This window comes from Ambystoma mexicanum, chromosome 1p (genome assembly GCF_040938575.1).
Source record: "Ambystoma mexicanum isolate Mex_15411 chromosome 1p, UKY_AmexF1_1, whole genome shotgun sequence".
In the NCBI taxonomy this organism is placed as follows: domain Eukaryota; kingdom Metazoa; phylum Chordata; class Amphibia; order Caudata; family Ambystomatidae; genus Ambystoma; species Ambystoma mexicanum.
In genome coordinates, this window is record NC_090921.1 from 433,947,078 (window position 1) to 434,523,793 (window position 576,716).

General features: G+C 45.6%; 1 protein-coding gene across 2 annotated transcripts; it reads left to right on the forward strand.

Moving 5' to 3' along the window:
* The first annotated feature begins 61,463 nt into the window (after positions 1–61,463).
* On the forward strand, positions 61,464–346,136 carry RAB3A (RAB3A, member RAS oncogene family). 2 transcript variants are annotated; one of them, XM_069649257.1, is made up of 6 exons: positions 61,470–61,591; positions 141,120–141,249; positions 202,616–202,843; positions 234,276–234,394; positions 309,327–309,451; positions 336,044–346,136. In XM_069649257.1, the coding sequence occupies exons 3-6, from the start codon at positions 202,616–202,618 to the stop codon at positions 336,232–336,234; spliced, it is 663 nt and encodes a 220-aa protein (XP_069505358.1). In that variant the 5' UTR covers positions 61,470–61,591; positions 141,120–141,249; the 3' UTR covers positions 336,235–346,136. The 2 variants fall into 2 exon arrangements, with proteins under 2 accessions (XP_069505357.1, XP_069505358.1); XM_069649256.1 differs by lacking the exon at positions 141,120–141,249 and having other exon boundaries at positions 61,464–61,591.
* Positions 346,137–576,716: the final 230,580 nt, after the last annotated feature.

Genomic DNA, 576,716 nt, shown 5'->3' on the forward strand with positions numbered 1-576,716 from the left:
GAAGACGCTTTCAAAGCAAATGAAAGCACTATCACCGATATACATTTTACGCAGTACAAAACAATGTTGCACAATGAACAGCAACATGAAGAAGAACTCCAGGCCCAACTAGATAAGGACACTCCCGACAGTAGTCAACCTTCTGTAACAGGAAGTCAAGAACCACTGGGACAGCCACTAATAGCAAATGAGGCAGAATTAGCTATGACAGAAGTAGAGAACACCATGTGTCACTATGAAGAAGATACAGAAGACTTAACTGTACTACAATCAAAACTGAACAAAGAGCAGCGCACCATTTTTCAAGAAGTAACAAAAGAAATTGGACATGGTGTACAACATGAAAATAAAGAATGTACCTGCCAAAATTACAAACCTATACTCCTATACGTCAGTGGTGAAGCTGGTTCAGGCAAAACGTTCTTAATCAAAATCATCAGCAAGTTCCTTCAACAATTGACAAACAACAAACTGTCAGCTGTTGTAACTGCCCCCACAGGTTTAGCTGCCTACAACATAGGCGGTGTCACTTTACACTGATTACTACTCCTTCCAGGAGAACACCAAAACAAATTAGAATATTACAAACTTTCTACAGAAGCTGCAATGGAACTATGCAGAGTGTTAAAACAAATGAAAATGCTACTAATAGATGAAGTGAGCATGGTCTCCAACCTAATGTTGGCTTTGATTCACCTCAGATTGCAAGAAGTACTTAAAAGAAACTACGAAGAGCTCTTTGGGGGAAAACACATTATTGTTTTCGGAGATCTTCAATTGACATCAGTGAAAGGTGAACCTATTTTTAAAACCTTAGGACACAAACTCTGTCGTAAAACTGTTGGCAGCACAGGAAATGTCAACCTTTGGCAACATTTCCAATACAGAGAATTAACAGAAAACATGCATCAATCTGCTGACCTCACTTATGCCAACATTTTAAAAAGTATTAGAGTTGGTGTACTATCTCATGAGGCACAAGCAATATTAAAAACCCGGCACATCTATGCACTTTATGGCCATAACTCATGTGCTATTGATGTTATGGAACAATTAGCGCAAAAAATTCAATTGTATGGCCTTAATGCCAACTCTTGCAAGCTGTTCCAAATTCAATGAAACAGTGTTGAAAAAAGAAATGCAACCAATAATTGAAATTTGCTCCACAGACAAACTGGACGTACATGGTATGACACTACCCATGTGTCAACAAGCCACAACAAGTCTAAATACCTTAGAAAATTATATCTCCAACACAGCTGGTTTGGAGAAAATATTAAAATTATCCTTAAACTGTAGAGTAATGCTTAAACGTAACCTTGACGTGGAGCAAGGACTACTTAATGGAGCACTGGGTACAGATTTTGGCTTTCAAACATACCCACATGACAACAACATTCAGTTTGTCAATGTTCTCTTTGACAAACTTTCAGAAGTTAAAAATAGGGTATGGGCGCTCAACAGCTCGATTCCTTCTCTTCAAAGACATGTATGTACGCAGAGAACAATTTTCTGTAACTCTAGCATACGCAGTCACCATTCATAAATCACAAGGTCTTACCCTAGACAAAGCATTGATAGATATTGGTAACACAGTCTTTAAAGAAGGCATAAGCTACGTATCACTATCACGCTTACGTACACTTGACAGTCTATTTCTAATCAACTTTGATGTAAGTAAAGTAAACGCTGATATTCCTTGCATTTTAGAATACAATAGACTACGTTCACTATACACCCCCCATCTAAAAACATATCCTTTTTCACAAAAGGGAAAACGTTGTAAAAGAAAACTAATTCAAACAGAAATGCAACAGGATCTGACTGCAAATCCTCCAAAGAGAGTAAAAGAAGCTAATACTTTATCAATTACCACAACCAAAGAAGAACCTATTACTCAAAGTAACTCAGGTACTTCTTCAAAGAAGCAACACACACGCCAGAAAAATTACTTGGACACAGAACTATCTGGCCCATTCAAATTTTTGGCCATGCACCCAAGACTCTAGGCCCTGGCCACAACCACCGCAGCATATCACACCCATAGATTACACCCATAGAATCAAACATTTTAACTGTCTATATAGGCCCACTCATATCACACTTTCTGCAAAGTTTGGAGAGAATTCATCCAGGGAGAGCGAAGTTATAAGCCACCAATGATGGCTTATAACTTCAATGCATATAACTTCAGTCTTGGGTGCAATGGCCGAAGGCCATGCACCCAAGACTTTAGGTCCTGGCCACAACCACCACAGCATATCACACCCATGGTGGCTTATAACTTCAGTGCTTATAACTTCGGTCTTGGGTGCAGACTCTAGGTCCTGGCCACAACCACTGCAGCATATCACACCCATGGTGGCTTATAACTTCAGTGCTCATAATTTCGGTCTTGGGTGTATGGCCTTCCGCCATGCACCCAAGACTCTAGGCCCTGGCCACAACCACCGGAGCATATCACACCCATAGAATCAAACATTTTAACTGCGGCATATGGTAAATGTTTATGTCCGCTGACACCGCGCGTGTCCTTAGAACAGTTTCAACTTTCCTGCGGACAGCACGGATGGGAATTCTATCCTTAGGACACCCCTAATTTTCACTAATTACGAACATCCCGGACAGCGCGGACATGGCAAATACATCAGTAGCACCTGCCACCTAAACAAATACAGTATTTGACCCATCTCTTACTCCCCAAGCACTCTTACACACCAAAACACTCCCCAAAACTGCATTTCGCCTGTGTTCGCTGCCGCGCTGTAGGCGGATCCAAGATGGCGGGTACACCAGAACAATCTGACGCAAATCACGCCTCACTTCAGCCAATCGGCGGACACGTTGCATGTCCGCGGACATGACACAAACCAATTAGCCAATCGGTGTCCTGCCCGCGGAGCGAACTGGGAAGTGTATCCGCGGAGCGGATATAGATATCACTAATTTTTTGAGATCTACTTTTTGATCGTTTTAAAAAAAACTACTGGATGGATTTTCACCAAATTTACAAAAGCACACTTTCGGGACCAAGCCGCTGGTCCTGCTGTAAATATTGTGAAAATCCATCCAGCGGTTTGGGCTGTAGGCGTGCGCACATTTTTTCCCCCATTCAGGTTATGGGAAAAAAATAAATTTTGGGACCTCCCTATAACTTTGCCCCCCTTGGACCAAACCTCACCAAACTTTGCAACAAAAAAGAATCAGAGTGGGCCATATACTTTATTTGCAAAGTTTGGTGAGGATTCGTCCAGGGAGAGCGAAGTTATAAGCCACCCAAAAAGTGATCTTCCTATGGGATTAGCAACTTAACCATAACTACACAGCTACTACCGTGGCTGTCTAATATATATATATATATATATATATATATATATATATATATATATATATATACAGTTAAAAAAACTTTGTTAAAAGGGACATTATGGTTAAGTTGCCCTAATAAAAACCTGTCAAATTCAGTAAAAAAAACTTTGTTAACGGGGCGTTATGGTTCCAAGTAAAACCGAAAACCCCCTGAAATTTGCCAGTTATGGTAAGATAAGCCACTATAACTCGCACCACAACCGTGCACTGCTAAGACTAACACCCAGGACATCAAAGATGACATCACAAATGTCATTGATGACATCACTGATGACATCACATGTCTAGGTCCCTCTTTTTTTGTTCACTGACATATCTAAGCCAGGTGGCTTTCTTCACTGTCAGTCAGGAATTAAAAAAATAAAAAGTACTATATTTGTAGACCTTACCCTTCTCATATATTCTTACAATACTTCCTTAAGGTACAGTTACATCATATGATACATATACATAGGAGAAGAAGGAATCGTGAGACAGTAGAATATTGTGTAAGCATTAAGTTAAATAGTTTGGGTACGGACACTTTCTAGTAAAACTGCAGTGTTTTTTGCTTACTTTACGTTTCCTGTATATATGCTTCTATTTGTATGCATTGTGGCCCCTTTATGTTTTGTGTGTAAAAGTACAATTATGCAGTGAAGGGTGCAATCGTAGGAACTTATGTTTCACAGTATGCAAAAAGCTGTAATGGAAGCATTTATTTTTTCACTATTCAACATGGGAAGATTTTCTATATGGGACCTCTGTGCCGCATGCAGCAGACAATGCCTACGTTTCTTCATGAGTTCGTTCATATACTGAAAGAACTCAGTAATGCAATACTCCTTCTAGCAATGCATTGCTTATGGAACTATTTGGCATACACTTTTCTGCCAATATTATAATGACAATCCCTTCTGGAGGCTGTCCATGAAAAGTAAATGCACGTGTGATGTCCTCAGTGATGTCATCAATGACATTTGTGATGTCATCTTTGATGTCCTGGGTGTTAGTCATAGCAGTGCACGGTTGTGGTGCAAGTTATGGTGGCTTAGCTTACCATAACTGGCGAATTTCAGGGGGTTTTCGGTTTTACTTGGAACCATAACGTCCCGTTAACAACGTTTTTTTACTAAATTTCACAGGTTTTTATTAGGGCAACTTAACCATAACGTTCCTTTAACAAAGTTTTTTTTACTGAATTTCATAGGTTTTTAGTAGCACCCCTTAACCATAACGTCCCTTCACAACATTTTTTTTACTGAATTTCATTTGTTTCTAGTAGTGCTACGTAACCATTATGTAAACAAACACCTGACTGCATTGCACACCTTGTGGAGAATGCCACATGACCATATGCTTGTGCACAGCATGGTGAAGAGTGTGAAAATCTGTACACACCTACTTAAGATGTAAGCCTCGTGGACAGTGTGAAAATACATTTTTTACTGATGTAGGAACTTTCAACTCCAACATTTCCCTTCCATAGCTCCAACACTAATTCGTGTGCATGCATTATCAATGCAGTACACAGTGCATATTTTTAGAAAAAATGCTATTTATCTGAAAATGACATGAGCTACGACCATCCCTCATCCCTAAGAAACAGCATCACAGCTGTAATAAAGGAGCATGAGAAACAGTGTCCCGAACTTATAAATAACACACGAACAGCATTTTGGCCCGTCCACCTAACCCCCCATATTACTGTTTGATGTGTCTTTGCTCATTTCCGTCCGCACCTTTCCTTGTGAGCTGTGTTTTAAAAAAAAAAGCCATCCATACACAAAATAAAGGTTCCTTTAAGAACCACCTTTCACATTTTTAAAAGGTAAAAAATAAAACGCTTATATTTCTCAGTAAAGGATACTTCCACCCCTAAAATAGGGAATGAATGCCATTAACAATGTAGATTTCCTAAGCAGTAACACGCAGTACTGAAAAAGGAGGATTTTTGGTTTTAATCCGGGACGCAGGCATCCCGGATTAAAAGCAAAATTCCTTTCCAAGATGGCCACCATAGAAAGGGAAAGTGGTTGTTCCATTCAGGGCCCCTCTTCGCTTTCCATGGCAGCCTGCAAAAAGCAAAAAGGAAACCCTGTTAACATACTAGCATGAGCACTTTTTTCTTCCCTTTCAAAGTTATCGTAATGTCGAACAACTTTATCACAAAGCCAGTCCCAGGTGGACAGGCCACTGTAATCCTAACTTATCTCCCTTCTGGTCATGGTCAGTAGCTACATGGTGTGGATCATGAGCTTATAACATGAACCCGACATTCAGCCCACTCCCAATAACTGCAGCCATCCCTTCATTCAATAAATGTATACCGCTAGGTTTTTTGAACGACATCACGACACTTGTGCAATACGAAAACACTCCCACATCTTGTCACATAACCAACCCTATTGATAGTGTACACCTTTTTTGGATGACGTTCCTCTCCTCCATAGCCAAATGTACCCATAAGCACCTACGTGCCGGGATGCAGAACCTGAAAATGAACATACAGCGACATACAAGGTAGCACGATACATTTTGAAATAATAAACTGTTTTTTAAAAGAAAACATTGACATTTTAGAATTTGTAAAGTAGTTTTATTTGACAATAAACTGTCTCAGACGATAGGACTATTCCCATTTTTAAAAAAATGGTAACATTGTTTCTATGGGCATCATCAAAAATGTTAATGGTGAGGCACACGTTGTTCCTTTCCCACACACAAAGTATGTGTTTTTGTTAATGCAAACACTTTGCTCGCACATTGATTTCCAAGATGTCGCCATGACCTTTGCACGACACCATCGTAAAAGAAGTTATGTTACTCCGAATGGCCACTTCAGCGTATGGACAAAGGGGGCCAGCGGAATCATCCCACAAAATTGTGACGGACAGGCAGCCGGTCACAAGCAGTTGCATCTGGCGTGGAAAAAAGCCATCACTCATTTGGAATCCATGGCAAGCACAGTACGGCAAGATGTAGCTGGTCGGGAAACGTTAATGAAAACACGTATCAATACCCAACCTTTACCAAACAATTTTAAAATTACAAAAAAGAACGTGGAAACTAATAGACACATCGAAGTGGTCATACATGACATTTTAATGAAATATTAGCGTAGAACATGGGTAAATGTAGTCATAGCCAGCAAACTCTGAGAATCTGCACTCTCTGTAAGTGAGAAAAAGAATAACAACTACAGAGAAATGTACTGCTTCATTTATATTGTCAAAATTATTGTTTTTGTATTAAAAAATGTAAACTCGGTCCGATGTACAGTCATTAAAATTAAACTTAATTGATATGTTCCGCCTCCATTGTTTTCGGTAAAGTCAGACAGCAATGTATTTGCACCAAAGATTCTTTGGAAGTGATATTTAATCTGCCTTACAAACGTTTTTGAAACACAACCTTATCAAATGGTATGTTTTGCAAACGTTGACTCCCTGAATTCTTACTAAATTTTCCCTTTAGCTCAAGGTCAGAAAACAATTGACCCTTATAGTTCAGTTGGATGCGTGGGCCTACTGAGCTCGCAATCAAAAAAGGAAAGCAAGTGACCTTCACTCAGAATGCAAATACATTCTCACTTTGCAACAACATATGAGAATCCATTCATGAGAACCGCTACTCCCATACACTTGTAGAACCGCTGTTTCCATCAAACAGTGCAGGTGGCTGGCTCAGATTTGAAACTCTAGGACGCCAGTCTGACTGCAATATTACTGTAAATGCATTGTAACACAGACGCAGTAATTCTTCACCGTACATGGAGCACCAACTTCCAATTTACTGTATGATTTTGGTGATAAGAAAACACCACTTTTTGACTTCCTGCTGCCCCATCCCATTCCAGCCTCATTAACGCTCACCTTCCAAAACAGTATTTTATAAGGGAAACAAGTGAAGTGGCGTCTTGTTTTATATGTGTTACTGGCGATGTCCGCGTACACCAAAATATGAACGAAACATGGCGGGCGCAGCGAAAGAATCTGACGCACTTCACGATGTTCCACAACCAATCAGTGAAGGCGCTACATGTCTGCGGACGTGACGCTATGGATTAGCATCAATTTCTTGTCCGTGGAGCGAACAGGGAAGTGTGACCGCGGAGCGGACAAAGATATCTAATCTAATTTTTAGAGACATACTTTTTGGTTGTTTTTAAAAAAAACTACTGGACGTATTGTCAGCAAAAAAGCACGCTTCCAGGACCAAGCTCCTGCCCCTGCCGCAAATTTGGTGAAAATCCGTCCAGCGGTTTGGGCTGTAGGTGTGCGCAAAGTTTTTCCCCCATTCAGTCTATGGGAAATAAAATAAGTTTTGGGACCCCCCCTATAACTTTGCCCCCCCTGGACCAAACCTCACCAAAATTTGGTGAGGATTCGTCCAGGGGGAGCGGAGTTATAAACCGCGCAAAAAGTGCTCTTCCTATGGGAACAGCAATTTAACCATAACTACACGACCACTACCGTGGCCGTGTAATATATATATATACTTTAGAAAACGTGGGCTGCCTTCATATCAGACCCTGTTAGCAATGCAGATGCATGTACATTTGATTCCACTCTCAACTGACAACCAAACATAGCTAGAAATGTGTGCTCAAAGCGTTTTAATCTAAGCAGTAGACCTGCAGTGGCATTATACGCACTTTGCAAGCAGTTCTAGAGATGTTTTCTGTAAACCAAGATAGGAGTTATTCAAGTTATGCAAAATAATAAGTACGAATCAAATAGTTCCCTATACTCTGTCTGAGAACCAAATACATGGAAATATATTTATGGTTCAGAGTACAGAAACTTGTCCTTGATGAGATGGGTGGAAGAATACCTAATTGAGTAGGCCAGAGACGGATTAGTTTGCTGATGCCCATTTATTTATTTTTACATTTGTAAAGCATTTTAGCCTTGGGACATCAGGGCGCTGTAAAGGAACCAGTTACACATGAAATCTTGAAGCTTAGGAGATGGATTGAGTCTTATATTCGTCTTGCAGTGTCTTTTAGGCAAAAAGCCATGTTTTTAGGGGTCTGCAATGAACGAACCATGATCACTGACTTTGAAGTATTCATATAAAACCCATTTTGTTGCACCCAGCTGTGAATAGCCAGTAAGCAATTGAAGAAAGAAGAGTCATCATGATCAATCTGTGTTTAAGCATTATCTGGGTGTTGCTGGCATAATTATGCTGTGAGAAACAGACTTTCTGATTAGAAAGGGATTAATACATATATATTAAAAGGAGAGGGGAAAGTGCAGTTCCTTACGGGACCCCTTGGTCCAGGGGGCATACCTCTGATTAGAACAGCTGGACTTATTCCACCTGTTGGCATCCCTCTAGGAGGTATTGTATTCATCTGGCAGCTGATTTCATTGAGCCTAACAGGAAAGGTATCATTGGAGACCACATGGCGAAGGCTGAAGATAGATCGAGTAGGACCAAAGCGCTTGTTTCTCCTTGATCTGTCTGCAGAAACAGAGCACTCCAGATTGCTGCAATGAAAGACCCTGTTCTATGCAGCGGACGAAAGCCCATCTGAAGGGGGTGCAAAATATTGCTGCACTCTACATAAGAGTGGAGATGATCAGCTGCATCCTCTCTATTAACTTTGCAACAAAAGAAAGGTTGGATAAGCGGTGGAAGTTAGAGACATCACAGGGGCCCATCTGTCTCGGCCAGGGATCTGCAACCTCTGGCTCTCCAGCTGTTATGGACTACAACTCCCATCAGCCTAGCCATCCTAGTCAATGGTGAGTCATCATGGTGTCATAGTTCAAAACATTTGGAGATCCAAACGTTGCAGACCCCTAACCTAGGGTATATTCAATAGGTGAGTAATCAATGCAAATTTCATAGCAGATGGCACAATCACAAAATGCCATGATGAGTTCATTACATTTCTGGTTGGGGATAGGGAGATTGCTGTGGGAGATTATATCGAATTTGAATTCATCAAATTTTTTTTAACACATTTTTGCCCAAATATATGTGGGAGCTGTGTATATATGAATAAATAGTGCACAGAAGGTTGAAAGCGGTTAAGGTGGGGGGCTGTGAGGGGTCTCCACCCAAATATATTTCCAGCAAAATCTACCACAAAACAAATTCAATTAAATCTAATTCAATGTAATCTTTTCGACCAAATTACGTAGAACCTTCTGATTGACATGGCAACATGTGTAGTTAATATTAACCTTTTAAGGGTCTTTCGAGGGCTTAGGTCTCTTAGTCATCTGCAGGTGAAAACTGACCTTGATAAAGGGGTGTAAAGACCAAAAGGCAATAGGTGGGATCTTCTGGGGGCAATAAGAGTAGAAAGAGCGATAAAACCAGTGTCAGTAGATGTTTGTAAAAAAAATGTTTTAATTGTACTGTCAAAGTTGCCAATATTGTTATATAATGAGTGAAATATGTTAATTAGTATTGTTCAGCAGTAGGAGTTCAAAATATATATATTTAAAAACAGCACCTTTTGGACAATATTGGACGCAATTGGCATTCCAAATAGAACGTCTTTTTAATTATTTCTGGTCTGCATCAAAAGCTAGATTTTCAATGAAGGGTTGTAGTGGACCCTCCACAATCGCTACATATAGATGAAAAATAAAAATAAATATAACAGGGGGATTTGTAAAGAGCACGTTCACCCACAGAGGGGGATCTTGCAACTAATAACAGATGTTTCTTGTTACCCAATTAATGGTACTCATTTAATCGACCTCGGAAGGAAGAAGGGCTGAGTGGACCTGGCGGGATCCGAACATGTGTCCATGAGGTCAAACACAGGTCCCTGTAGTGCATGCATTAGTCCACTGAGGCACAGATCCGGCAATGATAAGAGTGCACCAGGCAGAAGGGGGACTATGTAAGTTTGATAGTGATTCTCCATATTTATTCCCGTGGCATAGACAGGCTGTGGCCTGTGGGGCAAGCCTGTCCTCAATTCCCAAGCAGGCCCTGTCTCAGCAAGCATCTCAGGCCATACATTAATTCACTGTTTATTTTTTAAAACTGCTCAGTGCTTAAAGCACACACAGAGCAGTTTTGGAAAGTGACGTTTTCTTGCATTTGCAAAGGTAGGATTTTAGTGACTCAGCCAGCTAAGGCATGAATTGGATTGTTGACACCAATCAGTACTCGGCCATAGCACCATAGCAACAGCACCATTCCAACAAATATGAACCTCCAAAGGAGAAGGTCCTCAAAGTCGCAGGAAAACAACATTGCGGGAGTCAAAGCATGAAATATTTCGTCTCTCTTTCCGTAGGGCAGCACAGTTTGGTGAGAGACAGACTTTGCGACTCTCAAAACTCATTGAAATGGAAGGCACACACGTGTGCAAATGTGAATATGACCTCCCCTGTCTGCGAGGCATCTGTCAAGCTAGGGAAGCAGGGGGCGGCCATCTTTGTTCGAGTGCTATATTTGTAAGCAACAACGTGTGAAATACTTTGTGTCCAACATTTTGAAGCAAAAAAGCTACGACCAATAGAAACCTGAAACAACAGTGGGGATAGGTGTGTGCTACTTATACGTAGTATTAGTGAGCATGGTGACATTTCACATACTTTATTGTGGCTCCTGTGCTACATCAGCATAACTGGGCATCACTGAAAAATGTATTGTGATGTCCTCAACATTTGTGCATACAGCTCCCTTGTGGCATAAACACTTCTTGATCTGACTGTTCTGCACACATTCTCAATGGTGAAATAAATATACTCGATGCACCCTGCCTTCTGCTTCAGTTGTGTGTTGCAGCAAGCACCGTCACTGCAGCCAACACAAGAGAAACGCCTGTGCCCATTCCAACATACTAATATTTTTCAGATCTACCTTGGAGTCGTGGCATAGCCAGCATGAGTCACATCTAGAAATTAATGGATTTCATTCTTTGATTAACGTTTAGTTTTCAGCACTACTTCATTAGCCCCTTTTGAGATTAGACTGGTTTACTTACATTGTAGTTACTTGGCCCAGGTGAAGAGCTCAAATGTTGGTTGATTGCCGAAGATATGAGCCAGCCCGACCTGGTAAGACTCTGCTTTTTATCCTCGCAAGGTCTATACAATGACTGCAACACAGTAAACTAATAACCCGGGAAGAAACCACAACGTGTGTGCATCTTTGTGGGAAATATGTGTTTCATTGAATTTCGCAGGAAAAAGGGGTCAATGCAAAGGACTACCAATGGCTCAATACCTACTACAAAATGCATACCTGCCCAAGGGAGCCATCAGCCACAGTGGTGTGCATGTGTGCATAGTGGTAGTGCCAATCAGCATGACCAACTTCTGTAAACCTCAGGTAATCAATCACAGCAGCATGTGGCAGGAGGGGGTATTACAAAAATTGGCCTTTTACAATTGACCTTTTGTCCTAATTGACATAATTATAGTGGTCCTAATTGACCTTCTGAACAATTGACCTTTATATTATTTTTGTTATTTTATATATGTATTGGGTTGGTTTTGGATTATATATAATATAAGGGGATTGGGTGTTTTTTTTTGGGGGGTTTTGGATTGGGTGAGGGGTCGCAGGGGGTTTCCCCCGCATATATTTCCTAATTGACCTTTTAAATTAGGTCAATTCTCACAAGGTCCAATCTCCAGAGGTAAATTGTGAAAAGGTTAATTGGTATACATCCACAGGAGGGTGCAGCCATCAACTAGTACAGTAGTAGGGAAGCTGACCCTTTGTACTGACAATGTACTGCCCTTCATCTTTTGAGCATTCAAGGTCTAGTGAGCTATACACCTTTTGCCCTACGTGTGACTGCACATTCCAGTTAGTCCTCTCGTGTTCTCTCTTGACCTGACCCATGCTGTGCATGTGTGAGGCCAGTACACCCTTCTACCTTGTCCTGTCCACATTATTTCAACATTGGGAGGTGGACAAAACAAGATCTAGGGCTCGGGAAGGACCCGCTGAGGGACAGAGTAGCAAATGCGGCAATAGACATTTGGGAATAAAATGGGGCCATTAGATCAATCACTACAAAATAAAGATAAGATATAAATGTTGGCAAGATTTCTGCAGATTTGCTTGTCCAGCTTAAGTTGCTTGAAAACAGAGTAGCAGATAGATATGCCGGCATTAAAACCTATCAGGATTCTGACCAAATAATAGAGGTAAGATTGATAAGCATGCAGAAAATGGACAAACTGACAGTGCTAAATGTTAATGATAAAGGATATTTGTACCGTGCACTATCACCACCGAAGTGGTCCCCTGGAGCTCTGGCTGATCTGAAACAAAAGAGGGGTAGGTTAGGGCGTGTTAGTAGGACAGAGTTTGGAGAAGAGCAAGGGAGCTGTGAAGTACTGTTGGCAGCTTCAGTTTGGTTAACACCATTCGCCGAGCTTATTGGTGTGGTATTTGGTTCTGAGTCCGTCATGTGGTCTTGTGTGAGGGTCTGTGTGGTGTGTTTTTTTTGTTGCGGTGTGGGGAAGTGTGTGTGGGTTGCTCCGGTGTTAAGAGGTGTGGTTGTGTTTGGTTAGAGTGTGAGAGGTGTGTGAGGAGTGTGAGGTTTTAGAAGTTTTGTGGGGTAGGTTAGTAGCCTTGTTGTTAGGAGAAATGCACACTTCTATTGTGTGTCTTTCAGGATTTAGAGAAGGTTGTCTTCCTTTCAGTGATTAAGTTTCAGCATGGTAAGGCTGTCACATCTCTCTGTCAGTATGTTAAGTTAGCTAGTCTTTGTGTTTCTATCTTTGTATTTGGCCACCCCCTACATCCCAATTTGTGGTTGGTGCAACCTAGTCCTTTTGGATCAATATACTTGTGACCTATGCCCGTACCCTACACCCTTTCTGAGTGGGTAAGGTTGGTGGTAGTGCCTTTGTGTTAGGCATGTTTGCTATTGTTCTGTCGCTCATGTTCTGTTCCACCTAGCATCGTCTCTCTTGTTCTTGTAGGCGTTTCCCTTAGTTGGTCCTAGGTGTTGTCTGTGCCATCATATATTCTGTCAGTCTGTTCTTTTGTATTTCTGGTTTGATTGTTTCAGTTGTTTCTGTCTGGTTCCGAGGTGTTAAAGAGCCAGGTTTTTAGAAGTTTTCTAAATTTTAGGTGGTCTTTGGTGTTTCCTATTTCTTTTGGGAGGTTGTTGCAGGTTTTTGTGGCTAGGTGGGAGAAAGAGGAGCCCTAGTTTTTTCCTGGCGTATGGTTTTGGTTCCAGGCAGATTTCATTGCTTGATCTGAGGAGTTTCGTTGGCTTGTAGATTATTTAATTATTTTTGTAGGAATTCTGCTCCCTGTCTGTTGATTGCCCTGTGTGTTATGCACATTGCTTTGAACGTGATATGATGTTTGATTGGAAGCCAATGTAGCACTTTAAGCACAGGGTGATGTGGTCTCTTCTAGATTGTTTGAGGAGTCTAGCTGCTGAAGTTTGGATGTGTTGTAATTTCTTCAGGAGGTGTTCTGGCATCCCGTGGTAGAGGCTGTTTGCATAGTCAATTCTTGACATGATGAGGGCGACGATTGTCAATGTTTTGTGGGTGAAGAAGAGGAAAGGTAGGATTCTTCTTGTTGAGTGAAGGAGGAAGAAGCATTTCTTAATGATCACATTTACTTGTGGTTCTAAGGTTAGAGCATTGACCATTAGGACTCACGTGTTTTTACTACCTTGGATGGTGTGGGCGCGGTTCCAGATTCTGTTGGGCAGGGAATGTAAGTGTTGTTCTCTTGGTTTTTTGATATAGTCATGATTTCTGTCTTCCCTGGGTTGATTTTTAAGTTGTTGGCGTTCATCAACATTGTCCCACACTGGTTCAAGTCCTGCCTCACCAACCGCCAGCAGTTTGTTTCGATGGAATCCTCTATATCACCAATGCTACTTGTCACCTGTGGAGTTCGCAGGGTGCCATCCTCTCCCAATTGATCTTCAATCTATACATGGAGCTGCTGGGAACCCTCTAAGCCACACACATAATCTGCATCCACCAAAACACCGATGACACACAGCTATACCTCAGGATCGACTCCATCAAGGACATCCACAGGCTCAAAAATGGAATCTCGCTGATCCAGTCTTTGATGTCTAGTGCATACTTCAAGCTCAACCCCTCCAAGTCCAAAATCCTACTCCTCCCCAACAATTCCGAACACCCTGACATACAGACCTGGCTATCAACCATGAACCCTGGGGGATTCGCACCCGAGCTCACCTTCTGAGCCAAGTCCCTCAGGTGATAAATCAACAAACACCTCTCCTTCAAGGCACACATAGCTATGAAAGCTCAGACAGCTTGGTATCAGCTCTCCCTCCTGTGGAATGTCAAGCCCTTCCTCCCTCCGGGCAGCTTTAGATCCACCAGTCCAGCACTGGTCCTATCCCACCTGTATGGGGGCAATGCTCTCTACAAATGCCTCCCATCATCCACCCTTGTGCCCTTGAGAAGTGTCCTAAACACGGCTGCATGCCACATCAAGGGTCTACGGAGATACAACCATATTACTCCGGCCCTCATTGACCTTCACTGGCTCCCACTGCATGCACATATCACCTTCAAGTCTTGCTGCAACATTTATAGAGCAGTTGCCCTCAAGTCACCCAGCTACAACCCACAGAGATTCAGCATTTCTGTTGGACCGCGCACAACCAGAAGCCAGGACACTGGAAATCCACTGCTGCAAAAAGGAAAGGACCAGAAAACAAGCCTTCTTTGCCTATGCCCCAAGACGATAAAACCTCTTCCCTGTCATCATCAGACTCAACCTCACACTCCTGCAATTCAGAAAAGAACTCAAGACCCACCTCTTCAAGGAGTCTCTCCTCAACACCTAGGCCATCACATCACCCCTGCGCCACCTGTCTCGCAAAACGCCATCCACCCCTTTCCTCCCCGCCACCCTGTACAAATGTACCCCTAATATGTGCCACTCTGTATCCTACTGTATTGCTCTCCCAGAATGCACGGACAATCATAAATCACCAATGCAATCATGGAGCCAATACTTTGAACGCAGGAAGACACAATAACTTGCAACCACACACTCTTAGAAAATAATGAGCACTTATACGGCTATTTATTCAAAGCTTAGAAGCAACCAGTGATAACATAGAAATAAATCACAGAAGAAACATAGAAATAAATCACAGAAGAACCAAAGAATTCAAAAGGAAATACATCACTGTGAGCGTAACTGGATTCCTCATCTCGCCAAAAGCGGCTGGAAGACCCCGATAACAGCCAGGCCGAGAGCACAACAACCCACAGGTATGCCGGACGAAAGCGTCCCCCTCCGGCTGAAGTCTCACCTGACCGCTCAGGGGTTCCGCATATATGCACCCTTCAAAAGGGGTGGCGATTTCTCGAACCTTCTGGCAACGCACTTGCGCATTGATGAGCAGCCGTTGGTTGCCAGCTGGGTCAACCGATAGTACCCTCAAGGAGAAAAGTGCCTCCCTCCTCTAAAAACAACCACCACGGAAAACAGTCCCATAGCTCATAACGAGACATAACAAAGTTAGCTTTCCCAGCAGAAATGTCCTTGACTGCATACCAGGTTTGGAAAGCATGTTTTCTTCAGCATCGTGAATCTAACTCTCAGCAAAATACGTGCAGCTTTTCACTGCAGTATGAAGTAAATATCCATCATGGATCCGAGCGCTCCCAGAATGCACTGTGCACCAGCGCCATGTTTTAGCTCAAGCATAACAATTCCACCCTTGGATATTTATCTTCCATAGCCCAGTGGCAGAGGAGCCGGTCTCTGAAACCGACGAAATATTAAAACTATATCAGGAATGCATTGAATACAGCAACAACAACAAGCTATTATGATAGCTAATATAATGCAAATCAAGCAAAAGCGTAACGTAGTGTGCCCCCAAGATCAGGAATCAATGAAAATACCCAATCCCACCAATTCCCAGTATGATCTTGGGACACTTGAGAAATGAGATCCCTCAAACCTCGAATATGACTTTCAATGGATCATGAATGGTCACTTAGATTGAAAGAACACATACCTTTAACTGCGTTACACCCTAAATTATGCTTTTGCAATAGATAATCAACACCAGCTCTGTTTTGCAAAGTTGCTTTTCTAATAACTTGACTATCAAGGAGTAATTCTTCTAATGCCTGAGAAGTATGATTAAGTCCTTTGACTACTAAACATGCTAATTTAATCAAAGATTTGTAACCCCCAGCAGCTAAACCCCAAACTCCCACTAATTAAAGGGTTAATGCTAGAACTTCAGCTTCTGATAACAAATGTACATGTGAATCACAATTGGGAGATAGACCCACAGACTCAAAAGTTGACCTTTTGCCTTGAGTTATCGTTGGGTGTAAAGGAAACATCATTTGTCCTAATCGAGTTAAGGCACATGGACCTCCGGAAATGTTAGCTGGTATATACGTGTATGTGATGTTACCACATGAAAAGAGCCATCCTGTTGAAAGTTTCACATGATTCAAATGACTGGCAGCTATCACTGTATGATTACAAGACAGTGTTATTCATGCAGGTACATGTGCGTGGCACTCGCAAACATAATCGTTGCTCAAACATCGTATGATTTTGCTGTTTGGTTAAATCAAGCTGTTGGCATTTACCAATTTCTTTTGCATTGCATGTCATAAGGTAGCACACATCGCCTTGGGTTATATTATAGGTTATAACACGTGTCAAATTTCTCCATTTGCGATCGGTTTCCTGGCAAAATCTGCAGTACTCATAGATGGAAAAAGATTGCCTAATATCGAAATCTTCAACCAAAGAATCATTGTGTGTGACGCCGAAAATATGCTTTAGAACCAGAACAGGTGTCGGCACTGCTACTAAGCATGTAGTTAGTAAGGCTTTAGCATTGGGCACATCAGTAAGGCAAAAGTGCGTAATGTTGAGCACCTGTTGTGCCAGGTATATCCACATATTCTCCGTTTGTGTAATTATGGGAGAATGTTTTCACCGTCCTGAAGATGCCTCTAGCATGACTGGCATCAAGGTTGTTTTCACTTGCTCCTGACGTGTTTGCCGCATTTCATGAATTCATGTCTTCGGTCTGGCTGGCTTTTCGCATCGGCATAAGGCTGCTTTTGGACAACATTACTCATCACTATCAGTATCCCCTTGATCACTGGCACAGATGTGACATTTTTCGTTGGTAGCAGCATGCTGTTTAACTCTCCCAAATGGAGTCCATTTAGTACCACAATTACACCAGCCAGACACAGGATCTACAAGGCAAACCCAGAAAAGAGATATCAGTGTTGTACATCACTCTCTCTACCGGGCTCCATTACTAAAACTACTTGGTCTTTGCCTGATGCAATGACATCTGCGGGCACTGGTGGGCCACTTGGCCATTCCACCCACACCTTCGCACCCGGTACCATACTGTCTGAAGAGCCAAAACCACGATCACCAAGGGTAGTTAACACTGTAGGAAGCTCCCCCTTCTTAATCATGGACAACTTAACGGGAATGATAATCAATTCGGCCACCCGATCACCCTTGTGGATCGATAATAATTGGTCCCCACTATTCATCAGGATGACTGGGATCTCTCCTTGGTAATCAGCATCAATTACCCCTCCCAACACTTGAACTCCCTTCAATGCTAGGCCAGATCTAGGGGCAATCCATCCCATATGCTCTGGGGGAATTTGTACTCCAATCCCTGTTTCAATTACAAAAATCCCACTTGGGTCTAATCTGATTTCTTCATGGGAATGCAAGTCTACCCCTGCTGACTCTGGAGTCGCCCGATAAGGAGCTAAAGAACCCAGGGTAATTTCCCATTACAATAGGGTTTCTCTGACTGAATTGGGTTGAATCTGTAAAGTAGGAGTCATTAGCCGCATCAAAGGAGTTTCATGCTCATTCACAGGCCTATTGTTTAATACTTGCACCGCATCAAACACACGATCACGCCAGCCTGCCAAACTGCCATCTCCAGATTTGCGCAGCTGTTCTTTCAACAACCCATTCATTCGTTCAATCAGCCCTGAAGCAGCAGGGTAATAAGGTACATGGTAAAGCCACTCAATGCTCTTTTCCTGACAATACTCCTGTATTAGTTTGCCTTTGAAATGTGACCCATTGTCACTTTGAATCTGCAAAGGCACTCCGTAATGTAATATGATCTGATCTAACAACCTGATGGTGTTCAGTTGTGTTGCACGCTTGCACGGCAAAACCATCAGATATCCTGAGTATGTATCCACAATAGTGCATGCATACTGACAACCTTTACTGATTGGCAGGGGACCGATATAATCAATCTGCCAAATTTGACCTGGTAGTTTTCCTCTTCGCAATGTACCCCGAACAATCTGAGGGATAGGTCTATTCTCTTGGTGTTGGCACACTGGACATTGCAAAATGATTGTTTTCACTACCTCTAAAGGAAGACTGATTCCTCAAGCTTGTGCCCACCTGATAGTAGCCTTTTCTCCAAGGTGCCCACATTTCTGGTGAGCCCACTTGGCCAAACCCTCCAAATCGTCTTCCTGAGTCTCCGCATCCACAAATGAAATCTTGGTGTGTTCGTCTGCAACAGAATTAAACCAACGTTCAAACGAGTCTGTGGCACAATGCGCGTCCACATGATACACAGTGACTTCACTTTATGATAACATTTCTGCAATATCTTGCCACAGTTCTTTTCCCCACAACTCTTTTGAATGAATCTTCCACCCATTCTTTTGCCAGGTTGGCAACCACACCGCCAATCCATTCGCCACTGACCATGAATCCGTGTACACATGACATCGACCAGGGGTCTCTTGTTTCAATGCTTGGTAAACTGCGTAAAGCTCTGCAAACTGACTGCTCTTCCCTTTCCCTGACGTCAACATCTTTTTTGTCTTGGGATTGTATGACACTGCTTTCCAGTATCACTCAGTTCCCACATATCGGGCTGAGCCATCAGTGAACCAGGCATGCTCTGTTTGCTCCACGGTCAAATCGCTGTGAGGTACTCCCCATTTCACGGGAGACTCGCATTTTTCAGGCACTTCGGTGTTATGTAATCTGAGGGCGGTATGTTGGCTACTTGCTCATGTAATTTCGCAACTCCACCCTTCCCTGATTTGACACTGTCTTGAATGTACCATTTCCATTTAATTATGCTGGCTTCTTGAGCATGTCCTATGCGTTTTAGGAGAGCTCAGTACCCATTGCATGATTGGTATTTCTGGCCTCATCAATACATCATGGCCCACCGTCATTTGCTCGGTATCAACAAGGGCCCAATAACATGCCAGTAACTGCTTCTCAAACGGAGTGTATGAGTTACCAGCATGGGGCAACTTACGACTCCAAAACCCCAATGGCACACGTTTCCTGTTCTGTTTCTGCCACACACTCCAGTTAGCATAATTCTCTTGTACAGACACATTCAATTCCACTTCGCCTTCCTTCAAAGGCCATAAATCAAGCACCTGCTGCACAGTGTCTTTCGCCAACTCAAATGCTTTCTGCTGCTCTTCCTCCCACTGAAACTTATATTTCTTGCGTGTCACCTTGTAGAGGGGGGCCAATATCTGCCCTAAATGGGGAATGTGCTGTCTCCAGAACCCAAACAGCCCTATAAACTGCTGAGCTTGCTTTTTGTTCATTGGAGTGGTGAATTCAAGTATTTTCTGTCGGGCTTTTGGCACCATTTCTCGATGCCCATGATGCCACTGAATCCCTAGGAATATCACTGTTTCAGATAGACCTTGAATTGTATTCGGGTTAATCTCCCACCCTTCCTTCTTCAATCCTTCCATTATGACATTTAACTGACTTTGCACACTGTGCTCATCCTTGCCCTGAATCAAAATGTCATCAATGTAGTGAGAGATTTGTATGTCAGGTTTACACGGTATCTTGTCTAAGTGCTCTGTCACCAGCCGGTGACAGATAGTCGGGCTATATATGTACCCCATAGGTAACCTTGTAAAGGTGTACTGACGCCCGCTCCAAGAAAATGCAAACTGCTCTTGACACTCTTCAGCAATTGGCACAGAGAAAAATGCTTTGGCTAAATCGATCACTGCATACCAAGTCCCCTCAAACTTTTGGACATTCTCAATCAAGGTAATGCCATCTGGGACTGCGGGAACTAAGGGTGGAGTGTGTTTATTCAACTCAGGGTAATCCACCGTCATCCTCCATGACCCATTCCCCTTTTTAATAGGCCAGAGAGGATTGTTCCATGCGGTGGTGATAGGGCATAACACACCCGCCTCCAAATACTCTTTGATGGTGTCTGAAATTTCCTTGTGCCCCCCAGGAATGCGGTATTGCTTCATTGCTACCCGCTTGGTTGCCACAGGCACTTGGACTGGGGGCATCTTCAATTTGCCTACGGTAATGGGTGTACAGGTCAATGCACTCACCCCAGACTGGTACGTTTTACCTCCAAGTCCCAAAGTCAACCCTTCCAGAATGTCAAAGCCAATTATATATTCAGGTATCGGGACAATCAACACTTGGTATTTCTGCCTATTCAAATTGCCTATTTTCATCTCCACTTTCGTTTGTACTGCGGGGGTCTCCTTTCCCCCAAGACCTGTAATAGTAAATTGTTTGCCTTTAAATCGTGCTGGATTGCCATGAATCAGTGAGGCCTCCGCCCCGGTGTCTATCAATGCTCGCACCCCTTGTGTATTTCCTGGTCCCCAAAGAATCTTAACATCAACATGGGGCCGCCTATCAACTTTTATGCGAGCAGACGCTGCCGGAGCTTGGCCGTAGCCATAGTCAAATTTTGAATGAGTATGACTTGACTCCACCTCTAACTTTGCACTCACCACCTTCCTCAAATCAGCGTATGTTGTCTGGTACGGGAAGGTGTCCCCATAGACCCTTCTTCTTGTTCTTCCGCAGGAGGAGCAGAAGGTCAGGTGTCCCCCTGTGGCTTGGTTACTACCTGTTTCTTAACCTGTTTATAGCGCTCTTTGGCTGCAAGTCCTCTTTTTTTGTATAATTCATACATTACTCTGGTTTCAATGCCATCAATTTCTTCTCGTGGCACACCATCTTTTAACAAAGCCAGAAACATGTCCTTTCGGGACACTCGGGAGTCTCTACTATCTTTCCTCCTGCCTTCGGTTCTTCTCTCACTACGCCCCTCTCTCTCCCGTGGCTTCACATCACTCTTGTCCCACTCCCCTAAATCTGCCAGTTGCCGAATGGCGTCCACTACCTCATCAGTGGGTTTGCCCGTCAAACCTACGAGCAACGCCATAATGACACTTTTATATGCAGGTGGCGCAGTTCTAATCACCATGTTTCGAGTTGAAACTGAGAGCGGCACGGCCCCCATGTGTCCTGGTGCATCTACGTGAATTGCCTCTTTCATAGCATGCTCACTGACTTTTTGAATTGCCTCTCTCACAGTATACCACTTTGTTTCCTCACTAGGCCAATCTGTGGTAATGGGGTATTTACGGTTACATGCTTGGGCTGCTAGATGCAACAAAGACACCTGTGCATCTTGACCGTTGTCATCAGGGGGCGGCCCTGCCCTTAAGACCTCCTGTACATTGGTGTCAGTTGACAAGGGTAGAAAATGCGGTGAGTCCGTGGAATCTACCAACAACCCTGCAGCACCCCCATCTAGCAATCTCACCATCCATGTCAATAATGGTTCCCCTGATTTTTGCCTCAAACGGGTAATAATTTCCCCAACCTCCTGCTGGGTGTAATCCTCCAGCGTGGTTAAATCCACCACCCCGCCTGCCGGATTCTGCAGGTGGGGTCCGGCTCGCCGTCTTCTAACGGGCTTAGCCGCCACTGTTTTCTGCTTAATTTCCATTGTGGGGTCGGACTCATTTGCTGAACTACTCTCTGGACTGGTGGAGTCAAAAACATCACCATCCCACTTATCCGGGTCCCAGTCCACACCGGCGGTAGCGATTACACCTTTCTTTTGTTGACCCCGCCACCTCTTTTCCTATACTTATACCGGGCTACTCTGACTGCTGCCCTCTCGGCCACAGCCTGATATGTGTCAGCCTTATCTTTAAAAGTTTCATTTGAATCTTCTGCATTAACGCAGTCTGCCATTCTGCAGCCAGCTCTCTTTCTAATCGCAAAACCTCATTTTTCATTTCTAAATTCTTTTTATGTATTTTCTATAAGCATGCAAAAGAACCCAATCTCTCCTACCTAATGCAGCGCATTCTCTGCCACGTTCCACTGGAACTTGTTGCAAGCACACCATTACATCAGACGGATCAGTATCTCCCAATCCCTGATCCCATGTTTCACTTAGCCCTGCGCCGCATGCTCACCCCTGGGCCAATTTATAATAGGGACTCTTAGTCCAGCCTGGAATGATAACCTCAGAACATTCACCGCCACCGGTAACGCTCTTTTTCCTGAACAAACTACTCATTACTGCAAACAAAACCTCTTTACATCTATATTTTTTTTTCTTCCACACTGCAATCACTCCCATGAGTACGCACACACCGGCAAAGAAAAAAAACAGCTTAACACAGTTCAACACTCACTGCCAAATCACTTTCGCTTGCAAGGTAACCGAAGCCTATCTACGTTCAAACAGATTCTTGAATATTTGGAACAATTCATCACAAATATCCTGTTCATGACGCCAAAAATGTATTGCTCTCCCAGAATGCACGGACAATCATAAATCACCAATGCAATTACAGAGCCAATACTTTGAACGCAGGAAGTCACAATAACTTGAAACCACACACTCTTAGAAAATAATGAGCACTTATACGGCTATTTATTCAAAGCTTAGAAGCAACCAGTGATAACATAGAAATAAATCACAGAAGAAACATAGAAATAAATCACAGAAGAACCAAAGAATTCAAAAGGAAATACATCACCATGAGCGTAACTGGATTCCTCATCTCACCAGAAGCAGCTGGAAGACCCCGATAACAGCCAGGCAGAGAGCACAACAAACCACAGGTATGCCGGACGAAAGTGTCCCCCTCCGGCTGAAGTCTCACCTGACCGCTCAGGGGTTCCGCATATATGCACCCTTCAAAAGGGGTGGCGATTTCTCGAACCTTCTGGCAACGCACTTGCGCATTGATGAGCAGCCGTTGGTTGCTAGCTGGGTCAACCGACAGTACCCTCAAGGAGAAAAGTGCCACCCTCCTCTAAAAACAACCACCACGGAAAACAGTCCCATAGCTCATAACAAGACATAACAAAGTTAGCTTTCCCAGCAGAAATGTCCTTGACTGCATACCAGGTTTGGAAAGCATGTTTTCTTCAGCATCGTGAATCTAACTCTCAGCAAAATACGTGCAGCTTTTCACTGCAGTATGAAGTAAATATCCATCATGGATCCGAGCGCTCCCAGAATGCACTGTGCACCAGCGCCATGTTTTAGCTCAAGCATAACAATTCCACCCTTGGATATTTATCTTCCATAGCCCAGTGGCAGAGGAGCCGGTCTCTGAAACCGACGAAATATTAAAACTAAATTAGGAATGCATTGAATACAGCAACAACAACAAGCTATTATGATAGCTAATATAATGCAAATGCAAGCAAAAGCGTAACGTAGTGTGCCCCCAACATCAGGAATCCATGAAAATAACCAATCCCACCAATTCCCAGTATGATCTTGGGACACTTGAGAAATGAGATCCCTCAAACCTCGAATATGACTTTCAATGGATCATGAATGGTCACTTAGATTGAAACAACACATACCTTCAACAGCGTTACACCCTAAATTATGCTTTTGCAATAGATAATCAACACCAGCTCTGTTTTGCAAAGTTGCTTTTCTAATAACTTGACTATCAAGGAGTAATTCTTCTAATGCCTGAGAAGTATGATTAAGTCCTTTGACTACTAAACATGCTAATTTAATCAAAGATTTGTAACCCCCAGCAGCTAAACCCCAAACTCCCACTAATGAAAGGGTTAATGCTAGAACCTCAGCTTCTGATAACAAATGTACATGTGAATCACAATTGGGAGATAGACCCACAGACTCAAAAGTTGACCTTTTGCCACGAGTTATCGTTGGGTGTAAAGGAAACATCATTTGTCCTAATCGAGTTAAGGCACATGGACCTCCGGAAATGTTAGCTGGAATATACGTGTATGTGATGTTACCACATGAAAAGAGCCATCCTGTTGAACGTTTCACATGATTCAAATGACTGGCAGCTATCACTGTATGATTACAAGACATAGTGTTATTCATGCAGGTACATGTGCGTGGCACTCGCAAACATAATCGTTGCTCAAACATCGTATGATTTTGCTGTTTGGTTAAATCAAGCTGTTGGCATTTGCCAATTTCTTTTGCATTGCATGTCATAAGGTAGCACACATCGCCTTGGGTTATATTATAGGTTATAACACGTGTCAAATTTCTCCATTTGCGATCGGTTTCCTGGCAAAATCTGCAGTACTCATAGATGGAAAAAGATTGCCTAATATCGAAATCTTGAACCAAAGAATCATTGTGTGTGACGCCGAAAATATGCTTTAGAACCAGAACAGGTGTCGGCACTGCTACTAAGCATGTAGTTAGTAAGGCTTTAGCACTGGGCACATCAGTAAGGCAAAAGTGCGTAATGTTGCACCTGTTGTGCCAGGTATATCCACATATTCTCCATTTGTGCAATCATGGGAGAATGTTTTCACCGTCCTGAAGATGCCTCTCGTATGACTGGCATCAAGGTTGTTTTCACTTGCTCCTGACGTGTTTGCCGCATTTCACGAATCCATGTCTTCGGTCTGGCTGGCTTTTCGGCATCGGCATAAGGCTGCTTTTGGACAACATTACTCATTACTATCAGTATCCCCTTGATCACTGGCACAGATGTGACATTTTTCGTTGGTAGCAGCATGCTGTTTAACTCTCCCAAATGGAGTCCATTTAGTACCACAATTACACCAACCAGACACAGGATCTACAAGGCAAACCCAGAAAAGAGATATCAGTGTTGTACATCACTCTCTCTACTGGGCTCCATTACTAAAACTACTTGGTCTTTGCCTGATGCAATGACATCTGCGGGCACTGGTGGGCCACTTGGCCATTCCACCCACACCTTCGCACCCGGTACCATACTGTCTGAAGAGCCAAAACCACGATCCCCACGGGTAGTTAATACTGTAGGAAGCTCCCCCTTCTTAATCATGGACAACTTAACGGGAATGATAATCAATTTGGCCACCCGATCACCCTTGTGGATCGATAACAATTGGTCCCCACTATTCATCAGGATGACTGGGATCTCGCCTTGGTAATCAGCATCAATTACCCCTCCCAACACGAACTCCCTTCAGTGCTAGGCCAGATCTAGGGGCAATCCATCCCATATGCTCTGGGGGAATTTTTACTCCAATCCCTGTTTCAATTACAAAAATCCCTCTTGGGTCTAATCTGATTTCTTCATGGGAATGCAAGTCTACCCCTGCTGACTCTGGAGTCGCCCGATAAGGAGCTAAAGAACCCAGGGTAATTTCCCATTACAATAGGGTTTCTCTGACTGAATTGGGTTGAATCTGTAAAGTAGGAGTCATTAGCCGCATCAAAGGAGTTTCATGCTCATTCACAGGCCTATTGTTTAATACTTGCACCGCATCAAACACACGATCACGCCAGCCTGCCAAACTGCCATCTCCAGATTTGCGCAGCTGTTCTTTCAACAACCCATTCATTCGTTCAATCAGCCCTGAAGCAGCAGGGTAATAAGGTACATGGTAAAGCCACTCAATGCTCTTTTCCTGACAATACTCCTGTATTAGTTTGCCTTTGAAATGTGACCCATTGTCACTTTGAATCTGCAAAGGCACTCCGTAATGTAATATGATCTGATCTAACAACCTGATGGTGTTCAGTTGTGTTGCACGCTTGCACGGCAAAACCATCAGATATCCTGAGTATGTATCCACAATAGTGCATGCATACTGACAACATATACTGATTCGCAGGGGACCGATATAATCAATCTGCCAAATTTGACCTGGTAGTTTTCCTCTTCGCAATGTACCCCGAACAATCTGAGGGATAGGTCTATTCTGTTGGTGTTGGCACACTGGACATTGCAAAATGATCGTTTTCACTACCTCTAAAGGAAGACTGATTCCTCAAGCTTGTGCCCACCTGATAGTAGCCTTTTCTCCAAGGTGCCCACATTTCTGGTGAGCCCACTTGGCCAAACCCTCCAAATCGTCTTCCTGAGTCTCCGCATCCACAAATGAAATCTTGGTGTGTTCGTCTGCAACAGAATTAAACCAACGTTCAAATGAGTCTGTGGCACAATTCGCGTCCACATGATACACAGTGACTTCACTTTATGATAACATTTCTGCAATATCTTGCCACAGTTCTTTTCCCCACAACTCTTTTGAATGAATCTTCCACCCATTCTTTTGCAAGGTTGGCAACCACACCGCCAATCCATTCACCACTGACCATGAATCCGTGTACACATGACATCGACCAGGGGTCTCTTGTTTCAATGCTTGGTAAACTGCGTAAAGCTCTGCAAACTGATTGCTCTTCCCTTTCCCTGACATAAACATCTTTTTTGTCTTGGGATTGTACGACACTGCTTTCCAGTATCGCTCAGTTCCCACATATCGGGCTGAGCCATCCGTGAACCAGGCATGCTCTGTTTGCTCCACGGTCAAATCGCTGTGAGGTACTCCCCATTTCACGGGAGACTCGCATTTTTCAGGCACTTCCGGTGTTATGTAATCTGAGGGCGGTATGTTGGCTACTTGCTCATGTAATTTCGCAACTCCACCCTTCCCTGATTTGACTCTGTCTTGAATGTACCATTTCCATTTAATTATGCTGGCTTCTTGAGCATGTCCTATTCTATGCGTTTTAGGAGAGCTCAGTACCCATTGCATGATTGGTATTTCTGGCCTCATCAATACATCATGGCCCACCGTCATTTGCTCGGTATCAACAAGGGCCCAATAACATGCCAGTAACTGCTTCTCAAACGGAGTGTATGAGTTACCAGCATGGGGCAACTTACGACTCCAAAACCCCAATGGCACACGTTTCCTGTTCTGTTTCTGCCACACACTCGTTAGCATAATTGTCTTGTACAGACACATTCAATTCCACTTCGCCTTCCTTCAAAGGCCATAAATCAAGCACCTGCTGCACGGTGTCTTTCGCCAACTCAAATGCTTTCTGCTGCTCTTCCTCCCACTGAAACTCATATTTCTTGCGTGTCACCTTGTAGAGGGGGGCCAATATCTGCCCTAAATGGGGAATGTGCTGTCTCCAGAACCCAAACAGCCCTATAAACTGCTGAGCTTGCTTTTTGTTCATTGGAGTGGTGAATTCAAGTATTTTCTGTCGGGCTTTTGGCACCATTTCTCGATGCCCATGATGCCCATGATGCCACTGAATCCCTAGGAATATCACTGTTTCAGATAGACCTTGAATTTTATTCGGGTTAATCTCCCACCCTTCCTTCTTCAATCCTTCCATTATGACATTTAACTGACTTTGCACACTGTGCTCATCCTTGCCCTGAATCAAAATGTCATCAATGTAGTGAGAGATTTGTATGTCAGGTTTACACGGTATCTTGTCTAAGTGCTCTGTCACCAGCCGGTGACAGATAGTCGGGCTATATATGTACCCCATAGGTAACCTTGTAAAGGTGTACTGACGCCGGCTCCAAGAAAATGCAAACTGCTCTTGACACTCTTCAGCAATTGGCACAGAGAAAAATGCATTGGCTAAATCGATCACTGCATACCAAGTCCCCTCAAACTTTTGGACATTCTCAATCAAGGTAATGCCATCTGGGACCGCGGGAACTAAGGGTGGAGTGTGTTTATTCAACTCACGGTAATCCACCGTCATCCTCCACGACCCATTCCCCTTTTTAATAGGCCAGAGAGGATTGTTCCATGCGGTGGTGATAGGGCATAACACACCCGCCTCCAAATACTCTTTGATGGTGTCTGAAATTTCCTTGTGCCCCCCAGGAATGCGGTATTGCTTCATTGCTACCCGCTTGGTTGCCACAGGCACTTGGACTGGGGGCATCTTCAATTTGCCTACGGTAATGGGTGTACAGGTCAATGCACTCACCCCAAACTGATACGTTTTACCTCCAAGTCCCAAAGTCAACCCTTCCAGAATGTCAAAGCCAATTATATATTCAGGTATCGGGACAATCAACACTTGGTATTTCTGCCTATTCAAATTGCCTATTTTCATCTCCACTTTCGTTTGTACTGCGGGGGTCTCCTTTCCCCCAAGACCTGTAATAGTAAATTGTTTGCCTTTAAATCGTGCTGGATTGCCATGAATCAGAGAGGCCTCCGCCCCGGTGTCTATCAATGCTCGCACCCCTTGTGTATTTCCTGGTCCCCAAAGAATCTTAACATCAACATGGGGCCGCCTATCAACTTTTATGCGAGCAGACGCTGCCGGAGCTTGGCCGTAGCCCTAGTCAAATTTTGAATGAGTATGACTTGACTCCACCTCTAACTTTGCACTCACCACCTTCCTCAAATCAGCGTATGTTGTCTGGTACGGGAAGGTGTCCCCATAGACCCTTCTTCTTGTTCTTCCGCAGGAGGAGCAGAAGGTCAGGTGTCCCCCTGTGGCTTGGTTACTACCTTTTTCTTAACCTGTTTATAGCGCTCTTTGGCTGCAAGTCCTCTTTTTTGTATAATTGATACATTACTCTGGTTTCAATGCCATCAATTTCTTCTCGTGGCACACCATCTTTTAACAAAGCCAGAAACATGTCCTTTTCGGGACACTCGGGAGTCTCTACTATCTTGCCTCCTGCCTTCGGTTCTTCTCTCACTACGCCCCTCTCTCTCCCGTGGCTTCTCATCACTCTTGTCCCACTCCCCTAAATCTGCCAGTTGCCGAATGGCGTCCACTACCTCATCAGTGGGTTTGCCCTTCAAACCTACGAGCAACGTCATAATGACACTTTTATATGCAGGTGGCGCAGTTCTAATCACCATGTTTCGAGTTGAAACTGAGAGCGGCACGGCCTCCATGTGTCCTGGAGCATCTACGTGAATTGCCTCTTTCATAGCATGCTCTCTGACTTTTTGAATTGCCTCTCTCAAAGTATACCACTTTGTTTCCTCACTAAGCCAATCGGTGGTAATGGGGTATTTACGGTTACATGCTTGGGCTGCTAGATGCAACAAAGACACCTGTGCATCTTGACCGTTGTCATCAGGGGGCGGCCCTGCCCTTACGACCTTCTCGACATTGGTGTCAGTTGACAAGGGTAGAAAACGCGGTGAGTCTGTGGAATCTACCAACAACCCTGCAGCACCCCCATCTAGCAATCTCACCATCCATGTCAATAATGGTTCCCCTGATTTTTGCCTCAAACGGGTAATAATTTCCCCAACCTCCTGCTGGGTGTAATCCTCCAGCGTGGTTAAATCCACCACTCCGCCTGCCGGATTCTGCGGGTGGGCTCCGGCTCGCCGTCTTCTAACAAATATCCTGTTCATGACGCCAAAAATGTATTGCTCTCCCAGAATGCACGGACAATCATAAATCACCAATGCAATTACAGAGCCAATACTTTGAACGCAGGAAGACACAATAACTTGAAACCACACACTCTTAGAAAATAATGAGCACTTATACGGCTATTTATTCAAAGCTCAAAAGCAACCAGTGATAACATAGAAATAAATCACAGAAGAAACATAGAAATAAATCACAGAAGAACCAAAGAATTCAAAAGGAAATACATCACCGTGAGCGTAACTGGATTCCTCATCTCACCAGAAGCATCTGGAAGACCCCGATAACAGCCAGGCCGAGAGCACAACAAACCACAGGTATGCCGGACAAAAGTGTCCCCCTCCGGCTGAAGTCTCACCTGACCGCTCAGGGGTTCCGCATATATGCACCCTTCAAAAGGGGTGGCGATTTCTCACACCTTCTGGCAACGCACTTGCGCATTGATGAGCAGCCGTTGGTTGCCAGCTGGGTCAACCGATAGTACCCTCAAGGAGAAAAGTGCCTCCCTCCTCTAAAAACAACCACCACGGAAAACAGTCCCATAGCTCATAACGAGACATAACAAAGTTAGCTTTCCCAGCAGAAATGTCCTTGACTGCATACCAGGTTTGGAAAGCATGTTTTCTTCAGCATCGTGAATCTAACTCTCAGCAAAATACGTGCAGCTTTTCACTGCAGTATGAAGTAAATATCCATCATGGATCCGAGCGCTCCCAGAATGCACTGTGCACCAGCGCCATGTTTTAGCTCAAGCATAACAATTCCACCCTTGGATATTTATCTTCCATAGCCCAGTGGCAGAGGAGCCGGTCTCTGAAACCGACGAAATATTAAAACTATATCAGGAATGCATTGAATACAGCAACAACAACAAGCTATTATGATAGCTAATATAATGCAAATCAAGCAAAAGCGTAACGTAGTGTGCCCCCAACATCAGGAATCAATGAAAATACCCAATCCCACCAATTCCCAGTATGATCTTGGGACACTTGAGAAATGAGATCCCTCAAACCTCGAATATGACTTTCAATGGATCATGAATGGTCACTTAGATTGAAAGAACACATACCTTTAACTGCGTTACACCCTAAATTATGCTTTTGCAATAGATAATCAACACCAGCTCTGTTTTGCAAAGTTGCTTTTCTAATAACTTGACTATCAAGGAGTAATTCTTCTAATGCCTGAGAAGTATGATTAAGTCCTTTGACTACTAAACATGCTAATTTAATCAAAGATTTGTAACCCCCAGCAGCTAAACCCCAAACTCCCACTAATGAAAGGGTTAATGCTAGAACTTCAGCTTCTGATAACAAATGTACATGTGAATCACAATTGGGAGATAGACCCACAGACTCAAAAGTTGACCTTTTGCCTTGAGTTATCGTTGGGTGTAAAGGAAACATCATTTGTCCTAATCGAGTTAAGGCACATGGACCTCCGGAAATGTTAGCTGGTATATACGTGTATGTGATGTTACCACATGAAAAGAGCCATCCTGTTGAAAGTTTCACATGATTCAAATGACTGGCAGCTATCACTGTATGATTACAAGACAGTGTTATTCATGCAGGTACATGTGCGTGGCACTCGCAAACATAATCGTTGCTCAAACATCGTATGATTTTGCTGTTTGGTTAAATCAAGCTGTTGGCATTTACCAATTTCTTTTGCATTGCATGTCATAAGGTAGCACACATCGCCTTGGGTTATATTATAGGTTATAACACGTGTCAAATTTCTCCATTTGCGATCGGTTTCCTGGCAAAATCTGCAGTACTCATAGATGGAAAAAGATTGCCTAATATCGAAATCTTCAACCAAAGAATCATTGTGTGTGACGCCGAAAATATGCTTTAGAACCAGAACAGGTGTCGGCACTGCTACTAAGCATGTAGTTAGTAAGGCTTTAGCATTGGGCACATCAGTAAGGCAAAAGTGCGTAATGTTGAGCACCTGTTGTGCCAGGTATATCCACATATTCTCCGTTTGTGTAATTATGGGAGAATGTTTTCACCGTCCTGAAGATGCCTCTAGCATGACTGGCATCAAGGTTGTTTTCACTTGCTCCTGACGTGTTTGCCGCATTTCATGAATTCATGTCTTCGGTCTGGCTGGCTTTTCGCATCGGCATAAGGCTGCTTTTGGACAACATTACTCATCACTATCAGTATCCCCTTGATCACTGGCACAGATGTGACATTTTTCGTTGGTAGCAGCATGCTGTTTAACTCTCCCAAATGGAGTCCATTTAGTACCACAATTACACCAGCCAGACACAGGATCTACAAGGCAAACCCAGAAAAGAGATATCAGTGTTGTACATCACTCTCTCTACCGGGCTCCATTACTAAAACTACTTGGTCTTTGCCTGATGCAATGACATCTGCGGGCACTGGTGGGCCACTTGGCCATTCCACCCACACCTTCGCACCCGGTACCATACTGTCTGAAGAGCCAAAACCACGATCACCAAGGGTAGTTAACACTGTAGGAAGCTCCCCCTTCTTAATCATGGACAACTTAACGGGAATGATAATCAATTCGGCCACCCGATCACCCTTGTGGATCGATAATAATTGGTCCCCACTATTCATCAGGATGACTGGGATCTCTCCTTGGTAATCAGCATCAATTACCCCTCCCAACACTTGAACTCCCTTCAATGCTAGGCCAGATCTAGGGGCAATCCATCCCATATGCTCTGGGGGAATTTGTACTCCAATCCCTGTTTCAATTACAAAAATCCCACTTGGGTCTAATCTGATTTCTTCATGGGAATGCAAGTCTACCCCTGCTGACTCTGGAGTCGCCCGATAAGGAGCTAAAGAACCCAGGGTAATTTCCCATTACAATAGGGTTTCTCTGACTGAATTGGGTTGAATCTGTAAAGTAGGAGTCATTAGCCGCATCAAAGGAGTTTCATGCTCATTCACAGGCCTATTGTTTAATACTTGCACCGCATCAAACACACGATCACGCCAGCCTGCCAAACTGCCATCTCCAGATTTGCGCAGCTGTTCTTTCAACAACCCATTCATTCGTTCAATCAGCCCTGAAGCAGCAGGGTAATAAGGTACATGGTAAAGCCACTCAATGCTCTTTTCCTGACAATACTCCTGTATTAGTTTGCCTTTGAAATGTGACCCATTGTCACTTTGAATCTGCAAAGGCACTCCGTAATGTAATATGATCTGATCTAACAACCTGATGGTGTTCAGTTGTGTTGCACGCTTGCACGGCAAAACCATCAGATATCCTGAGTATGTATCCACAATAGTGCATGCATACTGACAACCTTTACTGATTGGCAGGGGACCGATATAATCAATCTGCCAAATTTGACCTGGTAGTTTTCCTCTTCGCAATGTACCCCGAACAATCTGAGGGATAGGTCTATTCTCTTGGTGTTGGCACACTGGACATTGCAAAATGATTGTTTTCACTACCTCTAAAGGAAGACTGATTCCTCAAGCTTGTGCCCACCTGATAGTAGCCTTTTCTCCAAGGTGCCCACATTTCTGGTGAGCCCACTTGGCCAAACCCTCCAAATCGTCTTCCTGAGTCTCCGCATCCACAAATGAAATCTTGGTGTGTTCGTCTGCAACAGAATTAAACCAACGTTCAAACGAGTCTGTGGCACAATGCGCGTCCACATGATACACAGTGACTTCACTTTATGATAACATTTCTGCAATATCTTGCCACAGTTCTTTTCCCCACAACTCTTTTGAATGAATCTTCCACCCATTCTTTTGCCAGGTTGGCAACCACACCGCCAATCCATTCGCCACTGACCATGAATCCGTGTACACATGACATCGACCAGGGGTCTCTTGTTTCAATGCTTGGTAAACTGCGTAAAGCTCTGCAAACTGACTGCTCTTCCCTTTCCCTGACGTCAACATCTTTTTTGTCTTGGGATTGTATGACACTGCTTTCCAGTATCACTCAGTTCCCACATATCGGGCTGAGCCATCAGTGAACCAGGCATGCTCTGTTTGCTCCACGGTCAAATCGCTGTGAGGTACTCCCCATTTCACGGGAGACTCGCATTTTTCAGGCACTTCGGTGTTATGTAATCTGAGGGCGGTATGTTGGCTACTTGCTCATGTAATTTCGCAACTCCACCCTTCCCTGATTTGACACTGTCTTGAATGTACCATTTCCATTTAATTATGCTGGCTTCTTGAGCATGTCCTATGCGTTTTAGGAGAGCTCAGTACCCATTGCATGATTGGTATTTCTGGCCTCATCAATACATCATGGCCCACCGTCATTTGCTCGGTATCAACAAGGGCCCAATAACATGCCAGTAACTGCTTCTCAAACGGAGTGTATGAGTTACCAGCATGGGGCAACTTACGACTCCAAAACCCCAATGGCACACGTTTCCTGTTCTGTTTCTGCCACACACTCCAGTTAGCATAATTCTCTTGTACAGACACATTCAATTCCACTTCGCCTTCCTTCAAAGGCCATAAATCAAGCACCTGCTGCACGGTGTCTTTCGCCAACTCAAATGCTTTCTGCTGCTCTTCCTCCCACTGAAACTTATATTTCTTGCGTGTCACCTTGTAGAGGGGGGCCAATATCTGCCCTAAATGGGGAATGTGCTGTCTCCAGAACCCAAACAGCCCTATAAACTGCTGAGCTTGCTTTTTGTTCATTGGAGTGGTGAATTCAAGTATTTTCTGTCGGGCTTTTGGCACCATTTCTCGATGCCCATGATGCCACTGAATCCCTAGGAATATCACTGTTTCAGATAGACCTTGAATTGTATTCGGGTTAATCTCCCACCCTTCCTTCTTCAATCCTTCCATTATGACATTTAACTGACTTTGCACACTGTGCTCATCCTTGCCCTGAATCAAAATGTCATCAATGTAGTGAGAGATTTGTATGTCAGGTTTACACGGTATCTTGTCTAAGTGCTCTGTCACCAGCCGGTGACAGATAGTCGGGCTATATATGTACCCCATAGGTAACCTTGTAAAGGTGTACTGACGCCCGCTCCAAGAAAATGCAAACTGCTCTTGACACTCTTCAGCAATTGGCACAGAGAAAAATGCTTTGGCTAAATCGATCACTGCATACCAAGTCCCCTCAAACTTTTGGACATTCTCAATCAAGGTAATGCCATCTGGGACTGCGGGAACTAAGGGTGGAGTGTGTTTATTCAACTCAGGGTAATCCACCGTCATCCTCCATGACCCATTCCCCTTTTTAATAGGCCAGAGAGGATTGTTCCATGCGGTGGTGATAGGGCATAACACACCCGCCTCCAAATACTCTTTGATGGTGTCTGAAATTTCCTTGTGCCCCCCAGGAATGCGGTATTGCTTCATTGCTACCCGCTTGGTTGCCACAGGCACTTGGACTGGGGGCATCTTCAATTTGCCTACGGTAATGGGTGTACAGGTCAATGCACTCACCCCAGACTGGTACGTTTTACCTCCAAGTCCCAAAGTCAACCCTTCCAGAATGTCAAAGCCAATTATATATTCAGGTATCGGGACAATCAACACTTGGTATTTCTGCCTATTCAAATTGCCTATTTTCATCTCCACTTTCGTTTGTACTGCGGGGGTCTCCTTTCCCCCAAGACCTGTAATAGTAAATTGTTTGCCTTTAAATCGTGCTGGATTGCCATGAATCAGTGAGGCCTCCGCCCCGGTGTCTATCAATGCTCGCACCCCTTGTGTATTTCCTGGTCCCCAAAGAATCTTAACATCAACATGGGGCCGCCTATCAACTTTTATGCGAGCAGACGCTGCCGGAGCTTGGCCGTAGCCATAGTCAAATTTTGAATGAGTATGACTTGACTCCACCTCTAACTTTGCACTCACCACCTTCCTCAAATCAGCGTATGTTGTCTGGTACGGGAAGGTGTCCCCATAGACCCTTCTTCTTGTTCTTCCGCAGGAGGAGCAGAAGGTCAGGTGTCCCCCTGTGGCTTGGTTACTACCTGTTTCTTAACCTGTTTATAGCGCTCTTTGGCTGCAAGTCCTCTTTTTTTGTATAATTCATACATTACTCTGGTTTCAATGCCATCAATTTCTTCTCGTGGCACACCATCTTTTAACAAAGCCAGAAACATGTCCTTTCGGGACACTCGGGAGTCTCTACTATCTTTCCTCCTGCCTTCGGTTCTTCTCTCACTACGCCCCTCTCTCTCCCGTGGCTTCACATCACTCTTGTCCCACTCCCCTAAATCTGCCAGTTGCCGAATGGCGTCCACTACCTCATCAGTGGGTTTGCCCGTCAAACCTACGAGCAACGCCATAATGACACTTTTATATGCAGGTGGCGCAGTTCTAATCACCATGTTTCGAGTTGAAACTGAGAGCGGCACGGCCCCCATGTGTCCTGGTGCATCTACGTGAATTGCCTCTTTCATAGCATGCTCACTGACTTTTTGAATTGCCTCTCTCACAGTATACCACTTTGTTTCCTCACTAGGCCAATCTGTGGTAATGGGGTATTTACGGTTACATGCTTGGGCTGCTAGATGCAACAAAGACACCTGTGCATCTTGACCGTTGTCATCAGGGGGCGGCCCTGCCCTTAAGACCTCCTGTACATTGGTGTCAGTTGACAAGGGTAGAAAATGCGGTGAGTCCGTGGAATCTACCAACAACCCTGCAGCACCCCCATCTAGCAATCTCACCATCCATGTCAATAATGGTTCCCCTGATTTTTGCCTCAAACGGGTAATAATTTCCCCAACCTCCTGCTGGGTGTAATCCTCCAGCGTGGTTAAATCCACCACTCCGCCTGCCGGATTCTGCAGGTGGGGTCCGGCTCGCCGTCTTCTAACGGGCTTAGCCGCCACTGTTTTCTGCTTAATTTCCATTGTGGGGTCGGACTCATTTGCTGAACTACTCTCTGGACTGGTGGAGTCAAAAACATCACCATCCCACTTATCCGGGTCCCAGTCCACACCGGCGGTAGCGATTACACCTTTCTTTTGTTGACCCCGCCACCTCTTTTCCTATACTTATACCGGGCTACTCTGACTGCTGCCCTCTCGGCCACAGCCTGATATGTGTCAGCCTTATCTTTAAAAGTTTCATTTGAATCTTCTGCATTAACGCAGTCTGCCATTCTGCAGCCAGCTCTCTTTCTAATCGCAAAACCTCATTTTTCATTTCTAAATTCTTTTTATGTATTTTCTATAAGCATGCAAAAGAACCCAATCTCTCCTACCTAATGCAGCGCATTCTCTGCCACGTTCCACTGGAACTTGTTGCAAGCACACCATTACATCAGACGGATCAGTATCTCCCAATCCCTGATCCCATGTTTCACTTAGCCCTGCGCCGCATGCTCACCCCTGGGCCAATTTATAATAGGGACTCTTAGTCCAGCCTGGAATGATAACCTCAGAACATTCACCGCCACCGGTAACGCTCTTTTTCCTGAACAAACTACTCATTACTGCAAACAAAACCTCTTTACATCTATATTTTTTTTTCTTCCACACTGCAATCACTCCCAAAAGTACGCACACACCGGCAAAGAAAAAAAACAGCTTAACACAGTTCAACACTCACTGCCAAATCACTTTCGCTTGCAAGGTAACCGAAGCCTATCTACGTTCAAACAGATTCTTGAATATTTGGAACAATTCATCACAAATATCCTGTTCATGACGCCAAAAATGTATTGCTCTCCCAGAATGCACGGACAATCATAAATCACCAATGCAATTACAGAGCCAATACTTTGAACGCAGGAAGTCACAATAACTTGAAACCACACACTCTTAGAAAATAATGAGCACTTATACGGCTATTTATTCAAAGCTTAGAAGCAACCAGTGATAACATAGAAATAAATCACAGAAGAAACATAGAAATAAATCACAGAAGAACCAAAGAATTCAAAAGGAAATACATCACCATGAGCGTAACTGGATTCCTCATCTCACCAGAAGCAGCTGGAAGACCCCGATAACAGCCAGGCAGAGAGCACAACAAACCACAGGTATGCCGGACGAAAGTGTCCCCCTCCGGCTGAAGTCTCACCTGACCGCTCAGGGGTTCCGCATATATGCACCCTTCAAAAGGGGTGGCGATTTCTCGAACCTTCTGGCAACGCACTTGCGCATTGATGAGCAGCCGTTGGTTGCTAGCTGGGTCAACCGACAGTACCCTCAAGGAGAAAAGTGCCACCCTCCTCTAAAAACAACCACCACGGAAAACAGTCCCATAGCTCATAACAAGACATAACAAAGTTAGCTTTCCCAGCAGAAATGTCCTTGACTGCATACCAGGTTTGGAAAGCATGTTTTCTTCAGCATCGTGAATCTAACTCTCAGCAAAATACGTGCAGCTTTTCACTGCAGTATGAAGTAAATATCCATCATGGATCCGAGCGCTCCCAGAATGCACTGTGCACCAGCGCCATGTTTTAGCTCAAGCATAACAATTCCACCCTTGGATATTTATCTTCCATAGCCCAGTGGCAGAGGAGCCGGTCTCTGAAACCGACGAAATATTAAAACTAAATTAGGAATGCATTGAATACAGCAACAACAACAAGCTATTATGATAGCTAATATAATGCAAATGCAAGCAAAAGCGTAACGTAGTGTGCCCCCAACATCAGGAATCCATGAAAATAACCAATCCCACCAATTCCCAGTATGATCTTGGGACACTTGAGAAATGAGATCCCTCAAACCTCGAATATGACTTTCAATGGATCATGAATGGTCACTTAGATTGAAACAACACATACCTTCAACAGCGTTACACCCTAAATTATGCTTTTGCAATAGATAATCAACACCAGCTCTGTTTTGCAAAGTTGCTTTTCTAATAACTTGACTATCAAGGAGTAATTCTTCTAATGCCTGAGAAGTATGATTAAGTCCTTTGACTACTAAACATGCTAATTTAATCAAAGATTTGTAACCCCCAGCAGCTAAACCCCAAACTCCCACTAATGAAAGGGTTAATGCTAGAACCTCAGCTTCTGATAACAAATGTACATGTGAATCACAATTGGGAGATAGACCCACAGACTCAAAAGTTGACCTTTTGCCACGAGTTATCGTTGGGTGTAAAGGAAACATCATTTGTCCTAATCGAGTTAAGGCACATGGACCTCCGGAAATGTTAGCTGGAATATACGTGTATGTGATGTTACCACATGAAAAGAGCCATCCTGTTGAACGTTTCACATGATTCAAATGACTGGCAGCTATCACTGTATGATTACAAGACATAGTGTTATTCATGCAGGTACATGTGCGTGGCACTCGCAAACATAATCGTTGCTCAAACATCGTATGATTTTGCTGTTTGGTTAAATCAAGCTGTTGGCATTTGCCAATTTCTTTTGCATTGCATGTCATAAGGTAGCACACATCGCCTTGGGTTATATTATAGGTTATAACACGTGTCAAATTTCTCCATTTGCGATCGGTTTCCTGGCAAAATCTGCAGTACTCATAGATGGAAAAAGATTGCCTAATATCGAAATCTTGAACCAAAGAATCATTGTGTGTGACGCCGAAAATATGCTTTAGAACCAGAACAGGTGTCGGCACTGCTACTAAGCATGTAGTTAGTAAGGCTTTAGCACTGGGCACATCAGTAAGGCAAAAGTGCGTAATGTTGCACCTGTTGTGCCAGGTATATCCACATATTCTCCATTTGTGCAATCATGGGAGAATGTTTTCACCGTCCTGAAGATGCCTCTCGTATGACTGGCATCAAGGTTGTTTTCACTTGCTCCTGACGTGTTTGCCGCATTTCACGAATCCATGTCTTCGGTCTGGCTGGCTTTTCGGCATCGGCATAAGGCTGCTTTTGGACAACATTACTCATTACTATCAGTATCCCCTTGATCACTGGCACAGATGTGACATTTTTCGTTGGTAGCAGCATGCTGTTTAACTCTCCCAAATGGAGTCCATTTAGTACCACAATTACACCAACCAGACACAGGATCTACAAGGCAAACCCAGAAAAGAGATATCAGTGTTGTACATCACTCTCTCTACTGGGCTCCATTACTAAAACTACTTGGTCTTTGCCTGATGCAATGACATCTGCGGGCACTGGTGGGCCACTTGGCCATTCCACCCACACCTTCGCACCCGGTACCATACTGTCTGAAGAGCCAAAACCACGATCCCCACGGGTAGTTAATACTGTAGGAAGCTCCCCCTTCTTAATCATGGACAACTTAACGGGAATGATAATCAATTTGGCCACCCGATCACCCTTGTGGATCGATAACAATTGGTCCCCACTATTCATCAGGATGACTGGGATCTCGCCTTGGTAATCAGCATCAATTACCCCTCCCAACATGAACTCCCTTCAGTGCTAGGCCAGATCTAGGGGCAATCCATCCCATATGCTCTGGGGGAATTTTTACTCCAATCCCTGTTTCAATTACAAAAATCCCTCTTGGGTCTAATCTGATTTCTTCATGGGAATGCAAGTCTACCCCTGCTGACTCTGGAGTCGCCCGATAAGGAGCTAAAGAACCCAGGGTAATTTCCCATTACAATAGGGTTTCTCTGACTGAATTGGGTTGAATCTGTAAAGTAGGAGTCATTAGCCGCATCAAAGGAGTTTCATGCTCATTCACAGGCCTATTGTTTAATACTTGCACCGCATCAAACACACGATCACGCCAGCCTGCCAAACTGCCATCTCCAGATTTGCGCAGCTGTTCTTTCAACAACCCATTCATTCGTTCAATCAGCCCTGAAGCAGCAGGGTAATAAGGTACATGGTAAAGCCACTCAATGCTCTTTTCCTGACAATACTCCTGTATTAGTTTGCCTTTGAAATGTGACCCATTGTCACTTTGAATCTGCAAAGGCACTCCGTAATGTAATATGATCTGATCTAACAACCTGATGGTGTTCAGTTGTGTTGCACGCTTGCACGGCAAAACCATCAGATATCCTGAGTATGTATCCACAATAGTGCATGCATACTGACAACATATACTGATTCGCAGGGGACCGATATAATCAATCTGCCAAATTTGACCTGGTAGTTTTCCTCTTCGCAATGTACCCCGAACAATCTGAGGGATAGGTCTATTCTGTTGGTGTTGGCACACTGGACATTGCAAAATGATCGTTTTCACTACCTCTAAAGGAAGACTGATTCCTCAAGCTTGTGCCCACCTGATAGTAGCCTTTTCTCCAAGGTGCCCACATTTCTGGTGAGCCCACTTGGCCAAACCCTCCAAATCGTCTTCCTGAGTCTCCGCATCCACAAATGAAATCTTGGTGTGTTCGTCTGCAACAGAATTAAACCAACGTTCAAATGAGTCTGTGGCACAATTCGCGTCCACATGATACACAGTGACTTCACTTTATGATAACATTTCTGCAATATCTTGCCACAGTTCTTTTCCCCACAACTCTTTTGAATGAATCTTCCACCCATTCTTTTGCAAGGTTGGCAACCACACCGCCAATCCATTCACCACTGACCATGAATCCGTGTACACATGACATCGACCAGGGGTCTCTTGTTTCAATGCTTGGTAAACTGCGTAAAGCTCTGCAAACTGATTGCTCTTCCCTTTCCCTGACATAAACATCTTTTTTGTCTTGGGATTGTACGACACTGCTTTCCAGTATCGCTCAGTTCCCACATATCGGGCTGAGCCATCCGTGAACCAGGCATGCTCTGTTTGCTCCACGGTCAAATCGCTGTGAGGTACTCCCCATTTCACGGGAGACTCGCATTTTTCAGGCACTTCCGGTGTTATGTAATCTGAGGGCGGTATGTTGGCTACTTGCTCATGTAATTTCGCAACTCCACCCTTCCCTGATTTGACTCTGTCTTGAATGTACCATTTCCATTTAATTATGCTGGCTTCTTGAGCATGTCCTATTCTATGCGTTTTAGGAGAGCTCAGTACCCATTGCATGATTGGTATTTCTGGCCTCATCAATACATCATGGCCCACCGTCATTTGCTCGGTATCAACAAGGGCCCAATAACATGCCAGTAACTGCTTCTCAAACGGAGTGTATGAGTTACCAGCATGGGGCAACTTACGACTCCAAAACCCCAATGGCACACGTTTCCTGTTCTGTTTCTGCCACACACTCGTTAGCATAATTGTCTTGTACAGACACATTCAATTCCACTTCGCCTTCCTTCAAAGGCCATAAATCAAGCACCTGCTGCACGGTGTCTTTCGCCAACTCAAATGCTTTCTGCTGCTCTTCCTCCCACTGAAACTCATATTTCTTGCGTGTCACCTTGTAGAGGGGGGCCAATATCTGCCCTAAATGGGGAATGTGCTGTCTCCAGAACCCAAACAGCCCTATAAACTGCTGAGCTTGCTTTTTGTTCATTGGAGTGGTGAATTCAAGTATTTTCTGTCGGGCTTTTGGCACCATTTCTCGATGCCCATGATGCCCATGATGCCACTGAATCCCTAGGAATATCACTGTTTCAGATAGACCTTGAATTTTATTCGGGTTAATCTCCCACCCTTCCTTCTTCAATCCTTCCATTATGACATTTAACTGACTTTGCACACTGTGCTCATCCTTGCCCTGAATCAAAATGTCATCAATGTAGTGAGAGATTTGTATGTCAGGTTTACACGGTATCTTGTCTAAGTGCTCTGTCACCAGCCGGTGACAGATAGTCGGGCTATATATGTACCCCATAGGTAACCTTGTAAAGGTGTACTGACGCCGGCTCCAAGAAAATGCAAACTGCTCTTGACACTCTTCAGCAATTGGCACAGAGAAAAATGCATTGGCTAAATCGATAACTGCATACCAAGTCCCCTCAAACTTTTGGACATTCTCAATCAAGGTAATGCCATCTGGGACCGCGGGAACTAAGGGTGGAGTGTGTTTATTCAACTCACGGTAATCCACCGTCATCCTCCACGACCCATTCCCCTTTTTAATAGGCCAGAGAGGATTGTTCCATGCGGTGGTGATAGGGCATAACACACCCGCCTCCAAATACTCTTTGATGGTGTCTGAAATTTCCTTGTGCCCCCCAGGAATGCGGTATTGCTTCATTGCTACCCGCTTGGTTGCCACAGGCACTTGGACTGGGGGCATCTTCAATTTGCCTACGGTAATGGGTGTACAGGTCAATGCACTCACCCCAAACTGATACGTTTTACCTCCAAGTCCCAAAGTCAACCCTTCCAGAATGTCAAAGCCAATTATATATTCAGGTATCGGGACAATCAACACTTGGTATTTCTGCCTATTCAAATTGCCTATTTTCATCTCCACTTTCGTTTGTACTGCGGGGGTCTCCTTTCCCCCAAGACCTGTAATAGTAAATTGTTTGCCTTTAAATCGTGCTGGATTGCCATGAATCAGAGAGGCCTCCGCCCCGGTGTCTATCAATGCTCGCACCCCTTGTGTATTTCCTGGTCCCCAAAGAATCTTAACATCAACATGGGGCCGCCTATCAACTTTTATGCGAGCAGACGCTGCCGGAGCTTGGCCGTAGCCCTAGTCAAATTTTGAATGAGTATGACTTGACTCCACCTCTAACTTTGCACTCACCACCTTCCTCAAATCAGCGTATGTTGTCTGGTACGGGAAGGTGTCCCCATAGACCCTTCTTCTTGTTCTTCCGCAGGAGGAGCAGAAGGTCAGGTGTCCCCCTGTGGCTTGGTTACTACCTTTTTCTTAACCTGTTTATAGCGCTCTTTGGCTGCAAGTCCTCTTTTTTGTATAATTGATACATTACTCTGGTTTCAATGCCATCAATTTCTTCTCGTGGCACACCATCTTTTAACAAAGCCAGAAACATGTCCTTTTCGGGACACTCGGGAGTCTCTACTATCTTGCCTCCTGCCTTCGGTTCTTCTCTCACTACGCCCCTCTCTCTCCCGTGGCTTCTCATCACTCTTGTCCCACTCCCCTAAATCTGCCAGTTGCCGAATGGCGTCCACTACCTCATCAGTGGGTTTGCCCTTCAAACCTACGAGCAACGTCATAATGACACTTTTATATGCAGGTGGCGCAGTTCTAATCACCATGTTTCGAGTTGAAACTGAGAGCGGCACGGCCTCCATGTGTCCTGGAGCATCTACGTGAATTGCCTCTTTCATAGCATGCTCTCTGACTTTTTGAATTGCCTCTCTCAAAGTATACCACTTTGTTTCCTCACTAAGCCAATCGGTGGTAATGGGGTATTTACGGTTACATGCTTGGGCTGCTAGATGCAACAAAGACACCTGTGCATCTTGACCGTTGTCATCAGGGGGCGGCCCTGCCCTTACGACCTTCTCGACATTGGTGTCAGTTGACAAGGGTAGAAAACGCGGTGAGTCCGTGGAATCTACCAACAACCCTGCAGCACCCCCATCTAGCAATCTCACCATCCATGTCAATAATGGTTCCCCTGATTTTTGCCTCAAACGGGTAATAATTTCCCCAACCTCCTGCTGGGTGTAATCCTCCAGCGTGGTTAAATCCACCACTCCGCCTGCCGGATTCTGCGGGTGGGCTCCGGCTCGCCGTCTTCTAACAAATATCCTGTTCATGACGCCAAAAATGTATTGCTCTCCCAGAATGCACGGACAATCATAAATCACCAATGCAATTACAGAGCCAATACTTTGAACGCAGGAAGACACAATAACTTGAAACCACACACTCTTAGAAAATAATGAGCACTTATACGGCTATTTATTCAAAGCTCAAAAGCAACCAGTGATAACATAGAAATAAATCACAGAAGAAACATAGAAATAAATCACAGAAGAACCAAAGAATTCAAAAGGAAATACATCACCGTGAGCGTAACTGGATTCCTCATCTCACCAGAAGCATCTGGAAGACCCCGATAACAGCCAGGCCGAGAGCACAACAAACCACAGGTATGCCGGACAAAAGTGTCCCCCTCCGGCTGAAGTCTCACCTGACCGCTCAGGGGTTCCGCATATATGCACCCTTCAAAAGGGGTGGCGATTTCTCACACCTTCTGGCAACGCACTTGCGCATTGATGAGCAGCCGTTGGTTGCTAGCTGGGTCAACTGACAGTACCCTCAAGAAGCAAAGTGCCTCCCTCCTCTAAAAACAAGCACCACGGAAAACAGTCCCATAGTTCATAATGAGACATAACAAAGTTAGCTTTCCCAGTAGAAATGTCCTTCACTGCATACCAGGTTTGGAAAGCATGTTTTCTTCAGCATCGTGAATCTAAATCTCAGCAACATACGTGCAGCTTTTCACTGCGGTATGAAGTAAATATCCATCATGGCTCCGAGCGCTCCCAGAATGCACTGCACACCAGCGCCATGTTTTAGCTCAAGCATAAGACCTACCCCCGCTGTATATCTATGCTGTTGTTACCTCTGAAAAGTGCTCCGTTGTGTATCTGTATTGTTGTATACCTCTGTAAAATGCTGTGTTACAATAATAATAATAATAATAAAAACTCAAAACAGTGGGAGAATATCGTGTGAAGATCCATCCTGTTCTGACACAATTTTAGAAACCATGTGCTAAATTACAATTCCAGAAAGCTTAATGGTGAAGAACCAAAGTAAATATTGTGGCAATAAAACCCGAGGCGGCGGGACAATACTGCCCCAGGTAATGCCCCTGGGGCCCCTAGTTACAGGCCCGAGCATGGCGAGGGCCTTAACGAGGCCCTGCGGGCATTACCGTGGGTGGTATTGGCCTGCCGTCTCGGGTCTTATAGCCATTAGTACCCTGGCCCGTTAGGCCGGGGTACTCATGGCATTGTTGTCTGTTCCGAAACGCTCCTGTGTTTCGAAACAAAAAAAAAAGAAAATGAAATAAATGGCACCGGGAGCGGACGCGCTTTCGCCCCCGAGAAAAAGAAAAAAGAAGGTAAGTGGAGTTGGGAGGGTGAGGAGGGGATAGTTTGCAGGGGAGGAAATAAAAACTTATTTGGCAGCCTCCAGCCTTGGGGAGGCTCGGAGCGGGGATTGCCCCATTTTGAGCCTCCTCATTGGCTAAGGGGCTGCCACGCCGCCTGCTGGGAACAAAGGCTGGCACGCTCGTACGACCATGGGAAAACTGTGTGGTATGGCTTGGAAAACAGCCAAATCAACGTGTAGCATTTCCCGTAGACAGCGCGTGCCGGGTACTAATCTGAGAAACAAAATCACAGCTGAAAACCGTACCCCTTAGAAAAAGAAAGTTGAATCCTTAATTGATATCAAAGAACTCCACAAATCTTTGTGAAATACAAAGTCTCTTAGGTTCGACCAGATATATGGCCTCATCACGAGTTTGGCCTCAGCCCTTAAATGTGGCGGTAACGCTATAACCGCCACATTTAAGGGCTGGCCAAATCATGAGTTGGGCGGAAAGTTTGGAGTTTTACCTGCAGCTTTTTTCTGGAGATAAAATGCTCCACCTTCCAACTGCTTTTTCAGCATTATTAGTGCAGCGCTTATTGCGCCAGCGCTAGTAGCACCCACAAATCCATTGAGTCCAATGGACCCAATGGGGAATGGGAACTTACTACTGCACCTCTACTCGGGATCCGGCACTAATATCGCTGGACCGTGTAACGGTAATGCTATTTGCGTTGGCAGTATCCCGGTGGTATTACCGCTGGGATACCATCAAGGCTCTGATAGAGCCCATAGTTGAAAGTTCATACACAGAAATCAAAAACTGTAAAACCAACTGAAAGGATGCCTGTCTCAAGCTCCTTGTTTGCCTTACCGCATTAACAACAAGCGATTCTTTCTAGAAAGAGAATTTACTCATACTTGTTTGACTGCGGTATTGTACCAGAAACATGACCAGACCAATAAGGTGATTTCCTACATAATACAAATATTGTTGTCTGAATAAGAAAGGTTTAATGAGTGTGAGAAAGCAATCTAGAAACAGGATGGGCGTTGAAACAATACAGCCTTTTGATTCGTGGAGAACACATCATAGTGGAGACCTCCCATCATCCCCTGCAATATCAACAGAATGACAGGAAATGAAGTATGAAGTCTCCAATTCAGTATTAAAAATCTGGATTATTTATATGCAGGATTCTATATATGAGGAGAGATCTAGCATGGTCAAAATAAAAAGAGTATGATGGCCCAAACATTTGTCAGATCACCATGATTGAGCCACAGATCATTGTTTAAAAAGGACAATATGACAACAATTGATAATATTGAAGCATAGTTAGCCTCTCGCATAAGATGTATGAAAAAAGCACTGGTCAGGGATACCCACGTTTTTTTGTAGATGGATGTTCTTATTACTGAAAATGGTGAGAAACATTTAGAAGCTAGCATTGGAAATACATGGGTGTAAGATATTTCTAGGTCCTCTGCTGGTTACAAAATTGGTCCCTAGAGTGGTTATATGGCATCACTGATGATCCTTTAATACCATGTCCTCACTGCCATAAAGCATCTGCACCTAGAAATTGTGGTTATTACAGATTCTGATGATGTCCAAAATGGACCTGTTGAACATATGATTAATTGGAAATCGAAGGATATGCTTTGTGCAAACAACAAGCCCTTGACACATGTTAGACGGATCCAAAGCATTCCCATTGATGATTAGGTGACATCAAATAATATGATAATATATTGGAAAAACATCAAGGACCATTTTACAGTAGATGGGCATGATACAACAGAATTTGGTTTTTCTGCTCCATGGAGGAGAGATGCTCCAGATGCTGATTTGATTACTGATCAAAAGGAATCCTGTCATTGGATTATGTTATTCATATCTGCAGGACAGAGTAATCCTCCCCCATTCAGAATAAGATTATCAGGCAAAGGAAGATTTGTGAGCATAGATGACATTTGAAAAACATTTTCCAAATCTAAAATGGATTGTTGTTTGGGTAACTCCAATCTTGGTATGACCTTTAGATAGAATTTGCCACCTTCAGAAGTATATTATTATTATTATTATGTTAAATCAAACACTTAATGTGGTAACAGCCAGGCAGATGGGCTTTCCTAAGACTCTAGATATCCTCTGTGAGGATGCTTATTAACTTGATATGGTCAGGATTTGAATAGCTACTTAAAAGGTGTCTTGTGTATACACGGCAGAAGCCAAGGCCTCCAACACAAACCGGGATTCCCTACAGAAAAGAGTGATGATATTACCTTGGTCTGATCTATAGATCAATTTTATAGAGTCAGTAATTAATTCCCCCACTGGAAAGAAGTAAATGCTGACTGTGGTATGCCAGATTTACAAGAATATCACTTCCCTCAAAATGTGATCAGCCTTTGCAAGCCCACCTTCAAATCAAAGTTGAAACCTCTCCAGCCATGTGATTTTTTTTAGAAAAGAGGATGCCTAAATGGAACTCAAGGGTGACGGCCATGTGGACAGCCTTTCTGTTACTTTGTTCTCCTGCCATATTTCCCATAAATGTCCTAGCCTAGGATGCCTTTTAACCGTTTTAGGCAACTATCTTCTTACGACCAAAAGCCTCTCCCCAACAGTAATCAGATCTATTATTAGATTATTTAGCTTAATCCATTGTTCGTAATCTGTTGGCCTAAAACGAGAGTGTAAAATCCTAAAATGGGCTGCCAAATAGCACCCTTCTGTATCTGGCAGTCCGACTTCCCCTTCTTCCTTTAGGCAGAATTAACCATTTATACAGGGTCCTTACTCTTATTCCTCTCCATAGGAACATAAACCATTTCTTTTTAACCTCCACCAAATATGTTGATGGGACAACTATAGGCAGGCAACATTATAAACAACAAGAGGAGTCTCAGTAGTGCATTCATGTTTATCATATTAAGTTGTCACAGCCATCCCAGACCTAAAGTTGACCAGCTCCCAAGGTCCACTTTCATTCGGTACCATATGGCAGGAAGCTTAAATTGTACAAAGCACTAACATTTCTCCCTAACCTAACTCCTAAATGTTTAATTTCTACCTTGCAAACTTAAAAGGGATACTCTTTTAACCTTTCCCATGACTTCCCGCCCTCTACTCCCAAGGGCAGTAGAAGTGATTTCTCCATGTTTATTTTGTAACTGAATAGCTGGCAGAATCTTTCTATTTCTCTCATTAACATTGCTGATGAGTCGGATGGTTCAAAAAGGAAGAGTAGCACGTCATCCACAAATAGTGTGATTTTATACTCCTGGACGTGTGTTTGGAGCCCCTCAATTCCTTGTGCCATTCTAATTTTCATTACTAGTGACTCTATAATTAAAGAAAATAACTAAGGCGAAAGCGGGCATCCCTGTCTTGGACCTCTTCCTAGTCACATTTTACAGGAATGTATTCCTTTGGTCCTCACTACTGCACTAGGATTTCAGCACATCACTTTTAAACATCTGCTCTAGTTTGGACCAAATCCAAATGCTTCTATAACTCCCACCACCATGTCGACATTTTATTTTTTCTCAGCATCCAGCAACGAAATCACTGGATGCGCCTTCATGTTCGCCATGTTCGCCATGAACGCATATTAACTTAATTTTCTTTCTAACATTGTCTGTTGCTTGGCGGCCTTTTTGGGGAATGACTGAGATGATTTATTCCAAAAATGATTGGGGAATTTCTTCACCCGTATATATCAAATCAACAATAATTTTGGGGCTGAAATAGCTGCAACGATCTTGTAAAACTAGGCCTTGTACCTATCCTTGCCCGGGACATCCCCATTTTCATTGACCATTGTTTTCATTTAAAATTCCAAGATGGGTTACTCTATTTTTTGCTCCACAATCCTTGGTAGCTGTAGGGTGTCAAGACACTCTTCCCTTTGTGAATGTGTGGACTCTGCATTCACTTATGTATATCTTTCATAAGCATCTGCTAACTCTCTAGATTCTGTCTTCTTAACCTCTTTCCTTTCTCTAATTTCCGTTACTCTCCTCTCCTCCCTATGTTCTTTCAGTCTGCATGCTAGATGAGTGTCTGTCTGCATTATCTCCCTCTTCATAATATTCCTGTTTAAGGAACAGTAACTTACGACAGGTTTCCTCTAATAAAAGGTGTTTAAGTTTGCTCATTTTATCCCCTATTAATGTAACCAGATTCTGGTACGGGTCTGCAATTTCCTCTCTCATTGTGACCTTTCTAGCCATCTTGAGCCTCTTCCTCTTGGATCCCTCTGAGAGCAATAGAACCCTAAACACTGTTCTGCTGCATCCCATATGACCCCTATGGCTACCTCTTTGTTTTCACGTATCACTTTGATTTCTTCCACCATGAATTACTTAACCAATGGATCTCTTAATAGCAGATCATTAAACTGCCATCTTTCCATTCCTTTTTCTTCTCTCTATAATTGTAAATTAATCATCACTAAATCATGGTATGGCCATGTTACAGGGATAAATGTTAGCCTCCTTAATTAGATGCTTTTTGGTTTGTTTAATTGACAGCAGGTCTATATGACAATAGCTCTGATGCATAAACCCTCTATGACCCTCCAATCATTTCCCATGAATCAACCCACCCATACCTTTCTCCAATAGTAGGTTAAAAGGGATTGTTGTCCTCCCAATACATTTCTGCTCAGGTGTACTACTTGATTAAAGTCACCACCTAGTATTTTGTGACCCTCTACCCAGTTGTTGCATTCCTCCATTACCCTTGTTTGGAGGTGTTGCCGGCCTTGGTTAGGGGTGTAATTTAGTCCCATTGTGTACTGTTCCTCCTTACATCAACCCTTCATCATCAGCCCATTGTTGCCCAGTATCTTCAAGACCTTAACTTCAGACAATTGTAGATTTATTTTGCTAGATATCAATCCCACCTTTTCCAGACTGCTGTGAAGCACAGAACATTTGATCAACAGAAATATTAAGCAACTCTTTCTCATTTCCCTCTTTGTAATGTGTCTCTTGAATCATAAGATTTTGCAAAATAAATCTCTTACATTCCTTCAGCAGCAAGGATCGCTTATGTGGGAAGTTTACACCATTAACATTTAAAGAAGGTATGTTCCAGCCCTTTAAATTTGAATCAATATTCATTGAATACCAAGTGCTCTTTCGCCACTCTTCCACATAGCACAACCTGCAGGATACCTTTTGTGATATGTATCAATGATCTCACTATCTTTTTCCTCATTGTTCCCTTGACTCGTTCTATTGATCTTGTTTTGATCTCCTTCAATCCCTCTTGCCCACCTTGCTCCATCTTCCCCTCCTGCGCATCCATCACTGGGCTGTTACAACTTCAGTTACCCTCAAGCTGCTGTGTCCATGTGTCTGCTCCCAGTCCCCTTTATTGGACTTGGGGGTATAGTGGTCTGAGACTATCCATAATCCTTATTTGGCCCTGGGTGCACTGGGGTTTAGCCCTGGTTCCGCATTTCCTCTCCATTGTCTTGTACCTCTACAATCTCACCTACTTCTCCAAACTCCCTCTGCATCATTTATATGGCCGGGTCCTGTGATCTCCATCACATAACCTTTCCATGTTTCTTCCAACCTTCTTATCTCTTCAATATGTTTCATTCATTTTCCACATGCTGGCTTTATCCCACTGCTCCTCCTTTGATCATTGCCCTTTCCACCAGTTTGAACATTTCTCGGTTCACCATCTGGCTCATCCCCTTCCTTCTTTCCTCTGTAACGGTTTATTGAGATGTCAGCCTCAAAACAGGGAAGTCCTTCTCCCCCTAATCAAGGTGTCACACAACAAACTGTTTAATGTTAGTTATTTTCTTCAGCCCTATCTCCAATTGATCAAATACCCTTTGGATCTCTCCCCTCGAGCTACCAATGAGCCAAGAACCAGACTGGTGTACAGGAAATATATTTAAGTTTATTTGAATTAGATGTTAAGGAAAATTGCACAAACTACACCTGCCACCTTCTTTGTGGCTCACAATCAACTTTTTGTTACACCAATTAAATCACACACATTAATTGGGGAAACACACTATGTGATTTTTTCAAAAAAAACATTTATCAAAAAAATGTTTTACAAATCTTAAATACTGGGACAATACTGATTTTTTAAAAATATATTTAGGGGTCCACCCAAACCTCTTGTTTCCCTATGTTTATAACCCCACCCCAAACCCTCCCCACCATTTTACTCCCTTACCACACCCCATTTATGTTTCTTAATGCAGTGTTTTTTTAGTATTTTGGATTCATTGAAAAGGGTTTTCGGTAATTTCTATTCGAAAATATCACTGGATACCACAATTAAAAATGTAGTGATGTGCAATTTCAATTTTCCTGCACGCTTAAAAGGCCCGCAGTTTAGTTTTACAAATTTGGGTAAATGCATATGGCAATTATTATTTCACCCACACTTTCACTTTAAAATAAACACAGGGTGATTTAGCAGTTTGTTTTTCAGACCCGCCCTCCCCCGCCTAATTTGGCCTGGGATGATGACGTCTGGCAGAAAAATTAGGATGATTGAAGAATTTTGGATTTCAGACCCACATCTACTGAAAGGCCTGTGTTGGGGAAAGTTGGACAAAAAGATTGGACTGTTTTAAGAAACAAAGACACCCATCTTCCTTAAAGAAGTTGGGTTCAATAGGACAAAAAGATTACCCAATAAAATTACAGGCTATAGTTTTTCACGTACACTGGGAAGTGAGCTTTGTTAATTTCTAATTTTAACAAAAATCATCCTGTAGTGTTCTGCCAAAGGGAATTAATTAAACGAAAATGTTGATTTAAATAGGCATAGGATCAACACAGTTTTGCCTCCCCACCACCACCCACAATAAAGGGAAAGGATTTAAGGCAAGCAAATTCCCCCACCTTTTGGTTGCAAAGGGTTCACTTCTACCTACATAGAAAACCTCTGTTTAAAATTCAGGAAAGCCAGCTGCATGTCAGGACACTCTGGAAGGATAGTGCAGGGGTCTGGTAACACCACTATCAAGGATAGCCTCCAGCTCTTCACCGTAGAGTCCAGTCAACTTTTTTAGGCCTCCCCAGAAATAGACAGCTCCACCCAGATGCACTCACCTCTGGTGTTTCCTTGCAGCTGTCAGGCGGTAGTTTTCAGCTTTGTCTGATGGTAAATTTCAGCAGCCTTCTCCCTTCCTCATAGTGCATCCTCTTAATATAGCAGCGATGACACCACCAGGTTTACCATCCTGGGGAGTACCCTGGAAGAGATATTGCAAATAGGATTGGACAATGACCCTTCTCGCTCCTCCCAACCTCCACCTTTCTCTACGGATTGGTTTAAGAGCCAGGAAAAGGCATATGGCAACTTCCATTTGTAATCCCCTTTGTTTTCAGGTCAAATTTTGGCAAAAATCTAGTTATGTGTCTAAACTTTGTGATTTACTAGTAACTGCCATAATATATATATATATTCAGATTCAGCTAATCATGGGGAATGAAATAAAATGACAGACTGTGCCATTTTGCCCAACCGTTTGGCAATTTTCTGCCATTTTTACCGAAAGCATAACAGTTCTGAACATGTAATTTACTCTCCACATTCATAATTTCACCCTTCACCAGTTCGTCAACTCTTAAATTCAGGACATTTTCAGATCAGCCAAGAAACCAGTTTAACTGACCATTATAGTTCCCTAAATTGCAGGTGGATGAATTGTATATCACCAAAATAGCCTAGAAATTATCTAAGAAATGACACATGAATAAAGAAAATCTGACTTATGGTTGCTGAGAAAAATGCATAAATTACAAGAATCCTTTTAAACAAAGGGACTCTTTGTGTGTGCAAATATGAGCTCCCCTTCCTCCACATCATTTGCCACTCTGGCCCAGCCTGTAACCAGAGTTGTTATTAGTCTCTTTGAAGTTGGTTGTCGGTTTGAAGTTTGAGTTTCAGCCTCCCCTAATTGTAGCCCTGTTTTCACACCTCCTTCTTACATTCTCATCATGCATCAGCGAAAACAGTTGGCCTCCATATAGCTGCCTTTTGAGACAGCAAGACTAAAAGACACTTGGTTTCCACACCTTTCAAGCAAGGCACATTTTATTGTTGTTGTAAACCACCAGGATTCGAGCAATGCTTTCTGTTTTGAGAGTCATTTGTGACATTTGTCCCACAGCAAGCAAAGGATTTGCCTCGGGCCTACAAAAACATTTTCATGGGAACAAAATGGGCTTTTCTTTTCAAAGGTTTGCTGGTATTTTGCATGCTAAACATAATATACAATACATTTTGACAAGACGCAGCATGTATTTTGCCTGATATTTTTATGCTAGCAGAGGTACATTTTTCACATCTAAACTGCAAACACACATGCAAAGCGGTTTTCATGTCAGTGTCGAAAAATCATGCTTTTTATGGGAAAGGGACCTTTGAATTTCTTCAGCCTTTGTGTATTAAAATCCTGATTTTCCTTTGGTAATGACTGCTAGGCCTTTTTCACATGGACCTTCAGTTTGGGGCCTTTGATTACACCCCACACCTCGTGGAAGGATATGCCAACTTCATGGATGTTCAGAAGCCTGGTATCCTCCTCCTGTTTTCATGTTCATCTCTTCTAGTCTCCAACGCTGCGGAGGAAGGTGCTTCCATTTCCTCTGTAGGGTTGCAATCAGCTCCTAAAGGTTTTCTTGTAAATTGCACTATGGTGTCCAAGTCTCCTGCAATGTGTACTTCGCCATTTTCAAATGTTAGGGCAAATGACTACAACCAGCTGTATTTGATTTGCTTGTTTTAGAACCATGTGGTGAGCATTTGCACTCTTTCCTCTTAGCCTAAATCAAGAATGACAAATCTGGTAATGTCACTTTATTTCCTTCAAATTCAATAGATCTTGCTTTTCTGAACTTTTTCAGTATTTTCATTTTCTCTTTTATTTTGTGTTGTTGATATTTCAATATTGTCTGTCTACGGCCCTCCTCTGTGGGCTCTTTCCATTTTCACTTGTTCTTGCTCTTTTCCCCAAAAAGGATATACACAAGTTGTTGGACTCTTTCCTCTTAGCCTAAATCAAGAATGACAAATCTGGTAATGTCACTTTATTTCCTTCAAATTCAATAGATCTTGCTTTTCTGAACTTTTTCAGTATTTTCATTTTCTCTTTTATTTTGTATTGTTGATATTTCAATATTGTCTGTCTACGGCCCTCCTCTGTGGGCTCTTTCCATTTATTTTCACTTGTACTTGCTCTTTTCCCCAAAAAGGATATACACAAGTTGTTGGACCGTTATCTCTACCTGATTTGGAGATTCATTAACCTTTTGGGGGACTCCAAATGTTCTTAGACTGAACCTTCTTTTGCCGTTTTAGTCATCATCCAGTTTGAATAACAATTATTTGTATTGTTTATCTGAGTCATCTAGTAAATCCGTGGATAGTTGATTGTTTTCTATAGATTTCACTCTCTCGTCTACCATTTCAATTTTAGCCCTCAGCTTGGCCATTGCTGTTTGTATTTCTGATCTAATTTCTCCCATATACCCCAATATGTCCTTGATGTTTTGTTTTGTTGCTGTGCCCGTCTTGGCCATTTTCTCAGTCCTTCCCTTCAAAGCAGCCATAATGTCTTCCAATACCACCTCTGTACCGTGCCTTGCAAATTTTTACTGCTTCAGTTTCAAAGTGGTGCTTTGATCTTCCTTGAGCTTTCAGGTGTCTTCTCTTCCTGAGCACTCCTAATCAGTGCATATTTGTGCAAGTAGAGCTCCGTCAGGGGCCTCTTACTTTGTGTCACCTGCGTCTTTAGGGATCTGGCACTCCACACCAGTCCTAAAACCTTGATTATCTTCAAGATGGCTACCTCTCTCGTGCATCAAAACACTATTTTCACACAACCCCTTCTGTCGCTGATCGCCTACCTGATCGGGGCCCTCTTCAAGCACCATCATTTATACTTATTAGGTCTTCTGCTCCCCCCAAGTCATGGCTTTAGACGTCCCCTCTGATGGCATTGCACCGTACTTTGGTTCAGGGCTCAGGGTTTACCTTCAGGACATTTTTCTTGTATCAGCCTGCACAGCACATCTTGCACATAGAGAAGGGGTGTGTTTTGAATTTGTGCACCCTCTAAGTACACACATTCACCGGCTCTTGTAGGTCTTTCCATAGAGGTCTTTCATCAATGCTGCTGAGGGGGGAGAAACCACCTACTGCAGATTAATGTTCAGAGTATGTCTTCCAGGGGTGCTCATTGTAACTCTTGGGCAGATTCTCCCGTCCCACCTCCCGTGGCTCCTCATCTTGCTGCCGTCCATGGTTCCTTGCCCTTTTCTCTATGCGCTCTCCACCACTAGCCAACAAGAGGCCTTCCTTGTGGAGGGGGGACTAATCTAGCCTCTTCTTGGGCAGAACGCCACCTTCGGTTTCTGGGCCCTCCCCAAGAGTTCCTCCTCAAATGAGGAAATGCTCAGATGGGCGGGCAGAGTTTGAATTCCTGGATAGCTGTCTTGGGTATCACCTCCTTCTGTGCCCCGCCTTAGTACAGCAGCCAGCGGTCGGCCACCATCGCCCAGCCACACTCCACTACCAACCTGTGTGTGACCCTCCACAGGTAAAATGGGGGTCAGATCTACAACCCCTGTAAAAGACACCCTAACTACACCAAGGTCCTCCAATGGGACCCTTTTACAGCCAGTCCCAGGGAAGAAAGAGACTAAATTTCGAAGCAAGTGGTCAGAACTAATCACTTAGATGGCCATATTCACAGCGTCCTGTGGCAGATCAGAAGAGGGGCGCTGACACGGTAAAGACATTTTTACTGTGAGATTTATTTAAAGTAAAATAAGGCCTATCTTCCCCTATGACTGTGGGGTGTTCCCTACCTATTTTACTAAAGTGCTAGTCAGTCAGTGTAAATGTCCAAAGCAAGTCCATCCACTGTCCAAATCTAACCTATCTGACACTACCACTAATATAACTAAGACCAGGAGAATGGCTCCCTTCTCCCGGCTACTGTGTTTTTCACACGGATTACGTTTTGATTCTTCTGCTCCACTCAGTAGACCAAATGCAAATAGTCTTTTGTTATCTCTTTAGTTAAGTTCTGTAGCTCCCTTAGGGCACTGGTAGTTTTCTTTTTCGCTTTCTCTCTAATTATCTTAGTTCGATTCAAGTTTGTTCTTTCTTTTGTAGGGTTGTGGGTCCCCTTGAACAGTGTTCTCCTCTAGTATTCTTTGAATCCTCAATTTCCCAGAGTGCTGTTTCAAGGATGACGTTTATCTTCTTGCCGTCCGAGGACTGTATTCCCCAAACGTCTTTTCATTTTTGCCAACGTGAGAAGTTTCAAACTTTTTTCCCTCCCACTTTGTATCATGTAGGTTTCTTTCTATTTTAGTAACACAGTTCTCGTTTCTTAATTCATTTCCAATTCCCTTGACAACAATACTGGGACGAGTTGTGTTTGCTTTACATTGAGTCCTTCTTGCCCTTCGAGTATTCCCGTTCCCTGTATTACCTTCTGTGTTCAGGGGCAATGGTGCTGGTACCGGGTGGACATTGGATTCTCTTTCATCTGCTTCATTGCTCTGAAGCTTACGTTCTGTGGCATCTCTTTCTTCTACGCTTCGCTCTCATAAATTTCACTAGTGCCGTGACTTGCATCAGGAGTGATTTCTTCCCGCTGGTGGTGTAGGTGTTGTTGTATGGGCAGACTTCCCACCATGACTGCTTCGTGGTTACGCCATCACCGAACTCTCTCTTCCACCAGACCTGGTTCTCTTTCGTTCTGACACACCAGCCTCCCAGCATTTCTCGCTCCACGCAAGAGGTGCTCTGTTTTATGCAGGCTCTGCATTCTACGACAGCCCCGCCTTCTACCATTCTCTTATGTACAAGGGGCTTTCCCTGGCACTCTCGGCATGCGGTTCTGTCTTGGCTCTCGCCCTCTCCCGCTGGTTCTCTGGCATGTCATCCCTTATTAGCCTCCTCAGCACAGTCCATTGGAAAGTCTGATTTAAAAGCATATCCCCAGTTTCTGGTTGCTGATGATATTGGTTCACTTTATCATTTCTTTTTTCTTCACTCTATCTTCATGAATCAGATAAGATTCTGGTGTATTATACAAGTGTGCGTTCCTGGGCAAATTATTTAATCTCACTGGGCCTCATTATAACTCAGACGGTAGCCGTGCTGGTAAAAACGGCAAGCCGCCGCCGGAGTTATGCTTTTTTTCCAAGTGCCTGGCAATGGGGAATCACCGGGGTATTACAGCCGGAAAAAGTAACTCCCCATTCGAGTCCCATAGGACTTAATGGGAATGTGGAGGATGGACGCACCGGCTCCGTGTAGTACAGTGCCGGTGCATGCTTTACCGGCACCGTTGTTACTGGACCAGCATACCCATAATGAGGCCCACTGTGTCTTATATGGGGTCCCTGTCAGTGATTCAGTTCATAACTTATGTTATGTTGTGACATGCTATTATTAAAGAAAATATGTTTTATTGACTATTGAGTTGCTTTAGGTTTAATAATAATACTGTCATTCATATATTTGACACAACTAAGTTATTTACCACTCAACTTACTTGTGGCTTCTTCTTACATCACTTCCTATTTTGCCTCGAAGTATCAAAGACTAATGATGCTTCTGGCAGTGGCCTTTTCTGTGAAGTCATTTATGATGGTGTCAACGCATATGCAAATGAAGACGTTTGCATATATTTTGGGACACAGGAACTGGACAGAGCTCTAACAGATGAGTGTCTGGCATGCATACCGGCAGAGGCGTTGCTAGGGGTGGGCTAAGGGGGCTATAGCCCCAGGTCTTTTGGTTGTAGCCCCGGATAGAATCTAAGGAGCTACAACCAAAAGGCTAGCTAGACCCCATCCAGACAGTTCCGACATCAGCATAGCCCCGGGTCTTTTCCAGACCTAGCAACACCCCTGCATACCGGTCCTCCAGTGTTGTTATTTTTTTGTATTGTGTAGGTGTTACAATGCCAACTGCCACGAAAATAGTGAATGGGAGGGGTCCTCAATAGCCAGAACGGCACATAATGCACAGAGACATCTTTATGGGAGGGCAAAAGGGGCACATGCTGCATTATCTTTATAAACCAGTTTCCATATTTAAACAAAGATAAATGGCACACGTTAGGATATTTTACGTGCTGCTGCTGAGGCTAAACCTATTGCCTGTCTGTTGTTGACAAGAACATTCTGCTCTGATTAATTAGTTGCTTAATGCTTTCTTTGTTCACTGTGTGTTCATAGTTTGTGCATTCACAATAGCACAGCACCTGTAGCATTTTTACCTTTCTGTGGGGACCCTATTGATCATGTGCAACAGCCAATGTTGAAATGCAGATTGATACATTTGAGTACTGCGATGGTGCAGACAGAAGATAACTCAGCGTGTTAAGCACTCATTGCTGAGATCTGTGTTTGTATGCAAGATTACAGAGCCAAATTCCAGCAAGGCCGACGCAGTCTTTCCTATGTCTGAAGCTGATAAACCTGCATGCCTATGTACTTTGCTCTGTAGAACATCAGGTGCTATTAACAGCAATGTACCTGCACCAGATAGCGGTTGCTATAAAAACAAAAAGCATCAGTATGGTGAAGGTCTAGAAATCAGAAGTCGGTTTCTTCAGTACAGGTGGTTGTAAAACCCAGGCAGCCACCCCTAAGGATGAGCATAAAGTTTTAATTCAAGAGTGTGAACATGTGCGTGTCCTGGCTTTGTCAGCAGATGATACCGTCATCCTGGTCAAATCATTTATATAACTGACAGTACGGTGCTGTCTTCTGTGGAAAGGTTTCCCTTATTACATGCTGGTAGCAGCGTTTAGCCCATAACCTGATCTTTCTATATAGGTCATTTGAGTGGAAAGGGGTTCTACACAGAAGAAAATGGACCAGATATTGAAGGCCTCTGGCAAGCATCTGTTAAAGTCTGCTCAATTGACACAAAAAAGTGTTTGCTTTTTTGTACAATGCAAAGGGTTATCTGTGCATTTATAAATAAATAACAATTTCACAAGCCTGTGTTTTGGGATTATGTATGTAAAGATTTAAAATACCAAAGAGAAACCCGGAACAAATCTTTTAAGATCACATGAATTAGTATGCTGATACGATAATGGAGGAAATTAAGTTAGAATCATCCCCATTTTTCATTATACACTTCTATAAAAAGTTGCTTGTATAACATTAGATTATTTTAGTTCATGGCAAGATCTGGAAAAGAAACTAGCAGTAATTGCAGAATGGAAATGAATACCAGCGTCACCGCTTAACCAATGTGAGATCCTCATCTCATTTAATCTCATATTGCCTAATTTGTCAAAATTACCAGACCCAAACCTTTCAGAAATGTAACTGCTAGAGTGGTTTGGTTCTCAGGGTTGGTCTTAAAAAAGCCTCACACATGCTTCCAATGGCTACAGTGTTACTTCCCCTACAATAATAGTTAGAATGTATATATTGCACACCACAGCCACTTGTTTCTTTGCTCTCCAATGGTAAAACTGCTTGAAAACTATGCCCTTCTAATCTCAGCCTATCTGGATACGGATGCCTTCTTAGCTTCTAATCTTCATCCAGTATTTATGCAATGGTAGGCGGAGCATTCTCCTTCCTTCCAGTTGGTCTCTTGTATCCATTCTTGATCTCTTTTGCATATTGTGAGGAAACGAATCTAAGTACTCTGTCTATTCTGGATTATGTGCACCTTTTTCATGGGATATGTGTCCTGCATTCATACTATGGCCAGTATAGATTCCTTGTGGTTGCTATTGATGAAGTGTCCTGTACCTGTGCTACTACAGAAGTACTCTAATTGTGGACTGCTGATGTGGTCCTTGAAATGCTACTTCTTTATCATTCTGATTACTGCAAGAATGAAGAGGGTAATGGGACTGAAAGGTAGTGCCTATGCTTATTTCGTGAGGCAGCATATCAAGCTATGAGTGGTGATCGTGATGGGGGGGGGGGGTGCGACCAGATATGTGGATCCCTTAATTTGGTTTGATGGAAGGGGGCCCCACAGGTGTCTGTACCCCTGGCCCCAAAAGTGATTAAGATGGCCCTGATATTGCAGGCTGCTTTGATGCACTACCCAATCTAAGGGTTGAGCAAAACCATTTTGTAAAGTTAGCCATTCTAATGCTGTATTTTTATCAGTGTGGTATTCTAAGATTATCAATGGGCTTTTATTTCGTTATAAATATGACGAATTAACAGGAAATTATGAATGGATGACCAATGTGGATTACCTTTGTATGAAAGTACCAATTTGCATGGAGAGAAATTAAGCACCCACCGAAACCACAAAACTTAACCAACCTAAACTTAAAAAAACGGTCAGGGAACCTACGGTGGGAATAAGCTTATCAGTAATCAAAATGGCGGCCGCCCCCACCCCAGAGACACCGCCAACCCCTTACCCTCTTCAGCCTTCTCCGTGTACAAAAACATGCACAGATGATGTCACATCCCTCCCACTAAGACACGCTTACTGCATCTAGAAAGGGTCTTGTTACAGAGTCCCTCATTCATAATTCACCCATTAACTGCGAGGGAGAAGATGGTTAAATTATACATCAGCAGCACCTGCACCGCCAACACGACAGTTAGCAAACACTATGCGCGGACCGGCAAAAAAAGCACACCCACCGCGCCAGGTAGGGCAGTACTAGGCAAACCGGCGTCCCCCAGCCATTCGACGTGTACAACGCCAATCATCTCCAGCTCGCTGCTTTCATTGGTAGGTGGAGCGGGGTGGGTGGGTGTTTGGAAAAGCAGCTTGATTGACAGTTGCAGCGCGGAAGGCGTGGTCTCCACAGTTCGGAGGCCACGCCTTCCGCTTTGCAGCCGTCAATCACGCTGACGTCACGAGCGGGTTCTGCAGGTGCAGGAGAAGCTTAAGCTGTGCTTGGTGCAATAGGAGCGGAGCAATAAAAAGCAAGGAAGAGAGAGAGACAGAGGTAAGCATTGTCTGTAATATATCGTCTGCAATGAAAGTAAAAGGCCTTTATTTTTTAAAAGCAATACCGTTTAGATGCATAAGGTCGCTTACAAGAGGAAAGAGGAGGCTGCGTGGATAGTCGGTTGCCCCCTATTTTAGGGGAGGACGGATATAACCTTCACTTGACACCTTAAGGATGCTTCGCAATGACGGTGTGAGATGCAGTGTCGTGGCTATGGGGAGACAGTAGGACGGAGGGAAACTCGTCCCTTCCAAGGACGGCTATATAATTTATATCCACGAGCAGTCCTAACGCGCTGAGGTGTACAGTCCGCAAGCCAACAGCGGTGTCTGGTTTATATCCTGTATTCTGTTAATGTAAAGGGAGGATGTTCGTAAATACGCGGCGTCTATGTGTGTGTGTGCATCTATATTTATACCCATACACGCAGTCGGTGGACATACATATATTGCGGATGTGTTTATTCATCTCCCAAAGCACTCACTGCAAATTAAGTCAACCCCGTGTGTGTTCTATCTATAGAGGGGGGGGGGGGGGTACGAGGGTAATTAGGGTGCCTGTGCATGTCAGACGCTGGTGTGTACCAATTAGTCGCATGCTACGATTTTGCCTTTTATCAGCCAAGTGTACAATTTGGTGAACATGAAATAATTCCACATTCATTTACAGAGACGCGTTGACAGGGGCCATGGCGCTTATTCGAACTCTCAATGCCTATAGTGTTGCATTTTACATTTTATGTAGTGGGTATGCAGCCCATTGACGGGCTAAAGGAGTGGGGATGAAACTTACATTACACCGATGTTGCGAATGTCTACGCTCGCCATGCTGTCAATTCTTTTTGAAAAAACGAAAAGGTTTATATTCCTTGATTGGGGGTGGGGGAGGGGGCGGGGCGGTGGGCGCTAGCCTGGCCCTGCGGGAGATGCCATGTCATTTTGAAAGCTTGGTGGGGGGATGGGGAGTCTGAGCGTTGCTTCAGTGGTCAGCCGTCCGTGCACCCCTTTCCTCCTTTCCTACCTTCTGCCAAAGCGAAGCACGCCCCCCCCCCCGGCCACACAAATGCTGCAGTCCGGAGAGTGGCCAGGGTTCCCATCTCTCGCCAAAACGCAGCGTTTCGTTATTCACTCTGTCTGCGGGTTGGCAATACTGGGTCTCCCCGACCTGCCCTTTCTGGAATGTGTAAGCCCCCCCCCCCCTTGTTAAGGGGCCATTGCTATTTGTTTTCAGAAGCAACACACGTTATGATGCACACAGGGCTCTCTTACGGATGTAGTGTCACGCGCTTACATTTTATTGGTGCATATGCATATTTACACAATTCATCTTATCACATAGTGTGTGCCACACACGCGCGCGCCTATGTATTACTAGCATGTCATATGGACATAAATAACCGGCAATATCGTGCCTACTAGCCGTTTCTGTAAACGAGGGTGCTTTATTTTGTGTGCTCTAAACCACTCTGTTGGTCTAATTCAACAAAAACGTACACGAGGGGCAGGTGTTACGATGTAGCGGTCCATTATTTGATGGTAATGAGGTTTCAGCTGTCACATCAAGGGATGAGTTCGTGGGTGAAGAACATTCGCCTTGATGTCTGTTTCCTGGTGCCCAATCGCAGGAGGGGCTATTTCCACTTCGTGTCGATCTTTCGTAGTAAAATCAAGCCACATACAGACCAATCCCCGCTGCCGAGCTGCACTCGGGTGTACATGGTGCAGGCAAGCATTTTACTGCACCCGGCTTTAAGCCGCTGACCAAGCCTTTTCTGAACGCATCAAGCCGCGCGTGCAGCTTGGCATGACCTGAATATACCAACACTGCTTGCTACTGGGTTGTTCTAGTGTGTTATGCGGTGGGAGAGCCATTACATGACTGCAAAGCTTCCTTCTAGGGATGTGCCCTGTGTTGACTTCTGTAATCCCTAAGGTTTAGAAAAAAAAAAAAAAAAAAAAAAAGCTGGAGGCTTCGTTAAATGGCTACCTTTTTGATTTCGGATCTTTCCTGATTTTTTTTCTTGCAAAGTGATTTGCTTTAGGCAACGTTAATTTATTGGTTATTCATATGTCATGTGTGTGAATTCATATGCACGTGTAAAAAAACATGAGCATGTCTAGCTTTTCCTCTTTCATGTGACTGATAAGTGTACAGGCAGTGTGCAGCATGGAAAGGATACCATAGGAGACGTCAGCTGCATAATTCCTCCCCATTTAGTTTACATTCTAGGCAGTGGTAGAAGTGTGCCGAGCAACGTAGTGGAACAGTGGGTCTTGGCAGTGGAGAGGGTAGGCGGACGCATAGTGCAACATGTGACAAGGTGTTGCAGCCGGGGCATTGTAATAGTCTAAGTGACTAGTAAACAAGGCTCCTATTACACTTTACACTTGCACAGGGACATGAATGAACAAATCCTGTATATAGGTCGTAAAAAGTAAAAGAATGGTAATCGGATCAAAAAAAGTAGTGGAACGCCGCTCCCAAACGTTCCCGCTCACTTCGATCACAGATCCTAGGCCGGATGTAAAATGTCTCCACTGCTTTTTAAAAACACATCTATATGCATATATATAGTAAACACCAGTAAACCCATTGCACCAACCACAAGGATGTCCGACTATATTGCACTGCTGATCTCTGCAATGTTAATGGGTCTTGTACCACGTACTGTTGCCACTTGCTTGGTCTGGTGCTCTGGTGGGTCTGCAAAGGAAGGAGGATTGTAGGGTTAGGGTTTGTTGGTGGGCTTGAGAGGGAGAAAGAGCAAGATAACTTTGATGTGCTGTTGGCAGCTTCAGTTCGTAGTAACCCGTCACTGAGCGTTGGTGCGTTTTCAGTCGATAGCTGAGGTGTGATTGTGTGTGGTTTGTTTTTATGTCAGGTGGGGTGTTGTGAAGTGCGTGTGGTTTGTGGTGCGGTAGAAGAGGGGTTGTGTTTCGTTCAGAGTTTGTGTGTGTATGCAGAAAGGCACGTTTTTAGTACGGTTGGTTAGAGGCAATACATTTCCTACACCCAACAATCTCTCCAACTGCGACACATTTGCCACTCCCAACAGTTCATACAAGTGCAATGTCTTTCTCATCTGCAGCAATCTATCCGAGTGGGACACATTCCGTGTCCCCAACATTCCATCTGATTGCGGCACCGTTCCTGCCCTCACACAATCCATTTTCACCCCGGGCAGTCCATCTAAGTGCGATACATCTCTTCTTCGTAATCGTCCATCCGAGTTTGACACGCTTCCCTCCCCAACTACCCATCCAAGTGTGAAGCATCTCCCCCCACCCCTCCTCCAATCCATCCCGGTGCAACACACTTCCCATCTCTAAACAATCCATCTAGGTGTTACATTTTCTCAAAGTGCGATACAATTCCCACCTCAGCTATCCATCTCGACGAGCACAACCCTGCATGCTACAGATGTTACATAGTGCCTGTCTCAGGGTACAGTAGGGAGTATAAGGCTTAGCTATATTATTATACTAGATGCAGAAAGTGGCTAACCTACGCATACACTTACACATAACTGCACTACCTACAATGCTATCTCCCTAAATACTTCCCTTCCAGAGCCCTCAGCTCTGCCTCTTCCAACTCTCTGTGAGTAAGCCGTTTCTCCAGAGATTTGGGAGTAAACTCTATCCTCTGCAGGTGCCTCCATCTGGAACAGCCTCCCTGCCTCTTTGTCTTAGCTGGAGCTCCTTAAATTCTGGAAACTTCTCAAGACCTTCCTCTTCTCTTCCTCTTTCTTTCTCCCTCTCCCCTGCTAACCCCCTTTTCACCTCTCCCCGGTTTCCTCCCCAACTCTCCTCAGTTCGCAGACTGGTCGCCTGGTGCACCTCCAGAGCCATACTGATCCCAGGCTCCCCAGCCAGTCCTCCACTTGCCTCTGGGCCTCTGCACTATGCCTCGCACTTTGCATTCAGAAGTACGTTCCACGTGAGAGGCACCCTCTTCTGCGCTTAACCCAGGCTCTGATGGACTGGGCGCACTTGTCCCCCTTCCCTCCTTCACACTTTCTGTCTGCGCACTTGCACAACTTGAATGCACTTGGCTTGGCATGTTTGCTTTGTCCTGTTCTCCCTTTGTCTTCCCTTCCTAGCTTGGTCTCGCCTTAAACACTTGTGCATAGGTGCATGATGGTGTGCCCTTCCCTTCTCCCCCTCCCTCTCTCCTTCTCGCCTGTCATGCACTTGGACTGGTAGAAATGCCTCTGGCCTAGTATAATAGTTTATTTTTTGTTAGATCATTCGGAAATGTCAAGGCCCAAGAATGACTACTCTTTTTTTTCCCTAGTACCCTTCCCACCTGGATGCGCTTTGAAGCACTTCACTTGTGTATAAGCGCTCTACAAATAAAAAATTACAGTCTGAGTGTAGAATGTGGCTAGTTTACGCAGTTAGGCTACATGCCGGCTAAGGTTAACCTATCCTAGTAGGATAAATGCTGGTAGGTGTATATCAGGTAGTTAGAGTGGTGGGCTTTTCTGGAGTACAGCAATGGCTGGAGGTCTGTTTTTTCTGGTAGGTTTCTGTTGCTGGATTTTTCATGGTTTAGCGCGTTGGGTTGTGGTGTTGCACCCATAGAGTGGTCTCGGTTCATGTTGGGTGTGTTCGGTTAGTCACTGGTTTTGTGGGGTTCCTTTCTGTGTGTTTACACCTTCCGTGGTGCGTAGATGTTCAGGCATTTTCCTCCCCTTAGGTACTAAAGAGTCAGGTATTTAGACGTTTTCTGAATTTTAGATGATCCTCCATAGTTAGTATTTCTTTCGGGAGGGAGTTCCACAGTTGTACAGCTATGCAAGAGAAGGCTGATCCTCCAAGTTCTTTCCTTGCGTAGTGTGTAGGTTCTAGGCGGATGTCGTTGCTGGATCTAAGTGCTATTGTTGATTTGTAGATGGTGACATTCTTTTGTATGAATTCTGCTCCCTGGCCGTAGATTGCTCTATGTGTTATACACATTGTTTTGAAGGTGATTCATTTTATGACTGGGAGCCAATGTAGCATCTTTAGGGCTGTTGTGATGTGGTCTCTTCGGGAGAGTTTGAGGAGAAGTCTGGTGGCTGCATTCTGTATTCGTTGTATTTTTCTCAGCAGGCATTCTGGCATTCCAAGGCATATGCTGTTGGCGTAGTCTAGTCTGGATATGATGGCAAGTGTTGTGTGTGTGTGAAGGAAAAGAAGGTTGGTATATTTTTGATAGTGTGCAGATGGAAGAAGCATTTCTTAATTATCGCAGTGACTTGTGGTTCTAGTGTTAGCTCATTGTCCATTGGGATTCCAAGGATTTTGACTATTTTGGATGGTTCAGGTGGGGTTCCCAGTTCGGTGGGTCATGAGATGTCCTGGTTGTTTCCTTCGTTGTTGGGTGAAATTATGATTTCCGTTTTGTCTGGGTTCATTTTAAGGTTATTAGTGTTCATCCATTAGTAGAGTTGTTTGAGACAGTCTGTTAGCGTGGGGTTCTCCTCTTCATTGCAGTTGACTTTGTAGATGATTTGGGTATCATCTGCGTAATTGTTGCATGTGAGGTGATGTCTTTTGATGAGGCTGATTAGGGTGTCAGGTAGATGTTGAATAATAGTGGGGATAGCGAGGAGCTCTGAGGCACTCAACAAGTGGTGTGCCGCAAAGCAGATTTAAATGGTTTTTAGCCACATTGTTTCTGTTCTTCCGGGCAGGAAAGATTTAACCCAGAAGAGTGCTGTGTTACCGATCCCTATGGCTTAAAGTCTTTTGATAAGGGTGTTATGGTTGGCTGAGTCGAAGGCTGCAGTGAGATCGAGTAGTATCAGAGCTGAGTTCGTGTTGCAGTCTGTATTGGTCTTTAGGTCATCCTATATAAAGAGTAGTGCCCTCTCTCACTCAGGCCGTCTGCAATGGGCGCTCTACCTTCACCTTCCTCTGAGGCAGAAAACCTTGGTGTCATCTTCAAATCCACTCTCTCATTCCCCCCCACCCTCTCATATCGCGGTCCTTTCCAAGAAGGCCAACTACCAGCTGCACCTCCTCAGTGGTACTCTTCCTTTTCGAACTTTCCCCCAGAAGCTCATTGTCTCCAGAGCCCTGGTTCTCTCTAGGCTGGACTACTGTAACAACCTCTTTCTCAATCTGCCTTCCTCTGCAACTAATCCAGAAAAGGACTGCAAGACTTATCCTTGGCCTCAAGCCCAGGGACCGTATCTCTCCAGCCCTGAAATCTCTCCACTGGCTCCCGGTGGCTTCAATGATCGAGTTCAAGACCCTCTGCATCGTCCACAAGGCTTTCTGGGGTCAGTGCCTGCACTACAATCAACACTCTCTTCCAAAATACCTTACCTCTGCTGCCTCCAACTCTCTGAGGGTCAGACGCTTCTCCAGGAAGAGAGTAGGGACTAGATCACTTTCTTCTGCAGGTGCCTCCTTCTGGAATGGACTACCTGCCACTCTCAAACTTGAGCCAAACCACCTGAAGTTCCGGAAGCAATTCAAAATCTTCCTTTTCTCCTCTGCTTTCTCTCCCTCCCTCCCCTGCTGAGCTACCTGTCTGCTGTGCTGACTGGTTGCTTGGTTACCCTTAGAGTCTCACTGGGTAGCTGGCTCCTCTTGATCAGTCTCCTCTGCACTGCCTCCTAGCCTGTAACTGTAGCTGTAACTGTAACCTCTACAGCCCCCCTCCTTCCTGCACTTACCCAGAGCCGCCCTGTCCTGGCTGCACTACTCAGAACAATGCTGCCCCGATTGCACCTCCCCTGCCGTTCCCCCATCCCTCTTCCCCTGTGCTTCACGTTACTGCACTTGCACAATCTGAATGACACACGGCCTAGTAAGATCACTGTCTTGTCCTCCCTCCGTACTCTCACTTGTCTTGTCACACCTAGAAACACATGTGTACAGGGGCATTATAAATGACTTATCATATCATGTTGGTGATTTTATTCTTAAAGTGATCTGCAAGATTGTCACATCATCTTTGCAAGGGGATTGGTGTGTTATTGCACCTGGGAGGGTTTCTCATCTCGTTTATGATGTTGGATAATTCTATCTTTGTGTTGTTGGCTTTCGTGATCCGTTCATTATAGTATTTCTTTTTTGCTTTGAGAATTCCTGCTTTTTATGATCGGATCTGTCTTTGATGTGTCATTTTTTAGTCTTGGGCTCAGTTTTTTCTCCATTCTTGATCTAGTTTCCATTTTATTTCATTGCTTTGTGGTGGAATGTGAACCATCTGGCCACTGATTCCTTTTGCTATGCGATAATGGGTTTTTCTGGTGAGATGTTACCTATTGTTTTCATAATTCAGTCTAGGATTAAGTCTGTTATTTCATCTATGTTTTTGCGTTCACGGTGTTGATCGATGGCTTTGAGGATTCTAGTTTTTCCTCCAGGTAACTGCTTTTGACATTTCGCCAGTTCCAGTTTCTTTTCCAGATCATCAGGTTATTTCGGGGCTTGTTGGATGCTTTTGATGGTTTTTGGACCACAAAGGTTATAAAAGTATTTGGATTGGGGAGCTGTTCTGATCAGATTTTTATTGGCAAACATTGCATCTAGTGTGTGGCCCGCTGTGTGCGTGGCTCTTTTCACCATTTGTCATAGTTTCATTATCTCAAGCTGTTTAGTTAGTGTTTTCCACAAGTTTGCATTCTCTTCTTCGAACCATATGTTAACGTTGCTGAGAATGATCAGGTGGTCATGTTCAGTGGCCATGTAAGTGACTGCTTCTACAAAAGTGTCTACGAAGGTTGTGTCATAGGTCATGGGCCTATAGATGAGTATAATTGTGAGGTTTGTTTGCAGGTCTGAGGTCAAGTACAGGATGAGGGATTCACAGTTCGGGATGTCAGTGATTCGGCTGTTATTATTTTTAGATGTTCGTTGTATGCCACAGCAAGTCCTCCTCCTCTTTTTCCTTTTATGTTTTCCTGTATGGCCTTAAAGTAGTTGTCAGGCAGATAGCTGTGTAGTATGACTGTAGTATGACTGTAGTTTTGAGGTAGGAAAGAAACTGGCTGTGCACACCTACAATTGGATATTCTTAATGAGATTGGATCAGTTAGTGAGGTGCAGAGGAGAGTAGCACAACCCTGACACTAGGTTGTGATGAACATAGTACAAAAATGAAAACGAGTGTCCACGAGCTGTGGAACACTCCCGTCCCCTGCACACTCAGATTATTGTATGAAAACAAATAATGATTAAATGTTTTTCACTGGTATTCTGGTGGACTAGTTATTAATCAGACCTTGCTCAAAGTAAGTACTTGTTGTACTTACTTTACTGTTTACTGTTTACAAGTTTACTGTTTTAATTATTGTGTTTTGGCCAACATTCAATGTTTTGGCCAACATTCAATGTAGATCTCCATTGTTCTTTTGGTTAAATGTATTATACTTTTAACAAGCATTTGTTTACATTTGCATTCACACTTTTGAACTACAAAATATTGAATGTTGGCCAAAACACAATAATTAAAACAGTAAACTTGACAATAAGAAGTACTTACTTTGAGCAAGGTCGGATTGATAACTAGTCCACCAGAATACCAGTGAAAAACATTTAATCATTGTTTGTTTTCATACAATAATCTGAGTGTGCAGGGGACGGGAGTGTTCACACAGCTCGTGGACACTTGTTTTCCTTTTTGTAGTTTTGAGGTAGCCAGGTACCATGATGAATAGTATGTCTATCTGCCCGTCGCAAAGTAGATCATATATCTCTGTTGCGTGTTTGGACATAGATCTGGCGTTGATTAGGTTGCAGTGTCTTTTTTTCTTTACTGTGTCCTGTTTTGTCTTTGTTTCTTCTGGTGGTCTTGTTGAGGAAGCTCAATATTGTCATCGGGTAGTAGGTTATGCTCTATTTGGTCTGTGTCATTTTTAAGTAATTTGGTTAGGTTTTGTATTGGGTTCACTTCTTCTTGTGGATCCTCTTCTCTTTCATGTTTATCGTGCTGATGGGCCCCTTAGTTTTTAATGATATATGGCGCGCAGGTCTTGTTTCCTGTTTTTCGTCTTTGTATTTCTTGCCTTTCCCTTTGGACTCCTGATATCCTGCTAATCTGTCTCGTGTTTCTGATGATTGTTGTTTGCTGCTCTGGTGGGTGGACTGTTGACAGGAAAAGTGTAAGATAGACTAATTTTTCTCTGGTTTTCGTGGTGGCTCTTATTTCAGTCAGGCACGTGACTATGCGTTCCATTGCTGTGTTAATGTTTCCTGGTGTGGTAGCTTGGTGTGATTCCAAGTCATTTGTCCTTTTTCCATGTTTTCTCACACGCGTCCTCTCCTGTGGCATGGCATAGTTTATCTTTCAATGTCTTCTAGGGGTTTTCCTTTGACTACTTGGATGTGTTGCTGTATTTCACATTTGCGAGTGCCTTCAAGTGAATCTGCGCTTTTCTATTTTATTTTAGTGTATTCTGTGGCTTTATGCCAAAGGTGGTACTTGCTGATTTCAGTTTCTCCCTGTGTCGCTTCTTGGGTTTCTGTTCAGTACTTGGATGTTTTGTTGTAGTTCTCAGTTTCTACTTTCTTCCTGTGAGTCTGACGTTTTTCTCTTTATTTGCAGGGTTTTGTGGCTTTGTTCCAAGTGTTTTAGTTGTCGATGTGAAGTTCTTTCTATGGTTTAATTTCCTTCTTTCCTCTTCCTTCGGGTTCCTTTGATTTATTTTAACATTTTTTACAACGCCCAGACCCAAGGGTATCACAGCGCTAGTATAGGATCCTGTGCAACATACAAGTACAGGTTGGTCAATGCAGGAGAAGTAGTGTCAAGGTGTCTGATCCGATGTCAGAGGGGGCAATGGTGAGGAGCTCTGTTTTCTCATCGTTCAGGCATACATTGTGAGTGGGGACTTCCTTCATGTGATATCTCTGCTTAAATGCTTCTCTTATCACGTTTTCTCTGAGCACTGTCCTCGCATGTTTTGAGCTGGTGATTCCGAGTTTGGGGTAGTTTGCCTGCTTCTTCTCAATGGTCTGCCTGCCCCCTGATTTGGGCTGGGTGGGGAGCAGGCTACTCATCATCGGGTTTGTGAATCTGGAATGCAATCTCAGCCTTTTCAGGCAGCTGCTTCAAAATGCTTAACTCAGGTTCTGGGATTTCTTTCTTTCTGGGACATGGGGCTCATTTTGTGGTGTTGCCTGCTCCATCTAGTCGTCCCTGGTGTAGCACTAGATTTCCTGGGTCCGGGTCCTCCATGCCTTCTTGGAACCTGTTGTAGTAGTCCGCGTGAGTGAGAACCTGTAGGTCGCATCTAACTGCCCCCCCATCCCTCAGGGATGCTGCTACTACACTGTGGCGGTATCACAGGTCACCCTCTCAGTTGGGTATTTGTGTTGCTCCTGGGGTTGTGGAGAGAAGGGTGTGAACCAGTCTCCACTACAGGCAGGGTAAAGTCCCACAAAGGGGGCTGTGGGGCTAAGAATCACACAGAAAGCCCAACACCTCAGGAAGGGACGCCAAAGGATGTGCAGTCACGTATAGACAATACCAGACCCCTTTAGTAAACTAGGGTGTATTTGGCCCCGTGTGATGAATATCATTGATTGGCAGTTGAATGTTCTCTTCTGCCACACATCTACATGAGTGTGGACTGTGGTTTTAACAAAGTAAATTACACTGTGGTAAGTTACTTCGTCACAATTACTTTGTGGGACAGTGAATGCATATCTTTTATAAGGACAGGGGGTATAGGTGGGGGTTTGAGGGGTGGGGGCGAGGGGTGGTAGTGAGGGGGAGGCAGGGGTTGGCAGAACCCCCCCATTAAATAAAAAACTGAAAAAAATAAAGTAATTCTAAATAAATTACCACAGAGTAATTTACTTCGTTAAAACCACGTAGAACCCCACATAAGATGTAACTGCTGAGGAGAAAGTGAGGTGATTTCCAGTAAAACTAGCAATGTTGGCAAACTATGTGCTGCCAATGTTTCTCACCCAACAGCACTACTTGATCCTTCGTGCTTATTTTGTAAAAAAAAATTAAAAAAAATAATAGATCCTGCAAGTGATACTCTGCACATCTTGGAGTGGTATGTTCCATTATAAATGTTGACCTACAAGTAGCAGAATGCAAAGTCATGTGAGCTTAGAAAACCATACTCGCTGAACAGCTAAAACCTGACAAGGGACAACCTAAGATTTCGTAAAATTACTAATGTTCAAAGAAACGTTTCGAATGAGCCTGTAATGTACCTACCTGCTTGTAGTCATTTTTGACATAGTCATGCAGCTCTATGTTACAGTTTAAAGCTGCAGATCATACTTAAATGGGACACTGTTCGTCCTCCATTTCATGGCCATGAAGGGACTCAACCCCCTCTAGAAAAATAGCAAGGGGACTCTGTCCACTTGCATGTACCCTCCACGTTTGCTCTATCTACAGTGGCCATTTTAAACAGAAAGTAAGATATTATCCTGTGTACAACAATACTCCACGCCCTTTTTTCTTTCCTTCTTTATTTGTCCCCTACTCCTGTTTTCTTTCTTTCTGTCTCTGTCTTTGCCCATCTCTTTTCTTTCTCTTGTTTCTATTTTTCCATAGCGGCCAACTATGCAGTCCATGGACCATGTTCGTTGTTGCGTGGAGTTTAGAAACATGGTCTGGAATGTGCATTAAAAGATTGGTCATGTTGGAAGTTACACTAATGTAATTAAAACAGATCCGTTTTATCCTTCAGAAAATACTCCAAGCTTGGCTGAGGAAAGAATACGTTTGAAGAAATTTCCCTGGAGTGAAATGAGGAATTCACTGTCAATGTCCATTATTTAATTGGTCTGCAATCTCCAAGTTGCTTGACTATTTTAAACCGAAGATGGCTTACTTGTCACATTTGCTTTACACCATGCCTCCACGCTCCTGTCACAGTTTAAGGCTTATCGCTATAAATATAGTTACTGATGACTATGTGTTCTGCATAGGAAGCACACTGGTTATGGGTGCAGACTTACTTTTGCTTGTCCTCGGCTGAGGGTATTGCAGTATTATTTTGCAGACCCACTATGGTGCAAAGCACCTTTGCCAGCAGTTGTATTGTTTTTTCCCCTCCTATGATTTTTAGTGGTAATGATGGAATCGGGCGGAAGAGTGGTTTGGTAACTAATCTCCAAATTCCCCAAGAATCTGAATACACATGCAAATCAGGACAGCGTTATAAATTTTACAAACAAATCAATAGCTCAATAAAGTATAATTAACCAGATGGACGGAGATTGCGCAGCAGATCGCTCCGGCGAGTGGATTATGCTAATTGATGTCAGCCTACAGGTTTTAAGCTGATGGGGAGGAGATACCCCCTTAAAGAGCCCTGACAATTTGTTTAGTCTATTATACTAGGATCAGTTGCTCCCTAAGTCTGTGTTAAAATATCTGCCATGTTAGTAATCATCTCTATTCGTAAAACTAAAGCTATCAAAGCTCTTTCCTAACACAATCTTCCAAAGAGATAACTTGAACAGTTATTGTGCCCTCACTCATCCATTTTATGCTAAATATCTGTCTTGCATATGATTGTTTTGGCTTCCAAGCTCCAAGAAAAACTATTGGAATAGTGCATTACGTAGACTTAACTTTTCAATAAAGTAAGCCAGATACAGATTTCGTGGCAATTTCAGTAGAACACAGCGGGCTTTGGCACATTTTAGTTTTGGTTATTATTTGGGGCTTAAGCAACGCTTACAAGCCAAAATGATTGCATTAGAGTACAGATAGGAGGGAGATGACATGTGAGGAGGGACACAGATCGTGATGGAGATCGTTGGTTATTTACCCATCCATTGACTGCCCATGTCCATGCAAACCCCTGTGGCCATTCCCACCCACTACCTGCCCTCAACACAAAACGCCTGCTCTTAGGATCTCTTTAAGCTAACTCGATCAAGCAGTAACATCAAATGTTTTGCTGCCATTGCTATTTCTAAGTAGTCTTCGAGAGTTAATGGGTCAATTGGAGATGTAAATGTGCTACTGGTGTAATAAAATGTCTTAACACAGTCTGACTTCAGCCACTCAATGTATGTGTGTTCCTTGCACAGAAGCTCTGTTAAAAACAAGCATTTGCAAAACCAACAGCGTGTGTATGAGTAAGAGGCAGGATTTAACAGGCGCTGCTATCATATCTCATGTGCCCAGGTAATCGCGCCATTTCCTAGTTGTTAACATATTTTTTGGTGTGATTTTTTTTATTTTTTAATGTTTTATTTTTTTAATTTTTTTTAGGCACTACGACCTTAGGGCATCTATGCGTGCAGTCCAACATGTCATATGACGGGTTCTATGTGGAATTTAGAATAGAAAAGCAATCTTATGGCTAGTTAGTACCATTTTGGCAGTGCCTTGCAAATGCCTATCCCGTGCCTGCACAAAAGTCAAACTGTTGGCTTTGCCAGTGCTTTTTATGACTTACTGCCCAACAAAAAATGATCGTTGCTTGCATACATCTTGGTAAAGCTTTGGTAATTAGACCTGCTTTCAAATGAATATTTAAAAAATAAAAAAAAGCACCACTGTGTGCAAAACTCAAAGGGGCTAGACCCCCACAACGCTTAAACAGGTGTAAGTGGCTCTTACGTGTGACTCGGGCGCAACGTGGACCTTTTTTCCTACTTGGAGTACTTCGTGCCTGTATTAACTGGCAGCATATATGAATCCTGTTTTAAGCAAAGGTTGTGATCACATGTTGTTGTGTCGTAACTTAAGCCAGGCCTAGTCAGCCCCAAAAACTGGATCTTTTGCAAATCGCCCACTGTATATTCCAGTTTATGATTTGTCCCAGAGATTGTTAGTCAAAAAATATTTTAATCAAGAGTTAGGTTGTCACCTTCAAAATTAGGGAAGTTACTCTGGTCATTGCAGGACCCTTTGGGTGTCAAATGAGCTTGGCAATGCGGTCATGGGATCCCCACTCCACGATATTTTGGGAATATATCTTGGTAGGATAGCTTAGGGGCAACGTGCTTGCCTTGGAAGCAAGACTACACGGAGCAACACAGGTTCGATCCCCGGGTCCGCGCTTAGAAACCTCTCGGTATTAAGCGCGTTATAAGTAACCTATCATATCACATAAATAAGGAGGAAAACTAGACCACAAATCAGTTTTCCAAACTTGATCAGTTGTCACTAGACTTGTCATTTCATAGCCAATGTTCTAGATCACTACTACTGCCTCTATTTGTTGCAATGTAAACAATGCTCACCTGAGGCAAAGCTTCTCTTGCCCCACGTCAGTGTGTGAGTTAGTTCACTTTTCCTTGGCGTCTTCCATTGACTGCCAGCAGATGGGCTTCCTGCCAGCGGAGGATTTAAATGGGTGGGATGGAAATCCCTGTCATGTCGGACCTCGGATGGGAAGTAGCGCTTAGTCGAGGACCCCAGAGTGTGACGCGTTGTTTGTGGCTGAACTGTTCAGCTCTTTCCCTAGGGTTGGTTAGAAGTAGCCCCCTTGATGTTTTGTGTACCAGTGCGAGTCTCTTAAAAAACGGAAAGAGAGGAACACACCAAAATAGGACTTCTTTTCAGCTTGCCATTGGGAAAAACCACAAAGAGCCTGTTCAGTTTAATGCCTGGATTTGCAAACCATGTATTCACAAATTGTAAAGAGGTGTAACGGGGAAAAGTACACCCAGAGAACATGTGGTCTCTTCCTTGAATGAGGGTGCAATGTCTGCCCAGTTCCCAGGTTGGATAGGGTACCCTCTGCCTGCACCCCAATGAGATGTTTTCAAATGCATGCATTGAATTCAATTGTAGCCATGTTACATTTAAAGATGGGCTTCTTAAATTCCACAGCAGAGCAGTACGATGGAAAAAGGTTTTGAATTTGTTTAAAATGTTCTTGGTTTTTTGTGTATTTTTTAAAAGTTTCGTTGAACATTGTCCGGAGCTGAAGAGATCGGCAGAGCACAGTACTCCACACCTAACAACCCACACCGTGTGCATCCTTCCGCTGCAAAGTAGGACATTGCAAAAGGATTTGCTCAGCATGAATTGCTGTGATCTCCTGGAAGGCATAAGCATGGTTTGCTGGCATGCTTCGGAAACAATTTCCAACGAAGCAGGCTCTACCTTTTTTTTCTTAATAAATGATAGAAGTGGCCTATAGGGTATGGTGTTTGCCCTGGTGAGAATGTCCAGAGCAATGTAGGAGGTGGTTCTACAGAGGCTACTATCACATGACCAGACCTATGTTCCTTGTGACTATATAACATCTATAACTCGGGAAGGTAGCTCAGGGGCAACGTGCTCGCATTGGAAGCAAGACGACGCGAGGTAACACAGGTTCGATCCCCGGGGCCGCGCTTAGAAACCTCTGCAAATTAAGTGCCTTAGAAATAACCTATCATATTATATACGTTACTGTGCCTCAACTGGGCTGAGTGGTTACTTACACAGAATAGCAGCAGCCAGAGGCGGTGGATGATCATTAAATTGCTGGTGAAAGATGTGAAATCCATTCCATTCCTTTGCCCATCAAAAGATTGTTGGTAAATTGAAAGGCAGCATTAGCAGAGCTTGACGATTACCGAGTGTGTGGCACTAGAGGGGAAATATGACATACAAGTGGAGAAAATAGGAGGGTAGCACGCTGCGGTCTCAATTGTATGCAGGTGTGTGAAAAGTCCCGGATTGAGAGCAGTAGAGATTAAAGTCCACGACGTGTCGGGTATATGAGGATCACGGCTGCAGAGATGACTTCAGCTTTCGACATGCTCAGGCAGGGTTTATAGTGATATTTTCGAAATACATTATGTCGAAAGTCATAATGTCGAAAAAAAAGTAAATTTTTTTTTTTCGAATGTCTATTTTTGTTGGTTTTTTGTTCGAAATGGGAGGTTTACCCCTAACTCCCTTTTTTGTAATTTTTTTTTTTTTTTTTGTTTTAACCCCTTTTTTTTTTTTTTTTTTTACTTGCGGAACCCAAAAAAAACATGCAAATAAAGAAATAAAACATTAGAAAAAAAATGTTTCGACATTCGACCTAATGTTTTCGACTTTTTCACTGCACACCTTCAGGCAGAGCCGTGTATACATCATCCAGTCGTACATCAACGCCAGGTAAAAGTGGGCAAGGAATTCTGCACATTAAAAGCAATGGTGGGCCACCAGCATACATTTGAACAAGGCTCAATGATGGCTGCTTAAGTCTTCATGTTAGCACTGAAATGCTAGGGGGATGGAATTGAGAATTGAGGTACTGGGTCTGTAGTGGAGAGGTGTGCTGAGTGGGAAAAGTGCCATATCTTAATGTTCTGTAAGAAGGGTGATATCCTCTTATGGTCATTCCCTGAACACCCATCAGATTTTGCAGTCAATGCAGCAGAATCTTTGGTTCGCTGTATGAGAGGCATCTGATAGGCCCAGGAAGAATAGCATAGCTGATATTTTGTTCTGTAGAGAAACAAACACCCATTCTGTGCTTCAGGAGGGTCTGGATCGTGCCTTTTTATCACGAAAGAGCGTCTTGGCTTCACTAGATTGTAGCAGTTGTTGAGCTAGCAAGTGGACAGAAGTTGGCTAGGATCTTGGGCTCTGCTGAGGGCCTCTTAAGCAGTCCTGCAATAGTACTTTCCTTCAGGTCTTTAAGGCGTTGGGCGAAGGAGCTGTTAATGCCAGGGCTAACGTGGTAATGTTTTCTGTTATGGAGATGGTGGGGCATGATAGGTTTGTTTGGAAGACACATTCACTTTAGAGGCTACCTTTATAATGCCATCTGGATATATTAGCTGGAAGGTCGGATAGGAGGCATTATAGGAACCCAATAGACAACTATTCCCCTGATAGAAGCCACGGATGGACATAAGACGTGCATGCATTTGCGACACAACACTGAAGCAGTGTCTGATCAAAGAGCGACTGTCTCTTTTAAGAAAGATAACAGGATATCTTACGTGTCACTTTTTCTCTGCCAAAAATATTTCGATTTGCACAAATAAACTTGAGATTATAAAGCCAGTCTTTTTTGCTGGAATTTGAGTACTAACTCCCCTTTCCCCAAGGACTATGAGTGTTTGCACACAAATCGGGCACCATGATTTAAGGTAAATTCAAGTGGCTAAACCAGTCCTAAATCCTGAAAGGATATAAAGGTTTGGTGGACACCTCCAAGAGGGATGAAGGATGTTTCACGAAAAATCTGCAGCACCCGAGAATGGCTATATAAATTAGGCCGATATATTTGTAGGCAGACTAGATGGACAGGCCGATAGGTTTTGTCACCTGCTAGACAATGTGCCGGGTTTGTAGGTACACTGGACCAGAGTCCCCACAGCTTTCTAGACCGTCGCAGCTATGTTTTCTTTGACTGGTGACCACGGGAAGGCATTGCAGATCATACCACAAGGGGGTGATGTGCTTAAAGTGACTGTCACTTCTCAAACTTGAACAAATCTGTGCATCCTCCACTCAGACTCCGGGGCAGCTCTGCATCTTGGGTTCATTGTAGTTTAAGGCTGTCGAAGGAGGGGATGGAAGAACAGTAATTGTATGTCTTCCCTTGAGAGATGTTGTCTTATGCAGAGAGGACCCTGCTGTGTAAGAAGTCAGAGCAGACAATGCAAGCCATTCCTACAGCAGAGGCACCTAAGAGGGGCTGATACCAGTATCTGGCATTTAAAACCACTGGCACTGCGGCTGCTCCCCCTGTGCACTAAGGAAGGGACGATATAGGTGAACACAATTCATCACATTTATTTATTTATTTATTGTTTGCTTGCAAGTAAAATACTGTTTCAAAGTGCCCACAAGGCGAGGGGAGGGAACAAGGGAGTGAAATACATTACAAAACACAATAATTAATGAGAGCAGTGGAGCGAAGAAGGAGGAAGGAACAAACCTACTATGCCTTGTGAGTATTCAGAACGCGCAAGTACAGCAAGGAAAAGGGCAGAGAGGGGTAAGTGCTGGGGAGTCCGGGCTCATGGGTGAGCACATATGAAGTGCTTGGGTTGTTGAGTGCTACATGGCCAGGGGCCACGTTAGGAGTAAGTGCGAACCTCCATGCAGGGGGTGTGCCGAGGCATGTGCTGAGGGTAGACAGAAGCTTGTCAGATTGGGTTTGGGAGGTCAGGGTCCCCGAGGATGAATAAGGGCCCCAGACACCAATCACAGCAATTGTGGGATTAGCAGAGAAGAGAAGAAGGGAAGGAGGAGGTGAAGAGGAAGGTCTTGAAGAGCTTCCGGAATTTAAGAAAGTCTTGCTCAAGGTGCAGACGCAGAGGGAGGCTGTTCCATAGGAGGGAGCCAACTGAGGAAAGCGATCAACCTCCTACTCGTCTATTTAGCGAAACGCTTCACACACAAAGAGTTGGTGCCAGAGGGACAAAGTGGTCTAGAGGGAGATTATATAGTAAAATAAAGTTGAAGATGGTGAGGTCCCCAGGCCCAGATAGCCTTGTGGATGATGCAGAGGGATTTGAATTTAATCCGTACAGCAACCAGGAGCCAGTGAAGACTTTTTAGGGCAGGAGAGATGCGGTCCCTTGGTTTAAGGCCAAGGATAAGTCTTGCTGCCTTATTCTGGGTTAGCTGAAGGGGTCGCAGAGTAGAAGAAGGAAGATTCAGGAGGAGGCTATTGCAATAGTCAAGCCTAGAGAGAACTAGAGCGCTGGGGAAAGTGAGAAAAGGGAGAATTAGATTGAGAAGGAAGAGCTGAAAGTAGGACTTTTTGGCAATGTCCTGAGTGTGAGGGAGGAAGGACAGAGGGGGAGTCGAAGATGACGCCAAGGTTTCTGGCTTCAGAAGGAGGAGTAGGGGGAGAGCCCAAGGAGGAAGGTCAGACCGAAGGCAAGAAGGAGGGAGCAGGGGTCCCAATGGGAAGGATCTCAGTTTTTACAGGCATTGAGAGAGAGACCACTGCACACTGCACTCATGAGAGCATACATGTTTTGGTGGTGCTGGATGAACTCCTGCACACAGGATAGCAAGAATTAAAATCCAAGGAAGTGGATCCATGGGTATAATTTTAGGGGGGGGGCAAGGATGTTTGTCCCCCAAACGTTTGTGGCACCCCATTTTGTCCCACTCATTTGGCAGGGGCCCTTTTTATTTAGATGTCATGTTCCCCCTTACATTTTCAGCAACGTTACTCCACTGAGTGGATCTATTAAAAACTGATTAACAACTTTGAAATATGGAATAACTAGTATTTGAGTGACGACATCAGATTAAGAATTAAGCCCCACAGCACTTGTTTCATTTAAGCATTAGTGCTTGTGTGGCTGTGGCATTATCGTACCAGAAAGTGCCCCGAAAGCCTGACTTAATGGCCCTGCGAGATGGCTACGAATGGCAAGAAATGTTGTATCCCAAGGGTGCTAGGGATTGTAGCTCCCTTATGGAGGGGAGGGGGAGTCTTCGCCTCAACAGTGAAGGCAAACATTTTTTGGGAGTCTGCAGTGTTCCCCCTTCGTGGCGTTCCTGTGGCAATGTGGCAGTGCAGAGGGACAACTTGTTGAAGGGAAGGTGCATGCCACGGCATGTGCTGGGCCATCGCCCAGAAGAGGTCAGCATGCAAGGTGGAATGGCAGCCATCTTTGATTCTGAAGAGTGAGGGCTAGTTGTAGTAGGCAGCAGAGGATGACTACCGCCGGGTCCCAGAAGCGAGAAATATATTGAGTCGAAGGAGCATGGGCAACACGTGGCCACAGGGTGGTAGCAATTCCGGGCATCTAATAGTGCCTGGAATGGCACATGCCAAGCAGCACATGGCAAGACTGGCATGTAGCAGCGAAGGGATCGTGAGAAGAAGCCTCAGAGGGGAATAAGAGAGAGAGTGTGTTTGATTGAGGGGTGAGAGACTGGATAGAGAGGGATACCGATATGTAATGAGAGAGAGAGAGAGAGAGAGAGAGAGCGAGCAAGAGGAAAGAGAGAGAGGGGTAGAGGGTTTAATAGAGAGAGGGGGGAGGTGCTAGACTTAGAGAGAAGAGGGAGCAGGGGTGGAGTGGCCCATAGAGAACTCTGGAGATTTCCCGGTAGGCCTCTGCACCCTGGGTCTCTTGTGCGGTAACCCATTTTATTTCCACATTTTCTCATAGGAAACGGGTTTGGCTTGGCCACTTTGAAAATTATTTCCAATGCCTCTTTTGGTTGCCAATCCACCCTTGGGAGGGAGGGCGACCAGAGAGAGGATGGGAAAGGAGATAGCGATACAGAGAGAGAGAGAGACAGAGAGAGAGAGAGACAGACAGAGAGACAGACAGACAGACAGAGAGACAGACAGACAGACAGACAGACAGACAGAGCGACAGACAGACAGAGCGACAGACAGACAGAGCGACAGACAGAGAGACAGATTTAGTGAGATAGAGAGGCAAACTATTGTAGTGGGAGAGATCTAGAAAGAAAAAAACAAAAAAAGAAACAATGAGAAGGAGAAATATATAGCAAGAGGTTAAAAGGGAAAATGATTAAAAAATGATATAAAGGGAAAGAATAATGAAGCAGAGAGAAAAGAGACAGGGGTGAGAGGAAGTGAAAATGAGAGATGAATTGGAAGGAAAGGAGAAACGGAGGGAAAACGTGAAAGAGAAAATAAAGAGAGAAGGGCTTTCACTTCTATCCGTTTCACTATCATATTACTGTATGTCCTTGATGTGCACAGCTCTTTGGCTTCCCACCTAGGTTAGGGCTACAAATGTCCCAATACATGCGTGCATACTACTTGAGCTTCCCAGTACTCGGCTAGTTCCATTTCACTCAAGTTAAATAATGAAGAATTCAGAGACATGGGATATTACACCAAAAGAAAAGTTATCCTAGTTTTGAAATAATTCGTTTAGATGTGAGGTTGACTTTTCAAAATGTATAATGTTTTGCTGTTGGACAAATGTTAAATTAATAATATGAATATTCACAAGGCGTAATGCCTTCACATTAATAACCTCACACTTAATAAATGCACGCGGACTCTCGCTCCTTTGATATTGCGCGTTTTCGGGGGTGGCTCTTCTCCAGACATATGCAAATGTCCCCATGAAGTTCTCACGCTAATTGGAGTTCATTCCTTTTGAGGAGTGCAAGGCAGCTGTGTTTTTTTATTTTTACTGGAATGATTTCCTTTTTAGGTTTGCCCATTAGATGGTGCAGAAAGTGCTGCCTGCAAGCCAAAAACTATTGTCATGGGAGGTGAAGATAGAAGAGACGAGAGCGAGGAAGGACACACAGCCTGTGTGGGTTGTTTGGTATTTGCCCGCTCATTGACCACCCAGAGCCATGCTGACCTATGGGTTATCCATTCATCGCCAGTATTGCAGAAGGTGTTAATGAGAAGTCTTTCTTCAATCTCTGTACAAAGAGCACAGGACAAATGATGCTGGAGGCCCCCAATGGATACTTTGTTGCACACGTACATCCGGTTCCTTCACAGATCTGCACTCCCGCGTCCTTCAGAAGCAGCCATGCCTTCCTGCTTCATGATTGGAGGATAGAATTCAAATCCCCATGGATTTTTAAAATCTCTGTATTCCTAAAAGGGTGTTTTGTGTATTTTAAAACTCATTTCGTGAATCGAACATTATTCAAAGGAGTAATCATCCTATATCCTAAAATACTTTCTGTATGCCTGCGTCTAGCAGGGATATGAATACAATGCAAAGAAGATCTGTTTAACCCCTCAACTGCTGGTCTATTGTCCATGTCTATGCAAACAGGACGAGTATACTCGTCCTCGTCACTGCATTCAGCCTTGGGGAAGCCTGAGAAACCAGTACCACAAAGTCAGGTGCTCGCACGGGTAACGTGTATTCACAACAGCTGCTTCGTCGTTACGCCAGCACAGCTGTTCTTTTCTGAATGTGTTGATTTGTTTTAATGTGCACATTTCGAGTACTCAAATATCACAACATCATTTTGCCAGTCCTTTTTAAAGATATGCTGCAACATGCACTTGGTAACCTTTTAATATTTTGCTTCCCAGGAGCGAGTCCTGATATTGTGAAGCGTAAATGAATATAATACTATATGCTATTTCATTGATAGATTTGTGCTTGGAGGTGCTCTTGAGAGAATGCCCTTTAGTCGGAACCCTCCCCATCCTGCAGCCACTCTGGACACTCCTATTGCTTGGCCACCCCTTTGCCCCTTGAGGAGCGCCTGTTTCATGTGTCCGTTCGGTTTTGGAATCCTTTTGTGTGGGATCTATATTATTGAGGACGTTTCAGTGATGTCCAGAGGGACTCCAGTGGTGGACCCACACCGACGAGTCATCCGCACCACAGCCCCACAGTTCAGGAAGTAGTGGATTCGTAAAACAAGACCCACCATCGCCCAGGACGTCCTTGGAGCCATTGACTGACCACATGTGGATAACCCCTCCCCCACCTAACAAAGTGAACAAAAATAATGAAAGAGAAAAATTGCCATTCCATCACTCTCCAAGTCATATCCGTTGAAAAGATCCACTTAATGCATGTCAGTGCCGATTTCCTGGGATGCACCCATGACAGCTTTATCCTATGCCGACCAAATCTGTCTCGCGAGAATAGCACAGGGGTAACGTGCTCGCCTTGGAAGCAAGACGAAGCGGAGCAACACAGGTTCAATCTCCAGGTCCACGCTTAGACACCTCTTGGTATTGTGCGTGTTATAAATAACATATCATATCATCAGGCCCTTTCATCTGGAGCCTTTGGCAACATGTGAGCATGGCTGATCGCACCCATCCTACCACATACACCAACAAGCACATGCAACGCATGTGCTTCCCACAGGAAGGAAGATAATCAATGTACAAGCTGTATTAATTTGCAGGGACAGTGCATGCCCACTCTCACCATTCCCGCGGACACCCTATTGCAATACAGCAACCACTGCGCAAAACACGTAAATGCTGCACACGTTTCCATAAGAGGTAAACAAGAAACAGACAGTCGAAGAGAGACATTATTTTGGCCTACTTTAAATTGTTCAGTTTAGTAACATTTATTTTGGACTTCCTGATGACAGACGAGGAATCCCTTTTGCGATAGAGAAAGATAGGCCTTTTTTCTTATAGTTTAAATAAAAGAACCCTTAAAATGGCCTTAACGTGTCCAACTCCTTCTGACCCGGCACAATGTATAATGGAGGAGCATTGCCCAGGAACCGCACTTAACATTAGCTCAAACTCATGCAGAACGCACCACAGGAAGATGCAAACACACACTTGCAGGGAAACACCAAAAGCTGCATGAACACATACTTGAGAGCAACATTGACAAATTGCAGCTCAAACATCTAAATAGTCGCACAAAAGAGGACCCCATGAAAGTTTCGTGAGTGAGCCCATCATACATGAATCTCCCACATTTAATGGATGTACCAATGTTAGACATGAACATCAAGACCAACAGCTAAATAATGAAAACACAGGATCAAGCCCATGTCGTGACAAAAGGTATAGCAAAGATTTACACACTCATGCTCAGAGAAAGCCATGACATCACACATTTGGAGCCATCCCAACAAACTGCACTGGAGGCCAATATGTTAATTTAAGCTCCCTCACATACAAGTGTGCATGATTGCAAGATGAATGACAACCCCATGCCACCATGACCATGTGATTCATGTGCATTGTGAACCCTACAACGTTCAATACCTTGGGCCTACATTGACATGTTCATTAGTCACTAAAATATAGAAGATGGAAGGTGTCATACTAGGAGGGTGCTGAGCGGAGACGTAGGATGTATTTTATGCTGTGAACAGGGCATATGGCACATGATGTGGTATGTGGCTCATGAACAGTGACCACCAAATAGGAATGGTCTCAACCCCTATACATCATAGACAACAAATGGAACAAAGGAGTACACTCTCCATCATGTGGGATAATGGTAGTGATGACTGTTAGACTCACAGGGTGCAGTGGAGCCGCCCCAAATGGACATGCCATGCACCCTTGCTGGCACAGAAGCAACAGCCATATAAAGGATTGTAATCAATGTTTTGTGTGCATAGCAAGAGCTCCTCATGATGTCATGGGACCATACACATGTTATAGTGTATGTTGTAATCCATGCATCTGGCACATGTAGTCTGTGCCAGTCACAGCAGCGAGAACTGTTAACATGTCACCTGCTAACACTACGCAGTTTCCATCTACATACAGTGGCGTTGCTACCCTGACACATACCTAAAAAGTACCATGGCCTGCAGGTCCATGTGAAGGTCCTGAATGGGCAACAGATGTATGCATTCAGCCTTGTGACACTCATTCCACAGACCATGCAGCATCAAGATGAATGCCAAACACCTGGAGACATGGACAGTAACCCAAATAGACATCCATTCCATGGCATGCAACCACATTCACCACGTGCTCCAATAACAACGCTACAGCATGGATTGGGATGGTAAAAAGAATCAAATAATGATGATGCACACAATTTCTGAGAAAACTCGCAAAACATATATTTGAACAAAACAATTAAAAAGCCTAACTAAACATGAAAAACGCTCTCCAACCAAATATTACGTCCACACAAAAATTAAAAATGACCGCTTGTCCTCCTCCTCAAATTCCTGAATTGTCTCAGCCAATGCTAACAGAGTCTGGACATCGGCCTCCCTGAGTCGGGCTTCTCTCTCCATGTGGTGGTGCTTGTAAGCGATATTCAATCAACACTACAGCTAAGTCAATGCCTAGTCTGGGATGCTGAGGAAAACCCTTATTGATATATTTTTATGTCCAGTTCAGTACTCTGGCTGATACCCCCCTCTTAGAATCCCCTGTCCCCACTGAGCCAAGAAGTAGGCTTGTTTTGCAAATTAAAAGGTTTATTTGAAAAATTAACAAGATATATATCACACTTTTATAATAAATTAATAATTGATATCACACTTATGGATATAATGTTGATCAACAATGGGTAATCTGGCACTAGCACACTTCTTTACAATCAATGAGGAGTTAGTATAGGATGTAAAAGGTAGCAAAATACTTTTATAGTTTCAAGGGAAAAGCAATGAGGAATAAAATGCAGTACAGAAATAATTTGATATGATTTTAGCAAAAGATAAGATAATCACTTTTTCTCTGGCAATTCACCTCCCCCCCCCCTGCAACGTAACAAATGGAAGGAGAGCACACAGTCTTCAAGAATCCCAACAAAAATGCACTACGAAATGCACTTCCCCTCTAGCAAGCTTAGAGAAAAACAGGTATGATTTTAAAACACAGGCAAGATACTTTGGTGTGGTTGCAATTAAGTGAAAAATATGCTAAAATGGCTTTTAATTCCCTATAGGGGGTTCAGGGTAGTTGATAGATACTTTCAATCAGTTCAGGATCACTTTAGCAATGGTCTATGAATGATTGTCAGGTTGCACACGAATTTCAGCAAGCAAAGCAAGGACAAATATTTTTACACGTGGCTGAAATTGAGCAAAATGTAAAATCGCAGCAAATTTAGTCACGTGCGTCGAGCGCGATCACGGAGGCACTATAAGGAGAAGCAAGTCGGTTGTAGGCTCATTGGGAAGCTTAGAATCTTAGCTTTAAGATGACAGTTAAAACTCGCTCCTAGCACAAACGGTTCCGGTGATACGGCCGATTTAATAAAGGTAGTTTTTCGGATTTGAAATTTTAAAGCTCAGAATGACAGATGACTGTTATCAGTTTTAAAGATGACAGAATGACACGATTCTAGGAGGCAGTTCTAATAGGCTAAAATAGTTTCAATTAGATTATTTTAACTAAGAGATTGGTTCTGCACAGTTCTGCCAGGTACTCACAATATAAATTTGAAATAGGCCTCATCACGGATCTGGTCAACACGTCCAGCGGCGGTTCTCTCTGCTCGGCGGGTCAATCAGGCACCGGTTCTGCTCACAGCGATCCGGATCTCTGGTTCTGCTCACAGCGGTCCTCGTCTGGTCTGCGGTTCCGGCAAAAGTTCTTGGCAAAGAATTCAAACAGCTTGCCTGGCTGTTGAATAGTTTGGTTAGGTTTGCTGGATTCTGAAGGCCTGCTGAGAATATTTTTGCTTCTAGGTTCAAAGTTCTGTAGTCTATGGGTCCCTGGTTCTGGTCTCTGTCTGGATGGGATGTCGGCCGTCAAAATGCTCTGCATAAATGGAAAATGAATGTCTCTACCTGTCCCAGCAGTCTCTTTTTATGTGTTTTGGAAGTGGGTGGGTCGGCTCATTCTGCATGCCCAACCCTCTCAACTTATCATTGGCCCAGTTCTCCTCTTTCCCTTGATTGGGAGTTGTGAGTCAGAGTGATGAGGTAGGTTTATGGTCAGAGGATCCACCCCTTGTCAATTTGCCCACAAATCTATATTTGATTCAAATACATATTTCCCAGATGCACAAGTGGTTTACATTGCATGTACATATTACAGATGAATTAAGACAGGTCTCTGTTCAAGCCCCATGTTCCTGCGAGCTGGGATTCAGAAATGACAACATTTTGCGCTTTTTGGTCGGTTTACCAGTATCGGACATTTACCAAAAATTACACAAATGTGCGCAAGGAGTATGGTCATTAATTTATGAAGTGTCAGATTTTTAGCATGCAGACATTTGGAGTAAGACCCTATTTTCTGCTAGCAACTCCCCAGAATACACCACAAGGTCCTAACACCTCTTAAAACGTGCACAGAAAAATCACCAGAATAGTGATATTACTTATATAATCCTGACACGTCCGTACTATGAATTATCCATCTTTTTTTAAAAATTATGCTCTGGCCCAGATGGGTGTGGTTTAGGTTCCAAAGCACATGGGGAAGCTACAATGTCTGTCCCCGCCTCCAGCTTAGGTGGCTCCCAGAGGCACTTCTCCTCCCACTTCTCCCAAGAGGAAGCTATTTTACGACCCCCCCCAATATAACATTTGCCTGAGCCCAGGACGGTGCATTGTTCTGTGTCTCTGCCCTCTGCAGATGCCCCTCCCCTAATCTAATCAGAGAGGTGTCATCTCCTTTTGGTGGGGAAGCAGGAGACAGCCAGGCCTGGGAATGCAGTTTGATCAAGTTTCAACTCCTGTCGGGGGTTGTTGCCGGGTAGAATTCACTCTCTTTAAGCCGGGCTTCACTCCTGTCAGAGTTTAGACCGCTAGCGCCGGCTTGTGTCTTGTATTTAACAGGAGAATTTTGCTATTGTTTTGATGGGCATCCTCACAGTAGAGTGGTGATGTGGAACCCCCCACAAGAAGGTTGAATCTTTGAGTGGTCTTGTGCCCATGATTTTAGCAAATTCTTGACATTAAGAAAATGAATTCCCAACAGCTCTGGGTTGCTTTTGGCAACCAGCATTGCCATTTGTAGCAGGGCTTGGATGCATGGGTAAAAACATCCCACAAGCCCCCCTTCTTGCGATGGCCATTCTGATCTTTCACTGATGGAACTCGCAAGATCTGGGATGTTCGCCTCTTCTTCTTCCGATTCATAGATGGCACAGTTCAGCATCTTCTCCTCCATCAGGGTGGATCGATCGGTTCTCCTCGCCGGTCCTGACGGGAGTATTGGGCGGTACCCCGGGCCCCTCAGATCCTTGCTCCCGGTCCCCGGGTCGTTCTCCTTGGCCAGTCTCCATGGTTTCAACTCTCCTAGGATGATAAAGCAAAAGCAGCAATACACATTCCTAGACATTTTTCCACCACTATTAATAGTGTGGCGAACATGTACATTTTATACATCCGAATGCATTTTGCAGTCTGATTTTAAAAACAATATATAACCGGGAACATTTGCATTACGTTACTATATTTTTGATATGTGGAATATTTTAGAGTTGGAACTGACTTACTCTGGAGCGGCCCCCTCTGGTATTGCAGAGGACTCCTCCAGTTGCTGCAGGGTGTGCCTGGGATGGCAACACTTTAACTGATTTATATGTACCCACTTGTCTTCCCCCTCTGCCGAACTGCTTTTGGGGATGCGGATCTTGTAAGCTACAGGGGAGATTTTGTCTATAATTTCAAATGGTCCCTTCCATGTAGGCAAACATTTTCGCTGTTTGGCCTTGTTCCTTTGGAAATTGTATAGATAGACCCGGTCCCCCACCTCGTATACTTTCCTGGTGGTTTTCAGGTCATAGTGGGTCTTCATGCTATCAGCTGATCTGTCTAGATTCCCCTGAGCATAGGCAAAAGCATGTTGGAGGTGTTTCCTTAAATTCTCCACATACTCATGAGTTGTGGAGGCATTTATCAATGTTTGCTCTTGATTTCTGTAGAGCAAATGCTAGGGAAGCACCATCTTGCATCCAGTCATCAACTCAAATGGCGACATTTTAGTTGCAGATGAAGGGGTAGATCTGATGGCCATTAGGACCAGAGGTAGTCGGATATCCCAACCTGGCCCAGAATCTGCCACAATTTTTTTTAATATGCTCACAATGGTTCGGTTGTATCTCTCCACTGCTCCAGAAGAAGCTGGCCTGTAAGCAATGTGTAGCTTCCTTTTAACCCCCAGTATCTCCCACATCTATGTCATTACTTCACTGGTGAAGTGGCTACCTCTGTCTGACTCAATCCTTTGAGGTAGACCAAAACGGGAAAAGATGTGGTTAATCATCAGGGCAGCTGCTGTTTCTGCCTTGCAGTTTGGGGCTGGGAGACATTCCACCCATTTAGTAAATAAGCATGTCACGGTCAACATGTACTTATTTCCCCTAGACGAGCGAATCACGGGGCCTACAAAGTCGATTTGCAAATCTGACCATGGCAGTGTCATCCCCCTCTTTTGGAGAGGCGCACGGTGTGTGAGGGATGATGGCTGAAACTGTGCACACACAAGACACCCCTTCAAGTATTGGTCGAGGTCCTGCCCCATGTGTGGCCAGTATGCAACCTCTCTTAAGATTTCCAGTGTTGTGTGAAACCCCCTATGACCGGCGGTGGCCGCATCATGGGCATGATTTAACATCAGGCTTCGGAATGAGGTAGGGACCACCACTGATCCTGGCCAGCTTGGGATTTCCTTACCAACAAACCGTCTTGGATTCGGAACCTTTTTGGACATCATTTCATCAACACTCTTAGGTCCTCTTTCCCAATGTAATCGGTATCCGTCAGGGGAAAGTTCTCAGGGTCCTCAATGTGTTGGTAAAACATACCAATTATTGGGTCCCCCTTCTGAGCTGTAATCAAATCAGAATCAGGTGTCTCCTTAATCCATTGTGCAGTTGAAAGATCATTGTGAGCATTTGTCTGGGACCTAGTGATAGCAGTGACCTGGATTTCCCCCAACAGGGATTCTATTTCTATTAGATCCCCGTGGATGGCCCCGGTTTTGGCCAGCTGATCAGCTAAGTCATTTCCAGTTTTGTCTGGTCCCTCTACTTTGGAATGGCCCTTGATCTTTTTCCAGTAGATGGTCATCCCATTCGAGGTGACCAGATCATCAATGTTTTGGATTAACTTCCCATGTTTCAAGGGTTTGTTATTAGCACATAACATGCCTCTGGTTTTCCAATTAACCAAGTGCTCCACGAACCCGTTCCGTACATAATCCGAATCTGTGATTATTACCAGTTCATGGAGTTGATTTTGGACGGCAGTGAGGATGGCTTGATGCACAGCCATCAACTCTGCTGCCTGACTACTTTGGGGACCAATTTTGTACCCAGTGGAGGGTTCTGGAAACTCCTTCACCCATGCATTCCCTACGCCGGCCACCAGTTTTTTCCCCATTGTTGTCAACATGGTAAGAGCATCCATCCACATAGACAGTGGGCATTCCCTCACACTTGTCCTCTTCAATGCCTCCATGTTGTCCTTGATTTTTTAGACTTTCGTCATTGAGACAGTTTTCTCTGGCACAATCCAGCCAGACCTTGCGCTAGGGGACTCTTCTTGTTTTGGCCATATCTGACCTCCACAGGAAAGCCTTGCATTGACAGAATCCAGGAAGTAATTCGGGAATTACTCCCATTTCCGGCCCGGATTCTGTCACTTTGGAGATATTGCAGAAGCTGGTGTGGAGTCTCCACTATGATGTGTTCCCCCTGGATAAACGGGCGGTAATTCTTCAATGCCCACACCGTTGCCAGGAGAGCCTTCTCGCAATCGTTGAATTTTTCCTCCACAGAGGATAAAGTTTTGCTCGCATAGGAGATTACTTTATTGACCTCGTCATGCTTTTGGTATAATACAGCCGTCAAGCACGTATTTAGAGAACTCTGTCTCCAGGAAGAATTCCTTGTTTCTGACAGGGTAAGCTAGGCAAGGCGCTTGTGAGAGGCTTCTCGTGAGTTATCTTACTGCCTCGGATTGTTCTGGACCCCATTCCCACTTGACCCCCCCTTCAGGAGATGAATCAGGGGTCTAGTGATCTCTGCGTAGTCCTCAATGAACTTTCTGCTGTAATTAGTCAGTCCCAGGAGGCTCCTTAGTTCCCGCAGAGTTGTGGGATCCTTCAGTTTCTGGAGTGCTTCCACTTTCTTTTCTTGGGGACAAAGCCCCTGAGGAGTAATCTCATGCCCCAAGAAATTAACACAGGTTCTACACCACCGTGCTTTCTGAAAGGAAAGTTCTGCTCCGGCGGCCCTCAACTGTGTCAGAACATAACGGATCTCTGCTATGTGTTCCTCCACAGATGAACATTTGATGAGGACATCATCTACATAAGCCAGGTTACCCCTCGCACCCAGTTCGGGCATGGCCTTATGTAGGAAAATGTTGAATTCATTGCCGGAGTTGAGGTCTCCGAAGGGAGTCCGGGTCCATGTGTACTGCTGGCCCCCAAAGGTAAAAGCCAGTTTGTATTGGTCCTCCCTACTGACAAGCACGGTCCAGTATCCTGTCCAGTCAGGTCTATTGCTGTGAATACCTGTGACCCCTGTGACCCCTGAATCTAGGCCAGCCCATGGTCAATGTAGGGCAGAGGCCATCGGGAAGTATGGACCCATTTATTGAGCTCCCTAAGGTTGGCACAGAGTCTCCACTGGCAGCTTGGCTTCAATATTCCCAGCACCGGTTTATTGAAGGTGCTGTGTACTGGACGTATTATTCCCTGGGACTCAAGGTTCTTAATTATTTCAGTAAGGGACTCCATGGATGTGAGAGGCAAACGATATTGCTTCACAAACACTGGAGTCATTCCAGGCTCCGTGGGAATTGTTGTTGTGTGGATGTCGTGCGACCACAGTCATATGAGTCTACCGCAAAGAGATCTTGGAAATCCAAGAAAACTTGTTTCAACTTTTGCTTCTGTTCCAGAGTCACACAGGCATCAGCTAGGTTGACTCTCTCTTCCACCATCTGCCTGAAGCCTGGAAAGACTTCTGGTTTGGCTATCTCAGCGGCCTCCTCCAGCTGGGTGGAGAAGTCCCTGGTCAGAGTGCTGATTTGGACTGGAGGCTTCAGGTGGGAAAGGTAGCCCTCATGGACCTGGAAAATCACCTCATCCCTCCTGAAGTCACAAGTCACATCTTCCTTACCATAAGGGCAAGAAGTGTACACCAGGAAGTTCCCCCCCCCCATGCTGGGTGACAATCCTGTTTGGTGTTGTATTGTCCTCACTGTCACTGTCAAAACAGTCCTTGGGGATCGGTCCTAACAGTTCATTTCCTAAATAAATGGAGAAATGTCGGTCATCAACCGCCATTCCAATAATGGTGCCTGCGGCTAAAGTAACACTCTTCAAGTCACTGTTATCCACCTCTATTGGAATGGTGTCATGTTCTATGTTGACTAATGGTGTTGGGTTTACCCCGAACCCTTGCTGTTAGAGAGAAGCATTTAGATGAATGTAAGCATCAGGGTTTTTCAATTTTTGTCCTCTTTTAACTTTCACTTCCAGGGAGAATTGTCGGGTCCTTTCTGGGATGGTGACTTCCTCTTTAATCTGAATTTCAACTGCATAAGGTAGCAATTGAGCTGACCTAAATGCTTTTTCTGAATCATCAAAGGCCATGGGATTATCCGCTAATCGGGACCAAGCTTTGAAGTTTATTAGGTCCAAACTAATGGCAAAGTGATTGAGAATGTCACTGCCAAAGTAAAAGGCGGAAGTGACGTCTCGCGCGACCCAACAATTATGGACTATGCTCTTGTTGCCAATGGAGATTTTGAGCATACACCTGCTTGGCAGGAGATGTTTGGAATTGGGTGTTTCTAGATCCATTTCCCATTTGTCTATCAGTTTGAATGTGGGAATGGCTGGATCTTTTGGGAGTTGGCGGAACATGGCTTCGCTGATGAAGCTCTTACCGTTGTTCACACACACTTGAGCGAGAACAGAGTCCTTCCCATCATTTAACTGAACAGGGATGAACAACTGCTCTCCAATTTGCTGAATATCATCCAGGCTCTGGGCTGATTTCACATCTTTCTGGACTAAAGGAGTGGCAGTGGCTGATTGTGGATTGGTAAAGAATTTCAGTATATTTCCTTCCAGTGTGGAATACCACCTTAAACTGTAAGGAAGGTTGATTTTCAGAAATAGAGAGGACCCCCCATCACCAGTCTGTTGTCCTACTGCTATTACTGTCACGTCTGGAATTTGGTTGTTCTGGAAGTGAAATTCTACTTGGTCAGATTTTTGTTCAACCATGTGGCAGGTGCCATTTAAACTAACATGGTTGACACTCTGTTTTAATTTTATTGGTCGGCTAGTCTGGGTCCAGAGGACCTTGTTTACACAATCTATTAGGGGTGACAACCTTCTCAGGAGGTCGTTCCCTAGTAAACAAGGGGTGCCCTCTGGAGTCACTACTATGACCGGGTGTTTCAACTTGTGTCGCCCAATTTTGATGTCCAAATCTGCAGTCCCCTCGATAGGAATTTCCTTCCCGTCAAACTTCTGCAGTTGTCCAGGAAGAGAGGTGAGAGGAATATGATCATTCTCTCCCCTTCCTAAATTCAGTTCATCAAAGGCCCTTCTATACAGAAGGATAGCTTGAGATCCAGTGTCCACCAGGGCTGAAATTGTACCCTGCCCCTGTACTTGTACCGGGGCATAGTATCTTCCCTCCTTCTCCTCAAGGGGGCACAGATAATGCACATTTTTGGACAACTGGTGGGCCAATTTTCTGGTTTTGGACATTGCAAGAGAAGAAATTTGGGCAAAATTCTGTGGAGAGTGTGGGGAATCTGAAAGAAAAAGTTGGCAACTGGAAATGGTTTCGGGTTCTGGGCCGCCCCCCCCCCCCTTTTTGGAGGCAGCCATCAGGATGGGTTTGACACATGGGATTTTGGTATTGTTGGTTCTGGGATAGAATGATGGGTGGCAACAGCTCAATCCCCACATCTACCCAGTCTGTTGATTCAGTTTTTGGTTCCCCTGGTTCCGGTTCTGGGCCGCCCCTGCCTTTTGGGAGGCAGTCACCAGGATGGGTTTGAACCAGGGGTTTTTGGTTTTGTTGGTTCTGGGATAGGATGATGGGCGGCAACAGCTCAATCCCCACATCTACCCAGTCTGGATTGGAATCTCTTGGGACCCATTTTTCCTTGGGAGAAGTTCTCCCATCTCTGAAGGAGAAGATCCTATTCCCAGGATCTTCCGAGGATCCCTCTCCCTCAAATTGGAAGACCTGTACCTCCTCACCTCCTCCACAAAGTGGGTCTGTTTGGGTCCTTTGTTTCTCCTACCCCCCCTCTGCTCCTTGGGAGGCAGGCACTCCGGGGCAGGAGATTTTGTTTCCGGTTCCTGGTTTTCCAGGGGCTGTTTACAAGTCGGGAAGGAAGCTTCCTCCAAGGCTTTACACCCCCTTTCCCCTTGTGCCTCCTCCCTGGGAACCGGTGGGGTGTCGGGGTGCTGCCCCCGTCATTGTTCTGGAGCACCAGGCCTAGAGTTTGGGGCATTCTGCAGTGGCATGCTCATCTGAGGGTTCTGTTGAGCCCTCAGTATGTGACCCAGATCCCGTGCCATATTTTGGACCTGGTGCTCAAGTTGTAAAACCCGCTCAGGCTGATACAGGGCTCTATTTTCTCCCCTGGGCTGATCCCGGGAAGGGTAGCTATCCCTTCTCTGGTAATACCCCAGATTGGGAAGATTTGGGTACCCCTCCACCCTTTGCCTCCCCTCTCCCGGATTAGGTGGTCTGGGCTCAGGGAATTGGGGAAAGAAGGATGGATGGTTTTGGGGTTGGAAATTGGGTGGATACCTGGGAAAAATTTTTGCCCAGTGTTTGGGGAATTTCTGCCCTCCTGTGGGAAGATAGGAGGGAAGTTCCCTGGGTCAGGTGCTTGGCTGGACCCCCCCCCTTGGGCTGGGGGAGTCCACACATAACCCAGGATTGGTCTGTTTCCCTTGTAGCGGGGACTTACATAATCAGGGGAGCGAGGGACCCAATTTGTGGGACTACCTCCTCGACTCTCTGTCTGTGACTGGCCCGAGGGCCTTCTGGGCTGTGAATTATTTGGCGCAGGCAGGTTTTTAGGCCCCCCATCTCCAAATCCCCCACAAGAAGGTTGAATCTTTGAGTGGTCTTGTGCCCATGATTTTAGCAAATTCTTGTCATTAAGAAAATGAATTCCCAACAGCTCTGGGTTGCTTTTGGCAATCAGCATTGCCATTTGTAGCAGGGCCTGGATGCATGGGTAAAAACATCCCACATGCGTTGAGAGAAGAGACCCCTGAAACTTAGCCACAGCTTTTCTCTGTGTCCTAGGAAAATTAGTCAGACTCAGACCACCAGAAAGACGCTTAATCTACTTTTTGTCCCACCACAGTTGTCCCCGTGATATAACTGGTATTTTGTACCAACGGACAGAAGTATCCGCAGTTTTTCATGGATATAACCACATGCAAATGCAGCCCCATTCACTTTCCAATGGTGGTGGTGGGCATATGTTCCTGCCAGCAGGAGCCTCAGCCTGGAACTGTGGGGACTGATGCAATTGGTGGCCTGTCTGTGCAGCAGAACCTCTGCCCATCGTCCTACTTGTGTATAGACGCGTTATAGATGACATATCATATCATATTGTAGAGACTGCCCATTTCCGTAATGGGAGCTTTCTAAATAAATAACTGTCAGAAATGTCAATTGTTGATAATATTCTGTTCAACCCCTTAATTTAGGCAAAAATGTAATGTGAAGGAAGAGCTTTGATTGCCAATAATGAAATGCCAAAGGAATTGTTTAGGGATGTGAGCTCTTCCTCTTCAATGCCATTGTACAGCGGGCAAGATCCCCCTCTTCATAATGACTTGCCTTGGTCCCTGTTTGTAGCCGTGTTTGTAACCTGGTACAGGGCTGAAACAGATAGACGATACTGTGAGAAATAGAATAACTGTCCTACTGTCGTGTTCCCTCGTGTGCCAAGGCTCAGTCTGACTTGTTGCCAGCCTAAGTAGAGGGTCAGCTATGTTATGATTTGTCTGTTAAAGAGGACATGTGTGAGCTATTGCTCAGTGGCAATATGTTAAGCGATTGACCTTTTTGATTGTCTAATAAACTAGTACTTTAATTTTGTGGAACTGCAAATATTACACTGCTTAGAAAGTTCCCTTATTCGCCAATTGGGGCCACAAAATGATATGGTGAAAATGTCCAAACAAATTGGTTACCATATTTGGGTAGTGGCATGAAGAATGTCTGGCTGTGGAGGTGCACTGGTGGGCGGATCTGCCGTGACTCGGGTAGACCATGGGAAGATGAGTGCCTAAGTCACCTGTGTAAAGCCCACTTTCCTCACTCTCCATGCCTGGGTATATTTCCTGATTTTTTATAAAGATTTTGCATGCAACCCCTTTACTAAGGAAAGCCTTCCGTGATAAGCACTGTCTTAGCGATTACCACCCCATAGTGAATTTGCCCTTTTGTAGCAGAGTTCCGTGAAGAAATAGCTTAAGTGCAATTGTATCCTTCTTCTTCCAGCCCCCTGCCCGCATGCCAATCTGTTTTGTTTTATAGCTGCAGCGCTGAGATGGGAATAATGGAGGTCTTGACTTTACCACTACATACTCGGGTTGGCGCCCTTGGTGCTGCCGGAGCGCTCTGTGGTATTTGAAACTCTCACCCATGGTGTTCACCCTGATACCCCACCATTGTGTGATCATAGGGTTAGGTCCGTGACTAGTTTACCTCCTTTCTGTCACATCGTAACCTGTGGGTTCAAATGTGTGAATTTCATTTGGAACCAACACATTGCCTTATGAGGTTTCCCAGGGATTGCTCCGGCCACCCGTGTTCTTTAACATATTTATAGAGCCACTGGCTGGCATGCTATTTGAGGCCTGCGTCTAGATGCCATTTCTGCTTGGTTCCTTTGTGGATTCGCATTCTATAAATAACCAAATCAAATCACCATTCTAGGCACAAGATCCCGTGCCTGGAATGGGAGTCATCTCACAGTGATATCCATAATTACCGTCTTTAGTGGAGCAAGTCTTGGAGTGCATATCATTTGCTGAACTAAGCACTCCTTAAATTGAACTTTTTATGCTCATCCCTGATTTTCAGCATTACCTTGGTGAACAATGTTGCTATTACTGCAGCACCATCTTCACTAGTCTTTTCAGGAAAGGATTTTGGCTTTACTCTTGATTCTGCTGTAGCCTTTGGTCCATGCTTAAACTCACTGGTGAGTTCTATATAGCTCCATTTATTACATTAAGTGTTTCATCCCCCCTTCTGTTTTTTATCTTCATATATTCAGGCATTCCTTAATTCCCCATCCCTACTCAGGCAATTCTGCTCTCTTAGAATGACTCATACCTGTACTTGCACACTTAAAGGTTGGTCTCAAAGGTCAGTACATTGAAGGTTGTTTCTCCAATGCTCAAACAGCTTCACTGGCAACAAGCATTTTTTTATTAGAATTCCTGCTTGACTCAAACGGCTGTTCACGCCAAATCTCCCATTCATCCATAAGGAAAAAGAATCTCAGGATGGTCACAAAGCCGGCAGAGATAGGAACAACTACGTTCAAAGGTTCCCAGATTCAAGAAATCATCTACATTGAAGACCTTCTTCTTGGGAGCAACTGTGTCCCTCACCGTAATATCTGATTTGCACGTACTTCACAATCGAAAACCTGGCTATGAACACAATCTTTACCTTGAAGATCTTCCACTTGTCTTTTGCTTCTCTCTCTCTTCAACCATCTGCAGTTACTCAATATCTGCTTTTTATGATCAATATTTATCACACCTGTTCATAATTATAATTGGTTATTTATAATGTGCTTAATACCCAGAGGTTTCCAAGCGTGGACCCTGGGATTGAACATGTGTTGCTCCGCATCATCCTGCTTCCAAGGCAAGTGTGTTGCCACTGAGCTATCCTCCCGAGACATGAAATCTATTATATCATGATTTATATTTTAAATAATTCTTGCTCTGATTTATTTTGTTGTTTTGCTTTCTACAGTGACATTTTGTATCTGTTCTATTGTGCTGGCTGGCCAAACGAACCTTTTGTCAGAAAGTGGTCCTGGGTGATAGTGACCATCCACGTAAACTCCTCCAAGTGTCTCACACTAAGATGTAGTGAGACATTACCATCTTCCTCTCTTCAGCTTTGTCAAGATTTGATAACATTTTTTATTTAAACATGTAAAACCATAGGCGTAAGTATTGTAGGGATTGTGAAGCCTGATGCCTTCCCCAATGTGTCGCCCATTACTATAAAACAGGTTCTACACCTCCCCTAGTTTAATTTCTCAGTTCATGAGGCTTCAATTGATCAAGCCCTTCCAACTTCCAAATGATTCACCTGGTGATGTCATTTCAGGCTGGATGTTAAAGTTGTGTTCTGTAGAGATGGCTCCGTTTGTAGCAAGCATCTGCTACAGGTCAAGGTTGGAGTGAGTGGTTCACTTTGCTCTAAAAAAGGGACTAAAAGCCGTTGCTGATAAAAACATCACTGTATCCCGAAACCCACCGAAACTACAGTATTACATCCTCCAGCCTGTATATGAAATCTTACGAGAGCTGGTAAAACATCTACTGAGGCATCTGTAGTATTCAGCCTTTTGCACCCCAAAGAATCCGAGTTCCGCTCACGGCACAGATTTATTGGTGGATGTCTGGAAAACCGTTTTGGCCGTCGCTGACCCTGGGGTTTCATCGCTGTTGGTGTTGCTAGACCTACTGATTTTGTCCATCCTGTTCCATTTGTGAGAGGTCAGGGGTATGGACCCAGGCACACTTAAATGGTTTCTGCCATTCTTGGATCAATAGCGGTTTGCTTGGGTATTCATGTGTCCGCTAAGCCCACCTCCTTATGTGGAGTGTCCCTGCACCCCCTGCTAGCCCCAGTTTTGTTTATATGTTCCCACACCTGCACGTCATCAGCTCCTTTGACATGGCCTGCCATTCATATGCAGATTCCATCCAGATGTTCCTAGGTTTGGGTGGCAGCTCAGACCACATGGAAGTATTATCCAACTGCCTCGCAGCAGTGCAGGGATTGGATACAGAATAACTTGATAACTGGTTAAAGCCAAATTCCGGCAAAATGGAGATTCTTTTTTGTTGGGCTACCAACATGGATCAGTTCTCCAGACTTTTTCTAGATAACATCCTGGTGTAGGATACAGTAAAACGTGTAGGGGCCTCATTAAAAGTGGTTGTAATGTGATTATTCCTGCCACTTTTACAGCAGTGCCAACTTTACAGTTCCAGTCCTTAATCTCATGACCACCCCATGGTTTGATGTGGAGGACATTAACTCCAGACAAAACCATTGCTCCATGCAGTAATTACCACATGCTGCAATTACCCCATGCAGTAATTATGATCCCCAAGGAGTGCAATGGTACTCCCAACGAGGAACGGTTCACATGACTCTATATCACGTGGTCCTCTCCCATTATCATGCCTACTGCATGTACTAACAGTGATTGCATTCCATAGGTAACACTGCCACAATATTAATGATGCCTTAGGTGTCATGCTAGATACAGAGGTTGCCACGACATCTAAGGTTCAAGTTGCAGTAAAAGTTCTTTTTACCAGATCAATCAGCTAAGCTCATAGCTTTTCAGTCAGCTAAGGCACAAGCTCCTCAATCAGCTGTGGCTGTAGCTGCTCAGTCAACTCAGGACCAAGTTGCTAAATCAGCTGAGATCCAAGCTGCTCAATCAGCTGAGGCTCTAGCTGCCCAAGTTACTAAATCAACTGAGACCCAAGCTCCTCAATCAGCTGAGGCTGTAGCTTCTCAGTAAGCTCAGGCCCAAGTTGTCAAATCAGCTGAGATTCAAGCGGCTCAATCAGCTGAGGCCCAAGATGCTCAATCAGTTGAGACCCAAGTTGCTCAATCAGCTGAGGCCCAAGCTGTATTACACTCCTAAATCAGATGGGGCTTCTTGCTTGGATTATGCAGGTGTTTTGAGGACCCGATTGCTCAGCTGCAAATTGTTCAGAATATTGTGATAAGCCTGGTGAGAATTCTTAGCAAAAGGGGAACATGTATCCTTCCTTAGAAGGGTGTTCCAAAGGGCATGCACATTGACATTAAGCCAGAATGTATGGTGCATAAGAGTCTTTATGGCACTGCACTCAGCTAGTTAAAAAAGAACATGTCTCCCACGTATGTTTTGCTTCCAGGGGAAAGGCTTCTTCCTCCATTGAGCAGAGCCAAGTTATGGTTTAAGGGTTTCGTGGTACAAGACCCCCATGCTATGGGATAGGGTCCTGGCTGAAGTGAGGACTGAGAGCAACCTACCGTCTTCAAGGAAGAAGCGCAGTGAGCATCGGTGCTTCTAGTAGAATTGCAGAGAGTAGAGCAAGTCTGGAAGCAGTGATGTTCAGGAGTTCCCTTTATAAATGGCTTTCATTCCTTTGCTCATTCATTCATAAAGTGCTCTGACGCTCGTGCGCGTTGTAGTTCCACTTTATGAGAATTCCCGATATGTTGAACACGTGCACCCATGTATATATTGTTGTATATTAGACAGGAAGTCATGTGTATTATGGGGTTTGTTCGTGACAGTAGAAAGGGACTGCCCTCAGGCTCCAAACACCTGGAGAATTGAGTCACTCAGGAATCCAAATGCAATAGTAATAACCTGGTTACGCACATACTTAAAGGTGTAGGTTTAGGGGAGGGGTCGACGTGCATTGCCTGGTAGGAAATTGCTGTGCTTGGAGTAGGGGTCCAGCGAGGTCTAGAACTTGTCTTCATACTGTTTGAAAAGGTGGTAGGTGGCTGCCTGCATCCTCATCAACCTAAATGTAAGTCGGGAAAATGATCCTTCTCCCGACTTGCCGAACACCAGGGGTCCCTCCTATACCCCCTGCTTTCCCCAAATCTTCCCCCTAACCTCCCTCTCCCGTGTATACCATTATGCAACAAACCCTTATAGGTCTTCTTCCTAACAATCAGCATTGCTAACAAATTGCATTGCCGGTAATATGCCACTAAAATTGCTATTCGTTGACGTCATAGCCTAAAAAATGTAGTACAGCAACAAGGCACCAGTCAGGGAATTGCCTGGATAGATCTGGGTGCACACTCATGATGCTCCTGTGCCTGATGGTGCTCCACGAGCGCCTGTATTCTACGCTTCCCTCACTTCCGGGTACTGAACACGATTGGCTCTTCCATATCAGTCCATAGGGATGGCATAGAGTGCACCACCTTCAGCGATTGGTTGGCACTGGCACACACCCAGCATGATGCTAAATGCAGTGTATTCTTTCTGTCAATCGAGATGATTGCATTATGAGCGGAGATCCTGCCTGAAAGGCAAATGCCGCCCATCGAGAAGCATGCCAGTTACCTTAATGAACCCCCCTTAGGCCGGTGGCATCATGGCTAAGGTGCACAAGTGGGAATAGTGCGGTGCTCTGGGATTCATCCATCCTGGAGGTGGGGGATCACAGTCTATGGGCCTCATTACACATTGTGCGGTAAGGGAATAACGGTACCGGTAAGGGATTACCGGTCCCGCTAAATTCCCTAGCCAATTACGACCCGGACTTGCCGCTATTAGCGGCACCGGTAAGTACGGTGCCACTAATACCGGCAAGTCCATGGGCGCACGACCCCCTGGTCGGAAATAGCGGCATGGCGCTAATAGCACGGCATTACAAGCCATGTGGACAATGCAATAGCGGCATGGTAAAGACCCAAAAACCCCTTACCGGCATGGCGCTAATACCGGCATCGCGAACCACCCGTAAAGAGACCTGAGCAGTGTTCCCACCTGCCACAGGTGGACACAATCAGCACAGGTGGAGGCAATGGAGACTGGCAGCACAAAAGAGCACACCACACCCCTTCCCACACCCCTTCCCACACCAAAATGGTTCCAATACTAGCAGCATTACATGGGCTGGAGGACATGATTGCAGTGCAGCACCAACAACAACAGGCAGTAGAGAGGAGACACAGGAGGAGGAGTAGAAGGAGTGCAAGACAGGCGCAGCAAGCACCACCAGGGCACCCAGAAATACCACAGAGGCAGCCAACAATCCCCAGGATCCAAGCCAGTCCATTTAACCTAACACCTGAGCAGATACATACCCTGTACCGTCTGGACTGGGATACCATCACCAGCATCGTGGATAAGATACATGATGACATTGTGAGCCTCATAGACATCAGAACTGCAATCCCACCTCTACTGAAGGTGGTGACTGTGCTCCACTTCCTGCCACAGGCTCCTAGCAGCATACTGTGGGGCAGATGCATGGCATCTCACAACCAGTATTCTCACGAACGCTGAACCAGGTACTCGATGCCCTCCTGAAGCTTGCACATGAACACATATTCCTTCCACGGACTGCCCAGGAGATCGCAAACACCAAAGTTGCCTTCTATTCACTGGCAAGCATCCCAAGCAGCATCGGGGCCATCGACTGTACCCATGTGGCATTGGTGGTCCCACATCACAATGAAGTAGTCTACCGGAACAGAAAACAATTCCACTCCATCATTGTCAAATGGCATGTGACGCAAACAAGATAATCACACATTGTTGTGTCAGATATCCGGGATCAACCCATGATTCAATGGTCCTGCAGAACTCAACCATACCACGCAACATGGAGCGACAAGCCAGACAACGATTGTGGCAACTAGGTGAGTAGCAGGGCATGCACATGCCGGTGTGATTGGGAGGGGGGGAGAGATACATACTCCAACTGGGTGTTGACTGTCGTGCGTAGGACAAATGGACATACAGATGTACGCCAATGTCCATCAGGGAAGTCCACAATGTACTTGAGAAGACACCACATGCAATTTGAAGCTGCACAACATTGAAAAAAATCCATGTTTCTAAAGATTACACATCCATCCACACCCACATTGCACATCATGCCACACCACATAATACACAAATCAGCAACATGCCGTCAAGACAGTCATACAGAATTAGGGCAGCACAACATCAACACAGCAATGTGCCCTTGAATGCATGCAAAGGGATCACCCCTAGCCATAGCAATCGAACCACACACCTATAGCACCACTGAAGTGATGCTTCACAGCATGGCAACATGGATGTTGGAATGGCAGTACACTGGCTGTGTGGTACTATATTTGCCTGGGCCCAGGGACACCCGAGACCTGGCCTCACCCAGGACATTTCTATTACTGTCGGAGGCATGATTCGGGCATGTCCACTTGCATGGTCGAGCTCAGCTTTGCACATTGCAGTCACACAGTTCGTCTGCATGCATGCTGGTAGTTGTGATTTTCAATCACAATGCAAAGACAATTTGTGTGACATGTAGAGGCCGCACCAGAGGTGACCGGTAACAGGTACCCATTCTTCATCCCATACAGGCGACGCTGCCTATCCCCTGAGGCGGTGGCTCCTAACCCCTGGACGGAACCCACCGAACCAGCAGGAAGAGGACTACAATATTGCACATACTCGTACCCGCGTCATGATAGAGCTGGCATTTGGCCTTTCGAAGACACAGCTCTGGTGCCTAAGCGGGTCGTGTGAGGCTCTCCTGTACGGCCATGACAAAGTGCCGAAGATAACCATGGCATGTGTAATGCAGCACAAAATGTGCATCAGACGGAATGTGCCTATGCCACCTGACATTGACATGCAACCACCAGATGAGGATGATGTTGATGGGGATGAGGATGGGTGAAATAGTCCGCCAGGACGTGCAAGAGGCAATGGCCAGGAGGGACACTATGTGCGTCAGCATGTGATGTATCAAATTTCATGAGATACAAGGGAGAATTATTATGGATGGAGATGGGTATTGTTGCCCTGATGCATGTGGTGAGGCCCACAAAGGACTCTCTCCCCAATAAAGTACACCTACACAATGATGAAGACCGAGCCTGTGTTTCAACTTCTCAACAGTGTATTGTGATCAGATTGTGAACAAAAAGTACATGGCCCCAACTGTGCAAACGACCTTTCCCCCCTCCCCCTACAACACTCCCAAAAACACCCTTTCCCCCTCCCCCCACAACACTCCCAAAAACACCCTTTCCCCCCTACCCCCACAACACTCCCATGTGAGCCTTATAGTGTGTACGTGTCCTGCTCCACATGTGCCACCTAGTCCTTGCTGGCCCTAATCCTCAGTGCCTCCTCCGCCATTGGGTGGTTGGAATGTCGTGCGCCTCAAGTTGCGCAGAGAGCGGCGCAGGGGGCTTGTTTGCCGGGAACTCGCAGGGGAGGAGGTACCCGGTTGATCCTGTGTTGGGGGTGGGTATTGGCGCTCAATGGCGTCCACAATACGTGTCATGGCCTGCCTGAGTTGGGCCATTTCCTCGCAAATCCTGTTCATGCAGGCCTCCATGCCCTCCCTTGTCTGGCTTCCATACATACTGAAGTCATCTCTCAGACGGGCTGCCTCGGCCACATGCTCCCCAACAGCGCAGTGATTTCTACCTGCCTCTGGCTGATGGATGCAAGGTCATGTTGCATGCTACGGGCTGTTGGGGTGGCTGCTGCACCCTGGTCCATGCCCGTGGTATCAGGTGAGGACACCTGAGGGCTCCATGCCCCTTCCACGGTATGGGTGGCTGATCCTCCATGGCTACCTGATCCTGATAATCGCCTTGGGCTGGGCTCAGTGGACCGTGTTGGGACACACTGCCGTGGGTGCAACAATAGCAGCAGCCGTGGCCTCCGGCTGCGTCAAACTGGTGCTCCTGCTGCCTTTGGCCCTCTGCTGCTGAACACTCCTCCCGGTTCCCCTTGAGGTGGTGGCGGTGTCCCCTGTCTCATCTCTCCTGGGCTTTTTCGTTGCTGGGGGAGCAGGTGTCGCAGTGCGTGGGTCTTCAGTGTATGTGATCCTGTAGGGGTAAAAAATAGGGAATATCATCGTTTAGGGTTCAACGTGCCTTATGCAGAATGTTTACGTCATGCCTCTCTATGCATTGGGGACTCTTTATTTTGGATTCCGGTAATGGGGATGTCGGGTGGGTCATGCATGAATGGGTCTGTGTTGCATGTGTATGTGGTGATGCATGCATGTATGGTTGTGGCTGGATCCATGGCCTGAATATGGACACATATTTGGGGGGCCCCCTCACCCTTCACTGTGCATTGTTTCATGTATACACTCACCTCCATCGGATGAAGTGGCCACACCATGCTCCATGTCTCCAACACCCTCTACCGATTCCACACCAATTGTGGAGGCGCAGGTCTCCTCCCACTCCCAGAGTTTCAGAGGGGAATCGGCGCCGCCTCCTGTGCCCATTGCCAGCTTGCGATTCACTGACAGTATGTTTCTGACACGGACCCGGAGGTCGTCCCACCTCTTACGGCAGTCCTTGACTGTGCGGGTGGTGGTGCCCAACGCACTTGGGCAACCTCTGCCCAATGGCCTTTTTCTTGAGGAGGGTCTCCCGTTGCATGTCATTGCTGAAGACTACATTGGCATTTGCCGCAAGTATCTCAGTGAGCATGATCAGCTCCTCATTGCTGAATTTTTCTTTTCGCTGGCGATCAACAGCTTTTTTCACGGCCTTGGGCATCTTCGGGCTATCCGGGATGAATTTGTGTTCGAGTTTCCTGGAAAGAGGTCCTGGATGCAGAGGATGGCAATGGATTGTGTTTTTAAAGATGGCCGCCGTGCTCTTTCCCATTCCTGTGCGATGACGCTATTTCCGGTTCCACTTTTTAACGGTAACCGCTAATAGCGGTGACTGCTAATGGCGGTGACTGCAATTTGCATGTAGCGTGAGGGCGGAGGTGCTATTAGCACTTTGGTCGAAGCAGGTAAGGGTTTTTTTGGGGACTTTTACAGCATGGCGGTAGGGTCATTACCGGCATGGCGCTATGCTCGTGTCCACGTACTCGTAATGATACGCAATTAGCGCCCTCTTGCGAGGGCGGAAACGCTAATAGCGCCATGCCGGTAAATTCCGTTTTTACTGCACAACGTGCAATGAGGCTATATGGCTTTGAGGCCATTGGTTGTTTACAGAACAGCAAAGGCATCTCTCAGGGGTCCATGCTATGCATATGCCAGTATGCATGGGCAGTAAAGGATGCCCCACAGGGTGAACCCCGGGCAAGGTATATCCAGGTGCAGAACAGGAAAGGCATCTGTCAGGGGTCCATGCCAGACCTAAGCCAGTAAGCTTGGGCGAAGCCCTGCAATAAAGGATACCATGCAGGGTGAACCCCGGGCAAAGTATACCCAGGTACTGAACAGCAAAGGCATCTGTCAGGGGTCCATGCTATGCATAAGCCAGTAAGCATGGGCAGTAAAGGATACCCCACAGGGTGAACCCCAAGCAAGGTATACCCAGGTACAGAACAGGAAAGGCATCTGTCAGGGGTACATGTCAGGCATAAACCATTATGCATAGGTGAATCCCAGCAATAAAGGATACTTCTCTGGGTGAACCCTGAACAAGGTATACCCAGGTACAGAACAGGAAAGGCATCTGTCAGGGGTCCATGCCAGGCATACTGTCAGGGGTCGATGCCAGGCATAAGCCAGTAAGCTCGGGTGAATCACAGCAATAAAGGATGCCCCACGGGTGAAACCCCGAGCAAAGTATACTCAGGTACATAACAGGAAAGACATCTGTCAGGGGTCCATGCCAGTCATAAGGCAGTAGCATGGGCAGTAAAGAATACCCCAAAGGGTGAACCCCTAGCAAGGCATACCCAGGTACAGAACAGCAAAGGCATCTGTCAGGGGTCCATGCTATGCATAAGCCAGAAGCCAGTATGCATGGGCAGTAAAGGATACCCTACAGGGTGAACCCCTAGCAAGGTATATGCAGGTAAAGAACAGCAAAAGGCACCTGTCAGGGGTCCATGCCAGGCATAAGCCAGTAGACATGGGTGAAGCCCAGCAATAAAGGATACACCCCCGGGTGAACCCCGAGCACAGTATACCCAGGTACAGAACAGGAAATGCACCTGTCAGTGATATGTGATACACATAAGGCAGTAGGCATGGGTGAAAATCAGCACTAAAGGATGCCCCACGGTGAAAGCCAATCAAAGTATACCCAGGTACACAACAGGAAAGTGATATGTCAGTGGTCCATGCCACGCATCAGCCAGTATGCATGGTTGACGCCCAGCATTAAATGGTACCCCACAGGATGAAGGCCAGAAAAATATACCCAGGTAGAGCGACCTTGTATCTGCGATGCTAATGTGCATGCCTGATCGCTTAGCTATATTTTAGGTAATAAGTGAAATTCCCCTTTTCTTTAACCGAATATAAAAGAAATGGCATTAGAAAAAACGCTCTGAGGGCCCGATTCTCAAGTTGGTTCAGTGAGCATGCTAAAGAGCACGAATCACTGCGCCAAATCAGGAGGCCCAGGCTCCACCATTATTTTCAAATCCCCATACACAAACAAGGGGCGCGTGACAATCCTCAGAATTTTAGACCGATCGCATTACTAGACCCATTGGGCAAGATCTTCGCCGCATTGCTTCTCAAAAAACTTAAGGAATGGGCTAAGAAAACAAAGCGATTTGCAGCGAGACAGACGGGATTCACTGCTGGCATTGGTACCAATGTAAATCTCCTTATAATGAACTTGGTCAAATATGAAGCAATAGAAAAAAAAAACACAGATCTATGCTGCTTTCTTGGACCTACATATGGCATTTGATTCCGTACCAAGAACACGACTGTGGGAAAAACTGTCGGCGTGGAATTGTCCGGTGGAGATCCTGGAGCCAATAAAACTATTATATTCCAATACAACAATAGCTGTGAGACTTTCAAAGAATGGCACGTCTACCCCCATGATAAAAACAACGAAAGGACTAAAACAGGGTTGTCCTCTCGCAAAAACCACCTTATATAATTTATACACAGCAGACTGTGAAGAACATCTTAATGACCTGGCTCTGAATCCTCCAAAACTGAACTCTGTCCCAATTCCATCATTGTTTTACGCCAACGGCATTATCATATTAGACAAAACCATCTCGGGTTTACAACGGAGCTTACATCTCATGGGAACCTACCTGAAATCCAACAATCTAAGGATCAATACAGCAAAGACTAAAATCATGCCATTAGTAAAACTTCCATTTAAGAAACATCCAGCATTAAAAATCTCTATCGACAACATTTGCCTAGAAGAAGTATCGACCTTCAAATATCTTTGCATTATGCTAAATCAGTCTATAATAGAAAAACAGTGGTTCAGCAACCTGGAAATGAAAACCCAGACACTAGCCAGACAAGGTTGTGTCCTACACAGGAAATATGGTAAATTGTCATTTAAACCTGTTATAACATTCTACAGACAGAAATTAATTCTGTAATTACATATGGAAGTGACACAATGATCCACTCACAATCCAACAATTGGGCGAAACTAGAAGCTATATTCCGGAGAAAGATCTGAAGGCTCTCAGATTCATATCTGACGGCTAGAATTCGCCATGAGGTCGCAACCCAATCCATATATTCGATAGTGACATGGAAAAAGATCGACCTGCTAAGAAAACTCCTGACAAATGATGAAACGCCGGCCAAAGCAATTCTGAAAAATAATCCAACTGCTCTTCACAATACATTTTTAAGGAAATGGAAAGAACATTTGTTCCAACAATTTAAAGACGAAGAAATATCACTCGAAACCCTCATGAACAGACCTCAACATGCAAAACGCAAATTAGCAAACGACTGGATCCGAACATGTCATGCCAAAACTTTAGATTCAAGAAATCTTCAAAGCCAATCGGACATTCGAGCCCTAAACGAAATCCCAAAGTACATGGAACAGTTTTCTGATAATAATATCTGCACAGTGTACATGGGGATTAGTCTGAACAACTTACCTACAAGAGGCAAGCTGGCAATGACACGACAAATCCCGAAAACTGACAACTATTGCTGTTTCTGCAAAGACAGAGAAGTACCAGAAACAATCTATCAACTAGTAATGATCTGCCCAGAATTAACGACCAAGAGACTGAATTTCGGTAACTTTTTCAAAATATCGACCCAACAGATGGATATGGATACTTGTTGGTCTTTATTATTGAACGGACGTGAAAATAAACTAATTTACACGATAGTTCAATATTTACAACATATTTGAGGATTGCAGTCTGGACTCAACAGAAAGCCAAGTGAAGATACTGACGACTGGCTTAATTGATGCCGAAAGGGTCAACAAGAGATCTTCTTTTTGTCTCTACATTTCTTTCCTTTCTTTTTTTTCCTTCTTTTTTTTCTCTCTCTCCTCTTTCTACTTCTCAATTGAATTGCTAAATATTATAATTTCGTGTATCACTGAGTCTTAAAATGAAAAGTTTGTAACAAACTAAATCATTTTAATAAAAAAAAAAAAAAAAGTGGGCCTGTGCGTCCTTGTAGTTCACGACAGTGCACCCTGGTCATTGCGCCTGTTTTTGGGCACAACAGGGGACAATGCAGAAATCTCAGCAGCACTTTTGTAAAATAATGACATAATCGTTATTTTATGAAAGTGCTGCCGATAACACAGGTGTATCATCTCCCGCACCAGTCCTGTTCTTGACAGTGAATACCCCACCAACTCACAGAAAGCAATGTTCCAGTGTGTACATAACTTATAAGCAAGTGAAGAATCCATACGGCCTAAGCTCATTCCCCTGCCCACTATGCTATTTAAACAATCTAGTGAAATAATTAAACAACTATGCTCACCCTAATAGCAGCTTCAACGTTGTATCTTGCCCTGACGCATGATACAATGTTGAAGCTGCTTACTTTACTGGTTTGACCACCCACCTACACTGCGACTGGCTTCCTGTGGCACTCCTGTATAATACCGGCACCAAAATGGTACCGTATATGTGCGCCACTTTAGCGCACATTTAAAAGTGGAGGAGTGCCCCAAGAATACCTGTCTTAATTGGCAAGTCACTAATGTGGCGGTAGCTAGATTGGTTTTCCACCCATCCTAGCAACTGCCACATATATCCCGAAAGTGGCACATTCATACCGACTTCGGAAGAATGCGCTACCTTCAGAATAGGTCTTAAGTACCGAAAAGGTCATTAATACTTTTAACGACCTTTGCGGTACTTAACACCCACTTGAGAATCAGGCCCTGAGACCGCTCAGAGCGGTCTTTCTAGTGCGAACTGCCATGCCCCTCTCGCACACGAGTGCGAGCAGGGCCTGACAGGCATGTTCAGGCTAGTCGGAAGATGGAAGCCAAGGATGCAGCAGGTATGTGTGTGTGTGTGTGTGTGTTTATTTCTGTTAGTGCTTGTTTGTGTGTATAGCTGTGAGGTGAGTGGGGAGTCGGGTAGTGATGTTAACGTGGGAGAGGGCAGGGGAGCAACAGAGTTCAAGGGGGAGAACCCCCCTCGATATAAAGAGGGAGATCAGGGGGGCACTGAAACCAAGAAAAACGATCATTTTTTGTGTGCAGCCTTCAATATTCTGAAATTTCACATAGAACCATATTTTATAGTAGAGCTAGGTCTTTTCTATGCCCTTCATGAGCCTCATTATGAAAATAGTGGTAATGGTAAAAGTGTGGTATTTAAAATAGCAGCTCTACTTAAAATATAACCTAATTATGGGTTGGGAATCACATGAGATATTTCTGGCATGGGGTCATAGCACTGGATGGGGTAAATATGGGTGATTTACCCCACATCAGGAGTGTGGAGATGCAGATGCTGTAGACAATGACATTCTGCCTTGCTGTTTCTGCATACCGGACTTTCTATGCACCCGATAAAGTAAATATCCCATGGGATTCCAACCCATAATTAAACAGAATTAAGACATATTACAAATAGATGTTTTTACTATCGCCACCATACTCGTAATGATGATTTGGTCAGGATCAAAAATAATAGTCTTGGGACAAAGCCAAGATTATAAATTGGGTCCCCTGAAAGGATCCACCGCACCTCTGTTCCCACCAAGACTATTAGCCAACCTGTCCCCTTATCAAAACTTTTTCCAGAATTCAGAGGTAGACTCCAGGTCTGCAATCAGCATTACCCTCTAAGACCAACTCAGGCCAGCTGGCTGTTCCCACAGAAGCCCGTCCCGGGAGGGTAGCTCAGCGGCAACGTGCTCGCACTGGAAGCAAGACGACACGAAGCAACACAGGTTCGATCCCCGGGTCCGCGCTTAGAAACCTCTGGGTATTTAAGTGTGTTATGAATACGCAACTAAGAAAAAAGCAATTACTCAACTGAAAAACCAACAACTCAGCGCCTCGATGCCCATGGGCTGTGTGAGCGCATTAAAAATGCCCAAAAAAACTGCAAAAAAAAAATAACTGCCTCTGGATGGTGTAGGTCAGTAGGTGAACCATGTCCAATGGACAGTTGAGGAAACCCACCATACATGCCTGGGACGAAGGAAACGAGAGCGAAACACAATAGCCTTTAATTATTTGAAAGCCGTTCCAAATACAGAGAATTCTTCATATCAGACCGCTGCAAGCAGGTTTCAAGAGAGCGTTGGCAATATGCAGCAACCAATGGCAGAGAAAGGAAGTCGGTTGTTTGCGGTCATTTGTCATTTCATCGACAGATGCTTTTTACTGAATACTTTTCAATGAAAAAACTAATCGAATGACATTTTTTTTATTTGTGGGGGGTTTCCCCCCCTCCAAGCCCACCTATCCCGTATTGTTTTCTCTCTATTCCTGACCCCCAATCACTTATTTGCACTTTCACCCCCCTTATATTTTTCGATGTGCTTTTTCGTTGAACCTTTTTTGTTTTAAAAAATCCATTGAAAAAAAAGGCTGTCAATAAAAGGACGTTGTACCGTTGGTTTCATGGCATCCAGCTTGTTCTGATGGCACTATTTTTCCTGCAGCACAATGCTGTCTGTTCTAGACTTTAGTTGAGCACAGACCGGACCAGTGCCAGAGTAATTCATAATCGTGCATACATAGTATATCTACACTGTATGTGAGCTTGCATGACAGCAGTGACGCACTCAAATGCCACACAACCTGGCAACTGAGGTTCTAAATAGCAGGGGGGTCAGGTGAGCGTGGAAAGCTGCACATTTGGAGCCTACCAGCAACACCAACTTAAGCTCTGTAGGCTGGCTGCTGCGGCAAAGTTTCAAATTTAAAGAAACACAGGCCTATGTTGGGTTACAATGCTGCAATCTACTCCCACGCTAAGATGTAACAGGGTCTGGAATAGCGCCACATTCTGCATTCTTAGCAGCCTCTTGGCACTTGATTCTAATATCCCGTTAGTATGTAAGACCGGGTGGGGAGGGTGGATGGGGGGGATTATGGGCTAGCCTGTTTGGTTTTATTTATTTTAGTAATTGACTTAGCACCAAGGAGAAGCAGGACATTGTACTCAGAACATATATTGTAGTGGTAGCATCTTGAACACGAGGTGTGTGTACATAGAACAGTAACGTGTAGGTGGTCCACTTGAAACTGAATGCCCGGGCCGGGGTCTGAATTCAGCTGCTCTCCAGATATTTTGGACTACGACTCCCATGATTCCTTCACCATTGACTATGCTGGCGAGAGCCGATCAGACGTGTTGTCCAACACATCTGCAGAGCCAACGTTTGCACGGCCCTGAACTAAGCCATAGGAAGTGAGAACATGCCAGTGGCACACTAGTAGCCAGTACACTATACAGCTGTGCTTTCTACATAATGGCCTTACATTACCCAGATTTGCAATCCAGGCGCAGCAAGATTGAGTGATACTGAATGACTATCTTGGTCAAATTGTAGAAGAGTCCCTGTGGTGAGTAACTTCTTGAGTTGCGCCCTTTAGTTCTATCTTCAGAAGCTAAGTGGTGGCTTAAATTCGGGCATTTACTTAAGCTTATTTTAAGACTGAAGGTAGTTCTTCCTTCAACATCTTAACACCCCTTTCTAATCCCCAGACTAGCACAAAACCAAAGATGAGACCCGCATTAGAAAGTCAGGTCTTTCTGCGGGTGAACCACGTGGCTCCTGGCACCAGGATTTAAAGCCCCTAGATCAACTTTAAGGAGCCAGCTCTATTATGGTCCTGAGAAACGAGTCTTGGACCTGTTGTACTTTGTAATCCATGGCCTGAAAAAGCTGGAGACGAGCTTGCACTCCCACACTCACACTCTGAGCATCTGCTTGCTGTGTAATCCCTTAAATCATGCTTGCCCCAGCTGTGTTTTGCACTCCTTCAGCCCCCTTTCTTCTCCCCTCAGTCACACTATGTTATCTGTAGTCGTGAGTAAAATGAGTTGCGGGGGGACACTGAGGGGGATAGGTGCCTGAAGTTCTCAAAGCATAAGAACATGGTACCTTTCACTTGGTGCTTCCCGCCAGTGCCTGCGGCATGCAGAGTGTCACAGGCTGCTACACACTCTAGGCCCCCTTGCACCCACACAGAAATGCTCCAGGGTGCAATGCAAGCATCGGCGAGTCAGTTATACCTACCGGACCATCCAGCGCCTTCAGCTCCTGCCAGCTATAATCAATGGGACATTTAAGAAGGCTGCCGGGCACTACAGTCGCTGCAACCTTAAATGAAGGAGCCAGCAGACTACCGCCAATGTGGGACTCTTTGGCAACATTCATAAAGGATCCCTTCTAAATCCTGGGCTGTGCCTTTCTGATTTCACATTTGCTATGTTAACATCGCTCAAAATTTAGATAAGAGTATAACCATAGTCGGTTATTTTTAATTTTTTTATTTTTATTTTAGATAGTTCATTACAAACTTAAAAAATATTTTACATGAGCAGCAAAAAGCATTTGAGATATAGTCGGTTATTTGCAACATAACAGAGATTGGGGTTACCATTGCTCTCGATGCTTGCCTGCAGCTATCACTGTGCACAATGTAAAGGCACTGCTAACATCTGCAGCTGTCATTTCTACAATCAGCAGCTAGTCTACTCTCATGACCCACAACAGGAGGGGGCTGGAATAATTATCCACGTGATAATGCAGAGGCATCGCCGGCCATCCATCCTACAACAAACCTGGAGCATCTGTATTGCTTATAGGAGCTCGACATGGGAACATGCATTTTAAACTGTGGGGAAATGTGGGTGCAATGTAGTTTATCTGTGTGTGGTTGTTTTGGTTTTAGTACTGCAAATATTAATATGAATTGGTGTGTATATATATGTTTGCAGTATAATTAGTTGTGTGGAACAGTTATTTCAACAGTAACACACTTTAACAATTTAAATGTAAGTGTTGTACAACCACGGTTAAAATGAGGGAGGAAGCAACCATGGTCATGTCCGGCCAAAAGTCAGAGAACATTTGTTGGAGAACAATGATGATTTACATCTCTGGCTTTAGAATAGAGTGGAGAGTGATTTGTCTGATCTTCTGTTAGTGCATTCAGTTGGTGAAGGAGGAGCACTAGTATGTGTCACTGATCATCTTATGTATGTTACGTTGTGCCTTCAGCCGTGGCTACTGTACATGTTGCACCAATATTTTTTTTTCCAACACCCCATTGCCCCATGCGTAGTAGATGTGAACTCTGCAGGTGTAAAAATATTGTTTTTCGCCAACCTATGCCTTTGATAATTTCCCAGAGATCATTTTCAATTTCCGCGGTAGCATAGTGCTGTGCAGATTCCCCCGATTTAGGAAAAAACTGTTGAAAATTAAAAACGTTCCCATCCTCACAGGCACTCACCATGTGACCCCTCCTCTTTTCTTTCCACTCCCCACAACTGCTTTTTCCCTCCTTGATCCTCTCCCATTACCCCCTACCACTCTGCGGTTTGTGTGACAGTTCATTTTATGATTGCGTCTTGCGACCTTGCTGCATTAATCCTGTGAGATTCCCTGGCTAACCCAAAAAACACTTGAAATGTAAAAAGTGTTCCCCATCCTCACAGGCACTCACCATATGTCCCCTTCCCTTTTTCTCGGTCCGCCTACTCCCATCAATTGTTTTTTCCCTCCTTGACCATTCCCCATTATTCCCTATCACTCTTAGGCTCATGTGATGCAGTATCTTTTTCTCCGATTGTGTCTTGCAACGTTGCTGCTGTAATCTCGTGAGATTACCCCAGTATTCCTTGATAAAACGGAAATGTTCTACTAGTAACTGTCTCCCCATGCCACTCCCAACTCCACAGCTTCACATGGTGTCTCCTATTTCCCCCTCTCCACCGCTAGCCTGATGTGATTGCATCCTTTTTCCTCCTCCAAATAGCATTTTGAGCAAATTAATGTTTTTCGTTTTTGAAAATCTTATCAGCATCTGTACTGCAAAGTAACATGGAAGATATATAACATTTGTTTAATAGCAAAGGGTACACCCTTCTCCGTTGAATATTTTAAAAACGACTGGACAGGCAGAAGTCAAGATATATGTTGTTGGGAGACTTCAATTTATGGACGAGCAATCAACCGATCAAGCCGTGCCCTTGTTGGAGTCTTTCCTAGAAGATCTGGGATTCAAGCCGCCGATTCACAAAGCAACTCATGTTAAGGGAAACATTCTGGATTGGGTTGAGACGATCAACATCCAAATTAGTCTTCCCACTGTTTCGCCATCTCCATGGTATGACCACTGCTTTATTGTGTTTGATCTCTTGATAGCAAATTTAGTGAAAAAGCCCAAACCAAGCAGGATCTGTAAGTTATCGAGAAATGCACAGAAAATTACTGCTGAATCTCTGGAGCCTTTAATTTCTCTGCTTGCTTCAGCTATAGAAGACTTAGAATCTGCAAAGGAGGTTGCTGTGATGTATCTTGATACACTTTCTAAGGCAGTGGAAGATGTAGGACCATTGAAGTTGCATGTTCTGCCTTGTATAATAATACATGGTACACAACAGAGCTACATTAGCTAAAAATATTAAATAAGAAATGCTTTAAGTGCCCCTTTCTCAAAAATGGTTTGTTATATCTCTCAAGGTGCATTGCAGCATCATGGTTTTCAGAAATGAAAAACCCGCCATCTTGTTTTTCTCTCGATGCGAGATGTATTCGAGGTTATAGCCGAGGATATGGGAGAATGAAACAGGAAAAAAGCTATTTGCAGGTCAAAAAACATGCAAATGCCATCAGTCTAGAGGTAGGACTAGAAGGCACCATGTGAAATTTGGGAGTTGAAGGGGGTCTAGGGACTGAGTTTGCAACACAAATCTTTTTGTAGTTTTGGCTGGACAACATCTCAAACCAAACTGCGTCAAAGAAACAGCGTGTGTTGTGGGGGAAAGGGAGAGCAGGGGAGGTGAAGAGGCCATCTGGGGGATCGTGGGAGCTGGCAAAGGGGGGCACAGTTCAGTACCCATGGTTACAGTTTTCGTTTTTATAAGATATTTTTACAGCTATTGTGACACTGGGAATGAAAAATCACTATGGCCAGTGCCACCATTGCCACCCTGGTCTCCCATCCATGCAGCAACTAGGACAGACCCTGCAAAGTGAGAAAGGGGCCAGTCTCCTCAGGCCATGTTGCCTAATAAATAAGCCAATGTTACTAGACCACTTAGAGAAACGGGCCAGCTCTTTCCTTGCTTTGAAGCTAAGTAGGGTCAGTCCTGGTTACTACATGGATGAGCGACCGAATGGGCATCCAAATGTTTATTGCAGTAACTGGGACACACCCTGCTTAGCTTAAAAGCAAGGAAGGGGTCAGACCCCTGGGGCCATGTTGCCTAAAAAATGAGGCTACCTTACAAGACCACTTATAGAAACATGGCCTGAGGGGGCTGGATCCTTCATCGTTTTGAAACTAAGCAGGGTCGGTCCCGGTTACTACATGGATGGGAGACAATCCACAGTCCCAAATGCTGTGTGTTTTCTTAGTTTTAAATATCTCATAACACACAGCATCCGCATTTTGCTTTTTTGAAACTGTGCTACTGTAATTCCTTGAAAGTTTAGCACTCATAGACAATTTTGTTGCCCTTTGCTGAATTGCATTCTGGTATTTGTAGTCTCAAAGTCAAGATGGGGGAATAATGCCACATTTGTACACTTTTTGCCTAACATAGTTCTATTAGGATTCATATATTTGAGTGACACTATGGTATGTGTATTACTTTTCAAGTTGACTTTATAAAGCAGAGTACTGGTGAAAGCTAGAAATGGGGGTGAGGAGGGGAAATGAGAGCGCAAGTGATGTGGCAAGAGAGTTTGCAATCCTGGACACTGGTATAGTTATTTTCCCCTGATTCTGCTACTTTTCAGGGCATCAGTAAAGGACACACGTGGGTGGACCGCATGACTTTTTTTCAGTCAGTGGACACAACCCCTTGTTTTTTTTTTGAGGTTGGCAAGCTTTCTCAAGTATTTGGACACCAGGATTTTACTCAGGTTACAATGTAGCCAGTGCAGACACTTACCCACAAGACAAGCACTTGTTTCGTATTGGGATGTCATCATTGTGGTCATAGGCTGTGCAACAGGGGGCGCGAAGTTAGGGTGGCTTTAGCTGAATTTCAGAGGTTTTGTTGCGTTCTCATCTTAACATTCCTGCAACTAAAGCTTTTTCCTTGAATAATATATATAAATATATTGCACGCACAAATCCACAGGTGTGTGCTTCATTATTTTTTTGCTATCATCAAATAAAAGGGTCCTCCTCGATATTTGTCCTTTAATCCCTGTGTGCCAGCCCTAAATATAACTGGCCGCAACACCTACAAACCAGAAATTGATGCTGTCAAGCCTCCCTCGATGCCACAGACTGCATCAGCTGAACTATGGCTATAGCTGTGTCAGTTGTGGGTGCAGCATCGAGGAAATCTACTGCTTAAATCAGGATAGCTTTATTTTTGAACCCACTACTACCTAGATTGGTGCTCCCACGCGTCATTGTTCATAATGTGTATGCTCACATGGTTTTGGAGTTCAAATAGTTTTAAATAAACTTAATATTAAACAAGGTGGCGGGCTGACCCTGACCCTGTCAGCAATTAGCCATCACCCAAGTTAAGGGCTGATGGCAGCGAGGGCCCCTTAACACTGGTGGTGGTGCCATTACGGGCAAGGTTGGCATACCTCCGAGTTTAATATCGCCTTTAGCACCCATGTAGATTTCTACACGGGTGGTAATGGATTTTTTTATTTAATAAAAAATGAGGGAACTTACCTTGCTTGCGCAGCCCAGTGCCACACAGTGCTGGTGTCTTGGAAGTCTATTTTCTATGTTGATGACTGTGACGTCATCAACATGAAAGCGGACTTCAAGAAAGCAGCACTGCGTGTCACCGGGCCGCACAGCCTAAGTATGTTTCTTTTTTTTTTTTACAAAAACACACCATTAGTACCTGTCTAGGAAACTACATGGGTGCTACGGTGAAGGGGCAGCCGGGGGAGGGGGGAGTAAGGGGTGCTGGCCTCCTAGGCTGCGCGGAACACAGTCTTGTACTATATAGTAAAGCCCGCGTTCCGAGCATCCTGATTGGCTAGCGGCCCCCATCAGGGTGCTGATGACTTAAAACGTTTTCAATAACATTTGTGTTTTTTGTATTAATGATCATTTTACTTATTAATAATAAAATTGCTTTGCGGGAGGTTGGAGAAAATGTTCTCTTCAAAAGAGCCAAAGTTCCCACGGTTCATCCCTGTCGTTCCAGTGGGTTGATGCTCTTGTGATTGAGCACACGCTTTGCGATTTTCTGGCAAAATTGCATCTTCGCCAGCAGGAATGCTCACGTGGGCTAAGAGGCTAGAATCCACATAGAATTGCGCCTGATTATTTTTTAATTTTTCAAAATCCAAGTGAACCCATCAGGATTCATGTAAATGCTGTCCTCAGCGCACGCACATTGCAGGCAGCATTTACTATTGTCTCAGGGTTTGGGTGAAGTTTATGCAAACCCAGGACCCTCCGCTTTTCCATGCACAAACTACATCCCATCTGAAAACAGAATCAGCATTGTACAGATAGGGCCGTATACAAACAAGTGCAAGTGCAAGCACAAGTGCTCCTCGCAATTTAATGTCCCTGTCATTCAGCCATTTGGGTAGTGTAAAAAATATGTAGGAAGGTGCACCATTTCATAACTGTTTGCACAGCTCTTGAATGGTGCGGTAAATAGAAAGATACATTGACTGCTTGGTGCATACACCTCAACCGGTCGTGTTGAAGGGTGGCAGTGGATTTTAGCTGAACTGAGTGCAAAGCTGTGCAACGCATGGTGAGGTGGGAGAGGAGACAATGGCTGTATTGCTGTGGGTTACAGGTCAGTCCATCTAAAATTAATCCTTATGCAAGGATTTTTCGGACAAAGTAATTATCCGGATTATGAGAGGGTGTTTACAGAAAGATATTTTAGGAGTACGGATTAGACCTAGCGGAGAAGGATTCAGATCTCTGCCTGTCGCCATCTGGAAGGCACCTGGCCTGAGTCCTGGTAAAGTTAATAAGTCCTGACGAATTGCAGTGTCTCAAGTAAGACTCTACCAAGGATGGATAACAAATGGTGCATTCTTTCCTCTTGGGTCTCTGAGCGTGCATTGATGTTTGAGCTGCCTAACATTCTGCAGAGCAGTCTATGGGCCTGTGTTCAGATATATTAGGAATGACTTAGATGGGGATTCATGGGGAAGGTGTTCTCAATTCATCAGGCTTCTGGAGTATGTATCCCTGAATGTTTGGGACTTGTCTGCTTCAAGGCAGGGAGAGGTGTAGCGAGGAAAAGCTTAAAATATTTAAATGTTCCTTGTAGGTGTTTGTTGAGTGTTACATTTTTGATTATTTGACTGGTATATCACCAGGAATCCCTAACTGAGCTGCGTCGGTTTGGTGGGACCTTGCCCCTCTCCAGAAGGTGGGTGTAATCCTGTTTCGGCTAACTAGGGGCTGAAGACTCTGCCTCAGTTTCCCTGCCTGTAAAAACTGGAGCACTTGGAGGCAGATTAACTACCCGCACTAAGGGCTATACAACTGAACCATCTCTATACTTGGTGCTCAGGCGGAGATCTTTGAAGGGTTGGAATGATAGGGTTCAGAGCCTGGTACCGAGTTAGGAATTTGTGTAACATTAAGGCGGTCAGTGATACTAAGGCCTAGAGAAATCAGATATACTAAGGCCGAATGGGAAAGGGAGGGCAGAGATACTGATGATTATCTGACCCAGGTCAGAGAAACTGAGGCCTACATGAGAAATCCAGAGATACCAATATGAAAACCTACCTTATACAGGTCAGAGTTGATAAAGCCTACCTGAGCAAAAACAGAGATGCTGAGGCCTACCAGAGAGATGCAAGAGATACTAAGCCCCACCAGAGAGAGACCAGAGACACTAAGCCCTACCTGAAAGAAGTCAGAGGTATTAAGGACTTCCTGAATGAGTGCAGCAATACTAAGACCTATCCATGGGAGTACATAGATACTAAGCCCTACCTAAGAAAGGCCAGAGACACTAAGACCTACCTCAAAGCCCTACTTGTTGGCGAGCAAAGTAGTAAATGAAGGGTCTCTCTCTCTCTCTCTCCCTCTCCCTCAGCAAGCTAAAGGCTGCACGCAGCAAGGATGTTTAACCAAATGTGTGGTCTCATAACACCTGGTACAGTCTGAGAGTGGGGTCTATTAAGCTGTTTGCTTCACATTGCTAGTATGTATAAGTATAGAGATGTTTTAGTACATACATCTACCTCAGCTGTTGTAGTAATTTGGCTGTGGGTACACTCCATGATACTGGTAGCCTTGTAATGTATTTATCTGAAGTATTTGCAGAGAACTAATCTGCAGCTATACTTATTTATATAGCCCCAGATTTTTCAATGACAACGCTGTTTTAACATTCAAAGGCTTTTAATATGTGTTACGTTCTTGTGTGTTTCTTTACAACATTTATAATCATGTTATTAAGAGCTGGCTGAAGGCTAGATAATACCATTTGGAATGGAATATGGATGGCAAGTGGTTCCAGAGTTGTGAGGCTGCCAGCGTGAACTGCCTTCAAAAGCTGGTATGATGACTTATTTCCCAATGAGTGGTACTCTCAGTTGACATAGTGTGGCATATTGTAAGGCTCACCTTGTTTCCACGGGGACGCCTCACGATAAGCCGGTAAGCTCTTCGGGACCTCTCGCCTTTCCAGAAGTTCAGGCTGTCGAGGATCAGCTCTGGAAGATAGGAGGTGAAGTTTAACTGCTGTTCCTTCCGTTGCAACCCACCTCCCGAGTTCCCTATGCAGTTTCCTCCCAGGAGACGTCTCTCACCTGGCATTCTATAAGGATGTGCTCTCTGTCCTGCCGCGCTGCGCAGGGGTGCGTCGTTAATGGCACCGTACCGCCGAGTTTCTTCACTGGCGAGGGCCGGAGTCCAGACCGGCTGCAACTCCTTCTTTTCAGGTATGTCTTTATTGATGAAAGCAATGTCTTTATTTGGATTTGCACGTAACCTTCTCGCTTCTTCTTGCAGGTGTTGGAAGCAGCGGTGGAAGCCAGAGCCGGGTTCGAGAAGGTAAGATGGAACGCCAAGCGGCGCTGAGAGCGTCCTTGCAAATGGCTAACCTGCGCTATTGTTTGTCTTGCAGGTCGAGAAGATCTGAAGATGAATGGTCCGCAGGAATCCAAGGGGACGAAAGATGTCTTGAAGATGGTGGAGGAGGACAACGAGTGTTGGACGACTTCGATCGCCGGAGGATGCTGCCGAGCAGGTAAGGATGGCAATGGTTCTTGCCTTGGACGACTTTGATTGCCAGAAGATGCTGCAGAGCAGGTAAGGATGGCCCTGGTTCTTGTCTCTTCTCGCCCCGGTAGGCCAGGATGCAGAGCATGACCCGCTGAACGTCACGCTGCTAAAGCAGAATAACGCGAAGCACGTGCCTCTGATCGGGCGTGGTTTAAATAGTCAGGTGGTATCCCAGGTGCCTTCGGGCGGGCCCCGCCCTGGATGCTAGACCGCTGAATGCAGTTTCCCAGTATGCCACATGGGGGCGGCCATGCTTGTCCATTGCCCATTGAAACCTCGTCCCAGCATGTGTCTCTGAATGCCAACAGCGCCAGGACTGGCTCCAAGGAATCCGAGGGGGACCGAATAAGGTCCCCGTGAGCCCTCGGTGGGGATGAGATTGTGACACATATAGAGATCATTTAGTTTAGTGAGGTCAGGGATGCAATCGGTTTTGTATGTTAACTCATGTAAATTTCCAATAGATACAAGTCACCAACCGTGCACAGGACCATTTCCCAACACATGTCCACGACTTTCCCCACAATATAGGCCAGTATAAAAACATTTTCATGCTGGCTGTCCCTCTACATTTCCATGCTGGCTGCACCAATATATGCCTGTATTCTCATACAAGAACAAACTCATGTTTGCTTTTCGCATTATACCAGTAATGATACTATAAGGAAACATGTCCAAGCTGGCTCTGCCAACATATGCAAGCACCCCCCACATTAAAAATTCCATGCCACAATAAGAAAGCATATCGAAACTGGCTCCAATGTAGACCAGTCTTGACATGCACGATCACTTGGCATACTTGCTTTAGATGCTCAGTAGAAAATGCCATGCCACTGTAAGAAATGGCTAGACTGGCTGCCCCAAAATGCCGTTCTAGACGTGTAATAACACTCATCAAGTTGGCTTTGCCCAAAAATACAAGTAAAATATGCCATGTCAACAATACCCCTGTGATCCCTGGGCTCCCCAATGCGTCATGCGCACACATAATCACATTCATACCCATTCACCCACCAGTCACTCACTGATACACCTTTCCTAACATTCACTCACATTTGTATGCAGAACATTCACAGTGCATTCATCACATGGGCATCCACCTAAAACATTTACACACATTCATACTCATTCACCCACCAGTCACAATCCATACAACCTTTGTTCTCATTCACTCACATCCACACCCAGAACATTCATTGGTCACATGTAACAACACCACATCCTTGGGCTCACCAGTGCCTCACACGTACACATAATCACATTCATATTAATTCACCCACCAGTCACTCACCCATACACCTTCTCTCACATTCACGCACACCTAGAACATTCACACTGCATTCGCCACAAGGGTATCCACCTAGAACATTAACACACACACACACACACACTGCATTCTCATTCACATGACGACATGCACACCATTCACATGCTGGCACGCACATATACATACACATCTGACATTCACGCACACATCATACACCCATACAAACACTAAATACATTACACCTACACAAGAAAAGTGTCTTACATGTTTTCTCTGTTTGGTCCACTGGACTCGATGCTCGTTCTCCAGGCCTCCGGCTCCTACCCTCCATGCACACAGGAAGAGGAAGCTCATAGCTTCCTATTCCTGTCTCTGTGGAATACTGGGGATTGAGTCGCTCTGCCTCTGGCTCCTCTGAGCTGGAGGAGGAGCAACCTCTTCTCGTGCCGCTAGACAGCTGCAGTCAGCTCCAGGCCTCAACCTGACTGGGCATGCGGCTGAATGTGGTCCACATACACTGTTGACACAGAATGAAAAAATATCCTAGTTTTTAAAATAAAGTTATTAAATGTCAAACATTTCTTTTTCCATTAATTTTCCCATAGACAAACATGGTAAATTTTCGCCAAAGCGCACAGCCCAAACTGCTGGACGTATTTGTACCAGGGCTTGGGCAGGAAGCGTTGACTTGCGATACATGCATTGTTTGGGGTTATTCCGTGCAGTCGATTTCTAAATATTTGACAGAGAATGGTGTGCCCCCTTCCCAAAAATAGATAGAGATCTTGTGGATTTACCGAAAACTGGAGCTTTTAAGAAATGACATAACAGCTATCTTGTTTTTCTCTCGATGCAGGAGATATCCGTGGCTATAGCCGAGGTTATTAGAAAATTAAACGCAGGGAAAAAGATACTTGCAGGTCCAGAAACATGCAAATGCTATCAGGTTAGAGGTGTGGTGTGGAGGGGGGAGGGGCATGTGGCTAGGGGGCACCAAGTGAAATTTGGGAGTTGAAGGGGGGGGGTCTAGAGACTGAGTTTGCAACACAAAGCTTTCTGTAGTCTTGGCTAGTGAACATCGTAAAGCAATCACAGAAACAGCATGTGTTGTGATGGGAAGGAGAGAGGGCAGGTGGCCATCAGAGGAGTGGGGGGAGCTGGCACAGATGAGTGGGCTCTTGGTGAGGTTCTGGGAGGGTCAGGAAAGCTTTTTTCCTGGCTGGTATGCTGATAAACATGGCTATGAAGGACTATGGATAACTGGCAGTGGCCAACGATTGCCATCCTGGTCCCCCTTCCATGAAGTAACCAGGACAGACCCTGCTTAGCATCAAAGTAAGGAAGGGGGCCAGCCTTCAAGGGCATGTTGCCCGATAGATGACCCAAAGTTACAATATCACTTAGAGAAATGGGATGGCCCCTTTCTTTGCTTTGAAGCTAAGCTGGGTCAGTCCCGCTTTGAAGCTAAGCAGAGTCAGTCCCAGTTACTGCATGGATGGGCGACCGAATGGTCACCCAAATTATTTTATTTTTTTAAAGAATACTACTAACTGTACTTGAACGTTTTGTACTCTGAGACAATGTTTTGCCTTTTGCTGAATTGCATTCTGTTAGCTGTAGTATCTCAGTCAATAATAACATTTTTAAAAAAAGATATTTTTACAGCAACAGCGGGTTTTCCATTCCAGCAGTAACTGAGATGAACCCTGCTTAGCTTCAAAGCGAGGAAGAGGTCACCCCACTTAGGCCATGTTACCTAATAAATGAGCCCACCTTACAAGACCACTTAGAGACACATGGCCTAAGGGGGCTGGATTCTTCCTTGCTTTGAAACTAAGCAGAGTTGGTCCCATTTACTGCATGGATGGGAGACAGTCCACAGTTCTGAATGCCATGTGTTTTCTTAGTTTTAAATATCTCATAACACACAGCATCCACATTATTTGTTTTTAGACCATGCTACTGTCATACCTTGAAGGTTTTGCACTCGGAGACCATTTTTTGCCTTTTGCTGAATTGCATTCTGGTAGTTGTAGTCTCACAGTCAAGATGGGGGGAATAACGCCACAATTGTACACTTTTTGCCTAACATAGTTCTATGAGGATTTATATAGGTTTGTGACACTGGTATGTGTACGTGTATGTGTACTTTTCAAGTTAGCTACTTTTCAAGTTAGCTGTATAAAACAGAGTATTTTTGAAAGCTAGTCATGGGGGTGAGGAGGGGAAATGATGAGAGGGCAAGTAAGTGGTGAGTATTTGCCCACAATGTGGCAAGAGAGGTTGCAATCCTGGACACTGGTGCAGTTATTTTTCATGGCACCAGTAAAGGACACATGTGGGTGGACAGCATAACGATTTTTCAGATGGCTGACACAGTTCCTTGTTTTTTTGAGGTTGTCAAGCTTGCTCAAGTATATGGCTACCAGGATTTTACTAGGGTTGTCATGTTCTAATGATCTATGATGTCATCATTGTGGTCATAGGCTGCGCAACAGGGGGCGTGAAGTTACAGAAAAGGATAGGGCTTGATGAACTTACTTGTTTAGAATTGTGAGAGACTCTTCAGTGCAATCATTTGATTATAGTCTTCCACAAGCTTCAATCTGATATCATTTAACTTGCGGCTGGGTCTTTGGCAGAGTGCCGCTTTTTCCACAGAAGCAAGCATATTTGGCTCTGCCACGCAGTCCTGTTCTCATGGTTTGTGCTTCTATTGGCAGAGCCTGAGTGTCACAGCCGTAGCTCTATACAGTACACTTTCTGACCCTTAGATAAGCACAGCAGAGATTTGCCCTATTGCTGGTCATCGCACGTGCTGCTGGATTGTGTTTGGTTTAAAAACGTCAGGTGGTAGACCTTGTTGCTGTAGCCTCGTCTGGAAGAGACCTGAGCTAAAATGGCCCCTTCCTGTTGTGCTTTGGTTAGAAGCGGGTTCCATGGAAAAGTTGGTTGTAGATAAAGCCTGGCATTTTTCAGGAGTGGCATGGAAGAGGTACCCATTGAACCTGGTCACAAATCCATACATGCCAACCCTCCCGATTTAGGCGGGAGACTCCCGATTTTGAGGTGAAAAATATTGCTATTTTTCGCAGGATCCTGCCTAAAATAACTGTAGCCCAAATGCATTCCTATGGGGAAATATGCGTCTCCCGATTTCCCTGTGGAAATCTCCCTCCCAGGTGCACCTGAATGTTGGCATGCATGCAAATCTGTCTACCAAAGGTCACTGATGTTTCCAAGTTCCCTAATGTCGGGTAGTCCAGTGGTAAACATACAAATGTGTCTAATATCCAGATCATGTGTTTGATTAAGAGCATTTTTAATGGATGTATTAGACAACCACTGTATTTTAAATCCTCTGAGACTGTAAGCGCCCAAGGGTGGACTGGGAACTAAGAGGCCCTGGAAATAATGTCCGAAATGGCCCCATATTACACATTTTCAGCAAGCCCAGCCCCTTTCCTGTGAGAAAATGTGGAAATAAAATAATTACTGCACAAAAGAGGCCCAGAGCACAAAGGCCTACCGGGAAATCTCCAGAGTTCGCTGAAGGCCAGTCCACCCCTGTACGTGCTGTGTATCTGTAATGTAGAGTGAGGTAAATCTAGATCTATAGCCCTGTTCTGTGAACACATTTGATGTTTTTTTGTTTTCCGGAGTAACCTATTTTAGCATCATCTCCCTGCACTCTCCCAAGCATGGTCCGCTTCCCGTGGGTCTCCCCAGACAGTGTAAGAAGTAACCACCCGCTTCAGTCATTCTCTCGAAGGGTATTTCCATCATACTTTCTGATACCACTGTGGTAACAAGGCCTGGACTCCAACCCCCGCCCGTATTCACAAAGACTCACTCAGTATCGCCATGGATCCACCTCCCCTCTGAAGCACCAGCATGCAGTGCCTCCATCTTATCTGAGTGTCTCCCTCTATGCTCTGACCTACTACATCACTGCACTATAGTCGTAAGGTTTGTGGGTGCACCGGATATGTGTGCAGCTGGTGTGGTTGTTGCATGATAGCCACTTCTTAGTAGTAGGTGAGGTGCTGAGGAAATCAGTTGGATGTGTTCAGTCTGGAGGGTGGACACCCAGGCCTTAGGCCTGAGGAGACGCCTAAGCTAGCCAGAATGTGCTCAGCTAGCTGTGTTTTATTAGGATGATGAGGTGTTTGTGGGGTCTTGTTAGTATGAGAACAGCTAGGCTGAATGTGTCCTAGCATAGCTGTGTTCTAGTTGAATGATGATGTATAGGAGAGAGTAACTCTCTCTCTCTACTGACTTGAAGTGCGGTTCCCGAGGGCGTTCAACCTACCAGTGCTTTGAGATCATATCAATGATACATATGGCGCTATATAAATGCCAAGTAACATAACATAACATAACATAACATCAATGCACTACATCAGCACAGAGGCTTTGGCGATCGAGCATCTACTATCCTCACTGACCTCAATGGTGTCCAACTCCTGACAATAACATCGTGGCTTCACATCTACCCACAATAAAACCTATTGTTTAACACCATGGGGATAGTGGGCGAGAGAGTAGTCATGCTAGTGGTGATACCTTTTAAGAAGACCTACTCAGTCTCAGGCAAAGGTATGGCATGAAGATGAATGACGAAACTCAAGAAAGCATTTCGAGGAATCGCATTCATAATGGTTGCCTTCCACTGAAGACATTTTGTTTATCTCGTCCCTCTGCTTACCTTGGCAGCATGCCACATTTCTTACATGTACAGCAACGCATTAGGTTAGGCTTAGTGCTGTGCAGAAAAACATTTTTTTAACTCCATGATTACGTGTCAACCACGGTTTTTTTTTTTTTTTTTTTTAGCTACCGAGAGCACAACGGAGAGTGTGGAGTTAGCTGTGATTATTTTACTTTTTATGCACCTGATCCACTGCAGACACTCGGTGGTCCAAGAAGTGCTGCTTTGCCTCAGCCAAGATCTTACGCTGGACAAAGCCATCACAATTACCATAGTGTCTGCACTGTTCAAAAGAGATATGGGCTGAATTCTACGGTGCATGCAAAAATATAAAAATGTTCTTCCATGGAGGAAGAACACTTTTCTTAAAAGCACCATATTCTGTCATGGTGAGAAAGTGACGAGCTGGTGTCAAAGCCTCGACTTTTGCATGTGCCTTGTATGCGGCTTGACTACAGCCCTAGCAACCATCAGGAATGCAAGGCAGGCTCTGTAAGGTGATTCCCCTTCCAAAAGCCCTGGTTTTGCCTGTTAAAAAAGGCAGTTAAAATATGGAATCTTTGAGGTGTCGTTAACATCGAATGGACTCTTGTTTCTATATAATGAAGGCATTTCTCAGTCTGCAGCCAGGATCAATTTTCTTATTTACTGAAGGGTCAAGAATACTTTTGTAAATAAGAAAAAGCAGTGCACACGCTAGCCCCATAAAGACAGATTTGGAAAAATGAGGCTTGGGAGAGGACCCCCCCAAAATAAAAAATAAAACATTCAATGAATTATTTGTTGTAATTTATTTGATCAAAATGACATCGAAAAAACTGCTGTTGGCAAATTAACATAGAACCCTCAGCCATAATAGCGAGAATTCACTGTAGTGGTTGCAGCGTAAAGTGTGCCACTGGATGCACCACCAGTCATAAAAGGCTTTGTGTCAAGTGAAGGTGAAAGGAAAACCGGGAAGAACAGCAAAATCCAGCACAACCATGTGTGTGGACACTGGCCTGCGCAACACAGTTCTCCTTGGAACTGGGATAGGATGGCAGGCCAGTCGAGCCGCACAAGACAAAAGGGACACCTCCGACACCAAGGACATCGGGCAAGCAGATACACTAAAGAGCACAATGCTAAAAGAACATGAGAATGTTACATCAAGGTAGACTGTCCAGGAAGATGTACTGTCCAAAACGAAGACCACACAAGAGAAGCAGCAATCCCGAGAGAAGACCAACAAACCATCCACGAAGAAACCCCCACTACAAGAGACTGACAGCGAGGAGAAAGATACTACATCACCCCACGAGGAAACCCCACTAGAAGAGACTGACAGCGAGGAGAAAGATGCATCACACCATGCGCAAACCCCACTACAAGAGACTGACAGCGAGGAGAAAGATCCAACACACCACGTGGAAAACCCACTACAAGAGACTGACCGCGAGGAGAAAGATCCAACACACCACGTGGAAAATCCACTACAAGAGACTGACCGCGAGGAGAAAGATCCAACACAGCACGTGGAAAACCCACTACAAGAGACTGACCGCGAGGAGAAAGATCCAACACAGCACGTGGAAAACCCACTACAAGAGACTGACCGCGAGGAGAAAGATACTACATCACACCATGAGGAAACCCCACTACAAGAGACTGACAGCGAGGAGAAAGATACTACATCACACCACGAGGAAACCCCACTAGAAGAGACTGACAGCGAGAAGAAAGATCCATCACATAACCAGGGAAACCCCACTACAAGAGACTGACAGCGAGGAGAAAGATACACCACACCACAAGGAAACCCCACTAGAAGAGACTGACGGCGAGGAGAAAGATACATCACACCATGCGCAAACCACACTACAAGAGACTGACAGCGAGGAGAAAGCTACATCACACCACAAAGGTAATAAAGTGCCCACAGGCTGGCCTGATGCAGATAGGATCTGGATGCCGGCTGAGAGTACAATAGGACTATCAAAAGAGCAAGGAGGAGATATAATCTCACGTGATTTGCAGGCACTCATTGAACGAAGTTTGAGGCTGCCGAACTAAATCAAGGTGAGCGAGATGAAGAAGGCCCTACTGAGCTCAACAAGTCAAGTAATGTGTGTTCTCCACTACCCAACAGATGAGAAAGGAGACAGCATCAATGTATTCCTAAACTGGAGTGGAGGTAGTATTTAAAGTCACTTAGACCTGTGGAAGGGGGGTTGCATCACTCCTAGAGGGCAGATTGAAGCTAAACCATGGAAGGTCTTGGATCCCTGAAGAAGTTGCGAATAAAAGGGGGTATGGAGTGGGCAGCGACTCCTTTGCTCCTACAGGGACCAGGCGGCAGAAGTGAATAGATGACAGGCGGCCATGTATTATTTTTCCCCACCAACAGTTCTATACTGCAGGCGGTGGGCAGCATAGTGTCCTCTATCACTCACAAGGGAAGTGAATGAAATGAATAGGTGGTCAAATAGGTTGGTCAAAACTGCAATAGTGAGGGGTATGTTATTGACGTAGATAAGCAGGCGTCTAATACTAAGCAAAAGAGGAAGGATTTGGTTAAGAAATGAGTGCCTTAACAAGAGACAAAAAAGTCCTAAGTGCTCGAACTGAGCAGCTGGCAACCTGAACATTACAGTGTCAAATACACATGCTGAGACTCCCCGGGAGGACTCAAGGGCAGCCTCCAATGAACTTTATTTCCCTAACCCCCACTTAATCCTAACTGTTTGAACACCAACCCATCCGTGCCCCCTTGTGACTGTCTTTTTTTTAATATAATGGTTTTGTAGCTTTGTAGCTGTCTTTTTTTTAATATAATGGTTTTGTATCTTAAAACCTCAACCGACAAGTCAAACAAAAAAGAGCCACCTTTAATATACATAGTCACGGGTGCAAGAGACAGGGAAAGAACCCGGAAAGGAGCCAAAGACCAAGGGACCCTGCAATACGAGATACACAAAATGCATCTCTTTCCAGACCTCCACCCAGAATCAATGAAAAAGGGGCCCCGGGGGGTGTTTCAGCAAAAGAGGGGTTCAGACTGGGTGGCTGCAAACCTCAAATGTGGGTATGACATAGACTGAGTGAGTGTATATTTTGGGACCTAGAAAGAGCCCATGAACTACTGAAACCCATCCCAACAGAGGTATTGGTGATGAATGCATCTTGAATTTTGAGAATGGGGTATTCAACCTACTGTTAGAATAGGTGTGATGGAATGGGCATAGGTACGTTCTGAGGGGACCATGAGCAGTGGGTCTATTTATTTAAAGGGCCAGATTGCAGCCTTCACATGCCAGGGTCCTTCCAATCTATATGTTCATGCTGTTTAATATATCTGTATGTTGCCAATTGTATAAGGTTTCTGTTAAAGTATTCCGGCATGCTCCTACTAATACTCCGTTCAATGTAGTAGCCGAGAAGGGGGAGTCAAATAGGTCAGGGCTGCCTATTGTGCCAGGGGGCTGCTCACTGCCCCAGGGGACTTTCAAGGGCGCCAAGTCTGTTGCCCGGGTACTAGAAACGGTATGTTTTGATTACCACCCAGTGGGTGCAGGTTTTCCAGACTTGTGAGTCATCTCAGAAAGAGGAGTTAGTCATGGAAGATACCGGGTCCATCCATTATGCCCACAAATGTGAAACATGCATCACCACGCCAGTAGTTCAAACAACCTCGAACATATAAAGTACCATTGTCATGCCAGCAATTCCGCTAACCGCCGCAGCATGCAAAGCAACATCATGATTACCTTTAAGGCCACATTATGTTTTGTGCAGATAGCCGCCACACCATATAAAGCCCCATTTCCTTTTCACATTATCAATATGGTCCATAGAATGTAAAGCACATTCACCATTAGCGGGATTCCTCAAAACCCAGACAGCATGCAAAGCAGCACTGGCATTGTCACTGATCCAGTCATATCACTGTGCCCATGGTCAGACCATTGTTTCACGGATCTTAGCCTACTAGTAGATAGGAAAACTAGGTGCACTCAAAAAAACACCATCTGGGTTGCGTCGAGAAACCTACGCAAACTCACACCCAAAGCCATGGAAGCTTTAATTGCACGTTTAGCCTCCAAAATACAATTGTTTGATTCAGCAACCGAAATAGCAAAGCTATACTTAGAAACTACCTCTAAAGCTGTGAACAAAATTGCTACGAATTTCAGGAGAGATAAGGAGGAGTATATCAGAACTGCAAAATTATACAAAAGAGCGATCATAGATACTAAGAAAGCGACGTATGATAGCAGAATTGATAACGCAGAACACGATTCCCGGGAACTATTCAAAACGTTAAGAGAACCAGAGCGCTCTGGCACAAAAGAGAGAGAGAGAGGGGCCTATTAAAGATGCTGCATGGCAGACCATGATTCAAGAAGCCATGGGGTATAAATTGAGAAAGATCAAAGATAATATTACCCGTAAAAGAGAAGCATTAAACATGACAGAGGTTGGAAATATATCTCCAATAACCAACCAGACTTACAGCTGGAGGATAAAGATATCTTAGGTTCAGGACGATGAAAGAAACTGAAATGACAGATATTGTGAGCAAACTGAAACCCACCAGCTGTAAGGGTGATGTATGCCCAGAAATCGTTGTCAAGCCATGCCTCCCATCGCTCATAGGCACGATCACATAATTTGTTAATTACTCCTTTACTCCTTTAAGGAGAACTGTGTACCCAGAGAGCTTAAAAATGCATGGATCTTCCTCCCCTCCTAAAAAAAACTTTAAAAAACAACAAATTGGACCCCTTACCGGCTACTAGCTACAGACCCATTACCAATACACAATTCTTGCTAAGTATCCTTGACAGAGTGGCATATGGGCAGACTCCAGCTGATTTGGTTAATAATGACATTTTAAATATATGTCACTCTGGGTTTAGGCCAGGTTACAGGACAGAAGCAGCATTATTGTACCTCCAAATACTCTATGCTTCAATCATGCTGCTGGATCTGTCGGCCGCATTCGACTTGTTGGTCCAAGTTGAATGCGGCCGACAGATCAATAATGCAGATCGATAGACTGCAGAAAGTGGCAAATTTCTCCTCAGATACAGCAGCATGGGCCAAATGCTTTCTGGATGAGAGACGAGTGAGCGTCTGCAGCGGGGATTCGGAGGCTGGCCCAGAATGTTTACTTTACTGGGTCCCACGGGGTGACTGCCTCTCTCCATCCTTGTATAATATTTGTACTGTCCCATTTATGAATCGGCTTGAGTAGACGGGAATTCATTTGACTAACTACACAGATGACACCTAATGCGTGATTCCTCTTTCCGGTGCATACATGGAGGACGTCACTATGATCAATGAGGAATATTAATGGATTCAGATATGGATGATACAGAACGGATTGGCATTACATGATGAAAAGACCGAACTCGTGGTAGTGGGCTCTCCAATCAGAATCCTGCATCTAGGCCCATCATATCAACACATCCTGCAGGCAGGATGTAAAATTACTATCCAACAATAAGCGAAGACCCTGGGAGTCTTTCTAGATCACACTTTAAACATGCAGGCTCAGGTTAATAACCTTATTTCTATTATATCAGACTCCCGTCACACATACAACTTTCCTGACTGAGGAAAAGATGTGCTACAGTAGCTAGAGCTATCATTGGCACCAAAATCGACTATCGTGGTAGTCTTTTGGTTGGCATTAGCAAGGGGTGCTGCACTGAACTTCAAATCAATCAGAACAGTGTGGTGAGAGCAGTTGTGGGTCTCAATAGAAGAGCGCATGTATCTGAAGCCAGAAAAAAGCTGCACTGGCTGCCGATAGAGGCTAGAATCTTCTTTTGTCTACTGTCCATCACTCATAACTGTCCCTCTGGCAAGAGTTCCACCGCAGACCGGGTTCTTGAGATGTAACAAGGATAATCTCCTTGTGTTGCCCAGGACCAAGATGTCATGGTCGGTAAAGTTGCTTTCATTGCAGCAGCACCCATGGCGTGGAATTCAATCCCACCTGATCGTAGAAAGGTCGACTCTAGAGAACTGTTCAAACGGCGTTTGAAAACATTCATGTTTAGATAATGTGCCCCCTCAGATAGTGGCGTTGTTACTGGCTTGTGGTCGCTTGGAGTTATGTCTGGTCTACATGTTTCTATGAGCACCCTTATGCCTTTGTGCCCCTGGTGCGTGTTACAAATTAATAAAGTTAAAAAAGTCAAAGTAACCCGCATCGCCCCTACTACATTTGGAGCACCATGACTACTGCTAGTAAGCTATGAAGCCCCCGCAACCTGCAAGGCTCTGTCAACATTCTTCGTAATACAGATCACCCCAGAATATGAAGCACCATTGGCGTTGCTTCTACCTGTAGCCTCTCTCCCTTCTACCCACTGCACCGCTCCTGAGGCTATCCCTAACTCCCTCTTTGGTGTAGCAACCACCTTGCCTCCCTCCTTTAGCTACCCGTTTACTTCCCCTATATAGCTACTTCCTGTGGCCCTTATGCAACCCAATATCTCCCTCCATCCTTGCCTCCCTCGTTCCTCCCGCTAACAGCCATAACTGGCCAAAGAGGGACGTTTTTTTTGTGGAAGCTGCTTCCTCCTCAACCGCAAAGCACCTAATAGCCCAAACCAATCCTCATACCAGCATGCCAAAAGGAATAAATCTTGATTTCCAGTTCACCACTGAACCGTGCGCACGCGCGGCACGCGGAAAGGTTGTTCAATGCCAGTTGTAAAGACTAGCCTCCATGTAGGATATCAGCAGAGGAACCCATCTCATGAATTAAACTTCTCAAATGGAAAAGGTCAGCAGATCTCATTGAGATACGTCTGGCGCTTTTTACCGCCTCGCCCAAGAGCACTCCATCTTGCTGGCCTTTTGTTTATTTTTATTTTTTATACTGCTCTTTCCATGAGTACCAGGAGCACTACTTGCAGTTCTCATAGCAGCTGAATAGGTTCACTTGCCATCATGCTTTTCCGTATCTAGGGCCAGCCTTCACCTTTGACCTCCCTGCAGTCCTCTTTATGGGCTCTGTTTTTCGAATGACCAGGTAACTATGGCGAAAAGTCGGATGTTTGCATCGTGAATCCTCCAGGCTTGTTTATTCTGGACTACTGGTCAGTATAGAGGAGGGGTGTCTAATGTCAGAGGCGTATCCTGCGTCCAACCAAACCCCCACCTGACAAACCGCCAGCTTTCTTACATTAAACACGTCCGAAGAGGCGTAATTCCCAAAGGCAAGTGCTGTGGAATGGCTTTGCCTGCAATAACGGCTTCATCATGGTACCTTTGAACAGCTTGGCATCTTGTTTTTTTAAGCAACACCAGGGAATGCTTAAACGAATGTGTTGATATGTTTTCTTAAATTCATTCATTTTTGACAGACAGTGCCAAGCAAATGCTGCTTTCACGGGACTGAAGGGGAGGATAAATATTTATGTGAGTGTGAAATTAAGGACATCCAACGCCATTCACCCCGCACCCACACTTCCAGGTCACGACCTCGCCCCCTTAGGTCATGGCCTCTGTATGACCTTTAGGGCACCACAATAAAACACAGGCAAACGTCATTGAGCTGCGCTCGCGTTTTGTTACACGCGGCTATGTGTAAGTACCCACACCTAAGAGTGCCTGCACACGCAGAGCCATTTGTCACAGTAATGTGCGCATCTATTGAGCGCATGCGACTCTGCACTCGACTTCTCCTCCCTGGAATCGATGATATGGGCAGCTCTGCATTCACACCTTCCTTTCCTGTATCGTCATTCTCTGCGATTCCATACTTCTGTGGTGGCTTCGCGTGAGATGCTCAGTCACACCTCACTTGTGGGGCGTGTTTCTCATTACAAATACTGGACTACTATTCCCAGAATGCAAAGTGATCATAGAAAATGAGACAGTACAGGCTAGTAATCCTTACAGGGCACCAGCTGTGAATTATGTGACTGTGTGCGACTTTTGATGCGCAATCAGAACAAACTGCTTTGAAACACAAGGTTGTGGGGGTGTCCGCTATAGTGAGACATTTTTCCACAAGCACATTACTGGAATCTACCATTCATTTCACCATTACATCTATATACTCATGGAGGGCGGCCTCTATAACCCAGTACTCCCCACTTTCTGCAAGCCCAAATCAAAGGACCTCTATGTTCACAAATATACAGGCAATACTTTCCAGGAGGGGTGTGTGCTAGCAAAGAAGCATCCAAACTCTGCTAACAAGATAAAAGTATGGCCAATCAAGTTTCTATTTAAATAGGACGCTTTAAATTAACTAAACATGCAAACGCAGCAATTAGAAATACTATAACCCACCCCTGTAAGAGGAGACACAGAATATGCATAGTTTATAATGAAAGGGGGCACTGTGGGTCTGAAGACAGATGTCACAGGCAATCATTTCAGCCGCCAAGTCAAGTTCACTGAAGGTGTCTTTTTAAAAGATAGAGAATGGGGTCTTACTAGGACTCCTTAATGCTAGCTAAGCATAGAAACCCCCTTGAAATACTTTTTAGGCTTATTCTTGGGGCTCAACGCCATAGCCAGGCTTCTAGGCTGAAAGAGAACACATTGACCATGTGAAACAGAGCTTGTTAATGTTAAACATGGTTTCCACTCAACAGGCCACGTTTTCCGTCTGGTCTTCTGGAAGTTAGAAGGGATCATCGGACGATCAATCACAAATACCAGGGAGACGACAACAAGGGGGTTACTCTCAACCACCACCTCCACAGGTTCCTTTTTTAGGGAGAGGGGGCCCCAGAGGCCGATACTGGGGCCCTCTGCCTGCAATGCCCATGCCCTGCTACCCTTACAACTACCAACAATGGAACCAACCACCCAGAGGGCGCCGCAACCAACAGAGACACTAGATGATATCCCTATTTTCAACCTATCGGGGATTGTACTATCCCAAACTGAAATACAGGTCTTAACTAAGAGTCTCTCGTTTGTCCATTCCACCAGAACCAATTGGTTCCAACTGGATCAGGAAATCTCAACCTTTTTTTAGAACCATAAGACGCAAAGCATTTTTTCAGGACATGGAACCTATGGAACAAGATGAAGACTTGGGATTGAGAGTCCCTGCCAACTTTAGTCCAAGAGAAAATGAGATTGCGCCTTCCATCATAACCTTTGAAAAAGCGTCAGAAAAGAACTTTCCAAATTACAGCATACAACAACAAAAACAAGACCCAATTTGTCCAAAGATGAACAGAAAGTACTTAAGAACCTTTCTTCCAACAACCAAATAGTCATTAAGATGGCCGATAAAGGTGGGGGCATAGTAATACAAAATCTCATCCAATACAAAGATATGGTAAGAAATCTTCTAGACGTCACTACCAACTACAAAAAACTTAAAGGTCCTAAAATGGAAATTAGGGTCAAAATACAGGAAGCAACTAAATTAGCTTTCGAGTGAGGGTGGATATCGGACAAGGAGTAAACCTTCCCTAACACTTCGGAGGGCAGAACCCCAGCATTTTATGCCCTACCTGAAATTCATAAAAAACAACCGGATCCCCCAGGCAGACCCATAGTTTCGGGCTGCGGGTCCATTCTTGAACCGATCTGCAAGTTTGTAGACCACTTTCTTAAACCTTTGAGTCAGGAAACCCCGACTTACCTGAGGGACACCATAGCAACGATTGCCATTTTTGAAAACCTGACTTTCCACTCAACAAGGGAACTTTTGGTTACCATGGATATCGCTAGCCTTTACACTAGCATCCCGCAAGACGCTGCCTTGGAATGCATATGTCACCATCTCACACACCATATGACACAAAAGAGGGTCCCAGTTAACTTCATTGTGGAACTGTTGGAATTCGCCCTGACCAACAACTTCTTTTCATTCGATGAGAATTTTTATCTCCAAGTTAGCGGAACTGCAATGGGAGCGGCTTTTGCTATTTGGCTATTATTTTTATGTCTGAATACGAACAACAACACATCCTGAGCATCAATAACCCATTCAAAGATAAGATCTCTCACTGGTACCGCTTCATCGATGACATCATCTTTATATGGCAGGACAATGACACCTGAGTAGATAACTTTTTACATTGGGCAAATGAACAAACAGAAGAAATCCAATTCACACTATGCAAAAGTAACCAGACTATTAACTTCCTGGACTTGGAAATTAGCGCCAAAGAAGAAAAACTGATCTGCTCTCTATATAGAAAAGAAACAGAAATACCCTCTTGCACTATAGGAGCAATCATCCGAGTAATCTTAGAAGCAATCTACCATTTGGCCAATTCTTATGGCTCAGACGCAATCGCACTGAACTTGAACAATACAAAGAACATGCCAGCATCTTGAAAAACAAACTTCTCAGTAGAGGCTACCCAAAATAATTTGTCTGAAATACTACCAAGTGAGCACAATATACTCCACGTTAAACTTTACTCACCCCCAAAACACGAAATATGGATAACCAACAACTGAGGACATGTGTGACCGGTATTACCCAAATTGTTCGAATGAACAATTGACCGAATTTAAAGGGTCACAATTGACCTTTTCACAATTGACCTTTTCACAATTGACCGTGTATATATATATATATATATATATATATATATATCTGTTTGGTAATATATATTTATATATATATATAGGGGTTTTGAGGGGTTTGGCGTTAGGTGGGGGGCTGTGGGGGGTTTCCCCCCACATATATGTTACAATTGACCTTCACAATTCGGTCAATTGTGAAAAGGTCAATTGTAATTCGAGCAATTGTCAAACGAACAATTCGTATACATCCGTGTGACCACCTTTGGCCCCAATACAACTAAACTCAAGGCCATCATCAAGAAATTTTGTCCCTTGGTACAACTGAGCCTCCCGAATGAACCAATCCTGAGAATGGCCCTCAAGCGGTGGAAGAATCTTAAAGACATGCTGACCCATGCCAGGCTTAATAAAAAGTCCCAATAGACTAGACTTTGGAATATGCGGGAACTAGTGCGTCATCACCCATGTGGCACATGTAATGTGTGCAGGTTCACCAGGAAAAGAACATCATTCCAAATTGAAGGAAAGGAATGGAAGATCAAACATTTCTCAAATTGTAAAACTACAAATGTGGTCTACATCATCGAATGTCCTTGCGGACTCAGATATGTTGGCCAGACTCAGAGGCAAGTCAACAAAAGGATTGACGAACATCGCTCTAAGATTCTATGTCGAGTCCACGCAGCACCATTAGTCTCGCACTATATGGAGTATCAACAGAGTGCAGACGACATACACTGGTGGATTGTAGATACAGTACTCAACACCACCAACGCATCCAATGCGCTAAACCATAAGGAATCATGGTGGATCTTTAAACTTAAAGCCACCACTAACGGTCTCAACAAGGCTATGCCAACCACCTTCAGATGACCGGGTAGTCCCTACCCTTACACCCAATAACTTGGGGGACCCACCACATCTCTGCCCCCACACAAATAGGACAGCCTACTTTATTTCTGTGCAACATGTCAAGTGTGCCAACAACACCCGTCCGTAACTAAGACTGCAGTACTGCACAAATATACAGCATGTCCTCCTTGTGTCAGTGGCTTCGCATCTTTTACATAGTGGAGCACCATTTTAGCAATGTGCTCTCCTCCGTATCACTCGTGAAAATGTACACGCAATCATTTTATGTAAACCAATTAATGCTGTGCACAAGAATTGTGAGTTTGCAATGTATCGCATCCTGTGCCAACTCAGTCTTTTTTGCATGTGCTACTGTTCTCTCTCCTTGGTATCACTCGTGAATATGCATATATATACCTAATTATCATATGCAAACTAATTAATGCTGTGTACAAGAATTCTGAGTCTTGCAATGCATGTGTACTGTTTATTTTTTTACAACACGAGGCACACAGCCATCGCGGAAACACACTGCTTTATCATTTATGCCACACAAATCCACTAGCAGTGGGGTGCCCTTACACCTATGTCCCACCGCAGTTCCTACTTACACGCTCCTCTTGTCCGACAGCCCCAATCGTAGCCCACACGACAGAGGCTCTGTATCCTTCCTATTCCTTAAACGCAAGACCGAGCCCCGAACAAACCGAACGGTTGCCATGTCAACCCCCGGGACTGCACTGAACGCGCATGCGCAGGGGCCCAGCCACTTTAGATACAGCTCTGCTCTTCACTGTACCTACGCCGGCTCTCGCAGTCGGCTTTCACAGCCCAAGAAAGCGATCAACTCGTTTCTGGACACGCAGGTACGAGCATCCTGCAGGGCTATTTACGTGGTAGCCGGGGGTTGATCGCCCCTGCCACGAACGTTAGCTGCGTTTTTAGCTCCCCCCTTCCACTATGGACCGGACTATCCCAGCACGATCTGTTGCTCTTCCCCCCCCCCCCCTGTTTTCAGATTTTTTTGCATAATTTTTATGCTTTGCCCTGGTTTCTCGCTTTAGGGTCCCGCAGCCACACCAAGGCACGGCTAATTCAGACCCTGCAAACCTGGGAGACCCCACAAACATGTGGGCCACTGCCTGATCACCATCCACAAGCATCCTTCAAAGGGATTTTCCTAATCGTGCACAGCTAAGAATCTACAAACGGCTGCAAGACTGCATCTACAGTTATTTTGATGTCATCTTTTCTAGTCAGGCTCACCGCTACACATTAGTGATTATTACCAATACTGGCGATACTCATCTGCCTGTGTATATGTTTTTTATAATTCTCCCCATACCTTAGTGCATCCAGCATACCAGCTACCTATCTGCAGGAACCTCCTCCAACAGTTTGAAGTGATCTGCTACACACTACTCCCAGCTCCTTGTTAACATCGACTGGAAGAAAGCACTACTCTCTGACTTCCGTCCAGGTCAGTAACCAAGTGCCAGCAAGCTAGTGGACAATGACACCATTGTTCACCCACATGGTCCCAATTAGAGTTTATTGGATGCCAGTATTATTAGCATCAGATTTAATCTTTTTAGATGAACTCCACAACAACTTGAGCCCCTCGTTTCTCTCTTTTTCTTTGTTTCTCACATAGGGGAGACCAAGTCGAGGCCCATGAAGAAGGCTTCCCGCCAAAACGTCACGGGTCTGCATCATTTTGAGGGCTTTATTCCCCCAATCCCGCTTCATAACTCTATCTGTTTCTAGACGTTGACCAACGACTAGGTCCCTTTTTTTCTAGGAGCCAAAAACAACATACTCGGTTTTAGAAAGGAATAATGCCCTTTCTCTGACACATGGTTTTGACTCCAAGCGCTTCATATAATTGTTTGCCTTGTGTTTAAACACTATACCATGTTTCTTTGCATTTATTGCACTTCTAGGCAAACCATCAATGATTGTGCATTTGTATGTTTTGTTTTGTTAATCTCTCTCAAGCATTTACTATTTTTTCTTTGATGCATTTGTTAAATAAGATGAATGTACTTTGATTCATATGTACACTATAAACTAAAAGGTTTCATGTTAAACTGAATGCAGAAAATTCTCTCTGCACTCACTAACACTGGCTAAATAAAAATCTACAGTGCACCCCTGAAGGGCTCAATTGCTCGTCCTTTTTGAACACGTATGACAGTTAGCTTAAATAAATGGCTTTTGTCATATCAAGCATGCTGGATAACCGAGCCTTTACTGAAATGTATATGTAAAGAGACTAAAAGTAAGTGGCAGGACGCCATCCCTTTTGTTTCAAGTTCTGGAAGTTAGAAGCATTAGTGTGCTTATAGGACAAGTCAGTGGATCTTGTGCAATTGCCCATAACAGTGCGTGTGCATCACCACCTGCCTTTGGTTACAGCATGAGGAGTATACCGACCATGTCAGCATCACCTTGACCTTTACCCCAACCCGAACCCTTAGCCCCCTTCCTAATCAAATTCCCCTCTCCATCACAGAACATGCAGGCTCACCTCCAGACACGTTTAAAAGGTGCAGCATTTGGACAGACACGAGTTTCAGAATATATTATCAGCTGTAGATTACATATTATGCCCTTACATGAATAATGAGCCCATTGGCCTCCCGACCCCCGAGCTAATGAAGCCAGCCAGTCGGTTTTGGGTACACGTTGCAGACACATCTCTTGGGCACTGACGTTGTGCATGCATTGGCAACATCTCCCTTCCCTTGTCTGAAAGTTGCGTCCTTTGCCTTTTTGAACACAGTGGAATAGCACCAGTATGAAGTAGCTTTTTTAAATTGTATTGATTTATTGTTTATTTGTAATGCGCACAGCAAACATTGTGTTTCAAGGCGCATCAAGACGGCGGGGGGCGAAAACACGTTCTTAAAAGGTCTTGAAGCATTCGCAACGTGCAAGTGCTAAGACTGAGATGAGGGGGCGGGGAGTGCAGGAAGGGGGAGGGGGACGTAGACAAACGCAGGTTGCTGTCATAGGACTCGCATGAGCCTTTACCCTGCTAAGAGGTCATGTCATGCTATTGGCTCTTATATGGCATGGCTTAAAGCACAATCTTGGCCTCTTAGCACTTTGAGGCGCACAAAAGAGGGGTCTGGGTGTTTACTGGGGTAGTCAGATGAGAGAAGGCATGCTCCGATGTGTGTAATCATCTAGATGTTAATACACTGTGATCTGTGTTTTGCACATTGAGATCTGAGGGTGGTCAAGTTACGTCACACCGAATCCAGAGGCATCATTCTGCTTTGCACAATAAAAACACATTTTTATAATTTATCGACCTCGGAAGGATTAAAGGCAGAGTTGGCCCTGCCAGGATTCGAACCGGTGTCAGCAGGCTACCCATGGATGTCAGAACGAGCACTCAACTCACTGTGCTATCTGACCAGCTCCTTTGAGCAATCCTTTGTTCTTGCAGTCGTTCTTAAGGGGCAAGGTATAGGCATCTCAGGTTTTGGTTACAAAGACCTCTGGCCCATGTCTCATCCATTGGATGCACCCATGAACCATATAGCTTACCTATGACCTTGCTAGGGAAACCATTTCTTACTTTCTGGCTCACCTTCGAGATAGATCTGTCATGTGCTGCATACTACCACCTCCAGGAACACGAGTCTGACATGTGCTTGTTCCAAACCCCCTCGCCACATCCCCAGCTACCCACAGAACCATCATCGCCAGATAATGGTGGCTTCACTCGACTCTGCTCGCTGCATATAGTCACTAAACTATATATTGAATTAAGGGTGTTCATTTAAGGCCCTTTCGTTTTCTCTCTTGTTCTACCCCTTCTCTTAGAGTACCCTCCGATTTCCAAGCACAGTTGCCTCCTTCTCACCATTTGGGTTCCAGGGGTTCCCTGGCTGGAAAACATTCTCCCAAGTATTACATCTCCCCTACCTACGTTACATGATCTACTGAACTGCTCCCTTTGGTTTCCTCTCTTGGACTTCGTGTAGGTCTCCATCCAAGCACTCCATCCAAAGGCACATCTGTGCCTAACCATTGCAAATATAAAATCCTCTGTCTGCCATCATACATGTAAAGCATCATGCAATGCTCTTCTCCTGTAAAGTGCTTCAAGGGAATGAGAGTAACAGTTAGGCTCTATGCAATTATCACATAACATAACTAATGCTAACTCGGGGTGTTCGCGTTCCCCTGGCTGACACATCGAAAGTATTTTGTGAGCACTGACATTTAAGACACCGACAAAAAATTAGTAATCACTAACCTGACATGCACTTGTCATGCAAGAGCAACCCACAAAAGGCAACATGTCTATTTTAATGCACAGAACTCGACTACCTCCGATTGAGTCGTTGACATTTGCGATTAGCTTTGCCTCGAGGAAAAGCATAGGCTTGTGTTGCAGATGGGTGTTTTTGGTATCTGACTGCATCAGAATGAAACGAGTTGTTAAGACGACGTGCATGGAGACAGGCGATGTTGAGCGGCAAATTACTGTGATGATCAGATTAATCAAATCCCATTACAATGCATTCTGGCTGAGCAGTTGGCCGCGCAAGCTCTTGAGGAAAATATCAAGCCGCTTATGCAACCAAGACAGCATCCAGCGATTGAAGGTATCACGTCGACAGGATCCAGGGAGTAAAGGTATAATCTATCCAGGATCCAGTGATTACAAGAGTAAACTATCCAGGGTCCAGCAAGTAAAGGTATAACCTAGCCAAGGTGCAGTAGTTAGAGGTGTAACCTAGCCAGGGTCCAGTGATGGATGGAATAACCAATCCAGGATCCAGCGAGTAAAGGTATAATCTATCCAGGATCCAGTGACTGGAGGGGTAACCTAGCCAGGATCCAGTGATTACAAGAGTAAACTACCCAGGGTCCAGCAAGTAACTGTATAACCTAGCCAAGGTCCAGTAATGTCAGGTGTAACCTAGCCAGGATCCAGCGAGTAAAGGTATAATCTATCCAGGATCCAGTGACTGAAGGTGTAACCTAGCCAGGATCCAGTGATTACAGGTGTAACCTACCCAGGATTAAGCGAATAAAGGTGTACATTAGCCAGGATGCAGTGATTACAGGTGTATCCCAGCCAGTATCCAGCGATTGGAGGTATTCTGCTATAAAGCCTCCTGTGATCACAAAGAGAAGCATATTAAAAACAAAAGCTGATTGCAGCAGGATGCCTGTCTCATTAGCTTGGAAATATGTATTTCTTTATTTCAGTTTTTCAGCTGTTTGTTAAGTACACACTTACCCTCGAGGGCTGATGGGAGCACTGCTGAGAGCCATATAGTAATAACAAGCCAATTAAGAAGCCTTCTTTGTCTCCTTCCCCTCACATCACCTTTGCGTCTCGCAATACCTCATTCAACGCTCGTTTCTATGTTCAGTCCCCTCCTTCGTCACTTCTGTCTCCCACCCCTCCCAATTCTCTTTTCAATCTCTCCGGGTCACATTCCCTGTCTATCTTGAGCATAAAGCTCCTCTGGCCTTGTCCATCTTTCCCTCTCTCCCCCGATTTGCCTTGCTCCCTGTTTCTTCTCATAGGTCTTCCTCTCAGTTCCTTTACTTTCCAAATTTGTTTCATCTTCGAAAACTAGTCCACAAAAGGCTCAGACTGACGTCCCCTTTCTCCAGCCTCACCTTCCGCAGACCATTGCTGTCCAAGAAATGGAGGAAAGTGGAACAATCGGTGCACAGAAGCTGTGTTCCATATTGACATATGTGCAATTTTACAGCCAGAGGTCAACGTGGGTGGGAACTAAAGGGTACAACGTTCCATTACTTCTCAGGGCAATCCATGATCGTCCCCTTCCTTTATGTAACCCGAACTACTGTTCCAGGATGCCAACTTTATTAATATATATATTTTTTAACTTCTTCCTTACTGGGGATTTGAACCTGAGCCCTGTCGATAACAAGCCAGTGTAACATGTCACTGAGCTATCTTGCATGACTAGAATGGTGTTTCTGTTTATTTTAATAGACTGCTTGGGGCATAACATGTATTCCCAAGCAGCCAAAAAGCCCAGATCTGCATATGAATTGCTGTAGGTGCTGCAGTGTTTGTAGGTAATGAGAGGGAGTGCATGTGGCTATAGACATGAGCACGCCCCTTAAGAGGTGCGAATGGTGGGTGGTTGGAAGGGGAGCCGGCATAAAGCTGCATGCTGTGGGGGACAATGATGCACTAATGCATTTTCCTCAGTCTTGCTAAACTGTTTTAAAACGCAGCTTGGAGTGGAGGAAAGCAAAGACCCAGTAAAGGGTTTGATTTGGGGGGTGAGGTCGAGAATGTCAGGGGGATGGGCAGCAGAAAAGGTGGTGTGGCCTCAGGAACATAGTTCCACTACTTTTTGTTTTCAACTTCAACCACTGGTTACAGCATTGACAAATGACAGGAGCAGCAGAACCTTTTTCAGTCTTGCATCCATTTTAACACGTTGGGTAGGCTTCGTTCCATAAGTGCCAAGATTTTGATGGCAGCCATTTTATGCAGTGGGTGAACCCCCCCCCCCTTTAAGGTTTATCAATGCTGCCTAATGGAACCGTTGCACTTGAAGTCTCAAACACCAAAGTGCTGTTGGCTAATAAACCAGGCCTGACTGAGGATGGCCCTTGCGGCACAGGCAGTGCTGGCCAATGGGCCGGCTTTTGATGGGTGCGAGATCCGTCGTCGGGTGTCTGGCTGGATCTCGGGACCCGGCCAGCCTCAGCCCTGACCAGGCTATACCGAGCCCCCAGCTTTGCTTAGGGAAGCTGAGGGCTCAGTGATCGAATCTGCACTGTGCTCGTTTCACTGGCCGGCATTCGTGCGTCTGCAGGCTCTCACCGCCTGTTTCTTTCTTCTGGTCCGAAAGGACATCATGGGGAATCAATGGCCCATGAATATAACTGGAAGGGGGCATCACTGTTGAAAGCAGGCATTCTTCATGCTGGGCACACTATTGTTTTCCAAATGTTCATGTCACACTTCCATAGAAAAACAAAAGTAATTTCCAAACTGAAAAATGCTGCTTGCATTCCCTAGTTTTCTCAGAAATGTTTTTTTTTTTGGTCAGATTACCAATTTGTGTGCCCCTTTTGTGTTTTATCCCAGGTTATATTTATTCAGGATTTAACTTTTTATTTTACATGAATAATCCAATAAACACATAGCCAATCAATACAATATAAATAAGCAACGTATCACAACCAATTTAAAAATAACCAACAGCGTATTAAAAATAGAACCGGTTGAAGAAGAAGAGAGAAAAAAAGGAAAGGAAAGAGAGAGGAAGAAAGAGAGCAAATGTAGGAGAGAAGGACCAAGAAAATAAATTACATGCACCATACAATAATCCAATTATAAAACAACCAATGCACATCCTATAGATGACATACATACAGTAGTGTACAAGGATGTTTATACATAGATCCAGATCAAAGTTCAGTTTTTACCCATAGGTGTCAAGAAAACAGCCCCAGATGTCCCAAAACTTGTCAATGTCATCAGAAAGCTTGTAAATAGCCCTTTCATATGTCGAAATTGTAAGAAGCTCCTCCACCCAATCATCAATGTTGAAAGAATTACTCGATTTCCAGGACCTCAAAATGAATTTTTTAGCAACCATACATGCACGTAGCAGCCAAACCTTCTTACCAAAGTCAACTTCCTCCAGAAGAGAATCATCGCCTAAAATCAACAACGATGCATTCATGGGGATTGCAATGTTTAAGACCAAGCTCAATCTCTCACATACCTTTTCCCAGAACTGCATCGTTTTAGGACAGGACCAAATCAAATGACTCAGAGATCCTCTAGAACACTTACATTTCCAGCAAAGATTATTGTCCAAAAGTTGTCTCCTGAATAGTTTCTCCGGCGTCCAATAGGCCCTAAACAACAACTTCGTTTGAGAAGCTCTGAGGGACCAGTCCAAACTCACCAGACGAGTGTTTCCACAGCACCTTCGCCAACACCTGAAGTTCACATCTTCCCCAAGGTCCTCCGCCCACAGAGCAGGTAATCCCGGATCACCTTTCCGAGCAGCTTTTATGATACTATACATAGTAGAAGCAGGGTGAGATGCACCGAGGCATACAGTTATAGCTGCCCAGGCTGGACTCTGAGTAGTTAATTGTGGCTCCTCAATACAAGCCGAAATAATAATCTTCAGCTTTCGATATTCGGCAAATGAGCATTCCGTCATGTCATGCCTCTGGCCAAGCTGAGTGAACGTTAACCAGTTTTCCCCATCAAACAAATCTCCAATGTATTTGATACCCGCCACAAACCATCCCATCCAAAACAGAGTTTTGCCCTGATACATCAAGGCTGGATTATTCCACAAGGAAGCATCTGGATGTAAATATGGATCTGCACTCAAACGGGTTGAGAGGTCACACCAGCAGTCTTGTAAGAATGAAGTAAGGGCGCTGATTTTTCTTGATTTGTTCCTTCGAGTGGTTAGCAGAGCTCTCGGGTCTAATTGGGATACAGCACTGCATTCCCAAGATAAGAGGTCAAAATGCTCAGACTGTACATCTCCAGAGTCAACAACTCTACATAAATGTCGAGTGGAAAAGGATAAGTGGTAGTCTGAGAAATTAGGCAAATTCATTCCCCCCAATTTCAATGGGAGTTGAAGTTTCCAGATTGCAAGTCTTGGAGGCTTCCCATCCCAAATAAACTTCTGCATAATTCCATTGATCTCCTTAAAGAAGTTTCCTGGAATCTTAATGGGGAGCATGCTCAGTAAGTAATTTATCCGAGGAGCCAGATTCATCTTCAAGCAGTTGATTCTGCCCCATGTCGACAACTTCAAAAGACTCCACCTCATCAAATCTGATTTCAGCGTCGGAAGAATCTGAGCAAAGTTAATGACAGGTAACTTCACCACATCTGTTCCAATCCATATGCCAAGATATTTCAACTTTTCAGCACACCACTTGAATTGAAACTGAACACATGTATGTCGTTGACACAACCCATTGATTGGAAGGATCTCAGATTTACTCCAGTTAATCTTATATCCCGATATCACGGAAAAAGATTGAATGTCTTGCATCAAATAAGGAATACCAACAGCCGGGTCTTGAAGGGCAATCAACAAATCATCAGCATATAACCAAACCAAATTTTTCCGACCATTTCCAACTACCGGCTGAAGGCGTACATCCGCCCTTAAGCTCACCGCTAGAGGTTCTATAGATATAATAAAAAGGAGAGGTGAAAGAGGGCAACCCTGCCTTGTTCCACGATGAAGCTCAAACGGTTCAGAAATAAGGCCATTCGTCAGCACACTCGCAGAAGGGTTGGTATATAACAACATAACCCACCGCTGGAAATCTTGCCCAAAATTCATTTTCCTTAAGCATGCAAATAAAAAGTTCCATTCAACACGATCAAAAGCCTTTTCAGCATCCAGGGAAATGATCGCACTGGCAAATGGTTGATTATGCCCTTTCTCAATGGTCAATAGTAGGCGTCTCATATTGTCCGCGACTGCCCTGCCAGAGACAAAACCCACTTGGTTCTCATGTATCAGAGTAGAAACCACCCTATTCAACCGAACAGCCAGGATTTTGGCCAATATTTTGCAGTCACAGTTTATCAGACTGATCGGTCGATAATTCTCACATCTGGTAGTAGATCTGTCCTTCTTCCTCATTACTGTAATCAACGCATGTCTCATTGAGTCCGGCAGTGAACCAGATTCAAAAGCAGCATTAAAAACATCACACAAAAGCTGTAGTGCGGAATCAGGGAGGGCCTTATAAAATTCATTAGGCAATCCATCAGTGCCAGGTGATTTACCCATTGTTAGTTTTGAAATTGCGTGTTGAACATCATCTATTTCCACCTTCCCTTCTAAACTCATCGCATCATCTGATGTTAAGCTAGGGAGAACTTGAGAGTCAAGGAAGTTTTCAATCTCATCAATTCCACAGGACAGATCTGAGGCATAGAGTCTTTCATAGAAGCCACGGAATGAATTGTTAATCTGTTTTTGCTGCGTCTCCAACGTGTTAGCAAGACTCCTTACCGCAGGAATGAAATGATCACTTTCAGCCATCTTCAGTCGGTGTGCCAGCAATCTCCCTGCCTTTTCACCATTCTCAAAATAATTGATTTTTTGTCTAAACAGTGCATAGTCAACTTGGCTAGAGATGAGTTTGTTAAGTTCATACTTAGTTTTCCGTAACTCAATCTTTGCATTTTCATCTCTACTTGCTGCAAACAGAACATCCAGGCGCTTAGCCTCCAAAGAGAGTCTCTGAATTTCTTTCATTCTCAATTTCCTTTCTTTGCCAGTTTTTGAAATCAGTATCCCCCTAATAAAGCATTTCAGAGCTTCCCAAACTGTAGAAAGTTGAACATCGGCAGTCCTATTAAATTGGATGAAGATATCAATTTCCTCTGACACCTCCTGTCTGATCCGATCATTCCTCAATATATAAGAGTTCATTCTCCACCGCGGAGATTTAACCAAAGAGTATTGCAAGGACAATCGCAAAGAAATAGGTGCATGGTCAGATAGGGCAATAAGGCCAATAGCCGAGTCATAGCAACTGGGAGTCACTCGGCCAGAGGTCAAAAAGAAGTCAATTCTAGAATAAGTGTCATGACACCGTGAATGAAAGCTATAATCCCTATCCGACGGGTGCTCCAGCCTCCAGATGTCCGCCAATCTGAACTCCTCAATCAAATTCTCCAAGGATCTTTTGCATCTATTTGGTGTCCTCGTATAATTTCCATTTGATCGATCCAAAGCAGAGTCCATGACCTGATTGAAATCACCACCAACCACAATGGAGTCCATATTAAAACTCTGAAGCAATTGAGCCACCTCATGAAAAAAGATCGGGTCATCCAGATTCGGTGCGTACAGATTGCATAGTAGAATGTCCACACTTTGAATTCTCACCAGAACGCAAATAATTCTTCCTTCTTTGTCTCCCTTGCTCCTGATGACAGATATAGGCAGATTCTTTTTAATAAGTATCGAAACACCTCTCTTACTAGAGGAATGATTCGAAAAGTAAGTATCACCAACCCAACCCCTTTTCAATTTTTCAGCCTCTGGGTCTTCTAAATGCGTCTCCTGGAGGAAAGCTATGTCACAAGAGCAGGAACGCAGATGAGATAAAATCTTTGTCCTTTTCACTACATTGTTGATTCCATTAACATTCCATGAGACAATATTCAGATGATCCACAACCTTAGTAGCCATGGTACAATTAAAATTTCGAAATATATTATAACATGCGCAATTACAATCAATGAATAGGATAGAAAACGAGAATAGAAAAAAGAAAAGAAAAGTAAAAGGAACGCACATACCCACAAGGGGGCGACAAACTTCCAGAATACGCTACAAAAATAGTAACAAGTAGACGGCACACTGTACAGATACAGCAGCCAGGCAACTGAAGTATAATGTCTACTGACAATAAACTCACAGTAAACTCCAAACCCAAGTCTCCCATCCCCACCCTACATCAGCACACTAACCAAAGATTTAATACTACAATGCCCACAAATAACAAGGACAACCCATTCACAACAGATAAGCATAGAGCAACCTGTCACTAGTATCAGCCTTGCCCCACAGAAACTAATAGACCCCTTACAGGCAGCATCAGAATATAAAGACAAATCTGTTTACGAATCAATAATAATAATAATCGAAGTTCTAAACTCACATATTGTGGGTCAATCAAATACAGCTAAGCACGTTACATTGAGGCGCCAAGTCGCACCGCTTCAATGAAGCAAAGAGCAACAACTACAATATTCAACAGTTAAGGCCATGGACATAGGAATAGAACAAACCCAAGGATCAAAGCACATGTATGTCGACCGGATATGATCATAGGTATTAGGTAGCACCAATAGGAAAGGTCCCTGATGTGGGGAGCATCAACTTCACGCGTAAAAATACACATAAAACCTCAGCCATGAAGCATACACATCACCAATGGGAGTAAATATAAAGAAAGCATTTAATGTGCAGAAATAATGCATATACACATACACATTCAAGTTACCCAGATCAAAGCATCTAATTCATGCATATGCACTACCAATTTGCTACTCCCACTCAGCCATTACAGCCCCCACACAGTCCCTAACCCTCAACCCCCAAGCCGAAAAGGCACCCGTCAAACACCAGCAAAGAACCCCTTAATGCGGCACACAAAGAGTGCAATACATAACAAAAAATACTACCCGTTTGATGCACATCTAAATCAAGGGGATCCCTGACCATGGCCGTATAACAACATCAACACTCCTTCAATAATAATAATAGGTATCTCCCTAACTGATTGCACAAGGCAGCAGTGTTGATGGTGTAAAAGAAAAAAAACACTCCAAAAGACAGTTCAGCACAAGGAATATCGGTCTGGGATCAGAGATGGCACTCCATAAAAGTTAATTGTATTGCATTACCCCACAATTATAGTAGAACTGCCACAATATCACCACTAACTTTCATCAATTGAATTCTCTGCCTGTAATGATTCCGTTTCGCTATACATACGAGCGGTTTGTTTGTTTCAATTTAAAGTATGGGGCAATCAGCCTCAGATATTGACCAATCCATCAAAACACGAGCAACACCCAACTCAATGTGCAGCCCAATGTGCGTATCGCCAATATGCCCTCATCCCCCCTCACCGTTACCTAACCCACCACCTTATTAGCACGTATACTGATCAGGTATATCGTGTGGGTAGTGTGACGTATTGCCATCCGCCTTTCCCCATTACCTAGAATAACTTCAGCCGAAAACGAGCACTAACTGCGGCAACCATACTCACAATTAAGCCCAACGCATCCTCGGGCAAGAGTAAACGCATCCGAGACTGGGAGCAAGTGAATCCGGAAGTAATAGGCCGTCGTCACTCCGCGCGCAACGTCACGTGACACAACCACAACAAAGGTCCCTTACTCGGATAGCTCCGTATCATGCCCATGGGTGCCGGCAACAGAGAAAAACACGCGCAGCACACGTTTAAACCGCCGCATTTCGAATCCCAGCAAAATTTGGACAACAACAACAAAGTAAGCCATTAACAACATCAATCAAATGAAATGAAATTGAATCATAAGCAAATAAATAACTATGAAATCGAAATAAGAGCAACAACCATGGGAACAATAAATAACCAGCAAGTAAACAAAACAAAATATAATGCAGACAGCAAAAAATAATAAGAAAACATTAAGGATTAGGTTGAACCATCATGCAAGGATAACCCTTAAGCCAGGCACAGGCTTGTTCAGGAATCTCTGTTAGTTTTACTCCATCTGGTAGAAACAGTTTCAAGATTGCAGGTTTCAGAAGGGAGGTCTTCAATCCTCTTTCTTTGGCCAAGCGTTTTGCCTCCCAAAATGCTTTCCTTTTAAGGACTACTTCTTTAGGATAATCAGGGTAAACATTAAAAGAAACTCCTTCCCAGAACAGAGATGCCTGTTTCCTTGCAATAGTCAGAATATCTTCCTTCATGCTGGCTTTCAAAAACTTCACAATTATTTGTCTTGGTTTCCCGGTTTCCAATTTTCCAGCCCTAAACACCACATCCAAATCCCTGGGCTGCACATTGCTTCCTGGTAAACTTTTTTGAAAGATATTAGTGACCAAGGTGAACAAGTTGAGTTCAGGTTGTTCTTTGATGCCAATCAGGCGTAAGTTATTATTTCTGGCCTGGATTTCCAAGTTCATATTTGACAGTTGGAGCCTAGACACACCTTCTTGTAATTCCTGATAGGCCCTATAACTGCCAGCAGTCTCTCTTTCCAAACCTGAAGTTCTGCCTTCAACCTCTTTCATGCGTGTTTCCAGGCCAGAGACTGCTCCAGATAAATCACCAAAAGCTGTTTTGATTTCCACCATATCACTGGCCACTTGCTTAAGCAGTTTAAAAATTTCAGCATTGCTTGGAGCTTCTTCATTTTCAAGATCTTCCATCACTTGTTTAGGTTTCTTAGGTAGAGGGTTGTCCACAAGCTCATTCTTCTTTTTTCCCGACATTTCAGCCAATATTAACTAGGTCTCCAATGGTTGCTAGGGTGGGAGCAGGAGCTGCTGCCTTAAGCTGCTACTTCCTCAGAGGCCATTCTAGAATCTCGGTTATATTTATTCAGATGTTATATGTTTGTCAAACTGGTTAATGACAAATGATTATGTTGTGCTGACAGCAGTTTTTAGGAAATTAAACTGTGGATTCATGGGTGCCAACTTTTGATTTTCACTACAGGGGTAGCAATACCCCCACCCAGAGGCATTGCTGGGGGGGGGCTATAGCCCGGGGCCTTTTGGTTGTAGCCCCAGATAGAAGCTCAGGGGTTACAACCAAAAAGGCTAGCTAGCCCCCGGTCCCGACAGTCCCAAAATTAGCATAGCCCCAGATCTTTTCCAGACCTAGCAACACCCCTCCCCCCCCACCTCCACCCTGAATATAAATAAGCAAGTGACCAGCCCAACTCATCCCCTGGCCAAACACATTTTATAGCACTTGTTTTTTTATAATGAATTGCAAAAGGTCATACGATTAACAATCAGGTTTAAATATATAACATCCCAGCAATGGTCTCTCAACCTGCTAAGCTACCCTGTTAGCCTTCTACTGTCGACCGTGTCTATGGATCCCTTAATGTACTAAAAAGCACTGCATTTCCAACAGTATTTTGGGTGCACCACTGTCATGGAAGCGATTTAAAGTGGAATTGATGTACAGCGTGGTGTTTGGAAAGAAGGAGCATGAAAGAAATTGCACCATGTTTTAAATATGATTTTGAACATTTCCTTAGAGTGAAGTCCAACTGCCAGCTCCGCCTCCTTGGAACTCCGCCCCTTTAAATTGTTTCCATTTCCAGCACTGGGCACAGGATGCTGGCAGCTATGGATCCCAGCTGCGGAACCCCCAGGCTCCTTCCATGGCCTATCTCTGTGTCCAAAGTGAAGCTCAGAGCTTTTGCATTGGTGGACGAAAGTCTATTTAAATGCACTGCATTACTTTCTCTTGATACCTGGCCCCAAGCTAGGGGTGGACCTTACTCCTTCTCGGACTGGCGCTGTTGCAAAGGATGAAATGAAGGCGTGGTTGCACATTCCCTTACATCTTCTTTTCCTTGCTGTTTGCATGCGTGGTGGGAGAGTGGACGGTCCTGCAATAGCACACGTTCATTTGTTTCTCCACCTTTGCCTTCTACTCCTCTTTCCATCCTTTCTCCATTTCCCATCCCCCGTTCTCTGTTCCAATATTGTATGTAGGGAATTAGGAGTACACTACTATGGGCCTGTTTCACAAAGCGTTTTTCAATGGGAGGATTGCGCCTTTATGTAAACGCTTTTGTGATTCAGTCCCTATTAGGCCAAGTGACTGCACACCTTCATTTGAATACGTGTTTCAACAATGTGCACAGAGTTATGGCTCTATTTGCTTGAGTATGGGTTTGGGATTTTTGCAGGCCCCTCCAGAGCACTCTCGATATGTTTCTAATTGTCTTTTCAATTTCAAATTTTTGTTTAAAAACAAAATCTTTAAATATTTTGATATGTGACAAACATATATAGGTTAAAAAATGTGTTAATTTTATGATCTGCTCCCCACTCCTACAATTATGTTCCCCAGCACGCGCCCCAATGTTTTCTTTAAGTCTCCCAGCACCCTGTAGCGTGTAACATCAGGTGGACGGATCTCACTATGCGTCGCTGCTGCCATCAATCACTAACCCAACTTCCGGGTCCAGAAGGCCGACCCGCCTGCTTGTCAACAATCCACGCCGTTCCTTATCCATTGCTTTAAGCTTACTAACTGCATCTGATGCACAACGGGGGAGCATAAACACCCCCCCCCCCACTCCCCACACGAAAAGTGAGTTTCTTATGGAGGCGAATCGTGGCTGGCAATGCGCAATAATATTCTTTCTAAAGGTGGCGAGTAACCAGAACGACGCCGGGAAGGGGTTGCCTCTTCTGACGCTAGTAGAAAGTCTGTGTACTGTACCCAGTTTTTCCTGCCTGCTGTGCTCCGCCTCGGAGAACGTTTTCAGGTCCCGGAAAATCCACGCCCTAGCCCGCACGTGTCTTAATTAGTATGGGGAGATAATTTAATGGCGCAGAAGGGAGAGGCAGATGAGACGCTGTCATGGCAACAGCGGGTATTTTTAGAAGTCTTTCTGCTGAAGTAATAGTGGATGCGTTTCCCCCCAGTGGTCATGTGATGTCCGCTGCTCTCATCTAAGGCAAGGGGTGAGCTTTAGGATAAATAATAGTGCATTACAATAAATACTGAGGAAGCGACTTATGTTTATATGTCGTTATATGTTTATGTCAGTTGCCCATAAACAACGAACGTCTGCCCCAGTGGCTGAATTTTACTTGCATGTCATATTCTTTTCCTGTGTTTGCATCTGTGCGGGGTTTATACAAATACTTGCCATTTCTGGAGTCGAACCGAGGGTTCTAGGAGCCGGTGAGAGGATGCACGAAGTTGGAATCACACCAGAACCCCAATCCTTTCACGGAATCCCCATGGTGCCATTTGATGCATAGTTTGCATTGTCGGCTGGTTAGCAAACAATGTGTGCATTTGGCCCATCAGAGGCACTAGGTTGATGCTGCTGTTGGCTTAGTGTGTGTGACGAGTAGGTGCATTACCCATCACGCATGTATGGATACGCCTGGTGTCTGTGAGCATGCTGGGAAGGAAGAGTCGTCCCTAACTTTCAAATCACCCTCACTCGGAATCCGCCTGGACTTCGTGGGCCCCTTTTAACCTTCCCTGTAAACCACATTTCTTCTATAGACTTCAATGGTCCAGTCCCCCAATAAACCACCATCGCACTCCAAAAACCGTTGATGTTACTGGTCTGCAATTGGGAACCCCCTACCTCCTGCCCCTAAAACATCTGATTTCCTCCCCCCTGGAGATGGCTTGTCATTGCTGTGAAACCTAGAAAACAGAGCTTTAGTCCCTACTTTCCCTGTTTTGCCGAATAATTTGATGCAAATAAATGTTTCTCCTATCAGGCAACAATTTAAATCCGCACCCTATAAATCACGCTAGCCACAGGTCATTTACATGTGCACACAATGTCCAATGCCTGCGTCCTTCTGAATAGCTGTAAACCGCTAAAATCCCCATAAATCTTATTTTATTATCATTCATTTTTTGTGCAGTTGACCAGTTCTAAATGGTTTGTACGGTGTCCCATTGCTGCCATGTGAACATTGGGACAACAGTTCCCCGGTGCAGAAATTCCAAAGAAGCTCAGATGCATTTTGACCAGATTTTTGGTGCCTCGTGGTGCCTATCATCTATTTATGGCTTGTGTAAAACTTGCCCCCACTCCAGTAGGAGCGGATAATCTCTTCTAGTCAGATTCTCCTGGGCCTCACTCTTAGCTGAATGATGTTGCCACTCTTTTTCCTGCCTTTTATTGTTTTAAGATCCCCTTGGTGTCTTAATTCCCCACCCCTTAGCCCGTCACATGCCGGCTCTGAAATAAAGCTGGGGGGTATGTGGCGCGCCATGCCATAGTCACCAGTGCCATTTTCTGAAAATGTTTGTCTATGGTTCATTCTTGCATTTTAGTAAAATTTGTTGAGTGTGACTTGTGGGAGCCACCACAAATATTATGTAACTATTTACTGTACAACTATATGTTTTTAACTCGTTTATATATCATGCACAAATGTAACTGGAATAATGCGCCCGGATAGCTGAGGGTTTGGCGCACTATAAAAATACAAATACATATACGTTTTACATGTATTACTAAGAGATTTTAAGGATGCACTCACTACGAAGCGTATGTGGTTTCAAATGCAGTTAATTATATAGTCCCTTGTACCAGTAGTCAGCCATGTTCTACCTAAACTGTGAGATATTGGGTAAAATGTAACACATTTTGCCACCGGTTTTGTAGGGTAACACATATCTGAAAGAAGTCACCAACAGTGTACAGGACCGTTTTCATGATTCCTTGGCCCACTATACATGCCAGTTTAAAAAACATTTTCCTGCTAGCTGTGGCCATACATGTTTATGCAGGCTGCACTAATATATGCCACTATTACTGTATTAACCCACTCTTGTTGGCTTTGCAAGTAAAACATTCTCTGCAACAGTAAGAACGTGTGTCGAGAGTGACTGCACCAAAGTATGCAGTATGGCCACATAAGAACACTCATGTTTGCTTTTCTTTTATGCCAGTAAATAATGGCATGCCGAATCAAGAAAACATGTTCAGACTGGCTGCACCAATGTAGACCATTAGGGCCGGGTAAGAGCATTCACACTGGATTTACCCTTAATCACCAGTAAAGAATGCCTTACAATTGTAAGAAAGTATGTTCTGACTGGCTTCACCAATGCAGTCCAGTATGGCTATGTTGGAAGATTAAACATGTTGGCTTTATCCTTGATGCCAGTAAAAATGCCATGACACCGTATGAAAATATATCCAGACTTGCTGCACCAATGTAGGACAGTATAAACATGTAAGAACTCTCATCATGTTGGCTTTACTCTTGATGCAAGTAAAAAATGCCATGCTTCAACAAGAAAATATATTCTGAATGAATGGTTACACCAATGTAAATCAGAAAACATCCTGGCTGCCATTGCAAAAATAATTCCTCCACCTTATCCTTTATGCCCAGTAGAAAATCCAATGGCACTGTAACAAAACATGTCTGCATTAGATGCCCCAATAGAGGCCAGCATCAAAATATAGAAATATCCCTTGAGCTCTCTGGTTTCCCATGGCCATGCGTGAGAATGCTATCCAGTTTTGTCTTATGTAACGTACTGCTTGCAGTAATGCAGTATTACCAGTGGTGATGGATAACATCAGCACTGCTGAGATTTCTGGCCATAGACTCAGTACAGCTGTCGACTGTTGTGGCTGGGCCCCTTAATAATAACAAAAAAAAAATAACACATGGGTGACCCTAAAGGTGATCCCAAATTTCCTTCTTGAAAGCTGCTGCAGGTAGAACTGCTGTGCTGATGCAAAACTGCCTTGTTCTGTTGGCATGGCTGGTGCAAGGCATGGTTAGCCTGTTCTGATGTGCATGGACTCACAGTCATGGGCGCCTCACTGCCCTTTATTGCTGCTACAGCTGTGAAGAGAGACTGCCTGTGATTGACAGTTTGCCGAATACCGCTCCTCAAGCAAATTCACTTTGCCATTCAATAGGCCACCACCAATATATTTTCAACACAGAAGAGCATTTACATGGGGAACCCCAGAAGACGTTCTTTAGGTTCACATTACTTTGCATTCTGGTACTTGTAGTTTTCCATTCAAGACAGGGAAAATACAACTAGTCTTACTCATATGCTTCTAGAAGACTGTGCGTTCGCTAGGTTGATTTTTTTTTTTTTAATGGGATCTGTGTGATTTGCAGGGCATCTCTATGAAACGGAGTGCTCTTGCAAGCCCAGCCTTAACACGTGTTTATAACAAAAACAGCTGTGAATATATGTGGTCAAGTGCCTCATTTGCAGATTGGACTGAAAAACATTACTGTCTCCGGACACAGATTACTTGAATTGGTGTAGAAGTACATTGTATTTTAGAGTTATTTCTCTACATTTGTGTGCTGTAGGGACCGCCCTACGGTTGTGAGGCCTGTGTTGTGTGGACATGGGAATGAAAATAATCTTGAGGATTTGACCATGAAAAGAAGTAGAATACTGGGAAGGAGGTGGGTGAATTCACACATCAATCATAATGCTCGCGGCAAGAGCCTGCCATTTTCATTGGACGAGACCTCCAGGAACTGGTGATTTGATGTGAAGCTGAGGTATGCTGGGGGTGGTGGGAGTTCAGTGGTAGCATCCATTTGTATTCACTTTTTTGAATGTTTTTATGCATCGTACATTTCAAAAATAAAAAATTGCACTGAAAGAGAACGTTTTGGGCATGAGGGACTACCCCATTGGTAGAAGCTCTGGAGATGAAGTATGGTGTCAATTCACAAATAACCTGTGTGGAATAACTCTGAATTACTCCCGGAGAGAGACTATTTGATTCCCAAAGCAGCTACCGGTACTAACAATGACATTCCCCAGGATGACTCTTTAGTTTTGAGGTGTTAATGCTATGTTAAACGCCTGTTATACTGGAGCCTTACATCTCTTTGGCCGGTTCGGATTGTGTAGCACAATGGGAATAATTGAGAGGTAATAAGCTCCAGGAGTAGCATAGATAGGAACAGACAAACAAGTGGTTAAGTGCAGGCAGAATAAAAGGGGAGGTTGTATGATAACGGTCACCAGGATGCATGTTTAATCAGTGGTATTGGATCTCTTGAATATGGAGTGAATGATGAAAAGAGCCACCTATGATGGCGAGCATGAAGGCCATTTCTAGTACACCTCTGTCATGGAACTAGAATTAGTCAAGTATTTGAGATGCGCTCAGGCAGGCCCTTGAAGCTTAGAGGTTTGTTCCCCAGATAAGGTTATTAAACTTCCCTACTGCTAAATCCATAGTGTAGTCTGGATGTGCCAGGCCAACTGAGAGTGTGGGGAACACAACCGGGTAGAGGGACATGGGAGAAGGGTTAATCTGGATCCTCCAAAAGCCAGACCTGCTTGGCCTCTATATAAAACCATCTGTTTTGATATGAGCTTCCGTAGAATGTATCCTATTTGGGTAGATTATACACTCATGCTAAAACTGAGCCCATCTGCAGGAGTAGGATGGTCCCTGGACACACTATATGCACCGTATGTGAAGGAAGCCGAGGAGAGTCTCCTCCATGGACTCGCCCAAAAGTTTACCACAGGTCTAGGCCAGTAGTTAGAGTTGCTCGCGGTATCTAGTATTCTCTATGCTCTGGAGATGCATGATCATGAGCACAAATGGCTCAAAATAATTGAAGGTAACCTCTGGCATCGTGGCCTAGGCTTACCATAATACACCCTAGTCGAAGCCATTAGAATGGAACTGGGTCTGGTATCTCTAACAACTCTGCTCAATATAGGCAAGAATATGCTTGTGCTCAAGATCAAAAATCATGAGGGCAAAACTCAGTTTGGGTGGTATACCAATTTTGAAAGAACAAAGGGGTGCCTTCTTGAAATCTTGAAGATTTCTATAGAAAGATTGGCTTCAGCATGGATTACTCTGATAACCAAACACTCATGAAGAGAAGCCTTATTAAGAAAGCATATCATATCGTATAGCCTCTACTGATCATCTACAGGGGGAAAAAAATCCTATGCGAAATATGCAGCACAGCAATGTATGCGGCTGAAACCACTCTGTTCTATAACAGAATGGCACGTTCCCAAATTGAGATATTTTGCAATGAAATTGAGGTTCAACCTGTTCCAGACCATGTCTGGACTGGGTGCAAGAATACGTAAACCAATGGAGCAAAGAGTATGTAGACTGTATGGCCTTGAAATGGAGACTATTCAACATTTCATCACAGACTGTGTCAAATTAGATTTTTTTTTTAATTTGAAAACATGGCATTATGAGATGATTAGGGTGAATGAATTGTCACTCTGGCAAGCTATTTTCAATACGGCATCTATAGCATTAACATGAGCAGTCCACAAGGTTTGGCAATACGCAATACAACAGATTGACACGGAAAACAATAAGGGAAAAGGTAGATCGGAATGCGGATAATTTATGATTAAAGGAAGGTTGTGAATAATGAATGACATTGTGCCAGTATAGGGTTTGATGAATTACTGTTTTGATCAATATTGAATAGTCAATGAAGTTCTTATTTAGTTTTTCTATTACTGCAAGTGATGAATTGCATTTTATGTATGATTTTGTTTTATTAATTTAAAGTTTATTATAAGCTATAATGTAAACATATAAATGTTGTCGCATCTTACAATGTGTGCAAAAGTTTGAATTCACTAAAAAGCACAATAAAAAATAAAAGTTGCTCCTGGTAATGTCTTTGTGATTTGAAAACTATTTCCCCAGGAGTAAGACAAGTATATGTCAGAGCCTGTGGATGCATTTGACAAGTCCAGGGGTAGGCATAGCAACGCAACACAACAATAAAAGCAAGGGTGAAGCTGGAGACCATCTGTGGTTTGAGGTGCAAACTGTATGGCCGAGGACCCACCCCAACATTTGGTTCTATGTGTGTATATAATCTTAGCTTCCCTCCACAGCTATATCATCAGGAGGAATTTGAATATGATTTCATGTGTAGTTATCGCTCCCGGTTCTGCAGCAGGAGATCATCTGCTCAAGGTATCCATTGGGGAGACCTTGACCCGAGATCGGAGTGTGGAAGCAGGAGGACCTTTCTTTATATCAAACTGAAACATGTTTGATAAATGGACTTCTGCTATTCTTTCTATACTAATACAGGAAGCAGCCATGATATTAGCTTGTGCTCTATGTATCGTTTGCAGCCACAATCCTTCAGCCATCTATCAGCGGTCGTGGTTGTCCAACTGAGCGCTGCTCATTGGTTCAGACTTGGATGGATGGAAGGCTCAGGTAACCTCTCCTGGCTTCCTATACGCACCAGGCAGGTAGCGCATAGATCTCTGCTGTAGGTACATACACCCATTGAGCTATTTTATGGGAAAGCAGAGCTGTTGCTGCCCGACCTTGCGGTATGTAGGTGGGCGGCACGCACCGGTAGCATTGAGTCATGGTGGGTGTGAGGTTTCCATGCGCAGTTCCAGAGGTCGGATAAAAATAACTCGGTGATCCCTTTTTCAGCAGATTAATCAATTATTTATCATTTCCATTTTGTGAGCCTGTTTGACCTGTGCTGGATGTGGAGGCTCGTCAAGCTTTATTCTGGGCACAGAATATTCTAGTGCAGAAAGGGTTCAGGCCTGACAAAAATTATGGTTGAAAAACAGGGAGACCTCTGCCTACTCGTATCGGGGTTTAGCAGAATTGCTGAATGCATCCTTTTTTCAACAAGATATATCTTATTCCTTTTTATGGGTTATGACACACTGTATTGTTTTTAAGATGCAATTTTTTGGGACAGTGTCCTGTAAGTACATCATGCAGAATTACACTACCTGCATTTTTGTGGCTATTTGGAAGGAAGAATATCTTGAGTCTCGAAGTGTCTGTAAAATAATGATAGGTTATGGTCTAATGAAAATCCACTTCAACACCAGCCCGGGATAGTAAAGCTTTCACCAATGTTTTCACTGGTAAGCCTTGTTTGGGTGCTTTAGTGCTAGAAAAATAAAAACATATGCCAATATTTAAGATTTACTTGCATACAAGTGTGTTTCAAATATTTCTTCCTGCGGTCGAACCTCACAAGTACTGTATGTATGCCTGCATTTAATTAGTTTGGGATTCTCACCCAGGCCATTGGCTGCTTCACCTTCCATTTTGTTTACAGACCTGAGAAACTGCTGATAGGATTTGTGGCCCGCATTTACTCCTGACACACTTCCCAGGAATTATTTCTACATTTTTTATGTTATATAGATTTCTAGAGTGCACTGGTAGCGCTTACATGGCTTCCTGGCGCCAGGTTAAGAATGTGGTAAAGCGAGAGGTTTGTGATATTTTATCATAAATAACATCGTTTGATGTCTTTCCTGAATTCAAGATGATCACTCAAACTCTTCAGGGAAGGAGGCAGGCATTTCCAACAATTGCTGCATTTACGTTAAAGCTGTCGTTCCCTGTACATTTAAGACCTGTTTAGAATGAAAAGTTTGGAGAGTTTGTCGATCCCAGCAATCGGGTAAGAACATATTTTTAAAATGTTTTCTTCAGGAATAACTGGCCAGAATCATACCAACATCTTTCTATTTTACAGAGATTTTCCTGTGTCATAATATATAAATAAAAAAAAGATGACTTCAATTTAGGTCAAACCTGCTGGGGGATCCGTGGCCCCCACCGGCAAAAACTGTGCCGGTCCACAAAAAATGCCAGAGCTAGAATTAACGTCCTTTTTTCCAGACCGCCACACTTACAATGAGCCTCAGTAAGCATGCATGCAGAAACCTTTTGCAGCCTCAGTGGTCTGTTTGGCATGTTTGCTGGTAAACTAAAATATGCACTACTTGCGTGAACCAGAATTGACATAGTCAGTGAGATAGTGACTTCCGTCCTCCCTGAAGGTTTAAAAAAGGGAACATTTGTCTCGAGTTTTGAACATGAAAAAGCCTTTTTTACTACCACATTCGTCTGTGGATCCATCGAAAGATCGGCATCTAAGAGAAATCCCATGTCCTTGACTGCTGCAAATAGTTGAAGGCATGTACCAAGTTGAATAGGAGCCTGCTGCTTGCCGAGGACCATGATCTCGGTCTTAGGTGGGCTAATTCTTAAGTCGTTTGTCTCCACTTTTGCATAGCTAACAGTCAACCTTTTGCCATCAGGGCATGTGTTAAATGTCAATTGGGTGTCATTGGTGTAATTATACACGCTGACTCAAATTTCTTTTTTTAATGGGATTTAGGACTTATATCTAATTATGTTAAAAAGCAGGGCTGACCCTGCAGGACTCCATGTGACAAAGGCCAGGTCCAACGGGTGAATTGCCAAAGGGAGATCCTTTGATCTCAGCCCACCCGCAAGACTTAATTCGATCAAGGACTTTGCCATGTTAGTCAATGCCACTCAGTCATGCCAATAAAACATCAGGTGAGACTATGCCAAATGCCGCAGACAGATCTGGGAGCACCAGGAGTAGTGATGAACCCTTGGTCTGCCTTCTGACGAGCATCACCTAGGATGGATGTAATAACTTACTATGTCCCATTGCAGGGTCCGAAGACAGCCTGTATGGGGTCCACAATATTGTTAGGATTGCAGCTAAGAGACCACTGATAAGCTTGGCCACACACTGTATATTCAACATCGGGTGAACGGTTGACTGTTCACGCAGATCTGCTGAGGATGTTTGAGCGGAGGGATCACTGTGGCTAATTCCAGTGACTTTGGAATTTACCCAAACATAGTGAGGTATTAATAATTTCTCATATTACGTAGTCTTGGTTGGACAGAATGATGCTTTGGATTCTTGAAGATTTTGAGGACACGTTCTAGTAATGAACTGGATGCCTTGCTAGTTTCAACAGGCTTAATTAAGTGCATCTGAGCCAGGGATATAAAAACTGCAAATTGAGAATCTGCCATCAGATTTTAAGAACCATGTGTGAATCAAATGGATATTTTGTTATGTTATCAACTTTTATATAGCACAGCGGTCGCCCGGAGGCATCACGATGCTAACGAGAGGATAGAAACACAGAAAAGTGTAGATCAGGAAAAGGATCTAGAAACGAAATGTTTTGACTTGGCAACGGAACACAAGATGATCTTTGGTAGAACGGATAGAAAATGGAAGTATTCCAAGAGTGTGTGGACTAGATTGTTGTTGTTGGCTTTAACATGAGCAAAAATATAGTCAATATTTTCTTTGAAAAAGTTGGTTAGGTCATCCGAGTACTAGAGTAGAAGTGCTGACATTTTGTATGGAGTTTGACACTTGCATAAAGTTCCATCTAGCAAAGTTGTAAGTGATTGCTGCATTGCATTTTTGGCTTGTAGAATGGAAATCTGGTATTGTTTCATGTGCAGGAAGAGTATACTTTTAATAACAAGATCCACATTGGTCAGTCATGCCCGTGCTTATCTTTTTCCCCCTCCTTCAAAGGTAATACGTCTTGGGTAAACCAGTGGTTTCTTATTTTCACTTATGGCCCAATTGAAAGATGTCTCTGGCATAGTTAGATCAATGACTGTTTTAGTTGTCTGGAGAAGACAATCCTATTCCTTGTCAATGTCTGTATACGAAATAGAGGAAGGAGCCGGTGTAGAGTTATTTTAGTCAGAGAAAGATCTAAGTGATTCCTTGGGAATGCACATGTCTTCACACTGGGGTCAGGGGTCAGAAGATTGGATTGGAGTGCACATTTAATGACAGAAAGTTTCAATTTCATGGCCAGGTGATCAGACCATATTGATGGAACAGAATGAAAAAGTACCCTTGGATGTAGCGTCTCTATTGTGTCTAGCTCAGTGTGTGGGTTCATTAATTTGGGAAAGACCTTCTGGAACCTCTGCAAGGAAATGACTAACTTGGGACTTGGTGTAGAATTTCATTTCCTAGAAGGGTGAGGCTCTTTAGTCTATGAGGCGCTGAACAATTAAGTGAGACAACAAGCATCCATCGTATACTGGGGCTCTGTAGATTTGTAGAAAGTATTTGATCATAGTGGATGACAAAGCGTAGGTACAGCAGAAGAGATCACAGACTGGGACTGTCTTACAAGGTGAGAATTTTCTGCATAGTTGAGAGTTGCAGGTAATCTCTAGACCTGTCACTCTATATACACCAGTAAGATTTTGTAAATAGGAGAGACCAAGTCCAGTTGAAATTGGGCAGTATAATCATCAAGCCAGTTCTCGTCAAAAAGTAAATTGGGAGATTTTCAGAGCCAATGAAGTCCACAATCTCGAGTAATGCTTAAAGTCCGAACAAACATTTACTAATGCAGAGGTGTGAACAGGGTGCACAATAATAGTTTGTTTCGTCTTACATACAGGATGGGGAGTGCACCGCAAGCTGTTCATCTTTAGGACTTTCCATCGTATTAAAGTGCTTTCACAAATGGGAATATCAGGTTCCTATAATGCCCAGAAATAGTTTGGTGTTAGAGGAAAAGAAAACAAAGGGGGGAGTCCCTTCACCATTCATGTTGTGGAGGGGTGCAGATAGGCTTGTCTTCCGCACACCGCTGGTGTAACTACTACATGTCTGCAAATTACTTCACCAATACCTATTTCTAAACATCTTCTGTCCCTCGGGAATTAATACCTTATCCTGTGTCTCTGCGATCCCTAGTCACTGGTGGTGTGCCACTTATCTAACAGGGATAGCAAGAAGAGAATATCCCTAAAGTCTAAACTAAACTATGTATTAAAATTACTTGGCATTAGAGAGTCAAAAGGACTACTACGAGTTAGAGTAAGTGAAATCAGGCAGGGATTTTGATCATTTTATACGACCTACAAAACTGGAGATCGGACATGTGTTTTTGCTGATGATATTGAAAGGTTATCGGCAGATGTGATAAACTATTAATTTGTTGATGGAGATGATCCTGAACACGATAATTGAATGTTTGTCAAGGTCCTGAAGAAGGTGATATACCTAACCATTAGTTTCTGAAACCGGTGGACCCATTGTTGTTGATGTGCTTTGAACAATCTGAGATACATCAAGAAAGCCACAGATGTTTTATATTCCTCCCTTCCAGACTTTGGGCCTTCTTGGTGGGGCAGTCTTTTTAGCAGATGGAAACCAGATGTTCTGGTACACACTTAGATGTGGGTCGAATAAAATGGTAAAAATCCCTGCCTGACTATACTGGAATAGTCACTTACTCTAACTTGTAGTAGTTCCTTTGACTCTGTAGTTCTGAGTTATTTTAATATATAGTGTAGCCTTCCTTTTGCGGTATTCTCTTTTCGCTATCCCTATTAGATAAGCGGAACACCACCGGTGACTAGGGATCGCAGAGACACAGAATAAGTTATTCCTTCCTGAGGGACAAGAGAAGTTTAGAAATAGGTATCGGTGAAGTCATTTGCATACTGTCCACCCTTGTGTGATGCAATGCTGTTCCTCCTTGGTGGGCTATGTCCATAGACTCGGAGAATTAGGTTAATAGTTGACCTTTTGTGTGCTTCTTGTGTCTGCTACATGGCCTGCATATTGTGGGAGCCTACCTAGTATAAAAATGAAAAACACAGAGTATAGGTAAATTGATCAGGAGGTGTGGTGTCAAACTGTCCCCGATATCACGAAGAGCTATTCTATCACTCAATTATAAAGTAAGTAAAACAATTGTGCAGTTCAATTTATAAAAAGAAGGTTCATATCTTTTGTAGAGACATAGGGGCATGGCATTTCTGACTTACTCGTCTACATAAATGAACTGAAGGGTTAAACAAACAAGTTCAAATGCGAGGTCAACCAGTTGACTCGAATAGGATAACCTACTACATTTTTATAATGGTCATGTAAAAATGGAGGCTGGACTGGTAAATGAAGAAGACCCGGTGTGCAGGTCGATGCACATTGTAGAGCAAATGGAATGCTAAAATGCTTACTGTACCGAAATCTGTTTTTTGTGTGCTTCAGACCAGCACATTCTGGAGCTGGTTTTTCAGACTGATATGTATACAGCCATAGAAAGCGCCCTTTGCAATACACCAACAGGGTGTGGATTGTCTACAAGGGATGGTCACTCTCTCGCATCCAGATGCCATCTTGATCAGCCCACATTTTTTCCTTTAATATCACAACTCTGTTGCCCTTCACTTAGTGGTGACCTGTTATCATTGTCAAACTATTTGCCATCTTACTGTGCCATCTTACTGGTTCTATACGCAGCACTGTACTGCCTCTAAGCGCCAGTGCTTACCAACTTACCTCGATTTCTTTAAATCTTGCATCGCCCTGGGACTCTCATGTGTGCCCTTTGTCGTTCTGGATCGCTCTATAAACCTCATGCTGATTTTGCCTGGCAACCTTATTTTGCTACGGAATGCATCTCGTTATTGTAAATTGTGTTTGTATCTTCTGCATGTAAGAAAGCATAGATGCGGCAAAGTTCTTGTTCACCTTCATAGAGATGGCACTTAGGATCAGGTGTAAATTAGCGCGCATTCTCACTTACCATGATAAAGATGGCTCCTCCATACTCCGAGCCCCAACAACAGGGGAAAGGAACAATCTGTAAATGCAGAGTGCAAACATTGATGTGCTAATGAGCATAATGCTAATTAATATCATGTGAATGGAATCAAGGCAGGCACGTGTACAGCAACATGATTCCATTCCGATTTCTCAGATATATTTTGGAGAGGTTGCAAAGGTTTATGAATAATACCACTGAAAAACATGATTGAAGAAATGTGCTACTGAGAGGATTGGACATTAGAGAGACAAATACTGTAGTGTGATGAGTTTATTCGCAGATAACACTAGCCAGGGCAATGCAAGCCTGAATCAAATATAGCCTGGCTACTCAGTCATGCAGTACCTTAATCTCAGAACATTTTCAAAGATATATATTCCTTTTAATGGAAAGGGTGACTGGAGAAGTTGACAGGAGGCGGGGCATTTCAGCGAAAACAGCATTTTACCTTGTCACTAAAATTCCAAATGTAGACAACTGCTGTTAAGGCGGTTTCAAAGTGCAGCTAAGCACACGGGTGGAGCAGGGGACGTAGAAGGTACATGATGGTTCTTAAGGGGCTATCTAGAGGGCTGTTAGTGGCAGCATGATGATCTGTTGCCCCCCCCCCCAGTCAACAATCTATTGGGCCTGCAAGAATTCTTGGGTGATTTGTGTGGCTCTGTTTGGACTTTAACTATATAACCTTCTGCATCGGGCTGTGTGAACCTCTGTCGGAGGCCGTGGTAGCCTGCCGCTGTTATGTGGTGATATGTTACTTCTGCATACATTATGAGCTGAATTGCCCCTAGGCGCACCCTTGGGAGGAGAATCTGTGGGCGCATAGAGGGTTGTTGGTTAAATCTTCTGAGGTGATTGAGTTAGCAGATTCAGGAATGGAATCGTTTAAGATGGATAAAGTTAACAACTTTATCAAATAACAAAATAATGTTGGCTAAATACGAGAAACTCATAAAAGGGGTGTTGCAAGTATGATAGGGTATGTAACCTTATGACCCCATCTTGTATCATCAATGCCCACGCCAGCTGACAGGTCTCTCTCTCTCTCTCTCTCTCTCTGTCTCTGTCTCTGTCTCTGTCTCTGTCTCTGTGTGTGTGTGTGTGTGTGTGCAAAGACTTTGGAATGACTGGGATTAAGAGTGGCTGCCGGCACTAATCGCATGTCCTGAAGGGGAGATCAACCGCTTTTAAGGCTCTTGTTGGCTATTTAAAATATTTGCCCTTAAACAACCTTATCTTGCACTCATGAAAATAGGAATAACGGGCACCAAAAGTGTGACTATCGTTGCCAGTCCTACAATTAAAAGATCATTTGTAATCTCTTCACAGTTCTATAAGGGTGATTTATCCCAGGACGTGTAACAATGTACCAGGGAAGTGATGTGGCACTCCCCCAATGGCCAATCTGGCCATACGAGCAGGTATAGCTAGTCAATTTCATATGGCCCGGAAATTAGCCAATGAGAGGGGGAGCCGCATGACTCCCCCAGTCACTGACACTGGAAGTCTCTCTGCGCTGTGCTCGCACTCCTCATGGGAGCTGAGCAGCAAGAGCCCAGCTGCCTGCCCATACCATGGAGTTTACCCGGGCCCCACATAACAGACATGGTATGGGAGCCCAAGTATTTGCCACCCCTAACACTCCCCTCTCCCGAGTCCCCACTCCTTACCTTAGTTTTCCCCCGCTGCCAAAATCTACACCTGAAAGACGCGGCCTGGCGGATTTCTATGCCACACTCCCCCCTCCTCATCACATTGCTACATGGTTGCTGGGAATGAGAAAGTCCTGGAAAATTGCTTTTTTTAGACCCCTTCGCCCTTCATCATGGGTCATAACTTTATAGACCTCCCACCCTGTTGTACGTAGCTGGAGTTATGGGACCATATCATTCATAAAACGGCCTTGCTGCTCTCAGGCTTTTAACTCACTCGGCCTTCAGGGCCCATATCTCCTGATACAGCTCACGGGTTAGGACTATGAAGCTTAATTATGTAGCTATCACTGCATTAGAAGTTGGACAAACATTCTCCAGCATGGGGTATTACATGGATTCACATGCTCGTGAATATTCCCCTTCGTCATGCTGGGAATCCTCGGTAAGATAAAGCAGTTTATCTTTAAGCTAAAAACAGCATTTCACTTATGTAGCCTATTGCTGTCACTTTGGGACCTACTGCCCCAGCCAATGACATCCGTCCTCCTTAGCTCGACCCCTCGTGGCATCTTCAGATTTTGTCATGCACATAAAGTGGCAGAAGGAACCAAGACGAGGAGAAGGAGGGAGGGTTCCCATGTGAATACATGTAACACCCATGCTGGAGAACAAGAGCTACAAGTAAATAACTTGTACCTTCTCCAGCATGGGGTATTACATGGATTCACGTGCTCATGAATATGATTGCACAGCAGTACACTCAAACAACCACGGGAGGTGGCAAGGCTCAACAGAAGCAATAAACTTATCCCTGGAACCGAACCACATCATACAAACAGGTTGCAAAACACAGCTTGCCGAACAAGAGACTCCTCCCTGGAATACCTTTCAACACAGTAGAATCCCATGGAAGTGCGGGGAGACCTCCACATAGCCACACTGCAGATATCCAGTAGGGGGATGCCAGGGAGGAATGCTGTTGTTGATGCGATAGATCTGGTGGAGTGAGATCTCAGCCGGCCTGGCAACAGACTGTTGGCAATGCATGATACAAGGCGTGAGCCACCAGGAGATAGAAGCATTGGATAGGACCTTCCAATGCCCCACAGGTCCACAATTGCCAAAATGGTGACAAGTCTTACGAAAGTCCTTTGTGCGTGCCACATAGTACGTGAAGGCATGCGCAACGTCCAGCAAATGCAAAGATCCTTCAGCAGGCGAGTAAGGGTTTGAAAGAAAACTGCCAGAAACTAAAGGTTCATTCAGGTGAAAGTCCGACAGAACCTTTGGCATAAAGGAAGGCTAATTCCTTAAAACCACCTTAGCCGAGTGCAACGACAAATATGGAGACTTATATGCGAGAGCCTGTATTTCCCCATCGCGCCTGGCAGAAGTGATAGCCACCAGGAAGGCAGTCTTCCAAGATAGAAACTTCAAGGAGGCCTGATGCATAGGTTCAAACAGGACCCCCGATTAGTTTTGACAGTAGCACATTCAGCTCCCATGCAGGATCTTCCACCGGAGGGTATGTTCTGAAGAGGCCCTTGAGGAACTCTTTAATGAGCCTGTGCGACGATACATAGAGCTTGCCCGGAGCATGGTGTACCGGGATATAATGGCCAGGTGTACCTAGATAGATGCATGTGCAAGGCCAGACTTGTCCAGCGAGAACAAGTAAGGAAGAAGCTGTGGCGCTGAGATGCACAGCAGAGAAATGTTTTGAGACTTGCACCAAACCATGAAGTGCTTCCCCTTGTGTTTGTAGCAGGCAAGTGCAGACAGAGCCCTGGCCCTTGCCAGAATGTCCTTGCATTCCGAAGGCAGCAAGTAGTGCCCAAACTCTAGGGCTGCAGGAGCCAGGCTGCCGGGTTCAGAGGCACTAGGTCGTGATGTAGGATTGACCTTCCTTCCCTGGAGAGCAGGTGTGGAGGATGAGGCAGCCTGATGGCTGGGAACACTGACATATGGAGGAGGTCTGAGTGCCAGATCTGCCTGTACCACAACGGCGCAATAAGGATCATCTTGCAGTGGCATCATATAAGTGTGTTGAACCCTCTTGGCAACGAGAAATCAGTGGGAAGGAGTACAGGAAGAAGCCCTCCCGAGGAAACGAGAAGGCGTCCCTGAGACTCCTGGCCTGAGGATATCTGCTGGCAAATCTTTGGTACTTGGTATTGGCCGCTGTCGCAAAGAGCTTGATTTGAGGGTGACTCCACTCCTTGAAGAGATGACACTCGTGTTTGCTGAAGCTCACACTCATAGTAAACAAAAAGGAAAATAACTCGCACTGTAGGTTGACATAGAAATTAAAGTCTTATTTATACTTAATTTTCAAAACCAATGCATATTCTGCTCTTAAAGAGTCAGAAAATAGGAAAGTACCAGAAAAAACAACTGGAGCGATATTGACCTTAAGCTCCCACTCGTGGCAGGCCCACTGCTCCCTGTGTCAGAGAGTCAGCGATGGTGTTGTGAACTCCTGCCAGGTGAAATGGGCCGAGAAACATACGTTGAGCTATGGCCAGTGCCACAGGTTTTGCACCCTCAGAGAGAGAACTGCTTTCTGATGTAAAACATGGTAGTGGTGTTGGCTGTGAAGAATCGTACCACCATTCCCTGGAACTAAGGCTGAAAAGACTTGTGAGCCCAGAAGACTGCCATAGTTCCAGAACGTTGATGTCTAACTCCTTTTCCTCGGGGAGCCAGAGCCTCTGGCGTAGGATTGGCACCTGTGTGTGCCCTAACCTTCTTGAGAGACCTTGGGCGTGACTGTCTGTTGATACACAGGGATCAGAAAGGGAGCACACTGTGAGAGATGAGGGTGAATGGACCGCCAGTAGGCTTGACAGAATGCCGAGGGCGATCTTGTCCATCCACGAGTCTGTGACCTGTTTCCATCGGGCATCAAGGAATTCTTGAAGTGGTCTCATCTGCATCCTGCCCTGAGGAACCAGATGAATACAAGAAGACATCCTTCTCAGGAAGGACTTACTGGACTAGACTGTTGCTATCTTGGCCGCTGACAGCTGCCGAACCTTCCCCAGGATGGCGTTTATCCTGTCTTCTCATGGTGTTGCCAGACATGTGACAGTGTTGGAGTGTGAACCCAAAAATAGAGCGCTCTGGAAAGGCACTGCACAGGATTTGGGATAATTTTTGGAAAATTCCAGAGAGGTTAGAGTATGGATAGTTTCTTTCCACTGCATGCCTTACTTCCACATCATGAGAGCGGGACCGGATTAGCCAGTCGTCCAGTTATGGAGAGATATAGACCCACCCCCCCCCCCCGCCAGTGAAAAATAGCTGAAGACTGTTCTAGCCGATTTCAGGCCGAAAAGCAGTGCCTTGAATTGGTAGTGTTGTGATTGGACGACGTACCAGAGAAACATTCAGTGTTTTGGATAATTGGGGATGTGAAAATGTGTCCTCCAAATCCATACATGCCAATAAATCCCCTCTTTCCAACTGCTCAAACACATGCTGCAACGCCACCATCCTGATTTTCTGGGATTTCAGGAACTAGTTGAGAGTAACTAGAGTATAATCCAGAGCCTTGGATTCATAGAGGAACAGACCATATTGCCTGTTCCACAACATGGCTTGGACTTACCCATGCTGCTCCTGCCTTGATATGGGAGGGATGCAAGGGCATTTGTTTTGAAACTACAAGGTGTGACCATGTTGGGTGATATTGAGAACCTATTTGTCCATGAAGATGTTGTGCCACTGGCAGACTAATTGAGACAGCTGGCCTCCCACTGGGGTGCAAAAGTGGGGGCACAGGCCCTGTTTCGGGTCAGGCTTCTTTGGCTGTTGGGGTCCACACTGCTGGGGCATGACGATGTTGGTCACCTCCTTTGTAGGCTTGCGAACGATCTCTATACACCTCCTGTGAGGTGGTTCGATAAGGCTGATGCTAGGCAGAACTGAGAACCCTATAGGTTCTGGAGACCTTTCCCTTATTGTAGCAAAAGGACTGTATCCTCATCTGAAGCATGCCCAATGAGAGACTCATCCACTGCCTTGCCAAAGAGGTTCTCGTCATCAAACGGCATGCCCACTACTCTAGCCTGTATGTCCAGGTGGAAACTAGTGTCCTTGAGCCAGCCTTGGTGGCGTAAAGCAACTCCTTTCCCCATTTGTTGGAATCCAGAGTCTGCAACATCTAGGGCAATGATGATAGCATGGTAGGGGGCCACCTTACCCTTGTGGAAGATGGCTAGGGCCTCTGCCATCTTGCCATCCGGGAGGAATTCAAGTAAGGGGCTCAGTTTATACCAAAGTACTCTATCGTAATGAGAGAGAATGGCTAAAGCATTGGCGGCCTTGATCGTGGACACCTCATTTGTAGTGATGCATTTCCCAGCAACATCTTACTTCTTCCTCTCCTGGTCCGGCGGGACTGTACAAGATGAAGAAGGGTTTGCCGACCTTTTTCTTGCTGCCCCCGGAAACCACTGAGTCTGGGGTGAGATGGGTCCTGAGGCATTTCAGTGCCATGTCTGGAACCCTGTACTACGTCTCCAAATTCCCAAATTCTCCTTTTTGGGAGGACCAGAGTAAGGGTTTCTCAGGACCACCAGACCATCTTCCCATATGTCGCCCACTAGTGGAACAGAGACTGGCATCTTCCTGCTGGACTCACAATGTTGAAAAAGACAGCCTTCCTTCTTTTTCTCCTAGGGGGATGAGGTGAAACAGCTTTGCAGCCTAGGGGACCATGGCTTCAAAGGATCCAATCTCATCTGGAGGAGAGTCTCTTGCTGGCAACTCTGTGGCTGGAAGCTCGGCATCCGCAGGGATGTAATTGTCATGCTCCTCCATCTCCAGAGTACCATCCATGTCCGGATTGGTGTCAGTAGCTGTGTCCATGCCTGTAAGATCAGTCTCCCTCAGGATAGGTGGGTGTTGAACAGGTGGCTTCTGTGGAACAGCAGGAGCTGGATGGGGTGGGGTCTGGTGAGGTTGGACGTTCTTCGAGGACTTCTAGCCGGCGCTGTGTTGGAAATCACTGGTGGCCTGGGACCCACTGGTGGAAGACATTGTTGAATCTCTGAAACTAAAGTATGGAGAGTGGTCAAAATGTCCAGTGACACATCCCTGAGAACTGTAGGCTCCAGTATTGGGACATGCAGCCAAGGACTCATAGCGCGAGAAAGTTGCTTATTCTATGGAGCTGGTTGTGGATCTGGGACACCATTACCACTTTCTGGATCCAAAAAGACACCCTCTGGAAAGTCATGATCTGACAAAATGGATGGCAGAACCAACAGAGTAGGGGGTGACACCCTGGGAGTCCTCGATACATGGCAAAGGGCTGTGCAGGCCTGGTCGGCCTAGGGAGAAAAAGACATGGACGATGGAAGGTAGCTCCTGCAGGTGTAGGATGTTGTGAGAATAGATTCTAGGAAGTAAGCTACTCATAAGGAGATGAAGTCAAATTCTTTAGTGGGTGATGCATAATCATCCAGAAGAAGAGTTTAGCTTGACGTCAGCAATTAGTTGGTGGGATGAACTTGAGAAAAAAAATGGATGTAAGTGAGAGGGATAATGATTTCATCAACTTGCCTGGGCCACTACAAAACAATTGGAGCAGAGGAATGAAAATAATCAGTGGCTGTACAGATCTTGTGTTGGTTTTAAAATAGCAATTTGAGACCATTACGCTGGGTGGTGGCTTTGATTGTCACATGGCAATTAACATCACCCTAACCCTAAAAGTACAGTGGAGCACCTGTTGAATTTGCCAAAGCTTCCATTTAGATCCAATCCATCCAAAATGCGGTACTCACCTGGGTTCAACCAACACCATGACACAATGTAAAGGTTTAGGAGTCACTCTTGATAGAGAACACCATCAATGTGCTTTTTGGATCTAGGATAAGCACACTGCCTCACTGTGATGACCTACTCACATTTATCTTCCTTATTATCCCAATGAGGACCATCAAGAAATGATGGCAACTAGGATTAACTCACAACTTAATTTTTTTTTTTATGTTAACGGTTCTTGTACCACGCACTGTCACCACCTGCGTGGTCCCTTGGCGCTCTGGCCGATCTGTAAAGGGGGGTGAGTTCGGAGGACTAACCGGGAGAAAAGAGCAAGAGAGATGAGATGTGCTGTTGGCAGCTTCAGTTCGGTTTACACCATTCGCTGAGCGTAGGTGTGTTTTTCGTTTAGTAGCCGTCATGTGCAGTTGTGCAAGGCTAGGTTTATTTCATAGTTGTGGTCTAGTGAAGTGTGCGGTTTGTTGTGTTTTAGAGGTATGGTTGTGTTTAGTTAAGTGTTTGAGAGGCGAATGCAGAAGGATGATTATTTTATTTTTTTAGTACGGTTGCTTAGTGGAAGTACCCTATCCTACCCCACTGTTTTGATTGTCTGTGTCCCATGTTCCTTCCCCTGTCGTTTATTCTGTTGTGCGACTCTTACCACTCCTATGTTGTGTGCATAGGAGTGGGTCCTCAATAGGCTGTTCAGTGGCCGCATCTTTTCCACTCCAAGCGTTCTGACCAAGTGCACACATCCAGGTGTGCAGCGATCAACACTCCGACAGAGTCCCTCACTTTCCTTCCATCGGCTTTCCAAACTCCAAATGGTTCAAAATGGCCCTGCAAGATTTGTCACGGGAAAGAAGTGCTGGGACTCAGCAGCCCTGAACCTGTTACTCTGGATACCTGTCAGGAGCCCCCAAGAAGACCCTTTGACTCGCTCACAAATCCATCGACAGGAAGAACTCAAAATTATGTAGTGAAGAAACACAACACCATTTCCCCTGGATGCCTCCTGTGCTCATCTGACAAAAACCCTCTACAGGTTGCAGAGCATGCTGCCACCATCAATAGAGGATCACACTTTAAAGTTCAAGAACACAGGCTGTGGAACACACTGCACATAACCATCCAACACAAGGTCAACCTACTCACTTTCCCCATAAACTTGAAAATACATTTTTTATCGATATTTTTGTCATCAGTTTAGCCTGGGTGGCTGAGAACGTGTGGAATGTGCAATGTGCATTATCTTCTGTTTTGATTCCCTACTGTTATTGGGGGCTTAGGCCTCATCAGTGACAGAGTGAGTTGCAAAGCTGCTTCCCTGCTCTTATCTTTCTGTTGATTGACATATGAATTTACTGACACCTCCTCGGAATATGCACTTATTCAAAACTAATGGCATGAAGATCTTCTATTCGAACGCATTCTTCTACCACTGGCTAGTACCACTACATTTCATACACAATGAATTTTTGACATACATCAATTCATAGTATATTTTACGTTTGAAAAATTAAGCTATGCTTTTCCAGCAGGCTAAAACTTCCTTGTTGTCCATGACACAATCTTGTGGTTTCTGGGAAGGTTGGGGTAAAGTTGTTCTGGTGATCTGGTTTGATTTGATCAATTGTCCCCTTTTACATTGAAATATCCCTCAGGCACCGACGACTGGTCATATCACACGTCAAGATGTCCTCTCTGGTCCCTGGATATTTGGCATTCTACCAGCCTGTTGCTGCCCTGTTTTTTTGGGGACAACCGTATAGTGTGCTGTTTCCTTCCACCACTATGTGTTTTGTCAGTGCTGTCCAGATTTTGACCTGCTCGCCTGGCTTTTGTGCAAGCAGATTCAGGCACCTCCACTGAAGAGCTTGGAGGGGACACTGTGCAGTGCCTAGTGGACTAGGCAGCGAGCTGTAATTAAAATTAAGCTTTACATACCTAGGCCGAGGGCCGTAGCAGGAGTTATGGACCCTGTAGACCAAGTTAACTCTAGGTATGGCCCGATGGAGTGGTCTATAAAGCTATTATATCCCCTTCTTGTTAAGGGGAAAAAGCAATCTTCTTGGAGTGGTTGCTGGAAACTGGCTAGTTCCCAGCTATCATGTCCCATGTTAAGGAGGGAGGGTTGGGGCTATTCTTGCAACTGGGCTGCCTCTGCTAAGTATGGTCCTGCAAGATGAGTGATGGTGAGGCAATGTGAAGAAGGCGGGTCGCGTCTGCCAGGTGTGACCTGGCCTATATTCAGTAAGGGGGCAAAGCCATCCAGCTCCGCCACCTTTTATATGGTCGGGAGCAGGGGATTTACCGTGCCTTGGCCATGCCTGTCGTTGTCTAGCCACCTTTCAATCCACCATGAGTGTTTCTATTCATAGCATTGTACCTTAATTGCATTTATTTAATAACAGAGGTCTGAGCCAACCAAAGGAGCTTATGAACCCAAATTGTAGCCTAGCTTGTTGAAGGATCTGCCAGCAGCATATACCATGGTTACTCAATTGGGAGAAAGACACCCCCCAAGTTGTATATGCATATGAAACATTCTGTTATGTATGCAATCTTTATTCCTTTCCTGAAGGCATTTCAACCATTCTGTGCCTTCAACGGTTGAGGCACAGAATTGTTCTTTGTGACAACCACTTACTTTACTGCTCTTTGTTTTTTTTCCATAGAAGTGTGACTTTAACATCAGACAATTAGAATAGAGGAAACGCTAGCATTACTTTCTTCTTTTGAAGTTTCACATTTTCCACTGTCCATAGACCCCAATTAACACACATGATTGGCAGAAAAGTAGAAGTTACAAGGACAGGAACACTCATTTCTGTTCTCTTTGTAGACACAAATCATACCCAATGTCTCTACTTGAAGTTGGTTTAATCATGCCCCTGTGCCCCTCATCTTGCACATGGCAAAGGATGCAGGATTCCTTTTCTGGCATCACGTTACATAGAGGAACATTAGACTTACCTGGAGCTATTAAAAAAGATGACGTATTACAGCGTAGTGCGGCAGTAGCTATTTTTCATGCATTTGTCAAGGGAGGGAGCAGATCAATATAATCAATCTTTACTGAAATACGGCGCAGTATTGCTCACACTTGTACTGATCCCAAAGACTTGGTTAATTAGTGTACCCGTGGGTACCCATGGAGGGAATGCACCAAACCTTGTCACGGCTCTCAAAAGGTTATGGCTTGGGGCGGAGCTTGCCACAATGCATGACGGTTACAGATCTGCTGAGTGCCAGTGTCTTCACTATTCGCTGTGCTGTTTACTACTTCAGGACTCGGAGACCGACTTTGCTAGCAATCATATTGATAAAGGGGAGCAGCAAATAGAATGAACACTGTAAGGTGACATTCCACTGAAATCTGTAATTCGCTTGGCCTGCTTCTTAGGTCTGGTGACTTTAAGGTGGTGCCAGCATGTCGATTCCTGAGAAGATGCTGAATCTTCTCCTGAAGCGGCTCCAGCAGAAAAGGTAGATGGAGGAGCTGTTGCGAAACAGCTTGCCAACCCAGTGAAGCCTGCACTGCATCAACACTGACAAGCTTCTTCTCACAGTAGTGGAGGGATGTGGCATGGAGAGCAGGGTGAGGAAGGCATGGAGAGGTAGTGGTTGCAGTGAATAGTGTTTCGCTTGCTAAAGGATTGCAGCAAAATTGAATCCTGAAATTCTGGGATGATCTAAGCCAGGTCCTAGCGAGATGCACAAGCAAGGGAGCCGATCCAGTCTCCGGATAACATAGACTGTAGCTTTCAATAATTGCCCTATATTTACACTCATATTGTCCTTCAAGGACTCAAAGGAATATCTTGTGGTTAATCCACAGTTGCCCTGCAACTAGAGGAAAATCCAGAAGCCATTTCTTTTCTCTTTTAGTCCCCCAGACTTTTGTAGTTTACCGCAGAAGACCGGGGCACTAAGACTTCGAACTGTACATCCAGACCAGATAACTAGTGATTCAACTGTGACGGAAGCATTTTTTGATTTTAGAAAAGTCATCAAGTAATACAATAAATGAAGTGGCATCTATGGAAGTGCAGTAAGAAGCAATGGAATAAGAAAAGTGTACAGCCAGGACGGTTTGTAAAGAGCAATTGCCTGGTTATGTCACTGCCAGTGGCACTGTCCTGGGAACCAGATCCTCAGTTGCAGAACACCGCATCCAGCATGCTGATCCTCCTACATACATCTCGGGGATGGTTTGGTACAAGAGCTTGCCTCTTGATTTGAATTTTCTGATCATCATCATCTCTCTGACAGAGGACTTTGGACCAAACTGTAATCCCAACCAGGTTACAGGTGAATCCTTCTTCAAAAGTGTTCCAAAGACGAATCAACTAAGGGGGAGGTCCGAGGTGGTAAAGTGGATTGGTCGACCGCAAGCCTGTTGTTTCCGGATCACTACTGCCTGCTGTAACACATTTCCTTTGCCTGCTGATGTCATAACCAGAGTGCTTTATCTGCAGAAAGTGGGGTGGAGGGTGCAGGACGTTTGAGAGCCATAGCAACACCAAGTTGATGATTCCTCTCCGTAGACTGAACCTCTTCTCTGGTCTACTCTAACTCTACCCCCTTGTTCTGCCTGCCTACTTCAAAAGGCCCCCAGTAATTGGCACCCCGGTTTGAGATGGCAATTGTCATTACAGGATGGTCTTTGAAACACCAGTTCCCAGGGAACTTCCCTGGAAAGTTTCCTGCTCCGTGGAGGAAGATGTTGGTCCTACTCAGGGGAATCAAAGAGAAGCTTTCTGTGTTGGACCCAACCTGGTTGTTGTGGATACACCCAGGCCAGACAGTTGATACACACGCCAGCTCCTGTCATGCTTGAGTCACTGCTCCCCAAGCTGAGAATAATACAACATTGAATGATTGTGGCTGTAAAATTGTGCAATGACAGTAGCCACCATGTCAAAAGCAGACATGGCTTAGATATTAATAACTGCCACCAGGCTGTCTGGGTTACACAATTATAATATTTTGAATCGGACATGCATCTGGTAAAAAGCCACCTCTGCCTGTAAGAACTTGGGTGTTCCAGCCGCTGTGTTCTGGAATGCACATGTGGCCTTTGAACCTGCCCTGCTGCCACTGCAGGGCAGCTGCTGTGAATGTCAGTAGAAGGTCACAGCGAGGTATATATGTGCATAAGGCTTTTTGTACTTGGAGCTATGTCAAAGTGGGATTTGATTAGCAGATCCTTTTTCCTCTTCTCCCATTAATGGTGGCACCTGTTGGGATGTCCTCTTGGCCCCCTTCCGCTCCTCTAAGGCCATCATTAATGTCTACGCTAATGGGACTGTGTTGGTCCAAGGCCCTCAGGCCAACCTTCACCTCTTTGATAGATGCTTCCCTCGCCTCATCAACTTCCTTTCCTCCCCTGCTGTCCCCCCCTGTCTTCGGCTACCTTGCCTCTACCCTCCCTCCCTGCCCCCTCTCGCACTCCCTCTTCACCTCCTTCTTCTAAACCTCCGCAGGGCGTACCTCTGATCTGTACCCCTCCCCGGAAGTCCTTCAAGGATGGCAACCTTCTCCACTTTGCCACTCTCAACTCCCGCTCTGCTGTCAAACATTCCTCTGATATCTGTCGCCTTCTTGAGGAACTGGACCTTGACGTCCTCGGTCTCACTGAGACATGGTTCACAGCCAGCTCTGTCACGAGCTTTGACACACTCCTACCTGAAGGTTACAAGATCCTCTCTGTGCCCAGGCCCAACCGTGCAGGGGGGGGGTGTTGCCCTTATCTTCCCTGAGTGGATTCCTGCCACTGTCACTCCTACGCAGACCTACTCCTCTTTTGAATGTCTTGTCTGCCGACTCTCTCTCTCTCCTAGCCATTCCCTTACCGTTGCTACTATTTATCGGCCACCTGGTCAAATTTCCTCCTTCCCCTCTGAGTGGGCTGACCTCTCCTCCTCACTCCTCTACCACTCAACTCCTCTTTCTTGGGGACTTCAACATCCACCTAGATGCCTCCTGTCCCCCCACTGGACTTTTCCGTGACCTCTGCGACTCTCTCTCACTCTCTATTCTCCCGTCTGGGCCTACTCATTCTGCAGGGCACACTCTTGATGCTCTGATCTCTTCTGACCTTCCCCTCTCTGTCCCTCTCTCCACTCCTCTCTCCTGTAGTGATCACTTTCTCCTATCCTCCCACCTCACCCTCCCTACCCCACAGGCAAAGCCACCCTCATCATTGCCACCCACCTTCTCGGTCATCCGACCCATGAAGCGCGTGTCAGTTGCGGCTTTCGCTGCCACCTTCTCGCCCCCCCTCCCCCTTCGGCTGACTCCCACCCTGACACAGCCCTCTCCTTGCTCCACTCTGCTATATCTGATACTCTTGATATCCTTGCCCCTGTCATGAAAATCCGCCTGAAGCCCAAAGCCAAATGTAACTCCTGGTTTGATTCGGATCTCGTCACCCTAAAACGCAAGTGCAGGGTGGCAGAGAGGAAATGGCGTGCTTCATGTTCATCCTCTGACAAACTGGCCTGCCGCCTGCTCCAAAGGCAATACCGTCTCTCTGTTCTCACCAAGAAGAGAGCCCTTATCCAAGCCTGCATCTCTGCGGCATCTAACAACTCGGCTGAACTCTTTAAAATCTGCAAGGAACTTGTCAACCCTGCTGCAGTCTCTACCTCTCCTGTCCCCTCCCAGGCCCTCTGCACTGCACTGGCCTCCCACTTCATCTCTAAAACTCAGGACATCCTGTCCTCACTCTCCTCCTATCACCTCCCCCCTCTCTTCCCTGCTCTTCCTCTGGCCTTTCTGCAGCCACCCCTCCTCCCTCCTTCTCTGCCTTTCCCCTTTTTTCTGCTGACGAGGTTTCCAGACAAGTCCGATCTATGAAAGTCTCGTCTAAACATATTCACCCCTGTTCCTCCAAAACTATCAAGGACCACATCGACTCCCTGGCTCCTGCCCTGGGTGACTTTTGCAACCACTCCTTCGCCTCTGGAGTCTTCCCATCCCCCCTCAATCACTCCCTTGTGCACCCTCTCCTTAAGAAACCCTCTGCCGACCCCTCCTGTCCGGCTAACTATCGCCCAATCTCCATCACTCCCTTCCTGGGCAAGCTCCTGGAGAAACTGGCCATCTCCCAGCTTAACCTCCATGCTGAAGCTGTTGATAGTCTCCATGACCATCAATCTGGCTTCAGAGCGGCCAGAAGCACGGAAACTGCTCTCCTGAACATCCGTGAGGACCTGCTCTTGAACCTCGACTCCAACACTCCGTGTGTTCTCATTCTGCTCGATCTCTCTTCTGCCTTTGACACTGTCAACCATGCCATCCTGCTCAACCGTCTCCGTGATAACCTGGGTATCACTGGTCAGGCTCTGGCATGGCTGACCTCTTTCCTTTCCAATCAACCCTCCCAGGTCCAACTTGGGTCCTTCCTCTCTGACTTCTTTTTCTCCACCTGTGGCGTTCCCCAGGGATCTAATCTCTCTCCCTGGCTGTTCAACCAGTATCTGGCACTCCTTGCCCACCGCATCGCCGCCCTCTGCCCCAACTTTCAGTGCTATGCGGACGATACCCAGCTCATTTTCAGGCTACCCTCGGCCTCCTCCTCTCCCCCCCCTCATCTCTGACTGTCTTTCTGCTATCCAGGAATGGTGTGCTGCCAATGACCTCTGCCTTAATGCTAGTAAGACTGAGATCCTTTTCATCGGCACACCCACTCCCTCCTTCCCTGCAGCTCTCTGGCCGGCCTCTCTTGGCCCTCTTCCTGCTCCTACCTGCAAGGCAAAAAACCTCGGGGTCATCTTCGACTCCACACTCTCCTTCTCTCCTCATATATCTGACGTCTCTAAGAAGTCACATTACCAGCTGCACCTCCTCAGAGGTATTCTTCCCTTCCTCTCCTTCCCCCAGAAGCTCACTGTCTCCCGAGCCCTGGTTCTCTCAAAGCTGGACTACTGTAACAGCCTCTATCTTAATCTGCCTGCCTCCACTCTCCGCCCTCTGCAACTCATCCAGAACAGAACTGCGAGACTTGTCCTTGGCCTCAAGCCCAGGGACCGTATCTCTCCAGGACTGAAATCTCTACACTGGCTCCCAGTGGCTGCGAGGATTAAGTTCAAAACCCTCTGCATTGTCCACAAGGCCTTCTGGGGCCTGGGGCCTAAATACCTTCAACTCTATCTTCCTAAATATCTTCCTTCCCGAGCCCTACGCTCATCCGTCTCCAACTCCCTCATGGTCAGCCGCTTCTCGAAGCAACGAGCTGGGGGTAGATCTCTCTCCGCGGCAGGGGCCTCCCTCTGGAATAGCCTTCCTGCCTCCCTAAAACTTGAGGAGAACCATCTCCGGTTCCGGAAGCACCTCAAAACCTTCCTCTTCACTTCTGCTTTCTCTCTCCCTCTCCCCTGCTAAATTCTTCACCTAAACTGCACTGATTCTGCAACTGGGCCACCCTCACCGACCTCGGCCCTGGGCCCAGTCACTCTTCACTTGCACTGCCTCCCTGGCAACCCCTGCACTGCGGGACTGTCTCTGTATCCCTACAGCCCCCCCCCCCCAGCACTTGTCTGCACTTGTCTGCACTTACCTTGCACTTACCTTGCACTTGCCACCAGCTGGCCCTATTTATTTATTATTTTATTTCTATTCTACTTATTAGTACTGCACCCCCCCCTTCCCCTTGTACTTTTTCCCTTCCCCCTACCCCTGCACTTGCGCGGTCTGAATGACACCTGGCCTAGTAGGATCGTTGTCTGTCTTCCCCTTGTTCTCCCCTCCCTGCCTCGTCGCGCCTTGAAACACTTGTGTATAGGCGCGTTAGAAATGCCATATCATATCATATCACTTTCTGACATTGAATTACCCAGAACATTTTACTAAAAATAAAAAATGCTCAGGAAATTTCACCCTGGCAGATGACATTTTGTCAGAGCATAGAAGAAGGCCAAAGCACTGAGAACCCAAGAGGCATTTACTAGGCATGTGAGAAGGCCGAAGCACTGAGTAACAAGCATGCATTTAATGCGCGTGAGAGAAGGCCAAACCACAGAAAACACCAGGTGCTTGTAACCGATGTAGGAAGAGGCCAAAGCACGGAGAATCCAACATGCATTTATTAGGAATAACAGAAGGCCCAAGAACTGGGAACCCAACATGCATTTTGTAGGAATAAGGGAAGGCCAAAACACTGAGAACCCCACACACATTTACTAGGCATTGGGGAAGGCCGAAGCGCTGAGAACCCACATGCATTTATTTGGCAGAGGAGAAGGCCAAAGTACTGAAAAACGCATGTGCGTTTACTAGCCATAGGGGAAGGCAAAAGCTTTGGGATACTCGCATGCATTTTATTGGTGGATGAGGAGGCTGAGCATTGGGAACCCCATATACATTTTTTTAGGTTCTGGAGCTGGTCAAAGCACTAAGAACCCACCTGCATTTATGTGGTGTAGGGGATGGACAAAGCACTGAGGACCCCACATTTCTTATGTAAGAGAAGGAGGCCAAAACATTGAAAACCCCCCATGCATTCATGGAATGCAACTGTGAATTAAATGAACATATCTGACTGGGTTGGGGTAAGGGTTAGTGCTGCAATGTATATGTCGGGTGGTTTTCATACAGCAGCAGCTATTTGTGTTGGAGAATCTTAGATAATATGTGGTTTCTGTGCCAGCAACACCATGTAGCTGCAACTCTGTTCCTCTGCAAACAGGGCTATCTCTCTCATAAGTATCTGGCGCATCAGGAAGAAATGTAATTGTGCTAGCAGCGCCTTTGGACATATACCAGGTGACAAAAATTGCAGTTGAGGAAAAGCAGCAGGAAGTTGAGCCACCAAAAACTGAGGTGCAAGAGGGAGTAGATGTGACATCAGCTCAGCAACACATAGAGGAATCCATGGTTGGGGAAGAAAAGGTGATTCCCGGTAATTCCACCCTCTTGATTTCCTTGGAAACAAATGACAGTGAAGACCATGACAAAGATTATGCTTCAGCCCCTGATTTAAGATCTAGACTCCGACGCTTTTTACTCTGATTATACTACAGATCGCTAAAAAAGAACAGGGCCACGATTTAATCTAATTCCCTTTTTAGGATCTTTCCCCTTAGGATGACTTCCTTTTTAGATGATACTCGCATCAGGATTTCTTTTGGCTGAATCACAGACAGGTGGGCTCCAGTGTTAAGGACTGCTTCAATCCCCCTGCCCCCAACAACAGGTGGGCATGAGCCAGTTAGAGAGGATCAGCTTTTCCCCACAGCCTGTCTGCTTTCTCTTCCACTGAAGAAGACCTGGGACTTTATCTCCTATCTAAAAAGAGAGCAATCTACTCCATCTTCTTCAGGTTATCAATTCTTCTTTCTCTTCATCAGTGAGTGAGTGAGCGGGGGGGGGGGTGGGTGGCTGTGTGTGTGTGTGTGTATTTGACCTTTTATAGAAGAGAAAACCCCCCCATTTTTGAGGTGTGTGTACTTTCCCCAATATAATTGGTAAATGTATGTGACCGGACAATGTTCCAAATGTGACGCCACAGTAGACATTTTGCAAATTGCCATATAGGCAAGGAACATGTCTTGTGAATATAGCTTGGTACCTGGGAACCATTTCGCTGTGGGCTCACATGAAACTGCATTATCCAAATGTGTATTAAAAGAAGGAAAGGGGTACATGACTGCCTCGCAGCACTCCTCAACTGCAGGGAATGGGCACATTTGCACCTTCAACTCTACCCCCTTGCTCCGTCTGCCTAGTTCAAAAGGCTGTAATATGCAACGTGTTTTGAGATTGCAATTGTCATTACAGGATGGTCTTTGAAACATCAGTTCCCAAGGGACCTCCTTGTTACGCTTCCTGTTCCATGGAGGAAGATGTTGGTCTACACCAGAGAATCTTGCTGATTTGCAGATTTTCACAAGTGCTGTTAGAACGCCCTCTTGCCTGGAGATCTCATGCTATGAAGAAAAAATCATTAATTTGCTCTCAATGTGCATCCCATTGTTGCTGATGCTTTCGAGCCACAAATGTTCCATCCTTGGTGTAATGTTAGCATTAGTGCCCCATTCATTTGTAGAAAACTGTGACTTCAGATGAGACACTGGTCTCCTTGATCCCACTTGGAATTTCTGAGCTTGTACTACTTCAGTACCATGCCTCTAGGACCATTCTGTGGAAGCAGTGGGAATCCCACTGGACCGTTGTGAGGGTAAGGAAGTCAACGTAACAACGGACATGTGGCTTGTGACAGTGAACCAAGTTCTACTTCCGTGCACCTTCCCACCATCTTTTTTTTTTTTTTAACAGCATAATGCCATTTCTAGTACCATATACTGAGAATTGCTGTGCTATCTTGGTTAAATCCTGGCATTGGGCCATCTTGTTCTTTGGTTACCTTCCTGCACTCTCCAGTCAGGTAACTTCAAATAAGGGCATGCAATAGTCAAATTCCTGCCCATGTTTCCTGGGCTATTGTCTTTGTGTAGGTGGATGGTGGAAATGGGGGTTGGGACTGTCTCGTCTCAAGCAACATTTCGCCAGGGCATGTCTGTTGCTAGGAAGATGTGGGATTTGTGGTTGCCCATGATTGAACAGGTCCTAACTCATGGTGTGGTGTAAATCCTTGCCATTGGTGTGATGGGGAAACCACCATGCTGCATTTTGGATACGAATAGGAGTCATCTTGTGGAGCCAAGAATGTGTGGAAGAGGAGCCTGCATTAAAGATCGGGAAGGCTGCTGCAACGGGGAACCAGCATTGCCCAAGGCATTTACTGGTGAATCCCTGCTCCTCTTTCTGTGACAATCGAAACCCCTTGTTAGTCCTTCGACCTGTGGACTGTTGGGAACAATCGGCCCTGGCCGCTGCACCAGAAACCTGCCATCAGTGGACGTCGGAATTGTCCAGAGACAATACCATAGTTTGCTCATCTACTGACATGATCTATCTTCTCCAGGCTCTGCACACCATCGACCTGTGGCCTAAGATCTTCCCAGCTGCTGGTGCAGCTCTCCTGCATGAAGAGGGGCATTCATGGTGCTTGTTATTTTCTGCTGCCGCAAACTGAGAATGGTAACCTGTGACTGGAGTTTCTTCAATGCTGCACACTGTCTGCTATGTCCTGGAGGTCCCTCCTCATCATGGTAGTCACTGTGGCTGCTATCCTGAGGGGTGTGGCCCGTCAAGCTCCACGCCACTCGGAGCTGTACAGAATCAGAGATTGGAACCACCACATAGCCATACCCAAATCCGACACCAATTTCATCTACTGAACCTGTGACCGCTGTAGTTTCATCGACTGGAGCAATGCGAGAAGTAAGTGTCCCCAACACTTCCGAGTATCCCGGTGATGGTCATATGGAAACTTGGAGTAAGGGGCATGAATGTACTTGCCGGTCTTTGTGCCCCCTCCTGCTATAATGATTGTTTGGGCTCAAAGTCCACTCCCTAACACTCTTTTGCCTGGCTGTGATCATTGGCGTTTTAGCTAAGGGTACCCCAGGATAGTCCCTTGTGTGGTGTCATTTACAGTGTACCCATAATATTGTTACTTTAATAGGCACACTTACCTAATGTGGACGGACTGCCAATGTAAGCCGTCTGCCTTGTATTCATAATGTAGGGTATATGGTTTATGTTTTTACTCACTGTTCTTTTGACTTAACCTGCTACGTTTTACTGAATTGCTTTTACTGTGTTTTAGTGTAAAGTGTAGATAATCTCACCTTGAGATTACCACCTGTGTATGTATGTGCATATAAGTGGATAATGTGATAGGCTTCTCTTACGTTTTACCTGCTTAGTGTGTTAGGCCTAACAATAGTTTATTGTTGTACTTCTGTGTTGAACTCTATCACTTAACTGCCTACATGTCGGGTCTACTTTACTTGTATACCACACCCATAGCTCCTGAAGTCTGCCTTCCTGCTCAGCTTATGTTACCTTGATAACCTTTGGCTGGACTATATGTCAATAACCTTGTTCACCAACTAGGCTGGCCTCCCAAAAGCCTCCCACAGATAGGTTCTGAAAATAAATCCATTTTAACACTCCCTCTCCCTGCTGCTCCAGTAGAACCTCCTCCTTTCCACCTACTCCATGGTCAAGGTACTCGCCCACAACCTGCAGGTACTTCTTGAGTTAGGCTGCCTGTAACCCAACCTCCTCCAGATTGGTAGCCATATCCTCTCCCTCCTCAGGCTCGGTCATCCTCTCCTCATGCTCCATCTCACCCTCCTCATGCTTCATCTCCCATTGCTCAACCACATTCTCCCCTTCCTCAGCCACTGTCCTCCTCCTCCTCCTCCTCCCCCACAACCACCATCTTCCCCTCCTCAACCACGTTCTGTCCCACCTAACATTTCATCCCAATCTCCATCTGCCCCTTGTCCTTGTGCTCTGCCTCCCCGGATGGCTGACAACCTCTGACACATAGTTTTGAGAATTACTTCAGCTCCTCATCTTCTCCCTCCAGCACTCACTCTAAATAAAAGTAAATGTTGTCTAAGGACCCATTGTGCAAAGCACACCTGTTCCTAAGAAGCCCAATGTCCATTGGGTGTCAATGTGCAAAACACAAAACAAGTGTCCAAAGGCAAACAAAGGCATTCTTGCCAGACTCAAACAATGGGGAAGGGTTATCGAAACAAGCAAGCAGTATGAAAGGTGAGTAGGCACATCACAGCAAGACGTCTCGGTTCACACACAAAGGTTTCTTTTAAAATCCACAAAAGGAAAAGTGTTAGGATTCTTTTTAAAATTTTAGGTGATAAAAAGAGAACAGAGGAATGATGAGAGAAACCTTTTCTGTTTTTTTACATTTTAAAAGTGAGCCAGGGCAAAAATGAAAGATTGTAAAGGGATAATAAACAACACACTCAAACGCAGAAAATGGGTTAAAACAGGAATTAAGAAACACCAAAAATATCCTCACCTACAAACTATTTCAAAACACTCACCAAAAGCACTTAAGAATACATCCAGCACCACTAACTTGTAAGCCAGTCGTGTCCGCTCCTGATTAACCAGCCAAACAAAACCCAAAAAGGAAGTAGGAAGGAAGCTTCGATGTTTATTTATAGTTATAGGCGGAGTTGAGAACGAGTTCACTGCTGTCGGTGCAGTCCCCAGTGTTTTTACCATTTCCTTTGTTGCTGAACGAAGGAGACGGGGTTTAGAAACCCATCCCCAAAGCGGAGCGGAGTTGAGAACGAGTTGACTGCAGTCCCTGTGTTTTGATCATTTTCTTTGTTGCTGAAAGGAGGCAAGGGTTTAAAAAACCGTCCCTCAAGAGAATTTGCATCACGACCTGTGATCCATGTAAGTCCAACCTCAAATTGAACCCTTAGCTTATTGGTCGGAGTGTGCGAAGGAGTGTGGGTACACCAAGGACTTCCCGGTGACCCATAGTCTTCCATAGCCTGCATCCCTAAGTGTCATTAATCGCTTGCATATGTTGGTGCGTCCCATAAGTGCTGTCATACCCTTCTCGGTTGCATGATCTTTTCTTTTTCCTGTACAACTACTGATTGCTGTGTTTTTCATACACCTTGCTATTCAATAGCTCGCCACCTCTTGATAACGTGTCCTCCACTATGAAGACTAAAATGCCACATAGGGCGGGCTTTCGTAGTGAATCACTAAAAATTGGGAAACAAGCACAGAGTCCTAAGAATTCCCGCAAAGGCCCTACAGACGCACCCAACACCAAGAAGGGTAGAAATGAATGCGTAATCGCCGGAAAGCCACTGTCTAGTGACCAGACTGCGATCGCTGGTTACTTCCAGGCCATAAGCCAGCCTAGTGCACAAATCATAATGGCGTGCCCACCACCTTCCCATGTGAGAGACCCGACAACGGATAATACCAATGGGAAAAACGATCTGCGCGAGTCAATGTATAGGGCTACTTCAGTAATCAACAAGTCTACAGGCCCGGCAGATGAATTTGACAACCAAGTGCCAAACACGCTGCAGTCACTCGATAACAACGGTTCCTTGCTGCACCTATGCAGGACTTTGAAACACAACTCTTTAGGGCCCCCTGTGGCTATGTACGACAACATCATTGGAGTAAACCTGTCTAGTAGCCCAAACTATGAAGCATTGGCTGCTTGTTTGGATTTTACATGTGACGTAAGCTACGGTGAGGCAACTATCCGTAACCAACAGGGCAACAATATCGCCACCGACGCAGCTTCCTTGAAACCTCAGCTTAGTAACATCCTCTCCAAAATTGAAACACTATTAGTTGTTTGTGCAGCCATGGCCACGGAACACCACGATTTGAAGACAATTACAGCAAAGGTAGTGGACATTATTTTAGACAATACCGCCGAGCATACGCACTGTGCACTGGAAAACAAGGGAAGAGAAAAACCAGGGGGGGGATTTAAAATCATTACTGGGGCCTTGAAACCCCCACTAAGTGCACCAGCCATGGAGGAAGGTTCAACGGAAGTACGTGAGTCTGGGGAGGTTCCTTAGACTGTTTGGTCAGTTCACTGACCTCCCTAATACCGCAAGACTCGGTTATCATTGCTGCAGGTAATGAAGAGGATGCCTTAGAGTTACTATGTAATGAAATATCAATGATGAAAAGTTCACCCCTAGTAGAGATATTGAGGCAGCCACGGAGGGTAACCACTGGTACAGCAACCACAAGAGTAACCACTGGTATAGCAAGTAAAAATGTAAAGTGAGTCTGTTTTCTGAATAAAACTTGTGGCCCACCTATAACTCGACGGACAGTCAGTGGCGTGCCCCTGCCCAAGTCAAGAACGATTACTAGAGTACAGGGTGATGGTACAAAGCGTAAAGTAAACCTGAGCGGGCCAATGGACAAATGGGCATACTCGTACCCAAAGCATATGCCAGCAAAGGACCAGAACTGCCCTGAAAAGGGTCCCTCCCGAGTGGTACAGGAGAGTTTCTGGAGTTTGGACAAGTCATAAAGGTAATGGACAACCCAGTGGTCCAAAACTGGTAAATAGCCTTAATCCTGTTGGTGGATGCCTCAGCAGGAGAGAACAAGAGACATTGGAAAGCTGCCAACCAAGTGTAGTCTTATTTGACAGAGCTCCTCAACTTGTTTTTCAAAATATGGGGAATGAGGAACAGGGTCTTTATAACCCCCAACCCAGTGGTTTTGCCACTGGGGCCTTTGAAGCTGGGGTCCCTAGTAAAAATCATAGAGACTCAGCCCACTGTAACCAGTCCCTTTTTAAACCAAACATCTTCACTACGACTGTGGTCCACGATTCCCCAGCTGTCGATGATCTCCTCAACAGACATTCCTACAACTTGAACTTCCTAAATGGGATAGCCCAACTAACTGGGTACTGATACGATTTGCTTCCCCAATAGCGGTATCACTGTTGTGGTCAAGTGCAGACGTTTTCTACAGCCTGGGTCTTAAAATGACTGTTTGTCATGAGCAGTACTCTGGGGCCACAGACACACACTCATCCATCAGGAGGCCGAATGTTGAAAGGTCCCTTTCCTATGCTCCCTTATGTCCACCAGGCAATTCAAATGATCTCTATGCACTTCCCCCATGGGAACACACAGACTGGGCCATACATACCTAGATCTCTTCATGGGAACACAAAGTCTGGGCTGACATTATGCACTGGACCCCGCGGTACCAGTCCGATGAGGTCCTTAGGGAACAACTTACTAGAGGGAATTGAATTTATAAGATCGCCGTTTGAATACTAGGGGACATAGTCACCTAACACAGGGTGAGAGGGTCATTACAATTGCTAACCAGTAATGACGTTTTTCACCTCCAGGAAGGCCTGGCTTCATTCCCCCCTGTATGTGTACAAGTATCACCTATATCAAGTTACGGCTAAGAAGGGACCCAGGGGTAGACTTCCTTTCACTGATGGGATGGTGCAAGCGGTTGAACTGTGGCCTGACTCCAAGGTAGAGGATGGGAAGGCGCTGATAATAAATGTCTACAACTCCCCTAAAACGCTTTGTCTGGAAGAAATACAATCCCAACTTGAAGTAATGTTTCAATATGGGGAGGTTTCCCGTATATCCAGTTACTTCTTTTAGGCGGTGACCTTAACTCAAGATGTTCTGAGGAGCTTGAGTGTGCCACCTATCGAAACATAACTAAAAAATGTGAAATGGAACAAAAGCTCAGTAACCGCGAAGGACAGTAAGGGGTACATTTTTTGAGAAACTGGGACCTAACGCAGTTGAATGGTAGAACCAGGGTGGATATCCCACGGCAACACACATGGGATGCAAAGAATAGTAGAGCCTCGTTAGATTTTGTTTTTTCGGAATACCATATGTCTTATGGTAGCATCGGAAATTAAGGCGGTTCCGAACGATTACAGTGATCGGAATGTTTTGGTCCTCACTATAAGTCATATGGCGGCAAATAATCCACACAGTTGCTGTGGTATACAACTGAACCACGGTGGTAATTGCATACTCTGGACAGCAAGACATATCCAAAAGGCAAGTGCAGTCCTGCCGCGGCTTACCAGTGGTGACATTAAATCGCTAAGTAAGCCAAATGGTAACGAAATTGAAGACTGGTTGAAAAATGTAGCCACTAAAACGGGAGCTTTCCCAGCAGGCATTTAGTAACGATTGGAAAACATACTTATAAGTTTGATAGCACCATCTATGACACATAGAGAGAAATGAGATAGAAACTGAGAGTGCTTCGTAGGTCGGGTGGCACTGAACACGAACTGCGTTTTCAAACTATAGGGATTACGTGAGAATATAAACACTAGTTTAAGCGCTGGAGATATTCGATTTAAAAATCACCATTTGCAAATAATGATTGGTGCATTAAGCAGTGGCAATGGTAGAAATATCTAGGAGATGCTGAGGCACATTTTAAATCCTATGAAGGAAAGGGACTGGCTCAAGTATTTAAAGGATAAAGACCATAGCCCTATAAGGAAGGCAGTCTTACAGTACATACTGGGGGGCTGGCCTTTGTTGGCCAGTAAGGACAATATATAAATATTAATACAGAAGATTAAGAATTCAAGGGCCCCTGGTCCGATTTGGCTCACCAATGTTGTCCTAAAACAAGACCTTAGTAGGTGGGCCAAGATTTAAAAAATCTTATTTGACAGAGTTTGCCTTACTCGGGAAATACCAGTTTCATGGCAACAGTCTATACTTCTTCCAGTTTATAAAAAGGGAGACAGGTTTATGTCAGAAAATTATAGACTGTTGTCTCTCCTGGTCCACGGGAAAACTCTTCTCTACCCTTGTTTTAAAGGCCCTGCAGTCATGGGCGGATGATGAGCAGTTGCTCGAATTTACATAGACAGGATTTCGCCCGTGGAGCTCTACCACCCATAATCTGAGGGTGGTATACTGATATACTGTTTCGAAGAACTTCAGCACAGGGCAGGTCGGCTCTGTACACTATATTTGTAGATTTTCGGGGAAATAGTGCGAGCCTGGAAAAGGTTATGGGTCAAAATGGAAGACTGGGATTGCCCTAAGTGGCTTATGTGTGTTATTGTGAGGGTCTGCATCACAATACGGGGGGGGGGTGAGACTGGATGACTCAGGCAGCACGACTGACAGTTTTCTGATCCGCAGAGGAGTGAAACAGGGTTGTACACTGGGCCCCCCTGTTACATAATATATATCTGGCAAATCTTCCCCCCTGTTTCTCCTCGGTCGTCAGCTGTTGCCCCAGAATCGAAGAGCAGTCATTACCATGTATGCTTTACGCTGACGACCTAGTAATGTTCAACCATACTTTTAGCGGAGCAAGGGGAATGTTTTCTACGTTGGTCACATACGCAGCCGAAAAATGACCTAACCATCAACATGGAGAAAACAAAGGTTATGTTGATAGCGGGCAAGAGGGTCAAACGCCCGAACTTTATTACCAGTTTGGGGAACCTGGAATACGTAGTAAAATACCCTTACCTGGGACTTGAAATGAGCACGAGCAGCAATTATATTTAAATAAAAGAGACAAAGACCGCTAAGGATCGACGTCTGACACACTGGATTGAGCTATTTGCCAAGCAAACGGCAGGCTATTCTATGGAGGGGATAACTCTCTACAGACAGTGTTTTTGTCCCATGGTCTTGTATGGGCTGGAGGCCTTGGCCATGTGTGATTTTAAGTTGGTTGGACAACTTCTGGCGAAGGCTACTGAACACCCCCCAAAACCCTCATCGAATATTTGATGCTGAAGTTGGGCCTTGTCTCCTTTAGAGGTAGTATGTTGGTCAGACAGGGAGTTCTACAGCTACAAGCCAACTCTCATCCCAAATGCCAAATGCTAGCATTGGTTTAACCCCAGAGGGTTAAAGAGGGAAGAACACTGTTGAACCGATATTAATTGGTAGAATGACAAATTGAACTAGCACATACATTGGCAACCTGATTTTTGCACGTGGGACTAGGTTTGTTACTCTGAAACACATAGTTAAGTACAAATTGATGCAATGGGATTGGACAAACAACTATGTGCACCTTTCGACCTCAAGTACGTACAAACATGTTTCAAATGTTACCCATAGATACCTCCACACCCAAATGTATTTATGACGGTGCCCCAGCCCGGCAGTACGGAACCTTATGCTCAGACTATGCACAAACCAAATCCCACTCTTGGTATTTAAGGGTTTGCATAACAAGATACCCCTATCCCACAGGATTTGTCGTACATGCAAAATCCCAGGGAATATTGAAACCGCTAAGTGTTTATTTACTAAGTGTAAACAACTGGGTCCAGTGTATATGATTACCCCTGGCAAATATGTTCACAACCCTGGTAATATAAAGCATGAGGCCTTTAGGAAATATGTCCTTAACACAGAAACTGAAAGTGTGCATATTAGCGTGTACTGGCTATGGCGTACTATCATGAAACTCTTATAGCAGACAGCATGGAACAGTATTGAATTACCTCCTTTTTAGTCTTCTGTAAATATTGTAATACCTTTATTATCAAATGAATCAATGCTTGGCCATTGCGACATAATTAACCTGTTCGTGCCTTGTCTTGGAAATGAGTCGAATTAATTTGGCAAAGTGTACAGGTTAATCGAGTAAGACTGTTCTAATTTTACAGTGTATTTTTACAGTGCATTTCTTGAAATGCATAACATTTTTTGTTGTAAATATATTTTTATTGGCAAAAAGTGTAATTCTTGTTGTTTTGTAAAGGTTATTTTAGAGCTAAACACAAATAAATAATGTTATTTATTTTAATTATTTTCACATTTGTAGAGGACCCTGAGGCCACAGGCATCTGGGCGCTAGTAACATTAAAGACATGAGAACAAAACAGACAGTCCAATTATTTACACATGTCTGGTTGGTGGTTATAGAAAGGCATGGCCTAGACCGTTGGGCCTATTCCTTACATACAAGGAGGATTAGCATACATAGTAAAGCATGTTACCATCCTGGGATGAAGACCCTTTGGCCTGTTTCAGAATGGCTCAGGTACTATGATTGCCTTTGCAACCCCCCATATCCAGTCTTGGGCCTTGCATTTAATTGAATAGCCTCGAACCCCACCCTACAACTATCTGTAGGGTTTAACCCTCATGAAATCCCACAGTAATCCACTGCAGAAAAGATTGACTTTCCTGCAAAGGCACAGTTTGCCAAGTTTGAGCATCCCTAATTGTTATGTAATCCTCCAGTTTTCCTTCCTCCCCTCTTCCCTTCTCTCATTTTGACAATGTGGGATGTGCTTTGAGTTTAAGGAGTTATGTCATGATGTTAGGCTAAAAGCCAGGCAGTTGCATACATTTAGGAAACGAGTTAATAGCACTGGTTATGAACAAAGACGTGTTCTGAAACACACCTGGAATATGTCTTTTCTGTAAAATGTAATTTCTTGTTTTTTCTGAATAAATAGATTTGCCTGGTGTATGATTTTCAGTTACCCTTTATTGTATTAAACATGTCTTTGAATTGGATGACAAGTCGTTTGGCTTTATAAACAAGCCAATCATAAAGTAGAAATCTCCAAAACATCCCCTGTTTATCTTCCCCAAGCCGTCCTGCATCTTTAATGTCATTGAAAGGAAATGACATTCTTTGTTTTTAAAAAGTCCTCCTTGCCTGTGAAACCTCAGTGAGCTTATGTCCATTTGCTTTATCCCTCACGGTGAAATGAACAGGGATTCTGCACGGGCGCCGCACACAACCATCTCATTGTCTGAGTGATGCTGCGCAGTGCTTGTACCCAGAGAGTCTTCCCACCCCTGATTACAGACCTGGCGGGACATTTGTGGGCTAAGCATCATCTTCCGAAAGTGACATGAATGGGCAATACTAAAGCGCTTTTTACACATCGCCAGGGCAACAACACATAATGACGAAATAACTCTTGTGAAATCGTTCAGAAAGGGAGTTCACTGAAAAGCAATCATGCTATACCTCTCATTTGAGTGCATTTAAAACACATATCTGATCTTTCACTAGGGCATGCAGACCATATAATGCATCACTCTGTAGTATGTTCAAAGATAGATACATTTTCCACTATATAGTGCTTCATATCAGTGTTTCAAAAAGTGCAAGATTCTTAAGCAGGGATCTAAATAAGAATTTGCTGTAATAGCATTTTGCTTGCAGTTTTTGGAGAGTCTTAGGTAAAGACATCTTTAGGGGGTAAAATCATAGTTCTCATTCTTGACTCATGTATTTTTAGGCAACAAAAATGTATTTTAAATTTAAAAAGCATTTATCCTGCAATCGAAAAATTCTTTGTAGCTAACCATTCCCAAATATACATTTTTATTATAGTGCAGACCTCAGGCAGCGCCATAGCAGTGGTCCTCTTTGCAGAAGGTGCTGATCATCAGGGGTGGACTGGCCTAGAGGGAAGTCGGGAGATTTCCTGGTGGACCTCTTTGCCAGCATGCAACACACAGAACTCTGCATACCCTACAGCGGTTAGAGTGCACTGTGACGAGTCGGAGAGTCTCATCCCGGTTAGCTACCATACAAATGTCCCTCCCATACCAAAACAAAGCGGACTCCTAAAAGTTTCCAGGGGAATCCACTTCAAAGATTCCCTATGGGTACATGTACTTCTGTAATGCGAAGCCAATTAGAAGTACTGTGAAGATGAAGCCATGCATGGAGGAAAAAAGATCCAAATATCCAAAACGGAACTCTGGTCCTGTTTCTATCTCTGATTATAAAGCTGGCAATAACAGAGAAGAGGGACTACTGAAAGGGTTGGTGTGTGGTTGGAGAAGTAGGAGACGGAGCGGCAGAACGGAAGAGGTGGAAGGAAAACGAGAAGCACATAATTATAGTAAAAAAGATATTGGGAAGATCTGGCCCGGGCACATAATAATATGCCGTAAGCGAGGGTCGCTGGAGGGAAGCAACATTCGGTGGAGAGTCCCGTGTGGGAGAAGGATGTCGGTAACAGACAGCCTCAGGAGTTGCCCTTGGCAGTACAATCTTGGCAGAGACATGTCTCACTGTACCGGCATCAAGACAGTGCCACTGTGCAAAGTGAACACTGGATATCCGTAATGCTACAAGACCACTTATGTAAGGGCTTATGTAAGGGCAGGCTGGGTGCGTGAAAGAGGAATGAGAGAAATACCGGAACTCGTCGGGGCAAGTTATGGCAAAGAAAGTAATCTAACAGAGAGAGACAGCTGTCCGAGGGCATCTCCAAAACCCAGAAAACAGGTGCTTTCTTGAGTGGTGCAGGCAGCAATGAGACACGTAACGGAGGGCGAAACCATTCGAGCAAACGTTCTTTCAAAACAGATAACAGACGATCCAGGCAGTGACAGTGAAGTTGTGGGAGTCCCGCAGAGTGATCAGTTGGTAGGAAAACAGCTGAGAAGTAACCCGGGGCGCAGAGCTGGAATAGCAAGTATCGGTAGGTAAGGGGAGGAAGGCAAAGACGGTCCTGAAGTGCCAAAAGCACCAATATGGTGTCCCAACCAATACACAAATAATCAGGCCATCAGCTACAAGCTGGGCCAGAATTACAGGCTCTTTAAACTGCGAGACCACTCCACCTAGTGGACAAGGCTAGCAGGTTGAACACACAAAGACAACAGGTCGGCCAGGAAGGTAGAATACAGAAGCATATTCCATTGTTTAGGTAGAACAAGTCCGTAGGATAATTAGAGACAGTAAGGAATTTGTGCTTATAAAAAATCTGCAAAAGACCAGGGAAGGGTTTGTTCCCCCTAGCATTAGAAATTCCAGGGAAGGGGTTGTTCTTATGGCATTAAAAGACCAGTGAAGGAGTTGTTCCCCTGGCATTGAAAGGATAAGGAAGAAGACCACTGCCGGGAGAACATTACACAGGCATCACTGGGCCAAACAGGCAGTGAGAGACCAACGGAGAAGAACAGCCGCCAGGAAGCAGCCCAGCAGAACTTATTAGCTAACCTGGGAGTAGCTTTGTAGCAATCGAGTGTGAGGGTCAGAATAGGGCTTTGGACCCAAGACTGTGGACATTTATTTTGACATCCTGACGACTGTCACGTTAAGTAGTTTTGTTGAGGCAGGGAAACCCCTCGTAGCGTCAGGGATAATGATGTTGTTTCTCCCAACCCCTTTATGATTTAAATAAAAGCATTGTGAACCAAGCCAAACTTTGTCTGTCTTCCTACTCCGGCCCATCACAACACAAAGTACTGTTTGATTCTTAATATTTTGAGTTGCGCACTGCTGAGACCCTTTCCAATGCGCAAGCGTGGGCATCCATCCCGCTATACAGGCAAGAATGAGGTGGCTGCGCAGTGGAGGATATTAGTAGTAACTCCTTCAATGAGAATAGTTAATCCGTGACAGAGTCTGCATTGCTAAAATATGCAATCTCTATTTCAGGTACCCAGTGAAAGAGGATAACTAAGTGGCAAGCCAGAGTAGTGCCTGGATTTAGGCTTCTCTTATGCAGGAGAACTTGGTTTCATGATTTGGAATAGCCAGAGTTTTCAGGGGAAATGGGAATTGCAATTCTAGCGTGAAACATGATATTAAACATAATTGTGTGGCTTAATGCAGTTACTAGTATGGGATGGTGTGGGTTATTTTTACACTGCTAGTTTATTTTGTGTAAATACACATGAAGGCCCATTCCCTAAGGAATACATGAATAAATTGCTTTTCTAAAAATTGGTGACAAGGCAGGCGCTCTGTTGCCAGTCAAGTTTTCCTGCATTAGCTTCTCCTCCAAACACACTTTTTCATGACTCCATCAATCTTCAGGGAGGCTGTGTTCCTTTGCTTTTTCAGGCCTGTCTTCATTTCCTTTTCAGGTGTGGCAAGTTAATTGACTCTAAGGATTGTGGTACTTGTATTTTTCGTACTTATTTTTCTTGCAGGTGGCTGGGAGCAACTTCCTCCATAGCACAAATCTTCCCCTTGATGGGGGGAGGGGTCTCGGGCTCAAAAGGCAGCAGCAGCAGGGCCATCATGCCTTATGATGGAGAGCTGCAACCATGACTCTCCCCCTCCCACCATCAAGGGGAAGATTTGTGCTATGGAGGGAGTTGTTTCCAGCCACCTGCAAGAAAAATTGTGTGAAAAATACAAGTACCAGAATCCTTAGAGTCAATTAACTTGCCACACCTGAAAAGGAAACAAAGACACGTCTGAAAAAGCAAAGAAACACAATCTCCCTGAAGATTGATGGAGTCATGAAAACGTGCGTTTGGACGAGAAGCTAATGCAGGAAAAACTTGACTGGCAACAGGACGCCTGCCTTGTCACCAATCTTTAAACATTGCTTATCTACTTGCTAAGTGATGCTGTCTATCATGATTATATGGCATGCTTTAGACACAGGATAAGCTGTCCACAAGAAAGGATTCATGGAAGTATCTTGTTTACATGAAGTAAAACATATGTTGACATATGAAAACCACCCCATTCGACTTAGGGCGTGCCAGAAAGCAAGTACATTACAAACTAATGTGTAACATCCAGGCAATGTTGATTCCTTGCGAAAGGGTGATGGTTGGTTAATCTTTGCCTGAAGACAAATCATGTTAGTGTGACAGTGATGAACCAGTCACTGTATTGAGGGACTGTCGGGTAGCTGCTGGTAGTGCCGAGTCCCTGTTCTAGAGGGACTGTGCATGGCAAATGCAGAGAAACACACAATCCTTTGCTAAAGACCAATGGGATGTCTCCAGACCGTTCCCTTTGTTATGATAGATGAAGCAGCACATGCTTGTAGAGTCATAGACATGGGAACGGTAAGTTACTTCCTGGTGCCGTAGGCCTCTTAGATCTGTGATGGGTAGAAGGGTCAGTAGGGTCTGGACCAGAGCACGCAGAACCCTGGTTATGGGCACCTGTAGGCATACTAAGTCAGTATACAGGGAGAATCTTTGCACTTGCCCTAAAAGGGCAAAATGAAGGTGGGACACATTTATGGGGTAGAAACCGTTCTGATAACAAGACAATAAGTGGGTGTCCTGCTTAACCCAATCGTAAATGCAGGATCTTAAACCTGTCATTCTGGTCAAGCAAGTGGCTGAAGTTTGCAGCAGGAGGACATCCGACTTCAACCCCCAACCCCCCCATCCCGGATAGGAGGGCCTCTGTCACAAGACCCGGGTGCTGCGCATTCACACGTCTAGCAGGTCAGACAGATACAGCTTTTCCTGAAGCACCCACTGCTTTTCCTGAAGCACCCACTGCTGATCTATCAGTCCTACTTCACTTTCTCTCAGAGATTAAATATTTCACAATGATGGCATGCTTACTCAAACCCATCAATCTCTGTTGTTGGCTATTGTAACTTAGGGCACACTTTTATGCAGATAAGGTCACTGTGAGGAAGGTTAGGACCAGGGCTGCAGCTGCTTCGAATCTGCCTTCCAGTTCCCTAAACACGCCACACCTGTGAACACTCATTCTCCAGACCATATATATGTGCATGCACTTAGATACCGACTCAAAGTCCTCTCTTTTCTCGCTTCCCCTTTAGTACTTTGTGATGCCTCTGGACAATCTGAAGTGCTAAACCAGCAAACTAAGATTGATGCTCCCTGTTTACATCCCCCTCTTATCCTCTCTCCCAGTCACCACACCCTCTTCCCCCAAATCCCTTTTGAAGTCAAGGATGTCTTATCAATTGTCAAATTTGTTTTTCCTCACTCGGACCAAATAGATGTTATGTTAGGTTTCTGTTAAGTTGTACTACTTTTTAATCCCTATGCTTTGCAGTACACTATTTGGCTCTATTTTGTCAACTTTTCTCTTGGGACGAGCCTCCTCAAATCCATTCCTTAGAGGGGTACGGTTTGCTACGTCCACCTGCACAATGTGTAATTTGGGACCACTTTGAAAAAACAATCCATGGTCTCTTTTAGTCTCTAGTCCACCCCCTGCTACGTATGTCTCTGTTCTGAACACCTCACCTGAGCAGAGCAAGTGGCATACAGTGCCAGATACTGTTGCACCTGTTGTCCCCATTTTTCTTTAATGGGAGTATTTTTATTTATTTAAATACACTGATTCAAAGTGCCGAATTAGCCTGTGTTTGGGAGTAAAACATACCAGAATGCCCCCTATCTGGAGTGCTCCACAAATGCACTGATGGGGATTCAAGAAATTGTTATGTAGCTGCTAGATATAAATTGTTAATACTGTTTAATTATAACGAGATGTTTTTGTACATTAGCTTTTGAGATCCCTCAGAAGAACACATTTTTCGCTCATCAGAATTTAAATTGTTCTCACAAGCACCATCAAACCGTTGTACCTCTTTCTTGGCAGATGGCGTCGGCTACAGACTCCCGCTATGGACAGAAGGAATCTTCCGACCAGAACTTTGACTACATGTTTAAGATCCTCATCATCGGCAACAGCAGCGTGGGCAAAACCTCCTTCCTCTTCCGATATGCCGATGACTCCTTCACCCCTGCCTTCGTCAGCACCGTGGGAATTGATTTCAAAGTGAAAACCATCTACAGGAACGACAAGAGGATCAAATTGCAGATTTGGGTTTGTTTATCTGATTGTTTTGAAATGGTCCTGATTGCTCCCTGTATTTAATGTGGTGGGATTTAGGCATGTTGAGTCTAAAAGCAAGGAAACGAGCGAATCACAGCTGCATGTACATCGTAACAAGTGAGGTCATGATCAACGCCCACTCGGCGCCGATACAAGATAATTACTAGTCCCTTCCTTCAGCTATCTGAGAGGAAAATAATTGGTGTGCTTGACTCTGGAGGGACTGACTCAGCTGCAACCTATCATTCCTCCTAAGAGCACCATTTTCTGGAAAGGGTCTGTAAGCTCATATGAAAGTGAGTGGGGGCCTCCTCTTCTCATGCTGGGTCTGCAGCCCAGCCCTGTCGGTCCAGTGCTGTCGGTGTCCCTAAGCATCTCTGGGCTTTTCCTTTTTTTTTGTTCGTTTGTGTGTGGGAAAAGAGGAGATACCCGTGGGAAGACAAAGCCAAGTCTGTGGGTCTCATTGGAATCAATTCCTGACATTCCCCCCCCCAAAATCTTGTTGAAGTATGTATTGGATTCTTAGGTTGGGTGTGTGGGTCCAGTGTTGGAGGGACACCTGGCCAGTTGGATGTCCATTTGCAAAGCCCTGCTACTCTGTGCTAACTTACACGAGGATGAGGTTGCCGTACGAGTTCCCTGTTCAGAATGGGTCTGATAGAGGGTGCACCAGCCTGCAGCCAGCCCCCCCTCATCATTGCGTGTTAATTTTAACCACCAAATGAGTATTGCTTCCATCAATTTGGTTCACATTTATGCTGTCTTTTTTCTCTAATTCTCTCTCCTTCTGCCATTTATGGGGCGAGGGTTGGCAATTACTGCCATTTGTTTCTACATCCCCCTTTCTCAATCTATATTTACCCCTACTTTCCCAACTATATTTTCTGTCCCTTTATCTAGAAGACAGTTTTAGTGTCTTTTCGTATTATATATATATATATATATATATATATATATATATATATATAATGAAAAATAATAGGATATCAAGCGCCTGTACCAGAAGCTGAACAGATATATATATATATATATATATATATATCTGTTCAGCTTCTGGTACAGGCGCTTGATATCCTATTATTTTTCATCCCATTTAAGCCCAAACAACACATTCCACAATCCTTAACCAATGGCATCAGTGAGCTCTCTTTTCCCATCTACCAGTCGCTAGACTCCAATCGCAAACACCCATAGTTGCCAAGATCTCCCGAATGAGCTTAACTTGATCGGGACCGGGCAACGTAACCCCCACCATCCACATCAATTTTAATTTAAGCGACAGGGGTACTCACGCCAAATGCGCACCAAGGTTCAGGAACCTGCTGGGCACCAAATGCAAGGCAATGTTGTTCTCCTTTTTTGGCTGGCGAGTGTTGGGTCCTTCCAGAACCTTCTCCTTATCCAGAAATGGATGCTATGAAATGGGGAGAACATTATCCTGATGAAGAGGATTTAGAGATGACCGCTTGAGAAGTGGTATCACCAGAACTCTAACAAAGGCTAGGGAAAATGCTTGGCAGAAGGGAACTGTTCACCATAGTGTTAACATCTAAAAGAGTAATACTGTGAAAGTGCTAAATTCCCTTTTTCAGTAAGGTTTCAGTCGGAAGTGTGATGTGGTCATAATTTCCCATAATCCACTGGCGATAGAGCTGTGAAGACCATCAGTGTGTCGAATGGTCGTGTTTTGGCAGTTTCTGAAACTGCTCCTAAGCAGGTGACTGCCTTCCTGCACCTGGAAGTCTGAACAGATGGTTTCCAAGCAGGAGCTATTGCTCGTCTTGACTGTGGGGGGCGTCCTTACGCTGGACTGGTAGAAGCTTCTCCTCAGCAGCCCCCAGCTCCTCTGACAGAACTCCTATCTCCAACTGCCTGCCTGCATCTGACGCTGACCTCTAATGTCCAAACCCTGCAACTGCGCCTATGTGCCTCTAACAATGCCTACGCTGATGATTAAAAAGCATTGCCAAGTCCACAATGGAAAATGCACTCTGTTTGCACATAAAAAAGGCTATAGTTTTGTAATTGGTTAATTATAACGCGCTTAATACCCAGAGGTTTCTACGCGGGGACCCAGGGATCGGACCGCGTGGTCCTGCTTTCAAGGCCAGCGCGTTGTCCCTGATATATCCTCCCGAAGCCAGCAAATAGTATATTAGTATACTATAGTTTACCCCAGAAATCATTAGAATCAGTTTAAATAAGACCCATAGCTGTTAAGGATTCCAATCGGACGTCACACACTAGACCAGGGCACTTGGTATTAGCCTGGGATGTGGTGCTCAATAGGAATGCTTTTTCTTTAATTTCAATGAATTCAAATTGAGCCGGTACCCGACCCGTCTCAAACCTCCTTTTACAAATACCCCAGGTCACAATGGACCATGAACCAGGCCGGTGAAAATACAATATTTATTTATTTTTAAATTCACAAAAAATCACACATTTTAATATTGGGCAGCAATCACCAATGGGGTAATAATGACAATGGAAATGGAAGCAATGCACTTGGTTAACCTTCTAGTAGACCATATCCAAAGCACAAGTGAATAGGAGAACTTTTTGAATTAGGATAGATAGCACCCAAGTTAAAGTTTCCCCCTGCAATGTTCCCTCAACCGACAAATAATCGAATTCTGAGTGGATAGAAAGAAGCAGCAGGTAGTCGGTGATAAGAGGCAGCAAACGGAATCAAAATCCGACCTTCCCTCACAAAATAATTTTTAAACCTTTTTGCAAAGGCCTAAAATGACACTCGGATTTTGTCAAATAATCAATTATATGTGTGTTTAATGATAAACATATGTTTTATCACAGTATTAGGGATGTTGTCTCACTATCAACCATCAGGCAAGGTTTCACAAAAGCATACAGTTCACAAAACAGATTTGAAATTGAAAACCCAGTGCAGCCGAATTCACACATGGAAAAGTTGAATTTGTTCTGGTTTGCAGTTTTAAATGCAAAAATATTTCTTTCAAAAAATGGGTGAAAAACACTGAATCGGAATGCAGTTTTTGGGCAGCGGGATAGATGCACAGCACAGGGACAATATAGAAGTGAAAGGAGGGATATAGCTGGTGAATTGAGAGATTTGGAAGGTAGAATGAGGTTCGTTTTTATGAAAATAGAGCAGTTCAAAGAGAAAATCGGTTTTAAAAATGAAAAGCAAATTTTTCTAATTATTTAGACTATATGGTTAAAGAAAACCACAGTACATTCAAAGATTGATTCATGAGTCAACCTTTTCCCGCCGTGTTGTGATCTATGTGGGAATTAATTTAAATTACTGAAAATATTACTAATGAGTTACAAGATAAGGTGAAGGAAAGAATTGCGCTAACACTAGAAACAGAAACGGGGTGCACAGAGAATTAGAACAGTCTATACAAGTTATCAGGGTATGGATAGAGTTGCTTAGAGAGTGGCACAAAGACAAAAGTCGAGATGGGGTAGACTATGTGTTATGGGATGGGGATACTCGCATTCCGCTCTTAAATTTGGGATTGGGAACAGTCAACCGGGTCCTGGACTCCAGGGCTGGGCTCACCAGATAGCGGCAGACTCTCCTAGCAGAACAACAGCTGGGCCTGTCGGGTCACTGGATAACAAGGACAGCTGGACGGCTGGATGGCAGGGTTGTAGCGGGCATGCAGTTAGTGGGCAAAAAAGCCAGGCTGGTCTTGGGATGCTTCACAAAAGAAATACTACACCTTTTCCCTTTGGTTATAGGGATTTTAGTGGGGTTTCAGGATGGAGGCCTTGCTGGGGATAGGGTCAGCAATGCTTTGGCCTTGCAGTGGAATAAGCTATGCTTTGGCCTTGCAGTGGAATCAGGAATCTGGCAAGATTAATGTAGAAGATCAGGAAAGCAGGTGCAGGAAATTCGGGAAAGAGTGTGTGTCTAGAGTTTTGTCAGCCACACTTTTTATAGAGCCCTGGTGACATCATAGAATTATACGGCAGGGCAGGCTTAGCTAAGCACGCCTCTAAATAACTGGATTGGTCAGGGGAGATACGTACTGCCTTCCTCCCAGCTGGTTTGGTTTCAAGGGCATGATGTCAGATTTATGAGGTGAGTTTTACAATGTCCAGAACCTCCCACAGTTACTTTAGCTAAAATCCAGTTTTGCCATAAATGGCACATTGTTGGGACATTTTAACAAATTACATAAGCAGGTTACATATTTTATGCAGAACATGCCAGTCCAACTCTGCAATTTGTAAGACATTGTTTTGCCCTTCTGATCATTTTTAGTCATTTCTTGTATGAAATATTCAGCCTAAAATTCTATAACTTTACACGTGTGTATGGATCATCATTAGGCATGTCAGTGTTGAATTTTACATTGGCATCATGTACACTTTCTATGGAATACCCCATTCTCTGCCATTTCTGTTCCCTATATGGCAGTGAAGGCTACAATGTCTTAAACTAAAACCCACAAAATGACATTAAAATTGGCAACATTTTACATTCCTGCAAATTTCTGTTGCAAAAATAACCGTCATCAAAGTTTCTTAAATAAAATAGTCTTTTGAAACAAATGGGCATCCTTTGTCCTTCACTGGGACCATTTTATTCTCTTCAGCTACCTCCAACTGTCACTTCAGCCCAGTGTGGGGAGGGGTTTTCCCAGTTTGATTGAAGGTTTATGGCTGCTTCCACTTAACAGGTTGGTGTCCCGGAACTTCCATTGTAAGAGGCCACAGCCCAGACGAAAGTCTGGCAAGGTAGCAGTTAGCACTTGTGTGTTCTAGCATCTACTCTGAGGGGCCTTCTGTTGCTGGCAACCCCCCCAAACAGAAACCTGTTTGGGCTGATTTCCCCCACTGCAACCAATGGGGAAAGTCTGGCAAGGTAGCAGTTAGCACTTGTGTGTTCTAGCATCTACTCTGAGGGGCCTTCTGTTGCTGGCAACCCCCCCAAACAGAAACCTGTTTGGGCTGATTTCCCCCACTGCAACCAATGCAATTTAATTCCTTATTATATTTAGTTTTGTTATAAATCAGAATAAAGTCTTGTTGAATAAGCTCTCCCATATCTGTTTCACAGCACAAACCCCCTTCACATTGCTAGATAAGGGCAGGGCCTTATCCAACATATACTTTTAAACAAGTATTTTTCTTCGTTTGCAAAAGTACATTTTAAACTTGTGGTGACTGCTGACATTTTTCTTGCACGTCTGGTTTTTCTCTTCCCTCTGAATTCCCACATAGTTTTGTAGCCATAGTTAGCTTCTGGTATGCAGCAACGGGTTACAACACAGATGCACTGAAATTGACATAGGCCCAGAAAGCCACTGCCTCTTTGACGCATTGATCTTTGATATTTTGTATCCCAAAAGTAAAGCGTTTGCGTCTAGCTGAAGTAAAGCTTCTTTTGATTTCTTCAGACATGAACAGCCTGTCATTCAGGGATACTGCTCTTGTCTGCTTGGAGCACAATGTGAATGTGGAGGGGCATGTCAAGGTCTCATTAATAAAAGAATTGTGATGAGGAACAGAGGAAAAAGAGCATAAGAGAGGCATCTTTTTAAAATGTTAATATTTCCCTTTTTCAATGGGACCTTTGGGCTTGCAGCAAAGCAGCGCTGCCTTTTCACTCCCCTTCTTTTGTACATGTAAGCAACACACTGGCAGGCTTTCTCAGTGTACCCCCTTGTTCCATCCTGCCCAATATGTGCTTGGCAAGATGGTGCAGCCATCTTTTTGGTAGCTGAAAAAGCAGTTTTGGTGTGAGGCAGTGGTGGTCACGGGAGCCAGCACAGCCATTTTGCTGCTACTGCTGAAGTGCAGCTTGGTTATGGAAGGGAGTTCAGCTGAGTGGGTAAATATATCCCACATAGCATAACTTAAACTCATTTGAGTGGACCGTATACACGTTTGTCTTGCCATTTGTTTGTTTCTCTTCTTGAATGTGCCCTTAACCCGTCAAGGACCGTGGGGCATAGAGATATGTCTTAACAAAGTGGTCTTTTTTTCCCTTAGAGTATATACATAGATCCTATAGCATGGGGAAGAAGTAACAGGGTTCACGGCTGTTGAGCGTTTTCTTTTTTTTAACAGCATCATTGGGGGCTCCTGGGTAGCGGGGCACAAAAAGGATTATGCTTACTTCAGTGTAGAATATTTATTGACTTCACAATTGCAACACATGTGGCCTCAACCCACTTTAACGATAAGTCCTGTGTTGACAAAACCAAAAGGATGTGGATTCGATATGGTTCCCTATTTGTCTGTTGCTCTGTGCAACATCCCCTTCCATCCTAGAGCCGTCCAGCCAAAAATGCCAGGGTACCCTGTCTTTGCATAGGAGCACAGTCTACCCCAGGCATCTTTGGGAATTAATATCTCGTCACTGAGATGCAGCTTCAGGCCCTGGGCCCAGAAGTATCAGGGCATGTGTTGGGGCACAGTAGCTCCACTTAGAAAGACTCAGTGGGAAAACCAATAAGCATTGGAAAAGCCAACAGTACTGGCCTACCAATGCTACATGAACATAGATGGAAACAGCTTGAAAATGGATGTATGATCGCAATGTCAGACAGATACCTAATACATATAGACAAGTCAAACACTTGGCTTTGTAACTGTTTTTTTTCAAACATGACTTCGGCACTAAGAACAGATATAAATCAAGTGGCTAAAGGCATACTTGGTTAAGACATTTTTATTACACCCATGGCTCATTTACAGCTGCAAATAAGCCATTGACTCGACAGACTACTTAGAAATAACGCTGGCAGGCAAACATTTGATGTTAGCGCTTGATACCGGTCCAATAGCAAAGCGAGTTGAGCGCTCACTTTAACATCCGTTCAGATCCTGCTAACGCAGGTTCGAATCCCTGCAGGCCCAATCTCAGCCTTTCATCCTTCCGAGGTCGATAAATAAGCACCACACACTGCGGGTAATAAGCAGCGCTCAGATACCTGAGGGTTTGTAGCGCTATATAAATGCTAAATTATTATTATTATTATACAGCAGGTTCAAAATGATCCTAGGAGGATGCATTTTGGGTGGGCTGGACACTAGTGGGTGGGACTGGCCATAGGGTTCAGCATAATTTGGGCAGTGAAAGGCTGGGTAAATAACCAAACACCAAGAAGCTCTGCGTCCCTCCCTACATTTCATCTCCCTCCCAGCTGTATTCCAATGCAATAGTTCTGAGTTAGAATTGGTGTTTAAGCACTACCTAATCGCCGCAGCCAAGTAAGCCGGTTGGAAAGGTTAATGCTTTTTAGCCACTGATAATCCCTCTGGTTGCCAGTAAAATAGTCACATGCCTGTCGTAAATAACGTCTTTATTTCACCCATCCGTGATTACACAGAGGTAGTGAATTCCACTTGTATGTAGTTATTGTAAGAGTCCAAGGCGTGCAGTACTCGAGCAGTCCCTGGTGGTCACCTCGTGCTGCAGGGCAAGGTGTTCCCAGAAGATCCTCAGACAGGTGGATGGCCCGAGCGATGCTTAATAGCCGGCCCTCTGCCAAGAAGCGAATGCAGCAGTCCGCTTTAATCATACAGCAAGCCTCTTCCTGCGCAGTGTGAGCGGTACAGCACGTACTGTATTGCTAATGAATATTGCAGGGCCGAAAACAAGCAGAGGCAACATCTTTCTCGTGGGCGGCCTCGCAGGCATGCCAACTCAGATGGAAAAGGATCCATTCAACGTGTTGTAGGAAAACTCAGTGGGCATCTTGGCAGTCATGGTTGGTGAACAGACATTGTTTAGGTGTTGAATACCCTCGAGGCATTTTTCGTGTACATTTGAATAGTGTGTATATTGTTTTAAGTTCCAATTTTGGTATTGGGCTGTACGTGTATGGCTTTGATGACCTGCAACCACCATTGAACATACAACAAGCTTGCCATATTGGGCTGCTGAGATGGTGCTAAGTGACTGTCTCTTTAATGATATGCAGTCAAGGGTGGACTGGCCCATGGGGAACTCTGGAGATTTCCAAGTAGGCCTGTGCACCCGGGCCTCTTGTGTGGTAACCTATTTATTTTTCCATAGGAAAAGGGTCGGACTTGCTGAAAATGTGTAATATGGGGCCAGTTGAGACATTATTTCTAGGGCCTCTTTAGGGTCCCAGTCCACCGTGCATGACGTATGCCTGCAGTGTCAGCCATCTTTAATGAATAGACAAGCAAGTGCTGGAAGGTGCCATATGAAACGAGTTGTCTGTCTGTATGTAGCTTTTGCTTTGGCAGGTTTGCAAAGGCGTAGCACTGTCAAACACAGATGTAGTTGTCACTCAGACCAGTGTTTGTGTTATTGACCTGAGGATAAGAGACTTGCATGGCCCCGGTGCGATTTGAACCAGTGGTCTGGTGTTTCCGCAGTAACAAGCAGTTGACTCTGACTATTGCACTTCTAGGGATGTGATCATCAACATCCTTTGCTGTCTCTATGCAATGCTAAGGCTGTGAGCATTCACCCCATGACCCCCTCCATTAATGCATGTGTGAGGCTCACACTTAGTGGGGTCCTTAAAGGATAAGGTTGGTTGTTTCCCATATAACGGGTGTCTGCTCTCGAGACCCTAAATGGTATACATGATGGCATTTAAAAAAACAACAAATGCAGTAAAAACCTCTTGTTCACTGTGATTTTCCAACTCTATCCTAAATCCACCACTTTCTTAACACACACTGGGCCTTATTACGAGGTGGGCGGTAAGGGATTACCGGCACCGGTAAGGGCACCGGTGCCGGTAATCCCTTAACGCCCTACTACGAGTTCCCTCAGCATTAAGGACAGGACCCGCAAAGGGACTTTAGAGCTAATAACGGTACCGCAATTTGCGGTACCGTTATTAGCACCTTCCCCATTCCCATTGAGCCCTATGGGGGCTCATTCCCATTGAGCCCTATGGGGGCTCAAATGGGAATGGGGAAGGGCCCTGGTGAATGGGATATTACCGGCCCCCGCCAACCTTGCAATGGGGCGGTAATAGCTCCATTCACCAGGGCGGAGTCGGTAGGTTTTTGGAGGCAGCCATGGCGCTAATAGCGCCATGGTTACCTCCAACCTCGTAATGAGGCCCACTGTCTGATTAAATCACACAGATGCTTCATTGCATTGGCGACTTCCATAGAGAATGAATTCACTTACTCTCACGTCAGATCACTTTTAAGCTGGTGTTAAGCCACAAGTCTTCAACCTCTTTATTATTTTGACTTCTTAACTTAAACAGATCCTGAATAGATTTCGCTAATGGAAACTAATAAGAAGAAGTTGGAAAGATCTCTGAGCTAATACATTATCGAATTCCGGATGTGGTAGTAATGAATGTAACTTTTAGACACGCCTATGGAGTACCAGGGAATTTACCAATATATGTAAATCACTCTGTCAAGAAATCTCGCCCAAATACAAAACATTCCTAATTATTCACATTTTTGCATTAACCACTGGTCTAATTTCTTGTCTTCCTTTCATGGTTTTACTTGTATCTTTTCATATCAACAATTAGTATCTTTTCACACCACCTAAGGCACTGCACAGTGCACACCTTCAGCAAAATATGAAGCCCAACCAGTGTGTTTTATCTTGCTTTGAAAACCATGTTTATTTAGTGTTGTTACTGTAGGTTATAGTGTAGCCTCCAGAAGGATGCAGCTATTTGTGCAATAGTGCTAAAACATAATCTGATGTTGCATTATAGTTTGGCTGGACAAAAACTGAATACTTGAAATCTACTGAATATAAAGCAATCCCCAGGCTCCTAAGTTTCTTATTATTTCCTATGCAACTCTACATTTGGGGTTCATTTTTGGGACGACTCGTGAAATCTACACACTCGCAGATTACTTTTTTTTTTTCTTACCACGAAACCTAGTTTGGCACATATAACCCCCCAGTTACTTTTTCGTATTTCGGCAGTAACTGATTCCAAATAGATGTATTAAGCAGAAGGTCAAAATGCAAATAGTCACAAGTCAGATATTCTCCATCTTGGTTATGTACCGTCTCTCCCACGTTTTGCCATCACAAATCAAAACGTCTTTCAAACACAAATCTAAATGTCAGACAATAATACATTTTCATCTATGAAGTACACATGACTTTTTAAATTTGCTTTTTATTGCAAATGTATTAAAATCGAAGGTTCAAAAACAAAATGTATCACACCATAACAGTTGTAGAAAACATGTCCAACTGCATTAAAATGGAATAGAATGTAGACAAAAAAATTGTCGACAGGCAAACACAGTAAGAAGTTATTAAGGAAATATTAACAGAAACAAGGTAAAAAAAAACAAATAAAGGATCCATGAAAAGAAATCAGAAGCTAAAACCTGTGGTGTCAAGTGGTGGGAGGAGACATTTGTGTCTCCACATAAGTGTACATCAATCAATAGTATTTATATGTTTGTCTCCTAAGCCCATTCATTAAACAAATCACAAGGCACACATCTAGTAGGTTTGAGAATAGGGATGGTTTGTGGTTTCGTAAATAACAAGTTTATGCCCTCAGCATCCTAAATGGTATACATCCTTTGTTAGCACAATTATATCCTATACATGTTTCTCTTATGACTTTCGTGCCTGTGCATTGTGAACTGAGTACGTGCATAGCCATTCGTACCCTGAGAACCGGCGAACGTTCTGCATGGGGAAAGAAATCGCTCTCTTGAAGCAGTTATTGGATCCCAGTCGGCTCAAAGGAGTGACCGATGTTGCAGACAATCTATCCTTACTTCTAAATATGTGGCTCCCATTTGAATCAGTATTCATGAGTCATTATTACAAACATTTTAATGTTAGGGTGAATGTTGTGAAAAATGAAATGAAAACTAGGCCCAGTGCACATTATGTATTTAGTGATTCAAGCATACAACCCTTTATTCACAGACATATTTGTCATAATATAACTCTGAAGTGCTTCTTATGTTCCCAAAATGCTCTTTCATTTCAGGCAAGGTATGCTCACTGGTGACATTTGTCCCCATTCCCTTTCTCATAGGGGTATTTTAAGAGTACCACAGAAGCGCACCTCACTGTTACTTATATGACATATACTCATACTCTATACCGCATTGAGACAGCAAAAACTCTGAAACAAAATAGAAAATCTTTTTTAAAAAGTGTCATGGTTCCTCTAACAAAAATATAGTCTATAAGGAACAAGGTACAAATACTCAATCGGAATCACTACAAATTCAACAATGAACTTAATATCACTGCAAATCCAACCTTAACACGCACTTCAACTATGGCATTGAATGAACCTGCCTAAAAAATAGAGTGGGGCATATGAGCGTATAGTGTATGACTCAAAGGCATATGGTGTACGACATATGAGTGTATGTATGACATGTCAGTGTCTGGCATAAGAAGTGTGGGTTGTATGAAGGCCAATTGTACAGTGTATGGTGGGTGGTTGACTATTCGCATAATGTGTTTATGTTGATGAGTGTACATATGAATGTATGGTGTATGAGTATATGGTGTATGAGTCTGTTGCATATAACTATTGTGTATGGTGTAAGCCATATACCTATATCGCTTGTGAGAGGCGCATGTGTGTTTGGTATGTGAGTGTGTGGCATGTGTGTGTCTGGCATCAAGTGTATGGCATATGGGCACATTGTATATCTGTGTATGTCATGTGAGTGTATGTTGTGCGAGTATAGGCTGGGTTCGTGTATGTTTTCTGAGTTATATTGCCTGAGTGTGGCATATTTGTTTGTTGTGTAAGATTGTGTGACATAAGAGTGTGTGGTGTAAGAGTGTGTGGTATAACGGTGTACAGTGAATGAGCATGTGCCATAAGAGTGTGTGCTGAAATAATGTGTTCTGTAAAAGCAGGTGGCATAAATCTATGTGTGGTGTAAGAGTGTGTGGTGTACGCCCATGTGGCATAAATGTGTGTGGGGTAAGGGCACATGGGATAACAGTACATGTTGGTGCAAGAGTGTGTGGCATAAGAGCATGTGGCATACACGTGCATGGTGTAAGAGTGTGTGGCATAAGTGTGTGTAGTGTAACAGATTGTGGCATAGGAACATGTGGCATAAGACTGTGCAGCATAACAACACATCTAGTAAGTGTCTGTGGCGTAAGAGCTTGTGTTGTAAAAGTGTGTTGCATATGAGTGCATAGCGTAAGAGCACATGGCATAAAGGCATGTGTTGTCAGTAGGTGTGGCATAAGAGTGTGTGTCAAAAGAGCATATGACATAAGAATGGGTGGCGTAAGAGTGCCTGGTGTACCTTAAGCGGATGTGGCATACGTGCATGTGGCATACGTGCATGTGGCTGAAGAGTGTGTGGTGTATGACTGTGTGCAAACGTGTGCTGCATTAGTGTGTGGCCTATGGCATACATGCTCATGGTGTACGAGTGCATGGCGTGAGTGTGTGTGGTGCAAGAGCACCTGGCGAAAGAGATGGTGCTGTAACAGTGTCTACAATAAACATGCATGGCACGCTAGGGTGTGGTGTAGGTGTGTGTAGCATAAGATTGTGTGGTGTGAGAGTGTGTGGTGTAAGTGTGTGTGGCATAAGACTGTGTGCTTTAAGGTGTATGAGAGTTTGATATGTACGTTTCTGGTGTATATATAGCATATGAGTGCTTTGTTAAAGGCATGAAATGCATGTTTTATACATATATATACTTGCATTAAAGTGAGGCCTGATTGCGAATGTGTGATTTTATACGTATAGAAGGCATATAAGTGTTTTATATTTTGTACATGTACACATTTTAAATCTTCTATACGTTTCATATACATATGAACATTCACATCAATGCAAGTCCTGGCTTGGTGTGAGTTTTTGTAGGTATAGTAGTGTACATGTAAGAAATGTAAGTGTGGTATAAGAGAGCATGGCCTAAGAGTGTGTGGCTCAAGAATATATTGTGTTAGTGTCTGTGGGGTAAGAGTGTGATGTAAATGTGTGGCATAAGAGCACGTGGCCTAGGAGTATGTTGCCTATAAGCACAATGCCTATGAACACGTGGCATAAGAGTGATAGGTTTGCAAGCACATGTTATGAGTGTGTGTGGTGTAATTGCATAGCGTAAGAGCGTGAGTACTAAGAGCATGTGGCATAACATTGTGTAGCATAAAACTGTGTGGCTTAAGTGTGTGTGACAAGAATGTGTGGTGTAAGGGTGTGGTGTGTAAGTCGTATGAGTGTTGTGTAAGTGTCTGGCTTATGAGTGAATGACTTATAAGTAGCATGTGAGCGGTATAAAGACATATGGAAATGCACATGTCTTATGTGTTTTCTATACCTAGGAAATCTCACATTAAAGTGAGGTTTGACTTTGTGAGTTTTTATGTCTATGAGACAAAAAAGTTTTACATTTTGTACATGTTTGCGATTTATATCTAATATGCATCTCATATACATAAACTCACATCAAAGCCCGTCCTCACTTTGATGCGAGTTGTCATATTTATAGTAGTGTACATGTATGAAATGTACATCTCCTACAATTACATGTCCAGTTCATATAGAAGATGCACATTCATTCTGTGCATGTCTCATACGCCTCCTATACATATGAAAATGCAAGGTCTGGCTTTGATGTGAGTTTTTACAGATGTAGGATGTATACGAGTTTTACATTGTGTATGTGTATGCAATTTACATCTCCAATAGGTCTCGTACACAGTTGAAAAAAACAAAGTTAGTCTTGAGTTCGAGTTGAGGTTTTCTTACATATTTAAGTGTACACTTGTGAAATGTACATCTATTACATGTACATATACAGTTCGTATAGAAGATGCACGTTCATTCTGCGCATGTGTAAAATACAGATACATTTAAAAACTGAAATATCTCCAAATTGGCTGGCTTGATTTTTGAAAATGTTTTAGGACAACAAATCTTGATAAGGTCAAGGTGCATGCCAAAAACAAGGATTTAAATATTTGGACTAAAAAATCTTTCTTTTTTTAAGGTGTTAAAAACACAATGAAAACAATTCTTTTTTTTCAGCATGAAGTCGTCCATGAAAAATTCTGAAATTTTACATGCAGCATGGATGCATCAAAATGTTGTATTAACCATAATTATGCTATGGACTGTTCAGAGAGATGGTCAGAAGTTCATTGACCCAACTTAGGTCTGATTCCTTCAGTACACCAACACCTTCAGATTCGGCAACAATAGATGTTCAAAGGTACTCCGCCTACCATACTTTATCACAGATATTTTGTATAGTCTCCCAGGTCGAAGAAAAAAATGGGGTAGTGACAAATTCTGCATTCTCAACTTCCAAATCAACAATGCATAAAGCGCAATAATGTACCCAACTCGGCAGATCCACAGTGCATAAGCTTGTGCCCGACCATATCATTCTAGCAATGGCTCAATTCACAGCCTTGCATTGTTCTAGCTCACACCCAGCACACATCCATTGGTGCTTTAAATGGCTCTGGAAAATACAGTTTTATTTAGGGCTCAAGTCGAGGGTATACGCGGGTGGACGGAGGCGATTCACTTTTTTCTGAGAGTATACTCGGGCCCTGCCAGCTAAAATGAGAAACATTGAATGTCGTCTTTGAATTTATGAAATAAAGCTGACTTTGGGGATCGAACCTCAGCCGTCAGGTTTGCCGGCCAAAAACTTCACTATTTAACCTGATGATAAATAGCAAACAACTAAAGGTGAAATGTTCTATTTCGGTACTGCAAGTTGCAGGGAAAACATTTCTATTGGTTCTTGGAGTTTAAAACATGCACACCTTTTAACGTTTTCAAAAACACCATTAGGAGCAAATATTCTCTCTTGATTTTGTGTGTGTTAATTTTATGAAAGGCAAATGCCATTTATTCTGTGCAATTTGGGTGATTATGCAAAGCCAATTGAAATGTACATATTTCACCTTGATATGCTAATTTCTGGCGATGCCCCATCCCATTGCATTTGTTGAGTCCCCCCACTTTAATTTTCAGGACTTGACCCCTGGTTACTAAAGCACAAACCTACACGAGGCAACTGTACATCCACTCTTCTCCAATGTACAACCTTATATGCGACCACTTCACCCAAAGCAAACATGTTTTTGAGTCTTTATCCCTTCCGTATGGGGTACACATTTTCACATTATAAACATCTGTAGGTGCTTATCCAATCCTGGATTTGTCTTTGAATCCTGGAACTTGTAGTCCAGAGTTTTATAATGGGAAAAGCAGAACTACATGTGCCAGAATTCAAACGAAAAACACAGGACTGGATAAGCATCTACAAATTGGAATGGAGCATGTTGGCAACTATGCTATCAGACTGACACTGCATGTGCCCATGATATATTCAACCATGCTTAGGCAACATAATTCATGGTTTGAGTGTTGCTTAAGATAAGCTCTCAATAAGTGAGCAAAGGAATGCACCTACCAAAGAAGGCAATGCCTGCTGGATAGGTAGAGCATTCCACACCTCTTTAGGCAGGGAGGAAGTACACCCAATACAAGTATGCTCCTCTTCACAGTAAGACCATGCTACCACATTAAGTAGAAAAGCGAATTGGTTACAAGCCAACACCATCACAAGAAAAGCCACTTCTGCAATGCCTCCAGATCGAGGGCAGTTTACATCTGCACATTCCCAAGGCATGGTGGAGATATCTGCCCACCTTTGATCCCTTTTACAGCATCTTGCAAAGCTCCTTAACACACCTTGCCACCGGAAGGGTACTTGCTGAAAATTGCAATCTCCATGCACTCCACCAAGCCATTACTGCAAGGCTTCAGGCTGATGGTCTCACACTGATAAACGGTGAAGTAAGTTATTGCATGTAGTTGAGATGTTAAAGTGCTCATGACAAGTTAATCCCCTATGCCAGGCATGTAGAAAGGAATGCTGGGAAGTTCATGATTATATTTTAAGTTCCATCGCATAAATAAACTAGAGGTCTGCAATAGTTTGGGCTTTGCTAACTGAAACTTCTTCAGTATACCTCCCAGCAAGTCTCAAGCAGACCGACTGTGGTGGCGGCCTGCGTGGCTAAAGGAGAAGCGCCGTGGGAGAGGAGTGCAGCATCCCTGCTTTCTTATGACCCTATTCATCTACCGGTACCACCTGCCTCCTCGCTTACATGCAAGTGTGCACTGTCGGTTGCAAGCAGCATTCCAAGTATTTATCTAAATATTTGTCAATCACTATTTTTGGCATTAAAGAGACACACATGAACTAAGGGTAGTTACTAGAGCCACCCGTGAGGCATTATTTTGTTGCCTCACTCGTGGTACGGCCTATGTCACAGAGCTTATTGTGCAGTGAAAATGCCACTAATTAGGCTAACAATGTAGCCTCACTAAGTGCTGCTAAAGCGCCCCAGAGCAATCAAATTAATTGTGCTGCTAAATTGCCATCTATTTTTATTTATTTATTTATTTGAATTTTTGTTCAGTGCTAGTCCTACGCAGATGGTCTAGGAGCACCTTACAAGCTTCAAAGGTTGAAAAAGTGGGAGATGAAACAGAAGTTACAAAATGTTTTCACTATAGGATTGAAAGATTAAGACAGACAAGAGGTAGCCGGGGAGATTGAAGCGCAGGGTTATGTGTGGGAAAACAGGTATGTTTTGAGGCTCTTTCTGAAACTGATGATGTAAGGTGCAGTTCAGATGTGAAGAGGTAAACGGCTTATTCACAGAAACCTTTTTATAATGGCAAAACCCCATTGGACAAGGCTCTGTGAATAAGGGCAAGAGTGTTCCATGCCCTGGGTGCCCACTGGGTAAATGCTAATTGTTGTGTGTTCATGTTTGCAGAGTGGCATGTGTAAAGCATGCTGGCTTGCTTGTCTGGTGTTTGTGTAGGTGATGGGATTGAATTTGCCATAAAGGCAAGATGGAGTTTTGTGATGGATGGCTTTGAAAACAATGCAGAGTCCTGTGATGGCAATTCTTTGGGGTACGGGGAGTGTTGAGTAGAATGGTGTATTCAATGGTGCCAAAGGCTTCTGAGAGGTTGAGGAGTACGAGTAGTGCTGTGTGTCCTTTGTCGATGATGTTCTGGCAGTAATCAAGGATGTGAAGTGTAGCGGTCTCAGTGCTCTGTTCAGGACTAAAGTTGTGAGTGCAGAAGGGATAGTACCATGTGAGAGACAGTGCATGTTGATGATGTTGAGCCAATGGGGAGCTAGGGTGGAGATGCAATGGGATGCAGCTTGAGGTGGGCATGCATCATCCAGGAAGTGTGCAACTTTTGTTTTGGTAGTAAAGAAGATGAGGGTGTCTGTGTCGATGGGGTGGAAGGTGTCCCATGTGGAATGTTTGCAAGTGGGAGTGGGAGAGCAGAGGGAAGGAAATGCTGTGAAGTAGCCCAGGAGGGAGTTGCATACTGCATTGGATCAGGGTGTGGAAGGTGTGCACGTGGTTTGGTGAGGGATTTGACAATGTTGACTAGTGACCGTGTACGATTGGTGGAGGATTGGAGTTCTTGGAGGTAATAAGTGGCTCTGGCATTGCGATTGCCTGTGGCTGTTTGTATTTCTTGCTGCAGTCTATGAGTGGTGTTCTAGTGGTGGGGCATAGGTTCTTTTGCCAGGCTCTTTTTAGGCGTCTGACATACTGCTTGATAGAAAGGAGGGAGCAGTTGAGCCATCTAGGAGTTAAAACCATGTAGTCTAATTACACCTAAAGGAGGCCATTTTAAAAGAAATGCAAATTGCATGCAAGTGACCACCAATGTTAGCTCTTACATGCTGTTGCGTCCCCTGCATGCAATTTTAAACATTTTCAAGGCGCAGTTTAATTGTGAAGAGTAAAACAAGGTAAAATCGGCTTTTTCCCTTTTCATTCTGTTTTGCAAAAAAAAAAAATGCCTCCTGCAAATTATGCTCTGCAGGCCGAGTTTATTAATGGATTCCCATGGAATCCACCTCTTCATCAACATGTGTATATGCTTAGCAGATAGCAATGGAATCCTTTGGTTTTACACCTGAATACAAATCTGCTTTCTTCCCCTCCAACACCTTGGAAGATCGCAGAAATGAGCTGCAGAGCAACATGGAAGCGTGAAAGCAATATGCTTTGCTTTTCTTTTTTCATTTTGCACTCGGCACAGTTCAAAATGACCAACAAAGACTGTTTCGCCTTTGCATTTCCTTTAGTCATTATGTACACTATACAAATCTATTTAACTCCCTACTTTTCACTAAAGCCAAAACTAGGCACGGGCAGAACAAATCTGCTTTTACAACAAGAGCAAGCAAATTTGCAGTTGCTTTTCATAGCGAAGTGGTTAGCATGGAAGACGAGTCTCAAAGCGACATGCACCAGCGCTTTAATGATACATTGTTCTGGCGCACTTTCTTTCCTATGGCGCTGCGTCTCTGAAGCTGGTTAAGGCAAACATTGCATACAAATCCTGCACAAAGAAGTTGCTTGAGGCCACTCAACCCACAAGAGATTTTGGTACAAGCACATCAATTCCTATTCAAACCCGGCACTTGTCTACAGCCTAGGTGCCAATTCTATTTAATTTATTGTTATTGTTTAAAGCGCTGACCTAGCTCGTGAGCAATGAAGCGATGTACAGGGTGTGCGTCGCCAGGACATCGGCTGACATCTTTTAACAGTAGCGCAGTACTGTGAGTTCCGGTTTGTGCATTGGTCTGTGCATACATTGGGATTAGTCCTTGGTCGTATGCTGTTGAAAAAAGCCACGTTTTTAGAGATTTGAGAAATTAGAGAATTGCCATGCCCTGAGGTGGAAACTCCTATTTCTTAATAATGTTTTAATTATCACTTTACAATTGTCGGAGAGCGAGGGTACATAAATCCTTACAAGATTTCTAGCTACCCTTGCTGCTCCAGCTGGCACATCCTCCTATTTCCCATAGATCGTGAAGATCACATGATAATCTCTCATTGAGCGTGGCAGCTTTTGCAAGCTACTCTCACATTATTCGGCATGAAATGTAACACCCGCTTGGGTATGGCCGGGGAATCAAATTAACACTCTGTAATTATTTTCTGACAAATGGAACCTTGCTGCTAAATTTACAATCACACCTACATATCAGTATTAGATATAGGGCCAGCAGGCAGACATGTCTTTCTGCGTGCACACAGATATTCTCTGTCGCCTCATTTCCTAGCATAGCTCCTCAAGCTGTGTCCCTGGCCTCATGCAAGGATTCTACTGCCAAGACATCCCCAGAACAAAATTAATTAGGCCTTAATACCCGATCCGGCACGCCAATCTGGTAACTCGGGGTGCTGAGAGCATTGTATTTTGAATGAATGAACGTGATGCTTTGCGGCATCCCATTCATTCATTCAAAATACTGTAGCAAGATGGCCGGCACAGCGTTGGAAGATGGGGATCCTTGCGGAAGCCCTTCTTCTATTTCCATGGCAGCCACAATGTTCAGCGAGCGGAAGCAGATGCGCAGGTGGTGGCATCTGGCGCCACCACAATAAGGTAAGTGGGGCAGGGGGAAAAGGGAAGGGAGGGTGGGGGAAGATGGCGTGTGGGGGTAGCTTCCATCAGGCAGCTTGGAACACCGCTTACATTGGAAGATTCAGCCCGCGTTCCTAGCAACCTGTTTTTATTGTTGCCTCAAAGGTGGCACTTTCGAGGTTCACAAATGTGTATGATCTCCTTTCTAATATCTCAAACCTCTGCCTGGAATCCCTGTGTGTTATTTTGCATTGAAAGGGTAGGTGAGCTGGAGCTCCTTGAGTTTCGTTGGAAGGCCGAACTATCGAAGCCCTGCACTGACAAGTCCTGCTGTGGTCTAGAGAGCCTTCTTTGTGCAGTGTAATGTTGGGTGTTTGTAAAGGGAAAAGGCGCTCTTGAGTCCTTGAGATACTGCCATAACCTTTAATCTGCAAAGAAGTGCACTGATCCTGCGCAAGCACATGGAGGTATCCCGCCTTTGGCAGATACCACACTACCAAAACTATAAGCACCGAGCTTGGCTAGTCAATAATGGCATGCTTGGACTTCTACAGCATCGCCTACAATGATCGCAACGACAGCATTCATTGGTATACTGCTGCATGCACTATAATACCAGACTAACAACATGAAAAAGACCAGCACTAAAAAAAAAGGTCTTCTTGTCAATCCATGTCCTCACTGTGGAGCTCAGGATATATTGAAATCCCTCTGCACCTGCCACAAAGTCTGCTTTCCAGGAAAGCTGCAGACGGTGTCCCCACGCTAGGAACTACTGAGGGACCTCACACTTTATCTGGCGGATTAACATGGTGTTCCATGTTAATCCGCCAAATTAAGTTTACACAAGGGAATCACTGGGGCTGACCCCTTGGAAATATTAAACTCACTCACTCAATCCTTGAGAGCACAACACAACCAGCCACGCGTCCCAAGATTGACTTGAGCACGGATCCAGGAAAGCTGCAGAAGCTAGCCCTGCAGCATGAACTAAGGGGGATTGGGGGACCTGACATGGCGTAACACCATGCCAATCTGCCAAGCACAGTTCATACAAGCGAAACTCTGGGGCAGGCCGCTCAGGAATGTTAAAACCACACACTACAATCCGGAGAGCACAAACGAACCAGCCACTCTTCAGGAAACTCCTTAAAAACGTTCTGTTCAGTTAAGACTTCACTGTGAATTAGAATCGTGGGCTGCGTGTCAGAATTCACCTGGTTTCTGCCTAGACTGAGGCATGTGGCGAAGACTGTATTTATTTCATGATAGTTATTCAAGTGCAGTCTTCAAGTGCCAAATCCACTGCCATGTTTTCTGGATATCCACACACGATGCATTAGTTTACACTGAATCCAAATGTGAGTTACAGTAGGCGGGGGATAGGAGTGGGTTACCCCTGGCATCACTGATATCCACTGGCTCTGAGATGCAGGGCTCGAAGATGGTATATAGGGGAACCATAGTGCCCCTGCCGCCCTAGCCCGTCCCTAGACTTGATTGAGTGTATTTGTATTTATTTTATTTGTATTGCACACCTGGCCCGAGGGCATCTGGGCGCATTTCTTCAAAGTGCATGGTTACAGAAGACAACAAGTGCAAATAGTGCAGGGTGGCGAGTGCTGCCCTGTGTGCATACAATACAATCTAGATATAGAAACGGGTTACACGAGAATGCGAAAAATAAGTAGAAAGTAGCTGTGCATACAAAGCACAAATTTACAATAGGATATAGGTGTTGTACAGTAACTTTATGCAGTAATACATGTTCGACGCAAGTGGGAGCATGGTCCTGTGCAAATAGCCAGATTTTAGCCTTAAATTTGAAAGAGTGGTAAAACGGTTCAGCTCTAAGTGAGTTAGAAAGTGTATTCCATAATTTGGCAGCGAGGACTGGGAAGCTAGACCCGCCAGCTTTTTGAAGCTTAAATCTGGGCTTGGATAAGGTGTGGGCTTGGGCTGATCTCAATGGGCGGGATGAGGAATGGGGGATGGAACGGTTGGCTAGGTATGCAGGGGCCAGGTTGGACTGACACTAGTGAGTGCAAGGGTTTTGAGGGATATTCTGTGAGCAACAGGGAGCCAGTGTAAACTGCGCCTGGTGCCGGAGATGTGAAGTTTCCTGGGAATGTTAAGAGCAGCTCTAAGAGCATTGTTCTGCGTTACCTGCAGTTTGTCAATGTTCCTTTGGCTAGTCCGTAGATAAAGGGCATTACAATAGTCAATTTTGGCCATAATGAGTGTTCTGGCCAAGCTAATGCAGTTGGCCGCTGTGAGGAAAGGTCTGCATGCAGTGATGAGTTTGCATGTATAGGCTGATGCCGAGACGACAGCGCTTGGTTTGTCTCATTAGGGATAAGGTTGAATCAAGATAGACACCTAACGTTTTTGTATCGTTGGATACCTTGATAGTATTTCCGTCAATGACAAATGATTTGAAGGCGGGATCCAATTTATTGAGTCTGTAGTGGGAGCCTAAGATAAGTAACTCAGTTTTTTCGTCATTTAAACAGAGTCCATGATGCTCCATCCAGGCCTGGATAACGAAGTAGACATCATTGAGGGCTTTTGAGTCGGTTGCGTAGTCACCAGTGATAGAGATGAGTATCTGGGTGTCATTGTCGTTATTGGTATAGGTGACACCCATACAGTCAAGAATATCAAAGAGTGGCTTCGTGTGATTCCCTACACTCTTGAGAACACTGCTATCACCTAAGAAGCTCATAAGAAAATACTACAAATTATTTGAGGGACCAGGTGCTCCTATACCTGAATCAAGTCCTACACATGTATCTGCCACTATTACTCCCTAAAAATAGGCAAATACTCCCAGAAAATAAAAATAGGGAGTCAAAATACTCTCATCAAAAAATAGGAAGCAGACACGCAGGAACTTGTGCCCCTATTTTCACTCAAAAAGCACCATAGATATGTTTGACCAGTTGTGCATGTGGTACCGCAGGAAGAAACTGCTATTGTTACTGCCCGCTCGGAAGAAGTACACGTTTATCTTTTATTGTGCAATGAAATAATTATTAGAAAAACATTTCTGCTTTCCAGTTAAAACTGTTTTACTCGCTTTACATTTTTACTCCCCCAAAAATCATTTTACTACCAACTTTAAAAATGTGGCGTAAAATACTCACACTTCAAAACCTTATCTGGATCACTGCCTGCATCTATGGGAGTACGTGAGTGGCGTAGTAATGGCTATGATATTATGCTATTACAGCGACTGAATATTGCACACCCAATCTAGGGGAATTTCCCTGGGTCCCACTCACCTCAAACTGCAGGGAAAGACAAGGGTGAGATCAAAAGAGGACAAAAACTGCGTTAAGGAGACCCTGAACTGCAACAGGCTAACTAAATTCAAAATGCTCGACAGATGAATTATCATCTCAGCGAGAAGAGCCACAGGTCCAGAGTAACCAGCATCGCTGATCAGTTGGGGGAGAGGGGATGTAGTTTCTCCAGCGCTTACCTAATCATCATGCCGATCCCTACCACACATGCATCTGACACCAATCTCACACTCACAATGCCCATTTCTGTCCCTGCATGAGTACATATAACCACAGAGTGCCACAGCCATAAAGATGGTGGTTAGAAGTTGGGGTGCATAGCAGTTGGAGAGATGGATAGTACAGAGTAGTCCGTGGCATAAGGGCAAAGAGGAGAGGGAGCAAGAGAGAAGAGGATACAGGGAAGCTGAAAAGGGGAGCAAGAGAGAAGAGGTGGTGGGGAGGAAATGGAGGGAGATGCAGGAAGAGATGAGGTCGAGAGGAGGAAAGGGAGAGGAGAGTAGGAGGTGAAGAGGAGGAGCCAGGAGAGTAAATGATGGAAAAGAGAAGGAGAGTGACTAAAGAGGATGGAGAGGAGAAGGAGGGATAGAGGAAAGGAGGAGAATACATGCTGTACGATTAATGTAAATTGAGCCCAGAGGACAAAGAGGAGCCGAAGGAAGAGCCTCTTTAAAATGACAGAGGGGAGGACGAGGTTATAACAGCCAGTAGAAAGTACAAGACAGCGAGGAATAAGTGGCAGGAGGGAAAAACATAGCAAAAACTCTTAGATAAAGATCCGGGGACAGTACCAAGCCTAAAATAGCCCTAGAGGAAGCAATCCTAGGAAGGATGGAAAACCTGGTCGAGCCTTCACAACCTGGATGGAAAGAATATTCCTTAAGTGGTGGAGGAGGGGCCCGCGTAAAGGCCTGAACCCGTTCCAGAAAGCATCAGTCCATCAATAGAGAGAAGCTTGTTTTACAGTTGGGAGAGGAAATCCAATAATTCCATAGAGTCCAAGCAACCAGGCAGCTGAACACTTACCTAACACCCAACGCCCATTGGAAACCCAGAAGATACTAGATGGACATTCACAGAGCCTGGGAGCGCCTTCACACCCTGGATGGAAAGAATATTTCTCAAGTGGTGGCGAGGGGTCAGAATAATTGTCTGGAACAACTGGAATGTATCAGCCTAGGCTATCATTAGAGAGATGCCAAACCTCCCAACGCCCAACCTCCATTGGAAGACCAAGGGAATCCAGTTGGACCAATGCAAGACAAAGGGCACATTAAAGGCCAAGGAAGAAGTGGACGACACTATAAATCTCAGACTCTCAACGAATGTGTTGCCTGTTGAGGAGACCATCCTGGTGTAGTAAAGGTTTTATGGGCACTGTCCTAAAGAGATCCAGAGCGATAATTAGGATAACTCTAATGCCATCATGTGGACTCAGTCAAAAGCTAGTGTGTAATTTATCTCTACAGGGTATAAGCAAATGTAAACTGTGTATGGTTTCAAGTAGTCTGTGGATCCCATGACTATTGTATTGTAGCAGTAATTTATATAGTGCCTTTTCCCATTTGTATGGCCTCAGAACGCTTTGTGGTAGGAACAACCTTGGGAATCGAACCAGTTGTTATACAGAAAGCCTGGTGTGATTGTGGCACTCAACGACCAGATTTGGAGGCCCCTTCTGTACATCCATGCTTTATATAATGAAGAGTACTAAAGTGATCACAAGGCACCATTTTTAGCGCTTTTATATAGCAATTCAATTAATAAAATATGGTAATAAACTGCCACTGAGTCGGGTAATAATAAAACCTGTTGGACCACGCAAGTCACTATTGGCTTCCTCTTAGCAAATCAGGATATTCGAATACAGTCATTAACTAATTTCCAGCAGTCCAATTTCCCAGCAAGTTATCCCACAAAAAGACACTCAAACCTAATGTAACACAACAAAGTGAAAGCTAAAACTTGAAACTTAGCGTTCACCTTAACCTTGCACCTAAAGCAAGATGATATTAAAACTGTTCCAGTGCAACTTTACAATTAAAATGCTTACCTTATAAAGGCAGCCTATGATATGATATGGCATTCATAACGCGCCTATACACAAGTGTTTCAAGTCGCGGCAAGGGGAGGGGAACAGAGGGAAGACAGACAACTATCTTACTAGGCCAGGTGACATTGAGATCATGCAAGTGCAGGGCAGGGGGAAACGGAAATTCCAGGGGGGAAGGAGAGCGGGCCAGTGCAGCACATAGGATCATCACTAATAATAAATAGAATAAATAAAACAATAGGTAAAAGCTGAGGCCAGCTTGTGGCAAGTGCAGACATCAAGTGTCAAGGGCTGGTGGGGTCTGTAGGTATAAAGAAACAGCCCCCAGTGCAGCGGTTGCCCTGGCGGCAGTAGAGATGTGCAGCTGGTGGGGGAGTTGACCTCGGCCTGAGATCAGAGGGTAGCCAGATGACCAGTGCAGTTTCAGTCAGGAGTTCAGCAGGGGAGAGGAGGAGAGAAAGCAGAAGCAAAGATGAAGGTCTTGAGGTGCTTCCGGAACCAGAGATGGTTCTCCTCAAGTTTCAGGGAGGCAGGGAGGCTGTTCTAGAGCGAGGGCATAGCCGAAGAAAGAGATCTACCACCAACTCGTTGTTTAGAGAAGCGACTGACCGAGAGGGAGTTGGGAAGATTAAGGTGGGAGATGGCCTGGTTTTCCAGGAGTTTGCCCAGCAAAGGAGTGATTGAGATTGGGCAGTAGTTAGCAGGGCAGGAGGGGTCGGCTGAGTGTTTCTTAAGAAGAGGGTGCACAAGGGATTGCTTCAAGGGGGAAGGGAAGACTCCAGTGGCAAAGGAGAGGTTGCAGAAGTCGGCCAAAGCAGGAGCCATGTGGTCCTTGATGGTTTTAGAGGAACAGGGATGAACCTGTTTTGATGATCAGACTTGTCTAGAAACCTTGTCTGGGAGGAACTTTATACTTAAGAAGAGAGCCTAGTTATTTAAATAGTACAAAATGAAAACACATTTAATTTACTAACACGTTTTGTTTACTGTACCCATTATTAGTTTTACTTCACTACTTCAACCCTAAAACTTTTATTGCTGCTAGCACTATGTACTAATAGCCTTATCGAGTTTGTGAGGGTGCATTATCGTTGGGATAGTGACCGTTTCCTACATTAATGACCCGCTCTACTCAGGAGTGTTGCTAGGTCTGGAAAAGATCCAGGGCTATGCTAATGTGGGCATTGTCGGGACTCGGGGCTAGCTAGTCTTTTAGTTGTCACCCCTGAGCTTCTATCCGTGACTACAACCAAAAGACCCGGGACTATAGCCCCTCAAGACCTCCCCTAGCAACTCTTCTGCCTTTCCTTATAAGCTACCCTATTTCTGTAACAAAAAAGGCATTTCTGTTTGTGTTTTTCATTCATACACACTCATTAATGACACATACATTGTATATTCCTGCAAAGATAGCGCAAGCACCTCGGGCACCGTGCATCTTTGGAATCTTGTATGCAGTGAAATGCTGAGGTGGGCATTAGGCTCGGTTCCAAGAAGCATTGCATTTCACTGTGAATACAAGAAGGTGGCTGGAGGTTGTGGGTGGGGACAACCAGCTTGACACTTTCTGAGGAATCGGATATACAAACATCTGCTAGTAACCAAAGCACAGTGCTTCATGCTTGCTATTCGTGAAGCTAAAATGCCTTCACACCATTGTCACTGATCTAGGTCATACAGGTGGTGGTGCATGTATGCAGTTGTGAGTGGTACCAGTGGCTCTGCCTTTAAACGTTAGTCTGCATGTGGTTTAGCTGGAATTGTGTAGAAGATTTTGACTTTGGGGGGGGGGGGCGGGGAGGAACTGTGTCGAGGAGATAATGCTGATCAGGGTATAGACAGGCTCGGACTGGCCTACAGGGCAATAGTGCAATAGTGCAATGCTGGAACCCAAACACAAAATGCTAGTGTGGGCCAGTTTTTTGGGTAAAATGTGCCACTTTTTTGGCCCAGGTGGGCCAGTGTGACTAGTTACTTCACCATGTGACTAATAGTTTTGACCAGTGTTACTGAATAAATATTCTTTGAAATGCAAACTAGATGCTTTAACAAACACTACATATGACATGGCAAAACACATCCATTTCCTGTTCCCTTTTTTGCTCAGGATAGTTTAGAGGTTTGTGAGTACCCTACCCAACGCTGTACTGGATGCCTTGGGTTTAATGACGAGTTTCTGTGTTCCAACCTCTCTCGGCACCAAACAAAAGTCTCTGAGGCAGCAAAAGTCTTAGGATGCAACAGAACATTCTCTGGGGTGTGTACCCCTTATTACTAGGGATCTCTTCCTGGCAATATCTTCCCGCGTCTCAGTGTCTCACAGTCCTTGGGTGGGGGAGTTTGAATGTCGTGACATCCTCACCACACCCCCTGGCTCCCTGGCTTGTTGAATAAAATCCTTTGCTTCTGACCCTCATCTTCTGGTAGACCCCTGTGTCTGGGTCCTGGGACCCTGCATGCGCCTGCACACGAATCCCTGGGCAGGCGTGGCAGCTATGTGGCAAGGAGTATAGGGCTCCCAGGAATCCACCAAGAGGCTGGGCCACACGACCTTCTCCTTGTCTTAAGGTCCTAGCTCCAGTACTCAACAGTCCTCCTAGTCTACCACAACACATTGCAATGGTCTTGTGCTTAAGGGGAGCTTTCCTGCACATTTCACTACCCTTGCTTTCTTCTTTCCACCTCCTAAATGCTCCTATGCCCGCTTGCCCCTCCCCTTAACCGTCTGTCACATCCCCAGTGGCTTAGGGTGCGATTTCTTCGGTCTGCTTCTTCTTGGTTTTTCTCTTTCAACTCCTATCTTTTTTCATCTCATGCTCTTTATTTTCAGGCTTCCCTGCACCTACTCGACGCTCCTCTTTGCTCCCATATCTTCCACTCCAGGGTCACCCTTTTTTAGATTTAAAGTTTGCCTCCGGCTCCTCCACAACCGCAGTCTTCTTATCCTTCGATGTGCCTTCTGCGCCATCCACATCCACTTAGCTGTCCTCCTCTCCTCCCAAGATATTACCTCCAACCACCACTTTTTGTATCACCTCCACTCTTCCTTTAATATCACCTCCAGCCACCATCTTAACACTCTTCTTTACATCTCCTATAGTGATTTTCTATTTCTCCTCACCATTCTTTCCACCATACTCTTATTTACTGACCTCCTTCCTGCTGCCTCTTTATTCCTCTTAATTCATCAGAACCTCCAATCTCCTCTCCTGCTCTCTAGCACCTCTTTCCAGCCCCTCCCGTCGGCTACAACTTCTTCTCCTCTCTCCTGAAGCACTCATCACACCTCCTTCTCGACCGTCAATCTCCCACTTCGCAGCTCCAAAACTCTCTCTCGTTGCTTAGCTTTGAGGTAGCTCTTATGTACGCCCTGAGATGCGTGCCTATGCCCTGATGGCTGAACAGGTAATGTGGTGTTCTGGGCACACTCTGGTTTATACTGGGAGGAATTGCTTAAATAGGGAAACCCCACCATGGCTTCCTTTCTGGAAAGTTCTTCACACTAGAGAAGCTTCAGCAGCTCCTCTCGCTCTGTGCCTGTTGCTGTAAGCTTTCCCCTAATTGGGGCTTGATGTGGCTGGTTCTTGGTAGATCCCAGGGGTTAAACTTTCCTCTTGAAGGGTAGGAAGGTTCAAGAACCACTTCTCCCACCTATGCCTTTTCGGGAATCCCCCTGATTCCAATGAGAGGAGGGACTGGAGGGGCATCTCTCCCCATTATGTCGGCAGCAATGCAGGTGGTATACGCTCTTCCCCTTCCAGGTCTGTCCTCAGTTTATAAAATAAAGAGGGTTCTCTGAGAATATACTGTGGCTGCATGATTGAGGGCCACGCCTCCTTCTGCAGCTCTGGGTGTTAAATGGAAGGAGTATAGGTTCCACTTGAATGTTCTCTTTGGGTTGTGGAAAGCACTCATGTGGGGGCACCCCGATGTTCCTCACCAACTTCCTGCCTTAAATGCTCTAACTGCGCTTCCTCAGTCGGGTCTGGTTTTTCTTTTAGGAGATTAGAGGCGTTATTGAAGATGTAGTTTTCTTCTCTTAACAGAGATAATTAGGTTAAGAAACCCTGGGCCTGTACTATATTCTCTGATATTCTCTGATATCCCTCTTGGCCTCTCGGGCACTTGACCAGGGACCCTCCAAAGTACCCCTTAACCCGAATGCACAGCTAACGCCCCTTGACCCTGCTCTGGTTTTCACTCACAGAGGGGAGCCCTGTGATATATAGGGTCCCGGAATAGACTAGGTTGATTTGCCTGGGGAAATCCGGTCCTTCCCCCTGTTTTAACTGGATACGAAAATCTAAACCTGAATCTTGGTTAGTTTTAAACTCCCGAGAAAACTCCAAATGAAAATCCAAATAACCTCCCAGTAACCTGGACAGAGCAAATGGATAACACAGTTACTGCTAATCCTCGGTCGTGTACCCCCACCGACAAGGGGAGGATAGTTCAGGGGCAACCAGACAGATCCCCGGGTCCGTGCTTAGAAACCTCTGAGTATTATGCGCATTATAAATAGCTAATTACAATGTTACTGACTCTCTTGGAACGTTTTTTAGGTCATGGCATTTAACCTACATGCAGGTCACATCAGAGCTGATTCTGCAAAAAGGTGGTGTGATGGTGCCCGACAGGATTTAGCCAAAAGGTGGGTGTGGGGGGGGGTTTGCGGATGGGAGTTTGGCCCTGAAAATACCCAATCTGGCCCCCTTCCTATGCCCGAGAAATGTTCCTACTGTGGCCTGCCCAGAGTATCCTGACCTTAGTCTATGGAGGAAGAATAAAGAAAAAAGGGTAACATTGATGGATAGGGATTAGCAGGATTGGAAAAGGGAAGTGCACAACTAACATATTAGAACAATGCACTTATATAAATGTTTGTGTGTGGGGGGTGTGTGTGTGTGTGCGTTTGTGTGTGTGTGTCTGTAATGCTAGACAGTGGCTCAAACGGACGCTGATCATGCGGGAGGATAAGAAGTTGTGTGGTAACGATCAATTTTCCGGTGATGGCGGGTTCTTGGAAAGACGTGCTAGAGTTGGGGGAAGCACGCTCGTGTGATGTGCTCTGGAACCCCTTGAAGTATGGATGCACGAACTGTAAGCTAGCGGCTTTTAGGAGCCCCTTGCAATCTGGGATTTCCCGGCCCCCTGTCGGAAGCGACAGAGGGAAGGAGTGTGTAAAGAATGGGAATACGGGGCTCTGCAGTGGCGGAGAGGGAACGGAGCCAAACTGGAATGGCCTCTGCACGAGGGCGAATTCACCAGTGTCAGTTCTGTGGGATTGCTAGCCAAGGACACACTAAGGGAACTGGCAAGAAAGCGGTGGCCCGGAGGAGTCAGGAATTGACATTCGCCCCTGCTGATGATAGGAGTATGCTACACCTGGAGCTTCCTTTAAGACGGTGACTTTATTTAGCTTGGCTCACATGTGTCAGCCAGGTCTTGATAGCATCTGTATTTGGCGGATCTGCTGCAGCAAGCATTAGAGGATTCCTTGGCTTAGTGGCCGAGAAAGGTCAATCGGTAAGCAAACAAAAGGCCTGTCGGGCTGCCCAGATGAGGAAAGGCGGAGGGGCCTGTGTGTCAATACAGTGAGTTCTCAGCCCGTTAGTGCATCTGTAAATGAGTCGTCGGGTTGTCGCCATCACTAGGCCTCCCAGCTTTTCAGGGGTGCCAGCCTACCTTAAAGCTGAGCGGGCGGGAACAAAGTGGGTCACCAGATATTTTATTATTAGAAAGATGAGTAAATCCCCTTCAATCCAATGGGATTATAGGAGCTCCGAATAATGCAAAACGATTCGAGCACTACTCTTTTGAATTAAAAGTACATACTGTATCTGGCCAACATGTAGCTCTTCACATCCAATGGGAATATTCAAAGCAATGCTCACAAGGGCCACCAAGACAAAAAAACATTTACTGCAAACGATACAATCGTAAATTGCAAAGTTCCTTTTCACAATGTGTCCAAAATGGGACACAGCCCAAATAAGATTGGCACGCTTTGTAGGAACCGAGAAACCAAAGATAATACACGTCATAATGTTGTGTACGTACGGTGCCAGTGCTTCAAGTCTTGTGTATCTTAATCATGCTCACTATTGATTATGAATGACAACACAATTATGGCTCCCACAGTAGTTCGGGCATCCTATGGTAGACACTGGGAAAATGCATTTCTCGTGAAGAACTCTGATCATGGAGGTGCCCATTTCACAATGGGTTCCTTTTTATAGCAGAATCAGGCCCAACTTGCAAACTGGAAAGAATCCTGAACCTTTCTCACAGTGGTGCTTTACTGTAGGGACTCGATGCATGGCTGGTTACCATGTCAGAAATTGCCAATGTTTTGGCCAGTTTTGAATTATAATTTTTTTTGTGTTGATTTTTAGGGTCAATGGTCAGGGTTTCTGTGATGGCCTGCCAAAACGTAGACAGCAATAGTGAAAGAGAATTTGGGAGCCTTTCTACTGCGGTGAATAACTATAGGGGCCCAGGCATACTCAGAGATGTCCCGCCCCACCCCACTCCTTACGTTGCATGGTGACCCACTGGGACCTGTTGTTCATTGCCCTTCTTGTCTTGTGAGATGGTGTCGTTAGAGTCAGACCTTTGAACGCACGCACTGTGGTGGCATCCAATGAGCAACACTGTGACATTTCTGTTCTCTATTTCTACAGGACACAGCCGGCCAGGAGCGGTACCGGACCATCACTACTGCATACTACAGAGGAGCCATGGGCTTTATCCTGATGTACGATATCACCAACGAAGAATCTTTCAATGCTGTACAAGACTGGTAAGGGACTTAAGAGTCCTTATGTTATATTTCAGTTGTTATGGGGGTTGCTGAGGATTTTGTTTACATGGAGTTTAATGGTGAAACAGGGAACCATGGAGGCCATTTTATCTGCATTTTGGGTTGCCAATGACAAGTGCCCAACTTTCTGCTTGTGAGACACAGGAGTGCAAAAGATCCCCTTTCAGGAAATCAAGAGGTATTTAAATAGTACTTAAGCCTCTCACTTGACGCACAAGATCCTTCACGTATTACGGGGTCAACATTGCTGAGTGTGTGAGTGCTGGCCTATTAAAGAAGGCATAGCATGGCTCCTGGGGACTGGGTTTAGATTACCAGTCACATTACATACTATTTCTGGAACAATCAATAGCTAAGGCCGACCCTTAAACCTCTAGAGCGAGGCCTGAAGATCTACTGCTAAGGGAAAAGCCTGCGGCAAACAAGGGTGCGGTGTTCGCACCGCAGCTGGAGGATTTCCTTGCTCTCCATTATTGGCCACGCCCCTGCCTTTAAATTGCCTACTCTAACCCCGGAGCGGCAAAAGCACGCGGCAAGCAAGGGCGCGGTGTTGGCACTGCAGGTGTTCACGCCAAGGGTGGATGCGACTTTCCTTGCCACCCCAGGCCGTAAAAACAGTACAACGGAACCTCAAGAGCAACAGTAAGAGCCTGTAGTGATTTATCTGGTGGTTTCCTTTTTTTTTTTTATTGATATAGCTGATTAATCAACTTTTCAATTTATATAAAATTGTTAAAATACACATAAAATTGAAGAAAAATAAAATAAAATCATGATTAGATTTTCTATCATTCAAAACCATTACATAATAACATAATTCATAATTCAGCACACACAGAGGCAACTGGCAAGGTCTTTGGGCTGAAGTGGAGGTGGAGGGGGAGGTGTCACTGCCTGCAAATTGGTTGTGAGGTTGAGGCGCATTTTATCCCACCACAAGTAACATTGCCAGAGTGCAAGGAGGCTAGAACTTGTCAGCGTTGCCGCAGATATCCACTGTCACCCCGTCCAGTCGCTGAAGTACTGCGTGTGTTAGCGGTGAGCGGGCGGGCGTGCGAAGCAGCCTCAGTCTCAGGGAGCAAAGGGGGGGAGTCAGACTCTGGGCGCCCTTCGAGCCACCCGGGTGTTCTTCGCTCCTGAGATTTCAGGATGGATCCTTGGTCTGTGACGCTCCTGGAACTCTGGATATTTGGAGACTTTGGAGAGTACATTATATTTCCTTTTTTCACGTCAACAGATTTTAAGGACCTCTCCTTGGGACTATGTTTTCGGACTCAGAGTTACCATTTTGCAATCGTCCCCACTAAGAGAACTATTAATATTTTGTTACAATTGTTTTTTGCATAGAATCTGTGTTTGTCTATCGTCCTTGCTTAGTGTCCGCATAGTTTGCACAGCTATTCCCCTGTACAGTTCTGCATAGTTCTGCACAGCAGCACGGCTGTATAGCCAGCTTCTGACTGTGTAATATCTTGGAAAAAAACATTTAAAAAATGCTACAACCAATTAACGAGGTTAACCTTCTGATTTCTGAGATTATGGGTTTTTGTGTGACATGAGGATTGGCGGATACGAGTATCGGAGGCACCCAACGAGGTTCCTAAAACTGCAAACTCGAACTGTGAGGTTCTTGCCTGAGAATGCAGACTTGATAGATTTTTGTGAACCAGACACAACCCCGAAATCAAAACCTTTAGGTAAGGCAAGGCAGTCTGTGGCGAAGGAGAATTTGTTAGCCCCCTTTGAAGTCTCACAATTGCCAAGGCAAGAAGGGGGTACAAATTATTCTTTCACTGTCAAAAATAATAACTTCTATAACCACAAAAGTGATGGGTGGAAGGTTTTGCATGAATCTGAGCCACTGGCAGTGTTCTGGGCAACCTACCACACCCCTGTGGTTGCGCCATTGCAAAAGGTGTCCAGCCATAGGCAAATCAGTCAGGTACTGCCACCAATGGTAGCAATCCAACCCGAACTGCTAGGCCAGGCCCTCTCTGCACAGAAACAGAAGCAACCCCTGACATGTTTTGGCCTTGGTGGGCCTCCTCAGTGCGGTGCAGCTTGGTTCCCTATGGCACAGCGAGCAAGGGACCCACGTCTGTGCATACCTTCTCTCACATAGTGAGACAAACTATAACCACAAAAGAGATGGATGGAAGATTTTGAATTAATCTGAGCCGCTGCCAGTGCTCTGGGCAACCTTCCACAAAACCGTTTTTTAGCCTGTCTGTGCCATTGCAAAAGGAGTCCAGCCATATACAAATCAGTCAGAAACTGCTACCAATGGTGGTTTCCCAGCCCGAACTGTTAGGCCAGGCCCCCTCTGGACTGCGCGGAAACACAAGCAACCCCAGACATGTTTCGGCCTTGTTGGTCCTCCTCAGTGAGGTGCAGCTTGGATCCCTATGGCACAGCAAGCAAGGGACCCATGCCTGGGCATACCCTCTTCTGTGCCCTTGCACGATGCGAATGCACTGTGCCGGAAGATCATCTGTCTGTTCGTCCTTGTCTTCACCCTTAAATGCACTTGGTTAAAACCGCAGAATCGCCATTCAGGCCTATTTGCTGTGTCTCAACTATTAAATGTATTATATGCACTTACTCTGCCTGTGCAGACTATTATTGTCTCAGAAATACAAGGACTCTGAGCGACTGTTGTTTTTCCCAATGTTCCCACCCTCCTTGAGCTCTTTGAAACACTTGCCTGTGTATAGGCGCTTTATAAATAAACATTACCATAAAATACCATACCATACCATACTTCTCTCACATAGTGAGACAAACTATCACCACAAAATAATAACTTTGCCACAGGAGCAGGTTGGGGGTATTGAAATCTCCAACCAGATTATTGGGCCAATTGAGACCGGTTCCAAATCAAGATTGCTCCCCTGCTTAACTAGCCAACACCCGGGATGAGAGCACTAACGATCATCTAGGAAAGAGTCGAAAGGAGCCTTGGGGAAACCGTCAGAGTGTTTCCGCAATTCTTTTGCAAATCTCTTTGAGCCCCTCTCTTGTTCAGCCACTCTGCCTGTGAAATCTCCCCCACCGGCAAGCATTTTCGGGAAAAACAAAGGAGTAAGGGGGGGTTTTAGTATGTAAGCAAGAGGACAAGGGGAAAGAAAGGATCCCCCTAAAGGGGAAACTGAAGATGGTCCTCTCAGGTGGGCACCTATCCTGGGTCATAAGCTGTGCGCAGTGGGTACCCAGACTGAGTCCCTCCATGCGAAGTAAATTTGTAACGTGATGACAATTAAAGTAAATTAAATGCAGTAATTAAGGAGATCTCAGCTGGTTTGGGCCAAAAAGAACAATGAAGGAGCCCATTGTGCCTCAGAATATTCATACTGGTGATCTGGAAGACGTCGACTGACTGGGTGAAAGCGAATCACTGTCGTAAGGAAGAGGGTGGGGGATTTAGTATATTGTCATGGAATATAGCTGGCCTAAATAGATTGATGGTTGACACAACTTGGTGCTCCTTTGTGAGAGCATTTAATGTAATAGCGCTTCAAGGGTTTCAAACGTTTTTTGTACCTGCTTCAAAACATTTGAAGGGCAGGCCCTGTGGCGGGTTGTTAGTTTGGCTGGATGTAAATATAGGATGGAGGGTAGTGGCGTGTGCAACAGGGAAGGTAAAGGAGAAGGCAATTTGTAAAAATGAGTTGTTTGATGAGGATTGCCGCTCAGTCTAAAGGAAGATAGTTGCCTGCATGGAGTCCAAGACGGGAGGTGGAGAGTTCATACATAGAACCTACGCCAGGCTCGCTGCGAATATAAAGAGTTAGTATTGCAGGAAAAAAAAGAATATGTGCTCGATAAATGGAGGTCCTTGGATGACGCCTTACAAGCCAAAGATTACGTGTTATTTTGGCAACGGGTTACAGATAAGGAATTGAAAGGTGACCAAACACTTGATTGTTATATTCATGCAGAGGACTGGCGGCAGCACTTTTCAAATCTGTATGGTGACCTGGACTCTGCAGACCAGTATCCCCCCCCCCCCCATTTTATTGTAGGCATTCCCCAAATTCTTGACGAACTATGCATCACCATAGGTGAGGTTGAACGTGCCATAAACCATCAGAAACGCTGCAAAGTGACGGGGCCAGACCTGATCCCAGCCGATTTGTTTAAGGATGGGGTGGGTATCTGGGCACCGGTCCTGTACAAGGTTTTTAACGCCATCATTAGGCAGGGAATAATTCCAGATTCAAGGCGTAAGGCTGTGATAATTCCTCTGTACCAGAAGGATGGGAGGAAGCTTCCAGCTAATTACCACCCAATAGCCTTACTGGAGGGTGCCAGAACACTCTTTGGGAAGGTCATTCTTACACACCTCCAAGATTGGACAGATAACAATAATGTAATCAGTGACTTACAGGCTAGCTTCAGAAGGAACAAGGGCACTATTGATCAGTGTTTTATGTTGTATATGCTAATTCAGATATATACAGTTGTAAAAAGAATGAAATTGTATGCCACATTCCTTAACCTAAGGACTGCCTTTGACTCAGTCTCCAGAGTAAGACTGTGGGGTATGCTATGGTTTACGGGTTGAAAACACAACAGCCTTTGTGGTTAATAAGGGGGTAAGGCAAGGCTGGGACCTGGCACGCCTTTTATTCAATTTATATATACAAGAAGTAATAGATGCACTGTTAAAGGGGTGCCAAGACTGCCCCAAAATGGCATCAAATAAATATCCTGCCCTATTCTATGCAGATGACTCAGTGCTAGTGGCCACAACCCCACAACGATTGGAGAAATCCTTGCTGATCTTCTTGTCTAAACGTAAGGAGCTAAAACTGCAATTGAAAATAAGTACTGGTGTTTAAACTGCAGTTTACAAAATATACGCCTTTGATATGATATATGATATGGCATTCATAACGCGCCTATCCACAAGTGTTTCAAGGCGGGACGAGTCAAGGGTGGGGGAACGGAGGGAAGACGAAGACAACGTTCTTACTAGGCCAGGTGACATTGAGATCACGCAAGTGCAGGGCATGGGGGAAAGGGAAAGTACAGGGGGAAGGCGATGGGGCAGTGCAATACATAGGATCAACAGTAAATAAATACTAAATAAATAAATAAAACAATCAGTAAAAAGTGCGGCCAGCTTGTGGTAAGGGCAGGGGTAAGTGCAGACATCAAGTGTCAAGAGATGGAGGGGACTATAAAGATACAGAAAACGGCCCCCAAGTGCAGGGGTTGCCCGGGAGGCAGTGTAGGTGTGCAGCTGGCAGGGGAGGGGACCTGGGCACGAGATCACAGGGTAGCCAAGTGACCAGTGCAGTTTCAGTCAGGAGTTCAGCAGGGGAGAGGATGAGAGAAAGCAGAATCAAAGAGGAAGGTCTTGAGGTGCTTGCGGACCGTAGATGGTTCTCCTCAAGTTGCAGGGAGACGGGGAGGCTGTTCCAGAGGGAGGCCCCAGCCAAAGAGGGAGATCTACCACCAACTTGTTGCTTGGAGAAGCGACTGACCCTGAGGGAGTTGGAGGCGGATGAGCGAAGAGCTCGAGAAGGAAGATATTTAGGAAGAGAGAGTTGAAGGTATTGAGGTCCCAGGCCCCAGAAGGCTTTGTGGACAATGCAGAGGGTTTTGAACTTAATCCTCGCAGCCACTGGGAGCCAGTGCAGATTTCAGTCCTGGAAAGATAAGATCCCTGGGCTTGAGGCAAAGGACAAGTCTTGCAGTCCTGTTCTGCATGAGTTGCAGAGGGCGGAGAGTAGAAGCAGGCAGATTTAGAAAGATGCTGTTGCAGTAGTCCAGCCTAGAGAGCACCACAGCTCTGGAGACAGTGAGCCTCTGGGGGAAGGAGAGGAAAGGAAGAATACGTCTGAGGAGGTGCAGCTGGTAGTGTGACTTCTTAGCGACGTCAGAGTTGTGAGGAGAGAAGGAGAGAGTGGAGTTGAAGATGACCCTGAGGTTTTTAGCCTCACAGGTGGGCGAAGAAAGAGGGCCAAGAGAGGCCGGCCAGAGAGCGACAGGAAAGGAGGGAGTAGGTGTGCCGATGAGGAGAATCTCAGTCTTACTGGCATTAAGGCAGAGATCATTGGCGGCACACCACTACTTGATAGCGGACAGACAGTCAGAGATGAGAGAAGAAGAGGTGGCAGAAGGGAGCCTGAAAAGGAGCTGGGTGTCATCCGCATAGCACTGAAAGTTGGGGCAGATCCCAACCAATACCTGGCACTTCTTGCCCACTGCATTGCTGAACAGCCAGGGAGAGAGGTTAGACCCCTGGGGAACACCACAGGTAGAGGAGAGGAAGGACCCAAGTTGGACCTGGGAGGGTTGATCGGAGAGGAAAGGGTCAGCCAAGCCAGGGCCTGATCGTTGATACCCAGGTTATCACGGAGACAGTTGAGCAGGATGGCATGGTTGACCGTGTCAAAGGCAGAAGAGAGATCAAGTAAGATGAGGACACAGGGGGGCATTGGAGTCGAGGTTGGAGAGCAGGCCTTCACGGATGTTCAGGAGAGCAGTTTCCATGCTTGTGGCAGCTCTGTAACCAGACTGATGGTCATGGAGATAACTAACTGATTCGATGTAAAGATTAAGCTGGGAGATGGCCAGCTTTCCCAGGAGTTTTCCCAGGAAAGGAGTGATGAAGATTGGGCAGTAGTTAGCAGGGCAGGAGGGGTTGGCCGAAGGTTTTTTGAGAAGAGGGTGCACAAGGGAGTGCTTCAGAGGGGAAGGGAAGACTCCAGTGGCGAAGGAGTGGTTGCAGTAGTCAGCCAAGGCAGGAGCCAGGGTGTCAATGTGTTCCTTGATGGTTTTTAGAGGAATAGGGGAGAACTGTTTTGATAAGACGTTCATAGATCAGACTTGTCTAGTAACCTTGTGTGGGGAGAAAAGGGGAAAGGCAGAGATAGGAGGAGAGGTGGCCAAAGAAGGGCCAGAGGAAGAACAGGGAGCAGAGGGAGGAGGAGGAGGAGAGGAAGAGAGAGAGGACAGGATGTCCTGAGTTTTATTGATGAAATGAGAAGCCAGTGCCATGCAGAGGGCCTGAGAGGTGACAGGAGAGGTAGAAAATGCATCAGGATTGGCCAGCTCCTTGCAGAGTTTAAAGAGTTTAGCCGAGTTGTTGGGTGCCGCAGAAATGCGGGCTTGGATGAGGGCCGCCTTCTTTGTCCGGACAGAGTCGGTATTGCCTTTGGAGCAGGTGGCTGGCCAGTTTGTCAGAGGATGTACAGGAAGCACGCCATTTCCTCTCAGCCACCCTGCACTTGCGTTTAAGGGTGACGAGATCTGAGTCGTACCAGGAGTTTACTTGGCTTTGGGCTTCAAGCGAAACAGGGGCAATAACATTGAGAGTATCAGATATAGCAAAGTGGAGCATGGAGAGGGTTGTGTCAGGGTGTGAGTCAGCCAAAGGGGGAGGAGATGTTGAGAAAGTGGCAGTGAAAGCCCCAACTGACACACGCTTCATGGGTCGGATAACCGAGAAGGTATGTGGCTGTGCTGGAGTTGGTTTGGGCTGAAGGATGAATTGAGTGAGCTGGGAGGATAGGAGAAATTGATCACTCCAGGAGAGAGGAGTGGTGAGAGGGATCGAAAGGGGAAGGTCTGTAGAGATCAGAAAATCCAGAGTGTCCTCTGCAGAGTGAGTTGGGCCAGAGGGGAGGATGGAGAGAGAGAGTTACAGAGGTCACAAAAAAGTCCAGAGGAGAAACAGGAAGCATCCAGGTAGATGTTAGTCTCCAAGAAGGAGGAGTTGAGTGGTCGAGACCAGGAGGGAAGAGGGGATGTCCGCCCACTCGGAGAGGAAGCAGGAGATCTGACCAGGTGGCCAATTGATGGTAGCCACAGTAAGGGAATGGCTAGGAGAGAGAGAGAGCCTGCAGACGAGGCATTCAAGAGGAGTAGGCCTGCATAGGGATTACTGAGGCAGGAATCCACTCAGGGAAGATCAGGGCTGCACCCACTCTGGAACGATTGGACCTGGGCATGGAGAGGATCTTGTAACCATCAGGGAGGAGAGTGTCAAAGCTTTTGACAGAGCTGGCCGTGAACCATGTCTCTGTGAGACCGAGAACATCAAGGTCAAGTTCTTCAAGGAGCCAGCAGATGTCAGAGGAGTGTTTGACAGCTGAGCAAGAGTTTTGAGTGACAATATGGAGAAGGTTGCCATCCTTGAAAGACTTCCGGGGCGAGGGTACAAATCAGAGGTATGCCCTGCAGAGGTGTAGAAGAAGCCCGAGGGAGGGCAGAAGAGGAAGGAGAAGAGGGCAAGGTAACCAAGGAGGAGATGGCAGGGGGAGGCAAGGAAGCCAAGGAGGGACGAGAAGGGACAGCAGGAGAAGAAAGGAAATTGGTGAGGCACAGGAAGCATATAGCAAAGAGGAAAAGGTGGGCCTGAGGGCCTTGGACCAAGATGGTACCATTCAGGTAAATATTAATGATGACCTAAGAGGAGTGGAAGGGGGACAGGAGGGCCTCCCAACGGGCGCCACCATTAATGGGAGAAGAAGAGAAAGGAGAGAGCACAGAGACCATATGAAGAGTACATAGGTCTGGCGAGGGAACGACGAAGAGGATGTCAGTGAGGGTTTGCCTGGAGGAATCACTGGTATAGGTGTCGGCGATAGGGAGGCCTGGGTTAGAGACCAGGATGTCCTTTTTAAACTTCCTCCTACCAGATTTAGTGAGGAGAGCAGGATAGTTGATAGATAGAGAAGCAGTTAGACAAGATATGAGAGACAGAGAGCACCGTAGAGTAGGTAGGGAGAGGAGAGAAGAGAAGAGGAAGGGGGGTCGGTGCGGGGGCAACACTAGGGAAGGACACAGGGAGGGGCGCAGCAGACGAGACAGAGACAAGACAATAGTAGACAATTGAACAAAAACAACAAGGGCTCAGACAATAGTAGTAATCACCGGAGACAACACACCTATGTCTGAGAGTCCCCTATAGTGGGAGAAAGGCCTAGGGTGCTATTCACGGCAATAATCATAGCCGGGTTCCAACGTGGCACAGGCTAATCATCACAGTATTATTCTAGTCTAAGTAAGGTTGCTATGTGGCAGGGTTTTTAGGGTAGAGCAATGCATTGGTGCTTAAGCTGGATGGAGAACAGCTTGACCAACTCAAACACTTTGATTATCCTGGGGTGATATTTCAAGAGACGGAAGGTTGGGTTGAGCAGGTGGGACGCTCCGTCAGTATGTTGGAGAAATTTAGTATGTCAATTAGGACTTTCCATGTTAGACATGGAGGAGCTGCAATTTCCCCCGTCTTGAAATTATATGGAAAGCAGGCCTTACCAGCAGCCCTGTGTGGGGCTGAGTTATGGGGACATGCTAGTGTTACTAAACATATTACAAGTGAGCATACATTTTAAAAATAGTTGGTGCTACTACCAAAGAGCACTCTCTCCTCCTTGGTGCTTTAAGAACTTAACGATATTCCTGTGGCTGCCCAGATTAAGATAAGACCTGTTCTTTTTTGGCTAAAGCTGTGGAAACGGGAAGGGCTGGGAAAAAAAACAGGGTTGCACTGAGTCACCTTCTGTCGTTAGATGGTGGGAAATCATTAGCCTGGCTTCGTCACATTAAAAAATCTCTCTATGACATGGGGGAAGCCAATTTGTGGGTTAACCCTGTTAAGAATTAAATATGAAGTAGCCAAAGGAGCCAGTGATCAATTGGTGCTTGATGCCATGAAATTAAAATTGGGACCGGTATATTTTGAGTTTAGCCAGCCCAGCCCTAAACTCTATTTGGATAAAATTTCTCCATCATATGAAAGGTCTCTATGCTTACGAGTAAGACTCTATCAGTGGCCGCCTTCACACAATCGTGGAATAACGCAAATGTAGTTCAGTGTCCGATGAGTGGGCTGGCAAGAGAGACTGTTATATTTATGCTGATATGCAGTAAATCGAAGTCCCTGAGGCGCACGTATCTGAGACCACCATTGAGGGCGGCTGGGATTAGGGATACGGAAGCAGCAATGGTGTTTTTGAGGCAGAGTGCAGATCCATGTGGTGTTCGTGACTACCCTCTATATCGCTAGGTCTTGGCTGCTAAGGAAGAAGTCACTGAATCCTAGTTCTAACTAAGCCTTATAGGCTCAGTAACTGTCCTATTGAGGCTGCGAGCAGGCCTCTCCTATTTGTTATTAATGTATTTTGTTTGTATCTCGGAATTCAATTTTGTCGTTACACCATGTTGGTAAATATAAGTTTTACTGTGAAGGCGCAATGCCAAATTAAGGTTTTTTGACTGACTGGCTATGGGGCTTTGCCTTGAGCCGCTGAGGCTCTCTTAGCTTTCCTGCTCTCCTACATGCTCTACTCTTCAAGCAGGCTTTCTTTTCCTCTGCAGTTCCCCCAGTGGCTTCACTACACCATGTATCTCAGAGACATGAGTTGTTATGGCCGATTTCTTGTTGCCCCAAACTCTCCTGGATTGTAAGGTGCTGTTTCTCAAAATGTCCATTGACTTGACATCGTTTTGCTTTAATAAGCCAAAGGTAGACGGTGCTGGAACCCCTCTATTTCCATGTTCAACGTTACAAAACCTGTCATGATTTAAGTTATAATGAATTAAACCGTGTATCCCACAAGAGCCTTCAGCAGCCCATAAAGGTGTTTGAGAAGCCCCACCCCAGAACATGTCATCAGAAATATAATTATCTGGGGAAAGGGAGAGTCCTTCATTGATTTTCCCTTGAGTGCCTACAGCAGTCTATCCCATTTTGGGATTTAGGGACCACTGGCAAAAGTGGAGATGCACCCCCACGCTCCCTGCAGTACCAGCAACAATTGTAATAGAAAGATGGTCTAGAACATACTAGCTTGACATAGGAACATCATTTTCTAAGAACTGGAAATACCCGTCAGTAATCAATAGCAACATATTCAATGTCATAGGTTTGGAAGGCATCTATTCCCTGGTCCAGGCCTCTGAGTTGGCCGATAATTAAGTTGGGATTTTTATCTAAAGTGACATTAATGAAGGAGAAGGTGATGGAGTCCTCCTCCATGTTTTCTAGATATATGTTGCCGTAGGTACAAAGCTTTTGGCTGTCACCTCTGCTCCACACACCTGTTCGCCATTTTGACAAAACTGGCCAGATCACGAGGAGGGGGGTGAGAGGTAAACTGTGAGAGTTCAAGCCAGTCCAGTGACTTTGAAAGCCAGTAGGGAAGTGGCATTAAAAAGATTTCTAAACAGCCCCGGTGGCTTTTGAAATACTTTTTTATGATTGGGATGTGCCGACATTCACGAGGATTGCACACAGGCAAGGGTGGTTCTGGGAGACTCCAAGGGCTGACGTAGAGTCAGTCCCCAGGTTTCTAGAAAGGCTGGGTCATTCTGAAAGGTGGTCAGTAGGGCTGGGTCCGAATCAGCATGTTAGGTTAGTGTCCTTCCCGGTGTGTTGCCTGATGTTTCTGCCATGTTGTCCTCTTGGCTGCGCTGAAGGATTTTCATGCTTCTAGCTGGTGAACACTTTCCACCATGTTGTGGCAGTGCATCCTCTTGCTTGCTTCATAGCAAGGCCCACATATCCTATTTTTGGTGTGTGGAAATTTCCACACAGATTATATGTAATCTACCTAGAGAGCATGTGTGCCGTCATTTCTCTTTTTGAGCTTTCAGGTAGTGTAGACTCTGCTATGCCACGCTCTCCAGATCAAGCATTTTATCCGTGCAGTGAGCCATGGCCATGCACCCCCATCTGACTGGTGCCTTAGTCGATTTTTAGATACGGGTCCCCTTCAAAACTGGTACTAGGGTAAGGGAAAGCGCAGGTCTGCCTCTATCGGTGAGACTGGGCCAAGGGGGCAAACTGATGGCATCCAGAGAGGATATGAGTGCAACAACGTAAACTGACCTCTCAAAAGTTTGGAATCATGTCCAGAAGTAACAAGTTCACTTCTAGAGGCTGGCATTATCCACAGGTGTAAACATGTCCCCTCCCGAGCTGATACTCATGCGGGGGAGTAAGGAAGCCCAATAAATGGAGTAATCAGGCACCCTCTAGAGCTAGTACTAAGACATCAGAGGCACTATGTCTAGAGCAGCCTAGAGCCAGGACTCATGAAATGTAGTACAACGGTTCCAATCTAGAACTGCGAACCAGGCAAGTGTTTAGCAAGAGGTCCTCCAGAGCTCGGACTAAGTCAAGGGACTTACAGGTCCCCTTTCCGGTTAAATCTTGGAAAAGGGTGTAACACATACTCCTTTTCTTGTTCACCTCGGTGGGCTGTATGTGTTGCGGGCTGTTTGCTGTGAAGTTTTTGTATGTTGTGGGTGTGGGGTCCTTTATTTGGCCCTGCAATGTGCAGGTTTGCTGACCGTCCACGAGTCTGTTGTTTCTAGATCATCATTGTATTTTCTATGTTTGGTTTTCTTTGTTCTTGCTCTGTCTTTTCTGTTTGAGGTTGTATTTATTCATAATTTCTCTTATTGTACCAACTCATTAATGATTGTAAAGCACTTTGGAGTTGGCGCTATAGAAGTAAAATAAACAATCTAGAATGCGGCATAGAGATATCCATGGCCCCCCCGTCAGTGATTGGGTGCAAACAAAGGGGCAGTCACGACGACTCCTGACGTGGGAGTAGCCAGGCTCAGGCAAGGGAGTAGGCAAGCATGTGTAGAACTAGGTTTTGGCAGAGGGAGCTTTCAGGACCCCTGTAGATTGGGCACTCATGCAAATGAGTAGCAAGTCACTCTAGAGCCCACCCTCATTCAAGGGCTAAACACTCTCCCATCTAGTGTATGAGAGAATGTCTCACAAGCTGCGCTTTCCCACACGTTTATGTTGGAGGTGTTTTAGCATAGATACATATACATCCAATTTCTGTTTATAGAGACAGATAACGAAAAGCTGTATAAATAAATATAGTCTCCGTCAGATCGTTATAGGGGTTTATTCACAAACACTACACGGCAACACGTGTTTCAGCCCTCTCTGGGCCGTCCTCAGGGCGTTTAGAAAGGTAATAGTTTGGATTCACTATTAACATACATTGTGACAAAATAAAATGGCATTACCATAATTGCCATGTAATAGTTTGATAATATCAGGTCATATTTACACCATCAGCACCAAGTGCAGGTGCGAGGAGAGAGGACAGAGGCCAAAAGATTGGGGGTGGGGGAGAGAAAGGAAGAGAAGAAGAAAACAAATTACTAAGTATTGAAGTATGAGCAACAACTGTAGTTAAATGCATAAAATAGAGAAACCAAAATAATTAGGGTCAGCAGATTTCCAATTAAAATAAAGGCATCTAGTATCCTGCCACAAAATAAGGTGCATAAGAAGTATGGTGTGACCACATCACAATAATGGAGAAAAAGCAGTCCAAAGGCGCGTGGTACCTGTTAAAGTAAACCCTTCATCATATGTCTTTGTTAGCTTGATGTCTTTTTCTTTTTCCAATGCTTACTGTAAAGAAAAAAACGTGCCACTAATTACTAAGTGTATCAGTTGCAGTGTTAAGTAGTGAGGTTAACAAATAAATACCAAACCTGGATAATGGGTTTAAATGTTCGTGCTTACCAACAGATTCCAGCTTATTGCATAGTACAAAGAATAAAGCGCTGTCGTTTCCGTGCTGCAAATCGATTTTCAGTTCTAAGGGTAACATGGGAGGAAAGCACAAAAGGCAGGTTTCCCGTTAGCTGCTGTGAGCATATCTGTGCCGTAATGTTCAAAGGAAAAGCAGGCTTGCAAGCGCTTACCAGTAGCTGCTTCCATTAGCCGCTTCAATGCGTGTCTGGGTGCTGTCTCCAGCACGTCCTTCAGTCGTGTGCCTCAAGGAATGTGGGTGTTGTCTGGTCTAGCCAGTCACAGGACAGATGGGCCGCAAAGACCACGGTCACATGATACATTGCAATTAGGGTTACCAAGCAACCAAGTACAGAGTTTAATCTCGGAAACTTCTGTGTTTTTAAAGTCCGAATCAATAAAACTAACAATCCTGCTACTGCAACCAGTTTTTGGAAAATGCAGATGGATATTAAGTGCTACTGTCACATTCTACGTGCATTGTTTAGTCTAGGGAGTGATTATCAATGTAAAATATATACGGGTGCTGAATTTAAGATGCCTGACTAAATCAGCGCGTGCTCGTATTAGACTGCTGTTATTACAGGGCAGTGTTTTTAAATATGCACAAAAAATACTAGGTGTTAGTGCTACTTTCTGAGTATGTAGTTAGGTGTTCAGTACCATTAGAAAAACGCGTATACGGAAACCGGCTGCCTGGGGATTGGTCAGCCGCCTGGCTTGTAGAAAAAAAGTGTGTCTAGCTTTAAATGCATGTGTCATTTAAAGTGAAACAGAAGCTTAGTAAAGCTTGTTATGTTGGCAAAGTCTCATTACCATTATGTGTATGTGCTAGTCCGTGCATAGAAGGGCTGTGGCGCCAGTGCAAAGATAGTAGTGCCTAACCTGAAAAATACAAGGCATGTATTCCAAATAATAAATGGTTACACAATAATAGTGAGATAAGAGGTCTCCAATAATGAGGACTATATGGGTTACAGTGCCAGGATGGATAAGAGTGTTTAAAGCAGTACTAGAAAAGCCATGTTTAAGCAATTGGATATCTTCTGGTATGTCTCACATGGGTCCTTGGAAGGAAGTAAATGCAAATAGTTAAGGTAACTAAGGTTGATCAGTCGAATTCGCCAAGTTTAATAAGGGTTGTAACCAGATATGTGCAAGTATCTAGCAGTAATCTTCGAAGACTTGGGTTCTAAGTGCCAAATTGATATTGGTTTTGGGATCCTCACGACGGGCTGCTTAATCTCTTGTGATGTGGTAACAACCACAGATATGAGTGTTGTACATGCCAATATTCAGAGAAACATATTTAATTCATGTTCTTGGTTAAGACCAAGTTGCACACATCTGAGCCTACAGATCATACGTGCTGCCGCTTGTCGTAGTTTCAGTCGCCTGTTACCTCCTCTTGCGTGTGGTTTGATATGTTGTAGGCCCACAAATTTGATGTCCTTTCTGTGCTCCATCTGGTGTTCCTTTTGCCAATGTGTTGCAAAAGGCAATTTCATGTCTTGGCTACTAAGATTCGACCGGTGTTCTCTAATGCGTATTCTCAGTTCCCTGATGGTACTGCCGACATATACTTTTTTACAGACACATAAGATACCATATACAATAAACTTAGAACGACAGTTTATGAATTCAGTAATATTAGTGCTCAGGTTACCATGGCATGTGAATACTTTAGTAGGTGATAAGGCAAACTTGCAAACATTACAGGTCCCACACTTGTGGAAACCACTTGGTCTAGTGCTCTGTGTGAGCCAATTTTCCTGTCTGTTGGTGCCAGATTTCATGAAGGAAGGGCAAAGCAAGTTTCTAAGAGTAGGTGCCCTTGAAAAAATGATTCTTGGTTTGTCTGTAATGTAAGTTCCCAAATCTGGGTCCAAATGCAAAAGGTTCCAATGTTTATTCAAAATATAATAAATAAACTTAGTCACTCGAAAATTTGGTGATAGAATTGACATGTTGTGGAAATTTAGTCGCATTGCTAGTTTGTTCACTCACAGTCTGTGTAAGTAGTGAGGAGCGGGTCGTTGTTTTCACATTCCTTAGTGCATGATAAATGGTGGACTTTTTATAACCTCTCTCTTGAAATCTGTCTCCTATAGACTTACATTCTCTTTCAAATTGAGCATCTTCACTGCAGTTTTCTCCTTGCTCTGAGAAACTCTCCGTGTGGCATGTTGTCAATCACATTCTTTCTATGGCAACTTTTAGCATGTAAAATGGAATTGACTGCAGTGTCTTTACGAAAGGTACAGGTTTGAATAATTTCATTGGTTACATAGATCCTAAGGTCCAAAAACATAATCTCTGTTGGGTCAATTTTGCCAGTAAGCTGAATCCCAAATTGGTTCTGGTTAAGAAATAACATAAAGTCATCAAATTGCGTAGGTGAGCCTTCCCAAATTGCAAACACATCATCTATGTATCTCCTCCATACAGGAATACATTTTATGTACAGATACGCAAATTACTCTTCCTTTTAACTCCCTAAAAACAGTAGAAAGTAAAAATACTCCCAACACAGTACTGTCTGATCTGAAGAGTAACTTTAAGGTATCCCACATTTTTTTATTCACATGGATCACTAGATGGTATGAATTTCAACAAGATCCATTTTAGAGTTGACCGATAGGTTTGCTCACCCATTTGGAGTGGAACGAGATGTACTCCTTAAAATAATTGAACTCCCTCCTTTAGTTAATAGGTAGTGTAATACTCTCAAACTCTTTTCTGCTGAAACCCTGTGGGAAGTATTATGTTTACCCTGTATTTTGATTCAAGTTGAAGGTCAGACTTTGTCATTTCCAGTGATAAGCAGGTGCAGGTGGAGGGGTCAGAACAATGCCTGGCTTTGCCGGGAGGCCCAGCGCGCAGAATCGCTGTGTAGCGCCATACCCTGGTTTCTGCCGTCAGAGGACATGAGCACCTTCTACCCCGCCTCCGCTCAGGGCAGACTCCTGCCTCCGGTTGCCTGGTGGCGGAACTGACTTTTCTATTTTTAATTGTTTTCAATGCTGATGAGAAAATAATACCGCCTTTCGTCCCGGAGTAATTGTTGCGCTGGGCATCTCATGTTATCAAGGACAATGGCTCAGGCAAGGTGAGGAGAGCGCGTGGCGGGGGAGTTGCTGCATCAGCCTTTTTCACAGTGGAGTTTTCTTTCACTTGATTAAGGCCTGTTCATTTAAAAAAAAAAAAAATTGCAACATGTACGTAGGTAGTGTGCCTTGCTAACGTAAATTGGATATTTGTATGCATGGTGCTTAGGAGTGTATGCCACCCATTTCCGATAATGACCCAACCCCCAAATTCGCCTCAGGCTGTAAGTAGGAGAAGGGGTCTTCATCCCAAGCAGGAATGGCCCCTCCTGAAGTCTATAAGGCTATTGGCACAGAGCAGGAGGAAGAGCAATATAGACTTTGGAGTTGAGGCGGACTAGTAAAAAACCCTAGCTTAATAGTGAATAAAGTAAGTGGACAAAACGTGTCAGTAAAATACATTTGGTTTTACGTGTCTTGTATTTAAATAACAAGGTTGCCTTTATAGCTTAAGCATTTTAATTTGCATGCTGAATGGAACTTCCATGGGCGTATTAAGCTTCATAGACCTTACCTGATGGTCGTACATGGGGTTACGGGTCCAGAAGACCAAGTTAAAGGCACGATTGTAACAAGGCAGTTTTATGGGCACATAACTTCCAGTACGCTTCAGGACGAGGTCTATGAAGCTATGATATGCTTGGATTTTGGGTATGGGGGAAGGCTAGCTATCCGTGATTATTGCCGGAAACTTGCTGAGTTGCCAGCCAGTGAATTATTTAATTGGAGGCGTGTGTATATATATATTTCCCACAAATGGCCAGAGCATGAACCAACCAAGGGTGATTTGGGGTGTTCTCGAAATCCCCCCGCCCGACCCCCGTGCATTTTTTAAATTAAAATGGCGCATTTTACAGCACACAAATTGTTTGCAATTTGTTTGTTAGGGTTACTCATGAAAAAAGTTGGTGCACAGAAGCATTTCCCAACACATTTCATGATGCGTATTCCCACAATCTATGCATTTTCACACTGGCTGTGCCTATACATTTCCATGCTGGCTGCACCAATAAATGCCATTATTCCCATATTAGAACATACTCATGTTTGGATTGTGCATAATGCCACTAATTAAACTATAAGAAAACATGTCCACCCTGGTTCTGCCAAAATATGGCAGGATTCCCATGTAAGAATGTAATTCAGTTGGCTTTGCCATCAAACATATCGTGCCACAATATGAAAACAATATCCAAACTGGATGAACCAAAATTCCAGTCCAACCATGTAATAAGACTTATTATGTTTGGTTTTATCAAAGATGCCCAATACAAAATGTCATGCCACAGTAAGAAATGGCTAGACTGGCCACACCTAAATGCTGGCCTAGTCACGTAATGCCACTTATCATGCTTGCTTTATCAGATGCCTCATAAAATAAATGTAATGCCACAGTAAGAAATGGATAAACCTGCTGCACCAACATCGCAGTCTCGTCATGCAATAACACATATCATTTTCGCTTTTTCATAGATGCGCAGTAAAAATGCCATGCCAAAGTAAGAAATGGGTAGACTGCACCAAAATGCCAGTCTAGCCAAATAGTAGCACACATCATCGTTACTTTGCCAGCAGCATTTTTTACTGGGCATCTATAGTAGATGCTCAGTAAAAAATGCTGTTGTTGCCAAACAGCCTTCCCGCGCCCGGCTACCAACACCAGCTCCCTGGCCCAGCACAAACATTTGCACACACACATTCACACAACATTCACTTGCTCATTCACACACAGCATTCACTCACTGATTCACACAGACACCCATACATAATACACTCACTCACTCATACACACATACATTGCATAATTGGAATTCAAGAAAAAGTTCTTACCTGCTTCCAGCCATGGTCCTGATTCTTCAATGCTCCGCTGCCTCCAGCAACTCCTAAGGCTCCCACGCAGCGTGAACAGAAACCAGGAAGCAAAGAGCGCTTCCTGGTTCCTGTACATGCACGCAGGAGCCAGTGAGCTCCATTAACAGTGCCCCAAAATGTTTGTAAACTGTGCAGTTCCCCAACATGCCTCCACAATAGGCCTTGCAAGACTGGGGTAGCAAAAAACCCCTGGCATTGCATAGTCCACTGGACATGCACTCTGAGAAACAAAAACTGCCAAAGGGCAGTTTAAACCAGCCCTGGAGCACTCCCTCCGCTGCAGAAAACAGCTGAGGCAGCACTCAGTATTTACACTAGGCTGACCATTGGCACATCTATAATGGGCAAGGGTTCTGGCGGTTCAGTTCTCCCTTGCCCATTATGGACGAGGCACCATTGGTTGCCAGCCACATGCTGATGGACGAGGGAGTTGTGGGCCTTGATAAACTATGGTGGGCTGTGTCTGCCGGATGCAGGCTGGCAAGGAAATGTAGAAGTGGCTCCTGGAGAGGGAGGGGGCACATGTAAGGCTGGGCTGTATCTGCAAGGTGTGACTCTGGTGAAGATTGTCTTGTGGCTGAGCGGGGAGCTATGAACCCGGGTCTCAAATACTTTTATTGACCCGCGACTAAGGTAAGAAGCAGGGGGCAGGTCAGGGATTTTGGAGTGACAAGAATGCTACGGCCAGGCACGGCCCGGGTGAAGAGGGGAACAATGCTGATAGCAGGGCACACAGCAGCAGTCCATTGGTGAGAGGGAGCGTCACTATGTAAGCCCTGCTGACAGAATGATCCAGGGAGCAGCAGATCGTAGCAGAAGTTGTTCATTGCAGTGGTTGAGGCTGCCATGCGAGCTTGGCCATCAGCCTGGAACATGACGTGCCCTCCCCTGATTTGGTAATTTCCAGGCTATATGAGAATTCCAAGCCATATTGTCTCATGTATTATTTTTTTTGTATTTTGTTTATTTGTATAGCGCACAAGGCCCAAGGGCAACTGGGTGCATTTTTGGTTACAGGCAGGTTACATACATACACAGTATTTAACTTAAAAATATACAAGATGTACAGGTTACAGACAAAATATTACCATGGAAGTATATGTAATGTACAAGAAGCAAAGAGTGGGGAGTAAAGGATGCACAGTCTGAGCAAAATATAGGGCAGGATATTATGCGGGAGCGGCCTGGAATGCTGAGATATAAGTTCCAGTCAGGGTCAGGCCAAGTCCAGGGTGGCGGGCCAGCTTTCGCCTTGCATTTGAAGGCAGGGAATGAAGGTTCTGCTCTAAGTGGGTTGGGAAGAGTATTCCACAGTTTCGCAGCAAGGACTGGGAAACTGCGGCCACCAGATTTTTGGAGGTTGAAGCGTGGGATGACAAGACAATTGGCGTGTGTGCTTCTGAGGGGTCTCGCAGTTGAGTGGGTTGTGAACCTGTTGGATAGGTAGCTGGGGGCTTGATTAGCAATACTTTTGTGTGTAAGTGTCAGAGCTTTAAAGGAGATTCTTTGGGTAACTGAGAGCCAATGAAGGTTGTGTCTGTGTTCTGAGATGTGAGAGGTGCTAGGGATGTTAAGGGCCTCTCTAATAGCATTGTTTTGGATGATTTGGAGTTTTCTGATATTGCATTGGTTGGTACCCAAGTAGAGGGCATTGCAATAGTCAATTTTGGATAGGACCAAGGTCCTGGCTAGGGTAGTACAGTTGGCTGGTGACAGAAAGGGGCGGCAGGCAGTGATGAGTTTGCATGTGTTAGATGCAGCTGAGGAGACTGCATTGGTTTGTCTAGTTAAGGAGAGGGAGGAATCGAGGTACATGCCTAATGTCTTAGTGTCCTTGGTCACTTTGATGGAGTTGCCATCGATGGTGAAGGCTTTGAATGAGGGGTCGAGTTTACTGAGTTTGTGATGTGAGCCTAAAATGAGGAGCTCAGTTTTCTCGTTGTTTAGGCACAGTTCGTGCTGCACCATCCAGGCCTGGATGACTTGATAGATGGAGTTGATAGCTAGGGAGTCAGTTTTACAATCGTCTGTAATTGGAATAAGGATTTGGGTATCGTCAGCGTAATTAGTGAACGTGACGCCCATGCGATCCAGTATGTCAAATAAGGGTTTTGTGAAGACATTGTAAAGTGTCGGGGACACACATGAACCTTGGGGGACTCCACATGTGATAGGTGAGGGTTCTGCAGTAGCGGTAGGGGAGAAGACCCTCATGGATCTGTTGTCCAAGAAGGAGGTAATCCAGCCTGTAGCTTTCTTGGAGAAGTTGGCAGCAGTTTTGAGGTGGTGACAGAGGATTTGATGGTTGACTAGGTCAAATGCTGCGGAGAGGTCTAATAAGAGTAAGAGAGCCAATTTTCCCTTGTCTTTTAAATCTTCTATTTGCGTTTTTAAGTCTAGCAGCGCAGTTTCCGTGCAGTGGCGAGGGCGGAAGCCCGATTGCCTTAGCCCCAGGAGGTTGTTTGTTTCGAGATAATCTTGGATCTGCAGATATGCTGCACGATCAAATTTTTTTAGAAGGAATGGCACAGTGGTGATTGGCCTATAGTTAGTGAGAATGTTGGCGTCCAGGGTTGGTTTTTTCAGAAGGGGAATGACCAAGGCATCCTTGAGGTTGTCCGGGACGATCCCCGTTCTGAAGGAGGAATTTGAGTGAGGTGATAAAAGGCGCCAGGTTGTGTGAGGCCTCCTTGATAATAGTGGCAGGGCAGGAGTCTCCCTGACAATTAGTTGGCTTAAGGCTGTTGATGATATGTTCAACTTCAGAGGTGGAGAGGGGTGAGAAGCAGAATGGTTGCACGGAGGCAGTATTAAGTTTGTGGTTAACCTGAGGAGCAAGCTGTCCTATGAAAGAATGCAGACTGTTTTTTTTTTTTTACATTAATTTTAGTTTGGAGCATAGTAATTTTACCCAGAACTTGACCAATGATGGGATAGCTTTCACATCCCTGAGCACATAATATATGTTTTTATTTCTGTGTTTAAGGATGCTCAATTTATAAACCTCAACGGTTGATCTGCTGAGTCGGCCCTGCCAGGAAACAAACATGTGTCTGGTCTTCAAGTTGCATGCTATATCACTGAGCTATGTTACTGGCAAATTGAAATTCAGAAAGAATGAGTGGGAGACTGTGAACGCATCAGGATGCAGACACAGACAACTGAAGTAAATGTTTTTGCTATAACCATTTATTTAACACAAAAAGGGGTTGGAATAAGGCCTAACGTCCAGTATGCTAAGGTGGGATTTCCCTACCTAAATAAAACTAAGGATAATCTGTGTCAGGAAGTACAAAGTAAGTGTCTGTCTGTGTGCAAAACCAATACTTGCCCTCGCATCTATTTGTATATAATGTGTAGGGATGTCAGCCTCAAAATCATAAGTGTTTCACCAACAGTTCAGAGCTTCTTCGAGCTCTTGGCTTACACAGGCATTTCTCCCTTCCCCAAGATTCAAACCAGTTCACAGTGTAAAAAAGGGTGTTCTCTTACCCAAGCTTTCAAGTCTTTCAACTGCTCCAAAACACCACCCTTTGGGATACTTCCCATCTCCTCTGGTTTGGTTAACTTTCCCCAATTTCACAAAGTTCAGTTCCTTAATTTCAGTTACCACTTGACTTCCTTTAATTCAATCACAGGCATCTTTGTAAATATTTTAAGTGGCTTTTCCATAGGTGGGTGTCCTCGGTCTAGGTGCACTTGTCGGACCACACCGTGTGCGTGTATGTGTAAGTCAATAAAGGTAGGATGTACTGCTCGGGTGTCTCTCTTCCTCGTCCCAGTGCCTGACTGGTATTTACTGGGGATGATCTTCTGGAAAAATAGGGAAGGGATTGGCAGTAGCCTACAAAAATCTGGGGAATGTTAGAATCATTATTAAAGGGAAAAGGGAGTTACTGCGTCTCACCCAAGGGTGCCTCGCCTCTACTCCCCAAGTCTCCACCACCCAGATAGTCCTCCCTCACATATCCACCTCAGGGTCAGGGTCCAATAGCGATGGCCCTTCCCTGGCCACCTGGGAGGAGGATATCCAGGGAAAAGAAGTGAGGATGCCCTCAGATTCCTCACAGGGCACACTTATGATGACATTTCCCAAAAAAAGCCTGCTCAATTCGATATCACAAACTAGGTAGTTGCCTCTTACTTGTGTACTCTATGTGCAGTACAATACAAGGTGTGTCCTTTACATTCTCAGAGCTACTGAATCGGCCATAAGGAAGTTAAAGTGTCATGATAGCAAAAAATAATTAAAATGGCTATGTATGAACTTCTCCTTCCTTTTCACATGACCTTTGGTGTGTTAGCTCATTTTATCCGAGAGCAAGATGTTGCCAATCAACATGCATTTCATCTCTAGTGTGGCACTTAGAGGCTGGAGGAGTCTTTCACCAAGCATAATAAAAAAAACACATGTAATAATAATAATAACTATTATTATTATTATTTGGAGTATTTTTCCTTGGTTTGGAGGGCTGGACTAAAAGTAGACATTGAACATATCTTACAATTGGAACAGGTTGAAAAGAAATGGGACAAACAGTGCATTTTGCAAAGTATTTGTCATATACTTACTGGTTGAGAAGGAATACGTTTTAGAGCATGATCTCAGATTGTGCCATCATCTGCAGTGAAAGTGGGAACAATGAGCGCTCAGAGTAAATCAGGAGTTGAATTTATTTTAATACAGATAGTCTTGCTTGCCCAGGCCCGAGGAGGGGTGTGATGTTGTCTCACAGTACTCCCCTTTGAAACATCGAGTGGAATCCCCAATCAGTATTTATCTTTTCTTGTTGTGGGCTGATGACTATATGACCGGTTATGTATCTGATAGATGACAGCGGCAACACTTGGTATCCTCCACCAAAGTCCCCCAAGGACTGATGTTCTTAGGGAGGGAAACAATGCATCTGAGATGGAGTTGAAGGAAGCGGAATGGTGGAGCCGAGGGGTAGAGTGAAGGACAATAATGATTCAATCATTAATCAGCATGTGTTTATGATTTTAAAACAAAAACAATGCAAAGCATGTGTAAAACACACAAAACCCCTAACACTAGTGCAGGGGTCTGCAAGCTGTGGCTCTCCAGATGTTCTGAACTACAACTCCCATGATCTCTCTACACTATGTTTACTGGGTAGTGTTGATGGGAGTTTGTAGTCCAAAACATCTGGAGAGTCTAAGTTTGCAGACACCTGCACTAGTGGATGCTCACTTGCACCTAAAGTCTAGTCATGCCAATGTCAAACTATGCGTACCTTGGTACTCACCCAAAATCCCTTGACAAGTGGTGATGCGAGGACTGCAGCCCAAAGGATCTCTCATCCCTCAAATCCCTTCATACCCCACAAAGAAACATGATCTCGAATGCTAACTGGGATTGAAACACCTCCACCATTGAGGCAGCCTCTAACAGAATCAATGGCTTATTTAAAGTAGTAAAGCACTGTACCAATCCCACCCATGCCCTCAGGGTGCCAGCTTCACAAGAGAAATGCAACAAAATCAATACCTTGTTCATTAACAAATTGATTTGATCAGAGGTCTCATCAATGTCGCCAAACCAGACAGAGCCCGCTATCCATCCCCTGGGCACTTCCCCCTCCCTGGACCGAGTTCACCCTCCTCTCTGCTAATGAGCTCTCCGACACTCTCGCTTCCCTTAAACATACCATTTACATGGTTGACTTCCTCACAGCCTCCCTCATTAAACCACTCACCGGACCAGCACTCGCCACACTACTCAATATTGTGAACGATACCCTCAGGAAAGGTGCATTACAGACTCATTGAAGGCTGGTCTCCTAAGACCCCTTATCAAAAATCCCTTGCATGACCCGGAGGACATAGCCAAATGTAGACCCATCACAAGTCTCCTGTTTATTGGAAATCTTACTGAGAAAGTAGTTGCGACCCAACTACTTGATAAAATCGACCACTTTGTCATCCTCCATGAATACCAGTTTGTCTTCTGTCCCAAAAGCAACACCAAGACTGCAACTGTGTAAGTGGTGGATGATTCTCTGTGAATAGCCTACACAGGAGACCCATGCCTCACAGTTCTCTTTTGACTTCTCGGCTGCCATTGACACTGTTGACCACTTAGCAATGCTCTCCCTACTCGCCAACAAGATCTGTTTCTCTGAAATCATCCTAAAAGTTTTTGCGTCCTACCTATTAGACGGAGACACCACTCTGTAGTGTTTGGCTCATTTATATCCTACTGAATCCCCTCCTCTCTCCAATAGTCATCAATCTATACGTGGAACCTTTGAGACTCTCCAAATGGACAACAACATAGCCATCGATCAGTACACCAAGGACACTCTACCTTAAGTTCAGTGGTCCCCACTACATCACTCGCGTCTGTGGATGCCTGGTTACCATCCAGACATGGATGTCAAACGCCTACCCCAAACTGAACCACACCAAGACCAAATGTGTCCTCATTGGTTCCCCCACCAAACAGCTCGCACAAAAATGGCTGGGCGACATGCATCTGAAAGGATTCGCCCTGCAGCTGTCAAACTCGCCCAAATCCCTGGCCTTCATTGTTGAAAGCAGCCTTTCCTTCCAAAAGCACATAGCTAAAAAGGCACAAACTGCATGGCTACAGTTCTCCACACTTTGCAAAGTCAAACCTTTAATCCCCCTGAATGACTTCTGCATGGTTGTCCAAGCCCTCGTGATTCCAAACATTGATTGTGAAAACACTGTCTCTACTGGACATCCATACACACACCTGCCCCCCCCCCCCTTCAGGGCAGTCTGCCTCATTAGAGGCTTCCACACATTCCATTGTATATCTCCTACACTGCACAAACTTCACTGGCTCCCCCTCCTTGCCAGCATCATATTCAAAAAGGCATGCATCAATCTGCGAGGAACCAGGAATGAGATATTGACACAGAGGACTCATGGTGATTGGCATACACTTTAATTTAAAGAATACAAAGGGTTGGGAAAATGCCTCACTATACCTAATCTATGAGGTATTTTCCTACCTCATCCAAATCTAAGGGTCTGTCCGGTGCGAAGTTGTCCAAAACAAAAATGTACTGTGTTCGAAATCCTATCCTAGCCCTCTCATTATAAAAAGTAACTCTAACATGCTATGGATATTGTCTTTGGCTCTGTAAGTGCACAAATGTTCAAGTTCAACAGAAAAAGTGTAAATCCAACAAAAGGCTCTGCAGAATAATGTTCCCAGTTATAGGAAACTACTATATTCCCCAGGTTCTTCTTCACCAAAACAAAAGTTCAAAAGAATAACAGTTCTTTATCCACTCCTAGGGAAATTACTCCCTTCCCCTAGGTCCTTACCACATATTAATCAACTTACAATCCTAAGGGCATGGATCTTCCTCTGTATTCTCGTTTCAACATACCATATTTTGAATATGGGTTTCAGACTTGCAGAGGGCCTGGTATACTCTCCTGCAAGGTTATCCTTCTCCTTTAATGTAAGTCGCAATCCTAAGGGCATGAAACTTCCTTGGGATACTCTTTTTCAATTCAATCCACACTCTTGATTTCACTCGGCTTAGCCTGGTATACTCTCCTGCCAGGACTTGTTTTACAATTTCTATTCAAAATACCCCCTTCCCTCCTTAGGTTCACCTACGAGGAATGATTTGCTTCCATTTTCACACAGCCTAACTCACTAGCCTGCAAGGCTTTCCCTCCTCTTATTCACTCTTTCTTTCAGCTGTCTCTTTATGTCTTTCAACATTAGGGCCAGTGCCTTTCTTACAACAAAGTTTGTATTTGGCTTTTCTTCATCTTCTAACAAGCGGGTCTTTGATCCTTGTTCATCACTTGTCCGTTCCTTCAATCTTGACACAACATTTACCCCTATGAGCTACGATTCCCCACTCGCTCTCTAAAGGCTCACTGTGCGTTGTGATGCTCCTCGCATCTCTCGTTTGTTCTTCTCCGTTCACAGGCTTGGCAGGTGTGCAGTGAGCCAGTTGGCTTCTGCACCACATCTCTCGGCTTCGGGTGCTTCATCTGCCTGCAGACATCTAACACAGCACTTTCATCAGCTCGCTCACCGTGCTTGGTCCCAGTGAGAGCCTTTGTGCTTTGTTTCCCAGTTTAGCTGCCTCCAGGATTCTAACCAGTGTCAGAATACAGTTTCAGGGTTCTCTCCCTTGCGACAGCCTCGCTGCTGTCTTTCTCCATGTCTCTGCTTTCGGTGTCCCGCTTAGCATCAGAATACACTACAGAGTGTCCCTCTCTTTCTATCTCAGCTGTCTTCATTTTAAAGTTCCCGGTACTGTTTAATAGCTTCCAAACACTAGAGCGCCTTGTTGGCTCTGGTTCTCCTCACTACTCCATCCCTTCTCCTTGCCTTCATTCATGGGGTCTACATGCAGAGGGTACTTTTGTTTCACAGCTCCAAATTGTCCAGATCAGCTTATATATATGTTGGAGGATAATTGAATTTTGAATGCAAACAATTTGGGAAGGCCTAGTATTGCCTCTAAGGTATACTATCCTTGTCAATTTGGAGTTGTATAAAGTAAGAGAAGTTTGTGTTCCTTCGGATTACATATCGTTTTGTTTGAAAGCAGTTTTTTTTTATAGCTGTCTATATCATTTTAGTCTAGACATGTACCATCATGCTAGCTTTTCCCTTGCCAGTAAAAAATGCAGTGCCACTGTAAGAACATATTTCCTGACTGGCTGCACCAATGAAGGATAGGCTAGCCATGTTATAATACTTATCATATTTGTTTAACTCTTGATGCCCAGTAAAACATTCCATGCCATAGTTCGAAAATATAGCCAGAAACTATGCACCAAAACAGACTAGTCTAGCCTCATAATAACGCTTAACATATTTGCTTTACAATTGATGCCCAGTAAACGATGTCATGCATCAGTAAGTCATTTTCGGCCCACTCCAAAGTAGGCCAGTCTAGCAATGCAATAACACTTATCATGTTTGCTTTACCCTTAATATCCACTATAAAATGCCTGCCACAAGAAGAAAATATAGCCAAACTAACTGCCAATTGAGCTCCTCCCCCACTCCAAATCAGTGGCACCCAGGCCTGGCACAAATGCAAGTATGCACACATTTATGAAGTATTCACTTGCTAATTCACAACCATACAGCATACACTCCTCATTTACCTATACATTCAAACAACATACATTCCCTCATTCACCATCTCATACTCCATAAACTCTCTCATTCACACATACACACTTACAGACACAAACCCACGCAAAAACATGTAAATTCATAATTTTCTTTTCTTCAGCCCTCTGGACTCTGCTCAACGGTCCTTAGACCACCTACCATGGAGGCCCACTGGCTCACAAAACAGGAACCAGAAAGAAAGGAGCTCTTTTTATTTCTTGAACATGCAGGAGGAATTGGATTTCTCTGAACATAATGCCCCAGCCTCCCTGAATTTGCATGGAAGGCACGTAGCCCCCCGCCCACATGGACATTCAGACCTGCAGTTCCACAGCCTGCATCCCCAATAGACCATGCAAGGCTGAGGAAGCAAAACGTCCCTGGCCTTGCATTGCTCAGTAGTCATGCATGCTGTGAAACAGAAACGGACAAAGGGAAATCGTGTTTACCTTTGTCAGTTAATGCCAGCCCAGCAGTGCTCCCTCAGATGCTTGCTGCAGCTGAGAGACGGCTCATTGTTTTCACTGGGCTGGCCTGGCTCGTTCATGAATGAGTTCCGGGGTCGGCACCCAGTTACCCATTATGGATGATCTAAACCTGACTGCTAAATTCTGCTGTAACCCAATCCTTAACCCTGATCACAGCACTCAACCAGATCCTGTTACCACCACCACCCATGCACCACCAACATTTTGCCACGACAAGTATTAGCCCTTAACACCTTGGCACAGTCAACTACTCATCTACAGCAAATGTGTCATATGCAGACAAGAAAAGTGCTGGAAATAATACAACTTACTAGGAGACTTTATCCCTCTGAGAACCCTCGGTTCAGCACACAGAACACTCATCACCATAGCCAAAGCAAACCATTACACTATAACCATATGGAAGCATTCGACAAGAGCTGAAAATAAATAACTACAAGAGGGAAAACAGCAAACAGGCCTTTTTCTGTTATTCACCTTGTCTCTGGAACAAGTTACCAATTCAGAAATGACAGACTGAGCCCTTCAATTCGATACTTCAGGAAGGACCTGAATACCCTAAAATTCAAAGAACATCTTGCCAATCGCTCTACTCAGCCACATTTCTCCCTCTCTTCATGTCCACTCCCTCTGCAATCCTAGCTCCACTGCTTCCCATGTGCCGCCCTACTTGTAACTCTCTATGCATGTCTCCTTTCTGCAGCACTTGTTTGCTTCCTAGCTACGTTTATGCTTTGAGTTCCATACATAACATACACATAGTGCCCAAATTAAGGGTAATGACTGCAGAAAACCTGAACACCACCCTAGAAGCCCTCAAATCCACCACCTTCAAAGACATCTTGCTCTCCTCCATTGTGAAGGTCATCACAGGTGAAGCACTCACACCCCTTCTCAATGTCATCATTGCATCCTTTACGCAAGGCACTTTCCCAGATGCATTGAAAACGGGACAGCTCCTCACCCTGCTGAAGAAACCCACAATTGACCGAGATGACCTAGTCAACTATCACACATCATGCATCTCCACTTTTTCGGCAAAATGACAGAAAAGATCGTCACCATCCATCTGTGCAAAAACAAGTCTCTGTACCATCTCCTACAGGACTGACAAACCGGAGTCAGACCATGATGGAGCACAAAGAAAACCAGTATCTAACTCATGCACCATTATCTAAGTCATGCACTTGCGCAATCTGAATGACACTTGGCCTAGTAGGATCGTTGTTTGTCTTCCCTCTGTTCCCCCTCCCTTGTCTCGTCGCGCCTTGAAACACTTGTGTATAGGTGCGTTATAAATTCTATATCATATCAGATCATGTTCTTCACATCCTGAAAAAGGAGACCCCTTTTTACTTGTCCTACTTGACATCTGCCACCTTTATTCCTTTCACCATTAAGCTCTCCTCAATATCCTCTACAAGCACTCTGGGTTCAACGGAACAGTCCTGCAGTGGTTCACTTCCAACCTAGCCAACCTAGCCAACAGAGGCCAACTCATTCAGATAGGCTCTTACAGTCCCAGCACTGTCAAATAACTTACAAAGTTCCACAAGTTGAGTCCTGTCACATTGAAACTCTACATGGAATCTCTGGGGGAACTCGTTGCCAACACGGACATCAAGATACACCATTACACAGATTACACACAGTTTTAATTGTAGATCAATTCTATCAACATCTTCCATTGGCTATAGCACTGCCCGTCGCTTATACAACCCTGGATGTCCGGCACCTACCTGAAACTCAGCCCAACAAAGATAGAGTACATTCTTCTAGGAAATCCCATTAAGCGTGCCTGATTAAAATACTCCGGCATGTAACTCGACGGAGCTACACCTCAACTCTCAATATCACAATGGGTTGTGTCCTCTCATGCACAACAAACATCAACAAGAAGACACAAACCGCATGGTCCCAGCTTGCCCTTCTCCACAAAATCAAGCATTTCATCTCTGCCTTGTGTTACAGAACCGACGTTCATGGCCCTTTCGTCTCCCACCTGGACGGTGGCAAGACCATGCGTGCAGGTGTCCCAGATGTCACCTCGGACCCGCTGAAAGCTGGTCAGCATGTTGCAGCACACCTCATCACAGAACTAAGAAGATTCAATCCAGTCACACCCAACCTCAAGGCGTTGCACCGGCTACTCCTTCAAGCATGCATTATGTACAAGTCACCATCTCCAGAAGCCACAACATTGCCAGGCTGGAAAGAAAGAACTGCAAGCGGGAACAAACAGGAAACAGGCATTTTCCTGCTGCTACCCACCCTGTCTCTGGAACAAGAAACCAACACAGATAAGACTGCCCCCTACATCCTACACTTCATGAAGAGCTTGGGACACCACTCTTTACAAAGAACATCTTGCCAATCACATATTGCTCCACTCAACCCGCATGCTCCCCCCTCTGGAAGTCGCTGCTATCCTTCCCAGCTCCTCTGCTACCTTGCACAGCACTCTGTTGCTAACCAGCTAGACCGTGCTTTATAAATACCATGGATACATACACACATGCATACATATGGGGAAATATAATTTTAACAAAGAAGTGGTTCTGGTCATGTTCAAACCTCCTCTTAAAACCTACCTATTTGCTTAAGCTGTGATATTCCTTGTCTGTTAATTTCTCATGTTAGTGCCTTGATGCCTTTGGTGATTAGCTGTGCTATACAAGTGCAATGATGATGATGATGATGCATCTGATCTGGTGAACAGCTGCAGGTCATTGGCCAGAGGCTGTCTCTTTATGAACTGGCCTCCTTCACAGGAGGAGGTGCAAACCGTATGTTCCTTGTGCAATCTCGAGCACCACTGCTGCCTTCTAGATAGGTACTCACAAGGAGGTTGTGCTGCTTGGAGCCATGGGGGAATGGAGAGGTGGCGCCCCTCGGAGATTGCTGCCTGCTTTCTCAATGTCTACTCACATTGGGCTGGCCCTATGCTATACGTACACAGCATATTTACCCAACACGCAGATTGGTGCATTCAATGTTCAGCATAGAGGGATCGTGGTCAATGGACAGCGTAGCTCAGAGCTAGCGCTGTGTCACAACCAATGTCCAAGATGCCTTAGGTCCAGTGGCGTCGCCAGGAATCAAATTTAGGAGGGGCACAGAGGGGGCCAAAGACAAAAGTAGGGGGGCACAGACAAATGTAAGGGGAGAACATGGTCACTGCTCGTCTTAGGCAGGGGGGGCACAAGGGAGGGCACATGGTTTCACAGGGGGGGGCGACCCCTCCAGCCCCCCCCCCCCCCCCAGCGACGCCACTGCCCAGGTCTTCTTTAGATTGGACAGTACAAGGGACAAGATGACATTATTGGATTTGACCATATCGCAGGAATTACACATCTCATACGAAATACATGCCAATGACCATGAAAAAGCCATGACAACAGCGATGATCTTCCATGGGAAATGCCTCTCCAACCTCAACAGAGAAACCTTTGAACAGACATTCAAACACACCTTCCGAGGAATAATGTTCAAAGCATCTGGAAATATCACAGAAGTTGTGAATAGGGTATGGCAGTGTTATGGGCCTTAGTGACGAAAAATGTTTTAAATATTAATAGTCAGCTTGGATACTAGGTGTTTAGACAAAATGCTTATCAAGTATGAGGTGCAGAGGAGAGAGCGGCAACCATGACACCTTGGTTGCACAATACAATGAAGAGAATTTAAGTTCCCAAACCGGGAACTCACGTCCCCTGCACACTATCTAATATCTGGAATACCAGACCAACAAGTAGATATATTTAACAATTGATTTTTCTTAATAAATTCAGGAAAGTCTGTAAATGGTAATGCATAAAAAGCGGTAATATGTTCAAAACAATGACTTTGAATCAGGTAAGGTTACAAGAAACATTCTTGATTGTTTATTCTTGATGTTGAAGCTGTGGAAGGCCCAACGCGTTTCGAGTGCTACAACACTCTTCATCAGGGGCAATAACAAGGGTTTCTAGGAAAAAATATATATATAATATGTACATTAGGACTATATTTACACTAACATTTGTTCAACAACATTTCCAAATAACTTGTTTTATATAATTACACAGTTGCTCACTCTATCTTATTTAAACTTCAATGCATTGACTTTCAGAAGTTATTCTCTATATATTTTTTCTATATATTCCCTCATTCGATCATAGCAGTGAAGATACTACTTACCTAGTGAATTGTCCATTAGTTTCTACAGGTATTAATGGAGGATAGGTTGTCCCCTTGAGGGTTAATATATAGTCAGTATATTCAAAAATGTCATACGTCCTGTTACATAGGTAATCCCTGAATGCCATGTGTTATTGTGATACACGTCCTGTTACATAGGTAATCCTTGAATGCCATGTGTTATTGTGATACATATCCTGATCTAAAATGAGTTATTTGGAAATGTTGTTGAACAAATGTTGTTAGTGTAAATATAGTCCTAATGTACATATTATATATATATTTTTTCCTAGAAACCCTTGTTATTGCCCCTGATGAAGAGTGTTGTAGCACTCGAAACGCGTTGGGCCTTCCACAGCTTCAACATCAAGAATAAACAATCAAGAATGTTTCTTGTAACCTTACCTGATTCAAAGTCATTGTTTTGAACATATTACCGCTTTTAATGCATTACCATTTACAGACTTTCCTGAATTTATTAAGAAAAATCAATTGTTAAATATATCTACTTGTTGGTCTGGTATTCCAGATATTAGATAGTGTGCAGGGGACGTGAGTTCCCGGTTTGGGAACTTAAATTCTCTTCATTGTATTGTGCAACCAAGGTGTCATGGTTGCCCCTCTCTCCTCTGCACCTCATACTTGATAAGCATTTTGTCTAATCACCTAGTATCCAAGCTGACTATTAATATTTAAAACATTTTTCGTCACTAGGGTGTGCCATAGTTGTCCTATCCTTCCTTTCTTGCAATTTTTACCCCGTAAGGGGTTGACACCTTACCCTGGACCTGAGCACCCCAATATCTTTGAGATGTCATTTTCTAAAATCAATAGCTTAACAGACAAAGCAGCAACTACCTTAGCGTTTTCGGATGAAGAGGCCGTTAGGATCTTAGGCCTAATCAGAGATACTAGTACGGAGGCAATCAATAGAGAAAATCCAGAAATACTCATTCAACGACTTGAACGACTTATTAGGAGAGAAATCTCACAGAAACTTCATGCTACTACTTTAACCCAGTACTATAAGGCCAAGAGAATTCCGAGAGGACTAAGGGTATACCTGCGCCCAACACTTTGTAAGGACAATAAGGAGTTTGTAAAACGTTGGGAGCACATCCTAAACAAATGTTCCCTTGATCTGATATTACTTACCATAGAGGAACTCGCAAAAACACTTAATATCATCAACCAAGAGATTGAAGAAGTCTCTACACAACTTTTGAAACTCAAAACTGCATCTGAACTCCAAACAATTTTGGAAGATACCAACAATAAGCTCGATAGTTATAAACGGGATATTGAGCAACGAAAGATTCGTAAATTCCGGAGAGACACATTAGACTACGCCAGAGAAATAGTATACACTTGGCAAGACTACTATAGTAACCACAAACCAAGACCTGGTCCATCCGGAGTTCCCAAGAAACCATCTCCTGACAACAATACAGATAGCAGTGACATTACAAGTGGGGAACTAGAAGAACAACCTAGTGTAAGTTCAGCAACCCCAATCAACACCCTCATAGTGACAGACAGCAGTGACCCTACCCCAAGGAAAATAGATACATCCATTCCAATAATCCCGGCGCAGCCTTTTTTAGGAGACGCCCGACCAGAAGAGGGCAAAAGAAAACCACGCCAAAAAAACAAATAGAGTCACCCCTGATCATTAATATCTCTTCAAGACAGTTGTCTAAAACTCAGATTGATACGCTTAATCTTGGGATATCATTTATCCCCACAAACTCAAATAACCTCTTTGAAGAAGAAATTAATCTTTTCAAGTTGTTACGCAAAATGGAACTAAAAATCTTTTTTGACAATCTGGGAGAAATAACCCCAGCCAAACAACATGATTTTCTAGAGATGAAGAACCAGAGTAATTTCCATCCGCAAATTAACAATCCACTCCTTAATCTCTTTAAAACCAAAACCACTCGTGACCTGAGAAGAATCAAATATGAGACCTCTACTCAGCAGAATATTCGGCGTCATCAACTCAAACTAATTAAAGAACTTGCCAATGACACTTCTATCACAATTAAACAAGCCGACAAAGGAGGAGCCCTTGTACTCATGGACACATATCTATACAACACGGGCTGTCTTAAACTACTGGATGATAGACAAACTTACTTACTGCTTGACAACGATCCTACAAATGACATCAGCACCATCATTAAACAGACAATTGAAAAGGCTAGTACGATGGATTGGATTTCAGACAAAACAGAAGAATTTTTAATTAAAACTAACCCAATTATCCCAGTTTTCTATGGGCTACCTAAAATTCATAAAGATCCCAAAGACCCGCCCTTTAGACCAATCGTCGCTGGAACTGACAGTATATTTCAACCTTTGGCGGTCTACCTTGATACAGCGCTGCAACCCCTGGTACAGAAAATACCGACATACCTAAAAGATACCACACATTTTCTCCAGAAAATCAACAACTTACAGATCAGTTTTCCGGATCCTCTAATATTCTCTATGGACGTCACAAGTCTATACACTTCAATTCCCCACGATGAAGGCATAGCGGCCCTAGAATGGTTTCTTTTACAACATGATGAAATTCAGATTCAAAAAACCTTTGCTATTGAACTTATCAATCTGATTCTCGACAACAATTACTTCAGATTTAATGATAAGTACTATTTACAGATTTCGGGTACCTCTATGGGTTCGGCTGTGGCTCCGTCCTACGCAAATATCTTCATGTTCTACTTTGAGAAAACCTTTGTTTTGGATCAACCTCATTGGAAACACAGAATACATTGCTGGTTAAGATATATTGACGATGTATTTGGCATTTGGAACGGCACACAGCAGGAACTGACAGATTTTTGGCAATATATTAACCAATGTAACCCACGAATCAAATTCACTATGGAAATTGGCACACCACAGGTGAACTTTCTGGACGTAACAGTAGAATGGAAAAACATGGAATTAACAACACTAATGTACAGAAAACCAACTGATGTTAACAGTTCCCTTCATTTCAACAGTTTTCATCCGAGACATTTAAAAGAAAACCTACCATATAGCCAACTATTGCGGGCTAAACGGATAACCTCCAACATTGAAAAACTTCAGACAGAATTTGATACAATACGATCAAGATTTGTAGAAAGAGGTTTCCCGGAAGAAGTAGTAGCTCAAGCTATTTCCAGGACAGAAGCACACCCCCGTAACTTATTACTTAACAAACAACCGAAACAAACTCAGTCAAACCTCATTTACACATTGAAGTACTCTGCCCAGAGCTTTCAAGTCAAAAAAATCATCACGAAGAATTGGGATCTTATAAAATCGGATCCTAACCTCAACCGTCTCTTTCCAGTCCCCCCAATGCTAGCATACAAAAGAGGACGGAATTTCAGAGACATGCTAATCAAAGCTGAAAGACCTAAAAAAATCTACCCAAAGGACTTTGAAGCCATCAAGTAATGGTACTTTTCCTTGCCTTAATTGTCAACACTGCTCGAACATCATCAAAGGTAATTACATCAGACATCCGAACAATGGTAAAAAGATTTATCTAAAAAACGCTACCTGTGATTCCAAAAATGTCATCTACACCATTAGATGCCCCTGTGGGAAATACTATGTTGGGAAAACCAGTAGAAAAGCTAAAGAAAGATGGACTGAACATAAGTCTCAGATTCGCACAAAAAATGTGAAGTCACCTGTATTCCGGCATTTTAGAGACAATAAGCATAATATCTCGCAAATGAGATTTGCCATACTAGAGGTATTACACCCCCTCCAACGAGGAGGTGACCTACCCAAACTCTTGGCACAAAAAGAATTGTACTGGATTCATAGACTAGATGCAATGACCCCACTTGGTCTAAATGAAGAGTACTATTTAGGACCATTAATTTAAACAAATGCTCTCTTTCCATGCATCTCCAACAACGTCTCTTTAAAACACTTGCTATGATTGTTGGTTAGAATTTTCATAACCACATTATAAGACTGTGAACCAACCAACTTGGACAGCTAAATAGAAATGTTATAATGTTTTCAAAGTTTATTCATATCCAGACATTTTGTTGACTCCATCCCGGTATTATACAATCTGTACAATTGATATTCCCCTTACTAGACTGTGAACCAAAAGGGTGGGCAGGATGGCATTGGTTGGTAGCATTATGATAATGTACCTAACCATTAGTATCAACTATTTTTTACTATAATTACAACTACAACTCCAGTTTTCTAATTGTATTTTATTCATGATACTTTAAATGCGTGGATGTTGATCCATATGATTTTTATAAGCTTAGCCATTTAGAGTCCAGATCCTCGCACAAATTATATTAATTTCAACCATCAAGGATTATGCACATTTTGGGCATTGTCATTAACTTTAAGAACACATGATATCATTTCCTTCACCCCGTCACTAGGTTTGTTTACATGTTGGACAAAGTTTGCCCTAGAGCTAATACCGTGCAAACTTTGCACTTGCACTGGTGCACAGTTTCTGTAATCTGGACCCTGGAGTACAACTTTGAGTACAATACTTCAGGTGTCTCCTTTTGCAGCTCGGTTTGGCAATGGCCTCGGATCTGTCCCAGTCCATAGTTGTATTCTTTAAGACAGACGAGACATTGGGAAGAGAGAGAGCGCCAGCTCGAGTAAGACTCATATTTTGCATATGAGCCATTGCTGATTCTTGCAGGTCAGAAACAAAGGGATTTAAAAGATTGCTGTTAATGTGACCAGCAATCGGGCCAAGCAAGGCGCTTTTATCAGAGCTAGTAGACCATAGCCTTATATAGAATTTACAATGCAATGTCAGCCAGGAGGACCTGATGGCGGTCCTATTCCACAGTGATGTAAAGGACCTAAATTACATCTGCCTTAAATGGGAAAGCAGTCCAACCGAATATACCTTACTCACCTGCTACTGTGCAACACCTTTCTCATCAATGTTTGCTGAGCAGAGCAAGTGCAGAGCCTTTTACTGACGAATATAGAGAAACAAACTGCAAAGTTTACAATACATCTAAGGAAAAGCAAATCCTTTGAGGCCCCCATATGAATGAGTCCACAAACAAAGTACAAGCTACACACATACATGGATGAGAGACCCAGTCCTTCCTTCCAGAGAAATGAAAGGAACCTGGGCTCACTCCAGCTAAACCTACTGGCAAATGGAAGCGAAATAGAACTGGGAAGTCAGACACAAAACACATTCAAATGCTACAGGATGCCTAAGATGCTATGGAGCCTAGCAACTAGAGTAAAAGCCTGCACCATAAGCAGGTAATGACCAGAGTCAGTGACCACGGTATAGAAATTGAGAGCGGACAGCACAGACAGACTCGAAAAGAAGATCAAGATCTGATCTACGAACAGTGGGCCTCATTACACGTTTGGTAGTAATTTGGTGGTAATACTGCTGAATTACCAGCAAACGGTATTATCGTTACCGCCATTTGGTCCTGTAGGTCTACTATGGGATTACAAGTGGTGTTAGGTGGTGTAAATACCCTTTTCATTGGAGATCTTTGGCGGTATTACCTATGGAGGAAATACTGGGTGGTAATTCCGCCGTTTTTTGGAGGTAATGTGGATGGTAATTCCATCAGTGGTAATACCGACAACATGTAGTTTGGCGGTGCGGGGAAACACTGAAGTGATGATATTACCTCTGCTTTTTTCCCTCAACGCCAAACTCCTAATGAGGCCCAATGTAAGACTGACGGAAAACGCATCATACTACCTTTTACATGGCTTACAATATGACAAGGCATTAGAAAATCTACAAATACATTCCTAAAAAGATCAATGGTTTCACAGAGCTCAAAGATGTGTAATCGTGGTAGAAGAAAGTCCAGAGAGAGTAGAAGAAATGGCAACATAAATGGAAGCCTGCAACCCCATCAGATCCCACGTATATCAAATAGTGCACGACCTAATTAATCTGCAAGCGTCAGCAGTAGCTGTGTCTCCATGAGCCATGGCAATAAAGCAGAAGTGTAGTTTTTGTGTTTCACTGAAATCATTGGCAGGTATTGAAACATGACACCTCAGACCATATCTCAGATGTCAGGAGACGAGCCCACTGCCTCCCTCTCGGGGAAAGAATTGCATTTAAAACCCTTCCAATCGCTCATCGTTGCCTCAAGAAATACGTACCAGCCAGGCCACTAAGATCGTCTCATAGCCACCTTCTTCTGACCCCAAGATTCAGAAGGAATGGAATTGGGGGTGCAAGCTTCCCTGCTGTGGCTGCTACCCTCTAATACAGAGGTCTTAAAACTGTGTGGTGCCACATTCCCAGGGGGGCGCAAGCACGTATCCTGAAAAGTAAAAAAGGAGGAAGGAAAAAGCTGGGCTGTGGAGAGCACTGGGCAGGTGGCACCTCGGCTTGTCCATAATGGGTGAAGGGGCATTGATCTAGTGGTCCCCTCACCCATTATGGAGGAGCCGAGGAGCCAGCCCAGTGAAACACTGATCACTCCCTCGGCTGCTTTTTGCAACTAAGAGAGTGCTCCTTGGCTGGTTGAACTGACATTTCAGTTCCCCAGCCGCACCTGCTCAATGAGCCATGCAAGGCTCAGCGCGCTTTGCATCGCCAACCTTGCATACCTCATTGGAAATGTTGGCTGGGAGACTGCATGTCTGTATGTGTGAGGAGGAGCTCCTGCACCGCCTCACATATACAGACGGGGCAGGGTGTTTCAGCACCCACACTCGGGGCCCCTGCACGCATGTGCAGGAATTAGGACGATTTTGCTTCCTGGTTCCTGTTCATGATGCAGGAGCTGGAGCCCTGGGGAGGAAACCTCAGGGTCGGGGCAGAAGGTATGTTTATGTTCATTTATTTTTTATTTATTTATGTGTTTGGATGCATGTATGTCTGTGTTATGAATGAGTGTATGATGATGGGTGCTCATGTGAATGATGTAGTGCTTGATTGTGAGTGTTTGTGTTGGTCCGTTGAGCTGATTTTGGCGAGTGGGGCTGCTCATTGTTGCACAATCCCCCTACCCACCTGCCAAAATCAGCTCCCCTTCTGAGGTGCTATGGAGCCCGTTCCTAAGTGAATGCATTTTTTTTAAATGACAAATTAAAAATTATTATAGATGTCCAGTAAAAAATACCATGCTTTCCCCATGGGCCCCCCAGCGCCTTGAATACACACATAATCCCTTTTGATTGTGTGCATGTGTAAGGCACTGTGAGGCCAGGGGACAGGGATGATATCTTTTTACAGGACATCTACCATAGATGTCCAGTAAAAAATACCATGCCTGCTCCATAGTCCCTCCAGCGCCAATTGCAAACTGTTTGGCTTTTTACCCAATTTTTTTTATAATTATGCTCTAAAATGCAACATTTTAACCCATTATTTGAAAAAGAATCCTGGGGGGAGAACCCACCGAATCCTCTTGGTTGTCTCAGGCTCCATCGCTATGCTTGGTTGCTGTGGCATATCTGGTAGAAATAATTATGCCCCTCCACTTAAAAAATTCACCAGCCGCCACTGTCCTTGGACTGTGCTGGGAGCCGGGTGACACGAGCCCATGAAATGTGGAGGGAGCAGGATGTGGGAGCCATGGCATAGTATTAGGAGCAGGGTGGGGAGAGCCCAGGGACATTGGTGGGAGCAGGGCGGTGAGAGCCCAGGGTCTGTGCTGGGGTGGGGAGATCCCAAGGACTGGGTTAGGCGTGGGATGAGGGAGCCCAGAGACTGTGATGAGAGCATGTGGGGGAGCACAGGCACTATACTGGGAGTAGGGTACGGTGACGGAGTGTGATATTTTATAGCCATTTGGACTTGCTGTCCAGTTGGCATTTTTGGGCAGCCCAGCCTGCCCACATTTTGCTCAGTGGGGGGGCCCAGGACAGAAACTTTTGAAGACCATTGCTCTAGAACAAGATGCCACTTAGTCTACGATCGGAGACCTCCTACCAGCTTTTCAGAAAATCTCTAAAGACACACTTGTTTAACTAACTTTGTCTCTTATGTACCCACTACTTTGAACCCTGACTGTAACTAGCACTTAGATGCCCAAGGCCTTGGTGCGCTGCGATAAGTGAAATAATACATAAGTTAATAAATAAACAAGCACCTTGAATGGCACCTTGAATGACAGTGATTCCCCAAGCATATATATCTCTGTGCCGGCCACCCACACACACACACACACACACTTGCATCCATTCACTGAAAAATGTCTAGTTAAAATGGCATTATGGGTACAAAGCAAAACCCAAACACCACAGAAATTCATCAGTTATGGTAAGCAGGTCTCCAATCCCCCACCATACACTGCTCATGACGTCACATATTTAGCTTATTCACCTGGTAAATAGACTCTTGGGGTCTCATTAGGAGTTTGGAGGTAGCCATGCCGTTCTTAGTAGCATGGCTGCCTCCAAACTCGGGTCCGGGTCCCGAAAAAAGGGAATTACCGAGCCATTCCCACTTTTGCGGGCCTGGTAATTCCCTTTTCTCGGGATACGGACCCGGAACATATAGGGCTCAATGGGAATGGGGAGGATGCTAACAACGGGCCCGTTATCTCTTTTATGAAAATATGTTAATAGAAAGGAGGCCGATGTGATAGCAAGTGACTGTTACCTCTAGTAGAAAGGATATTCTTAGTCCGTGTACGACCGTGCATTCAGGAGATGCAGAGGATGTAGAGTAAGAGCACTGTGGGGTAACACATTGCATCATTCACTGGCCTCTGAAATGTATTAAAGTAAAGTGCAGAGCCTCTTGTCCACCACTGAGTGGTACAGGATTTCCAGAATAAAGAGGAGACTTTAGATTAGGGGAATGTTGGCAGTAACTTCCCCATATTATAGCACTAAGGGTAGGGCATTACCACAAGATAATAGCTTGCCACCAAGTTATGGCCCGGAGAGAAGCTTAGAGACAAAACATAGGGAGGGATTATTGTCCTGTGCAGTAATGATTCCTCCCGAAGCCTGAGGTTGTTAGCACGGAGTGATCATTGCAATACATGGTTTGGAGGTTTGATGGTGACCCACCCTACCCGAGACTGGGTGATCTGCTCACCACTCTTTACTAACCGGCTTGCTTGTAATTCTCCTGCAACCGAACTGCCCGCCGTCCTCCTCCCCTGTTATTAGCTCCCTTCTCCCTTGTATCTCTCTGCTTCCCTCAATGAGTTCGTCCCCCTATGATTGCAAAGCGCTCCATTGCTTCCCGAAGCTAGGTCGGCTCTCAATGCATACCCTTATAATAAGAATAAAAGAAAGACAAGTTAGTTTATAGTGAGTAAAGTAAATAGTTTTTAAATTGGATGTGGTTATATTTTGTAGTATTTCAATAGCAATGTTGTCTTCATATGTTAAGCATTTTAGTTGAAAACTTGGTTGAAATTGAGCAGGCATAACATAACCATGCATTAGGTGTAATAACAACGTAAACAGTTTCTCTATAAGAAAATGTGCAAATGTTCTCACCTTTTCCTTTAGCATGTTACATTGAATGTTGCAATGAAAACATTTCCTCCCAGAAATCTCGCCTAAAAGTTGCCTTTTTCCCCCTGTGATGATCAGAATGCAGTCAATACCAGTAGTTATTGACTGCACTGCAAACAATCTCATTGGCTGAGAGGAGGTCAAAAATGACCTCCAAGTGCTCATTTCTTTGGGTGACCACCATCAATACAACATCATCTAATAATTATTGTTCCCATTTCCTGAAGTCTCTTGTGAAGCAAACATCAGCCATTCTACAGTCATTACAATCTGGAAGTTTGCTCAGTGGTTTAAGTGCTTGCACAGAGTAATGCAGGTCAGATTCTTGTATACTGGCAGGACAACTCAAACTGTCACGCTTCATAGGTTGATAAAAAGAGAAATAAAGCTTGTTAGAGTGTCTGGAGATAATGGAGTTTTTATGAAAGACCCTGTGGGTAAGTCATTATTTTATCTACAACATGGAGATGCAGAATGTTTTCACTACCTTTTTTGTTCTAGCCAAAAGCAGTTAAATATTAACACAATCTTCAAGGTGAAAAAAAGCTACAATCTCTGATCTCACGTTTGTTGAAGATTTGCCATCTTGATCATCTTCCTTATTTTGCCTGCAAGTCAACGAACCATCAGAGACCACGATCTGATGAACTAGAAACCACAACCACACTTGTTGAATCCCATCTGAGCTAGTGTTCATGACTATAGTCTCCCTGGGATGCTGGAATTCTCATCCCGTCCAGAGGAACTAGTTCACACTATAACGAAAATTCCACATAAAAGCAGCGGTACAGATGCAAAGAACTTAAATGCAAACCAAAGGAGAGGGGGTCTCTTATTGGTCATATGATTAAGTCATTCATTCGAGTGTCTCTCAGAACATCTCCATTTTAAACCACTGCACTAAAAATGTCAAGTTTAACTCCATTCACCCTTCTCCCCATTCCTGGAGCAAAGATGGCATATTGAGTGAATAATAATCAAACACAGAATAGTGAAGGCGCGGATCCAATCTGCCCTCTCCAAATCAATCTCTACTTGTGTGCCTATCACGCAGTAAGCAGCAATACATGGCAATTCCAGCTTCTACCTTTTTTCTTGACCCAATGACAAAGAGGGGCAGGTAAAAGTAGTCCATGTACTTTAGCAAAGCATACAAAGAGAGACTCCTCTCCAGGGTACTCAGGCCCGCTGTCCTGTGGAGATAGGAATGAGAGGATCAGCTGCACAGAGGTTTCTGTCCAAGCAGGAAAGAGAGGGGTAAAAAAGTTATCCTGACAATGCACTATTTCCTAATAATAAACCAGGCAAGGCTTCCAACAGAGGCAGCATCAGGGTCTTTCAGCTCTTTCAGTTGAAATGGACCCCGAGAATCGGTGGGCCCCGAGAAGCTGCCCATGGTTGGCTGTGTTACTACACAGCAACACGTTACTTGTATTAATACATGACATTTAATGTGCTCTTTGTGCACGTACGTTAGCAGCACCATTGCTGGGTGCTGTCACATTAAGTCAAGACTTCAAATGTGCATTTTGGAGCGCACACGTTACAGGCTGCCTTTGTTGGCGCCCCTCATCCAACAACGTTATCACCTTGTTGCCTGTCAGTGCTTAATTTGTAAAAAAATAAGTGCCAGTGCCCAAAAAATATTGGCCCCATAATGCCAGGTATGGCGCCGGCTTCAGCGCGGGTGCGGCGCCACCTTCAGCGCAGGCGCGCCAGCTGCGCCAGTTCAGTGCTAGACCTACCTAGATCGGCCCACCACCAGCCCATCACACTGCTGCTTTTCCATGTCACATGTTTGGCGCTGCAGCAACTGTTGGCACAGGCTAGTAGTAAATACACAACTAAGACATGCTCCTCCTGTAACTGCGCCTCGATGCCCCCAGGCTGTGTGAGCGCTTTAAAAATGCAAATAAATAAAAAAGCATTCTGTTTCAGTCACTGTTGCACTTTATTTGTCTCTACCCCTTCTGCCCCATCTGACAGTCTGTTAAAGTACACCAAGTATTGTTAATCGGTTACCTCCAGGAATAGCACCCTCCCCTCACCCAGTTCTTCAGTCACCTCATCCAGGTGTTTTGTTTAATCAATTTACTTTCAAGCCCTTATCAGTCATCACATCTCATAAATGCATCCCCCTTCACCCTTCCTTCATGGTGTTGTATAACTTGGAAAAAGTCATTTCTGCAAGACATTGGGCCTCCAAAACGGGCTCCATTACGGGGTTCCTTCAATGAGGAATAACCGGGTCATTCCAAAATTGGAGGACCCGGTTATTCCTCCTTGAAGGAACTATTCCCCATTCCCATTGAGCCCCGTAGGGCTCAATGGGAATGGGGAGGGAGGTAACTACGGGCACATTACGACTGGCCCGTTATTACCTCCCTCTTCCCCTCGCGGGACCCAGAAAAGATGTCTGATTTTACCAGACGTCTGGTCCGGGTCCCGTAAAGGGAACCTCGTAATTGCGCATCCCGTAATGAAGGGTGCCGGTCCCGTACCGACACCCTTCATTACGGGAGCTCAAGCCTCGTAATGAAGGCCTATTGTTGTGAAATCAACGGCCTGTGCTACTTCTGCTTTAGGGCCCCTTTCCACCTTAACACATATTAAAAAACTAAATATGTTTTGTCACCCAATATTCAGGAGCCAGAGGAGAATGCATATTCGGATATCTCCTTCCCACTGACATGTTCTTGACATACTTCACTAAACTGCGGGGTGTAACAGGCACCCACCTCCCTATCTGAGGATTCCTATCTGAGGATTGAATGTGCTCTCATTCAGAACACATGCTCGGAGCGTACTGTACCCAGGTTAAGGGGCCACATCTGGTGTATAAACCACACATCAGGATAGAAAACATGCACTGGAATTATGTAAAAAATGACAGCAAAAGACGGTTGAGAATTATACATGAATATTCAACTAGTGCTTTTATTTATGACGACAGATTAGTGGGCATGTGCACCATGTTTATCCCTGTCTAGTTTCCATGTATCTATCTTTAAGCCTGAAATGGCATTTCAGAAGTTCGTCTTTGCATGGGGTTTTCTCGCGAAGTACAGCCGGTTCGGTTTCGGCCCAATACGTGCACCGTTCCAGGACCCCTCACTGAAGCTTGTTTGTGAACTAATGAGGCTGATAACATTAAAAGGAAGAACGGCCACACCCAGGCACAAATTCACAGTTCATGTTTCGCTTAGATGAATGCTATCCAGGGTCAGACTGGGGCATATAATTGTCTCGAGTCGGGCTCCGCACCAATGAAAAAGTGGCCAAAGTTGCAAATGACAATTCATTCCTTTTGTGACAGACACTAGTGGGAGCATGTAAAGCACGTGCCCCGCCCAGTCCTGGGCTTTGCCCTGCCTTGCCTCAATCAAAGAAAAAAACATACATTTGGGCGGCTGGGGCCCATCACTTTCAAAGTGATGGACCACAGCCGCCACTCAAAATACGTTTTTTCTTCTAAAACCTACCTTCCGTGGGGCGGGGCCCCGGCCACCAGCCACACGGAAGGTCAGGTTTTCAAAGAAAAAAGTAAAAAACATACTTTTGGGCACAATCCATGGGCCCGGCCGCCCGCGGCAGAGTCATCCGGCTCAGTCTGCGGCAGCCGCCAGCCCCTGGTCACAGAAATGCACTGGCACTGACTGCAGTCATCAGCACACTGCACACAGGTCACAAAGACAGAAGCCCGGGCGCGGACGGGCCACTGGTGAGGTCCTGACTCCTGGGCACTCAGGACACCACCAGGGGACTGTGCCGCCACCTGGGCCCCGACCTGGGCCTTCCTTGCCTGATCACTTGACTGTGACAGGCTCAGGCTGCACCGCACGCAACAAGTGACTTACCTGCTTTGCCGGCTGGAACTTGGTTTCCTGTCGGGCCTGAAGGTGGGGGAGGCCTGGTGCGCATACTGGCACCCGCACATATGAAAAAGCAGGCAGAGGGGGCCCCAGGAAGCAACTAGGCCGCACCACGCAGTGCAGCAGGGCAGGCTGTCTCTCTCACAAGTCAGGACCGACGACACCACGCCTCGACACCTTCACTTCACAGTAACTCGTGAAATGAAGGTGGCACCGCGCTGCCTCCTGTGGCAACAACAACACATCACCATGTAATTTCACTGGCTCAGAAGAACAGCCAATGAAAACTGCACATTCTGTGTTACTATACAGAATGTATCAAATACTGCATAGTAACAACAGAATGGTAGTTTTCATTCGCTGTTGTTTGTAACAGTTTGTTGTTCATTGCTATTGCTGTCCCCTCCCAGGCCCAGCCAGCCATGGCCTGCAACCTGCAAGCACGAGAGAGGAGAGATCGAGATCAGAATGACAAATTCCAATGATTTATAATCGAAGCAAAGCGAAGTGGAAGAACAAACAAAGCAATTGCACGTGCGCTGGCCCCGCATGAGTTCCGGTGCCCAAAAAAGAGTGCCGGTGTTGGGCACTGGCAACCACCCCCACAAATTAAGCACTGTTGCCTGTTACTCACTTTTTCCACATTGGCACCTTCCTGACAAAAAGCAATTGCTAGCTCCTTAGCGGACAGTCAGTTTCAGCTCCCCGCTGGCTGTCAGCCCAGTGATATCTACAGCAATTATCCTGCCCCCTGCATATCTCTGTATCCAGTTTTATATACGCATCCCTCCTGTGCCTACGACCGTTTTGCAAGGTGGGGCCCCCAAACATCATATTGAAATGGGCCATGACAAATATTCAGCCGGCCCTGGCTACCAACCGTGTTGTGACTTCAAGACCAACAAAGCCATATGAAGTGCGTTATATTGGTTGCATGAAATTATTAAGTCACTGTCTCTTCATGAATTGACGCGACAAGGCTGAATGACAAACTTTAGACTTTGTTGAGGCCGTAAGCTTTGTCAATTTGACAGACCTCATTGGCCGTACCACCGGAGGATATTCACCTAGAAGGAATCACTAGCAGGGGGATTATGCACAGAAGTAGTTGAGCGGTAGTATTGATGGGTCTGCAGGAAGGACCCTCAGGGAAAAGACATGAAATAGTTTGTAATATCCTGCAAAGGGGCATGAACCTGATCCCAATGGTGTCCACCAAAGGGTGTTGCTGGGTCTGGAAAAGATTTGGGGCTACGCTAATGTCGGGATTGTTCGGACTCAGAGCTATCTAGCCTTTTGGTTGCAGACCCTGAGCTTCTGTCTGTGGTTACAACCAAAAGACACAGAGTTATAGCCACACCCCCAGCAACGCTTCTGGTGTCCACCAGAACAGCATCATCTGGAATAGGCAGAAAGGTAAACCTTCTTTTTTCGGAGGTCAATCATTTCTGACAAACTCTGCAACCTCTGCAGATAGCGGCCAAGAACTAGAGAGCAATGCTGCTTGCAAACAGCGAAGATATTGCTCGTCCCCTGGATCAGCCATGAAATCTGAGTTTGGATGCGACAGATGTGGGGCTGTCAAAAAAAAGAATCAACGGAAATCGTTGCTGGTTTTCTCATGGTGCCAGAAGCATGGAGTTGCCTTGCCTGGCCACGTGAGGCATCGGAATCATGGCAAAGAGGGGGAAAGTCATATAGCTGACCATAGCCCCGCTTTGTCGGGTTGAGTGGGGGGCTAATTAAACTGGTTCCCAACTGAAAAAGACTGGTAATTAAGTGTTCAACTCATTAACCAAAAGGGCTCTTCTCCTGAGAACCAACACTTCCTCAAGTGATTGAATATACAGGGGCCAGCGTCCAATTTCTGGAGTATCGATAATTCCTAAAAACCAATACACCATCATGTTGTTGCGTGTCCCAAAGCAGAATGTGAATCACTTACACCAAATTCTGAGACATTAACCATGTTCAGGACCTCTGCAAAACATTGTTTTTTGCTGAGTAGATTGCAAATGTTCTGCTACAAGTTCCAGGCACATTGATATGCAGGTTATTCTCTCGCATAGGCTGTCATTCCTTCAAGGAGACACGACACCTATGTATTATTCTCCTCATCTGAGACAGCTGCCATCATATTTGAGCGTCATGTCTGCATTTCAGCTGAAAATCACTCTGCTGCTCCAAGCATCTATTTGCTGATCCCAAGCTCCTGTGGTCCCTTACCTGGAATGCATAGTTCCTAAGAGGGAGAGGTGCTTAAGGCCCTTGGGCCATTATTGAAGAATCTCCTGAGCTTCAGACACTGGCGCATGCTAGAGTAACAAATATTCCCACTTTGAAGCAAGGGCAAGCAGATTTGTACCCCCTCCTCCCACCTGGTGATACAACCCTTGAGAGGTCTTGTAGTTGGGTAATATGCACATTCTCACGTATCAATTTTGTACTTGTTCTCTTCATATAGTGAGATTTTTCCCACATAATGTGTACATCTGTATTGTAGATTATCTTTAAAAAATAATGTGGTCTGCATTGTTCGTGTTGTACACGTAAGGAATGACGTCCATGCTACCCTCCCATCATGACATCAAGTCATTGATGGCTAGTATTCTTTCCCCCAACTTGTTAAGAAACTGTGTCCCGCTGAAGATAAGTAATGGGGAGAAGCACACCAGTGTATTTAAAACCTATATCTTAAATAATAAGTGTATCCAGAAGTTAGTGTATCTAGGTGTCAAATCATTGCAAGTAAAGTTGCTTTGTGCTCCGTTACCCAGTTTTTGTAAGATCTAGTCTTCACAATGTTCGCTGTCTCTTGGTCCTTAGAGCAGGGACTAGGAACCATCTTTCAAGATGCCATTGCCGCTGTTAGGCTTACAGAAGGTCTTACTACAATAGTTGTAGTTTAGAAGATACCATTTTTTATGGCAACCTAAATCTCGGGTGATCTCAGGTAATCTTCTAAGCCTCTGATATAGGCTGGTTGGGATTTCCAAATGGGAGCTGCGTGCAGAGGGAAGGCAGATGCACCAGTACCTTTCTTCGTGAATCTTGACCCATGGATTCCTTCTGCAGCTGAAGACTTCAGATCTCGATTGGGAGCATAGTGTTGTAGTTTCTGCATGAGGAACAGAGGATCTTCATTGTGAATAACCTAGTGGGCTAGACAGAATGCTTTAAACTGTACTGAAAATACTGGCAATCTGCGTATTACTCTCTTCAAATACACTAGACTAAGCCAACCACAGACACAGAAGAGAACTCTACTCAATGATTATTATGACATGGGGAAAGGATGTAATATTGAGAGATCTTTATGGGAGAATACGTTGAAATAGTCTTACCTTGTTGGTCAGTGCCTCTGCATCACTCCACTTGAACCAGACATGAGCTGGCACCTTGGGATGAAGAAGAGGAGCAAGCACCTTGCCTTAGAATCGGGTGAGGGACCCTTAAATTAAGCTACTTGCAGACACCTGGAAAACGGAGATATATGAAAGAGAGGGGGGTGCAGACAGAAAAGATGCTTTCTGATTCGCTTCTTCAGAAAGTTGGAGAGTGATCCCAGGAGATGGGTTTGCAATTTGATGCCAATAACCTTCATTCGAAATCTGATGAAATAGGGACGGATCATAAACTGAATTTTGCAGAATGTGTCTGCCATATTTGCCAGGTGTGGTTGATGGATCGGGTATGGGTGCACTTGCTAGTTGTACTGAAAAGCGAGAAGATTATGGTTGGGGGGCTGAGCTGATCTCCATGGGTACATGAAGAAGGTTAGCCTGTTTCAGTGCTCTATGCCCTACCTTGGATCCGGGAGCAGGTAGGTTATGTATATTCATAGTAAACCAGGAGAGGTCCAGGCCGATGATTGAGGTGTAAAGGTCACACGTATCCTGGTTCCAGGAGCCCAATTATTTCAAAGTCATGCCAGAGGTATTACACAGGGATTTTCCAGTTCATGACATAGAAAAATCTTATCCTGGGGAAAGCCAGTCTGCCCTGATAGGACCAAAAGGAGGAGGGGGTTGTGGTGTAGACAGGCAGATGGAATGACAAGTGTATTCTGTGTAGAAAGAGGTGGTGGGATAGGGAGGACCAAAGAACAGTCAGGGATAGTGTGATGGTTTGAATACTCATGGGGCAGAGTAGAATGAAGGGGTGGTAAATATGTATTGTTTGTTATACATTATAAGGGGTCTGATGGAAAACCAGCATAGCATAAATACATAGAAGAAATAATGAACTTGTTCCGAAAAGATGTTGCAGATGCATGTGCAAAAATGCTCAGATTACCTAGCGGTACTCTTCATTACTCATAGTCCTCTTCCTTGTCACAGTACTCGCCAAAGAGGCTCTTCTTCTCCCACAGCAACTTTTTGTGTTTGTTTTTTTCGGAGGTATGAACCTCCTACTTACCCACAATACACCAGTACATAGCAAGCCTGTACAGACACACGGGCCCTTCTACGCCACGGGAGGGGGCACAGGGTCCGTAGTACTGTGTCAAGGAATAGTCGGACTAGGAGTTGAATATTACCAGTAAATAATCTGAGCATTCCCTCCACATCCCTCTTCCTCGTTCCAGTACTCACCAATGAGACATACCCAAGCTAAACCATGTGGAAGGGCTCAAAGGAAAGCAGGAAGCAAGAGGACACCCAGGAATCAATGCCAAAACACCAAGTATATTGAGCAATTCAACAACAGAACATCACAGCTGGGCCACGGACAACACACCCACACACCAAAGAAACCATCCCTAAAACTTCCCACATTAAGCCTGTAATGTCTAATAAAGCCATTGGGGTCTGCCCAGGTAGCGGCCATGCAAACTCATGCAACGGAACACCCTGAGCATCCGCCCAGAAAGCAGCCATACCCCAGGTAGAACTAACCTGCAAACCCAAAGGGACAGAAAGACCAGAGGCTAAAAATGACATTGAAATCACCGACTTGACCAGCGACTAATGGAAACAACCAAAGCCTTCCTCCCTGCACCAGCCTCACCAAAAGTCAACAGAAGACTGTCGTAACGGCAAACAGTTTCTGTCCTGGCCAGGTACACCAGGATTGCACAACACACATCAAGGGAGTGCCTTGACACCCCCTCTGGGTACAGGGGGACATGGGGTCAGGAAAAACAGCTGGGAGGACCACTTTCAGAGTCAGATGAAACTTAGAGGCTCACACCTCAACCCCAAGCAGTCAGGCAAGACATGAAGAAAAGGAGGATGGCACAGGAGAGCCCCAAAGTCCCCCTGCCTCTGCGCAGAGGCGATGACAACCAGAAAGGCCGCTTTCAGCGTAAGGTGTTTAATATCCACAAGGCCAATTGATTCAAAGGGAGCTGATGGAACAAAACCCAAAATCAAGGGCAGATCCCAAGGAGGGGAGCTCAAACACACAGGAGGCCTAGAAGATGCCAGGACCTCAAGGAGCCGGCCCACCAGACCCAAATCCAACAAAGGAACACTGTAACCTTCCAACAGGGTCCCTCAGTGCAGCCCACCAAGGATGCAAAGTGGCCACTGCCAACCCCTTATCGAAACCATCCTGCAAAAACAGCAAAACCCCTGGGACACCACAACCTTGGGCAGGGAAATACCTGTGCGACCACACTAGCTCAGAAAAGGGGCCTAATGCCTATCATAGGCCTCCAACATACTGGGTTGCCGGGAACAGATAATGGCTTCCACCACCAGAGCTGAGAAACCCAAAGTCAACAACCTCGCCCTCATAGGAGCCAAGCAGACCAGCACAACATAGGCAACCCCACCACCAGAACCCCCCAAAGAGGACACTGGAAGCCGGAAATCTGCCAGACATCCTGCACCCGGAGATCCATGAGCAACGGGAACCACCACCTGCGAGGCCAGAAGGGAACCACCAAGACCACCAGAGAACAACCTCTGTGGATTTTCCGAACCACCTAGGAAATTAGAGCAAGTGGAGCAAAAACATACAGGAGGCCATTCGATATTCAAGGCAACGGGGACCATGAGCAAATCCTGGTAACTACGGCTGAGAGGGGGGATGCAAAGAGATCCAATACCGGAGACAAACATTTGCAAAGGCCAGGCCTGACGGAACCAGCTCTGGGGAGTCCCGGAAAACACCCTGCTGAGGTGACCTGCCAAGACCATCTCCACCCCCAGCATGCAAACAGCCTCCAGGGACAGCAAAGACCTCTTGGTCCAAGCCCCGATGCACCCTGCCAGGGAATTCAAGGCCCTTGACACCGAGCCTCCCTGAATGATGGCAGAAGAATAGCCCATCCAAACCAACACAGCTCGAACCTGCAGGAGAGGAACAAAGTGCTGCAGCACATGATAGATGGCTGCCAGTACCCTCCAATACAAGGCGTGAAGGAGATTCCCCCTCGTCCAACCTCCCTAGTGCAGACAGGAACCCCAGGAAGGCCCCCAGCCCAGACTGCTGGCATCTGTCCCTAGAACCAAACATGGGGGAATATCCAACCCCACACCTTTCTGCAGGGAAGACATCCACAACCACCAACCCATCTCCATCCACAGATTGTGGGAGATGGGAGTCAGTGTACCAGAAACACAAAAGAAGCCATGTGCCCCTGCACCACTAGCAGGGCTCTTGCTGACACCGACAGGCACCGAAGAACTTGGGACAGAAGAGACTGAAGCCGTAGAGCCCTGGCCTGAGGAAGAATGACCGTCCCACTGTTGGTGCAAAATGGGCCCCAATGAAGACCACGTCCCGGGACGAAGATGAGAGAGACTTGTCCCAGACCATCAGGAAATCCCATGCCTGAAGTGCCTGACCTGAAGAAGATGGGAGTGCACTGTGGGGTGGAGATCTGCCTTGATCAGCCAATCGTCCAGATATGGGAATAGCTGGATCCATGCAAACAAGGATGGGCCACCAATGGAGCAACCAGTTTCGTAAAAACTCTTGGAGCAGACTACAATCCAAAGGGAAGAACACAGAACCGATAACAGGCTCCCTCCCACAGAGAATCGCAGGCACTGGAGATGAGAAGGGCGAATGGGGATGCCATAAAATGCATCCTGGTGATCCTACGAGACCAGCAAGTCACCCCGCTGTACCAGGGGAAATGTTCCCTGTAAGGTCTCCATGCTGAATCGGACATGCCATACAAACGTGTTGAGCAGCTTTAAGGCCAGAAACAGCCAAAACTGACCCCCGACGCTATCGGACCGGGAAGACTCGAGAATAGAAACCCAGACCCCACTGACCTGGCGGAACCTGCACAATGGTCCCTTTGTAAAGAAGATTGGCAATAGCAGATGTCATAGCCAATCACCCGGCCGGATCCCCGGGCAGAGTAGTCATGATATCGGAAAAGTGATGAGGAGTGGACACAAAATTGACCAGATAACCCGTGAAACCAGATGCATTTTATCCTCCAGCGAGTCCCCAAAGAGTTTGGAACCCACAAAGGGAAGTTGAAGAGCGGCAGCCTTCTGAGAGGCTCTGTCTCAAGGGAAGATGCCTTCGAGCAGAAATGCAGGTTCCCATGGGCATGACGATGTCCCTAACCCCGTCATAGGCGAGATCTGAAAGCAGCAGCACCCGCTTCTGCATGTCCGCTAACATCCCTGCAACAATGCTTTGCGCAGAAGCTGGAACCCTCCGAGCACGGTCACTGCCGGATAGGACCCACAGATATCAGAGCGTAGCGCCAGGCGGGACCCTATGCAAGGTCCCTTCAAAGCAGAGTTAGCCTTCCGGTCTACTGCGACGCGAAGAGCAGCTTCCACAGCTGCCATGGAAGAGCGACCATCAAGCTGGCCTAAATATTGTCCACGCCAGTGGAGTCTGGAAGAAGGTCCTCTGCCCCCTTCAAAGGATAGAGGCAGCCCATAAACTGTGGCATCGAGACGTGTTCAGGGGCCTTCCATTCCCGTAAAATGTATACCCTGATATCCGAAATACAGGGGAGGCCCCGTTTTGGAGAATGTTTATATTATCTGAACATGGGATCTGAGGACCCTTCCCCAGGAAAATTCCAAGGCATCCCATAGTTGAGACACAGCCGCAACCACCTCTTAGCTGGAGAGAAATATCCCCTCGGATTCCTCATCAGACCCAGGTCCCATGGAGGAAGCCACCGACGCAGGAGAGGGTGAAGACCAGGAGGATGAAGAAGTAAAAGAGGAGGAAGGGCCAGGTTCTCATTTATGGCTGCCCTTACCACCCTCATGCACAGAAGTGGCCTGCCGCATCAGAGTCCCAGACTCCTTAAAGACAGAGAGAACATAATTCCCATTGCCTTAGTGGGCTCCATTATGCCATGACCGCGAACAAGACTTGGGGAAGAAGCAGGGGAGAGCACAATTCTCCTATCAGCTGAGTGTTTGCCCACAGCTAAGCCACAGTCTCGTGTGCCAAGGGATGAGATGGCTGTTCTCTGCATAACACTGAGAATCTCCCACCACAAGGAGACCAGACCCCCCTGAAGGCACAACCAAGCCCGATCCCTGCCTGCCGCCTTTTCCAGCAGGCCCAGGCACACCGGCAGCGAGAGGTAAAGCCCTGCCCGCTCCAATCGCAACCACCTGGAAGGGAGGAACAGGAGCTCCCGCATGCTGGCAACAGGGTCCCCCATGAACGGAATACCCTTGAGGCAGCCTCAGCCCACACCTGCCTTGCCATGGCCCCCGGCCTGGAAGTTGGGAAAATGCTATGGCGGCAGCACACTGGCCATAGCCTGAGCAAGACTCCCGAGCCCTGCAGGTGATCCTTGTCACCCATCAACCAGCTTAACCAAGCCCCATGCCCCGCAGGAGGCCCGGGAGTCCCATCCTACCGTGAGCCTGTTGCAACACCGCAGAAGTTGTCAACACAGAGGATTGTAGCAGCGTAGTCTCCCAGTGCTCCGCTCCGGAAGAATTCAGTCCCGGTCGGAGACAGGTGAAAAAGAACTGGTGTTTTGTGGGTTTATACCTCTGGGGGAAAAAAAAGAAAAAAAGTTCCTGTGGGAGAGGCGGGCCTCATTGGCGAGTACTGGAACGAGGAAGAGGCACGTGGAGGTATTGTGCAAAAGCCAGCATACTCACAAAATCGTGATTGAAATGCTAAAATCTATATGTGTTCGCAGGCCACTTTCACACCATCATCCAGTACACTTTGTGTCGTGCAGGAGAGCAGGTTAGTGGGGAATTGCAATGTTGCAATTGATAAAATGGTGGCGTGATTCAGATCAGAGAATAGATGCTGTGTTGAGGATAATGAAGTAGGTGTTAAGAACATGGAATGGTGTGGGTGTGAGTGTGTGTGTGTACGAATGTTGCAGAGCGAGATTTCGGGATGATCTCTTCTTTCATGAAGGGCGCCGGAGGCATGATCATTGCCTGTGTGAGCTTGCACTGTGAAGGTCAAAGGAGGGGGTGCTAGCGGGACTGGATACTTGGCATACTTCAAAGGTGAAGCAGTGTGAGGTGTGAGGAAGGTGCTAGTATTGAGGACCTCTGCAGTGCAAGATTTTAGTTTTGGACGAACTCCCCTAATCACTGGTCCCTGCAGATAGCTCCCTTGTTACCGCTGTGTGCCTCTTTCTCTTATTCTCGCTCTCTCAATCTCTCCCCCTCTCTCTCTCCTCCTCCTCTCAATAGATGCATGTGCACCTTGTGCAGCAAATATCAAGTGTTCTAGGAGGCATTAACCTTAGTTTGGCATGATCTCGCTTCCCAGGGTGTAATAACACAGGGCCTATTTCTCCTTCCCAGGGATGCAGATACAGGAACTTCGGGCTAGCAGCCGCGGTAGACCTCACCCCCCACACAGCTGCCATTAATTGGGCCCTGCCCCCTGGGCAAACCCCATCAAAGGGCATCAAAGCAGGCTGAGGCCTAATCATTTGAGCGATAATTCTACTCTAGTGATTCAAACAGGAGGTAACTGCAAGCAGGGCCGGTGCACCACTAGGCAAAATTAGGCAATTGCCTATAATGTGAAAATGTTAGAGCAGGAAATGCATGATTCTTTGTATAATATTTATTATAATGTATTCTCTCCATCTCTCTGGAGGTGGGTGAAACTCTTAGCTGCACTGTTGGTAGCAGGAAGCACAGCAGGGCCTGCGGAGCAGACGCCGTAAGGTTTAGGTTGGACTCAGGACTCGCGTGTGGGGACGCTGTGCCATGCACAGGACCTCAGGCGGCACCTGAGCATTAGCACTGCACATGCCCACTGCCCTTGTGACTGAGGCTCGCATGTGTGAACATTCTTTCTTTGACTTCTGGACGATTGGACAGTCTTCTGGTGACTGGACAGTCCATGGTGGTCTGCCCTGCTGCACAATACCTGGAGCCTTGTGTATCAAAACAGGAGGATTTGAGTGTATGTTATACTCTGAAATGTATGCTGTTCACAGAGTAGTGCAGAATGCCTTCAAAATTGGAAAAGTTCACAGTTCTGGGATTGGGAATGATGTGAGATTTCCAGGAGATGGGACGGGTTACAGGTATCATGGGCTGTTAATGATGCCCAGACAATTTGAATGTGACACATTTTATATGTTTGACATGACATGCCCTGTGAGTTTCGTTAGTATGAGGAGGATTATATGGGTAGGTACAATATCACAGTCCCATGGCGGTATTTACCACTAATAATCGGCACATACAAAGTCCTCGATCAGCATGGCACTGCAGTACTAAGCATATGAGAATTCTGTTATGGAAGGTTGTATTATGCAGGTTTGTAAAGCACCACCTTCCCCTGGCAGGCGACAGTAGAGTTAGAAGGCATGTGGCATGTGCTCCTCTATATATTCTGTGATGGCTTGGGGATTGAAAGGGACTGCGATAGGTCTCGGAGGGCGTAGAGGGTTTTGAAGGCATTGTGCTCACTTACCAACTTCCTGAGTAAACCGCTCTCCATGGCCAGGGGAGTGGTCAGGGCTCTTCAGCACTTTGTGTTTATTTAACCTTAACTTGAAGTCAACTACGCCTCACATGGACCTACACAGAGCTGGCCTGACTCCTGAGTCATGGGCAGGGGCCCGTAGACCCCACAAGCTGCAGGACCCATCATTACGCCTTATCACTTTCTTTAATATAGCAGAGCTTTTGGAGCATGAGCGATTTATGAGTGAAGTGATGGCCCATTTAAGAGGCTATTGTTTTGGACAAGACCTTCTTAACGTTTCCGTGTTAAAAAATGCAAATGATAATTTTTATTCTAAAAGCGCACTCAAACCAACTGTTATCTGCCTAAAGCTACGCCCTCCTTCCTGCCACTTAAAATGTTACATACAAATCAGTTTTAAACTAACTACATTATTTTCAGATGTTCATATTTAGCACACCAAAAGCATATATTTTTGGTAGAATGTAATATTTTCATCACACCATATATAAAGCCTGTATTTGTCAAACATTTAAACACAAACAAACAGGTAACCTTTTCACACGTTACCTTTTGTTATGAGTCTAGTAACCTGGTCCGGAAAAAATGCTGTTAAGTCTTGCTCCATCATTTTTTTGTGGACTGGGTTACTCTGAGTCTGCCGGTAGGGGCAGTGACCAACCGGCAGGTCTGACCTGCCGATAGTTCAGGCCCCTACCGGCCGAGAATCACTGAAGCACCGGCTCCATTACCAATGGTGCCGGCGCTTCAGTGTTCCCATTCCCGTGCCGTCTATGGGACTCCATGGGAATGGGCACTTACCGTTCCGCCGCCGCCCGTTTTAATAATCTTGGAATAAAGCTCCTTCAGTAACCGCAGTAGCCATCTGTTTTTGCCATATATTCTGGCTAATTATGTTGTGCGGTGCCCACCTGAGAACATTTACATTTCACTCTCTTTTATTGTGCTGAACTACCCAACGTTGTGTTTGAAGACAGTGCCCCTTTAAAACTCCCCAAATTCAGCGCCTGAAACGTGAATTATACTTTTGATTTACACTCCGAGATATTCACGCTTCAGGTGCTGAATTTAGGGAGCGTTAAAGGGCTGATCTGATCATGCCTTCAAATACAACCCTAGGTTGCATTAACCTTGAAAAAAAGTGAAGCGCCAGTCAATGAGCTCTGACTACTAACGGGGTGCATCAAGAGTGGTTGAGCGTTGACACCGTTCTATGTCAGATCAACACATTTTTGTGACTGAAGTTAAAAAGGTTGAGTTTATGTTTTAGCAAATTTCTTTTACTGCAATATGTAGGGGGGAGACAACCTCACCCAACCTACCTATCCTCTCCTTGCTGTATACTTACCCCAAACACACCGTCTATATATTTGTGGAAAACAAAGCTGTAAAAAATGTGGGGGGAAAAAATGACGACCATTTTACTTTTGGTCAAGCAGGTGAGTATGGAAGCGGGTGAGCCGAAAATGTCTCACTTTGCCTACCTGTACTCTCTGATACTATGCCAAGCACCCTTCCCTAAGGCCTGCTACTTCAGCGGGTGAGGAGCAAGGCAAGCACAAGTTATCACAGCATGAAAGGCCTGGCATGCGCGGAGGTAGGCAGGTAGGCAGACAAACGGACGGGCGGGCGGGCGGGCAGGCATACGGGCAGACAAGCAGGCAGGCAAGCTCGCTGCAGCTCGCTGCTGTTTTAATGAAATCCCAGGATGATGCAGGACCTGAGAAGTCAATAAGCCGTGAACATGCCCCGCCAGGAGCCCAACACCTAACTAGGTCATTGCATGTACCTGAACAGCAATTACATCTCAGCGCCAGAGCTGACTGTGCTGTTCTTTAAACTCTACTTTTCACGAATAACCTTCTTTGAAAGCTGTTAGAATTCACATATCATAATGAAGGTATTCATATGCACATCTATTAAAAAAATTAGCCCAGAAATGCACGCCTGAGGGGGATTTGGGGACAAAACTGATTCTCACTTGAAGTTAACTTCTCAGAATGTTCCCACTGCGATCGGTTAGGAACATTGTTTTGGAGGTACAACACTTGAGAAGACAGCCTGTGCTTTCTAAGAAGAGTTGGTTCTGTCAAGATAGTAAAAGAAACTCAAACCATGTGCAGGAAAACACTGGCGGCTTCCATTTGAAGAACATAGTAATACCATCTAGGGGAAATATGGCCTACATAGAGGTTCAGAGATACATCTTGGCATCTGTCACCAAGCATCAAGTTCATAAAATGGCTGCAGCTTTTGATGCAGGGTCAAGTTTAGGTATTGTCACAAAAACGAATGCCAAAACAAGGTCCAAAACAACACATTTTTGTGAGATTTGTGCACTTGAGGTGTTGCGTTAGGGAATATAAAAAGTTGGGGGGAAGGTCTGCGGTGGTCTCCCCCACATTAAAAAAAATGAAAGTGCATAAAACCGATAAAACATTTTCGAAATTCTCGGGCCTGTTTTTTCCTGTTATTTTATCATAGCTCTGTGTTTTATGCATTTGCCAGTGCTGAAGGCACATTGGCTTTTCACCATTCAAGGATCCTACCTGTTCATCACATTGATTGGCTGAAGGATGGCACTAATATTGGGATGGACTGGGGTTACTGCACATTTCTGTTCCACTGTGAGTGCATGAGTTCCCCATGTACCTCCGCTTTCTTCACCAGTATGGTGAGCTCATACTGATTTCCATTTTTTAAAACTTTCTCATGGGGAGACCGCTGTCCCCCGGCGTCCCCCAGCCCTTGCCTTTCTTGCCTTTTTTCCACTGTAAACTGGCCTGCGAAACTCTACCTGAAATAATATGATCTGGTGTCTGTTAGGTGTATGCCTGGATTACTGTGATGAAAGATAAACTAAACCTCAGAGTGCCTAGAGTCACACTGTCCAAAGCAGTCTGGTGATGTCTAGCCATCCGTGAAGTGCCTGCATTGGTTTCCTAGGAAACAAAGCAACGCGTCCAATATCCTCTGCCTGTCTCCCATAACCTCTGCCTGTCTCCCACTGTTGGTCTCCAGCAACCCAAAACATAGTGCTTTTGGTAAAGAGCCCCACTCGTTCATGACTCTTCCCTATGGAATTTCGCCATGCTTCCAACCAGGATGGGACCAGCCACTTGAAGTTCAGAAGAAGCCTGAAGACCCCGTTCTCCACTTTGCCCGATGATCCTAGCCCGCTTCACCTTCACACTGACGAGTACTGACTCCTGCTGTCTCAGAAACAACTTTTATGTGTAAAGAATCTCCTATATTAAACCCATTAAAAAAGGAAGCATGCTTTCTGCGCATGGACCTCACACAGACATGCTCCCTTCCAACGTTACTTATATGACTCAATAGAAATTATGTGTTCTAATGGATTCATAGCATCAAGATGTATTCATCCAAATGTGTAATCCCGGCAGCAGGGTGTCACACAGCACCGTGAGATCTGACCCGAAAGGGTCTACAAGTCATGAGTATGGGCTCTTCACTCTGAGGAACAGTGAGGCCAAGTGTATTCAGACTGCATTTCGGGAAATTCTAGCATTCTAACTGCCCACCTTTACAGTGGCCTCATGTTCGAAGTGGCTTCACCTTGATAGGTGGAGAATAAGTTGTTTCTTTTACAGGTCAGCCCTCCACTTGCTAACAAGCGGATGCTCCTTAAAGTCAAAAATAACTAGTCATAGTTGTGTCCCAGCAAAGTGAGTTTTGTTTTAGCCTCTACTTTCCCAGTGGTCCATTCTGTAATCCTCAAATTCTGATGACTCGGCAATTGGCTGCTTGTGTCATAGCGGTGAGAACCGCAGGAATGTCCATCCTCCCAACCAGTGTAAATAAGAGGCACAACACAGCTGTGATGGGGGACTTGGAAGTCTGCAGGTTTTACTAAATTCAGTAAGAGTTAGCTAAAAGGGGATCCATACACAATCAGCATTTTATGCATATCTGGTTGTCCACACTGACATTTAAATTACTACTGGGTGAAAGTTTTCACTGATGGGAAAATGTGGCTCCGGTCGAAGGTCCCGTCCTGATGGATTACTTCCGAGGGATAGTACTTTAAATGCACTAGGGCACGGGCAATTCTCAGTCGCACTGCGCCCAAGAGTGCAATATAGGCATGTGTTGCAAGTAATTGAAGAGAGATGTGGTTATAAGTCCAAAGGATTCATTTGCAAAGTAGCCTGACACGTGTTTCGAGTCTAAACCGACTCTTCATCCGAGGCTGTAAATGGGAGATGGGACCTAAGATAAATTGAATGAAGGACAGTGCCAGAAAACTCTCGCGGCTTTGTAATTGCGGTAATTTCAGCACAGCAGAAAAAGCCAAAGGCTGCTTCCTTTCACATCACTTTGGCTTTCCCTGCTGTGCTGAAATTACTGCCATTGCGAAGCCGTGAGCGAGTTTTCTGGCACTGTTTGTGGTGCGATTCCAAAGCAGGTGAAATGTGGGTTTGCTTGTCCTAGAAATAGACGAAATTAACTTACCCAACATCACTGGAAACTTAATTGATTTCTTGCTTGGCATGCCCTCACTGAAAGAGTGGATGTATAGCACAGGTCTTCTCAGCACTAGAAATAGAATATATGACGTTTCCACAGACCCTGCTAGAATTAGACTTTGACTGTTTCTAGCTCTGGTCAACGGAGAGTTCTCTGACCCGTCATGTTACATGTTCAATTGAAAATGTACCGAAAACACATTTGTACAGTATCATTGTACGCCTGATTACATTTGTGTGTCTCATGATGTGTTAGATGTGATGTTCCAAAAGTTATAAAGGTCCATGTGAAATGGCTGGCCAGCCGCTCGGTCAGTTGAAGGTGAATGGAGCCCATACCATCTAGTGTTGGAAGAGCTGGCAGTTGAGAGACCTGCTGCTTATATGCTTTGCTCACCAGCTACTGGTGGCCAGGCATAGATTGTGAAGTTGGTAGACTTGTTAGGTTATGTCCCACTTGCACAAACTCAAGCTAGTCCTTGACCTGGTGGTCCATATACCTCTTTGCCTCATACTGTTAGCTTGCAGTAGTCTTGGTTCACTATCCACTACTCTACTAAGGAGGTAATAACTTTTCAAATACAGTTTTCAGAAAAGAGGGAATTCCCCAAGAGCTTACTACAGAGCATGGGGGTCGACCTGTGTCAGAAAATAAGAAATAATTTCTCAACCAACTAGTAAACGCCACAAACCTCTACCATCCCCAGAACAGTAGTGTGCTGGAGCTGTTTAATGAAATATTCAATGGGTTTGAGCAGGCAACTGTAACTAGCCGTTCAGGCATAGTGGAGAAGTTTGCCAACACTTTATATGCTTACAGAACCCGGGCCCATTCTGTCACTGGGATTGCACCTTTTATGGTGATGAGGGGAATGCAATGTGGATCTATTGACAGACCACAGTCGTGGTTCCATACCTGAGAGCAAAGGGTGGTAGGGAACCCAAGTGGGTGCATACTGGCCCAGTCTAGGCACCTACCAGACAGTTGTTGTGCCAGTGACCATATAGCCATCACCTGTATTGTGCCAATATTTATGCATCCATTGGACAGTTACATTACCATTAGTAATCGTATATTGAAGCAGCTATCTTGTACCATCACATAGTATTGTGCCATCAATCATGCATCCTCCATACATTTATCTGTCTAGGAATCCGTCCCTGTGAAATTAAAGTGCAAACACATTTCCAAGAGCATATTTATTTATTTAAAAAAGAATAGCGACAACACAGATGCTTGTTTTCTGTTTGTATTCATATTATATGTTCCATCTAAATCCAACCCCCATGCAGTTATGATACAAGGTTTATCCTTTGGATTTTTGTCACAGGTGCGTTTATAAATGGAGTAAATAAACCATTTAAAAATGAATGCCACGAAATATCTAACACTATTTTTGAAGAAAAACACAAAAATGTTTTATTGGCTGATTTTGTCTTAGAGAACTAGTGACCCTCCATTGCTGGATTGTCATAATATAGAAAAAAGGCATTTAAAAATAATTCTCCTCTGGTTCAACATTATCATAGCGAATCCCTGTGAATCCAGTGAGATAGCTCATCGAGCATGTGTGCCTGCTGCAGAGATCTTTGCGCACCCAGCAGGTCTCCTGCATGTTTACGGAGCGGTTCAGCCTTCACAGATTAGTCTAATAAGAAACCTGAGGTTGACTAATAGTAACATCTGGCATTTGCAGAACTACATTAGTACAGGTCTGTGGTGGCAGAAAAAGGTACTCTGCTCCTTGGTTCGGGTTGTTTTTGTATCTCATGTTCCCTTTGCTTATTGGGGTTATGCTATGTAAGAGAGGGTGAATTGAGAACTCTTTGGCCAGCTACATAACTTGTTGGCACACATGACTAAGAATGGGCAAACACATTCAGATATGAACTGGAAATATCGGTGGTTTGGCCAAAGAGATTCAGGTGGTTTTGAATGAATATGATATGCATGCTTTCATTTTAGGATCCGTCTTTTTAGGCGCATGCAGAGGAAGATGTTGCTGGAGAAGAGGTAGAAAATGTATATGATTGAGTTTAGGAAGAAGTGCAAAGTTACTATAAGCTTTAGTTTCGGGACAGGCGGAAACATTTAAATCGGATCTAGTTGAGGAAAGGTAAAACATGAAATGGGATTTAGTTGAGGGACAAGTAGTACATTTGAAAGAAGATAGGGTATCTTTTTGTCCCTAAACTGACTACTGCATCCCAATGAACACCTTGCATGACATAAAATCACATAACATTTCTAGTCAATGTGAGAAAATGAATGCAGCAGAATTGTTTGGCGGTGAAAAGGAGAACACATCAAGTACACTGGCCTTAAGTACTGCAACATGTTTTAGTGGTTATTTCAAATACAGGTTAATAGTTAGAGACATTTTTTTGTCATTCCTGGTTCGCATTATAAGTTTATTTTTAATGTTTGTGACTGTGTGTGTTGTATTTTTGTGGCCTTATCAAATACTTGTTTGATGTGTGTGTGTGTGTGTGTTCCTGTATGTGTTGACTTTTAGTGGCCTTACGAAATACTAGTTGCAGAGAAAATGTTGTAAATTTATTTTCAGGCAGGAGAGTATGGCATATGGTTGTTTCATTAACACAAGTTTGAAAGAGGCAAATTTGGCCAACCTAGATTTGGTTGTGGGGGTAAAATAAATATATATAGTCATTAGGGAGTGGGGATGGATGGGAAGAGGAGGGAGAAGGGCAGAGGGGTAGAAGTTGGGGCACATAAATAGGGCATGGTGGAAACCCCCACCTATTAAAATGGAGAACAAAATGCAACATATACATTTAGGTTGAACATATTTACTATTTCCATATTTGTATCAGTGAAAAAACATAGAACTGGAGGAGATCATATTTAGTGGCTGTGACAGCACCATCTTTTCGAGGCAAGACCAAATACTTGTTGCAGAGAAAATGTCTGATTATTTCTTTGAAGGCAGGAAGTGATTATATTCAGCGTCTGTGACTAAGGGTATTGTCTTTTAGCGGCCATACCAAATACATGTTAGAAGCCACAGAGAAAGTGTTTTATTTCTTGCTAGGGAGGAGCAAAATATATTAATTGGCTGCAAGCGAATACCATATTTTAGTGGCCGGACTGAAGGCTAGTTAATGGTTGCAGAGATAAAAACATTTCTTGGCAGGTAATAGGGGGTTATATTCAACATCTTTTAGTGGCCAGACCAAATTCTTGGTGCAAGGTGCGAAATTGCAATTCACACATCTTTGAATTCTGTCAGGCAAGGGAAACTAGAGACCAAGTTAAGTACTACAATGTTGCTGTGAAATATTATGGGGCACCATGGGCATGGCTGGGAAGAACCCAGAACATCTGTACAGCAGACATATCACCACCAGTCGCCATGACACCCCCAGTCCATACTACCCCCACCGAAAACATTACTGCTATTGTGCAATATATCCAGTGACCGACAGCATTGGGGCTATCTGAGTGGTAAAATGTGCCATTAGTGTTTGTGATACTTTTTATATGCCTGTGCGTCCTGTTCTCATTATGTTACAACCACAATAATACACAAGTAGCCACCTTTGAACAGGGTGCACTGTTGCCCAGAAGTGATAACTGTAGAAATGAGTCTTTTTTTGCCTACTCCAGTACCTGTTGGTCATGAGAGAACACAACTGGGAACATATGACGAAAGATGAAAGAACAATTGTTTCCAGTGGTGCATTCCGCTGTTCTACAAGCAGGAACAGTTTCCTTGTGCTTTTTCTAAAACTGCAATAATCTAGACAGTTGCTTTAGAGAACATTTCATCAGTCCTATTTCATCAATGATGATAAGATGGCAAAAACACAAACCGAGTAGGATGTTCAAACATTAGCCTGCCAAACTAGTCTGGTTTTGTGATGTCTACATCCATCACCTTGATCATTCTGAAAGTCATGTTGGTTTCTACTTAACTGAATTCAGTGAGGGCTTGATGTATTTTCCATAGGTCGTCTCCATCTCAAATACACACTGCCCTTTCTTCCATTCATGGCAGAAGATTGAATAACACAAGGGACCTATTCCCCCATGGCAGCAATTTGCATGCTGTACATGAAAATGCAAATATCGACAGTAAGATCAAATTGAAAATAATACATTGGATTTCTGCCATCTGAAGATATGTCTCTGTAAGGTTTGCAGATCGCAACTAAGTGGGTCAACATTTGGTCCATTGATTTTAATCCGGTCTTGACTAACTTCCTTTACTCCATTTGCCTCTTAAAATCTTTCTTACCTTCCTTGTATTACTCCCATTTTAACTCTTCAGACAGCGATGCAATTAAATAACTTCTGCAACTCATTGTGAGCCTACCGCATGCTTGGAGGGCTGCTCCTGCAATGTTTGGGGACTATGCTTCCGGCTTGAAAGGCATTCAAACTCAACCTGTCTTTCCTACTCACTTGCCAAATGAACAATCAATCATTTGCAAGAAGGTATGGTGGTGCCGCAGCATATGCCTCTCCATCGAATCCCGCTCTGCCTGACTAATACTCATCTGAAAATACAGGTAGTATGTTCCACTGGGACTCATCACTTGGTCCATCTGTGCCTACCCAAATAGTGGTACGCCCACAGGGCTACCACCACAAGCAAGCTGCATTGGTGAAGGGGCTTGTGGTAGGAACAAACCCTTACTGGTGGATGGTGCCATAATGAATCTGTTGGTTGCCTCCATGACCGCCGGCCTGGATTCAGAGCTACCAGAAGCACGGAAACTGCTCTCTTGAACTCCCGTGAAGACTTGCTCTCCCTCTTATCTTCCTTCTGTCCTCATTCTCCTTGATCTATCCTCTGCTTTTGACGTGGTCAACTATGCCATCCTGCTCAATCGCCTCTGCGACAACCTTGGTATTACTGATCAGGCCAAGGCCTGGTTGACCTCCTTTCTCACTGACCGACCCTCTCAGGTCCAACTGGGGTCTTTCCTCTCTTCTATCTCTCTCTTTACTTGTGGTGTTCCCAAGTGGTCTACCCTCCTGGCTCTTCAACCATTACCTGGCACCTCTTGCCCACCGCATCGCTACTTTCTACTCCAATTTTCAATGTGACACTCAGATCTCTTTCAGGCTCCCATCAGCCACCTCTGCTTCTTGTCTCATACCAGACTGTCTGGCTGCAACTCTGGAATGGTGTGCCGCCAATGATCTCTGCCTTAATGCCAATAAGACTGAGATCCTCCTCATTGGGACACCCGCTCACTCCTTTCCTCTCTCTCTCTGTGAGGCTAAGAACCTTGGTGTCAACTTCGCATCCACCCTCTCCTTCTCTCTTCACATCTCTGACATCTCTAAGAAGTCTAACTATCAGCTGCACCTCCTCAGAGGTATTCTTCATTTTCTCACTTTCCCCCAGAAGCTCACTGTCTCCAGAGCTCTGGTCCTCTCAAGGCTGGACTATTGCAACAGCCTCTTTCTAAATCTTCCTGCCTCTACTCTTTGACCTTAACAACTTATCCAGAACAAGACAGTGAGACTTGTCCTTGTCCTCAAGCCCAGGGATTGTATCTTTCCAGCTCTTAAATCTCTTCACTGGCTCCCTTTGGCTGCAAGGGTCAAGTTCAAGACCCTCTGCATCATCCACAAGGCTTTCTGGGCTTTGGACCGCTCTACTTCAAACTTTCTCTTCCAAATCATCTTCCTTTTCGAGCTCTGCGCTTATCCACATCCAATTCTGAGGGTCAGATGCTTCTCCAAGCAGAGAGTTTGGGGCAGATCTATCTCCTCAGCTGCGGCCTCCCTCTGAGACAGCCTCCCTGCCTCTCTGAAACTTGAGCAGAACCACCTCCGGTTCCTGAAGCAACTCAAGACCTTCTTTTTTTGCTTCTGCTCTCTCTCTTCCTCTCCCCTGCAGATGCACCTGACTGCTCTGTGCACTGGCCACCTGGTCACACTCTGAACTTGGGTGTTGCCCTTGCACTGCCGCTGGGCTCCTCAGCACTTAAGGTTTGTATCTGCAACCCTACAGTCCCTTCTCTCTGCACTTATGAGCCACCCACTGGCTGCACTTGTGAGTAAACTGCACTTCCCCCTTCCGCTACACACGGGCGCTTCTCCCCTTCCCTGCAATTGCACGATCTGAATGACACAAGGCCTAGAAAGATCATTATTTTGTCCTCCCTTTGTTTCCCCCTCCTTGTCTTGTCACGCCTAGAAACACTTGTGTACAGGCACTTTATATATGCCACATCATATATCATGGACGGCAGACGTACTGGGGAAATCTGAGAGAGCATGGGCCTGATGGCTGCTTGTGCCTGTACACTCCAGACCGCACATTGGAATGTGTACCCTCCTGTGTGGACACTCCTTTTTTTTATTGCATGGCTTGAGGATGTGGTGGAAGAGATGTCACTGGAAGCAAACCTGCATGCAAGACGTGTGATGCCATGAAGCCGCTCCATGTGGCTGTCCATTGCTTTGGTGTTCATGGAACAGCCCTCATTGGTGTTTTGCATAGGTTGCATGTCACAGTGCCTTCCTGCATCCTAACAGTCTTCTCCTCTGGCAAACTAAAGCCTTGCAGGCCCGTGATGAGGTGGGCACTGTCCAGGCCTGTGAGGTGCCCTGTACTGCCTGCCAGTTGACAGGGCATGTCTGTACCTTCCTTGCCCCCTCCACAAGAGCAAGCAGATGCATATGCCTCAGCATCTTCCTCTGCCTTAAACATCTGCTAGGGGTGATGCCTATCTCCTCCACCTCTTGTTCTTCTGTCACCAATACTGCACCCGCTCCTGGACTGTCTCCAGCCCGACTCTCAGCTGCACCCTCTCCCTGCATTAACGCCATCTCCTCCCCAACTCCAAAGTTAGTTAAGGAATTTCCCAGCAATGACTCTAGATGGTCTGAAACTACAATGTCCTCCTCCTGCATTAAGTCAGGTCTTTCTGCCAGCCCTCTCCTGCCATGTCCAGCACTTCCCTGGCATAAGGTCTTCTTGCACTGGCCCTGCCCCTTTCACCTCTCCTGGCTCCTCGTATGGCAGTGGCAAACCCTCCACTGCCGCCTTTTCTCACGCCTCCTCTTGGGCACATGGCAAACACTCAGCACAGTCACCCCTGCTATTCCATAATAATCATTGAATAACTCTCCAACATTAGAAAACAGCTGCTGTGGCTGTGGGCACCCGTGGGCACCTGTCGCCGACAGGCCCCACAATATCAAGAGGCACATCATTCTGCAAGACCTATACCTGTACCACTTCAGGCCATTCTAGACAATATCAAAGACAAATGACCAACTAGGGCACACAAATGGATTCATATCGGTCTCACTGACAAACCTGGAAGGATTATTAAGTGGGAATACAAAAGTGAATCGTTTTTTGTTGTTTTATTGGGGAGCTCAAAAGCAAGGTGAGGGGAAAAACAGAACAAGCTACACACGGACCAGTGGAACAAAGACACTGCCACATAGTGCAAAAGGGAAAGGAGAGTTTCAGCTGCTGTTGTTTTAAAGGTTTTGTGGTGACAGAAAAGGTAAGGGAAAGTAAGGCTAAAAAGGAAAGACAACAAAGGAGGCCTAATAGAGAAAAGTGATCAAACAGTGCCCAAAAAGCACTCAAATCTAACGCACTGTCGAAAGATGACCGCACCCTTCTGAAATCTACCCAAACTAAACATGTGCTTGCTTTTGCTGTGAAGATGAAGTGGCTGGGTTCCACATTGTAGTAGGCTCTCTGTGTTCGTGCCCTTGGAGTTAGCAGTTGTTTATTTATTTAATGTGTGCTTATGGACGCCTGGCCTTTATCTGCCTGTACATGTGTACATACAACACGGCGAGTGATTGAGAAGTTACTCATGATTGACATATGGCTTTATTTGGGGCAGTCTGGGGTATGTTGCCTTTTGCCGGGTGTCGCTGGAGAATGGATCAGTATTTCCTGTGTTGGCAACTTTCTGCGAGGTACCCATTAGACGCAAATCTTCTTTTCAAACAAGAAATGTAGCATATGTGATGTCAAATTCTGATAGCCTTGTAAATCTATTTGCGAAATTCCTGGGTGGGCAGCGGGTGTTTCCACACACAGAAAAACACAACCCGATTCACAAAGGTGCAGAGTAACGTGGCGAGAAGGGATATTTCTGCATGTGTGTCCAGAGGCGTTGCTAGGGGCAGGGCTGAGGGGGCTATAGCCCCGGGTCTTTTGGTTGTAAAAAGGCAATAGCTAGCTCTGAATTCCACCTATCCCGACGTTAGCGTAGCCCCGGATCTTTTCCAGACCTAGCAACACCCCTGTGTGTGTGTGCACTTGTGAAAGAGGCCAGTAGCAATGTGAGCTGCTGCTGCTGCCTGTTCTGCTTGCATTTCCACCCCGATTCACAAAGTCCACAGGTGCATGTCTCGGGCAGTCTGCCAGTGCGAGTGCTGCATGGATTAGTCCCCCGGATACAGTAGTGAGGGGTGTGCAGCCCCTACTCCAGTGTGGTGTGCAGTCATAAAATCGAATAAATAATGTTGAATTACAAAAAATCGAAAAAATGTCAAAAAAAAAGTCAAATGTTTTCTTTTTTTATTTATATATATATATTTTTTGGGTTCGCATGTAAAAAAGGTTAAAAAAAAAAAAGGGGGGGTTGGGTGGGGGGAACCCCCCCCCCCCATTTCGAATAAAAAACGTAATAAAGAAATTCGATTTTTTTGACTTTCGACATTATTGTATTCGATTTTATGACTATAAACCCTCTAGTTGTATGGTCATCGTGCAATGAAAGCAGGGGAACGCGCAATTTCATCCCTCCGTGTTTGCACTCATTCCGAGCTGATGGTATGCTGGGCTGTGCTATGCACAATCTCATCTATTGTCTGTAGTCTTCTGAAAGAATTCAAGCCATAGGACTCTGTGGATGAGATTGCTGGAATTACCGGCACCGGAACCACCGGTGCCGGAGATTCTGGCATTTATTTGCAAGTAGGGGCCTGAACGCCCCTGTGTTTCCCCAGTCTGAAAAAAGGCCAGTGCCGGAATTACAGCATTTCTTCCGACATTTTTTCCAGACGAGGAAACGTATAATGAATGCATGCGTCCACTTTATCAGAGTACACTGATTGTAGTTGTCAAGTGTTGGTGCTTGTGTGTGGGGGGCGGGGGCGTGTGTGTTGGTGTGTGCGTGTGTAGAGAGGGTAAATATATATTTATTCCTTCACCGAGTATTGATGTTTAGCCTGATTCATGGAATTATTTGCGTCAAACGCTGATTTGCGCGCCTTTGTGCCGTAAAATCCCAGTTTGAAGTATTGGGATTTTCGTACAGAAAGGCGCGAAAATCTGCGTTTTTCAGGCAAATAATTCCATGAATCAGGGTGTTTATTTCTTGTTTGTGAGCATGCTTATACATTCCAATGCATGTGTCTGTGTGTGTGTGTCTGTGTGTGTGTGTTGTGCTTACTGGTATGCATATTCCAAGTGCATTCTTGTATTTTGTGTTTGCGTGTTCGTGGGTGTTGGGAATCTGTGTATGTGCATTTCTATCACTATGGGATTTAAAGATAAACACTCAGTGCTACAGCATTGCTGTGTGGACCCTGTATGTTGGTCATATGTCTATAGGTGAAATATACAGCTTTAGATTTCACCTTGTAGAAAATAAAGATTAGTAACAATTAGTAAATTGGGCCGCAGAGATTGTTAAACACACATCCTGTGCATCCCTGTTTTAGCGAGAACCCCTTTGGCTGCGGTAGCAGCTTTTGCGTCAAGTAGGTCCTCAGGAGTATATGCAACGATGTCCTCACGTTGGCTGCTGTCTGTGCGTACTGTTTACTTGACGTTTAATGTGTTATAGTTGCATCTGCATGTTCCAAAGGAATGGTTAGTAGTTGTGGTGTGTGTGAACGCACATGCCGAATTTCCAGATTACTGTTTTCCTTTCCACCCTCAAAGTAAACGTCTCAGGTCTGGCTTCCCCGATTTTCGCAATTTGGAACGCGCCATTTCCTGGTAGTGCCAGGTTTATGCCAAAAACCTCAAAAACGGAAGCAGACAATTGGCGAGCTACGCACCTGGAAAACAAGTTGACTTATGTCTATGGAAAAACCAGTGCAAACAATATCTCTTTTGCACACTGATTTTTAGAAGCTTATTAACATACCATAACAACGCCCTTTTAAATTCACCAATGTGTATTTGGAGGTGTCCAGGACAGACATTTGGTAAATTTGATAACCTTACATAGACGAGTTTAAAGGAGACTTATAGCCTAATTATCGTGTTGCTTCTGTGAAACCATCTGGCGAGCTGCTCAGAAAGCGGTCAAGAGTCAGTGTCAGGTCTTCATTCATAGAAACCGTGAAGAAGCACTTAACAGGGCTCTTTTTCTGGAAGTCTCTGCAGCAGAAGACTGTGAATAGTTATTGTCGTTTGTCACTGCAGTGAAGCCACAACAGTGAGTTAGCAGATTTAGATGCATCGCTTGTACATAATGGCTTTGACTTTGCTACCTTGGTGTCAACTTCGCATCCACCCTCTCCTTCTCTCTTCACATCTCTGACATAGCCATAGGTAGCCAGACTGAACATACACTTTGCTACCCACAGGTTTCCGTGCTATCACCGGTACGGTTTAATATTTACACCAGGCCACTTCTCCATCTTATTCTATCCCATGGCTTCAGGTACTACTCCTATGCCGATGACACGCAGACCTTGGACCGTTTGGATCTTACTCGATCTGATACTGCGGCACGGCTTAGGAGTTGCCTTGAAGACCTGGGCTTTTGGATGGTACCGAATTGGCTAAAATTAAACGGACATAAAACGGAGGTTCTGGTTGTCGGAACCTCCAGTCCTCTCTCTTGCTGGACAGCTGATTTTTGGCCCAATTCTCTTGGCCCGTTCCCTCTGCCGTCGTCTTCGGTAACGAATTTGGGGGTAAACATTACCTCATCTCTATATGAATGTGCAGTTTGCGGCTGTCTGCAAGGCCGGGCACTTTAAATTGAAAATCTTGCGTAAAGTCCTTCCTTTCATCCTGGCTAAATTTCAAGCGCCGGTGGTTGCATCTTTTAGCACGGTTGACTACTGTAATTCGCTCTACTTTGGTCAACCATGCTATCTTATAAATCGTCTTCAGGTGCTCCAAAATGCTGCTGCCAGGTCCATCGTTCACCCCACGTTTGGAGCTTATATGTCTCCTCTGCTTAAACAGCTTCATTGGCTGCCTATTGAGAAGCGGGTTCTCTTAAAATCTGTGTGCATTGTCCACCGCGCCTTCTATAAATCTGGGGCAGAAGTTTCCTCAGTGTGTTCCTGCTCGGTCCCTTCGTTCTCAGTCGGCCTTACTGGTTTCAGTCCCTCGGGTCAGACTATCCCGCATGGGCGCTCGATCCTTCTTAGTGGCGGACACTAAGGCTTGGAATGCTCTGCCTTACTCATTGCGAGCTATTTCTGATTATCTCATCTTCCCTCGTTCTCTTAAAACCGAATTGTTCTAGGCTGTGTATAAAATTGCTGTTTCTCTGCGCCAAGATGCCTTTGGGCGAACGTGCGCTCTATACATTCAAATAACATAACTACCCAAGGGCCTCATTTTGATTGGCATGCCAAAATGAAACCATACCATACACAATCATACCTCAACTCTACATGACGGCTACCACCCAAAAACGCACCTGCGCTCACTGACCGGTTTCTCCGAACTGAAGCTTCCAACAGCACATCAAAGCTCTCTTGCTCTTCTCCCTCTCGTTCCCACTAACATACCCCTAAACCTCCTCCCATTGTAGCTCCGCCAGAGCGCCAAGAGACCACGCAAGTTGCATGAGTGCGCGGTACAAAATCCATCAATATTAACATTTTCGCGCCTTGAGACACTCGTGTATAGGCGCGTTATAAATGCCATATCATAACATTAAAATGTAAAAAAAAAAAAAGCTTGGCTGCAGTTAAACATGCAAAGACAAACTCTTTGGATTGCATTGCGAGTTTGACCGGAAATCATTGGTAAATCCACAAATTTACTGCCAAAACAAATTGCCACTATCACCACTCAGTCCTGTGGATTACCACGGGATTACGAGTGCTGGCACTTTGGTGTTTGGCCCCATTTGTTATAGTCCATAGGACTTTTTGTCAGATTTACAGTCAGCAGTCATTCTGCATGGTTACTCTGACAATTTGTGGTGGTAAAGAGGCTAAACTAGCAACAGATTTTTGCTGGCTGTAAACCATCCACCTTACCACCCAAACCCGCAGCATGACGGTATGCTAATGTGGCAGTAACAGAATTACTGCCACTTTTTGCCATACTGCTGTACTTGAAACGAGGCCGTTTGTGTTTTAGGGCATCCCCGACACTCAGTGGGACGCGGTGCGGCCTGGAAATCCACGTTGTGTGTTTCCCTACTCCCTACAGCAGGTGGGCATGCGGCGACCAGGAGGATTAGCTGGCACTTAGAACCCGGCATCTTTATGGATTCTCTGAGGAATTCATGAAAATTAGTCCGTAATTATGTAGAGCAGTCTGCTTACTCCTTTTGCTTCTCAGGTCCACATCAATGATTGCTCTGTTTTTTAACCGAAATTGTTTTCACGTTAAACAGCAGGGGTGGACTGGCCTATAGGGAAATCTGGAAATTTCCGGGTAGGCCTCTACACCTTGGGCCTCTTTTGTGCGGTATTGCCACATTTTTCAATAGGAAATGGGTTGCACAGGCTGTAAATGTGTGATATGGGGACACTTTGAACATTTTTTCCAGGGCCACTTTTGGCTCCCAGTCCACCCCTGTAAACATCCCTGTACTGAGATGGCTCATAGCAAGAATGATGCACATTTACAGATTCTATGAACGTGGCGTGTACCGGCCTTGGGTTACCATGGACAAATCCTACCTCATTTTTCCAATGAATTCCATCAAATTTGGGAAAGCATTTGCCTGTGAAGTACACTAAGAGTGGCAGAGGAGAATAAAACATTTGCTTTATGGGGGAGCAGCAGTAAAGGGGAACGTAAATGCGAGGTGTAATGCATTTACGACTCTGGTGCCCGCTCTGCCCCTTTTTCATGCGGATGTAAGGCAGAGGAGGGGCAAGGAGTGGAGATAACGTATCAGCTGTGCTCACATCCTCTACCTTCTGTGAGCACTTCATTTTACGCCTGCATGAGATTTCATAGAATCCGCCCGCTTTTGCACTTGTTCAAAATCAGACGGATTCCATAGGAATTCATTAGTAAATGGTAAAAAGCCGCCTGCAAATTGTATTTGCAGGCAGCATTTACTTTTTCAAGAGACAGAGTGGACAAATGGAAGAGTAAATGCGAGTTTGCGTCATTTGTTCTCTATTCGTCTCCCCACTGCCTCGTGATGTTTTAAAATTGCATGCAATGGATCCCGCAGGATGTAAGTGCTTACGGAATTTACGTTTACTATGAAATAGGGCTGTTTTTGTTCTCTGACCCATTCTATAAATGTGCAGCACTTTAGACAAATAACGGGTACTTCTCTTAGCCAACTCAACGGTACTACTTTCACTGACCTCGGAATGGTTTTCAGCTGATTGGCTCCACTAAGAATTCGAACCCTTGGCATACAGGTTGTACAAATGCAAGCAGTGATTGGCACACAATGCACGCCTCATATTGGGTGAGTCATGAGGCTCTGCAGTTAGTGTTTACTTTTTGGCAGGAGGTAAGAGTGTAAATTAGCAGAGATGGGCAGAAGGTCTGGAGTAGAATCTGATGCTTGTAGTCAGGCTCCGCAGGAGTCTGGTGCTACCTTCTGCTGCTCAGCGTGTGTAGTGCCGTCCTAGGCTGTGCGCGCCATTGTTTTTGTGAGTGCGCGCGCATGAAGTTACATTTGGAGAGTGCACCTGACCCATCTAACGTCCCTCTTTTCTCCTGCTACCATCTGCAGGTCCACCCAGATCAAGACCTACTCCTGGGACAATGCCCAAGTCTTACTCGTCGGCAATAAGTGTGACATGGAAGATGAGCGTGTGGTATCCTGCGAGAGGGGGCGACAGCTTGCAGACCATCTTGGTGAGTGACTCTTCAGTTCTGGCGAAGTGGGTTGGGGGGCGGGGGTTAAGTTACTGACAGATGCATTGCGTGGTGTGGTATTTTCTTTCTTGGAACTGCGATTGTTTTGCAGTCATGAATTTTGGAACCTGTCTGTAGGTTTGAGAGATATTCAAGTTCCGATAGGTTGGAAATGAAGTAGGCTAGCAAATGAAATTACACCGAAGCCTTACTTGTTATGGTGTCCCCTCTACCGCATAACTTTAACAGTGCTATTTTTAACCAGATAGATGGTGCCTATTCTTCTTTCTGGGTCCCACTAGGTGGGGTGCCAGATCTGCTGTTTGGAGCAGTGTTGGAGATACTCTTATGCTGCTCTAGAACCTCACTAGGGAAGTCCACCCTCAAGAATGTGCCATTGTAACGGTGGAGAGACCTTTCACGGTAAGGTTTAAAATGAAAGACTCTGCGAGGCAGTGGCACGGCTAGCCTTCCACATGACATTGTACAGAATCAACCGTGGCTGTATGGAGGAGGATTCTTGGTCTTTAGACACTTCTGTGCGTCCTACAGTACCCCCTCTCCCATCCTTTCCATGTTCTGGAGATTGAGTTTGACGGAGAAGAGGGTGGCTAAAGAATAGGTCCAAGTTCTTGCGACATTCCCTAATGCACCCTACAACCTAATGGGAGCTCAACATAGTTAACAGAATACAGATTTCCTGGGGAAAAAATGGAATGAGATAACCACCACCCAGTTATGTTCTTCTTGAGATGCCTCCTAATTGATAGGAGTGCATCCTCCCTCACATATATGCCTACATATCCGTATGGAACTGGATGTAGGCTTTATGGTTATGAAAATAGATGTGTAAATGAAATGCGCTCTGGCTTGTTTGTGAATAAACCTCTTCAGTGTCTTGATGTCCACTCCATTGTTTATTGCCCCTGCTTTTAGTGCTGCCCTGGAATGGTAGGAACACAGATCAATTTTTACCTAGGGATAAATACTGAAAGCTGCACTGCCTCTGCCCATGCTAAGCCCAATTGAGGCTCGCCACATGCTTGCACGTTGGCATCACATTGCATTCCATTTGATTTCATCGGTAAATCACTGCAGCCCTCTCTGGGCTCCTTAAGGTTTTCTGTGAGAAACCACAGAGTGTCTCACCTACTAGTCCCCGGGGGATCTCTCTCTCTCTCAGGTGGCCAGGGCATGGCCATCGCCATTGGATCCAGACTCTGGGGTCGACCAGTGCGGCAGGATCACCTGTGTGAGGGGTCTTCGGGGAGTGGGGCTGAGCCGAACCATGGTGAGCCGCGGTATTCCCCCTTTCCCGTACACATGACCCATCCTATTTTATAGGGTTCTCCAGTGTCCCAACTCACCCCTTTCTACACAAACAATGGGCAGAGGAAAAGGGCGACTCAGAGTAGAGACACTAACCCTTACATATCTCATTGGATATGTCCCGTCAGGCACTTGACTTTAAGTGCATTCATCTGAATTAGCTCTCCTCACATGGATAAAAGGCGCAACATAGAGACACACTCTGAGCAAGGTGGAACACGAGCAAGAGCAGATCTTCTGGCGCAAAGGCGAACCTACTGGACTAGAGCGATGGACCGAGGGATGAGAGCAAAGCGTAGAGTACCCCAGAAGTTCCCTGCAGGAGGTCCTTGCCTCCCAAAGGCTGCAAAATCACGTGGAGAAGGCCAAATCCCAGACAAGAAGACTGCATTGTGTTTCAAGGATGCCAGAGACCCTCCCGGGTGAACGGCAGAGTTGGGGAGGCGAGGCCAAGCCTGTGGTATTAACCTGGACTTGTGAATAAAAACTGCAAAGACAAGAAAGAAATGCACACAGCCGGAGAGTTGGCAAGCGACATGAAAGACCAGTGTGTGTTAAGGAAAGATTGAAGTTTCAAGAGTGTATCGCACAATTGAAGGCTCACGCGTGTGGATGTGACGCGAAGGAAGGCAGACCTGTGATCTACATTGAATTACCAATAGCTGTGACACCAGCGATAAAGTGTAGCGGAATAGTCCGGCGAAAAGAAGTAGCCCACTCGAAAATCTATGTGAAAAGTGAATTTATTTTGCTATGAAGCAATAAAGTGGATGAACTCTAAAAAGCAAAGTGATTAAAATGAACCCCGGGAAAAAGAGGCAGAGAGTAAAAAGGTGAATGCTGGACTTTTGTGCTTATGACATCGAACTACCCAGACCAAGAGACACTGGGGCAAATAACACAAGACTGTGAGCTGAAGGAAAAATCTAAATAGTAAATATTACTATAGTAGTATAGTAAGTACAATATTAAAAGCCACGCTTATTCAAAAGTCTTCGACCTCAGGAACAGGTCCGAGCCCAACTGATGGAGACCAGAAGTGTGATAAATTAGGGGAAGGGAACACCTAAGGGATGTGAATTAAGCTTCGGGAAGGGAATCCCTGCAAGTATTGTTTGAAAGGTCCGAGCCCAACTGAGGGAGACAGTCATGAACTTTTTGTTGAACTGCGTTTTGAAAGCTGGAACGAGAGACTTAACATGGATGGCCAGGCAGGCCTCAATCCACGTTTTGAACTGCCTTTGTTTGAGAACCTGAACCAGACTGTGTCTTCCTGTCTATGGGGACTATAGACAGGAAGACACACCCCTCTTGATCCTCGCTCTTTTGAGTACAGTATTCTTGACCAGGAAGGCAAACATAGCAACTATTTGTATAGTAAGCCATTCCATTTCCCTCCAACTTCCAGGTGGTATTATTGCTCTATCTCTATCTAATGGAACTCTAGTTAACAATGACGAAGGAACGAGTCAGCCACAATGGGATACGAATCTTCACACTGCCAGCAATTCTCGTAGCATAGGAGTTATAGATGTGTCGTCCTGTTGGGCCAACAGCCATCAGAGGGAGAGAAGCAAGCATTTGGCTTGAGTTCGGTCCCTCAGCTCTGCTCATTCAAGAGCCCAAGATACAAAAAAAAACAAAAAAACGAATTATTATTCTATGTGTGTCCTGGGGGTCTCTGTGTGCCCACCTCAAGTCATGGCACTGGAATATAATTGCATGAAAGTCCAGTGGGGGCAGTAGGGATAACATGCAGGTGCGTACAGTGGGCTGAGCCGGCACCTCTTCCATCATCATGTGTAGCGCCGTTGCCATGTTCTTAGCGCTCTTTTAGGGACTAGCAGGACTGATGCTTGTTTCTGGTACCCAGGCCCTGATATTGGTTACTAGATTATTGACCTGCCTGGGCCTTCGTGTTTCTAATACATTGCGAGTCGAGAGGCTTGTCAGTGCCATTGGTGGCTGAGAGACACTTCTTATCTTCCCCATTATTGAGGCAGGTGCAGCGTTATGGTACTGGAGTTTCAACTTTTAGGGTCTATACTCATGAAACCTATTTTTCAGAAAGCCCCCCCATGTTAGCTGTAGAGCCTGGGAGTCTGTTTTATCTGCTTGGTCATCCATCTCAAACCCATCTTCATGCCTACAGTGTTGCTTGCAATCCTTTCCATTTTAATCAGTTTCCAGAAGGGGGTGTACCTGCTAGACCACAGGTATTACTAATATTCACACTCGCTCTGCTCAGCTTGAAGAGAAGTCCCTTCCATTGAAATGCTTGTCGCCACCCATATATGAAGGTCTTCTGGTGGCACCCACAATAAGGAGCCCACCCCACCCAACACTGTTACTGAGAAGATATACGCTCCCTCCTGAGGAGTGATTTGAAAGCAAAGAGGGTGGATGCTTCAAGGAAATATCCATGCCTCCCGAGAACCCTTTGGCATAGACGTCTTTCCATCTCAATTTTTGAAAAACGTATTTCCATTAAAGGATTTTTCACAGCACTCTAGTCCTCACTAAACATATGGAAAAAGAAAATGTCTATTTAACTAAATATTTCCATGATTTTCTTTAGCGGATGACCAATGGATAATATAGATGCAGTTGTATTCTTCACCTGCAAGGTGCTATGGCAAAACCTGAACACATTCCTTTCTTTGTGTATATGAGAATTATGGGTCCCTGCGAGGGGTCTTGCCATATCCTCCAACCAATTCAATCATGGCATTTGCAGACAAACCTTTTTTGGAGAATGTCCAACCGTCTACCAGTGCGTCCTCTGATTGTACATGACTTGTGAAGGTAATGTATTAGTCATGTCATTATGCGTTGTCATGGTCTTTCCTCAAATGGGAACCAGTTGCTCCAGAACACGTGTAAGGGAAAGAGGAGCGCAGGAAGCTAAAAAAAAACAAAAACTTAGAACTGATCTGGCATTTCCAAGCAGCGAGAGAGTTGTGGGAAACAGCAATCATGTTTCACTACAACTTAAGCTAGCTTTTAACTCACCTGGGACCAATCAGAGGTGTCGGGCAGGGTGAAGCTAATTGGGTCCCATAGAGGAAAGTGGCCTGGCTCAAGGTCATCTCCAATAGTGGAGATATTATTTGAAGAAACCTATACTTTCAGTACACTACACACTGCACACCTCCTATCTCTCAAGTCTTCCCTTCTCCTATATCTTCTCTTCTCATATAATATATTTGTCAATGACAAGCAAAACTCCTTCTCCCCGCAACTGTCATCTCCCTCATTAACTGTTGATCTGCTACTCACTTTCCTCTCCTCCTTCTCCCCTGTACTGCCCTCTCCCCTTAATAACTGTTGCTCTGTTACCCATGTCTTTTTCCCCGGAACTGTCCTCTCCCCTCATTGATTGTTGATCCGCTGTCGACCCCCATCTTCTCCTCTCCTGAGCTGTCCTCTCCCCTCATTGATTGTTGATCTGCTATTCTTCTCCTTTCCTCCTTCTCTCCTGAACTGTCCTCTCCCTCATTAACTGTTGATCCGCTGTCGACCCCCATCTTCTCCTCTCCTGAGCTGTCCTCTCCCCTCATTGATTGTTGATCTGCTATTCTTCTCCTTTCCTCCTTCTCTCCTGAACTGTCCTCTCCCTCATTAACAGTTGATCCGCTGTCGACCCCCATCTTCTCCTCTCCTGAGCTGTCCTCTCCCCTCATTGACTGTTGATCTGCTATTCATTTTCTTCTCCTCCTTCTCCCATGAACTGTCCTCTTCCCCATTAAGTGTTGATCTGCTTTTAATCGCCTTCTTGTTTTTAAATTCATCCATAAACCTCATGCAGATTAAGTGTAATCTCACAATCTACACTCCTATTCTCCTATCAACCTAATCGGACCCCTTCAATGCTGTTCTGGCTTCTCCTTTTGCTCATTTACCCTTCTGGCCCCATCAACAAAACTGTCTACTGAAAGAAAGTAAGGACATTCCAACATTGACTGACCTCAAGATCGTCATTAATAACCAAATTGTGTCCCAGGAGGGAGACCCAGAGTCTTACACTCTTACCATCCTTCAACTGATCCCCAACCACCGACACCAGTCATGTGCATATCTGTGTACATCTCCAAATACTGTAATTACTGAAGATGTATTTAAAGTCTTGCTGATGCTTTCCCCATAAACTGTCTGCAGATTCCACTCCCAGCGAGTCATTCTAATGCTTTAGTTTCATCAAGACTTTGTAAATCATCTTGCAATTGAACTGCCCCAGCCATCAGCATTCCCTTTGGGCATGGTTTATTGGCAAAGCACATTTCAGTTTAAATAAGTAAATACAAATTAAAATTTAATTAAATACAAGTAAATGCTGTTAGGGTGGAAGCTGTTCACCCAGGGGCAGCACCTATGCCGAAGCCATGTTTGGCTTTCTTTACCCTTCTGCATATTAATTTAGGAGAGTGAGAAAGCGATGGCTTGGTCTTAGAACTGAGGAAGTAGGAAAGTGTTTTGTTAATTCATTCATTCATTTAAAACTTTATTTCGGATGCAAAATAATATTATTCCATAAAAGCTAAATTAAAATAATAATAAATTAAATTAGAAATCAAATAAGGATAGGTACATCATGCTGAGGACAAATTCATTTTCATTTTCCTTTTCCTGTTTCTAAAAGCATTTACCAAAAAGCTTTCAACTGCAAAACAAACTAGTTGGTCAACAAGCATTTGTAAAAACTGTTAAATGGCATTTTGTTAATTGGTTGTACTTAAATGCAAGGACGGATATTTTGGCCCATATTGATGAATATGACGGACAAAAGAACAACATGTCTTCCCCCACATCTGAATCACAATGGCAACATGGATTGTATTAATCACCTCCTACCCATCTAGCCATAATCCCTTTTAAGGGTAAGAAATTCAGCCTAAACATTGCTAAAAAAGATCTTTAATTCAGGGATTTGACAGAAGACAACTAATTCTCTGTACTGTTTATCATTGCTAACAATAAATACTGTCTTACATATGATTAAATAAGTTCAAAACATTCTCTCTGAGCAGTCTAAAATTCAAGGAAATAGTACTTCAGAGTGATTTCTGAATTTCTGGTAGTGGTAGATGAATGAGTAACCCATGGCATTAAGCTATATTTGGTAAGTTCCAATTTAATGTAGCTTAAGCAAGGACCGTCATGAAAAATAACATGATTCAGTAAATCCTTCAACATGTCTCTGGTAAAGATCACAGCAGGATTTACTCAGTTCGAACACCAAGGGAGCAAATGCTTTCATTGAATTTAATCCCTTGGAAACCAATAACCAGCTCATGATAGGTGGCAAACGAGAATGCAGAATTGGGGATACATAATACCATTTTTAGGAAGATATTTCCATTAGACCCCTATCAAAAGGTGTATGAATTATTACATGGGGGTGTTAATATGATTACTCTTTACCCTCGCAATGTATGCAGATGCTTCTCCCATATATCAAAAATCACATAAAATGAATAACCACAATTAGTGATTGCTATATCTTATGATTATAATTTGAAGGGCCATGTTATGGATCCCATACAATTTCTTAGCAGTTCATGCAACATGATCCAATATAATTTTACACAAGTGTAAAAAACAGAATAATTCCTACCATATAACTATATGCAATACATAATTAAAGTTCAAATTGTGTAAAGATGAGAATGGCAAAAAGAAAGAAAAAACAACTTCACCCTGCCACACTAGAATGGATATAAAATTTCAAAACATAATTATGATTTGTTTATTTGACACCCTATATACAATTGTACAGAAACACATAAAGTCTGACATGTTTCAATCCTCCATCGGTGTAGAATTTTCATCAGGGGCAATTCAAGTTAATGATGTTACTTCTTGAATACCGATTTACTGAACATGGTGAAAACTGTTGTACATTATTTGACAAATATTTTGTGTCCTAAGTGACAAAAAAGCAGTCAGGAGTAAATGCAAAAAAGAGAACTGCTAGTCCCGTAAACACACACTAATCCAAGTACAATAAGTGTAGGATTTAAATATGTTTGTCATCTCAAATCTTTTGAGGTTATTAAACCATTATGTATTGATCATTGTGTTATACCGGCAACCTCATCAAGAAGTGCAGACCTGGACATAAATAAAATTCACCTTCTGCGAATATGTCTACTTTATTAAATGGTAACTCAATCTACAATGAAGGCAAACCAATAAAAATAATAATAATAATCATGAATCATTCTTTCCAAACAATTAGTGAATGGTATAGTCCCCTTCAATCGTTACATTAAATGATTGTGACATCTTAATCAATACAAATAGGAAATTACTACTAATGTTTGTTAGGAAAGATTTCCCTTTACTGCGCCTTTCCGTCCATTTGTATGGGCCCCCAAACATTTAGCTTTTATTTTTGATCCTGACCTGTACCTTTTACAGTGCAGTGAAGCATTAAGCTTCACTGCGCTGTCTTTTGCTCATCTGTTATGGGAACACTCACATGTCCTTCAGGCTGTCAGTACTGGGAAACATTGATTCCCTTAGTCTAGATACATTGTTACTACTTCATTGTACAATGCATTTTACAATGCAGTACAATGGGGTACACTTTTTGTTTTACCCTAAACTAACACTCAGAAGATTTCTGGTTACTCTAGGTGTACTAAAAGGACAAGCTGGTGAGCAGTGACTTTTTACCATTTTTTTGGTGCTTTTCATTTTTAGCCTTACCGCGTTTACCGCATTTGGCTTCTCACTGTGGCTAGGGACCAAACATAGCCATGCCACAAGGTTTTTCGTTTGTCCTTTGTCCATCTTGTTCTTTAGCCTTCGTCCTGGCCTGTGAATCCAGGAAAATCGTAATATGGACTTGCAGTGCCCAGGAAAGCAGAAGCTTTTGGTAGACTACTGGAGGGCTATGTGTGTTTGCTTGCAGGATGTGGGCTGAGACTGTCTGGTCCCAATCCACAAACTGGTTTCAGTGTGTCTGAGTGTTATGCATGAGTGCTCCCACCAGTGGTCCTTAGTGGACCACTGCTCAGGTGTGTGTCGGGCTAGTTCTGCTATTGGCTAGTAGCGTTTCAACTCTTACCTGGCTTTTGGGATAAGAAGAGGACCCCTGCACCCACTCTAGAGAGATCCTGGACTAACCGTGGAGTGGAGGGAACATCCATTCCTGACGTCTACTCAGTACTCTGCGAAAAAGAGCCATCGGAAGTGTCCCGGGACCCTCCTGTGGCTGACCAGCTCTGAGTTTGGGCTACCGTGCTGTCGACATTGCCATTCTGCATTGAGGCCTGGAACTTAGGGGGGGATCCTCAGCTTGTCCTACACGACTTACCTCAGCAGCATTTCAGAGTCCTAGCTTCAAGGGGACCCGAGATAGGGAAAGTCTGGCCACAACAAGTGAGTCCATTTGTGTTGCCATGCTGTGGTGACCACCTTCTGAAACAGATTACCTGAGTCGAGTTCAGTCCTGAGAGGGTCCTGCATCATGTTTTTCTGCATTCTTCATCTGAGAGTCTTTGCACCAGCTAAAGACACCAACCAGAGATCTGCTCGAACCTGCAACCCCTGCAAATCGAGGACTGAGCTGATGGTGCGAAAAGCAACCTCGGACCTTCTTCCATTGACCTGCCAGGTCCTGTGGAGAATTGCAGCACGTGGTGAGTTACAGTGGTTCTTACCTGCCCCTAAACTCCCTTTAAAAGTTTTGGTGCTCGTGCAAGCCTTCCGAAAGTTGGGGACACTTCTGTTAGTTAGAATAAACTGTCCTCTAACCCTTGCACCCATTCACTGGACCCCAGAGACCCTACCTTCATTTTATCCTACATCACAAACTGTGTGGGAACATTTCCTGAACTATTGGGCATAAGGCCCCAGACAATTTAGGGAATGACTTTTGAAGCTAGGGTTAATTCTCTGTGGACTTGTAGTGCATAAACTAATCTGTACTTCCTTTTACAGGGGTTTGATTTGTATTATTCCCTACTCTAGTGTCTGTATATATGTAATCTATTATTAGTGTTGTGTGATACTTCTACCTGTTAACTGTTATTTTCCTTAGTTATATTTGGCCATGAATAAATAACTATTTTTATACATGCTAAGTGTAATCTGTGATTCCCATTGTGTGTACTCATTGTGGACCCTTTATAAGCTCACCACCTCTTGAGACGTAGCCTATACCTTTCATCACTGCTACCCTGAACTGGTTCGGTTCCAGCTCCCAGAGTTGTCCCTGTCATAATATAGTTTGGCCTTCTATACATCTGTCCACCAGGCCAGAGTATAGAAAAATAGTCCTAACAATGTTCAATACAATTATCAAAAATCGGGCATCTTGATGAATTGCAACAAAAGTGTGAGATAATCAATTATATTACCTGCGTCAAGGAAGGAGAACAACGTGGTCCTGCACTCTTGAAGACTAATTCATATGTGTCACAACCCGAAATGTTGCCACGGCTGGTCAAACGCGGCAAATGGAAAGGCACCATTTTGTATCTAGCCATTCTTCCAACCACTTCCTGTGCTGATCCTAAGAGCAGCGGTCTAGTGGTACTATATAGAAAGGTTCACTGTCTGAGGTCACCACAAAAAAATGCTGCTTTCGTTTGGTCGCAACAGAGCAGTCTTGAACGGGCCACCAATATACGTTTTCATTTCATCAAGGGTTTCACATCCTTAACCACCCATGCCCAGATGCTGCCTCTACCTCCTTCTTCTCCAGCCATGCCCCCTTGACCCTGCATGCCCATCTTAACAGCTTTGCGGCACCGAGCTTGCCCTCCACCAAGCCCCTGAACCGCCCCATGTCAAACACTTTCCTACTTGCCCCTCCAGCGCTTCTACCCTCCTCTTCCTTCTTCTCAGTCTGCGCACCCTTCGTGCAGCCTCTTCCCCATTGGTAGGATTATATGGGAAGTATTTCCTGGACGGCCTCTTTTGTGGGTGTTCCAGGAAACACGCTCCATAGAGTCACAAAGGTTTTCTAAGCTTGCACAGTGGGTTTCCAGTTTCTAAATCACACGCTGTAAACATAAAAAAAATCAGCACAGCACAAGAAGCAACTGGGAAGGTCCAGGGAGAAAGGTTTAATAACAAAAATGTGAACAGGCAAACTATAGGCTTGGTAAGACACTTCAGCCCAATGCATCCTCACGTGAACTCCGGGATAACAGCCAATCACAGCACTCGCCCACTTAAATCAGGTGCAGACTCTCTAAAAGGTAGGAGGGAACAGCCCCAGATGCTCAGTGACGGTTACAAGAACATAGGGCTCATGTCTGGGTAATGCTGGAGACTTGAGACTGGAGAAAGAAACAGAGGCTTGACAGAACAAAGAGAGTGAAGAGGTAGCATCACTGGAGAGCTGGAGGAAGTGATGAAAGCTCATAGTGTCCAGAAGCAGGTGGTGACATCAGAGGATGAGAGAGGACAGGAAGAAGTTGTGACAACAAAGAGAAGGATTGGACAGAAGGATGGGGTAGCAAATGAGGTGGTGACAACATCAGAGTGTGAGAGTGAGTTGGAGGTGGTAGTGATAGTTACGGGAGTTATAGAGGAAGTGATACTATCAAAGGCTAGGTGAGTTGAAGAGGAGTGGATAATATCAGGATACTGGAGTGGATGTGAAAAGTAGGTGGTAGGAACAAGGGTGCAGAAGTAGGTGCTGAGACCCAAGGAGACTGAGGAGGCAACAACATCAGAGAGCAGAAGTGACACAGAAGAGGTGGCATTATGATATGATATGATAGGTTATTTATAACGCGCTTAATGCCCAGAGGTTTCTAAGTGCGGAATGGGGAATAAAGTAATATGCAGGTGGAGTAAAGAATACCATGAGGGGCAATGGTAGTGAAGGTGGTACAGAGGAGATTGGGTGTGTTATTAGTGAGGAAGGGGACAGCTAAGAAGAGATGACACACAAGGAAAGAAGTTGTTTAAGCAATAAACAGCATGCAGGGAGACCCAAGCACAGAGAGGGTTAATATCCAAAGAGGTAGAAGCAGAGACCAGAACATTAGGTGGCGAGAGAAGGATTGAGGTGAAGAAAGAGGACCAACACATTGCCAGAGGAGGCGGGTACTGACAGCCCGATTGGCCCAACAAAGGACCATACAGTGGGAGGATGAATTCTACATGGTAAGGAGATTGTGAGATCGGAGAGGGGGGGACAAGATAAACCAGGAATAAGCCCAGACCGAACCAGACCTCTGGCGCCTCTCTCTCTTTGCTCCTTCAGGCTACGTCCACTGACCCCCCTATTTTGGAGTCTTTAAGTCTTTGGGTAAGGGACCCCAGAACGACTGCATCTAGCTCAGACCAAGAAGAGGGGTTTGGATCACTCTAAAGCCTGCAAAGGTAGGAGGGTGAGGTAAACCCCTTTAGGCACTGTACAAACTCAGTAATTTACTTTGAGAGCCAGGAAGGCTTAGGAACATGCATCCTGGAAAAGAGACATTGGACAAGGAGCCAATCCCTCTTGAGGAGAACCATCCTGGCTTGACTTTATAGCACAACCATAGCTTGGGAGCAGCAGAGTGCTGTACTGTCCATAGAGAAAAAAGATTGGTAGTGAGAATTTAACAAGTCATCAAGTAAACACTAGTAAAAATTATCACATTGCAATATATGGATGGGGTGTATTGGAATCTTGATTAAACCAAGGTGTTGGAAAAACCGTTTTTTTTAGTTCTTTCCTAAATTGAAAGAGATTTGGAGCAGTCCAGATTGCCAACGGGATGGAGTCCAGAGGACTAGAGAATATCATGAGAAGGACTCTTTATTAGTTTTCTCCTTGCAATCTAGTCTAGTTTCCAGTCTTCCTGCGAGATGACCGTATGCCACCTGATGTTTTTAGTTTGGCCATCAGGTAAGCCATCATACCGACTTTGCTTACCTTGTTGGTGCAGCATGCCGTTTTGAACCAGGTTCCAGCAGGGAATGGGAGCCGGTGTAATTCGTTCACAGTAGGGATGATGTGGTTACATGTCCTACAGCCAGTAATGAGGCAAGCCAGGGCATGGTGGGCTGCTTTGAATGGGGCCAAGTGAGCACACATGACCCTTGCGAGGGGGTGTTAACCCCTTGGAACTGCAGGATCCCTAGGGTCTGCAATACCATTCAAAAATCCTGGGCCTGGAGTAAGGGCTTGATATAACTGAAATAAGAGAACTGATATAAAGCTGTTTTCGCGAGTTGTCGTTAGAATTATAGATTGCTAGCCACAATGATGCCTAGGGATTTTGCTGAGTTCGGGAGTTGAGGGTTGAACCCGTCCAGTAGTGAAAAAGAGATAGTCTCTATTTAAAAATAAACATCTAATTGTCAATTACATGGGATAGTTACAGTTTAGACTACATAGAAAATACTACATGGGGTTAATATGAGTTATTTACCATTTGGGCTACTTTCTATATACGTCATGCCATAAATATCCCACTTGATCCCAATGCATAATTCGTTAATGTAGTCGTATGCTTGTTGGTGGTCTGTTGCAACAGTACCTCAATTTATGTGACACAAACTGAACCCCATTAGCTCTGATTAACTGTGTCGTCAAGGCCTCCGTAGTGGATAATTCACAGAACTGTAATATGGTACTGATAGTGGCATTCCCTACAAACTTGATTTCTGCTCTCTTGCTAAAGTGGCTTCCAAATTTTGTGGCAAGAAAAAGCAAATATTGTAGCATAAATATTTACATTTTGCCGCAGTTATGCTTAGTTAAATTATCTATAGGCAGATACTTAACTTCTAGTGCTCTAATGTGCCCCCAATTAAAAACTATATTTTACAAATCGATACTTCATATAATAGGCGTATGGAGCTTTCAGTCACTGGTGGTGATATCAGAAATTAACAGGGATTTGTCGATCAGACTAATTATAATAAGTGGAAGATGGGTAAAGTACGATATTTTTTGCTTTTTAGCAGCATTAAAAAAAAATTGTGGCACATTTAAAAAGAACACATTTTGTGCTTTTTTTGTTGTGACCACAAAATGGCTAGAAGCTGGATGGTCTTTCTTGGGTACCCAAATGTTTATGCACAACCATGCAAATACCACAGCTCCAAATGCACTTCTACACTTGCGTGTCCATTGCAGGGGACCAATAATCTGGTCTTCATTTGCGCTTGGGTCCTGCCGTACCAAAATGGCCTCGCTGGGTAGTCCTAGATGACATACAATTAATACATAAAGGAGACAAATGCTCCACCCATACCAAAAACATACCCAATTTGCAAATCTAGTACTATTTTGACATCATCTTGCACATCCCTCATTACGCTCCTTTCATTCTGCCCCCCTCTGACAATATAATTCTCGTCTGTCGACTACACTTTGTTGTTGGGTGACACAGCTTCCTCCCCATTCATATCCTGAAATGTCTTCCATTGTGTAACTAATCAAAGCAATCAATCCTGAAACGCTGCCGTCATCACAATCACCTTTGTTAAAATCATACACTTGCATAGGCAGATGGGAAAGACAATCAATAGGTGTGCAACCTCCCTATTATACTCCCACCAGCAGGGGCGCTGAGTATACTGGTACTCCTAGGCCCCCTCCACCCCAGGAAAGGCCAATTGCGTGAAAGTCCCCATATGTTATAATGAGACATATAATTTTTTTTTGCCACCAGCCCCTGCCGGGAAAAACAAAAGTCTACACCCCTGCCCCCCGGCACGTTTTTAACGATGATCTGATATTAATGTCGTTTTGATGGGAGTCTAGCAAGAAGCGCAAAGCTTTTCCAGTGCCACTGCCACTAAATAGGTAAACCAAAGGCTAATGATTAGTCTGGGGCGTGGACTCAGTCCCCTTGGAAATATTGCTCGGCAGATGTACATACCTTCGTCTCTAGTTCTATAACAGGGTCGTTCCTTTCTGCCGAATTCAGTGCCTTGCACACAAATGCTAGGGTGCATCACTTTCCCTATCACCACAGAGAAGGGACCACTCCCAAACCATTTATACTCGTATTGACTGTAGCAAAACATTGTATATTGGGCATGAAGATTCGGTAGAAAGGGTCCTCTATGATCCATTTGCTGACTTTATTGAAACTTGCTCTTACGCCACTTGAGAAACGCACCTTTTTTTGACAAGGCTCTTAAAGGTTCTACCATATTTGCAAGTCCTCACACAAATCCAGAGTTGTACCCATATAGTCCCACCCTGTTAGCACCATTTTCTTTTCTGAAGTCCAACTAAGGGCTTAGTAAAACCATACAGCTGAGGAGTGAAAAACTCCACTCTTAGTATAAGGCTTTACCACCTGATTATTTGGTAACATAGACAGAGCAGCCAGGCTCATTTTAGGAGGGAGAGAGGACTGTAGGAATGTACAAAGAACCTGTGGCATACACATGGTCCAACAGAAACACTAATACCCAGAAGTATTTTAAAAAATAAAAGTTTATTATAAATACAATTAGGCCAAGATCAATTTTGGTGTAAGTACTTTGTCATAGAGTCATAAACACAATATAAAAACACAATACAATGCTTGAGGTACACCAACCTTGTTCAGAATCACCAACATTATTTCTAGGCAAGTCAGATTTAGTCATAAACATTTAGAATAGAACACACCTATTCAGGGGGAGCAAAACCACAAGTTACTTTTAGATTGCTTACAGTAATTCAAGGGTAGTAGACTCTGTCAGTGATTCATTGACACTCAGTTAAGAAATCACTTAGTCAACCAACCCTGTTACCAGGATACTTTTCTGAATAGTGCAACACAAATTCATGGAACAGTACAAACCTATAACTACATTCCGGATAACCCTCAATTATACGAGGTGAGTAAGAGCTGATGTTGTAATAAACTATTACAGTTGCTTTTCAGATCAGTGGAACCCAGATTTAGCTAATCAATAACTCTCTAACTTATTTTAGGATGGCACAAGGTCAGACCAAGGTTAGTAAAAAACCAAAATACACGTATTAAAAATGGCACGCAGTTATTCAAGTTTGTTAAAACCCAAGGCAGACTTATCTAGACAGGCTATACAGCAGGTCAGGGGAAGCAAGTCCCAGTTGGTAAACCTATGCACTTATATTCTGAAAGAAATAGTTAGGTGACACCGACAGCATTACTTTTGGGAAGTGGGGGAACCAATTTACAGGTGTGTAAAATAACCTTGTATATACTTTTCAGAATGGCACAACACATTCAAAGGATAGTAAGAACTTGCTCATATTTCAGAGGGACAGTTACCAAACCAACTCTATTAGAAGTAAGTAACTTTTAAACACTTGTTGCATTTACTAGGCAAAAGGCCCAAACCTTATAAGTCCTTCCCTATTCTTGGAGTATGAGTCTTCTCAGTGGCATGAAAAGGTCACTAGTATCTAGCAGCCAACAGACAGATCAGCAGAGGCACAGTTGTAGGAAAAGTCAGAGTTCCTCAGGAAAGCTGTTGGAACAAGTAAGTATTTTACTTTAGAGTTGCAAAGGGGTTCCAGGGACTTCAGAGAAGACACCCTAGAGGGATTCCAGCAATGGGCCTGGGTGAACTGAATGAAAGAACTCCCAATTACATGAATCACCCCCAAAGCTTCACGGAAATCACAAAAGGCTTAAGGTAAGTAATTTCCCAGCCAGCACAACACCTCAGAACAGAAGACAAGTTTGCTGCAGGGCATCTTCAAGCTCTGCAGCCAAAAATCTGGTCGATGAATTCCTTGTCGAGAAGACTGAAGACAGGACACTGGAATGGAATTTGCAGCACGGATCAACGGGGAAAGCTCCAGGCAAGAGTTTTTGTGGCAGGATGCTGCCCTGTGGTTTTGGTACCCTTTCCAGGAGCCAGGAGAAGACTGAACATTTCCGGTCAGATTCCTGTCGATAATCTAGTCCAGCACTCTGGTGAGTGGCCTTCAAGGACTCCTATCAAGTCTCTGGAGGTCCAGCAGGATGCCCCTAATGTTTAAGTAAGATTCAGAATTCAGAAGACTGTGCACCGCGCAATGGCTCAAGGTCCAAGGGTATTAGGGTATTGCAGCCAGGCATGGTTGCAGCATGCTGTGGGATGGCTCAAAATGTAGGTCTTCTTGGGATTAGTGGGTCTCACTAGCGTCTGGGTAGGGGTCATCGTGTTTGGGACCCCCAGTCGATTGGAAGGAAGGGTTCCAGCAGGCCCGCTGGTCGCTGGAAATCACTACAGATTTCCAGCGACCAAAGATCTTCTTCTTTGGTTTTAGCTTCACTGGTTGACTTGTCAGCAGCTTCCAGTTTCTCAGTTTTTATTAAGAACTACATAACAACTTCTGCATTCTCTCCCTGCATTTTACAGCAAGGAGCAGTCTGGGTGTCCAATCAGGACTGCCAGTCCCCCACTGGGAGTTGGTTCCTTTCAGACATGGTGGAAGACAAAGGGCTGTGGTGTTTTCGACTCACTTCTTGCCTTCTCAGACACTCTGGAGCCTGGGGGGAATCCAAAGGATTCCTTCCGAAGACAAAACTTTCACTGAGGTCATTCCCACCTACAATGGCAGGGGGAGACCTCAAACAGCAGGCACACAAGAATGGTGAAAAATGGAGCCCACATTTTAGAAAAATGGAGACCCTTCTGTGCATTTCCGAGGCTGAATTAACAGCCTTCGAGTAATAAAGACTAAAAGTCATAAAAGTAAAACCACTGATGTAAACTCGCAATTGAAACCAGGTAAGTGAGAAAGGGGATACATTGTTTCCCCCACAGCACTCCAAATAAGGTGGGGTGGGGTGGCTCACTTACACAAAATGTAAAGGGATTACAATTCCTCTTTACTACTTGGGAACAGTAGTTCACCCAAGTATAGTAAAGCAACCCAACCTAAGCCCAAATATTTTAGAAAACTATAACTCCAACCATACACTAAGGAGGGACATAATTTAACCCATAAAAAGAGTAAAAGACTAAGTGAGAGGTGATAAAGGTTCCCACTCACTTAGGGACAAGGTAAAACTGATGATCTGTAACTTGGGGTTGATGCAACAACAGGAGCTAATAAACAAGTTTTAGGGTCTAGCCAATCAATCTCTAGCATTACCCAATGTGGGCCATGAGGAAGGCCAAACAGCCAATCACGAACCTCAATGCAGTGAATGCACAGAGGGCATTGGGCGCCTCACCTAAGCCATCGTCCCTTATATAAAAGTATTCACATACTAGTCCAAGAACACAAAAGAAGAGTGTTGCTTGTACTGTTGGATTTTATTTATTTGTGTATTATTTTGTGCCTTGGTTTAAATCAAACCTTTTACAAGTATTTGCTAGTACCCAATAGTTTGTGAAAGTAGTGGGCTGTTGAATCCAACTAAAATCTCTAATGAACTATGGTGCACTATAAACTGGATTGTATTACCAGTTTGCCGATGTCTCCTAATAGTAAGTGTTTCAGTAAGAGTTGATCTTGTTTTTAAATCACTGCACTTTTTTGCTTTATGTGCAACTCGGCAAGTGCCCACTATGTTACAAGGATTGCCAAAGGAAGCACCAGTGCTTGGTATTTCTCCAGTGTTTGTGAGTGGTTAATAACTTAAATCATGTCTTGTTTTTCTTGAAATTGGAGATGCCATTTTGTTTTTCTTCATCATTCCAGACACAGTAAGATGATCACACGAAAAAGACAGGAAAGGACATTAGCACAATTGTTGCAATGTTCTATTAAGACCCATCTAGATAACCTGTTTCCGTAGAAAGGCCCCTTTTTCATTTTGCTTTCAATTAATTCTCCAATTTCTTAGTACTGATTTTTAACTCCCCAATTTAATTAACTCAAACTGGTACTTCTCTTCAGATTCTACCTGGAAACCCACACAATGTTTAAAATAAATTCCTTGATTATAAACTTTACGTACATCATTTTGCTGGTAAACATTTTGTAGAGTTAATTTTGGGAAGTTACATATATTCTATGAGTTAATATCATAACATAACTTTACGAAAATAAAACTTAACAGGCTTCTAGGATAGCCTTGCCAATTTGGTTTACAAACTTCAGCCGATGAATGGCTTAAGAGTTGAATATTATGAACGGTCAGGTCAAGCCATTGTGGAGCCTATATGGCTTATTTGGTCATAAACCAGCCTTACATAATGACTGTGCTAATGATCACTGACTGCTTGGAATTGCTCCCCAATCCAATGAAGTGTATGAATCAGCCATGTCCTCCTTGTCATGTTGGGTCCTTCTCGCCCTTAGTTCCACCCTCGTTGCCTCTAATGAGAACCTGAGGCAGCACCACCCTCGGCCCATAGGAGGTAGCCCACTCATGAAACCATGGACTATTGCCTTAAACAATGAATTTTTGGATTATTTCTTCACACCCCGTGACTCACTTGTACTCCTATGTGTTATAGATTGCGCCACCTATCGCATTTTTGATGTACTCTGTCTGTTGCTCCAGTCATTGAATATAGTTGCACAATATGCACTAGGACAAGGTACCTACCTAAAACAATAGTTCCCACTTGACCCTCATTCTCTTTAGCCACCAATCCCACCCACCAGCCCTAGTGCTACAAGCTAGACATGCATTTTGGGAGGAAAATTCAGATAACTGGGTGTGATGCTGCCCTTTGCTAAGACTACGCGGGCCATGCTACGGCTGCAGTGGGCATGCATGGAATCACTCTTCGGTTTAATGCATATATTACACTGGCGAACAGTACATTGAAGCAAATACTTCTTATAAATTAATTTAAAGTATAAAGACCCGTTTCATTAAATCAATGCTTTTGAAACTCTGTTCAGGGTCACAAGTAGATAGTAAATTGTATAGCTCTAAAACTGATGTAGTTCCAGGGTTTTCATTTATGGAATTCATTCGTAGTTGACAGGCCTTCTCAAGGAAATGCAGGATTGCAATAGCATCACACTCGTCAGTTCTTGTTTTTTCCAGATAGACTGCATCTTTAACACCCTTTACACCATACTCATTAAAAAATGGTCTCACAAACTGTATTCTTAGGGCACTATATAAAGGACAAGTACAGATAAATGTATCCATATTTTCCTTCCAAGATTTACAGTATATGCCTGAGTAACCTCCCTTTCATTGTGTCTTAAAACTTTGCAAGGGTAGGATGCCCAGTCTTACCTTAAGCATTAGTCTTTTCAGTTTTTAGGATGGCATATCTAGGTATTTCTCAATACCTACATTAGCTTTACCTTTATTGTTGGCATAAGACTTCTAGATATCTTCTTTATACCACTGTTCATTGACTCTTATCAGCTCTGCTTTATATTGATATCCCAACTCGGCTAATTTGTTCCAGAGCAATGGTATATTCATCTTCCTGGTCAGCTCTTTATTATATGAGAACCCGTGGAGTTTCATTGTCTATGGCTGATTTAAAACATCCTGTAATCCCTCTAAATAGATGAAGCTTAGGGACATTTCAACCAATAAAACCAGGGCTTTACTTTCACCAAACAATCAATACCATACCAGCCCAATTCCAGCTTCACTTAAACATTTGGTGCACTATTTGGCATGCTCAAAAGCCATGTTCTCCTTTAACAAACAAGTTAGTATCTGCATGCCCCCACAGCTCTGCACCGGTATGGCCTGCATCTTACAGCCCTCCATTGTATGCGAGATACTCCAGCTACTGTGAAGATTAGAAAAATGTTTAACTCTCATACTTCATCTGGCCACTATTGTTACACATTTATCAATTTGATTCTGCCAGTTTAGTTTACTTTTCATTCACACTCCCAGATAGTCCTACGTCAGCAGCTCCTCTAGCACTGCCAGGCAACTGGAGAATCCATATTTATCTATATTGACAACACCTTTCCATTTTAGTTGGGCTAAAGCTCATGAATTTTGTTTCCAAAATATGGATCTTTAGTCCTTTTTCCTGACACTTGGTAACAAATGCATTGAGTTGACATTGGAGTCCCTTAGGAGTCTTTGATACCAATACCACATCATCAGCAAAAAATAATACTCCCCACTTCTTTTGCACTAAGATCGGAGTGTCTGCTTCCATGTTATTTAAAAGGATGGCAAGATCACTTATAAAAAAAGGGCAGAGGGTCCATCACCCAACCCTGCCTAACATCCTTATCAAAATTAAATGGCTTAGTTAAAGCTCCATCACATCCCGATCGCACCACACAAAAGTTCTCAGAGTACAATTTGAAGATTTCCTGTATCAATTCATCGGGGACATCCAAATCAGCCAATAACGGTCAAAGTTGGTGCATTGGGACATCCATTCCAAAAGCAAAATTCCCAGAGGAATGTATCTGCACCACAGCAGTACCCCTTGGATCAGTATCCCCATTATACTTCTGCGTTCAAATTCTCTGGTGATTTGCAGATAAGGTGCTGAAATGTGCAAACCATTATGATTCTGTAACTGGTATTTTCAAAATAATTGGTTGCACTCAAAGGGAAACTACCCTAAAAAATTCCCTCTGGTCGTTGGACTGTGCCACAGTTTTTAGCATTTCTCATTGGTTTTTTAATACATACATTTTTCTTCATGACCATTACAATTTTGTACTTTAGACTCTTCTGGGCTACATTGTAAGGATTTCTCTCATTTGTTATTTTTAATTCTCATCACAGCGCAACCTTAACAGATCTCCATTCCTTATCAAACCTCCCCCTGCTTGCACAACTTTTCAATTTATACTACTGCTCCACGTCACATATCACCTGGTGATGTTAACCAGTTCATCATAAAAGATCAGTCGCTTAGTTAAGGAATCAATATGCACATACTCGGTCAATATCAAGATTAATTCTTCATAAAGTCCTGGCAGAATGTTATTTTTTACCCAGTTTATGCCATTTTAGACTTTGCATGTTAGATTTTTCTAGCTGTGTATTCAAATGACTAGATATAGTTCCGGATTCATGGGATTATCTGCTCGTAAAAAGCAGATTTTCGTGGCATTGTGCCCAAAAATCCCTGTTTGAGGTATGGGGATTTTCAGGCAGAATGGCGCGCAAATCTGCGTTTTACGCGCAAATAATTCCATGAATCTGGATTATAGTTAGGGTATTTCCTGTAAGGGAAAAATACGAGAACTAGCGGATCATGGTCACATTCCAATCTCTGTTATTTCTAAAGAAATAAAGCAACTGGAGAATCCATATTTATCTAATATAATAAGGGCAGAGGGTCCATCACCCAACCCTGCCTAACATCCTTATCAATATTAAATGGTTTAGTTAAAGCTCCATCACATCCCCATCGCACCACACAAAAGTTCTCAGAGTACAATTTGAAGATTTCCTGTATCAATTCATCGGGGACATCCAAATCAGCCAATAACGGTCAAAGTTGGTGCATTGGGACATCCATTCCAAAAGCAAAATTCCCAGAGGAATGTATCTGCACCACAGCAGTACCCCTTGGATCAGTATCCCCATTATACTTCTGCGTTCAAATTCTCTGGTGATTTGCAGATAAGGTGCTGAAATGTGCAAACCATTATGATTCTGTAACTGGTATTTTCAAAATAATTGGTTGCACTCCAAGGGAAACTACCCTAAAAAATTCCCTTTAGAAAAATTTCTAAAGAAATAACAGAGGGCCACGATTCGCGGCAACACATATATATAATTGATTAAACTTTTTGTTACATCAGTCCTAGAAGTAAGATGTGCCGGGCAGTCACCCTTTCCCCGCCCATTACAGTCCGCAATGTCATGTGAGTCAACAACACTAGATATCTTTTTCCCATGTGAATAACAAAGAGAGGGGTGTATTAGGTTGATACTCAGTGATTCCCCCAATAATCATTTTCTATTAACAGATCAAAAAGCTAGAACATGTTTGTCTCACTTTGACAGTTTAGATCATCTACCACATTTACATGGCCATGTTTTGAAAGATCTCTATTCGCCATAGCAATACCCAGGGTATAGTGAACGATTGCTACATCCTCCAGTTTTGGTCTTAGGTACACGATCAAGATGTGAAGGGCCTCTGGATCTTTTGGTTTAACAGTAACACTTAACATATCAGCAGATGATGAATTAGTCTGCTTGAAGCTGGCATCCATTGTATAATGGACCCATATTAACAACCCCCCCCCTTAGGGTGACCTCTCGGCCGTTTAGTAGCTGCCTGAATGAAGGTTTGATAACCCAGATTGTAAGGGGGTTCTGTTTTCCATGTATCTTGTAAGCATATGATATTGGCGTTAGAAATAAATCCATGCCAATCTGCACTTCAACCTTGATGCCCAGGCCCCCGGAATTACATGAACAAATTCATAATTGTTTTGCCATTAAAGACATACATGGAAAATTATGCTTATCTTCCATGTTTTTATCTTTTATCAGAGGTGTGTAAAAAGGGGGGACTGGAAGGAACCTGAAGGTGTCTTACTTATTAGTCCCCGGGGATCTGTCATCCAGGTGGCCAGGACACGGCCATCGTGATTGGATGCAGTTCCTGGGGGGCCAGGGGGCTAGTGAGGGAGTCTTTAATCAGTGGTCGAAGTGTATGAAAGGAAGTAGTGGAACTATGTTCCCTGCTGACCGGCACCCACTCCCCACACACCCCATCATCACGTCCCCTCCCACACACAATAGACCCCACCAAACACTTGCACCTGCTGTTTAAAGGAACGTTCAGTGCGGTGCACTGAAAGGACAAGTTTCAACTTCTTCATACACTTTTAATTTAAAATGAAACCATTCCGGAACGGTTCTTCTTAAAATAAAAGTAAAGGAGCTGTGAAAGTTAATTTTAAAAAAGTAGAGGAGCACCGCTCCCGCTCACTTCGACCACTGTCTTTAACTGACAAGTGAGGGTGAAGCTAAGGGAAGTGAATCCGTCATTTTGTATATTGCAAAAGCTGGCAAGAGTGAACCAGACGGAGGGATGTCGAACAGGGGGCAAAGTCTGACGTCCCAATATGCAGTGTGACAAGTGTGAGCCTGGCAGAGGAATGTCCACAGTGAACTGTTTAAAAATACATTAAGATTCGTGAATAGGACAGATGAGATTGTTTTGAAAGCCATAGTGAACCTGACGGAAGGAGGCTGACATTCAAGAGGGGTCTCAGCCCGGAAGAGGGGACCCAAGGGTGAATAACAATCACTCTAAAGACAAGGAAATTATCTTTTGTTTTTGCTGCTTTTAATATATATCAGGCCCTCAGAAGTAAGAGATTGAAAACCGAAGGTCCCGATATCGAAAATAACTTTCTGGGGATCTGAGCCGGAAGAGGGGGATACAGGGGTGAGACGGCATCACCCTACGTGTAAGCAGAAAGGAACATTTGCTTGTTTTTGAAACACATCAGATCCTCAGAGGCAAGAGACTTATTTGTAGAAAAAAGACTTAACCAATGAAGGCCTGGTTAGCTTGTGCTGGGAAAGCTCGTGCTTGTGCTGTGCTCCAGGGTCCTACTTTGTCCCGTACTCAAAACGTGGTGAAGGGAGTCCCCTACTACCGCATCTTGGCTTATTATTTGTGAACACTTCTTTCTTTCCTGTGAACCTTATCCCACACTCATTGTTTGTATTTAGCTTAAGGATTGGCAATAGGTTTTCTTAGTATAGGCCCTTTTATTTGACAAGGCGCCACTAGGACTGCCTTATACGATGATTGTAGCTTGCTCGCATCTTAGATTTAGGTTTAGATTAGGCGTTTTTCCAACCTGCACATACAGTTTAATAAACACCCTTGAACTGTGGTCACTTGCGTCTGTCTTTACTGTTGCCACCATGAGTTCTTTACAAGACCCATCAGCCCAATATAATAAGGGGCTGCTTTGTTTTATTTTGCAAAGCTATTGAGTGTGGATCTAAGTAGAAGCTTGCTTGCGTTCACATGGATAGGATGGAATGTGGCCTGCCTTGCTCTATTCATGGCCAGGAACAAAGCAGACTTGCATTGGATCCCTTGTATAACTGCACAGACAGGCTAGAAGAGCATGCAATGGAAAAACTGGTTCCAATTTGTGCCAAGGTCCCAATATGCACATAAAGGATTGCTGTGAATAACCTGCTGTATAAGTAGATTACATTCTAGAGAATATCTACAGCAGAACTCCTATTAAGCCTGAACAATGATCTCTACTCGACCTAGAGTTCACTTGCAGGAATTACGCCAAATAGTACTCAAACTACGACCTTGCATTGATTGTTTTTGGCTAAGCACTGTCTTTTCCAGGGTTATAGGTCAAAGTTTTGACTCAAAAGGGTCGAATGACAAAAGGGTCGAGTCAATTCGACCGAAAAAAAGGCTCCCATTTTTTTTAAATTATTTTTTTTTACCTATACTAAAGCAACAAAAAAAAGATACATTTAAAAAATAAAATGTGATCCTTTTGTTTTCGGTCGAATTGACTCGACCCTTTTGAGTCGAAACTTTGACCGGACACCCTTTTCCAGTGGTCTACATCTTGTTGGTGGTAGGGTTCCAAACTGCAAGGACATCTTCCACAAGATGTTGATGTGCCAAATCTATCTTAATATTGTCCCATCAGGAACTTATGTCTTTATGAATAATAGTGAGGCAACCCTTCTGATGACGCAACCAATGGGCACATTTGTTAATCAAGGAATTCATTTGTTCCCATGCCTTTCCAATTAGTTTAGGAACTCCCGTCATATACAAAATAATCGTTTTGGGTCTAATGCCCACTGTATTAACACTACCACTCTCTTTTCCCCCCTCCCCCCAGCAGTTGTTTCAAAATACATTTGATTTGATTTCCATACATATTTTGCTTTACAGTTATGCGTCCCTAAATTAAATGTGGTTTCATTTAGCAATATCTCATAAATTCAGCATTTTAATTGCAAACGTGGTTAAACTGAAACTGTTTTAACACGAGCATGCATTTGGTGTCATGTAAAAGTCAACAGTTTATCTATAGGAAAGAGCAAGCATTGTATCCTGTTTAGCTTTCTCTTTCCTTTGTTAAACGGGATGTTGCAACAAAAAACTCCTACAGAGGAAGTGCCTCATTGCAAAGAATATTGCCTGGAAATTGCATTGTTGTTTCCTGTCTGCTTTTGAAGATGGTGAAATCATATGAGTTTTCCCCAATTTTTTGTTTTAGAGGGGTCGGACTTCCAAGGGAGAGAGAGAGCAAACCACAATTAGACTAAGACGAACTACCCCTTGCTCAATCCGCTTGTATATACAGCAGTCTTTCATGATCGCACTGTTTGCTAATTTTAGTCACAGTACATGTATCATGTCAATACAGAGAAGCTACTAAATTTAAAACAAATTGTATTCAAACATCTAATATTTCATAAATAAAAACCAATTTAAGACATTCTGTGCACTTTCCACAAGGCACATCAAGATAAAACAGAACGGATTTATGAACAATTTATACAATCCAATATTTTACCAGATATTGGGGTTAGTACGTGACATAACAATATGTGTACACAATTTTGACAATTTTTATGTTTTCACTAAATTTTGTATATTTTGTCAATTTGGCTGTTATTATACATAAGTGATCATCAGAGAGCCAGCTGTTATCTTCTCTCATATATTAGGATTTCTATTACTATCCATTGGATTGTCTACATATGTTTCCGCACAGAAAAGTCATCAGACACTATCCCTAGTGTCTCTTCCTTCTTGTTTGGGCCGTCTTCAGGACAGGTTTTAATTCTTAATGACACAGTTCAGCAAGTTTGGTCATCGGCATTATTTCATGCAGTTTACCATCAGCATACGTGTGGTGTCAGGCCCTGTGATTGCTAAGGATGTGGGCCAGAGGAATCCTGTAGATGCTGAAGAAGAGTGGTGACAAAGCTAAACCTTGGGGTACACGAATGCTGACACGAGTGAGCAAGGACAGGCGGGATCCCAGTCACAACTAGTGGATTTGATTGCAATGCAAGAAAGAGATCCAATTGTGGACCGGCCCTTTGATACTGACAGAATCCTTTAGAATAAGACACGGTGCTTAACCAGCTCAAAAGATGACGAGTGGTCAACCAATATCAAGGCCTTAGTTGGGTCACCAGCAATAACGGGGTTCTTCGTCATGCCTATTAGAGCAGTTTCCTGAGGTTTCACCACTCTCTTCAAAGCCCTATGTTTTCCAGATACTCCCCATGCAAAACTACCCTTCTGGCCCAACGTAAATGCTGGATGCTGACAGACTCACTTTACTGCAACTCTGAATATCATTGTTGCACTTGGAGATATTGCCTTGTTTTTTATCAATCGCCCCGCTTCAGAAATGGTCTTAATGTTTTTGCAGTTGTCCTGTATTTGCCAAATTTAAGCAGAACCTTAACATTTCTATTTCCCATCTCCCATTAGGATTTGAATTTTTCGAAGCCAGCGCAAAGGACAATATTAATGTGAAGCAGACTTTTGAACGGCTCGTCGACATCATCTGTGAGAAAATGTCAGAAAGTCTGGACACGGCTGATCCAGCAGTTACCGGCGCCAAGCAAGGACCACAGTTGACTGACCAGCAAGCTCCCCCACACCAGGACTGTGCTTGCTAAGGACCCCCCCCCGTACTGTCTCTCAGGCTTTCCCATACACAAACGTTTAGCCCCCCCCCCTCCTGAAGTAGCGTTATAAGTTACCGTCAAAATTGTCCTCTGAACTCGATGAAGTGTCTCATACTTTTAATTGGATCGGGTGTGTATGGAGGTCAACCAATGACGTTCAAAGGGTCTTGTGTGTTGAGCGATCTAAAATATGTATTTCACATATGTTTACAGAGTTTTATTTTTTTTGGGATGACCGTCCTTTAGAATCTGCTGCATCCTGGGCAGCTGTGAAAGGGTGGATACTAGAGGTGCTCGGATAAGGAAGTATTGTGAACTTTCCTTAAAAAAAGAAGTCCCTGTCGCCATGATATTGACTTGCGGCCGTATGTCTTGCTGGGTAGAGGTAATAGGGCAGTCAGGAAAGGAGCAACAGGGCAATTACCTATGAAGGTGACCAAAGACAATGAACCTAGCAGTAATAAGGAATAGAAATATTTATTATTTTAAGCCTTAAGCTCCAGTGGCACTTTACCGCCTCTTCATTTTGAGAATGTGTCGATGGGCCTGTCTTTGATGGGCCAACTCTCAAAGTACTCGCTTGACAGAAATATCTGCATGATCAGGCAAATGATACATCTGTTTCCATTGGGCGAATGTGACGAAAGCAATAATTAGTAAACCACCTGCTACTATTGTGTGGGCCAGGGCCGGGTACAGTATCAGTCAAAGATTGTTCAGAGACAGTGACTGCACGAAGACTCCTTCCTTTTCCTGTGGCCCAACACAAAAAAGGCAGTTCTTCATTTGGGTGTCTCAAGGAGCTGCCCAGAGCCACTACTGTCTAGCCCAGCAGGGCCACTGGGTTAGTAGAAAAGACTTTTGTGGATTTGAAAGATAAAATTTACCCAACACATACAAATCTATACATATGTATACAAACAACAGAATCTTTCTGATTTTTGTCAGCGTTATCAAGGGTTTTGCGTCTTATATGGGAATGGTGTAATTTCCATGAATGACAGCCATCATGTTTGGTGTATTTCATAATTCATCACATAATATGCACGCATACATGCTGGCTAACAGTGGCTTTTTAATGGTACACTTAAATTGACCAACAACTGGTTAGCATGACACCAGCCGCAAACTAGGACCATATTACATAGTTACCTACACTTATATATATATATTCTATGGCACTGTAAAAGGGCTTTCACATACCAAATCGAGTGACAAGTAAAGGTTGGAAATGAGCAAGTTAAAAAAACATGTCAACATTCTTATGGCCTAGTGCCCTAAAATATCATACAACCATGTTTGCCGTGTTTTTGGTTGGTAAAATTGGTCTCACTCTTATTAAGATGATATACTAATTCTGTTGAAAAGCTACCAATGCCACTCATCGTGCAGTGCACCAGTCGCCCTTTTGGTGTCACGCCAAGGGCAGCCTCCCCGGTGGTCTGTGCGCCCCACACCCTTACCCAGGGGCGCTGGACAGTGTGAATCCTTGCAGGTGCCTGGCTGCCACCCGCTCCGCCTGCAACGAATCTCTGGAATCTCAATTCTAGCATGTGGTCTGGTAGCCCATGCCCCACTTGATCGGCCTCCCTGAGCATCTCTAGTAAAAACTTTTTTTAAACTGTGACCATCCCCACTTGTTGGACAAAGCAGTGATCATCCCCAGTTTCTGGACAATGCAGTCTAGATCGCCTAAATTCAATTTTGTCTCGCTTTAAAAAAAAAAAGAAATTGTCCAGAATAATACTTCTTATGTTTTTGTAACTCGTTTTTCCTGGACCAGATATTGTGAAACAAAATTTAACCTGTCGTATTTATTCAGTATGTAAAAAAGTAGTCATTTCTTTGACATTAGCAGCAATGATATGTCTATTGGCTGATGGCTGTAAAAAGAGTAATTTTATCCTTCAAACATAAGTCTGTATTAAAAGATTTCAGCCATAGGTCATCCAATAAGCATAGCTTCTAGTTGTTTATAAAGTATGAGAGAAAAACAGTTATTTAGTTCTAAAAATGATATACTATATAAATATGATTTTTTGTTTAAATACGGTGCACCTAAAAGTATTGTAGTTCACAATGCAATTGCTACATTGAGATGAGGATGTTGATCTAGGCCTTTTTCTTATATAAGAAATATACTTTGTCTCTCCCTACAATAATTTCATGCTGCCCCTGCCTTTTGGTGGGTGACACACTAAAGGTCAGGCTCTGTCTTATTTGCCTGCATAGCTGTCAGTGCATGATGGGGAAAAAAATCGGCTGTTGGGGCAGTGGCATGATGGTTGAGTACACGTGGTTTACTTCCTCTAAGCAATGTACGTCATATACCTACATATGTCACCACAGAATCATTACATGTTGGCACAAAGTCAAGTCATTGTGGGCAGACATGTCACGTTGTGAGTGGCCGGGCCTTCGACTGAATGGATTCCATCCAATTCAGTGAGGAAGCCTGACCCTGCTCTTTGGCTTGCTTAAAGGACTTGAGGGTGTGAGCAGAGAATTAAGAATGCAGATGTGGTTGTCCTGATCCTACTCAGTCTGGAAGCACACACATGCTGAGGAAGGAGAGGTTTGGGAGCTGAATTCAGTTTGAAAGTTAGCCACAGATATTTGCAGTGGAGCAAAAAAGGAGATGCCGTGAGCATCGCTGATTTGCACCTGGTACCTAATGCCTGATTCACAAAGCCTAAAATGGCAGCAAATCTGGAGAATCCTGGAGCATCTCTGAGCTGCCCACGAATTCATGTTTGCGAATAAGAAACGTATAGATGCCCCAAGTATCTCTACATTGGCTCCGGTTTTAGGCTTTATGACTTGGGTATAGACTAGCTCTGCCATTCCAAAATGCCACGGTAGCATGTCTCAGTGGAAATCTTTGTGAATCGGGCTGATGATATCCTATAGTTTTGGCGGCCGGCTACTGCTCTCAAACCAATTACTTTTAATGTAGTGTTTTGAAAAGGACAGGGGATTATTGGGGATTATTGGATATATGGTCACAAGTACTCCGTATTGCTATCCATGGAGGCTTACTTTGTACACCTGGACCAATACACTTATCCTTACCCATCTCTCACTGTCCGCCATCCTGTCCTGGCCTGACTGTGGCCACATCTACAGATAAATTAATGGAAATTACATCTGCCTCATTCTTTCAATGCATTGCAGCACTTCATCCTATCATAACTTGCTCCATAAATTCTGTTCTTTACTGTAATATTTCTGTGCGTCCGTGATGGATTTTTAGTCCAACACTGCAATGTGAATCATATTAAGGGCCTTCATTTGATTTATTTTAATATTTTCGGAACTTCATGCAAAGGGCCTTTATTAGGTTAATTTATTTCCAGTGTTTGTGAAGTTAGTCTTCCCACTTTACAAAAAGCCGAAAATAACAGAATACATCCATTTATACCTTTTGCTCAAATTTTAATAATTTTTGCTGAAATCTCCTCCCTATTTAGTTGGGAGTTTGACAGGTTTCAGTCAGTTGTCTTTTGGCAGCCCCGATCCTCCTTGTTTTCCTTATATTAGTTATGAAATTGCAAAACACAGCCTTACTGATCAAAATTGAGATTCAATTAGAAGCAGCGTTTCTTCTCTGTAAATACAGCAATATCTGTTAGCTAAGAACTGTTCTCTATCATTCACTCAAAAGTCACTATAGCATGCCCGCAAGGCCTTCATCCTTTCAAAGGAACCATTTTGCTACCATTAACACAAGCATGTATTTTTTGTTACAGTGAATCCATTAACTGAGTTGTTTTTAGAACTAATCTTTGAAAGCCGAAAAGCAGGAGAACCTGTTCTTGGCGCCATCTTGAGGAGATCACTGGTTCATTGTGGATAGTCTGTGAAGTCTCGTTGCCCGGAACTTTTGGGCTTTGCTGGAAGTAATTCTCAGGAAGTACATGTAGAGGGCAGCAGAAGTTTCAATTTCGCAGGCTCGCTCCTCAGAATCTCTGCAGCTACTGCTGTCACTGAGCTGATAATCACTTGCAGGAAGGGCCGTCCGGGCCGTGCACAGACTGCCAAAGTAACGTTCCCGAGCTAAGTGATGGCATCTAACAAGCCCTTGGTGATGCCATTAGCGGCTGAGATAACCAGCATTAGACAATGTGAGTGGATGCTGATGCGATTGATAATGTAAACAAGGGTCCCTGAAGCTTTGTTTTCTTCTCGGCACCGCACCGGACAAGTGGTAGTCCTTTTCCAGTCTTCCTTATGGTAACTAACATAGTGAATACTGAAAATGGACTACTACTACCCTGGTGGAACGAGGGAGAAGAAAACGAGTAATGAGTTGTAAGCAAAAAAAATCCTAGAGCTTAAGCAAACTCCAGCAATTCGATGTGTGCATGGAAATTCATGCCACTCTCAATGAAAAGCTTCCAAGTGCTTCAGTTCCATCCCTATCTTTTACAGCTCTGTCCATCTATCCTTGTTGACGCACACAACAGCAGCCAATGTGGCCTTCTGTGTCTCAAGAAACCACACTCTTTTGACTTATTATAACCTGCAAGCATGGATTTTGTATGTGGGTTAGCAAGTAGCCTGACTCGGATCTGAAGTAAGAACTTACCTAAAAAAACAACATTCTGCTTCAACAACACATTATTTTATGGTTGGCCGCATGAGGATTTATTCACGAGTAACTACGGAGAAAGCCCTATAAAATCTCTACAAACAAATGTGGAAAGTGTGTGTTTGAGAGCGTGCGTGTGTATGTGTGTCTGTCTGTGTTACTTCCAACAAAAAGAGAACTCTGAGCAGGGTAGATGACTGTGTCTCTCATTGGGTATCTTGATGATGAGTTCTCCTGTGATAGAGTGGCTGATCGGGCAGTCCTTGCTAAGGACTCACAGAGTCCTCTGCCTCATTATCGCTTGATCTATTTTTAGGCGTTTGGGAGTGGGTCAAGCATCCCTGTCCATCTCTTGAACAACGAAGGGGAGATTGTGGGTGTCCCCTATATGGTTCTTGTTGTCTTGGATCCTGCTGTGCGCATATAATGAAACTGTACAGGTATAAAGAATACGCTGCATATCCCCCCCGAGTCCCTTTTAGCATATGAATAGAACAAAGTTAATCCCACTGCTGCTGTCTTCCTTCTTGTAAATACAAACTTCTGTAAATACGAATAGTAAGTTATTGTTGTGCGTGTGTGTTTTAACATGCAGTGTTGCTGTGATCGTGCAGATGCATTTTAAGTTATTTACGTGTTGTGGAACTGCTTGCACAGATTATTTTTTAAACCGATTTCACCAAATGGAAACTAAATATTTATAATCAAGGGTAGCAAAGTCTGTTTCTGTAGCAGATTGGCACAGAATTTTGGATTCAGTGCGGATGATTTGCCATTTCTATCCCGGCAACCTTAGCACATTGTAGAAAATTAAGGAATAGAATGCCAAGCGTAAATCATGTTCAAAGAGATGTATAATTTAGATAATGTAGAGAGAATTGTTCCCTGAAAGAGACCATTTGTCTAAAAGTAGGAGGCCAACTCGCTAAAAGAGAAGATGGTTGGTCTAAAGATCTCTCCAGCGCCTGCTCGAGATCTCTCCACCTTCCTGTGCCGAAGTGAATCTTTCAAATTGCAATTTGGTTCTCATCCTATCTTGATGGCTAGAACAGAATGCTATGTAAGTGAAGCATTTTAAGTGTGAGATAGTTCAGTGACTAAATGACCATCTGTTTTAATCAACCTGCAGTCCCTTGTGCAAATCCTAAATGGATTAACACAGTCTTTGGCCTTTCCAAGGGCGGTAAATTGATAATTGGGGAAAGGGAGTAACAGTATCATCGGATTCTGGAAGAATTTGGTCTACGGTACTATTTAAAATGGGATTACTGTTTATGGTGTTACACCAGCATTGTTTATCAGTGACAAAGAGCCAATCACATCCTGATGTTTCAAGAGATATGGTTCCCTCTTCCTTCTGGCATGGATGGCATATCATATAGAAAAACGCCCAGATCCATACAAATGGTTTACATTTTAAGAAGGGCATCGCATCTCCGCTGACACTGATGGTGTGCCATTGCTGGAGCCATAAAAATGACTGCCATCATTCGAGGAAGTGAGCATTTCCAATACAAGTTTCAATGGTCAGCGACTTGCCCTGAACCTCAGATCTTGAAGGCCAGGTTACATGGAGTTGGAGTTCAAAACAGAGCTTGGTGTTATTTGGAAAGATATCAATTAGTCACAAATGATTGCTTGCTCACTATTATTATTAGTGAGGGCCGTTCAAAGATTCAGGTTCCTCATTCAAGGCTAAAGGCTTTTGATGCGAATGCACATTGGTTTTGTGAGAAATGTCTCTTCTGAAAAGTTATTGCTTGGAAACTTAACATCTGATAGCAAACAAGGACTTCCATTCGCTCTCCCTATTTTTTCTTGTATTCCAAATCTTCTTATCCTGCGTTGACAACCTCTAAATCCCTGAGTTCATCGTGTGCAGATCGACTCCTGTCAAAGTTTAGACGCGTTCTGTGCAACAGTTCCCGTTTCTCAGGGTTTCCATATGCTCTATGCATGGATATGCCAGGCTCACAGGCCTCATTACAAGTACAGCGGTGTGGCATAAAATGGTGGTAACGGTGCAGTAACTCTGTTAATGCCGCTTCACCACACTACTGCACTATAAATTAAGCTGTGAAGTGGAGGATTCACCTCCCAGCAAAAAGCTGGGGGTAAATCTGCCACCTTACCTCAGAAAATCGGTGGACTTATGCTGCTTAGCGTCACGAGTGTCAGTAACGGTAAATCCGTTTGGTGGTATTTTAGCAGATTTACCACCAAAATACCACTAAACTTGTGATAATGAGGCCCACATCTCCAAGCTTATTACGGGATTGCATATGTTGGGAATGGGACTACCCCTGGTGCCAGCAATTCTACAATTATCTCAAAATATGGGCTTTTTAGATGTTCACCAACATTTAAGAATATGCTTACCTGCCAGCTGTGGAGATCTGGTTATCTGAAGACGATAACAGTGTCAATATAAGTTACATCAAACTGCTTTCTCTATACGGAGCACACTTTTGAGATCCGCATAGGCTTGCGCTAAGTTTACTTTTGCGTGAACGAGTCCCCTCCGTGTCATTTTACACAGGGCCTGCTTTGCTTATTTGTAAGGCTCTGCCCCCTCCTTCCTCGCCCCACTTAAATCACCACCCATATTATCCTTTCAGCGATCTCTCTCCCAGGAAGTCACTAGACGCAGAGAGAAAAAAGGTAGGACGTTTTTCAAATCTGCACTCATTGAGACATCTGACTTTTCTGCAGAAAGCTATCTGCCACTAGTCATCTGAAGACAGGGAGCAATAGGGACTGTAGAAAAGGGGGTGGAAAGAAACATTTTCCAGCTGGCGAAACAAATGAATGGAAGAATTATCCTGAGAGGAGCCCAGTGAAGAAAGGAAGCCCTCTGCTATATTTAAGTGTAATTTTTAAACATATCCAATTTATACTAAAATCACATTATTCTCTTGTTATGTTGGTATTTTCTCTTGCTTCTGAATTCCGTCATTGCTGCTGTATCAGGGTCATCACAGTTTCTGTCTACAAAGCATTGGATTTTGGACTGAGCTCCTTGTTTTGGGTTTTCCCTTTGGGATTCCTATGAATTTTAAACCCATGTGATGCCTGGGACGTGGATCTAGTTTAGAGATTGACTTGGCTCCTGAAAGACCTTGGGTAGCACGCGGCACCTCACGGCCGAGCAACTCTGGTTGGATCATGGTGTGGCCAGCGTTTTCTTTGTGGCTGGTCAGAGGTTTGGATGTCTGGCTGCATCAGAGGATGGACTCCTGAGTGAAGGGATGCTCCTGATGGAGGATAAAAGGCCCCTTCTTGGGTCAGTGCTTGTGCCCCGCTTATGTGAATCCTTCTAAAGCCTTCATTCATCTTGGGTATTGGGCAAGGAGTAAACATGGGCCAGACTCTCTGATCTGTTGACCCTTTGCAGTTTTCCTTGAAACCACGGGGTTGTATTGGCTGATTCCATTCATATGTTCTCAGTCCATGTTTTAAGCGTTCTTAGGCCCAAAGCTTACTTTTGATGGAAAATGCTTACACGCACGTCTGCTGTACTGGAACAGGACGAGCTTGCCACGGTCATAACTCAGAAATGATTGCTTATATTCTTTACCAAAACACATAGGGGTTCATTTTACAAGTCTCCCTAATTACACGGTGGGGCCCTGATACGTTTGCACTTAGTGTGGGCAGGTCCCCCTCATGTGATTTTCCACAATTGCATGGCAGAGTGCAAAAGGGTAGTATAAAAAGGTGGCGCATGAGCTTTTGCGCCGGCCGTCTGCATTCTGCTGTGCAAATGAATTAAACACTTCCGGTCATGGCAGAAGGCCTTTACACTGGACTCCTATGGGGTCTGCCTGCTTTCTGCTGGTGTAAAAAGCAGGCGGACTGCACAAGAAATCACAGCACTTGCGCCGGCATGAAAAACCCTGCCCGCGTACATGCTGTAGTATTTGTATGGCGGAGAGGAACGGGGTGGCTAGAATCGTAAGTAACACTACGCCCCTCCTCTCCTGCCATAGAAATACAGGAAAAGGATCTACGATGGGAATCTACTGCATAAAGCCTTATGCAAGGCTTTTACCAATTAGATTTTGGTTACGTGCTCATATAAAATGAGCTCCATATGAATCATCATGCCTTTTTGCATATTAGAATTTCTAAATGTGATATGAGACAGCTGTTGTTTTATTTATTTATTTATGTATTTATTTGTTGGTGTACTTTGTTGAGTGCTACCTCTTGCCTTATGGCCAGTGAAAGTACTTGTCCACCAGGCCAATTTGTTTTAAGTTCGGGTCCCATGTTGATCAAGCATTGTGAGTGACACAGGTTATGCTTCAACTCCCAGGCGAATAAAAGCCAGGAGTCTTTAGAGGTAGGGCAGCCCTGTCTATATCCTGTGCATACATATACTTCCAAGGGCAGAAGAAGGCAATGTTGGGTGTCTCCGAACATCATCACACATTTCCTTCAGCCGCATGCCAGCTGAGATAGGGGTTGGCTACGGCCATGCCCAGGTTAGCATAAACTACCCCCTTATCTACTCACTTAAAGAGCATTCAGGTTCTATAGGCAGGAGAATAAAACGGGACCGAGGACGCCCTAATGTTTTGAACATGACTCGTTTTGAGTCTAGAACACTAACCAGAGAACTTAGGAATCTTTCTAGGATAGTAGGCCTGATCAGAAAGGAAATGGATTCACATGAATACAAGTTAGCAACAGAGACCAAGTACAAAGAGTGGGCCATGGAACCCATCGCTTTGATCTGTACTGGGTTCCACGCACAAATGCAGGCTCAGTAAGGAGCCAATCATCGGTATGGAATACAGTTGAAATATCACACTGAAAGAGTTTCCAAATAAAAAATGGCCATATAGGAATTTATTTATTTTAATGTGGGTGCAGCGGGGGAATGCAATCTGTTCGCCACTGTAAATCCTTGGACATTTTTCTCATTAGGTACTCTCCAAGTCATGAGTGTGGTTGCTAGTTTGCTACAGGCCGCGATCCTTGTGTATTTATATTTGTGATGTGCTTAATGTGCGGACTGTGGATCAGTGAAATATACCCCCAAACGACAAAACCCGAGAACACAGCTTATCCGTTACCCTGATTTTTGGAAGCATTGTGTTTTTCTTTACAGATGCCCAACTGTACACTAAATAAAAGTTGAAACATCTTATTTTTGTGAAGTTTACTGATATATGGAACATTTATGCTGTACTGTAAAAATGTCAAAAGTGTCAAAGCAAGTACAAATTTCCTAAATCACTGTATTAAAGATATGTTGTGGATCAAAAAAAACAATAAATTATTCCTGATCACCGACTCTTTCGATGGTAGTCTTTAAGTGGCAGTGAAATGTCCTTGAAAAGCAAGCAGTCTGGGGTCCGTTGCCAGTGTTTCTGTCGTTCCCACTCCTGTGGGACTCTATGGGAATGGGGAACAACATTTTACTGGTGCCTGACTTCCCAGCCGCCAGGGTCATAATCCCTCGGTGTAACCGGCAAGTTAGGTGCCAGTAAATATTTACAGGTCCAGTGCCAACCGGCTGGTATCAGCGGCACAGTTACTGCCGGGCCCGAAATGAGGCCCATTGCCTTGGATGTCCGTGTCTGTTTCTTGCTATTCTCCTTTGGGCCAGATTACAGAGATTTTGCAATGGTTCAAGTGCAAATTTGCATGGAATTAGCACTATGGCAACACTTGCCCTATTTTTAAAAACATTGGGACATATAAGAAAACTATTTCACACTGACAAATGCAGTTTGGCATGGTATATGCACCAGGGCAAAAATTGCCATCCTGCAAAAAAGATAATCTTTCGATGTGTTTTGCATCAGTGCAGTTTGTCCTTGTGCTAATACCACTCCATATTAGCACTTGGGCAAACTTTGCCATGCTGCAATAATGCTGTGAAAATCTATCTTGTTTTGTTTGTCTGAGGGCACTTTTTTCCCTGGTGCGTATACCATGCCAAACTGCACTTGTCATGGTGCAATAGTTGTCTACAATGTCCAGTGTTTTTTGCCCTAGTGCTAATACCGTGCAATTTTGCACTTGCACCGGTGCAACGTTTCTGTAATCTGGCCCCTGATATGAATTCCCTCAGGCAGGGTTTCTTTTCATTGTCACCCAGTGATTTCTCTTCCCACATCACCCTCTTATCCTCCTTTACTCTCTCTTATTGAATCACTCTGATGTGCTTCTCTCATCACAGAGAGCGTTTTGGAGAAGGCAGGCCCACAACAACATTACACACTATACATGAAACCCACATATATGCATTAACGCCAAAAACATATTGCTTTACAATAGACAGGAATTCATGGGTGTTAGAAGCCTGCATTGTGACTCGTCACCTGCAGATCTTGCGAAATGGTTAGATTTTGGGAAAATCACTGTCTCTAGAAACGTGTGACAATGTGTGATGGGGTATAAATATGTGACGAAATGCGTACCATCTCCGGAGCATGTTCTCTCAAGACGCCATCCCATCACATCCTGGTTCTGTAATCTGCTTCAGGCGGTTTGTGATTTCTGGCAAAGTGGGAAAGGTGTGGCAGGAATTGGAACCAGCTTGGATTAGCGCCTGAAAACCGCCCACGGAGATTTGTGACAGTTCTTCCGCTGAAAAGTGTTCTTTTTAAAATTTGTTTTTTCATACGGTTTATTAGAAACCTTTAAAAAAGAACAAACCAATAATAAAAAAAGATGCATGATTTTGTACACAATTGCAATAAAGAAAAATAACTGGAATGGGAAACAGAGACAGAAGCTAACAGGGAATGGGAAACAGAGACAGAAGCTAATAGGGAATGGGAAACAGACAGAAGCTAACAGGGAATGGGAAACAGACAGAAGCTAACAGGGAATGGGAAACAGACAGAAGCTAACAGGGAATGGGAAACAGAGACAGAAGCTAACAGGGAATGGGAAACAGACAGAAGCTAACAGGGAATGGGAAACAGAGACAGAAGCTAACAGGGAATGGGAAACAGACAGAAGCTAACAGGGAATGGGAAACAGACAGAAGCTAACAGGGAATGGGAAACAGACAGAAGCTAACAGGGAATGGGAAACAGAGACAGAAGCTAACAGGGAAAAACATATCCGGGGAAGTGAATGACAACAAGGAAAGTAGAAACAAAGCACTGTGAATTCCGTGAATGTGAAACATTAATTCGATGATTATTCTTTTCCGATCTTACTGTCATTGTTGCCTAGACACAGTTCTGTTGCCTCTAAGAAGAAAGTTAGGGCAAATATGAACTTGCTGTTTGATTCACCATTGTTCCACTGACATAGTTGTGTAGTCAGAAGCTAAAGGATGGACCTGCAGTTCTGAAGGAGGCATATTTGATATTACAGTACTTCAGAAGTTAGGTCCGTCTAACACATGGAACTATACATCACAGTGGCCAATAATGTATGACGCCATCATAATGATAGATACACTGCATGCACAATAGGTATAAGCTAGCGCCACACTACTGGTGATAAGTCCTGGGAAACAAGCACGTTATAAATGGCATTCCAATAGAAATTGAACCAGTTTCAAATATTCTGGAAGTATATATAATTACACCACATATAAACACTATGCTAGAAGATAAGTGTAATCTTGTTCGTCGATTCATGCGCAGCACTTTTTCCTAATTTGCGTGTATTTCGCGCAGGCTCAGCACATCTCTGTGACAGGTTGAGTGCCTTGCTTGAGACACCACGCAGAGCATGAGTGGGGCCTGCGCAGAGGGCAAAGTAGGGGACAGAGCTCGGGAAATGGGGAAGAACAAGGGAAAAAGTGGGCATTTACGAGGGATGGGCCACAGGTAGTACATAGCACACCCACATATGCACACAACAAAGCGTATTCATGAAGTGACCGCACAACTGCCCGCCGGCGAAATGCCCATGCAAATCCCTCCATGTCTCTGCCACCCGAAGGCAGGTGTAAGTACACTTGTGCATAACACTTGCGCATAGGAATCGCAGCATGTATTTGGGTTTGCATGTCAGATTTAGGGGTGCGTGTATGCAGCCGTGGACCCGATCACACTTACGGGTGTGTGTACGCAGTGTAGTGTGGTGCAGGAACGGTTTTACGGGGGTTCGCACGCTGATTTTCCGAGTGCTACCTGAATTACGATACAACATACGCAAGTTGTCTGTGTGCCAGTAACAGTTTTGGAGATCACAGCACAGGATCCTCGATATGCAGCTTGCGGGGCACCCCACGTACTGTTTGAAGGGTATGTGTATTTGCACCCGGGGAGCATGCAAAGGTAGCTGTACGGGTTGTTTTTTGCTCTGCATGAGGCCGTGTCAGGGGCGTTCCCTCCATGACTTGCGTATACGGTTACTTTGTGTAGAAAATTCCATGAATACGCAGGGCACGCATTTTTATTCTGTGCACGGACGTGCGCACGTTTCATTCTCGGTGTGTGGCCATTGCAGGTTTAATGGGCTCTCTTCCATGAATCAGCCCCATAATGCATGTCATTGTTCCTTTGCTAGTTAATAAATAAAAATGAGAATTACCAGAAAATTAAATAAAACCAGATTTGCTTATATATGCAAGACTAATGCCACTCCATGGCACATACTTCTAAGTATTGATGGCATAATCCTTGGGTGCTCCATAGTAAGAGGGTGTTGCTCAAATATCCCAGCGCTCTGCTAACCATGTGATGCCGCTCAAATGCACTATGCTACTCTAAAAAAATGCCAGAGTTCAGTTGAATGTACTAGCCTGTTGTTTAGAGCATTAAATGCCAATTTCCACATTATTTGTGGCAGTTTGATTATTGATTAGTAATGTCCTTTTCATGCCAGGCACCAAATTACCAATTTAGCTTTGCCTCTTTTAAACGCAGTCAAGGTATCATTTAAAGGGACATTAACACTGCCTGCCATATACTTTGTTAGTATATTTGTAAAGCGCCAAAGCCCGAAGGCATCCAGGTGCCTAAGACTGAGCGGGAAGAAGCACTAGGTGATAGTAGAAATGTTATTCATTTTTCTGAAACCAAGCTGTTTTCAGCTGCTTTCTAAAAGCCATGTGATTTTCCATTTTGCGTAAGTGTTCCGGCAGGACATTCCAGGGATGTGATTCCTGCACATGAAAAGCACGGCCATGTCCACAAGCTCGCTTTACGCAATCTACTTCCAACAGACAGGCCTTAGAGGAACATATATTTCTTTTAGGTTGGTAAACCTTTAATCTATCCATAAGGAAGGCTGGGGCACTACCAAAGACGCACTTATGGCAGATGGACACCAGCTTAAACTGGATCCGCGCAATACTGGCAACCAGTGAAGCTTCTTTCGTGCCGGCGATGTTGGTTCAGAACGCTTCATCTGGTATATAATGCGGACTGCAACATTTTGGATCTTTGCAATTTTTGAATGTCTGTCTTGTTAGCGCCTCTCAGCAGGGCATTGCAGTAGTCTACACGAGGGAGTATCACCGCTCTAACCAGTTTTACACGATTTTATATAGAAACTAGTGGCATGACTTGCCATAGCACCTTAAGGTGGTAGTTGGTGCTTTTGGTGATAGCTACTACATGGTCATCACTGGCAAACTGTCTTCCAGGTAAGTACCTAAGGTTTTACCTTATGCACAACCATAATCTGGCTGCCATTGATTTCAATACGGGCATACAAAAGATTCAGTCTTTCTCTAGCTTGCCGGGGGCCGAACAACATAAGTTCGGTCTTTTCTGCGTTCAGGCAGAGCCAGTTTGTTGACATCCAGCTCTTAATGGTCTGGTACACTGAGTCCAGCATCAGTTGGTCCTTTGCGTAACCCCCACTTATCTCCAATGCTAACGGAAAGTCATCAGCATAGTTACAGAAGAATAGATCCAAAGATTCTAGGTCCAAACATAATGGGAAGATATAAATATTGAACAACAAATGAGAAAGGCAGGCCCCCTGGGGCACACTGCAGGTGATGGTTTCTGCTTCAGACGCACTATCGCCCCAGTAAACTCATGAACGGTGCCCCTGCAGGAAAGACTTGAGCCAACTTAGTGCCTCCAAGGAGAGGCTCCCCACAGCAGCCATCTGGTCCAGGAGAATCCCATGGTCTAGCAAGTCGAAGGCTGCTGATAAGTCCAACAACATCAGCAGCCCTGACTTGCTTTGTTCCAATTTAGAGAGCATATGAGTCTGTAAGTCGATCAGCGTGCTTTCGGTGCCATGAAAGCTATGAAAGCCAGACTGTTTTTTTGTGGAGGATACCCGAACCTAAGACATAAGACTGGAGCTGTAAGGTGGCGATCTTATCAATGAACTTAAGGAAGAAAAGAGTGTTTGTGATGGGCCTGGGATTGGTCGCATCATTAGGGTCTCAGCCTGCCTTTATTAATAGAGTGTAACCGCTACACTTTTTATGTACTGTGGGATAATACTGCTTCGAAATGAAGAATTTACAAACCTACAGACGAATGGAGAAAAAATGTCCTTCTGCTCCAATATATTTTTAGATGGAAATAATTCTCCTGGGCAATTAGTGGGGTCCATGGTTTTAAGGACAGTATATCTCTACCGTGGTTAGCTCTTTAAACCTGAAACCAATGCAAGGTTTCAGCTGAAATTGGGTTTCTTGTTCCAGGTATGGACGGCCCGTTTAATATTAGCAAGATCCTCTTCCCCCCCCATGGTCTTGCTGCAGTTCACTGTGGTAGCTAAGTGGGGAGGGGAGAGCTTTCTTAGTGGATTCCTCCATGATCATTTTTTTTGGGCCTCTTTCAGTTTGTCGGAGAATGCTTTCTGCACTCTGTTGCAGTCTTCATCAGTTGGTTTAATTTTCCCAAGACCTAAATAATCGGACGAGTTCCTTCATTTCATCCCCTGCATGGTTAATTTGGTCATTATAGAAAGAAGCTCCTTTTAGCTTCTAAGATCTTTACCTTATATTCTTTATCTTTCTGTTTCCAGGCAGTCCGATTTTCCGAAGAATTTTCTCTCAACCAGACATGCTCTGCCTTTCTTTTGTTGGCTTTAAGTTCCACTAAGGCTGGGGAGAACCATTTCTGGTGGTTAGGCGTGTCTCTGACAGTTCTAACCTTTAAGGGAGCAGTCTGGTCTAGCATATCTAAAATGTCCTCATTATAGGTACTAATCAAGGCCTCAGGACCATCAGAGAAATTGTTTTTCATCATCAGACCCTTCATGCATTCGGCCAGAATAGGGCTGGTGACGGCCTTGAAATTCCTATTTAATTATTTTCATACAGGTTCATGTACTCTTTGTGGAGGGGCTGGGAGCTTCATTTGACATGAAACAATGGAGTGATCCGACCATGTACAAGGTGTAGTAATAATATTTTCAATCAGGATGTTTCTACTACCAATCCACTCGAGCGTATGGCCTTTGGAATGTGTCAGTTCCGAATTATGAACTATTATTTGGTGACTTTGTACGATTTTTTTTAATGTTCCAAAGCTTTTTTATCCCTGGCTTCACCTTTTCAGAGATTAAAATCTCCCAGTATGACTAACGCAGAGTTAGCTGTTAACATAGGTATGACAGTGTTAACAAAGTCCTCATTAAACTTGAGGGATTCCCCTGGCGGCCAATAAAGCAACACCAGGTTTATGCAGTGATTAAAATTAGGGATCAATTGAATGTGTACAATGTCACAGCCTTCGCACTCAATCTTAGTGTCATAGAGGCCAAGCTCCTTTATGCATCCAATAGCTACTCCCCTCCCAAGACCCCTCTCGGTGCTTCCCAAAAAACACATAGCTGGGGGGCCAGGGGGGTTCACTTGTGCGATGCTAGGCCCATGCGCCTCAGTAAACCAGGTCTCTGTGATGCACATAATGTCCACTCTGTGTTCAAGAATAGAGGCGTGAACATCTATCATGTGCCTCACCAGAGACCGGGTGTTCAATAGAGCCACCGTAGGTTTTGCCAGTAAAAAAACCCTTTCCTAGTGTGACATTAGGCATATGATAGTCTTCCACTGTAGTGCTGGTAGCTACTGAGGGAGGGATTCCTACCTTGTCTGTACTGGTCGGCTTGAAAACAGATGTTGGGGATGCTACGCTATTCTCAGCTGTGATACTGGAGGTGTCGGGAGTAGTGATAGGGTATTCAGACACTGGGGCCATTTTAAGTGCTTTCTCAAGAAATATGGTGCGGTCAATGGACTCCCTTCTGGCTTTGGCTACGGCCTCCAGGACATCAGCAACAGCCATCTAGGGAAGCCATAGCACTATGCCTGCACGTCCGCACACGGACTCGCACAGACTCGCCCGTGTGCGGCAGCGCATTTGCGATGGGTTTCAGGTGAAGTTCGCTTCCGGGAACCACAACTCCTGCTGGGTAGTGTAGTTCGAAGTGAAAATGAAGCGTGCAGAGTTTGAAAACTCTGATTCAAATGGCTTTGTTTGCTAAATTGGGCCAAAATTCGCCTGGAGCAGGACAGAAAACTGGCAACCTCCTATTCCACAGTTAAAAGCACAAATGTCTAGAGAATCTAAAAACACTATTTTAAATACAATTAGTAACATAGCGAATTACATAGCATCTATAAAGAGCAGATAATACTGGACAATTTATACCTTTGTATGTAGAGCAGGCCTGCACCCGCGCGTTTGCGCCGCTTTTCAGGTGAAGTTTGCTTCCGGGAACTACAACTTCTGCTGGGGAGTGTAGTTCGAGGCGAAAGCGAAGCGTGCTGAGTTTGAAAACTGATTCAAATCGCTTTGCTTGCTAAGTCAGGCCAAAATTCGCCTGGAGCAGGACAGAAAACTGGCAACCTGCTATTGCACAGTTAAAAGCACAAATGTATAGAGAATCTAAAAACACTATTTTAAAAACAGAGCATCTATCTGTATCTATATTTATGGCAGGCAGTGTTTACAATGGATTCCTATGGAGTCTGCCTGCCTTTTTGCTGGTGCAAAAGGCCTGCAGACTCAATAGGAATCTCCAGCATTTGTGCTGGCTGAAAATCCAAGCCGATGCAAAGGCTGGAGTATTTTTATGGCAGAGAGGAAGGGAGTGGCAGAAATATAAGTGACGTACCGGCCCTCCTGTCTGCCCTTCAAATACTGGAAAATGAGGCGTAACAAAGAAACATGCGTAAAAGCCTTGCGTAAGGCTTTTACACATCAAGCCTACATTACGCTGAGCTCAAAATAAGCTCCTATGTGTCTGTTTTTTTCTATGTGGGTGAGTGTTGCCTTTTTCTGGTGCATATTTGCTGTAGCCAGGGTAGCCATTGCTGAGAGCTAGCTGGCAGTTATGCAATGAGAAGAAAAACGCATATAATGAGGGGGTGGCTGTTTTTTTGTTGCAAAGAGAGTTATTAAAAACACATCAAAGAACATTATTTAACTGTACTAACATTGTAAGCTGTCGTTTTCTCAAATTGTACAATGTTTATTTCTAGTGATCACTTCCAACGCATATTTTATAGTCATACTAAGACGGTTAAAACACACATTATTAAAACCTGGAATACTCATATAAACTCTTTCAGATATAAGGTTATAACTCCAAGAAGGGCAGTTTGGTCCACTCCTATTGTACTCTTTCAAAATACCAGTAACAGTTCCGGCCTGATTTGCATAAAATCAAAGAGCCTTTTGGGAACATAAGAATGACCACCTATCTATATGTTTGAAAGCTAAGTCTGTGATATAAGGACTGTATGATGCTACGATTAAATCACTAAGTATGTAATTAATGCTGGCCTTGGTATTCAGTTAATTTTTCACAACACCCCCCCTAACATTAACATATTTGTAAGATAGAACTATATATACTGATTCAGTCAGCCTCACGTTTGAAATGTGAGGATAGAATACCTGCAGTAGCAGTCACTCTTTTAGGGCCCTTATAGCAATAATGTTTCCCTCCTCGCACATAATTTCAGCTGGTTTCTCAGAATAAGGATAGTTGTGCACATACTCAGTTACCGATGCAGGGACATCCTAAGAGAAATATACATATAGGATAATAAATTAATGTATTACTCAGGGGTCTTCAACCCAGAGCTTTCCAGATTTTATGGACTATTACTTGCGCCCCATGGGTGTCCTCTTTTCGGAAATGCATGGGGTTCCCTGTTTTCCTTGCTGGCTTCGACACCCTAGGGCCAAATCTGTAGGTTGCCCACATGAACAAAATGTGCTGTGCCGAAAGGCTTGGGGTTACCAATGGGTAACCCTTTTCCTTGCACCCACACATATGACGTACCATTTTCATCGGGACACGTGTGGGGACGCGGGAAGGTAGGCCATGTGTTGTTGGCGGTGTGTTTCGGTGGGTGGCCAGAGCGAAATATCTGAGAATTGTCTTTATTTTCAGCCAATTTCAGAGACATTTCCCTCTGTCCACTCACCGAAACACGTTGCCAACAACAGATGTCATACCTTCCCACATTCCCACAGGTGTCCCGACGAAAACAGTACCTCACATGTGTGGGTGCACCTACCGACACATTTTGTTCATGTGGGCAACCTACAGATTTGGGCCTAGGGTGTTGAATCCAGATAGGAAAACAGGGAACCCCATGCATTTCTCAAAAGAGGACATCTGTGGGTATCCACAGAGGTCTGACCTACGCAAATCGTCCCACAATTTATTACCCAGAACCCCCGGCAAAGACCCACATGGGAGTAGTGTGCCCAAGGCCAGGGATATTACCGCCAACTTTGCTGGAGCTCTGGCTGACCTGCGTTACAGCCCTTGCCCACCAGGTAGTCCTGGCAGTGTGCCAATAGTTCCCTGAAGGGAAAAGCTGTAATGCAGCCCAGCCGCAACTCCAGGACGGTTGGAGGTGATGTCCCTGGCCTTGAACATCCATGTACCATGTGGGTGTACCGTGCCCTAAGCACAGCAGCAGCTCCACGAAGCGCTGGCAGGATCCCCATTCCTCCCCGGAGGTGACACCTGTAATGTAGCACAGGCAGAGGTGCAGCCTGGGCTTGCAGATGGACAACCCACATGGGAGGCATCCGCTCCCACGGAAACACCAATGTTCTGCTGGCATGGGGGGCAATTTATGGCCTGCCCCTGCAATTGTGTCATAGCCCACCAAAATATCTGCCTAGACGGCCCATTCCCACCCACACCACCAACAATCCAGCCCCAGTCTCACACACCCCACTGACAGTGGGCCCTAACCATAGAATAATAAAAAACAGTACTCGCATAACGTTGCAGCTGCTCGCCTAGAAAAAGCTGTAAACAAAACAAAAAACATGTGTTACCCACAGTCACCCCAGAAAAAACCAATCTACACTCATACTTTCCAAGCATGCCCCTCCTTGCAAGCCATCTCTGGTGGTCTACTGAACCTCACTCCCCCCCAGTGAAAACATATTTGCCCCTTCCTACGGTGAGATATCTGCCCCCAGGGAGGGCTGCATGAGGTGCCCCCCACACTCCATTTGGGGTGGGGGGAGAAGCCCACCCCAAAACATCGGACAAGCCCCCCAATGGATCGGGCAGTAGGGATTGGGCAGATTGGCACACCAATGTGCCCATCTGCGCCAAGGCAAGTGTGGTAAACAAAGAAAAACATTGAAAATGGCAGGCTGCACTTTAGGGGGGAGGCTGAGGGGCACCCTAAATCGCAGAGGAATTTCGTATGTGAAGCGGGGTGCACCCCTCCACCTCCCCAATGGAGGGTCGGGCATCCCATGTAGCCCTCCCTAGGAGCAGATAAGGGGGCGCTGTCATGCACTCCTCCCTGGGGTCAGGTGTCCCTTCCTAGGAGCAGATATCTGCCTCCAGGGAGGGCTGCATGACATGGCCCCCACTCCATTGTGGGTGGGGGACAGCGGGCCACCACCCCTTCCCATAAGAAAATTCCACATCGGTTTGGAGTGCCCCACAGCCCCCCCCTAAAATGATGTCTACCATTTTAACTTTTTTCCTTTGGTTACCCAACTCCCATTGGCACAGATGGGCCCAATAGTGTGCCATTGTGCCCCCAGGGTGCCCATAACCTACTGCCCCACCCATTGGGGGGGCCTGTCTGCCATTTTGTGGTGGCCTTCTCCCTCCTCACCCCAAATGGGTGGTGGGGTCACCTCATGCAGGCCTCCCTGGGCCTCCTACAAACATTTGTGTGAGGTACACCCCCCTCCATTTGGAGTGGGGGGGAGAGGGCCACAAAAAATTATGGGACAGGCCTCCCAGTGCGTGGGGCAGTAAGGTGTGGGCACCCTGGAGCCAGATTGGCACATCAGTGTGCCCCTCTGCGCCAAGGCAAGTTTGGTAAACAAAGAAACAAATTGAAAATGGCAGGCTGCATTTTAGGGGGGGCTGAGGGGCACCTACACCGCTGGGGAATGTGAAGGGGGGTGCACCATTCCACCCCCACCCCAATTGGAGGGGCGGTGCATCTCATGTAGCCCTCCCTGGGGGCATACAAGGGGGGGCTGTCCGGCACTCCTCCCTGGGGTCAGGTGTCCCTTCCTAGGAGCAGATATCCGGCCCCAGGGAGGGCTGCATGACATGACCCCACTCCATTGTGGGTGGGGGTTGAGGGGGCCACCACCCATTCCCATTAGAAAATTCCCCATCAGTTTGGGGTGCCCCACAGCCCCCCTAAAATGCTGTCTACCATTTTCACTGTTTTCCTTTGTTTATCCCACTCCCCTTGGCGCAGATGGGGCCAATAGTGTGCCATTCAGCCCCCTGGGTGCCCAAAACATACTGCCCCCCCATTGGGGGGCCTCCAACATTTTGTGGTGGCCCTCTCCCCTCCACCCCCAAATGGGTGGGGGGCACCTCATGCAGGCCTCCCTGGGCCTCCTACAAACGGATGCATGAGGTACACCCCCCCTCCATTTGGGGTGGTGGGGGAGAGGGCCACCAAAAATTGTGGGACAGGCCCCCCAGTGGGTGGGGCAGTAAGGTTTGGGCACCCTGGGGGCAGATTGGCACACTAACTCCCTGTGATTAGTCTCCTAGGAGACCTGAATGCACTCTGGCGTGATTGGTTGGCTGGCTGTCCGGCAAGGGCAGCCACCCTGCTGTGTAAGTGACAGCCAGGCTGAAGTGAATGGGGGAAAACTGTTTAAAAGCAGGTCTCTGGGACTTGGAAAGCAGAGTCAACCACTGGAACGAAAGAACCGAAGATGAGCTGAAGGAAGAGGACTGCTGCCATTCCTGGATGACCGGTGAAGCCCTGCTGCAGGTCTGAATTGCCTGAAACTCCATCGACCGAGAACCCCTTCAAGGTTAACTTCTTCCCTATAGTTTGGTGGGAACAACCAACTCGGAAGCCACCTGGCACCGTCCTCATCTGGTCGAATTTTCATCAGAGTGCTGTTGAAAACCGGATAGCCAGAGGGAAGGAAACCAGCTTGTGGAATTTAAGGCACTCACACCTAAAACCGACATCTTGCTAAACCTTTTGGCCTCATCCCTGGGCAGTGCAGGAACCTCCCGACGTCCTCCTTCTTGTCCCCACGTCTGACGCTCAGGAACAGCAAGATGTGCTCGAACTGCCAGGAACAACTGCCCCAGCTTGGAGAATGGAAGTTGTGGTTGCCACTCAAGGCACAATATAATTGTGTATAAATCTGATGACTTACGATTTTGGCATAAGTGAGTTTGCCACGTTCGAGAAGTTGAGTTGAGATTGAAGTATGACATTTTCAATCAGAGGTCAGTCTCATTAAGCTCCCGTTTTGCCATTAATAGTACATGGTTGTTCAATTGAATCATGATGATTTGAATAGTTACACCATATATATTCTCTTTATTGTATTTCTTGTAGAAATTAAAGCAACACAATCAACATCCACACCTGAAGAAGGGGCTGATACCCGAAACGCGTAGTGTTTAGTGTTTTCTATTTGATTGTGTGCATGTATTTTGATGCTAGTTACAAAGGAAAAAAATATATTTTCTGTGTAGCTTTGGAATTTCATTTCTGTATATTTGATTTCATCCAGATTAATATGAAGAAATATCACTGATACCAGTGAATGATGTAATTCACAATATTTTACCTATTTTTGTGTTGATATTATTTATTGGAGAACATGTGTATATATTCATTAATAATTGTTGTTGAAAAACCAAGATTCTGTGAATGGTATTTTCTTTAATTATTTAAACTGCTGAATTCTATGCCAGATGCATTTAAGTGAGCTGGAAGGGTCTTATTCCCAATTCGAGTGGCATGTTTTTGCCTCAGTGTTTTCTGAGGCTACAATTCTATTGGTATTTTTTTCTCTCTTTCCGAGTAGCGATAGCTTTGCCTGGAGCACCAGTACATGATTTATCTTTGTACAACAATATTCATTACTTCCTACTTATATTTTGGAATTAGTGTAGTGCACTGATACTTTTCTTCTTGCAAATCGAACTCCCATACATCGAAATCTCTGTCACTGCACCCACCCCACAGGTACACCGCAGACTAGTATACCGGCCCAGGCATCTCAAGGGACACTTACAATTGCAATGGTGCAAGCAAGGAAACTTATGTAATCACCGATCAGTTACCACCACTAACATATGAGAGAGCGGCGCAGGACCCATCCACAGTACCTCTGCTCCACCATGCCAGTACACACCCAGCCCCCTCACAGAAATGTTTGCCATCACTGGCAGACCATACCACCATTGCCATTTGGCCTTGGTCATATGGGGGAAGGCAGTGATGGAGAAGTACATGGTGACATCAAGTAGTCGTGAACATGATTAGCAAACCACAGTGTTTTATGAAGTACATCAGGCAAACATGTCATGATGCATTCCACATGTATAGTACAAATTTCAAATACAACACACCCATCAGATGTCAGCAGATCATCGTCATTATCAACTCATTTGTGTGAGTGCTGTACCTGATGGAAAGGTCCCTTGGACGTGAAGGGCACACATACCCCCCAAGCATGGGTCATCCCTAAGTACACTTACCTGGTTCTCACTATGAGGAAATGTCAAGTGCAGTCATTATGAATATGTGGCATGTGACCCTGAACACTGTACAGGCATTGCACGCAAGGGATGACAACAATGTTCACAAATACACTTTTCATTGCTCCTTTGCAAGTGAATGCCGGGTATCGCCTGAAGCCGTGGCTCCTTACGAAGAAAGAGGACTACAACTGTGCACATGCACGCACTCGTGTCACGATTGAGCAGACTTTTGGCCTGTTGAAGGCCCGTTTTAACTGCCTCAACAGGTCGGCTGGGGCACTCATTTACAGGCCTGAGAAGGTGGCCAAGATAGTGTGGGCATGTACCATGCTGCACAACATGTGCATTCGGCGCAACGTACCCCTGCCCCCTGAAACGGACCAGATTCCACCAGAAGATGAGGAGGATGATGGTGAAGAAGATGCATATCGACCATGGCACAATGTGAATGAAGAACGTATTGTACGGCAAACTTTGATTGCACAATACTTTTGATGGACTGGGTGACACAAGGCACTTGGAATGGGGGACACTGAGCACTGGGCACTGTTCAGAAATAAATTGGCACACACTCAAGAAGCAATGTCCAGTCATGTGTTTTTCTTATGCACACCAGATGTATTCAATGATTGAAAACTATGTACAGTGAACAGGAACCAACGTGGACCTCTACCCCTCAATATACAACAAACTACCCCCAACATGCCCACACACCCCTTTTAGGTGGAGTGGGTTGTTCCTCTGGCCGGTGCATACTGCGCATCAACCTCTGCACCAGGCTTGTCTGTGTAGAACTTGCTGGGGTTGAGCTGGTTGATGTTGGGGGTTGTGGGTCGGCCTGTGTTGGTGTTGGGCCACGGTGGCAACCAACTGGGTGACAGCCTGTGCCATTGCTGCCATTCCCTCACGCACACGCCGGGCCACACGGTAGACAGCACAGCTTATTGTCCTGGTGTTGTGTGGCTTCCCCATCTGTGACGTATTGTTTGACTATATCATGCATGGCCTGCTGCCGCTCCTCCATGCGGGTCAACCGCCCCTCCAAGTCCCGGATTGATTCCGCAGCTGGCTGTTGCACGGGAGGTGGTGGTGGTGTCTGTGTGGTTCCAGGAATGGGTGCTACTAGAGGCATGCCCTCTGTAGAGCTGCGTCCATCAGAGCCATGTTCGGAGGAGAACACCGGTGTAGACAGCATGGTAGGGGTGTGTGGCATTTCCTCAGACATGCAAAAGCCTGTGGTGTCCGCCTCCTCCAGTTCCTCTTCCTCCTCCTCCTCCCGACTATGTTGTGTGGATTGTGCCACCTCACCAAGGTCACTCGTGGCCATCGACTGTGGCCCCTCGACATCTGCCCATGGTGATCCCTCCTCATGCACCTGAGGTGTATGCTGTGGTGCAGGAGTTTTTCTTGGTCACCTTGGTGGCAGGTGTGCCTTTTGGCATGGGTGCCTTGATGGCACCAGTGTGTTGTTGCTGGGGCTCTTGGCTAGGTGTTGGAGCTAGGTGCTCACCTGGTTCTCCAGCCTGTGCACCCTGTTGGCTAGGGGGCTGTGGCTTGGGAGCGGTGGTATGACTCTGGCCAGCCCTTGATGTCAACGGCCTGGTCTGCTCAAACGTGATCTTGGCTTTTTAGGCATTGTGGTGTGTTCGGCCTCGCTGTATGATCCAGTGCCTGTGGGGGACAGAGAGGCATGGCATCAGTCATGGGTGAACGTACATACTATATGCATCGATGCTAGTACATTTAGAGTCCTGTGCATTGTCGTGTACATGTTCGAGGGGCGGACATGGTGCTTACAGGAGTTGGGGGGGGGTGCTGTGTCTGGGCATCCTACTGGTGCAGCCATGATGGGCATGGTGTCTGTTGGGTGGGCTACAGGTGTATCATGGCATGGGTGCTGTAGCCATGCCTCAGGGGCTGTGTGCCATGTGCTGTTTGGATGTGGGTCACACGTGCAATCCATAGTGGAGATGTGTGCAACATGCAATGGGATGGCACAGTGGTCAGGCCTGTATCTTTACGGTGATGTGTATATATGTGTGTGTGCATGCATATGGTGCTTGTGTTTGCAGGTGGGGACTCATGTGGTTTGTGTCAGTGGGGTTGGTTGTGTGTTTTTATGGCAGGGATGTTGCGTTGTGTAAGGGCTGACTTTAGGTGGGAGGTGATGGCCCATGTATTTGCTCTCATCTACTTGCCATTTGGACTCCACCATTGTATTTGGTGGTATTGGGTGTATGTGGTAACTATTTTATTATGCTATGGGTCACTCAGCGTCATCCGCTGATGATGGGACTCCCATCTCAGAATGGCCAACACCCTGGATGGCCTCCATGTCTATAACAGAGCTGCAGGTTTCCTACCAACGTGCTAGTTTTATGGGGGATGATGCTCCACCACCTGTTGCCTGGGCCTGCCTGCGGTTTGGGGAGAGGAGGTTGCGGACACGCAGCTGCAGATCGTCCCAACGTTTCCTGCATTCTTTGGCTGTGTGTGGTGTTGTCCCCACTGCAGAGACCTTCTGCGCCACCTCTTCCAAGATGTTCTTTTTTCTTATTTGTGCTGCACGGCGCAGGTCTGGGCAGAACACGACATGTGCATGCTCGACCAGAGTGTCGGCTAGCATGTTGAGTTCCTCATCAGAAAAATGTGGCTTTCGCAGCCGCACTGTGCCTTTTCGGGTAGCTTTGGCCATGTCCTTGCTAACACTGTTCACAGTTTGCCAATTCAGGTGCTGTAGGTAGAGGATTGCAAGGGATTGTGTTTTTGAAAATGGCCACCGGAGCATTTACCATTCCGGCGCAAGGACATTGCTTCCGGTACTGGCACTTGCGGGTATGTACCGCATGTAGGCTGCCGGTGCCCGTGTCTGCGGCATGGATGATGCCGCTATCGCGGGTTTGGAGGGCCTTACCGGCATGCCGGTGCAGCCATTACTGGCATGCCGGTATACATGTGCCCGCTGACTCAGAATCAACCGTTGAGTCTGGCAGCAGTCCCTGCGGACACGGCTGCACCGGCAAGCCGGTAATTAGATTCTTTTACCGGCCAACTCGTAATGAGGTCCAATGTCTTTTTAAACAGTTCACTGTGGACATCCCTCTGCCAGGTTCACTCTTGTCAACACACTTACAGGCCGATTCATGGAATTAATGTGCGCCGAAAATCGCTGCGCAAGCATGCGAAAGCATGCGAATCGCAGCGCAAGCACGAAAATCGCAGCGCAAGCATGCGAAAGCCACGCACATCGATTCATGTAAGTCTGTGTGTGCGTAAATCCTGGGATGTGTGCTAAAATCGTGCTTGGCGCATGCGGGCACACACGTCATCAAATGGCGTGCGCTACGCGCCCAGCGAAAGCGCACATAGGCGGTGCACAACAAAAGTGGGCGTAACACGGGGCGTAACACACAGAATGGGGAACAACGTGTGAAAATGTGGGCGTTACGGGGGAAGTACAGGAGGTAAATGAGCGGAACGCCCACACGCGCTCCTACAACACGTATTCATGGAATTGAACAGGGGAAATGCATGCGCCAAAAAAGACACGCTAATCCGGAAACACGTACGCCAGCAGGAAGCAGGTGTACGCGGCCCCGTGCAGCATAAAAGTGTGCACAAACAACAAACAAGCTCAGATGCTACGATGAATATACCATTCCTCGCAGCAGTGGTCGTAGGACACCGCAGGAGGAGGAGGATAGCCAGGCCCAGAATTTTTACACCTAGGACCAGCCTTTTTGGGATGCCTGATGACCAGGTGTATGGAGGTACAGGTTCCCACCACACATAATACTCAACCTGGTGAGTGAGTGGGAGGATGACCTCATAATCACCCACCATGTGCTCCTAAGCACTGAGCCCCTTGGAAAAGGTGCTCAATGTACTGCACTTCTTGGCCACTGGTTCGTTTCAGCGGACAAGTTCCATAGTGGGGGGGTGTCACAGGCCACGCAGTCATGCTGCCTACACCAGGTGTTGGCCATCATGACTGCACGCACATATACATGCCCAGAACACATGCAGAAAGGCAGGCTGCCATCCAGGACTTTTACAGGGTGGCACACTTCCCCAAAGTGCTAGGTGCCATTAATTGCACCAATGTGGCGCTACGTCCTCCCAGGGCAACTGAGCACATCTATAGAAACTGCAAGCACTGGCTTTCCATCAACGTGCAGGTGAGGGAATCATCACCTCAGTATATGCCAACTATCCAGGGTCCACCAATGACAGTTTCATTTTCAGAATGTCACCGTAAACCGGGACCTAGAAGCTGGGCGGCATGGCGATACATGGCTGCTTGGTGAGTATAAATGCCTCTGCACATGCATGCATGTCAGATATGGAGTAATGTCACAACCCCACTAATGATACCCATCATCACCTCCCAAGGGGACAGTCCCTACCCTCTGAGCACCCACATGATGACACCAATTCGGAACCCCACCACCCGAGGTAAGATACAACACAGCCCATATTGCAACCCGGGGCATAGTGGAACGCACATTCGGAGTGCTGAAGTCATGCCCCCAGTAGTGTGCAGGATCATAGTGGCAGCATGTGTCCTGCACAACATTGCAACCCGCCGGGGCCTGCCGGTGGACATGGTGGTGCCCCACATCCCCAACCACATGCACGGCCGCTGTGCATGGGAGGGGAAAGGGCACGTGGTGAGGCAGCACGTATGCAGCTGGTGGCTAATTACTTCACCTAAAATCACACCCCTGTGGAGTGCACACAGCCCTGGCACATACCAGCTGACAATCAATGATGATGACATAAGGGACAGTCAACTGTCATAACCATACCAGCCTGAGATTGGTCACCTGGAAGTGTGACATTGTGTGCATCCCTACCTACTGAAAGACAACCAATGCTGTGTCACAAAAAGACACACATTTATGCTGCATGAATGACTACCCCCTTGCAAAATACAACATGAAAATAGTGCCATGTCACCAAACCCCTCCCCATCTCAGCTACCCAACACACCATGGCATGTCATGCAATGTGAAAGCAACCAAATGAATGCACAACACATGACACAAGTGTCACAAAGTGCACTGTCCCAAATGGAAACAGGCCACAGACAATATGCTCCCAGTAATCAATAACAAACAGCACACATGAACAAATACTTACCAGCAACACAATACAACAACACAGGATGAAACAGTGGCAAAATATGACAGTACAAAATCAAAGTAGTGCAAGTCTTACAACCTGAATAAGCCAGCACATCGACCCTTTCCAACTGCAGAGTGTTGCCGTCAGGCAAATGTGTCAGCGTACTGCATACAACATGAACTGCATCTGCAAAGGAGACGGCCTTGTTGAAGACATGAAGAAGGTTACCTGTGAATACGGAGTAAGACATGGATGCACAAGCACATATCAATACACCATGCAGTGTTCAATACAACAACATTCCCCACTAGGGATGTCCACACAGTTTTGACTACAGACTGCCCACACAGCTCATGGGAGCCCAATGCTCTGCGTAAGTCACTGTCACTTGGACACACCCTTTGCAAGCCCATGGAAAGGGGAAGCAGGAGGAATGTGTGTGTCATGAGCCCAAGCATCTAACCCGAAGACAGGACAAGCCTGCATGTGCCCAGCTGGAATACACAGTGGATGCCCATGGGAGCCACACAAGGCAACACACTGTTAAAAAAAAAAAAAATATACAAAAATCAAAAAATGACCATGTGTGGACCAGAGGGGGGGGCACCCAGGAGGTTCGAGGACAGGTTGCACCCCAACACCCACCTGCGTGGATGTTGCGAAAAAAAATTACCTCCATGGGCTCCTGGCCTGCATGGCTACGCCAATGTGGGAGAACTGCTGTCGCTCTCTTCACCCTCTGCTGCTACATCAGGAGGTGGCGGTACTATGGGTGGCAGCCCACGCAAAGCCCTGGTATGGCCCTCCACGGCAGCAAGCATGCGAGTGTGGAAGGTCTGGTTCGGGAGGATGATAGTATGGAGATCCCCATGCAGCACCTCACGGGTTGCCTGCATTTCTGCATGCATGGCCTTGCGTGATGCCCGGATCTCCTCACGAGTTGCCTGCAGCTCAGGTGAGGGCGAACGTGTGAGATGCTCCAGGTGCTGTTATGACCTAAAATTTCGGGAAGCCTCAAGTTCACCCAGAGTCTCCCTGAGGAAATGGAGTTCCAACCTCAGGGCTTCCCTGTGGCCCTGTGACTCTACAGATATGGCTTCACGCAGAGTCTCCAGTGCCACCCGTCGGTCCCTGTTAGATGCCAACGTGTCTCCCCTGTGTGATTGGCAAATGGAGTCTGTTGCCTGCTGTTGTTGCTCCATCTGCCTTTCAGGGGGGAGAATGGAAGTGGCCACCCTCTCCATTGCCTGAGCCATCATTTCAACCGATGCTCCCTGTTGTGCTGCTATACTGTACATGGAGTTTTCCCATACAGTATTGCCTGGTGGCATACGGCCACCGCGTCGGCGGGCACCACACCTGTTTGGGGCAAGGGAGTTCTGCACCTTGCTGTGCTGGCACTGCCTGAGGCTGCAGCACTGCATTCCCCCTCTGATCTGCTGGCCCAGGAACAGGATCAGATGTAGTGGAGAGTGACCCTGCATCTGTAACCGCCAAAGGCAGAGTTACCAACACTGACCTCCCCATAGAGGGGCCTACCCCCGGTGCAGGTGGGTTGGACAGAACAGCATCCCTGCCAGAAACACTCACCTGCGACAGCACATAAGTCCCACTGTCCGATTCAGCACCTGAATCATAGAGGTCTGGGGAGGTGCACCCAGAGACACTCGTGGACAGTATGGTCTGCAGGAGGATAGGGTTTTCACCCACCACCACACCACATCCTCCACTGGTGCCCGGTCGTGGCTGAGATTCCTCCTGGGTCTGCACCATCTCCTCCACCTCAACAGCATCAAGTGCGTCATCACCTGCAAAAACATGAAAGACAACAAATGGAAACAGACATGAGCACCATAGCACACACATAGGCCTGACAAGGCAGAGATCCAGTACATGAATAACACATGTCCCACACGACTATAACCCTGGCATGCATGCACTGTCAATGAGTTGGAAGGGGAGGCAAAAAGCAGACACCGAGGACTCCAAGATGGAAAAGCAACACATGTGCTGCATGCTGGATAGCACTGGCATCACAGATTAGCCTGTGAGTGGCATGGGCAATCCATATACATGACACATGCCAGCACACAGATGGCACGTAGCATAGCCATGGTACCAAGTACAGCCATATGTCAGTAAATGAGTAATGTCACCCATCCATGTGAGATGGACATGATGAGATGAAAAATGCAAAATAGTGTGACAAAATACGCATGTGCCACACACTGCAACACATTGAGTGTGCAATAATACAGGGATGGCAGGCAGATGGATACATCAATGGTTGGTCACTTCAACATGACAGGAAACAACAATCATGTTCTACATTCAAACAGGTGCCAAAAATTAATGTAAGCAGGCCCTTACTCAATCAGCCTGAATGGTCAAATGATTCCCATAACAAGGTAATAAATGTGGGTTGTAATCAATGACAGAAGCATGTCACATATGTGGCATTAGGGCAGAAAAATACATTGCAAAAATGAGAGGATTGAAACAATCAGGCTGAATGAACACTGAAAAATCAGAACAATGCTGTTGCAAGATGACAGTTCAAGGGCAACAGCAGTAATGTGGCGCTAATTGGCTACTGTGGTCAGAAGGGATACTGTCATACCCAAACCCAAGGCTGGTGAATGGTTTGGAGGAAGCACATGGGTGACCCATACCACTCAGGAGTACACACCCTCACCTGGCACTCAATCATTACACATCACCCAAGAAACATACACATGGATTACACAAACTTGCATGGGCACTCACCGGACAATGCCTCATAATCTGGTAAGTCTCCCACGCCTGGGATCTGTTCCTCTGTGATGAAGGTTCCAGTAACAGACTCATGTTCAGTGAGTTGGTCGTCCTCTGGTGGAGACCCACCGCCAGTCACCAGAGTAGAGGCATGATTGGAAGCCAGCTTGTTCTTTGCTCTGCGTTTAAGGTCATTCCACCGCTTGTAGCAATTATCAGCTGTGCGCCTCACAAATCCAAGGGCACTAATGTGGTCCGCGATGGTATGCCAGTGGGCCCTACGTTGAGCAGTCATAGTCTTACAGCCTGCAGTCGCCAACATTTCATGGCTATGCGCCAACACTTATGCCACAAGTGCATCAAGTTTGGCGTCATTGAAGGTAGGCTTCCTTGACGTGCCGGAGTGTATAGCCATGTCTGGGGTCTCAGCCTGTAGTGCAAGAGCACCCTTCTTCTTCTTCCTCTTGGAAGCTGGTGCAGATCCTGAGAGGCTTATGCCGCTCTGGTCAGTAGGGGCAGAAGCGCAAGTGTACTGGGTACTAGAAGCCTGTAAAGGCACAATGACCATAGGCCTTGTTGCAGGCATTGGCTGCAGGGTGATGTTGGCAGGGCCAACGTCAGTGTGATGGACCTGGACAGACACTGGCCCTCATTACGACCCTGACGTTGGACCATGGTGCTAATAGCACCATGGTCCATGCCGGTAACTTACCGACTCCGCCATGGCGGAATGGGGAATTACCGCCCCATTCCGAGGTTGGCGGGGCGGTAATTCCCCATGCCGCCATGGCCCTTCCCCATTCCCATTTTTGCCCCATAGGGCTCAATGGAAATGGGGAAGGCGCTAAGTACGGTGCCGCAAATTGCGGCACCGTACTTAGCACCAAGGTCCCTTTGCGGGTTGGTTTTGAACGCCTGCAAAAAGCAGGCGTTAAAGTCTTCAACCCGCAAAGGGACGTCGTAATCAGGCGCTAAGGGATTACCGTACGGGTACCTTTACCGGTACCGGTAATCCCTTAGCGCCAGGTTCGTAATGAGGCCCACTGTCCCGGCTGGGAGAGTCGGAGCTGGGGTGGATTGAGCTGCAGCTGCCCCTACGGCCTCCCCGCCCTGGCTACTTGGGGCAGCAGATGACATTGCTGCCCCAGATCCATGTGGCCTGGTGACAGCAACTTTCACAGCCACACGTGGATTAGACTTGCTGACCTGGAAGTCAGCCTGGGATTCATCCTGTGCCGGTTCAGGTGACAAAATGGGCTGGTCCAACAAGGGCTGAGCTGGGATGGTGTCAGTTACGTTTCCCACAACCATTGGGGGGGCACACACTGGGCTCTAGGGGCACCCTGCAAATCCTGGCCATGTCCCCTACCGCGCCCACCAGGCCCACCTTTTGGAGGTTGGCCACCTTTGCCTCTATACTGCTTGGTCGCCTCCCAACCATGGCACTGATGTTGTGCGTATGGGAGTTGCAGTAAACAATTGTCCTGGGCAATTGGGGTGAAAGGGGTAGGGTACTAGATGGAATTCGTACCCTAGTGCTCTAGCAAGGCTGTATGAGACCCCTGGGGGAAGATGATGGGTCACGCAACACACAGGCACCCCAAAAACAAAAGTACACGAGCATGCAACCCCTGGTAGACCACGTGCGTGGAAAAGTGAACCCGCACTACGCTGTGGCACCCAGAAACACAAAAATAAGCGTAGGCGTGTTACACGCAGCCTACAATAACCTCTGAAGGGGTACCAAACACACGGGGGCAACCACAGTTGGAAAATGCGTGCGTGACTCACCGTCTGCCTTGAAAAAGAAAGTGAAAAAGACACGCGTGTGCACGTTGGCAACACCCCCGCCAAAAGAAGAAAAGAACGCAGTCTGAGGAAACGGGGAGTACGAACTGGAAACATTGTGAAGTAATTGCGTGTGGACTGACAAGAAGTACAAGAAACATCCGCTCGCTCTCCACAAAAAGCACGTACAAGAAAATAGCGTGATACTCGTACCTTTTAAGCCAGCTTACGTGCTAAGGCCCTTTCCCCCAATAGCACAGAGATGTGCAGTTTTCTCACGTGCTGATTCACAATGCACCCGTGTTGTGGGGGAACACCCGCGCGCGTAACGTCACTTACGCGCTTACGTGCTAAGGGCCTTTTCTCAGATTTCACGCTGACGTGCACTTTTTTCACTTTCCAAATCACTCCGTATCAAGCTGGCCATGTGAAAACACACCGAAGACCACGCTCCTGCCCAAAAGGCCATTTTCCTGCCCCCAAGAGCCCCGAGCACGCTCCCACCAGCCATCTGCTGCTGCCTGCTGCCCACATGCCCTGCTATTTGGTGCCTGCACTTCAGCCATCTGCAGGGGTCCAGTTGCTGTGTCCACCGCTGTGTCCACTCCTGCTGGAACAGAAGACTCCCAACTGGGATACCATTGCTCCACAGCCCAGCCCCAGGACGCAGTTGCCCACCCACACCTGCCTCGGGGGTCGCCATGTTGGGGCAAACACCATCTGAGACCCAGCCAGAGAGGCTGAGGGCTACCAGCTTCAGTGAGAAGGAAGTTGGTGTCCTGGTGGAGCATGTGGAGCATGTCCTGGGGCATTATGATGCCCTCTTCGGAACATCACGCGCCAACAAGGAAGGACGGGAGAGGATCTGGGAGGACGCAGTGGTTGCCATCAATGCGGAGGGGGTGTCAAGCCGCGACATCAAGTACGTCCGGAAGCGCTGGGAGGACTGCAGGTCCAGGACCCTCTAAAAGACCCGGCGCCTCGCGAAGGCAGAGGATGCAGAGGGGTGCCGGGTCAGCATGAGCAACATCCAGATGAGGGTCTTGGAACGCATAGGCCCAGCGCTCCATGCCCAGATCCTTCAGAAGCAGACCCGTCTGGAGTTGAGCGGTAAGTGGCCAAGCATTGCTGTGTGAGACAAGGCATGCTGCAGTGTGCTGGTAGTCTGATACTTGCCTGTATGTGTGACATAGGCCATGTATGGTTGTGTGTGTGCAGGGACATCATGGTCATGCATGTGAGACCAGCAATGTGTGAACCACATGGATGGGGCATGTGTTCCAATGCAACATGGGGAGCTGTATGCAGAATGCACACATGAATGCATGCCAGTCTCTGTTCTTGGACCTGGAGGGGGGGTGAGGGATGGGTGCTGCTCTCATGTACATGTATGATGCACATGTGTGTGTGTCTGAGAAGTGTGTGTGTGACTTTGAAACGCCATGGAAGCATGACACATGTCCGGGGTGATGTGTAGATTCACTCCTGCAGTGCGGTCACTGTTGTATCCACTGTGTCTATCCACTGTGTCTGTGGTGTACAAGCCATGATGCATGACTCTCCGGTGATGTGTGTGCATGGGATCAGTGTGAGCCATGATGCATGTGAGTTTGAAGGCAGCATTTTGTTTAAAAGAGGCCCTTGTACATTGATGCTGATGTTGATTGCAGGCACCATGCCTGTTTCTGCATGTGTGTTGCGTGCATTCACCCATGTGTTGTGGAGGAACAGGATGGAAGTGACATTTGACAGTGCCACTCATGTGTTATTGCTTCCTGTCTATGGGAATATTGTACTGCACCCTGATGCTTGTGTTCTATGTCTCCCTCTACGCAGCGTCAAGTGAAGAAGAGGGCGGAGACGGTGCTGTGGAGCCAAGCAGTGGGGCTGCCTCCACCGGGCGGCGATGCAAGGCCCAGCCACCTTCCCAGGAATTGCCATCATCCGGGAGCGAGGGGACTGGTGCCGCGTCTGCCACTACGGCTGTAGCGGAAGGGCCGGGTGAGCCCCCACAGGGGCTTGCAATGGCGGAAGACGGTGCAGAGACATCCAGGTTGGTGGTCTCCACAGAGGAGGAGGAGCCCGCTACTGAGCCGCACATGGGGCCTGGTGGGGGTAGTACCACTGGTGCAAGTGGTGCAGTCCAGGGCCAGGTTCAGGAGGCAGCACAGGTCACTGCGGAGGGGCCTGTGCATGTCGCTGTCCTTGACCCTGTGACTGCACCACCATGCACCAGCATGGATGCCCCGTCCCAGGCCTGTCCGCAGGTAGGGGGGAGTGCCACATCATCTGCCTCTCCACTACATGCAGACGAGGGGTCCCATGACCGTATGGGCTCCGTCCTGATTGTTGTCGCATTGCGCACGCGTGACATTCGTGATGACGTGCGTGCTTCCTGGGTGGAGCACGCACGCCATCATGCACAGCAGCGTTGCGACGTGGCACTGTTGGGAGTGGCCCTGGTCGGTGGGTTCCTACATGTGTCACGCACTCTGGTGGACCTCTCCTCCTCTGTGGAGATAATGCGCCAGTCGTTCTCCCTGCCGTCTTCCGGCCCAGATTCCACCAGGGCCCCCTGTGGACCTGGCCTGACCAACACAGCCAGCTTGGTGGAGATCCCATCCCTACCACAGTCGGGAGTCGGCGGTCCATCAGGGGTGGACACCACAGCAACTGGAGACCTGCTGATGGAGGATGTGCAGGCATCATCAGACAGGGCACATGGACAGCAGCAGCAGGCTCTAGGTGGGAGCAATGATGGCTCGGGGCCATCGACATCAGAGGGGCAGGCATCGGCCAGAGGACAGGAGGACCCTGGAATGGGTGTGTCTTCCGTGGGCTGCGGTTGGGCCGGCGTATAGATGCGGAGCGGCGGCGGGCAGAAGAGGCATGGCTCACAATGGTCAGGGCGGAGAACTCCATGCGGAGGGCACTGAGGCGGGCCGAGTGCCTCGAGGCTATTCGCAGAGAGTTGGAGTCCAACATGCCATCGTCCCTGCGAACCCTCTGGGGACCGCCTCCAGGACATTGAGCAGGAGTTCGATGATGCCCTGTCCCGGGACATCGGAAAGTGAGCTGCCGGACTAGCCTGCCGCCATTGTAAATAGTTTTTAGTGTTAAGTTTAATTTTTGTTTTCATTTCTTTTGGGGTGATTGGACTATGCCCCACACTTGTGTATAAAGGTCTTTTCTTTGGTAGCTTTTTAGATAGGTTTCATTTCTCTCGTTGGGCTCATGGACCCTTTCAAAATTGATTGTACATAGTTGGACTTTGGATTTATGTGTACATTTTCTTTGGATTTGACCATGGGGCAATGGATTTTGATTTTTACGTTTCCTTTGGATTTGTTTTGGTGGACAATGATTTTGGACCTTTTTTCTTCAGAATTTATTTGGATTGCATCTACATTTCATTTTTCATATTTTTGGACATGCATTTCATTTCATGTTTGTTTTATTTTTTTGACTTTCATTTCATTACATTGATTTTCTTTATAATACATTTTGATATTTTAATTCCATGTGTGGGATTCGCTCATTGGGTTCATGCATGTAAAATTGTGGTTTTACACAATCTATGGCAAACAGTGTGTGTGTGTGTGTGACGGACATGTGTTGATGTACATGGTTGACTTTTGATTTGTGTCTTGACAAAGGCATGTCGGTGTGGATTGGTGAAATCATTGCATGTCAAGACTGGGGTGGCGTGCAGTGGTATTTTGGTGCACATGAGGGCCATGATTGTGCAGCTTCCTTTCATGTTGCAAGGGGACGTGAATCGGGCCCTGCTGGCAGGTGTCCCTCACTGCTGGGTGGGTGGGGGTGCTGGGGGACATGAGTCAGGGCCTGCTGGCAGGTGCCCGTCAATGCTGGGTGGATGGGGGTGCTGGGGGACATGAGTCTGGCCATGACCCTCAATGCTGGGTGGATGGGGGTGTTGGGGGCCATGATTCGGGGCCTGCTGGCAGGTGCCCGTCAATGCTGGGTGGGTGGGGGTGCTGGCGGACATGACTTGGTGATCACTAGTGCAAGGTGACATGTGGGCTGGCTGGGGGGCATGCCCATGGTGGATGGGCTGTCTGCGGGACATGACTAGGGGTGCTGTTTAGTCCCCTGTGGTGTGGGCTGCCTGCAGGGGCCGTGGAGGGGGTAGAGGGCACACCTGGGAGGACCCACACTGCCAATTCACATGTGGGACTCCCCGTGCATCCTACTGGATACACGTACCCCGCTCTGACAGCAAAATCACGTGTGAAACTGCCCGCGAACCCCAGTAATACACGTACCCCGCTCGCACAGGACCAATCGCGTGTGAAACTCCCCACGAACCCCCGAAATACACATACCCCGCTCGCACAGGGCAAATCGCGTGTGAAACTTCCCGCGCACCCCCGAAATACACATACCCCGCTCGCACATGGCCTATCGCGTGTGAAACTCCCAGCGAACCCATGAAATACACGTCCCCCGCTTGTACAGGGCCTATCGCATGTGAAACTCCCTATAAACCCCTGACCTACACGTACCCCGCTCGCACAGGGCCAATTGCGTGTGTTTCTCCCCGCGCAGCAGGGTATGTGTATTCGGAAGGGTGCGCGGGGAGTTTTACAGGCATTTTTGTGGTTGGGGGCCTGTATGCGGTCCACTGGCCTGTGCGCCATGTACGGGATTTGTGCGCTGTACATGGTGCACGGGGAGCGGTTGGGGGCGTAACTGGTGCTGCTGCAGGGTCGCTGCACCACTCTGCGCCACGGCTGGTAATGGATGTTAAAATCCATGAATACGCTGTGCATGGAAATGGATTTTGGCACACGCGGCTGATGCAGACTGTCGCACGCGCACTCTGTGCGCCAGCCACGTGCGCCACTTGTACGCTGAATTCTATGAATTACCTCCTGTATATTGAGACTTTAGACTTCGCCCCCTGTTTATCAGCATCCGTCCTTTGGGTTCACTTTTGCCAACTTTGTCAATTGCACATTTTCTCAATCAGTTCTTATGATGCAGGATTCTCTACCCTTAGCTTCACAATCATCTGTCGGTCAAAGACTTTCAACTGTACAGAGGATTTTACTGGAAACCTGTATGAGCACTTTGACCGCTTTCTCGCCTGTCCCAAGGTCTCCTGGTATCGGTAGTTCTTAAAATCAGGTAATCGCCCAGATTTTCCTGAGTGAGCACCAGCGTGGGGCCTGACTGCTCTGTTGCCGGTTTCCCCCCCTTTTGGTATAAACAGTTCTTTGTATTCTTTCACAGTCCAATTAGCCGTTGCTACGTCCGTGAACACAGTTCAGTTTCTTATCGGCTCTCCCCTCAACTCACCTGGTGTGATGAACTGCTTGGCTTTTCTTCTCTCTGGAGTCAGAGACAAGCATCTCTCCTGACTTGGTTATCAGCGGAGGAGGGTCCTGTGTAACGTTGACATCTGCTGCAACACACGCTGGTTATTCTTCGTGGTCTTACGCTTCCTTCTGCTGGGGTTTCACGGGCCTTGGTCGGAAAGGGCAAGGTCACTTCTCTCCTTGTCATGCTCCTCTTGAACATCTTTGCTAAGTTAGCTCTCTTGTCGTGCGGTCTGCCTTGCTCGTATTGCACTCTTGTGCTTATTCCAGGGGGTAAGAGAAAGGGACATTAGGTGTGTGTGATGCTAGTTGATTGCCTGATGATCTGGCCCTTGGGTTGAGACATGTCAGGTAAACAGTTTCAGCATTTGTCCATTGTCTGTCACAATGTAAGTGTTTGTGTTGGAAAAGGAGGGCAGTAGAGCTCCTGAGTATCCTATGGGGTAGGATGGAGAAAAGGTGTTATACGGGATTATAGCCTTTGTACTAGGGGGTTAGGTAAATTCAGAACAGTGAGATGGGTAGGGGTTGTGGAATGAATGAAAATGACCAGAGTTTTTATCGTGACCTGAACAGGGGCGATTGTGGGAATGGTAAGGTGTTGTTAATGCAGTATACTTTGGTTTCATGGAAAGAATAATCAAAGAGATGTGAAGAAGAATGACTGGGAGTATTCAGGTAGGAAACAGGGATTCTGGGGAATGTAGTATCTAAGTGCAGCAGGGTGTCTAATGTATTCATCAGATGCAGAGGGGATGGTGGATTCTTGAAAAGGAGGTCCATTGGGTAGAAGGGAGGTTGTGTTGATACAGCCCATAAAGGCCTCAAGGACCTGGTCTTCCTCGTCCCTTTCTACGGTATAGTACCACGTCTCACCTGGGCCATTCCCCTGAGCACAACCCCGGGCTCCCCAACCCAGGGGATCCTCCCTAGCCTGTCCACCCACAGGGTTGTGATCTGAAAGGCCCTGCCCTTCCCAGGCAACCTGAATAAGGGATCTCAAGGTCTGCTTGGAAGAATACCCTCAGGTTTCTCACACAAAGAACGCTGAAGAGAAAAGATTTTCCGGGGAAAATAAGGAGACAAACTGAAAAATCTGTGAAGGAAATACTTCTTGGAAGAACTAAAAGGGAAGATTGTTTGATGTAAGTACAACAAATAAATAAATGCAGAAAGGGCTAAACAATAGGTATTCTAGCTTAGGCAATGGTGAGGAGCAGTGGGATAAGTGATGCCGCCTTCTTGCCCACAGAATAAGGAAATAAAGAAGGAAATAAAACTCATATTTCATTTCTTTGAGACCATGCTGGGGAGGGGCAAAGTGGGTCAGAAGCAAGAAGAGGAAACCTCCCATCACACAAGTCTACCCTGACCTGTAGAGGAGAGGACATAAGCTAAGAGAATGAGAAGTATCTGAAGAACTCTCCTGTACCATCAGTGTGCAGGACCATAGGAATGGCACAGACAGGCTAGTGGTGTCCGCTTCCAGATGTTGTTCTAATTGAACAGTTCAGGCATTCCAGTCTGGAAATGCCACCCTTGCTTTGCTCAGCATATAACAGCGGCACAGCATGGGACCACTTGCCTTGTTCCTTCAGTGAATTGTAAACACGCCCCAAAAGTCCACACCAACCGAAATAATGGAGCAAACCAAGGTGCATAAAAAACTGCTTTATTGATACATTTGGCCAGTAGAATGTCCACAGACGTTTTCAATTATTTCCTGGTAGCTTAGGGGTTATACTACAACATCATATTCATAACAAATATCCACAATTACCATTGGTTATTCAAATATAATCACATATATGTTTTGTACATTGTGTCCCTTAATTGAACAATCATCTTTGATCCTGCCCAGAGGCATCATCAGACTGTGCTCTAATGTGTTGGCACCACAATATGCTACCATCACTACAGCTCTTGTGCCTGTTACTGGTGTGACCTTGAGTGTTAAACTTAACAACAGTCCAATTAACTTCAGTGGGAAAGGAGAGATTGAAATGCTGCCTTGGCCAACAATCAACTTACTCCCATCTCATTATTCCACACTGGGCCCCAACATCCCAAATAGTTTGTTCAACCTGGACAGCTCATCCCTTACTTCTTTGGCACATACTGCTCCTTGCAGCTGTTTGATCTAATAGAGTCATGACATACATAGCTTGTTCAGTCTAGTGTGAGGCTAGTTTGAGACCTTCTGCATTCAATGTATTTAACCTGTTAATGTGTTCTTTGTGCGTGCGTTGAACTGGTTTCACCATTGCAGGCACTGCAGGTATATCTGGCTAGTATGTTATTGTCAACATTACTGTGGGCATCTGGTGATGGACAGTTGTATATTTCTGTCTTCTAGCAACAAAATAACTCAATTGTTGTTTATCTAAGCTGGAAGAATGGGAAAGGCCTATTTTTGCAGGTTCAGCTATCCTCCCCTTTCTCTCAGCCATGGCACTTCCAGTTGTGTGGACAACATTGTGAACCAACAGAAATCCCTATTAAGCTATTTAAACTACAATGCTGTTCTCTTAATCGTGTGTGGTTCAGGGCCTTGCAAAGGGAAAAAATGATGCTTCTCCTGTCATTCATAATCTTGCTTCATATGTGTACCCTACCTAGCTTTGCATACCACCATTCACTACATTCCCTCCCTATGTATTCAGCAACCTAACCCTCCCTATAATGTGACAAAATAGCTCCCTACAATATAACAAGCAAACACTATCCTGCTTGTTATATACTCTACATAGCGGTGGAATACACAAAACGACACCTTATTCTTTCTTTCTAATTCTATATGTTCACTATCGCTTGGGAAAAGGCAGGGGCGTGGCCTTGCATGTCACTGGTGTTCTCTGTACCATCACATTCCCCCCTCTGGTCAATATATTGACCAAAAGTCCTTTATCTTTCATCTTATCTTACCCATTTTAGGGTTCCAGACTCTTCAGACCTCACACAAGATGCCTCCTCTTTTCACGTATTATTCCAGTCCACAGGTCATGAAGCAACAATCTCCATCACTCTAATAATCTACCCAGTGTTGAGTATAATTTTCAGGGTCAAAAGCGGACATAAACCTAGTTACAGGTGGTCCAAAGTACTCTCTATCAAAACCATCCTAATTTGATCTGCTTCTCTATGTGTATCAGTGTGCACCAGGCCAGCAGTAGCTTCTATTGTAACAACAGTAAGGGACATCATGTTACTCTCTTCCTTCCCCTTTGTTACTCCATTACACACTTTAGAATATCCCATTATTATATGTAGAATGGGCATGCTTACTAGTAGCACCAACAAAAGAGGCTCCCATGAGAACATCCAATGGTACCAGTCCTCATCTACTACTTTAGTACTCTCCTTTTCCATTTGTGTGTGCAAAGCGTGCAAGGCAGATATAGCTTCGGTTAACCTGCTATTCTGTTTGTCATTTGCAGGTGTTAGGGTGCAGCAGTGAGCCCCTATTTTTGCACAAACTCCTTCTTCCATAGCTTTAAGGCGGTCAAGCACATACCTATTCTGGAGAGCACATAGCTTGACAGTCCGTAATTCTTCTTTAATGGCATTCAGACCTCTCTCTGTGGCATTTGTTAATTGCAACAACTCCCCTTGTGATCTGGAGCCATTTAACATTTTCTGATGCCTGTATCCCAGGGGCCAGCAGGGATGCAAAGAATGCAGCTGTCTTAATAAACAGCCTGTATTTCTGCTAATCTGTCTGCAGAATCTTGAGAGAAATAATTATCTCTTACTCCAATGTAAGCCCATACACCCATGAGCCCCCCTCTTGTTGGCGTCATCCATGAGTGTTGGATGCTCACTGGTGTTTGGAAGGAGTGCTCTCAGGAACCCCCACATCTTTCCTGATTGAGCCCCTCCACCATGCTGAGTCCACAGTGGGTTTCTCCATTGTTACCAACAAGGAGCACTTGATCCCTTCAAAGATGGCACACACTATCACTGTCTCTTTCACAACAACCTTCACCACCCAGCAGGATTGGCTGGTGCCTGCTGCATCAGAGAAACTCTGTTGGAGGAGGCCTGTACTTCCTGCCCTGTCCCTGGTGAGCCGCCATGCAAAGGCGGTCTGGGGGCTCAAGGCACAGGAGTAAGGCAAATCTTCCTGACTGTCTGTGCCTGCTGGTGTTTAGAAAGAGTGCTCCCAGGTACCCCCATATTTTGCCTGCTTGAGCCCCTCCACCATGCTGAGCCCACACTGGGTTTCCCCACCATTACCACCAAGGAGCACATGCTCCCTTCTAAGATTACGCCCACTATCAGTGTCTCCATCACAATGACCCTCGGCACCCAGCTGGATTGGCTGGTGCCCGTTAGCATCAGAGAAACGCTATTGGAGGAGGACAGTAGTTCCTGCCCCTGGTGAGCCAGCAGCCGAGCCAGCCTGGGGTCAAGGCACCATAGTAAGGCAATTCTTCCTGCATCTCTGCGCCTAGCAACGCGCATTGAGCTGAAGAAACGATGCAATGTCGGATCTGGATTCGTGCTCAGCAGTGTGAGACCAATATGATTACCAGTCTATTAACGGCATTGGCAAGGTAGGCCCATCTGTGACCCTATTACTCGTCTTTGCACCAAGCTCTTATTCTCTTTTCCCCGTCTCACAGGACTAGCCTTTAAATCACCTAAAGGAAGTCCACAAATGCCTTTAATTACTCTCTGCTCAACTTTACACTTGTGATAAGAGCGCGGATCACCTGTCCTTTCAAACACGTCCTCTTATCTCTTTCCCGGCTCCAGCCTGCCCACAGACCTTCTACAGTAAAAGACCTTTTACATTGACATGTTTCACACTCTTCAGATCCCAAACACCACTTGCAGCCCCCAGCCTCTGGGTGTGTATTGGCCAGCATGCCACTTTTTGTGTTATCACTCAGCTACGATCCGGCACGCATACCGCGCCTTCCCTTAGGACCTATCAGCCAGATGTGGTTTTGATCCAGGCAACTTCATATCATACATCTTGTACAACTTTGTAACTGCTATGCCATCAATTACCCTGTAACCATCCTGCAAAACAACAATGTATATCCTTCCCTTAGTAACTACCTGCAAACTTGCACCTCACTACTCACGTTGTGATGTATATCTTGCCTGTAACTGTTACTAGCTCTTGGATAACTTATGGCTTTGTGCTTTTATTCAAATGTGTCTCCTATTTTCCCTATTTGTGCACCCGATGTAGCACCCATACCATGAGGTGAGGATTGACTGGTCTCTGCTTTTACACTAATGTCTCTATTTATGCCTATTTGTATGCCTGATGTATCCAACGTACCATAAGACGAGGCTTTACTGGACTATGCACTCTCCTACTACCATTCTGTTGTAAATATATTCCTACAGCACTTGTACTGTAACTAGTGCCTAGATGCCTCTGGGCTTTGTGCGCTGCTATAAATGTTAAAATAAAATGAAGTAAAATAAATTGGCATAACCTGGCTCTGGGGCACTACAAGCGCTGGAGAGTGCAGGGTGGTAAGAGAACAATTACTGTTCCATCGTGGCGGCAGGTGCATGTATGCTCGTGTGCCATAGGACCAATAATGGTACATCAATACTGCAGTGCTCAGTCGCATACCTGGAAAATCCATAATTCATTTGTATCCTGTATTTTACCCAATATGTATTGTGCAGTTATTTCTAAAGCATAGTGATGGGGTCGTCATTCTTTGTATATGCATTGGCCCCCTGTTAACATCAATCCATGTGCGTAAATTATCATACTTTCCCCAATCACTAAGTCACTTACTGTTCACAAATGTAAATGCTTCTTCTGCTAGCCCAACCATTACTCTGCATAGTGTCACTGTACAGCCCGTCATTATTGATTTTGATTTCTCAATAGCAAAGGCTGCTGCACCCAATGCTTGCTGACATGGGAAATGTCCTTTCATCACTGGATCTAACAGCCTACTGTAATTTGCTAGGGGTTTGTACCCTATGAAATATTTCTGTGTGAGGACAGCTTCATTCCATAGCCGTTTGAATGAGAAAACAAGAAAAACGCCTCTGCATAATCTGGTAGAGCTAAAACTGGAGTATTCGTAATTGCATCTTTCAATTCATTAAATGCTTGCTTCAACCCTCTCTTCTGTCTATCTAAGTGCTTCATGCTCTTTCTGTGCCTTTTAATCCTTGTAACAGGGTCTGGTATATGTAGTATTGTCAAAAACCCATGATCGGCATCCATTTCATAACCCTAGAAACTGTTGTATTTCTCTGACTTTGGCTGGGGAGGGGCATTTTGTGGATAGCGTCTGCTCTTTCTGGTATCACCTATCTTCCTTCTGCTGATATTATATGTCCCAGAAAAAGGATATCTTTCTGCCATTACAATACTGTTAATTTTCCTTGTCAACCTTGTATCCCTTTCTGCCAATATGTTAGGAGCATTACTGACTCTTTCCTACATTGTTCCTCTGTGGTGCTACACACAAACAGATCATCAATGTATTGTATCACTGTGCTTGGTGTCTGCATGTTTGCCAAATCCTTCTGTAATACTCTGTTAAACACACTAGTGGATTCACAGTACTCCTGTGGTAATCTTGTGTACTGAACCTTTTCCGTCTGTAGGTAAATTAATTGAGGTATTGTGAGTCTGGAAGCAATGAAACAGAGAATAAGGCATTCTTTAAATCAATAACTATAAAAACCATGGCACTAGTAGTTATAGTACACACAATTTTTGCTGGATTGGAAACAATTGGGAACTCTGCCTCCACAATATTGTTCAAAGGGAGTAAATATTGGATGAATCTCAATTTCCCTCCCTTTGCTTTTTTCACTGGGTACACAGCCGTGTTACATGAGAATTCTGATGGTACTGTTGTGTCTTGCTGTAGCAGTGCAGTCATTGTCTCGTATATTCCTTATTCTGCCTCTCTTCACGTGGGATATTGCTTTACTCTGGATAATATTGCTCACTTTTTCAATGTAATTCTAACTGTTCCGATGCTTTTAAGCCAACCTATATCATGGGGATTACTTGTCCATAATTCTTTGGGCACCTCATCAAAATCTTTTTAACAATATGGTGATACTTTTTTAGCCAATAATATTCTTTGGGAAACTTCTCTGTATTGTATTTCTATTGACATGGGATACTTGTCTGAAAAATAAACTAATTGTCATCCTCTCATCTTGTAACAACTGCGTCAGTAATGTCGGTCAGTCACAGCGCTGGATCAATTGCTAAAACTGCATACCAGTCAATGCCTTCTTCATCTATCATGTGGAAAAACACTCTGTCTTCCCTCAACACTGCTCCTTCTATATGCACCATAATCGATGTGTCTCGCTCCATTTCTGTTGACACTTTGGGCCTAAATAAATACTCTGTGGGTAATCGTAATAGTTTGTCTTTTATTTTGGGTACCCATCCTAACACCTGCACTCCATAAGAAATCAATTCTGCAGTAGGTGGCACTTCTCTCATAGCTCTCTGGCCACAAAACGCTTGAATAACTGTTTTAGCATTCACATAATGGATACCTGGTTTGGAACACATTTTGCCCTTCTCTTTAAATGAAATGGTCATGTTCAATTTGCGCATTATATCTGTACCAAAGATATTCACTGGTGTGCTTCGTGAATAGAACAAAGGTACTGACAGTGTACGTGAGCCAACTGGTAAATCTTCTGTAAAAGGAACTGTCATCATAGCCCCAGAAAATCATGTGGATCCATAATAATCTCTAACAGTGGGAATTCCCTCTCTGTGACGCAAGACCTAGTTGCCCCTGTATCTAAGAAAGAGAATTCCTATCCTCACTTCCACCCTTAGTTCCTCTTCTGGGTCTGGAGTTAAACATAGTACTGGACAGTCCAGAGCCTCATGTGAGCTGTCCTATTGCGGTTACATGTCTGTGGAAAAAAAGAGATTCCCTCCCTTAACTGCTGCCCCCCCAACATGTGGTATGACACCTGCTGGTACCACATTTGTATCCCACTGTTGTACTGTCTTCTGTGCTTGTGCTTCTAATGTGTTTGGTTGCTGTTGTTGAGCCTGGGACTGCATCTGTTGTGTATAAGCAAAATTATTTGTCTAATGACATGCATCTGCTGTGCTTGCGGTGCATCGTAAGAATACTGTGTCTGCTACTGTGGAGAGTATGTGGGTGCGAAATGTGCTGCTCTTCCTCTGTGACCCAGATGCTCTATTCCATATGGCGCCATCCCTCTGCTTCTTTGTCCCGTCGCAAAATGTCCTGTCATCCCACATGTCCAACATTGTCTTCCAAAATTCCCATACCCACCAAACCTAGGTCTACCTCCATCAAATCCTCCTCTGTATGCTTGTTCGAATCTGCCTTCCCTTCTTCTTTGCGAGTTTGCTCTCCCTCTGTGATAATAGATCTGTTCTTGTCTTCTTCCATTAAATCCCATCGGTGCTGCCTGCTGGTAACACTGCTGATATTGTTCCTCTCCTGTGTTTATCACTGCTCTTTCCTCTGCTATCCTTGCCAACTTCTTTTGCACTAATTGTGCATCCTCACCCACTCTTTCTTGTACTTTCTTCTTTTCCTTCTCCTATTTCAATCTACAAAAATGATCAATATTTTAAATTGTATTTCAGACCATGTTTTCATCTTGATCCCTTTTACCTTTCGCAACTAAGCTAGCACGCAGTCAGATGGGCCTTGAGATACAATGTGATAAAATACGTGGATATTCTTTTCCCATTCTGCTCTCATTTCTAAGCTGAACTTTTCTTTCATTTCCTCAATATACTATGTTGTATCATGCTTGCTATGTATGTGTGAGCAGAGAGAATGTTGATGTACTGCAGTAGAATGTTTGGATGTGAATGATGTGTCAAGGTTCCAGCCTTAGCCAGTTGGGACAAGTCAGCCTAGGTGATGGGACCCAGTGGTTCTCTTTGTAACATTTTGAAGCAACTTATAATAAACTATCCTCTCATAAGGCCTCTTGATCTTCGTAGTTTCACAACAAACTAAACCCTCCAAATAAAAAAAAAGGCTTTAGTTAGAGTCCTTCGAATGAATGCCCTGTGATGCCTAACCACTCTGCTTCTGAATCTATTGAGTTTCTTTCAAGTTCAATTCCAGGGGTTCTTTGTTCAAACAAGGTTGCCACCTGCAACCTTGGGCCCAGCACAGTTTGGTTTCACTGTCTTCTCTGATTTACTGGCTGTGCTGAACTGTTGGAGTCTCTTGTATCGGAAGTCAAGGATGGCACCACAGTGGCAAGTGCTTCTCCCCACTTTGATTATCAGTGCGGGAGGGTCCTGTGTGCGGTTGACACCTGTCACTCCACACCCCAGCTGGACTTCCCGGTCTTATGTTTTTCCTTTCGGAGGATTTGCGGTTCTGAGGTGAAAAGGGCAAGGGTAATTCCTTACTTGTCGTTCCTCCAAGTCTCTCTGTCTTTCTCCTGCGTTTGAACTGCCGGTCTGTAATGGCTGCTTCCTCGTGCGTTCAGCCTAGCTCAAAGTGTGCTATCATGCTCTGTCTTTTATCCCTGTGGGGAAAGGGAAAGGGCCATCAGGTGTGCATAGTTATTGTCAATTGCCTGACTCTGCCTGACCCTTTTGTTGGGACATGTCAGGTAAATGGCTCGGGTGTTAGTCCGTTGTCTGTCATGGTGTCGGAAAGTGTTCATGTTGGAAAAGGGGGTGGTAAAACAACTGAATATCCTAAGGGTAGTATGGGGAAAAGGTGTTAAAGGCAAGGGGGTATCGTGTCTCACCCTGAACATCATCAAACTCCTCTTCATTATCCACCTATTCCTCTTCATTGTCCCCAAGCACTGAATCATAATCAATACTGCAAGGTTGTCCTATGGTTGGGGCAATCTCTCTTCCCCTTATTTGTTCACTCACTCCTTCTGGCACACTCAACTGGTCCCCCCTCTGTCACTGTGCATTAACGTCTGATGGCAGCCTCACTTGGGGGTCTTTGACAGCTCTGCTGTCGATCTTAAACATAATTTGTCCTGCTCTGCATTTATCTGGAGCTGTCCCTATTCCTTGTCCGTCTCTTCTTGCTTGCCTCTCTCTAGTTCTTCCCTTGCGTCTTGCACTTGGAATGCTAAATGCTGTTGCACATCATTTTCTACCTGCAACACAAGAGAGTTGTGTGTCCTCTTTGTCCAGCCCTCCTGTCATGTCTTCGTCAGGGGGGTACAAACCATGGATTGGTATATCCCTGAGCTGGCTATAATGGGACCTGTCCGGGCGCGGTCAATGCTGGAGAGCATTGCACAGCTGGAGTAGCAGTTGGTGGCACACGTATTTCATCTCGCTTCACGTTACTACAATCAAACTTTCTTTCCTCCTCTTCCTGAAATAGCTTCCATAGTTCAAGAATGCTTAGTCTGTTTTTTAACTTCTTCCTGTTATGGGTGGCACTTAAATGTGTGTACATGTGCTGCAATACTTGCTTCATGTGTGTTCCAACCCTGGGCCATGGCCTAAATATTTTACCTGCCATTTCATGTACCCATTCTGTGTGGTAGTTGACAATTTTCTCCCGATATTGGGGGAGTGATTTGCACATGTGTGCCAACAGGGAGTCCATAATGCACAATAATATACTCTACTTAGCAATTTTATTAATCAACGCTGTTCCAATAGTGTTCATCACCTTATTCCCTTTTTCTCCCACATTTTATCATAAACCGCAAAAAAGCTTTTAAAACAAATGTTCAATCCAACTCATCCCTTCCATCCACATCAATATAATCATCACAAACCTCAACTCTCCTTAACACAAAATCCTACTCTACCAAAATATACAATCAATAACTATACAAAACACCACTGTTATATAACTAGGTCCTCCCTGCATACGTGGGACTGTCCTATGCTGCACAGCATGCCCTTCCCCCTCAGGGAATATCCTCTTTTCTTCAAAATTCTAAAGCTACGCAATACTGTCTTTCCTTAATACAATAGTGGTTTCTACTGCTTCAATAGCTCCTTACCAATTCTACTTCTAAAACCATGTGGTCTCTCTGGATCAGATCAACATGATATTAATCCCTAGTTCACTATAAATATCTTTGTTCTCTTCTTCTTGGCCTCAACACCTAAACAAACAGAAAATCATACATATGTACACAGCCATCGTTCTTCGTGTACAGGTATTCTCACGTTCTAGGATTTCCAGGGCCCTCCAAGGCCGAACCGCCCACAACTGACTGCACTCCTCTGGTTTAGCGTGTTCACCCATGAGATTGGGAAAGACTCTTGCAGAACTGGGTGCCTGCCGTCCTTCTTGTTTGTGCTTCTGTACGCACAGATTTCCACTCTCATCGGGCCAACGCCACCGTCCACTACCTTCTGCCCTTGCGAGGACACTGGAAATCTCATTGGGGCCTCCAAGAGTAAACTTGCTCCCAATAACCCACACCAACCAAAATAAGGGAGCAAACCAAGGTGCACAAAGAAAGCAGCTTTATTGATGCATTCAGCTGCTAGATGGTCCACAGACGTTCTCAATTACTACTGCTAGTTCATGGGTTATATTATAACATCATATTCATAAAAAAGATCATCCACAATTACCATTGGTTATAAAAATAAATCATATATATGTTATTTGCATTGTGCCCCTTAATTAGACAATCCTTATCTTTGAGCCTACTCTCTAAACACGACATTATGCCTCGGGCATCATCAGACCATTACGTACTCTCATCTCATTATTCCATGCCGGGCCGCAACATCCCATATAGTTTGCTCAACCTTGGACAGCTCTTCCTGTACTCCCTTTGACACATACTGCCGCTTGCAGGTGTTTGATCTAATTGGGTCATGACGTACATAGCTTATTCCTTCTAGTGTGAGGCCAGTGTATGAGACCTTCTGTTGTCAATTTATTCAACCTGTTACTGTGTTCTTCGTACATGCGTTGAACTCCTTTTACCCTTGAAGGTGCTCCAGGTGTATCTTTCTAGTGTGTTATTGACAATGTTACTGTGTGCACTAGGTGATGGAAACTTGTATATTTCTGTCTGCTAGCAACAAAACAAACTCAATTGTTGCTTGTGTAAGCTAGAAGCAAGGGAAAGGTCTATATATTTTCAGTTTCAGCTATCCTCCCCTTTCTCTCAGCCTTGGCACTTCCAGTGGTGTGGACACCCTCGTGAACCAGCAGAAATCCCTATTAAGCTATTTAAACTACATTGCTGTGCTTTTAACCCTGTGCAGTTCAGGCCCTTGCAAAGAGATAAAATGGTGCTTCTCTTGTCATTTATAATCTTGCTTTATATGTGTTCCCTACCTAGCTGTGTATATCACCATTCACTACGTTCACTCTCTTTGTATACAGCAATCCAACCATCCAGTTAATGTTGAAAACTAGCTCCATTATTCTAACTTTCTTATTCTAACTGTTCGCTGTCGCTTGGGAATAGGCAGTGGCGTGGCCTTGCGTGTCACTGGTGTTATCTGCACCGTCATAAAATCAATCAAAAACACAATGCCAAAGTGATGCAGACATGGAGAAATGGGGGCAATTATTGATCAATGCTGACAGCAATAGTACGTCTGGCATATTGACCAAAACAATGGAAACCAAATCCTGATCAGAGAAGTGTTGTTAAAAGTAGGAAAGCACAGCAGCCAGCAGACATCTTACATTACTGCAGAGGCGAACAAATTGCAGAAGTTATGAGTGTTGATCCAGAGAAAGCTACTCACAATGTGCTAAGATGCTAAGCAAAATGAACCTTGGCGATCAACACGCGACCATCATTCAGACCCTCTACACTAGATCATGCGAGTTAAGAACTTGCTATCCAAAGAGATCCAGACTGGTTGCAGCTCAGAGCAAGGGTGCACAGATGCGCTTGCTATTTGATTGATGATCGAATTCTTGAAATCTTGGCTTTGAGTCTTTAAACATATGAGGCCTTTAAAGAGATTACAGTACAGCACATGAATGTAAAGACCCTATTATAAGTGGACAAAATGTTCCTGTTTATGCCACAACCAAAATACACTGTGCGAGAATCAGCTCATATGATACAGTGTCAAGGTACAAAAGGAAATGGGATAAGTCGACCAGAATGCCCATGATACAGGGCCTGGTGACTGGGGTATAAATCAATTCAAACATCAGATTGTTGCTGAATTCATTACTTGGAATAATTTTCCCAAACAATCTGCACGGATGTGTGTCTTTGAACAAGGAGCCTCTTCTGCACCTCTCAATAGCAATGGGGAAATGGATCACCCTAAACTAGGGTTCTCTTAACGGAAGAGCAATGATGGTGCTACTGAAAGTCATCTATACAAACATGCCCTCCCAATTCCAAGGACGACATGTAGCAAAATTGAAAGGCTGTTATTTAATTGTTTCTGGGAGAAGAAAAAATCTGGCTGTTGACTAAAAGATGACGAATGCAGACAGATGGGTGTGGCTTTGGCTTCGGTGGAGAGAGGGTTATTGAAAGAGTGCAATCCTGGAGCAAAGGGCTGTATTAATGGAAAAAGCCAGCACCCAAATGCTGAACTGTGATAGTCTAGAAATGGCAATGGCTATAGATGGGTAAGCCAAACTAGTTCTAATTTTTAAATGTAGTAGACTTTACAGATTAAGACAACAATTCTGCAATCAACCACTAAGACGATGAAGTTGGACATAGAGGAAATGCTTGGAGCCACATTAAATAACAATTAAAAAATCCTTGTGAAATCTCTGTCCTAGATAGGGAAGAATATACAAAACACAGAGGGTATTAGGAAGGTGACTGGAACAATGAAATCCTTGGGTGAACTTTCCCCAAAATGTGACCTGCTGAGGTCTGGAGTTTGAACCGTCTCACATCTTCTGAAATCAATTGAAAACGGGACCCCAGAAGTCAGGGACAGAAGCAACTGAGACAACAATCCTTCGGAACATCATGATGGGGCAGTCAAGTGACCTGCCAATACAAACACGCGTAAAGGCAACAATACTGGTGGATGGATTGGGTGGAAGAGTTACAGTCTTAAATGCCAGGAGCCAAATGGATGTGATGAACCTGTAACTTCTCTAAAGATCACATACTCCAGCAACAACACCTGTCACAGTAGGAGATTGCATTCAGAATGAATTACATGCCAGCAAAGATGTTCAAGCTTGGACTGCTAAGCTCTGACCAATGCTGGAGTTGTAGCAAAGGTAATTAGATACACATTGTAATGCACATGCATTAAGGATGTCACAATTGTTGGCATATTAAATAAAACAAATCAAATTGTTATGAGGCATTCATTTAACAATACATCCCTAATACTTTCCAATGTCATGCCCAAACAACGCAGCTACTCCGGAGTGGGTCCTCTGTAGGAAAAAGCCCTTTCACTGGTCAATAAACTACTGCTCCAACACTGGAAATTGACTGGAAAAGTGAAAGTGGAAAATAGGACAGAGGACCTGGAAAAGCCGGAAGCCATAGAAAGGGTGACTGTATATTTAAGAGGAAGAACAATATATTTTCAGACAACTGGAACAACTCCTGGTAACTCCATTCAGACTAATTTTGAACTAGAAAGTGAAAGGGGAAATGCCTCTTTGTTATCACATGTGAACCGTACACTCTGAAGGGATATCTGAGGAGACATTCTTTCCAGTAGGGTTTATTAAAAACATTGAAAGTGAACTATTGATGAATTGGGGCCTAATAATACAGCCCTCAACTTAAAAACATGAACTTGTTATAATCTCAAAGGCTATACCATTTAAACATGCACAACCCTAGCTTTTCTCCCAGCAGTAGAGATGAGAGTATAAAACACAACACTGCACATACGGAGACCGGACCCGCTGACAGGATCAATGACAACTACATATATAATTTGCTAGAGTGACTAGATGGTATCCTATTCACTTTGCAGCTCTTTCCTAGCAAAGAAGATTTGTTTCCTAAGAGATCCAAAATCCAATCATCATGATTTGGTGCTGTTCTTACTTTCTAGTGCTTCAAAACTTGCTTTTTTGGTAATACTGTGTCCTCTCCAAAGCCACTATGAGATCAAAACAGCCAACTGCAGGGGTGTCTTTTGTTATTTTTTTTATTTTTATTGACACAGCTGATTACAATCAACTTTTCAATATTATTCATAAAGTAATGACATGAGAAAAAAGAAAAAGAAAAATGATAAAGAAAAAGAAGAATGAAAAATTGAAAATTACTAAAAAAGAACAAACATTTCTATTCTAGAGTTTCAATTACAATATCTTCATTTACCAAGTTCATTTTGTTAAAAAAATTCATAGTGGCGTAACCCAATCTTCTATTATCAACTATCGTAAGTCTTTGCCACAGCTGATCCTTATCAGATATATGAACATTTCTTAACAAGTCTTTAAAATAGAATATCCTGGATTCTGTTAATGTTAAGCATTCCGTCATTAGATGCTTCATAGTTTCTTTACTTGGTTTACAGAATCGACAGATATTCTGCTCTGATGTGATGAGTTTTCGTCTAGCTCTCAGATCATTGGTGTTGCATAAATTCAATCAACATTTCTGTACGTTATGCTTGGAGATTGGGTAATGTATCTTTGGAGTTCTCCATATTTCCTGATGTTGAATGGATTTGAGTCAAAGTCCTTATATGTAGTACATTGCTGTCTGGTTGTTATCCAGTTCGTTTGCCAAATCTTTTGTTTCACTTTATCTGGATTGGTCTCGAGGAGCTCCACAGTTGTTGCGGCTTCTTGTAAGATTAATTCTACTGATTTATTCCATCGATCAATGAATTTATGATTGGAGGTGTTCAAGTATTTCGCCAAGATAAAGAGGGCACTATTTGTTTGTTTGGTTGTTATGCATGTACTGTAAAATGCGCATTTTCGCCATTTATACATAGCGGACAATGATAATAGGCCCAGCTCATGACGCAGTATCGGCATTGTCTGTGAGTTCGGCATTTGCAAAACTGCTCTCCAATACCGTGCTTCCATTTTTTATTTTTTTCCCAGTATACATTTGATCTTTCATCCTTTGTCTCTGAGCCATATAGAACGGTGGGTATGACCTTCTGCTTGTAGTAGGTCATAACCGGGACGATTGAAAATTTCCCATACTTCGCATTTATGATTTTTGATTGCAAAATTGCAGTATTGATTTTATTTTGTATTCTTTCCTTATAGGGCTCGTCTTTTCGATGGTTGTTGATATTAAGGCCTAAGTATACATATTCGTTGGCTATAAGCAGTATTTGTTTTTGCAAAAGCCATGTCCCCAATTTTTGTCATTTTTTTATTTGACAATGTTGGACTATTTCTGACTTTTTTGCATTTATAGTTAGGCAATTTCATTCTGCATATGTCGACAATTCGTTTAATAATAGTTGCATGCCTTTCGGAGTTTTGGAAATTAAAACCAGGCCATCAGCATATAACAACCATTGGATGTATTCATTTCCCAATTTTGGAGAATCGCTATTTATTTTATTGAAACCATTGCCTATATCAGAGATGTAAAATTGAATAAGGCAGAGGCGAAAGTACATCCTTGTTTTTGTACAGCCTTTTCTGGTGTCAATAGGGCTCGTGAAAACTCCATTTGTGGAAATCCTAATTTGAACAGTTGTTCCCTTGTGTAGTTGATGAATATAATTTATTAGGAATTCAGGGCACTCTGCATCAATAAGTCTTTTTATCAACATTTCTCTTGGAATGGAATCAAATGCCATTTTAAAGTCTATAAAAGACATATATATCATTTGATTGTTCTCTTCGGCATTTGCCTTTAGGATGTTGATGATTAGCAGGTTGATATTTGTGCCAGTTCCTCGAATGAATCCCGTCTGAAGGGGATCATTTTTTTTTTCCTTTTTGTCCATAAGTTGAATTCCTTTAGCAAGAGACTGATAAAGATTTTACCTGGCGTATCCAAAAGGGCAATAGGTCTATAAGCTGCTGGATCTGCTCTATCTCCCTTCTTAAATATAGGTATTATCAAGGCTTTTTCCAAGATGGAGCGATGACACCCCTCAACACAATTTGTTTGAAAATGATGTAGAGAATAGTAGCCCATAGTTCTGGATCAGATTTCATGATTTTGTTTGATAGCCTATCCGGTCCAGCGGCACGAGAAGAACTCAAGATAGAGATTAAATGTAATATGTCTTCTCGACCAAAGCAAAAGGTGTGAGCCATCAGTGATGTCTTAAGATTGTTCAGACAATTCGGAAATGGAGTTTTGTATGTATTTTCATAATATTCCTCCCAATTCTGTTCAGTCACAGCATTTACTTGCACCAATGTTTGTCTTTTGTTTGAAGCGATGTTTAGCAATTGCCATATCCCAGCAGATGACTTAGAAATAATTCTTCCCAGCATTAGCTCTCCATCATTCTGCACAATTAAGTGGTTTCGGTTCCTTATCCAATTTCTATAGTTGCATTTCAAGTGTTTGATTTGTGTAATAGTGGTATTAGAAGAAGTTTTTATTTTTTTCCTTAACAAGTTCTTTTTGATTTTAATTTCACTGTCAAAAGCATGGGTGTTCTTAACTACAATTTCACGATTGCTCATGGAGGATGTTTTGAATTGTTGCATTGATGAGATATATATGTCGGGATCAATGTTCCCTTCATATATGCTTTTCTCTAGGTTTATTTGAAAGTTTACTAATTTATCAGATGTCCATCTTATCCTATTTCCTTGATTGTTTACCTTTATCATGAGAGAGTTTTTGGTATTCTCGCAGTAGATTAAATCTATCGTAGCTTCTTGAATTCCTCTCTGCCAGTTTTTTTGGCAGGAATATCTCTTGATTGTGAACCATTTAACATCATCATTGAATGCTCCTTCATTATTGTATTACATCTTTCTTTTATTTGATGCTCAGTACCATTCTCTTTCTTCAGGAGATGGAGATTCAAATCACCCATTATTATGGTGTGTGTTACATCACAGTCTAGTGATATAGCCTCAATTGTAAATTCAATTTGTTTGAAAAAGTCAACCGGGGTTAAGCTGGCTCGACCCCAGTATATATTTAGTATGGCAATCACATGATGCTATATAGTGACTTTTACTAATTGGACATAATTGCTAGTGGAAAGCCATGATTTCATTGCAAAGCCTTTGGTTTTGTTAACTGCAATTAGTAGGGCTGAGGTAGGTCTCCCTTGAGTTGAAGTATCAGCTGGAATCATGCTTATTTCGTAGTTGTCCCAAATGGGCATGCTGTGTAGCCAAGATACTTGTATAGCTACAATTTCATATAGCTCCAATTCGTGTGTGTGGGAGTTTATCAAAGGCCGGTGGACCCTTGAATTCCAAGATACCAGATGGTATGTCTCTCGTTCAATTGGTAGTTATGCCTGATAGAAATAATCGTGCTGTTTGTTCTTATGCAAGTCAGTTGTTAGACTCTGGTTTTTTTCATTGCTTCCTGGATGTCCTCTTAGTGCAATGTTCTTGTTATTATCATTAAAGAAATTATCTTGTGAGTTCAAAGTTTCTTGATGTATAAGGAAGCCCAATTTATTCAATGATGTTGCTTCTCTTAATAGAACATCCAGTACCACTCTGGATTTTAGTGTAATTCGAGCCGCTGTCAGATCTTTGCCATCCAAGAAATCAACTCTATCTATATCATTAGTGTTTATTTTCCTTAAATTGGGAATTTCATGTAGTATGTTTAGTATACTCGTTCTGTTTAGGTCATATTGTGGGTAGGGATGACTTCTACAACATATTATCAGTTGAAGTTTATCTGCGAGTTAAGATGAGTTCTTCCTCCAATTAGTTTGTGCTTCTTGTCTCTGTTTTGTGACAAATATACAATCTCTGGGTTTATTATTCTTTACCTCATTTCGCGGTGTTATCCATTCTCTTACAGGAGCTGATGTTTTTAATTGCTTTTGAGCGTTTTGGATAACGTGAGGATTATATCTTTTGCGTGTTTGTTCTTTTTCGTTAGTCCAGTTTTTATGTGGAGTCTCCTGATTAATAGTATTGTAGATCATCATGCACCTTCGTATTTCATCATGTATGTAATCTTCATTTATTTGTTAATTTTGAGGTACCATATCCTCTATATTGATCGAATTCGGGATTCTCTCTTGAACTGAGTTCACATTGGTTTTGTTGTCGTTTCCTTGTACTTGATTCCCCATGATGTTTTTGTCAGATCTTTCTTCGAAGTTGATTCCTCCATGGTACACGCGTGTTTGTAGGGTTGAAGCTTTCAGCAGTAGTTCTTCATTCACAGTGGGCGGATGTCGCTGATAAGTTTTCACCTCAATTAAGTTCTTTTCCATTTCCTCTCGTATTTCCTTAATGGTTGGAGCAGTCCTAATTATGAGGTGTTCTTCTTGTCGATCACGAGTAAAAGGACTTTCAATTTGATGATTCAATGGTTTGTCGCTTGATAGAATGTATCATGTTATTGATTTGCATATCTGTTCTCGCAAATCCTCAATGATTTTCTTTGAAGTGTCAGATGAAGCATCTTCCTGATTTGTATTTTTTAAATCAACAGTGTCTTGAGTTGCTCTCCTGTTGCTTAATTCATCATCTACCTCTTTTGTTTGCACTTTATTTTGATCAGTGTTCTTCTCTTTTCACTTGATAAAAATTGGGGCAAGCTTAGGTGCTGGTTTTAGAGGTTTCAAGAAAATTGGTGCTATTTTTAGCAATTTTTTCGGGGATTCTGTCTGACTACCTACAGTAGAACTTGCTTTTTTACTTTCAATAGCCTTTTTTTCTTGAGGTGTGTTAACATTTTGTTTTTTGCAAGCTTTCCTATCTTTTGTCTTTTTTTCCTTTATTATTTGTTCAGCATGTTTTTTCTTTAATTTCCGGATGAATATATTAGATTCTCCTGTTTTCTTCTTCCTTTTTTTTAATAGTGGGATCATCATCATACAATTTTTGTTCATCCTCTGTTAAACGTATTTCAGCAATTGGAGAACATTTTTTATTCGTCTTCTGAGTTTTCTTTTTCGTTTCATTATCAGATTTGACGGGTTCTGTCTTCTTGTTTTTTCCCTCAATGGCTATTTTTTTATTGTGCTTGTAATCTTTTCCATTTTTCTTATTGTTTTCCTCTTCATTTTCTGCTAGTTGTGCAAGACGTATGAATTCTTGCATCGTTGATTCTAAAAGAGGTGTGTCAACCATTATCCCATATTCCTTCTGTTTCGAATCGCAGTTACATGATCTTTCCTGTTTTGTGGGAGAATATTTTTCAGATTGCTGTATTTTGGGGATTAAACTTGCCATGGTCTTTTTTTAAATCTTCATCTCTCTGTTTTATAGTTTCAAAGTTCTTCATCATGTCTTGATGATATGACTGTATTTCGTTTTTATTTGATGTTGTTAAGTCATTTATTGCATTCTTTACAGCGACTAGTGTGGTGTCATTGATTTCTAAATCCTTTGTGATCTCTAGTAGATGTCCTGTATCTAAACGTACTTCTGCACGTATTTATTCATAGACTTTCACTATTGATGTGAGTACGTAGTTCAGGGCTATCATTGTGGATGAAGTGGAGTTTTCTTTAATGGTTTTTCCTTCAGGTGCTACATGAAGGCTATTCTCAGTCTTGTCTTTTATGTGTTCAGAAGGATGCCTGTGCTGACTTTTGTCTGCATTCGTATCGTCCATTAGGGCAGATATAGCATTGAGATCAAATGACGAACCTATGTAAGGGTGATTGTCGGAATGGATCAAAGCTTGATTCGACAGGTCAATCCTCGTATCTTTTTTCTGATTTAGTATTCTCATTTTGATGATCATCAATTTTTTTCAGGTTTTTTTCGCTACAAATTGAGTTTCTTTTAGATCACTTTGTTACATTCCATCTGAGTTTTGATCTCGTGGGAAATAATTAGGTATTGTGTTTTTAATCGTTGTTGTTAACGTATAGTCCTTGTGCAAGGGTGCGTTTTCATAACATCTATTGTTCTTTGGAGTAGATGCACCAATATTATCATTAGTAGCGAGATGAGACCATCCAGAAACCGAGGGTAATTGTTCATCAATCGGATACTTACTTTAGATTCCAAGGAAAGTGGATGTTTTCCTATCACAGATGGGTGATTTAAATATTGATCTGTTTATTATGGGTGTGTTTTACGTCAAATTGATGGTTCATCAAATTCCGGTATGCGAGCTTCAAGGCCAGCCATTGTGCTTCGCAAATTATATCCAGACATCTTGGATAGAGGTTTTCTTTCTTTTCCTTGAATGATCCAAAGTATTCTTCAAGTATAGTTGCAGTGGTCAGTGTACAACAACTTTTATAAAACTGTTTGAGTTAATGATCTCAAATATATGTTTATTTGAATGCTTGCATGTAATACGGGTCAAAGACAATGCCTATATTCTTTGTTTCTATCACCGCCACTAGAACGCATATTATGAGTTGGGTCAAAGGCAAAAGCCTGCAGTCCCCGCTCTGCGTTACAGGCGCTAATGAAAGTTTCTAAAGGATTAGTTCTATGGCAAGGTCCGCAGTCCCCGTTCAAAATATTTGCAAGCAAAAGGAAACGGAGAACAGTTTCCGTAAATCCAGTCCTGTTTTTCCTATTCCACCTTATACATATGCACTTCTAACGCCGGGAGTGGATCGAAAAGCTCTGCTTAGAACGAGAGAAATGCATCTATTTCAATTTACTGGGTTATGTGCTTATGTGCAATGATGTGGCAGGATAAGTTGGACTCTTTGGAGAGGTGGGAGTTGAAGCAGGCAAAAGGCAGAAAAGCGCAATTTCTTGCTAAGACTTACCAGTTTTGCTTAATTATGGTCCCCGCTCCTCAGACACCAAAGACCCCAAGACTCAGCCTCTGACTCCGCGGCCTCTCCGCGACGGGATGAGGTTTTTAAAGGTTGATGTTGATCGCAGAAGAAAGGGGACTGGAAAACAGCAGGAATAGTAGGTAACAGGTTGCAGCCCCAAGACTCAGCCTCTGACTACGTGGCCACTCCATGGCGGGAGGAGGGTTTTAAAGGTTGATGTTGATCGCAGTAGAAAGGGGACTGGATAACAGCAGGAATAGCAGGTAACAGATTGCAGCCCCAAGACTCAGCCTCCAACTCTGCAGGGTGTCAGTCCACGAGCCACAAGTATGGGCGAACTTGAGATTGTGGATCTCACCTCTAAACCTATTCCCTACAGTGCTTCATCCCATAATATTGAAAGCTTCCTGCAAGCCCAATGTGTAAGCTGGTGTCTTTATCCTTTCTGCAGATCACCTGTAAGAAGCTAACATTGCTTATCCTAAACTGAGACCAGTACAGTCTATGAATCACCCGTTGCTATGTGTACTACCTGCCCAGGTCTACTTGTCTTCTGACACTGTTTGCACATATCTGTTGCCATTGTTTATCTGTCAACGTGATTCATCTTGTGGTGCCAAGAGCCAACAGCTAGTAGAGCCAGAGTTAGAAAAGGTCAGGTGCAGCTTAGAGTTGCACATGCAGGACCGAGGTCAGATCACTACACCAGTATGCAAGGATATCAAAAGGCTGACACTCTCAACATTCCCTAAGCTTCTACTTGAAGTTGTGGCAATTCAAGTCAAGTATAGCCCATTGCTGTGTGAGGAGCTTAAAGATCCATATATTATCTTGTTGCCATGCTTTCAAATGTATCTTTCCCTGCCTATAATTCCTGATCACTGGTCTCTTCCACAGGGAAGACTCATTTGAAAGAATATAATAATTGTTTTCCCAAAGCATTGCTTTGACAATTTAAGACATGGCATATTGTCCGGGGAGGAGCTTTGCTGTAGGCCCGGAAGATGTCTATGGCGGCCGGCTGGTGATGGGGGTCAGACGCGCAGACTCCTTCTCTGTCACCACCGAAGATAGAGTTGCATCCTTAGCACAGGAAATGAATGCGACATTTGTGCATGTTACTTTGTTTAACCAACCGAATCAACCACTTCACTAACACATGTTGCCACTATTTTGGCCCCAATGTATCTCTGATAATGCTGAAAAGAGCCTCCACTAGATGGATCCATGCCATTCAACGGGGGTTGAAGCACCCGCATCTTCAAGCGCTGGCCCTGGCCACAAGCACACTGCGTGGAGAGTGTGTTGAAGTTGTCCACTGAAGAGCATAGGCGTTCAGGTGCCTGTCGATCTCTGTAACAGCGTAGGATGTGAGGTTGTGCTCCTACCTAGGGTCGATTTCACACCAAGGTTTTCAACTGGCCAAATACCTCATCAACTGGGAGACTCATAAATAACATGTAGTTGTAATTGAGTAATTCAGTAGTTAGTAAACAGTGCAACTGTTTAAGGCGATGGAGCTAAAAAGCGACGTTGAATGTCAAGCAGTTCTGAACCTGTGCACATTGATCCCTGCAGGGATTACCTTAATTTTTCCTGCATCACAGGGAAAATCCTGCCCCAAGTGAACATAAACTTCGAGCCCATATTGCCTACGGTTATTTATATTACTTGTTCCGTTAGTGACCAGGTGCAAAATCAATAACATTAGATTTTAAAAAAGCAAGGCCAATATAAAAAGACATTGGAGGATGTTGCATTCGAACTCTGCTCTCACAGCTGCTCCACGCTCAGAGGCCAGTGACCTAACTACATCACCTCCAATGCCGTAAGCCTGTAGAAGTGCAAGTGAGAGTTAATACTTGCATTCATATGCTTTTCTCCGCCAAAAAGTTGTGAATGAAAGTGCAGGGAAGGTGATGATTCAGTGCTGTGAACAGGGAGTGGGGGGTACCTACGAGCTGCAGGAATGATGGGAGCAGAACAGGGCACCCCTAGATGGGACAGGATATAATTGACAGCTGTAATAAAGGTGTTGATAGCAGACATGCAGTTATGAGAAGTCCAGGGAGAAGGTCGGTGGGGGTGCTCAAGGGGGGACATGAGGGGCCTTTGGGAGTGTGGGGTATGAGAATGAGATAACTAAGGTAACCTAATGCGAGGGGGAACCAGCTAGCCACAATTGTGAGGTGAGAGCCACAGGTAAGTAAATCACGTGGGTTTAATACTGACGGCCATGCATGGCAGGCAGACATAAAATTGCATGAGCATTCCGCGGTAATAGGGTGCGGGAATAATGATGCCAGCTGACTGTTCCCAGGAGACAGTAGTCGCTGGGAACAGGAACCAGCAGTTACATACAAGGTTGGCAAGCAGTGCCCTCAGGCACTCACTGGGACCGGGGAGAATTAGACTCATAAAAACCTGATTAGGGAGGCACAGCCGCAGCAGTATAGTCAGCAGTTTCAATGTTCCTCTTGGCAGATGGGCATGGGAAGAAGGATGTGGGATAAGGGGTTGATATAGGAAGATGCCAATCAGAAGGTGAGTTTTGCTGTCCCTGAAAGGTAACAAGGATATTGGTCCTCATTACGAGGTCGGTGGTAAGGGGTTAATGGCAACGGTAAGGGTGCTGTTGCCGTTAACCCCTTACCGGCTAAGGGACCAGGAAGCTAATAACGGGCCCGCTAATAAATTGGTCAGCAGTTTCAAATTGCCCCTTGGCAAATGGGCCTGGGAGGAAGGATGTGGGACAAGGGGTTGATACAGGAAGAAGCCAATTAGAAGGTGGATTTTGGTGTCCCTGAAAGGTAACAAGGATATTGTGTTCTCACTGAAGTCTGCTAGGCACCTCATTGGTCGGATGCTGTGTGAATTTCTCCCTTCCCACTGGCTCAGGATGTTTCGTGTTTTTCGATGTGTGCTTACCAATGACAGAATAATAAAGTCCCGGAGATCAGCACGATTTTATAATACAAGTAAAGAAATACATAATTCTTGGGGCGGAGTGGGATGAAATGTGGCGCCATAGGGGAGGTGATGAACAGAGGGTTCAAGATTGCTTGCTCCAATCATCTTTGATTAACTTATGTCTAGCTTTAGGGCACTGGTGTCGTCCTGCCAATCAGCTTAGTAGGATATCAAATGTTTTGCAACGTTAATCGCTACTGTTCCTGACTATGCGAATAACATATAAACAAATTAAATATCTGACCGCAGTGGGTGGTATTGTCATCTCCTATCACCCTGTTCTGTTCCACAGTGCTGTTTGATTTGTGCTTGCTGAGCTGTAATAAACAGTGTTACTTCTTGCTCGTGGAGGACTTTATCTTTAGACCTATCAGAGATGAAAATAAACATATAAATCAAACAATGGTCACTTGCTGATACAAATGCACTGGTATATGGCCAAAGGATTCATGGTACGACAGTCAATATTTCAAATACTTATGATAAATACATTCGATTTTGACGGCTCAGTGGTAATGACTGTGGTCTGTGAATCAAACAACCACTATTGGCACAGGAAAATGCAAGACAAACATTGTGATTTTTGCCCTTCGATCTTACTCCGATAAAAATGTACTTATCACTTCATGAACACACTTAGGTCTTAGTAAGGTTGCAGAAGAGCTGAAGAAAAATAGCATTTTTGGTTGCAGAGTCATTTTGATTCCATCTATTTTGCCCCCTAAATATAAATGAAGTTTAACCCCCCCCCGTCCATGCCATCTGCTGCAATCCCATGAAGCTTGACTTGTTAATTCTTGGTTAGGAGGTGAACCTCAGGTATCTAAACCCTTTAGTCAAACAGAACTGATTACCCCTAAACAATGACTGGTGGCAACATAGCGTATTAGGGAATATTTCCATCCTGGATTTGTTCACCATATAGTTAGAGAGCACACAAATGTGCTTAAACAGGAGCCTTGGGCCAAAATACCTTCAACTCTCTCTTCCTAAATATCTTCCTTCTCGAGCTCTTCACTCATCCGCCTCCAACTCCCTCAGGGTCAGCCGTTTCTCCAAGCAATGAGTTGGTGGGAGATCTCTCTCCGCTGCAGGGGCCTCCCTCTGGAACAGCCTTCCTGCCTCTCTGAAACTTGAGGAGAACCATCTCTGGTTCCGGAAGCACCTCAAAACCTTCCTCTTCGCCTCCGCTTTCTCTCCCCCTCTCCCCTGCTATAGTTATTGAAACTGCACTGAATCTGCAACTGGGCCACTTACCGTTCTCGGTCCTTGGCCCAGCCACTCTACCCTGCACTGCCTCCCTGGCACCCCCTGCACTACGGGACTGTGTCTGTATCCCTACAGCCCCCCTTCCCAGCACTTGTCTGCACTTACTCGCACTTGCCACGAGCTGGCCCTTGTTATTTTCCTGTATGTTATTAACCCTGTACTGCACTTCCCCTCTTCCTTCCCCTTGCACTTCTCCCTTTCCCCTCTACCCTTGCACTTGCACGATCTGAATGACACCTGGCCTAGTAGGATCGTTGTCTGTCTCCCCTTGTTCCCCCCCCCTGCCTCGTCGTGCCTTGAAACACTTGTGTATAGGCGCGTTACAAATTCCATATCATATCATATAAATTGATGAAACTTGAAGTAAAAGACTCAGAATTCATATAAGCCCCAGGATATAATACAGGGACATTCCGAGATTGCTGGTAAGCCTCTAGCAGTACCGGCGGCTTACCAGCAATCTCACCTTACCCAATATCCTGGTTTTAGTGGGATATTACGGGCAGCAGAGTAATGGTAAATTTGCATTCCCATGGTGTCCCATTGCACTCCATGGGATGGGAATCACTGGCACCGTTGCTAACAGTGCTGGTACTTCAGTGAATTCTCTGCTGGTAGTGGCCTGAACTACTGGCAGGTCAGGCCTGCCGGTAGTTTACTGCCCCTATCGGATGACTCCGAAAGAGCCGGCCTGTTAACAATGCCAGAGCTGGTCGTACCAGCATTATTTCTGGAGTTGTTACGGGGCCGGCACACTTGTAATGAGGTCCATGGTCTTATAAAACCTACCTTAGATGTCTATCCCCCAGACATAATACCTTTGATGTCAACATCCTTTTTGATAGTTCATGATAGATTTAAATATATGAAAAAGGATTGGGCAGGGTACGAGTCCTCCTAGTGCCACACAGCAAAGGAAGAGGTGGCATCATGTCACATTCAATGAAACCTGAACCCTTGTGCCATTATATACAATGCTTTGAGAATGCTCATAAAGTCCTGTTCAAAACCAAAGTCCCCCAGCAGAGTGCTCAGAAAGAGCCAACGGTCACAGTCAAATGCCTTCTCTGCATCCACTCAGATTTCAGCAAGGAAGTAGGTTGGGATAAATGGATAAATAAGTGGATCGCAGAATTATCTCTCTTATTTCGTCATAACCCATGCTTAAAGTGGGCCGGGGCGAAGAAAGTGCGACTGAGCCGGGGCCCTGCCGGGGCCCCTGTCCTACCGCAACATTGGCGGGATGCATTATCCCATCGTGGTCGCAGCCGCGACGGGAGATGCGCCTGCCATGAAGTCAGGCGAGCTGACAGAAGTGGCAGCCAGTCACAGCGACGCTGTGACTGGCTGCCACTTCCGTCAGTCATAGTAACTGCCCTTGGTGACCCCTCGCGCGAGAGGTCACCAGAGGCAGTTACTGTCCCTTTGTTTCACCAGGTCGCCGAGGCGTCTTTAACCCTCGGCGAACCTGGGGATTCCTCGACATATTTCGAGGTTTATAAAAGATGGCTTGGAAAGTACACATTTCAAGCCATCTTTTATAAAGCTTTGCCGACGGACAATTTTGTCCGTAGTCAAAGCTTTATAAAAGATGGTTTGAATTGTGTACTTTCAAAGGCATCTTTTATAAACCCGAAATGTTTAAAAAAGATGGCCTGAAAACTAGGCAAACCGTAGGGTATGCACACAAATATATATAAATGTTATATATTTGTGTGCGTACCTTACTATGGTTTGTGTACTTTGCAAACAATCTTTTATAAACGTAGAAATATGTTACATATCTCTATGTTTAGAAAAGATGGCTTGCATAGTACACAAACCATAGTAAGGTACGCACACAAATATATAACATTTATATATATTTGTGTGTATACCCTATGATTTGCGTACTTTTTAGGCCACGCCCCTCCCACAAGCCACGCCCCAAATGAGGGCCCCCCCTAGATTTCTTACCCCACTTAAAGCCCTAGTCATAACTATTCCATACCGCTACAAATACAGTTTGATTACAGTGCGCAAGAGGTGGTACTGTCCCACTTAATCTCATTGCAAACATCTTTGCCAGAATCTACATTAAACAACGAACTAGGAAAATAATGAACAGTATGGTTGAGGTATGCCAGTGATTGGAAGTGCTAGAGCATGTTATTACAATAGAACACCACTAGAATCTGTTGGTACTAGCTGCTGCACACTAGTGGAACAGGTAGGCTCCTCCAACCTACTCCACAAATGAACCAAGAACGGTAAATGTTCCCCCAAATTGATGCGCTGCTAGTTTACAAAAGTAAAAACAGGCATGTTAAATAAGCAATTCCTAATGCCTCGAATGCTAATGTCCATGTAGAAGAGTGCTTCTCAAGCGAGACTTATATGAATATTTTATTTGCGTTCAATTGCCAAAGGAATTTCCAACACGTTTTTCGACCTCCAACAGGTCTTTTTCAAGGCAAAGCTCTGAAATTTCTTGCTTTGTTTCTTCTTTTGTATGGTATGATAAGCATCTTTTGGATTAGTGCGTTCACACACGCTTATGTATTGGTTGTATGAAAGGTAATAATGTGTTCTTTTTTTTTCTTTCACTTGTGGTATATGTTGTATAAGGTTGTATGCAAACTAATAATACAACAATAAAAAATAAAAAAAAAGCTCTTAGTAATGCAAATGTGTAATGATATAAACACATGTAATTATGTGCACACATGAAGAAATAGTATTGACAATTAAAACAGTCAGGTGCCGATATCCAAATATATGGGATCATGGACATAGGTTACAGGGTAACATAAACAATTATATAACACATTAAAGCATTGCATACATTACCAAGTCCCATTATGCATAGGAATGCAGGTGCATATCATCATGAATCAACAATCCCATGAAACACAAAGGAGAGAAAACAAATACAGACTGAGCAACAATATCAGCAAACGTAAAAAATTATTTTGTTGCATGTAATTATGAAAGCTTCTGTAACAGGTGCACGGTTAGTCAAGCATAAATGATAATATCAAGTGTGGCCTCGGCTCAAGCACAACGCCTCTGACCGTCATTAGCCTTCTGCACCCGCCAGCCAATTTATGTGAAGGTGAAGGAACCATATTAGTACTTAGGTGTGAGGGATGTCATCCGAATTGATGGAGTCATTTAATAAGGTGATAGGATTAAGTGAAAACTATTCACAGGCATGTCACCGTGGTGTTAACAACCATACAAAATGGTATGTTACCTGATGAGAATTCCATCCACTGATCCCCTGCACGATATCAGCGTTGTAAGCAAAACAAAGTCAAGATTCTAATATCAAATACGCTGAAATAGAAAACGATGGAATGTGCCTGTTCGTGTTCCATAGAGATCATTAGCAGCACGTTCCGATGCCTAAATCCATTTAGTGCTGTAACGTGATATTACCTGTGCGTACATTGTTGCACGTTTGCAGTAATGTAATAGCTGTATTTAGCCGGTCAATCTCAAACGAAAGCAGCTGTCCCACGAATGGCCGATCTACAAAGTCAACATGAACATTAATCGTAAGGGTACATATTAAAGAGTCCAATGTTAAAGAATTGCAGCTGCTCACAAACATGCGTGTGTAGCTATTTTACCCCAAATATTCTGTCGTCGGTAGGCTCTATCTGATTTCATTGATTTCCAAATAGATCTCTTCAAGTTCATATGCAAATTGAAACTTAAAAAATTCTTCCATACGCAGGTCAAGCAATACAAACCCAAGAGTATTCTGCACTTGGCAAGTGAACTAACGATAGCTGATATTGACGGTACTGCATTGCTTTTGTCCTTATCTGATGATTCCAGTACAATGGAAGCATTGTTACAACAGGAATTGGGCATTCAACAGCTTAATTTGAAATTAGCAGAACATAAAAGGTCCTCCAAAATTGTACCTCCTTCTCAAAATGAGAATGTAATTGATACATTTTTTCAGGCAGTTACACAAGACTTACATCACTATATTGACCAGCGCAAAAATACATCTTATCTAGATGACAACCTCTTGCATTCTGAGAAACAGGCGCTTACTAAACTCATGCAAGATCCTAATATAGTCATTAAAGAAGCCGATAAAGGTGGTAATATAGTAATACTTAATAGATCTGACTACATTAAGATGGCTAATGACCATCTAGCTACCCCCGGTTGTTACCGTTTATTGACTGGCAATCCCACATCACAAACAGTCTCTAACCTACATAGTCTTATTCAAAACTGGCACTCTCGTGCTTTAATTTCTGATGATGAAAAACATTACCTTTATCGATCTTCCCCGCTTATGCCCCAAAATGTATTTTTTACCCAAAATTCATAAGGAGTTTCATGAATTGCCATCAATTCAACCAGTCATGAGTGGCTTGGGTTGGGCCACAGAAGGCTTATCCCAATATATAGATACAGCAATTAAAAGTTTGGTCACCACGTTACCTGCCTACTTACGAGACACAACACACACTTTACAAATCTTATCCTATATTCAATGGTCTGAAGATTACTTATTAGCAACTTTTGATGTCAAATCATTATATACTGTAATCCAACATAATTTGGCACTAGCCACCATAGACTTCTCTTTCAGGCATCATTCGGCCTCATATTCAGAACATATATCCATGGTCAAACATTTCTTGGCCTTTACATTGGAACATAATCTCTTTCTGTTTAATGGACAATACTATACACAAATAAGGGGAGTGGCTATGGGGGCTAAGTACGCTCCATCATTGGCTTACCTTTTTATGGGGAATTTTGAACATCATTACATTTTCAATCAACACAAATTTAGGGACCACATTGTTGAATGAAAGAGATACATCGACGATGTTCTTCTTATTTGGAAGGGTTCCCTTGATACCTTTCAGACATTCACAGATTACCTGAACGATAACACATTTGGTATTGAATTCACAGGACATGCCAGCGTGACTCAAATCGAATTTCTGGATCTAATCATTAGTATTTCCAACCAGAAAATACATACACAAACATTCAGAAAACCGACGGCTGTTAATTCAATTTTACATGCCAAAACTTGTCATAAAAGTTCAGTTATAAATAATATTCCATTTGGTGAATTCTATCGAGCTCGCAGAAACTGAAGTACCATATCAGGTTTCAGATGTGAATGTGCATTGATCCAAGACAGGTTCAAGAGTAGAGGTTATTCTAGTGAATGCATTCAGAAGGGTTTACAACGAGCCAGCAATATGGTACGAGAAGACATGCTTATTTATCGAGGAACTAACAAATCCAGCAGCTACTGAGATGTGTGCATTATCACTAAATATGTGCAAAACTCGCGCCTACTATACACATTACTTGCTAAACATTGGCATATGCTCAAGCTTGACCCAGACACACGTCCTTACATAGCAGAAAGGCCAAAGTTTATCTTTACACGTAACCAGACGCTTAGAGGACATCTGTGTCCTTCTTTCTTAACCCCTAACCCACCCCGGTTGATTCATTATCGTGGCTACCCGCGAAACCTAAATGCTTCTTCAAATGTGGTATGTGTAATTTTTGTAAGTTCACTATATGTTCCGATACATTTTCTTGTCATAATGGACTCTCTAATCAAATTTGTGATTTTATCAATTGCAAAACGAAGTATGTAGTGTATGGGATTCTCTATATTTGTGGTAAAGTCTATGTAGGTTCTACTATGAGGGAATTACGGACACGCATTAGAGAACATTTTGCCCATTTGAAAAATGCAGATTCGAAATTGCGCATTTCTATTCATTGGCAAGAACAACATCAAATGGACAATGTGAAAGACAAAAGGTTTATTGGTCTTATTCATGCAAGGGCACATCCGAGGCGGGGTGACCGCCTTGCACTTTTACGACAATTGGAAGCATGTACTATCTGTCGACTGCAGTGTACCACTTTGGGTTTAAACACAGACACGGAACTACTCTCTTTCTGTAATTGGGCAGTTGTACGTGGTATCTATTCATTTTTTCATGTGGTGGAAGTTCAGGAGTAGGTCGTCATATATGTGTGACATTGGCGGAGCTTGGTGCCTTGTACTGTCGTTTCTGCCACCGGTCAGCCTATTATTCTTGGTCAGTTTTGTTACTTACATTCACAATATTACACTATGCTAGTTTAACTGCAGATTCTAAGATCTGGTTTTAATTCATATCATCCGGCATCTTTAGTTCCAAGCATAAATACACTTGTCTACCAATTTATTCACACATTTTGTTACTAATATAGTGATATTTCCAATTAAGATGATCGATTAAATGTATTTCACTACATTTGGAGTTGGCACGTTTATGAAAGGCATTACTTAGACAGGTCGTGTCAACATTGGTTTATTCCAATTGGCTATTAGAGTTGCAGTGTGCTTTGACCACGTGTTTGAACAATGATATGTTTTACGTGATTTTACATTAGCGCAATGCGTGCGTGACAATGCTTTCACTACAATTGGCATCAATTTATCACACAAATAGTCCATGTCAGCACTGTGGTATCTACCGATTGCTCATTCAATGTTACAGTGTATTTTGATCACGTGACTTTACCATGTCACGTGATCCGTGACCCATTACCAACGTAATAGGTGCTTTCCTTTAATCTATATGAGGAGTCTCTGGATGAACGCTATGCAAATTGATGCTTTTCAGATAGAGCCTACCGACGACAGAATATTTGGGGTAAGATAGCTACGCACGCATGTTTGTGAGCAGCTGCAATTCTTTAACATTGGACTCTTTAATATGTACGCTTATAGTTAATGTTCATGTTGACTTTGTAGATCGGACATTTGTGGGCCATTCGTGGGCCAGCTGCTTTCGTTTGAGATTGACCGGCTTAATACAGCTATTACATTACTGCAAACGTGCACCAATGTACGCACAGGTAATATCACGTTACAGCACTAACTGGATTTAGGCATCGGAACGTGCTGCTAATGATCTCTATGGAACACGAGCAGGCACATTCCATTTTCGTTTTCTATTTCAGCGTATTTGATATTAGAATCTTGACTTTGTTTTGCTTACAAGGCTGATACTGCGCAGGGGATCAGTGGATGGAGTTCTTATCAGGTAACATATAATTTTTTATGGTTGTTAACACCACAGTGACATGCCTGTGAATAGTTTTCACTTAATCCTATCACCTTATTAAATGACTCCATCAATTCGGATGACATCCCTCACACCTAAGTACTAATATGGTTCCTTCACCTTCACATAAATTGGCTGGCGGGTGCAGAAGGCTAATGACGGTCGGAGGCGTTGTGCTTGAGCCGAGGCCACACTTGATATTATCATTTATGCTTGACTAACCGTGCACCTGTTACAGAAGCTTTCATAATTACATGCAACAAAATAATTTTTTACGTTTGCTGATATTGTTGCTCAGTCTGTATTTGTTTTCTCTCCTTTGTGTTTCATGGGATTGTTGATTCATGATGATATGCACCTGCATTCCTGTGCATAATGGGACTTGGTAATGTATGCAATGCTTTAATGTGTTATATAATGGTTTATGTTACCCTGTAACCTATGTCCATGATCCCATATATTTGGATATCGGCACCTGACTGTTTTAATTGTCAATACTATTTCTTCATGTGTGCACATAATTACATGTGTTTATATCATTACACATTTGCATTACTAAGAGCTTTGCCTTGAAAAAGACCTGTTGGAGGTCGAAACATGTATTGTTAAATTCGTTTGGCAATTGAACGCAAATAAAATATTCATATAAGTCTCGCTTGACATGGATATTAGCATTCGAGGCATTAGGAATTGCTCATTTAACATGCCTGTTTTTACTTTTGTAAACTAGCAGCGCATCAATTTGGTGGAACATTTACCGTTCTTGGAACTAGGAAGATAGTCTTCATACTTCAAACGATCCTTGCTTGTTTTTCAGATGAGAGTTAATATAGCAACATTTTGCAAAGAAAGTCTGCGGGTCCAGCAGCGCCAGATGCATACACCTGTATTACCTCTATACATCAAGCAGACATTTAGCAAACCCACCAGATCTCCACCACCCAGGCCCACCTGCAGAGTAACATTCTAACATATTTGCAAAAGATAGTGATCTAAAACGTGGTTCTTAACTCTCCTGAATGGGAACCTACTTATAGAACAGCTTGTTTGGCCTGTTCATTCTAAGTAGAGGGTCTCCCACATTGCTGCAAATTGTTGGAAACTTGAGATTTAACCCTAAATTACTGAGGATAATCCAGACATGGACCCCTTGTTCACTGTACATAGAGCGACTCAGCGTCACCTCACTGATGATGCCCAATAAGGCAGCTGACAGTACTCTTGTTTAGATGAGAATTGCCTAGGATCTTGAAGCTGTACTGTCATTATTATTGTAGCGGGACCAGAATGGTATGAAAAATGAATATTTCTCGTCTGAAAGGTACATTGAGCTAACACGTGGTTGTAGACCTTCCTGATTGGGAACATACCCATAGAACAGATAGTTGTGCTGTGTTTTTTCTCAGAAGAAGGGTTTCCACATTGTTGCTAACATTCTACTATGCTCATATCGTAGACATGACATCACACACATCGTCACCCATAAACCGAATGCACATGCATTCACAGAGAGAATACATTCTATAACAAGCTACTCAGGCCCACACTGGAGACTCATATAGGATGCAGACCACCAGAGACCCACTCACATACTTACATGTATTTTCTAGGTCTGCCCATATTAGCCAAGCATCTGAGCCGCAAACAGACCTTTCATGAATACTGAAATATGCAGTTCGATAAAAACACATTTAAAAGCAGGCCGCAAGATTTTCTTTTTCATGTTAAGCCAGCCTTTTGCTAAAATGCAAGTACTTTCAAGTTTTTTTCATTAGTGCAGGCTGTGCACCAGCGACCTTGAAGCTGGGTACACCATACTCTGCTTAAATAAACATAGCTGTCAGCTGCTATGTAAACTCTCTCCGGGAAGTAAGCAATGTTCTTGCACAATTCAAAACATAGATAATGGCAAATACTGAACTACAAAATGCAGTCTTTTCTGTAGTTCTATAATGTAGTTTTAAACATGAAACTGTTCGCTGGTAAGTTCATGAACATTTCCTAATTGCATTTGAAGAACAGGGCCATGTCCCACCACGGCCCTGGATCATTCTGTGCACAAGAAGGGTGCTTTAAGATAAAAATACAATTGTTGGCAAATTCCCTAAATGCAATTGAAGGGCAGAGAGTTATCCTTGGTTGGTCAGGTTTACTGGAATAGAGAACTAAAATTAGAGGTTTTGGCAGCATCCCTAAATGACATTGAAGGACAGAGAATTATCCTTAACTAGTATGTGCACAAATACAGTAATGTCAGCTGAGAATCCATTATTGGCAAACTTCCTAGCTTTCACCGAAGGACAGAAGGCATGTATTTCCCAAGCTGCACACATGGACAGTGCAGTCTGCTAAAAAACCATTGTTGGTGAAATTCCTAGTTACCGCTGAAGGTTAGGGAGAGTATCTATCTTTACAAAGGTCTACCGTTCCCCTTATTTTAACATTCCCTCTCTCTCACGGTTAGGGGATAACCAACATTATCATCATATAAAGGAGACAGAAAATACATTCCCCACTCAACAGTGATCTTTACATATCGTGTGATGCTGAAAAACCCTCTTTATACCAATAGTCTTGAAAAAATAGACCTAGTACTTATTTGTTTTTTTATAATATCAAAAATAGTTTATTTTAATAGGTTGAACCACAACCCAACTTGTTCTTTTATAAAACTAACTCTAAAACAGTATTTTCAGTAAAAAGGACCCCACAACACAACATACAGTGGATACATTTACAATACAAATTACTAGTTTCACTCACATCCATTCCTGTAACATGACAATACAATACATCAACATATAAAATTTATATAATGATTTAAACATTTCCAATCACTGAGTGTTATTAACTCAGAATAAACAGTCCCAACATGTTTCAGTTCCTCTTGGCACCAAATGCATGAACCTTCTTCAGGGGAAGACACTTTTAATTTTTTCTCCACCATGTAATCCAGGGCCCCAACAGTACTCTTCAAACCGTACTCCTATAATTATTCAATACACAAAGAAAAATAGGGTATCACTACAGATCAACATCATCACAAATACATAAGTCAGCTACATAATGCTAACTATATTCCAGTAACATTCAAATATGTACCTATATACTGGCAAGATCAATTGAACCCAATGGTCACTACATACCTCACAAGTAGGATTGCTGCAGTGTAGGTGTGCCACAGTGCACCCAAATGCCCTCCGACCTCTTTCAATAAGTCTGATCCTGTTCTATAAATGGTTCTTTGGTAACCATGAACCTGATTACAGCTGAGAAAGGAACAACAAACAAACAGTGGTGTGAACAACACAACCACTACTCCCTCACTTCATCACAAATTCACGTGACCGCAAAAACTATATAGTGCTCCGATAAACCTACTCATCTAAGTAGTGACCCCACGTGTATTCCTATCATTCAATGTGGTCATACCTTCCATAACAACCCTATAGTGCTTTTGAAACTACAACCTTCACCAAAGCATTATCACTCATTTAAAACAATATATGCATATATACCTATTACGCCATGCCACTACTCCTGCGTGGTTAAAGAGATTGTTTACATATTCTTCGTCGCTGTTAAATTGTCCAAAAAATTGTAACCTACAACAGAAGAAACCTGATCAATGTTCTAGACAAAAAATATATCACAAGTATTTCTGTAGCACGCTATGCCCAATACAATGTAGTTTACTTAATATCAACCATTATTAGAAAATCCAAATAAATGCTCGTATAAAACGATGGCCCATCATTTAATACCCAATTAGTAACGTCTGCAGTACAGTGTACTAAATATCAATAGTTGTAACCTTAATTGAGGACGGAAACTTCACCCAATGCAGTTCCGGCAACCAGAGATCGATTCCAGTAAGGGCGGCGGTTCGGCTGCTAAACCCATGTTTTCATAATGAGAAGCAGTTCAAGTAAACAAATGCTAAGACACAAACGAAGGACTAACCTTCTTTGTTTCATGGAACGTCGTGCATCCTATTGCTGAGACATAAACGAAGGACTAACCTTCTTTATTTCATAAACATAGTAAACAGATTAACTCGATGATGGGTAATCGACCGATAATGTATTCAATAACAATGCATAAGGACGGGAATTTCACCCAATGCAGCTACGGAAACCCAAAACAAAAATCCGGTAAGCGCGGCGGTTCGGCTGCTAACCCACTGCTCTCATAAGTACAATAAACCCGTTCACATACACCTACCAAGGAAGGCCAATTAGTGACCACAATTACAATTTACCCAGAATTCCATGCTGGAGAAAGTCTAGTCCATTCGACAGGTAAAAACCTGGGGTTTAAAACATAACCAGGGGACCATTATTAGACCAAGTTCTGAATGTAATAGTTTCTAGGTAATCAAAGTTGCCCACACAAAGTGAAGTCAACCATACAACACATTACACAAATACATTACAATACCTGAACCATATCCGACTCATCACATTATATTTTCAAAGTCTAAAACAGTGTCATTTTTGAAAAAAACATTTCTATTCATAGTGCATCTTACTAATTCTTCATATTTCTCACTAATGACCCATCAGATATATCTATATCTCCATAGGGATGTACCACCACCCAATGTCCTTTTATCTCTGAGTATGCAGCCAGTCAATTTCTTCATTAAGACCAATGATATGACTTTGGCACCTGTAAATCATTTTTTGTTCGAATAGAATGAGTTTATCATCTATTTCTGATTTATTTTTGCCATAAATTTTCTTTAAGATCACCCAACTGAAATCCTCGTGGGAATGTTTCATCTGTACAAAATGTTTAACCATAGGAGCTAGCAGTACTCGGTTTTTTATGCAACTTCGATGTTCTATCATACGAGTACGACATTTCCTATTGGTTTTGCCTACATATTGTAATCCGCAAGGACATGTAATTAAATAGACAACATTTTCCGTGTTACAATTGGTCATTTCATTAAGAACCCACTTAATATCAGGATTTAACATAATATATTTTGTTTCCTTCGTCGTGGCGCACATCACACATTTTCCACAGGGAAAATGTCCCTTAACAGGCGGAAGGCCCCATAAAGTAGTTTGCCTGGGTGCTAATGGACGTTTGATGGATATGTCATTCCTAATGAGCATCTGTCTGATATTTTGGCTTTTCCTAAAAGCCACCAATGGAGGTGGAGTCGATTCAGCATTGTACACTTTCTTCCATGTCTTATTAATAATGCCTTTGATTTTATATGACAAGTTCGAAAACGTATTGACAAATACAATCCGATCACCTTTATCATCTGTTTGTCTTTTCTCTAGTAAGGCCTCTCGATTATTGTTAAAAGCTCTTTTGCAAGACCTCTTTACCAGCTCAGTAGGATAGCCTTTATTACACAATTTTCTTGACAACAGAGCTGCACTTTCTTTATAATCCTGCCCCAGACTACTGTTTCTCTTTAGCCTCAAAAACTGCCCGAAGGGCAGATTCTCCTTGATATGATTAGCATGGTGGCTGGAGAAATGGAGAAGAGCATTTTTGTCAGTTCTCTTGTTGTAAGGTTTAACTTTAAGGTGGCCTTCATGGTGAAATATGGTGATATCTAGGAAGTTAATTTCTTGTGCATTGATCTCTTTAGTGAATCTTAAGAAAGGGTTCTGTGCATTTAACCACTCGACAAAAAGTTCTGCCTCTACAGCTGTTCCTTCCCATAGTATAAAAATGTCATCTATATACCGAAGCCATTTCAAAAGGTGTTTCTTATACGGGTTGGTGACTGGATAAATGACCGTTTTTTCAAAAAATTCCACATATAGATTAGCAAGATTGGGTGCCATGGCAGCACCCATGGCTGTGCCTTCAATTTGTTCAAAGAATGCTCCTTGAAACTGAAAAAAATTACGAGTCAAAGCAAACTCTGCACACCACATAATGAAGGCATTACTGACGGGATGACCATCTACCCTCTCTCGTAGAGTTTCTTCTATAACCTCTAAAGTAGCCCTTTGAGGAATAACTGTATACAAGGATTGTATGTCCAGACTAATCAATAAGAACTGGCCTGCGGTGAAAGGTAAATTTTCAATTTTGTTGATAGCATCCGAAGTATCTCTTAGGTAACTATCCATTTTGACCACAAATGGTCTTAAATAGAAATCAACAAATTTGGACAAGGGTTCAAGGATAGAGTTGACTCCAGACACAATTGGTCTGCCTGGGGGATTAGTAAGGCTCTTGTGCACCTTAGGTAGAATATAAAAAACCGGTACACGTCCTTGTTTTCTAATGAGGTAATCACATTCCTGTTTACTGATCATTTCTGCTTCATATGCACTCTGTACTTTGGCTTCTATGATCTCCATCATAGCAATAGATGGATCAGAAGGTATGGAATGATAACTTCTGCCATCACTCAGTAAACGCTGGCATTCCCCCACATAATCCTCACGGTTCAATAGCACTATGGCTCCGCCTTTATCGGCCTGCCTCACTACTACATCTTGTAATCTGGCCAACCGTAACACCAGTTCTCGTTGAGTATTACCAAAATTTGAATGATGCGGTATGCCTTGTTGTTCCAATTTATATACCTCTTTAAGAACCTGTTTCTCGAAGACACGAGATTCAGGGGTATAACTGTGTGTAGGGGCACAAAAAGTAGATTTATTTCTAAGACCCGTATGTTTAACATTCTCATACACATTGTCATTACGAAAAAACTCATTCAAATGGACCTTCCGCATAAAACTGTGGAATTCAGATCTGAACTCGAATGGATCATGGTATTTGGTGGCAACAAAATTCAAACCTTTATTCAGAACCATTTCTTCCTCAATGCTCAATTCGTAATTGGATAAATTGATCACCATTGATTCCTCGATCGACTGCGGGTTTGAATTTGGTTGCCCCAGTCTCCTCGGTTGGGCCCTTGTCCTAAAAAAGGACGTCCTTGTCTTTGTTTATTTTGATAACGTTGTCCTCGACCCCTACTATTACCTCCTCCTTGTTGATTAATAGGGTCTGCAGTACCTGTACTCCCATCTTCACTCGAGCTATAAGAGGTGTTACGAAAATGTACCCTTTTTCTAACAGGTGCTTGAGTGTTAGTACCCTGATAATTATTGCCAAACTTAAAGCCCTCGACAATGTAAGGAAATGCTTTTTCGTGTGCAAATGTAGACAGATCTTTTTTCATCCTCTTAATGCGATCAACATTGGTGTCATTTTTAAATTCTGTAAGTTCTTTGAGATGTAGATCTAACTTCATTTTGAAAGCATCAAGGTCTAGGTCTTTTTTTATTTCCTCTTGTAGTTTAGAGATATCCATTTCAATTTTTTTAGAGACTTCTGTAGCCGTATCTATTATAAGGACTAGCCAATCACGACCGCACTTATTCGAAATGTAGCTCCATTTTAGGGAGAGTAGGCATGAAAAGCCTTGAAAATAGGGAGCCCATGGAGGTATATAACAGGGTGAGTTCAACCCCTGAAGGCTGCTGTTCCGGTAAGCTGGCAGGAAGATAGAGGCAGATGCTCCCCAGATGGGAGGGGTGATCCCACTCCTAATTAATTTTCTGGATTTTTTGAATCCCTGAACTGGGTTCAGGTTTTTTTGTTTTGTTTTGGGCAGAACTTGAATTTCTCGTGAGCTGCTTGGGGAAAGAAGCTTACTTTTCTCCAAGGCACCTTATCCAGCTCACAGCCTAAGGCAATAAGAGAAGACACCTAAAGCATGCTATCCTCATCTAATGCATTTTGATGAAAAGACCATGGTGCATTAATAAGTGTCTTTTGGATTTTTCCAATTTCAATTATTTTCAATATATAATTTTGATTTTGAATCCAGTTTTTTCCAGTCCTCTTCAACTCCCTACCTTTTATGTTAGTTAGCATAAATGGCCCATTTTACCCTGCATTTGATATCACCTTGAGAAAGGTATTGAGGTATTGATTATGGATTGGGGGAAGAGGCCTCTATGAGATTGCCTATAATGATTTGGTGATAAAGGTTCTAGATTGCCTAGCATATTCTGTGAGGTTGCCTATCATGACCTGGTGAGGAAGGTAGTAGGTTTCTAAGGTGCATTTTATTTCTTGGATAATGTTGATCAGTTTTAGGGGGTCATTCCGAGTATGGAGGTAACCATGCCGCTACCAGGCTGGTATTCCATGTAATTTGGCTGGGGTGCGGACGGGGTACGTGCTGAGTTTCCACATGATTTCGCTGGGTTGCATCTGTGGTACGCGCTGAGTTTCCATGCGATTTGGCTGGAGTGCGGACAGGGTACATGCTGAGTTTCCGTGCGATTTTGCTGGGGTGCGCCCGGGGTATGCACTGAGTTTCCACGCGATTTGGCTGCAGTGTGTCCGGGGTACGTGCTGAGTTTCCACGCGATTTGGCTAGGGTGCGGATAGGGTACGCACTGAGTTTCCAGGCGATTTAGCTCAGGTGCGGACGGGGTATTTGCATGCAAACACTGCGAGTACCGGGGACGCATCTCATTTGCTCCAACACAACACACAAACTTGTTTTGCCCACAAGCTTATGGTGTCATAAGAAAGAGCCAATAGGATAGAAAGGCACACCTTGACCAAATGCATCCTTTCCTCTGATGTTAATTGGGTGAGTTATGTCGCCATAATGCAGTGTTATATAAAGAATCTACCTTGCCTTTCTCAATGTGAGGTTAAAACATCTTTTCGAGCTGCAGTTTGGCACTCCACTGTATATGAGTTCTCTCAACAGGCCAGATCAGCTTATTTCATAAATCTCCTAAAAGACTCCATCAATGGTGAAGAAGCACCACAGCATCAAGGCAAAGAGAAGGCACAAACTGACCTTCAAATCTGGGGACTAAAGGTCTCATCACGACGTGGGAGGAAAATCTGGCAGTAATTGCTCCGGGATACCGCCAACGCAAATAGCATTACCGCTACTCGGTCTGGCGCAATTTACACCAGATCACCAGTAGTGGTAAGGCAGTAAATCCCCATTCCCATGGGTCCATGGACCCAATAGGGATGGGTGGTGCAGTTACTGTCGGCGCAAATACCGCCAGTGGTAATAGCACTGAAATCGGGGGATTGGGGTCATTTTTACCTCCAGCAAATGCTGGAGGTAAATGACCCACTTTCCACCCGACTCATAATTGGGTGGACTCTAAAATGCAGTGGTAATAGCGTTACCACCGCATTTAAGAGCTACCGCCCAACTCGTGATGAGGCCCTTAAGTCCTAAAGAAGATTCATGAAGACTCATGACAAAGCAGCACTTCAACCATGCTACAGACCTCCTGTGAAGGTACTGAAACATAAAGGCTCAAGAACAGCAGTACTACCAGCCATGTCTCCTGATGAAGGTACTCGACAAGTGTCCGTCGACCACCTTAAGGCACCTCCAGATGGTTACTCCCCTGTTCCCGCGAGAGGAGATTCACTTTCTTGAACAACCTGAAAAGCAGGCAAAGACATATGAAAACGTGACGTTGACAATAACTCCAGAAACCGCCACGTTGTATGAAAACAAGTCTGTTTTTCCGGGAACCAAACAGCCAGGAACAAGGTAGAAACAAAGCAAAGCACAACATCCACTCTCAAGATGAAGCTAAAGATGAATACTTTTTGATCATCCAAAGTTCACGGAAACTTGTAAACGTTTTTTTTAACCATTGATCCGGTTTTTCATTTTGCTGTGGATAAGCCTTCTCACATTTTCTGTCTTTTTGATTTTGAGACATTTCTTAAACCTCACTGAAGAAGCTAGAAATCAGCCAACAGTTGAACATTTCAACCTTAGCACTGCACACACTCCAAACCCAATACATAAGAGGGAGGTGCAGGGGTTGAAGTGGGGGGGAGTCTCTACACATAACGGCAGATACCCACTCTAGGTAGGACACTTCTGGACAAGCCAGTATAACCCTACTGTAGGCCTAGTATGCAAATCCAGGTAAATACACTATTGGTGACAGATGAATCTAGGCTAGCAACCACTAAGATGCACATCGCAGACACCTATAGGGACCTGTGGAGATCCAAGATAGAAGTTTTTGCTCAAGGAGCATGTTAGATCCTGAAGACGATTTAGAAAAAATAGATGACATGACCGACCATGTATATTATGTGAACTATTTTAACACCTTCCTTTTCCATAAGCATAAACGAGTGCAGACACAACCCTCTGGAAGCATTGTCCTGTTCCTCTTATGAGCTCCTCACCAGAGTTAAAGACACAGGGCCTCATCACGAGTTGGGCGTTATCTGGGCTTGATTACAGTCAAGCACTATTTGTGTTAACGTTAGGAGTAGTCGCAAGGAAACCGCTTTATAACGAGTCAGCGGAAACGCGCACACGTCACCGGCGTTAATGCTAATACTGCTCGACCCAAATAATGCCTGAAATCCCAGCCTAAATAGCGCTAGCACCACCAGCAGCCAACATTGCGTGGTAATAGTGCACAGTAATAGCTTGAGGTAATAGCGAGCAGGAAATGCGTCAACAGCGGAACGGAAAACACTGCAGTGGCCATTTTGGAAATCACAATCCATAAAAAATAGGAGACCCTGGCAGCCATGCAGAGCAACGGAACACAAGAAATGTCACAGGAGCTTGTAAGGGGCAGGTCAGCCCAGGATCGGCTCTGTAAGCCAAAATGTACAGAGTCTGAGCTCAGCGTCCTTGGGGAGGAGGTGTTAGGGCACTATGAGGAGTTGTATGGGGCACCATAAAAAACTGTCTGAAAGCGCTGAATGCACCATCATCCAGAAGGTGTCTGCAGTCAGCCATGTCCCCAGGGATGGGGAAGACTGCAGGAAGCGCTTCAACGACCTGCGGGTTAGGGGTATCCTAGTCCAGCACTGGACAGACTGCATGGCAACAGGAGACGGATCACCACCACCACTACTGGAGCTCATGCCATGGGAGGAGCGCTGCAGCAGCATCATAGACATGGCAGGAATAAAGGAGTCAAAGGAGTGAGGCAAACGCTGCCACCCAAGAGGCGGAACGTGAGTCAACCCCACCCAAATACCAAATGTAATGTGTACATCCCGCCACACCATCCCCGAGTGTGAACATCCATGAGCCGGGGTTTGCGACTGAGTGCAGTGTGTGTGAGTCACCACAGGCACCCACAGCAGCACCCATGTGCCAGTGCAGAACAAATGCTGGAACCAAATAACCTCCTCCGGCAGCAAATCCAAATGCCTGCTTCCATCCCATCAACCTCCACCACCCCCACCAAGGAGTGCCAACAGGGAACCCTTGGCGTAGGTCACAGCGCCGGCTGCTACAGAGCTCTCCCGAATCTGGTGCACATGGGAAGCAGTCACGTTCCCAGTGAATCGACTGTGCACGATCGGCCTGAGGGGCCATCACATGGACACATTGTTGGGTGGGAGGACAGGGGACTCTGTGTTGGGGAGTTGGTGGGGGCATAGGGGAGCTGTGTGCTGGGGAGTTGGTGGTGGGTGGGGGTGAGACTTTGTACTGGGGAGTTAGTGGGTTGGTGGTGGGTGGGGGTCAGACTTTGTGCTGGGGAGTTAGTGGTAGTGGGGGGATGGGCATGGGGTTAGTTTCACATAAATTAAGGTATTTTCAAATCTGAGAAACTGCAAGGAAATTCATGATTGTGTACTAGTGCTCTTTATTCAAAATGTGCAGGTCGTGTTCTGGGTCCGGTCACCCTGATAAAAAAGAAATATTGATCAGTTCCTGATGGCCCAGCCTCCCCTCCCCCTCCCCATCCCTCTGTGTATCAGCCCTGACTCCGGCCACATGGTCACCATCATCCCCTGGGGGTTGCCTGTCTGCGTCAGGGGGTAGGGGCACATTCCGCCTGAGGTAAATGTTGTGCAGCATTGCACATGTCAAGACGATTTTCCCAACTTTTTCCGGGGCATATATGAGGGCATCTCCGGTGCTATCTAGGCACCTAAATCGTGCCTTGTCCAAAAGTTTGTTCTATGCAGATGCGTGTCTGGCTCTGGGCATGATTGCATGCGTGGTCATATGGTGTTCTTGGGTCACGCACAAGGGTCATCAGCCAGGTGTGCTGCAGGTATCCTGAGCACCTGCATGGGATGGGATGGCAACATCAGGCATTTGTACCATGCATGGGTCGGCAGAATCAGAATATTTAGCCATTATACACTGTGGGCATTCCTGTGAGCAGCAGGGCCATGCAATGTGTTTGTGTGATGGGAGTATGTCCTTCCTATTTCAGGCCATGCTTTATTTGTCCTGTACATGAGCCCTGTGTTTTTGAGTCGGCTGTCCTGTGGTGGCTGATGGTTGACTGCATATGGGCTGGCTCTGTGGCATGGGTGGCCAACACAACACTACAGGTAACGGGGTGCATGGGCCACTTTTACGCATTATGAATAGGCATGAACTCACATTTTTGACTTGTAATAGTGTGTAGTAATGTTCCCTTCAATAATTGTGCAAGGGATACCGGGAGCCTTCTGCCCCGGGTTCCACCTGCACCGCTCCTTGGAGATGGTTGGGCCACTGGTGCATGGAGTCCCACAGGATAGGGCTAATGTTATGACTTGCTGATCAGGGGAAGTAAGCATTTGTCTTCTGATGTGCCTCTATCACTAGATGATGATAAATGTTCATTTAGTTTAACAGTTGATACATGTTTTAATGCACCGATGAGATACTCTCTGTGTGATGTTGATGTACATGTTTACTCCTCCGTATTCATTTCACACAATACTTTAGGGAATAAGGAGTGGGATCCTCTCACTTCCGATTCCTATCTGGGGACATGGGTGGACTAACAGTTGGGTGATGGGGTGTGGATCTGCACTGCAGCACACTCAAGGTGCATTCTGGTCATTGTGGTCTGATGTGTTTGCAGCGGCGTGTGTCCATCACCATGTGTGGGTCTAGGTGTGGTAGCCATGTGCATGCGCCCTTGGATGCCCCCTGTTAATGGTGCACGTGCTGCAGAGGTGCTGACGGTGCCTCCTATTGGCATACAATGCTTCCTGTGGCTGTACCTGTTACGTTGTGACTTCCCGTGTGTGTGTGGCTTTGGAAAAGGAGGGAGATGTGTTATATAGTTACTGTCTGTGTTGATCTGCCATATGTGAGTGAGTGATGTCATATGGAATGTTGTTGGGTGAATGATGGAATGCTGATCTGAGGGTTCCGTACTGAGGCAGGCAGTTAGAGCTCCCCTGCCTGGGTGATGGGGCCAGTGCTGATAATACTCCATACCCCTGTATTTACTTCCATGTAACTGTAACTGAAGTGTCTTGAATAAACCTAATATATAACCTAAGTTAAGCCTGCAAGTCACTTCGCAACATTGGCGACGAGGATGGGATTCAAACCCACGCGTGCAAAGCACAATGGATTAGCATGTAACTGATGAAGTAGCGCTTCTGATGTGAATGGCATTTTTGTAAGGAATGAGAGGTAGCGACTCTGATGTGTATGTGTCTCCATCAGTTTTAGTAAGGGGTAGCGCCTCTGAGATGAATGACACTGTGGTAGTATTTAGAGGTAGGGCCTCTGATATGTGGGTCACGTTTGATGGGGGTAGCGCCTCTGATGAGTGTGGCCCAATGGGTATTTTAGGGAGGTAGCGCCTCCAGTTAGAGTGACAATAGGTTTTCTTTGAGAGGTAGCGCCTCTGAGGTGAGTGTCACTAGGGTATGTTAGGGAGGTAGCGCCTCCAGGTTTATGCAAAGTATAGTATTAGAGAGAGGTAGCGCCTCTGATGTGCATGGACGTAAGTGCATATAAGGGAGGTAGCGCCTCCGGTAGGTGTCTCTATTAGTGTTAGCAAGAAAAGCGCCTCTGATGTGAATGGACACAAGTGTGTATATGAGGGAGATAGCGCCTCAGGTTTGTGGAACATAGTAATGTGCGTGAGGTAGCGCCTCAGCCCGTGTAGAGTAGGACAGGTACCTCAGTGGATGAGTACCATGTCATATTGTTCCCGCAATTGTTTAAAGGAGGTAGCCCCTCTGTAGTGATATTTTCTTATGTGTAGTTGTGTCAAAGCCTGTGTTTCATCCAAATTAGTGGGATGTGGCATGTCAGTTTCTATCAATTCTGCATTGGGTTGACTGTGGTCATTCACCGGGTACGCAGATGGGTTTGGGATGCCTGGTCAGTGTCTCAGCTTCTTCTGCAGTATTTGAATGTATTGGCTAAGTAGGTCACACCCAACAGGCTGAGTATATTTGATGTTTGAATGGGTGAGTGGTGTTGTGTCGCTGTGAATGTGTCTGTTTCGGTTTGGCATTAGGTGCGTGTTTGAGACGGGTTTAGAGAAATATCTTGTTGTGTCTGATTTGTACATGTGTGGTCTGGTAAAGGAAGGAGATGTGTTACGTTGTGACTTCCCGTGTGTGTGGGGCTTTGGAAAAGGAGGGAGATGTGTTATATAGTGACTGTCTGTGTTGATCTGCCATATGTGAGTGAGTGATGTCATATGGAATGTTGTTGGGTGAATGATGGAATGCTGATCTGAGGGTTCCGTACTGAGGCAGGCAGTTAGAGCTCCCCTGCCTGGGTGATGGGGCCAGTGCTGATAATACTCCATACCCCTGTATTTACTTCCATGTAACTGTAACTGAAGTGTCTTGAATAAACCTAATATATAACCTGAGTTAAGCCTGCAAGTCACTTCGCAACAGTACCACCCCTTTTTTACTTGTGCTTATAAATGCATTTATAGCATGGGTTGCACTCACCCACTATCCAGGTATGTTGTCCTCTATGCCTCTCCATGTAGGCCGGCAGTGTGCTGTTGCATAGCACCATGGAGTTGTGGGTGGATCCAGGGTAGCTGGCACAGCAGTGGCTGATGATTAGGTCAGGCCCGCATGTCATCTGCTCATTCATTGAGTGATAGTGCTTGTGGTTCCATAAGACTGCCTCATGGGCACAACCAATGAAACATGAATGCAGTTGATGGCTGTAATGATGTTGTGCAATGACATAGAAGCATGCCTTAAGGTCATTCTCCTGGGCCTGAAGCATGCCTTAAGGTCATTCTCCTGGGCCTGGGTGGTGGGCAGCGCCATGTGCCGGTTGACAGGGCACAGCAGGGCATTTAAAAAAAAAATATCTAAAAATAAATAAATAAATCCAGCACCTGGCCCAGGACTGCAATGAATATTGACTACGCCATGCCATGCATCATGGCCAGAGAATGCTGGAAGGTGCCCGTCCCCAGGAACTCAAGGATTGCCACCAGCTTCACCAGTGGTGGCACGGCTGTGCGGAAGGCAATCCTGCACTGATTGTAATGTTCTATTGTGGCCAGTGGCTCAGTGATGGTTGCCCGATCCAGCCGGTACTCTGTTAATAACTGGGTGTCACTAAGGGTGATAGCCTGGGAATGGATGCACGCCTTGCTGGGGCTGGTCTCCTCCTCCTCGTCCTCCTCATCCTCATTCTACCTGCCCTGACCCCCCTGTGCTCCCTGTGCCCTGTCCTGGTTGTCCAGCATCTGCAGCTCTGGGTGCAGCATATGAAATTACATGTTAAAGCTCCCAGCAGATAATGGCAGCATGGTGTTGGAAAGTGTGTTTGGGGCCTGGGTGGGTTTTATGTAGCCCTCTGGTGTGCATTGTATGCACCTGTGGCTTTGTTCCTGGCACCTGGGTTCATTTACCTTCATCTGCAGGCTGGAGGTTATTCCAGCTGTATTATCACCATTTTTGGGCGGTAATACCGCTGGGAATAGAGTTGTGTAATAATGCTCTGTGGTGATGGGGGTATTACGGTCGGCTGTAATAACACCGGCTGTGATAATGGCGGCTGTATTAACGCTGGTCCCTTTTGGGTTTGGCGCTAATTTTGCAGGGTTGTGATCGGGAGGAGCGGTATTCCAGGTACTAATACCGTTAAGAGCGCATTTAAGGGCTGGTGCCCAACTTGTGACGAGTCCCACACTCTTAAACATCAAAGTCCTGAGTGAAAGAAGAGCATTTAGCGCAAAATAAATAAATATTCCCCCCACATTCTATAGATGACCAGTATATGTAATTTACACTTTCTGTGGTCTACGATGAAGCATTCTATGTCAAAATGACAGAAAATGCATGACAAGACACAGTCCGTCTCAACACATCATGGGGGGTGACTCTTGGCAACTGCCTGCAACAGACACACTAGAAGTAGCATGTATACATCCACATTCGATGTTTTCACAATCACATTGATTTTGCTACAATGTGTGGTCCAACCCATTTACCCACATATCCAATAGGGCCCAGGAGAGAGGCTTTTGCTGGACAAATTACCTAGCTTAATGAAGGTATTAACAAAGGGAAATATGAATATATTACAGATTCTCAGGCTTTACAGTAAACTGGAGTCTTGGAGGCAATGAATGTCATACACAACACAAAGATTTAAGCCTAGGGCCTGACATAGGTTGGGCCTCACTAAATATTTCACAAATCTGTGCCATTTCCATAGGCAACGCATGCCAACTGATGGCAAAGCATGCACCTTTACGTGAGGTTATTAGAATAATAGACAGACATATGGGGAAAGACAGGTGGACAGCAATCCTAGACAGGATAGGTCACCTAGGAAAGGCTAGGGTCAAGAAGGAGGTGGAATAAGCACAACTTTCTTTGAAGAAAGACAAAAACCATCCTGATGATCCAGAGACTGGCCAGAAGGCCAAGCAAAATGAGCCATGTGTGCAACTGATGAAGTCTTAATTGCATTGCAGCAGGGAATCTAAACAACTGAAAGGATGTAGTAGTGAATAAAGTGTGTGAAAAACCAGAGGATGTTCCATAACCTTGTTCCCGGGATCCAGTACTTAGGTGGCCAGGGAAAGGCAATTGTTTTTTGATCCCGACCCTGAAGGTAGACAAGCAGGGGAGGATCACCTGGGCAGGGGTTCCTCTGGGAGTGGGGTGAAGCACCTAATGGTGAGACATGGCTTCCCCTTTTTTCCATCAAACCCCTGTTCCTGCTTATTTTCTGGGAAACTACAACTCCCATAATTCCTCCCAACTTTGCATTGACCACACTACTGAGCCAAGGAAGATGATGAATTATGCCAGGAGGATTACCTCTTCTGACTGTCAATGGCTCTCTCTCTCTAAAGAGATCAGGCAGAGTCAGGCAGGTAATCCGAATTACATACACCTGCCACTTGTTAACATTCCCTGTCAGGATAAAAGGTGGCATGCACAGGCACACTCTGAGCGAGGCCGGGTGCGAGAATGAACAGCTCTTTCAGGGCTGATGGGAACCAGGCTATGGAAGTTGAAAGGCCAACACACTGACCGCTGCTGTACAGAACGAGAGAGAGCCAGGCAAGAATTCCATCCTTTTGGGGAGCCGTAAGCATTCCATGACTGAAAACAACTGAGCGGAAGAGAGAACCCTTCAAAGTGCTTCCAAGCAGCCTGCTACCCTCCCAGATGTATGTCAGAGTTGGGGAGGAGCAGAGGAGGTGTTGGTAACAGCCTTGACTGCTACGAGAAAAGCATTGAAGATAGAAGCCCAGTTAACATGACCAGTGAGTTTTCAAATGCAAACAAAAGCCTGGTTTGTGTTAAGAGCAAAAGGGGAATGTAACAAGAGGTGAAGTTTGCACCTGAGTCGTTAAACACGTAATGAAGTGATGTAACGCTCAATTTGTTTCCACGGGGACGCCTCACGATAAGCCAGGATGCTCTTCAGGACCTCTCCCCTTTCCTGGAGTTTGGGCTGTCGAGGATCGGCTCTAGAAGACAGGAGGTGAAGTTAAACTGCTGTTCCTTCCCTTGCGACCCACCTCCCAGGTTCCCTTTGCAGTTCCCCAGGGGACGTCTCTCACCTTGGTTTCTATAAGGATGCGCTCTCCGTCCTGCCGCTCTGGGTAGGGGTGCGTCGTTAATGGCACCGTACCGCCGAGTTTCTTCACTGGCGAGGGCCGGAGTCCAGACCGGCTGCAACTCCTTCTTTTCAGGTAAGTCTTTAAAGATGAAAGCAATGTCTTTATTGGAATTTGCACTAAGTAACCTTCTCCCTTCTTCTTGCAGGTGTTGGAAGCTGCGGTGGAAGCCGGAGCCGAGTTCCAGAAGGTAAGATGGAACGCCGAGCGGCGCTGAGAGCATCCTTGCAAATGGCTAACCTGTGCTGCTGTTTGTCTTGCAGGTCAAGAAGAACTGAAGATGAATGGTTCTCAGGAGTCCAAAGGGACAAAAGATGTCTTGGAGGTGATGGTCTTCATGATGAACTGGTGAGTAGTTCCCAAGATGTTCCGTTCCCACGTTACCTTCCAGTGGTGGTGCCGTAGGAGGACAACGAGCGTTGGACGACTTCGATTGCCGGAAGATGCTGCAGAGCAGGTAAGGATGGCGATGGCTCTTGCCTCTTCTCGCCGCCCAGGAGGTCAGGATGCAGAGCAGGAACCGGTGAATGTCACGCTGCAAAAGCAGAATAACGCGAAGCGCATGCCTCCAATCGGGTGTGGTTTAAATAGCCAGGTGCTATCCCAGGTGCCTTCGGGGTGGGCCCCGCCCTCGATGCTAGACCGCTGAATGCAGTTTCCCAGTATTCCTCATGGGGGCGGCCATGCTTGTCCATTGCCCATTGAAACCCTGTCACAGCATGTGTCTCCGATGCCAACAGCGCCAGGACTGGCTCCAAGGTATCCAAGCGGAACCGAATAGGGTCTTTAGGGCCCCGTGAACCCTCGGTGGGGATGATATCGTGACAGCACTCCCCCCTAAGGCCCCTCTCAAAATGGTTCTCCGACCTGGTCCTGGTTTGGAGGGGAACGCTCGATGGAAACGCTCGATGGAAACGCTGGAGTAAGCGTGGGGCATGGATGTACTCGCTGGGTTCCCACGTTCTATCCTGGGTTCCGTATCCTTTCCAATCTACTAGGTAGTAGAGTCTAGACCTCACATATTTAGAGTCCAGAATGTCCTTTACCTCATATTCAGGTTCTCCCTGAATGATGATCGACTCAGGTGGGGTAGTTACACGGGTACCCGGCTTGACTGGTTTCAGGAGAGATACATGGAATACTGGGTGTATTCGCGTGTGGGCTGGTAGTGTCAGTTTCACAGCTGCTGGGTTAATTATGGTTTCCACTGGGTGTGGTCCCAAGAACCATGGGCTAAACGTTTGCGTTCCTTTTATTGGTATATGCTTGGAGGCAAGCCACACCATATCTCCAACCTGGTAGACAGGGGCTTCGGAGCGAAGCTGGTCCGCGCATTTTTTCTGGCGTGCCTTAGCTTGTTGCAGGTGTTCTTGAGCTTTTGTGAAGGCCTGAGTGATGGTTGTGTGCAGGGTCTCGACAGCCGGCATTTCTAGGGTTGTGGGGATGTCTAATTCAGAAGTGCGTGGGTGTCTTCCAGACACCGTAAAGAATGGCGTTTGTCCAGTACTGCTATGTAGCGAATTATTATAAGCGTACTCGAGCATCCATAGAAGTTCTTTCCAATTTCCTTCACCCTGATGAAGCATGCAGCGCAGGTACTGCTCCAGAGTCTGATTCGTTCTCTCCGTTTGGCCATCGGTCTGAGGGTGGTGACTAGCGGACAGACGGATGTCTATCTGGGCCAATGAGCAGCATTTCTTCCAGAAGCTGGAGACAAATTGTGTCCCACGGTCTGATATTAGAACTGAAGGGAATCCATGCAGGCGACTACGTGTTCCAGGAAGACCTTTGGCGAGGCCGGATGCAGTCGGTAGACCCTTGAATGGGAAGAAATGAGCCATTTTAGAAAATAGGTCCACGATCACCAGGATGGTATTGTAGCCTTAACATGGAGGGAGATCGATGATGAAATCTAGTGACAGGGTGTGAGATGGGGCTGGTGGAATGTCCAGTGGCTGTAGGAGCCTGGCGGGTCTTTGCTTAACAGACTTATTATTTTGGGCACAGACGCCGCAGGATGATACGAATTCGATTACATCCTTACGCCAAGTTGGCCACCAGTAGTTCCTTTTTATCTTGGCCAAGGTTTTGGCGATTCCTGGATGGCCTTCAATGAGGGAGTCATCTTGCTCGGAGATGACCTGTCCTTGTAATTCCTTCTCTGGTATGAATAGCCGGTTTTGGTAATACAGCAGTTGATTCTAGATACAGTAATGCTCCCCTCTGGAGCCCCAGTCTTGTAGCTGCTCCTGGGTGAAAACCTGTCAAATTTCGTATAGAAGTTCACTCTGGGTCATGGTGGTTATAATGCCTAGGACTCTATTTTCTGGAATGGTGGCCACCGGATCCGGTGGTGTGTGTGCCATTTCATCTGTGCCCATGTGGGAGAGTGCGTCAGCTTTGTCGTTTTTAACCCTGGGTTGGTACGTAATCACAAAGTCATATTTTGCGAAGAAGAGGGCCCAGCTCAGCGGCTTTGATGATTGAGCCTTCGTTCCCTTTAGATAATGGCAGTTTCTGTGGTCCGTTATCACGGTGACAGTGTGCCTGGCCCCCAGCAGGTAGTGCCGCCAGGCTTTGAAGGCAGCTTTAATGGCCAATAACTCTTTATCTGTGATGGCGTAATTGAGTTCTGCTGGCGTAAATTTTCGTGACCAAAAGGCCACTGGATGCAGTTGGCCTGTTAGTGGTTTTTTTTGGGACAAAACCGCCCCCATTGCCAGACTGGACGCATCAGTTTCCACAATGTAAGGAAGGTCTGGACGTGGGTGTCGCAAAATGGGGGCGGTGGTGAACCTTGTCTTGAGTTCTTGAAAGGCCTTTTCAGCTTCTCCAGTCCAGTTAAACGTCTTGTTGAATTTTCTGAGCAATGAAGTAATCGGGTGTACGACTTGGGAGAATCCAGGGATGAATCGACTGTGGAAATTCGCAAACCCCAACATGCTCTGGACTCCTTTGATTGAAGTGGAGGCTGGCCAATTGAGGACTGCGTCCACCTTATGAGCGTCCATTCGTTTGCCTTTGGGGGAAAGGATAAAGCCCAGGAACTCCACTTCCGTAACATGGAATGAGCACTTTTCCAACTTGGTATAAAGATGGTGTTCTCGAAGTTTGGTCAGAACTGCACGTAACGGCCCAATGTGCTCTTGCTCAGATGTTGAATACACCAGGATGTCGTCGATGTATACAAGAGTGCAGATGTCAATGAGTTCTCGAAGGACGTCGTTCATAAAATACTGGAACGCAGCGGGGACGTAGCATAGGCCGAACGGCATCACTTGGTACTCGAACAGGCCGTATTTGGTACGGAATGCCGTCTTCAACTCATCGCCTTCTTTGATGCGCACCAGATGATAGGCCCCTCTCAGATCCAGTTTTGTATAGATCTGGGCTTCCTTAACCTGGTCCAGTAACTCCGGGATCAAAGGCAGTGGATAGCGATTTTTGATGGTTACTTGGTTTAATGCACGATAGTCAATGCACGTTCTCAAATCGCCTTCCTTTTTTGGTACGAAGAATAACGGCGCCGCGGCCGATGACTTGGACGGGCGGATGAAACCATTGGCCAGGTACTGCTTCAGGTACGTTTTCAGGTGCTGATTTTCGGGCTCAGTGAGTGCGTAAATGCGCCCACATGGAATCTGGGCTCCTGGTAGCAGATCGATTTGGCAGTCGTAGGGTCTGTGGGGGGGCAACGTGTTCGGTTGCTCCTTCTGAAAAACATCTTGGAAATCTTGGTAATGCACTGGCAGGGTCACGATCCCTCCGAGGGCATGAGCCATTCCCTCCCGAACCGTAGAACTTCGTGTTTTGCCTTTCGCCCTTTCGGGTAACAGGTGTGCGTGCAGCTGTGGGTGAAAAACCAATTTGCGAGCTCGCCAGTTGATTCGTGGATTATGAGCGACCAGCCAGGGCATTCCCAGGATCAGCCGAAATTGAGGGGCTTTAATCAGATCAAAAGCTATGATTTTGCGGTGCCCATCTTCGCACAGGAGGGTAAGTTCGGTGGTACACTCCGACACAGGGCCCGAGGCAATTTCAGTACCATCAACAGTGGTTACCATCTCTGCGGTTGGGTTGGGGCAAAGGACTAGCCCCATCTTTGCTGCAAGGTCTTGATCGATGTAATTCCACACCGCTCCGCTGTCGATGTAGGCTTCCAATGAATGCATGTCGGATGGCTGTTGATGGTGAATTAAGATCACAAGTAGCGCAAAATGGGAGGTCTGAAGCTGGATTTCTTTGCTCGACAATTGGACCCCTACAATTGCCGGGCTTGGTCGTTTCCTGATTCCTCATCAGGGGTTTCTTTATCCGTGGCTCCAACGATTCTTCTGGGTGGTTTAAATGGGCATTCCTTTAGGAAATGACCTGCTTTTCCACAAAACAGGCACAATTGCTACTCCCTCCTTTTATCTCGTTCAGCTTTGGTTAGAGGGGGCCTGTCTCCTCCTATCTGCATGGGTTCACTGGTCCTGTCGGGACCCCACAGAGTTTGATCTTTGGATCGTACGAATGAAGGGCACGAATCCAGTTACCCACAGTCATTCTTCCTATCTTGCAGTCTGCGATCTAACTGGACCACCAAACTAATGAACTCGGCACAATCCCGGGGTGGGTCCACCACTTGGGCCAAAACGCCCTTTAGCTCCCCACGAAGACCCCGATGAAAAATGTAGTCCGTTTGTCCTCAGGCCAGTCTGCCTCGACTACCAGTCTATTGAAGGTTGTGATGTAGGTCAGCAGATCCTGGCTCCCTTGACAAAGGGATAAGAGTTCATTGTCAAGAGCCTGCCCATGGTGCCGTCGGGCGAAGAGTTTTTCCAGCTCCCGCAGAAACCCATCAAAGTCTTGTAACAGAGGGTCATTTCGACTAATGAATGGTACTGACCAGTCTGCCACACTCCCACTCAGATAAGATAACACAAAGGCCACACGGGATTGGTCTGTGGGAAACGCCCCAGGCCTGCACAGAAAGTGGAGGCAACATTGGTTCATGAAGGTAGCGTATCGCCAGAGATCTCCCGAAAACCATTCCGGAGGAACCAGTGGCACTGCCCCAGGGAGGTTGATCTGAACTGGTTTGCTTGCGGTGGCTGAGGTGGACTGACTAATTCCGGGCAACGGGGCTTGTCCTGCTTGAGACTGGAGGTGTTGCCTCCCGAGGTCATCCGTCCTCTCCTTGGCCACAATCAGCTCCCTTCGCAACGCATTAATTTCCTGCCGCACAGCATTGACCTCCGAGCGCAACTGCCACAACAACTGGGCTAACTGATCTGTTTCCGAAGTTTTCATACTAAGCGCCCAGGTGGATAATTGAGTTATAGGCTTCGCCTTCTGTAACGCTCACCTTGTTTCCACAGGGACGCCTCACGATAAGCCGGGATGCTCTTCAGGACCTCGCCCCTTTCCTGGAGTTCGGGCTGTCGAGGATCGGCTCTAGAAGACAGGAGGTGAAGTTAAACTGATGTTCGTTCCCTTGCGACCCACCTCCCGGGTTCCCTTTGCAGTTCCCCAGGGGACGTCTCTCACCTTGGTTTCTATAAGGATGCGCTCTCCGTCCTGCCACTCTGGGCAGGGGCGCGTTGTTAATGGAACCGTACCGCTGAGTTTCTTCACTGGCGAGGGCCGGAGTCCAGCCCGGCTGCTACTCCTTCTTTTCAGGTAAGTCTTTAAAGATTAAAGCAATGCCTTTATTGGAATTTGCACTAAGTAACCTTCTCCCTTCTTCTTGCAGGTGTTGGAAGCTGCGGTGGAAGCCAGAGCCGAGTTTGAGAAAGTAAGGTGGAACGCCGAGCAGCGCTGAGAGCGTCCTTGCATATGGCTAACCTGTGCTGTTGTTTGTCTTGCAGGTCGAGAAGAACTGAAGATGAATGGTTCTCAGGAGTCCAAAGGGACGAAAGATGTCTTGGAGGTGATGGTCTTCCTGATGAACTGGTGAGTAGTTCCCAAGATGTTCCTTTCCCACATTACCTTCCAGTGGTGGTGCCGTAGGAGGACAACAAGCGTTGGACGACTTTGATTGCCGGAAGATGCTGCAGAGCAGGTAAGGATGGCGATGGCTCTTGCCTCTTCTCGCCGCCCAGGAGGTCAGGATGCAGAGCAGGACCCGGTGAACGTCACGCTGCAAAAGCAGAATAACGCGAAGCACATGCCTCTAATCGGGAGTGGTTTAAATAGCCAGGTGCTATCCCAGGTGCCTTCTGGGTGGCCCCACCCTGGATGCTAGACAGACCGCTGAATGCAGTTTCCCAGTATTCCTCATGGGGGCAGCCATGCTTGTCCATTGCCCATTGAAACCCCGTCCCAGCCTGTGTCTCCGATGCCAACAGCGCCAGGACTGGCTCCAAGAAATCCGAGGGGAACCAATTAGGGTCTTCAGGGCCCTGTGAACCCTCGGTGGGGATGAGATTGTGACAAGAGAACAATGATTGAATGCTTTGAAAAGTATACAAAGTAAAAGAGTGGTCCTGCAAAGCGCAATCCTACATTTGAAAGTCTCTGTGAAATGTTGTGAGTTATGGAAAGTGGGAAACAAAGGCAAGAAAGTAACCGCAATCCTGAACGAGAGTTAATTGAATGAAAAGCAATATATATGAACTTTGAAAACCACCAAGAGGGCAATAGTAAAAAGCAAATGAACTTTTCAAAGATGACAAGAGGGCAAAAGTAAAACTGCAACTACCAAGAAGCATTGGTGTTGTGTATGAACTTTGAAAGATGCCAAGAGGGCACAAGGAAAGAAAATAAGGAAACTACAAGTACCAAGGAGCATTGGTGTTGTAAAGATTGTTGATTGTCAAATTGTTTGAAAGGAGGTCGAAGTGGTCATGCAGAGGTCTATGTAAAATCCTTGCAGTTTAGGAAGTCTTTGACAGCAAAAGGGATAAGGATAGAAAGTGGGGAAGGGGACCCCCACAAAGAGAAAGACAGGCTCAAGCCCAGCAGAGGGAAGCCTGTACTGAACTGTGGTAGAGTGAAGAGCTGAATGTGAAAAGGAAGGCAGGCTTGAGCCCGGTGGAGGGAAGCCTGTGTTGAATGGTGGTAAAGTGAAAGCCAAAAGCAGAACTGTATATTTGTGGTAAGGTGGACGACGCTTAAAGAATTGAGCAGACTGCCCAAGCATGAACTATTGAATTGTACCAGCAAGCCAGAGTGTGCAAGACTGATATAACTGTGCCATCCACCTATCCTTTATTTTGACTAGACTGACTTAGACTTGTTCAATGTTTATTTTATGTTCGAGATTACTCCAAATTTAGAGTTAGGGCCAGTTACTATTTTCTCCAATCTCAGTAAACTACAAAATAAAGGTTTTCGAAACGTGCATATATTGCGTCTGTATCTACTGTTGATACCAGGCCTTTCTTACAGGTGCATATCATCCAAGAGGACTTGGAAACTTTACAGGATGAACAGCAAGCAATTGTTGAACTTCTGAAGATCACAGACATCTTGACCACACTATCTACAGGTGTTCCAGTCTGGTCTATCAAACCATGTCTAGAGCAGCTGACATAATTGAATCTATCAAGACAAGTTTAGAGACAGGCCATTCAGAGTCCATCTTCACTTTTCTAAGTGTACTGAAGAGAACATTCTACAGAATATCGGTGTGGGATAATGACTCATTGTCATTGACACTGTATGGGATCCTGAATATTCCTGTGCCAGCAAAAATACCTCTGTTGCATGAAGAACTGCAGTCCTGGGGTACCATGCATCAAGTAGAGAACATATGGATACACATTCTCTATGAGGTGCCCAACACCCATGTCTGTGTGAATTGTGGGGACTCTAAAGTCCAACTGTATTCCCTGAAAACCTGAGCAACTGTGTGGAAGATGCAAGGACATTCTATAAAGGTTGACATCATGGAAGGAGACACAGAAAACAGATTCAGTATAACAAAAAGATTTTTATTAATGCCATTGTCAGGATGGAGTAAGGCCTAACCTGCCCTATTCTAAGGTGGGATTACCCTAGCTAAAGAAACTAAAGAAAGTCTTTGTCAATATGTCCAACTGAAAAGTCTGTCTGTGTCCAAACCCTATACTTGCCCTCACAACTAAAACAGAACACTGGGCCTCATTACAAGTTTGGTGGTAGCATTGCTGGTAAAGCAATACTCTTGAGATAGATGGGGATTCAGAAGTTACTCAAACATCCATAATGAAAATGACTCAGGTAGTTGGCAAAAGGATAACTGTTTTAATATCAATTATCTAAAACAGGGAGTACAACAGACATCAATGGATGTCTCAGTGTAAGGTCTCTCAATGCATCTTGAAATAAACCATTAATTTATAACAAAAAATCATCATAGGTGACGCCAACCTACGAATTACTAACGCCATCATACGTGGCAAACTACAAAAACCTAGTGGCAAGTGTGATAGGGTCTAAGGAAATATCTAAATATACGATCCACTTAGGAAATATCCTAAGTATTCGTCTAAGGCAGTGAAAGAAAGTGATTTGTTTCTTAAGATCAGGTGGGGCAACTAAGCCCTCCCCTAAAACAGGTCACTATGAACGTCACTAAATACACAACGTCCCATTGGCTACTCAAACTATAGGACCCTTAATCATGCGGCCCCCTACCATTGGTTGGCACGCTAACCTCCGTCATTACTTTTCCACCTCCGTCTAGCAGCACGCAGACTGGGCTTCCAGGTGCTGGTGAGCTAGTTTTCAACCATAGCTTCCCACCAATTAGCTTAATCATCCATCATCACCTCAGTGGTCTGCTGTCAATTAGGGCTTTGAACTTGTCCTTGGGAGTGTTCTTGGGAGTGTTCTTTGCTCTGGAGAGTGAAGGCACGCATGCTCTGACTCATGTGTGTCCAACTTCATCCCTCCACATGACTGAATATCACAAAATTGAGCCTTCTGTGTATTAAAAATACTATTTTCTAATAGACCTCTGACATCTTCCTTGTTTGTTCATGCCTCCTGAACAGGAGCTTCGTTCTTTCACACAATTTGTATCCAATGTCTGCTCACCCCAGCCTGATACGGCCTTGGCTTCTTGGCTCATCCAGCCTCGCATTTCTGAGATTCACTCTGTAATTCACTTGTTTTCTAACTGCGACCCACTGGAATAGAGGCCTTCCTTCTTTAGCCCCGCTCTGCTATATCTCGTAGTGGAAACATCCATTCTTTACTCGCTTATATATATATATTCACTGGCAAAAAACGTTGTTAACGGACGTTATGGTTCAGTTGCCCTAAGTAAAACCTATCAAATTCAGTGCAACAAGTACTTGAAAGGAACATTATACTTACTTTGCACTAATAACAACCTATCCATATTATGGTTACACGTAAATCCGAAAACCCCCAGAAATTTGTTTGTTATAGTAAGCTAAGCAAGCATAACTCGCGCCACCACTGTGCACTGCTAAGACTAACACCCATTACATGAAAGTTGACATCACAAATGTCATTGATGACATCACTGTTACTTTTCATGAAAAGCCTCCACAAGGGATTGTCCTTATAATGTTGGCAGAAAACTATCAGAGCTCATTGGGAGAACTATCATGATATACATAGTTCATTATTTATTGCTATAAACACCATTGCATTACACAGTTCTTTCCATTGCATGCACCTACTCATGTAGAAACCTAGGCATTGTGCTGCCCAAAACACGCTCTGTGGACAGCTGTTCCAATCGAGAACATTCAGCAACCTCTTCAGTTGATGGAACAAACCTAAACAAGCCACGTAACCCAAATGCATGCCGCCATAGTGCACAATGACAACATCAACAGTAGTAAAACGGACTACTTGTCTGCAAAGTGCATGCATATCGTTGAAACTGCAGTCATGGACAGCGCACCACAAAGCGTCCACTCAATCCAAACCGAAATCACCATCAAAGTGTCTTTCCTGGGCATACTTGTGCAGACCTATCACAAAGGCATCACCCAAAACCAACACAATACGTTTCTCCATGTCAGCCTGCTTCACTACGCAGAGTAATGAAAAACAGTATTACCGGCCCTTCCTGTGAACCACACCCTCAGTACCGGATTGGACAATCCCCACAGTCCCATTTCCATTGGACAGCATGGTGAGAAGCGCAGAATGTGGCATGTGTGCCTCCCCAAGTACTGCGAGGGCCACGTCCCAGTATAGCAGGCGCAGTCCTTCTTCCATTTCCACTATTTTTTGTCCAGCACTACCTCATTGGGTAGGACTTCAGCATCTAACACTGTTTAGTTTTGTACAACACTTCATATGTACGTTACACATTCAGACTGCAAGTGTTGTGTCATTCGGAAGCACGTCCACTACAAAGTTCAGTAAAACTATGCAAGATTTCTGCATCTACATACATCCACATGGCCACCCATCACCACAAAGTAGAGGTATGAATAATTTGTCTGCAGTATGTTTACAACTCTGTTATAAGTGCCTCTGAGCACAGTATATGCCACTGAACGTCCATTACGTACTTAAACAACATACTGTTTTTTTCTCCATCACCTACCATCAAGTGGCACTTCGATGGTATATGCTTTCAACATTTTCATTTACCCATATCACCCATTGTAATATCCAAACGGGAACTCTCTTCTTTGCTTCTGACAATGCTACACATTTTTTTCCCCACTAACCCATCTCATACATAAATCGTAAAAGTATTGCACCAAAACCAGCACTGAATGTACCTTACCAACCTAAACCAAGTTCCTAGAATCTCACTGTCTCCACAGCTGTGGTTCTCCCTAGGCTGTACTATTGCAACAGCCTCTTTCTAAATCTGCCTGCTTCTACTCTCTGCCCTCTGCAACTCATCCAGAACAGGACTGTGTGACTTGCCCTTGGTCTCAAGCCCAGGGATCGTATCTCTCCGGGACTGAAATGCCTGCACTGGCTCCTAGTGGCTGAGAGGATTAAGGTCAAAAACCTCTGCATTATCCCCAAGGTCTTCTGGGCCCTGTGGCCTCAATACCTTCAACTCTCACTTCCTAAATATCTCCCTGCTCGAGCTCTTCGCTCATCCGCCTCCAACTCCCTCAAGTTCAGTCGCTTCTCCAAACAACCAGTTGGTGGTAGATCTCTTTCTTCAGCTGGGGCATCCCTCTGAAACAGGCTCCCTGCCTCCCTGAAACTTGAGGAGAACCATCTCCAGTTCCGGAAGCACCTCAAAACCTTTCTCTTTGCTTCTGCTTTTTCTCCTCCTCTCCCCTGCTGATTTACTGCCTAAAACTGAATATGCAGTGGTTGCCTGGCCACCCTTTGATCTCGGGCCCAGGCCACCTTCCCCCCACCAGATGCACCCCTGCACTGCCTTTCTGGCAACCCCTGCACTTGTAGACTGTTTTCTGTATCCCTAACAGTCCCACCACCTCCTGTAGTCTGCACTTAATCTTGCACTTGCCACGAGCAGGCCGTATTTTTACCTATTGTTATTTATTCTTCTTCCCATGTACTGCACTTTCCCCTCTTCCTACCCATGCACTTGTGCTGTCTGAGTGACACCTGGCCTAGTAGGCTCATTCACTCTGTCAACCCTCTGTTCCCCCTCCCTTGCCTCGTCATGCCTTCAAACACTTGTGAGTAGGCGCATTTTAAATGCCATATCATACCATGTCATATCATATCGTATTGTACACACATTGCATGCATAACAACAGGATGCCTGCCACTTACCTTGCACACTACACAGAATTAGTTTCCACAGTAACCCATTTTCTACAAAATTCGCAAAAATATTGCACAAAAGCAGCACTGAATGTATTTTAGCAACTTTAAAGAAGTACATATAGTGCATGCATACACACAGGACGCCTGCCCCTTACCTCAAACACTTCAACCATAGCCTTCTGCACTTCTCTGTACAAATAGTCTTTCTGCCACCATTTTTGCATACACACCACAACCAGAAACCTTATTGAGCAATGCCTTAGCCTCCACAGTACCCTTTCCATGCCTGGCATCCTAAAAAGGCCCAGATGAGGCACGTGTGAATCTGAAACTACTGTGGAATCTGCTCTGAGTTATCGTGCTAGGAACAGAGGGTGGGGGGGAATTTGAAACAAGGTAGGGGAAGGGGTCTTTAGTGGTGGCTCTGAAAATAGTTTTTTGTAATTTTCTTTTCTTTTTTTTTGTTTACGTGCTTGTAAACAACCTTTTCTGTTTTTTCTCTTTATATGAGTTTCTGTTTTTACTGAATTATGCTCAAAGCTTCTTGCACAGTGTAAAAGAAATCAGCATTGCCAATGGCAATCAAAGAAATGCCATTTACATGGAACCATTGCATATTTTGCGACTTCATGATCTCATAGTGGGCGGAGAACATCCCATAAGTGCACATAAATTCATGCTTCTGTTTATAAGACACCATCCTAGCTCTGGCTGGGGACAAATTACACCGGATGGTCCAATACTCCTCTTGGTGGTATGCATAAGAAAACGACATTGGCAGTGGGAAAAATATGCATCACTGCATTCATCAACTTCTTCAGGTGACAGAGCAAACATCCACACGATATGTAACCCAAATGTAGACTTCCAGAATGCACCACGACAACTTTAACAGTAGTGACAGAGGCCACATATCTGCACAGGTGCACCATCCTGCCAAATCTGCACTCATAGAGACTGCCCCACAAAGCGTCCACTTCTTCTGGCCCAAAACTAGCAGCAATGCCTCTTTGCACGGTGTATCTGTATATCAGCACTGTGCATCTCTCCATCTCTACCAACCTCATTACACAGAGTATTGGGAAAGCATAGTGCAAATAGTGAACCCCTTCCTGTGAACCACACCCTGAACTCCTCATTGGATAATCCCCACAGTTCCATTTCCATGCCCACCATACTCAGAATAGCAGGATGTGGCACTTGCGCTTTACCAGCTAGAGCGAGGCCCGCGCCCCAGTAGAGCAAGGACAGTCCTTCTTCCCTGTCCACTGCTCTTTTCCAGCAATCCCTCATTGGGTACTGTGAAATACTCACACACGCATGCACCAAGAACATCCAAGACCTCTGCATCCAGCATTATCATTTCTGTACAGCACTCCATATTTACCGTTAAACACTCCGAGTGCAGAAAACGTTTGCTTAACAAAGCACCTACAGTAGAAGGTTCTGCAAAAGAATCCACGATTTCAGCATCCAAAATCATCCACAGCGGCACCCATCATGACTTTGGCCATGCACACAAGAATCTAGTCCTCGCCCACACTCAGCACACCATAATGGAGCCATGCATGTGAAAATGTGGCCACAATCCACAAACGTAACATAGCCAGCAGCACTTCTACCCAACCCCCGCACCATAACAGAGTGATGCATGTAAACATGTAAGAGTTAGTAGAATCCACAAACATACCACAGCCTTTGGCACCCCTACCCACTTCCATTCACAAAGTATTGTGTCACTGCCAACCAAACCACAAAATCTTCACAAAATTGGTCCTACTCCCAACAACCTGCACACAGCAGAGTATCCAAGCACATAGAAGATCCACTTCAACCCTACCCTCTTCTATACTGACAGTATTTCAACACTGCACCGAGTGGGCACACTGCAGGACTTGTCACTGCACCATATCCAGCCATACACCGAAAACTGTAGGATGTTCTAACAATGACCACACCCATGGAGCCAACAATATACGCATTTCACCTCACTTCTGGTTCTCTCTCAAGTCTAAAATGTGTTCCACAACCATTCCTTAAAGGTCACCACCCTCTGACAGATGCAGAGGCAAACCTGCACTACTACGGTGGGTGTGGTCAAGGCCTTGCCTCTTGGGTGCATGGCCTACGGCCTATCGCCTTTGACCATGCACCCATTAGTCTAGGTCTTGGTCACACCCACTGCAACGTAATGCAGCCATGCATGCCAACATGTGACCAAGTACCACAATCCACACATGAACCACAGCCACCTGCACTCCTTCCCAACCTCCACACCATAATACAGCTATGCATGGAAACATGCAAAAGTTAGCAGAATCTACAAACATACCACAGCCTCCGGCACCCCTACCGACTTTCATTCACCTACTATGGAGTTACTGTCAACCTAACCAAAAAATTGTTCACCACAGTGGCCCTGCTCCAAGCACTCTATTCAGTGCACAAAACCAATACTTCATCGTGCAGTACAGTAGTCAGCACTCCGCGCAATGGACAACTACATTGCTACGGTGGGAGTGTTCAAGGCCTTGGCTCTTGGGTGCATGCCTACAGCCTTTGGCCATGCACCCAATAGTCTAGGCCTTGGCCACACCCACTGCAATGTAATGCAGCCATGCATGCCAACATGTAACGAAGTACCACTATCAACACACGTACCGCAGCCACCAGTACTCCTACCAAATCTCTGCACCGTAATACAGCTATGCATGGAAACATGCAACAGTTAGCAGAATCTACAAACATAACACAACCTCCGGCACCCCTACCTACTTTCATTCACACACTATGGTGTTACTGGCAACCAAACCAACACATTGTTCACAACAGTGGCCCTGCTCCCAGCACTCTATTCAGTGCACAAAACCAATACTTCGTAGTGCAGTACAGTAGTTAGCACTCTGCACAATGGACACTACCCAAGCTTATACAATATGCAGTTCAACCCTATCCACTTCTATGCACACACTATTTGAACATTGCACCCACTTCACACACTGCAGGAGTGTTCACTCCATCAGTTCCAGGCATGGACTAAACACTGTAGAATGAGCTAACAATCACCACACCCATGGAACCAACAATGCATGCAATGGTGACACATCACACACACAAGGCAACAATGTAAAACCTACTTGCAACCAGGGCACATAGTTAGTTTTCAGTGCAAGCCCTCGAGCCATGCATGGAAGGGGCTATGAACTTATCACAAACAACATAGTACATGCTATGTTACAATGTTAATGGCATGTGCACTGCACTCCCCTTCTGCATTTCACCTGCCACCAGTCACCACGGAAAGAGGTCACCACGCAAGCTATGCATTCCTCATCTCATTACTAGAGGGTGGAAAGTATATACTGTTCATAACCCTCAGTTGCTTCTTCCTCTTCTCGATACTGTTATGTATCCCAAAAGAGGAATAAAGAGGAAAGCTCTTATAATTACCCAAAAAAGGTCAGGTAAGGGTTAGGCTGGATATTATGAAAATATGGGGGATAATGCGCTTTGCCCCAGGATATCTCACCTACAGTCTTTTCCCCCTTTTCTTTAACATGTATGGGATAAGAATATCTCCTGCCCTCCTCAGAGACAATGAAACATGATGAACAACATCCTATAACTACTTCTGCAATAGAGGTTTCATTCAGCAAGGAGGTTGTGGAATACTTTGCCTTACCTGAAGGTATCCCATCTCCAATCCAGGTGATCCTCACTCGCTCATCCCCCCCAGGGGTTGGATCCAAAAGCAATGGCTTTTTCCTGGCCACCTGCATAGAGGATCCAGGGAGAGTAGATGTGGGCAAACCCTCATGTTTTTCATCATTCTCGAATTCAGCTCAAGTCCTACTTTAAAATCAGAGCTCGCTTGAGGGAGGAATTATAGGAGGAGGTCTGGACAAGGGAGACTACTCATAAGCTTTCGGGCTTCCTTAGTGCTAGGCGTCACCTGAGAATAGCCAGGGACAAATTAGAGACTCATCTGGCGGAAAGGACATCCCAAACCCTTTTAAAGGTCAAGCAGTAGCACTACACGAGAGGCAATAAGGCTAACACGATCCTGGTCCATAAATAATCTAAACACAAAACCCCCAATAAAATCCACGCTTTGCTGGATGACGAGGGATTGCTCCTTCTAGCTGACGGTAACAAATTGGCTTGGTTAAACAAATATTATGCTGAGTCTACCACCACTGCCCCTCCAGACACAGATGCCCTGAATGACTACTGGCTTTCGGTCTCCTTACCGCCTCTCCTACCAGCGAAGATTTTGCGACTCGAGTAGCCCATACAGGTAACTGAGGTTGCCACAGCTATCAAATCACTTAATAATAGTTCCCCCCAGGACCAGATGGGTTCACCTCATAATTCTATAAGGCCTACTGTGAGATTCTTTCTCTATATCTAACACAAATCTTTAATAAATTCCCAGACTCCTGGACAATAACACCTACCATGCTGGAAAATTCCACTATCCTGATTTTGAACCCCAATAAGGACCCAAAGCTACTTGATCGATACAGCCCCAAACTCTCTTATCAATAATGACACTAAAATATACTCGAATGTTCTGGCCTCCCAACTAATGACGGTCTTACTGACACTCATCACCCCAACTAGACAGGCTTTATCAACGAGGCGCAGCACCCATGACCACATCAGAAAGACCCCTAACCTAGTGGAAATTACGGGTAAACTGAACCTGAGAGCAGGATTTATTGCCCTTGCTGGCCATAACGCCTTTGACTGCCTTTGCTGGTCATACTTGTGAGCAGTTCTCCTGCGGTCGGGTCTGGGCCTGTGATTTCGACAATCCTTACTGGCCGTCTACTCTTCACCCTCCACCTGCATTTTGCTCAAGGGGCCCTCAATCCCCCTAGTGGAGCTCTCCAGAGGCATAGGGAAGGGATGCCTGCTGTCCCCCCTCCTCTTTGCTCTCTCCATGAAACCCCTTGCAGTCCACATCGGTGACCATCTTGACATCAGATGTATCCTATTCCATCTGCGGGAACAAAAAATCGCTTTTTATGATGACAACGACCTGGTCACGGTGACAGGGACTGAATATTTGGCCACAGCTCTGATAGCCGAGTTAGTTGACTTTGGTCGAGTTTCTGTATTTGTAGTCATCTTTTCCAAATCCCATGGGCTCGCTTTGGCATTACCATCTGTGGAATATGACATACTGACTAGAATGTTTCCAATAAAATGGAAACGGGACAGGAATAAGTACCTGGGGATCACAATTCTGAGCAATATCAAGATGATATATAACGCCAATTACCCTTCTCGATTGGCAAACGTAGAATCTCACCTCAAACGCTGGGACAATCAGACTATCTGATCTCTCAGGCGGGTTACTGGGAGGAAAGTGACCATTATCTCGAAACTTATATGCGATTTCTCTGCCCTCCCGACACAGGTCCCAACACATACACTGCACTCGCTTCAGGGGGAAATTCTCACATTTATCTGCCAACACCGCAAACCCAGAATAGCAAAAAGGGTCCTATTAAGTAAAGAAAAATTGAGCTGCCTGGGGGTCCCAGATGCCTATTGGTACTGATTAGCTTCTCATCTTTCACACATCTTTTCGTGGGCACAGTTTGGGGACATTCCTATGTGGGCAAAAATAGAACAGGCTGACAGGGCGCTGTTGCGCGGCTCACAAAATGGCCACTGCTTCAGAAGCTCCGGTGACAGTGTTTCTATCCGCTTTGTGACCCCATTCACCCCCTGGAGCCGTAGCGTATAAATGTGAACCCAGAGGGTGCCGCCCGAACATGGCAATAGCCCAGAACGAATATCTTGCTGAACGGGGCACTGTCTCATAGCACCCCTGGCCCAACTCCTGAAAGGCCTGGTGGGGCGGGGTGGCTGTGTGGCATCTAGCGAGGAACCAAGGACACGTGTCGGTGGGCTGCAGAGGGCCCTGGAGTCCCCGCCATAGATCTGAATCCGAATCCTGGTGGAAGCGTGGAGTGTGAACACAGTGGAATGAGCGTGGAGCAGGCACCATGTAGCGGGCCAACCCTCTCCCGCGACGGAGCGTCTGCATTGAGGGACAGTGCAGAATGGGACCAGAGTGAGAGGCTCGCTGGTGCGAGACCACATGGCGGTTGAGATGCACAGTGCTCCCGGACCTGATAGGAGCGCTGCCTGATCCCCACACAAGAAGACGGGGAGCGGGCAGCAACATCAGCCCCTCGGGATCGAAAAAAGAGAGACTGCTCTGCACATCGGTTAGCGGTGGTCCTTAGCGGGCGAGCACTCCCTCTGTCCTGCCTGGGCTTGTAAACAGACGGCGCCACCAATATCCTCCGGCACACGACGATGCTGCACAGCGGTCCCTCGACTCATGGAGGGGACTTGGGCGAGATAAGTAGATGAGCATTAAAATTAAACCAGTAACGGGGGTTCGGGATATAGGTACCCCAAATGTCTGGAACCCTGCAGGGAGAATAAGACCACGGGCTGCTCCCCATCCACTGGACAAGAAGCGCAGCCCCAGTCTATCGACAGAGGCAACTGCAGGAATACGCAACCCGGCCCCTGAAGGGCACTGAGATCCGGAGTCACCTAGAGCTAAAAACGACTCCATATATAAATCGGTAGACACCGCTGGCTCCTAAAGCGGCACCACGCAGCAGGATAAATGTGGCAAGACATAGGGAGAAACAAGCCCTAAGAGTGGCTAGCTGATTCATCGGCATTGAAGACCGGGATAGTGACACAGCATTAAGTGCCAGTGCTGGAACATCCTACGCAGTGGCATAATTGATCGCATTTCAAAATACCTCAACAAGCAGGGTTCACATCTAGATTTGCGTGTGAACAAGGCCGTAAAATGGACAGGTAGAGCGGTCCTCCTAGCAAGATCAGTAGTACAAGATTCGCTAGCTCAGCTGACTGCTCCAGAGATCGAAAGATGCCACTACTGAACCTCTGCACTGGCCCAGCGGAGAAAATCACCAGACACAAATAAAAAAGACCAGGAGGACAGAGGCGAACGGCGTGGAGCCAGTGCCCCTGCACCCCAAGGTTGTGTAAACATAGCCGTCACGACCGCACCAAGGTATCTCCCCCTTGGTTGACTATTGGATCAGCTCTTATTCCCTCGCCGGAGTAACAGCAGAGATTGTACCTCAGGGCCTTGACGCTCAATAAGTGGGAAGACACTGCATTCATTAAAAATTACATAGCTGGCAAGATAACCAAGCAACCGCAATCAAGACCACACTAGTGGCCCCATAAGGATTGGAGGAGGCACACACAGCCTGGGAGAAGGGTCGATATCCGACATATGACTTAATGATCCACAAAAATCATTGCCTGGACCAATGCCGATAACCTAAGTGCAGACATCACAGCACAGCGACAGTGGAAATTTAAGATACCTTAAACAGCTAACACGCCATCAAAGCAACACGATCAGGGTCTCAAACAATAACTTGCATGGGAAGAACGACCTGAGGGCTGCACTACCATGGTCAATCCAAAGAAACAGGTACAAATGGGCCAATTCACGCATGCTGACCAGCTGCAGCCAACTCCACCCTCTGAACAGAGTCAAGCAACATCCCAAATAGACGTAGCAGCCGTGAATCAGACATTACTAGCCCTGAAGAGCAGCACTGATAACCTAGGGGCAAAGATCGATGCCCTACCATGCAAGGTGGACATTTCGGCCATACAAATCAACAAGCTATGTGGACGCATGACGGAAACCAAACAAAGGATAGGAGACGTAGAAGACAAAGTGGCCACCCTGCAACGTAAAGTGGCTGAACTACAACAGTCCATCAAAAAGGTAATGGCCAAGAATGAAGATTTAGAGGGACGCTCGAGGCGGAACAGTATTCGTATCCTGGGTATTGTAAGGGATTTCAATCAGGCACTCACCCAGGTCCCGCCTAGCATGTAGCGCGTGAGGAAACCCTTATTTATTTTTGTCTATAAGTTCAATATTCTGAATGATATACCACTCATATCACACCCTTCTCAAAATACCCCCAGTTCACACTGAACCAGGAATTAGGCTAGTTTGTAAAGGTAAACATTTATTTATTTAATATTCAAATCACACATACGTTTAAGTTTAATATATATGTATATATATATATATATATATATATATATATATATATATATATAACATGGCCACGGTAGTGGCCATGTAGTTATGGTTAAGTTGCTGTTTCCATAGGAAGAGCAATTTTTGGGCGGCTTATAACTTCGCTCTCCCTGGACGAATCCTCACCAAACTTTGCAAAAAAAGTATTTGGGTCACTCTGAGTTTTTTTGCAACGTTTGGTGAGGATTCGTCCAGGGGGGGCAAAGTTATAGGGGGGGTCCCAAAACTTTTTTTTTTCCCCATAGACTGAATGGGAAAAAAAATTTGCTCGTGTCTACAGCCCAAACCGCCGGATGGAATTTCACCAAATTTGGACCAGCGGCTTGGTCCCGAAAGCGTGCTTTTGCAATTTGGTGAAAATCCGTCCAGTAGTTTTTTTTTAAAAATGACCAAAAAGTAGGTAAAAATAAATTAGTGATATCTGTGTTCAGTCCGCAGACACACTTCCCTGTTCGCTCTGCGGACAGTGTCCTGATTGGCCAATCGGCTTGCGTGATGTTCGCGGACATGCAACGTGTTCGCTGATTGGACGGCATGGAGCGTGAAGCACGTCAGATTTTCGGTAGCGCCCGCCATCTTGGATTCGCGGTCGTCCGCGGACAGCGCGGTGAAACTTTGTTCAAAATTTTTATTTAGTAGAGTGTGTTGGTGTTTAGGAGTGTTTGGGGAGGGTGGGAGTGTATGAGATAGGATGAAAGTTGTGTTTTTTATGTGTTAGACGTTCTTTTTGTGTTCGATTTGTCTGCGGACATCACAGGTGTTCTGAAATGTTCTAAATAAACTGAATGGGGGGTGTTCTGAGGACTCAATATGTGTCCGTTTTGTTCGCAAGCAAACTGAAACTGTTCTAAGAACACTCGCAGTGTTCTGAAATGTTCGCAAATAAACAAAATGGGGGTGTCCTGAGGACGCTGTCCGTATTGTTCGTTGTCAAGTTGAATATGTTCTAAGAACACTCACGGTGTCCTGAAATGTTCGCAAATACACAAAATGGGGGTGTTCTGAAGACATTGTCGAACACTCGCTGTGTCCTGAAATGTTTGCAAATATGAATGGGGGTTGTGGCTGACAAGTTGGATGTGTTCTAAGAACACTCGCGGTGTCCTGAAATGTTCGCAAATAAACAAAATGGGGTGTCCTGAGGACGCGGTCCGTATTGTTCTCTGTCAAGTTGAATGTGTTCTAAGAACATTCGCGGTGTCCTGAAATGTTCGCAAATAAACAAGATGGTGGTATTCTGAAGACGCTTCTAAGAACACTGGCGGTGCCCGGGGAATGTTCGTAGGGGGTGTCCTGAAGACGCTGTCCGTATTGTTCTCTGTCAAGTTGAATGTGTTCTAAGAACACTCGCGGTGTCCTGAAATGTGCGCAAATAAACAAAATGGGGGTGTTCTGAAGACGTTTCTAAGAACACTCCCGGTGTCCTGGAATGTTCGTAAGGGGTGTCCTGAAGGCGTAGTCCGTATTGTTCGCTGGCAAGTTGAATGTGTTCTTAGAACACTCGCAGTGTCCTGAAATGTTCGCAAATAAACAAAATGGGGGTGTCCTGAGGACGCTGTCCGTATTGTTCTCTGTCAAGTTGAATGTGTTCTTAGAACACTCATGGTGTCCTGAAATGTAGGCAAATAAACGAAATGGGGGTGTTCTGAGGACACTGTCCGTATTGTTCGTTGTCAAGTTGAATGTGTTCTAAGAACACTCGCGGTGTCCTGAAACGTTCGCAAATAAACAAGATGGTGGTGTTCTGAAGACGCTTCTAAGAAAAATCGCGATGTCCGGGGAATGTTCGTAGGGGTGTCCTGAGGACGCTGTCCGTATTGTTCTCTCTCAAGTTGATTGTGTTCTAAGAACACTCGCGGTGTCCTGAAATGTTCGCAAATAAACAAAATGGGGGTGTTCTGAAGACGTTTCTAAGAACACTCGCGGTGTCCTGGAATGTTCGTAGGGGGTGTCCTGAAGCCTGAAGGCGTAGTCCGTATTGTTCGCTGGCAAGTTGAATGTGTTCTAAGAACACTCGCAGTGTCCTGAAATGTTCGCAAATAAACAAAATGGGGGTGTCCGTATTGGTCGTTGTCAAGTTGAAAGTGTTCTAAGAACTATCACTTTGTTCTGAAATGTTCGTAGGGGGTGTCCTGAAAACGCTGTCCGTATTGTTCGCTGGCAAGTTGAAAGTGTTCTAAGAACACTCATAATGTCCGCGGACATTACGTTTCCATAGACCATAGTTGAAATGTTTGACTCTATGGATGTGATATGCTGCGGTGGTTGTTGCCAGGGCATAGAGTCTTGGGTGCATGGCCAAATGGCAATATTTGCTTATAACTTTGGGTGAAAAACAAATGTATAAGGAACAAAGGTATTAGATACTATGGATGTGATATGCTGCTATGGGTCTCCTTATTATTGTATACTTACTTGTATACTTACTTTGGTAAGGTCTAGTAACCAGAGTACATGTATTTCTTGTTAATTTCTGTGATAAAAGAAAATAGCATGTTAGTATTAGTATTTTGTAATGACTTATTACCTTGTATAATCAACATACTTTTTTTTTTGGACCCTCATATTTAGTAGATTACAAATCAGAGTACTGTGCAATTTGCTCAGTTTCTGTATTTGTTGCTCAAATCATTGGGTCTGTGGGAGAAAAAAAAATCCATATTGGATTAAAAAAAAAACTTTTTCTGTTATGCTACAGTTTATTTGTTTGTTTGTTTTCAGTGTTCACTTGTTGTTTCTGGCTAATGCTTTATACTTTGGCTTGTTGCATTTTTTTGGAGCAGTAACATATTATTTATTTGTTTTGATATTATAAAATTTTGGAGCAGTTAGATACCAATTGGCGTATTCTGTCTATTTTTTTGATATATTTTAGTGGTATTAATTTATCTATTTGGATATTGTTAAATTTTGGGACAGTTAGATACCAATTGGCGTATTCTAACTGTGTATTTTTTGGTCTAATTTAGTGGTATTCATTTATCTGATTAGTTGTTGTAGAATCTTAGAGCAGTTAGATAGCTTTTGGAGTATTCTAACAGTTTATATTTTTTAACACAAGTTTACTTAGGGTTTAAATACAGTTTAGTTATCAAATTTTGGTTTTAAGAACATCAAATAAGCATTTGTAAGATTTCCTGGTAATCTCTGCTTTAGAGTAATGGTACTATCATTACATTCAAACCATCCACATTTCTTTTTTATATATGCAGTGTAGTGCCCTGAATTGGTTGTGGCTCCTGCGTGGTAGATTATACCTATTGTTGTGAAGGTTTTCTTACCAAGTGATATTTGACCATGTGTGAATCCAGTCAGCTTGCAGTTGTTTTTGGTACCATCTGCATTGTAACGTAGAAGCATTAGTATTATGATTACTATGTGTTTGTATTACTAACGTGGAGCGATTATCTGAATTGCAGGTAGAGCATAATCTACCATGGTTTGCATTTTGTACAAGTCGCTGAAATGGAATGGATTCACAATTTGGTATTGATATATATATGAAGCGTTCATTGGGGATTTCTTCTTGTGTCACATTGTTGCAGAGAGTGCATGTATGTTTCCACATGTATGAAATCTGAAAGATTTCATTTATAGGTATGTTTTTGTTTTCCAGTACTTGTAGTAAGTACATTAGAAATTCTTGTGGATCTTCCTGTGAGTTTATAGTGAATTTCACCATTCCAGCACAGTAGTCCAATTGTTGTCTTATTCCATAAACACTATACGTGTTGTCAGGATTGTTTGCTGCATTTCTGTGAAGTACTAACATTTGCAAACACAATGGGTCTGTACTGTGTAAGTAAATGTTGTCAACAATTGGTGGTAATTGAAATAGAATATTCATTGCTACATTTGCGTAGCAACTTACACCAACTATATTTGAGAATTTAAATGGTCCAGGTAGTTCTGTATCTAACTGCTTTTTTTGGAGTTTGTCTTCCTTCTTTAAAGAAGTACCTGGTTTACTTTCCCTAATTGATTCTTTTTTGCTTGTGGTACTTGATGAAGTATTAGTTTCTTTTACTCTCTTTAGAGGATTTGCAGTGACATCCTGTTGCATTTCTATTTGATTTATTTTTCTTTTATAACGTTTTACTTTTTGTGGAACAGAATATGGGCTTCATCACGACTTGGGCGGTAAATGTGGTGGATTATCCGCCGGACCTAAATAGCGCTAACGCCAAGGCACCCGGCGGATAATCCGCCAGATCACGACTAATCGTGCACGCGCCCCTGTCCAAGGCGTAAGCGCGATTAGCGCGAACCCTTAAATCCAGCGCACCGTGCGCTACCGCCAGGTCGCACTTAATGCGTGCGGGAAACGCGTCACCGCCGGAACGGGAAATAAAGCGGTGGCCATTTTGGAAATCACAATCCGTCGGATATCTCAGGCACTGGAAGCCATCCACTCCATCCGAAGGCAGTAACGAGTCAGAAGCGCACCAGGGGCAAGTCTGCCATGGATAGGGTCAGAAAACCTAAGTTTAGCGACCAAGAACTTGATGTCCTTGTGGATGAGGCACTGACTCACCACCACGAGCTGCAGCAGCGCAAAACAAGCTCAATGCGCAGAGGGCAAATCTGGAGAAGTGTGGCACAAAGGGTCAGTGCAGTTGGCCGCGTGCCCCGGGATGGTGAAGACTGCCGCAAGCGGCTCAATGACCTGCGGGTTCGGGTGAGAGGCATCCTGTTCCAACACAGGAGTGCAAGCATGGCCACAGGAAGAGGCCCACCCCCCCCCAACCTCACAGCATGGGAGGAGAAACTGACAGGCCTCATTGATGTTGGGACCATTGAGGGCATCGGTGGAGCGGAGGCAGGGACTGGCATTGATCCAACGGCAGGTGAGTCCCATCCCCGAATACATGCATCTGAATGAGAGTGAAGACATGTGTCTGAGGCACTGCATACACCCGTAAGTGAGGGCCACATCCCTAGAACGTCAGTGCTGCCTAGACGACCCTGTACGTGCAGTGCATGAATGACAGGGGCAGGGGATAGACTCCCATAGCCATAGGCCAGCTACGTAGAGTGGTACTGTGCATCAACACAACCACAAAAGCCTGAGCACAGTCCACCCCAACCACGCTTACCCATGCTGTGTCCCTCCATGCACATCCACAACAAGCCCCACATGTTGACTGAACAGAATGCAAGTTGAATGCGTCATTGTCACTGTCTTCATTCACACTTGTTGGCATGACCTGCATCACCAAATGTATGTAGCATTGTACTCAAACCACCCCCTATGTACCGCACAGGTACACGTTGATCCCAAGAGGCCATTGATGATGATGATGAGGCCACACCAGCAATGCGCCCACGACACCATGCCTCCACCAGCACCCCCCCTCCCGAGGCCGCACCCACGGGAGAGAACACCGTGGAACACCCTCCTCACCCCAACTCAGAACCCGCCAGACAGCAGCGGCAGCCACATGGCCGCAGGGAGGCTACCGGCAGCTCACCGGAACCCTACATCCATAGCCCCGACGCCGAGGGAGAGAGGCCGGATTCGCAGCCGGATGTGGGAGTGACACCTTCACGTGGGCATCATGCCACCGCAGCACACACCCACAGCAGCAGTGATGGGGAAGGGGCATCCACAGCCCATGGAAGGCCAAGCACTGGCAGACAGCAGGCAGGGAGTCGGCATGTGGCTGTGCCCCGCTGCAGCACACCCCAGCCCGATGTTGACACCCCGTCATATGGGAGCCCTGAGGGCCATCGTTGCGAGCCAAGCAGCCCAGTCCGGTCTGGTGACATGTCACCATGCAGCCCCCCCCCCCCCAACAGCGCACAATTCGCGGTCCACCCCCTGACGCGCCAGGAGAGGGCCTTGTCACTGGGGCAGCAGTAATGGGCCGCCTGGACATAATTGAAGCCAAACAGGGCCGTGTTGAAGCAATGGCCAAAGTCCAGAGCCGCCATATCAAGGCTGTGAGCAACTCAATCCGGCATGGTTGCAAGTACATTGCCCGGGACAATGCACGCACGCGCCATGTCGTGCAACAATGCACTGCTGCCCTCACAGGCTTTGGCCAGAGGGTCCCTGAATTAATGGAGGCTGTGTCTGCCCTAGCAGAGCAACAACGTGAGGCCAATGCCCTCATGCGCCAACACATGACGGGCAGTGCTTCCGTGCCCTCGACCTCAACAACACCAACAGAGGGTTCACTGGACCCATCTCCAAGGCGCCGGTCCTTGCGCCACCTGAGGGCACACACATAGGAGGGTCCTGGGAGAGGGAAGCGCCCGCGCCCATCATAGGGGTGCATGGCATTATTGGTGTTGGCCTGATTAGGCAACAGCACAGTTTTGGGTGTTCACTGGGGGGAGGGGGCATTGTTGTGTGTTCACTGGGGGGAGGGGGGATTGTTGGGTGTTCACTGGGGGGACGGGAGGATTGTTGGGTGTTCACTGGGGGAGGGGGGATTGTTTGAGGGAAAAATAAATCACGTTACAGAAATCACAATGCATGGACAGTGGTGATTGTTACAAATGCTATTCAATGTAGAAGTGACATATTCTGTATTTACCTATTACCCATTTTGAAAAGAATCCATCAATCAATCCCTGCCTGGCCAACCTCCCTTCCCTCAGGACCACCTTTGTGCATGTGCTACACCTTCTGGACCTTCATCGTCCTCACTGCCATCCTCAGGTGGCTGCACATGAGCATCAGGGGGCAGTGGCACATATCTGCAACAGCAGATGTTGTGCAGCATGGCACATGTCAGTGAAATTTCACGACTTCTTCTGGAGCATAAATCATAGCACCTCCTGTGCGGTCGAAGCACCGGGAGCGTGCCTTCAAAAGTCCAAATGCCCTCTCCACGCAGATCCGTGTACGGGCATGGCCAAGGTTGTATGCCCGCTACGCAGCCGTGTGTGGGTGACGCACAGGGGTAATGAGCCACGTGTACTGGGGATATCCAGATTCATCTGTAGGGGAGAGAAAGCCGGTATGGGGACAAGGTAAGTCCAGTGGGTGTACAGAGCCCTGTCAACAGTGTGATTTTGCCATATTTCTCATTTGGCCTATGACATTGTGGAGTGCGCTGTCCTATGGGAACGATTGAATCAATAGGGTAGTCTACACTTGGTACGGCTATGTTTCGATATGTAACAGTACTCATTCACATGTCGCAGGATGAGGGGGCCCTTCCATCTACTTCTGCTTGACAGAAGTGGCTGCCTCATGTGTCATTGCTAATCCATTGGCCTACAGTTGCATTTGCTGCTCTTCACTATTCTGCACTGTTCTCAATGCATTGCCATGGCCATTTTGGGGACAGTGTTTGTGGGATGTGCATTGTCATCACTCGGCCTACTTATGTGTGGAGCATTCGTGGATGTGCCAGGTGATGGTTTGGTATTTCTTTGCTGTCGGGTGGCCAGGGTGGGATGTCTGGAGTGTGTCAGTGTTGGGAAACATGGTGCTACTCACACTTGTTGTGGTGGGTATTCCATATGTCACGGCACCGCTACATGACTTACATCCTGCATGGGTGTGTTCTGCTGTGTTGGACATGTCCAAGGTTCATCATGCTTTCTGCTTGTATGTGTATGCTGCTGTGATGCTACTGACTTTTGGGAATGATGGATTCGGTGTCAGGCAACATCAGTTGTGGATTGACATGCTTTGTGGTATACATTTGTACTCACCCAGTAAACATGTGTTTTGCCCTTGGTGCCTTTCCATGTACGCTGGCAGGGTACTGTTGCGTAGGAGCATGGAGTCGTGGGTGGATCCTGGGTAGCGGGTACAGCAGTGGCTGAAGGTGAGGTCAAGGCCACATGTCACCTGCACATTGAGGGAATGGTACTGTTTCCGGTTTCTGTAGGCAGCCTCATGTGCCTGGGGTGGTACAAGTGCCACATGTGTGCAGTCCAGGGCTTCTATTACATTCGGTACTTGGGCAATGGCATGGGATTGACCCTTCAGCTGGTGCACCTGTGCCTGTGTGGCTGGCAATGCAATGTGTTCGTTCACATGATTCAACAGTGCATCAAGCACCGGTACCAGCATGGCACTGAATGTGGACTGGACCATTCCATGCATCATGGCAACGGTATGGTGGTCGCTGCCAGTCCCAAGTGATAGTAGCACAGACACGAGATTCACTAGGGGAGGTACTGCCGTGCTGCTGGATATGCGGCTGCATATGTCCCCCGGTTTGTGTCCAGCAACTGGGTGATGGTTGCCCTGTCCAGTGGATATTCTGTTACCAACTGACCATCAATTAGGGCCCAGGGTGTTGGCCTGACCCTGGGGATGGCTGGGCACCTTGCTGCTGCTGCTCTCCTCCTCCTTCTCCTCATCCCCACTGCCCCCTGCACTCCCAGGGCCCTGGCCTGGTTGACTGGCCTCTGTAGCTCCAGGCGCAGCTTGTAGTAGTCGACATCAAGGCTCCCGGTTCCAAATGGCAGCATGGTGTTGGGGAGGGGGTGTTGTGCATGGGTGGGTCCTTTGTAGGCCTCTGGATTGCATTGCTTACACCTGGGCCCTCATTGCTGTGGCCTGTGTACTGTTACCTCCAGCTTTTTGATGGAGGTATTTTCGGTGAATTATCCGCCGCTTTCATGGCGCTAATAGCGCTTACGCCGGACTCCTGATCGATGATGTTTTAGCGCTAAGGGTTCCTGGTGCTGTTATGGCCGGCGTTTGTACAGCCGGCTGTCCTTGCGCCGGCTGTTAATCCGCCGGCGGTATCATGAGTCGTGATCCGACGGATCCTTAAAATCGGCATTATGAACGCTACCAGCGATTTTAAGAGTTACCGCCCAAGTCGCGATGAGGCCCTATGTGTTTAGGTGGGGGGTGTATAGTGAGCGAATTCTATTGTATTCTAAAATGCAAGGAATATCAGCGTTTATTTTATTTGCGTCAAAGTTGATTAGAAATAGACCGTCAAGTGTACGTAAGCGTGATAGTGCTACATAGCTCATGCCTTCTATAAAGACTGTGTTACCAATATCTATCATTGCTTTGTCTAGGGTAAGACCTTGTGATTTATGAATCGTGACTGCGTATGCAAGAGTTAGAGAAAATTATTCTCTGTGTACATACATATCTTTGAAGAGAAGGAATCTAGCTGTTGAGCGTCCTATCCTTTTTACTTCTGAAAGTTTGTCAAAGAGTATATTGACAAACTGAATTTTGTTGTCGCGTGGGTATGTTTGAAAGCCAACAACTGTACCCAGTGCTCCATTAACTAGTCCTTGGTCCACGTCAAGGTTACGGTTAAGCATTACTCTGCAATTTAAGGATAATATTAATATCTTTTCTAAGCCTGCTGTGTTTGAGATTGATTTTTCTAAACTATATAGTCTTGTTGTGGCTTGGTCACACATGGGTAGTGTCATACCATGTACATCTAGTTTGTCTGTGGCGCTAATTTCCATGATTGGTTGCATTTCTTTACTTAGCATGATTTCATTGAATTTGAAACAGCTTGCAAGAGTTGGCATTAAGGCCATACAATTGACATTTTTGTGGGCTAATTGTTCCATAACATCTGTAGCACATGCATTATCGCCATAAAGTGCATTAATGTGCCGGGTTTTCAATATTGCTTCTGCTTCTTTAGAAAGTATACCAACTCTGATACTTTTTAAAATGTTGGCATAAGTGAGATCTGCAGATTTCCGCATGTTTTCTGTTAATTCTCTGTATTGGAAATGTTGCCAAAGGTTGACATTTCCAATGCTGCCAACAGTTTTACGGCAGAGTTTGTGTCCTAATGTTTTAAAAATAGGCTCACCTTTTACTGGTGTTAATTGAAGCAGATCTCCAAAAACAATAATGTGTTTTCCTGCAAAGAGCTCTTCATAGTCTGTTTTGAGTACTTCTTGTAATCTGAGGTGAATCAAAGCTAACATCAGGCTAGAGACCATGCTCACTTCATCTATTAGGAGCATTTTCATTTGTTTCAATACTCTGCGTAATTCCATTGCAGCTTCTGCAGAAAGTTTGTAATAGTCTAATTTGTTCTGGTGTTCTACTGGTAATAGTAGTAATCGGTGTAATGTAACACCACCTATGTTATAGGCAGCTAAACCTGTGGGGGCAGTGACAACAGCTGACAGTTTGTTGTTTGTCAATTGTTGAAGGAACTTACTAATGATTTTGATTAGGAATGTTTTGCCAGAACCAGCTTCACCACTGACGTACAGTAGTATAGGTTTATAAATATGGCAGGAACATTCTTTATTTTCATATTTTATACCATGTGCAATTTGTTTTGTTACTTCTTGAAAAATGCTACTTTGCTCATTGTTTAGTTTTGATTGTAGTATAGTTAAGTCTTCTTTACCTTCATACTGACACATGGTGTTTTCTACTTCTATCATAGCTAATTCTGCCTCATTTATTATTAGTGGTTCTCCCAGTGGTTCTTGGCTTCCTGTTACAGAAGGTTGACTACTGTCAGGTGTGTCCTTATCTAGTTGGGCTTGGAGTTCTTCTTCGTGTTGCTGTTCATTGTGCAACATTGTTTTGTACTGTGTAAAGTTTACATCAGTTATAGTGCTTTCATTTGCTTTGAAAGTATCCTCATATGAGTCATAGTTATCTAGTAATTGTTCTTCTTTTCTCCATGGTTTGAAGAGTTGTAGCAGGGACATGTAATATACTTCTTTATGTTGAGGAGTCTTTAATGACAATTTGATATGATTTATTAAATTTGGTTTATTGAGTTTAACTAAGCTGCCTTCACAGTTTGTCACTCTATATTTATCTTTTTTTTCATCAGGTTTCATATTATTTTTGTATGTGTAGTTTTGGGCTATGTGGTATAGACACATGTTTTCCAAAGTATTACTTCTGTTTGGGTAGTATGTGTCCAATACATTGTTTTTTAAAATGTCTTGGCTGTTGGGATCATGTTTGGCTATTGTTTCTATATCTTCATATGATTTTAGAACTCTTTTTCTAGATTTAGCTGGACCAAGACTTAGCCATACTATATTTTCAGATTTACTATACAATGCAGTGCCAGTTAAACGATCAGCTGCTTCATATGATCCACATTCTCTATGGGTGAGCATTTTTATGCCCAAGCTGTATAATTTCTGAGACACTGTTTTATCTGATGACAGGTCATTCCAGAGGTCTTGGAGCTCTGTCTTTTCTGCTTTAGTTAAGTATGCTGTGACATATCGTGCAACTGCAGTAGAATTGTCTGCAATGTACTGCACATCTATATTTGCATTCCATAAGTGGGCAATGATTGCATTATAATCATTGATATATTTTTCTTCTTCTTTTCTTTTTATGTAATATGTATTTTTAGGTGACTTACCTTTAACACTATGTCTAACTGAAGACATGAGGTTGTTCACTTGACCTGTATTTGTAACTGGTCTAGGGAAACCAAATCGGCATTTGGTGTAGTATTTCCCTTTGTTTTTGTATTTGCGACGACAATATTTTCCACATTTGTGTCTTTGAAATTTTAAAATTTGTGCATGAAGATCACTATTTGTGGCTTCTGATGGAATTTCACAAGTGACATATTTTTCAATGAACTGTAAAACAGTGGCATCACTGTCTTTACCAAATTTAGGAGCATCTTTAATCCATAAAAGCATGTGGATATGTGGTGCTCCTCTGGCTTGGTATTCTTTTCTCCAAAAGAAGTGTTGCACTTCTCCAAGGGGAGGAACAGTTTTATTACAAATAAAATGTAGCATAGCAATGAAGCGATGGTGAAAATATCTTGAAACATTAACAGGATCCAAAGAACAAAGTTCTCCAGGTGTTAGTATATCTATGTTTGTTTTGTTTTTATTTGATATGTGTAGGAAATCACGTAAATCTTCCCATGCATATTCTGCACAACTTAATGTAACAAACCAAGTGGGTGGGCCAAGGTTTCTGATCATACAACGTACTTCTCCATGACGTCGAAACCAGTACTCTTTAGTACCACACATATTTGCTAATAGATTTGTAATATTTGATTGTAAAACCTCATCCTTTTGTTGCACTTTTTCTAATAATTGTGTAGCTGTCATATTTTGAAAGTGTGATCCTGATTTTAATATGTGTGCAACTCCGTAACATAAAGTTGCTAGTTCACTTTCAAAGAGTAGGTGGAATATGTATTCCACATTTTGTCTAAATCTGGGATCTTCAGAATACATCCGCAATGAGCGGTATTCTGAAGCTGATATTTGAATAGGTCTATCATCATACCTTCCTCCTTTGCCAGTAGGAAAGAGTAGAGGAAAAGCATGTGCTTCTATACTTTTTTCCCATATGCTGATTGGCGATTCTTTTGTTTGACGCATTTGGTAAGTTTTCAGTACATCTTATACGGTGTCATTACAGTGCAAAGGATGAATTGTGTAATGGTCTAAAGCATTTGATATTGTAGCAGGATCTAGTAGCTCAAATTGATCAGCTTCTTGTGTTTCTTGAATTATTTCAGTTGTATCTTTCACGTTTTCTTCAATATTAATTTCTTTGTAATATTCATTATTCTCTTTAAGATATTGGAAGGCTTGTCTAACTTTATATAAATCTACCAGCTGTTGCCATATTTTTTGTCTTTTGTAGGTACTCCATTTACTAAGATAATTAAAGATTGCTGCATTGGACGTTGCACTCCTAGAGTATGCACATTTTCTTTTAGATCTAATGGTAAATAAACTACTTTTCCACGAATGCCTTTTACCAATTCAGAGGGAGGTAATTTTGCTGTTTTTGGTTGAAGGCGTATTATTGCTTGAAATGGGTGTACTGTTTGAATTATGATGCTCTCATATAAATTAAGTTGTTGTAGGGGTTTTGGTACTGGGTATAATTCCAAATTATTTGTGATAGCACGTGAAGGAGTTTGGTTGTTGTCAAGTTTTGTAGTGCAGTAACTGCAAAGTATTAAGGGCTCAGTTATTTCGTATTTGTTTTCTGCTACAAGGTAGAGAGCTAATTCAAACCATTTAGAATCTTCATTGTCTTCTATTTTGTATGATAGGTCTACAGTTTTTGTGTTACTTTTATAAAAAGTTCTACGGCAACATACACATACATGGTTTGGTACTTCAGCTGATGTACTTTTAAATATTAGTATTTCTTTTTTGTATGTGTTTAGCAAAAGGTTGCCCTGTGTGGAATTGTTGCTTAATTGGTTTAAAGCTATTTCATTCTGTAAATGGCTTTCACTTCCAAAATATTTTTTCTGGATATAGTGAATTTCTTCAAGTAGGTCTTTTGCTGTACCATGTAGAAGGATGTTATTTAACTTTGCTAGTGCTAAAGCAGGACTTTTAGCATAGTACAGTTTATAGACTAGATTTCGTATAGTTGAATGATGTGTTGATATCCTTTTGATATCATGGAAAGTGGTTTTACAAGTAGGTCCTGTAATGCAGGCCAATGAATGTCCTTGTAGTCCTGTGTACTTGCGCACTGGACAGGTATCCATATTTTGCAGTAATTTAATTTTGATTTTGTCTTTGCTTTTTACATATTTATTGAGGATTTGGCGTAAAGATTTGAAACATTGTTTGGGAATGTTACACCTTGACGTGCATGGCCATTTGTACACTAGACGTTCTGATTCAGTTGAATGGAGGGGTAATTCTAAGTTTTCAGGGCATTTTTTTGTAAGGAGTACTTCTTGTTCCATTATGGTATTATTCACTTTTTCATAACCTCGACCACTTCTATGTATGGCAATTGTATTTGTTTGCTTTTGTTTGTACGCTTCTTCATTAAAATATGGTTCTGTGCTCGTAGTGTGAATCCATTCACCTCCGCAGATACTTAAGAAGTTCTTTCTGTTGAAATTTCGCTTATTGAGAAGTCTTTTTTGTAATTTAGTTATTAGTTTTGTTAGTGGTTTCATTTTGTTTAACAGTAAAATAAATAACTTTGTTTTGAGAAGAATTGCACTGTCCAGCAACGCTTCTAAGATTAATTTCCTACGATAGGTTTTAAGCATTGAACCTGATTTCTCTCCTGTTTTTATAAGATTTTGAAGGACTTTGTGATGGTACATTTTGGCTAAAATACTTTTCTTGGTATGCTTACTTTGCACTATATTAAAATTTGAAGAAGTAGTTTTATCTGTAGTGATAGCTGATTTTCTGTTAATTGTTTTTTGGTTTGTTTTACATTTTGATAGAGGAGGCAAAGTTTTTGTACTTGAAACTTCTTGTGTTTCACTAAATGACTGTATTAGCTGTTTTGTTTCAACTTTTTTTTACAAATTCTGCTAGAGATGGATGCTTATGTTGGACACTTTTATTTTCATTTGCTCTACTTTTGCGTTGCTTTCTATGGACTTGACGTTTGGTAGGCATTCTTTAGGGTCTCTTGAAAAAAATAAAGAAGATATGGGTTGGGGTGTTCAGGAATGTATGTGTGCTGTGTGCATGAGTGTTTGAATAAGATGATAAAGATGTATGTAATGGTGTGTGATTGTGCATTGGGAACTACAACTAGTAGGGATAGGTATTCTTGAATTTATGTGTTACTAAACTGGGGTTCAGATGACAAAAAAAAAGTAAGCTAGTGCTGTGGAAAAGTACAAATAGTAAATCTAATGTATACAATTAAAACAGTTGTTTGTTCTATAATATGAAAATTGTAGCTGTTCAGTTGGGTAATTTGTGTGTCCAAAAATAGGAATTTGTGGGCCATTCTGGCTGTAAATTGCTGTTTAAGACATGGAGATTTTTGGACAAAATGGTACACAATCTCTATTTTTAGGCACAGAAATAGCTTGTATTAACGTTATAGTATGTTTGAGCAATAATACAAATATTATGGTGATATTCTACTTACTTTTTTTCTTAAATTAACAGGTAACTTCTTAGTTCTTCTTTGTTCTTCGAATTCAGCTGCTTCTTTTCAGGAGACTGGTCTTCACTGCAATTGTAAAAGCTTCAAATTAGTAACTTTGTTTGTATATAGTGCTGTTTTTAATTTAGATATTGATTTTTTTAATTGAAATCCTCAGTGCCTTTTTTAAAACCATTAAACTAATTTATTTACATAAGATACATTGCATCAGTTCAGTACATATGATATTTTCTTAATGAACAAATTGTATTGAATGACTAACTGTAGCAAAAAAAATATCTTTACTATGTCTTGTGAAATTTATAATATACCAGTGAATACCACTATTTCTGTAACTAAGCTGTTCTAGGTAATAGCGCCTCAATGTCATGTCTAAAATAAAGTAATTAAGTAAATAAATAAATAAAAAATAAAGATTTAAACATAGATTGTGCTTGCATGCAATTTTGTTTGAATATATGTAGTCTATATATTTCATTTAAAAAATGTTAGTTTAACATGATTTGAGTGTGTGTGTATAAAGAAAGTAAATAGTATAAAGGTTTATAAGTGATAGTTGATTTTAGGAAATTGGAAAACATACAGTAAATTCATTTTACAGATTACACAAGCTAAAAGTCTGTTTGAAAATGTGTTCATCTACTGTACAGAAAATATGCATACCTGAAGTTTGTGTTCATGCATATGGATATGCATGGAGCTGCAAGTAGAAATCTTGGAGACTTGTACAGTATTTCTGGTAGATGGTGCTTGCCAATGATATGACACTTGTACTCAGAGAGATTCACAGTACATTTGCACTACTAAAAACCTATGAAATTCAGTGAAAAAACTTTGGTAAAGGGACGTTATGGTTAAGTTGAGCTGTTAAAAACCTATGAAATTCAATGAAAAAACTTCGCTAAGGGGACGTTATGGTTCCAAGAATACAATTCAAAATTAAGCAAAGCAATTGAATTCACTTATACTAATGCAGAATAGAAACACAGGAAAAAGAACAGTTTTGTTTTGTGCACAGATAGCATATAGGTTAAGATTCCCCCTGCAAAGTTTTGTTCAAATGAGCAATCCTACACCAATGTGAGTAACCAGCAGGTTTTCCAGAATGAAAGACAAGATCGAGAGTTTAGATGCCAGCTTCCCTCCCCCAACAAGAGAGAAAACCGTTTTGGGCAAATGACACTTTTAAACTAAACTAAAAATTGCTTTGCAAAATAATGCAAAAGGGTGCAAAAATGCTTACATGGAGAAAAGTTCTAAAGAAAGCAACTCTAAATAAGTCCTAACACACAGGAGCTATAATATAAACAACAATACACACTTCAGATCAGGATGGGATGGAAAAAGCACTTTGAAATGGGCAAAAGACACATGTAACTTTGGCTAAATTGCAAATTCGCTGCAAACTTTCACTATGCGATATTGGAGAATAACGGGTCAAATACCGCGATGCAGTTTTTAGTTGTGGGTTTAGCTAAGGGTCTTAGGTATCAGTGAGAGTTGAAATTCGTTTCTATCTTTAAAACTGAAGAAGTTATAGAGGTTTTAGGGAGAGGCGTTTTTTGCAAAATAGGCACGAAAATGAGAACAGAAATTCGATTTAAAAATGACAGATAGGTTTTCTTATACTAGATTAATGACTATGAAAAAGAAGAGACCACAGATGAATCTTCACGGCTATGTGGCCAGCGCAACCATTCACATGATGGGTCCTCAATTTCTTCTGGGATTTACTTTAGTTACTTCAAAATCACGAGGGAGTTATGGTTTTGTAACACAGATGAGAGAAAATCAGCACAAGAAGGATTCTAATAATACTAGGGTTCTGAAATAAAGATGGGATGGGTTGAGATAGGGATAATGCAATGCAAATATGCTATGGGTCACTGTTCTTCCTATTATACTTACAGTCCTTTATAGTTAAATTGGACCGTCAGCTCTGGTCATTAGTTGGATCAGGTGTACCGGCAGCAAGGCACCTCTGGAGGGATTTGGATCAGCGGCACAATTTTGGTCAATTTTGGACTGCACCTCAGACTGAATTTGGAAGGGCCCCTTCTGGTTACTGGACACGGTAGATAGCAGGATGCAAGTTTCAGCGGGCAAGCCTTAAAGGTAGCAAGCCAAGCTGAATAAGAATAATTCTTTTACGTTCTGTGTGTTTGCAATTGGGTTAGGCTGACAAGAGTTCTGCAATGCTAAAGTCTGGATTCTGCAAGGAAATCTGGATCTTCAAAGAATTCTGGAGTCAGCTACAAGGTGAAGAGTTCTGGAATAAGGTGCTGCGCTGAAATCTGGATGGGTTCTGGAAGCAGTGTGTTCTGGAAGCAGTGTCCCTATGTGTAGTGAAACTCCTATATTTATACATTATAAAGTTTATGGCGTGGGCAGAACTTCAAAAACACAACCCCATGTCTGTGAATGGCTAGAGGCATGTTCTTTGTCCTGGTTGGCAGTCTGAAGAGAGCTGTCATCATTATGACAAGATTTAGGAACTCCCACCTTGATTTTTACCAAAACATAACTCTTGCAGACATGTACATTTCTAGCATTATGTACTCTACTAAAATTGGACACATATATTTAATATTTGATTGTCTATATCCACATTCAATCCCCATTTTAGTGCAAACTGTCTTTCTCATTCTACTGATTTTTATCAATTTTACTCATAACAGTTAGGATTAATCATTTCTAATTTGATACATCTCGGAGCGCTGATCAGTGGATCACGTACATACAATTTTAAGCTTGCAACATTAATAGTTTTGCCACAATCAGTGTTTTAGTATATCTTTGGTTCCTTATGTAGTAAGAACTCCTACCAAATCTTCAACTGTCTAGCATGAGTTCAGATTTATAAGTTTGTATTTTTCACTTGTCTACTTATTTTGCCTGCCATGTTAAATGTCATAAAGTTCTGAGGCAAAAATAAGTAATTTCCATTCCAAAATCCAGGCCAGGCTTTCTTTTCTTACTTCCAAAGTGAGCAAATGGCCAGTCATTTGAAGTTCACTGAGAAACCTCCTCCACATCCTGCGCCTCCTTTAGGAGGCCGGGTGTCCAAGCCTTCCTTTGTCCTTGGGTCAGCCAGGAGACAAATGTCTGAAGCTTTCTTTGTTTTCATTATGCGGGAACCATTAGCATCACTTAAGCCTTCCTGTAGCAACTGAGTGTTAAGCTGAAATGTGAATCTTCCCAGGCTGGGTTGTCAGATCAGAATTAAATAGTTCATTCACTCCAGACTGGGTTCCTATACATTAAAGTCTTTTCAGTTCACATATAATATACAAGCACAGTTTATAAGGGATTTGGACACTTTAAAAGAATTAGCGCTTCACAAACATAGGCGATTTTTGCCATTCTAATCAGGAAACAGAAACACTTTTAAACTGGGTTTGGCAGCTAATTGTCTGTTGCAGCTGTCAGGCAGGGAGGCCTGGATTTCTCTGACTGCACTGGAGAATCCATGATTTCAGCACACTTTCCTTTCAATAATTCACTGGGGAAAATGACTGAATTTAGTGCCAAAACAGCACTTGAAAGATTGTCATTGATTAGGAAGCTGTATTTAAAGGCATTTTCGGATTTTAGCCCACTTCTGTTGCATTGATTCATGTGACAGGTGACAGATGACAGGTGAGCAGTGATTCCTGTTTTTACACCAACTTTGCCTGGGTGTGTGGAAGGGTGTGCAGCTCTTTTGTGGATTGTGAACCATGCACAGTTTTGCACATTTGGCGCGCACACGGTTATTTCCTCCATTTTTGACAATTTTCTTTCCCCATTGCCAAAGGGGTGCCATGTGGCGCATTGGTGTGGATACAAATATTCCACAGACCCCTCCTCCCCGACTCCAGCACAATGTCTAGTCGTGGGGGAGTTGGGCAACTGGGATTATTTTACTTTCGGTCCATTTGAAGAAATCTGTTTTTTTCTCCCATCAGCGATGGATGGGACACGCTCTCCTTGCTGGTTCTAGTTGGGAGTGTGGAGCGACACTCCAGGCTCTTGCTTCTTTCTTTTCCGGTCCCAGAGGAGTCCTCCTTGGTGATTAGGTGGTTCTGAGTTCCAATGCTAGAAAACAGAACATAGCACAGTTATGGAAATGTCCCCACTACTGTTCTACGAGGGGTGTAGTGGGGCGGATGAATGCATTGAATACAATTTACAATATTCCCTGCCTATATTTAATAATGGTCTTAATCCTCTTTCCTTGTACGTACTCAATGAACATTTAATAATAATTTTTATGTCTATGGATTTTGCCCTCTGGGTTTCTGATCGGCTCCTCTATTTGCCGCGAAGTATGCCTGGGATGGCAACATTTTAGCTGGTTTATGTGGACCCACTTGTCTTCCCCTTCTGTCAAATTACCCTTGGGGATGCGGATTCTGTAGGCGACTGGTGAGATACTGTCCACAATTTCAAAATGACCCCGCCAACTTGGGAGGAATTTGCGCTCTTTGGCTTGGTTCCTTTGGAAATTGCACAAGTAGATCCAGTCTCCTGCTTGATATTCCTTTTTAGATGTCTTAAGGTCAAAGTGGGTCTTCATACTGTCTGCAGATCTTTCTAGATTCTGCTGAGCATACGCAAAAGCATGTTGAAGGTGTTTTCTCAGATTCTCAACATACTCATGAGGTGTGGAGGCATTTATCAAGGTCTACTCTTGGGTTCTGTAGAGCAGATGCTGGGGTAGCACCATCCTTCGTCCAGTCATCAGCTCAAATGGAGACATTTTTGTTGCAGAAGAAGGGGTAAATCTGATGGCCATCAGGACAAGGGGTAATTGAATGTCCCAACTTGGTCTAGAATCTGGCACAAATATTTTTAATATGCTCACAATAGTTTTATTGTACCTCTTAACTCCACCACTAGAGGACTGCTGGTGGGCAATGTGTAGTTTCCTTTTTACCCCAAGTATCTCCCACATCTTTGTCATCACTTCGCTAGTGAAGTGACTACCTCGGTCTGACTCAATCCTTTGGGGTAGTCCAAAACGCGAGAATATGTGATTGATCATCAGGGCAGCTGCTGTTTCTGCCTTGCAATTTGGGGCCGGGAGACATTCCATCCATTTAGTAAACAAGCATGCTACGGTTAACATGTACTTGTGCCCCCTAGAGGAGCGAATCACGGGCCCGAAGAAATCGACTTGCAAATCTGACCAAGGCAGTGTCATCCCCCTCTTTTGGAGGGGAGCACGGTGTGCGAGTGATGTTGGCTGAAATTGGGCACACACAAGACACCCCTTCAAGTATTGGTCGAGGTCATGCCCCATGTGTGGCCAGTATGCAGCCTCTCGTAAGATTTCTAATGTCGTATGAAACCCACGATGACTGGCTGTGGCCGCATCATGGGCGGGACTTAGCATCAGGCTTTGGAATGAGGTAGGGACAACCCACTGGTCATGCCCAGATATGGATCTCCTCACCAACAAAACCGTCTTGGATTCAGAAAATTTTTGGACATTTCATCAACAATCTGAGGTCCTCTTTCCCAATGCAATCGGTATCCGTCAGGGGAAAGTTCTCAGGGTCCTCAATGTGTTGATAAAACTTACCAATTATGGGATCCCCTTTTTGAGCATCTGGGGTCTCCTTGCCACACTGGGCAGTTGAGAGTTAATCGTGAGCATTTGTCTCTGACCTAGTGATAGCAGTGACCTTGATTTCCCCCAACAGGCACTCGATCTCAAGTAGATCCACTTGGATGGCTCTGGTTTTGGCCAGCTGATCAGCTAGGTCATTTCCAGTTTTTTCTCTACTTAAGAATGACCCTTGATCTTTTTCCAGTAAATGGTCACCCCATTCAAGGTGACCAGATCATCAATATTCTGTATTAATTTTCCATGTTTTAGTGGTTTATTGTTAGAACCTAGCATGCCTCTGGTTTTCTAATTAACCAGATGCTCCACGAACCCGTTCTGGAGATAATCTGAATCAGTGATTATGGGCCTCATTACGACCCAGGCGGAGGACCATGGTGCTATTAGCACCATGGTCCATGCCGGTGTCCACCATGGTGGAATGGGGAATTACCACCCCATTCTGAGGTTGGTGGGGCGGTAATTCCCCATGCCGCCATGGCCCTTCCCCATTCCCATTTTGCCCCATAGGGTTCAATGGGAATGGGGAAGGCGCTAATAACGGCGCTAAATTGCGGTACCGTTATTAGCGCCAAAGTCCCTTTGCGGGTCCGTACTTTAATGGCTGGAAAAACCAGCCGTTAAGGTTGGGTCCCGCAAAGGGACCTCGTAATCAGGCATTAAGGGTTTAACGGCGCCGAAGCCTTTTACGGCGCCGTTAAACCCTTAACGCCAGGGTCGTAATGAGGCCCTATGACCAGATTGTGGAGTTGGTGTTGGACAGCAGTGAGGATGGCTTGATGCACAGCCATCAGCTCTGCCACTTGACTACTGGGGATCAATTTTGTACCCAGCGGAGGGCTATGGGGCATCATTCACCCATGCATTCCCCACGCTGGCCACAAGTTCCTTTTCCCCGTTGTTGTCAACATGGTAGGAGCACCCATCCACATAGACAGTGGGCATTCCCAGACACTTGTCTTCTTCATAGACCTTGTGTGGGGAATTAGGGTACGCCACCATGTTGTCCTTGATTTTAAGAATTTCGTCCTGGGGACAGTTTTCTCTGGCACAATCGTGCAAGTCAGCCAGACCTTGCGCAAGGGGACTCTTCTTGTTTTGGCCATATCTGACCTCCACAGGAAAGCCTTGCATTGACAGAATCCAGGAAGTTATTCGGGAATTACTCACATTTCCGGCCCAGATTCTGTCACTTTGAAGATATTGCAGAGGCTGGTGTGGAGTCTCCACTATGATGTGATCCCCCTGGATAAATGGGTGGTAATTCTTCAATGCCCACACCGTTGCCAGGAGTATCTTCTCACAATCCTTGAATTTTTCCTCCACAGAGGATAAAGTCTTACTCATATTGAAGATTACTTTATTGACCTTGTCATGCTTTTGGTATAATACTGCAGTCAAGCATGTATTTGAGAACCCTGTCTCCAAGAAGAACTCCTTGTTTTTGCAGGGTAAGCTAGGCAAGGCGCTTGTGAGAGGCTTCTTTTGAGTTGTCTTACTGCCTTGGCTTGTTCTGGACCCCACTCCCACTTGACCACCCCCTTCAACAGATGGATCAGGGGTCTTGTGATCTCTGAGTAATCCTCAATGAACTTTCCACTGTAATTAGTCAGTCCAGGGAAGCTCCTTAGCTCTTGCAGATTTGTGGGGTCTTTTACTTTCTGGAGTGCTTCTACTTTCTTTTCCTGGGGACAGAGGCCCTCAGACGTTATCTCATGCCCCATGAAGTTGACACGGGTCCTGCATCACTGTGCCTTTTGGAAAGAGAGTTTTGCTCCGGCAGCCCTCAACTGTGTCAGAACATAACGGATCTCCGCTATATGTTCCTCCACAGTTGAGCTTTTGATTAGAACATTATCTACATAGGCCAGGTTACCCCTTTCACCCAAGTCGGGCATGGCCTTATTAAAAAAGATATTAAATTAATTGCCAGAGTTGATGTATCCAAAGGGAGTCCGGGTCCAAGTGTATTGCTGCCCGCCGAAGGTAAAGGCCAGCTTGTATTGGTCCTCCCTACTGACAAGTACAGTCCAGTACCCATTGGTCAGGTCAATGGCAGTGTATACCTTTGACCCCTGGATCTGGGCCAGCCCTTGGTCAATGTAGTGAAGAGGCCATCGGGAAGTGTGGACCCATTTGTTCAGCTCGCTTAGGTCAGCACAAAGTCTCCACTGGCCGTTTGGTTTAAAAATCCCCAGCACCGGATTATTGAACTGGACAAATTATCCCACGGGACTCAAGGTTCTTAATTATTTCTGTAAGGTACTCCATGGATGCGAGAGGCAAGTGATATTGCTTCACAAACACTGGAGTCATGCCAGGGTCCATGGGAATTGTTGTTATATGGATTTTGGTGTGACCACAGTCATATGAGTCCACCGCAAAGAGATCCTGAAAATCTAGGAAAATGTGTTTCAATTTTCGCTTTTGCTCCCGAGTCTCCCAGGCATCAGCTAGGTTGATTCTCTCTTCAACCATCTGCCTAAAGCCCGGAAAGACTTCTGGTTTGGCTATTTCAGCGCCCTCCTCCAGCTGGGTGGAGAAGTCCCTGGTTAAAGTACTGACTTGGACTGATGGCTTCAAGTGGGGAAGGCAGTCCTGGTGGACTTGAAAGATCACTCATCCCCTCATCCCTCCTGAAGTCACAGGTCACTTTTTCCTTACCATAAGGGCAAGAAGCGTACACCAGGAAATTCCCCCCATGCAGGTTGAAGATCCTGTCTGGTGTTGTGTCATTGTCGCTGTAAAGACAGTTCATTACCTAATTCTATGGAAAAATGTTGGTCACCAACCACCATTCCAATAATGGTGCCTGTGCCCAGAGTGATACTCCTAAGGTCGCTGTTATCCACCACTATTGGAATGGTGTCGTGTTCTGTATTGACTAGTGGTGTTGGGTTTAACCCCAACCCTTGCTGTTGGAAATGGCCTTGAGGTGAACATATGCGTCAGGATTTTGCAGATTCTGTCCTCTTTTAATTTTTACTTCAAGTGTGAATTGTCGGGTCCATTCTGGGATGGTGACTTCCTCTCCAATCTGAACTTCAACTGCATATGGCAGCAATTGAGCTGACCGAAATGCTTTCTCTGGGTCATCAAAGTCCATGGGATTACCCGCTAATCAGGACCAAGCTTTGAAGTTGATTATGTCCAAACTAATGGCAAAGCGATTGAGAATGTCACTGCCTAAATAAAATGCTAGGCAGGAGATGTTTGGAATTGGGTGTTTCCAGGTTTATTTCCCATTTGTCTATCAATTTAAAGGTGGGAATGGGTGCATCTTTTGGGAGTTTTCGTAACATCGCTTCGCTGATGAAGCTCTTACCGTTGCTCACACCCACCCGGGCGAGAACAGAGTCCTTCCACCCATTTAACTGAATAGGGCTGAACAACTGTTCTCCAATTTTCTGAATGTCAGCCAATGTTTGAGCTGGTTTCTCATCATTTTGGACTATAGAAGTGGGATTTTCTGATTGTGAATTGGTATAGAATTTCAGAGTATTTCCTTCCAGTGTGGAATGGCACTTGAGACTGGGAGGAAGGTTGATTTGCAGAAATAGAGAGGACTTCCCATCACCAGTTTGTTGTCCTACTGCAATTACTGTCACGTCAGGGATTTGGTTGTTTTGAAAATGGAATTCAATTTGGTCAGGATTTTGTTCAACCATGTGGTATGTGCCATTTAGACTAAAATGGTTGACGCTATGTTTTAATTTTATTGGTCGGTTAGTCTGGGTCCAGAGGACCTTGTTTACACAATCTATTAGGCGAGACAATCTATGCAGGATATCATTCCCTAGTAAACATGGTGTACCTCTGGAGTCACAACTATGACCGGGTGTTTCACCTTGTGTCGCCCAATTTTAATGTCTAAATCTGCAGTCCCTTCGACAGGAATTTCATTCCCATCGAAGTTCTGAAGGTTTCCAGGAAGAGGGGTGAGAGGGATTTGGTATCTCTACCCCCTTCCTGAATTCAGCTGATCAAAGGCCCTTTTTGACAGAAGGGTGGCTTGGGATCCAGTGTCCACCAGTGCCAAAAATGTACATTGCCCCTGTATTTGGACCGGGGCATAAAATCTTCCCTCCTTCTCCTCAAGGGGGCAAAGATAATGCACATTTTGGGCCAATTGGTGGGTTAATTTCTTTACTCTTGATTCTGACAGAGGGGTAGTTTGGGCAGGATTCTGTTTGGAAATTGGGAATCTGTAAGAAAAAGGTGACAATTGGATATTGGGGAAGTTTTAGGGTTCCCCTGGTTCTGATTCTGGGCAACCCCCCCCGCCCCCAGGCAGTCACCAGAATTGGATTGGGCAAGGTGATTTTCTGGCTTGTCATTCTGGGTGTCAATGATGGGCGGTTTTAACTCAGTCTCCACATTTACCCAGTCTTGATTAGGATCTCTCAGGACCTATTTTTCTTTGGGAGGAGTTCCCACATCCCTGAAGGAGAAGATCCTTTCCCCAGAACCCTCTGAGGACCCCTTTCCTTCAAATTGGAAGACTCTAACCTCCTCCACAAAATGTTTTTTTTTAGGCCCTTTATTTCTCCTACCCGCCCTCTGTTCCTTAGGTTGCAGACTTTCGGCAGCAACAGATTCTGGTTCCGGTTCCTGGGTTTCCAGGGGCTTTTCACAAGTGGGGAAGGAAACTTCCTCTAAGGCTTTAAACCCCCCTTCCCTGTGTGCCTCCTCCCTTGGAACCAGTGGGTTGTCGGGGTTCTCTCCCTGTCATTGCTCTGGAGTACCAGACCCTTGGTTTGAAGGGTTCTGAGTCACCATGCGTATCTGAGGGTTCTGCTGAGCCCTCAACATGCGACCCAGATCCTGTGACAAGTTCTGGACCTGGCGCTCGACTTGGGACACCCACTCTGGCTGGTACGGGGGTCTCTGGTCCATCCAAGGTTCATCACGGGAAGGGTACCTGTCCCTTCTCCCATAATACCCTTGGTTGGGATATTCTGGTAACCCTCCACCCTTGGCCTCCCTTCTCCCGGATTGGGCTGTCTCGGCTCAGGAAAGTGGGGAAAGAAAGGAGGGTTGTTTTGGGGGTTGAAGTTTGGCGGGTACCGGGGAAAGAAGCACAACACGGCATTTGGGGGATTACTGCCCTCCTGGGGAAAGTTAGGAGGGAAGTTTCCTAGGTTGGCAGCTACCTGGTTGGACCCCCCCCCTTGGGCTGGGGGAGTCCACACATAGCCCAGGATGGGTCTGTTGCCCTTGTAACGAGGGCTTTTATAATCAGGTGAGTTAGGGGTCCCATTGGTGAGATTACCTCCCTGGCTACCTGTCTGGGATTGGCCCGAGGGCCTTCTGGGTCTTTGGTTAGAAGGATTTTGCACAGGAATATTTTTAGGCCCCCCATCTCCAGATCTAAAGTGTGGGAAACCTTCACCTCTGCCACCTTAGCAGCAGCAGGGGTGTTGGCTGGTTTGGGGATTTTATTGGTATTTTTATTCTCTACCGGTTTCTGCACTTCATAAATACGAGTTGCCTGTTCAATGACCCAGTCTAGTGATCTCTTCTCATGAAAGTCCCTAACCAGCTGGGTCATGGTGCATTTAGGGAGTGAATGAAAGAAGGTATTAATGAACTCCCTACTGTCTGTGTGCACCCTCCTGGTGGTCTGCGCAAAGGCACGTTTTAATTCTTGTACAAATTCTTGTGGGGCCTGGTCTTCCCCACATTGCAGATTGTAGGCCGCCATGCGGGCCTCTTGGGGGTTCCTGTGTACAGAAAAATGTTTTAAAATGGCCGCCCTATAGGTGGACCATCTTGAGTGGTTCTGATCCGCCAGCCCCGCAAAGAAGCTGGAGTATTCAGGGGAAAATGTCCATTTGACATGTTGAATGCAACTCTGGCTATCTTTCAAATGGAAAGTATCCATCATTTGCTCATATATTTAGAGGTGCTCCCAAACTGAATACCTGACATTTTTATGATAGGGAGTTATGACGCTCCTAATGGCCTTGATCTGTTTCAGGGGATCTTTCATTAGGGCCCTCTTAATTTTGTTGGCCTTTTTTTCTCTTAGTCACCCGTGTCCACTCATCCTCTGACTCAGAGGCACTGCTACAGGAGGTGGCTATCTGATCCTCTAGGCTCTCCCTGATTCTGCGAGCTTGGGAATGGCTTGCAGAATGTGGGGGCCTAGTTTCTTGAGACCTGTGGTGCTCAGAAGAGTCTTCTGACTGTCCCTTGCTCCCAGGATTGGCCGAGTACCACCCCCCCCACTGCCCTAGCTGGGAAGAGGTCTTTAAAATACTCTTTGTGGGCCTAGTTTCATGGAGTTCCCCACCAAATTTTACAGACTGATCCTTTGGTAGGTGGTTTTTGTGAGGATTCAATTCCCTGATTCTCCCCTCACTGGAGTCTTCCTGATCAGAGAGGCTAGCCCTAACATTTGGGTATCTGTACAGAGATGCCTGCCCATCCATTTCTTGGAGGCGCTGATCTGTCAGTCCCATGTTGTTAATTCTACTGAAGTCTACCATCCCTGTGGCCCTTTGTTCATATGAGCCAGTGGACATGAAGGTGGCAGAGTCCATGGTACTGAATGGGTTAAAGACCCTGATGACAGGGGACCTGATATTATGCTCAGAGGTTTCTCTGTCCCTTCCTACCTCATCTCTTTCAGCCCCTATTCCCTGGTGACATGCCAAAATCTGGCTCTTTTGCTCCTCTATTAAGGCCTTACTGGTCTTAATGAATTGCTCTTGCATGGCTATCTGTTTGTGGAGCCTATCTATCATTTCACATAGAGCCTCATTGTCTCTCTGTGCTTCCTGCCTGGATTGGAAATACTGGGCCAATTGTTGTTGCAGGAGACTCACCTCCTGAGTTTTGTCATTATTGGTCTGAGTGTTCTTTGGCAGAGCATCCTCCACCCGCCTGGTGTGCTCTAGTAGCTTCTCATATTCAGTTTTAACTTCACTTAACTCCTGAAGGGGCAGCTTTCTTTCCTCTAACTTAGTTTTTAATTGGCTGACTTCCTGGCCTAAGGAATCCGTCTCCTGACTTAGAGTGCCCCTTGTTCAGCCAGGTCATCCCTCTGTTTTTTAAATGCACTAGATTTCTGGCTCTCCTCATCAAATTCCTCTTGAGAGTGGATGTCTTTAATAATTAATTTATTATTTTCCTCTTTCAAGGATTCTAGGCGGTTTTATAAGGTGACTATCTGTTCTGCACTGACTCTAGTATAATTTAATTGATGCTCCAGTTTCTGTTGACTCTGTTGTAAAGAGTCAACTCTTTCCAGATACTCATCTTGCAGTGTCTGTAATTTGAGATCTTGTTCTAGATTATTTTGCAGTGATAGAGCCAGATCTTCTTTTAGCAATAGAACAATGTGGTCCAAAGGCCAATATGAACAACCAGCGCTAATACTGAATATTAGGAATATGAAAAAGGCAGCGTTCAACTTGAAAATTTGAGGGTGCCTGGACCAAGAACCCTCAGTGAGAGACAGGTTAATTGTAATCAGTGAACTGCGCCAATTAACAATAATCCAATATCAATTGAGTTATATTTTTAATTCCATTCCACAGCCTGACACGTGATTCGAGCAAAGCTCTTTTTCAAAGGCTGTACATAGTTTCAAATATGAAATCAAAAGCATATTCATTATTGCATACACATCATATCAATTGGGCAAACACCAAGGGGTTGAGAAGGCAAGGTGGCCAAAAATGAATGTGTAATACATGACAACAAAGTTAACATCATGACAATATTGCACAACCATTATGGTAAAATAGCATTAAATGATAGAACATCCAGCGGCGGCCATATTAGGTGAGGGAGAGGACCGGCTACATTCAAGTGACATGCTCCTAAAGCCGTAATTTAACACTTGGATCAACCAAATAATTGTGGGATTGAAGCGGATCTGTTAGTGCTATTACATGCATAATTTAGGTGTTAATACGGAATAAAACTGAAATTAACGCACTGAAAGTAGTGAATCATGGTTATGTAAACAACACACACACCCATTGGTGCTGCTAAGTCTGAATTACCACTTGAAACTACAATTTGATTGAAAAAATGATCCGAGTCATCTAGCGCAATTATATATATTATTGTTGTGATAAGAAGGATAAGTCTAAGCGCTCTGAAAAAATATGTCATCCTAGGTTGTGTAATCAACCGCACACACCCATTAATCCATCACGGGACATAATCACAGTCAAGTTAGCGTCCATTACGATCAGAAAATAAAAATAAAAAAGAGCACGGTAGTCGAGTGTAGCTACCTACAACGTCAATGGCACAAGCAACCAAACTTGTTAGTTGCACTCAATAACAAAATATGATGGGAAATTTACATAAGATCCAGTTAACCATAAGGCAACACATGAGTCAGCAACTATATGCAACCAATGTAAGTCAGAATCAATATAATTAAAGCTGATTAAAACCATACATTAATAAGAAAGTATCTGAAATAAAGGGTAAATCATAAGAAAACATGAAATTCATGATCGGAATTAAGTCCACAATTAACCAATCTATGTTTACAAATAAGTCTTGCTTCCAATTGTCTGAGTCTGAGTTCCGTATTGCCACCTCTTTTTAAAGGACGTATTTGAGCCAACCCAATAAATTTTAAATCCTTGAAGTCATCCAACTGGTGTAGAGTCTGCCAATGTAATGCCAATGGATATTTAGCATCCTGTTTGTTCAAAGAGGCCAAATGCTCACGGATCCGAATTTTGAGTGGCCTGATGGTGCTCCCAACATAGAATAAGCCACAAACACATATGATGCAGTACACTACAAACTTTGTGTTGCAATTAATAAATGAGTTAATTACATGCTTGCCTGTTGTGCCAAAATCCAGAGCCTCGGATTCAAATGTGTGTGAACACATGTTGCAACTCCCACATTTATGAAACCCATTCAAGCGCCCTTGATCTAACCATGTTTTAGCAGTGGGTGCTGGTGCCATGAAGGACGGACATAAGAGATTTTTAAGAGTAGGAGCTCTACTAAATACTATTGATGGGTTTGGTTCCAAAAATTTGGTAAGATCCTTGTCAAGGTGGAGCAAGTGCCAATGACGTTTCAGTATAGCATACACCTCATTACTATCACTGTTGTATCGAGTAATCAGTCTGATTTTATTAAAAGGCATGTTAGCTAAATTTGTTCTAGTTTTAGGTTTAAGTAAATCAGCCCTCTTCATACTGGACACTTCACGTTCAACCTTAGCGAGAAGATTAGGTTGGTACCCACGTTGAACAAATTGTTCATGTATAAACAGTTTTTCTGCATCAAAGTCAGCATTAAGGGAACAATTCCGTTTAGCTCTAATGTATTCACCTTTCGGAATATTGTTGATAACAGAACGTTTGTGAGAACTAGATGAGTGTAAAACTGCATTAGCCGAGGTAGGTTTGCGAAAAGTTTTAGTGATAAAACCCGTAGTGGACATCGAGATATTCAAGTCAAGAAAATCCACAGAATCATTAGAATAATGATGTACAAATTGCAAACCCCAATTGTTAGCATTTAGAAAATTGACAAACTCACTTAGTTCCGCCACATTGCCAGTCCAAATCATAAAAACATCATAAATATATCTTCTCCAAAGATATATCAAGTGAGAAAAAACTTTGTTCTGAAACACATATTGTTCTTCAAATTGGTGCATAAATATATTCGCCAAAGAAGGAGCAAAACTAGCTCCCATTGCAATCCCAATCAATTGTTGGTAATAAGTCTCATTGAAAAGAAAAACATTATTTTGCAAAGCACAAAGAAGAAATTCTTTGATCATTTTAATATGAAGATGATATGATGCTGATTTGTGTCGGAAAATGTAGGTAATGCTGGCAATTGCTTTATGATGATCAATAGAAGTTTATAGTGATTTAACATCAAGTGTGACCAATAATACTTCAGAAATACAAGGCAATTGTGCAAGAATATCAAGAATATGCATAGTATCTCGTATGTATGTAGGTGTGGAGTGGACCAGTGGTGCAATACATTCATTAACATAAACTGATATAGGTTCCAAGATACCACCCTGGCCACTGATGATGGGTCTGCCTTCAGGTATCTTGTCGAACGGCTTGTGAATCTTAGGCAAAAAATAGGCAGTTGGCATTGTAGGTTTGTCAGAGAACAAAAAACATTTTTCCACATCTGTAATAATGCCTAGTTTATACCATTTGTCGATTAAAGAGTGAACTTTATTACGTATATGTGCGATGGGATTATTTTTCAAAATGGCATAACAACCAGGAGAGTTCAAATGGTCGAGTGCCATAGAGATATAATCTACTTTATCCATAATTACAACTTTTCCACCTTCATCAGCCTCCTTAATCACCAGCGAGTCATTAGATGCTAATTTGTAAAGGGCGGAACGGTGTGCTAATGATAGATTGGAATGTGTATGATGAGAACGAGAAGAACGTCGATCCAACAATGTGTGAATATCATTAGTCACAACCCGATGAAAAGTATCTATGACATTATCATCTGAAAGAATAGGAGTAAATTTGGATTTGTTTGCAAATTCTTTAATTGTCAAATTACGATGCTGAATATCTAATTCTTTCATGGTATCAAGAAGATTGGACTCACTGTCAGACATTGACTCATCGATAGACATAAGTATGTGTGTACTCATCATTGTTTACAATGTAAGTTCTGATAGTTCGGCGACAGGCATCATAGGGGAGTATTGTTTGACCTGTGTGGCAAAGAACTTCTTTAACTTGAGCTTTCTGATAAATTTAAATAGATCAATCTGTACCTGCACACAGTCATTCATGCATGATGGAGCAAATGATAACCCTTTGTTTAGCAGTGAGTGTTCTTCTGGAGAGAGCTGATATTGACTTAAATTATGAATTAAATTTATCTGAACTGATTCTGATCGGTTTGATTCTGCATCGATTTCTGGTAAGAGGCTCTGGTTAGCCGTTGGCCTAGTGGAGCGGCGTTGGCGCCGCCTATGTTGGCCGCCCCTTGAGCCCCTTGGTTGGGACCGAGCGTTGCGATATTGGCAGCGAATGGTAAACGGAACCTGACCTGTTTTCTGATAGCCTCTTGTCTGTTGCCCTTTTTGAATCTTCTCATCTGTTCCAAAAAAGATTCCGATCATGAATTTCATGTTTTCTTATGATTTACCCTTTATTTCAGATACTTTCTTATTAATGTATGGTTTTAATTATATTGATTCTGACTTACATAGGTTGCATATAGTTGCTGACTCATGTGTTGCCTTATGGTTAACTGGATCTTATGTAAATTTCCCATCATATTTTGTTATTGAGTGCAATTAACAAGTTTGGTTGCTTGTGCCATTGACGTTGTAGGTAGCTACACTCGACTACCGTGCTCTTTATGCTATCTATTTTTATTTTTATTTTCTGATCGTAATGGACGCTAACTTGACTGTGATTATGTCCCGTGATGGATTAATGGGTGTGTGCGGTTGATTACACAACCTAGGATGACATATTTTTTCAGAGCGCTAAGACTTATCCTTCTTATCACAACAATAATATATATAATTGCGCTAGATGACTCGGATCATTTTTTCAATCAAATTGTAGTTTCAAGTGGTAATTCAGACTTAGCAGCACCAATGGGTGTGTGTGTTGTCTACATAACCATGATTCACTACTTTCAGTGCGTTAATTTCAGTTTTATTCCGTATTAACACCTAAATTATGCATGTAATAGCACTAACAGATCCGCTTCAATCCCACAATTATTTGGTTGATCCAAGTGTTAAATTACGGCTTTAGGAGCATGTCACTTGACTGTAGCCGGTCCTCTCCCTCACCTAATATGGCCGCCGCTGGATGTTCTGTCACGTTGATGCTTACGCGATCTAGTTTTCCTCCTTAATTACACAAGCTGCACTACGCGCGCGCGCTTTCCCTTGGATACTGTTGTTGCCGGAAGGCTGGTAAGCGGGCTGCATGTTCTTTTGATACGGTCCCTGTGTCTCAATCAGGTGCTTTCACCTAATCCCGTGCTTGTTTCCTTTTTTTTCCTTCTTGTTAACTGTTCAATCATCTACTGACATTGGATACGTGTGTCATCCTGAATTGGTTGATTATTGCATCCTTACGGGCAACAATTCCCCTTCGTACGTGGATTACTACAGATTGCCTCTAATTGTTATTTCAATTGCAAGTAATATTAAGGTAATTCCTTTTTAATTTTTATACAAAATATCGTGGAATTTTGGTCGGGCTATGGACGTAATAGCTATGGCAATCGGTAATCTTTGTGAATTTCTGTTGCACAGATTTCTTCTTGGACAAGGTTCATGGGTAAATATACCTAGATAGTCTTGATTATTTTAGTTGATTCGGCATATTAATTCATCTATGGTTGTTTGATCACCGCACGCACTTATTTTCTTACGATGTTGTTTTGTCATCCCTTTTATTGGTTTTGGAATCGGATGGATGCCTTTTATCAAACGGTAATTGACTATACGAATTTGCAATTTTTTCACTATCATTTAATGCTATTTTACCATAATGGTTGTGCAATATTGTCATGATGTTAACTTTGTTGTCATGTATTACACATTCATTTTTGGCCACCTTGCCTTCTCAACCCCTTGGTGTTTGCCCAATTGATATGATGTGTATACAATAATGAATATGCTTTTGATTTCATATTTGAAACTATGTACAGCCTTTGAAAAAGAGCTTTGCTCGAATCACGTGTCAGGCTGTGGAATGGAATTAAAAATATAACTCAATTGATATTGGATTATTGTTAATTGGCGCAGTTCATTGATTACAATTAACTCAGATCTTCTTTAGTTTGGTGATATACTGCCTAGCCTCTTTTTTTTTATTCTTGGCTCTTCTGGAGCCTTTGTTCTGCAGAGTCCAGATTAGTTTTGATTTTCTGCAGTGTCACCCCTTGTTTCTTTGCCAGATCTATGTTGCCTGCACCCTTTTCCTGTATTATTCCTATGTGGAGGTACAGGTGTGCCGCTATTTTGGCAATTTTACACTGCCCCTCTTTTTTTGGGGGGGCGTGTACAGTTCGCTAAGCACTTGATGTAATGGCCCCTTGTCCTGCTATGTATCTATGTCTGTTGCAGTGACTTGTTGTTTTATTTCCTGTAGCCATACTTGTTCCTCCTGTTCGGGCCACTCACCCCTGACAAACAGTTTGTGCAGGAAGTGTTCCCTAGCAATATTAATTTCTACTGGGGTCACCATTTCAGAAATATCAATTTCCTTCTGACTTATCTCAGGGTTAATTTACCTTTGCAAACAGGCCTGATATTTTTTGTTGAGTATTTATTTTGAGAGGTGCTTTTACAGTGTAGCACAGTACGCCAACCCAGTAAGGTGTCTGTACCCTGCAGGCTAGTATGCTGTGTTAGACTGTCACGTGTGGTATTTCAAATCCAGAATCGCGGCCCGAGCACCCAAGCTGCAAGGGATTTCAATCAGGCACTCACCCAGGTCTCGCCTAGCATGTAGCATTCTATGAAACCCTTATTTATTTTTGTCTATAAGTTCAATATTCTGAATGCTATACCACTCATATCACACCCTTCTCAAAATACCCCCCAGATCACACTGAACCAGGAATCAGGATAGTTTGTAAAGGTACATATTTATTTATTTATTTAATATTCAAATCACACATAAGTTTTTTATATATATATATATGGGACAACAATCACCAAGGGGTGAGAATACAATTCAAAACTAAGCGAAACAATTGAATTCACTTATACTAATGCAGAATAGAGACACAGGAAAAAGAACAGTTTTGTTTTGTGCAAAGATAGCATTTAGTTTAAGATTCCCCCTGCAAAGTTTTGTTCAAATACGAATGAGCAATCCTACACCAATGTGAGTAACCAGCAGGTTTTCCGGAATGAAAGACAAGATCGAGAGTTTAGATGCCAGCTTCCTTCCCCCAACAAGAGAGAAAACCGTTTTGGGCAAATGACACTTTTAAACTGACAGGTAAAAATTGCTTTGCAAAATAATGCAAAAGGGTGCAAAAATGCTTAAATGGAGAAAAGTTCTAAAGAAAGCAACTCTAAATAAGTCCTAACACACAGGAGCTATAATATAAACAACAATACACACTTCAGATCAGGATGGGATGGAAAAAGCACTTTGAAATGGGCAAAAGACACATGTAACTTTGGCTAAATTGCAAATTTGTGGCAAACTTTCACTATGGGATATTGGAGAATAACGGGTCAAATACCACGGTGCAGTTTTTAGTTGTGAGTGTAGCCAAGGGTCTTAGGTATCAGTGAGGGTTGATATTTCATTTATATCTTTAAAACTGAAGAAGTTATAGAGGTTTTAGCGAGAGGCGTTTTTTGCAAAATAGGCACGAAAATGAGAACAGAAATTCTATTTAAAATGACAGATAGGTTTTCTTATGCTAGATTAATGACTATGAAAAAGAAAAGACCAGAGATGAATCTTCACTGCTACGTGGCCAGCGCAACCATTCACATGATGGGTCCTCAATTTCTTCTGGGATTTACTTTAGTTACTTCAAAATCACTAGGGAGTTATGGTTTTGTAACAGAGAGGAGAGAAAATCAGCGCAAGAAGGCTTCTAACAATACTAAGGTTCTAAATTAAAGATGGGATGGGTTGAGATAATGATAATACAATGCAAATATGCTATGGGCCACTGTTCTTCCTATTATACTTAGAGTCCTTTATAGTTAAATTGGACCGTCAGCTCTGGTCATTGGTTGGATCAGGTGTACCGGCAGCAAGGCACCTCTGGAGGGATTTCGATCAGCGGCGCAGTTTTGGTCAATTTTGGACTGCACCTCAGACTGAATTTGGAAGGGCCCCTTCTGGTTACTGGACACGGTAGATAGCAGGATGCAAGTTTTAGCGGGCAAGCCTTAATGGTAGCAAGCCAAGATGAATCAGAATTATTCTTTTAAGTTCTGTATGTTTGCAATTGGGTCAAGCTGACAAGAGTTCTGCAATGCTAAAGTCTGGATTCTGCAAGGAAATCTGGATCTTCAAAGACTTTTTGAGTCAGCTACAAGGTGAAAAGTTCTGGAATAAGGTGCTGTGCTGAAATCTGGATGGGTTCTGGAAGCAGTGTTTTCTGGAAGCAGTGTCCCTATGTGTAGTGAAACTCCTATATTTATACATTACAAAGTTTGTGACGTGGGCAGAATTTAAAAAACACCCCCCCATGTCTGTGAATGGCTACAGGCATGTGCTTTGTCCTGGTTGGCAGTCTGAACAGAGCTGTCATCATTATGACAGGATTTAGGAACTCCCACCTTGATTTTTACCAAAACATAACTCTTGCACACATGTACATTTCTAACATTATGTACCCTGCTAACATTGAGCACATATATTTAATATTTGATTGTCTACATCCACATTCAATCCCCATCTTTGTACGAACTGTCTTTCTCATTCTATGGATTTTTATATTTTTATTAATTTTACCCAAAGCAGTTAGGATTAATCATTTCTAATTTGATACAACTCTGAGCGCTGATCAGTGGATCACGTACATACAATTTTTAACTTTGCAACATTAATAGTTTTGCCACAATCAGTGTTTTAGTGTATCTTTGGTTCCTTATGTAGTAAGAACTCCTACCAAATCTTCAACTGTCTAGCATGAGTTCAGATTTATAAGTTTGTATTTTAAACTTGTCTACTTATTTTGTCTGCCATGTTAAATGTCATAAAGTTCTGAGTCAAAAATAAGTAATTACCATTCAAAATCCAGGCCAGGTTTTTTTTTTCTTACTTCCAAAGTGAGCAAATGGCCAGTCCTTTGAAGTTTACTGAGAAACCTCCTCCACATCCTGCCCCTCCTTTAGGAGGCCGGGTGTCCAAGCCTTCCTTTGTCCGTGGGTCAGCCAGGACAGGAATTTCTGAAGCTTTCTTTGTTTTCATTATGCAGGAACCATTAGCATCACTTAAGCCTTCCTGTACCAACTGAGTGTTAAGCTGAAATGTGAATCTTCCCAGGCTGGGCTGTCAGATCAGAATTAAATAGTTGATTCGCTCCAGACTGGGTTCCTATACATTAAAGTCTTTTCAGTTCACATATAATGTACAAGCACAGTTTATAAGGGATTTGGACACTTTAAAAGAATTAGCCCTTCACAAACATAGGCGATTTTTGCCATTTTAATCTGGAAACAAAATACTTTTAAACTGGGTTTGACAACTAATTTTCGGCTGCAGCTGTCAGGCAGGGAGGCCTGGATTCCTCTGACTGCATTGGAGAATCCATGATTTCAGCACACTTTCCTTTCAATAATTCACTGGGGAATATGACTGAATTTAGTGCCAAAACAGCACTTTGAAGATTGCCATTGATTAGGAAGCTGTATTTAAGGGCATTTTCGGATTTTAGCCCACATCTTTGGCATTGTTACAGGTGACAGATGACAGGTGATAGTAGTGATTCCTGTTTTTACACCAACTTTGCCTGTGTGTGTGGTAGGGTTTGCAGCTCTTTTGTGGTTTGTGAACCATGCACAGTTTTGCAGATTTGGCACACATAGGGATATTTCCTCCATTTTTGACAATTTTCTTTCCCCATTGGCAAAGGGGTGCAGTGTGGCGCATTGGTGTGGATAAAAATATTCCACAGTATACCAGAGTCAACTCTGATCGATAACATGGAGAAATTTGTGGAAATTCTGCTGGTAAAAGTCCTAGGTAACCCACCCCTCACATCCATGTATATGGTGGAACGAGCACACCTATCACTTGCAGCAAAACCTCCTCCTGGCACCCCAGAATGCTCAATCATAGCTAGGATCTTCAGCTATAGAGACAGGGAGAGGAGAGAGAGAGAGAGGACGAAACTATGATGGGGATCCTCCACAATCCGTCTCTTCCCGGACTTTAGCCCGGCGGTCCAGGAGCAGCGCAAAACCTCCAAGCAGTCAAGAATATTCTACACAAAAAAGAAGTACAATATGCAATGTTGAATCCGGCCAAACTTAGAGTGCAGCACAATGGCACGACAACCTTCTTCACCTCGCCAGAAACTGTGGAACACTTCGCAATGAACCTCCCTGATCCGGGGGGTCACCGAGACACTCGCTTGGACAGCAGTGATGTATCCTTATTTGGAAATGATTTATGATACTCGGCCCTTGACTAGGTGTACTGTAGGCACCAGGGGTTTTGGACGGGACCAAGGAGCGACACACTGTGGCCGTGGTCATCAGGAGCAAATAGGCCGCCCTTAGCGTGGGATGTTGAGGGGAAGGGGGGCATGGGTGCCAGTAGGTTTTTGTTTCTGGCATGGGAGGGCATGAGAGGGCATGGGAGGGCATCGGTGGCATGGGGTCTCAGCATCCGTCTATCGCACCAATGCCAACTCTTATGGGTGTTAAGAGTGGAGGCTCGAAGGCTCACACACGGTAAAGATATTAAATGTATGTGACAAAAAATAACATGATAATACCTATAACAAACTACATGACACGACCAAGTAACCTTAGTACTGAAAGAAACACTGATACACAACCTATAATATGGCTATGTCTCTTTTAGGGGAGAAATCAGATAACGCTCTGTCAATAATGTCATGGAATGTTCAGGGATTCACTAATCAGAAAAAATCCCTCCCAATAGCAAACTACAGTAGAAATCACAGAGTAAATGTACTATGCTTGCAGGAGACACATCTGGCCCGGGGAGCTCCCCTCCCCAAATTGGCGGGATGGGGCATTCATAGATATGAGTCCTCCTACACAACGCACTCTAGAGTGGTGGCAATCTATATACATGGATCCCTGCAATACAAGCTGCACAAGAAGATTAGGGACGAGGAGGGGCAATATATTGTGCTAGCCGGGGAGGTCCATTGCACGAAATTCCTGCTCATAAACATATAGGCTCCCAACACAGACTCCCCAGAGTTTTTTCATCTATGCGCCAAACATATCCACAGATTCCCAGAGTATGAAATCATATGGGTAGGCGATTTTAACATGGCCCTCACATTGTTGCTAGACAGATCCTTTACAACCCAACACTCCCTACCCCACACAGTCGGAGCATGGTCTTCCATCACCGATTACCATAAATTGCACAACGTATAGCATGAGGCGCACCCATTAAAAAGAGAGTATACTTTCTTTTCTGGTGTCCACAGCAGCTTGTCAATGATAGATTATATTATGTCCACCTCCCCCATAACCAGAAAGGTATTGGAAGCCATCATACTCCCCCAGACACTGTCTGACCACTCACCAGTGCTGGCCCGCACAGCTAATCTGACGAGACCCCCTGGGCCATTACAGTGGCGGTTTAGGGTCAGAGCCCTGTAGGACGTAGCGTTTCGTGGGAAGATCAGCCAGGACATACAAACCTATTTCCAGGCTAATGTGGTATCGGTTACCGACCCAGGTACAATTTGGGAAGCATTTCAAGTCTACGTAAGAGGGTGTTGTATATCCAAGGAAGGGGGGGGGTGCTAAAAGCACTGTGAAGGTCCATGCGGACACTCAAAGGAACCATCAGGGAACTAGAGAATGAACAGGGGGCCATGGACACTCCTGAGGTGCGTAGAACCTTGAGGGCACGTAGAGAAGAACTTCACCAACTGTCAACCAGTGAGGAGAGGTTTCTGGGTGACCCAATAGTAGAAGCAAGCTACGGGGAGGGAGACCGCCCTAGTATAACACTGGCATGGCCCATTAAGCGTGAGCACCAAGTCACATCTATTATGGAGGTTGAAGATCGTAATGGGGATCTCATTATGGACCTAAAAGGGATTAATAACACATTCTGAGACTACTATGCTCAATTATACATGTCGCGTCCCATTGCTGGCCATGATGCATTGATGCAATACCTGGACGAGATTGCCCTGGGGTGGCTAGATCAGGAACAGGGGGGAGCCTTAAACGCCCCTATATCGGAAGAGGAGATCCGCAAAGCAATATTATACCTCCCCAATGGCAAGGCCCCCGGGCTCAATGGAATAACAGCAGAGTTATATAAAACCTATGTAGACCTACAACACCCCAACCTCCGGGATATATACCAAAATGCACTCTCAAGAGGTACCCTCCCAGAATCCACGAGAACAGCATCAGTGAAAGTGCTTTTGAAACCCAAAAAGGACCCCCGACAGCACACGTCATATCGGCCATTGTCATTAATCAACACCAACAATAAAATACTCTGCACGATACTAGCTGATCGTATACTCCCACACATGCCTGCACTAATCCTGCCAGACCAAGCCGGATTCATTCCAGGCCGATAAACTCAGAACAATCTGAGAAGCCTATTCTCCCTTATGCACAATGTGGACCGGGAGATACCTATGGCAGTCACGGCCATCGATGCGGAAGGCCTCCGGCTCCGTTGTGTGCCCCTTTTTCTTCGAGGTCCTCTGCCGCTCCGGATTTGGCCTCATATTTATCCGCTGGGTCCGATTGTTGTACACTGCCCCAAGAGCAGCTGTGTGCACGTACGGAATGGTCTCAGAGTCTATTTCTCGGGGCACACGCCAGGGATGTCTCCTCTCCCCGATCCTGTTTGCCCTCGTAATGGAGCCTCTTGCCTGCCACATCCGCAAACTACATGCACACCACGGTATTCAAATACACACACACCTCTCTATTGTTTCACTGTACGCAGATGATATTTTGCTCTACATCAAACACCCTAGGTCGAACCTCCCCCACGTGACTCAAGAAATTGTCAGATTTGGGGAGCTCTCAGGGTTAAGAATAAATTGGAATAAATCCGAAGTACTCCCCCTGACCCCGGGCGTGCAACAGACAGATGTAGGAGACGAATTCCGTTGGTGCCCCGATGGATACGCTACCTGGCCATTATGGTTTCCATGAGAGTGGGAGACTTATACAAGGACAATTATGTAAAAGCGCTTGACTTATTAGAACAGAAAGCTGAATCATGGGTCCTCCTCCCTATCTCCCAGGCTGCCCGTGTAGCCCTTGATAAAATGGTTATTCTGCCTAAACTATTATACATTATACATTTTTAATAACGTAAAAAATATGGCCTCCCACACATTACTGGTCTCATGTAGAAGCCTGATGATTTGGTTAGTATGGGCCGGAAGGCAAGCCAGGACACCCTTACAAGGTCATATGAACAAGGTGGACTGGAATACTTGTGTTTCTATACAATCTGGCAGCACTGGTCCAGTACACGGCAGGGTGGAAATCCCCACTTTTGACCCCCCACACTCCCTTCTGGCAAATGCAATCGTGAGCCCAAACAACCTATTGGGGATGATACGGGGCAATAGGGATGGGACGCCTCAGTGCGAGATCCAACCCTTAGCTGTGACATGTAGGGCCTGGGAAAGAGTGGGCCGAATGCTGGGGACAGAGATCTGCTACCTCCCTGACCTCCCGGTTTATAAAGCATGTGGGATCCCTCTCATACATAAAAGAACTTTCCAGATTCACTTTCAGACACTGGGGGTTCAGACTCTAGGAGACTTAGTACAAGAAGGGCAATTTATAAAATGGGAAGTGCTACGAATGAAAGGGGAATGCAATGCAGTGACTTAGATTCTATATTTTAGAATCAGGAAGATAATGAAAACTAAATGGCCCAATTTACCCCACGCTACTGTCCTCTAAAAAACGAGTTTCAACTATCTACAGATTGATAAGGGGTGGAAAGGCAGAGAAGGGTCAGTCCCATAGAAGCGCCTGGGAGGGAGCGCTGGGTATGCCGTTGAGTGAAGATCACTAGAAAATGGTTTGTTTGCAGACGCGAAATCTGTCTACGAATTCTCGGTTCAGACTAATCCATTAAAAGTTCCTACACCAAGTCTACTACTCCCCACTCAAATTGAGCAGATTTTTCCCAGAGAGATCCCCCTCATGTAGAAGATGTGGCACAGACTCAGCAGATTTTTATCATGTGGCCTGGACATGTCCATTAATCAGAACCTTCTGGGGGAAGATTGAGGAGGAAATTACCAAAATGCTGCCGACTACCCGGATTTATGCACCAGAGCTTTGGCTCCTAACGCTGATCAAAGACGGGTCACGCACCAAGAAGAAGCTACTGGGGATGGCCTCAGTGACAGCCAGATACCTGGTGGCAAGGGCTTGGGGGAAAAATCACACAAGTACGATTACAAGATGGCTGGAAACCATGAGCACATGTGAGCAAAGGGAAACTCGATATGCTCTAAGGCTCCCGGTCAGTGGTCATCCGTTTGACTATTGGCCCCCATTCCATCAGTACTGCTCAGATTTACAGCAGGCTGTTCAAATAACTGAAGAAACTCTATAAAGGTGACATTTAAGGGTGAGAGAGTAACCTGCCGCAACCTGACTAAGGAGAAGTGGTATCCATGCAAGACATATAGTAAGAATGGAACTTTTGAAGATAGATCATAAACCTACAAACAGACGGATGCTAACACACCCCGAATGAAACTAATAAAGGCCATTGTTATTAAAAAAGTGATCATGTAACTATAAATATCACATGAAAAAGTAGAATGAAGGGACAGACATGTGTAATACAGGGAATCGAATTGCTGCGAGCCGGGTTCGGGGGGGTCCAGGGGGAGGTTTTAGAGGGAATGAATGTGATAGTTGTTCTTTACCTGTTGCCAAAAATCAATAAAGAAAGTTTAAAAAAAACAAATAGAACAGGCTGTGATCCAGGTCCCGCTATGGCAATTGCGTTTCATAAATTGACTCAAAGCCTAACGGGGCACAAACTCCTATACTCAATGATTCACACATTCACATGCTGGAACACAACCTCTGGATCTACGTCCACTATCGCCCATCATTTATAATCCTGAATTTCCCCCTGGTATTCAGAAAATGGCATTCTCTTCTTGGTCGACTGGTGGGTTACACAAACGTAGACAACTTTTTAAGCATGGATCACCCCCACCCACTCACCTTTGAAATTTTGAAAACAATCATTTTCGCTACAGGAAGGGGAAAGATTTAGATATTCTCACCTAAATCACTGGGCGAGCCATCCCATTATAAAACAAAGAAGCACTGGAGACCTTAATGCCCTTGAGCTCACTTTCTTAATGGGTCAGAATTTCAGGACTCTACAACCTGCTTGACCGCTATGACCCCCCAGGAGCGCTTGCCAAACATGATTAGTTGAGAGCGGGACTTAAGCATCCAAATTCAGCAGGAAGCCTGGCAAAGCATATGGGAACGGAATCACAGGGTCGCCAAATGCACTACAGACAAGAAGTGTCAACTCAAACTCTGCAATAGATGGTATTTCTCCCCTGATAGACTCCATCGCATGACCCATTTCTACCCCAAAACATGCTGGAGGGTGTGTCTGTTAACAGGTACCTATTACCACATGTGGTGGGTTTGCTCTAAAGCTGTAAACATTCTGGAAAGAGGTTTTATCGCATGTCAAATCTACGCTATCCCTGGACTCTTGGTCATCTTGCTTGGGGATCGAGGAGATGGGATGTACCCCAGTTACAGGCAATACATCCAAAATAATCACCCACCTCCTGCTCTTAGCTAAGTTCTCCATGGCCGTAATTGTAAATCCTATGATAGCCCTGTAAAACCAATATGGTGGGGGAAACTTTGGAAGAAGTCTCTGAAAAAATCACAGCAACTGGCAGGGGGCAAAGACACATCCTATGTGGCGAACTGGCTTCCCTTTATCAACTTCACACAGTATTCCAATAATGGGGCGTATAAACCGATGTAGACATTCTTTGCTACATGATTGATTTGTGTTCTACCTTATTTTATTGTTTGATGCCTTTCTTGTCATAAAAAGCTGAATGCTGCTGACTTTGACACTGTGCTATCTCTTGTATGTCTCATAAAACAATTAAACATTGTTACAAAAAAAAGGAAATGAAAAGTATTTACTGTGGGACCCCACCAGCAAGGAGGAATACATGGGGGTAGGATTGTCATGATCACCTGCCCCACATAAACAATTGCATCTCAGAATATAAGTCAAAAATATCTGGAAAATAATGAAGGAGAGGCACGTGCTATTATATTACAAGCAAAGTTCAACAGGTGCACACCTTTTAAACCTAAACGCTTTACTTAAATATTTTCTGCAGAGGACAATCTTAGCAAGTGATTTCACAGAGCTACTGATCAGACGTTCAAGTGGTCGTATGGGCAAGTGTCCTGCCCTTGATCCCAATGATCACTGTTTGAAATCCAGCTTCAGCAGCCTAGCACCCAATGCACTAAAATGACTGAAGGGTACAAATGGATTTAATTTTTTTGTTTAATGATTTGTATTAAGCTTATAATTAATAACAGCGAAACATTAGTGATTATGGCTGTAAATGAGGCAGATAAAATGCCAATCTTATTCAAAAGGTATAGATGTAGGAGTAAAAGCAAACATATTATATAAACAAAGTATGTACACAAGTAGGCAGCATAAATAGTTTGCTGAGAGATGTCATTAATACATGCAAGCACTCTGAAAACCGCAGGAAATCCCCACACCCTGGACTAGGGTATTAATGTAACACAGTATACTGAACGAATTTATCCAGAGGTTGTTTCTTAGTTTTAAAGGTATCAAAAATGTATTTATTAAGATACATCATTTACAAAAAAGAATTAATCATGAATTAATGCACACATATGAAATTACATCACCATTGCAGGAGAGCATAAGACACCAGATAAAGAAATCCTAACATCACCATCATTCAACAACAGTCACACCATCATTTGCAACACAAATCAATCAGCCTCATTCACTCACAGTAAAAACATTTGAACTAAAACATTTAGTACAATTCATTAGTGGTAGCATTTCATAAATTAGCCCCACAGCGTCTTTAATATTTCATTGTATCCACATGTAATGTGTAGCAGCACAGTCATTAGCCAGAGAATGTGCTCTATTCCACGGAGTGGGTATGTTCAACAATAAATGATAAATTCCATCCCCGGATGTTCTTCTCTACCGGTTTCGCTGTTTTATGAAGTGATTGAAATAACGTCTTTATCAGGAGAAATAATTGATAATATTACCACTGTAAAAAACCAAGACAAACCAATTATATAAAGGAATCTACTACCTATACTGGATGGCTTAAGCTACCAACGTGCAATTGTTTATATCATCAGTTAAAGTTTAAAATACACAAGAAACACCATGTAGTGGCAACTCCCAAGGTGTCCCTGTTGTTCCAAAGTGTCTGAAGCAAAGGTATGTGAAGCCTTAAACCAATTCAGACCAGTGTGTCTCAGATGGAATTACACCACCACCACGTGAGGAATCAAAATCACCAAAGGCCCAATACAGAAGTCTAGGTACCAGACTGACCTGGCTCCCAATGTCATATGCTCCAAAGGATCAAGGACCACAAAATGTGGCTCAGGGACAATCCACCAAATTCCAAGAATCTGAAATGACATGTTAATATCTTGAATTGAGGAGTCAAGGTTTCATTGACATCTAAGAGCAATAAAGGCACCCAATATGCTCGGGCGTAAGTGACCCGCCACTCACCTTGGAGATGAGCTTGAATTATTCCAGTATTCGGACAACTGTGGCCGGTATCAATGTTAACTCGGCACAGGTGGTTAAGGTTTCAATCAAGTCTGTCCAGAAAAGGGAAACAAGAAACCAGGATGGGAGGTTGGTGAACTCAATGTGATGGAATCAAATAATTTTTAGTTTCACTCGAAAAATTCCAGAAATTCTAAATAGCTCTTGAGTAGTTATGTTCACTTTAGAATAGGCTTAATTTAACAAATATAATTATTGATTCCTAAAACGGACAAGCCTCACGTTGTGCCATTATATTATGCAGAAGCCCACTGCACGTGAGCCCACAATAAAGAGCGAGCACTGCCAGGATCGTCCAATTGAAATCAGGAAAAAGGGCTCGCATTCCCAAAGAAACAACATGGTGCGTGAATACAAATACACGCATTACCGCCTAGTTGGAATCAAAAAAATGGCTTGCGTTCCCAAAAGAAACAACATTCATGGTGCGTTGATTGCAGAAGCACGCTTTACCTCTTAGAACGTACAGTTAAGTGAGGTCCTAAGAGCTCACGCTGTTAATTAAGGGGTTGGGTTATATCAGCAAATGTGCTTACAATCGAAGCCTACTGGAAGCAGCTGCCCATGCTGCCAAAGGACCTGTTCAGATCCTAGTCTGCCGTTAAATCGGCATTGACCCGCTGGGTCGACACCACAAAGTTTTCCGGGTTCTATCGCGGTGGGCCAGGTATATTTAAACATTAAATGCGTGACGTAAAGGGAGGTTCCCTCGGTGGTCATGTGATCACCGGGGAAGCCTGTCACATGATTCCGAACCATGCACTTCTTAAAGGGGCTTGAAGAATAGGATACACAACTGAAAAGGTGTGGGATACACAATTGAAAAGGAGGCTCCACTTAAGTCCCAAAACTAATGCTGTGTATTGTTAAAACACATACAAAATTTTTTGGGGATAATTGTTAATCAATTGGTGCAGAGCCACTAAAGAATTGCAATTATGACCCCAACAACCATAGAGTTTTTTTCTTGCCTCTCATAATGTGTTCAATAAACAGATGTTATAACATAGAGAAACATAATATGGTATCAACATGAATTGAACTCCCAAGGTTCCACCGTATTAAGTCCTTTATCCAGTGTTTTAAGATTAAAAATCTACAGTTGTTCTTTGTATGACAACTTGTTCTTAGTCTGAATAAGTCCACTGGTGACAATTTTCTCGATACAGAACCATGTGAGATCTTCTACATTATGGCCTGCCTCCACAAAATGAAGAACCATGGGGACATTGAGGTTGCGGGTTCGAATTTTTGAACGATGTTCGTTGATACGAACATGTACCTCTCTTGAGGTTTTTCCTATATAGAATTTATTGCAAGGGCACTGGACCGCATATACCACATTTTTGCTTTTACACGTGGTAAAGGTCCTTAAGTCCCATGTCTTTCCTTCTCCCACAAATGTGGTAATTTTTCTTGAATATTTACAAGCTGTACATGAAGTACAAGGATAGTGACCCACCACTGGGTTCAAGTTAATGTCTCGAATGGAGTAACATTTTGTTGGAAGTCGGTTAGCGCGGCTTAGTTTTTGTCTTAAGTTTTTCCCTTTCTTAAAGGCAAAGAGTGGTTTCGGTAATTTCATACCAGTTGAGTTGAGGATTCTCCAGTTTTTTAAAATAATGCCTTTAATCGCCTGAATATGCTGGCAAAAAGTAGAGACACACACCAGTTGTTCTTGGTCTGACTTCTTAGTTTAAGGACTTAGAAGTGCCTCACGATTTGTATATCATACTCGCTTTCTGGATTGTCTAACCAATTTCCTGGGGTATCCTCGTTCAATGAGCCTAGTTTCCAAAACCTCTACATGTTTGTTGAAATTGGCTATATTTGAACAGTTACGTCAAAGTCGTAAGAACATGCCATGTGGAAGATTCTGTAGTAGACTTTTGGGATGTTGGCTAATAAATTGTAGTGTGGTATTTCTTTCCGTTGGTTTTCTAAATAACTCCAGTTGTATATGGCCCGATTCATTGTAAATAGAGAGATCTAAAAACAAGATCCTCGTAGTGGAGAATTCAAAAGTGAAGTGTAAGTCATCATCCATTTGATTTAGCCAATTCACAAATTGGAGAAGTGTGTCCACATTACCTTCCCAAATTAATAAGATATCATCAATATATCTTCGATATAGCTTAATTTGTTGGAAAAATGGATTACTAGCATGTAAAACTTTCTTTTCTTCAATTAGGGCCATGAAAATGGAATCAAATATCGACCCTTCCAATAAATTGATAACGTCCCTAGAATCCAATAGGAATGTTGGTGTTGCCATGGCCAGGGGCTTAATGAAAAAATCAATGTATTTTGACAAGGGCTCTAAGATCGAGCCACAGCCGGACACAATAGGGCGTCCCGGGGGTTGAGTGATATTTTTATGAATTTTAGGGATTATGTAGAACAGAGGAATCCGTTCATCAGAATGATTAATATATTCAAACTCTTTTGTGGAAAGATAGCCATCCCATTGGGCTTTTTCACTGACAGCCACTATTTTTTCTTTTATTGCCAATGTGGGGTCTCCATTGATTCTCAAATTAAGACATGCAATACATAGCAAAGTCTTAGGACTTACAGGGCAACATACAAGAGACCCACACGAGACAAGAGGAAAGAAAAGCGAGGGGTTGTTGGGGGAGGGAGGCATAATAAAAGGTCCAATAAGCTTAAAAATCAATCATTTCACAGGTACAGAAAATAGAATTTGGTGAGATGTATGAAATAATAACAGATTGGAACATTTTCTATCAACCATGAGCCAACATATTGTGATTGTCTAAGTAGTTGATTAATAGGGCCCATTTCAGATTATATTTGGGTAATTTGTCCAAATAAGAGGCCATACAGTGTTCACCTCTGTGAGTATGTCAACACTTCCTGATGGAAATGTTTTGGAGTTGTTTCCAATTACTGGTGATGAGCTTGATGGCAATGGCGACAAAAATTTCATACAAAGAGGGTCATGGGAGAGGTACACTTTCTTTGACTGCATTGCTACCAAGAAAAACATTAGTGAAAGCGAGAGAGATCTGGACTTTAAAAATGACTTTCAGGTATTTCCAGATTTCCTGCCACCGCCAAAAGACATGAGAACAATCATAAAACATATATTTGTTAGAACCCGGAGTGTCTCCACAGGACCAATAGTTTCCATCCGATTGGACCTGAGATTTTGTTAATTTTAGAGGGGTGATAAAGGCTCTATGCATGAAAAATAGAAGGTTTTGGGTAATGTTGGCCAAGGTAGAGGCACTCCTGATTCTCGACCACACCAGAGTCCATGTGCTGTCTCCAAAGATAATACTGCAATCCGTTTCCCATTGGGTTTGAACTGGCCATTTCATTGACAGGGATTCAGCGGACTCCAACAGTTTATAAAGTTTGGCAGCTTTGACGTCAGAGGTGGTGGAAAGTAGTTGTAACTTTGGGGTGTCTGGTGATAGAACATTATTAGCGTGTGCCTGAAGTCCGTCCAGGCAGGCATTGACCAATTTATCAAAGAAGGTACAATCTGATAGGGGAAGGGAGAAAGATCTTCTGAGGTCCTGGAATGATGTCATAGTGTGATTTAGCACAATTTCATCTCTAAATCTAATACCCTTGGTGAGCCAGGATTTATGGAACAAGACTTGGCTATTGGTAGTGATTGATCTGTTATGCCACAAATATTTTGAAAGCTCTTGGGAAGGGGGTTTATTTGATGGGAAAAGGAAGATTATTAGGGCAGATCTAGAGGTTTTGATGGGTTCAGAAAGGATGGAAGCTGAGAGGTGAAAAAGGAAAAAGAAAAATAGTGTCTACAATGTCATGAGGATAGGCTTACACCAGGATGGGAGGTCTTCAGTATCTGACGAGGCGTACTAGCAGCTTGTCTGTTTAAGTAAGAAAGCATGGTGATATCTTTTGAAGTCTGTAAAATGTACATCCCCATATTCAAAGGGGTTTTGGGTTTGTTAGGTGCAATTCTTTTAGATTTACCCTTGCCCCAAAGGAAATTGAGTAGGATATGGTTAATGGATTTAAAAAGAGTGGTGGTAGAAGGAGTGAGAAGCATTTCCAACATGTATAATATGATGGGGGAAAGCATCATTTTGATGGTATCAAGACGTCCCCACCAGGATAGATAGAGGGGGGACCAGGTGGAGGTTAGGTCGGTGAGTCTATTAAGTAAAATATCTGTGTTAATTTTAATAGTGCTGTTAATAGTGGAAGCAAACTGTATGCCTGATTATTTGAAGGAGTTAGCACACCATTTGAAACCAAATATTTCAAATTCATGCTTGAGGCAAAACGAATTCAGGGGCAGTAACTCTGATTTGTCTCTATTAAGCTTATACCCCGATACTGCTGAAAAATCCTGTAGTATGGCTATCAAATGTGGAAAGTGTTGTTTAGGATTATTTGACAGGATGATAATATTATCAGCATATGCAGCGACCTTGGTTTCATAATTACCAAAAGAAATCCCAGAGATATTTTTGTCTTGCCTAATGAGTTCTAAAAGAGGTTCAAGCAATAACACATATAAAATAGGGGAAAGCGGGCAACCTTGCCTGGTGCCTCTTTGTAAAGAGAAGAAGGATGAGGTTTGACCACTGATGAATATGGAGGATTTTGGGTCTGAATAACAAAGTTTAACGAGAGAGATGAAGCCCACACCACAGCCATGCCATCGCATAGCTTGGAACATATAATCCTAATTTGATCGGTCAAAGGCCTTTTCGGCATCTAAAGCAATAGCGGCATAGCCCTGTTTGTCCTTTTTGTCTTTGGCCGTGACGTGCAAAGCGTTAAGTAAGAGTTTAGCATTGGCTGAGATGTTTCTGCCCTTAACATATCCTACTTGATCAGGTTTTATCAGGTGAGATTCTATTCTATTGGCTGATATTTTGGCAACATTTTTACTTTCTACATTGATGAGGGAAATAGGCCTATAATATTTAGGGAGGTCAAGGTCTTTTTCTGATTTAGGAAATAGAATAAGAAGGGCTTCAGAAAAGGTTTTGGATGATAATCCTTTAGATATGAAAGAGGAAAATAAGGTTTTAAGTCTGGGGGTAAGATGGCATGAGAATTGACTGAAAAACTCAGTAGATAAGCTGGCAGGTCACGGGGCTTTGCCTCTACTCAACCCCCTAATGGCATGGTTAATTTCATGTGTCGTGAGTTCTCCTTCGAGGTCTATGAGATCTGTTTTAGGGTAGCAACATCTACTAATATTATCAAAAAAGGTAGAAAGATTGGCTTCCAGGACAATAGAATCCGGGGAGTATAAAACATTATAGTACATTTTGAAGGTATCAATGATGCCTGAGGGATAAGTGATTACGGATCAAGAGGGATTTTTGATGCTGGCAATAAGTGTTTTTTCTTTTTTAGCTTTGAGGTAAGAGGCAAGGGCCTTACCAGCTTTGTTGAAGGTTTGATAGATTTTGGATTTATACTTTAATATAGCATCAGAGGCTTGTTCAGTAGGCTTTTTATTTGAAAACGTAGGCATAGGGCGGTGTGAAGGTCTAAATTGGAAGAGGAATGATACAATAAATTCAGCCTTAGTAATTAGCAAGTGAAGAGTATCAACGTCTTTTTGTAATGTTTCTTCTCCATACTGGAATAGGCTATTATGTGCCCCCTAAGGGCAGCCATGAAGGAATCCCAATTATTACTAACTGAGGTGTCATTGGCCCTCATTACTACTTTGCCGGTCCGTAAAAAACAGTGGCGGTGACCTTACCGGTGCTGTTGTTTCCAGACCGGCAAAGTACAAGTCTGGTGGGCTGGTGACCCCCCAGCACCCACCCACAGACTTACACGGAAGCACCAGCACTGTTATTAACGGTGCCAGTGCTTCTGTGCTCCCCATTCCCATTTGAGTCCTACTGGACTCAAATGGGAATGGGGAACAACATGTTACTGGCGCCTGACTTGCCGGCCGCCAGGGTTGTAATACCCCAGTGTTACCAGCAAGTCAGGCGCTGGTAACAGTTTTCGGGTCCGGCGGCTACCTGCCGCTTTTAACTACACGGTTACCGCTGGACCCATAATGAGGGCCTTTGTCTGAGTTATCTACAAAATATTGATGTTGGAAGGATAATAGTGACTGGATGAACTTCTGATCCTGAAGGAGACTTGTTGAGTCTCCATCTGGAAGATGGTCTTTTAATGTCGGAAAGATCCAATGTAGTAATGACAGGGACATGGTCAGAAATAATCATGTTCGAGATGAGGGAGTCAGTAATAGAATTCGTAAGGGATTTGGTGGTAAAGATGTAGTCAAGGCACGAAAGGGTATCATGAGGATGTGAATGGAATGTATAATCTAAGTCCACCGGATGGGCTAGTCTCCAAGAATCAATGAGACCTGTCTCAACTAGACATTTCTTACAGGCTTTATGTGACCTGGAATTTTTGAATGACCATTTGGATTTTCTATCTAAGAGAGGGTCAGAGACATGGTTCATATCCCCACATAGTATAAGCTTAGAGAAGTTGGATTTAAGAATGATCTGTTTGATAGAGATCTAAAAATCCGGATCAGGGAGAGTGGGACCATAAATGCACATGATAGTGATGATGTCAGATCCAATAAGCAGTTTAACACAGGCCCATCTTCCATTGGTAGCCACAACCTCGCATACAATTTTATGATAGGTTTTTACTAATCAGAATAGTCACACTCTTTGTCTTACCAATAGCAAAGCTTGCTATCACATCCTTTACCCAAAATGATTTTAGTTTCATAGCTTCTGTTATGGAAAGATGGGTTTCCTGTAGACAGGCTATGGAAAGATTATGCTTTTTCAGATGGGAAATTATTTTATATCTCTTAATCAGGTAATTATAGCCCCTAATATTCCAAGTTACACATCTAAGCACCATCACAACTCAAAAATATTTTTAGTATAGGTAAATTAAGGAACCTAAGGATGAAAAAATCATTACGTATTGTGAGCAAAACAATGAATACAACGACCCGAGTATGCATATGATAGGGTAACAAAAGCACCTTCGATTGTGGGGATGGCCATGAAAGGGAGACACCAAAGGAGAATGGGGACGGAAGGGTATACTTGACCAGCTAGAGAGAGTAAAGAGTTATGAACCAGGTATTAGAGAACATAGTAGTGGTGATTTACGAAGAGTTAGAGATCTGAGAAAGATCAAGTTACCTTGGGATGAAAAATGGGGGAAGAAGTAGGAGCAAATGACACCAGCAGGGCAAAAATAAAAGAGATAAAGCCCTGGAAGAAGAAGGGTACCAAGCGGTGCCCGGCCCACTATTCTAGTGGGTAAAAGGTAAAGAATGCACCATATTGTGGTATTACAAAAATAGTCAAGAACAGATGAAGATGGGTTGATGGGCAGCGATGCATCCATGTTTTCAATTTTGAGTGAACAAATTAACGCCTTAATATCAGCAGGATCTTCAAAAATTGAAGAGCGACCTTCAAATGTTACCTTAAAGGAGCACGGATGGTAGAGTCCATACCTGACGTTGAGCTGTTTAAGCACAGGACGATAGGATTCTACGTTGGGCCGTCTTTTTAGCAACATCTCGTGAGATATGAATCCTGTTGCCATGCCATATGAAAGACTTCCTTTCCTTGGCTTTTGAAATAATCAGCTGCAATTGGGTGTATTCCAGCAAGCAAAAAAACATAGTACACGAAGTACGTTGTGATGGTAGTGAGCTTCTAGCTCGGCCAAAACGATTTGCACGTTGACTATTGAGGGGTATTTCCTTAGGAATATGTCGTAAAGCTGAAAGTAGATTTTGTAGAAATGAGATGGCGTCATTCCCCTCACACCACTCCGGAAGGTCTGTAATGCATAGGTTATGACGCCTGCTACTGTTTTCCAAATCTTTTGGGGGCCAATTCATAGAATTCGGCGCACAAGTGGCGCACGCGGCTGGCGCACAGTGTGCGCGTGCGGTAGTCTGCGCCAGCCGCGTGCGCCGAAACACATTCAGGCGCACAGCGTATTCATGGATTCCAACATCCACAACCAGCCGTGGCGCAGAGTGGCGCAGCGACCCTGCAGCAGCGTCAGTTACGCCCCCAAGAACGCCCCTTGCGCAGGGAAAAGCCATCAAAATCCCCAATCCAGCGCAAAGGGCAGCAGCAAACGCAGAGCGGGGAGCGTGTATTTCAGGGGTGTGCGGGTGTCCCCACACGCGATAGGCCTGGGTACGTGTATTACAGGGGTGCGTGAGAAAATCTACACGCGATTGGCCTGGGTACGTGGATTTCAGGGGTGCGCGAGAAATTCTACACGCGATTGGCCTGGGTACGTGGATTTCAGGGGTGCGCGAGAAATTCTACACGCGATTGGCCTGGGTACGTGGATTTCAGGGGTGCGCGAGAAATTCTACACGCGATTGGCCTGGGTACGTGGATTTCAGGGGTGCGCGAGACATTCTACACGCGATTGGCCTGGGTACGTGGATTTCAGGGGTGCGCGAGAAAATCTACACGCGATTGGCCTGGGTACGTGGATTTCAGGGGTGCGCGAGAAAATCTACACGCGATTGGGCTGGGTACGTGGATTTCAGGGGTGCGCGAGAAATTCTACACGCGATTGGCCTGGGTACGTGGATTTCAGGGGTGCGCGAGAAATTCTACACGCGATTGGGCTGGGTACGTGGATTTCAGGGGTGCGCGAGAAATCCTACACGCGATTGGGCTGGGTACGTGGATTTCAGGGGTGCGCGAGAAATTCTACACGCGATTGGCCTGGGTACGTGGATTTCAGGGGTGCGCGAGAAATTATACACGCGATTGGCCTGGGTACGTGGATTTCAGGGGTGCGCGAGAAATTCTACACGCGATTGGCCTGGGTACGTGGATTTCAGGGGTGCGCGAGACATTCTACACGCGATTGGCCTGGGTACGTGGATTTCAGGGGTGCGCGAGAAAATCTACACGCGATTGGCCTGGGTACGTGGATTTCAGGGGTGCGCGAGAAAATCTACACGCGATTGGGCTGGGTACGTGGATTTCAGGGGTGCGCGAGAAATTCTACACGCGATTGGCCTGGGTACGTGGATTTCAGGGGTGCGCGAGAAATTCTACACGCGATTGGGCTGGGTACGTGGATTTCAGGGGTGCGCGAGAAATCCTACACGCGATTGGGCTGGGTACGTGGATTTCAGGGGTGCGCGAGAAATTCTACACGTGATTGGCCTGGGTACGTGGATTTCAGGGGTGCGCGAGAAATTATACACGCGATTGGCCTGGGTACGTGGATTTCAGGGGTGCGCGAGAAATTCTACACGCGATTGGCCTGGGTATGTGGATTTCAGGGGTGCGCGAGAAATTCTACACGCGATTGGCCTGGGTACGTGGATTTCAGGGGTGCGCGAGAAAATCTACACGCGATTGGCCTGGGTACGTGGATTTCAGGGGTGCGCGAGAAAATCTACACGCGATTGGCCTGGGTACGTGGATTTCAGGGGTGCGCGAGAAATCCTACACGCGGTTGGGCCTGTGCGAGTGGGGCAGTGTATTACGTAGGTGTGCGGGAAGTTGAAGAGGTGAATTGCCAGTGTGGGTCCTCCCAGGTCTCCCCTCTACCCCCTCCACGACCTCTGCAGGCAGCCCACACCACAGGGGACTACCCTGCACCCCTGGTCATGTCCCGCAGGCAGCCCATCCACCATGGGCATGCCCCCCAGCCAAGCCACATGTCCCCTTGCACCCCCACCCCCCAGCAGGCCCCCACTCATGTCCCCCTGCACCCCCACCCCCCAGCAGTGCAGGGGCAGCCTCCACCAGGCCCCCACCCATGTCTCCCACCACCCCCACCCCCCCAGTCACCAGGGGCAGCCTCCACCAGGCCCCCACCCATGTCTCCCACCACCCCCACCCCCCAGTCACCAGGGGCAGCCTCCACAAGGCCCCCACCCATGTCTCCCACCACCCCCACCCCCCAGTCACCAGGGGCAGCCTCCACCAGGCCCCCACCCATGTCTCCCACCACCCCCACCCCCCAGCAGTGCAGTGCAGGGGCAGTCTCCACCAGGCCCCCACCCATGTCTCCCAGCACCCCCACCCCCAGCACTGCAGGGGCAGCCTCCACCAGGCCCCCACCCATGTCTCCCACCACCCCCACCCCTCCAGTCACCAGGGGCAGCCTCCACCAGGCCCCCAACCATGTCTCCCACCACCCCACCCCCCCAGCAGGCCCCCACTCATGTCCCCTCGCACCCCCACCCCCCAGCACTGTGGGGCACCTGCCAGCAGGCCCCCAACCATGTCCCACTCATGTCCCCTTGCACCCCCACCCCCCAGCAGGCCCCCACTCATGTCCCCTTGCACCCCCACCCCCCAGCACTGTGGGGCACCTGCCAGCAGGCCCCCAACCATGTCCCACTCATGTCCCCTTGCACCCCCACCCCCCAGCACTGTGGGGCACCTGCCAGCAGGCCCCCAACCATGTCCCCTTGCACCCCCACCCCCCAGCAGGCCCCCACTCATGTCCCCTTGCACCCCCACCCCCCAGCACTGTGGGGCACCTGCCAGCAGGCCCCCAACCATGTCCCACTCATGTCCCCTTGCACCCCCACCCCCCAGCAGGCCCCCACTCATGTCCCCCTGCACCCCCACCCCCCAGCACTGTGGGGCACCTGCCAGCAGGCCCCCAACCATGTCCCCTTGCACCCCCACCCCCCAGCAGGCCCCCACTCATGTCCCCCTGCACCCCCACCCCCCAGCACTGTGGGGCACCTGCCAGCAGGCCCCCAACCAAGTCCCACTCATGTCCCCTTGCACCCCCACCCCCCAGCAGTGCAGGGGCAGCCTCCACCAGGCCCCCACCCATGTCCAACTCATGTTCCCCACCCAACATGTCATCACAATCTAGAACCCTGGTCTCTATGGGCAGCCCCCAAATGCAAAACACCCACCCGAGTATTGCATCCACCCACTCATAATTTGCAATCACATCACAGAACACCAATTGCAAGTTCCGAAACAAACACATGTCCCTCACATACACCCAATGGGTGTCAGTGAATCTCAAAACACATAACATGAAATGCATGAAAACAATGAGATACCACACATTGAAGTTCAACAAAAAAATAATGTATTAAAGGAAACATGAATAGAAACAAAAATGAAGAAACTGAAATGTGAATGTAAAAAAATGAAAAGAAGCATGTCCGTTCAAAATAACAAAAATAAACAAATATTGAAATCCAAAGTAATGTTGTACAAAGTCAATGTCCACAAAACAAAATCCAATGGGAAATAAAAATAAAAGCCATTGATCCATGGAGAATGTTAAAAAAGAAAGTATGTACAAGTCTACAACAATGTACAATGCAAGAAGCCAGGGTCCATTATCCCAACAAAATAAAGGAAACCTATCTAACTACACTAACTAATAAAAAAAATATATACAAAAATGTGGCCAATGTCCAAAAGGTCCAAATGAAACAAAAACAAAAATGAAACCTAACACTACCTACATAACTATGTACAAGGGCAGCGGGCTAGTTCCACGGCTCACTTCTGGATGTGCCGGGCCAGGGCATCATCGAACTCCTCCTCAATGTCCCGGAGGTGGTCCTCCTCCATGGCCCCGAGGGTCCGCAGGGCCGTCGACGTGTCCACCTCCAAACCCCTGCGGATTGCCTCGAGGCACTCGGCCCGCCTCAGGGCCCTCTGCATGGAGTTCTCCGCCCTGACCATTGAGAGCCGTGCCTCTTCCGCCCGCTGCCGCTCCGCATCTATGGCGTGGCCCAACCGCTGCCACATGGAAGACACTCTCTGTCCTGGGTCCTCCTGCCCTCCGGCCGATGCCTGCCCCTCCGATGTCGAAGGCCCCGAGCCTTCATGGCTCCCACCATGGTGCTGCTGCTGCTGTGCCTCTGCCCCTGCACTGCCTCCTGCTGCCTGCACATCCTCCGCCGGCTGGGGTGCAGTCGTTGACGTGGCCACCCCTGCTGGACGTCCGACTCCAGACTGTGGCAGGGATGCCTCCTCCACCAGCCTGGCCGCACCGTCAGAGGCAGCTCCACAGGGCACCCAGGTGACTGATGGGTGGGAAGATGGCACAGAGTACGACTGGCGCGTAGGGGGTCCAGCTGAGGAGGGGGTCGTGGCAAGTCCCATCAGACGGAGGAATCCGGCCTGGGTGACCTGTCCCAGCAGGCTGACGTGGTCAACGAGCCATTCGAGATGACATGCAGTCTCTTCATGAAAAGACTGCAGGTCACCTCGCATGGCCCGTTGACGCAACGCCACACCAGCCAGGACAGACTCAACCCGGGCCTGGATAGCCACGTCCGCAGGCAGAGGAAGGCCAGTTGACGTCAGCTCATCCCCTGCCTGAAAACTGGTCTGGACATAGGCATCCCTGCTGGTGCAAGATGATGCAGGACAGGATCAGGGACAGGATTGCACACAGGCACCTCCGCGGCGGCCTGTGCTGCCTCCTGTCCCTGGTCCTGCACTGCACCACTAGCACCAGTGGGATCCCCACCCCCAGACCCCGTCTCTGGTGCTTGCACGGCCTCCTCCTCCACCAAACCCCCCACCAACCTGGATGACTCTGTGCCATCTTCCCCCGTTGGGCCCTGTGGGGTCCCAGCTGCCCCTTCTGCTGCCGAGGAGTCCAACTGCAACCTCCGCCTCTTGGACCTCCCCCCGGCAGCTGCGGCCTGGGACGCGGCACCGGACTCCTCACTCCCCGACGAGATGACAACATGGGAGGGGAGCCGGGCCTTGCGTCTCCGGCAGGCGGTGGGATCCCCGCTGCTGTGCTCCACAGCACCTTCTCCGCCCTCTTCATCAGTTGACGCTGCAGACAGGGAGAAACAAAACACACGCATCAGGGCAATGTACAATGGACACATACACACATGACAGTTGTACATGAGTGGCATTGGCAAACCTCAGACATGTCATCACGATCCCCAACACACATGTCATTACAACTCGCACACACGAGCCATACCACAGCCATATCGCAACTGCCAACACCATCCATACACATACAACAGCATGAGCAACCAAAGGTGAGCCAGACATCACATGCAACACAGGAAGTGCACCACACATGTACACACACCACCACACTTGCATGCATGTGTACACCTCTGCCAAGTATCGCACTGTTCAGACGGGCATCCATGTCACATCTGCCCATCAGGCTTCCACATACCGCTGTCACATGCATCCATGTTGCATCACTGTTGCACCCTTGTCAAATACACACACATGCACATGTACACAGCGCTGATACATGCAGCTGAAAACAACATACATGCGTGACATCACGGACATGTCGACTCACATACACATTCATACAAACTTGTGTGCCCACACAACTGCATTTGGCATGCAAGCCCACACACACAGGCACCATCCATGTCTCACACATTACAGCCCTCGCATGTGTCAGCCCCACGGACCTGTACACCCGCACCCATACTCGACCCCATACAAACAGATGTGCAACCTGCACACTACTGAACAATCACCACACGCACTGCTCACAATCAGGATGCATGTACACTCACCGCTCGACTCCAGACGGGTCTGCCTCTCAAGGACCTGGACGTGGAGCGCTGGGGATATGTGTTCCAGGACCCTCATCTGTTCCTCCGACAAGTGGCCCCGGCGCCCCTTGGCATCCGCTGCCTTCAAGAGGCGCCGGGCCTTGTTCAGGGTCCTGGACCTGAAGTCCTCCCAGCGCTTCTTGACATGTTGGAAGTCGCGGACTGCCACCCCCTCCGCGTTGATGGCAGTCACGATGTCAGTCCAGATCCGAGTCCGTCCTTCCTTGTCGGCGCGGGAACTTCCGAAGAGGGCATCATACTGCCCCAGGACTTGCTCCACCAGGACACCAACTTCGGTGGCACTGAAGCTGGTGCCCCTCTGCCTCTCTGGCCGGGGGTTGTCAGTGGTCACAGATGGAGTTTGCCCCGACATGACAACCCCAGAGGCAGGAGTGGGTGGGCAACTGGGTCCTGGGGCTGGGCTGTGGAGCGATGGAATCCCAGTCGGGAGTCTTTGGTTCCAGCAGGGGTGGTCACACCAACAGCACCCCTGCCTGATGTGCAGGCAGCAAATGGCAGGGCACGTGGGAAGCAGGCAGTCAGGCAGCAGCAGATGGCAGGTGGGAGCGTGCTCGGGGCTCTGGGGGGCAGTAGTTCGGCCTTCTGGGCAGGAGCGTGGTCTTCCGTGTGCTTACGCGTGGCCAGCTTGATACGGAGTGATTTGGCACGTGAAAATTCTGCACGTCAGTGTGTAATTCGAGGAAAGGCCCTTAGCGCGTAAGCGCGTCTGCACGCATACGCATTTTCATTGGACCAAAGGCCCTCAGCGCGTGAGCGCGTCTGTGACGTGACGTGCGAGGGAGTATCCCTCATTGCACGTGATGACAGAACACACATGGATTTCAACCAATCGCGTGTGAAAGTTCACGGCACCCCGGAACACACGTACCCAGGCCAATGGCGTGTGGAACTACCCGCGCACCCCCAAACACACGTACCCAGGCCAATGGCGTGTGGAACTACCCGCGCACCCCGAAACACACGTACCCAGGCCAATGGCGTGTGGAACTACCCGCGCACCCCGAAACACACGTACCCAGGCCAATGGCGTGTGGAACTACCCGCGCACCCCGAAACACACGTACCCAGGCCAATGGCGTGTGGAACTACCCGCGCACCCCGAAACACACGTACCCAGGCCAATGGCGTGTGCAACTACCCGCGCACCCCGAAACACACGTACCCAGGCCAATCGCGTGTACGCTCGCTCCCCTCCGATCACATGCGATGACACCCGAATACGGGAAACCAACGAGTCCGCCCACACGGAGGCGTCCCGCGCACAGCATAAAAGTGCACGCAAACAACAAACGCGTATATACAGCGACGATGAATGCCCCATTTGTTGCTGCACTGATTGTGGGACACTGCAGGAGGAGGAGAATAGCCAGGGCACGCATTTTTTGCACCACGGACAAGCCTTTTTGGGATGCCTGACGACCAGGTCTACGGCAGGTATAGGTTTCCACCCCATATCATCCTAGACCTGGTCAGGGAGTGGGAAGATGACCTCACATCCCCCACCCTTTGCTCCCAAGCATTGAGCCCCTTGGAGAAGCTGCTCAATGTCTTGCATTTTTTGGCCACTGGGTCGTTTCAGCGGACCACTGCCATAGTGGGGGGGGTCTCACAGGCCATGCAGTCACGCTGCCTACACCAGGTACTGGCAATCATGACAGCGCGCCCCTCAGTCCGCAGGCACATATACATGCCCAGAACACCCGCAGAAAGGCAGGCCGTTGTCCTGGATTTTTTCAGGGTGGCACACTTCCCCAAAGTGCTCGGTGCCATAGATTGCACCCATGTGGCCCTACGTCCACCTAGGGCCACTGAGCACATCTACCGAAACCGCAAGCACTGGCATTCCATCAATGTACAGGTGGTATGCGATGCAAAGGGAATCATCACCTCTGTCTATGCAAACTACCCTGGCTCCACCCATGACAGTTTCATATACAGAATGTCCGCCCTGAGCCGGGCCCTGGAAGCTGGGCAGCATGGCGACACATGGCTCCTAGGTCAGTACAAATGCCCTTGCACATGCATGCAAGTCACACACAGACAAATATCCCAACCCTAATAATCTCAATTATTATCACCTCCCCAGGGGACAGTGCCTACCCTCTGAGCAACCACATGATGACGCCAATCCGGAACCCCACCACACCACCCCAGGTAAGATACAACGCCGCCCATATTGCAACCAGGGGCATAGTGGAGCGCACATTCGGAGTGCTCAAGTCACGTTTCCGCTCCCTTGACCGCTCTGGTGGGCAACTACTCTATGCACCGCCAGTAGTGTGCAGGATCATTGTGGCAGCATGTGTCCTGCACAATGTTGCAACACGGCAGGGCGTCCCGGTGGACATGGTGGTGCCCCCACATCCCCAACCACAGGCACAGGCGCTGCCCATGAGAGGGGACAGGGCACGTGGCGAGGAAGCCCGGACCCAGCTTGTGGCCACATTTTTCACCTAAACTCCCACCCCTGCGGAGTGCACACAGGCCTGGCACATACCAGGTGACAATCGATGATGACAAAGTGACAGTCAACTGTCACAACCCTACCACCCTGAGATAGTTGCCATGGAAGTGCCACATCGTCTGCATCCCTAGCTACTTAAACACAAGCTATCCTGTGCAACCAAAATGCACACATATGACATGTGACATGACATGGGCCATACACAAGTATTCCAAGGCCCAATGAGGCAGGGGGGGGGGAAAGGGAACACAGAGAACGGTACTACTAGGCCAGGTGTCATTGAGATTGTGCAAGTGCAGGGGCAGGGGGAAGGGAAAAGTGCAAGGGGAAGGGTGGTGGGGAGTCCAGTAAAGGGGAAGTAGGCCAAAAGAATAATACATAGGTCGCCTGGTGGCAACTGCAAAGATAAGTGCAGACAAGTGCTGGGAAGGGAGGGCTGTAGGGATAGAGAGACAGTACTGCAGTGCAGGGGTTGCCAGGGTGGCAGTGCAAGTGGACAGTGGCTGGGCCAGGGACCGAGGTTGGTGAGAGTGTCCCAGTAGCAGCTCCTGTGCAGTTCCAGTGAAGAATTCTGCAAGGGAGAGGCAGAGAGTAAGCAGAAGCAAAGAGGAAGGTCTTGAGGTGCTTCCAGAACTGGAGATGGTTCTCCTCAAGTTCAAGTCAGGCAGGAAGTCTGTTCCAGGGGGAGGGCCCTGCTGCGGAGAGAAACCTACCCCCAGCTAGTTGCTCTGAGAAGCGGATGACCTGGACATGCAAGGTGTGCATCACACACACCTGCAAAACAGGCCATGGCCATCACTGTCATGTCACTCAAACCCTCCCAAACATCAACATGACATGGCAAGCAATACCCATACACTGACGCAGTAACAATAAGGTACACATTGCCATGTCCTAAATGTACAGTGGCATCGGACAATGATGCCTGACCCGGAATCAGATGAAATGACAGACCAACAAAATGTCCCACCCAAAATAAGTCGTTTCCAAATGCATTGCAACAGTCGTAGACGTAACATCACAATGAATGCCTGTCTATATGCACATTATGCATTGCAAAATCAACACTGCAGCTCATGTGTGCAGTGTCCCACTCCTGCATCACACTGCTCAGCGCACAGCACAGTGAACAGCCATTGCGTGTGATGCACACCCTGAGCATCACATCTAAGTGACAGACTACATCAAACATCAAATTTGGCATGTACTGGAACCATAATCGGTCACAGAACATGTGCTGCCGGGACACAGTGGGCACCAGAAGGCAAACAGTGTACACGTGGATATGCAAGGGTGGGAGTACATGGAGTGCATCCGAGTGCAAGTGTGTGGTTCTGCAGGGACATGCACTCCACATATGCATGTGCACTCAAGTGACCATCAGTGTTCCCTACACATCACATGTGAACATCCACCATGTGTACACCCCAGCATGTCAAACCACAACTATCCCCTCGCACCTGAAAGGAAAACACAACACATGAACAGGCATTGATCAGCAGAACACAACATGTACATAGGACAACAACATTACAATGTCAGAGTTCCCATCACACTGCAGGGCAATGCAACTATCAACAACAACCCCCCCCTCCCGCGCAAATGACCATGACCCGCTGAACAACTGCACCTGGGTCATGGAGCCTCCAACCCTCATTTCCACCTGGCCACAGGATCACCTTTACCCTTCGTGTCCATCTCCCACCTTGTGTGTAAAAAGATGCCTGAACCCTCAGAATCCACACTCATTTACAAAATCACAAAATCCAAGGCATGAAAACGAACCCAAACACCCTCCAGTAGATGACTTGACGTAGCAGTACCTCACAAACGCCAAGTACTACCACAATGATGCAACAACCAAGGTAGCACAGCAGAACAATGTCACGACAGGATGTGAGACATGTGTGGTACATGACATTGGATGATGCACAATGAATGGATGTGTACTGTCACAGGTCCCCTGTACAGGCGCGGGAGTCTCATGAAACAACCACCCACACCATGTCCCGGGTGCCTGCAAGGTTAAACTCACACAGGCCCCTGAGATCATGGTGGGGAATGAGGTTCAGGGATATGCAGTCGGGACAGGTGTAGACACACTGGATGACTGGAATGAGTGGCAGTTGAGGGGAGGAGGAATGACACATGAAACTAGGGAATGCACGAAAATGTACAACCTGCATGAACACATACACAATCCAAACAAACTTGGACATCATTGTCATGACATTCTGTAGTCCAGGCTCAGGAGTGATACGAACCAACCACCCCCTCTAGGGTTTTGGCGCCTGCAAGTTCGGGGCTTACACAGGCACCCGCAACCCCAGTGGGGAAAGAGGGTCAGGGAACGTTGCTTGGATAGGCACGGGAAGCAGGAACACCGGGTAGAGGGTACAGGTTTCATAATTGCATAGGATCACGGGTGATTAGGGAAAAAAACATACCAAATAGGACCACACATACATCCGTGCATCAGTACACTCCCCAGCAAGCCTATGCAGGGCAGTTTGTAAGGAAAACAACAAGACACTTAGCTCTGGTTTTGAGTGCTGGCCTCCTGCCTGCGCACTCTCAGGGCCGGTTACAGGAGCACTCCAATGCTGCACAGAGAGACACAGTCAACAACCTGTATGTGCCAATTACACGAAAACACAACACAAAACATGCCCCATAGCAACAAACTACTCTACAAACAGACAATCAGTGCTCGATGCTTCGTACCCATATATAACATCACCCCTGTGACGGGTCATACACAGTCAATGCAGTGAGTCAGGCGCTGGTGGGTGCGTGGCAAATGGAACACCAATGTGTCACAATTCACACAACATGCAATGTTCCCTGGGTAAGCAGACAGACCCATATGGCAAGCCATGACTACAGAGCAAGTTGCGTACCACCATGACCAAACCAAAGTTGGCAGTGCATTTATCATGAAGTACGTGGAATAGACATGCACTGCACCCAAGTATGTCCCTTGCTGTATGTCCCTGTGAGCTGCCCCTTTCCATGTCTCTGAAGGCTACATGGTTGATACAAGTGCCTCAATGAACCTTGGTGTACCGCAGGGTATGTGCCACTGCCCCTGCATGTGTCCCAGACAACCCTACTATCAACAGCCATCAGTCCACAAACACATCTGAGCTGCATTGTGTGCTTCAACACCAATATTCATCTAAGCTCACCCTCAGTGCTGTGACTAAGCCTGCATGTGCAACTCGCCTGGTGCAAGCTTTGCTGTGTCGTGGCCCCCCTGTGATGCTCACCTTGCCTGGAGTTCCTTGGAACATGTCAGCAGTTCTAGGATGTGGGTCTGCAATCACTGTGGCTCTGCTCGTGCACACATGTGCATGTGGGCACCAACAAACGGGTCAGGAATTCCGTCGTCCAATGGGCCATGTCTGCTGGCAAAGGTGCTCTGGTGCCTTATCCCCCTGCAGAAAGTGCATGAAACAAATGATTAATGCATCAAAGTGATCTGTGTGTGTCTCATCAGGCATCTCATTACTTGGCCATGTCAGAGAGTCACATCAAAAATCACACCATCAGTCCGTCTTTGACTTCCAAAGTGTGGAACACTATCTACAGCATGAATTGCAACAGGCACGTGTACAGGAAAGAAATGAGACATAATACACAATGCATAGCAATCAATGTCCACATTAATCATGACACACCCCATCTAGCAAAAGCTGAACAGTGGACAATTACACCTAAATCATCCCCACTAGGGGTGTCAACACAAGTCACAAAGCACCAGACATGCCACAGATATGACAGTCCACAGCCCTTGTGTAAAATTCTGTAACACCGAACCATCCTTGCGAGCCCATGGATAAGGGAGGCAGGAGTGGCATATGTGAGTCAAGGAACCCAAGCAGCAAACACATACACAAGACAACCATGAAGGGCCCAGCTGGAACAGACAGTGGATGCCTTCAAAAACCACAAGGCACCGCACTGTCACATGAAAGCACAATAGACTACAAATTTTAAACTAACTCAACTATTAACTAATTACACTAACTATGGAAAACCTACATTACCTATTTAAACTAACTATCAAACAGAAACTTAACTAACTAAACTAAAAGAAAAATCAAAAATGGCCACATACGACCCGGGGGGGAGGGGAGGCACCCAGGAGGGGGGAGGTACAGGGTGCTGCTCAACATCCACATGCGATGATGCTGAGCCAAAAAAAAATACCTCCATGGGCTCAACGCCTGCACAGCATGACCTATGTGGGAGATAGATGGTCGTCCGAGTCTGGCTCATCCCGGAAAGGAGGACGTGGCACAGTAGCCTGGCCACGCCTAGCCGCAGCTTGCCCCTCGTCGGCAGCAAGTCTGCCGGACAGGTGAGCCTGGTTCTGTGTGGCGATGTTACATAGGTCTGCATGCAGAACCTCACGTGATACACGTGCTTCCTCTTGCAAGGTAGCACGTGTAACACGGAGTTCCTCCTGCAAGGCCTGGCTGGACAACCGCTGCACCTCCCGGCAAGCCTGTAGCTCAGCCGAGATGGTGCGCTCAAGCTGTGCAAACCTCTCCTCTGCCTGCTGCCTCTGGGACATCATAAGGACACCCAGAGTGGATCTGAGGGAGGCATACTCCTCCCTCAGGGCATCCATGTGCGCCTCTGCGTGAGCAGCAATTGCTTGACGCAGAGACGACATTTCAGCCTGGCGTGCCCTGTCTGAGGCCGCCATGCCCAGCCTGAGCGAGCGGGCCGTGGACCGTGCCGCCTGCTGCTGGAGAAGCACCTGCCTAGCAGGGGGGAGCACAGATAGGGCCACACGCTCCATGCTGTCAGCGATGTTCTCCATTGCTGCCCCCTGCCGTTCGGAATTGGCAGTCATGTCTTGCTCCCACTCAGTATACAGCGGTTGCGCGCGGCGACCGCGTTGCCGGACTTGACCCCTGCGGGACTCAAGGACCGGAGGTCCTCGCTGTGTTGGCACCGCCTGCGGCTGCACGACTACATGCCCCCGTCGACGTGATGTCCCAGGCACATCAGTGTCTGGTGTGGAGGGTGACCCTGCGTCCCGATCCACCACGGGCGGAGGAACCAAGACTGTCTGATCCCTCAGTGCAGGTGTCGCAGACAGAGGAGTGTCCACATCAGAATCACTCACCCCTGACACATGGACTTGATGGTCATCCAACTCAACATGGACGTCAGAGTCGTCATCAAGGCTGGACTCATAGGCAGCCAGAGACAGGATGGACTGCAGCACTTGGGGGGTTTCGTGGCCTACCACCCCACGACCCCCACTAGTGCCGGGTTGATGTGGTCTTACCAACCCTGTGTCTGGCGTGACAACACCATCCTCTGCATCCATTGCGTCATCACCTGAAAAATAGAGAGGAAAAGGTCACTACACATGTCAGAAGCACACAACACACACACACACCGACAGCAAAGGCATCCGGCAGACATGTGACACACAACATATGACCTGGCATGCATGCTGGGTCTACTTTGAATAGCCACTGTGATCAGACCTGTTGAAAGGTGGCAGTTTGCATGGAAGTGGGTCTATGCAGTGCTGAAAATGTGTACGCCACTCACTACCTACATGTACAAGCACTCCATGGTGTGTGCCAGGAAATGTGAAGGCAGTGCAATATCAAATTCAGACATCACGTGCATTGTGTATTCAATGTGTACCATGTCTAGCAGCCAAGCACCCCTCCACCCCAGTACCAAAGCAGGGATGCCTAGCATGGTATCAAAAGGCTGCCCATACACCTGTGTATTGACAAGCAGTGTTGACTGGCATCAACAGCTTAATGTGAATCAAATTACAACACTGATAATGATGCTGGGACAGTGGGCAGGACACATGATGGAAGATCCGGAGGCCAGCCACGTGTGAGGAAGACACAACAAGAGTTGGACAGAGTCATTGGCCATTGAACAGGCTGAGGCCTGTGAGCCACACAGATTGTCATTGCCTAAACATGTGTGCAACGCAGGACTGAGCCACAGTTGACATGGGGAGGCCGATAATATGGCAGGCAATGTATGTAACCAAGGACTCATATTACAGTGATCATCCAGTCAAGGACACATAGGGGCATGCGTGCAATGCACATGGAGCATGAATGGGCACTCATGTCCCTGTGGGACATCTGACCCATGCACAGTACAAGTGGGATACCCTGCATCGAGTACTAAGGCTGTACCACACGGCATATGTCTGGCAGTTTCTAAGCTGGAAGTTAGCATCTACACAGGACACATGAACAAGAAACTACACATTGGCAAGAATGTAGCAGACCAGTGCAAAGGTGGAACTGGGGTGCAGAGTGGCGGAGGAGGGCAAGGGAGCATGCCCACATGGAGTCCCGCATGCAGGCAGAGGAGACATGCATGACGGTAGCATTGCATTACTTACACCTCAGAACCATGTACACGTCACATGTAGCAGCAATCATGCACAACACATCCCACAAGTGAAACACACACGTCCTCAACAACTACGCTTCAACACTCACTGGACTGGGCATCAAAGTCCAGCATCTCTCCCACACCTTCGACCAATTCTGGTGGTATGAACTCCGCAACGAGAGCCTCATGCGGAGTGAGTTCTTCCTCCTCTGGTGCAGGCCCACCGCCAGTCACCAGAGTCAAGTTGTAATTTGAGGCACGCTTAGCCTTAGTGCTGCGCTTGATGTCATTCCAGCGCTTTTTGCACTCCTGCGCTGTGCGCACCTCATGGCCGAATGAACTGACATGTTCCGCAACATGCTTCCAGTGGGTGTCACGTTGGGCAGCCGTAGTCTGACTATTGGCACCCACTAGCATGTCACGGCTGTGTCCCCGCACGTAGTCCACGAGGAAGTCCAGTTCCTGCTTACAGAAAGGCTTCTTCCTCGACGTGCAGGAGGTCGTGGCTGTGTGTGGGGTCCCAGCCTGTGCTGCAGGTGCAACCTTCCTCCTCTTGGACTGTGGCGCAGACCCTGGCTGGCTAATGCCGCCCTGACCAGTATGGCCAGTGGGTTCGGTGGATTGAGCCGAGGGAGTGGCAGGTGGAGGGATGACCAAAGGCCTGACTTGTGTCAGTGGCAGCTGGGTGCCCACTAATGGACCCTGCGCAGCAACATCAGCTGTGGCAGGGTCATTGACCGCAACGGTCCTGGTTGGCAGACTCACAACCGGGGTGCTGTTGGGTGCATCTGCCCCTGCACTTGCCAACACCCGGCTGTTCGGGGCAGCAGATGACATGACTGCCCCAGGGACACGTGTCTTGGTCTGAGCAGCCCGGCGTGCCCCTATGGTTTCCCCCCTGGCCTGTTGGAGATCTACCAAGGGCTCTTCAAGTGCCAACGCAGCCTGCGCTGGCAGACCCTGAGCCTGGGTGGCGGTGTCCACAGCTGCACCTGCAGCTACCGCTACCCTTGGGCCCGTGGCAGTCGATGGAACGGACTGCTGGGTCATACGGGTGCCAGTGCCAGATGCAGGAGCTGCATCCCCCGGAACCACAGGGGGTGGTGGCATGGCTGCACCGACACATGGCACAACATTGTGCTCAAGTGGCGCACCCCTGCCTCTTCCCCCTCTGTGGCTGCCCTGGACACCCTGGAGTCCCCCTACTCCCTGGTCACCACGGCCACGTCCCCGACCACGCCCGCCACGAGGAGTACGCCCAGCTGAGGCGCCCCTCACCTTTGGTGGCCTCCCAACCATGGCACAGATGTAATAGTGCTGGCACAGATGGAGTGGTGCCAATGGGAGGTGTACACCACAATTGTCCTGGGCAATTGGGGTGAAGGGGGTGGGAAGCAAGATGTTAACAGCCCCCCTGCACCTGCAAGGCTGTATGTGACCCCGGTGATGTGGTGACGGGTCACGCAACGCTCAGGCACCCCAAAACTGCAGTAAAACCGTGCACGCAACCCTGCAGCCTACGTGCGTGGATTTGACCTCCCGCAGTACGCGGTGGCACCCAGTAACACGAATAACGCGTACGCGTGGGACACGCAGGCTACGATGACATCGAAAATGGGTGCAATACACAGGGGCACCCGCTGTGGGAAAAGGAGCGTTTGCGACTCACCGTCTGACTAGCGCGATGCAGAAAAACACGTGTAGCCAATACCCCCGCCAAAAGAAGAGATACGTCCTTGAGAGCTGTGAAGTAGATGGCGCGCGAAACAACTGGAAGCAGCAACACACGTCGGTCTCCACGGAAGGCACGTACAGCGAACTGCTGGGCCCGCTCACCTTTAACCCGTGCTGAGGGAAACGCACGCGCGCGTCACGTCACATGCGGACGTGCAGTTTTTCATGCGCGATTACGCGCATTACACGCGGACGTGCAGTTTTTCACGCGCGATTACGCGCATTACACGCGGACGTGCAGTTTTCCACACGCGATTAGCCTGGGTACGTGTTTTTCCGGGTGTGCGGGTAGTTCCACACGCGATTAGCCTGGGTACGTGTGTTCCGGGGTGGCGTGAACTTTCACACGCGATTGATTGTAATCCACGTGTGTTCTGTCATCACGTGCAATGAGGGATACACCCTCGCACGACACGTCACAGACGCGCTCACGCGCTGAGGGCCTTTGGTCCAATGAAAATGCGTATGCGTGCAGACGCGCTTACGCGCTACGGGCCTTTCCTCGAATTACACGCTGACGTGCAGATTGTTCACGTGCCAAATCACTCCGTATCAAGCTGGCCACGCGAATACACGTGGAAGACCACGCTCCTGCCCAGAAGGCCGAATCACTGCCCCCCAGTGCCCCGAGCAGCCTCCCACGTGCCATTTGCTGCTGCCTGCCTGCCTGCCTGCCTGCTGCCACCGTGCCCTGCCATTTGGTGCCTGCACATCAGCCATCTGCAGGGGTCCAGTTGCTGTGTCGACCCCTGCTGGAACAGTAGACTCCCAACTGGGATACCATCGCTCCACAGCCCAGCACCAGGACCCAGTTGCCCACCAACGCCTGCCTCGGGGGTCGCCATGTCGGGGCAAGCACCATCTGAGACCAGTGGCGACCCCCAGCCAGAGAGGCAGAGGGCCACCAGCTTCAGTGAGAAGGAAGTTGGTGTCCTGGTGGAGCATGTCCTGGGGCATTATGATGCCCTCTTCGGAAGACCACGCGCCAACAAGGGAGAGGATCTGGGACGATGTAGTGGTTGCCATCAACGCGGAGGGGGTGGCAACCCGCGACATCAAGCACATCAAGAAGCGCTGGGAGGACTTGAGGTCCAGGACCCTCAATAAGGCCCGGCGCCTCGCGGAGGGGGGCCGGGCACGCCTGAGTGACATCCAGATGAGGGTCCTGGAACGCGTAGACCCAGCGCTCCACGCCCAGATCCTTCGGAGGCAGACCCATCTGGAGTTGGCCGGTAAGTGGCCAAGCATTACTGTGTGAGACAGGGCATGTTGCAGTGTGCTGGTTGTCTGATACCTGCCTGTATGTGTGACATAGGCCATGTACGTATGTGTGTGTGCAGGGACATCATGGTCAGGCATGTGAGTACAGTGATGTGTGAACCACATGGTTGGTGCATGTGTTCTATTGCAACATGGGGGGCTCTGTGCGGAATGGACACATGGAAGCATGGCAGTCTCTGTTCCTGGACATGGGTGGGGGTGAGGGATGGGTGCTGGTCCCATGTACACGTATGGTGCCCATGTGTGTGTGTCTGAACTGCGTGTCTGTGACTTGTAACTGCCATGGATGCATGACACATGTCTGTGACAATGTTCAGATTCACTGATGCAGCCTAGTCATCCTTGTATCCACTGCGTCTGTGGTGTACGAGGCCAGATGGATGGAACTACGGTGAGGTGTGTGCATGTGATGGCAAGACCCATGATGCATGTGAGTTTAAAACCAACATTGTATGAATCATGAGTCCCTTGGTCATGTATGCCAATGTCCATGGCATGCGCCATGCCTGTTACTGTATGTGTTTTGCCTGCACTGACCCATGTGTTGTGGCGGGACATGATGGAAGTGATGTATGACAGTGCCACTCATCTGCTGTTGCTTCCTGTCTAGGGGACCATTGTACAGTACCCTGATGCTTGTGTTCTATGTCTCCCTCTACACAGTGGCAAGTGAAGAAGAGGGCGGAGAAGGCGCTGTGGAGCAGAGCGGCGGGGATGCCACCACGGCTGCAGCGGAAGGGGTGGGTGAGCCCCCACAGGGGCTTGCACCGGCGGAAGACGGCGTGGAGACATCCAGGTTGGTGGTTTCCACAGAGGGGGAGGAGGCCGCTACTGAGCCACACATGGGGCCTGGTGGGGGCATCCCCGCTGGTACAAGTGGTGCAGTCCAGGGCCAGGGGCAGGAGGCAGCACAGGTCGCCGTGGAGGTGCCTGTGCATGTCACTGTCCCTGACACTGTGACTGCACCACCATGCACCAGCAGGGATGCCCCATCCCAGGCCCGTCCGCAGGTAGGGGAGATGTCCATGTCATCTGACACTCCTCTACCTGCGGACGAGGGGACCCCTGGCCGTGTGGAGAGGGTCCTGATTGGTGTTGCGTTGCGCACGGCTGGCATTCGTGATGAGGTGCATGCTTCCCGGGAGGAGCATGCACATCATCACGAAGAGCACCGTGCGTACGTGAACCATTTGGGAGCCGCCATGGTCGGGGGTTTCCTACATGTGTGTGGCCTTCTGGCGACCCTCTCCTCCTCTGTGGAGGCTATGCGCCAGTCGTGCTCCATGCCGTCTTCCGGCCCAGATGCCACCAGGGCCCCCTGTGGACCTGCCCCGACCAACGCAGCCAGCTCGGTGGGGACCCCATCCCTGCCACAGTCGGGAGTCAAAGGTCCAGCAGGGGTGGACACACCAGCAACTGTCCCCCTGCAGATGGAGGATGTGCCGGCATCATCTGGCAGGGCACGTGCACGACGGCATCGGTGGATTCCATCAGCCTGGATGCCGTCGTGCTGGCAGAGGCAGTGGCGTCGGAGGCAGCAGCAGGCTCGACGTGGGAGGCATCATGGCTCGGGGCCATCAAGATCAGAGGGGCAGGCATCGGCCGGAGGGCAGGAGAACCCTGGGATGGCAGTGTCTTCCGTGTGGGAACAGTTGGTCCAGCGGATAGGTGCGGAGCGGCAGCGGGCGGAAGAGGAGCGGCTCACCATGGTCAGGGCGGAGTTCTCCATGCGTCGGGCGTTGAGGCGGGCTGAGTGCCTCGAGGAAGCTCGCAGGGAGTTTGAGGTGGACACGGGGTTGTCCCTGCGAGACCTCGGGGCCAGGACAGAGTCCCGCCTCCGGGACATCGACATGGAGTTCGAGGATGCCCTGGCCGGCAACATCACAGAGTGAGCCGCAGGACTTGCCCGCTGCCATTGTATATAGTTCTTTAGTTAGTTAGTGTTAGGTTTCCTTTATTTTTTAAGTTTTTTTTGGACCGCTCGGACAATGGCCACTTTTCTGTATATATTTTTATTATTAGTTAGTAGTAGTAGCTTTCATTTATGGTGTTGGGCTCATGGACCCTGGGATATTCTTCTACATAGTTTGATGTTTGGAAAACATTTGTTGGATTTATATTTGTGTTCACCATGAGGCAATGGTTTTTCCTTATTTTTTCCCCCATTATTTTGCTTTGGACTACATTCGTTTTTGGATTCCTTTGTTTTTTGATTTTTTCTATTTGTTCTCGGACATGGACCATTTGTTTTGTCATCCCCATTGTTGTGTGTTTTATTTCTTTACTTCATTTTCATCTTTAATACATATATTTATTACTTACATTTGTGGTATTTTCTCATTGGTTTCATGCATGTCATGATATGGGTTTTGACATTCACTTGCACCCATTGTGTATGTGTGTGTGAGGGACATGTGTTCATTTACATACTTGACATTGGGGTTGTATCATGTAATTGCATCTACTGTGTGGGTGGATGCAATCCTTGCCTGGGTGTTTGTGCTGGGTATGCTGCCCATTACTGCCATGATTGCGTTTCGTCAGGACCTGGGGGCAGGGGGACATGAGTGAGGGCCTGCTGGGGGGTGGGGGTGCAAGGGGACATGGTTGGGGGCCTGCTGGCAGGTGCCCCACAGTGCTGGGGGGTGGGGGTGCAGGGGGACATGAGTGGGGGCCTGCTGGGGGTGGGGGTGCAAGGGGACATGGTTGGGGGCCTGCTGGCAGGTGCCCCACAGTGCTGGGGGGTGGGGGTGCAAGGGGACATGGTTGGGGGCCTGCTGGCAGGTGCCCCACAGTGCTGGGGGGTGGGGGTGCAAGGGGACATGAGTGGGACATGGTTGGGGGCCTGGTGGCAGGTGCCCCACAGTGCTGGGGGGTGGGGGTGCAAGGGGGACATGAGTGGGGGCCTGCTGGGGGGTGGGGGTGCAAGGGGACATGGTTGGGGGCCTGCTGGCAGGTGCCCCACAGTGCTGGGGGGTGGGGGTGCAAGGGGACATGAGTGGGACATGGTTGGGGGCCTGCTGGCAGGTGCCCCACAGTGCTGGGGGTGGGGGTGCAGGGGGACATGAGTGGGGGCCTGCTGGGGGTGGGGGTGCAAGGGGACATGGTTGGGGGCCTGCTGGCAGGTGCCCCACAGTGCTGGGGGGTGGGGGTGCAAGGGGACATGAGTGGAGGCCTGCTGGGGGGTGGGGGTGCAAGGGGACATGAGTGGGACATGGTTGGGGGCCTGCTGGCAGGTGCCCCACAGTGCTGGGGGGTGGGGGTGCAAGGGGACATGAGTGGGGGCCTGCTGGGGGGTGGGGGTGCAAGGGGACATGAGTGGGACATGGTTGGGGGCCTGGTGGCAGGTGCCCCACAGTGCTGGGGGGTGGGGGTGCAAGGGGGACATGAGTGGGGGCCTGCTGGGGGGTGGGGGTGCAAGGGGACATGGTTGGGGGCCTGCTGGCAGGTGCCCCACAGTGCTGGGGGGTGGGGGTGCAAGGGGACATGAGTGGGACATGGTTGGGGGCCTGCTGGCAGGTGCCTCACAGTGCTGGGGGTGGGGGTGCAAGGGGACATGAGTGGGACATGGTTGGGGGCCTGCTGGCAGGTGCCCCACAGTGCTGGGGGGTGGGGGTGCAGGGGGACATGAGTGGGGGCCTGCTGGGGGTGGGGGTGCAAGGGGACATGGTTGGGGGCCTGCTGGCAGGTGCCCCACAGTGCTGGGGGGTGGGGGTGCAAGGGGACATGAGTGGGACATGGTTGGGGGCCTGCTGGCAGGTGCCCCACAGTGCTGGGGGGTGGGGGTGCAGGGGGACATGAGTGGGGGCCTGCTGGGGGTGGGGGTGCAAGGGGACATGGTTGGGGGCCTGCTGGCAGGTGCCCCACAGTGCTGGGGGTGGGGGTGCAAGGGGACATGAGTGGGGGCCTGCTGGGGGGTGGGGGTGCAAGGGGACATGAGTGGGACATGGTTGGGGGCCTGCTGGCAGGTGCCCCACAGTGCTGGGGGGTGGGGGTGCAAGGGGGACATGAGTGGGGGCCTGCTGGGGGGTGGGGGTGCAAGGGGACATGAGTGGGACATGGTTGGGGGCCTGCTGGCAGGTGCCCCACAGTGCTGGGGGGTGGGGGTGCAAGGGGACATGAGTGGGGGCCTGCTGGGGGGTGGGGGTGCAAGGGGACATGAGTGGGACATGGTTGGGGGCCTGGTGGCAGGTGCCCCACAGTGCTGGGGGGTGGGGGTGCAAGGGGGACATGAGTGGGGGCCTGCTGGGGGGTGGGGGTGCAAGGGGACATGGTTGGGGGCCTGCTGGCAGGTGCCCCACAGTGCTGGGGGGTGGGGGTCCAAGGGGACATGAGTGGGACATGGTTGGGGGCCTGCTGGCAGGTGCCCCACAGTGCTGGGGGGTGGGGGTGCAAGGGGACATGAGTGGGACATGGTTGGGGGCCTGGTGGCAGGTGCCCCACAGTGCTGGGGGGTGGGGGTGCAAGGGGGACATGAGTGGGGGCCTGCTGGGGGTGGGGGTGCAAGGGGACATGGTTGGGGGCCTGCTGGCAGGTGCCCCACAGTGCTGGGGGGTGGGGATGCAAGGGGACATGAGTGGGGGCCTGCTGGGGGTGGGGGTGCAAGGGGACATGGTTGGGGGCCTGCTGGCAGGTGCCCCACAGTGCTGGGGGGTGGGGGTGCAAGGGGACATGAGTGGGGGCCTGCTGGGGGTGGGGGTGCAAGGGGACATGGTTGGGGGCCTGCTGGCAGGTGCCCCACAGTGCTGGGGGGTGGGGTTGCAGGGGGACATGAGTGGGGGCCTGCTGGGGGGTGGGGGTGCAAGGGGACATGGTTGGGGGCCTGCTGGCAGGTGCCCCACAGTGCTGGGGGGTGGGGGTGCAAGGGGACATGAGTGGGGGCCTGCTGGGGGCTGGGGGTGCAAGGGGACATGAGTGGGACATGGTTGGGGGCCTGCTGGCAGGTGCCGCACAGTGCTGGGGGGTGGGGGTGCAAGGGGGACATGAGTGGGGGCCTGCTGGGGGTGGGGGTGCAAGGGGACATGGTTGGGGGCCTGCTGGCAGGTGCCCCACAGTGCTGGGGGGTGGGGGTGCAAGGGGACATGAGTGGGACATAGTTGGGGGCCTGGTGGCAGGTGCCCCACAGTGCTGGGGGGTGGGGGTGCAAGGGGGACATGAGTGGGGGCCTGCTGGGGGGTGGGGGTGCAAGGGGACATGGTTGGGGGCCTGCTGGCAGGTGCCCCACAGTGCTGGGGGGTGGGGGTGCAAGGGGACATGAGTGGGACATGGTTGGGGGCCTGCTGGCAGGTGCCCCACAGTGCTGGGGGTGGGGGTGCAGGGGGACATGAGTGGGGGCCTGCTGGGGGTGGGGGTGCAAGGGGACATGGTTGGGGGCCTGCTGGCAGGTGCCCCACAGTGCTGGGGGGTGGGGGTGCAAGGGGACATGAGTGGGGGCCTGCTGGGGGGTGGGGGTGCAAGGGGACATGAGTGGGACATGGTTGGGGGCCTGCTGGCAGGTGCCCCACAGTGCTGGGGGGTGGGGGTGCAAGGGGACATGAGTGGGGGCCTGCTGGGGGGTGGGGGTGCAAGGGGACATGAGTGGGACATGGTTGGGGGCCTGGTGGCAGGTGCCCCACAGTGCTGGGGGGTGGGGGTGCAAGGGGGACATGAGTGGGGGCCTGCTGGGGGGTGGGGGTGCAAGGGGACATGGTTGGGGGCCTGCTGGCAGGTGCCCCACAGTGCTGGGGGGTGGGGGTGCAAGGGGACATGAGTGGGACATGGTTGGGGGCCTGCTGGCAGGTGCCCCACAGTGCTGGGGGGTGGGGGTGCAAGGGGACATGAGTGGGACATGGTTGGGGGCCTGCTGGCAGGTGCCCCACAGTGCTGGGGGGTGGGGGTGCAGGGGGACATGAGTGGGGGCCTGCTGGGGGTGGGGGTGCAAGGGGACATGGTTGGGGGCCTGCTGGCAGGTGCCCCACAGTGCTGGGGGGTGGGGGTGCAAGGGGATATGAGTGGGACATGGTTGGGGGCCTGCTGGCAGGTGCCCCACAGTGCTGGGGGGTGGGGGTGCAGGGGGACATGAGTGGGGGCCTGCTGGGGGTGGGGGTGCAAGGGGACATGGTTGGGGGCCTGCTGGCAGGTGCCCCACAGTGCTGGGGGTGGGGGTGCAAGGGGACATGAGTGGGGGCCTGCTGGGGGCTGGGGGTGCAAGGGGACATGAGTGGGACATGGTTGGGGGCCTGCTGGCAGGTGCCCCACAGTGCTGGGGGGTGGGGGTGCAAGGGGGACATGAGTGGGGGCCTGCTGGGGGGTGGGGGTGCAAGGGGACATGAGTGGGACATGGTTGGGGGCCTGCTGGCAGGTGCCCCACAGTGCTGGGGGGTGGGGGTGCAAGGGGACATGAGTGGGGGCCTGCTGGGGGGTGGGGGTGCAAGGGGACATGAGTGGGACATGGTTGGGGGCCTGGTGGCAGGTGCCCCACAGTGCTGGGGGGTGGGGGTGCAAGGGGGACATGAGTGGGGGCCTGCTGGGGGGTGGGGGTGCAAGGGGACATGGTTGGGGGCCTGCTGGCAGGTGCCCCACAGTGCTGGGGGGTGGGGGTCCAAGGGGACATGAGTGGGACATGGTTGGGGGCCTGCTGGCAGGTGCCCCACAGTGCTGGGGGGTGGGGGTGCAAGGGGACATGAGTGGGACATGGTTGGGGGCCTGGTGGCAGGTGCCCCACAGTGCTGGGGGGTGGGGGTGCAAGGGGGACATGAGTGGGGGCCTGCTGGGGGTGGGGGTGCAAGGGGACATGGTTGGGGGCCTTCTGGCAGGTGCCCCACAGTGCTGGGGGGTGGGGGTGCAAGGGGACATGAGTGGGGGCCTGCTGGGGGTGGGGGTGCAAGGGGACATGGTTGGGGGCCTGCTGGCAGGTGCCCCACAGTGCTGGGGGGTGGAGGTGCAGGGGGACATGAGTGGGGGCCTGCTGGGGGTGGGGGTGCAAGGGGACATGGTTGGGGGCCTGCTGGCAGGTGCCCCACAGTGCTGGGGGGTGGGGTTGCAGGGGGACATGAGTGGGGGCCTGCTGGGGGGTGGGGGTGCAAGGGGACATGGTTGGGGGCCTGCTGGCAGGTGCCCCACAGTGCTGGGGGGTGGGGGTGCAAGGGGACATGAGTGGGGGCCTGCTGGGGGCTGGGGGTGCAAGGGGACATGAGTGGGACATGGTTGGGGGCCTGCTGGCAGGTGCCGCACAGTGCTGGGGGGTGGGGGTGCAAGGGGGACATGAGTGGGGGCCTACTGGGGGTGGGGGTGCAAGGGGACATGGTTGGGGGCCTGCTGGCAGGTGCCCGACAGTGCTGGGGCGTGGGGGTGCAAGGGGACATGAGTGGGACATGGTTGGGGGCCTGCTGGCAGGTTCCCCACAGTGCTGGGGGGTGGGGGTGCAAGGGGACATGAGTGGGACATGGTTGGGGGCCTGCTGGCAGGTGCCCCACAGTGCTGGGGGTTGGGGGTGCAAGGGGACATGGTTGGGGGCCTGCTGGCAGGTGCCCAACAGTGCTGGGGGGTGGGGGTGCAGGGGGACATGAGTGGGGGCCTGCTGGGGGGTGGGGGTGCAAGGGGACATGGTTGGGGGCCTGGTGGCAGGTGCCCCACAGTGCTGGGGGGTGGGGGTGCAAGGGGACATGAGTGGGGGCCTGCTGGGGGGTGGGGGTGCAAGGGGACATGAGTGGGACATGGTTGGGGGCCTGGTGGCAGGTGCCCCACAGTGCTGGGGGGTGGGGGTGCAAGGGGACATGAGTGGGGGCCTGCTGGGGGGTGGGGGTGCAAGGGGACATGAGTGGGACATGGTTGGGGGCCTGGTGGCAGGTGCCCCACAGTGCTGGGGGGTGGGGGTGCAAGGGGGACATGAGTGGGGGCCTGCTGGGGGGTGGGGGTGCAAGGGGACATGGTTGGGGGCCTGCTGGCAGGTGCCCCACAGTGCTGGGGGGTGGGGGTGCAAGGGGACATGAGTGGGACATGGTTGGGTGCCTGCTGGCAGGTGCCCCACAGTGCTGGGGGGTGGGGGTGCAGGGGGACATGAGTGGGGGCCTGCTGGGGGGTAGGGGTGCAAGGGGGAAATGAGTGGGGGCCTGCTGGGGGGTGGGGGTGCAAGGGGACATGAGTGGGACATGGTTGGGGGCCTGCTGGCAGGTACCCCACAGTGCTGGGGGGTGGGGGTGCAAGGGGACATGAGTGGGGGCCTGCTGGCAGGTGCCCCACAGTGCTGGGGGGTGGGGGTGCAAGGGGACATGAGTGGGACATGGTTGGGGGCCTGCTGGCAGGTGCCCCACAGTGCTGGGGGGTGGGGGTGCAAGGGGACATGAGTGGGACATGGTTGGGGGCCTGCTGGCAGGTGCCCCACAGGGCTGGGGGGTGGGGGTGCAGGGGGACATGAGTGGGGGCCTGCTGGGGGTGGGGGTGCAAGGGGACATGGTTGGGGGCCTGCTGGCAGGTGCCCCACAGTGCTGGGGGGTGGGGGTGCAAGGGGACATGAGTGGGGGCCTGCTGGGGGTGGGGGTGCAAGGGGACATGGTTGGGGGCCTGCTGGCAGGTGCCCCACAGTGCTGGGGGGTGGGGGTGCAGGGGGACATGAGTGGGGGCCTGCTGGGGGTGGGGGTGCAAGGGGACATGGTTGGGGGCCTGCTGGCAGGTGCCCCACAGTGCTGGGGGGTGGGGGTGCAGGGGGACATGAGTGGGGGCCTGCTGGGGGGTGGGGGTGCAAGGGGACATGGTTGGGGGCCTGCTGGCAGGTGCCCCACAGTCCTGGGGGGTGGGGGTGCAAGGGGACATGAGTGGGGGCCTGCTGGGGGGTGGGGGTGCAAGGGGACATAAGTGGGACATGGTTGGGGGCCTGCTGGCAGGTGCCGCACAGTGCTGGGGGGTGGGGGTGCAAGGGGGACATGAGTGGGGGCCTGCTGGGGGTGGGGGTGCAAGGGGACATGGTTGGGGGCCTGCTGGCAGGTGCCCCACAGTGCTGGGGGGTGGGGGTGCGGGGGACATGAGTGGGACATGGTTGGGGGCCTGCTGGCAGGTTCCCCACAGTGCTGGGGGGTCAAGGGGACATGAGTGGGACATGGTTGGGGGCCTGCTGGCAGGTGCCCCACAGTGCTGGGGGTTGGGGGTGCAAGGGGACATGGTTGGGGGCCTGCTGGCAGGTGCCCCACAGTGCTGGGGGGTGGGGGTGCAGGGGGACATGAGTGGGGGCCTGCTGGGGGGTGGGGGTGCAAGGGGACATGGTTGGGGGCCTGGTGGCAGGTGCCCCACAGTGCTGGGGGGTGTGGGTGCAAGGGGACATGAGTGGGGGCCTGCTGGGGGGTGGGGGTGCAAGGGGACATGAGTGGGACATGGTTGGGGGCCTGGTGGCAGGTGCCCCACAGTGCTGGGGGGTGGGGGTGCAAGGGGACATGAGTGGGACATGGTTGGGGGCCTGGTGGCAGGTTCCCCACAGTGCTGGGGGGTGGGGGTGCAAGGGGGACATGAGTGGGGGCCTGCTGGGGGGTGGGGGTGCAAGGGGACATGGTTGGGGGCCTGCTGGCAGGTGCCCCACAGTGCTGGGGTGTGGGGGTGCAAGGGGACATGAGTGGGACATGGTTGGGTGCCTGCTGGCAGGTGCCCCACAGTGCTGGGGGGTGGGGGTGCAGGGGGACAAGAGTGGGGGCCTGCTGGGGGGTGGGGGTGCAAGGGGACATGGTTGGGGGCCTGCTGGCAGGTGCCCCACAGTGCTGGGGGGTGGGGGTGCAAGGGGACATGAGTGGGGGCCTGCTGGGGGGTGGGGGTGCAAGGGGACATGAGTGGGACATGGTTGGGGGCCTGGTGGCAGGTGCCCCACAGTGCTGGGGGGTGGGGGTGCAAGGGGGACATGAGTGGGGGCCTGCTGGGGGTGGGGGTGCAAGGGGACATGGTTGGGGGCCTGCTGGCAGGTGCCCCACAGTGCTGGGGGGTGGGGGTGCAAGGGGACATGAGTGGGGGCCTGCTGGGGGTGGGGGTGCAAGGGGACATGGTTGGGGGCCTGCTGGCAGGTGCCCCACAGTGCTGGGGGGTGGGGGTGCAGGGGGACATGAGTGGGGGCCTGCTGGGGGTGGGGGTGCAAGGGGACATGGTTGGGGGCCTGCTGGCAGGTGCCCCACAGTGCTGGGGGGTGGGGGTGCAGGGGGACATGAGTGGGGGCCTGCTGGGGGGTGGGGGTGCAAGGGGACATGGTTGGGGGCCTGCTGGCAGGTGCCCCACAGTGCTGGGGGGTGGGGGTGCAAGGGGACATGAGTGGGGGCCTGCTGGGGGGTGGGGGTGCAAGGGGACATGAGTGGGACATGGTTGGGGGCCTGCTGGCAGGTGCCGCACAGTGCTGGGGGGTGGGGGCGCAAGGGGGACATGAGTGGGGGCCTGCTGGGGGTGGGGGTGCAAGGGGACATGGTTGGGGGCCTGCTGGCAGGTGTCCCACAGTGCTGGGGGGTGGGGGTGCAAGGGGACATGAGTGGGACATGGTTGGGGGCCTGCTGGCAGGTTCCCCACAGTGCTGGGGGGTGGGGGTGCAAGGGGACATGAGTGGGACATGGTTGGGGGCCTGCTGGCAGGTGCCCCACAGTGCTGGGGGTTGGGGGTGCAAGGGGACATGGTTGGGGGCCTGCTGGCAGGTGCCCCACAGTGCTGGGGGGTGGGGGTGCAGGGGGACATGAGTGGGGGCCTGCTGGGGGGTGGGGGTGCAAGGGGACATGGTTGGGGGCCTGGTGGCAGGTGCCCCACAGTGCTGGGGGTGGGGGTGCAAGGGGACATGAGTGGGGGCCTGCTGGGGGGTGGGGGTGCAAGGGGACATGAGTGGGGACATGGTTGGGGGCCTGGTGGCAGGTGCCCCACAGTGCTGGGGAGTGGGGGTGCAAGGGGACATGAGTGGGGGCCTGCTGGGGTGTGGGGGTGCAAGGGGACATGAGTGGGACATGGTTGGGGGCCTGGTGGCAGGTGCCCCACAGTGCTGGGGGTGGGGGTGCAAGGGGGACATGAGTGGGGGCCTGCTGGGGGGTGGGGGTGCAAGGGGACATGGTTGGGGGCCTGCTGGCAGGTGCCCCACAGTGCTGGGGGGTGGGGGTGCAAGGGGACATGAGTGGGACATGGTTGGGTGCCTGCTGGCAGGTGCCCCACAGTGCTGGGGGTGGGGGTGCAAGGGGACATGAGTGGGGGCCTGCTGGGGGGTGGGGGTGCAAGGGGACATGAGTGGGACATGGTTGGGGCCTGGTGGCAGGTGCCCCACAGTGCTGGGGGGTGGGGGTGCAAGGGGACATGAGTGGGACATGGTTGGGGGCCTGCTGGCAGGTGCCCCACAGTGCTGGGGGGTGGGGGTGCAGGGGGACATGAGTGGGGGCCTGCTGGGGGTGGGGGTGCAAGGGGGTTGGGGGGCCTGCTGGCAGGTGCCCCACAGTGCTGGGGGGTGGGGGGTGCAAGGGGACATGAGTGGGGGCCTGCTGGGGGTGGGGGTGCAAGGGGACATGGTTGGGGGCCTGCTGGCAGATGCCCCACAGTGCTGGGGGGTGGGGGTGCAGGGGGACATGAGTGGGGGCCTGCTGGGGGTGGGGGTGCAAGGGGACATGGTTGGGGGCCTGCTGGCAGGTGCCCCACAGTGCTGGGGGGTGGGGGTGCAGGGGGACATGAGTGGGGGCCTGCTGGGGGGTGGGGGTGCAAGGGGACATGGTTGGGGGCCTGCTGGCAGGTGCCCCACAGTGCTGGGGGGTGGGGGTGCAAGGGTACATGAGTGGGGGCCTGCTGGGGGGTGGGGGTGCAAGGGGACATGAGTGGGACATGGTTGGGGGCCTGCTGGCAGGTGCCGCACAGTGCTGGGGGGTGGGGGTGTAAGGGGGACATGAGTGGGGGCCTGCTGGGGGTGGGGGTGCAAGGGGACATGGTTGGGGGCCTGCTGGCAGGTGCCCCACAGTGCTGGGGGGTGGGGGTGCAAGGGGACATGAGTGGGACATGGTTGGGGGCCTGCTGGCAGGTTCCCCACAGTGCTGGGGGGTGGGGGTGCAAGGGGACATGAGTGGGACATGGTTGGGGGCCTGCTGGCAGGTGCCCCACAGTGCTGGGGGTTGGGGGTGCAAGGGGACATGGTTGGGGGCCTGCTGGCATGTGCCCCACAGTGCTGGGGGGTGGGGGTGCAGGGGGACATGAGTGGGGGCCTGCTGGGGGGTGGGGGTGCAAGGGGACATGGTTGGGGGCCTGGTGGCAGGTGCCCCACAGTGCTGGGGGGTGGGGGTGCAAGGGGACATGAGTGGGGGCCTGCTGGGGGGTGGGGGTGCAAGGGGACATGAGTGGGACATGGTTGGGGGCCTGGTGGCAGGTGCCCCACAGTGCTGGGGGGTGGGGGTGCAAGGGGACATGTGTGGGGGCCTGCTGGGGGGTGGGGGTGCAAGGGGACATGAGTGGGACATGGTTGGGGGCCTGGTGGCAGGTGCCCCACAGTGCTGGGGGGTGGGGGTGCAAGGGGGACATGAGTGGGGGCCTGCTGGGGGGTGGGGGTGCAAGGGGACATGGTTGGGGGCCTGCTGGCAGGTGCCCCACAGTGCTGGGGGGTGGGGGTGCAAGGGGACATGAGTGGGACATGGTTGGGTGCCTGCTGGCAGGTGCCCCACAGTGCTGGGGGGTGGGGGTGCAGGGGGACATGAGTGGGGGCCTGCTGGGGGGTGGGGGTGCAAGGGGACATGGTTGGGGGCCTGCTGGCAGGTGCCCCACAGTGCTGGGGGGTGGGGGTGCAAGGGGACATGAGTGGGGGCCTGCTGGGGGGTGGGGGTGCAAGGGGACATGAGTGGGACATGGTTGGGGGCCTGGTGGCAGGTGCCCCACAGTGCTGTGGGGTGGGGGTGCAAGGGGGACATGAGTGGGGGCCTGCTGGGGGTGGGGGTGCAAGGGGACATGGTTGGGGGCCTGCTGGCAGGTGCCCCACAGTGCTGGGGGGTGGGGGTGCAAGGGGACATGAGTGGGGGCCTGATGGGGGTGGGGGTGCAAGGGGACATGGTTGGGGGCCTGCTGGCAGGTGCCCCACAGTGCTGGGGGGTGGGGGTGCAGGGGGACATGAGTGGGGGCCTGCTGGGGGTGGGGGTGCAAGGGGACATGGTTGGGGGCCTGCTGGCAGGTGCCCCACAGTGCTGGGGGGTGGGGGTGCAGGGGGACATGAGTGGGGGCCTGCTGTGGGGTGGGGGTGCAAGGGGACATGGTTGGGGGCCTGCTGGCAGGTGCCCCACAGTGCTGGGGGGTGGGGGTGCAAGGGGACATGAGTGTGGGGCCTGCTGGGGGGTGGGGGTGCAAGGGGACATGAGTGGGACATGGTTGGGGGCCTGCTGGCAGGTTCCCCACAGTGCTGGGGGGTGGGGGTGCAAGGGGACATGAGTGGGTCATGGTTGGGGGCCTGCTGGCAGGTGCCCCACAGTGCTGGGGGTTGGGGGTGCAAGGGGACATGGTTGGGGGCCTGCTGGCAGGTGCCCCACAGTGCTGGGGGGTGGGGGTGCAGGGGGACATGAGTGGGGGCCTGCTGGGGGGTGGGGGTGCAAGGGGACATGGTTGGGGGCCTGGTGGCAGGTGCCCCACAGTGCTGGGGGGTGGGGGTGCAAGGGGACATGAGTGGGGGCCTGCTGGGGGTGGGGGTGCAAGGGGACATGAGTGGGACATGGTTGGGGGCCTGGTGGCAGGTGCCCCACAGTGCTGGGGGGTGGGGGTGCAAGGGGACATGAGTGGGGGCCTGCTGGGGGGTGGGGGTGCAAGGGGACATGAGTGGGACATGGTTGGGGGCCTGGTGGCAGGTGCCCCACAGTGCTGGGGGGTGGGGGTGCAAGGGGGACATGAGTGGGGGCCTGCTGGGGGGTGGGGGTGCAAGGGGACAAGGTTGGGGGCCTGCTGGCAGGTGCCCCACAGTGCTGGGGGGTGGGGGTGCGAGGGGACATGAGTGGGACATGGTTGGGTGCCTGCTGGCAGGTGCCCCACAGTGCTGGGGGGTGGGGGTGCAGGGGGACATGAGTGGGGGCCTGCTGGGGGGTGGGGGTGCAAGGGGACATGGTTGGGGGCCTGCTGGCAGGTGCCCCACAGTGCTGGGGGGTGGGGGTGCAAGGGGACATGAGTGGGGGCCTGCTGGGGGGTGGGGGTGCAAGGGGACATGAGTGGGACATGGTTGGGGGCCTGGTGGTAGGTGCCCCACAGTGCTGGGGGGTGGGGGTGCAAGGGGGACATGAGTGGGGGCCTGCTGGGGGGTGGGGGTGCAAGGGGACATGGTTGGGGGCCTGCTGGCAGGTGCCCCACAGTGCTGGGGGGTGGGGGTGCAAGGGGACATGAGTGGGACATGGTTGGGGGCCTGCTGGCAGGTGCCCCACAGTGCTGGGGGGTGGGGGTGCAGGGGGACATGAGTGGGGGCCTGCTGGGGGTGGGGGTGCAAGGGGACATGGTTGGGGGCCTGCTGGCAGGTGCCCCACAGTGCTGGGGGGTGGGGGTGCAAGGGGACATGAGTGGGGGCCTGCTGGGGGGTGGGGGTGCAAGGGGACATGAGTGGGACATGGTTGGGGGCCTGGTGGCAGGTGCCCCACAGTGCTGGGGGGTGGGGGTGCAAGGGGGACATGAGTGGGGGCCTGCTGGGGGGTGGGGGTGCAAGGGGACATGGTTGGGGGCCTGCTGGCAGGTGCCCCACAGTGCTGGGGGGTGGGGGTGCAAGGGGACATGAGTGGGACATGGTTGGGGGCCTGCTGGCAAGTGCCCCACAGTGCTGGGGGGGGGTGCAGGGGGACATGAGTGGGGGCCTGCTGGGGGGTGGGGGTGCAAGGGGACATGAGTGGGACATGGTTGGGGGCCTGCTGGCAGGTGCCCCACAGTGCTGGGGGGTGGGGGTGCAAGGGGGACATGGGTGGGGGCCTGCTGGGGGGTGGGGGTGCAAGGGGACATGGTTGGGGGCTTGCTGGCAGGTGCCCCACAGTGCTGGGGGTTGGGGGTGCAAGGGGACATGAGTGGGGGCCTGCTGGGGGGGTGGGGGTGGTGGGAGACATGGTTGGGGGCCTGCTGGCAGGTGCCCCACAGAGCATGGCGGGTGGGGGTGCAAGGGGACATGAGTGGGGGCCTGCTGGGGGGTGGGGGTGCAAGGGGACATGAGTGGGACATGGTTGGGGGCCTGCTGGCAGGTGCCCCACAGTGCTGGGGGGTGGGGGTGCAAGGGGACATGAGTGGGGGCCTGCTGGGGGGTGGGGGTGCAAGGGGACATGAGTGGGACATGGTTGGGGGCCTGCTGGCAGGTGCCGCACAGTGCTGGGGGGTGGGGGTGCAAGGGGGACATGAGTGGGGGCCTGCTGGGGGTGGGGGTGCAAGGGGACATGGTTGGGGGCCTGCTGGCAGGTGCCCCACAGTGCTGGGGGGTGGGGGTGCAAGGGGACATGAGTGGGACATGGTTGGGGGCCTGCTGGCAGGTTCCCCACAGTGCTGGGGGGTGGGGGTGCAAGGGGACATGAGTGGGACATGGTTGGGGGCCTGCTGGCAGGTGCCCCACAGTGCTGGGGGTTGGGGGTGCAAGGGGACATGGTTGGGGGCCTGCTGGCAGGTGCCCCACAGTGCTGGGGGGTGGGGGTGCAGGGGGACATGAGTGGGGGCCTGCTGGGGGGTGGGGGTGCAAGGGGACATGGTTGGGGGCCTGGTGGCAGGTGCCCCACAGTGCTGGGGGGTGGGGGTGCAAGGGGACATGAGTGGGGGCCTGCTGGGGGGTGGGGGTGCAAAGGGACATGAGTGGGACATGGTTGGGGGCCTGGTGGCAGGTGCCCCACAGTGCTGGGGGGTGGGGGTGCAAGGGGACATGAGTGGGGGCCTGCTGGGGGGTGGGGGTGCAAGGGGACATGAGTGGGACATGGTTGGGGGCCTGGTGGCAGGTGCCCCACAGTGCTGGGGGGTGGGGGTGCAAGGGGGACATGAGTGGGGGCCTGCTGGGGGGTGGGGGTGCAAGGGGACATGGTTGGGGGCCTGCTGGCAGGTGCCCCACAGTGCTGGGGGGTGGGGGTGCAAGGGGACATGAGTGGGACATGGTTGGGTGCCTGCTGGCAGGTGCCCCACAGTGCTGGGGGGTGGGGGTGCAGGGGGACATGAGTGGGGGCCTGCTGGGGGGTGGGGGTGCAAGGGGACATGGTTGGGGGCCTGCTGGCAGGTGCCCCACAGTGCTGGGGGGTGGGTGTGCACGGGGACATGAGTGGGGGCCTGCTGGGGGGTGGGGGTGCAAGGGGACATGAGTGGGACATGGTTGGGGGCCTGGTTGCAGGTGCCCCACAGTGCTGGGGGGTGGGGGCACAAGGGGGACATGAGTGGGGGCCTGCTGGGGGTGGGGGTGCAAGGGGACATGGTTGGGGGCCTGCTGGCAGGTGCCCCACAGTGCTGGGGGGTGGGGGTGCAAGGGGACATGAGTGGGGGCCTGCTGGGGGTGGGGGTGCAAGGGGACATGGTTGGGGGCCTGCTGGCAGGTGCCCCACAGTGCTGGGGGGTGGGGGTGCAGGGGGACATGAGTGGGGGCCTGCTGGGGGTGGGGGTGCAAGGGGACATGGTTGGGGGCCTGCTGGCAGGTGCCCCACAGTGCTGGGGGGTGGGGGTGCAGGGGGACATGAGTGGGGGCCTGCTGGGGGGTGGGGGTGCAAGGGGACATGGTTGGGGGCCTGCTGGCAGGTGCCCCACAGTGCTGGGGGGTGGGGGTGCAAGGGGACATGAGTGTGGGGCCTGCTGGGGGGTGGGGGTGCAAGGGGACATGAGTGGGACATGGTTGGGGGCCTGCTGGCAGGTGCCGCACAGTGCTGGGGGGTGGGGGCGCAAGGGGGACATGAGTGGGGGCCTGCTGGGGGTGGGGGTGCAAGGGGACATGGTTGGGGGCCTGCTGGCAGGTGCCCCACAGTGCTGGGGGGTGGGGGTGCAAGGGGACATGAGTGGGACATGGTTGGGGGCCTGCTGGCAGGTTCCCCACAGTGCTGGGGGTGGGGGTGCAAGGGGACATGAGTGGGACATGGTTGGGGGCCTGCTGGCAGGTGCCCCACAGTGCTGGGGGTTGGGGGTGCAAGGGGACATGGTTGGGGGCCTGCTGGCAGGTGCCCCACAGTGCTGGGGGGTGGGGGTGCAGGGGGACATGAGTGGGGGCCTGCTGGGGGGTGGGGGTGCAAGGGGACATGGTTGGGGGCCTGGTGGCAGGTGCCCCACAGTGCTGGGGGGTGGGGGTGCAAGGGGACATGAGTGGGGGCCTGCTGGGGGGTGGGGGTGCAAGGGGACATGAGTGGGACATGTTTGGGGGCCTGGTGGCAGGTGCCCCACAGTGCTGGGGGGTGGGGGTGCAAGGGGACATGAGTGGGGGCCTGCTGGGGGGTGGGGGTGCAAGGGGACATGAGTGGGACATGGTTGGGGGCCTGGTGGCAGGTGCCCCACAGTGCTGGGGGGTGGGGGTGCAAGGGGGACATGAGTGGGGGCCTGCTGGGGGGTGGGGGTGCAAGGGGACATGGTTGGGGGCCTGCTGGCAGGTGCCCCACAGTGCTGGGGGGTGGGGGTGCAAGGGGACATGAGTGGGACATGGTTGGGTGCCTGCTGGCAGGTGCCCCACAGTGCTGGGGGGTGGGGTGCAGGGGGACATGAGTGGGGGCCTGCTGGGGGGTGGGGGTGCAAGGGGACATGGTTGGGGGCCTGCTGGCAGGTGCCCCACAGTGCTGGGGGGTGGGGGTGCAAGGGGACATGAGTGGGGGCCTGCTGGGGGGTCGGGGTGCAAGGGGACATGAGTGGGACATGGTTGGGGGCCTGGTGGCAGGTGCCCCACAGTGCTGGGGGGTGGGGGTGCAAGGGGGACATGAGTGGGGGCCTGCTGGGGGGTGGGGGTGCAAGGGGACATGGTTGGGGGCCTGCTGGCAGGTGCCCCACAGTGCTGGGGGGTGGGGGTGCAAGGGGACATGAGTGGGACATGGTTGGGGGCCTGCTGGCAGGCGCCCCACAGTGCTGGGGGGTGGGGGTGCAGGGGGACATGCGTGGGGGCCTGCTGGGGGTGGGGGTGCAAGGGGACATGGTTGGGGGCCTGGTGGCAGGTGCCCCACAGTGCCGGGGGGTGGGGGTGCAAGGGGACATGAGTGGGGGCCTGCTGGGGGGTGGGGGTGCAAGGGGACATGAGTGGGACATGGTTGGGGGCCTGCTGGCAGGTGCCCCACAGTGCTGGGGGGTGGGGGTGCAAGGGGGACATGAGTGGGGGCCTGCTGGGGGGTGGGGGTGCAAGGGGACATGAGTGGGACATGGTTGGGGGCCTGCTGGCAGGTGCCCCACAATGCTGGGGGTTGGGGGTGCAAGGGGACATGAGTGGGACATGGTTGGGGGCCTGGTGGCAGGTGCCCCACAGTGCTGGGGGGTGGGGGTGCAAGGGGGACATGAGTGGGGGCCTGCTGGGAGGTGGGGGTGCAAGGGGACATGGTTGGGGGCCTGCTGGCAGGTGCCCCACAGTGCTGGGGGGTGGGGGTGCAAGGGGACATGAGTGGGACATGGTTGGGGGCCTGCTGGCAAGTGCCCCACAGTGCTGGGGGGGGTGCAGGGAGACATGAGTGGGGGCCTGCTGGGGGGTGGGGGTGCAAGGGGACATGAGTGGGACATGGTTGGGGGCCTGCTGGCAGGTGCCCCACAGTGCTGGGGGGTGGGGGTGCAAGGGGGACATGGGTGGGGGCCTGCTGGGGGGTGGGGGTGCAAGGGGACATGGTTGGGGGCTTGCTGGCAGGTGCCCCACAGTGCTGGGGGTTGGGGGTGCAAGGGGACATGAGTGGGGGCCTGCTGGGGGGGTGGGGGTGGTGGGAGACATGGTTGGGGGCCTGCTGGCAGGTGCCCCACAGAGCATGGGGGTGGGGGTGCAAGGGGACATGAGTGGGGGCCTGCTGGGGGGTGGGGGTGCAAGGGGACATGAGTGGGACATGGTTGGGGGCCTGCTGGCAGGTGCCCCACAGTGCATGGGGGGTGGGGGTACAAGGGGACATGAGTGGGGGCCTGCTGGGGGGTGGGGGTGCAAGGGGACATGAGTGGGACATGGTTGGGGGCCTGCTGGCAGGTGCCCCACAGTGCTGGGGGGTGGGGGTGCAAGGGGACATGAGTGGGGGCCTTGTGGAGGCTGCCCCTGGTGACTGGAGGGGTGGGGGTGGTGGGAGACATGGGTGGGGGCCTTGTGGAGGCTGCCCCTGGTGACTGGAGGGGTGGGGTGGTGTGAGACATGGGTGGGGGCCTTGTGGAGGCTGCCCCTGGTGACTGGGGGGTGGGGGTGGTGTGAGACATGGGTGGGGGCCTGGTGGAGGCTGCCCCTGGTGACTGGGTGGTGGGGGTGGTGGGAGACATGGGTGGGGGCCTGCTGGGGGGTGGGGGTGCAAGGGGACATGGTTGGGGGCCTGCTGGCAGGTGCCCCACAGTGCTGGGGGGTGGGGGCGCAGGGGGACATGAGTGGGGGCCTGGTGGAGGCTGCCCCTGGTGACTGGAGGGGTGGGGGTGGTGGGAGACATGGGTGGGGGCCTGGTGGAGGCTGCCCCTGGTGACTGGGGGGGGGCAAGGGGACATGAGTGGGACATGGTTGGGGGCCTGCTGGCAGGTGCCCCACGGTGCTGGGGGGTGGGGGTGCAAGGGGACATGTGGCTTGGCTGGGGGGCATGCCCATGGTGGATGGGCTGCCTGCGGGACATGACCAGGGGTGCAGGGTAGTCCCCTGTGGTGTGGGCTGCCTGCAGAGGTCGTGGAGGGGGTAGAGGGGAGACCTGGGAGGACCCACACTGGCAATTCACCTCTTCAACTTCCCGCACACCCACGTAATACACTGCCCCACTCGCACAGGCCCAATCGCGTGTAGGATTTCTCGCGCACCCCTGTAATACACGTACCCAGGCCAATCGCGTGTAGATTTTCTCGTGCACCCCTGAAATCCACGTACCCAGGCCAATCGCGTGTAGCATTTCTCGCGCACCCCTGAAATCCACGTACCCAGGCCAATCGTGTGTAGATTTTCTCGCGCACCCCTGTAATACACGTACCCAGGCCAATCGCGTGTAGATTTTCTCGCGCACCCCTGAAATCCACGTACCCAGGCCAATCGCGTGTAGATTTTCTCGCGCACCCCTGTAATACACGTACCCAGGCCAATCGCGTGTAGATTTTCTCCCGCACCCCTGAAATCCACGTACCCAGGCCAATCACGTGTAGATTTTCTCGCGCACCCCTGTAATACACGTACCCCAGCCAATCGCGTGTAGCATTTCTCGCGCACCCCTGAAATCCACGTACCCAGGCCAATCGCGTGTAGATTTTCTCGCGCACCCCTGTAATACACGTACCCAGGCCAATCGCGTGTAGCATTTCTCGTGCACCCCTGAAATCCACGTACCCAGGCCAATCGCGTGTAGATTTTTTCACGCACCCCTGAAATCCACGTACCCAGGCCAATCGCGTGTAGATTTTCTCGCGCACCCCTGTAATACACGTACCCAGGCCAATCGCGTGTAGAATTTCTCGCGCACCCCTGAAATCCACGTACCCAGGCCAATCGCGTGTAGATTTTCTCGCGCACCCCTGTAATACACGTACCCAGGCCAATCGCGTGTAGCATTTCTCGCGCACCCCTGAAACCCACGTACCTAGGCCAATCGCGTGTAGATTTTCTCGCGCACCCCTGTAATACACGTACCCAGGCCAATCGGGTGTAGCATTTCTCGTGCACCCCTGAAATCCACGTACCCAGGCCAATCGCGTGTAGATTTTCTAGCGCACCCCTGAAATCCACGTACCCAGGCCAATCGCGTGTAGATTTTCTCGCGCACCCCTGTAATACACGTACCCAGGCCAATCGCGTGTAGAATTTCTCGCGCACCCCTGAAATCCACGTACCCGCTCAATTGCGTATTTAACTTCCCGCGCGCCACTTTTTTGATGCGCTGGGACTCTACCGCCTGCCTTCGTGTGGCGGCCGTGTTTCAGCTTGTGCGTGTCTTTGGCTGTGCGTGGCTTTGCCCTATTCGATTCCATGAATACGTGTGGTTCGAGTGCGTGTGGGCGTTCCGTCTGCTTCCCTGCAGTACATCCCCAGTTACGCCCTTATTTTCGCGTGTTGTTCCCCATTCCGCGCGTTACGCCCCATGTCCCGCCCACTTTCTGGTGTGTGCGCTGCGGTTGTGCGCTTTCACTGTGCGCATCGCGCACGCCTTTCGCGATGTTGCAGTGACGTGTGCGCCATGCACGGGTTTGGCGCACATCCCGAGAAAGACACGCGCAGGGACTTCCATGAATCGCACGCGTGCGCGTGTGCCTCTTTTTTTCCGCTTGCGCCTGCTTGCGCCTGCTTGCGCCTGCTTGCGCGTAGATTTTCGGCGCACGTTTGTTCCATGAATCGGCCCCTTTATGTTTTTGGAGGTCTTTTACTGATTTTTCTAACATCAATACTCTAAGGGAAAAATCTACTGCAAAACCAATTCTAGTTTCCATTTCTTTCATTCTATTTTCAAAAACATTCCACCTTTCATCCAATTGTTGCAATTTTTGGTTGGTGGTTTCTATGAATGTTTTAAGTTACCTTATTTCTTGTAGTATGGCATCATTTGCATGGTCCTCAGACGGCGGCGGCGGCAGGAGCGATTCACTTTTTAGTATTTTATTGGTGGTGATCAACGCCTCCGCATCCTTTGAGGCAGTGGGCAGTTTTTGACTGTTTTTACCCGAGGCCATGTTGAAAGGTTAGACACCAATAAAATGAGATAAATGTCAATGAAGAAATACACTGGCCCAGAGAGAGTTAAATATTACATTTTCAGTTACCTTGACGAGATGTGAAGAGCTGAGAGATATTACTTGAGACAAGTGGTTAAATGTTCTTAACACCGTGAGGTATAAAATGCATTTCTTCTAATTCACCTTTTTCACCTTTTGCTATTCGTTATCATAAGCCACCAAAAGGTGGCGCTGCCTGAGCCACGAAGAGAGCCGACAAGGCCTGCGCCGGCAGGCTGAGTCACGGCTTCTGCCGAGGGTTGCCTCAGGAGTGACGGCTAGGCTATTTGGAAGCAGCTGCGCGTCATGGGAGATGCCAATTACCGTCCCTTTGTTTGTTGGTGTATTTATTAAGCCCCCTTTGCCATCCTTCATCTTTTAACCTTATTTCCTCTAATTTAAAGTTTTAAAATATCAAAAAGGGTTTCCGTTTCTGTTCTTTTTCTCGCTTGTCTCCCCTCAAAAATGTAAATATGCAAAAAGAAATCCCCGTTTCCTTTGTAGTTGTGTTCCCTTATGGCTGTGTGTTGGTCTTCAAAGCCTTACCAACGTGTTTCGCTTAGCCTGCCTTTTACCCAATAAAACTCCCAATTTATTTGTTCCCTTGAGTATTCTCGCTTGTTTGTGAAACCTAAAAAACCTTCCCATTGGTGCCTGCGAACTCTTCGTACAACCTTGCTTTGTGTGACGGAGAACCCTTTGTGAATCTATTTATTTGCACATGTTTTCTCATTTACCTTTGTTTTTCCTTGTGTTAATCCCATTGGCATCTAGTGAATTCGAGGAGGCATAAACATTTCTCATGAATGTGCACTAGACACTGAACATAGTGAAGAGGCTCCAACCAAGAGGTTTTTGGGTGGTTTCTGTCGCAAGGAGCAGTTTTAAAGGAGTGTGTTAAAATGGGGCATTTTACAGCACACTTTTTATTAAAAAAATTGGTAAAAAGGTTTCAATCGGCTTTGTAAGTAAACACCTGAAAAATCTAACAGATGCCAAACCACACACAGTGCACAGGAGCATTTTCTAACACATTTCCATGCTGATTTTGTTCACAATATAGGGCAATATTCCGTCAGTGTAAACTCATGTTCATGCTTGCTGTGTCCAAACATGACCATGCTGGTTTCACTAATATATGCCAATATTCCCATGCAAGAACGTACTGTTCGCTCTGCTCACAATGCCAGTAAGAAGATGCCATTCCACTATAAGATATTATGCACCAAAATAGATCAGTGTACCCATGTAAGAACACTCCTCATGTCGCCTTTGCCCCATAATGCAAGTACATAAAATATCATTACACTGTAAGAAAACAAACATACTGGTTGCACCAATGCAGGCCAATATGCCCATCTCAGAACACTCCTCATGTCGCCTTTGCCCCATAATGCAAGTACATAAAATATCATTACACTGTAAAAAAACAAACATACTGGTTGCACCAATGCAGGCCAATATGCCCATCTCAGAACACTCATCATGTTGGCTTTTCCCATAATGCCAGTAAGAAATGCAAAACCAGTGTAAGAAAACATGTTTAATCTGGCTACTCTAATGCAGGCATGTATGCCCACATAAGAACACTGATTATGTTGGCTTTGCTGAGGTGGGAGAGCCATTGGGGAATGGTTCGGGAAGAGGGCAGGAGGGAGCACTGACAATGGAGGGTTTATCAATGCCATCAGTGGAGGAGGCGGAGGAGGACATGGTGGAATCTGGGCTGCTGAAAGAGGGTTTTCCACTGACACACGAAGAAGTGGCATTGAAGTGGGACATGGAGAAGGCAAGACCTTAGGAGAGGGTCATGCAAGGAATACTTGTGACAGACATGATGGAAGGCACTGGCGAGGTGTCTTGGGAGGAAAGGGCGTCCCTAGCTGTCTTAATGGCGGGCATTGGAGATGTTGATACACTACAGGAGTTTACGGACAATGTCCTAATCGACCCTGGAATTGGGGAATCAGCCAGGAGAAGGTGCAGCAGTGGCGTTTGAAGGCCTGGAGATGGTTGTAGGTGTTGGTTCAGGTGATGCAATGTTTAGGAGGTAGAAGAAGTCATGGAGGAGGCAGGGCTGACAAAGGACGGTTTGCCATTGACACAAAAGAAGGCAGCAAAGGAGGAGGTGGAGCCAAGGCTTCTCGGGGGCGGGGAGCTGTGAAGGGAGTCTGTGTGTGAGAGGTGTTGAATGATCTATCAAGATGTCTGTGGGATAGTACAGCGCTCATGTAGGGCAACATTGAGATGCAATATAAGACAGTGCTGTGGGAAACCAGAGAAAAACGGGATGGAAAAGGCTGAAACCGCTGCAACTGTACCTTCCCCTCAATGAATGAATAAATGAATGATAGTTTATTTGTATAGCACCTATACACACAGGTGTTTCAAAGTGCTTCAAGGCAAGGGAGGGAGCAAGGGGAAATACAATGACATTCTTACAAGGCCTTGAGACATTATGAATGTGAAATTAGATATCATTCTATGCCTGGCGATATTTCAGATGTGTGCAAAATGTAAGAGCTTTGAGAATGATAAGGGGGGGGGAGAGATGAGAAGAGACAACCAACTATCATACTAGGCCTGATGACATTTCTGTTAGTGCCAGAGATTGATAAGAGTTAGGGGAGGGTGGAAGGGGGGATGAAGGAGAGAAGCAAAACAAACGACTATCGTACTAGGCTTGACAACATTTCAGTTAGTGCTGGAGGGGTGTGGGGAGGAACAAACAAGTGCGGGAGGGGGAGGACCAAACATGCTACTATCGTTCTAGGTCAGACAACGTTTCTGATAGAGTAAGTGCATAGAATAAAGTAAGGGGAAGGGGGCAGGGGAAGGGCAAAAAGATAGGGAGACGAAGAGAAGACTGAGAAGCAGTGAGTGTAGTGAAAGAGAAGAAGAGGCAAAGCCGGTGAAATACAGTGTTATAGAGTGAAGAAAGCAAGTGGAAAAGGCACATCAAGTTGCAGAGGTAAATACTGAACACAAATTGTTGCAAGAGAACAGCAAGTGCAAGCCAGGATCCAAGTCGTAGATAGGCCCAGCATGATTCATGCCAAAATGATTACCCAATTCTAAAGGAAGTCCAGCATGAGAACTACATGAGTCCAAAAAGTCAGTGAGGGCAAGGCAGGTACAGTCATCACTTGTTAAGCTAGAGGCAGTACTGGAGAAATCCAAACCTAGAAAAGTACCTGCCTCATCATAGGCTTGAGACCACTCTATAATGCTGGATGCCTAATATGGGGTTCCACCGTACTTTTCAGCGGTGGGGATGGCAGTTAGGCAGGGTTTGTAGGTTCCTCACAGAGCACACTTGCTCATGGCTGAGCACATCTCTATAAGCAGCCTTCAGTCCCCACACCCAATGAGCCTGCCTACAATCCACCAGAGGGGACATTTTCCCATCACCATAGCTTGTTGTTGTTGGTGGTAGTCTTGTGAGTGTACCATTTTTGGACAGACACAGAGGGGCTAAGTGATGTGTCATGTTGGCACACACAGCATATATTGCAATATGACCATCAGACGGGAATCTCTGAACCCCATGCTCATGAAGGATGCCATGTAGAGGCACATTTTCTAGCACCATCCTACCCTCGTATAAGTAAATGACTGGGCCTTGGGTCAGAAGGTAGGAAATGGGCGACTGGAGTGACTGCCATTAGATTCATATTTAGAGGGATAGCGGGCTTCATTACAAGCCTGCCGGTCTGGAAATAAGGGTGCCAGTAGCAGCATATCAGCATCCTTTCTGGACCACCAGACTACAAGTACGCCTGCAGGGCCCATTGCTCCCGGCAGGTCTGACCTGCCGCGTGCACCCGCAGGCATGGTTTTCACAGAAGCACCGGCACCGTACGCAACGCTGCCAGTGCTTCTGTGTCCCCATCCCCATGAAATTCTTTGGACTCCACAGGAATGGGAGCTTACACTTTCCGCCACCTGACATCGTGGGCCGCCAGTACTTGTAATGTCCTGGTGTCACCGGGATATCAGGTAGCGGAACGGTATAACGAGTTCAGCAGCAACCTGCTGGTAGCACTGGCGGGTTACCGCCAAACTCGTAATGAGGACCAGTATCTACATATCACGAGCATTGCCGGAGTGCTTGTGAATTGCAATACTGTCATAAGGTATGAATGCAGAAATTCAATGAATCACATTTTCCCTCTTCCTACATATTTGAAATTTGCATCCACAGCTTGCAAAAGAGTGCTAGCGAGGAATGTGGCCCTTGCATTATTCACTCTTCTTTTACAAATGGAAGAAAGCATAATGTGTTGTTGAAATCGAAGTGAGTTCTATAAATGCATTATGACGTCTATGTAGTAAATGTCTTCATAAATAAGTGAAAACTGTAAATCTTTGAAGAGGATGCATGGAGATTTGACATACAAGGTAGTATAGCAATAAGACTGCTTGAACATCATGCATAGGGCACACGTTGGGTGCATACACAAAGAGAGGTAGTCCCCTCAATGTTATTGGAGAGGGCACCCATTCAGCCCCCCCCCCCCGTGTTTCAGCAAATTGAGGAAAGGAGAGTGTCCTATTTAAATGTGTATTTGTGGGACTAAATGAGCTAAGTGGTTATTGTTCTGGCTGTAGTTGTTATCAGTATCTCTCTGTCTGTTTTGGGATGTGTCATCTTGTATTACTGCCATCTCTATGTCTGTATTTTAAGATGGACAATGTCAGGTTATAGCTGTTCAGATAAGACTGGCTTTTAAATCCACATAACGTTTCATTCTGATACTTGTACTTCAACATTTATTTGGGGAAAATAGCACAATAGGCACATTACAGGAATTCAAAATGGCATGAGCTAAAAACCCGGATCTGCAAAGAATTACTTGTGGGCATGGACATCATTTGGGGCTCACCAGCGGTCGCAGTTGCGACCCCTTAGGTCTCCCGTGCTACCCTTGTTGTCTCCCCTGCTACCCTTAAGAAAGGTTTTTATATTGTATTTTTTTTAAATGTAAACTCCTAGGCTGTGGCCAGCGCCATGTGGTTCTTTATTCTTGGAGTGGCTGGCTTTCTTGTTCAGGCCTCTTAAAAAAGACTGGGGTTCAACAAGTGTAACACTTTGAGCAGTGACCCTAAATAAGAAAGAATAGGAATAACAAATAATAATTTGTCCTTCTGGAATTCTATACAATAATTGCTAGACTCATTACAGGTTTATTTCTGGCACACTTCAGGTGGTGAGTCCCGGATTTAGTCTGTTCTTAAATACCTCAACTCAGCCTTTCATCCTTCTGAGGTCGATAAATGAGTACCAACACAGGTTGGGTGATATTGTATGTATATTTGTTCTATATAAAGCCCTTACGCATAAGTTCTATACAGTAACACATCATTATCATTTGGCCCTGGAAGTCTGCTTATAATCACAGTAATTTGGTAATATGGGCATATACACACTGATATTAACAATAAATATGGTGATCCATTCTTGTATGAAATATATATCAAATTATAGTGATATGGTAACCATTTTTTTCGCAGTGTACTTGCTATCATTTCCTGCGATGTCATCAGAGGTCAACGATCATGTGATGTCACTTCCGCTACCCCTGGCATTTTGGTAAAATGATATCCCTGCTTGTGGGCTCTGCATATTATTTTTTTAATAAGTGTGAATAATCAAGGAGTGCTGTTAGGTGAGAAAAGTGTCAGTAGTTTGCCAAGAATACTAGGTTTATTGGAATACAGCATTTCCTAATCAACGCTTTATTTGCATGCAGATTAATAATGAAAGAAGAAAATCCATGTTCTACTGCTACTAAAGTGATTGTATCCTAGGGGCCACATACAGCTATTTACTAAAAGGTCTGACACGCCTAGCTGTGACTTCACAATATCGGGCAACACTTCCTGTGTAGTTGTGCATTTTGCATGAAAATTTGTCCCAATCATTCTTATTTAGGATTTGCACAGTCTAACCTAGTTCTGCACATTTCCCATCTTGTCGTTTGCAACGTGGGGCAGCTGTTGTGCTTTGCAAAGCAACTGCTTAGACATATGCAAGGAAGCATTTATCACCTGAGAACATACACATATATGACAGCAAATAATTGCAGTTGAACTCCTTGCAATATACAATTCGATCATATCGACTGAGAATATATGACAGACTCACCTTGTGTAAGCAAGTTCTAATAGTTTCAAGTTTCAAGTTTATTTAATATACTTACAGCTGTCAAGCTTTGTATATACAACAGTTAAAAACACATGCAATACGACAAATATACAATCCTTAAAACAATTCACATTAATTATAATCATTACACTTCATTATTCTATACATTTTAAAATCTTGCTTATTCTCAGGTAAAATTTTACAAAAAAATATATTAAATTAAGATCGTCACCTTGCATAAAAGCTGTCCACAAACTCTCTGTCATCCTAACATCAATCGGATTGTTGTATGATTTAAGAAACAAAGATCTCAGCGCTGTTAGACTTTCACAGCACAGCAGAAGATGGTGTAATGATTCAATCTCGAAACAGCCACACAGTCTGCAGAGGCATCTACTCCGCTCTATACCAAGCCATGCTCCCTTTATCTCTAAAACTATGGACAGATTGAACTTCATTAAGAGATAAGTTCTAAACACATATGGACTAGGATATGCCTTGATATAGTTAGGGAGGTGTACACGATACATGTAATACTGACAAAAATATCCACTATGTGCTTTTGAGGCCAAAGAGACTAGATGCAACTCATTGCAATGAATTGCTATTTTTCTTTTGAGCCACCTCAATTAACAGGACTATTCATTGATGTTGTTTGAAAACCTGTTTTCCAATGCTCATACATGGACATTACAATTCCTAGTACTCCCAAACTATTACACTTGTGTAATTTCAAAAAGGCACGCATATGAGTTACCGCAATGGTGTCATTGTGAAGATGCAACAGATTTACATAGCTCATTAAAGAACGACTAATATATTCTGCTTTAATACACTTCATATTAAATTCAAGATAGAGGTATTCAATGGAGGTGTTACTAGGGAGGCGCATTAGTTTTCTCAATATAAAGGCTTCCAGATTAATTAGGCGAGGCAAAAATCTATGGCCCCATACCTCTATTGCATTCATAACCATTGTGCGAACCTTTGCGGTATACATTAATAGAACCGCCTCGGCTGAAAATCCTACATTAGATCCTATAAACGCGCTGATAGCGTTAGCAGCAATTAAACAACGTGCTTTCACAGAGGACCATTGCTCTTCCCAAACTAGTTTGCTATCCAGCAAAACCCCCAAGTACTTGTAACTACTAACTATTTCAATCTCGATACTATTAAGGTACCACACATATTTTTTATAAATGCACTTAGCTGGAAACACCATTATTTTACTTTTTTCAATATTAATGCGTAACCCATTATTTTTTAAGTATGCCTCTAGTGCATCTAATAGCTTTTGAAGGCCAGCTGGGGTATGGTCTAGAAGCAACAAGTCATCAGCGTATGCCAACCACCCTACTGACGATTCACCGCATTTTACAGGATGTGTTAATCCTAGGCAACTAAAATCTAGTTCCATATCAGTGAAGTACAGGTTAAACAAGGTTGCGGCAACAATACAACCCTGCTTAACCCCACAACATGTAGGTATTACAGCAGAGAGCTTCCCTCTTGCATCAAGTCTTATTCTTACAGTTGTATTGCTATATAACAACATTAGCATCTTGAGAAGCCCTCTGGGAATACCCCAGGCTTGGAGCTTCAGCCACAGATGATTTCTCAGCACAGTATCAAACACGGCTGAGAAATCAATCAGGGCACAATATGTATTTAAATTCCTACGTTTGCCTGCATATTCGATGCTAGAGATTAGTACCATAAGATTATGGTTTGTGCAAGCTTTTTCCCTGAGACCAATTTGATTGGGTGGTAAAATGTTTTTAGTTTTAATACAGGAATTAAGTTCCACTAAAAGTACTCGTGCCAAAATTTTAGAAGGGATATCTTGCATTGTCAACAATCTAAAGTTCTTTGGCTCGGCCCAAGATCCTTTCTTATACAGGGTTAGAATGTGGCTTGTGTGCCATGATTCTGGTATTAAGCCGCATTTACCGATTTCTGTGAACAGTGAAAGGAAAACTTCGGCCCAAAGATGGGGATTAAGTTTAAACAAGAGGTTGCATGACCCATCTGGACCTGCTGCACGAGAGTTTTTCAGATTGGCAATAATTGATGCTATATCTGATATAGTTGATTTACACTGTCAAATCAAATATCCTTTGCTATAAAACTTCTCTTACTGATAGTTTCAGTACGGCCCAATGTAGATTCAATATAAGAACACCATGCTTCCTCTGATATGCAATTAATTGTAATGTCTCTTTTCTTATTTTTCCTGATGACATCCCATATCTTAGAGGATTCATTGGACTGGGCCAACAGTGCAATTTCCTTCCAACTTGCATTTTCCAAACTCTTCTTATAGGCACTGAGCCAAAGACGATACTTCTTCTTGATAAATGTAACTTTCGTAGAGATGGATGATGGTTGAACCCCCGGCACTACTTTGCGTACAGCCATTGCTATCTCACTCCTTACCTTCGTTTTTTCATTACTTATATTTTTGTCATAATGTTTGTATTGACCCTTATTGGTTCGTTCAAATGAGGACGTATATGTGCGAAACTCCCTAACTTCTTTCTGTATTTGTTCGATCATTACAGAGAAATCACTAATTAAACTACTTCCTTCTTTATTTACCTCTATCTTCCTTTCTAGTAAAAAGTTGGAAATAAGAGTTTCCACAACTATGTTAGCGCGGGACAGATTATTCGAATGCCATTGTATTCTATTCTAAAGCTGTCCATTACTATCATATTCCGTTAATGGTACCTCTGTGTATGGCAGTTTAAGGAGGAAGGTGGTCACTCTCTTCTCGATAAACCAAACCCATATCTACAATGAATTCCATGCCTGCATTATTGACAAAAGCATAGTCTAAAAAAGAGACAGCTTTTCCAACCACCCTCGTAGCCGCCATTGTTTCATCGCTGGGCATACTGCCATTTAGCATGGTAAGCCCATGGTTAATTGACATACTATGCCATAATCTCCCCTGCCTGTTATTTACCACTTTTACGGGGGAGGATTTTTCAGACAGGTCTTTTAACTCCTTGAATGTGTAGTTAGCTATTTTCGCATTAAAGTCTCTTACCAATATTACCAGAAATGTATAACTATATTTCATCAAAATATTGTTGACCACAATTATGTTTCTTTTTGATTCCACTGTGTTGGGAACATCATAGATATTAATTAGAATTACTACTTGATTCAAATGGATCACTTTAGCAACCAACACATTCAACGTTGATTCATCTAGCATAGCCGGCACCCATGGATGTTTTACAGTAATCAGGAGCCCACCTTTGGGCCTCCCTAAAGTCGCTTTGGTTGCAACCTGATGGACTGTGCTCCGACCACCAAACAACACTTTGTCCATTAACCAAGTTTCTTGTAGGGCTACAAAGGTTACGTTTTGAAGGACAGATACAAGACCCTCTACGGCAAATAGATGACAATGACCCCTAGTATTCCATGACAAAAGACAATCTGATCAACTCAATTCCTTAGAAAAATATTGTTTGAATGTGATTGGTAACCACTGAAAATAACCGTTTTCGCAATCGACTGGCTGAGCTCCATCCGATTTCGTAATGGAACAATTTAGATGGAGACGCAGTCGCCACAAGAGGAACCTTTACAATTTTACCTATTGGTGGTACAGTATTTGCTACTTTACTTATGCTGCGTTCTAATTTAAGACCAGCTTTTACAGTGTTATCTGTAGTGCCATTCACGTTAGAAGTGATTACACGTTTCTTCACTGTTGTCGATATGGTCGTAGTACAGCAGGTATAACCCATGCGCACAAAATCCTCTTCAAATTGCAATACATATGATAGAATGGAGTCACTGTTGAACCATATATTTGATATGTATGTGTTGGGCTTCTCAATTTGATCTACCAATTTGATGTCACTGGCCTTAATAGACCTCAAAGGTAGAATACAGTGAAATACATTTAGTATCGCAGCTCTGTTTAATGGCGCTTGGTCCTTATCATGCAATATTTTCTGTAATTGCAGTACCTTGACCATATTATCACTATTATTGTTCTCATTGTTGTCCACTTTTTCACATGCATGATTATGGGTTGGCGTCGGTGTGTCAATAATAGATTTAGCTTTCCAAATCTCTGATAAAGTACCTTGTTTATGCTTTATAGGCTCAGACAAGGCTAATTTTAATATAGTGGGATGAGATTCTAATTGTGGCATTGATATAGGTTGGGCATTCCCCTCCTGACTGCAGGCACTAGAAACTGCAGGAGCAACAGCACATGCTAGTGCATCAACATTAATATGACTAATTAATGGAACTATAATAGGCTTAATATTCATCTTTAATTTTTGTTTGCCTTTTTTGTTCTTTCTTAGTATGGGTTTATTTCCATAAATAAACGCATGATGTGTTTTATTTTTAGATTTAGGCTTATGATGACACACATATTGTATTTTAGCCTTTTCAGAGATTATGTCATCTATATTCTCTATACCAGATACACTAGTACTATGTTTACATAGTACCTTTTCCCGAGCCATCATACATTTATGTATGATGAGTGCCTGGATATCCATGTTCACCTCTATGCGCGTACATTTTGCCACTATATCTGTTAATAAATTCTCAAATGCATTAAATATCATAGACAAAGACATGCCAGTATCGCCAATACTTTCATTTCCCACGTCATTCGGGATAGAAGCAATCTCTGTTATAGGGGCTTTAGTAAAATCAGATTGTTTCATCACCTTTTTTGTACCACCAAAGAAGAACCCAACTTTCTCATCACTTTGCTCTCCTACACCCAACCCCAAACTTATTGGCACACATAAGGGCAAACATTCCAATCCTGATGGTGATTTCTTCATATCACCAAGAGGAGTGGAATATTCACAAAAGGAAGCTGCCAAATCTTGACCCAAATAAGCCACTTCATCGTCTTCCAAATCATTATGAGGCAGATCTAAACACTCACCTTCATCTATATTACAGCACATCTGTGCTTTAGTACATATTACTTTTCCCGCAAAATATTGCGGGCAATTAGACATAAGACGCTCCTTTCCTGCTTGTAAATCCATTTCGTTTTCCACACCTTCAGCACAAGAAGAGCCAGTTACGGTAGTTGCATCCAATGTAACAAGATGACCCTCAGCAATACTATGAACAACTCGGTCAGCGGACTTGGTAATCGAATGCAGTACTTCTCCGCATATAATATCATCTGGTAATCGAATGCAGTACTTCTCCGCATACAATATCATCTGGTAATCGAATGCAGTACTTCTCCGCATATAATATCATCTGGTAATCGAATGCAGTACTTCTCCGCATATAATATCGTCTGGTAATCGAATGCAGTACTTCTCCGCATATAATATCGTCTGGTAATCGAATGCAGTACTTCTCCGCATACAATATCGTCTGGTAATCGAATGCAGTACTTCTCCGCATATAATATCGTCTGGTAATCGAATGCAGTACTTCTCCGCATATAATATCGTCTGGTAATCGAATGCAGTACTTCTCCGCATATAATATCGTCTGGTAATCGAATGCAGTACTTCTCCGCATATAATATCGTCTGGTAATCGAATGCAGTACTTCTCCGCATACAATATCATCTGGTAATCGAATGCAGTACTTCTCCGCATACAATATCATCTGGTAATCGAATGCAGTACTTCTCCGCATACAATATCATCTGGTAATCGAATGCAGTACTTCTCCGCATACAATATCATCTGGTAATCGAATGCAGTACTTCTCCGCATACAATATCATCTGGTAATCGAATGCAGTACTTCTCCGCATACAATATCATCTGGTAATCGAATGCAGTACTTCTCCGCATATAATATCATCTGGTAATCGAATGCAGTACTTCTCCGCATATAATATCATCTGGTAATCGAATGCAGTACTTCTCCGCATATATCATCTGGTAATCGAATGCAGTACTTCTCCGCATACAATATCATCTGGTAATCGAATGCAGTACTTCTCCGCATACAATATCATCTGGTAATCGAATGCAGTACTTCTCCGCATATAATATCATCTGGTAATCGAATGCAGTACTTCTCCGCATACAATATCATCTGGTAATCGAATGCAGTACTTCTCCGCATACAATATCATCTGGTAATCGAATGCAGTACTTCTCCGCATATAATATCATCTAGCAATTTGGCACTGAGGCAGCCCAAATCACTTGTTAACTCAGTGGCAAGTTCTTTTGCCGCTTCCACATTCTTACTGGATGCTATGCCCGATTTCGGGTAAAATTCCGTTAGTTGTTTACTCAAAACTTTACGGTGAGATATTACCTTGAGCATACAGATACGCCGCCCCCGCAATGTTTTGAGGGTATCACAGCCCAACTCAGGCATTATATAAACCTTCATCATAAAGCGTATAAGAAGGCATATATCCTAAGAGTTAAGAGTCAGCACTTCTCAAACGCTTTACACTTTTCCACTAACAGCCAGTTCAGAAATACAAATGCACAGTGTAACACAACTTCGTTTTCAGCTAACAAACCTTTGAATTAAACCAGTGACCACTGGATGGTAGTATTTTACAGCATTAACTCTGTACTTTCCATGTATTTTCAACGCACTTTCAACTCAGCAAGGTTCGGCAAAGATCATCCTAACTGTATATTTCACCTACACATATGCAAGTGTATTTTGCAAATCGCATTAATTCCCATTCAATCAGATTTAATCTGTCATTTCTTCAGCACATCTCAGCATTTAAAACACAAACGCCACCTGAAACACTATAGTTAAAAGTATATAAACAACCTGCAAAGCAGTGCAAATCCCAGTCTAACACGCATCACTCAAGTTCTAATAACCTCATGTAGATTGGGTGATAGTTCACATGAGATCCGGGCTTGCTAAAGACTTACTTTTGTCAGCAACCACTGCTATCCTCTCACTGGGTTTTGAATTACGCGAACCCTCTCGGTCAGGTAACCTAAAACGACAACCAGAGGATAAGGAATCGAGTACAGAGCAAGAACTGATGCCCAAAGCTCTAAAACTACAACCTGTGCCAGACAGTGAGATGAAATAACTGAGGGTAAGCTTTAAAACCGGGAACATTGTTAACAATCTAGATGGACACAAACCAACAAAACATACAATTGTGAAGCCTGGGAAGCCAGTAAACTGGATCTGTTTACCAAGTGTGTTGTCACACAAACACCACGAGTAGCCATCAGACCAATCGAAGCAGAGTTTGTAACCCTAATCTCATGGAACATCAGAGGGTTCAGACATTTACTGAGCAATACTGAAATAAAACTGGAAATCTACGATATAATATGTTTACAAGAAACTTGGATGCGTGATAAGCCAGCTTGAGATGGATACACTATTCTCATGAATCCCGCACAAAATCTTCAAGGAAGGCCGCACAGTGGTTTACTGACAATGATCAATAATTATAAACAATCTTGGAGTCTCGATCGAGAAGTACGATAACATCCAATCTTTTTTTCAGAGAACGACTCTGAAGCACTCAACATGCGATGTAGACGCGCCAGACTACACAGTGTTGATGAACATGTATTGGAACCTGCAGCTTATCACCACAAAGAAATTCATTCACAACGTCAACAAAGCAATTGACGTATCATACCTTATGTCTGCCAGATGCCACATTCTTCTATGTGGCGATCTTAATATCAAAAACTTAGACAGTGAAGGAAAACCGAAGAACTACCTGTCCCTAGTGGACGCGCAAGAGCAACAAAAGGACTATCTTTGGCAGCACAAATTAATAACAAGAGATTGCCATATGCTAAATGGCCAAACTGGTGGTGATATACCTGGGAAAACAACGTGCTTACACTCTTGACTATATATGGAGTTCAGGCAACTACATGCACATTATAGAAAGATTGGGCATTATAAATACTAGCTCCAGCGTTCATGCCCCTTTACGACTAACGTGGCGATTGAAGGAAAGTAGAGCCCTTAAACTGAGTAAGCTAAATGCAATAATACATCCTGGGAGACATTGTTTAGAATTCTCTGCCCCGGATTTAAGAGCTCTCACAGCAACTTACCAAGGGCAAGAGTCCAATGGAAATGTACTCAGCTCATATCTGCCACTGTTGAAGATATATTAATCCATACAAATGGGATGTAAGTATCCTGCTGCCAAGCCACGACATACAAGTATGTCAGCGCAAGACGTTGCTGCGACAAGAGCTCAAAATGGCGAAGAAGCTGCCTGAACCAGAAAGAACAAAACAGATAAAACAAAGGAAACTCGCCTATCGGAACTGGGCGTAAGCCTTCAGACTGAAAAGAGACCAAGAAGGGGAGGACATGCTGCGTGCAAAATGTAAAACAAACAGCAGAGAAACATGAGTCTCCTAAACCAAATATTAGCAAACTAACAAGCCATTCTGAGTAATGGTGTGAGTGAAACAGCTTGGGTAGACCACTACAAAAGCGTATTTACTGAATGCACAAAAAAGGGAAACAAAAACACGCCTTAGACAGCACAGTGTCTGCCATGGACGATTAACTGTACGGAATCTGACATAACGCTGAAGAATCTCCCAGACTTTCCTCCCAAAATCAACAGGCAACATATCAGCTGGATTGTCTATGCAGACACATTGTGATAAGAGTTTGTGCGCAAATAGGTCTTCAGCGCAAACTAACTCAAGTGGAAAAATACGCGGCCAAAAACGACCTACTTGTCAATAAAAGAAAATCCAAAATTATAAGCATAATGCATGGAATTTAAAGAAAAAAACCTTTCGTTGGAAAATGGAGAATGAAGTTATAGAAAGTTGTGATTCAATTAGATATCTGAGAGTCTACTTCAACAAATCAGTCGCCGACACCATCTGCTTAAATACATTGAAAACAAAAATGAAAATGCTTTCTGCACAAGGAAGAATTATACAAGCAAATTCACAATCGCTCACATTCTCATGTTCCAGAGACGAAAGGTGACTTCAATAATAACTCACGGTGCAGAAACAGCGCTTGGCCTAAACTGGAAGAATTGGTCTCCGCTCGAAGGAGTGTTTTGGAAATGGTGTTACATCTCCCGAAAAAGGGTCCCAATGAGTAGCATACGACCCAAACTTGGCATAACCTTGCTATATGCAGTAACACTATGGAAAGGTATGGTGCTGTATAGGAAGTCCAAAATGATTGATGCAGCACGCCCAATCACATCCTAAATACCACACCAACGAATCCGGGAGTGTGGCCTTTCAGGCAATGGAATGAGATATGGCAAAAACACCTAGCAGACCTAAGTACCAATCTAGAGACCTTGATAGTGAATCCATGCTCAGTGAAAAATGAACTTTTCCAAAGCGACTGGATCCAAACTGTTGATAATAGAGCCAAAGACAAAACTCTCAGAGAGATGCCAATTGGATCACGAAGACTCAACGCGTTGCCTAGATATTTCCAAAAATTCCCCAACAGATACCATAGAAACCAATTTGTAGGGATAAGGCTCAATTTGTACAAAACAATGGCGGTACTGCATAGAAGGGACCAAGCAAATGAAGCATCTAAATGTTGTCGCTTCCGTCTGCAACCGGACGGAACGAGTCTAAACTATCAAAGACCTAACGCTCTTTTGTCCTGCAGTGTCAGAGCAGCAACAAAACCACCTGGGTAGGTTCCAAACAGAAGCCAGCTCACTAACCCCTATCGAATGATAGGCCATTTATGGAGATAAAATGTTGCTGGTATGTGCAATGGTGAATCTTCTGGGTGAACTATTAATAAACCGCGCTGAGAACACGGTGGGAACCACTTACACGACATGTAAAGATGTCAGCACTGTGTAGGTTAAAGACGGACATAATCAAGAATGCAGTTGCATGTTAGCCTCGCTGTACCTTTTGGAATATTGATGACGTGAAAGGACTTATAATGATTCGCTTATATGTGGCAAACGTTCTGAAAGAAACTAAAGCACAATAAAATACAAACCTGGTAATTACTGCATGTGGTACTGGATTAGGTGGGGCGGTACCATCTTCCACACAAAACCAGCCCTTAAAATGCATTTCCAAAATTAAACTAATAATTTAGAGGAGTGGTAAAGCACCTAGTATTGGCAATAATTGGGTGTTTCTCTAATTAAGCTCCTAGCCGGTCAAGTGGTACAGCGAGTAGAGCACTCACTTTGACATTCGTGCAAAGCTTGCTAACGCAGCACACCGTGGGTAATAATAAGCGGTTCGTAGCACTATGTAAATGCCAAATTATTATTATTATAGCGTTGAGGAGAGTTTAGTAATCTGCCATGCATATTGCCGCCATGGGTCGTTTCCAAGGATGGACAGTGAAAAGCGTGCAGCATACAAACAATATATGCAAAATGATCACAAAGACATAGAGCAAACTATCTAGTGCCATCTCAAATGGAAGAATGTTCAAATAGAACATTTTGTTAAGCTCTAGGTGCATTTGGTAAATTGGCACATGCTGCCGCATATCAATAAGGAGCAAATGAGCTACATGCCTGTTGAAGATAATAGACAAAGATGCCTATAATCAAATACAAAAATTCCTGGAGTTTAACAAACTATTAGGTCGACGTCAATCAGGCTTCAGGCCACAACATGGCACTGAAACAGCCCTGATTGACCAAAAACGCAAATAGATGACCTTAAAGATTAAGGAAACTCAGCCCCCCTGCTTCGCCTGGATCTATTGGCTGTCTTTGACCATAACATCCGATGCAACCACCTCTCTACAACATCGCAGTTCTCACCAGAATCTACTGCATGGATCAAGTCATTTCTAAGCAACAGGTTGATGAGAGTGTTCTCTGCATCAGCAGCTACAACCCCGATCCCTATTACATGCAGAGTCCCACAAGGATCGTGTGTATCACCTCCCATGTACAATGCATTTACCAAACCATTGTTTGATGACCTGGATCATATGGGTGTCACCTACACAAACTATGCAGATGACACCCAGATACTTATTCATTAGACTGGTGACTACCCCAAGGACCTAGCCCTGATTCACAGAATCAACCTTATCATTCAGACATGGAGGGCCACACATGGTCATTGCCTGAATGATGAAAAAACAGAACTCCTCCTCCTAGCCACTCCCATTAACATTACCAAACTAGGTGAACAATATCGATCATTTAATATCGATGGCAACATCATTAAAGTCACCAGCAAAGTAAAAACTTTGGGTTTTTACCTAGATTCCTCCCTAAATTTGATAAAACAGGACAGTGCTACAGCTTTGGCAAGTGCTTATATCTGCAAGCTCATTAGAGCATGCAAACCCTTCCTCTCCACTAAAAGCTGAATCGCTCTGGCTAGAGCCCTAGTCTTATCAAAAATTGACTATTGCAACAGACTATATCTTGGGACTAACAAATACATCACAAAGAAACTGCAGATCCTGCAGAATAATGTTCTTAGGACAGCCTTGAGCATTCCTCGCAAACAACATATCTCCTCCATAAGAAGAGACCACAACTGGCTTTCTATTAAAGAAAGAATTCAACTTAAAACCACATCCCTAACATACAAATGCCTCAATAACTCAGCCCCACAATATCTTTCTGACAAATTTGCCTTGAAACAATACGCCTGATTTACCAGATCAGCCAGTTCGGGCTATCTACAAGTTCCCAGATATAAACTCAAAAAAGCAAGAGTTAACAGCTTCCCTGTCCTGGCTGCCCAACTTTGGAACTCTCTCCCTTCCAATTTCAGAACTATTCAATCCCTCTCTCATTTCAGAAACAATATGAAGAATTGGCTTATCACCAAAAATGACCCTCACTTTGCACCGGCCTTACCATGATCATATGTAGTATTCTCTGCACCCCTTGTATTTATTTATGTTACTCTCTCTATACTGCCTTGTTTTTTGTAACTGTGAATAATTTTGAAATTGCTCATGTACATATGTGAGATAATCAGTTGTACCTCTACTTCTTCTTGTGTAACTAAGAAACTGCGTTATCTTGTACTGCGCACAGAAACCTGCGGGTGTGGCGCGTATTATCAATAAATAAACAAACATTAGAAAAACAACAAATTTGCGTACATCTTCCTTTTGGGAGATGTGTGAAGTTTAGCTGCTCTGAGGAGGCCACTGCTTTTGCTTCCACATTGAACTTTTCTACACATCCGCCATTGGGTGAGCTTGGTGCAGTGGATCTGAGTGCGGGATGGAGGAGAATCTAAACGACGTCCACAGTGGGGTGGCGTGGGATGAAAAAAGCAGGTTTGGTGGAAGGAGTAGGTTATTATTATTATGAGGGTATTTATTGAGCACTGACATAGCTCCATGAAGCAACAAAGCGCTTTACAAATCAGGGGGAAAGGATCTGGTGAGGGAAACAGAGGAACAAGGCAGCAGGGAGCTAATAAAGGGGGGGTGGGGTGTGAGAAATTTGGCAGCAAGGGATCTACAACCAAAGAGGGGAGGAAACAGAGGAAGCAAATCACCCAGTCTCAGGTTAGGCGGGGAGTGGAGGGTGAGTGCACCTACGTGTTAGGGAGGAGCCAATCCTTGAATGGGGACTTTCTGGCCAGCACAACACATGTATTAATCTCTTTAAAACAATGTAAAGACACACTTTTCCTACTGGTTTGTGCACAGCCACTAGAGGAGGAACCCATCCCCCAGCTTCCTTTCTATTGGTGATGCCCTCTCTCCCATGTTTGCAAGTCATTCTTGACCTCCTCTCTAAAGGCAATGGTGGCATTTCTTGCTCATTGCAGACTGGTAATTACCTTCCCTTTTGGAGATCATGTGACAAAAACCTTTCATGCACCCAATGTTTTGTGCGAACACTGCCATATATTCAGTCCTCTTTCACCTAGCCCCTCCTGTGGTGGCACACAGACGCTGCAGAAGGCACACTACCACCTCCTCAACACTAGAGAGTATCTCAACATGTTTCTGAACCACCAGCCCAAGTGCGAGAAACTCCTTCCTTTATAAATCTGCCATCATACAGCGCCCCACCAACTGAGGCTTGACAGACAAATGCCTCTAACTCTGTCTTCTACCAACCAATTATATAAAGGCAAGTCCCTGAACGCTCACACCAGAGAGAATGCATCCCACTAGGGAAGAAAGGCCCACGTCGATCATGTAAGGATAACAAGTTTTAATCTCACGCACAGATGAGAGCAACAGCAAAGAACTCTGCAAGCAGAATCTTATACAGGAAAACATTGTCAAAGATGACAATATATGCACAGTAAAAACCTGCATGGCTGGTTCGTGAGCACCTATACATGATCTCCCTGCTCCATTAGAGATGCCAGGTCATTGGTTCCAGCCCAGTCCATCCGTCTTCCATCATGTGGATGCTGCAGTGATCATCTTCTTCTCACGTTGAAGGTCAAAGAACACATTAACTGCACTCCTGACATAATGCTATTTTATCACTATACTGTGCACTTGGAAGGCCTTAAAACGGGCACAAAGGAGGTTTTGGGACACTCTAACCTTCACACACACATTTTAATCACTCCGCCATCCGGCTCCAGGGTCTCCACCCTCGTTTTGAACTATAATTTATCCCTCTCAGCACCTCGCAATACAAATCATATGATTGTCGCTCAACGATGTGCCCTGTCCATCCTCTTTGAACATTTCAGGACTTGTTACTTTGGCGATGGTGGTCAAAGGGCACCTGGTGCATTAAGTTCAGGGATCTTAAGGTTTACTCAGTTATATATGTTGTAACTCGTGGTCGCCTGGGATTGGGCTGGGTAATGCTTTGGCCACTGTGTGATAACATGCACACCAGGCGCCAGTCTGTTATCACGCCCATGTAAGGCACATTCCTCTTAAGTAAAAAACACATCTTTGCAACAGTGCTAGAACAATGAATAGGCGTTGTGGTGGTTGGGGGTGTGGGCTGTCCTCATGGGAGCGCGGGCATGGCTGGAGATTTCTCTTGTCTCGTAATTTGGGCCTTGTGTATGCAATGCCACATTTGGCGTGCAGGCCTTACCTTCCACCAATGATTACTAATAGCTATGCAAAATAACAACGTAGCTCGCGCCCTATGCTACACTATGTGGGTTGATTATATTTGATTATATTGAAGTGGGGTTCTTTGCATTGGGTGGTGGTCCTCTCACCGTCCCCACCTCCCCCCTGGCCCATCATAGAACTTCGAAGGCATCTCGCCTCACTCTAAAGCACTTAGGAGGGTGGGACGGGGCTAACTCCTTCCCAACATATACTAAGGGGATTATGCCACCAACCCTTAACACATTCTCTTCCTCAAAAACTCCCTCCATCACTCTTTCAGGTTTAAGTGTATTTAGCTTCCCACTATCATCGATTTGATGGACTCTTCGCCCAGTCTTACAGGTGCCCACAAGCATGGGATGTCTGCATCCTGCTCTTTACCAGCATAGCAACTTCTAGCTCTTCAACTGCCTGCATGCGGCTCATCCGACCATCATCAGAAGGTGGGTTGTCAAGCCACCAGGGATGCCAAATCACCAAGCTTGTCAGAAATAGTGCCCACAAAAAATGGCACCTTAATGTATGACAAACATTGGGCAACGTAGTCAAGTAGCACCCTTGCAGACCAGGACACAAATGGGGGTATCCTAGGCCACTCATTTAATGTCACAGTACCTAACCTGTCAAAATTGCTAGTCCCCAATATTTCAAATGTGTTAGCCCCTAAAAGTGGTTTAGTTCACACTCACGGTTTAACTAGTGATAGTGTTGATTCATAAATAATAGTTACTATTGGCATATTTCACCTCACAATTTATTTGCTGGCATACTACAGCACCGCGGCCTCCTCTAGTCTTAGTCTATGTCCAGGTCCATGCACCTTCCTGGTAACTTCGAATCCATAGTCTCTGTCTATGCCGCAGTATGTGTACATTACATGCGTCAGCAGTTAAATATTCTGTGAGTTTGCTAACATGAGTTCTGTACCGATGCTGGGGTATGTGCACATTGATCATAGAGCTAGTGATCTGTGTCCTGCATCTACACTGCAGACTGTATACCTTTTTTGTGGTTGTGACTATTAAAATGGGCCCTGCAAGTATGCTAGGCCACAAGTACCATCATCGAGGACAAGCAACGTTGCCCTTGAATTGCCACTCGTTTATTATTTTCTTTCCAGCAGGGATCATGGTGGTTAAGGGACTTCAAAGTAGGTTCCATGATTATTTTAGTCGCTACCAGGTCAACATATAGAGCTATAAGTTGTGGATGCGATGAAGGGGGTGGGCGTATCTAGATCATCTCAGAGTCCTATCCTTTTGTGTAGGGTGTCCCCAAAGTCTTTTCTGCCCAGGGCCCCAAAATTCATTGAGAAGGCCCTGATGTAAAAGAGCATTACACAATCTACCAGGGAATAGAAGACAGCTTAGGTCTCCAGTAGATAAAATAATTTCACCAATGTCTTTGCCTTCCATGGCTGGAAATGGAGCACGAACACAAGTGTAAACACACATGTTGTTGGGAAGTAGTTCCCTTCCCTGACTGCAAGGTGTTGTATATTCAGGCTACTTTGTACAGGTGTACACAGGAACAGTGCAGTCATACACAGGGGGCATTTTAAACTCAGTGGGGAAGTATAGCAAGGCATAAAGTCAAGGTCTAAAGTTGTTTATGTAGTGCTATCCTGCTTTGGGAGATCATAAAAAGGTTTTTCAGTCAGAGTGGGATGTGGGTTTCCTCATAATTTCCACTGCACCTCAAAAACCACTCTGTTTTATGCCAACAAAAGATGTTCATGCTGACGTAAAATGAATGCATGCCTATTGAATGCACCTGCATTTAGCACTGGCTAAAACCAGGTAGATTCCACAGGAACCCATTGTAAATGCAATTGGCAAAGCATCAATTGGAGGCTTCATGCACATCTTTTACAAAATGGATTCCAAAAGTAAAGAGCAAAGGCAATTTCCCCTGTTTTACTCGTTACCTTTGCACTCTGTTTTGCAAAACTTGAAAATTGCATTCTACACAATAACACATAAGTGCTAGGATGGGCGGTTGACTGCATACAATTTTCTTAAATTGACCCCCTAAGAGCTCATTCCCACATGGAGTCCTCCACAAAAAAGTAAAGCGGTGAGAGCCCCTGCAGAAAGACCCTGTTGCTAAAGCAAACCCAAGTAAAGCCCAGTAATACCTGTGAGATTCCCAGTGATGACCTAACCAGGATGCTTTGACTGGCATTCTGATGTAAGCCGTTGAACATCATTAATTGTGGATTTGCAAATGGTATGCATATTAGGCATAGTACCATATAATATTTGCATGTGTCATGCAGTGCCAGGCAACCTATGACTATCACAAACACTCACTGGTTTGTGAGGAAGTATGAAAGAACAACAACCAGGCATAGGGGACTTGGCAGAGATCCCAAGTTGTGCTATGTCAGATTTCAAATAATAAACCAGTTCTGGCTTTCACTTAATATTGCATTCTGGCACATGTATTGCTGCATGTAAAATATGCAAAGGTACGCAAAATGCCAAGCAGTATAAATGTCAGGACTTATACAACATGATTTGAGAGCTCTGTTTTGGAATATTTTTAAGAAACAGGAGTGAGCATGAAGGAATGATACTAGGTGAGAAAACTGGATTGTTTGTTTCTCCATTTCTAACATTAGCATGGTTATAAAGTGTCATAGTCATCAATTTTTTTGCATGCTTTGTTTCGGCTCTGCACAAGGAGAGAATACATGCATATGCACAAATTCAACAACAACCTCTTTCTTTTATCTTTATGCAGTTGATAAAATGAATACTATTTTTGGGCAATAGTAGAAGGTGTTACTTTGCATGTTGTGAAGCTACTAGCACTTACTGTGAAGCTGTGAACTTCACTCCTTTGCCTGTGACAAGTCGTTCTGGTATTTGTGGGTGGTTGAATTTTTGAGTCATTGACACTGCAATAAGAGCATCTGGTCTGAAAGACCACCCACGCACACCGCCTAGCTATCTAATCTTCCAAAATGGAATCACACGGCAAACCCGCTTTTCACTTTAATACCTCTTCAAATGTTTCATCACATAACACACCAGCTGAATGCCTTTGTCAAACAATGACTACATGCATGTACCCTTTTCACACATTTTCTTTTTTATGTATCTTAAAAGTACAACAGAAAAACTCAGAATATAATTTTTTGGGATCACATTACTTTATGTTCTAGGACAATGGACGTGGGTGTTTGGTTGACTTTTATCTTTTATCTAGTTAAAAGTATTCAATGTCCTCGAATAGTTCAAACTTTAGTACTCCAAGGAAGCATGCCAAAGGAAACATCACCAAAAAATAAGTATGTCTCCTTTAGTTGCATGGAACCCTGCTCTGGGGTCCTGTGTATAATGTTCAGGTGCACCATGGCAAGAAATCCTGACTAATCCACCGCACCACACTCTTCAATACTTCCTGACGAATCCTTCATAAACCCTGGGATTGGTAAAAATGGCAGAAAAGGGGCAGTAAAAGTACCAGTAATGATTACCGCCAGTTTATATGGATCCGGGGTATGGACAATGACCCCCAATGTATCAGATAAGCACTATTGCTGTACCTTATGTACTTTCTCACTGAGCTTGCGTTTTGTTCTGTACACACATGTAGCTCCACCTGAAGGAGGATAATGAACATTGTTCCTGTGCAGACTTTGAAGTATTGCATTATTTTGTGATCTCTTCTTCTGAGATATGACTAAAACATATAGGGCCTCATTACGACCCTGGCGCTTCCGGAATGAGGTGGGCCGATATGGGACCGATCCCCTCCATTACGGGAGTGCCGATTACGAGTTTCCCTTTGCGGGTCCCGCGAGGGGAAGAGGGAGGTAACAACGGGACACTTGTAATGTGCCCGTTGTTACCTCTCTCCCCATTCCCATTGCGCCCTATGGGGGCTCAAATGGGAATGGGGAATGGTTCCTGCAAGGAGGACTTACCGGGTCCTCCTATGTCGGAATGACCTGGCAAGTCCCCATTGCAGGAACCCAGTAATGGAGCCCAGTATGGAGGCAGCCATGGAGCTATTAGCAGCCATGGAGCTAATAGTTCCATGGCTGCCTCCATACTCGTAATGAGGCCCATAGCTTTTTACAGAGATGGAAGTGTAATACAAATCACTGGTACGCCGTACCACTAGTACCACTAGTTAGCTTGCTTTTTACAGATCGTACCTTTAGTTCAAAGGCTCAAGAAAAGGACACTTTTTTTCTCCGGAGCCAAATATAGAATCAGCTGGTCCCGGACATTCAAGCACTGCCAATTTCTCAAGTCAAACCCAGACATAGACACACACACAGCGTCTGACCGTCCGTCCATGGCTCTGCAGCCTTGGCACCTTAAACACCTTGCAAACACGTTTTGTTTTGTCAGCAGCAGAGGCTTTCATATGCATGATGGAACCTTTCCAACTGAAAGGCCTTGTAAAGCACCAGGTACCTTGCAACATGAACATTGCAAACCAAACGTCAGCCTCGACCTTTACCGCACTGTGCCTCCCCCAACACTTCCCCTTCCCCATCTGTCCCGCCAACTCATTCCCACCTTTTTGGATGTATCACTAGTTCCTTTATCCACTTCCACCACTGGCTTATTAGCCCTGCATGTTTAACAATGTGCTCTCCATGCATAGTATACTTATCACCATCGCCCAAAAGATAGAGGTGGGGGTTAACCCCTGGCAAGGCATCCCCGTGAAAGGTTGGCTTAATTGGTCAGTGACTGAGAGACTTTCACAACCAGTATCCTTTCAGTGGATTGATGCCAGTGTCCCTTTGGAGCAAAATTATCCTGTCGTTCTAAACTGCTTAGCAACCAACATCACAGCACCACAAAAACATAACGGGACGTCTGTAAAGCAATCATCACATTTATCATTCATTTAACACACAATTGATACAAAATAGTCAATGTTCATCTCAGAATAAAAACGAGAACGATTCCACAAGACATAAGAAGCTTTCTGCTGGTCCCACCTCACCCAAGCCCAACAGCCCGGGCACTCCCCTGTTTCAATTCAATAAGATCACGGATTCAGAAACCTTAAACATCTTGAACAGCCTCAAGCCCTCTAGATGCGAAGGTGACATTTGCCCAGCCCCACTCATCAAAGACTGTGCAGAAACACTCACGCCCCTCCTCAGTACCGTCATTAATGCCTACTTTCAGGCAGGCATAGTGCTCTCCAGCCTTAAGGAAGCCTGGGATCTACCATTACTCAAAAAACAACTCTTGATACTACCCAGCCCAACAACTACAGGCCAATAACCACAGTCCCTTTTCTTCTAAAAATCTTAGCTCGAGCAGCGTACATCCAAATCCATTAGATCCTAGGAATTCGACATTCCGGATTCCGTCCAGGCCACGGCACAGAGTCCGCATTTCTCGATCTTGAAAACCAGATTGATGAGATCAGAAAGGAAGGGAAACCTGCACTTCTCCTCCTCCTGGACCTCTCAGCTGCCTTTGACCTAGTTACCATAAACACCTTTGCCACCATCTGACCACCTGAGCGACCTTTTCTCCTGAAGCCACAATGTGGATCACCATCTTCTTAGATGGCAGAGAATTGAGAGTCTTTTCTGACTAAGCAAGTGCCCCCCATGCCAATAAAGTGTGGGGTTCCTCAGGATTCCTGTGTGTCTCCGACATTCTTCAACATATTCACCAAACCCTTATTTGACATCCTGGACTCCCTCTGCATAGCTTACACCAACTATCCCGACGATACACAAATCCTCCTTCCCCTTTCTAGCAACTACACCAAGGACACTGACTCCCTCAACAAAGTCTACTCAACCATCCAAGCCTGGATTGGATGGCAATGCACGGTCTATGTCTTAACGACGAGAAGACCACACTCCTTTTAGTCGGTCTCACAATGTTACTAAAAAAACTTGACCCTAGATACACAGCATTCAACATTGACGGTACCCTGATTGCAGTCTCTCCGGCAGTGAAAACTCTGGGGGTCTATCTGGATGCCACCTTATCCTTGACCCGCCAGGTTAATGCCATCTCCTCCTCAGCAGCCTACGCTACCAAATGAATTAATGTGGCAAGACCCTTCCTTTCCACTGAAAGTTGCCTCACAATTGCCTGAGCAGTGCTAGCGCCACGCTGGATTATGGTAATGCCCTCTTCGCGGGCACTCGACACACAACATTCAGAAACTACAGATGATTCAAAACAACTCGGTGCAAGCTGCCTGAACATCCCGAAGCATGAACACATCTCGGCTACCCGCAGAGCTGTCCATTGGCTTCCCATACAAAAGAGGATCAGGTTCACGACTCTCTCGATCATGCACAAGTGCATATGCAAATCCCCCCCGCCCGTACGTGTCCCAGAAATTCTCCAGTGCGTCTCTTTCAGGCCCACCAGAACGCTATACTCCAACCGACTGTTCCAACCTAGAGTCAAACGGTCCAATGCAGGTGGCTCCAGCTTCCAGTCCAAAGCGGGTGGCTCCAGCTTCCCGTCCATTGCAGCCAAGCAATTGAAAGATTTACCACAAGCTCTAAGAGCTGAAGAATCTTACTGGGCATTCCGCAAAGCGCTCACAACCTGGCTGTTTACTAAACTCGCCTGCCCGCCCTACACCCATCACCTCTGCGGATATACACTGTCACTAGGTCAGGTATTTATGTGGTCCTGTCCAAATTTCATCAGACTAAGCTTGCACGCCTGCTATATTACCCAATATGTAACTACAAACCTGTATGCTCTACTGTCACCCAAGAGCTAACCACGTTTTTGTACCTTCTATCTAAAACTAATTGGCCACATGTAACTGGTACCCTGTAACCGTACCTCGATGTCTCCAGGTTTTGTGCGCGTTATAAATGAAAAAGATAAATACATGAATACATTCTAACATTTTCCTGATAAACAAGCCGATAAAAATTCCATTGACCACTATTCTATGTGTTATACTCAAAAGTAGACACTTGGTGGCACTACCTGACTAAAAGTAGGCCAATCGTGGACTTCAACAGCATGTTGCAGTTCAAAAGGCTCAATTAAATTGCAGCAGCTGCTCAAACACAAAACAGCTGAAATATGAAAATGCATTTCCGGCAGATTGTGAGTAGTCAAGGGTTATTACATGTTTTGCTCAACAAGAACGCACATCTTAATCGAAACAGTTCCATGCACTTCCGGCAGTTTGAATTATGACACAGTTTGTGTTGGCTTTCATGCCACCAACATATATGCTATGGTTTATACGACCATGGACGCACCCCCTCATGCGTTACAGTTTATATAGCGCAAACCAGTTGCTGCTAGGCTCTAGAAAGTGGAGCAATAGACAAGGAAAAATAAAATATGAGACTGGGATAAGACATGGTATGGAGCTATGGTATTGATATCGAAAAAGTTGTATGGAAATTGTAAATGATAAGAAAAGACATTTTGGCAGCCCGCCGAAAAATCCCCCTAGGAAAAGCAAATTAAGCGTTTTTTCAATAGTTTAAAAAAATCAGAGCCAGTTCTATATTTCGTTTGAAAATATTTGTGATGATTCCTCGAACGGCGCCAAAGTTATAAGCCACCCAAAAAGTGCTTCTGCTTTGAGGTCCACCATAACTAGAGGGTTACAATCACAGACCATATATCGAAAAAAAGAGAGGGGGGCAAGATTTATGGATTTTTATCTTTTTATTTTTCGAAGCAGTAAGAAATGACACCAAAACACACACATAGGGCCTCATTACACGGTAGGCGGTAGCCATGGCGCTATTAGCGCCATGGCTACCCCCTTACCGCATTCCAGGTCCGTGTTCCCGGAATAGGGATTTACCGGGTCATTCCGACCCTGGAAGACCCGGTAAATCCCCATTCCGGGAACCATTCCCCATTCCCATTTGAGCCCCCGTAGGGCTCAATGGGAATGAGGAAGGAGCTAATAACGGTACTGCAATTTGCGGTACCGTTATTAGCTCTGAAGTCCCTTAGCGGGTCCCTTCCCTAACGCCTGGTAAAACCAGGCGTTAGGGGAGGGACCCGCTAAGGGACCTCGTAGTGGGGCGGTAAGGGATTACGGGCACCGGTGCTCTTACCGGTGCCGGTAATCCCTTACCGCCTACCGTGTAATGAGGCCCATAGTGTATCCATACCCCGTTTTGTACTCCAAATCCCACAGATGCAATCCAGCTCAGGTTTCCCTTCCAACCAATCCCTGTCCACTTCGATCAATTAATGACATACTCCCCTCTGGCTCGTGCACTTTTCTAAACTGTTGCACCCATGTCAACACCCTTGGAAGAAAGAATAGGATGGCCAACACTCCCCACAGGCACAACCATAACGACAAGTGAAAGCTCCCGCCTTCAAAAGAATTGTTGGCCAAAATATCACTTCGAGGCAGATCCTGCAACAGACAAACATGGTGGGATTATTGGGCAGGATAATACTCGCCTCCGTGCCTATAATAGATTCCTCACTCTCCATCCTAACACTAGGAGCAATCGACATTCTCTGGCATGGCAGAGAGGCTTCATATTATGCAGGTTCAAAGCCCCACCAGAACACCTTGCACAGCATGGAAAGCCGGTTTACAATAGAAAGCCTAAAATAACCTGCGCTCTGGACCAATCAATGGACCTGAGCATGTTCTCTAACCTGGCTCCACCCCACAAGCCCTCAAGGCCATGGCACCTCTAGCAGAATGATGCCCAAAGCTTGAAACATCAATGCCTGCTGGATCCATAACACACCTTACCCACATAGTTGTTGCGTAGCATGCGCGAGCTTCTGTTGGGCCTGCGCATGCGTGTTTAATAAAGGGAGGTCCAAGGACGGCAGTTGCTGCCGGGGCTCCGTACCAGCAACACACGTCCCGTGCCTTCTCTGTGTGCGAGTGTGTGTGTCCCCCGAGTACAACACTGGTGACGAGGAGGTGCTAGTGAGCGCGACACTGCTCCGGGCGATGATTCGCATCGAAGGAAGTGTTTTCTCCTTCACTATGCGGTCACAGACCCTACGCTGCTGCCGGCAGCCATCTTAGATCAACAGATCACCCATTCCAGTACCACGCATGCTAAGCAGCACCCTGGCACCTATGCCTGAATTTGATACTTCAGGTCCGCCATCCAAGTTGGGTCCCAAATGATTGCTGTGGGTCAAAACACTTGAGATGTTCTTCAGGACCACGGGTGAAACTGATGACGATGTGAAGGTGGCCACAATGATATACTCAGCTGGTGCAGAGGTCCACAGAATCTTCGATTCACTAATCTTCAGGTGAACACTTATGATGCTGTGGGAACAGAAAGAGAGTCAAAAGCTACCCCAGGACAACCGTATATAGTAGGTAGGTCTAGGTTAGAAATTCTAAAAACAAAACGGAATTGTAGTTCAAATGAAAAATATGAAAACCATGTTCAACTGCTTAAAGAAAAATTCATACAGAGGGGCCTCAAAAATCAAGACGTGGATAAAGCCATAAGAATAGCTGAAAAAGTATCCAGAACTGAATTACTAAAAGATAAACCGAAGTTGAAGAAAAAAGAAGAAAAAAAGGTAGACTTCATAACCACTTACAACAGCGAAGCACACATTCTTAAAAAAACTTTTGACAAAGCATTGGAATATCTTACAAAGTGATGAAACGATTAAGCAGAATATAGAAGTCAAACCTAGAGTCAAACCTAGGGTAATCTACAGAAGAGCCCGAAATTTAAAGCAAAAAATTAGCCCGAGTCATGTGAAAGAAGATGAACCAGAAGTTCTGAGCCAATTTCTAAAAGGGCCGGCACCAAAAGGATCCCACAGTTGCGGGAGTTGTGGAATATGTGATCAAATGGAAAATGGTGTAAAAGAAATAACATTACCAAATGGAAGATGTCAAAAAATAAGACAATTTATCAACTGCAACACAAAATATGTGATTTATACAATAACATGCATATGCAATAAAAGGTATGTGGGAAGCACCATTAGAGCATTAAAGGTTAGACTACAAGAACATATAAGAGCAATCAAAAACAAGGATATGAGATACCCCATGGCAATTCACTTCAATCAAGAACATAAAAAAACAGACATCAGGGAAATCAAGTTTCTAGGTATTGAAAGAATTGAAAGTATGGGAAGAGGTGTAAACAGAGAGCTACAATTAAGGAGAAGAGAAGCCAAATGGATTTGTATCTTGGACACCTGTAATTCTGGGTTGAATTCAGAAAATGAGATGAGTTACTGGTTATAATATAGCACCATCGATTACTCCGGTAAATAATGTATCAATATGTGAATAAGTCAAAGGGGAAATTATATTCATTGAATTGTTTGTGAGCATGTAAAAGTAAAGATATGCACTGTTGTATGGAAAAATTATTGATTATAGGAGAACTAAAGGTAAGTGTTGAAGACATACCGTTTAACCTCTGTTGCTAAAGATAATTATTAGCTCAAGTTGACATAAAAATAAGGTATAGAGGACAGAGCATTAAATAAGTAAAGGTCAAAGAAAGAAAAAAATGTTCTAAATTGCATCCCTTTTTAAACAGTTAGACTGCTAACTCTTACCATGAATATTGCAACATTCTTAAAACAATTCCTGTAAGTATGATAATTAACATTAGTTTATAAACTATCCATATCTCACGGCAAAAATAAAGAGTAAAGATGGCCGTTGGACGTTCAGGAAGAGGCGTGTGATGTCATCACGCGGCGTAATGTGTGATGTCATCACGCAGTGCAGCGCCATGACATCACACGTAGCGGGCCCGCGAGTACAAAAAGGAAGAAGTAATTCAATTATTTAATAGCACGGGTTGAGACGGACCAGAGGCAATCGTACCGAAGGAAAATAAGGTAATTTTCGATTGAGGAGAGCAGCATAAGGCATATTTTGGAATCCCAAATCAGAGGGACTATAGAGTTCTAGCCTAAATGGAAAAATAAGAAAGTTTAAAAATGTTTACTTATGATACCTTTGTTTACCATTGCGCAGAAACCTATCAAATATTTGACTTAGAAGAAAATAAGAAAAAAGTTTTTTCCAAAATGAAAGAAATCATTAACAATTGAGGAAGTTGGAAATAATACAAAAATTAACAATAAATTGGTGAGTATGTCAGATAGATAATTATCTCATGATTGCATATAGAATTCAATACCACCACTGTCGGATCTACATAAAGAGTTTATTCTGTTTTATTTTCTGTATAATTTTCTTTTTTTAATTAGAAACTCTCCTGATGAACCACGTGCATTAAACGTGGAGAAACACGTGTTGAGAGGCAAAAATTATAAGGATATGCTTAAACAGTTGAAGAAGGAATTATATGTTTGAAAAGAAACAAAAAATAAAAAAGGATGTTTACTAACAGTGAAAAGAGATTTATATGATTTCAATGCCAAGAGAGGTAACAGAGAAACAACAATTTCAAGGTTGTGAACTTAATTAATGTGTACCAGAAGCGCACTCCATGTAAGTGTTTTTGAAAAAGAATTTTAGATACTGGAGAGACTTTACACGTGCAGGATATGCTGTGATGGTTGGGTCTTGATCAGGTGAGATAACTAGCCATGATCGCTGATTATTTAATATGCGCCTTGCCTCTGAAATGTCTCGGAGTGGAAATCATGATTTATGATGCTGTCAAGCAAGCCCTCCAGTACCATTTTCTCCCCATTGCGAATGTAGACTTCGACAGATTCGTGATGAGTGCGGAAAGGCAACTGGGCGACAAATTACTGGACCAGTTTTGTGCAAGACTGAGACACCTGGCAAGTACCTGCAGATGGGGGGATGGTGCGTAACTAGTTAATACAAGGTTGTAGCGCCGGGAAGCTGTGGAGACAGGTACTTCGAGAGCCAGGCCTGACGCTTACCCAAATCCTGGACACAGGGCGCACTTAAGAACTGGCTGAAAACAGAGGCGCGAGGATGGACGCGGCTGTGCAACCTAGTAAGAGTGAGGACGCCTTTGCTATTGGTCGCTCAGCCCCAGGGAAGACATGCTGGGGACAGAAAAGAGTGGACAGTTCTTCCTCATCGATGAGCACAGTCCTGTCAATACTGTGGGTACGACCTGCCGCACTCAGGGGAATGCCCCGCAAAAACGAGATTCTGCGGAAGGTGCAACACACCTGGACACTATGCGAGAGTGTGTAGCGAATCAAGTGGCTGCGTCAAGGGGACCGTCAAGATTAAGTGGGGGAAACACCAGACGCTTCAGGAGTGTGTCGAAGATCGAGCCGTGCGTGCAGAAATTGGACATTGCAGAGGAAAAGGAGGATGAGGAGGAGGTCTTCTTTATCTCAAATATTGCATCAGGTGCGAAACAGAGGAGGCAACTGTTATGTCCCGGTCTGGGTCATAGTGATATAATCAGGATGCAGTTGCAGGTATGCTTAATGGTTGCTTTATTCAGGTTCTTCAGTTACAGGTACAAAATCAGGTCTCATCAAGTCCATAAGGAGATAGGAGGAAATCATGAGGGAAACCCACTGGCTCCCACCACCCAGGCTTCCTTAGATCAACTGCCTGGGTTAGAACCCTTTCATACACAAACACTCCAAGATACCTCATACATTCCACAGATGACATCACCACATACATACAGCATTCAGAAGGTGAAACCATAAAAAGGAAGGCTGATCCTAACACCTCCTTCCCTTATAAACCATAGAAGGGAAGGCTATTCCTAACACCTCCTTCCCCTACAATCCCAAACAATCCAGTCTCACACCTCAAGCACACCGTGACCTAAAGCGGTCATCACACCTAACCATTGGAAGGGCCTCAAGCATCGATGTCCTGCCAGTCACTCTAAAAGACCAAGAATATAACAGCTGGACAACCAGGCGTAACTAACAATCCGGTAACGGCACCCCACCATCTAAACAACAACAACTTCTGTCCTTCAAAAAAATCACGCATCACCTTCCACCCGTCGCTGCCACCAACGGGTCACCAGCCTGCCATGCTGGAGCACAGACCTGCCCCTCTGGGCTACTAACCAGCATGCCATACTCAACCTGAGGAAACAAAACACCTCCCGTCCACCACTGCCACTGGTAGACCTCAGGACTGCCACACCTGAGCACAAACGGCCACCTATACGGGCTGGCACGAAGTCCGCTACACACCTACAAGGAACATGTCTAACCTACTACACCAGACCATAGACTCATGGCAACTAAAGAGACAGGCGCCTCCAATCAACCAAAACACACTCACTTGACTCATCCTCAACCACTCAACCTTCATAGCAACACGGAGAACAGAGGCAACAAGTGGAGAACCAGTCAACCATACCACCATACTTCCTTGAGGTGTTGGCCAGACACCTCGAGCCCTCATAGCTACTAAAAACAACCAGGTAACCCCACTACCAAGATGTTCTGTTGCCATGCTCCCAGAACCACCCAGAACAAAATCCAGGATGACTCTAGAAGCAACACTTCAAGTAAAAACAATAATAATCAATCACTCACCATCATGGCTCAGCACAAAACACTATCCTGACTCCTATGAGCCACACAAATCACTACCCTGACTCCTGTGAGCCACGCAATTTACCATCATGACCCCGCAAAGCCACACAAATTACTATCATGACTCCGCAGAGCTGCACAAATTACTAACATGACTCCGCAGAGACGCTTGACCAGACTACCACTAGTCACCCAAATCACTAACATGACTCCGCAGAGCTGCTTGACCAGACTACCACTAGTCACGCAATTCACTATCATGACTCCGCAGAGCCGCTTGACTAGACTACCACCAGTCTCACAAATCACTATCAAGACTCCTCTGAGTCTTGACTAGACTACCATTAGTCACATACACAATGACTCTGCAGAGTCACTAGATTAGCCACAACCAGTCAGCGCACACACACTTCACACTGGTTACATGCATGCCATGCATCTTCAAACAGTTTTGCAACATAACCACTCAACACTTAAGAAAAGACATGTTGATACTAACAGGTGGAAATAGTGGGGTGTGGGCAGGGCCCTACCCACACTCCACATCAAAGAACATGTCCTTAAAATATTTTTGGCAAAACTAAACACATGAATATGACATTACTCAGAAATTATATCTATGGTGTCAAAATCTATAAGTCCATGTTGTCCATTGCAGGAAACAACGCTACAAGCTGCAAAATCCTCAAAATGGTTAAAAACTAGAGAGATCATGAAACATAGGATTAACAGACATGAATTGCAACATAACTCATTACTCACATACTGCAAAATTCTCAACATTATTATGAATGTTAGTGAGATATGTCAAACTAACTCTCCATGCCTAAAACTAAACAGTTTTAATGCAACCTTTTCTGAAAAATTCCTGGTGACATATTAAAAGTTCACGTTGCCACCTTTGCCACGAATCCTAGCTGCAAAGCCTCAGAAACTGTTAAACTCATTCCACGTTAGACTACCGAGCTGTAAAACTTAAAAGGCATCCACCTCAGTCATGCACACCAGGCAACTCTAATAACATCCTTGCATTCCATAAGTAACGTTACATTGGAATTCCTGAAAGGTAAACAAACACTTCCGATCCGAGCTAACTGCATAGCGACTGAAAAACCATGTGGATTTCAACTATCTCACATGGCCACTCTCACTTGATCACGGAGCGGTTGGCAACTTTAACAGCCGCTCAACAACTGTACCACTCTGAATTCAGTTGTATCCTGGGAACACAGCCTCGAGGCACATACAACTCCAGCTGTTGTCCATTGCAGATTAATTGCGCCGCTAACCACAGACACATCACCGTCTGTAGCTAAGAATGGACGACAACAGGATTGCTTCCTGAACACGCCCATGGACGCTATGATTGGTCCACTGCTTGCTTCCTGGTCACGTAGGGACGCATATGGGTGCTTTATTCTGATAATCAATGCCGAAACACGGCAGCTCAAATGGTTTAGGAAGCGATCGCCGGGTAAGCGCCCAACACTCCATGGTAAGGCCAGCTCGCGCAGAATGCCGCAAAGCCTCACAATCAGAAAGTTCCAAACGATTGCTAGCTCCCACACCAGCAGCGCTGATGTCATCAGTCTCACTGAAGCGCAGAGCTGCTCTGAGCTCTGCTCACCAACCGTCACACAGCTGACGAAAAAAACTGTTTTTACTGTGTCCAACTAATTTTATGAAAGTCTTAAACACGGGACTGATCTCCTTTCGCTCGGAGCTTGCTGAGGTTTCCTTGCTGAGGTCCTCCATTTCTCGTGCCATTTTAAAGCGCCTCCATGACAGAACTGCGCCATTATCTTGGCTGCAAGCAGTCTACGATACCACGGGGAGCTGGGAACTCGCTCCCTCTCTTCTGTTTACCTCTTCAGCTTGCTAACCTGTCTCTGGCTAGTGGGCACATCCACTCACTGGCGCCGTGGGCAGATGTAGTTTAGCACTCTCTCTTATGTTTACCAACTAAAAACTGCTTCTGCAGCCCAGGCTTTATTCCCAGTGTATAAGAACAATCCATTTGCAGCTGGGTGCTTACTAGGGTCGCCTGCTTTACTCCGCCCAGGGTGCCTACCGGGACTTCCAGTCCTTCTGAGCCCTGCTCAGTGCACAAACACTTCCTTAGCCCTGGGTGCCTGTCCTTACGCCTACCAAGGCACTGTCACTTTTTCAGCCCTGGGTGGTGGGACTCTTCCTGGACCATGGGGGCAGTGGGTTCCCTCTCCTTGTACAGTCTCTCACTTGAGCTTCCCTCCTGCTCTGCACCCCCCGCAGCAGTGTCTCCTTTCTCCTTATCCTGGACCACACACACACACACAGGTACCTGTTGCCTTGTAGCCTTCAGGGTCCATCCAACCAGTCCTGTTGGAGACCAGTCCTCGTCGCCAATTGTTATGTCCCGGTCTGGGTCATAGTGATATAATCAGGATGCAGTTGCAGGTATGCTTAATGGTTGCTTTATTCAGGTTCTTCAGTTACAGGTACAAAATCAGGTCTCATCAAGTCCATAAGGAGATAGGAGGAAATCATGAGGGAAACCCACTGGCTCCCACCACCCAGGCTTCCTTAGATCAACTGCCTGGGTTAGAACCCTTTCATACACAAACACTCCAAGATACCTCATACATTCCACAGATGACATCACCACATACATACAGCATTCAGAAGGTGAAACCATAAAAAGGAAGGCTGATCCTAACAGCAACCAACCTGCACCGTGAACATCGGAGATTTGTCACACCCGTTTTGATCGACACAGGTGCGTCAGTCTGCGTCCTAGCAGTGGAACACTAGGAGGCCCTCCCGGGTCTGCCCACATTAGAAGAGTCCAGGGCCCGAATATACATCTTTGGTGGGGACACGCTGCTACCAATTCAGGGAGTCTTCGTGGCACCAGTCTCACATGGACTGAATAAGATCAAGGCCAGATTCTTTGTGACCCCCGTAAACCCGCATTCCCTTCTGAGTTGTGCCGCCTCTGAAACCCTAAATATTGTGCACTTCACTATAGCGGTGTACCAGTCGGACATTGACCGCCTGCTGAATCGATTCAAAAGCGTCTTCCAGGGTGTGGGCAAACTAAAAGGTGACCCTATTAGACTGCACATTGATGGGTCCAAGAGACCAACAGCCCTCAAGCACAGAAGGATACCATTCCATTTTAGGGCACAAGTTGAAAAAGAACTTCAATCGCTGGTCGCTATGGATATCATTGAAAGGGTGGAAGGCCCAATGCCGTGGGTCTCCCCCATAGTGGTAGAACCCAAGCCCAAACAGCCAGGGGCTCTCCGCATTTGTGTGGACATGAGGTTGCCAAATGCCACCATTAAAAGGGAAAGACACCTCACGCCCACGCTGGATGACATTGTGGGTGAGCTACAAGGAGCAAAAGTGTTTTCTAAGCTCAATCTAAGGTTTGGGTATCACCAGCTGGAACTCCACCCAGATTCACGGTACATAACAACATTTACCACCCACAAAGGGCTACACCAATTCAAAAGACTCTGTTTTGGTGTCTCGTCAGCGGCTGAAATTTTCCAAAATGCCGTCCGTGGAGCCCTGGCGGGACTAAAAGGTGTCCTCAATATGTCGGTTGACATCCTAGTGTTAGCCTAGTCGGAATCCGAACACCTCAAAAGGATGGAACGGGTTATGGATAGACTGAAAGGTCTAGGACTCAGACTACATAGGAAAAAGTGCAAGTTTCTCAAGAATCGTATAGAGTTTTTCAGTTTTGTTTTCCACGTTGGGGGCATCTCTCCCAATCCAGAGAAGGTGCGGGACATTCGCGAGGTGCCCCCCCCCTGGAATCACCAGCAGAGATAATAAGCTTTCTGGGTATGGTGAATTACTGCGGGAGGTTTATTCGTGACCTGGCGTCCTTATCAGAACCCTTACCAGCACTGACAAGGAACGACGTGGCTTGGGTGTGGACGTCCAAGGAACAGAGGGCATTTCAATAACATCAAGGCCGCACTGTCAGGCCAAGAGACAATGGCATACTTTAGCCCAGAAAGGGAGTCAGAGATTGTTGTGGCTGCTAGCCCGGTGGGACTGAGTGTAGTTCTGATGCAAGCGGACTCGAATGGACATATGCGCCCCTTAGCATACGCCAGCAAGGCGCTCACGGAAACTGAGAAAAGATACTCGCAGATTGAGAAGGAAGCTCTTGCCATTCTGTTGGGATGCAAGCATTTCAGGTTATACAACCTAGGAAAGCCTGTAGTTGTCATCACCGATCACAAGCCACTCATTGCAATCATGGCTGGATCTCCAAACCGCCACCACGGATCGAACGGTGGAAACTATCGCTGATCGAGTGTAGTGTCAAATTGCAATATCGTCCAGGCACCTATAACCCAGCGGACTATCTATCCAGGCATCCAGGGGCTGGGCATGACTATGACAAGGGTGAGGTGGTGGACTGCATCGACATGGTCCGCAACGTCGTGGAGGCAGCTCTGCCGGTGGCACTCTCACACCAGGAGATAGCAGACGCATCAGAAGAAGATTAAATATTTCAGGTCATCAAGGGAGCTATGAGTAACGGCAAGTGGAGAGACGTCCTCAACAACAATGCCAGGTGGAAGGCAGGAGCCCAGAGTGACCTTCAAGCCCTGTGGAAATCACGGATTGAACTCTCAGTGACCGAGGATGGTCTCCTGCTGCGGGATCATCAAATTGTCATCCCACGGATCTTGGAGGCCAAGGTGCTACAACTGGCACACAAAGGGCATCAGGGAGCAGCTAAAACGAAGGCACGCCTGAGACTTAAAGTCTAGTTCCCCAACCTGGAATGGAGAGTGGACAGCTTTGTGCATGCTTGCGTTCCGTGCCAAGCGGCCAGTCCTGCTGAGAGGGGCCCGTCGATTAGATCCATGGAGGGAAGCAAGCAGCCATGGGGGACGGTGCACGCCGACTTCGGCTCCACAGGAAGGGGCATGTACTTTTTGGCAGTTGTATACCAGTGGTCGAGATACCCAGAGGTGGAACTGGTAGAGTCTACTGCATGTGACCACACCATCTTGGCACTGGAGAAGATGTATCCATGGCTTTCCGATTGAACTGTGCTCCGATAATGGCCCACCCTTCCAGGGACAGTGGTTCGCCAAGTATCTGGAGGAAAGGGCATCAAACACAGGAGAGTCACAGCGTTATGGCCAAGAGCAAACAGGAGGCCGAGAGGTTCATAAGGACAATCAATAAAATCTTCAGAATCTCGTTGGATGGGGGAGGGGAACTGTGTCGGAACCTCTTCGAGTTCCTCTGAAAATATTGAACTACCCCCCACCAATCCACAGGGGTCGCACCGGCGGAGGCACTGCTCAGTCGCTGCCCCAGAGGACTGCTGCCAGAGGTAGAGGGACGTAACTATCAAGGATATCAGACTGTGCAGGTAAGTTATCAGGTTTACATGTGATGTCTTCCTCTCCACTTAAACACAGAACGTCTCCAAGCTCCCCTTCCTCCTCACCTGATGTAGAAGAGTAGTCCAACTTC

What these genes read in the sequence shown, in the direction of transcription:
- RAB3A (XM_069649256.1), top strand. Translation starts at nt 202,616, where the DNA reads ATGGCGTCGGCTACAGACTCCCGCTATGGACAGAAGGAATCTTCCGAC. An exon ending in GGATCAAATTGCAGATTTGG is followed by an intron (nt 202,844 to 234,275) that starts GTTTGTTTATCT and finishes CTATTTCTACAG; the next exon opens with GACACAGCCGGCCAGGAGCG. An exon ending in ACAGCTTGCAGACCATCTTG is followed by an intron (nt 309,452 to 336,043) that starts GTGAGTGACTCT and finishes ATCTCCCATTAG; the next exon opens with GATTTGAATTTTTCGAAGCC.